At 44.1% G+C, this 540,356-nt stretch overlaps 1 long non-coding RNA gene across 1 annotated transcript; it reads left to right on the top strand.

Annotated features, from left to right (window-relative positions):
* Positions 1-166,978: 166,978 nt before the first annotated feature.
* On the top strand, positions 166,979-486,443 carry LOC309978918. The gene is made up of 3 exons (XR_014327156.1): positions 166,979-167,033; positions 402,682-402,763; positions 486,393-486,443. It is a non-coding gene; the product is annotated as an uncharacterized lncRNA (long non-coding RNA).
* Positions 486,444-540,356: the final 53,913 nt, after the last annotated feature.

Below are 540,356 nucleotides of genomic sequence, written 5' to 3' on the forward strand. Positions count from 1 at the left end.
ACTGGGCCAAACAGGAGTTTAAAGGCACTGACTCTCCAAGTCGGGAGAGTGTTAGTAAAGCGTTTGGAATGTTGCACCCGCGTACCAGGGGACGAGAACTGAGACATATTGGAACACGTCTCCCGATCCCATGGTTGATCATACTCTGGGTTCCACGTGCATGTTTTAGCTGAAGGAAGAATCCCTTAAACCTGGAGAGTTGAGACCCGTGGAATGGGTACCATGCAATATGACTTCAAAGGGTCTTCATTTGCTCACCGAACCTCTCCAATCCTATCACTGCTGCGTTTATGCCCCTGTACACACGCTTGATTTTCTTTCAGAGACATAGCAATCCATAGGTTTTAAGATACTTACTAGTCAGGTACATTCTTAGGCGTTTAATATGGGCTGTTGAGTCCATTTCGTTGAGCAAGGAGTAGCTCTTTTCTATTCCATATTTGGCTTAAGGAACTTTATCTGTGCTCATTTCAATCTCTGGTTTGATGCAGCACCCCAAGTCACCTTTTCGCTTAAGCAAGCATAAGTTGGTTTTCTAAATCTGAGACCCTGTTCTGTTTTGTAATCCAGTTCCTGTGTAGCCAAGTTTACATTCTGTGTATTGGTGATATCTTATGATGTTTCTTTTTCTGTGTGACTTATTTCAGTTAGAATCATCATACCTGAATCCACTCATTATGCTGCTACGGGCCTGATGACATAGATTTCATTGCTGAGTGATATTGCATTGTACGTAAGTACCACAACTTCTTTATCCATATTTCACTTTCTGCGCTATTGAACTTGTACCGTAAACGAGGTTCTTGTAAACAGAGCCGTCCCAAACTTTGGGGTGGCTGTGTCTTTTTGATTTTAATTTCCCTAAGCTATAGGACCATAAGTGGAAGTGCCCTAGGCTCTGTTGCTTTGTTTTTTAGATGTTTAAGGAAACACCATACACTTCTCCCAAGTGGCTGTTGGCAGTTTACATACCGCCCATCAGCATAACAAGGCTCCCAGTTCTCCATGGCCTGTCCTGCCTTTCTGGGTTTTACACTTATTTCAGGTGGCCCTTTTGACCGGGGGAAGTGAGTCTTCATTGTAGTGCAGATTTCCTTTGCAAGCTTGCTTGGTTGACCAAAAAGGGCGTATGTGTTTTTTCCTAAATATATTCAGGAAAAAACGCATACGCCCTTTTTGGCCAAGTGCATCATTGTGGACGTTCTGCCTCTTTTCCTATGCTTTAAATGCAATTCCAGTCTACCTCCTGAAATCGGTTTCCTGCAATTCTGCCCCGCTTTCAAGTCCTCTTGGCAGCCTTACTTCAGTATATTTTTGGACGATAGCTGTCATTTATAACTCTGCAGGTTTGTGAATTTCACTGCCCCTGAGCTCCTTTCTTCAACTCGCTTTCTTGTGAGCTGGCCGCAACACCGCAGGATTGCTTCAGGCCCTAATCTGGTTCCGGCACGGCACGCTGAGCCTTTGGTTAATTCCTCTTCCTGGTGGGAAATGAGAGTTAAATTTGCCCGTCTAGACTCCTCCAGTTAGTCTCTCTTTGGCTCTCCCTATTCCTGATCATCTTCCGCAGAAATAGCAAACTGGGCCAAACAGGAGTTTAAAGGCACTGACTCTCCAAGTCGGGAGAGTGTTAGAAAAGCGTTTGGAATGTTCCACCCGAGTACCAGGGGACGAGAACTGAGGCATATTGGAATACGTCTCCCGATCCCATGGTTGATCATACTCTGGGTTCCACGTGCATGTTTTAGCTGAAGGAAGAATCCCTTAAACCTGGAGAGTTGAGACCCGTGGAATGGGTACCATGCAATATGACTTCAAAGGGTCTTCATTTGCTCACCGAACCTCTCCAATCCTATCACTGCTGCGTTTATGCCCCTGTACACACGCTTGATTTTCTTTCAGAGACATAGCAATCCATAGGTTTTAAGATACTTACTAGTCAGGTACATTCTTAGGCGTTTAATATGGGCTGTTGAGTCCATTTCGTTGAGCAAGGAGTAGTTCTTGTCTATTCCATATTTGGCTTAAGGAACTTTATCTGTGCTCATTTCAATCTCTTCTTTTATGCAGCACCCCAACTCACCTTTTCGCTTAAGCAAGCATAAGTTGGTTTTCTAAATTTGAGACCCTGTTCTGATTTGTAATCCAGTTCCTGTGTAGCCAAGTTTACATTCCGTGTATTAGTGATATCTTATGATGTTTCTTTTTCTGTGTGACTTATTTCAGTTAGAATCATCATACCTGAATCCATTCATTATGCTGCTACGGGCCTGATGACATAGATTTCATTGCTGAGTGATATTGCATTGTACGTAAGTACCACAACTTCTTTATCCATATTTCACTTTCTGCGCTATTGAACTTGTAGCATAAAGGAGGCTCTTGTAAACAGAGCCGTCCCAAACTTTGGGGTGGCTGTGTCTTTTTAATTTTAATTTCCCTAAGCTATCGGACCATAAGTGGAAGTGCCCTAGGCTCTGTTGCTTTGTTTTTTAGATGTTTAAGGAAACACCATACACTTCTCACAAGTGGCTGTTGGCAATTAACATACCGCCCATCAGCATAACAAGGCTCCCAGTTCTCCATGGCCTGTCCTGCCTTTCTGGATTTTACACTTTTTTCAGGTTGCCCTTTTGACCGGGGGGAAGTGAGCCTTCATTGTAGTGCAGATTTCCTTTGCAAGCTTGCTTGGTTGACCAAAAAGGTCGTATGCGTTTTTTCCTGAATATATTCAGGAAAAAACGCATACGCCCTTTTTGGCCAAGTGCATCATTGTGGACGTTCTGCCTCTTTTCCTATGCTTTAAATGCAATTCCAGTCTACCTCCTGAAATCGGTTTCCTGCAATTCTGCCCCGCTTTCAAGTCCTCTTGGCAGCCTTACTTCAGTATATTTTTGGACGATAGCTGTCATTTATAACTCTGCAGGTTTGTGAATTACAGTGCCCCTGAGCTCCTTTCTTCAACTCGCTTTCTTGTGAGCTGCCCGCAACACCGCAGGATTGTTTCAGGCCCTAATCTGGTTCCGGCACGGCACGCTGAGCTTTTGGTTAATTCCTCTTCCTGGTGGGAAATGAGAGTTAAATTTGCCCGTCCAGACACCTCCAGCTAATCTCTCTTTGGCTCTCCCTATTCCTGTTCATCTTCCGCAGAAATTGCAAACTGGGCCAAACAGGAGGTTAAAGGCACTGACTCTCCAAGTCGGGAGAGTGTTAGTAAAGCTTCTGGAATGTTGCACCCGAGTACCAGGGGACGAGAACTGAGGCATATTGGAACACGTCTCCCGATCCCATGGTTGATCATACTCTGGGTTCCACGTGCATGTTTTAGCTGAAGGAAGAATCCCTTAAACCAGGAGAGTTGAGACCCGTGGAATGGGTACCATGCAATATGACTTCAAAGGGTCTTCATTTGCTCACCGAACCTCTCCAATCCTATCACTGCTGCGTTTATGCCCCTGTACACACGCTTGATTTTCTTTCAGAGACATAGCAATCCATAGGTTTTAAGATACTTACTAGTCACGTACATTCTTAGGCGTTTAATATGGGGTGTTGAGTCCATTTCGTTGAGCAAGGAGTAGCTCTTGTCTATTCCATATTTGGCTTAAGGAACTTTATCTGTGCTCATTTCAATCTCTGGTTTGATGCAGCACCCCAACTCACCTTTTCGCTTAAGCAAGCATAAGTTGGTTTTCTAAATTTGAGAACCTGTTCTGATTTGTAATCCAGTTCCTGTGTAGCCAAGTTTACATTCCGTGTATTAGTGATATCTTATGATGTTTCTTTTTCTGTGTGACTTATTTCAGTTAGAATCATCATACCTGAATCCATTCATTATGCTGCTACGGCCCTGATGACATAGATTTCATTGCTGAGTGATATTGCATTGAACGTAAGTACCACAACTTCTTTATCCATATTTCACTTTCTGCGCTATTGAACTTGTACCGTAAACGAGGTTCTTGTAAACAGAGCCGTCCCAAACTTTGGGGTGGCTGTGTCTTTTTAATTTTAATTTCCCTAAGCTATAGGACCATAAGTGGAAGTGCCCTAGGCTCTGTTGCTTTGTTTTTTAGATGTTTAAGGAAACACCATACACTTCTCCCAAGTGGCTGTTGGCAATTAACATACCGCCCATCAGCATGACAAGGCTCCCAGTTCTCCATGGCCTGTCCTGCCTTTCTGGATTTTACACTTTTTTCAGGTGGCCCTTTTGACCGGGGGGAAGTGAGCCTTCATTGTAGTGCAGATTTCCTTTGCAAGCTTGCTTGGTTGGCCAAAAAGGGCGTATGCGTTTTTTCCTGAATATATTCAGGAAAAAACGCATACGCCCTTTTTGGCCAAGTGCATCATTGTGGACGTTCTGCCTCTTTTCCTATGCTTTAAATGCAATTCCAGTCTACCTCCTGAAATCGGTTTCCTGCAATTCTGCCCCGCTTTCAAGTCCTCTTGGCAGCCTTACTTCAGTATATTTTTGTACGATAGCTGTCATTTATAACTCTGCAGGTTTGTGAATTACAGTGCCCCTGAGCTCCTTTCTTCAACTCGCTTTCTTGTGAGCTGCCCGCAACACCGCAGGATTGTTTCAGGCCCTAATCTGGTTCCGGCACGGCACGCTGAGCTTTTGGTTAATTCCTCTTCCTGGTGGGAAATGAGAGTTAAATTTGCCCGTCCAGACACCTCCAGCTAGTCTCTCTTTGGCTCTCCCTATTCCTGTTCATCTTCCGCAGAAATTGCATACTGGGCCAAACAGGAGGTGAAATGCACTGACTCTCCAAGTCGGGAGAGTGTTAGTAAAGCGTCTGGAATGTTGCACCCGAGTACCAGGGGACGAGAACTGAGGCATATTGGAACACGTCTCCCGATCACACGGTTGATCATACTCTGGGTTCCACGTGCATGTTTTAGCTAAAGGATGAATCCCTTAAACCTGGAGAGTTGAGACCCGTGGAATGGGTACCATGCAATATGACTTCAAAGGGTCTTCCTTTGCTCACCGAACCTCTCCAATCCTATCACTGCTGCGTTTATGCCCCTGTGCACACGCTTGATTCTCTTTCGGAGACATAGCAATCCATAGGTTTGAAAATTCTTACTAGTCAGGTACATTCTTAGGCGTTTAATATGGGCTGTTGAGTCCATTTCGTTGAGCAAGGAGTAGCTCTTGTCTATTCCATATTTGGCTTAAGGAACTTTATCTGTGCTCATTTCAATCTCTGGTTTTAGGCAGCACCCCAACTCACCTTTCCCCTTAAGCAAGCATAAGTTGTTTTTCTAAATTTAAGGCCCTGTTCTGTTTTGTAATGCAGTTCCTGTGTAGCCAAGTTTACATTCCGTGTATTAGTGATATCTTATGATGTTTCTTTTTCTGTGATACTTATTTCAGTTAGAATCATCATACCTGAATCCACTCTTTATGCTGCTATGGGCCTGAAGAGATAGATTTCATTGCTGAGTGATAATGCATTGTACGTAAGTACCACAACTTCTTTATCCATTTTTCGCTTTCTGCGATATTGAACTTGTACCATACACGGGTTTCTTGTAAACAGGGCCGTCCCGAACTTTGGGGTGGCTGTGTCTTTTTGATTTTAATTTCCCTAAGCTATAGGACTATAAGTGGACTTGCCCTAGGCTCAGTTGCTTTGTTTTTTAGATGTTTCATAAACACCATACACTTCTCTGGAGTGGCTGTTGGCAATTTACATCTCGCCCATCAGCATAACAAGGCTCCCAGTTCTCCATGGCCTGTCCTGCCTTTCTGGATTTTACACTTTTTTCAGATGGCCCTTTTGACCGGGGGGAAGTGAGACTTCTTTGTAGTGCAGATTTCCTTTGCAAGCTTGCTTGGTTGGCCAAAAAGGGCGTATGCGTTTTTTCCTGAATATATTCAGGAAAAAACGCATACGCCCTTTTTGGCCAAGTGCATCATTGTGGACGTTCTGCCTCTTTTCCTATGCTTAAATGCAATTCCAGTCTACCTCCTGAAATCGGTTTCCTGCAATTCTGCCCCGCTTTCAAGTCCTCTTGGCAGCCTTACTTCAGTATATTTTTGGACGATAGCTGTCATTTATAACTCTGCAGGTTTGTGAATTACAGTGCCCCTGACCTCCTTTCTTCAACTCGCTTTCTTGTGAGCTGGCCGCAACACCGCAGGATTGCTTCAGGCCCTAATCTGGTTCTGGCACGGCACGTTGAGCCTTTGGTTAATTCCTCTTCCTGGTGGGAAATGAGAGTTAAATTTGCCCGTCCAGACACCTCCAGCTAGTCTCTCATTGGTTCTCCCTATTCCTGTTCATCTTCCGCAGAAATTGCAAACTGGGCCAAACAGGAGGTTAAAGGCACTGACTCTCCAAGTCGGGAGAGTGTTAGTAAAGCGTCTGGAATGTTGCACCCGAGTACCAGGGGACGAGAACTGAGACATATTGGAACACGTCTCCCGATCACACGGTTGATCATAATCTGGGTTCCACATGCATGTTTTAGCTGAAGGAAGAATCCCTTAAACCTGGAGAGTTGAGACCCGTGGAATGGGTACCATGCAATATGACTTCAAAGGGTCTTCATTTGCTCACCGAACCTCTCCAATCCTATCACTGCTGCGTTTATGCCCCTGTACACACGCTTGATTTTCTTTCAGAGACATAGCAATCCATAGGTTTTAAGATACTTACTAGTCAGGTACATTCTTAGGCGTTTAATATGGGGTGTTGAGTCCATTTTGTTGAGCAAGGAGTAGTTCTTGTCTATTCCATATTTGGCTTAAGGAACTTTATCTGTGCTCATTTCAATCTCTGGTTTTATGCAGCACCCCAACTCACCTTTCCCCTTAAGCAAGCATAAGTTGGTTTTCTAAATTTGAGACCCTGTTCTGTTTTGTAATCCAGTTCCTGTGTAGCCAAGTTTACATCCCGTGTATTAGTGATATCTTATGATGTTTCTTTTTCTGTGTGACTTATTTCAGTTAGAATCATCATACCTGAATCCACTCATTATGCTGCTATGGGCCTGATGACATAGATTTCATTGCTGAGTGATATTGCATTGTACGTAAGTACCACAACTTCTTTATCCATTTTTCACTTTCTGCGATATTGAACTTGTACCGTAAATGAGGTTCTTGTAAACAGAGCCGTCCCAAACTTTGGGGTGGCTGTGTCTTTTTGATTTTAATTTCCCAAGCTATAGGACCATAAGTGGAAGTGCCCTAGTCTCTGTTGCTTGTTTTTTAGATGTTTCAGGAAACACCATACACCTCTCCCGAGTGACTGTTGGCAATTTACATCCTGCCCATCAGCATAACAAGGCTCCCAGTTCTCCATGGCCTGTCCTGCCTTTCTGGATTTTACACTTTTTTCAGATGGCCCTTTTGACCGGGGGGAAATGAGACTTCATTGTAGTGCAGATTTCCTTTGCAAGCTTGCTTGGTTGGCCAAAAAGGGCGTATGCGTTTTTTCCTGAATATATTCAGGAAAAAATGCATACGCCCTTTTTGGCCAAGTGCATCATTGTGGACGTTCTGCCTCTTTTCCTATGCTTTAAATGCAATTCCAGTCTACCTCCTGAAATCGGTTTCCTGCAATTCTGCCCCGCTTTCAAGTCCTCTTGGCAGCCTTACTTCAGTATATTTTTGGACGATAGCTGTCATTTATAACTCTGCAGGTTTGTGAATTACAGTGTCCCTGAGCTCCTTTCTTCAACTCGCTTTCTTGTGAGCTGGCCGGAACACCACAGGATTGCTTCAGGCCGTAATCTGGTTCTGGCACGGCACGCTGAGCCTTTGGTTAATTCCTCTTCCTGGTGGGAAATGAGAGTTAAATTTGCCCGTCCAGACACCTCCAGCTAGTCTCTCATTGGTTCTCCCTATTCCTGTTCATCTTCCGCAGAAATTGCAAACTGGGCCAAACAGGAGGTTAAATACACTGTCTCTCCAAGTCGGGAGAGTGTTAGTAAAGCGTCTGGAATGTTGCACCCGAGTACCAGAGGACGAGAACTGAGACATATTGGAACAAGTCTCCCGATCACACGGTTGATCATACTCTGGGTTCCACGTGCATGTTTTAGCTGAAGGAAGAATCCCTTAAAACTGGAGAGTTGAGACCCGTGGAATGGGTACCATGCAATATGACTTCAAAGGGTCTTCATTTGCTCACCGAACCTCTCCAATGCTATCACTGCTGCGTTTATGCCCCTGTACACACGCTTGATTTTCTTTCAGAGACATAGCAATCCATAGGTTTTAAGATACTTACTAGTCAGGTACATTATTAGGCATTTAATATGGGATGTTGATTCCATTTCGTTGAGCAAGGAGTAGTTCTTGTCTATTCCATATTTGGCTTAAGAAACTTTATCTGTGCTCATTTCAGTCTCTGGTTTGATGCAGCACCCCAACTCACCTTTTCGCTTAAGCAAGCATAAGTTGGTTTTCTAAATTTGAGACCCTGTTCCAATTTGTAATCCAGTTCCTGTGTAGCCAAGTTTACATTCCGTGTATTAGTGATATCTTATGATGTTTCTTTCTCTGTGTGACTTATTTCAGTTAGAATCATCATACCTGAATCCACTCATTATGCTGCTACGGGCCTGATGACATAGATTTCATTGCTGACTGATATTGCATTGTACGTAAGTACCACAACTTCTTTATCCATTTTTCACTTTCTGCAATATTGAACTTGTACCGTAAACGAGGTTCTTGTAAACAGAGCCGTCCCAAACTTTGGGGTGGCTGTGTGTTTTTGATTTTAATTTCCCTAAGCTATAGGACCATAAGTGGAAATGCCCTAGGCTCTGTTGCTTTGTTTTTTAGATGTTTCAGGAAACCCCATACACCTCTCCCGAGTGGCTGTTGGCAATTTACATCTCGCCCATCAGCATAACAAGGCTCCAAGTTTTCCATGGCCTGTCCTGCCTTTCTTGATTTTACACTTTTTTAAGATGGCCCTTTTGACCAGGGGGAAGTGAGACTTCATTGTAGTGCAGATTTCCTTTGCAAGCTTGCTTGGTTGGCCAAAAAGGGCGTATGCGTTTTTTCCTGAATATATATATTCAGGAAAAATATATATATATTCAGGAAAAAACGCATACGCCCTTTTTGGCCAAGTGCATCATTGTGGACGTTCTGCCTCTTTTCCTATGCTTTAAATGCAATTCCAGTCTACCTCCTGAAATCGGTTTCCTGCAATTCTGCCCCGCTTTCAAGTCCTCTTGGCAGCCTTACTTCAGTATATTTTTGGACGATAGCTGTCATTTATAACTCTGCAGGTTTGTGAATTACAGTGCCCCTGAGCTCCTTTCTTCAACTCGCTTTCTTGTGAGCTGGCCGCAACACCGCAGGATTGCTTCAGGCCCTAATCTGGTTCGGGCACGGCACGCTGAGCCTTTGGTTAATTCCTCTTCCTGGTGGGAAATGAGAGTTAAATTTGCCCGTCCAGACACCTCCAGCTAGTCTCTCATTGGTTCTCCCTATTCCTGTTCATCTTCCTCAGAAATTGCAAATGGGCCAAACAGGAGGTTAAAGGCACTGACTTTCCAAGTCGGGAGAGTGTTAGTAAAGCATCTGGAATGTTGCACCCGAGTACCAGGGGACGAGAAGTGAGACATATTGGAACACGTCTCCCAATCACACGGTTGAACATACTTTGGGTTCCACATGCATGTTTTAGCTGAAGGAAGAATCCCTTAAACCTGGAGACTTGAGACCCGTGGAATGGGTTCCATGCAATATGACTTCAAAGGGTCTTCATTTGCTCACCAAACCTCTCCAATCCTATCACTGCTGCGTTTATGCCCCTGTACACACGCTTGATTCTCTTTCAGAGACATAGCAATCCATAGGTTTTAAGATACTTACTAGTCAGGTACATTCTTAGGCGTTTAATATGGGCTGTTGAGTCCATTTCGTTGAGCAAGGAGTAGTTCTTGTCTATTCCATATTTGGCTTAAGGATCTTTATCTGTGCTCATTTCAAACTCTGGTTTTATGCAGCACCCCAACTCACCTTTCCCCTTAAGCAAGCATAAGTTGGTTTTCTAAATCTGAGACCCTGTTCTGTTTTGTAATCCAGTTCCTGTGTAGCCAAGTTTACATTCCGTGTATTGGTGATATCTTATGATGTTTCTTTTTCTGTGTGACTTATTTCAGTTAGAATCATCATACCTGAATCCACTCATTATGCTGCTACGGGCCTGATGACATAGATTTCATTGCTGAGTGATATTGCATTGTACGTAAGTACCACAACTTCTTTATCCATATTTCACTTTCTGCGCTATTGAACTTGTACCATAAACGAGGTTCTTGTAAACAGAGCCGTCCCAAACTTTGGGGTGGCTGTGTCTTTTTGATTTGAATTTCCCTAAGCTATAGGACCATAAGTGGAAGTGCCCTAGGCTCTGTTGCTTTGTTTTTTAGATGTTTAAGGAAACACCATACACTTCTCCCAAGTGGCTGTTGGCAGTTTACATACCGCCCATCAGCATAACAAGGCTCCCAGTTCTCCATGGCCTGTCCTGCCTTTCTGGATTTTACACTTATTTCAGGTGGCCCTTTTGACTGGGGGAAGTGAGCCTTCATTGTAGTGCAGATTTCCTTTGCAAGCTTGCTTGGTTGGCCAAAAAGGGCGTATGCGTTTTTTCCTGAATATATTCAGGAAAAAACGCATACGCCCTTTTTGGCCAATTGCATCATTGTGGACGTTCTGCCTCTTTTCCTATGCTTTAAATGCAATTCCAGTCTACCTCCTGAAATCGGTTTCCTGCAATTCTGCCCCGCTTTCAAGTCCTCTTGGCAGCCTTACTTCAGTATATTTTTGGACGATAGCTGTCATTTATAACTCTGCAGGTTTGTGAATTTCACTGCCCCTGAGCTGCTTTCTTCAACTCACTTTCTTGTGAGCTGGCCGCAACACCGCAGGATTGTTTCAGGCCCTAATCTGGTTCCGGCACGGCACGCTGAGCCTTTGGTTAATTCCTCTTCCTGGTGGGAAATGAGAGTTAAATTTGCCCGTCTACACTCCTCCAGCTAGTCTCTCTTTGGCTCTCCCTATTCCTGTTCATCTTCCGCAGAAATTGCAAACTGGGCCAAACAGGAGTTTAAAGGCACTGACTCTCCAAGTCGGGAGAGTGTTAGTAAAGCGTTTGGAATGTTGCACCCGCGTACCAGGGGACGACAACTGAGACATATTGGAACACGTCTCCCGATCCCATGGTTGATCATACTCTGGGTTCCACGTGCATGTTTTAGCTGAAGGAAGAATCCCTTAAACCTGGAGAGTTGAGACCCGTGGAATGGGTACCATGCAATATGACTTCAAAGGGTCTTCATTTGCTCACCGAACCTCTCCAATCCTACCACTGCTGCGTTTATGCCCCTGTACACACGCTTGATTTTCTTTCAGAGACATAGCAATCCATAGGTTTTAAGATACTTACTAGTCAGGTACATTCTTAGGCGTTTAATATGGGCTGTTGAGTCCATTTCGTTGAGCAAGGAGTAGCTCTTTTCTATTCCATATTTGGCTTAAGGAACTTTATCTGTGCTCATTTCAATCTCTGGTTTGATGCAGCACCCCAAGTCACCTTTTCGCTTAAGCAAGCATAAGTTGGTTTTCTAAATCTGAGACCCTGTTCTGTTTTGTAATCCAGTTCCTGTGTAGCCAAGTTTACATTCCGTGTATTGGTGATATCTTATGATGTTTCCTTTTCTGTGTGACTTATTTCAGTTAGAATCATCATACCTGAATCCACTCATTATGCTGCTACGGGCCTGATGACATAGATTTCATTGCTGAGTGATATTGCATTGTACGTAAGTACCACAACTGCTTTATCCATATTTCACTTTCTGCGCTATTGAACTTGTACCGTAAACGAGGTTCTTGTAAACAGAGCCGTCCCAAACTTTGGGGTGGCTGTGTCTTTTTGATTTGAATTTCCCTAAGCTATAGGACCATAAGTGGAAGTGCCCTAGGCTCTGTTGCTTTGTTTTTTAGATGTTTAAGGAAACACCATACACTTCTCCCAAGTGGCTGTTGGCAGTTTACATACCGCCCATCAGCATAACAAGGCTCCCAGTTCTCCATGGCCTGTCCTGCCTTTCTGGGTTTTACACTTATTTCAGGTGGCCCTTTTGACCGGGGGAAGTGAGCCTTCATTGTAGTGCAGATTTCCTTTGCAAGCTTGCTTGGTTGACCAAAAAGGGCGTATGTGTTTTTTCCTAAATATATTCAGGAAAAAACGCATACGCCCTTTTTGGCCAAGTGCATCATTGTGGACGTTCTGCCTCTTTTCCTATGCTTTAAATGCAATTCCAGTCTACCTCCTGAAATCGGTTTCCTGCAATTCTGCCCCGCTTTCAAGTCCTCTTGGCAGCCTTACTTCAGTATATTTTTGGACGATAGCTGTCATTTATAACTCTGCAGGTTTGTGAATTTCACTGCCCCTGAGCTCCTTTCTTCAACTCGCTTTCTTGTGAGCTGGCCGCAACACCGCAGGATTGCTTCAGGCCCTAATCTGGTTCCGGCACGGCACGCTGAGCCTTTGGTTAATTCCTCTTCCTGGTGGGAAATGAGAGTTAAATTTGCCCGTCTAGACTCCTCCAGTTAGTCTCTCTTTAGCTCTCCCTATTCCTGATCATCTTCCGCAGAAATAGCAAACTGGGCCAAACAGGAGTTTAAAGGCACTGACTCTCCAAGTCGGGAGAGTGTTAGTAAAGCGTTTGGAATGTTCCACCCGAGTACCAGGGGACGAGAACTGAGGCATATTGGAATACGTCTCCCGATCCCATGGTTGATCATACTCTGGGTTCCACGTGCATGTTTTAGCTGAAGGAAGAATCCCTTAAACCTGGAGAGTTGAGACCCGTGGAATGGGTACCATGCAATATGACTTCAAAGGGTCTTCATTTGCTCACCGAACCTCTCCAATCCTATCACTGCTGCGTTTATGCCCCTGTACACACGCTTGATTTTCTTTCAGAGACATAGCAATCCATAGGTTTTAAGATACTTACTAGTCAGGTACATTCTTAGGCGTTTAATATGGGCTGTTGAGTCCATTTCGTTGAGCAAGGAGTAGTTCTTGTCTATTCCATATTTGGCTTAAGGAACTTTATCTGTGCTCATTTCAATCTCTTGTTTTATGCAGCACCCCAACTCACCTTTTCGCTTAAGCAAGCATAAGTTGGTTTTCTAAATTTGAGACCCTGTTCTGATTTGTAATCCAGTTCCTGTGTAGCCAAGTTTACATTCCGTGTATTAGTGATATCTTATGATGTTTCTTTTTCTGTGTGACTTATTTCAGTTAGAATCATCATACCTGAATCCATTCATTATGCTGCTACGGGCCTGATGACATAGATTTCATTGCTGAGTGATATTGCATTGTACGTAAGTACCACAACTTCTTTATCCATATTTCACTTTCTGCGCTATTGAACTTGTAGCATAAAGGAGGCTCTTGTAAACAGAGCCGTCCCAAACTTTGGGGTGGCTGTGTCTTTTTAATTTTAATTTCCCTAAGCTATAGGACCATAAGTGGAAGTGCCCTAGGCTCTGTTGCTTTGTTTTTTAGATGTTTAAGGAAACACCATACACTTCTCACAAGTGGCTGTTGGCAATTAACATACCGCCCATCAGCATAACAAGGCTCCCAGTTCTCCATGGCCTGTCCTGCCTTTCTGGATTTTACACTTTTTTCAGGTTGCCCTTTTGACCGGGGGGAAGTGAGCCTTCATTGTAGTGCAGATTTCCTTTGCAAGCTTGCTTGGTTGACCAAAAAGGGCGTATGCGTTTTTTCCTGAATATATTCAGGAAAAAACGCATACGCCCTTTTTGGCCAAGTGCATCATTGTGGACGTTCTGCCTCTTTTCCTATGCTTTAAATGCAATTCCAGTCTACCTCCTGAAATCGGTTTCCTGCAATTCTGCCCCGCTTTCAAGTCCTCTTGGCAGCCTTACTTCAGTATATTTTTGGACGATAGCTGTCATTTATAACTCTGCAGGTTTGTGAATTACAGTGCCCCTGAGCTCCTTTCTTCAACTCGCTTTCTTGTGAGCTGCCCGCAACACCGCAGGATTGTTTCAGGCCCTAATCTGGTTCCGGCACGGCACGCTGAGCTTTTGGTTAATTCCTCTTCCTGGTGGGAAATGAGAGTTAAATTTGCCCGTCCAGACACCTCCAGCTAATCTCTCTTTGGCTCTCCCTATTCCTGTTCATCTTCCGCAGAAATTGCAAACTGGGCCAAACAGGAGGTTAAAGGCACTGACTCTCCAAGTCGGGAGAGTGTTAGTAAAGCTTCTGGAATGTTGCACCCGAGTACCAGGGGACGAGAACTGAGGCATATTGGAACACGTCTCCCGATCCCATGGTTGATCATACTCTGGGTTCCACGTGCATGTTTTAGCTGAAGGAAGAATCCCTTAAACCAGGAGAGTTGAGACCCGTGGAATGGGTACCATGCAATATGACTTCAAAGGGTCTTCATTTGCTCACCGAACCTCTCCAATCCTATCACTGCTGCGTTTATGCCCCTGTACACACGCTTGATTTTCTTTCAGAGACATAGCAATCCATAGGTTTTAAGATACTTACTAGTCACGTACATTCTTAGGCGTTTAATATGGGGTGTTGAGTCCATTTCGTTGAGCAAGGAGTAGCTCTTGTCTATTCCATATTTGGCTTAAGGAACTTTATCTGTGCTCATTTCAATCTCTGGTTTGATGCAGCACCCCAACTCACCTTTTCGCTTAAGCAAGCATAAGTTGGTTTTCTAAATTTGAGAACCTGTTCTGATTTGTAATCCAGTTCCTGTGTAGCCAAGTTTACATTCCGTGTATTAGTGATATCTTATGATGTTTCTTTTTCTGTGTGACTTATTTCAGTTAGAATCATCATACCTGAATCCATTCATTATGCTGCTACGGCCCTGATGACATAGATTTCATTGCTGAGTGATATTGCATTGAACGTAAGTACCACAACTTCTTTATCCATATTTCACTTTCTGCGCTATTGAACTTGTACCGTAAACGAGGTTCTTGTAAACAGAGCCGTCCCAAACTTTGGGGTGGCTGTGTCTTTTTAATTTTAATTTCCCTAAGCTATAGGACCATAAGTGGAAGTGCCCTAGGCTCTGTTGCTTTGTTTTTTAGATGTTTAAGGAAACACCATACACTTCTCCCAAGTGGCTGTTGGCAATTAACATACCGCCCATCAGCATGACAAGGCTCCCAGTTCTCCATGGCCTGTCCTGCCTTTCTGGATTTTACACTTTTTTCAGGTGGCCCTTTTGACCGGGGGGAAGTGAGCCTTCATTGTAGTGCAGATTTCCTTTGCAAGCTTGCTTGGTTGGCCAAAAAGGGCGTATGCGTTTTTTCCTGAATATATTTTCCTGAATATATTTCCTGAATATTCAGGAAAAAACGCATACGCCCTTTTTGGCCAAGTGCATCATTGTGGACGTTCTGCCTCTTTTCCTATGCTTTAAATGCAATTCCAGTCTACCTCCTGAAATCGGTTTCCTGCAATTCTGCCCCGCTTTCAAGTCCTCTTGGCAGCCTTACTTCAGTATATTTTTGTACGATAGCTGTCATTTATAACTCTGCAGGTTTGTGAATTACAGTGCCCCTGAGCTCCTTTCTTCAACTCGCTTTCTTGTGAGCTGCCCGCAACACCGCAGGATTGTTTCAGGCCCTAATCTGGTTCCGGCACGGCACGCTGAGCTTTTGGTTAATTCCTCTTCCTGGTGGGAAATGAGAGTTAAATTTGCCCGTCCAGACACCTCCAGCTAGTCTCTCTTTGGCTCTCCCTATTCCTGTTCATCTTCCGCAGAAATTGCATACTGGGCCAAACAGGAGGTGAAATGCACTGACTCTCCAAGTCGGGAGAGTGTTAGTAAAGCGTCTGGAATGTTGCACCCGAGTACCAGGGGACGAGAACTGAGGCATATTGGAACACGTCTCCCGATCACACGGTTGATCATACTCTGGGTTCCACGTGCATGTTTTAGCTAAAGGATGAATCCCTTAAACCTGGAGAGTTGAGACCCGTGGAATGGGTACCATGCAATATGACTTCAAAGGGTCTTCCTTTGCTCACCGAACCTCTCCAATCCTATCACTGCTGCGTTTATGCCCCTGTGCACACGCTTGATTCTCTTTCGGAGACATAGCAATCCATAGGTTTGAAAATTCTTACTAGTCAGGTACATTCTTAGGCGTTTAATATGGGCTGTTGAGTCCATTTCGTTGAGCAAGGAGTAGCTCTTGTCTATTCCATATTTGGCTTAAGGAACTTTATCTGTGCTCATTTCAATCTCTGGTTTTAGGCAGCACCCCAACTCACCTTTCCCCTTAAGCAAGCATAAGTTGTTTTTCTAAATTTAAGGCCCTGTTCTGTTTTGTAATGCAGTTCCTGTGTAGCCAAGTTTACATTCCGTGTATTAGTGATATCTTATGATGTTTCTTTTTCTGTGATACTTATTTCAGTTAGAATCATCATACCTGAATCCACTCTTTATGCTGCTATGGGCCTGAAGAGATAGATTTCATTGCTGAGTGATAATGCATTGTACGTAAGTACCACAACTTCTTTATCCATTTTTCGCTTTCTGCGATATTGAACTTGTACCATACACGGGTTTCTTGTAAACAGGGCCGTCCCGAACTTTGGGGTGGCTGTGTCTTTTTGATTTTAATTTCCCTAAGCTATAGGACTATAAGTGGACTTGCCCTAGGCTCAGTTGCTTTGTTTTTTAGATGTTTCATAAACACCATACACTTCTCTGGAGTGGCTGTTGGCAATTTACATCTCGCCCATCAGCATAACAAGGCTCCCAGTTCTCCATGGCCTGTCCTGCCTTTCTGGATTTTACACTTTTTTCAGATGGCCCTTTTGACCGGGGGGAAGTGAGACTTCTTTGTAGTGCAGATTTCCTTTGCAAGCTTGCTTGGTTGGCCAAAAAGGGCGTATGCGTTTTTTCCTGAATATATTCAGGAAAAAACGCATACGCCCTTTTTGGCCAAGTGCATCATTGTGGACGTTCTGCCTCTTTTCCTATGCTTAAATGCAATTCCAGTCTACCTCCTGAAATCGGTTTCCTGCAATTCTGCCCCGCTTTCAAGTCCTCTTGGCAGCCTTACTTCAGTATATTTTTGGACGATAGCTGTCATTTATAACTCTGCAGGTTTGTGAATTACAGTGCCCCTGAGCTCCTTTCTTCAACTCGCTTTCTTGTGAGCTGGCCGCAACACCGCAGGATTGTTTCAGGCCCTAATCTGGTTCTGGCACGGCACGTTGAGCCTTTGGTTAATTCCTCTTCCTGGTGTGAAATGAGAGTTAAATTTGCCCGTCCAGACACCTCCAGCTAGTCTCTCATTGGTTCTCCCTATTCCTGTTCATCTTCCGCAGAAATTGCAAACTGGGCCAAACAGGAGGTTAAAGGCACTGACTCTCCAAGTCGGGAGAGTGTTAGTAAAGCGTCTGGAATGTTGCACCCGAGTACCAGGGGACGAGAACTGAGACATATTGGAACACGTCTCCCGATCACACGGTTGATCATAATCTGGGTTCCACATGCATGTTTTAGCTGAAGGCAGAATCCCTTAAACCTGGAGAGTTGAGACCCGTGGAATGGGTACCATGCAATATGACTTCAAAGGGTCTTCATTTGCTCACCGAACCTCTCCAATCCTATCACTGCTGCGTTTATGCCCCTGTACACACGCTTGATTTTCTTTCAGAGACATAGCAATCCATAGGTTTTAAGATACTTACTAGTCAGGTACATTCTTAGGCGTTTAATATGGGGTGTTGAGTCCATTTTGTTGAGCAAGGAGTAGTTCTTGTCTATTCCATATTTGGCTTAAGGAACTTTATCTGTGCTCATTTCAATCTCTGGTTTTATGCAGCACCCCAACTCACCTTTCCCCTTAAGCAAGCATAAGTTGGTTTTCTAAATTTGAGACCCTGTTCTGTTTTGTAATCCAGTTCCTGTGTAGCCAAGTTTACATCCCGTGTATTAGTGATATCTTATGATGTTTCTTTTTCTGTGTGACTTATTTCAGTTAGAATCATCATACCTGAATCCACTCATTATGCTGCTATGGGCCTGATGACATAGATTTCATTGCTGAGTGATATTGCATTGAACGTAAGTACCACAACTTCTTTATCCATTTTTCACTTTCTGCGATATTGAACTTGTACCGTAAACGAGGTTCTTGTAAACAGAGCCGTCCCAAACTTTGGGGTGGCTGTGTCTTTTTGATTTTAATTTCCCAAGCTATAGGACCATAAGTGGAAGTGCCCTAGTCTCTGTTACTTGTTTTTTAGATGTTTCAGGAAACACCATACACCTCTCCCGAGTGACTGTTGGCAATTTACATCCCGCCCATCAGCATAACAAGGCTCCCAGTTCTCCATCGCCTGTCCTGCCTTTCTGGATTTTACACTTTTATCCGATGGCCCTTTTGACCGGGGGGAAGTGAGACTTCATTGTAGTGCAGATTTCCTTTGCAAGCTTGCTTGGTTGGCCAAAAAGGTCGTATGCGTTTTTCCTGAATATATTCAGGAAAAAATGCATACACCCTTTTTGGCCAAGTGCATCATTGTGGACGTTCTGCCTCTTTTCCTATGCTTTAAATGCAATTCCAGTCTACCTCCTGAAATCGGTTTCCTGCAATTCTGCCCCGCTTTCAAGTCCTCTTGGCAGCCTTACTTCAGTATATTTTTGGACGATAGCTGTCATTTATAACTCTGCAGGTTTGTGAATTACAGTGCCCCTGAGCTCCTTTCTTCAACTCGCTTTCTTGTGAGCTGGCCGGAACACCACAGGATTGCTTCAGGCCGTAATCTGGTTCTGGCACGGCACGCTGAGCCATTGGTTAATTCCTCTTCCTGGTGGGAAATGAGAGTTAAATTTGCCCGTCCAGACACCTCCAGCTAGTCTCTCATTGGTTCTCCCTATTCCTGTTCATCTTCCGCAGAAATTGCAAACTGGGCCAAACAGAAGGTTAAAGACACTGACTCTCCAAGTCGGGAGAGTGTTAGTAAAGCGTCTGGAATGTTGCACCCGAGTACCAGAGGACGAGAACTGACACATATTGGAACAAGTCTCCCGATCACACGGTTGATCATACTCTGGGTTCCACGTGCATGTTTTAGCTGAAGGAAGAATCCCTTAAACCTGGAGAGTTGAGACCCGTGGAATGGGTACCATGCAATATGACTTCAAAGGGTCTTCATTTGCTCACCGAACCTCTCCAATCCTATCACTGCTGCGTTTATGCCCCTGTACACACTCTTGATTTTCTTTCAGAGACATAGCAATCCATAGGTTTTAAGATACTTACTAGTCAGGTACATTCTTAGGCGTTTAATATGGGGTGTTGAGTCCATTTCGTTGAGCAAGGAGTAGCTCTTGTCTATTCCATATTTGGCTTAAGGAACTTCATCTGTGATCATTTCAATCTCTGGTTTGATGCAGCACCCCAACTCACCTTTCCCCTTAAGCAAGCATAAGTTGGTTTTCTAAATTTGAGACCCTGTTCTGTTTTGTAATCCAGTTCCTGTGTAGCCAAGGTTACATTCCGTGTATTAGTGATATCTTATGATGTTTCTTTTTCTGTGTGACTTATTTCAGTTAGAATCATCATACCTGAATCCACTCATTATGCTGCTATGGGCCTGATGACATAGATTTCATTGCTGAGTGATATTGCATTGTACGTAAGTACCACAACTTCTTTATCCATTTTTCACTTTCTGCGATATTGAACTTGTACCGTAAACGAGGTTCTTGTAAACAGAGCCGTCCCAAACTTTGGGGTGGCTGTGTCTTTTTGATTTTAATTTCCCAAGCTATAGGACCATAAGTGGAAGTGCCCTAGTCTCTGTTGCTTTGTTTTTTAGATGTTTCAGGAAACACCATACACCTCTCCCGAGTGGCTGTTGGCAATTTACATCCCGCCCATCAGCATAACAAGGCTCCCAGTTCTCCATGGCCTGTCCTGCCTTTCTGGATTTTACACTTTTTTCAGATGGCCCTTTTGACCGGGGGGAAGTGAGACTTCATTGTAGTGCAGATTTCCTTTGCGAGCTTGCTTGGTTGGCCAAAAAGGGCGTATGCGTTTTTTCCTGAATATATTTAGGAAAAAACACATACGCCCTTTTTGGCCAAATGCATCATTGTGGACGTTCTGCCTCTTTTCCTATGCTTTAAATGCAATTGCAGTCTACCTCCTGAAATCGGTTTCCTGCAATTCTGCCCCGCTTTCAAGTTCTGTTGGCAGCCTTACTTCAGTATATTTTTGGACGATAGCTGTCATTTATAACTCTGCAGGTTTGTGAATTACAGTGCCCCTGAGCTCCTTTCTTCAACTCGCTTTCTTGTGAGCTGGCCGCAACACCGCAGGATTGCTTCAGGCCCTAATCTGGTTCCGGCACGGCACGCTGAGCCTTTGGTTAATTCCTCTTCCTGGTGGGAAATGAGAGTTAAATTTGCCCGTCCAGACACCTCCAGCTAGTCTCTCATTGGTTCTCCCTATTCCTGTTCATCTTCCGCAGAAATTGCAAATGGGCCAAACAGGAGGTTAAAGGCACTGACTCTCCAAGTCGCGAGAGTGTTAGTAAAGCGTCTGGAATGTTGCACCCGAGTACCAGGGGACGAGAACTGAGACATATTGGAACACGTCTCCCGATCGTATGGTTTATCATACTCTGGGTTCCACATGCATGTTTTAGCTGAAGGAAGAATCCCTTAAACCTGGAGAGTTGAGACCCGTGGAATGGGTACCATGCAATATGACTTCAAAGGGTCTTCATTTGCTCACCGAACCTCTCCAATCCTATCACTGCTGCGTTTATGCCCCTGTACACACGCTTGATTCTCTTTCGGAGACATAGCAATCCATAGGTTTGAAAATTCTTACTAGTCAGGTACATTCTTAGGCGTTTAATATGGGGTGTTGAGTCCATTTCGTTGAGCAAGGAGTAGTTCTTGTCTATTCCATATTTGGCTTAAGGAACTTTATCTGTGCTCATTTCAATCTCTGGTTTTAGGCAGCACCCCAACTCACCTTTCCCCTTAAGCAAGCATAAGTTGTTTTTCTAAATTTAAGGCCCTGTTCTGTTTTGTAATCCAGTTCCTGTGTAGCCAAGTTTACATTCCGTGTATTAGTGATATCTTATGATGTTTCTTTTTCTGTGTGACTTATTTCAGTTAGAATCATCATACCTGAATCCACTCATTATGCTGCTATGGGCCTGATGACATAGATTTCATTGCTGAGTGATATTGCATTGAACGTAAGTACCACAACTTCTTTATCCATTTTTCACTTTCTGCGATATTGAACTTGTACCATAAACGAGGTTCTTGTAAACAGAGCCGTCCCAAACTTTGGGGTGGCTGTGTCTTTTTGATTTTAATTTCCCAAGCTATAGGACCATAAGTGGAAGTGCCCTAGTCTCTGTTGCTTGTTTTTTAGATGTTTCAGGAAACACCATACACCTCTCCCGAGTGACTGTTGGCAATTTACATCCCGCCCATCAGCATAACAAGGCTCCCAGTTCTCCATGGCCTGTCCTGCCTTTCTGGATTTTACACTTTTATCCGATGGCCCTTTTGACCGGGGGGAAGTGAGACTTCATTGTAGTGCAGATTTCCTTTGCAAGCTTGCTTGGTTGGCCAAAAAGGGCGTATGCGTTTTTTCCTGAATATATTCAGGAAAAAATGCATACGCCCTTTTTGGCCAAGTGCATCATTGTGGACGTTCTGCCTCTTTTCCTATGCTTTAAATGCAATTCCAGTCTACCTCCTGAAATCGGTTTCCTGCAATTCTGCCCCGCTTTCAAGTCCTCTTGGCAGCCTTACTTCAGTATATTTTTGGACGATAGCTGTCATTTATAACTCTGCAGGTTTGTGAATTACAGTGCCCCTGATCTCCTTTCTTCAACTCGCTTTCTTGTGAGCTGGCCGGAACACCACAGGATTGCTTCAGGCCGTAATCTGGTTCTGGCACGGCACGCTGAGCCTTTGGTTAATTCCTCTTCCTGGTGGGAAATGAGAGTTAAATTTGCCCGTCCAGACACCTCCAGCTAGTCTCTCATTGGTTCTCCCTATTCCTGTTCATCTTCCGCAGAAATTGCAAACTGGGCCAAACAGGAGGTTAAAGACACTGTCTCTCCAAGTCGGGAGAGTGTTAGTAAAGCGTCTGGAATGTTGCACCCGAGTACCAGAGGACGAGAACTGAGACATATTGGAACAAGTCTCCCGATCACACGGTTGATCATACTCTGGGTTCCACGTGCATGTTTTAGCTGAAGGAAGAATCCCTTAAACCAGGAGAGTTGAGACCCGTGGAATGGGTACCATGCAATATGACTTCAAAGGGTCTTCATTTGCTCACCGAACCTCTCCAATCCTATCACTGCTGCGTTTATGCCCCTGTACACACTCTTGATTTTCTTTCAGAGACATAGCAATCCATAGGTTTTAAGATACTTACTAGTCAGGTACATTCTTAGGCGTTTAATATGGGGTGTTGAGTCCATTTCGTTGAGCAAGGAGTAGTTCTTGTCTATTCCATATTTGGCTTAAGGAACTTCATCTGTGCTCATTTCAATCTCTGGTTTGATGCAGCACCCCAACTCACCTTTCCCCTTAAGCAAGCATAAGTTGGTTTTCTAAATTTGAGACCCTGTTCTGTTTTGTAATCCAGTTCCTGTGTAGCCAAGGTTACATTCCGTGTATTAGTGATATCTTATGATGTTTCTTTTTCTGTGTGACTTATTTCAGTTAGAATCATCATACCTGAATCCACTCATTATGCTGCTACGGGCCTGATGACATAGATTTCATTGCTGAGTGATATTGCATTGTACGTAAGTACCACAACTTCTTTATCCATTTTTCACTTTCTGCGATATTGAACTTGTACCGTAAACGAGGTTCTTGTAAACAGAGCCGTCCCAAACTTTGGGGTGGCTGTGTCTTTTTGATTTTAATTTCCCTAAGCTCTAGGACCATAAGTGGAAGTGCCCTAGGCTCTGTTGCTTTGTTTTTTAGATGTTTCAGGAAACACCATACACCTCTCCCGAGTGGCTGTTGGCAATTTACATCCCGCCCATCAGCATAACAAGGCTCCCAGTTCTCCATGGCCTGTCCTGCCTTTCTGGATTTTACACTTTTTTCAGATGGCCTTTTTGACTGGGGGGAAGTGAGACTTCATTGTAGTGCAGATTTCCTTTGCGAGCTTGCTTGGTTGGCCAAAAAGGGCGTATGCGTTTTTTCCTGAATATATTTAGGAAAAAACACATACGCCCTTTTTGGCCAAATGCATCATTGTGGACGTTCTGCCTCTTTTCCTATGCTTTAAATGCAATTGCAGTCTACCTCCTGAAATCGGTTTCCTGCAATTCTGCCCCGCTTTCAAGTTCTGTTGGCAGCCTTACTTCAGTATATTTTTGGACGATAGCTGTCATTTATAACTCTGCAGGTTTGTGAATTACAGTGCCCCTGAGCTCCTTTCTTCAACTCGCTTTCTTGTGAGCTGGCCGCAACACCGCAGGATTGCTTCAGGCCCTAATCTGGTTCCGGCACGGCACGCTGAGCCTTTGGTTAATTCCTCTTCCTGGTGGGAAATGAGAGTTAAATTTGCCCGTCCAGACACCTCCAGCTAGTCTCTCATTGGTTCTCCCTATTCCTGTTCATCTTCCGCAGAAATTGCAAATGGGCCAAACAGGAGGTTAAAGGCACTGACTCTCCAAGTCGCGAGAGTGTTAGTAAAGCGTCTGGAATGTTGCACCCGAGTACCAAGGGACGAGAACTGAGACATATTGGAACACGTCTCCCGATCGTACGGTTTATCATACTCTGGGTTCCACATGCATGTTTTAGCTGAAGGAAGAATCCCTTAAACCTGGAGAGTTGAGACCCGTGGAATGGGTACCATGCAATATGACTTCAAAGGGTCTTCATTTGCTCACCGAACCTCTCCAATCCTATCACTGCTGCGTTTATGCCCCTGTACACACGCTTGATTCTCTTTCGGAGACATAGCAATCCATAGGTTTGAAAATTCTTACTAGTCAGGTACATTCTTAGGCGTTTAATATGGGGTGTTGAGTCCATTTCGTTGAGCAAGGAGTAGTTCTTGTCTATTCCATATTTGGCTTAAGGAACTTTATCTGTGCTCATTTCAATCTCTGGTTTTAGGCAGCACCCCAACTCACCTTTCCCCTTAAGCAAGCATAAGTTGTTTTTCTAAATTTAAGGCCCTGTTCTGTTTTGTAATCCAGTTCCTGTGTAGCCAAGTTTACATTCCGTGTATTAGTGATATCTTATGATGTTTCTTTTTCTGTGTGACTTATTTCAGTTAGAATCATCATACCTGAATCCACTCATTATGCTGCTATGGGCCTGATGACATAGATTTCATTGCTGAGTGATATTGCATTGAACGTAAGTACCACAACTTCTTTATCCATTTTTCACTTTCTGCGATATTGAACTTGTACCGTAAACGAGGTTCTTGTAAACAGAGCCGTCCCAAACTTTGGGGTGGCTGTGTCTTTTTGATTTTAATTTCCCAAGCTATAGGACCATAAGTGGAAGTGCCCTAGTCTCAGTTGCTTCTTTTTTAGATGTTTCAGGAAACACCATACACCTCTCCCGAGTGACTGTTGGCAATTTACATCCTGCCCATCAGCATAACAAGGCTCCCAGTTCTCCATCGCCTGTCCTGCCTTTCTGGATTTTACACTTTTTTCAGATGGCCCTTTTGACCGGGGGGAAGTGAGACTTCATTGTAGTGCAGATTTCCTTTGCAAGCTTGCTTGGTTGGCCAAAAAGGGCGTATGCGTTTTTTCCTGAATATATTCAGGAAAAAATGCATACGCCCTTTTTGGCCAAGTGCATCATTGTGGACGTTCTGCCTCTTTTCCTATGCTTTAAATGCAATTCCAGTCTACCTCCTGAAATCGGTTTCCTGCAATTCTGCCCCGCTTTCAAGTCCTCTTGGCAGCCTTACTTCAGTATATTTTTGGACGATAGCTGTCATTTATAACTCTGCAGGTTTGTGAATTACAGTGCCCCTGAGCTCCTTTCTTCAACTCGCTTTCTTGTGAGCTGGCCGGAACACCACAGGATTGCTTCAGGCCGTAATCTAGTTCTGGCACGGCACGCTGAGCCTTTGGTTAATTCCTCTTCCTGGTGGGAAATGAGAGTTAAATTTGCCCGTCCAGACACCTCCAGCTAGTCTCTCATTGGTTCTCCCTATTCCTGTTCATCTTCCGCAGAAATTGCAAACTGGGCCAAACAGGAGGTTAAAGACACTGTCTCTCCAAGTCGGGAGAGTGTTAGTAAAGCGTCTGGAATGTTGCACCCGAGTACCAGAGGACGAGAACTGAGACATATTGGAACAATTCTCCCGATCACACGGTTGATCATACTCTGGGTTCCACGTGCATGTTTTAGCTGAAGGAAGAATCCCTTAAACCTGGAGAGTTGAGACCCATGGAATGGGTACCATGCAATATGACTTCAAAGGGTCTTCATTTGCTCACCGAACCTCTCCAATGCTATCACTGCTGCGTTTATGCCCCTGTACACATGCTTGATTTTCTTTCAGAGACATAGCAATCCATAGGTTTTAAGATACTTACTAGTCAGGTACATTATTAGGCATTTAATATGGGATGTTGATTCCATTTCGTTGAGCAAGGAGTAGTTCTTGTCTATTCCATATTTGGCTTAAGAAACTTTATCTGTGCTCATTTCAGTCTCTGGTTTGATGCAGCACCCCAACTCACCTTTTCGCTTAAGCAAGCATAAGTTGGTTTTCTAAATTTGAGACCCTGTTCCAATTTGTAATCCAGTTCCTGTGTAGCCAAGTTTACATTCCGTGTATTAGTGATATCTTATGATGTTTCTTTCTCTGTGTGACTTATTTCAGTTAGAATCATCATACCTGAATCCACTCATTATGCTGCTACGGGCCTGATGACATAGATTTCATTGCTGAGTGATATTGCATTGTACGTAAGTACCACAACTTCTTTATCCATTTTTCACTTTCTGCGATATTGAACTTGTACCGTAAACGAGGTTCTTGTAAACAGAGCCGTCCCAAACTTTGGGGTGGCTGTGTCTTTTTGATTTTAATTTCCCTAAGCTATAGGACCATAAGTGGAAGTGCCCTAGGCTCTGTTGCTTTGTTTTTTAGATGTTTCAGGAAACACCATACACTTCTCCCGAGTGGCTGTTGGCAATTTACATCTCGCCCATCAGCATAACAAGGCTCCAAGTTTTCCATGGCCTGTCCTGCCTTTCTTGATTTTACACTTTTTTAAGATGGCCCTTTTGACCAGGGGGAAGTGAGACTTCATTGTAGTGCAGATTTCCTTTGCAAGCTTGCTTGGTTGGCCAAAAAGGGCGTATGCGTTTTTTCCTGAATATATATATTCAGGAAAAATATATATATATTCAGGAAAAAACGCATACGCCCTTTTTGGCCAAGTGCATCATTGTGGACGTTCTGCCTCTTTTCCTATGCTTTAAATGCAATTCCAGTCTACCTCCTGAAATCGGTTTCCTGCAATTCTGCCCCGCTTTCAAGTCCTCTTGGCAGCCTTACTTCAGTATATTTTTGGACGATAGCTGTCATTTATAACTCTGCAGGTTTGTGAATTACAGTGCCCCTGATCTCCTTTCTTCAACTCGCTTTCTTGTGAGCTGGCCGCAACACCGCAGGATTGCTTCAGGCCCTAATCTGGTTCCAGCACGGCACGCTGAGCCTTTGGTTAACTCCTCTTCCTGGTGGGAAATGAGAGTTAAATTTGCCCGTCCAGACACCTCCAGCTAGTCTCTCATTGGTTCTTCCTATTCCTGTTCATCTTCCGCAGAAATTGCAAATGGGCCAAACAGGAGGTTAAAGGCACTGACTTTCCAAGTCGGGAGAGTGTTAGTAAAGCGTCTGGAATGTTGCACCCGAGTACCAGGGGACGAGAACTGAGACATATTGGAACACATCTCCCGATCGTACGGTTTATCATACTCTGGGTTCCACATGCATGTTTTAGCTGAAGGAAGAATCCCTTAAACCTGGAGAGTTGAGACCCGTGGAATGGGTACCATGCCATATGACTTCAAAGGGTCTTCATTTGCTCACCGAACCTCTCCAATCCTATCACTGCTGCGTTTATTCCCCTGTACACACGCTTGATTCTCTTTCGGAGACATAGCAATCCATAGGTTTGAAAATTCTTACTAGTCAGGTACATTCTTAGGCGTTTAATATGGGGTGTTGAGTCCATTTCGTTGAGCAAGGAGTAGTTCTTGTCTATTCCATATTTGGCTTAAGGAACTTTATCTGTGCTCATTTCAATCTCTGGTTTTAGGCAGCACCCCAACTCACCTTTCCCCTTAAGCAAGCATAAGTTGTTTTTCTAAATTTAAGGCCCTGTTCTGTTTTGTAATCCAGTTCCTGTGTAGCCAAGTTTACATTCCGTGTATTAGTGATATCTTATGATGTTTCTTTTTCTGTGTGACTTATTTCAGTTAGAATCATCATACCTGAATCCACTCATTATGCTGCTATGGGCCTGATGACATAGATTTCATTGCTGAGTGATATTGCATTGAACGTAAGTACCACAACTTCTTTATCCATTTTTCACTTTCTGCGATATTGAACTTGTACCGTAAACGAGGTTCTTGTAAACAGAGCCGTCCCAAACTTTGGGGTGGCTGTGTCTTTTTGATTTTAATTTCCCAAGCTATAGGACCATAAGTGGAAGTGCCCTAGTCTCTGTTGCTTCTTTTTTAGATGTTTCAGGAAACACCATACACCTCTCCCGAGTGACTGTTGGCAATTTACATCCCGCCCATCAGCATAACAAGGCTCCCAGTTCTCCATCGCCTGTCCTGCCTTTCTGGATTTTACACTTTTTTCAGATGGCCCTTTTGACCGGGAGGAAGTGAGACTTCATTGTAGTGCAGATTTCCTTTGCAAGCTTGCTTGGTTGGCCAAAAAGGGCGTATGCGTTTTTTCCTGAATATATTCAGGAAAAAATGCATACGCCCTTTTTGGCCAAGTGCATCATTGTGGACGTTCTGCCTCTTTTCCTATGCTTTAAATGCAATTCCAGTCTACCTCCTGAAATCGGTTTCCTGCAATTCTGCCCCGCTTTCAAGTCCTCTTGGCAGCCTTACTTCAGTATATTTTTGGACGATAGCTGTCATTTATAACTCTGCAGGTTTGTGAATTACAGTGCCCCTGAGCTCCTTTCTTCAACTCGCTTTCTTGTGAGCTGGCCGGAACACCACAGGATTGCTTCAGGCCGTAATCTGGTTCTGGCACGGCACGCTGAGCCTTTGGTTAATTCCTCTTCCTGGTGGGAAATGAGAGTTAAATTTGCCCGTCCAGACACCTCCAGCTAGTCTCTCATTGGTTCTCCCTATTCCTGTTCATCTTCCGCAGAAATTGCAAACTGGGCCAAACAGGAGGTTAAAGACACTGTCTCTCCAAGTCGGGAGAGTGTTAGTAAAGCGTCTGGAATGTTGCACCCGAGTACCAGAGGACGAGAACTGAGACATATTGGAACAAGTCTCCCGATCACACGGTTGATCATACTCTGGGTTCCACGTGCATGTTTTAGCTGAAGGAAGAATCCCTTAAACCTGGAGAGTTGAGACCCGTGGAATGGGTACCATGCAATATGACTTCAAAGGGTCTTCATTTGCTCACCGAACCTCTCCAATGCTATCACTGCTGCGTTTATGCCCCTGTACACACGCTTGATTTTCTTTCAGAGACATAGCAATCCATAGGTTTTAAGATACTTACTAGTCAGGTACATTTTTAGGCATTTAATATGGGATGTTGATTCCATTTCGTTGAGCAAGGAGTAGTTCTTGTCTATTCCATATTTGGCTTAAGAAACTTTATCTGTGCTCATTTCAGTCTCTGGTTTTATGCAGCACCCCAACTCACCTTTCCCCTTAAGCAAGCATATGTTGGTTTTCTAAATTTGAGACCCTGTTCTGTTTTGTAATCCAGTTCCTGTGTAGCCAAGTTTACATTCCGTGTATTAGTGATATCTTATGATGTTTCTTTTTCTGTGTGACTTATTTCAGTTAGAATCATCATACCTGAATCCACTCATTATGCTGCTACGGGCCTGATGACATAGATTTCATTGCTGAGTGATATTGCATTGTACGTAAGTACCACAACTTCTTTATCCATATTTCACTTTCTGCGCTATTGAACTTGTACCGTAAACGAGGTTCTTGTAAACAGAGCCGTCCCAAACTTTGGGGTGGCTGTGTCTTTTTGATTTTAATTTCCCTAAGCGATAGGACCATAAGTGGAAGTGCCCTACGCTCTGTTGCTTTGTTTTTTAGATGTTTCAGGAAACACCGTACACCTCTCCCGAGTGGCTCTTGGCAATTTACATCCCGCCCATCAGCATAACAAGGCTCCCAGTTCTCCATGGCCTGTCCTGCCTTTCTGGATTTTACAGTTTTTTCAGATGGCCCTTTTGACCGGGGGGAAGTGAGACTTCATTGTAGTGCAGATTTCCTTTGCAAGCTTGCTTGGTTGGCCAAAAAGGGCGTATGCGTTTTTTCCTGAATATATTCAGGAAAAAACGCATACGCCCTTTTTGGCCAAGTGCATCATTGTGGACGTTCTGCCTCTTTTCCTATGCTTTAAATGCAATTCCAGTCTACCTCCTGAAATCGGTTTCCTGCAATTCTGCCCCGCTTTCAAGTCCTCTTGGCAGCCTTACTTCAGTATATTTTTGGACGATAGCTGTCATTTATAACTCTGCAGGTTTGTGAATTACAGTGCCCCTGAGCTCCTTTCTTCAACTCGCTTTCTTGTGAGCTGGCCGCAACACCGCAGGATTGCTTCAGGCCCTAATCTGGTTCCGGCACGGCACGCTGAGCCTTTGGTTAATTCCTCTTCCTGGTGGGAAATGAGAGTTAAATTTGCCCGTCCAGACACCTCCAGCTAGTCTCTCATTGGTTCTCCCTATTCCTGTTCATCTTCCTCAGAAATTGCAAATGGGCCAAACAGGAGGTTAAAGGCACTGACTTTCCAAGTCGGGAGAGTGTTAGTAAAGCATCTGGAATGTTGCACCCGAGTACCAGGGGACGAGAAGTGAGACATATTGGAACACGTCTCCCGATCACACGGTTGAACATACTCTGGGTTCCACATGCATGTTTTAGCTGAAGGAAGAATCCCTTAAACCTGGAGACTTGAGACCCGTGGAATGGGTTCCATGCAATATGACTTCAAAGGGTCTTCATTTGCTCACCAAACCTCTCCAATCCTATCACTGCTGCGTTTATGCCCCTGTACACACGCTTGATTCTCTTTCAGAGACATAGCAATCCATAGGTTTTAAGATACTTACTAGTCAGGTACATTCTTAGGCGTTTAATATGGGCTGTTGAGTCCATTTCGTTGAGCAAGGAGTAGTTCTTGTCTATTCCATATTTGGCTTAAGGATCTTTATCTGTGCTCATTTCAAACTCTGGTTTTATGCAGCACCCCAACTCACCTTTCCCCTTAAGCAAGCATAAGTTGGTTTTCTAAATCTGAGACCCTGTTCTGTTTTGTAATCCAGTTCCTGTGTAGCCAAGTTTACATTCCGTGTATTGGTGATAACTTATGATGTTTCTTTTTCTGTGTGACTTATTTCACTTAGAATCATCATACCTGAATCCACTCATTATGCTGCTACGGGCCTGATGACATAGATTTCATTGCTGAGTGATATTGCATTGTACGTAAGTACCACAACTTCTTTATCCATATTTCACTTTCTGCGCTATTGAACTTGTACCATAAACGAGGTTCTTGTAAACAGAGCCGTCCCAAACTTTGGGGTGGCTGTGTCTTTTTGATTTGAATTTCCCTAAGCTATAGGACCATAAGTGGAAGTGCCCTAGGCTCTGTTGCTTTGTTTTTTAGATGTTTAAGGAAACACCATACACTTCTCCCAAGTGGCTGTTGGCAGTTTACATACCGCCCATCAGCATAACAAGGCTCCCAGTTCTCCATGGCCTGTCCTGCCTTTCTGGATTTTACACTTATTTCAGGTGGCCCTTTTGACTGGGGGAAGCGAGCCTTCATTTTAGTGCAGATTTCCTTTGCAAGCTTGCTTGGTTGACCAAAAAGGGCGTATGCGTTTTTTCCTGAATATATTCAGGAAAAAACGCATACGCCCTTTTTGGCCAATTGCATCATTGTGGACGTTCTGCCTCTTTTCCTATGCTTTAAATGCAATTCCAGTCTACCTCCTGAAATCGGTTTCCTGCAATTCTGCCCCGCTTTCAAGTCCTCTTGGCAGCCTTACTTCAGTATATTTTTGGACGATAGCTGTCATTTATAACTCTGCAGGTTTGTGAATTTCACTGCCCCTGAGCTGCTTTCTTCAACTCGCTTTCTTGTGAGCTGGCCGCAACACCGCAGGATTGCTTCAGGCCCTAATCTGGTTCCGGCACGGCACGCTGAGCCTTTGGTTAATTCCTCTTCCTGGTGGGAAATGAGAGTTAAATTTGCCCGTCTACACTCCTCCAGCTAGTCTCTCTTTGGCTCTCCCTATTCCTGTTCATCTTCCGCAGAAATTGCAAACTGGGCCAAACAGGAGTTTAAAGGCACTGACTCTCCAAGTCGGGAGAGTGTTAGTAAAGCGTTTGGAATGTTCCACCCGAGTACCAGGGGACGAGAACTGAGGCATATTGGAATACGTCTCCCGATCCCATGGTTGATCATACTCTGGGTTCCACGTGCATGTTTTAGCTGAAGGAAGAATCCCTTAAACCTGGAGAGTTGAGACCCGTGGAATGGGTACCATGCAATATGACTTCAAAGGGTCTTCATTTGCTCACCGAACCTCTCCAATCCTATCACTGCTGCGTTTATGCCCCTGTACACACGCTTGATTTTCTTTCAGAGACATAGCAATCCATAGGTTTTAAGATACTTACTAGTCAGGTACATTCTTAGGCGTTTAATATGGGGTGTTGAGTCCATTTCGTTGAGCAAGGAGTAGCTCTTGTCTATTCCATATTTGGCTTAAGGAACTTTATCTGTGCTCATTTCAGTCTCTGGTTTGATGCAGCACCCCAACTCACCTTTTCGCTTAAGCAAGCATAAGTTGGTTTTCTAAATCTGAGACCCTGTTCTGTTTTGTAATCCAGTTCCTGTGTAGCCAAGTTTACATTCCGTGTATTGGTGATATCTTATGATGTTTCTTTTTCTGTGTGACTTATTTCAGTTAGAATCATCATACCTGAATCCACTCATTATGCTGCTACGGGCCTGATGACATAGATTTCATTGCTGAGTGATATTGCATTGTACGTAAGTACCACAACTTCTTTATCCATATTTCACTTTCTGCGCTATTGAACTTGTACCGTAAACGAGGTTCTTGTAAACAGAGCCGTCCCAAACTTTGGGGTGGCTGTGTCTTTTTGATTTGAATTTCCCTAAGCTATAGGACCATAAGTGGAAGTGCCCTAGGCTCTGTTGCTTTGTTTTTTAGATGTTTAAGGAAACACCATACACTTCTCCCAAGTGGCTGTTGGCAGTTTACATACCGCCCATCAGCATAACAAGGCTCCCAGTTCTCCATGGCCTGTCCTGCCTTTCTGGGTTTTACACTTATTTCAGGTGGCCCTTTTGACCGGGGGAAGTGAGCCTTCATTGTAGTGCAGATTTCCTTTGCAAGCTTGCTTGGTTGACCAAAAAGGGCGTATGTGTTTTTTCCTAAATATATTCAGGAAAAAACGCATACGCCCTTTTTGGCCAAGTGCATCATTGTGGACGTTCTGCCTCTTTTCCTATGCTTTAAATGCAATTCCAGTCTACCTCCTGAAATCGGTTTCCTGCAATTCTGCCCCGCTTTCAAGTCCTCTTGGCAGCCTTACTTCAGTATATTTTTGGACGATAGCTGTCATTTATAACTCTGCAGGTTTGTGAATTTCACTGCCCCTGAGCTCCTTTCTTCAACTCGCTTTCTTGTGAGCTGGCCGCAACACCGCAGGATTGCTTCAGGCCCTAATCTGGTTCCGGCACGGCACGCTGACCCTTTGGTTAATTCCTCTTCCTGGTGGGAAATGAGAGTTAAATTTGCCCGTCTAGACTCCTCCAGTTAGTCTCTCTTTGGCTCTCCCTATTCCTGATCATCTTCCGCAGAAATTGCAAACTGGGCCAAACAGGAGTTTAAAGGCACTGACTCTCCAAGTCGGGAGAGTGTTAGTAAAGCGTTTGGAATGTTCCACCCGAGTACCAGGGGACGAGAACTGAGGCATATTGGAATACGTCTCCCGATCCCATGGTTGATCATACTCTGGGTTCCACGTGCATGTTTTAGCTGAAGGAAGAATCCCTTAAACCTGGAGAGTTGAGACCCGTGGAATGGGTACCATGCAATATGACTTCAAAGGGTCTTCATTTGCTCACCGAACCTCTCCAATCCTATCACTGCTGCGTTTATGCCCCTGTACACACGCTTGATTTTCTTTCAGAGACATAGCAATCCATAGGTTTTAAGATACTTACTAGTCAGGTACATTCTTAGGCGTTTAATATGGGCTGTTGAGTCCATTTCGTTGAGCAAGGAGTAGTTCTTGTCTATTCCATATTTGGCTTAAGGAACTTTATCTGTGCTCATTTCAATCTCTGGTTTTATGCAGCACCCCAACTCACCTTTTCGCTTAAGCAAGCATAAGTTGGTTTTCTAAATTTGAGACCCTGTTCTGATTTGTAATCCAGTTCCTGTGTAGCCAAGTTTACATTCCGTGTATTAGTGATATCTTATGATGTTTCTTTTTCTGTGTGACTTATTTCAGTTAGAATCATCATACCTGAATCCATTCATTATGCTGCTACGGGCCTGATGACATAGATTTCATTGCTGAGTGATATTGCATTGTACGTAAGTACCACAACTTCTTTATCCATATTTCACTTTCTGCGCTATTGAACTTGTAGCATAAAGGAGGCTCTTGTAAACAGAGCCGTCCCAAACTTTGGGGTGGCTGTGTCTTTTTAATTTTAATTTCCCTAAGCTATAGGACCATAAGTGGAAGTGCCCTAGGCTCTGTTGCTTTGTTTTTTAGATGTTTAAGGAAACACCATACACTTCTCACAAGTGGCTGTTGGCAATTAACATACCGCCCATCAGCATAACAAGGCTCCCAGTTCTCCATGGCCTGTCCTGCCTTTCTGGATTTTACACTTTTTTCAGGTTGCCCTTTTGACCGGGGGGAAGTGAGCCTTCATTGTAGTGCAGATTTCCTTTGCAAGCTTGCTTGGTTGACCAAAAAGGGCGTATGCGTTTTTTCCTGAATATATTCAGGAAAAAACGCATACGCCCTTTTTGGCCAAGTGCATCATTGTGGACGTTCTGCCTCTTTTCCTATGCTTTAAATGCAATTCCAGTCTACCTCCTGAAATCGGTTTCCTGCAATTCTGCCCCGCTTTCAAGTCCTCTTTGCAGCCTTACTTCAGTATATTTTTGGACGATAGCTGTCATTTATAACTCTGCAGGTTTGTGAATTACAGTGCCCCTGAGCTCCTTTCTTCAACTCGCTTTCTTGTGAGCTGCCCGCAACACCGCAGGATTGTTTCAGGCCCTAATCTGGTTCCGGCACGGCACGCTGAGCTTTTGGTTAATTCCTCATCCTGGTGGGAAATGAGAGTTAAATTTGCCCGTCCAGACACCTCCAGCTAGTCTCTCTTTGGCTCTCCCTATTCCTGTTCATCTTCCGCAGAAATTGCAAACTGGGCCAAACAGGAGGTTAAAGGCACTGACTCTCCAAGTCGGGAGAGTGTTAGTAAAGCTTCTGGAATGTTGCACCCGAGTACCAGGGGATGAGAACTTAGGCATATTGGAACACGTCTCCCGATCCCATGGTTGATCATACTCTGGGTTCCACGTGCATGTTTTAGCTGAAGGAAGAATCCCTTAAACCAGGAGAGTTGAGACCCGTGGAATGGGTACCATGCAATATGACTTCAAAGGGTCTTCATTTGCTCACCGAACCTCTCCAATCCTATCACTGCTGCGTTTATGCCCCTGTACACACGCTTGATTTTCTTTCAGAGACATAGCAATCCATAGGTTTTAAGATACTTACTAGTCACGTACATTCTTAGGCGTTTAATATGGGGTGTTGAGTCCATTTCGTTGAGCAAGGAGTAGCTCTTGTCTATTCCATATTTGGCTTAAGGAACTTTATCTGTGCTCATTTCAATCTCTGGTTTGATGCAGCACCCCAACTCACCTTTTCGCTTAAGCAAGCATAAGTTGGTTTTCTAAATTTGAGACCCTGTTCTGATTTGTAATCCAGTTCCTGTGTAGCCAAGTTTACATTTCGTGTATTAGTGATATCTTATGATGTTTCTTTTTCTGTGTGACTTATTTCAGTTAGAATCATCATACCTGAATCCATTCATTATGCTGCTACGGCCCTGATGACATAGATTTCATTGCTGAGTGATATTGCATTGTACGTAAGTACCACAACTTCTTTATCCATATTTCACTTTCTGCGCTATTGAACTTGTACCGTAAACGAGGTTCTTGTAAACAGAGCCGTCCCAAACTTTGGGGTGGCTGTGTCTTTTTAATTTTAATTTCCCTAAGCTATAGGACCATAAGTGGAAGTGCCCTAGGCTCTGTTGCTTTGTTTTTTAGATGTTTAAGGAAACACCATACACTTCTCCCAAGTGGCTGTTGGCAATTAACATACCGCCCATCAGCATGACAAGGCTCCGAGTTCTCCATGGCCTGTCCTGCCTTTCTGGATTTTACACTTTTTTCAGGTGGCCCTTTTCACCGGGGGGAAGTGAGCCTTCATTGTAGTGCAGATTTCCTTTGCAAGCTTGCTTGGTTGGCCAAAAAGGGCGTATGCGTTTTTTCCTGAATATATTCAGGAAAAAACGCATACGCCCTTTTTGGCCAAGTGCATCATTGTGGACGTTCTGCCTCTTTTCCTATGCTTTAAATGCAATTCCAGTCTACCTCCTGAAATCGGTTTCCTGCAATTCTGCCCCACTTTCAAGTCCTCTTGGCAGCCTTACTTCAGTATATTTTTGTACGATAGCTGTCATTTATAACTCTGCAGGTTTGTGAATTACAGTGCCCCTGAGCTCCTTTCTTCAACTCGCTTTCTTGTGAGCTGCCCGCAGCACCGCAGGATTGTTTCAGGCCCTAATCTGGTTCCGGCACGGCACGCTGAGCTTTTGGTTAATGCCTCTTCCTGGTGGGAAATGAGAGTTAAATTTGCCCGTCCAGACACCTCCAGCTAGTCTCTCTTTGGCTCTCCCTATTCCTGTTCATCTTCCGCAGAAATTGCATACTGGGCCAAACAGGAGGTGAAATGCACTGACTCTCCAAGTCGGGAGAGTGTTAGTAAAGCGTTTGGAATGTTGCACCCGAGTACCAGGGGACGAGAACTGAGGCATATTGGAACACGTCTCCCGATCACACGGTTGATCATACTCTGGGTTCCACGTGCATGTTTTAGCTAAAGGATGAATCCCTTAAACCTGGAGAGTTGAGACCCGTGGAATGGGTACCATGCAATATGACTTCAAAGGGTCTTCCTTTGCTCACCGAACCTCTCCAATCCTATCACTGCTGCGTTTATGCCCCTGTGCACACGCTTGATTCTCTTTCGGAGACATAGCAATCCATAGGTTTGAAAATTCTTACTAGTCAGGTACATTCTTAGGCGTTTAATATGGGCTGTTGAGTCCATTTCTTTGAGCAAGGAGTAGCTCTTGTCTATTCCATATTTGGCTTAAGGAACTTTATCTGTGCTCATTTCAATCTCTGGTTTTAGGCAGCACCCCAACTCACCTTTCCCCTTAAGCAAGCATAAGTTGGTTTTCTAAATTTGAGACCCTGTTCTGTTTTGTAATGCAGTTCCTGTGTAGCCAAGTTTACATTCCGTGTATTAGTGATATCTTATGATGTTTCTTTTTCTGTGATACTTATTTCAGTTAGAATCATCATACCTGAATCCACTCTTTATGCTGCTATGGGCCTGAAGAGATAGATTTCATTGCTGAGTGATAATGCATTGTACGTAAGTACCACAACTTCTTTATCCATTTTTCGCTTTCTGCGATATTGAACTTGTACCATACACGGGTTTCTTGTAAACAGGGCCGTCCCGAACTTTGGGGTGGCTGTGTCTTTTTGATTTTAATTTCCCTAAGCTATAGGACTATAAGTGGACTTGCCCTAGGCTCAGTTGCTTTGTTTTTTAGATGTTTCATAAACACCATACACTTCTCTGGAGTGGCTGTTGGCAATTTACATCCCGCCCATCAGCATAACAAGGCTCCCAGTTCTCCATGGCCTGTCCTGCCTTTCTGGATTTTACACTTTTTTCAGATGGCCCTTTTGACCGTGGGGAAGTGAGACTTCATTGTAGTGCAGATTTCCTTTGCAAGCTTGCTTGGTTGGCCAAAAAGGGCGTATGCGTTTTTTCCTGAATATATTCAGGAAAAAACGCATACGCCCTTTTTGGCCAAGTGCATCATTGTCCACGTTCTGCCTCCTTTCCTATGCTTTAAATGTAATTCCAGTCTACCTCCTGATATCGGTTTCCTGCAATTCTGCCCCGCCTTCAAGTCCTCTTGGCACCCTTACTTCAGTATATTTTTGGACGATAGCTGTCATTTATAACTCTGAAGGTTTGTGAATTACAGTGCCCCTGAGCTCCTTTCTTCAACTCGCTTTCTTGTGAGCTGGCCGCAACACCGCAGGATTGCTTCAGGCCCTAATCTGGTTCCAGCACGGCACTCTGAGCCTTTGGTTAATTCCTATTCCTGGTGGAAAATGAGAGTTAAATTTGCCCGTCCAGACACCTCCAGCTAGTCTCTCATTGGTTCTCCCTATTCCTGTTCATCTTCCGCAGAAATTGCAAACTGGGCCAAACAGGAGATTAAAGGCACTGACTCTCCAAGTCGGGAGAGTGTTAGTAAAGCGTCTGGAATGTTGCACCCGCGTACCAGGGGACGAGAACTGAGACATATTGGAACACGTCTCCCGATCACACGGTTGATCATACTCTGGGTTCCACATACATGTTTTAGCTGAAGGAAGAATCCCTTAAACCCGGAGAATTGAGACCCGTGGAATGGGTACCCGGCAATATGACTTCAAAGGGTCTTCATTTGCTCACCGAACCTCTCCAATCCTATGACTGCTGCATTTATGCCCCTGTCCACAAGCTGGATTCTCTTTCGGAGACATAGCAATCCATAAGTTTTAAGATACTTACCAGTCAGGTACATTCTTAGGCGTTTAATATGGGGTGTTGAGTCCATTTCGTTGAGCAAGGAGTAGCTCTTGTCTATTCCATATTTGGCTTAAGGAACTTTATCTGTGCTCATTTCAATCTCAGGTTTTATGCAGCACCCCAACTCACCTTTCCCCTTAAGCAAGCATTAGTTGGTTTTCTAAATTTGAGACCCTGTTCTGTTTTGTAATCCAGTTCCTGTGTAGCCAAGTTTACATTCCGTGTATTAGTGATATCTTATGATGTTTCTTTTTCTGTGTGACTTATTTCAGTTAGAATCATCATACCTGAATCCACTCATTATGCTGTTACGGGCCTGATGACATAGATTTCATTGCTGAGTGATATTGCATTGTACGTAAGTACCACAACTTCTTTATCCATATTTCACTTTCTGCGCTATTGAACTTGTACCGTAAACGAGGTTCTTGTAAACAGAGCCGTCCCAAACTTTGGGGTGGCTGTGTCTTTTTGATTTGAATTTCCCTAAGCTATAGGACCATAAGTGGAAGTGCCCTAGGCTCTGTTGCTTTGTTTTTTAGATGTTTAAGGAAACACCATACACTTCTTCCAAGTGGCTGTTGGCAGTTTACATACCGCCCATCAGCATAACAAGGCTCCCAGTTCTCCATGGCCTGTCCTGCCTTTCTGGGTTTTACACTTATTTCAGGTGGCCCTTTTGACCGGGGGAAGTGAGCCTTCATTGTAGTGCAGATTTCCTTTGCAAGCTTGCTTGGTTGACCAAAAAGGGCGTATGTGTTTTTTCCTAAATATATTCAGGAAAAAACGCATACGCCCTTTTTGGCCAAGTGCATCATTGTGGACGTTCTGCCTCTTTTCCTATGCTTTAAATGCAATTCCAGTCTACCTCCTGAAATCGGTTTCCTGCAATTCTGCCCCGCTTTCAAGTCCTCTTGGCAGCCTTACTTCAGTATATTTTTGGACGATAGCTGTCATTTATAACTCTGCAGGTTTGTGAATTTCACTGCCCCTGAGCTCCTTTCTTCAACTCGCTTTCTTGTGAGCTGGCCGCAACACCGCAGGATTGCTTCAGGCCCTAATCTGGTTCCGGCACGGCACGCTGACCCTTTGGTTAATTCCTCTTCCTGGTGGGAAATGAGAGTTAAATTTGCCCGTCTAGACTCCTCCAGTTAGTCTCTCTTTGGCTCTCCCTATTCCTGATCATCTTCCGCAGAAATTGCAAACTGGGCCAAACAGGAGTTTAAAGGCACTGACTCTCCAAGTCGGGAGAGTGTTAGTAAAGCGTTTGGAATGTTCCACCCGAGTACCAGGGGACGAGAACTGAGGCATATTGGAATACGTCTCCCGATCCCATGGTTGATCATACTCTGGGTTCCACGTGCATGTTTTAGCTGAAGGAAGAATCCCTTAAACCTGGAGAGTTGAGACCCGTGGAATGGGTACCATGCAATATGACTTCAAAGGGTCTTCATTTGCTCACCGAACCTCTCCAATCCTATCACTGCTGCGTTTATGCCCCTGTACACACGCTTGATTTTCTTTCAGAGACATAGCAATCCATAGGTTTTAAGATACTTACTAGTCAGGTACATTCTTAGGCGTTTAATATGGGCTGTTGAGTCCATTTCGTTGAGCAAGGAGTAGTTCTTGTCTATTCCATATTTGGCTTAAGGAACTTTATCTGTGCTCATTTCAATCTCTGGTTTTATGCAGCACCCCAACTCACCTTTTCGCTTAAGCAAGCATAAGTTGGTTTTCTAAATTTGAGACCCTGTTCTGATTTGTAATCCAGTTCCTGTGTAGCCAAGTTTACATTCCGTGTATTAGTGATATCTTATGATGTTTCTTTTTCTGTGTGACTTATTTCAGTTAGAATCATCATACCTGAATCCATTCATTATGCTGCTACGGGCCTGATGACATAGATTTCATTGCTGAGTGATATTGCATTGTACGTAAGTACCACAACTTCTTTATCCATATTTCACTTTCTGCGCTATTGAACTTGTAGCATAAAGGAGGCTCTTGTAAACAGAGCCGTCCCAAACTTTGGGGTGGCTGTGTCTTTTTAATTTTAATTTCCCTAAGCTATAGGACCATAAGTGGAAGTGCCCTAGGCTCTGTTGCTTTGTTTTTTAGATGTTTAAGGAAACACCATACACTTCTCACAAGTGGCTGTTGGCAATTAACATACCGCCCATCAGCATAACAAGGCTCCCAGTTCTCCATGGCCTGTCCTGCCTTTCTGGATTTTACACTTTTTTCAGGTTGCCCTTTTGACCGGGGGGAAGTGAGCCTTCATTGTAGTGCAGATTTCCTTTGCAAGCTTGCTTGGTTGACCAAAAAGGGCGTATGCGTTTTTTCCTGAATATATTCAGGAAAAAACGCATACGCCCTTTTTGGCCAAGTGCATCATTGTGGACGTTCTGCCTCTTTTCCTATGCTTTAAATGCAATTCCAGTCTACCTCCTGAAATCGGTTTCCTGCAATTCTGCCCCGCTTTCAAGTCCTCTTTGCAGCCTTACTTCAGTATATTTTTGGACGATAGCTGTCATTTATAACTCTGCAGGTTTGTGAATTACAGTGCCCCTGAGCTCCTTTCTTCAACTCGCTTTCTTGTGAGCTGCCCGCAACACCGCAGGATTGTTTCAGGCCCTAATCTGGTTCCGGCACGGCACGCTGAGCTTTTGGTTAATTCCTCATCCTGGTGGGAAATGAGAGTTAAATTTGCCCGTCCAGACACCTCCAGCTAGTCTCTCTTTGGCTCTCCCTATTCCTGTTCATCTTCCGCAGAAATTGCAAACTGGGCCAAACAGGAGGTTAAAGGCACTGACTCTCCAAGTCGGGAGAGTGTTAGTAAAGCTTCTGGAATGTTGCACCCGAGTACCAGGGGATGAGAACTTAGGCATATTGGAACACGTCTCCCGATCCCATGGTTGATCATACTCTGGGTTCCACGTGCATGTTTTAGCTGAAGGAAGAATCCCTTAAACCAGGAGAGTTGAGACCCGTGGAATGGGTACCATGCAATATGACTTCAAAGGGTCTTCATTTGCTCACCGAACCTCTCCAATCCTATCACTGCTGCGTTTATGCCCCTGTACACACGCTTGATTTTCTTTCAGAGACATAGCAATCCATAGGTTTTAAGATACTTACTAGTCACGTACATTCTTAGGCGTTTAATATGGGGTGTTGAGTCCATTTCGTTGAGCAAGGAGTAGCTCTTGTCTATTCCATATTTGGCTTAAGGAACTTTATCTGTGCTCATTTCAATCTCTGGTTTGATGCAGCACCCCAACTCACCTTTTCGCTTAAGCAAGCATAAGTTGGTTTTCTAAATTTGAGACCCTGTTCTGATTTGTAATCCAGTTCCTGTGTAGCCAAGTTTACATTTCGTGTATTAGTGATATCTTATGATGTTTCTTTTTCTGTGTGACTTATTTCAGTTAGAATCATCATACCTGAATCCATTCATTATGCTGCTACGGCCCTGATGACATAGATTTCATTGCTGAGTGATATTGCATTGTACGTAAGTACCACAACTTCTTTATCCATATTTCACTTTCTGCGCTATTGAACTTGTACCGTAAACGAGGTTCTTGTAAACAGAGCCGTCCCAAACTTTGGGGTGGCTGTGTCTTTTTAATTTTAATTTCCCTAAGCTATAGGACCATAAGTGGAAGTGCCCTAGGCTCTGTTGCTTTGTTTTTTAGATGTTTAAGGAAACACCATACACTTCTCCCAAGTGGCTGTTGGCAATTAACATACCGCCCATCAGCATGACAAGGCTCCGAGTTCTCCATGGCCTGTCCTGCCTTTCTGGATTTTACACTTTTTTCAGGTGGCCCTTTTCACCGGGGGGAAGTGAGCCTTCATTGTAGTGCAGATTTCCTTTGCAAGCTTGCTTGGTTGGCCAAAAAGGGCGTATGCGTTTTTTCCTGAATATATTCAGGAAAAAACGCATACGCCCTTTTTGGCCAAGTGCATCATTGTGGACGTTCTGCCTCTTTTCCTATGCTTTAAATGCAATTCCAGTCTACCTCCTGAAATCGGTTTCCTGCAATTCTGCCCCACTTTCAAGTCCTCTTGGCAGCCTTACTTCAGTATATTTTTGTACGATAGCTGTCATTTATAACTCTGCAGGTTTGTGAATTACAGTGCCCCTGAGCTCCTTTCTTCAACTCGCTTTCTTGTGAGCTGCCCGCAGCACCGCAGGATTGTTTCAGGCCCTAATCTGGTTCCGGCACGGCACGCTGAGCTTTTGGTTAATGCCTCTTCCTGGTGGGAAATGAGAGTTAAATTTGCCCGTCCAGACACCTCCAGCTAGTCTCTCTTTGGCTCTCCCTATTCCTGTTCATCTTCCGCAGAAATTGCATACTGGGCCAAACAGGAGGTGAAATGCACTGACTCTCCAAGTCGGGAGAGTGTTAGTAAAGCGTCTGGAATGTTGCACCCGAGTACCAGGGGACGAGAACTGAGGCATATTGGAACACGTCTCCCGATCACACGGTTGATCATACTCTGGGTTCCACGTGCATGTTTTAGCTAAAGGATGAATCCCTTAAACCTGGAGAGTTGAGACCCGTGGAATGGGTACCATGCAATATGACTTCAAAGGGTCTTCCTTTGCTCACCGAACCTCTCCAATCCTATCACTGCTGCGTTTATGCCCCTGTGCACACGCTTGATTCTCTTTCGGAGACATAGCAATCCATAGGTTTGAAAATTCTTACTAGTCAGGTACATTCTTAGGCGTTTAATATGGGCTGTTGAGTCCATTTCTTTGAGCAAGGAGTAGCTCTTGTCTATTCCATATTTGGCTTAAGGAACTTTATCTGTGCTCATTTCAATCTCTGGTTTTAGGCAGCACCCCAACTCACCTTTCCCCTTAAGCAAGCATAAGTTGGTTTTCTAAATTTGAGACCCTGTTCTGTTTTGTAATGCAGTTCCTGTGTAGCCAAGTTTACATTCCGTGTATTAGTGATATCTTATGATGTTTCTTTTTCTGTGATACTTATTTCAGTTAGAATCATCATACCTGAATCCACTCTTTATGCTGCTATGGGCCTGAAGAGATAGATTTCATTGCTGAGTGATAATGCATTGTACGTAAGTACCACAACTTCTTTATCCATTTTTCGCTTTCTGCGATATTGAACTTGTACCATACACGGGTTTCTTGTAAACAGGGCCGTCCCGAACTTTGGGGTGGCTGTGTCTTTTTGATTTTAATTTCCCTAAGCTATAGGACTATAAGTGGACTTGCCCTAGGCTCAGTTGCTTTGTTTTTTAGATGTTTCATAAACACCATACACTTCTCTGGAGTGGCTGTTGGCAATTTACATCCCGCCCATCAGCATAACAAGGCTCCCAGTTCTCCATGGCCTGTCCTGCCTTTCTGGATTTTACACTTTTTTCAGATGGCCCTTTTGACCGTGGGGAAGTGAGACTTCATTGTAGTGCAGATTTCCTTTGCAAGCTTGCTTGGTTGGCCAAAAAGGGCGTATGCGTTTTTTCCTGAATATATTCAGGAAAAAACGCATACGCCCTTTTTGGCCAAGTGCATCATTGTCCACGTTCTGCCTCCTTTCCTATGCTTTAAATGTAATTCCAGTCTACCTCCTGATATCGGTTTCCTGCAATTCTGCCCCGCCTTCAAGTCCTCTTGGCACCCTTACTTCAGTATATTTTTGGACGATAGCTGTCATTTATAACTCTGAAGGTTTGTGAATTACAGTGCCCCTGAGCTCCTTTCTTCAACTCGCTTTCTTGTGAGCTGGCCGCAACACCGCAGGATTGCTTCAGGCCCTAATCTGGTTCCAGCACGGCACTCTGAGCCTTTGGTTAATTCCTATTCCTGGTGGAAAATGAGAGTTAAATTTGCCCGTCCAGACACCTCCAGCTAGTCTCTCATTGGTTCTCCCTATTCCTGTTCATCTTCCGCAGAAATTGCAAACTGGGCCAAACAGGAGATTAAAGGCACTGACTCTCCAAGTCGGGAGAGTGTTAGTAAAGCGTCTGGAATGTTGCACCCGCGTACCAGGGGACGAGAACTGAGACATATTGGAACACGTCTCCCGATCACACGGTTGATCATACTCTGGGTTCCACATACATGTTTTAGCTGAAGGAAGAATCCCTTAAACCCGGAGAATTGAGACCCGTGGAATGGGTACCCGGCAATATGACTTCAAAGGGTCTTCATTTGCTCACCGAACCTCTCCAATCCTATGACTGCTGCATTTATGCCCCTGTCCACAAGCTGGATTCTCTTTCGGAGACATAGCAATCCATAAGTTTTAAGATACTTACCAGTCAGGTACATTCTTAGGCGTTTAATATGGGGTGTTGAGTCCATTTCGTTGAGCAAGGAGTAGCTCTTGTCTATTCCATATTTGGCTTAAGGAACTTTATCTGTGCTCATTTCAATCTCAGGTTTTATGCAGCACCCCAACTCACCTTTCCCCTTAAGCAAGCATTAGTTGGTTTTCTAAATTTGAGACCCTGTTCTGTTTTGTAATCCAGTTCCTGTGTAGCCAAGTTTACATTCCGTGTATTAGTGATATCTTATGATGTTTCTTTTTCTGTGTGACTTATTTCAGTTAGAATCATCATACCTGAATCCACTCATTATGCTGTTACGGGCCTGATGACATAGATTTCATTGCTGAGTGATATTGCATTGTACGTAAGTACCACAACTTCTTTATCCATTTTTCACTTTCTGCGATATTGAACTTGTACCGTAAATGAGGTTCTTGTAAACAGAGCCGTCCCAAACTTTGGGGTGGCTGTGTCTTTTTTATTTTAATTTCCCTAAGCTATAGGACCATAAGTGGAAGTGCCCTAGGCTCCGTTGCTTTGTTTTTTAGATGTTTCAGGAAACACCATACACTTAACCCGAGTGGCTCTTGGCAATTTACATCCCGCCCATCAGCATAACAAGGCTCCCAGTTGTCCATGGCCTGTCCTGCCTTTCTGGATTTTACACTTTTTTCAGATGGCCCTTTTGACTGGGGGGAAGTGAGACTTCATTGCAGTGCAGATTTCCTTTGCAAGCTTGCTTGGTTCGCCAAAAAGTGCGTTTGCCTTTTTTCCTGAATATATTCAGGAAAAAATGCATACGCCCTTTTTGGCCAAGTGCATCATTGTGGACGTTCTGCCTCTTTTCCTATGCTTTAAATGCAATTCCAGTGTACCTCCTGAAATCGGTTTCCTGCAATTCTGCCTTGCTTTCAATGCCTCTTCCTAGCCTTACCTCAATATATTTTTTGAAAATAGTTGGCCTTCATAACTCTGCAGGTTTTGAATTGCAGTGGCCCTTAACTCCATTTTTCAGCTCTTATTTTTGTGATCTTGCCTCATAACCACAGGATTCCTTCAGGCTCTATTGTTCTTCTGGGGCACCTTGCTGTGCTTTTGGTTTATTCTTCTTACTGATATGAAATTAGAGTGACATGTGCCCATTGAAACCGCTACAGCTAGTTTCTCACTGTTTCCCCCTATTCCCATTCATCCTCCACACTAACTGCAGACTGTGCGATACCAGAACTTAAAGGCATTGACTGTCCATGTGGGGATATTTTAGTAAAGCAGCTGGAATGTCGATCCGGAGCCCCAGGAGAGGAAAAATGAGGTGCGTTTTAGAAACCTTTCCCGATCATATGGTATACCAGTCGCTGGGTTTCCCAAGCATGGTTTAGCTGTAGGAAGATTCCCTTCAACCTGGAGTGTTGGGACCCTTGGAATGAGTAGCATGAAGTATTGCATTAAACTTTTGGCAGTTGCTCACCAAAGCTCACCAATCCTCTCAGCCCCAAGTGTCCAGCCTTATGTCTTATCCAGCTGTGGGTTTATATGTGGTCAATCCAGGTTGCATCACAGCCCCTGAGCGAATTTTGTAAGAATTTTTCTCTCTTTCATTGTTTCTGTGTTTTGTTTTTAAAATTTATTTCTATAATGGGGTTTAGCTCATTTTCACTGCTGTGTTTGTGCCACTCTGCACACACTTGATTCCCTTATGGAGATATATCAATACATGGGTTTTAAGATTCTTATTACTCAGATATATTTCTCTGTGGTGTATAGGGTGTGTTGAGGCCAGTTCATTGAGCAAGGTGTAGATCTTGTCTAATATCTATTTGGTTTATTGAACGGTATCTGTGCTAATTTCAAACTCTGGTTTTATGCATCACCCCACCTCTCCTTTCCCCTTAAGCTGAAATAAGTGTGTTTTCTAAATGTGAGACACTGTTCTGTTCTGTAATTCATTTCTTGTGCAGCCATATTTACCCTCCCTCTATAAGTGATATCTTATGATATGTTTCTTTTTCTGTTTGACTTATTTCAAGTAGTATTATCGGACCTAAATCCACTCTTTATCCTTCTACTAGCCTTATTACATTGATTTCATGGTGAAGAGATATTCCATTGTACATAAGTACCACATCTTCTTTATCCATTGTTCTCTTTCCTGGGATATTTAAGGTGTACTGAAGTTGAGGTTCTTGTAAACAGAGTAGCCCTAAACTGTGGTGTGCTTGTGTCTTGTTGATTTTTAGACTTCCCTAGATATACTCCCATGATTGGAAGTGTCCTATGCTCTGTAGCTCTGTTTTTTAGATGATTTAGGAACCACCATACACTTCTCCAGAGTGGCTCTCGGCAGTTCACACACTGCCCATCAGCGTATAAAGGCTCCCTGTTCTCCATGGCCTGTCCTGCATTTCTGGTTTTTACAATTTTTTAGGATGGCCCTTTTGACCAGTGGGTAATGAGACTTCTTTGTTGTGCACATTTGCATTGCTTGCTTGCTTCGTTGCCCATAAAGTGTGTATGCGTTTTTTCCTGGATATAATCAGGAAAAAACGCATACGCCCTTTTGGGCCAACTGCATCATTGTCGAAATTCTGCCGCTTTTCATGTGCTTTAAAGACGAGTCCAATCTATCTCTTGAAATCTGTTTCTTGCAATTCTGTCTTGCATTCAGATCCTCTTCTTTGCCTTACCTCAACATATTTTTGGACGTTAGTTTTCATTTATAACTCTGCAGGTTTGTGAATTGCAGTGACCCTGAGCTCCATTTTTTAAGTTGCTCTTTTGTGAGCTGGCCTCAAAGCCGCAGGATTGCTTCAGGCCCTATTTTGGCTCGGGCGAGGCGGGCTGAGCCTTTTTTCAATTCTTATTCTTAATGGGAAATTAGAGTGATATGTGCCCGTCCAAACCCCTACAACTATTCTCTCATTGGTTCCCCCTCTTCCTGTTCATCCTCCTCACAATTTGCAAAATGTGTGAAACAGAAGTTGAAATGTGCTGATTCTCCAAGTGGGGAGATTCTAAGTAACGTGGCTGGAATGGTGAACAGGAGCACCAGGAGAGGATAAATAAGCTGCATTTTAGACACATCTCCCGATCACATGGTGTACAGTCCTGTGGGTTTTCCATGCATGTTTTAGCTGTAGGAAGATCCTTTGAACCTGCAGATTTGGGACCCATTGAATGGGTACCAGGTAGTATTACTTTAAAGGGTGTGCATTTCCTCACCCAACCTCACATTTCTCTTAGTGCAAACAGTTTCCAGCCTTATGTCTCATCCTGCTGTGGGTCTAGATGTGTTCAATCCATGTTGCATCACCGGCCCTGAGGAAAAGTTGTAAGAGGTTTTCTCTGTCTCTCTGTCGTTTATTTTTTTCAATTTATTACTATATTGGTTACAGCTGATTTTCAAAGCTCTGTTTCTTGCTGCTGTACATCCACTTGATTCACGTACAGAGAGACATCAGTAAATTCTTTTTCAGATTCTTACCAGTCGTATATATTCTTTTCCGGTGACTTGAGTGTGCTGAGTGCAGTTCTTTTAGCTACTGTGTAGGCCTTGTTGATTATCAGTTTGGTATTTGGAATGGTATCTTTGCTAATTTCAACCTCCTGGATGATGCCTCACCCCTCCCCACCTTTCCCGTTTAGCAGCCTTATGCGTGTTTTCTACATATTTGACTATGTTTTTGTTTTGTAATTTATTTCATGTGTAGCCATTTTGGATTCCACCTTTAAGTGATATCTTATGATATGTGTCTTTTTCTTTTTGAATTATGTCACTTAGAATGATCATACGTAACTCCTCCGGAGTTGTTACAACTGGCCATATTTCATTGATTTCCAGGCTGAATAATATTCCACTCTACCTAAGTACCACATCTCTATCCATTTTTTCTCTCCAGGGACATTTAAGTTATATCCTAGTCGAGGATCTTTTAAACAGAGAGGGGGTAAACATTGGGGTGCCTGTGTCCTCTCGATTTTTGTTTTTCCCAAGATATACGCCCATGAGTGCAAGTGCCCTATGCTCTGTAGCTCATTTTTTAGATGCTTTAGTAAACACAATACACTTCTCCAGAATGGCCGTTGGCAATATATATTTCCACTATAAGTCTCACAGGGCTCCCTCTTCTCCTTGCCCTGTCCTGCATTTCTGTTGTTTACGCTTTATGAGGATGGCTCTTCTGACTGATGCGAAGTGATATCTTTTGTAGTATTGACTTCCAGTGCCCACCTGTTTGGTTGGCTAAAAAAGTGTATGCCCTTTTCTTGAATATATACAGAAAAAAACGCATACACCCTTTTTGGCCAACTGCAATGTTGGCAATGTTCAGCTCCTTTTCTTGTGCTTAATGGTGAGTCCTTTCTACCTCCTCAAATCCCTTTCCTGCCATTCTCCCTTGCTTACAAGTCCTTTTCTCTGACTTTCCTCAAGACATTTTTCAGTGATGGATATTTTCAACTCTGCAGTTTCGTGAATTTTACTGTCCCTGAGTTCCATTGTTCAACTTGTGTTTATGGGAACTGGCCACAAAGCAGCGGGATTTCCTCAAGCCCTATACTGTTTCCATGGGCAACCCTAGCCTTTGGTCAATTCGTCTTCCTGATTGGAAATTAGAGTGACATGTGCCTGTCTGAACACCTAGGACTTGTCTCTCATTGTTCCTCATCCTTCCGCTTCATCCTCTGGACAAATTCCAAACTGTACGCAACAGGATGTTGACAGTGCTGCCATCTCCAAGTGGGGAGACTGTTAGTAAAGACGCTGGATGGGTGAACCCGAGCACCAGGAGATGAGGAGATGAGATGCCTTTTCCAAACTCTTCCCGATCAGACGGTATACCATCCTCTGGGTGTGACAGACATGTTGTAGCAGTAGGAAGAGTCCCATTCATGTAAGGAGAACACCAGGGCTTTTTCAAAATCAGTGTCTCCCCGAAACCCAAACTGGGGAATTTTTTAAGCTACGGCTACACATATGTTCATTAAGGGCCTTGGGAAGTAGGCAGAGTCCAAACTTTAGATGATTGAAGTCTTCAGGGTCAGAAGCACTCACCACCAGCTTCCCTTAGGTTACACTTTAACTGTCATTGATAGATGATGTCAATAAAAATATCTATTCTTTTTCAGATTATTTCCCCTTATAGGTTATTGCAAAATGTTGAGTGTAGTTCCCTGTGCTATACAGTAGTTCCTTGTTGATGATCTATTTTATACATAGCAGTGTGTATGTGTTAATCCCAAACTGTTAATTTATCCCTCCTCCCACCTTTCCCCTTTGGTAATAATAAATTATAAGATTTTATACTTCTCAGAAATGGGGGAGCTGAAAGAGAGGTATCATTTTCAATGGAAAAGCATTTAAAACAAGATTGAAGCTTTAACCAAGATTATTAGATGTACATCCTTGGAAAGAAATCACTTCGTTTCTCTAATATTGACCTGACAAATAAGACAAACCTTTTCACTGAACTTGCTTATAATAAAGTGATGGAAATATCCAATGGAAGCGTTAGAAACATCTTATTTTACCCGAGCCTTATACACTGTTCTATGTTAACTACAGTTTGGCTCACACATCTGTTCATTGAGGTTACAATAGTCTCAATTTCTGTTACTGATCCTCCAGAGTGGACCCCAACAAGTGTACCCCTGCGCAGTGTCATTGGGGCCAACAGATCGAGACTGAGTTTGGTTCACAAGCAAAGGAAACTTTATATTTTGATCAGAGAATGGAGAGGTGAGAGCATGCACTACCCCGTGGGCTGTGGGCTGGGCTGCTGTGTAGAGATCCTGTCAGAGTCAGTGGGAGGGAGGGGGCGGAGCTCTCGAGGGCCGGGTTGGCTGCAGCTCAGGCTCTATATCGCGGAGTCTGCACTGGGCCCCAGGAGCTGAGGTGTCGACCCAGCCATTCTGCACTAGGAAATCTGGTCTGAAGTGCCGGGTGTGGAACCTCTGCATGCGGGACCCTAGGAGCACATGAAATTAGACAAAGCACAAAGGATAAAAAAGGTTAGACTTGACTTTATTGCCCAGATTCTATTTTTATCTCCCAGGGATTTTTAATGGGCTTTGCTGGGGACAAACCCCTCCTCTGCCTTTTGTCCCGTTCCTCATTCTTGGAGTGCTGAGGGTGCAGACCCTTCTTCTGTAACTGCTGAGTGCTGAGTTGGGAGCCCTCATACCAAGGGGCGAGGGTCAGAGCTTCTCCCCAGCAGCCTCCAGGTGACGTTGATTGTCCCCAGGCCCCCTGCCTCCCTGCTCGTCCACCTGAGCACCAGCATTGGAAGCGTTATAGATTCTAATGACCTTTAAGGGTCCAGGAAAGAGATGTGCAGAGACGCTGTGGGGGCCGGTTTCACCCCGCCCCACATTTGTTCGGCCACCTTAGGCTGACCGTTTCTGCCAGCCTAGATGTTCTGAACAGTAGTCTGCACTTTCTTCAATTAGGCCCCTGAATTAACGTACAAACAGCACCAGGTGTCAGAGCCCTGCCCGCTCAACTCCCAGACAGTCCAGGGTCAGTGGTGATCAAGGACCATGATGGCCACTGAGTCAGCAGCCTTTTGAAGTAAACAGGAGTCCAGCCAGTCTTATTGGCCACCATCATCACGGTGTCTGTAGGCTTTTCTATGGTGACAGTGTGATATACGGTTCCCCCGCCAAGATTATTAGCTCCCCTCTGGGTGCAGTAAGTCCTGCAAGCAGTAGTCTACTCTTTTGGGACACACTCTTGTTGTTTTATGAGAGAAACTCCAGGTCAAGTGATGTTCACACGAGTCATCATGGTGTCCTGTTGCCCCCGGTTATCTCTCTGGATGTTGGAGTTGGAGGGCCTCCTCACTCGAGGTTGGTGTGCCCACGGAGCAAACCCTGCAACTTCAGGGCATGGTTGGTGGTTAGGATCACCACGTGGGGTCCTTTTCCCTTAGGAGGGAGGTGGCCTTTTGGGCTGCTGATTTCCAGGTTTTTAGATACTGCCAGTATCTTGGCCAGATGCGGCAGTGGGCCAAGCCCCTTGGTGACCGTAGTTTATCCTACCTGGATGGCATTCTTGCATTGTTCCATTTCAAGTGGTCCCAGTTTTTGCACTAATTCTCCAATGGCGATTCACCTTTCACCAGGAATGTAAAGGTCAAAGGGTTTAGCTAAATTAGGGAGTTCCAGGGCAAGGGTCTGAATTGACTGCTCTTTCCATTCTTGAAAGGCCACTTCTGGATTCTATTCAAAAGGATCATCATCTTTTCCTTTCAGTGTTTCATATAATGGCCCAGCTAGTAGACTGCAGTTAGGGATCCAGAAGCAGCAAACCCTGGCCTCCCCAGGAACCCCTAAGCTGTCTTCTAGTTTTAGAAAGGAGTAAGGCCGAAAATGGTTTCTTCCCTTTCCTGGGATGGGCTTCTCTGACCTTCTGTGAGAATGAAGCCCAGGCAGGTCACCGCAGTCTGTGATATTTGAGCTTTTTCTTGGACAACTTCTATCCTTTATTGGCTTGGTAGTTCAGAGGCCTCCTTAGTAGGGCTGGCGATCAGAATGTTGTCTGCGTACTGAAGGAGGGTTTCCTTTTCCAGAGGTAGAACTTTTAGGTCTTTAGCTAAGGTTTCCCCAAAAATGGTGTGGGAATTTTTGCACCCTTGGGGCAAGACGGCCCGGAAGTATTGTTTTAGTTGTATGTTGAGTCCTGCCACTCACAAGCCAAAATTTCTTGTGACTCTGGGACTAATGGAATACAAAAGAAGGCATCATTGAAGACTAATACAGAATACCATGTCCTGGTGGTTGGTAGAATGACCAGCAGGGTGTAGGAATTAGGAGCAACTGGAGGTATATCCTCGGTGGCTTCACTGACTGTCCTGACATCCTTTACCAGGTCCCCAGCAGCCCATGGGGCTCTCGTGGTCAGACCAATCCCAGAATATGGAGCTCACCTGGGCAGGTACCCCACCCCCACCCAAGCCCACGGGGCTCTCGTGGTCAGGCCCCTCCCAGGATACAGAGCTACCCTTGCAGGTACTGTGGCAGGGCTGGGCACACAGGAACCGTGCACATAGCCCTCATTGCAGAGCACCCCCAGCTCACCTGTCGCTCAGAGCTGACACAGAGCACCTCAGAGCAGGACTTGAACTAACAAACAGCAGCTGCGACAGGTCTGTGACCCTGGGCATCACTCTGTGCGGCCTCCCTCCACCTGGTCTTCCAGAGACTTCCACTGCACCCGGGGCACCAGGCCTCTGTCTCCAACCACCACCCACCCCTCCTCTCCCTGACTCCTGGGTTCCTCTCATTAGGAGAGGGTTTTCTTGAAGTTGTCTCCCACTCATGGGCCAGATAAAATGATTAGAAAACAAGCCAAAGCTGCAGCCCCTTGTCTATCCTGACTCTCAGGAGCCCACACCTGTTCCTTGGACCTGGCCGGTTCAGCAAGTTCCATTTTCTGCAACTGTGAGCCCCTGAGGGGTGATGATTGGCTGAGCTGGGCAGCCTAACCGTGCCGGCCAGCCCTCCCCAGGTGTGCCTGGGTTGAGATCAATATAAATACCACTCCAGGCAGCAAGAGCCCCTGCAGCCGTGCCTGACGCCATTTTCTCTGCCCTGTCAGCAGTCTCGGGGCTGGGCTGGTGGGAGGGAGTGAGAGGCCACGGCTTTGTGGGTGGCCCAGTGTGAGTGGGGCTCTGCTGGACTTTCTGCAGCAGGTGCCAGGCTGCCACCTGCTGAAGAAGAGGATGTGTCACCCATACCTGCTGCTGGAATTTCTCCCTGGGCAGAGGTGAGGAAGGAAAAAAGCAGTGGGGGCAGGGACAGGACGGGTATCTCAGGCAGGGAAATGGAAATCTTCCAGAAGAGCACCCAGGGCCAGGACCATCCTGGCTGGCCTGCAGGCACCAAGTCGGCCGGCATGCTGTCACTCGTGTGGCTCTATGGCCCTTCCTCTAGGCTTTCAAGTCCTTGTATATATTCAGGTGTTTTACCTGGGACGGCTGGGAATAGTTCAGCAGCAACTGGCCTGGGGCTCAGCTCACGTTTACTCACAGATGCCTCGGCACTGTGCCCCAGCTTTGCAATGAGGACGCTTGTTGCGTGGGGGCTGCTGGCTGAATGGGAGATGATTCCCCACCACTGACCAACTTCAGAATTGTTTACAACTGGAGCAAGTGCCCTGATACGGTTTTCCTCTGTGGAACTGGTGGGTTCTGTGTTTTTTTTCTCTTTTTCGTTTTTGGTTCAAGGTAGATTTTATTCCTCTTTTTTGTATTTACAGATAGAAGCATGGAAATAATTTATTCATATAAATACATGTATGTGAAGGGAATAATTGTTTTTTCTGTTTTATTTTTTAAATTTTATTTCTTTTCAATTGTGAATTTTATTTTATATTTTTATACAGCAGGTTCTTATTGGTTATCTATTTTATACATATAAATGTATACATGCCAATCCCAGTCTCTCAACTCCTCCCACCACCACCCCCCCAACAGCTTTCCCCCCTTGTTGTCCATACATTTGTTGTCTACATCTGTTGCTCTATTTATGCCTTGCAAAATGGTTAATCTGTACGGTTTTTCTAGGTTCCACATATATGCATGAATATACAAGATTTGTTTTTCTCTTTCTGACTTACTTCACTCTGTATGACAGTCTCTAGATCCATCGACGTCTCTACAAATGACCCAATTTCATTCCTTTTCATGGCTTAGTAATATTCCATTTTATATACGTACCACAGCTTTATGCATTCGTCTGTCTGTGGGCATTTAGGTTGCTTCCATTACCTCGATATTGTAAATAGTGATGCAATGAACATTGCGGTGAATGTCTCTTTTTGATTTATGGTTTTGTCTGGGTATATGTCCAGTACTGGGATTGCTGTATCATATGGTAATTCTATTGTTAGTTTCTTAAGAAACTCCATATTGTTCTCCATAGTGAATGTAACAATTTATATTCCCAACAATAGTGGAAGAGGGTTCCTTTTCTCCACACCCTTTCCAGTATTTATTGTTTGTAGATTTTCTGATGATGCCCATTCTATCAGGTGTGAGGTGATACCTCATTGTTGAGTCCATTTTGTTGAGCAAGGGGTAGGTCTTGTCTATTACACATTTGGCTTATGGAACAGTATCTGTGCTAATGTCAAACTCTGGTTTTATGCAGCACCCCAACTCACCTTCCCCCTTAAAAAAGCATAAGTTGCTTTTCTAAACTTGAGACACTGTTCTGTTTTATAATTCAGTTCATGTGTAGCCAAGTTCACATTCCGTGTATTAGTGATACCTTATGATGTTTCTTTTTCTGTGTGACTTATTTCAGTTAGAATCATCATACCTGAATCCACTCATTATGCTGCTACGGGCCTGATGACATAGATTTCATTGCTGAGTGATATTGCATTGTACGTAAGTACCACAACTTCTTTATCCATTTTTCACTTTCTGCGATATTGAACTTGTACCGTAAATGAGGTTCTTGTTAAGAGAGCTGTCCCAAACTTTGGGGTGGTTGTGTCTTTTTGATTTTACTTTCCCTAAGCTACAGCACCATAAGTGGAAGTGCCCTAGGCTCTCTTGCTTTTTTTTTAGATGTTTCAGGAAACACCATACACCTCTCCCGAGTGGCTGTTGGCAATTTACATCCCGCCCATCAGCATAACAAGGCTCCCAGTTCTCCATGGCCTGTCCTGCCTTTCTGGATTTTACACTTTTTTCAGGTGGCCCTTTTGACCGGGGGGAAGTGAGACTTCATTGTAGTGCAGATTTCCTTTGCACGCCTGCTTGGTTGCCCAAAAAGGGCGTATGCGTTTTTTCCTGAATATATTCAGGAAAAAACGCATACGCCCTTTTTGGCCAAGTGCATCATTGTGGACGTTCTGCCTCTTTTCCTATGCTTTAAATGCAATTCCAGTCTACCTCCTGAAATCGGTTTCCTGCAATTCTGCCCCGCTTTCAAGTCCTCTTGGCAGCCTTACTTCAGTATATTTTTGGACGATAGCTGTCATTTATAACTCTGCAGGTTTGTGAATTACAGTGCCCCTGAGCTCCTTTCTTCAACTCGCTTTCTTGTGAGCTGTCCGCAACACCGCAGGATTGCTTCAGGCCCTAATCTGGTTCCGGCACGGCACGCTGAGCCTTTGGTTAATTCCTCTTCCTGGTGGGAAATGAGAGTTAAATTTGCCCGTCCAGACACCTCCAGCTAGTCTCTCTTTGGCTCTCCCTATTCCTGTTCATCTTCCGCAGAAATTGCAAATGGGCCAAACAGGAGGTTAAAGGCACTGACTTTCCAAGTCGGGAGAGTGTTAGTAAAGCATCTGGAATGTTGCACCCGAGTACCAGGGTCGAGAACTGAGACATATTGGAACACGTCTCCCGATCACACGGTTGATCATACTCTGGGTTACACATGCATGTTTTAGCTGAAGGAAGAATCCCTTAAACCTGGAGAGTTGAGACCCGTGGAATGGGTACCATGCAATATGACTTCAAAGGGTCTTCATTTGCTCACCAAACCTCTCCAATGCTATCACTGCTGCGTTTATGCCCCTGTACACACGCTTGATTTTCTTTCAGAGACATAGCAATCCATAGCTTTTAAGATATTTACTAGTCAGGTACATTCTTAGGCGTTTAATATGGGATGTTGATTCCATTTCGTTGAGCAAGGAGTAGTTCTTGTCTATTCCATATTTGGCTTAAGAAACTTTATCTGTGCTCATTTCAGTCTCTGGTTTGATGCAGCACCCCAACTCACCTTTTCGCTTAAGCAAGCATAAGTTGGTTTTCTAAAGTTGAGACCCTGTTCTGTTTTGTAATCCAGTTCCTGTGTAGCCAAGTTTACATTCCGTGTATTAGTGATATCTTATGATGTTTCTTTTTCTGTGTGACTTATTTCAGTTAGAATCATCATACCTGAATCCACTCATTATGCTGCTACGGGCCTGATGACATAGATTTCATTGCTGAGTGATATTGCATTGTACGTAAGTACCACAACTTCTTTATCCATTTTTCGCTTTCTGCGATATTGAACTTGTCCCGTAAACGAGGTTCTTGTAAACAGAGTCGTCCCAAACTTTGGGGTGGCTGTGTCTTTTTGATTTTAATTTCCCTAAGCTATAGGACCATAAGTGGAAGTGCCCTATGCTCTGTTGCTTTGTTTTTTAGATGTTTCAGGAAACACCATACACTTCTCCCAAGTGGCTGTTGGCAATTTACATCCCGCCCATCAGCATAACAAGGCTCCCAGTTCTCCATGGCCTGTCCTGCCTTTCTGGATTTTACACTTTTTTCAGATGGCTCTTTTGACCAGGGGGAAGTGAGACTTCATTGTAGTGCAGATTTCCTTTGCAAGCTTGCTTGGTTGGCCAAAAAGGGCGTATGCGTTTTTTCCTGAATATATTCTGGAAAAAACGCATACGCCCTTTTTGGCCAAGTGCATCATTGTGGACGTTCTGCCTCTTTTCCTATGCTTTAAATGCAATTCCAGTCTACGTCCTGAAATCGGTTTCCTGCAATTCTGCCCCGCTTTCAAGTCCTCTTGGCAGCCTTACTTCAGTATATTTTTGTACGATAGCTGTCATTTATAACTCTGCAGGTTTGTGAATTACAGTGCCCCTGAGCTCCTTTCTTCAACTAGTTTTCTTGTGAGCTGGCCGCAACACCGCAGGATTGCTTCAGGCCGTAATCTGGTTCTGGCACGGCACGTTGAGCCTTTGGTTAATTCCTCTTCCTGGTGGGAAATGAGAGTTAAATTTGCCCGTCCAGACACCTCCAGCTAGTCTCTCATTGGTTCTCCCTATTCCTGTTCATCTTCCTCAGAAATTGCAAATGGGACAAACAGGAGGTTAAAGGCACTGACTCTCCAAGTCGGGAGAGTGTTAGTAAAGCGTCTGGAATGTTGCACCCGAGTACCAGGGGACGAGAACTGAGACATATTGGAACACGTCTCCCGATCACACGGTTGATCATACTCTGGGTTCCACGTGCATGTTTTAGCTGAAGGAAGAATCCCTTAAACCTGGAGAGTTGAGACCCGTGGAATGGGTACCATGCAATATGACTTCAAAGGGTCTTCATTTGCTCACCGAACCTCTCCAATCCTATCACTGCTGCGTTTATGCCCCTGTACACACGCTTGATTTTCTTTCAGAGACATAGCAATCCATAGGTTTTAAGATACTTACTAGTCAGGTACATTCTTAGGCGTTTAATATGGGGTGTTGAGTCCATTTCGTTGAGCAAGGAGTAGCTCTTGTCTATTCCATATTTGGCTTAAGGAACTTTATCTGTGCTCATTTCAATCTCTGGTTTGATGCAGCACCCCAACTCACCTTTTCGCTTAAGCAAGCATAAGTTGGTTTTCTAAATTTGAGACCCTGTTCTGTTTTGTAATCCAGTTCCTGTGTAGCCAAGTTTACATTCCGTGTATTGGTGATATCTTATGATGTTTCTTTTTCTGTGTGACTTATTTCAGTTAGAATCATCATACCTGAATCCACTCATTATGTTGCTACGGGCCTGATGACATAGATTTCATTGCTGAGTGATATTGCATTGTACGTAAGTACCACAACTTCTTTATCCATTTTTCGCTTTCTGCGATATTGAACTTGTCCCGTAAACGAGGTTCTTGTAAACAGAGTCGTCCCAAACTTTGGGGTGGCTGTGTCTTTTTGATTTTAATTTCCCTAAGCTATAGGACCATAAGTTGAAGTGCCCTACGCTCTGTTGCTTTGTTTTTTAGATGTTTCAGGAAACACCAAACACTTCTCCCGAGTGGCTGTTGGCAATTTACATCCCGCCCATCAGCATAACAAGGCTCCCAGGTCTCCATGGCCTGTCCTGCTTTTCTGGATTTTACACTTTTTTCAGATGGCCCTTTTGACCGGGGGGAAGTGAGACTTCATTGTAGTGCAGATTTCCTTTGCAAGCTTGCTTGGTTGCCCAAAAAGGGCGTATGCGTTTTTACCTGAATATATTCAGGAAAAAACGCATACTCCCTTTTTGGCCAAGTGCATCATAGTGGACGTTCTGCCTCCTTTCCTATGCTTTAAATGCAATTCCAGTCTACCTCCTGAAATCGGTTTCCTGCAATTCTGCCCCGCTTTCAAGTCCTCTTGGCAGCCTTACTTCAGTATATTTTTGGACGATAGCTGCCATTTATAACTCTGCAGGTTTGTGAATTACAGTGCCCCTGAGCTCCTTTCTTCAACTCGCTTTCTTGTGAGCTGGCCGGAACACCACAGGATTGCTTCAGGCCATAATCTGGTTCTGGCACGGCACGCTGAGCCTTTGGTTAATTCCTCTTCCTGGTGGGAAATGAGAGTTAAATTTGCCCGTCCAGACACCTCCAGCTAGTCTCTCATTGGTTCTCCCTATTCCTGTTCATCTTCCGCAGAAATTGCAAACTGGGCCAAACAGGAGGTTAAAGACACTGACTCTCCAAGTCGGGAGAGTGTTAGTAAGGCGTCTGGAATGTTGCACCCGAGTACCAGAGGACGAGAACTGAGACATATTGGAACAAGTCTCCCGATCACACGGTTGATCATACTCTGGGTTCCACGTGCATGTTTTAGCTGAAGGAAGAATCCCTTAAACCTGGAGAGTTGAGACCCGTGGAATGGGTACCATGCAATATGACTTCAAAGGGTCTTCATTTGCTCACCGAACCTCTCCAATGCTATCACTGCTGCGTTTATGCCCCTGTACACACGCTTGATTTTCTTTCAGAGACATAGCAATCCATAGGTTTTAAGATACTTACTAGTCAGGTACATTATTAGGCATTTAATATGGGATGTTGATTCCATTTCGTTGAGCAAGGAGTAGTTCTTGTCTATTCCATATTTGGCTTAAGAAACTTTATCTGTGCTCATTTCAGTCTCTGGTTTGATGCAGCACCCCAACTCACCTTTTCGCTTAATCAAGCATAAGTTGGTTTTCTAAATTTGAGACCCTGTTCTGTTTTGTAATCCAGTTCCTGTGTAGCCAAGTTTACATTCCGTGTATTAGTGATATCTTATGATGTTTCTTTTTCTGTGTGACTTATATCAGTTAGAATCATCATACCTGAATCCACTCATTATGCTGCTACGGGCCTGATGACATAGATTTCATTGCTGAGTGATATTGCATTGTACGTAAGTACCACAACTTCTTTATCCATTTTTCACTTTCTGCGATATTGAACTTGTACCGTAAACGAGGTTCTTGTAAACAGAGCCGTCCCAAACTTTGGGGTGGCTGTGTCTTTTTGATTTTAATTTCCCTAAGCTATAGGACCATAAGTGGAAGTGCCCTAGGCTCTGTTGCTTGTTTTTTAGATGTTTCAGGAAACACCATACACCTCTCCCGAGTGGCTGTTGGCAATTTACATCCCGCCCATGAGCATAACAAGGCTCCCAGTTCTCCATGGCCTGTCCTGCCTTTCTGGATTTTACACTTTTTCAGATGGCCCTTTTGACCGGGGGGAAGTGAGACTTCATTGTAGTGCAGATTTCCTTTGCAAGCTTGCTTGGTTGGCCAAAAAGGGCGTATGCGTTTTTTTCTGAATATATTCAGGAAAAAACGCATACGCCCTTTATGGCCAAGTGCATCATTGTGGACGTTCTGCCTCTTTTCCTATGCTTTAAATGCAATTCCAGTCTACCTCCTGAAATCGGTTTCCTGCAATTCTGCCCCGCTTTCAAGTCCTCTTGGCAGCCTTACTTCAGTATATTTTTGTACGATAGCTGTCATTTATAACTCTGCAGGTTTGTGAATTACAGTGCCCCTGAGCTCCTTTCTTCAACTCGCTTTCTTGTGAGCTGGCCGCAACACCGCAGGATTGCTTCAGGCCATAATCTGGTTCCGGCACGGCACACTGAGCCTTTGATTAATTCCTCCTTCCTGGTGGGAAATGAGAGTTAAATTTGCCCGTCCAGACACCTCCAGCTAGTCTCTCATTGGTTCTCCCTATTCCTGTTCATCTTCCGCAGAAATTGCAAACTGGGCCAAACAGGAGGTTAAAGACACTGACTCTCCAAGTCGGGAGAGTGTTAGTAAAGCGTCTGGAATGTTGCACCCGAGTACCAGAGGACGAGAACTGAGACATATTGGAACAAGTCTCCCGATCACACGGTTGATCATACTCTGGGTTCCACGTGCATGTTTTAGCTGAAGGAAGAATCCCTTAAACCTGGAGAGTTGAGACCCGTGGAATGGGTACCATGCAATATGACTTCAAAGGGTCTTCATTTGCTCACCGAACCTCTCCAATCCTATCACTGCTGCGTTTATGCCCCTGTACACACTCTTGATTTTCTTTCAGAGACATAGCAATCCATAGGTTTTAAGATACTTACTAGTCAGGTACATTCTTAGGCGTTTAATATGGGGTGTTGAGTCCATTTCGTTGAGCAAGGAGTAGTTCTTGTCTATTCCATATTTGGCTTAAGGAACTTTATCTGTGCTCATTTCAATCTCTGGTTTTAGGCAGCACCCCAACTCACCTTTCCCCTTAAGCAAGCATAAGTTGTTTTTCTAAATTTAAGGCCCTGTTCTGTTTTGTAATCCAGTTCCTGTGTAGCCAAGTTTACATTCCGTGTATTAGTGATATCTTATGATGTTTCTTTTTCTGTGTGACTTATTTCAGTTAGAATCATCATACCTGAATCCACTCATTATGCTGCTATGGGCCTGATGACATAGATTTCATTGCTGAGTGATATTGCATTGAACGTAAGTACCACAACTTCTTTATCCATTTTTCACTTTCTGCGATATTGAACTTGTACCGTAAACGAGGTTCTTGTAAACAGAGCCGTCCCAAACTTTGGGGTGGCTGTGTCTTTTTGATTTTAATTTCCCAAGCTATAGGACCATAAGTTGAAGTGCCCTAGTCTCTGTTGCTTGTTTTTTAGATGTTTCAGGAAACACCATACACCTCTCCCGAGTGACTGTTGGCAATTTACATCCCGCCCATCAGCATAACAAGGCTCCCAGTTCTCCATCGCCTGTCCTGCCTTTCTGGATTTTACACTTTTTTCAGATGGCCCTTTTGACCGGGGGGAAGTGAGACTTCATTGTAGTGCAGATTTCCTTTGCAAGCTTGCTTGGTTGGCCAAAAAGGGCGTATGCGTTTTTTCCTGAATATATTCAGGAAAAAATGCATACGCCCTTTTTGGCCAAGTGCATCATTGTGGACGTTCTGCCTCTTTTCCTATGCTTTAAATGCAATTCCAGTCTACCTCCTGAAATCGGTTTCCTGCAATTCTGCCCCGCTTTCAAGTCCTCTTGGCAGCCTTACTTCAGTATATTTTTGGACGATAGCTGTCATGTATAACTCTGCAGGTTTGTGAATTACAGTGCCCCTGAGCTCCTTTCTTCAACTCGCTTTCTTGTGAGCTGGCCGGAACACCACAGGATTGCTTCAGGCCGTAATCTGGTTCTGGCACGGCACGCTGAGCTTTTGGTTAATTCCTCTTCCTGGTGGGAAATGAGAGTTAAATTTGCCCGTCCAGACACCTCCAGCTAGTCTCTCATTGGTTCTCCCTATTCCTGTTCATCTTCCGCAGAAATTGCAAACTGGGCCAAACAGGAGGTTAAAGACACTGTCTCTCCAAGTCGGGAGAGTGTTAGTAAAGCGTCTGGAATGTTGCACCCGAGTACCAGAGGACGAGAACTGAGACATATTGGAACAAGTCTCCCGATCACACGGTTGATCATACTCTGGGTTCCACGTGCATGTTTTAGCTGAAGGAAGAATCCCTTAAACCTGGAGAGTTGAGACCCGTGGAATGGGTACCATGCAATATGACTTCAAAGGGTCTTCATTTGCTCACCGAACCTCTCCAATGCTATCACTGCTGCGTTTATGCCCCTGTACACACGCTTGATTTTCTTTCAGAGACATAGCAATCCATAGGTTTTAAGATACTTACTAGTCAGGTACATTATTAGGCATTTAATATGGGATGTTGATTCCATTTCGTTGAGCAAGGAGTAGTTCTTGTCTATTCCATATTTGGCTTAAGAAACTTTATCTGTGCTCATTTCAGTCTCTGGTTTGATGCAGCACCCCAACTCACCTTTTCGCTTAAGCAAGCATAAGTTGGTTTTCTAAATTTGAGACCCTGTTCCAATTTGTAATCCAGTTCCTGTGTAGCCAAGTTTACATTCCGTGTATTAGTGATATCTTATGATGTTTCTTTTTCTGTGTGACTTATTTCAGTTAGAATCATCATACCTGAATCCACTCATTATGCTGCTACGGGCCTGATGACATAGATTTCATTGCTGAGTGATATTGCATTGTACGTAAGTACCACAACTTCTTTATCCATTTTTCACTTTCTGCGATATTGAACTTGTACCGTAAACGAGGTTCTTGTAAACAGAGCCGTCCCAAACTTTGGGGTGGCTGTGTGTTTTTGATTTTAATTTCCCTAAGCTATAGGACCATAAGTGGAAGTGCCCTAGGCTCTGTTGCTTTGTTTTTTAGATGTTTCAGGAAACACCATACACCTCTCCCCAGTGGCTGTTGGCAATTTACATCTCGCCCATCAGCATAACAAGGCTCCAAGTTTTCCATGGCCTGTCCTGCCTTTCTTGATTTTACACTTTTTTAAGATGGCCCTTTTGACCGGGGGGAAGTGAGACTTCATTGTAGTGCAGATTTCCTTTGCAAGCTTGCTTGGTTGGTCAAAAAGGGCATATGCGTTTTTTCCTGAATATATTCAGGAAAAAACGCATGCGCCCTTTTTGGCCAAGTGCATCATTGTGGACGTTCTGCCTCTTTTCCTATGCTTTAAATGCAATTCCAGTCTACCTCCTGAAATCGGTTTCCTGCAATTCTGCCCCGCTTTCAAGTCCTCTTGGCAGCCTTACTTCAGTATATTTTTGGACGATAGCTGCCATTTATAACTCTGCAGGTTTGTGAATTACAGTGCCCCTGAGCTCCTTTCTTCAACTCGCTTTCTTGTGAGCTGACCGGAACACCACAGGATTGCTTCAGGCCATAATCTGATTCTGGCACGGCACGCTGAGCCTTTGGTTAATTCCTCTTCCTGGTGGGAAATGAGAGTTAAATTTGCCCGTCCAGACACCTCCAGCTAGTCTCTCATTGGTTCTCCCTATTCCTGTTCATCTTCCGCAGAAATTGCAAACTGGGCCAAACAGGAGGTTAAAGACACTGTCTCTCCAAGTCGGGAGAGTGTTAGTAAAGCGTCTGGAATGTTGCACCCGAGTACCAGAGGACGAGAACTGAGACATATTGGAACAAGTCTCCCGATCACACGGTTGATCATACTCTGGGTTCCACGTGCATGTTTTAGCTGAAGGAAGAATCCCTTAAACCTGGAGAGTTGAGACCCGTGGAATGGGTACCATGCAATATGACTTCAAAGGGTCTTCATTTGCTCACCGAACCTCTCCAATCCTATCACTGCTGCGTTTATGCCCCTGTACACACGCTTGATTTTCTTTCAGAGACATAGCAATCCATAGGTTTTAAGATACTTACTAGTCAGGTACATTATTAGGCATTTAATATGGGATGTTGATTCCATTTCGTTGAGCAAGGAGTAGTTCTTGTCTATTCCATATTTGGCTTAAGAAACTTTATCTGTGCTCATTTCAGTCTCTGGTTTGATGCAGCACCCCAACTCACCTTTTCGCTTAAGCAAGCATAAGTTGGTTTTCTAAATTTGAGACCCTGTTCCAATTTGTAATCCAGTTCCTGTGTAGCCAAGTTTACATTCCGTGTATTAGTGATATCTTATGATGTTTCTTTTTCTGTGTGACTTATTTCAGTTAGAATCATCATACCTGAATCCACTCATTATGCTGCTACGGGCCTGATGACATAGATTTCATTGCTGAGTGATATTGCATTGTACGTAAGTACCACAACTTCTTTATCCATTTTTCACTTTCTGCGATATTGAACTTGTACCGTAAACGAGGTTCTTGTAAACAGAGCCGTCCCAAACTTTGGGGTGGCTGTGTGTTTTTGATTTTAATTTCCCTAAGCTATAGGACCATAAGTGGAAGTGCCCTAGGCTCTGTTGCTTTGTTTTTTAGATGTTTCAGGAAACACCATACACCTCTCCCCAGTGGCTGTTGGCAATTTACATCTCGCCCATCAGCATAACAAGGCTCCAAGTTTTCCATGGCCTGTCCTGCCTTTCTTGATTTTACACTTTTTTAAGATGGCCCTTTTGACCGGGGGGAAGTGAGACTTCATTGTAGTGCAGATTTCCTTTGCAAGCTTGCTTGGTTGGTCAAAAAGGGCATATGCGTTTTTTCCTGAATATATTCAGGAAAAAACGCATGCGCCCTTTTTGGCCAAGTGCATCATTGTGGACGTTCTGCCTCTTTTCCTATGCTTTAAATGCAATTCCAGTCTACCTCCTGAAATCGGTTTCCTGCAATTCTGCCCCGCTTTCAAGTCCTCTTGGCAGCCTTACTTCAGTATATTTTTGGACGATAGCTGCCATTTATAACTCTGCAGGTTTGTGAATTACAGTGCCCCTGAGCTCCTTTCTTCAACTCGCTTTCTTGTGAGCTGACCGGAACACCACAGGATTGCTTCAGGCCATAATCTGATTCTGGCACGGCACGCTGAGCCTTTGGTTAATTCCTCTTCCTGGTGGGAAATGAGAGTTAAATTTGCCCGTCCAGACACCTCCAGCTAGTCTCTCATTGGTTCTCCCTATTCCTGTTCATCTTCCGCAGAAATTGCAAACTGGGCCAAACAGGAGGTTAAAGACACTGACTCTCCAAGTCGGGAGAGTGTTTGTAAGGCGTCTGGAATGTTGCACCCGAGTACCAGAGGACGAGAACTGAGACATATTGGAACAAGTCTCCCGATCACACGGTTGATCATACTCTGGGTTCCACGTGCATGTTTTAGCTGAAGGAAGAATCCCTTAAACCTGGAGAGTTGAGACCCGTGGAATGGGTACCATGCAATATGACTTCAAAGGGTCTTCATTTGCTCACCGAACCTCTCCAATGCTATCACTGCTGCGTTTATGCCCCTGTACACACGCTTGATTTTCTTTCAGAGACATAGCAATCCATAGGTTTTAAGATACTTACTAGTCAGGTACATTATTAGGCATTTAATATGGGATGTTGATTCCATTTCGTTGAGCAAGGAGTAGTTCTTGTCTATTCCATATTTGGCTTAAGAAACTTTATCTGTGCTCATTTCAGTCTCTGGTTTGATGCAGCACCCCAACTCACCTTTTCGCTTAAGCAAGCATAAGTTGGTTTTCTAAATTTGAGACCCTGTTCCAATTTGTAATCCAGTTCCTGTGTAGCCAAGTTTACATTCCGTGTATTAGTGATATCTTATGATGTTTCTTTTTCTGTGTGACTTATTTCAGTTAGAATCATCATACCTGAATCCACTCATTATGCTGCTACGGGCCTGATGACATAGATTTAATTGCTGAGTGATATTGCATTGTACGTAAGTACCACAACTTCTTTATCCATTTTTCACTTTCTGCGATATTGAACTTGTACCGTAAACGAGGTTCTTGTAAACAGAGCCGTCCCAAACTTTGGGGTGGCTGTGTGTTTTTGATTTTAATTTCCCTAAGCTATAGGACCATAAGTGGAAGTGCCCTAGGCTCTGTTGCTTTGTTTTTTAGATGTTTCAGGAAACACCATACACCTCTCCCCAGTGGCTGTTGGCAATTTACATCTCGCCCATCAGCATAACAAGGCTCCAAGTTTTCCATGGCCTGTCCTGCCTTTCTTGATTTTACACTTTTTTAAGATGGCCCTTTTGACCGGGGGGAAGTGAGACTTCATTGTAGTGCAGATTTCCTTTGCAAGCTTGCTTGGTTGGTCAAAAAGGGCGTATGCGTTTTTTCCTGAATATATTCAGAAAAAAACGCATGCGCCCTTTTTGGCCAAGTGCATCATTGTGGACGTTCTGCCTCTTTTCCTATGCTTTAAATGCAATTCCAGTCTACCTCCTGAAATCGGTTTCCTGCAATTCTGCCCTGCTTTCAAGTCCTCTTGGCAGCCTTACTTCCGTATATTTTTGGACGATAGCTGTCATTTATAACTCTGCAGGTTTGTGAATTACAGTGCCACTGAGCTCCTTTCTTCAACTCGCTTTCTTGTGAGCTGGCCGCAACACCGCAGGATTGCTTCAGGCCCTAATCTGGTTCCAGCACGGCACGCTGAGCCTTTGGTTAACTCCTCTTCCTGGTGGGAAATCAGAGTTAAATTTGCCCGTCCAGACACCTCCAGCTAGTCTCTCATTGGTTCTTCCTATTCCTGTTCATCTTCCGCAGAAATTGCAAATGGGCCAAACAGGAGGTTAAAGGCACTGACTTTCCAAGTCGGGAGAGTGTTAGTAAAGCGTCTGGAATGTTGCACCCGAGTACCAGGGTACGAGAACTGAGACATATTGGAACACGTCTCCCGATCACATGGTTGAACATACTCTGGGTTCCACATGCATGTTTTAGCTGAAGGAAGAATCCCTTAAACCTGGAGAGTTGAGACCCGTGGAATGGGTACCATGCAATATGACTTCAAAGGGTCTTCATTTGCTCACCGAACCTCTCCAATCCTATCACTGCTGCGTTTATGCCCCTGTACACACTCTTGATTTTCTTTCAGAGACATAGCAATCCATAGGTTTTAAGATACTTACTAGTCAGGTACATTCTTAGGCGTTTAATATGGGGTGTTGAGTCCATTTCGTTGAGCAAGGAGTAGCTCTTGTCTATTCCATATTTGGCTTAAGGAACTTCATCTGTGCTCATTTCAATCTCTGGTTTGATGCAGCACCCCAACTCACCTTTCCCCTTAAGCAAGCATAAGTTGGTTTTCTAAATTTGAGACCCTGTTCTGTTTTGTAATCCAGTTCCTGTGTAGCCAAGGTTACATTCCGTGTATTAGTGATATCTTATGATGTTTCTTTTTCTGTGTGACTTATTTCAGTTAGAATCATCATACCTGAATCCACTCATTATGCTGCTATGGGCCTGATGACATAGATTTCATTGCTGAGTGATATTGCATTGTACGTAAGTACCACAACTTCTTTATCCATTTTTCACTTTCTGCGATATTGAACTTGTACCGTAAACGAGGTTCTTGTAAACAGAGCCGTCCCAAACTTTGGGGTGGCTGTGTCTTTTTGATTTTAATTTCCCTAAGCTATAGGACCATAAGTGGAAGTGCCCTAGGCTCTGTTGCTTTGTTTTTTAGATGTTTCAGGAAACACCATACACCTCTCCCGAGTGGCTGTTGGCAGTTTACATCCCGCCCATGAGCATAACAAGGCTCCCAGTTCTCCATGGCCTGTCCTGCCTTTCTGGATTTTACACTTTTTTCAGATGGCCCTTTTGACCGGGGGGAAGTGAGACTTCATTGTAGTGCAGATTTCCTTTGCAAGCTTGCTTGGTTGGCCAAAAAGGGCGTATGCGTTTTTTCCTGAATATATTCAGGAAAAAACGCATACGCCCTTTTTGGCCAAGTGCATCATTGTGGACGTTCTGCCTCTTTTCCTATGCTTTAAATGCAATTCCAGTCTACCTCCTGAAATCGGTTTCCTGCAATTCTGCCCCGCTTTCAAGTCCTCTTGGCAGCCTTACTTCAGTATATTTTTGGACGATAACTGTCATTTATAACTCTGCAGGTTTGTGAATTACAGTGCCCCTGAGCTCCTTTCTTCAACTCGCTTTCTTGTGAGCTGGCCGCAACACCGCAGGATTGCTTCAGGCCATAATCTGGTTCCGGCACGGCACACTGAGCCTTTGGTTAATTCCTCCTTCCTGGCGGGAAATGAGAGTTAAATTTGCCCGTCCAGACACCTCCACCTAGTCTCTCATTGGTTCTTCCTATTCCTGTTCATCTTCCTCAGAAATTGCAAATGGGTCAAACAGGAGGTTAAAGGCACTGACTCTCCAAGTCGGGAGAGTGTTAGTTAAGCGTCTGGAATGTTACACCCGAGTACCAGGGGACGAGAATTGAGACATATTGGAACACGTCTCCCGATCACACGGTTGATCATACTCTGGGTTCCACGTGCATGTTTTAGCTGAAGGAAGAATCCCTTAAACCTGGAGAGTTGAGACCCGTGGAATGGGTACCATGCAATATGACTTCAAAGGGTCTTCATTTGCTCACCGAACCTCTCCAATCCTATCACTGCTGCGTTTATGCCCCTGTACACACTCTTGATTTTCTTTCAGAGACATAGCAATCCATAGGTTTTAAGATACTTACTAGTCAGGTACATTCTTAGGCGTTTAATATGGGGTGTTGAGTCCATTTCGTTGAGCAAGGAGTAGTTCTTGTCTATTCCATATTTGGCTTAAGGAACTTTATCTGTGCTCATTTCAATCTCTGGTTTTAGGCAGCACCCCAACTCACCTTTCCCCTTAAGCAAGCATAAGTTGTTTTTCTAAATTTAAGGCCCTGTTCTGTTTTGTAATCCAGTTCCTGTGTAGCCAAGTTTACATTCCGTGTATTAGTGATATCTTATGATGTTTCTTTTTCTGTGTGACTTATTTCAGTTAGAATCATCATACCTGAATCCACTCATTATGCTGCTATGGGCCTGATGACATAGATTTCATTGCTGAGTGATATTGCATTGAACGTAAGTACCACAACTTCTTTATCCATTTTTCACTTTCTGCGATATTGAACTTGTACCGTAAACGAGGTTCTTGTAAACAGAGCCGTCCCAAACTTTGGGGTGGCTGTGTCTTTTTGATTTTAATTTCCCAAGCTATAGGACCATAAGTTGAAGTGCCCTAGTCTCTGTTGCTTGTTTTTTAGATGTTTCAGGAAACACCATACACCTCTCCCGAGTGACTGTTGGCAATTTACATCCCGCCCATCAGCATAACAAGGCTCCCAGTTCTCCATCGCCTGTCCTGCCTTTCTGGATTTTACACTTTTTTCAGATGGCCCTTTTGACCGGGGGGAAGTGAGACTTCATTGTAGTGCAGATTTCCTTTGCAAGCTTGCTTGGTTGGCCAAAAAGGGCATATGCGTGTTTTCCTGAATATATTCAGGAAAAAACGCATACGCCCTTTTTGGCCAAGTGCATCATTGTGGACGTTCTGCCTCTTTTCCTATGCTTTAAATGCAATTCCAGTCTACCTCCTGAAATCGGTTTCCTGCAATTCTGCCCCGCTTTCAAGTCCTCTTGGCAGCCTTACTTCAGTATATTTTTGGACGATAGCTGCCATTTATAACTCTGCAGGTTTGTGAATTACAGTGCCCCTGAGCTCCTTTCTTCAACTCGCTTTCTTGTGAGCTGGCCGGAACACCGCAGGATTGCTTCAGGCCATAATCTGGTTCCGGCACGGCACGCTGAGCCTTTGGTTAATTCCTCTTCCTGGTGGGAAATGAGAGTTAAATTTGCCCGTCCAGACACCTCCAGCTAGTCTCTCATTGGTTCTCCCTATTCCTGTTCATCTTCCGCAGAAATTGCAAACTGGGCCAAACAGGAGGTTAAAGGCACTGACTCTCCAAGTCGGGAGAGTGTTAGTAAAGCATCTGGAATGTTGCACCCGAGTACCAGAGGACGAGAACTGAGACATATTGGAACACGTCTCCCGATCACACGGTTGATCATACTCTGGGTTCCACATGCATGTTTCAGCTGAAGGAAGAATCCCTTAAACCTGGAGAGTTGAGACCCGTGGAATGGGTACCATGCAATATGACTTCAAAGGGTCTTCATTTGCTCACCGAACCTCTCCAATCCTATCACTGCTGCGTTTATGCCCCTGTACACACGCTTGATTTTCTTTCAGAGACATAGCAATCCATAGGTTTTAAGATACTTACTAGTCAGGTACATTCTTAGGCGTTTAATATGGGGTGTTGAGTCCATTTCGTTGAGCAAGGAGTAGTTCTTGTCTATTCCATATTTGGCTTAAGGAACTTTATCTGTGCTCATTTCAATCTCTGGTTTTATGCAGCACCCCAACTCACCTTTCCCCTTAAGCAAGCATAAGTTGGTTTTCTAAATTTGAGACCCTGTTCTGTTTTGTAATACAGTTCCTGTGTAGCCAAGTTTACATTCCGTGTATTAGTGATATCTTATGATGTTTCTTTTTCTGTGTGACTTATTTCAGTTAGAATCATCATACCTGAATCCACTCATTATGCTGCTATGGGCCTGATGACATAGATTTCATTGCTGAGTGATATTGCATTGAACGTAAGTACCACAACTTCTTTATCCATTTTTCACTTTCTGCGATATTGAACTTGTACCGTAAATGAGGTTCTTGTAAACAGAGCCGTCCCAAACTTTGGCGTGGCTGTGTCTTTTTGATTTTAATTTCCCAAGCTATAGGACCATAAGTGGAAGTGCCCTAGTCTCTGTTGCTTGTTTTTTAGATGTTTCAGGAAACACCATACACCTCTCCCGAGTGGCTGTTGGCAATTTACATCCCGCCCATCAGCATAACAAGGCTCCCAGTTCTCCATTGCCTGTCCTGCCTTTCTGGATTTTACACTTTTATCAGATGTCCCTTTTGACCGGGGGGAAGTGAGACTTCATTGTAGTGCAGATTTCCTTTGCAAGCTTGCTTGGTTGGCCAAAAAGGGCGTATGCGTTTTTTCCTGAATATATTCAGGAAAAAACGCATACGCCCTTTTTGGCCAAGTGCATCATTGTGGACGTTCTGCCTCTTTTCCTATGCTTTAAATGCAATTCCAGTCTACCTCCTGAAATCGGTTTCCTGCAATTCTGCCCCGCTTTCAAGTCCTCTTGGCAGCCTTACTTCAGTATATTTTTGGACGATAGCTGTCATTTATAACTCTGCAGGTTTGTGAATTACAGTGCCCCTGAGCTCCTTTCTTCAACTCGCTTTCTTGTGAGCTGGCCGGAACACCACAGGATTGCTTCAGGCCGTAATCTGGCTCTGGCACGGCACGCTGAGCCATTGGTTAATTCCTCTTCCTGGTGGGAAATGAGAGTTAAATTTGCCCGTCCAGACACCTCCAGCTAGTCTCTCATTGGTTCTCCCTATTCCTGTTCATCTTCCGCAGAAATTGCAAACTGGGCCAAACAGGAGGTTAAAGACACTGACTCTCCAAGTCGGGAGAGTGTTAGTAAAGCGTCTGGAATGTTGCACCCGAGTACCAGAGGACGAGAACTGAGACATATTGGAACAAGTCTCCCGATCACACGGTTGATCATACTCTGGGTTCCACGTGCATGTTTTAGCTGAAGGAAGAATCCCTTAAACCTGGAGAGTTGAGACCCGTGGAATGGGTACCATGCAATATGACTTCAAAGGGTCTTCATTTGCTCACCGAACCTCTCCAATCCTATCACTGCTGCGTTTATGCCCCTGTACACACTCTTGATTTTCTTTCAGAGACATAGCAATCCATAGGTTTTAAGATACTTACTAGTCAGGTACATTCTTAGGCGTTTAATATGGGGTGTTGAGTCCATTTCGTTGAGCAAGGAGTAGTTCTTGTCTATTCCATATTTGGCTTAAGGAACTTTATCTGTGCTGATTTCAATCTCTGGTTTTAGGCAGCACCCCAACTCACCTTTCCCCTTAAGCAAGCATAAGTTGTTTTTCTAAATTTAAGGCCCTGTTCTGTTTTGTAATCCAGTTCCTGTGTAGCCAAGTTTACATTCCGTGTATTAGTGATATCTTATGATGTTTCTTTTTCTGTGTGACTTATTTCAGTTAGAATCATCATACCTGAATCCACTCATTATGCTGCTATGGGCCTGATGACATAGATTTCATTGCTGAGTGATATTGCATTGAACGTAAGTACCACAACTTCTTTATCCATTTTTCACTTTCTGCGATATTGAACTTGTACCGTAAACGAGGTTCTTGTAAACAGAGCCGTCCCAAACTTTGGGGTGGCTGTGTCTTTTTGATTTTAATTTCCCAAGCTATAGGACCATAAGTTGAAGTGCCCTAGTCTCTGTTGCTTGTTTTTTAGATGTTTCAGGAAACACCATACACCTCTCCCGAGTGACTGTTGGCAATTTACATCCCGCCCATCAGCATAACAAGGCTCCCAGTTCTCCATCGCCTGTCCTGCCTTTCTGGATTTTACACTTTTTTCAGATGGCCCTTTTGACCGGGGGGAAGTGAGACTTCATTGTAGTGCAGATTTCCTTTGCAAGCTTGCTTGGTTGGCCAAAAAGGGCGTATGCGTTTTTTCCTGAATATATTCAGGAAAAAATGCATACGCCCTTTTTGGCCAAGTGCATCATTGTGGACGTTCTGCCTCTTTTCCTATGCTTTAAATGCAATTCCAGTCTACCTCCTGAAATCGGTTTCCTGCAATTCTGCCCCGCTTTCAAGTCCTCTTGGCAGCCTTACTTCAGTATATTTTTGGACGATAGCTGTCATGTATAACTCTGCAGGTTTGTGAATTACAGTGCCCCTGAGCTCCTTTCTTCAACTCGCTTTCTTGTGAGCTGGCCGGAACACCGCAGGATTGCTTCAGGCCATAATCTGGTTCCGGCACGGCACGCTGAGCCTTTGGTTAATTCCTCTTCCTGGTGGGAAATGAGAGTTAAATTTGCCCGTCCAGACACCTCCAGCTAGTCTCTCATTGGTTCTCCCTATTCCTGTTCATCTTCCGCAGAAATTGCAAACTGGGCCAAACAGGAGGTTAAAGGCACTGACTCTCCAAGTCGGGAGAGTGTTAGTAAAGCATCTGGAATGTTGCACCCGAGTACCAGAGGACGAGAACTGAGACATATTGGAACACGTCTCCCGATCACACGGTTGATCATACTCTGGGTTCCACATGCATGTTTCAGCTGAAGGAAGAATCCCTTAAACCTGGAGAGTTGAGACCCGTGGAATGGGTACCATGCAATATGACTTCAAAGGGTCTTCATTTGCTCACCGAACCTCTCCAATCCTATCACTGCTGCGTTTATGCCCCTGTACACACGCTTGATTTTCTTTCAGAGACATAGCAATCCATAGGTTTTAAGATACTTACTAGTCAGGTACATTCTTAGGCGTTTAATATGGGGTGTTGAGTCCATTTCGTTGAGCAAGGAGTAGTTCTTGTCTATTCCATATTTGGCTTAAGGAACTTTATCTGTGCTCATTTCAATCTCTGGTTTTATGCAGCACCCCAACTCACCTTTCCCCTTAAGCAAGCATAAGTTGGTTTTCTAAATTTGAGACCCTGTTCTGTTTTGTAATACAGTTCCTGTGTAGCCAAGTTTACATTCCGTGTATTAGTGATATCTTATGATGTTTCTTTTTCTGTGTGACTTATTTCAGTTAGAATCATCATACCTGAATCCACTCATTATGCTGCTATGGGCCTGATGACATAGATTTCATTGCTGAGTGATATTGCATTGAACGTAAGTACCACAACTTCTTTATCCATTTTTCACTTTCTGCGATATTGAACTTGTACCGTAAATGAGGTTCTTGTAAACAGAGCCGTCCCAAACTTTGGCGTGGCTGTGTCTTTTTGATTTTAATTTCCCAAGCTATAGGACCATAAGTGGAAGTGCCCTAGTCTCTGTTGCTTGTTTTTTAGATGTTTCAGGAAACACCATACACCTCTCCCGAGTGGCTGTTGGCAATTTACATCCCGCCCATCAGCATAACAAGGCTCCCAGTTCTCCATTGCCTGTCCTGCCTTTCTGGATTTTACACTTTTATCAGATGTCCCTTTTGACCGGGGGGAAGTGAGACTTCATTGTAGTGCAGATTTCCTTTGCAAGCTTGCTTGGTTGGCCAAAAAGGGCGTATGCGTTTTTTCCTGAATATATTCAGGAAAAAACGCATACGCCCTTTTTGGCCAAGTGCATCATTGTGGACGTTCTGCCTCTTTTCCTATGCTTTAAATGCAATTCCAGTCTACCTCCTGAAATCGGTTTCCTGCAATTCTGCCCCGCTTTCAAGTCCTCTTGGCAGCCTTACTTCAGTATATTTTTGGACGATAGCTGTCATTTATAACTCTGCAGGTTTGTGAATTACAGTGCCCCTGAGCTCCTTTCTTCAACTCGCTTTCTTGTGAGCTGGCCGGAACACCACAGGATTGCTTCAGGCCGTAATCTGGCTCTGGCACGGCACGCTGAGCCATTGGTTAATTCCTCTTCCTGGTGGGAAATGAGAGTTAAATTTGCCCGTCCAGACACCTCCAGCTAGTCTCTCATTGGTTCTCCCTATTCCTGTTCATCTTCCGCAGAAATTGCAAACTGGGCCAAACAGGAGGTTAAAGACACTGACTCTCCAAGTCGGGAGAGTGTTAGTAAAGCGTCTGGAATGTTGCACCCGAGTACCAGAGGACGAGAACTGAGACATATTGGAACAAGTCTCCCGATCACACGGTTGATCATACTCTGGGTTCCACGTGCATGTTTTAGCTGAAGGAAGAATCCCTTAAACCTGGAGAGTTGAGACCCGTGGAATGGGTACCATGCAATATGACTTCAAAGGGTCTTCATTTGCTCACCGAACCTCTCCAATCCTATCACTGCTGCGTTTATGCCCCTGTACACACTCTTGATTTTCTTTCAGAGACATAGCAATCCATAGGTTTTAAGATACTTACTAGTCAGGTACATTCTTAGGCGTTTAATATGGGGTGTTGAGTCCATTTCGTTGAGCAAGGAGTAGTTCTTGTCTATTCCATATTTGGCTTAAGGAACTTTATCTGTGCTGATTTCAATCTCTGGTTTTAGGCAGCACCCCAACTCACCTTTCCCCTTAAGCAAGCATAAGTTGTTTTTCTAAATTTAAGGCCCTGTTCTGTTTTGTAATCCAGTTCCTGTGTAGCCAAGTTTACATTCCGTGTATTAGTGATATCTTATGATGTTTCTTTTTCTGTGTGACTTATTTCAGTTAGAATCATCATACCTGAATCCACTCATTATGCTGCTATGGGCCTGATGACATAGATTTCATTGCTGAGTGATATTGCATTGAACGTAAGTACCACAACTTCTTTATCCATTTTTCACTTTCTGCGATATTGAACTTGTACCGTAAACGAGGTTCTTGTAAACAGAGCCGTCCCAAACTTTGGGGTGGCTGTGTCTTTTTGATTTTAATTTCCCAAGCTATAGGACCATAAGTTGAAGTGCCCTAGTCTCTGTTGCTTGTTTTTTAGATGTTTCAGGAAACACCATACACCTCTCCCGAGTGACTGTTGGCAATTTACATCCCGCCCATCAGCATAACAAGGCTCCCAGTTCTCCATCGCCTGTCCTGCCTTTCTGGATTTTACACTTTTTTCAGATGGCCCTTTTGACCGGGGGGAAGTGAGACTTCATTGTAGTGCAGATTTCCTTTGCAAGCTTGCTTGGTTGGCCAAAAAGGGCGTATGCGTTTTTTCCTGAATATATTCAGGAAAAAATGCATACGCCCTTTTTGGCCAAGTGCATCATTGTGGACGTTCTGCCTCTTTTCCTATGCTTTAAATGCAATTCCAGTCTACCTCCTGAAATCGGTTTCCTGCAATTCTGCCCCGCTTTCAAGTCCTCTTGGCAGCCTTACTTCAGTATATTTTTGGACGATAGCTGTCATGTATAACTCTGCAGGTTTGTGAATTACAGTGCCCCTGAGCTCCTTTCTTCAACTCGCTTTCTTGTGCGCTGGCCGGAACACCACAGGATTGCTTCAGGCCGTAATCTGGTTCTGGCACGGCACGCTGAGCTTTTGGTTAATTCCTCTTCCTGGTGGGAAATGAGAGTTAAATTTGCCCGTCCAGACACCTCCAGCTAGTCTCTCATTGGTTCTCCCTATTCCTGTTCATCTTCCGCAGAAATTGCAAACTGGGCCAAACAGGAGGTTAAAGACACTGACTCTCCAAGTCGGGAGAGTGTTAGTAAGGCGTCTGGAATGTTGCACCCGAGTACCAGAGGACGAGAACTGAGACATATTGGAACAAGTCTCCCGATCACACGGTTGATCATACTCTGGGTTCCACGTGCATGTTTTAGCTGAAGGAAGAATCCCTTAAACCTGGAGAGTTGAGACCCGTGGAATGGGTACCATGCAATATGACTTCAAAGGGTCTTCATTTGCTCACCGAACCTCTCCAATCCTATCACTGCTGCGTTTATGCCCCTGTACACACGCTTGATTTTCTTTCAGAGACATAGCAATCCATAGGTTTTAAGATACTTACTAGTCAGGTACATTATTAGGCATTTAATATGGGATGTTGATTCCATTTCGTTGAGCAAGGAGTAGTTCTTGTCTATTCCATATTTGGCTTAAGAAACTTTATCTGTGCTCATTTCAGTCTCTGGTTTGATGCAGCACCCCAACTCACCTTTTCGCTTAAGCAAGCATAAGTTGGTTTTCTAAATTTGAGACCCTGTTCCAATTTGTAATCCAGTTCCTGTGTAGCCAAGTTTACATTCCGTGTATTAGTGATATCTTATGATGTTTCTTTTTCTGTGTGACTTATTTCAGTTAGAATCATCATACCTGAATCCACTCATTATGCTGCTACGGGCCTGATGACATAGATTTAATTGCTGAGTGATATTGCATTGTACGTAAGTACCACAACTTCTTTATCCATTTTTCACTTTCTGCGATATTGAACTTGTACCGTAAACGAGGTTCTTGTAAACAGAGCCGTCCCAAACTTTGGGGTGGCTGTGTGTTTTTGATTTTAATTTCCCTAAGCTATAGGACCATAAGTGGAAGTGCCCTAGGCTCTGTTGCTTTGTTTTTTAGATGTTTCAGGAAACACCATACACCTCTCCCGAGTGGCTGTTGGCAATTTACATCCCGCCCATCAGCATAACAAGGCTCCCAGTTCTCCATGGCCTGTCCTGCCTTTCTGGATTTTACACTTTTTTCAGATGGCCCTTTTGACCGGGGGGAAGTGAGACTTCATTGTAGTGCAGATTTCCTTTGCAAGCTTGCTTGGTTGGCCAAAAGGGGCGTATGCGTTTTTTCCTGAATATATTCAGGAAAAAACGCATACGCCCTTTTTGGCCAAGTGCATCATTGTGGACGTTCTGCCTCTTTTCCTATGCTTTAAATGCAATTCCAGTCTACCTCCTGAAATCGGTTTCCTGCAATTCTGCCCCGCTTTCAAGTCCTCTTGGCAGCCTTACTTCAGTATATTTTTGGACGATAGCTGTCATGTATAACTCTGCAGGTTTGTGAATTACAGTGCCCCTGAGCTCCTTTCTTCAACTCGCTTTCTTGTGAGCTGGCCGGAACACCACAGGATTGCTTCAGGCCGTAATCTGGTTCTGGCACGGCACGCTGAGCTTTTGGTTAATTCCTCTTCCTGGTGGGAAATGAGAGTTAAATTTGCCCGTCCAGACACCTCCAGCTAGTCTCTCATTGGTTCTCCCTATTCCTGTTCATCTTCCGCAGAAATTGCAAACTGGGCCAAACAGGAGGTTAAAGACACTGACTCTCCAAGTCGGGAGAGTGTTAGTAAGGCGTCTGGAATGTTGCACCCGAGTACCAGAGGACGAGAACTGAGACATATTGGAACAAGTCTCCCGATCACACGGTTGATCATACTCTGGGTTCCACGTGCATGTTTTAGCTGAAGGAAGAATCCCTTAAACCTGGAGAGTTGAGACCCGTGGAATGGGTACCATGCAATATGACTTCAAAGGGTCTTCATTTGCTCACCGAACCTCTCCAATCCTATCACTGCTGCGTTTATGCCCCTGTACACACGCTTGATTTTCTTTCAGAGACATAGCAATCCATAGGTTTTAAGATACTTACTAGTCAGGTACATTATTAGGCATTTAATATGGGATGTTGATTCCATTTCGTTGAGCAAGGAGTAGTTCTTGTCTATTCCATATTTGGCTTAAGAAACTTTATCTGTGCTCATTTCAGTCTCTGGTTTGATGCAGCACCCCAACTCACCTTTTCGCTTAAGCAAGCATAAGTTGGTTTTCTAAATTTGAGACCCTGTTCCAATTTGTAATCCAGTTCCTGTGTAGCCAAGTTTACATTCCGTGTATTAGTGATATCTTATGATGTTTCTTTTTCTGTGTGACTTATTTCAGTTAGAATCATCATACCTGAATCCACTCATTATGCTGCTACGGGCCTGATGACATAGATTTAATTGCTGAGTGATATTGCATTGTACGTAAGTACCACAACTTCTTTATCCATTTTTCACTTTCTGCGATATTGAACTTGTACCGTAAACGAGGTTCTTGTAAACAGAGCCGTCCCAAACTTTGGGGTGGCTGTGTGTTTTTGATTTTAATTTCCCTAAGCTATAGGACCATAAGTGGAAGTGCCCTAGGCTCTGTTGCTTTGTTTTTTAGATGTTTCAGGAAACACCATACACCTCTCCCCAGTGGCTGTTGGCAATTTACATCTCGCCCATCAGCATAACAAGGCTCCAAGTTTTCCATGGCCTGTCCTGCCTTTCTTGATTTTACACTTTTTTAAGATGGCCCTTTTGACCGGGGGGAAGTGAGACTTCATTGTAGTGCAGATTTCCTTTGCAAGCTTGCTTGGTTGGCCAAAAAGGGCATATGCGTTTTTTCCTGAATATATTCAGGAAAAAACGCATGCGCCCTTTTTGGCCAAGTGCATCATTGTGGACGTTCTGCCTCTTTTCCTATGCTTTAAATGCAATTCCAGTCTACCTCCTGAAATCGGTTTCCTGCAATTCTGCCCCGCTTTCAAGTCCTCTTGGCAGCCTTACTTCAGTATATTTTTGGACGATAGCTGTCATTTATAACTCTGCAGGTTTGTGAATTACAGTGCCCCTGAGCTCCTTTCTTCAACTCGCTTTCTTGTGAGCTGGCCGCAACACCGCAGGATTGCTTCAGGCCCTAATCTGGTTCCAGCACGGCACGCTGAGCCTTTGGTTAACTCCTCTTCCTGGTGGGAAATCAGAGTTAAATTTGCCCGTCCAGACACCTCCAGCTAGTCTCTCATTGGTTCTTCCTATTCCTGTTCATCTTCCGCAGAAATTGCAAATGGGCCAAACAGGAGGTTAAAGGCACTGACTTTCCAAGTCGGGAGAGTGTTAGTAAAGCGTCTGGAATGTTGCACCCGAGTACCAGGGTACGAGAACTGAGACATATTGGAACACGTCTCCCGATCACATGGTTGAACATACTCTGGGTTCCACATGCATGTTTTAGCTGAAGGAAGAATCCCTTAAACCTGGAGAGTTGAGACCCGTGGAATGGGTACCATGCAATATGACTTCAAAGGGTCTTCATTTGCTCACCGAACCTCTCCAATCCTATCACTGCTGCGTTTATGCCCCTGTACACACTCTTGATTTTCTTTCAGAGACATAGCAATCCATAGGTTTTAAGATACTTACTAGTCAGGTACATTCTTAGGCGTTTAATATGGGGTGTTGAGTCCATTTCGTTGAGCAAGGAGTAGCTCTTGTCTATTTCATATTTGGCTTAAGGAACTTCATCTGTGCTCATTTCAATCTCTGGTTTGATGCAGCACCCCAACTCACCTTTCCCCTTAAGCAAGCATAAGTTGGTTTTCTAAATTTGAGACCCTGTTCTGTTTTGTAATCCAGTTCCTGTGTAGCCAAGGTTACATTCCGTGTATTAGTGATATCTTATGATGTTTCTTTTTCTGTGTGACTTATTTCAGTTAGAATCATCATACCTGAATCCACTCATTATGCTGCTATGGGCCTGATGACATAGATTTCATTGCTGAGTGATATTGCATTGTACGTAAGTACCACAACTTCTTTATCCATTTTTCACTTTCTGCGATATTGAACTTGTACCGTAAACGAGGTTCTTGTAAACAGAGCCGTCCCAAACTTTGGGGTGGCTGTGTCTTTTTGATTTTAATTTCCCTAAGCTATAGGACCATAAGTGGAAGTGCCCTAGGCTCTGTTGCTTTGTTTTTTAGATGTTTCAGGAAACACCATACACCTCTCCCGAGTGGCTGTTGGCAATTTACATCCCGCCCATGAGCATAACAAGGCTCCCAGTTCTCCATGGCCTGTCCTGCCTTTCTGGATTTTACACTTTTTTCAGATGGCCCTTTTGACCGGGGGGAAGTGAGACTTCATTGTAGTGCAGATTTCCTTTGCAAGCTTGCTTGGTTGGCCAAAAAGGGCGTATGCGTTTTTTCCTGAATATATTCAGGAAAAAATGCATACGCCCTTTTTGGCCAAGTGCATCATTGTGGACGTTCTGCCTCTTTTCCTATGCTTTAAATGCAATTCCAGTCTACCTCCTGAAATCGGTTTCCTGCAATTCTGCCCCGCTTTCAACTCCTCTTGGCAGCCTTACTTCAGTATATTTTTGGACGATAGCTGTCATTTAAAACTCTGCAGGTTTGTGAATTACAGTGCCCCTGAGCTCCTTTTTTCAACTCGCTTTCTTGGGAGCTGGCCGGAACACCGCAGGATTGCTTCAGGCCGTAATCTGGTTCTGGCACGGCACGCTGAGCCTTTGGTTAATTCCTCTTCCTGGTGGGAAATGAGAGTTAAATTTGCCCGTCCAGACACCTCCAGCTAGTCTCTCATTGGTTCTCCCTATTCCTGTTCATCTTCCGCAGAAATTGCAAACTGGGCCAAACAGGAGGTTAAAGACACTGTCTCTCCAAGTCGGGAGAGTGTTAGTAAATCGTCTGGAATGTTGCACCCGAGTACCAGAGGACGAGAACTGAGACATATTGGAACAAGTCTCCCGATCACACGGTTGATCATACTCTGGGTTCCACGTGCATGTTTTAGCTGAAGGAAGAATCCCTTAAACCTGGAGAGTTGAGACCCGTGGAATGGGTACCATGCAATATGACTTCAAAGGGTCTTCATTTGCTCACCGAACCTCTCCAATGCTATCACTGCTGCGTTTATGCCCCTGTACACACGCTTGATTTTCTTTCAGAGACATAGCAATCCATAGGTTTTAAGATACTTACTAGTCAGGTACATTATTAGGCATTTAATATGGGATGTTGATTCCATTTCGTTGAGCAAGGAGTAGTTCTTGTCTATTCCATATTTGGCTTAAGAAACTTTATCTGTGCTCATTTCAGTCTCTGGTTTGATGCAGCACCCCAACTCACCTTTTCGCTTAAGCAAGCATAAGTTGGTTTTCTAAATTTGAGACCCTGTTCCAATTTGTAATCCAGTTCCTGTGTAGCCAAGTTTACATTCCGTGTATTAGTGATATCTTATGATGTTTCTTTTTCTGTGTGACTTATTTCAGTTAGAATCATCATACCTGAATCCACTCATTATGCTGCTACGGGCCTGATGACATAGATTTCATTGCTGAGTGATATTGCATTGTACGTAAGTACCACAACTTATTTATCCATTTTTCACTTTCTGCGATATTGAACTTGTACCGTAAACGAGGTTCTTGTAAACAGAGCCGTCCCAAACTTTGGGGTGGCTGTGTCTTTTTGATTTTAATTTCCCTAAGCTATAGGACCATAAGTGGAAGTGCCCTAGGCTCTGTTGCTTTGTTTTTTAGATGTTTCAGGAAACACCATACACTTCTCCGGAGTGACTGTTGGCAATTTACATCTCGCCCATCAGCATAACAAGGCTCCAAGTTTTCCATGGCCTGTCCTGCCTTTCTTGATTTTACACTTTTTTAAGATGGCCCTTTAGACCAGGGGGAAGTGAGACTTCATTGTAGTGCAGATTTCCTTTGCAAGCTTGCTTGGTTGGCCAAAAAGGGCGTATGCGTTTTTTCCTGAATATATATATTCAGGAAAAATATATATATATTCAGGAAAAAACGCATACGCCCTTTTTGGCCAAGTGCATCATTGTGGACGTTCTGCCTCTTTTCCTATGCTTTAAATGCAATTCCAGTCTACCTCCTGAAATCGGTTTCCTGCAATTCTGCCCCGCTTTCAGTCCTCTTGGCAGCCTTACTTCAGTATATTTTTGGACGATAGCTGTCATTTATAACTCTGCAGGTTTGTGAATTACAGTGCCCCTGAGCTCCTTTCTTCAACTCGCTTTCTTGTGAGCTGGCCGCAACTCCGCAAGATTGCTTCAGGCCCTAATCTGGTTCCGGCACGGCACGCTGAGCCTTTGGTTAATTCCTCCTTCCTGGCGGGAAATGAGAGTTAAATTTGCCCGTCCAGACACCTCCAGCTAGTCTCTCATTGGTTCTCCCTATTCCTGTTCATCTTCCGCAGAAATTGCAAACTGGGCCAAACAGGAGGTTAAAGGCACTGACTCTCCAAGTCGGGAGAGTGTTAGTAAAGCATGTGGAATGTTGCACCCGAGTACCAGGGGACGAGAACTGAGACATATTGGAACACGTCTCCCAATCACACGGTTGATCATACTCTGGGTTCCACATGCATGTTTTAGCTGAAGGCAGAATCCCTTAAACCTGGAGAGTTGAGACCCGTGGAATGGGTACCATGCAATATGACTTCAAAGGGTCTTCATTTGCTCACCGAACCTCTCCAATCCTATCACTGCTGCGTTTATGCCCCTGTACACACGCTTGATTGTCTTTCAGAGACATAGCAATCCATAGGTTTTAAGATACTTACTAGTCAGGTACATTCTTAGGCGTTTAATATGGGGTGTTGAGTCCATTTTGTTGAGCAAGGAGTAGTTCTTGTATATTCCATATTTGGCTTAAGGAACTTTATCTGTGCTCATTTCAATCTCTGGTTTTATGCAGCACCCAACTCACCTTTCCCCTTAAGCAAGCATAAGTTGGTTTTCTAAATTTGAGACCCTGTTCTGTTTTGTAATCCAGTTCCTGTGTAGCCAAGTTTACATTCCGTGTATTAGTGATATCTTATGATGTTTCTTTTTCTGTGTGACTTATTTCAGTTAGAATCATCATATCTGAATCCACTCATTATGCTGCTATGGGCCTGATGACATAGATTTCATTGCTGAGTGATATTGCATTGAACGTAAGTACCACAACTTCTTTATCCATTTTTCACTTTCTGCGATATTGAACTTGTACCGTAAACAAGGTTCTTGTAAACAGAGCCGTCCCAAACTTTGGGGTGGCTGTGTCTTTTTGATTTTAATTTCCCAAGCTATAGGACCATAAGTGGAAATGCCCTAGTCTCTGTTACTTGTTTTTTAGATGTTTCAGGAAACACCATACACCTCTCCCGAGTGGCTGTTGGCAATTTACATCCCGCCCATCAGCATAACAAGGCTCCCAGTTCTCCATGGCCTGTCCTGCCTTTCTGGATTTTACACTTTTTTCAGATGGCCGTTTTGACCGGGGGGAAGTGAGACTTCATTGTAGTGCAGATTTCCTTTGCAAGCTTGCTTGGTTGGCCAAAAAGGGCGTATGCGTTTTTTCCTGAATATATTCAGGAAAAAACGCATACGCCCTTTTTGGCCAAGTGCATCATTGTGGACGTTCTGCCTCTTTTCCTATGCTTTAAATGCAATTCCAGTCTACCTCCTGAAATCGGTTTCCTGCAATTCTGCCCCGCTTTCAAGTCCTCTTGGCAGCCTTACTTCAGTATATTTTTGGACGATAGCTGTCATTTATAACTCTGCAGGTTTGTGAATTACAGTGCCCCTGAGCTCCTTTCTTCAACTCGCTTTCTTGGGAGCTGGCCGGAACACCACAGGATTGCTTCAGGCCGTAATCTGGTTCTGGCACGGCACGCTGAGCTTTTGGTTAATTCCTCTTCCTGGTGGGAAATGAGAGTTAAATTTGCCCGTCCAGACACCTCCAGCTAGTCTCTCATTGGTTCTCCCTATTCCTGTTCATCTTCCGCAGAAATTGCAAACTGGGCCAAACAGGAGGTTAAAGACACTGACTCTCCAAGTCGGGAGAGTGTTAGTAAAGCGTCTGGAATGTTGCACCCGAGTACCAGAGGACGAGAACTGAGACATATTGGAACAAGTCTCCCGATCACACGGTTGATCATACTCTGGGTTCCACGTGCATGTTTTAGCTGAAGGAAGAATCCCTTAAACCTGGAGAGTTGAGACCCGTGGAATGGGTACCATGCAATATGACTTCAAAGGGTCTTCATTTGCTCACCGAACCTCTCCAATGTTATCACTGCTGCGTTTATGCCCCTGTACACACGCTTGATTTTCTTTCAGAGACATAGCAATCCATAGGTTTTAAGATACTTACTAGTCAGGTACATTCTTAGGCGTTTAATATGGGCTGTTGAGTCCATTTCGTTGAGCAAGGAGTAGTTCTTGTCTATTCCATATTTGGCTTAAGGAACATTATCTGTGCTCATTTCAATCTCTGGTTTTATGCAGCACCCCAACACACCTTTCCCCTTAAGCAAGCATAAGTTGGTTTTCTAAATTTGAGACCCTGTTCTGTTTTGTAGTCCAGTTCCTGTGTAGCCAAGTTTACATTCCGTGTATTAGTGATATCTTATGATGTTTCTTTTTCTGTGTGACTTATTTCAGTTAGAATCATCATACCTGAATCCACTCTTTATGCTGCTATGGGCCTGAAGACATAGATTTCATTGCTGAGTGATACTGCATTGTACGTAAGTACCACAACTTCTTTATCCATTTTTTGCTTTCTGCGATATTGAACTTGTAGCGTAAAGGAGGTTCTTGTAAACAGAGTCGTCCCAAACTTTGGGGTGGCTGTGTCTTTTTGATTTTGTTTCCCTAAGCTATAGGACCAGAAGTGGAAGTGCCCTAGGTTCTGTTGCTTTGTTTTTTAGATGTTTCAGGAAACACCATACACTTCTCCCGAGTGGCTGTTGGCAATTTACATCCCGCCCGTCAGCATAAGAAGGCTCCCAGTTCTCCATGGCCTGTCCTGCCTTTCTGCATTTTACACTATTTTCAGATGGCCCTTTTGACCGGGGGGAAGTGAGACTTCATTGTAGTGCAGATTTCCTTTGCAAGCTTGCTTGGTTGGCCAAAAAGGGCGTATGCGTTTTTTCCTGAATATATTCAGGAAAAAACGCATACGCCCTTTTTGGCCAAGTGCATCATTGTGGACGTTCTGCCTCTTTTCCTATGCTTTAAATGCAATTCCAGTCTACCTCCTGAAATCGGTTTCCTGCAATTCTGCCCCGCTTTCAAGTCCTCTTGGCAGCCTTACTTCAGTATATTTTTGGACGATAGCTGTCATTTATAACTCTGCAGGTTTGTGAATTACAGTGCCCCTGAGCTCCTTTCTTCAACTCGCTTTCTTCTGAGCTGGCCACAACACCGCAGGATTACTTCAGGCCCTAATCTGGTTCTGGCACGGCACGCTGAGCCTTTGGTTAATTCCTCTTCCTGGTGGGAAATGAGAGTTAAATTTGCCCGTCCAGACACCTCCAGCTAGTCTCTCATTGGTTCTCCCTATTCCTGTTCATATTCCGCAGAAATTGCAAATGGGCCAAACAGGAGGTTAAAGGCACTGACTCTCCAAGTCGGGAGAGTGTTAGTAAAGCGTCTGGAATGTTGCACCCGAGTACCAGGGGACGAGAACTGAGACATATTGGAACACGTCTCCCGATCACATGGTTTATCATACTCTGGGTTCCACATGCATGTTTTAGCTGAAGGAAGAATCGCTTAAACCTGGAGAGTTGAGACCCGTGGAATGGGTACCATGCAATATGACTTCAAAGGGTCTTCATTTGCTCACCGAACCTCTCCAATCTTATCACTGCTGCGTTTATGCCCCTGTACACATGCTTGATTCTCTTTCGGAGACATAGCAATCCATAGGTTTGAAAATTCTTACTAGTCAGGTACATTCTTAGGCGTTTAATATGGGGTGTTGAGTCCATTTCGTTGAGCAAGGAGTAGTTCTTGTCTATTCCATATTTGGCTTAAGGAACTTTATCTGTGCTCATTTCAATCTCTGGTTTTAGGCAGCACCCCAACTGACCGTTCCCCTTAAGCAAGCATAAGTTGTTTTTCTAAATTTAAGGCCCTGTTCTGTTTTGTAATCCAGTTCCTGTGTAGCCAAGTTTACATCCCGTGTATTAGTGATATCTTATGATGTTTCTTTTTCTGTGTGACTTATTTCAGTTAGAATCATCATACCTGAATCCACTCATTATGCTGCTACGGGCCTGATGACATAGATTTCATTGCTGAGTGATATTGCATTGTACGTAAGTACCACAACTTCTTTATCCATTTTTCACTTTCTGTGGTATTGAACTTGTATCGTAAATGAAGTTCTTGTAAACAGAGCCGTCCCAAACTTTGGGGTGGCTTTGTCTTTTTGATTTTAATTTCCCTAAGCTATAGGACCATAAGTGGAAGTGCCCTAGGCTCTGTTGCTTTGTTTTTTAGATGTTTCAGGAAACACCATACACCTCTCCCGAGTGGCTCTTGGCAATTTACATCCCGCCCATCAGCATAACAAGGCTCCCAGTTCTCCATGGCCTGTCCTGCCTTTCTGGATTTTACACTTTTTTCAGATGGCCCTTTTGACCGGGGGGAAGTGAGACTTCATTGTAGTGCAGATTTCCTTTGCAAGCTTGCTTGGTTGAGCAAAAAGGGCGTATGCGTTTTTTCCTGAATATATTCAGGAAAAAACGCATACGCCCTTTTTGGCCAAGTGCATCATTGTGGACGTTCTGCCTCTTTTCCTATGCTTTAAATGCAATTCCAGTCTACCTCCTGAAATCGGTTTCCTGCAATTCTGCCCCGCTTTCAAGTCCTCTTGGCAGCCTTACTTCAGTATATTTTTGGACGATAGCTGTCATTTATAACTCTGCAGGTTTGTGAATTACAGTGCCCCTGAGCTCCTTTCTTCAACTCGCTTTCTTGTGAGCTGGCCGCAACACCGCAGGATTGCTTCAGGCCCTAATCTGGTTCCGGCACGGCACGGTGAGCCTTTGGTTAATTCCTCTTCCTGGTGGGAAATGAGAATTAAATTTGCCCATCCAGACACCTCCAGCTAGTCTCTCTTTGGCTCTCCCTATTCCTGTTCATCTTCCGCAGAAATTGCAAACTGGGCCAAACAGGAGGTTAAAGGCACTGACTCTCCAAGTCGGGAGAGTGTTAGTAAAGCGTTTGGAATGTTCCACCCTAGTCCCAGGGGACGAGAACTGAGGCATATTGGAATATGTCTCCCGATCCCATGGTTGATCATACTCTGGGTTCCACGTGCATGTTTTAGCTGAAGGAAGAATCCCTTAAACCTGGAGAGTTGAGACCCGTGGAATGGGTACCATGCAATATGACTTCAAAGGGTCTTCATTTGCTCACCGAACCTCTCCAATCCTATCACTGCTGCGTTTATGCCCCTGTGCACACGCTTGATTTTCTTTCAGAGACATAGCAATCCATAGGTTTTAAGATACTTACTAGTCAGGTACATTCTTAGGCGTTTAATATGGGCTGTTGAGTCCATTTCGTTGAGCAAGGAGTAGCTCTTGTCTATTCCATATTTGGCTTAAGGAACTTTATCTGTGCTCATTTCAATCTCTGGTTTGATGCAGCACCCCAACTCACCTTTTCGCTTAAGCAAGCATAAGTTGGTTTTCTAAATTTGAGACCCTGTTCTGTTTTGTAATCCAGTTCCTGTGTAGCCAAGTTTACATTCCGTGTATTGGTGATATCTTATGATGTTTCTTTTTCTGTGTGACTTATTTCAGTTAGAATCATCATACCTGAATCCACTCATTATGCTGCTACGGGCCTGATGACATAGATTTCATTGCTGAGTGATATTGCATTGTACGTAAGTACCACAACTTCTTTATCCATATTTCACTTTCTGCGCTATTGAACTTGTACCGTAAACGAGGTTCTTGTAAACAGAGCCGTCCCAAACTTTGGGGTGGCTGTGTCTTTTTGATTTGAATTTCCCTAAGCTATAGGACCATAAGTGGAAGTGCCCTAGGCTCTGTTGCTTTGTTTTTTAGATGTTTAAGGAAACACCATACACTTCTCCCAAGTGGCTGTTGGCAGATTACATACCGCCCATCAGCATAACAAGGCTCCCAGTTCTCCATGGCCTGTCCTGCCTTTCTGGATTTTACACTTATTTCAGGTGGCCCTTTTGACCGGGGGAAGTGAGCCTTCATTGTAGTGCAGATTTCCTTTGCAAGCTTGCTTGGTTGACTAAAAAGTGCGTATGTGTTTTTTCCTGAATATATTCAGGAAAAAACGCATACGCCCTTTTTGGCCAAGTGCATCATTGTGGACGTTCTGCCTCTTTTCCTATGCTTTAAATGCAATTCCAGTCTACCTCCTGAAATCGGTTTCCTGCAATTCTGCCCCGCTTTCAAGTCCTCTTGGTAGCCTTACTTCAGTATATTTTTGGACGATAGCTGTCATTTATAACTCTGCAGGTTTGTCAATTTCACTGCCCCTGAGCTCCTTTCTTCAACTCGCTTTCTTGTGAGCTGGCCGCAACACCGCAGGATTGCTTCAGGCCGTAATCTGGTTCTGGCACGGCACGCTGAGCCTTTGGTTAATTCCTCTTCCTGGTGGGAAATGAGAGTTAAATTTGCCCGTCTAGACTCCTCCAGCTAGTCTCTCTTTGGCTCTCCCTATTCCTGTTCATCTTCCGCAGAAATTGCAAACTGGGCCAAACAGGAGTTTAAAGGCACTGACTCTCCAAGTCGGGAGAGTGTTAGGAAAGCGTTTGGAATGTTCCACCCGAGTACCAGGGGACGAGAACTGAGGCATATTGGAATACGTCTCCCGATCCCATGGTTGATCATAATCTGGGTTCCACGTGCATGTTTTAGCTGAAGGAAGAATCCCTTAAACCTGGAGAGTTGAGACCCGTGGAATGGGTACCATGCAATATGACTTCAAAGGGTCTTCATTTGCTCACCGAACCTCTCCAATCCTATCACTGCTGCGTTTATGCCCCTGTACACACGCTTGATTTTCTTTCAGAGACATAGCAATCCATAGGTTTTAAGATACTTACTAGTCAGGTACATTCTTAGGCGTTTAATATGGGCTGTTGAGTCCATTTCATTGAGCAAGGAGTAGCTCTTGTCTATTCCATATTTGGCTTAAGGAACTTTATCTGTGCTCATTTCAATCTCTGGTTTGATGCAGCACCCCAACTCACCTTTTCGCTTAAGCAAGCATAAGTTCGTTTTCTAAATTTGAGACCCTGTTCTGTTTTGTAATCCAGTTCCTGTGTAGCCAAGTTTACATTCCGTGTATTGGTGATATCTTATGATGTTTCTTTTTCTGTGTGACTTATATCAGTTAGAATCATCATACCTGAATCCACTCATTATGCTGCTACGGCCCTGATGACATAGATTTCATTGCTGAGTGATATTGCATTGTACGTAAGTACCACAACTTCTTTATCCATATTTAACTTTCTGCGCTATTGAACTTGTACCATAAACGAGGTTCTTGTAAACAGAGCCGTCCCAAACTTTGGGGTGGCTGTGTCTTTTTGATTTGAATTTCCCTAAGCTATAGGACCATAAGTGGAAGTGCCCTAGGCTCTGTTGCTTTGTTTTTTAGATGTTTAAGGAAACACCATACACTTCTCCCAAGTGGCTGTTGGCAGTTTACATACTGCCCATCAGCATAACAAGGCTCCCAGTTCTCCATGGCCTGTCCTGCCTTTCTGGATTTTACACTTATTTCAGGTGGCCGTTTTGACCGGGGGAAGTGAGCCTTCATTGTAGTGCAGATTTCCTTTGCAAGCTTGCTTGTTTGACCAAAAAGGGCGTATGCGTTTTTTCCTGAATATATTCAGGAAAAAACGCATACGCCCTTTTTGGCCAAGTGCATCATTGTGGACGTTCTGCCTCTTTTCCTATGCTTTAAATGCAATTCCAGTCTACCTCCTGAAATCGGTTTCCTGCAATTCTGCCCCGCTTTCAAGTCCTCTTGGCAGCCTTACTTCAGTATATTTTTGGACGATAGCTGTCATTTATAACTCTGCAGGTTTGTGAATTACAGTGCCCCTGAGCTCCTTTCTTCAACTCGCTTTCTTGTGAGCTGCCCGCAACACCACAGGATTGGTTCAGGCCCTAATCTGGTTCCGGCACGGCATGCTGAGCCTTTGGTTAATTCCTCTTCCTGGTGGGAAATGAGAGTTAAATTTGCCCGTCTAGACTCCTCTAGCTAGTCTCTCTTTGGCTCTCCCTATTCCTGTTCATCTTCCGCAGAAATTGCAAACTGGGCGAAACAGGAGGTTAAACGCACTGACTCTCCAAGTCGGGAGAGTGTTAGTATAGCGTCTGGAATGTTGCACCCGAGTACCAGGGGACGAGAACTGAGGCATATTGGAACACGTCTCCCGATCCCATGGTTGATCATACTCTGGGTTCCACGTGCATGTTTTAGCTGAAGGAAGAATCCCTTAAACCAGGAGAGTTGAGACCCGTGGAATGGGTACCATGCAATATGACTTCAAAGGGTCTTCATTTGCTCACCGAACATCTCCAATGCTATCACTGCTGCGTTTATGCCCCTGTACACACGCTTGATTTTCTTTCAGAGACATAGCAATCCATAGGTTTTAAGATACTTACTAGTTAGGTACATTCTTAGGCGTTTAATATGGGGTGTTGAGTCCATTTCGTTGAGCAAGGAGTAGCTCTTGTCTATTCCATAGTTGGCTTAAGGAACTTTATCTGTGCTCATTTCAATCTCTGGTTTGATGCAGCACCCCAACTCACCTTTTCGCTTAAGCAAGCATAAGTTGGTTTTCTAAATTTGAGAACCTGTTCTGATTTGTAATCCAGTTCCTGTGTAGCCAAGTTTACATTCCGTGTATTAGTGATATCTTATGATGTTTCTTTTTCTGTGTGACTTATTTCAGTTAGAATCATCATACCTGAATCCATTCATTATGCTGCTACGGGCCTGATGACATAGATTTCATTGCTGAGTGATATTGCATTGTACGTAAGTACCACAACTTCTTTATCCATATTTCACTTTCTGCGCTATTGAACTTGTACCGTAAACGAGGTTCTTGTAAACAGAGCCGTCCCAAACTTTGGGGCGGCTGTGTCTTTTTAAATTTAATTTCCCTAAGCTATAGGACCATAAGTGGAAGTGCCCTAGGCAATGTTGCTTTGTTTTTTAGATGTTTCAGGAAACACCATACACTTCTCCCAAGTGGCTGTTGGCAATTAACATACCGCCCATCAGCATGACAAGGCTCCCAGTTCTCCATGTCCTGTCCTGCCTTTCTGGATTTTACACTTTTTTCAGGTTGCCCTTTTGACCGGGGGGAAGTGAGCCTTCATTGTAGTGCAGATTTCCTTTGCAAGCTTGCTTCCTTGACCAAAAAGGGCCTATGCGTTTTTTCCTGAATATATTCAGGAAAAAACGCATACGCCCTTTTTGGCCAAGTGCATCATTGTGGACGTTCTGCCTCTTTTCCTATGCTTTAAATGCAATTCCAGTCTACCTCCTGAAATCGGTTACCTGCAATTCTGCCCCGCTTTCAAGTCCTCTTGGCAGCCTTACTTCAGTATATTTTTGGACGATAGCTGTCATTTATAACTCTGCAGGTTTGTGAATTACAGTGCCCCTGAGCTCCTTTCTTCAACTCGCTTTCTTGTGAGGTGGCCGCAACACCGCAGGATTGCTTCAGGCCCTAATCTGGTTCCGGCACGGCACGCTGAGCCTTTGGTAAATTCCTCTTCCTGGTGGGAAATGAGAGTTAAATTTGCCCGTCCAGACACCTCCAGCTAGTCTCTCATTGGTTCTCCCTATTCCTGTTCATCTTCCTCAGAAATTGCAAATGGGCCAAACAGGAGTTTAAAGGCACTGACTCTCCAAGTCGGGAGAGTGTTAGTAAAGCGTTTGGAATGTTCCACCCGAGTACCAGGGGACGAGAACTGAGGCATATTGGAATACGTCTCCCGATCCCATGGTTGATCATACTCTGGGTTCCACGTGCATGTTTTAGCTGAAGGAAGAATCCCTTAAACCTGGAGAGTTGAGACCCGTGGAATGGGTACCATGCAATATGACTTCAAAGGGTCTTCATTTGCTCACCGAACCTCTCCAATCCTATCACTGCTGCGTTTATGCCCCTGTACACACGCTTGATTTTCTTTCAGAGACATAGCAATCCATAGGTTTTAAGATACTTACTAGTCAGGTACATTCTTAGGCGTTTAATATGGGGTGTTGAGTCCATTTCGTTGAGCAAGGAGTACCTCTTTTCTATTCCATATTTGGCTTAAGGAACTTTATCTGTGCTCATTTCAATCTCTGGTTTGATGCAGCACCCCAACTCACCTTTTCGCTTAAGCAAGCATAAGTTGGTTTTCTAAATCTGAGACCCTGTTCTGTTTTGTAATCCAGTTCCTGTGTAGCCAAGTTTACATTCCGTGTATTGGTGATATCTTATGATGTTTCTTTTTCTGTGTGACTTATTTCAGTTAGAATCATCATACCTGAATCCACTCATTATGCTGCTACGGGCCTGATGACATAGATTTCATTGCTGAGTGATATTGCATTGTACGTAAGTACCACAACTTCTTTATCCATATTTCACTTTCTGCGCTATTGAACTTGTACCGTAAACGAGGTTCTTGTAAACAGAGCTGTCCCAAATTTTGGGGTGGCTGTGTCTTTTTGATTTGAATTTCCCTAAGCTATAGGACCATAAGTGGAAGTGCCCTAGGCTCTGTTGCTTTGTTTTTTAGATGTTTAAGGAAACACCATACACTTCTCCCAAGTGGCTGTTGGCAGTTTACATACCGCCCATCAGCATAACAAGGCTCCCAGTTCTCCATGGCCTGTCCTGCCTTTCTGGGTTTTACACTTATTTCAGGTGGCCCTTTTGACCGGGGGAAGTAAGCCTTCATTGTAGTGCAGATTTCCTTTGCAAGCTTGCTTGGTTGACCAAAAAGGGCGTATGTGTTTTTTCCTAAATATATTCAGGAAAAAACGCATACGCCCTTTTTGGCCAAGTGCATCATTTTGGACGTTCTGCCTCTTTTCCTATGCTTTAAATGCAATTCCAGTCTACCTCCTGAAATCGGTTTCCTGCAATTCTGCCCCGCTTTCAAGTCCTCTTGGCAGCCTTACTTCAGTATATTTTTGGACGATAGCTGTCATTTATAACTCTGCAGGTTTGTGAATTTCACTGCCCCTGAGCTCCTTTCTTCAACTCGCTTTCTTGTGAGCTGGCCGCAACACCGCAGGATTGCTTCAGGCCCTAATCTGGTTCCGGCACGGCACGCTGAGCCTTTGGTTAATTCCTCTTCCTGGTGGGAAATGAGAGTTAAATTTGCCCGTCTAGACTCCTCCAGCTAGTCTCTCTTTGGCTCTCACTATTCCTGTTCATCTTCCGCAGAAATTGCAAACTGGGCCAAACAGGAGGTTGAAGGTACTGACTCTCCAAGTCGGGAGAGTGTTAGTAAAGCGTTTGGAATGTTCCACCCGAGTACCAGGGGACGAGAACTGAGGCATATTGGAATACGTCTCCCGATCCCATGGTTGATCATACTCTGGGTTCCACGTGCATGTTTTAGCTGAAGGAAGAATCCCTTAAACCTGGAGAGTTGAGACCCGTGGAATGGGTACCATGCAATATGACTTCAAAGGGTCTTCATTTGCTCACCGAACCTCTCCAATCTTATCACTGCTGCGTTTATGCCCCTGTACACATGCTTGATTCTCTTTCGGAGACATAGCAATCCATAGGTTTGAAAATTCTTACTAGTCAGGTACATTCTTAGGCGTTTAATATGGGGTGTTGAGTCCATTTCGTTGAGCAAGGAGTAGCTCTTGTCTATTCCATATTTGGCTTAAGGAACTTTATCTGTGCTCATTTCAATCTCTGGTTTTATGCAGCACCCCAACTCACCTTTTCGCTTAAGCAAGCATAAGTTGGTTTTCTAAATTTGAGACCCTGTTCTGATTTGTAATCCAGTTCCTGTGTAGCCAAGTTTACATTCCGTGTATTAGTGATATCTTATGATGTTTCTTTTTCTGTGTGACTTATTTCAGTTAGAATCATCATACCTGAATCCATTCATTATGCTGCTATGGGCCTGATGACATAGATTTCACTGCTGAGTGATATTGCATTGTACGTAAGTACCACAACTTCTTTATCCATATTTCACTTTCTGCGCTATTGAACTTGTAGCATAAAGGAGGCTCTTGTAAACAGAGCCGTCCCAAACTTTGGGGTGGCTGTGTCTTTTTAATTTTAATTTCCCTAAGCTATAGGACCATAAGTGGAAGTGCCCTAGGCTCTGTTGCTTTGTTTTTTAGATGTTTAAGGAAACACCATACACTTCTCCTGAGTGGCTGTTGGCAATTTACATCCCGCCCATCAGCATAACAAGGCTCCCAGTTCTCCATGGCCTGTCCTGCCTTTCTGGATTTTGCACTTTTTTCAGATGGCCCTTTTGACCGGGGGGAAGTGAGACTTCATTGTAGTGCAGATTTCCTTTGCAAGCTTGCTTGGTTGGCCAAAAAGGGCGTATGCGTTTTTTCCTGAGGAAAAAACGCATACGCCCTTTTTGGCCAAGTGCATCATTGTGGACGTTCTGCCTCTTTTCCTATGCTTTAAATGCAATTCCAGTCTACCTCCTGAAATCGGTTTCCTGCAATTCTGCCCCGCTTTCAAGTCCTCTTGGCAGCCTTACTTCAGTATATTTTTGGACGATAGCTGTCATTTATAACTCTGCAGGTTTGTGAATTACAGTGCCCCTGAGCTCCTTTCTTCAACTCGCTTTCTTGTGAGCTGGCCGGAACACCACAGGATTGCTTCAGGCCGTAATCTGGTTCTGGCACGGCACGCTGAGCCTTTGGTTAATTCCTCTTCCTGGTGGGAAATGAGAGTTAAATTTGCCCGTCCAGACACCTCCAGCTAGTCTCTCATTGGTTCTCCCTATTCCTGTTCATCTTCCGCAGAAATTGCAAACTGGGCCAAACAGGAGGTTAAAGACACTGACTCTCCAAGTCGGGAGAGTGTTAGTAAAGCGTCTGGAATGTTGCACCCGAGTACCAGAGGACGAGAACTGAGACATATTGGAACAAGTCTCCCGATCACACGGTTGATCATACTCTGGGTTCCACGTGCATGTTTTAGCTGAAGGAAGAATCCCTTAAACCTGGAGAGTTGAGACCCGTGGAATGGGTACCATGCAATATGACTTAAAAGGGTCTTCATTTGCTCACCGAACCTCTCCAATGCTATCACTGCTGCGTTTATGTCCCTGTACACACGCTTGATTTTCTTTCAGAGACATAGCAATCCATAGGTTTTAAGATACTTACTAGTCAGGTACATTATTAGGCATTTAATATGGGATGTTGATTCCATTTCGTTGAGCAAGGAGTAGTTCTTGTCTATTCCATATTTGGCTTAAGAAACTTTATCTGTGCTCATTTCAGTCTCTGGTTTGATGCAGCACCCCAACTCACCTTTTCGCTTAAGCAAGCATAAGTTGGTTTTCTAAATTTGAGACCCTGTTCCAATTTGTAATCCAGTTCCTGTGTAGCCAAGTTTACATTCCGTGTATTAGTGATATCTTATGATGTTTCATTTTCTGTGTGACTTATTTCAGTTAGAATCATCATACCTGAATCCACTCATTATGCTGCTATGGGCCTGATGACATAGATTTCATTGCTGAGTGATATTGCATTGAACGTAAGTACCACAACTTCTTTATCCATTTTTCTCTTTCTGCGATATTGAACTTGTACCGTAAACGAGGTTCTTGTAAACAGAGCCGTCGCAAACTTTGGGGTGGCTGTGTCTTTTTGATTTTAATTTCCCAAGCTATAGGACCATAAGTGGAAGTGCCCTAGTCTCTGTTGCTTGTTTTTTAGATGTTTCAGGAAACACCATACACCTCTCCCGAGTGGCTCTTGGCAATTTACATCCCGCCCATCAGCATAACAAGGCTCCCAGTTCTCCATGGCCTGTCCTGCCTTTCTGGATTTTACACTTTTTTCAGATGGCCCTTTTGACCGGGGGGAAGTGAGACTTCATTGTAGTGCAGATTTCCTTTGCAAGCTTGCTTGGTTGGCCAAAAAGGGCGTATGCGTTTTTTCCTGAATATATTCAGGAAAAAACGCATACGCCCTTTTTGGCCAAGTGCATCATTGTGGACGTTCTGCCTCTTTTCCTATGCTTTAAATGCAATTCCAGTCTACCTCCTGAAATCGGTTTCCTGCAATTCTGCCCCGCTTTCAAGTCCTCTTGGCAGCCTTACTTCAGTATATTTTTGGACGATAGCTGTCATTTATAACTCTGCAGGTTTGTGAATTACAGTGCCCCTGAGCTCCTTTCTTCAACTCGCTTTCTTGTGAGCTGGTCGGAACACCACAGGATTGCTTCAGGCCCTAATCTGGTTCCGGCACGGCACGCTGAGCCTTTGGTTAATTCCTCTTCCTGGTGGGAAATGAGAGTTAAATTTGCCCGTCCAGACACCTCCAGCTAGTCTCTCATTGGTTCTCCCTATTCCTGTTCATCTTCCTCAGAAATTGCAAATGGGCCAAACAGGAGGTTAAAGGCACTGACTTTCCAAGTCGGGAGAGTGTTAGTAAAGCGTCTGAAATGTTGCACCCGTGTACCAGGGGACGAAAACTGAGACATATTGGAACACGTCTCCCGATCACACGGTTGAACATACTCTGGGTTCCACATGCATGTTTTAGCTGAAGGAAGAATCCCTTAAACCTGGAGAGTTGAGACCCGTGGAATGGGTACCATGCAATATGACTTCAAAGGGTCTTCATTTGCTCACCGAACCTCTCCAATCCTATCACTGCTGCGTTTATGCCCCTGTACACACGCTTGATTTTCTTTCAGAGACATAGCAATCCATAGGTTTTAAGATACTTACTAGTCAGGTACATTCTTAGCCGTTTAATATGGGGTGTTGAGTCCATTTCGTTGAGCAAGGAGTAGTTCTTGTCTATTCCATATTTGGCTTAAGGAACTTTATCTGTGCTCATTTCAATCTCTGGTTTTAGGCAGCACCCCAACTCACCTTTCCCCTTAAGCAAGCATAAGTTGGTTTTCTAAATTTGAGACCCTGTTCTGTTTTGTAATCCAGTTCCTGTGTAGCCAAGTTTACATTCCGTGTATTAGTGATATCTTATGATGTTTCTTTTTCTGTGTGACTTATTTCAGTTAGAATCATCATACCTGAATCCACTCATTATGATGCTACGGGCCTGATGACATAGATTTCATTGCTGAGTGATATTGCATTGTACGTAAGTACCACAACTTCTTTATCCATTTTTCACTTTCTGCGATATTGAACTTGTACCGTAAACGAGGTTCTTGTAAACAGAGCCGTCCCAAACTTTGGGGTGGCTGTGTCTTTTTGATTTTAATTTCCCTAAGCTATAGGACCATAAGTGGAAGTGCCATAGGCTCTGTTGCTTTGTTTTTTAGATGTTTCAGGAAACACCATACACTTCACCGGAGTGGCTGTTGGCAATTTACATCTCGCCCATCAGCATAACAAGGCTCCAAGTTTTCCATGGCCTGTCCTGCCTTTCTTGATTTTACACTTTTTTAAGATGGCCCTTTTGACCGGGGGGAAGTGAGACTTCATTGTAGTGCAGATTTCCTTTGCAAGCTTGCTTGGTTGGCCAAAAAGGGCGTATGCGTTTTTTCCTGCAGGAAAAAATGCATACGCCCTTTTTGGCCAAGTGCATCATTGTGGACGTTCTGCCTCTTTTCCTATGCTTTAAATGCAATTCCAGTCTACCTCCTGAAATCGGTTTCCTGCAATTCTGCCCCGCTTTCAAGTCCTCTTGGCAGCCTTACTTCAGTATATTTTTGGACGATAGCTGTCATTTATAACTCTGCAGGTTTGTGAATTACAGTGCCCCTGATCTCCTTTCTTCAACTCACTTTCTTGTGAGCTGGCCGCAACACCGCAGGATTGCTTCAGGCCCTAATCTGGTTCCAAAACGGCACGCTGAGCCTTTGGTTAACTCCTCTTCCTGGTGGGAAATGAGAGTTAAATTTGCCCGTCCAGACACCTCCAGCTAGTCTCTCATTGGTTCTTCCTATTCCTGTTCATCTTCCGCAGAAATTGCAAATGGGCCAAACAGGAGGTTAAAGGCACTGACTTTCCAAGTCGGGAGAGTGTTAGTAAAGCGTCTGGTATGTTGCACCCGAGTACCAGGGTACGAGAACTGAGACATATTGGAACACGTCTCCCGATCACACGGTTGAACATACTCTGGGTTCCACATGCATGTTTTAGGTGAAGGAAGAATCCCTTAAACCTGGAGAGTTGAGACCCGTGGAATGGGTACCATGTAATATGACTTCAAAGGGTCTTCATTTGCTCACTGAACCTCTCCAATCCTATCACTGCTGCGTTTATGCCCCTGTACACACTCTTATTTTTCTTTCAGAGACATAGCAATCCATAGGTTTTAAGATACTTACTAGTCAGGTACATTCTTAGGCGTTTAATATGGGGTGTTGAGTCCATTTCGTTGAGCAAGGAGTAGCTCTTGTCTATTCCATATTTGGCTTAAGGAACTTCATCTGGGCTCATTTCAATCTCTGGTTTGATGCAGCACCCCAACTCACCTTTCCCCTTAAGCAAGCATAAGTTGGTTTTCTAAATTTGAGACCCTGTTCTGTTTTGTAATCCAGTTCCTGTGTAGGCAAGTTTACATTCCGTGTATTAGTGATATCTTATGATGTTTCTTTTTCTGTGTGACTTATTTCAGTTAGAATCATCATACCTGAATCCACTCATTATGCTGCTATGGGCCTGATGACATAGATTTCATTGCTGAGTGATATTGCATTGTACGTAAGTACCACAACTTCTTTATCCATTTTTCACTTTCTGCGATATTGAACTTGTACCGTAAACGAGGTTCTTGTAAACAGAGCCGTCCCAAACTTTGGGGTGGCTGTGGCTTTTTGATTTTAATTTCCCTAAGCTATAGGACCATAAGTGGAAGTGCCCTAGGCTCTGTTGCTTTGTTTTTTAGATGTTTCAGGAAACACCATACACTTCTCCTGAGTGGCTGTTGGCAATTTACATCCCGCCCATCAGCATAACAAGGCTCCCAGTTCTCCATGGCCTGTCCTGCCTTTCTGGATTTTGCACTTTTTTCAGATGGCCCTTTTGACCGGGGGGAAGTGAGACTTCATTGTAGTGCAGATTTCCTTTGCAAGCTTGCTTGGTTGGCCAAAAAGGGCGTATGCGTTTTTTCCTGAGGAAAAAACGCATACGCCCTTTTTGGCCAAGTGCATCATTGTGGACGTTCTGCCTCTTTTCCTATGCTTTAAATGCAATTCCAGTCTACCTCCTGAAATCGGTTTCCTGCAATTCTGCCCCGCTTTCAAGTCCTCTTGGCAGCCTTACTTCAGTATATTTTTGGACGATAGCTGTCATTTATAACTCTGCAGGTTTGTGAATTACAGTGCCCCTGATCTCCTTTCTTCAACTCACTTTCTTGTGAGCTGGCCGCAACACCGCAGGATTGCTTCAGGCCCTAATCTGGTTCCAAAACGGCACGCTGAGCCTTTGGTTAACTCCTCTTCCTGGTGGGAAATGAGAGTTAAATTTGCCCGTCCAGACACCTCCAGCTAGTCTCTCATTGGTTCTTCCTATTCCTGTTCATCTTCCGCAGAAATTGCAAATGGGCCAAACAGGAGGTTAAAGGCACTGACTTTCCAAGTCGGGAGAGTGTTAGTAAAGCGTCTGGTATGTTGCACCCGAGTACCAGGGTACGAGAACTGAGACATATTGGAACACGTCTCCCGATCACACGGTTGAACATACTCTGGGTTCCACATGCATGTTTTAGGTGAAGGAAGAATCCCTTAAACCTGGAGAGTTGAGACCCGTGGAATGGGTACCATGTAATATGACTTCAAAGGGTCTTCATTTGCTCACCGAACCTCTCCAATCCTATCACTGCTGTGTTTATGCCCCTGTACACACTCTTATTTTTCTTTCAGAGACATAGCAATCCATAGGTTTTAAGATACTTACTAGTCAGGTACATTCTTTGGCGTTTAATATGGGGTGTTGAGTCCATTTCGTTGAGCAAGGAGTAGCTCTTGTCTATTCCATATTTGGCTTAAGGAACTTCATCTGGGCTCATTTCAATCTCTGGTTTGATGCAGCACCCCAACTCACCTTTCCCCTTAAGCAAGCATAAGTTGGTTTTCTAAATTTGAGACCCTGTTCTGTTTTGTAATCCAGTTCCTGTGTAGGCAAGTTTACATTCCGTGTATTAGTGATATCTTATGATGTTTCTTTTTCTGTGTGACTTATTTCAGTTAGAATCATCATACCTGAATCCACTCATTATGCTGCTATGGGCCTGATGACATAGATTTCATTGCTGAGTGATATTGCATTGAACGTAAGTACCACAATTTCTTTATCCATTTTTCACTTTCTGCAATATTGAACTTGTACCGTAAACGAGGTTCTTGTAAACAGAGCCGTCGCAAACTTTGGGGTGGCTGTGTCTTTTTGATTTTAATTTCCCAAGCTATAGGACCATAAGTGGAAGTGCCCTAGTCTCTGTTGCTTGTTTTTTAGATGTTTCAGGAAACACCATACACCTCTCCCGAGTGGCTGTTGGCAATTTACATCCCGCCCATCAGCATAACAAGGCTCCAAGTTCTCCATTGCCTGTCCTGCCTTTCTGGATTTTACACTTTTTTCAGATGGCCCTTTTGACCGGCGGGAAGTGAGACTTCATTGTAGTGCAGATTTCCTTTGCAAGCTTGCTTGGTTGGCCAAAAAGGGCGTATGCGTTTTTTCCTGAGGAAAAAACGCATACGCCCTTTTTGGCCAAGTGCATCATTGTGGACGTTCTGCCTCTTTTCCTATGCTTTAAATGCAATTCCAGTCTACCTCCTGAAATCGGTTTCCTGCAATTCTGCCCCGCTTTCAAGTCCTCTTGGCAGCCTTACTTCAGTATATTTTTGGACGATAGCTGTCATTTATAACTCTGCAGGTTTGTGAATTACAGTGCCCCTGATCTCCTTTCTTCAACTCACTTTCTTGTGAGCTGGCCGCAACACCGCAGGATTGCTTCAGGCCCTAATCTGGTTCCAAAACGGCATGCTGAGCCTTTGGTTAACTCCTCTTCCTGGTGGGAAATGAGAGTTAAATTTGCCCGTCCAGACACCTCCAGCTAGTCTCTCATTGGTTCTTCCTATTCCTGTTCATCTTCCGCAGAAATTGCAAATGGGCCAAACAGGAGGTTAAAGGCACTGACTTTCCAAGTCGGGAGAGTGTTAGTAAAGCGTCTGGTATGTTGCACCCGAGGACCAGGGTACGAGAACTGAGACATATTGGAACACGTCTCCCGATCACACGGTTGAACATACTCTGGGTTCCACATGCATGTTTTAGGTGAAGAAAGAATCCCTTAAACCTGGAGAGTTGAGACCCGTGGAATGGGTACCATGTAATATGACTTCAAAGGGTCTTCATTTGCTCACCGAACCTCTCCAATCCTATCACTGCTGTGTTTATGCCCCTGTACACACTCTTATTTTTCTTTCAGAGACATAGCAATCCATAGGTTTTAAGATACTTACTAGTCAGGTACATTCTTAGGCGTTTAATATGGGGTGTTGAGTCCATTTCGTTGAGCAAGGAGTAGCTCTTGTCTATTCCATATTTGGCTTAAGGAACTTCATCTGGGCTCATTTCAATCTCTGGTTTGATGCAGCACCCCAACTCACCTTTCCCCTTAAGCAAGCATAAGTTGGTTTTCTAAATTTGAGACCCTGTTCTGTTTTGTAATCCAGTTCCTGTGTAGGCAAGTTTACATTCCGTGTATTAGTGATATCTTATGATGTTTCTTTTTCTGTGTGACTTATTTCAGTTAGAATCATCATACCTGAATCCACTCATTATGCTGCTATGGGCCTGATGACATAGATTTCATTGCTGAGTGATATTGCATTGAACGTAAGTACCACAATTTCTTTATCCATTTTTCACTTTCTGCAATATTGAACTTGTACCGTAAACGAGGTTCTTGTAAACAGAGCCGTCGCAAACTTTGGGGTGGCTGTGTCTTTTTGATTTTAATTTCCCAAGCTATAGGACCATAAGTGGAAGTGCCCTAGTCTCTGTTGCTTGTTTTTTAGATGTTTCAGGAAACACCATACACCTCTCCCGAGTGGCTGTTGGCAATTTACATCCCGCCCATCAGCATAACAAGGCTCCCAGTTCTCCATTGCCTGTCCTGCCTTTCTGGATTTTACACTTTTTTCAGATGGCCCTTTTGACCGGGGGGAAGTGAGACTTCATTGTAGTGCAGATTTCCTTTGCAAGCTTGCTTGGTTGGCCAAAAAGGGCGTATGCGTTTTTTCCTGAGGAAAAAACGCATACGCCCTTTTTGGCCAAGTGCATCATTGTGGACGTTCTGCCTCTTTTCCTATGCTTTAAATGCAATTCCAGTCTACCTCCTGAAATCGGTTTCCTGCAATTCTGCCCCGCTTTCAAGTCCTCTTGGCAGCCTTACTTCAGTATATTTTTGGACGATAGCTGTCATTTATAACTCTGCAGGTTTGTGAATTACAGTGCCCCTGAGCTCCTTTCTTCAACTCGCTTTCTTGTGAGCTGGTCGGAACACCACAGGATTGCTTCAGGCCCTAATCTGGTTCCGGAACGGCACGCTGAGCCTTTGGTTAATTCCTCTTCCTGGTGGGAAATGAGAGTTAAATTTGCCCGTCCAGACACCTCCAGCTAGTCTCTCATTGGTTCTCCCTATTCCTGTTCATCTTCCGCAGAAATTGCAAATGGGCCAAACAGGAGGTTAAAGGCACTGACTTTCCAAGTCGGGAGAGTGTTAGTAAAGCGTCTGAAATGTTGCACCCATGTACCAGGGGACGAAAACTGAGACATATTGGAACACGTCTCCCGATCACACGGTTGAACATACTCTGGGTTCCACATGCATGTTTTAGCTGAAGGAAGAATCCCTTAAACCTGGAGAGTTGAGACCCGTGGAATGGGTACCATGCAATATGACTTCAAAGGGTCTTCATTTGCTCACCGAACCTCTCCAATGCTATCACTGCTGCGTTTATGCCCCTGTACACACGCTTGATTTTCTTTCAGAGACATAGCAATCCATAGGTTTTAAGATACTTTCTAGTCAGGTACATTCTTAGCCGTTTAATATGGGGTGTTGAGTCCATTTCGTTGAGCAAGGAGTAGTTCTTGTCTATTCCATATTTGGCTTAAGGAACTTTATCTGTGCTCATTTCAATCTCTGGTTTTAGGCAGCACCCCAACTCACCTTTCCCCTTAAGCAAGCATAAGTTGGTTTTCTAAATTTGAGACCCTGTTCTGTTTTGTAATCCAGTTCCTGTGTAGCCAAGTTTACATTCCGTGTATTAGTGATATCTTATGATGTTTCTTTTTCTGTGTGACTTATTTCAGTTAGAATCATCATACCTGAATCCACTCATTATGATGCTACGGGCCTGATGACATAGATTTCATTGCTGAGTGATATTGCATTGTACGTAAGTACCACAACTTCTTTATCCATTTTTCACTTTCTGCGATATTGAACTTGTACCGTAAACGAGGTTCTTGTAAACAGAGCCGTCCCAAACTTTGGGGTGGCTGTGTCTTTTTGATTTTAATTTCCCTAAGCTATAGGACCATAAGTGGAAGTGCCGTAGGCTCTGTTGCTTTGTTTTTTAGATGTTTCAGGAAACACCATACACTTCTCCCGAGTGGCTGTTGGCAATTTACATCTCGCCCATCAGCATAACAAGGCTCCAAGTTTTCCATGGCCTGTCCTGCCTTTCTTGATTTTACACTTTTTTAAGATGGCCCTTTTGACCGGGGGGAAGTGAGACTTCATTGTAGTGCAGATTTCCTTTGCAAGCTTGCTTGGTTGGCCAAAAAGGGCGTATGCGTTTTTTCCTGAATATATTCAGGAAAAAACGCATACGCCCTTTTTGGCCAAGTGCATCATTGTGGACGTTCTGCCTCTTTTCCTATGCTTTAAATGCAATTCCAGTCTACCTCCTGAAATCGGTTTCCTGCAATTCTGCCCCGCTTTCAAGTCCTCTTGGCAGCCTTACTTCAGTATATTTTTGGACGATAGCTGTCATTTATAACTCTGCAGGTTTGTGAATTACAGTGCCCCTGATCTCCTTTCTTCAACTCACTTTCTTGTGAGCTGGCCGCAACACCGCAGGATTGCTTCAGGCCCTAATCTGGTTCCAAAACGGCACGCTGAGCCTTTGGTTAACTCCTCTTCCTGGTGGGAAATGAGAGTTAAATTTGCCCGTCCAGACACCTCCAGCTAGTCTCTCATTGGTTCTTCCTATTCCTGTTCATCTTCCGCAGAAATTGCAAATGGGCCAAACAGGAGGTTAAAGGCACTGACTTTCCAAGTCGGGAGAGTGTTAGTAAAGCGTCTGGTATGTTGCACCCGAGTACCAGGGTACGAGAACTGAGACATATTGGAACACGTCTCCCGATCACACGGTTGAACATACTCTGGGTTCCACATGCATGTTTTAGGTGAAGGAAGAATCCCTTAAACCTGGAGAGTTGAGACCCGTGGAATGGGTTCCATGCAATATGACTTCAAAGGGTCTTCATTTGCTCACCAAACCTCTCCAATCCTATCACTGCTGCGTTTATGCCCCTGTACACACGCTTGATTCTCTTTCAGAGACATAGCAATCCATAGGTTTTAAGATACTTACTAGTCAGGTACATTCTTAGGCGTTTAATATGGGCTGTTGAGTCCATTTCGTTGAGCAAGGAGTAGTTCTTGTCTATTCCATATTTGGCTTAAGGAACTTTATCTGTGCTCATTTCAAACTCTGGTTTTATGCAGCACCCCAACTCACCTTTCCCCTTAAGCAAGCATAAGTTGCTTTTCTAAATCTGAGACCCTGTTCTGTTTTGTAATCCAGTTCCTGTGTAGCCAAGTTTACATTCCGTGTATTGGTGATATCTTATGATGTTTCTTTTTCTGTGTGACTTATTTCAGTTAGAATCATCATACCTGAATCCACTCATTATGCTGCTACGGGCCTGATGACATAGATTTCATTGCTGAGTGATATTGCATTGTACGTAAGTACCACAACTTCTTTATCCATATTTCACTTTCTGCGCTATTGAACTTGTACCGTAAACGAGGTTCTTGTAAACAGAGCCGTCCCATACTTTGGGGTGGCTGTGTCTTTTTGATTTGAATTTCCCTAAGCTATAGGACCATAAGTGGAAGTGCCCTAGGCTCTGTTGCTTTGTTTTTTAGATGTTTAAGGAAACACCATACACTTCTCCCAAGTGGCTATTGGCAGTTTACATACCGCCCATCAGCATAACAAGGCTCCCAGTTCTCCATGGCCTGTCCTGCCTTTCTGGATTTTACACTTATTTCAGGTGGCCCTTTTGACTGGGGGAAGTGAGCCTTCATTGTAGTGCAGATTTCCTTTGCAAGCTTGCTTGGTTGACCAAAAAGGGCGTATGCGTTTTTTCCTGAATATATTCAGGAAAAAACGCATACGCCCTTTTTGGCCAAGTGCATCATTGTGGACGTTCTGCCTCTTTTCCTATGCTTTAAATGCAATTCCAGTCTACCTCCTGAAATCGGTTTCCTGCAATTCTGCCCCGCTTTCAAGTCCTCTTGGCAGCCTTACTTCAGTATATTTTTGGACGATAGCTGTCATTTATAACTCTGCAGGTTTGTGAATTTCACTGCCCCTGAGCTGCTTTCTTCAACTCGCTTTCTTGTGAGCTGGCCGCAACACCGCAGGATTGCTTCAGGCCCTAATCTGGTTCCGGCACGGCACGCTGAGCCTTTGGTTAATTCCTCTTCCTGGTGGGAAATGAGAGTTAAATTTGCCCGTCTAGACTCCTCCAGCTAGTCTCTCTTTGGCTCTCCCTATTCCTGTTCATCTTCCGCAGAAATTGCAAACTGGGCCAAACAGGAGTTTAAAGGCACTGACTCTCCAAGTCGGGAGAGTGTTAGTAAAGCGTTTGGAATGTTCCACCCGAGTACCAGGGGACGAGAACTGAGGCATATTGGAATACGTCTCCCGATCCCATGGTTGATCATACTCTGGGTTCCACGTGCATGTTTTAGCTGAAGGAAGAATCCCTTAAACCTGGAGAGTTGAGACCCGTGGAATGGGTACCATGCAATATGACTTCAAAGGGTCTTCATTTGCTCACCGAACCTCTCCAATCCTATCACTGCTGCGTTTATGCCCCTGTACACACGCTTGATTTTCTTTCAGAGGCATAGCAATCCATAGGTTTTAAGATACTTACTAGTCAGGTACATTCTTAGGCGTTTAATATGGGCTGTTGAGTCCATTTCGTTGAGCAAGGAGTAGCTCTTTTGTATTCCATATTTGGCTTAAGGAACTTTATCTGTGCTCATTTCAATCTCTGGTTTGATGCAGCACCCCAACTCACCTTTTCGCTTAAGCAAGCATAAGTTGGTTTTCTAAATCTGAGACCCTGTTCTGTTTTGTAATCCAGTTCCTGTGTAGCCAAGTTTACATTCCGTGTATTGGTGATATCTTATGATGTTTCTTTTTCTGTGTGACTTATTTCAGTTAGAATCATCATACCTGAATCCACTCATTATGCTGCTACGGGCCTGATGACATAGATTTCATTGTTGAGTGATATTGCATTGTACGTAAGTACCACAACTTCTTTATCCATATTTCACTTTCTGCGCTATTGAACTTGTACCGTAAACGAGGTTCTTGTAAACAGAGCCGTCCCAAACTTTGGGGTGGCTGTGTCTTTTTGATTTTAATTTCCCTAAGCTATAGGACTATAAGTGGACTTGCCCTAGGCTCAGTTGCTTTGTTTTTTAGATGTTTCATAAACACCATACACTTCTCTGGAGTGGCTGTTGGCAATTTACATCCCGCCCATCAGCATAACAAGGCTCCCAGTTCTCCATGGCCTGTCCTGCCTTTCTGGATTTTACACTTTTTTCAGATGGCCCTTTTGACCGTGGGGAAGTGAGACTTCATTGTAGTGCAGATTTCCTTTGCAAGCTTGCTTGGTTGGCCAAAAAGGGCGTATGCGTTTTTTCCTGAATATATTCAGGAAAAAACGCATACGCCCTTTTTGGCCTAGTGCATCATTGTCCACGTTCTGCCTCCTTTCCTATGCTTTAAATGTAATTCCAGTCTACCTCCTGATATCGGTTTCCTGCAATTCTGCCCCGCCTTCAAGTCCTCTTGGCACCCTTACTTCAGTATATTTTTGGACGATAGCTGTCATTTATAACTCTGAAGGTTTGTGAATTACAGTGCCCCTGAGCTCCTTTCTTCAACTCGCTTTCTTGTGAGCTGGCCGCAACACCACAGGATTGCTTCAGGCCATAATCTGGTTCTGGCACGGCACGCTGAGCCTTTGGTTAATTCCTCTTCCTGGTGGGAAATGAGAGTTAAATTTGCCCGTCCAGACACCTCCAGCTAGTCTCTCATTGGTTCTCCCTATTCCTGTTCATCTTCCGCAGAAATTGCAAACTGGGCCAAACAGGAGGTTAAAGACACTGACTCTCCAAGTCGGGAGAGTGTTAGTAAGGCGTCTGGAATGTTGCACCCGAGTACCAGAGGACGAGAACTGAGACATATTGGAACAAGTCTCCCAATCACACGGTTGATCATACTCTGGGTTCCACGTGCATGTTTTAGCTGAAGGAAGAATCCCTTAAACCTGGAGAGTTGAGACCCGTGGAATGGGTACCATGCAATATGACTTCAAAGGGTCTTCATTTGCTCACCGAACCTCTCCAATCCTATCACTGCTGCGTTTATGCCCCTGTACACACGCTTGATTTTCTTTCAGAGACATAGCAATCCATAGGTTTTAAGATACTTACTAGTCAGGTACATTATTAGGCATTTAATATGGGATGTTGATTCCATTTCGTTGAGCAAGGAGTAGTTCTTGTCTATTCCATATTTGGCTTAAGAAACTTTATCTGTGCTCATTTCAGTCTCTGGTTTGATGCAGCACCCCAACTCACCTTTTCGCTTAATCAAGCATAAGTTGGTTTTCTAAATTTGAGACCCTGTTCCAATTTGTAATCCAGTTCCTGTGTAGCCAAGTTTACATTCCTTGTATTAGTGATATCTTATGATGTTTCTTTTTCTGTGTGACTTATATCAGTTAGAATCATCATACCTGAATCCACTCATTATGCTGCTACGGGCCTGATGACATAGATTTCATTGCTGAGTGATATTGCATTGTACGTAAGTACCACAACTTCTTTATCCATTTTTCACTTTCTGCGATATTGAACTTGTACCGTAAACGAGGTTCTTGTAAACAGAGCCGTCCCAAACTTTGGGGTGGCTGTGTGTTTTTGATTTTAATTTCCCTAAGCTATAGGACCATAAGTGGAAGTGCCCTAGGCTCTGTTGCTTGTTTTTTAGATGTTTCAGGAAACACCATACACCTCTCCCGAGTGGCTGTTGGCAATTTACATCCCGCCCATGAGCATAACAAGGCTCCCAGTTCTCCATGGCCTGTCCTGCCTTTCTGGATTTTACACTTTTTTCAGATGGCCCTTTTGACCGGGGGGAAGTGAGACTTCATTGTAGTGCAGATTTCCTTTGCAAGCTTGCTTGGTTGGCCAAAAAGGGCGTATGCGTTTTTTTCTGAATATATTCAGGAAAAAACGCATACGCCCTTTTTGGCCAAGTGCATCATTGTGGACGTTCTGCCTCTTTTCCTATGCTTTAAATGCAATTCCAGTCTACCTCCTGAAATCGGTTTCCTGCAATTCTGCCCCGCTTTCAAGTCCTCTTGGCAGCCTTACTTCAGTATATTTTTGTACGATAGCTGTCATTTATAACTCTGCAGGTTTGTGAATTACAGTGCCCCTGAGCTCCTTTCTTCAACTCGCTTTCTTGTGAGCTGGCCGCAACACCGCAGGATTGCTTCAGGCCATAATCTGGTTCCGGCACGGCACACTGAGCCTTTGGTTAATTCCTCCTTCCTGGCGGGAAATGAGAGTTAAATTTGCCCGTCCAGACACCTCCAGCTAGTCTCTCATTGGTTCTCCCTATTCCTGTTCATCTTCCGCAGAAATTGCAAACTGGGCCAAACAGGAGGTTAAAGGCACTGACTCTCCAAGTCGGGAGAGTGTTAGTAAAGCATCTGGAATGTTGCACCCGAGTACCAGGGGACGAGAACTGAGACATATTGGAACACGTCTCCCAATCACACGGTTGATCATACTCTGGGTTCCACATGCATGTTTCAGCTGAAGGAAGAATCCCTTAAACCTGGAGAGTTGAGACCCGTGGAATGGGTACCATGCAATATGACTTCAAAGGGTCTTCATTTGCTCACCGAACCTCTCCAATCCTATCACTGCTGCGTTTATGCCCCTGTACACACGCTTGATTTTCTTTCAGAGACATAGCAATCCATAGGTTTTAAGATACTTACTAGTCAGGTACATTCTTAGGCGTTTAATATGGGGTGTTGAGTCCATTTCGTTGAGCAAGGAGTAGCTCTTGTCTATTCCATATTTGGCTTAAGGAACTTTATCTGTGCTCATTTCAATCTCTGGTTTTATGCAGCACCCCAACTCACCTTTCCCCTTAAGCAAGCATAAGTTGGTTTTCTAAATTTGAGACCCTGTTCTGTTTTGTAATCCAGTTCCTGTGTAGCCAAGTTTACATTCCGTGTATTAGTGATATCTTATGATGTTTCTTTTTCTGTGTGACTTATTTCAGTTAGAATCATCATACCTGAATCCTCTCATTATGCTGCTATGGGCCTGATGACATAGATTTCATTGCTGAGTGATATTGCATTGAACGTAAGTACCACAACTTCTTTATCCATTTTTCACTTTCTGCGATATTGAACTTGTACCGTAAATGAGGTTCTTGTAAACAGAGCCGTCCCAAACTTTGGCGTGGCTGTGTCTTTTTGATTTTAATTTCCCAAGCTATAGGACCATAAGTGGAAGTGCCCTAGTCTCTGTTGCTTGTTTTTTAGATGTTTCAGGAAACACCATACACCTCTCCCGAGTGGTTGTTGGCAATTTACATCCCGCCCATCAGCATAACAAGGCTCCCAGTTCTCCATTGCCTGTCCTGCCTTTCTGGATTTTACACTTTTATCAGATGGCCCTTTTGACCGGGGGGAAGTGAGACTTCATTGTAGTGCAGATTTCCTTTGCAAGCTTGCTTGGTTGGCCAAAAAGGGCGTATGCGTTTTTTCCTGAATATATTCAGGAAAAAACGCATACGCCCTTTTTGGCCAAGTGCATCATTGTGGACGTTCTGCCTCTTTTCCTATGCTTTAAATGCAATTCCAGTCTACCTCCTGAAATCGGTTTCCTGCAATTCTGCCCCGCTTTCAAGTCCTCTTGGCAGCCTTACTTCAGTATATTTTTGGACGATAGCTGTCATTTATAACTCTGCAGGTTTGTGAATTACAGTGCCCCTGAGCTCCTTTCTTCAACTCGCTTTCTTGTGAGCTGGCCGGAACACCACAGGATTGCTTCAGGCCGTAATCTGGCTCTGGCACGGCACGCTGAGCCTTTGGTTAATTCCTCTTCCTGGTGGGAAATGAGAGTTAAATTTGCCCGTCCAGACACCTCCAGCTAGTCTCTCATTGGTTCTCCCTATTCCTGTTCATCTTCCGCAGAAATTGCAAACTGGGCCAAACAGGAGGTTAAAGACACTGTCTCTCCAAGTCGGGAGAGTGTTAGTAAAGCGTCTGGAATGTTGCACCCGAGTACCAGAGGACGAGAACTGAGACATATTGGAACAAGTCTCCCGATCACACGGTTGATCATACTCTGGGTTCCACGTGCATGTTTTAGCTGAAGGAAGAATCCCTTAAACCTGGAGAGTTGAGACCCGTGGAATGGGTACCATGCAATATGACTTCAAAGGGTCTTCATTTGCTCACCGAACCTCTCCAATGCTATCACTGCTGCGTTTATGCCCCTGTACACACGCTTGATTTTCTTTCAGAGACATAGCAATCCATAGGTTTTAAGATACTTACTAGTCAGGTACATTATTAGGCATTTAATATGGGATGTTGATTCCATTTCGTTGAGCAAGGAGTAGTTCTTGTCTATTCCATATTTGGCTTAAGAAACTTTATCTGTGCTCATTTCAGTCTCTGGTTTGATGCAGCACCCCAACTCACCTTTTCGCTTAAGCAAGCATAAGTTGGTTTTCTAAATTTGAGACCCTGTTCCAATTTGTAATCCAGTTCCTGTGTAGCCAAGTTTACATTCCGTGTATTAGTGATATCTTATGATGTTTCTTTTTCTGTGTGACTTATTTCAGTTAGAATCATCATACCTGAATCCACTCATTATGCTGCTACGGGCCTGATGACATAGATTTCATTGCTGAGTGATATTGCATTGTACGTAAGTACCACAACTTCTTTATCCATTTTTCACTTTCTGCGATATTGAACTTGTACCGTAAACGAGGTTCTTGTAAACAGAGCCGTCCCAAACTTTGGGGTGGCTGTGTGTTTTTGATTTTAATTTCCCTAAGCTATAGGACCATAAGTGGAAGTGCCCTAGGCTCTGTTGCTTTGTTTTTTAGATGTTTCAGGAAACACCATACACCTCTCCCGAGTGGCTGTTGGCAATTTACATCTCGCCCATCAGCATAACAAGGCTCCAAGTTTTCCATGGCCTGTCCTGCCTTTCTTGATTTTACACTTTTTTAAGATGGCCCTTTTGACCGGGGGGAAGTGAGACTTCATTGTAGTGCAGATTTCCTTTGCAAGCTTGCTTGGTTGGCCAAAAAGGGCATATGCGTTTTTTCCTGAATATATTCAGGAAAAAACGCATGCGCCCTTTTTGGCCAAGTGCATCATTGTGGACGTTCTGCCTCTTTTCCTATGCTTTAAATGCAATTCCAGTCTACCTCCTGAAATCGGTTTCCTGCAATTCTGCCCCGCTTTCAAGTCCTCTTGGCAGCCTTACTTCAGTATATTTTTGGACGATAGCTGCCATTTATAACTCTGCAGGTTTGTGAATTACAGTGCCCCTGAGCTCCTTTCTTCAACTCGCTTTCTTGTGAGCTGACCGGAACACCACAGGATTGCTTTAGGCCATAATCTGATTCTGGCACGGCACGCTGAGCCTTTGGTTAATTCCTCTTCCTGGTGGGAAATGAGAGTTAAATTTGCCCGTCCAGACACCTCCAGCTAGTCTCTCATTGGTTCTCCCTATTCCTGTTCATCTTCCGCAGAAATTGCAAACTGGGCCAAACAGGAGGTTAAAGACACTGACTCTCCAAGTCGGGAGAGTGTTAGTAAGGCGTCTGGAATGTTGCACCCGAGTACCAGAGGACGAGAACTGATACATATTGGAACAAGTCTCCCGATCACACGGTTGATCATACTCTGGGTTCCACGTGCATGTTTTAGCTGAAGGAAGAATCCCTTAAACCTGGAGAGTTGAGACCCGTGGAATGGGTACCATGCAATATGACTTCAAAGGGTCTTCATTTGCTCACCGAACCTCTCCAATCCTATCACTGCTGCGTTTATGCCCCTGTACACACGCTTGATTTTCTTTCAGAGACATAGCAATCCATAGGTTTTAAGATACTTACTAGTCAGGTACATTATTAGGCATTTAATATGGGATGTTGATTCCATTTCGTTGAGCAAGGAGTAGTTCTTGTCTATTCCATATTTGGCTTAAGAAACTTTATCTGTGCTCATTTCAGTCTCTGGTTTGATGCAGCACCCCAACTCACCTTTTCGCTTAAGCAAGCATAAGTTGGTTTTCTAAATTTGAGACCCTGTTCCAATTTGTAATCCAGTTCCTGTGTAGCCAAGTTTACATTCCGTGTATTAGTGATATCTTATGATGTTTCTTTTTCTGTGTGAGTTATTTCAGTTAGAATCATCATACCTGAATCCACTCATTATGCTGCTACGGGCCTGATGACATAGATTTAATTGCTGAGTGATATTGCATTGTACGTAAGTACCACAACTTCTTTATCCATTTTTCACTTTCTGCGATATTGAACTTGTACCGTAAACGAGGTTCTTGTAAACAGAGCCGTCCCAAACTTTGGGGTGGCTGTGTGTTTTTGATTTTAATTTCCCTAAGCTATAGGACCATAAGTGGAAGTGCCCTAGGCTCTGTTGCTTTGTTTTTTAGATGTTTCAGGAAACACCATACACCTCTCCCGAGTGGCTGTTGGCAATTTACATCTCGCCCATCAGCATAACAAGGCTCCAAGTTTTCCATGGCCTGTCCTGCCTTTCTTGATTTTACACTTTTTTAAGATGGCCCTTTTGACCGGGGGGAAGTGAGACTTCATTGTAGTGCAGATTTCCTTTGCAAGCTTGCTTGGTTGGTCAAAAAGGGCGTATGCGTTTTTTCCTGAATATATTCAGAAAAAAATGCATGCGCCCTTTTTGGCCAAGTGCATCATTGTGGACGTTCTGCCTCTTTTCCTATGCTTTAAATGCAATTCCAGTCTACCTCCTGAAATCGGTTTCCTGCAATTCTGCCCCGCTTTCAAGTCCTCTTGGCAGCCTTACTTCCGTATATTTTTGGACGATAGCTGTCATTTATAACTCTGCAGGTTTGTGAATTACAGTGCCACTGAGCTCCTTTCTTCAACTCGCTTTCTTGTGAGCTGGCCGCAACACCGCAGGATTGCTTCAGGCCCTAATCTGGTTCCAGCACGGCACGCTGAGCCTTTGGTTAACTCCTCTTCCTGGTGGGAAATCAGAGTTAAATTTGCCCGTCCAGACACCTCCAGCTAGTCTCTCATTGGTTCTTCCTATTCCTGTTCATCTTCCGCAGAAATTGCAAATGGGCCAAACAGGAGGTTAAAGGCACTGACTTTCCAAGTCGGGAGAGTGTTAGTAAAGCGTCTGGAATGTTGCACCCGAGTACCAGGGTACGAGAACTGAGACATATTGGAACACGTCTCCCGATCACATGGTTGAACATACTCTGGGTTCCACATGCATGTTTTAGCTGAAGGAAGAATCCCTTAAACCTGGAGAGTTGAGACCCGTGGAATGGGTACCATGCAATATGACTTCAAAGGGTCTTCATTTGCTCACCGAACCTCTCCAATCCTATCACTGCTGCGTTTATGCCCCTGTACACACTCTTGATTTTCTTTCAGAGACATAGCAATCCATAGGTTTTAAGATACTTACTAGTCAGGTACATTCTTAGGCGTTTAATATGGGGTGTTGAGTCCATTTCGTTGAGCAAGGAGTAGCTCTTGTCTATTCCATATTTGGCTTAAGGAACTTCATCTGTGCTCATTTCAATCTCTGGTTTGATGCAGCACCCCAACTCACCTTTCCCCTTAAGCAAGCATAAGTTGGTTTTCTAAATTTGAGACCCTGTTCTGTTTTGTAATCCAGTTCCTGTGTAGCCAAGGTTACATTCCGTGTATTAGTGATATCTTATGATGTTTCTTTTTCTGTGTGACTTATTTCAGTTAGAATCATCATACCTGAATCCACTCATTATGCTCCTATGGGCCTGATGACATAGATTTCATTGCTGAGTGATATTGCATTGTACGTAAGTACCACAACTTCTTTATCCATTTTTCACTTTCTGCGATATTGAACTTGTACCGTAAACGAGGTTCTTGTAAACAGAGCCGTCCCAAACTTTGGGGTGGCTGTGTCTTTTTGATTTTAATTTCCCTAAGCTATAGGACCATAAGTGGAAGTGCCCTAGGCTCTGTTGCTTTGTTTTTTAGATGTTTCAGGAAACACCATACACCTCTCCCGAGTGGCTGTTGGCAATTTACATCCCGCCCATGAGCATAACAAGGCTCCCAGTTCTCCATGGCCTGTCCTGCCTTTCTGGATTTTACACTTTTTTCAGATGGCCCTTTTGACCGGGGGGAAGTGAGACTTCATTGTAGTGCAGATTTCCTTTGCAAGCTTGCTTGGTTGGCCAAAAAGGGCGTATGCGTTTTTTTCTGAATATATTCAGGAAAAAACGCATACGCCCTTTTTGGCCAAGTGCATCATTGTGGACGTTCTGCCTCTTTTCCTATGCTTTAAATGCAATTCCAGTCTACCTCCTGAAATCGGTTTCCTGCAATTCTGCCCCGCTTTCAAGTCCTCTTGGCAGCCTTACTTCAGTATATTTTTGGACGATAACTGTCATTTATAACTCTGCAGGTTTGTGAATTACAGTGCCCCTGAGCTCCTTTCTTCAACTCGCTTTCTTGTGAGCTGGCCGCAACACCGCAGGATTGCTTCAGGCCATAATCTGGTTCCGGCACGGCACACTGAGCCTTTGGTTAATTCCTCCTTCCTGGTGGGAAATGAGAGTTAAATTTGCCCGTCCAGACACCTCCACCTAGTCTCTCATTGGTTCTTCCTATTCCTGTTCATCTTCCTCAGAAATTGCAAATGGGTCAAACAGGAGGTTAAAGGCAATGACTCTCCAAGTCGGGAGAGTGTTAGTTAAGCGTCTGGAATGTTACACCTGAGTACCAGGGGACGAGAATTGAGACATATTGGAACACGTCTCCCGATCACACAGTTGATCATACTCTGGGTTCCACGTGCATGTTTTAGCTGAAGGAAGAATCCCTGAAACCTGGAGAGTTGAGACCCGTGGAATGGGTACCATGCAATATGACTTCAAAGGGTCTTCATTTGCTCACCGAACCTCTCCAATGCTATCACTGCTGCGTTTATGCCCCTGTACACACGCTTGATTTTCTTTCAGAGACATAGCAATCCATAGGTTTTAAGATACTTACTAGTCAGGTACATTCTTAGGCGTTTAATATGGGGTGTTGAGTCCATTTCGTTGAGCAAGGAGTAGTTCTTGTCTATTCCATATTTGGCTTAAGGAACTTTATCTGTGCTCATTTCAATCTCTGGTTTTATGCAGCACCCCAACTCACCTTTCCCCTTAAGCAAGCATAAGTTGGTTTTCTAAATTTGAGACCCTGTTCTGTTTTGTAATCCAGTTCCTGTGTAGCCAAGTTTACATTCCGTGTATTAGTGATATCTTATGATGTTTCTTTTTCTGTGTGACTTATTTCAGTTAGAATCATCATACCTGAATCCACTCATTATGCTGCTATGGGCCTGATGACATAGATTTCATTGCTGAGTGATATTGCATTGAACGTAAGTACCACAACTTCTTTATCCATTTTTCACTTTCTGCGATATTGAACTTGTACCGTAAACGAGGTTCTTGTAAACAGAGCCGTCCCAAACTTTGGGGTGGCTGTGTCTTTTTGATTTTAATTTCCCAAGCTATAGGACCATAAGTGGAAGTGCCCTAGTCTCTGTTGCTTGTTTTTTAGATGTTTCAGGAAACACCATACACCTCTCCCGAGTGGCTGTTGGCAATTTACATCCCGCCCATCAGCATAACAAGGCTCCCAGTTCTCCATTGCCTGTCCTGCCTTTCTGGATTTTACACTTTTATCAGATGGCCCTTTTGACCTGGGGGAAGTGAGACTTCATTGTAGTGCAGATTTCCTTTGCAAGCTTGCTTGGTTGGCCAAAAAGGGCGTATGCCTTTTTTCCTGAATATATTCAGGAAAAAACGCATACGCCCTTTTTGGCCAAGTGCATCATTGTGGACGTTCTGCCTCTTTTCCTATGCTTTAAATGCAATTCCAGTCTACCTCCTGAAATCGGTTTCCTGCAATTCTGCCCCGCTTTCAAGTCCTCTTGGCAGCCTTACTTCAGTATATTTTTGGACGATAGCTGTCATTTATAACTCTGCAGGTTTGTGAATTACAGATCACACGGTTGATCATACTCTGGGTTCCACGTGCATGTTTTAGCTGAAGGAAGAATCCCTTAAACCTGGAGAGTTGAGACCCGTGGAATGGGTACCATGCAATATGACTTCAAAGGGTCTTCATTTGCTCACCGAACCTCTCCAATCCTATCACTGCTGCGTTTATGCCCCTGTACACACTCTTGATTTTCTTTCAGAGACATAGCAATCCATAGGTTTTAAGATACTTACTACTCAGGTACATTCTTAGGCGTTTAATATGGGGTGTTGAGTCCATTTCGTTGAGCAAGGAGTAGTTCTTGTCTATTCCATATTTGGCTTAAGGAACTTTATCTGTGCTCATTTCAATCTCTTGTTTTAGGCAGCACCCCAACTCACCTTTCCCCTTAAGCAAGCATAAGTTGTTTTTCTAAATTTAAGGCCCTGTTCTGTTTTGTAATCCAGTTCCTGTGTAGCCAAGTTTACATTCCGTGTATTAGTGATATCTTATGATGTTTCTTTTTCTGTGTGACTTATTTCAGTTAGAATCATCATACCTGAATCCACTCATTATGCTGCTATGGGCCTGATGACATAGATTTCATTGCTGAGTGATATTGCATTGAACGTAAGTACCACAACTTCTTTATCCATTTTTCACTTTCTGCGATATTGAACTTGTACCGTAAACGAGGTTCTTGTAAACAGAGCCGTTCCAAACTTTGGGGTGGCTGTGTCTTTTTGATTTTAATTTCCCAAGCTATAGGACCATAAGTTGAAGTGCCCTAGTCTCTGTTGCTTGTTTTTTAGATGTTTCAGGAAACACCATACACCTCTCCCGAGTGACTGTTGGCAATTTACATCCCGCCCATCAGCATAACAAGGCTCCCAGTTCTCCATCGCCTGTCCTGCCTTTCTGGATTTTACACTTTTTTCAGATGGCCCTTTTGACCGGGGGGAAGTGAGACTTCATTGTAGTGCAGATTTCCTTTGCAAGCTTGCTTGGTTGGCCAAAAAGGGCGTATGCGTTTTTTCCTGAATATATTCAGGAAAAAATGCATACGCCCTTTTTGGCCAAGTGCATCATTGTGGACGTTCTGCCTCTTTTCCTATGCTTTAAATGCAATTCCAGTCTACCTCCTGAAATCGGTTTCCTGCAATTCTGCCCCGCTTTCAAGTCCTCTTGGCAGCCTTACTTCAGTATATTTTTGGACGATAGCTGTCATTTATAACTCTGCAGGTTTGTGAATTACAGTGCCCCTGAGCTCCTTTTTTCAACTCGCTTTCTTGGGAGCTGGCCGGAACACCACAGGATTGCTTCAGGCCGTAATCTGGTTCTGGCACGGCACGCTGAGCCTTTGGTTAATTCCTCTTCCTGGTGGGAAATGAGAGTTAAATTTGCCCGTCCAGACACCTCCAGCTAGTCTCTCATTGGTTCTCCCTATTCCTGTTCATCTTCCGCAGAAATTGCAAACTGGGCCAAACAGGAGGTTAAAGACACTGTCTCTCCAAGTCGGGAGAGTGTTAGTAAAGCGTCTGGAATGTTGCACCTGAGTACCAGAGGACGAGAACTGAGACATATTGGAACAAGTCTCCCGATCACACGGTTGATCATACTCTGGGTTCCACGTGCATGTTTTAGCTGAAGGAAGAATCCCTGAAACCTGGAGAGTTGAGACCCGTGGAATGGGTACCATGCAATATGACTTCAAAGGGTCTTCATTTGCTCACCGAACCTCTCCAATGCTATCACTGCTGCGTTTATGCCCCTGTACACACGCTTGATTTTCTTTCAGAGACATAGCAATCCATAGGTTTTAAGATACTTACTAGTCAGGTACATTATTAGGCATTTAATATGGGATGTTGATTCCATTTCGTTGAGCAAGGAGTAGTTCTTGTCTATTCCATATTTGGCTTAAGAAACTTTATCTGTGCTCATTTCAGTCTCTGGTTTGATGCAGCACCCCAACTCACCTTTTCGCTTAAGCAAGCATAAGTTGGTTTTCTAAATTTGAGACCCTGTTCCAATTTGTAATCCAGTTCCTGTGTAGCCAAGTTTACATTCCGTGTATTAGTGATATCTTATGATGTTTCTTTTTCTGTGTGACTTATTTCAGTTAGAATCATCATACCTGAATCCACTCATTATGCTGCTACGGGCCTGATGACATAGATTTCATTGCTGAGTGATATTGCATTGTACGTAAGTACCACAACTTCTTTATCCATTTTTCACTTTCTGCGATATTGAACTTGTACCGTAAACGAGGTTCTTGTAAACAGAGCCGTCCCAAACTTTGGGGTGGCTGTGTGTTTTTGATTTTAATTTCCCTAAGCTATAGGACCATAAGTGGAAGTGCCCTAGGCTCTGTTGCTTTGTTTTTTAGATGTTTCAGGAAACACCATACACCTCTCCCCAGTGGCTGTTGGCAATTTACATCTCGCCCATCAGCATAACAAGGCTCCAAGTTTTCCATGGCCTGTCCTGCCTTTATTGATTTTACACTTTTTTAAGATGGCCCTTTTGACCGGGGGGAAGTGAGACTTCATTGTAGTGCAGATTTCCTTTGCAAGCTTGCTTGGTTGGCCAAAAAGGGCGTATGCGTTTTTTCCTGAATATATATATTCAGGAAAAATATATATATATTCAGGAAAAAACGCATACGCCCTTTTTGGCCAAGTGCATCATTGTGGACGTTCTGCCTCTTTTCCTATGCTTTAAATGCAATTCCAGTCTACCTCCTGAAATCGGTTTCCTGCAATTCTGCCCCGCTTTCAAGTCCTCTTGGCAGCCTTACTTCAGTATATTTTTGGACGATAGCTGTCATTTATAACTCTGCAGGTTTGTGAATTACAGTGCCCCTGATCTCCTTTCTTCAACTCGCTTTCTTGTGAGCTGGCCGCAACACCGCAGGATTGCTTCAGGCCCTAATCTGGTTCCAGCACGGCACGCTGAGCCTTTGGTTAACTCCTCTTCCTGGTGGGAAATCAGAGTTAAATTTGCCCGTCCAGACACCTCCAGCTAGTCTCTCATTGGTTCTTCCTATTCCTGTTCATCTTCCGCAGAAATTGCAAATGGGCCAAACAGGAGGTTAAAGGCACTGACTCTCCAAGTCGGGAGAGTGTTAGTAAAGCGTCTGGAATGTTGCACCCGAGTACCAGGGTACGAGAACTGAGACATATTGGAACACGTCTCCCAATCACACGGTTGAACATACTCTGGGTTCCACATGCATGTTTTAGCTGAAGGAAGAATCCCTTAAACCTGGAGAGTTGAGACCCGTGGAATGGGTACCATGCAATATGACTTCAAAGGGTCTTCATTTGCTCACCGAACCTCTCCAATCCTATCACTGCTGCGTTTATGCCCCTGTACACACTCTTGATTTTCTTTCAGAGACATAGCAATCCATAGGTTTTAAGATACTTACTAGTCAGGTACATTCTTAGGCGTTTAATATGGGGTGTTGAGTCCATTTCGTTGAGCAAGGAGTAGCTCTTGTCTATTCCATATTTGGCTTAAGGAACTTCATCTGTGCTCATTTCAATCTCTGGTTTGATGCAGCACCCCAACTCACCTTTCCCCTTAAGCAAGCATAAGTTGGTTTTCTAAATTTGAGACCCTGTTCTGTTTTGTAATCCAGTTCCTGTGTAGCCAAGTTTACATTCCGTGTATTAGTGATATCTTATGATGTTTCTTTTTCTGTGTGACTTATTTCAGTTAGAATCATCATACCTGAATCCACTCATTATGATGCTACAGGCCTGATGACATAGATTTCATTGCTGAGTGATATTGCATTGTACGTATGTACCACAACTTCTTTATCCATTTTTCACTTTCTGCGATATTGAACTTGTACCATAAAAGAGGTTCTTGTAAACAGAGCCGTCCCAAACTTTGGGGTGGCTGTGTCTTTTTGATTTTAATTTCCCTATGCTATAGGACCATAAGTGGAAGTGCCCTAGGCTCTGTTGCTTTGTTTTTTAGATGTTTCAGGAAACACCATACACTTCTCCTGAGTGGCTGTTGCCAATTTACATCCCGCCCATCAGCATAACAAGGCTCCCAGTTCTCCATGGCCTGTCCTGCCTTTCTGGATTTTACAGTTTTTTCAGATGGCCCTTTTGACCGGGGGGAAGTGAGACTTCATTGTAGTGCAGATTTCCTTTGCAAGCTTGCTTGGTTGGCCAAAAAGGGCGTATGCGTTTTTTCCTGAATATATTCAGGAAAAAACGCATACGCCCTTTTTGGCCAAGTGCATCATTGTGGACGTTCTGCCTCTTTTCCTATGCTTAAATGCAATTCCAGTCTACCTCCTGAAATCGGTTTCCTGCAATTCTGCCCCGCTTTCAAGTCCTCTTGGCAGCCTTACTTCAGTATATTTTTGGACGATAGCTGTCATTTATAACTCTGCAGGTTTGTGAATTACAGTGCCCCTGAGCTCCTTTCTTCAACTCGCTTTCTTGTGAGCTGGCCAGAACACCACAGGATTGCTTCAGGCCGTAATCTGGTTCTGGCACGGCACGCTGAGCCATTGGTTAATTCCTCTTCCTGGTGAGAAATGAGAGTTAAATTTGCCCGTCCAGACACCTCCAGCTAGTCTCTCATTGGTTCTCCCTATTCCTGTTCATCTTCCACAGAAATTGCAAACTGGGCCAAACAGGAGGTTAAAGACACTGACTCTCCAAGTCGGGAGAGTGTTAGTAAGGCGTCTGGAATGTTGCACCCGAGTACCAGAGGACGAGAACTGAGACATATTGGAACAAGTCTCCCGATCACACGGTTGATCATACTCTGGGTTCCACGTGCATGTTTTAGCTGAAGGAAGAATCCCTTAAACCTGGAGAGTTGAGACCCGTGGAATGGGTACCATGCAATATGACTTCAAAGGGTCTTCATTTGCTCACCGAACCTCTCCAATCCTATCACTGCTGCGTTTATGCCCCTGTACACACGCTTGATTTTCTTTCAGAGACATAGCAATCCATAGGTTTTAAGATACTTACTAGTCAGGTACATTATTAGGCATTTAATATGGGATGTTTATTCCATTTCGTTGAGCAAGGAGTAGTTCTTGTCTATTCCATATTTGGCTTAAGGAACTTTATCTGTGCTCATTTCAGTCTCTGGTTTGATGCAGCACCCCAACTCACCTTTTCGCTTAAGCAAGCATAAGTTGGTTTTCTAAATTTGAGACCCTGTTCCAATTTGTAATCCAGTTCCTGTGTAGCCAAGTTTACATTCCGTGTATTAGTGATATCTTATGATGTTTCTTTTTCTGTGTGACTTATTTCAGTTAGAATCATCATACCTGAATCCACTCATTATGCTGCTATGGGCCTGATGACATAGATTTCATTGCTGAGTGATATTGCATTGAACGTAAGTACCACAACTTCTTTATCCATTTTTCACTTTCTGCGATATTGAACTTGTACCGTAAACGAGGTTCTTGTAAACAGAGCCGTCCCAAACTTTGGGGTGGCTGTGTCTTTTTGATTTTAATTTCCCAAGCTATAGGACCATAAGTGGAAGTGCCCTAGTCTCTGTTGCTTGTTTTTTAGATGTTTCAGGAAACACCATACACCTCTCCCGAGTGGCTGTTGGCAATTTACATCCCGCCCATCAGCATAACAAGGCTCCCAGTTCTCCATGGCCTGTCCTGCCTTTCTGCATTTTACACTTTTTTCAGATGGCCCTTTTGACCGGGGGGAAGTGAGACTTCATTGTAGTGCAGATTTCCTTTGCAAGCTTGCTTGGTTGGCCAAAAAGGGCGTATGCGGTTTTTCCTGAATATATTCAGGAAAAAACGCATACGCCCTTTTTGGCCAAGTGCATCATTGTGGACGTTCTGCCTCTTTTCCTATGCTTTAAATGCAATTCCAGTCTACCTCCTGAAATCGGTTTCCTGCAATTCTGCCCCGCTTTCAGTCCTCTTGGCAGCCTTACTTCAGTATATTTTTGGACGATAGCTGTCATTTATAACTCTGCAGGTTTGTGAATTACAGTGCCCCTGAGCTCCTTTCTTCAACTCGCTTTCTTGTGAGCTGGCCGCAACTCCGCAAGATTGCTTCAGGCCCTAATCTGGTTCCGGCACGGCACGCTGAGCCTTTGGTTAATTCCTCCTTCCTGGCGGGAAATGAGAGTTAAATTTGCCCGTCCAGACACCTCCAGCTAGTCTCTCATTGGTTCTCCCTATTCCTGTTCATCTTCCGCAGAAATTGCAAACTGGGCCAAACAGGAGGTTAAAGGCACTGACTCTCCAAGTCGGGAGAGTGTTAGTAAAGCATGTGGAATGTTGCACCCGAGTACCAGGGGACGAGAACTGAGACATATTGGAACACGTCTCCCAATCACACGGTTGATCATACTCTGGGTTCCACATGCATGTTTTAGCTGAAGGCAGAATCCCTTAAACCTGGAGAGTTGAGACCCGTGGAATGGGTACCATGCAATATGACTTCAAAGGGTCTTCATTTGCTCACCGAACCTCTCCAATCCTATCACTGCTGCCTTTATGCCCCTGTACACACGCTTGATTGTCTTTCAGAGACATAGCAATCCATAGGTTTTAAGATACTTACTAGTCAGGTACATTCTTAGGCGTTTAATATGGGGTGTTGAGTCCATTTTGTTGAGCAAGGAGTAGTTCTTGTATATTCCATATTTGGCTTAAGGAACTTTATCTGTGCTCATTTCAATCTCTGGTTTTATGCAGCACCCAACTCACCTTTCCCCTTAAGCAAGCATAAGTTGGTTTTCTAAATTTGAGACCCTGTTCTGTTTTGTAATCCAGTTCCTGTGTAGCCAAGTTTACATTCCGTGTATTAGTGATATCTTATGATGTTTCTTTTTCTGTGTGACTTATTTCAGTTAGAATCATCATATCTGAATCCACTCATTATGCTGCTATGGGCCTGATGACATAGATTTCATTGCTGAGTGATATTGCATTGAACGTAAGTACCACAACTTCTTTATCCATTTTTCACTTTCTGCGATATTGAACTTGTACCGTAAACAAGGTTCTTGTAAACAGAGCCGTCCCAAACTTTGGGGTGGCTGTGTCTTTTTGATTTTAATTTCCCAAGCTATAGGACCATAAGTGGAAATGCCCTAGTCTCTGTTGCTTGTTTTTTAGATGTTTCAGGAAACACCATACACCTCTCCCGAGTGGCTGTTGGCAATTTACATCCCGCCCATCAGCATAACAAGGCTCCCAGTTCTCCATGGCCTGTCCTGCCTTTCTGGATTTTACACTTTTTTCAGATGGCCGTTTTGACCGGGGGGAAGTGAGACTTCATTGTAGTGCAGATTTCCTTTGCAAGCTTGCTTGGTTGGCCAAAAAGGGCGTATGCGTTTTATCCTGAATATATTCAGGAAAAAACGCATACGCCCTTTTTGGCCAAGTGCATCATTGTGGACGTTCTGCCTCTTTTCCTATGCTTTAAATGCAATTCCAGTCTACCTCCTGAAATCGGTTTCCTGCAATTCTGCCCCGCTTTCAAGTCCTCTTGGCAGCCTTACTTCAGTATATTTTTGGACGATAGCTGTCATTTATAACTCTGCAGGTTTGTGAATTACAGTGCCCCTGAGCTCCTTTCTTCAACTCGCTTTCTTGGGAGCTGGCCGGAACACCACAGGATTGCTTCAGGCCGTAATCTGGTTCTGGCACGGCACGCTGAGCTTTTGGTTAATTCCTCTTCCTGGTGGGAAATGAGAGTTAAATTTGCCCGTCCAGACACCTCCAGCTAGTCTCTCATTGGTTCTCCCTATTCCTGTTCATCTTCCGCAGAAATTGCAAACTGGGCCAAACAGGAGGTTAAAGACACTGACTCTCCAAGTCGGGAGAGTGTTAGTAAAGCGTCTGGAATGTTGCACCCGAGTACCAGAGGACGAGAACTGAGACATATTGGAACAAGTCTCCCGATCACACGGTTGATCATACTCTGGGTTCCACGTGCATGTTTTAGCTGAAGGAAGAATCCCTTAAACCTGGAGAGTTGAGACCCGTGGAATGGGTACCATGCAATATGACTTCAAAGGGTCTTCATTTGCTCACCGAACCTCTCCAATGTTATCACTGCTGCGTTTATGCCCCTGTACACACGCTTGATTTTCTTTCAGAGACATAGCAATCCATAGGTTTTAAGATACTTACTAGTCAGGTACATTCTTAGGCGTTTAATATGGGCTGTTGAGTCCATTTCGTTGAGCAAGGAGTAGTTCTTGTCTATTCCATATTTGGCTTAAGGAACATTATCTGTGCTCATTTCAATCTCTGGTTTTATGCAGCACCCCAACACACCTTTCCCCTTAAGCAAGCATAAGTTGGTTTTCTAAATTTGAGACCCTGTTCTGTTTTGTAGTCCAGTTCCTGTGTAGCCAAGTTTACATTCCGTGTATTAGTGATATCTTATGATGTTTCTTTTTCTGTGTGACTTATTTCAGTTAGAATCATCATACCTGAATCCACTCTTTATGCTGCTATGGGCCTGAAGACATAGATTTCATTGCTGAGTGATACTGCATTGTACGTAAGTACCACAACTTCTTTATCCATTTTTTGCTTTCTGCGATATTGAACTTGTAGCGTAAAGGAGGTTCTTGTAAACAGAGTCGTCCCAAACTTTGGGGTGGCTGTGTCTTTTTGATTTTTTTTCCCTAAGCTATAGGACCAGAAGTTGAAGTGCCCTAGGTTCTGTTGCTTTGTTTTTTAGATGTTTCAGGAAACACCATACACTTCTCCCGAGTGGCTGTTGGCAATTTACATCCCGCCCGTCAGCATAAGAAGGCTCCCAGTTCTCCATGGCCTGTCCTGCCTTTCTGCATTTTACACTATTTTCAGATGGCCCTTTTGACCGGGGGGAAGTGAGACTTCATTGTAGTGCAGATTTCCTTTGCAAGCTTGCTTGGTTGGCCAAAAAGGGCGTATGCGTTTTTTCCTGAATATATTCAGGAAAAAACGCATACGCCCTTTTTGGCCAAGTGCATCATTGTGGACGTTCTGCCTCTTTTCCTATGCTTTAAATGCAATTCCAGTCTACCTCCTGAAATCGGTTTCCTGCAATTCTGCCCCGCTTTCAAGTCCTCTTGGCAGCCTTACTTCAGTATATTTTTGGACGATAGCTGTCATTTATAACTCTGCAGGTTTGTGAATTACAGTGCCCCTGAGCTCCTTTCTTCAACTCGCTTTCTTGGGAGCTGGCCGGAACACCACAGGATTGCTTCAGGCCGTAATCTGGTTCTGGCACGGCACGCTGAGCTTTTGGTTAATTCCTCTTCCTGGTGGGAAATGAGAGTTAAATTTGCCCGTCCAGACACCTCCAGCTAGTCTCTCATTGGTTCTCCCTATTCCTGTTCATCTTCCGCAGAAATTGCAAACTGGGCCAAACAGGAGGTTAAAGACACTGACTCTCCAAGTCGGGAGAGTGTTAGTAAAGCGTCTGGAATGTTGCACCCGAGTACCAGAGGACGAGAACTGAGACATATTGGAACAAGTCTCCCGATCACACGGTTGATCATACTCTGGGTTCCACGTGCATGTTTTAGCTGAAGGAAGAATCCCTTAAACCTGGAGAGTTGAGACCCGTGGAATGGGTACCATGCAATATGACTTCAAAGGGTCTTCATTTGCTCACCGAACCTCTCCAATGTTATCACTGCTGCGTTTATGCCCCTGTACACACGCTTGATTTTCTTTCAGAGACATAGCAATCCATAGGTTTTAAGATACTTACTAGTCAGGTACATTCTTAGGCGTTTAATATGGGCTGTTGAGTCCATTTCGTTGAGCAAGGAGTAGTTCTTGTCTATTCCATATTTGGCTTAAGGAACATTATCTGTGCTCATTTCAATCTCTGGTTTTATGCAGCACCCCAACACACCTTTCCCCTTAAGCAAGCATAAGTTGGTTTTCTAAATTTGAGACCCTGTTCTGTTTTGTAGTCCAGTTCCTGTGTAGCCAAGTTTACATTCCGTGTATTAGTGATATCTTATGATGTTTCTTTTTCTGTGTGACTTATTTCAGTTAGAATCATCATACCTGAATCCACTCTTTATGCTGCTATGGGCCTGAAGACATAGATTTCATTGCTGAGTGATACTGCATTGTACGTAAGTACCACAACTTCTTTATCCATTTTTTGCTTTCTGCGATATTGAACTTGTAGCGTAAAGGAGGTTCTTGTAAACAGAGTCGTCCCAAACTTTGGGGTGGCTGTGTCTTTTTGATTTTTTTTCCCTAAGCTATAGGACCAGAAGTTGAAGTGCCCTAGGTTCTGTTGCTTTGTTTTTTAGATGTTTCAGGAAACACCATACACTTCTCCCGAGTGGCTGTTGGCAATTTACATCCCGCCCGTCAGCATAAGAAGGCTCCCAGTTCTCCATGGCCTGTCCTGCCTTTCTGCATTTTACACTATTTTCAGATGGCCCTTTTGACCGGGGGGAAGTGAGACTTCATTGTAGTGCAGATTTCCTTTGCAAGCTTGCTTGGTTGGCCAAAAAGGGCGTATGCGTTTTTTCCTGAATATATTCAGGAAAAAACGCATACGCCCTTTTTGGCCAAGTGCATCATTGTGGACGTTCTGCCTCTTTTCCTATGCTTTAAATGCAATTCCAGTCTACCTCCTGAAATCGGTTTCCTGCAATTCTGCCCCGCTTTCAAGTCCTCTTGGCAGCCTTACTTCAGTATATTTTTGGACGATAGCTGTCATTTATAACTCTGCAGGTTTGTGAATTACAGTGCCCCTGAGCTCCTTTCTTCAACTCGCTTTCTTGTGAGCTGGCCGCAACTCCGCAGGATTGCTTCAGGCCCTAATCTGGTTCTGGCACGGCACGCTGAGCCTTTGGTTAATTCCTCTTCCTGGTGGGAAATGAGAGTTAAATTTGCCCGTCCAGACACCTCCAGCTAGTCTCTCATTGGTTCTCCCTATTCCTGTTCATATTCCGCAGAAATTGCAAATGGGCCAAACAGGAGGTTAAAGTCACTGACTCTCCAAGTCGGGAGAGTGTTAGTAAAGCGTCTGGAATGTTGCACCCGAGTACCAGGGGACGAGAACTGAGACATATTGGAACACGTCTCCCGATCACATGGTTTATCATACTCTGGGTTCCACATGCATGTTTTAGCTGAAGGAAGAATCGCTTAAACCTGGAGAGTTGAGACCCGTGGAATGGGTACCATGCAATATGACTTCAAAGGGTCTTCATTTGCTCACCGAACCTCTCCAATCTTATCAGTGCTGCGTTTATGCCCCTGTACACATGCTTGATTCTCTTTCGGAGACATAGCAATCCATAGGTTTGAAAATTCTTACTAGTCAGGTACATTCTTAGGCGTTTAATATGGGGTGTTGAGTCCATTTCGTTGAGCAAGGAGTAGTTCTTGTCTATTCCATATTTGGCTTAAGGAACTTTATCTGTGCTCATTTCAATCTCTGGTTTTAGGCAGCACCCCAACTGACCGTTCCCCTTAAGCAAGCATAAGTTGTTTTTCTAAATTTAAGGCCCTGTTCTGTTTTGTAATCCAGTTCCTGTGTAGCCAAGTTTACATCCCGTGTATTAGTGATATCTTATGATGTTTCTTTTTCTGTGTGACTTATTTCAGTTAGAATCATCATACCTGAATCCACTCATTATGCTGCTACGGGCCTGATGACATAGATTTCATTGCTGAGTGATATTGCATTGTACGTAAGTACCACAACTTCTTTATCCATTTTTCACTTTCTGTGGTATTGAACTTGTATCGTAAATGAAGTTCTTGTAAACAGAGCCGTCCCAAACTTTGGGGTGGCTTTGTCTTTTTGATTTTAATTTCCCTAAGCTATAGGACCATAAGTGGAAGTGCCCTAGGCTCTGTTGCTTTGTTTTTTAGATGTTTCAGGAAACACCATACACCTCTCCCGAGTGGCTCTTGGCAATTTACATCCCGCCCATCAGCATAACAAGGCTCCCAGTTCTCCATCGCCTGTCCTGCCTTTCTGGATTTTACACTTTTTTCAGATGGCCCTTTTGACCGGGGGGAAGTGAGACTTCATTGTAGTGCAGATTTCCTTTGCAAGCTTGCTTGGTTGACCAAAAAGGGCGTATGCGTTTTTTCCTGAATATATTCAGGAAAAAACGCATACGCCCTTTTTGGCCAAGTGCATCATTGTGGACGTTCTGCCTCTTTTCCTATGCTTTAAATGCAATTCCAGTCTACCTCCTGAAATCGGTTTCCTGCAATTCTGCCCCGCTTTCAAGTCCTCTTGGCAGCCTTACTTCAGTATATTTTTGGACGATAGCTGTCATTTATAACTCTGCAGGTTTGTGAATTACAGTGCCCCTGAGCTCCTTTCTTCAACTCGCTTTCTTGTGAGCTGGCCGCAACACCGCAGGATTGCTTCAGGCCCTAATCTGGTTCCGGCACGGCACGGTGAGCCTTTGGTTAATTCCTCTTCCTGGTGGGAAATGAGAATTAAATTTGCCCATCCAGACACCTCCAGCTAGTCTCTCTTTGGCTCTCCCTATTCCTGTTCATCTTCCGCAGAAATTGCAAACTGGGCCAAACAGGAGGTTAAAGGCACTGACCCTCCAAGTCGGGAGAGTGTTAGTAAAGCGTTTGGAATGTTCCACCCAAGTCCCAGGGGACGAGAACTGAGGCATATTGGAATATGTCTCCCGATCCCATGGTTGATCATACTCTGGGTTCCACGTGCATGTTTTAGCTGAAGGAAGAATCCCTTAAACCTGGAGAGTTGAGACCCGTGGAATGGGTACCATGCAATATGACTTCAAAGGGTCTTCATTTGCTCACCGAACCTCTCCAATCCTATCACTGCTGCGTTTATGCCCCTGTTCACACGCTTGATTTTCTTTCAGAGACATAGCAATCCATAGGTTTTAAGATACTTACTAGTCAGGTACATTCTTAGGCGTTTAATATGGGCTGTTGAGTCCATTTCGTTGAGCAAGGAGTAGCTCTTGTCTATTCCATATTTGGCTTAAGGAACTTTATCTGTGCTCATTTCAATCTCTGGTTTGATGCAGCACCCCAACTCACCTTTTCGCTTAAGCAAGCATAAGTTGGTTTTCTAAATTTGAGACCCTGTTCTGTTTTGTAATCCAGTTCCTGTGTAGCCAAGTTTACATTCCGTGTATTAGTGATATCTTATGATGTTTCTTTTTCTGTGTGACTTATTTCAGTTAGAATCATCATACCTGAATCCACTCATTATGCTGCTACGGCCCTGATGACATAGATTTCATTGCTGAGTGATATTGCATTGTACGTAAGTACCACAACTACTTTATCCATATTTCACTTTCTGCGCTATTGAACTTGTACCGTAAACGAGGTTCTTGTAAACAGAGCCGTCCCAAACTTTGGGGTGGCTGTGTCTTTTTGATTTGAATTTCCCTAAGCTATAGGACCATAAGTGGAAGTGCCCTAGGCTCTGTTGCTTTGTTTTTTAGATGTTTAAGGAAACACCATACACTTCTCCCAAGTGGCTGTTGGCAGATTACATACCGCCCATCAGCATAACAAGGCTCCCAGTTCTCCATGGCCTGTCCTGCCTTTCTGGATTTTACACTTATTTCAGGTGGCCCTTTTGACCGGGGGAAGTGAGCCTTCATTGTAGTGCAGATTTCCTTTGCAAGCTTGCTTGGTTGACTAAAAAGTGCGTATGTGTTTTTTCCTGAATATATTCAGGAAAAAACGCATACGCCCTTTTTGGCCAAGTGCATCATTGTGGACGTTCTGCCTCTTTTCCTATGCTTTAAATGCAATTCCAGTCTACCTCCTGAAATCGGTTTCCTGCAATTCTGCCCCGCTTTCAAGTCCTCTTGGTAGCCTTACTTCAGTATATTTTTGGACGATAGCTGTCATTTATAACTCTGCAGGTTTGTCAATTTCACTGCCCTTGAGCTCCTTTCTTCAACTCGCTTTCTTGTGAGCTGGCCGCAACACCGCAGGATTGCTTCAGGCCCTAATCTGGTTCCGGCACGGCACGCTGAGCCTTTGGTTAATTCCTCTTCCTGGTGGGAAATGAGAGTTAAATTTGCCCGTCTAGACTCCTCCAGCTAGTCTCTCTTTGGCTCTCCCTATTCCTGTTCATCTTCCGCAGAAATTGCAAACTGGGCCAAACAGGAGTTTAAAGGCACTGACTCTCCAAGTCGGGAGAGTGTTAGTAAAGCGTTTGGAATGTTCCACCCGAGTACCAGGGGACGAGAACTGAGGCATATTGGAATACGTCTCCCGATCCCATGGTTGATCATAATCTGGGTTCCACGTGCATGTTTTAGCTGAAGGAAGAATCCCTTAAACCTGGAGAGTTGAGACCCGTGGAATGGGTACCATGCAATATGACTTCAAAGGGTCTTCATTTGCTCACCGAACCTCTCCAATCCTATCACTGCTGCGTTTATGCCCCTGTACACACGCTTGATTTTCTTTCAGAGACATAGCAATCCATAGGTTTTAAGATACCTACTAGTCAGGTACATTCTTAGGCGTTTAATATGGGCTGTTGAGTCCATTTCATTGAGCAAGGAGTAGCTCTTGTCTATTCCATATTTGGCTTAAGGAACTTTATCTGTGCTCATTTCAATCTCTGGTTTTATGCAGCACCCCAACTCACCTTTCCCCTTAAGCAAGCATAAGTTGGTTTTCTAAATTTGAGACCCTGTTCTGTTTTGTAATCCAGTTCCTGTGTAGCCAAGTTTACATCCCGTGTATTAGTGATATCTTATTATGTTTCTTTTCTGTGTGACTTATTTCAGTTAGAATCATCATACCTGAATCCACTCATTATGCTGCTACGGGCCTGATGACATAGATTTCATTGCTGAGTGATATTGCATTGAACGTAAGTACCACAACTTCTTTACCAATTTTTCACTTTCTGCGATATTGAACTTGTACCGTAAACGAGGTTCTTGTAAACAGAGCCGTCCCAAACTTTGGGGTGGCTGTGTCTTTTTGATTTTAATTTCCCAAGCTATAGGACCATAAGTGGAAGTGCCCTAGTCTCTGTTGCTTGTTTTTTAGATGTTTCAGGAAACACCATATACCTCTCCCGAGTGGCTGTTGGCAATTTACATCCCGCCCATCAGCATAACAAGGCTCCCAGTTCTCCATGGCCTGTCCTGCCTTTCTGGATTTTACACTTTTTTCAGATGGCCCTTTTGACCGGGGGGAAGTGAGACTTCATTGTAGTGCAGATTTCCTTTGCAAGCTTGCTTGGTTGGCCAAAAAGGGCGTATGCGTTTTTTCCTGAATATATTCAGGAAAAAACGCATACGCACTTTTTGGCCAAGTGCATCATTGTGGACGTTCTGCCTCTTTTCCTATGCTTAAATGCAATTCCAGTCTACCTCCTGAAATCGGTTTCCTGCAATTCTGCCCCGCTTTCAAGTCCTCTTGGCAGCCTTACTTCAGTATATTTTTGGACGATAGCTGTCATTTATAACTCTGCAGGTTTGTGAATTACAGTGCCCCTGAGCTCCTTTCTTCAACTCGCTTTCTTGTGAGCTGGCCGCAACACCGCAGGATTGCTTCAGGCCCTAATCTGGTTCTGGCACGGCACGTTGAGCCTTTGGTTAATTCCTCTTCCTGGTGGGAAATGAGAGTTAAATTTGCCCGTCCAGACACCTCCAGCTAGTCTCTCATTGGTTCTCCCTATTCCTGTTCATCTTCCGCAGAAATTGCAAACTGGGCCAAACAGGAGGTTAAAGGCACTGACTCTCCAAGTCGGGAGAGTGTTAGTAAAGCGTCTGGAATGTTGCACCCGAGTACCAGGGGACGAGAACTGAGACATATTGGAACACGTCTCCCGATCACATGGTTGATCATACTCTGGGTTCCACATGCATGTTTTAGCTGAAGGCAGAATCCCTTAAACCTGGAGAGTTGAGACCCGTGGAATGGGTACCATGCAATATGACTTCAAAGGGTCTTCATTTGCTCACCGAACCTCTCCAATCCTATCACTGCTGTGTTTATGCCCCTGTACACACGCTTGATTTTCTTTCAGAGACATAGCAATCCATAGGTTTTAAGATACCTACTAGTCAGGTACATTCTTAGGCGTTTAATATGGGGTGTTGAGTCCATTTTGTTGAGCAAGGAGTAGTTCTTGTCTATTCCATATTTGGCTTAAGGAACTTTATCTGTGCTCATTTCAATCTCTGGTTTTATGCAGCACCCCAACTCACCTTTCCCCTTAAGCAAGCATAAGTTGGTTTTCTAAATTTGAGACCCTGTTCTGTTTTGTAATCCAGTTCCTGTGTAGCCAAGTTTACATCCCGTGTATTAGTGATATCTTATGATGTTTCTTTTTCTGTGTGACTTATTTCAGTTAGAATCATCATACCTGAATCCACTCATTATGCTGCTATGGGCCTGATGACATAGATTTCATTGCTGATTGATATTGCATTGTACTTAAGTACCACAACTTCTTTATCCATTTTTCACTTTCTGCGATATTGAACTTGTACCGTAAACGAGGTTCTTGTAAACAGAGCTGTCCCAAACTTTGGGGTGGCTGTGTCTTTTTGATTTTAATTTCCCAAGCTATAGGACCATAAGTGGAAGTGCCCTAGTCTCTGTTGCTTGTTTTTTAGATGTTTCAGGAAACACCAAACACTTCTCCCGAGTGGCTGTTGGCAATTTACATCCCGCCCATCAGCATAACAAGGCTCCCAGGTCTCCATGGCCTGTCCTGCTTTTCTGGATTTTACACTTTTTTCAGATGGCCCTTTTGACCGGGGGGAAGTGAGACTTCATTGTAGTGCAGATTTCCTTTGCAAGCTTGCTTGGTTGCCCAAAAAGGGCGTATGCGTTTTTACCTGAATATATTCAGGAAAAAACGCATACTCCCTTTTTGGCCAAGTGCATCATAGTGGACGTTCTGCCTCCTTTCCTATGCTTTAAATGCAATTCCAGTCTACCTCCTGAAATCGGTTTCCTGCAATTCTGCCCCGCTTTCAAGTCCTCTTGGCAGCCTTACTTCAGTATATTTTTGGACGATAGCTGTCATTTATAACTCTGCATGTTTGTGAATTACAGTGCCCCTGAGCTCCTTTCTTCAACTCTCTTTATTGTGAGCTGGCCGCAACACCGCAGGATTGCTTCAGGCCCTAATCTGGTTCCGGCACGGCACGCTGAGCCTTTGGTTAATTCCTCTTCCTGGTGGGAAATGAGAGTTAAATTTGCCCGTCCAGACACCTCCAGCTAGTCTCTCATTGGTTCTCCCTATTCCTGTTCATCTTCTGCAGAAATTGCAAACTGGGCCAAACAGGAGGTTAAAGGCACTGACTCTCCAAGTCGGGAGAGTGTTAGTAAAGCGTCTGGAATGTTGCAGCCGAGTACCAGCGGACGACAACTGAGAGATATTGGAACACGTATCCCGATCACACGGTTGATTATACTCTGGGTTCCACGTGCATGTTTTAGCTGAATGAAGAATCCCTTAAACCTGGAGAGTTGAGACCCGTGGAATGGGTACCATGCAATATGACTTCAAAGGGTCTTCATTTGCTCACTGAACCTCTCCAATCCTATCACTGCTGCGTTTATGCCCCTGTACACACGCTTGATTTTCTTTCAGAGACATAGCAATCCATAGGTTTTAAGATACTTACTAGTCAGGTACATTCTTAGGCGTTTAATATGGGGTGTTGAGTCCATTTCGTTGAGCAAGGAGTAGTTCTTGTCTAATCCATATTTGGCTTAAGGAACTTTATCTGTGCTCATTTCAATCTCTGGTTTTATGCAGCACCCCAACTCACCTTTCCCCTTAAGCAAGCATAAGTTGGTTTTCTAAATTTGAGACCCTGTTCTGTTTTGTAATCCAGTTCCTGTGTAACCAAGTTTACATTCCTTGTATTAGTGATATCTTATGATGTTTCTTTTTCTGTGTGACTTATTTCAGTTAGAATCATCATACCTGAATCCACTCATTATGCTGCTACGGGCCTGATGACATAGATTTCATTGCTGAGTGATATTGCATTGAACGTAAGTACCACAACTTCTTTATCCATTTTTCACTTTCTGCGATATTGAACTTGTACCGTAAACGAGGTTCTTGTAAACAGAGCCGTCCCAAATTTTGGGGTGGCTGTGTCTTTTTGATTTTAATTTCCCAAGCTATAGGACCATAAGTGGAAGTGCCCTAGTCTCTGTTACTTGTTTTTTAGATGTTTCAGGAAACACCATACACCTCTCCCGAGTGACTGTTGGCAATTTACATCCCGCCCATCAGCATAACAAGGCTCCCAGTTCTCCATCGCCTGTCCTGCCTTTCTGGATTTTACACTTTTTTCAGATGGCCCTTTTGACCGGGGGGAAGTGAGACTTCATTGTAGTGCAGATTTCCTTTGCAAGCTTGCTTGGTTGGCCAAAAAGGGCGTATGCGTGTTTTCCTGAATATATTCAGGAAAACACGCATACGCCCTTTTTGGCCAAGTGCATCATTGTGGACGTTCTGCCTCTTTTCCTATGCTTTAAATGCAATTCCAGTCTACCTCCTGAAATCGGTTTCCTGCAATTCTGCCCCGCTTTCAAGTCCTCTTGGCAGCCTTACTTCAGTATATTTTTGGACGATAGCTGCCATTTATAACTCTGCAGGTTTGTGAATTACAGTGCCCCTGAGCTCCTTTCTTCAACTCGCTTTCTTGTGAGCTGGCCGGAACACCACAGGATTGCTTCAGGCCATAATCTGGTTCTGGCACGGCACGCTGAGCCTTTGGTTAATTCCTCTTCCTGGTGGGAAATGAGAGTTAAATTTGCCCGTCCAGACACCTCCAGCTAGTCTCTCATTGGTTCTCCCTATTCCTGTTCATCTTCCGCAGAAATTGCAAACTGGGCCAAACAGGAGGTTAAAGACACTGACTCTCCAAGTCGGGAGAGTGTTAGTAAGGCGTCTGGAATGTTGCACCCGAGTACCAGAGGACGAGAACTGAGACATATTGGAACAAGTCTCCCGATCACATGGTTGATCATACTCTGGGTTCCACGTGCATGTTTTAGCTGAAGGAAGAATCCCTTAAACCTGGAGAGTTGAGACCCGTGGAATGGGTACCATGCAATATGACTTCAAAGGGTCTTCATTTGCTCACCGAACCTCTCCAATCCTATCACTGCTGCGTTTATGCCCCTGTACACACGCTTGATTTTCTTTCAGAGACATAGCAATCCATAGGTTTTAAGATACTTACTAGTCAGGTACATTATTAGGCATTTAATATGGGATGTTGATTCCATTTCGTTGAGCAAGGAGTAGTTCTTGTCTATTCCATATTTGGCTTAAGAAACTTTATCTGTGCTCATTTCAGTCTCTGGTTTGATGCAGCACCCCAACTCACCTTTTCGCTTAATCAAGCATAAGTTGGTTTTCTAAATTTGAGACCCTGTTCCAATTTGTAATCCAGTTCCTGTGTAGCCAAGTTTACATTCCGTGTATTAGTGATATCTTATGATGTTTCTTTTTCTGTGTGACTTATATCAGTTAGAATCATCATACCTGAATCCACTCATTATGCTGCTACGGGCCTGATGACATAGATTTCATTGCTGAGTGATATTGCATTGTACGTAAGTACCACAACTTCTTTATCCATTTTTCACTTTCTGCGATATTGAACTTGTACCGTAAACGAGGTTCTTGTAAACAGAGCCGTCCCAAACTTTGGGGTGGCTGTGTCTTTTTGATTTTAATTTCCCTAAGCTATAGGACCATAAGTGGAAGTGCCCTAGGCTCTGTTGCTTGTTTTTTAGATGTTTCAGGAAACACCATACACCTCTCCCGAGTGGCTGTTGGCAATTTACATCCCGCCCATCAGCATAACAAGGCTCCCAGTTCTCCATGGCCTGTCCTGCCTTTCTGGATTTTACACTTTTTTCAGATGGCCCTTTTGACCGGGGGGAAGTGAGACTTCATTGTAGTGCAGATTTCCTTTGCAAGCTTGCTTGGTTGGCCAAAAAGGGCGTATGCGTTTTTTTCTGAATATATTCAGGAAAAAACGCATACGCCCTTTTTGGCCAAGTGCATCATTGTGGACGTTCTGCCTCTTTTCCTATGCTTTAAATGCAATTCCAGTCTACCTCCTGAAATCGGTTTCCTGCAATTCTGCCCCGCTTTCAAGTCCTCTTGGCAGCCTTACTTCAGTATATTTTTGTACGATAGCTGTCATTTATAACTCTGCAGGTTTGTGAATTACAGTGCCCCTGAGCTCCTTTCTTCAACTCGCTTTCTTGTGAGCTGGCCGCAACACCGCAGGATTGCTTCAGGCCATAATCTGGTTCCGGCACGGCACACTGAGCCTTTGGTTAATTCCTCCTTCCTGGCGGGAAATGAGAGTTAAATTTGCCCGTCCAGACACCTCCAGCTAGTCTCTCATTGGTTCTCCCTATTCCTGTTCATCTTCCGCAGAAATTGCAAACTGGGCCAAACAGGAGGTTAAAGGCACTGACTCTCCAAGTCGGGAGAGTGTTAGTAAAGCATCTGGAATGTTGCACCCGAGTACCAGGGGACGAGAACTGAGACATATTGGAACACGTCTCCCAATCACACGGTTGATCATACTCTGGGTTCCACATGCATGTTTCAGCTGAAGGAAGAATCCCTTAAACCTGGAGAGTTGAGACCCGTGGAATGGGTACCATGCAATATGACTTCAAAGGGTCTTCATTTGCTCACCGAACCTCTCCAATCCTATCACTGCTGCGTTTATGCCCCTGTACACACGCTTGATTTTCTTTCAGAGACATAGCAATCCATAGGTTTTAAGATACTTACTAGTCAGGTACATTCTTAGGCGTTTAATATGGGCTGTTGAGTCCATTTCGTTGAGCAAGGAGTAGTTCTTGTCTATTCCATATTTGGCTTAAGGAACTTTATCTGTGCTCATTTCAATCTCTGGTTTTATGCAGCACCCCAACTCACCTTTCCCCTTAAGCAAGCATAAGTTGGTTTTCTAAATTTGAGACCCTGTTCTGTTTTGTAATCCAGTTCCTGTGTAGCCAAGTTTACATTCCGTGTATTAGTGATATCTTATGATGTTTCTTTTTCTGTGTGACTTATTTCAGTTAGAATCATCATACCTGAATCCACTCATTATGCTGCTATGGGCCTGATGACATAGATTTCATTGCTGAGTGATATTGCATTGAACGTAAGTACCACAACTTCTTTATCCATTTTTCACTTTCTGCGATATTGAACTTGTACCGTAAATGAGGTTCTTGTAAACAGAGCCGTCCCAAACTTTGGCGTGGCTGTGTCTTTTTGATTTTAATTTCCCAAGCTATAGGACCATAAGTGGAAGTGCCCTAGTCTCTGTTGCTTGTTTTTTAGATGTTTCAGGAAACACCATACACCTCTCCCGAGTGGCTGTTGGCAATTTACATCCCGCCCATCAGCATAACAAGGCTCCCAGTTCTCCATTGCCTGTCCTGCCTTTCTGGATTTTACACTTTTATCAGATGGCCCTTTTGACCGGGGGGAAGTGAGACTTCATTGTAGTGCAGATTTCCTTTGCAAGCTTGCTTGGTTGGCCAAAAAGGGCGTATGCGTTTTTTCCTGAATATATTCAGGAAAAAACGCATACGCCCTTTTTGGCCAAGTGCATCATTGTGGACGTTCTGCCTCTTTTCCTATGCTTTAAATGCAATTCCAGTCTACCTCCTGAAATCGGTTTCCTGCAATTCTGCCCCGCTTTCAAGTCCTCTTGGCAGCCTTACTTCAGTATATTTTTGGACGATAGCTGTCATTTATAACTCTGCAGGTTTGTGAATTACAGTGCCCCTGAGCTCCTTTCTTCAACTCGCTTTCTTGTGAGCTGGCCGGAACACCACAGGATTGCTTCAGGCCGTAATCTGGCTCTGGCACGGCACGCTGAGCCATTGGTTAATTCCTCTTCCTGGTGGGAAATGAGAGTTAAATTTGCCCGTCCAGACACCTCCAGCTAGTCTCTCATTGGTTCTCCCTATTCCTGTTCATCTTCCGCAGAAATTGCAAACTGGGCCAAACAGGAGGTTAAAGACACTGTCTCTCCAAGTCGGGAGAGTGTTAGTAAAGCGTCTGGAATGTTGCACCCGAGTACCAGAGGACGAGAACTGAGACATATTGGAACAAGTCTCCCGATCACACGGTTGATCATACTCTGGGTTACACGTGCATGTTTTAGCTGAAGGAAGAATCCCTTAAACCTGGAGAGTTGAGACCCGTGGAATGGGTACCATGCAATATGACTTCAAAGGGTCTTCATTTGCTCACCGAACCTCTCCAATGCTATCACTGCTGCGTTTATGCCCCTGTACACACGCTTGATTTTCTTTCAGAGACATAGCAATCCATAGGTTTTAAGATACTTACTAGTCAGGTACATTATTAGGCATTTAATATGGGATGTTGATTCCATTTCGTTGAGCAAGGAGTAGTTCTTGTCTATTCCATATTTGGCTTAAGAAACTTTATCTGTGCTCATTTCAGTCTCTGGTTTGATGCAGCACCCCAACTCACCTTTTCGCTTAAGCAAGCATAAGTTGGTTTTCTAAATTTGAGACCCTGTTCCAATTTGTAATCCAGTTCCTGTGTAGCCAAGTTTACATTCCGTGTATTAGTGATATCTTATGATGTTTCTTTTTCTGTGTGACTTATTTCAGTTAGAATCATCATACCTGAATCCACTCATTATGCTGCTACGGGCCTGATGACATAGATTTCATTGCTGAGTGATATTGCATTGTACGTAAGTACCACAACTTCTTTATCCATTTTTCACTTTCTGCGATATTGAACTTGTACCGTAAACGAGGTTCTTGTAAACAGAGCCGTCCCAAACTTTGGGGTGGCTGTGTGTTTTTGATTTTAATTTCCCTAAGCTATAGGACCATAAGTGGAAGTGCCCTAGGCTCTGTTGCTTTGTTTTTTAGATGTTTCAGGAAACACCATACACCTCTCCCCAGTGGCTGTTGGCAATTTACATCTCGCCCATCAGCATAACAAGGCTCCAAGTTTTCCATGGCCTGTCCTGCCTTTCTTGATTTTACACTTTTTTAAGATGGCCCTTTTGACCGGGGGGAAGTGAGACTTCATTGTAGTGCAGATTTCCTTTGCAAGCTTGCTTGGTTGGTCAAAAAGGGCATATGCGTTTTTTCCTGAATATATTCAGGAAAAAACGCATGCGCCCTTTTTGGCCAAGTGCATCATTGTGGACGTTCTGCCTCTTTTCCTATGCTTTAAATGCAATTCCAGTCTACCTCCTGAAATCGGTTTCCTGCAATTCTGCCCCGCTTTCAAGTCCTCTTGGCAGCCTTACTTCAGTATATTTTTGGACGATAGCTGCCATTTATAACTCTGCAGGTTTGTGAATTACAGTGCCCCTGAGCTCCTTTCTTCAACTCGCTTTCTTGTGAGCTGACCGGAACACCACAGGATTGCTTTAGGCCATAATCTGATTCTGGCACGGCACGCTGAGCCTTTGGTTAATTCCTCTTCCTGGTGGGAAATGAGAGTTAAATTTGCCCGTCCAGACACCTCCAGCTAGTCTCTCATTGGTTCTCCCTATTCCTGTTCATCTTCCGCAGAAATTGCAAACTGGGCCAAACAGGAGGTTAAAGACACTGACTCTCCAAGTCGGGAGAGTGTTAGTAAGGCGTCTGGAATGTTGCACCCGAGTACCAGAGGACGAGAACTGAGACATATTGGAACAAGTCTCCCGATCACACGGTTGATCATACTCTGGGTTCCATGTGCATGTTTTAGCTGAAGGAAGAATCCCTTAAACCTGGAGAGTTGAGACCCGTGGAATGGGTACCATGCAATATGACTTCAAAGGGTCTTCATTTGCTCACCGAACCTCTCCAATCCTATCACTGCTGCGTTTATGCCCCTGTACACACGCTTGATTTTCTTTCAGAGACATAGCAATCCATAGGTTTTAAGATACTTACTAGTCAGGTACATTATTAGGCATTTAATATGGGATGTTGATTCCATTTCGTTGAGCAAGGAGTAGTTCTTGTCTATTCCATATTTGGCTTAAGAAACTTTATCTGTGCTCATTTCAGTCTCTGGTTTGATGCAGCACCCCAACTCACCTTTTCGCTTAAGCAAGCATAAGTTGGTTTTCTAAATTTGAGACCCTGTTCCAATTTGTAATCCAGTTCCTGTGTAGCCAAGTTTACATTCCGTGTATTAGTGATATCTTATGATGTTTCTTTTTCTGTGTGAGTTATTTCAGTTAGAATCATCATACCTGAATCCACTCATTATGCTGCTACGGGCCTGATGACATAGATTTAATTGCTGAGTGATATTGCATTGTACGTAAGTACCACAACTTCTTTATCCATTTTTCACTTTCTGCGATATTGAACTTGTACCGTAAACGAGGTTCTTGTAAACAGAGCCGTCCCAAACTTTGGGGTGGCTGTGTGTTTTTGATTTTAATTTCCCTAAGCTATAGGACCATAAGTGGAAGTGCCCTAGGCTCTGTTGCTTTGTTTTTTAGATGTTTCAGGAAACACCATACACCTCTCCCGAGTGGCTGTTGGCAATTTACATCTCGCCCATCAGCATAACAAGGCTCCAAGTTTTCCATGGCCTGTCCTGCCTTTCTTGATTTTACACTTTTTTAAGATGGCCCATTTGACCGGGGGGAAGTGAGACTTCATTGTAGTGCAGATTTCCTTTGCAAGCTTGCTTGGTTGGTCAAAAAGGGCGTATGCGTTTTTTCCTGAATATATTCAGAAAAAAATGCATGCGCCCTTTTTGGCCAAGTGCATCATTGTGGACGTTCTGCCTCTTTTCCTATGCTTTAAATGCAATTCCAGTCTACCTCCTGAAATCGGTTTCCTGCAATTCTGCCCCGCTTTCAAGTCCTCTTGGCAGCCTTACTTCCGTATATTTTTGGACGATAGCTGTCATTTATAACTCTGCAGGTTTGTGAATTACAGTGCCACTGAGCTCCTTTCTTCAACTCGCTTTCTTGTGAGCTGGCCGCAACACCGCAGGATTGCTTCAGACCCTAATCTGGTTCCAGCACGGCACGCTGAGCCTTTGGTTAACTCCTCTTCCTGGTGGGAAATCAGAGTTAAATTTGCCCGTCCAGACACCTCCACCTAGTCTCTCATTGGTTCTTCCTATTCCTGTTCATCTTCCTCAGAAATTGCAAATGGGTCAAACAGGAGGTTAAAGGCACTGACTCTCCAAGTCGGGAGAGTGTTAGTTAAGCGTCTGGAATGTTACACCCGAGTACCAGGGGACGAGAATTGAGACATATTGGAACACGTCTCCCGATCACACGGTTGATCATACTCTGGGTTCCACGTGCATGTTTTAGCTGAAGGAAGAATCCCTTAAACCTGGAGAGTTGAGACCCGTGGAATGGGTACCATGCAATATGACTTCAAAGGGTCTTCATTTGCTCACCGAACCTCTCCAATGCTATCACTGCTGCGTTTATGCCCCTGTACACACGCTTGATTTTCTTTCAGAGACATAGCAATCCATAGGTTTTAAGATACTTACTAGTCAGGTACATTCTTAGGCGTTTAATATGGGGTGTTGAGTCCATTTCGTTGAGCAAGGAGTAGTTCTTGTCTATTCCATATTTGGCTTAAGGAACTTTATCTGTGCTCATTTCAATCTCTGGTTTTATGCAGCACCCCAACTCACCTTTCCCCTTAAGCAAGCATAAGTTGGTTTTCTAAATTTGAGACCCTGTTCTGTTTTGTAATCCAGTTCCTGTGTAGCCAAGTTTACATTCCGTGTATTAGTGATATCTTATGATGTTTCTTTTTCTGTGTGACTTATTTCAGTTAGAATCATCATACCTGAATCCACTCATTATGCTGCTATGGGCCTGATGACATAGATTTCATTGCTGAGTGATATTGCATTGAACGTAAGTACCACAACTTCTTTATCCATTTTTCACTTTCTGCGATATTGAACTTGTACCGTAAACGAGGTTCTTGTAAACAGAGCCGTCCCAAACTTTGGGGTGGCTGTGTCTTTTTGATTTTAATTTCCCAAGCTATAGGACCATAAGTGGAAGTGCCCTAGTCTCTGTTGCTTGTTTTTTAGATGTTTCAGGAAACACCATACACCTCTCCCGAGTGGCTGTTGGCAATTTACATCCCGCCCATCAGCATAACAAGGCTCCCAGTTCTCCATTGCCTGTCCTGCCTTTCTGGATTTTACACTTTTATCAGATGGCCCTTTTGACCTGGGGGAAGTGAGACTTCATTGTAGTGCAGATTTCCTTTGCAAGCTTGCTTGGTTGGCCAAAAAGGGCGTATGCCTTTTTTCCTGAATATATTCAGGAAAAAACGCATACGCCCTTTTTGGCCAAGTGCATCATTGTGGACGTTCTGCCTCTTTTCCTATGCTTTAAATGCAATTCCAGTCTACCTCCTGAAATCGGTTTCCTGCAATTCTGCCCCGCTTTCAAGTCCTCTTGGCAGCCTTACTTCAGTATATTTTTGGACGATAGCTGTCATTTATAACTCTGCAGGTTTGTGAATTACAGATCACACGGTTGATCATACTCTGGGTTCCACGTGCATGTTTTAGCTGAAGGAAGAATCCCTTAAACCTGGAGAGTTGAGACCCGTGGAATGGGTACCATGCAATATGACTTCAAAGGGTCTTCATTTGCTCACCGAACCTCTCCAATCCTATCACTGCTGCGTTTATGCCCCTGTACACACTCTTGATTTTCTTTCAGAGACATAGCAATCCATAGGTTTTAAGATACTTACTACTCAGGTACATTCTTAGGCGTTTAATATGGGGTGTTGAGTCCATTTCGTTGAGCAAGGAGTAGTTCTTGTCTATTCCATATTTGGCTTAAGGAACTTTATCTGTGCTCATTTCAATCTCTGGTTTTAGGCAGCACCCCAACTCACCTTTCCCCTTAAGCAAGCATAAGTTGTTTTTCTAAATTTAAGGCCCTGTTCTGTTTTGTAATCCAGTTCCTGTGTAGCCAAGTTTACATTCCGTGTATTAGTGATATCTTATGATGTTTCTTTTTCTGTGTGACTTATTTCAGTTAGAATCATTATACCTGAATCCACTCATTATGCTGCTATGGGCCTGATGACATAGATTTCATTGCTGAGTGATATTGCATTGAACGTAAGTACCACAACTTCTTTATCCATTTTTCACTTTCTGCGATATTGAACTTGTACCGTAAACGAGGTTCTTGTAAACAGAGCCGTCCCAAACTTTGGGGTGGCTGTGTCTTTTTGATTTTAATTTCCCAAGCTATAGGACCATAAGTTGAAGTGCCCTAGTCTCTGTTGCTTGTTTTTTAGATGTTTCAGGAAACACCATACACCTCTCCCGAGTGACTGTTGGCAATTTACATCCCGCCCATCAGCATAACAAGGCTCCCAGTTCTCCATCGCCTGTCCTGCCTTTCTGGATTTTACACTTTTTTCAGATGGCCCTTTTGACCGGGGGGAAGTGAGACTTCATTGTAGTGCAGATTTCCTTTGCAAGCTTGCTTGGTTGGCCAAAAAGGGCGTATGCGTTTTTTCCTGAATATATTCAGGAAAAAATGCATACGCCCTTTTTGGCCAAGTGCATCATTGTGGACGTTCTGCCTCTTTTCCTATGCTTTAAATGCAATTCCAGTCTACCTCCTGAAATCGGTTTCCTGCAATTCTGCCCCGCTTTCAAGTCCTCTTGGCAGCCTTACTTCAGTATATTTTTGGACGATAGCTGTCATTTATAACTCTGCAGGTTTGTGAATTACAGTGCCCCTGAGCTCCTTTTTTCAACTCGCTTTCTTGGGAGCTGGCCGGAACACCACAGGATTGCTTCAGGCCGTAATCTGGTTCTGGCACGGCACGCTGAGCCTTTGGTTAATTCCTCTTCCTGGTGGGAAATGAGAGTTAAATTTGCCCGTCCAGACACCTCCAGCTAGTCTCTCATTGGTTCTCCCTATTCCTGTTCATCTTCCGCAGAAATTGCAAACTGGGCCAAACAGGAGGTTAAAGACACTGTCTCTCCAAGTCGGGAGAGTGTTAGTAAAGCGTCTGGAATGTTGCACCCGAGTACCAGAGGACGAGAACTGAGACATATTGGAACAAGTCTCCCGATCACACGGTTGATCATACTCTGGGTTCCACGTGCATGTTTTAGCTGAAGGAAGAATCCCTTAAACCTGGAGAGTTGAGACCCGTGGAATGGGTACCATGCAATATGACTTCAAAGGGTCTTCATTTGCTCACCGAACCTCTCCAATGCTATCACTGCTGCGTTTATGCCCCTGTACACACGCTTGATTTTCTTTCAGAGACATAGCAATCCATAGGTTTTAAGATACTTACTAGTCAGGTACATTATTAGGCATTTAATATGGGATGTTGATTCCATTTCGTTGAGCAAGGAGTAGTTCTTGTCTATTCCATATTTGGCTTAAGAAACTTTATCTGTGCTCATTTCAGTCTCTGGTTTGATGCAGCACCCCAACTCACCTTTTCGCTTAAGCAAGCATAAGTTGGTTTTCTAAATTTGAGACCCTGTTCCAATTTGTAATCCAGTTCCTGTGTAGCCAAGTTTACATTCCGTGTATTAGTGATATCTTATGATGTTTCTTTTTCTGTGTGACTTATTTCAGTTAGAATCATCATACCTGAATCCACTCATTATGCTGCTACGGGCCTGATGACATAGATTTCATTGCTGAGTGATATTGCATTGTACGTAAGTACCACAACTTCTTTATCCATTTTTCACTTTCTGCGATATTGAACTTGTACCGTAAACGAGGTTCTTGTAAACAGAGCCGTCCCAAACTTTGGGGTGGCTGTGTGTTTTTGATTTTAATTTCCCTAAGCTATAGGACCATAAGTGGAAGTGCCCTAGGCTCTGTTGCTTTGTTTTTTAGATGTTTCAGGAAACACCATACACCTCTCCCCAGTGGCTGTTGGCAATTTACATCTCGCCCATCAGCATAACAAGGCTCCAAGTTTTCCATGGCCTGTCCTGCCTTTCTTGATTTTACACTTTTTTAAGATGGCCCTTTTGACCGGGGGGAAGTGAGACTTCATTGTAGTGCAGATTTCCTTTGCAAGCTTGCTTGGTTGGCCAAAAAGGGCGTATGCGTTTTTTCCTGAATATATATATTCAGGAAAAATATATATATATTCAGGAAAAAACGCATACGCCCTTTTTGGCCAAGTGCATCATTGTGGACGTTCTGCCTCTTTTCCTATGCTTTAAATGCAATTCCAGTCTACCTCCTGAAATCGGTTTCCTGCAATTCTGCCCCGCTTTCAAGTCCTCTTGGCAGCCTTACTTCAGTATATTTTTGGACGATAGCTGTCATTTATAACTCTGCAGGTTTGTGAATTACAGTGCCCCTGATCTCCTTTCTTCAACTCGCTTTCTTGTGAGCTGGCCGCAACACCGCAGGATTGCTTCAGGCCCTAATCTGGTTCCAGCACGGCACGCTGAGCCTTTGGTTAACTCCTCTTCCTGGTGGGAAATCAGAGTTAAATTTGCCCGTCCAGACACCTCCAGCTAGTCTCTCATTGGTTCTTCCTATTCCTGTTCATCTTCCGCAGAAATTGCCAATGGGCCAAACAGGAGGTTAAAGGCACTGACTCTCCAAGTCGGGAGAGTGTTAGTAAAGCGTCTGGAATGTTGCACCCGAGTACCAGGGTACGAGAACTGAGACATATTGGAACACGTCTCCCAATCACACGGTTGAACATACTCTGGGTTCCACATGCATGTTTTAGCTGAAGGAAGAATCCCTTAAACCTGGAGAGTTGAGACCCGTGGAATGGGTACCATGCAATATGACTTCAAAGGGTCTTCATTTGCTCACCGAACCTCTCCAATCCTATCACTGCTGCGTTTATGCCCCTGTACACACTCTTGATTTTCTTTCAGAGACATAGCAATCCATAGGTTTTAAGATACTTACTAGTCAGGTACATTCTTAGGCGTTTAATATGGGGTGTTGAGTCCATTTCGTTGAGCAAGGAGTAGCTCTTGTCTATTCCATATTTGGCTTAAGGAACTTCATCTGTGCTCATTTCAATCTCTGGTTTGATGCAGCACCCCAACTCACCTTTCCCCTTAAGCAAGCATAAGTTGGTTTTCTAAATTTGAGACCCTGTTCTGTTTTGTAATCCAGTTCCTGTGTAGCCAAGTTTACATTCCGTGTATTAGTGATATCTTATGATGTTTCTTTTTCTGTGTGACTTATTTCAGTTAGAATCATCATACCTGAATCCACTCATTATGATGCTACAGGCCTGATGACATAGATTTCATTGCTGAGTGATATTGCATTGTACGTATGTACCACAACTTCTTTATCCATTTTTCACTTTCTGCGATATTGAACTTGTACCATAAAAGAGGTTCTTGTAAACAGAGCCGTCCCAAACTTTGGGGTGGCTGTGTCTTTTTGATTTTAATTTCCCTATGCTATAGGACCATAAGTGGAAGTGCCCTAGGCTCTGTTGCTTTGTTTTTTAGATGTTTCAAGAAACACCATACACTTCTCCTGAGTGGCTGTTGCCAATTTACATCCCGCCCATCAGCATAACAAGGCTCCCAGTTCTCCATGGCCTGTCCTGCCTTTCTGGATTTTACAGTTTTTTCAGATGGCCCTTTTGACCGGGGGGAAGTGAGACTTCATTGTAGTGCAGATTTCCTTTGCAAGCTTGCTTGGTTGGCCAAAAAGGGCGTATGCGTTTTTTCCTGAATATATTCAGGAAAAAACGCATACGCCCTTTTTGGCCAAGTGCATCATTGTGGACGTTCTGCCTCTTTTCCTATGCTTAAATGCAATTCCAGTCTACCTCCTGAAATCGGTTTCCTGCAATTCTGCCCCGCTTTCAAGTCCTCTTGGCAGCCTTACTTCAGTATATTTTTGGACGATAGCTGTCATTTATAACTCTGCAGGTTTGTGAATTACAGTGCCCCTGAGCTCCTTTCTTCAACTCGCTTTCTTGTGAGCTGGCCAGAACACCACAGGATTGCTTCAGGCCGTAATCTGGTTCTGGCACGGCACGCTGAGCCATTGGTTAATTCCTCTTCCTGGTGAGAAATGAGAGTTAAATTTGCCCGTCCAGACACCTCCAGCTAGTCTCTCATTGGTTCTCCCTATTCCTGTTCATCTTCCACAGAAATTGCAAACTGGGCCAAACAGGAGGTTAAAGACACTGACTCTCCAAGTCGGGAGAGTGTTAGTAAGGTGTCTGGAATGTTGCACCCGAGTACCAGAGGACGAGAACTGAGACATATTGGAACAAGTCTCCCGATCACATGGTTGATCATACTCTGGGTTCCACGTGCATGTTTTAGCTGAAGGAAGAATCCCTTAAACCTGGAGAGTTGAGACCCGTGGAATGGGTACCATGCAATATGACTTCAAAGGGTCTTCATTTGCTCACCGAACCTCTCCAATCCTATCACTGCTGCGTTTATGCCCCTGTACACACGCTTGATTTTCTTTCAGAGACATAGCAATCCATAGGTTTTAAGATACTTACTAGTCAGGTACATTATTAGGCATTTAATATGGGATGTTTATTCCATTTCGTTGAGCAAGGAGTAGTTCTTGTCTATTCCATATTTGGCTTAAGGAACTTTATCTGTGCTCATTTCAGTCTCTGGTTTGATGCAGCACCCCAACTCACCTTTTCGCTTAAGCAAGCATAAGTTGGTTTTCTAAATTTGAGACCCTGTTCCAATTTGTAATCCAGTTCCTGTGTAGCCAAGTTTACATTCCGTGTATTAGTGATATCTTATGATGTTTCTTTTTCTGTGTGACTTATTTCAGTTAGAATCATCATACCTGAATCCACTCATTATGCTGCTATGGGCCTGATGACATAGATTTCATTGCTGAGTGATATTGCATTGAACGTAAGTACCACAACTTCTTTATCCATTTTTCACTTTCTGCGATATTGAACTTGTACCGTAAACGAGGTTCTTGTAAACAGAGCCGTCCCAAACTTTGGGGTGGCTGTGTCTTTTTGATTTTAATTTCCCAAGCTATAGGACCATAAGTGGAAGTGCCCTAGTCTCTGTTGCTTGTTTTTTAGATGTTTCAGGAAACACCATACACCTCTCCCGAGTGGCTGTTGGCAATTTACATCACGCCCATCAGCATAACAAGGCTCCCAGTTCTCCATGGCCTGTCCTGCCTTTCTGCATTTTACACTTTTTTCAGATGGCCCTTTTGACCGGGGGGAAGTGAGACTTCATTGTAGTGCAGATTTCCTTTGCAAGCTTGCTTGGTTGGCCAAAAAGGGCGTATGCGGTTTTTCCTGAATATATTCAGGAAAAAACGCATACGCCCTTTTTGGCCAAGTGCATCATTGTGGACGTTCTGCCTCTTTTCCTATGCTTTAAATGCAATTCCAGTCTACCTCCTGAAATCGGTTTCCTGCAATTCTGCCCCGCTTTCAGTCCTCTTGGCAGCCTTACTTCAGTATATTTTTGGACGATAGCTGTCATTTATAACTCTGCAGGTTTGTGAATTACAGTGCCCCTGAGCTCCTTTCTTCAACTCGCTTTCTTGTGAGCTGGCCGCAACTCCGCAAGATTGCTTCAGGCCCTAATCTGGTTCCGGCACGGCACGCTGAGCCTTTGGTTAATTCCTCCTTCCTGGCGGGAAATGAGAGTTAAATTTGCCCGTCCAGACACCTCCAGCTAGTCTCTCATTGGTTCTCCCTATTCCTGTTCATCTTCCGCAGAAATTGCAAACTGGGCCAAACAGGAGGTTAAAGGCACTGACTCTCCAAGTCGGGAGAGTGTTAGTAAAGCATGTGGAATGTTGCACCCGAGTACCAGGGGACGAGAACTGAGACATATTGGAACACGTCTCCCAATCACACGGTTGATCATACTCTGGGTTCCACATGCATGTTTTAGCTGAAGGCAGAATCCCTTAAACCTGGAGAGTTGAGACCCGTGGAATGGGTACCATGCAATATGACTTCAAAGGGTCTTCATTTGCTCACCGAACCTCTCCAATCCTATCACTGCTGCGTTTATGCCCCTGTGCACACGCTTGATTTTCTTTCAGAGACATAGCAATCCATAGGTTTTAAGATACTTACTAGTCAGGTACATTCTTAGGCGTTTAATATGGGCTGTTGAGTCCATTTCGTTGAGCAAGGAGTAGCTCTTGTCTATTCCATATTTGGCTTAAGGAACTTTATCTGTGCTCATTTCAATCTCTGGTTTGATGCAGCACCCCAACTCACCTTTTCGCTTAAGCAAGCATAAGTTGGTTTTCTAAATTTGAGACCCTGTTCTGTTTTGTAATCCAGTTCCTGTGTAGCCAAGTTTACATTCCGTGTATTAGTGATATCTTATGATGTTTCTTTTTCTGTGTGACTTATTTCAGTTAGAATCATCATACCTGAATCCACTCATTATGCTGCTACGGGCCTGATGACATAGATTTCATTGCTGAGTGATATTGCATTGTACGTAAGTACCACAACTACTTTATCCATATTTCACTTTCTGCGCTATTGAACTTGTACCGTAAACGAGGTTCTTGTAAACAGAGCCGTCCCAAACTTTGGGGTGGCTGTGTCTTTTTGATTTGAATTTCCCTAAGCTATAGGACCATAAGTGGAAGTGCCCTAGGCTCTGTTGCTTTGTTTTTTAGATGTTTAAGGAAACACCATACACTTCTCCCAAGTGGCTGTTGGCAGATTACATACCGCCCATCAGCATAACAAGGCTCCCAGTTCTCCATGGCCTGTCCTGCCTTTCTGGATTTTACACTTATTTCAGGTGGCCCTTTTGACCGGGGGAAGTGAGCCTTCATTGTAGTGCAGATTTCCTTTGCAAGCTTGCTTGGTTGACTAAAAAGTGCGTATGTGTTTTTTCCTGAATATATTCAGGAAAAAACGCATATGCCCTTTTTGGCCAAGTGCATCATTGTGGACGTTCTGCCTCTTTTCCTATGCTTTAAATGCAATTCCAGTCTACCTCCTGAAATCGGTTTCCTGCAATTCTGCCCCGCTTTCAAGTCCTCTTGGTAGCCTTACTTCAGTATATTTTTGGACGATAGCTGTCATTTATAACTCTGCAGGTTTGTCAATTTCACTGCCCCTGAGCTCCTTTCTTCAACTCGCTTTCTTGTGAGCTGCCCGCAACACCGCAGGATTGCTTCAGGCCCTAATCTGGTTCCGGCACGGCACACTGAGCCTTTGGTTAATTCCTCTTCCTGGTGGGAAATGAGAGTTAAATTTGCCCGTCTAGACTCCTCCAGCTAGTCTCCCTTTGGCTCTCCCTATTCCTGTTCATCTTCCGCAGAAATTGCAAACTGGGCCAAACAGGAGTTTAAAGGCACTGACTCTCCAAGTCGGGAGAGTGTTAGTAAAGTGTTTGGAATGTTCCACCCGAGTACCAGGGGACGAGAACTGAGGCATATTGGAATACGTCTCCCGATCCCATGGTTGATCATAATCTGGGTTCCACGTGCATGTTTTAGCTGAAGGAAGAATCCCTTAAACCTGGAGAGTTGAGACCCGTGGAATGGGTACCATGCAATATGACTTCAAAGGGTCTTCATTTGCTCACCGAACCTCTCCAATGCTATCACTGCTGCGTTTATGCCCCTGTACACACGCTTGATTTTCTTTCAGAGACATAGCAATCCATAGGTTTTAAGATACTTACTAGTCAGGTACATTCTTAGGCGTTTAATATGGGCTGTTGAGTCCATTTCATTGAGCAAGGAGTAGCTCTTGTCTATTCCATATTTGGCTTAAGGAACTTTATCTGTGCTCATTTGAATCTCTGGTTTGATGCAGCACCCCAACTCACCTTTTCGCTTAAGCAAGCATAAGTTGGTTTTCTAAATTTGAGAACCTGTTCTGATTTGTAATCCAGTTCCTGTGTAGCCAAGTTTACATTCCGTGTATTAGTGATATCTTATGATGTTTCTTTTTCTGTGTGACTTATTTCAGTTAGAATCATCATACCTGAATCCATTCATTATGCTGCTACGGGCCTGATGACATAGATTTCATTGCTGAGTGATATTGCATTGTACGTAAGTACCACAACTTCTTTATCCATATTTCACTTTCTGCGCTATTGAACTTGTACCGTAAACGAGGTTCTTGTAAACAGAGCCGTCCCAAACTTTGGGGCGGCTGTGTCTTTTTAAATTTAATTTCCCTAAGCTATAGGACCATAAGTGGAAGTGCCCTAGGCTCTGTTGCTTTGTTTTTTAGATGTTTCAGGAAACACCATACACTTCTCCCAAGTGGCTGTTGGCAATTAACATACCGCCCATTAGCATGACAAGGCTCCCAGTTCTCCATGGCCTGTCCTGCCTTTCTGGATTTTACACTTTTTTCAGGTTGCCCTTTTGACCGGGGGGAAGTGAGCCTTCATTGTAGTGCAGATTTCCTTTGCAAGCTTGCTTCGTTGACCAAAAAGGGCGTATGCGTTTTTTCCTGAATATATTCAGGAAAAAACGCATACGCCCTTTTTGGCCAAGTGCATCATTGTGGACGTTCTGCCTCTTTTCCTATGCTTTAAATGCAATTCCAGTCTACCTCCTGAAATCGGTTTCCTGCAATTCTGCCCCGCTTTCAAGTCCTCTTGGCAGCCTTACTTCAGTATATTTTTGGACGATAGCTGTCATTTATAACTCTGCAGGTTTGTGAATTACAGTGCCCCTGAGCTCCTTTCTTCAACTCGCTTTCTTGTGAGCTGGCCGCAACACCGCAGGATTGCTTCAGGCCCTAATCTGGTTCCGGCACGGCACGCTGAGCCTTTGGTTAATTCCTCTTCCTGGTGGGAAATGAGAGTTAAATTTGCCCGTCTAGACTCCTCCAGCTAGTCTCTCTTTGGCTCTCCCTATTCCTGTTCATCTTCCGCAGAAATTGCATACTGGGCCAAACAGGAGGTGAAATGCACTGACTCTCCAAGTCGGGAGAGTGTTAGTAAAGCGTCTGGAATGTTGCACCCGAGTACCAGGGGACGAGAACTGAGGCATATTGGAACACGTCTCCCGATCACACGGTTGATCATACTCTGGGTTCCACGTGCATGTTTTAGCTAAAGGATGAATCCCTTAAACCTGGAGAGTTGAGACCCGTGGAATGGGTACCATGCAATATGACTTCAAAGGGTCTTCCTTTGCTCACCGAACCTCTCCAATCCTATCACTGCTGCGTTTATGCCCCTGTACACACGCTTGATTCTCTTTCGGAGACATAGCAATCCATAGGTTTGAAAATTCTTACTAGTCAGGTACATTCTTAGGCGTTTAATATGGGCTGTTGAGTCCATTTCGTTGAGCAAGGAGTAGCTCTTGTCTATTCCATATTTGGCTTAAGGAACTTTATCTGTGCTCATTTCAATCTCTGGTTTTAGGCAGCACCCCAACTCACCTTTCCCCTTAAGCAAGCATAAGTTGTTTTTCTAAATTTAAGGCCCTGTTCTGTTTTGTAATCCAGTTCCTGTGTAGCCAAGTTTACATTCCGTGTATTAGTGATATCTTATGATGTTTCTTTTTCTGTGATACTTATTTCAGTTAGAATCATCATACCTGAATCCACTCTTTATGCTGCTATGGGCCTGAAGAGATAGATTTCATTGCTGAGTGATAATGCATTGTACGTAAGTACCACAACTTCTTTATCCATTTTCCGCTTTCTGCGATATTGAACTTGTACCATACACGGGTTTCTTGTAAACAGGGCCGTCCCGAACTTTGGGGTGGCTGTGTCTTTTTTATTTTAATTTCCCTAAGCTATAGGACCATAAGTGGAAGTGCCCTAGGCTCCGTTGCTTTGTTTTTTAGATGTTTCAGGAAACACCATACACTTAACCCGAGTGGCTCTTGGCAATTTACATCCCGCCCATCAGTATAACAAGGCTCCCAGTTCTCCATGGCCTGTCCTGCCTTTCTGGATTTTACACTTTTTTCAGATGGCCCTTTTGACTGGGGGGAAGTGAGACTTCATTGCATTGCAGATTTCCTTTGCAAGCTTGCTTGGTTCGCCAAAAAGTGCGTTTGCCTTTTTTCCTGAATATATTCAGGAAAAAATGCATACGCCCTTTTTGGCCAAGTGCATCATTGTGGACGTTCTGCCTCTTTTCCTATGCTTTAAATGCAATTCCAGTGTACCTCCTGAAATCGGTTTCCTGCAATTCTGCCTTGCTTTCAATGCCTCTTCCTAGCCTTACCTCAATATATTTTTTGAAAATAGTTGGCCTTCATAACTCTGCAGGTTTTGAATTGCAGTGGCCCTTAACTCCATTTTTCAGCTCTTATTTTTGTGATCTTGCCTCATAACCACAGGATTCCTTCAGGCTCTATTGTTCTTCTGGGGCACCTTGCTGTGCTTTTGGTTTATTCTTCTTACTGATATGAAATTAGAGTGACATGTGCCCATTGAAACCGCTACAGCTAGTTTCTCACTGTTTCCCCCTATTCCCATTCATCCTCCACACTAACTGCAGACTGTGCGATACCAGAACTTAAAGGCATTGACTGTCCATGTGGGGATATTTTAGTAAAGCAGCTGGAATGTCAATCCGGAGCCCCAGGAGAGGAAAAATGAGGTGCGTTTTAGAAACCTTTCCCGATCATATGGTATACCAGTCGCTGGGTTTCCCAAGCATGGTTTAGCTGTAGGAAGATTCCCTTCAACCTGGAGTGTTGGGACCCTTGGAATGAGTAGCATGAAGTATTGCATTAAACTTTTGGCAGTTGCTCACCAAAGCTCACCAATCCTCTCAGCCCCAAGTGTCCAGCCTTATGTCTTATCCAGCTGTGGGTTTATATGTGGTCAATCCAGGTTGCATCACAGCCCCTGAGCGAATTTTGTAAGAATTTTTCTCTCTTTCATTGTTTCTGTGTTTTGTTTTTAAAATTTATTTCTATAATGGGGTTTAGCTCATTTTCACTGCTGTGTTTGTGCCGCTCTGCACACACTTGATTCCCTTATGGAGATATATCAATACATGGGTTTTAAGATTCTTATTACTCAGATATATTTCTCTGTGGTGTATAGGGTGTGTTGAGGCCAGTTCATTGAGCAAGGTGTAGATCTTGTCTAATATCTATTTGGTTTATTGAACGGTATCTGTGCTAATTTCAAACTCTGGTTTTATGCATCACCCCACCTCTCCTTTCCCCTTAAGCTGAAATAAGTGTGTTTTCTAAATGTGAGACACTGTTCTGTTCTGTAATTCATTTCTTGTGCAGCCATATTTACCCTCCCTCTATAAGTGATATCTTATGATATGTTTCTTTTTCTGTTTGACTTATTTCAAGTAGTATTATCGGACCTAAATCCACTCTTTATCCTTCTACTAGCCTTATTACATTGATTTCATGGTGAAGAGATATTCCATTGTACATAAGTACCACATCTTCTTTATCCATTGTTCTCTTTCCTGGGATATTTAAGGTGTACTGAAGTTGAGGTTCTTGTAAACAGAGTAGCCCTAAACTGTGGTGTGCTTGTGTCTTGTTGATTTTTAGACTTCCCTAGATATACTCCCATGATTGGAAGTGTCCTATGCTCTGTAGCTCTGTTTTTTAGATGATTTAGGAACCACCATACACTTCTCCAGAGTGGCTCTCGGCAGTTCACACACTGCCCATCAGCGTATAAAGGCTCCCTGTTCTCCATGGCCTGTCCTGCATTTCTGGTTTTTACAATTTTTTAGGATGGCCCTTTTGACCAGTGGGTAATGAGACTTCTTTGTTGTGCACATTTGCATTGCTTGCTTGCTTCGTTGCCCATAAAGTGTGTATGCGTTTTTTCCTGGATATAATCAGGAAAAAACGCATACGCCCTTTTGGGCCAACTGCATCATTGTCGAAATTCTGCCGCTTTTCATGTGCTTTAAAGACGAGTCCAATCTATCTCTTGAAATCTGTTTCTTGCAATTCTGTCTTGCATTCAGATCCTCTTCTTTGCCTTACCTCAACATATTTTTGGACGTTAGTTTTCATTTATAACTCTGCAGGTTTGTGAATTGCAGTGACCCTGAGCTCCATTTTTTAAGTTGCTCTTTTGTGAGCTGGCCTCAAAGCCGCAGGATTGCTTCAGGCCCTATTTTGGCTCGGGCGAGGCGGGCTGAGCCTTTTTTCAATTCTTATTCTTAATGGGAAATTAGAGTGATATGTGCCCGTCCAAACCCCTACAACTATTCTCTCATTGGTTCCCCCTCTTCCTGTTCATCCTCCTCACAATTTGCAAAATGTGTGAAACAGAAATTGAAATGTGCTGATTCTCCAAGTGGGGAGATTCTAAGTAACGTGGCTGGAATGGTGAACAGGAGCACCAGGAGAGGATAAATGAGCTGCATTTTAGACACATCTCCCGATCACATGGTGTACAGTCCTGTGGGTTTTCCATGCATGTTTTAGCTGTAGGAAGATCCTTTGAACCTGCAGATTTGGGACCCATTGAATGGGTACCAGGTAGTATTACTTTAAAGGGTGTGCATTTCCTCACCCAACCTCACATTTCTCTTAGTGCAAACAGTTTCCAGCCTTATGTCTCATCCTGCTGTGGGTCTAGATGTGTTCAATCCATGTTGCATCACCGGCCCTGAGGAAAAGTTGTAAGAGGTTTTCTCTGTCTCTCTGTCGTTTATTTTTTTCAATTTATTACTATATTGGTTACAGCTGATTTTCAAAGCTCTGTTTCTTGCTGCTGTACATCCACTTGATTCACGTACAGAGAGACATCAGTAAATTCTTTTTCAGATTCTTACCAGTCGTATATATTCTTTTCCGGTGACTTGAGTGTGCTGAGTGCAGTTCTTTTAGCTACTGTGTAGGCCTTGTTGATTATCAGTTTGGTATTTGGAATGGTATCTTTGCTAATTTCAACCTCCTGGATGATGCCTCACCCCTCCCCACCTTTCCCGTTTAGCAGCCTTATGCGTGTTTTCTACATATTTGACTATGTTTTTGTTTTGTAATTTATTTCATGTGTAGCCATTTTGGATTCCACCTTTAAGTGATATCTTATGATATGTGTCTTTTTCTTTTTGAATTATGTCACTTAGAATGATCATACGTAACTCCTCCGGAGTTGTTACAACTGGCCATATTTCATTGATTTCCAGGCTGAATAATATTCCACTCTACCTAAGTACCACATCTCTATCCATTTTTTCTCTCCAGGGACATTTAAGTTATATCCTAGTCGAGGATCTTTTAAACAGAGAGGGGGTAAACATTGGGGTGCCTGTGTCCTCTCGATTTTTGTTTTTCCCAAGATATACGCCCATGAGTGCAAGTGCCCTATGCTCTGTAGCTCATTTTTTAGATGCTTTAGTAAACACAATACACTTCTCCAGAATGGCCGTTGGCAATATATATTTCCACTATAAGTCTCACAGGGCTCCCTCTTCTCCTTGCCCTGTCCTGCATTTCTGTTGTTTACGCTTTATGAGGATGGCTCTTCTCACTGATGTGAAGTGATATCTTTTGTAGTATTGACTTCCAGTGCCCACCTGTTTGGTTGGCTAAAAAAGTGTATGCCCTTTTCTTGAATATATACAGAAAAAAACGCATACACCCTTTTTGGCCAACTGCAATGTTGGCAATGTTCAGCTCCTTTTCTTGTGCTTAATGGTGAGTCCTTTCTACCTCCTCAAATCCCTTTCCTGCCATTCTCCCTTGCTTACAAGTCCTTTTCTCTGACTTTCCTCAAGACATTTTTCAGTGATGGATATTTTCAACTCTGCAGTTTCGTGAATTTTACTGTCCCTGAGTTCCATTGTTCAACTTGTGTTTATGGGAACTGGCCACAAAGCAGCGGGATTTCCTCAAGCCCTATACTGTTTCCATGGGCAACCCTAGCCTTTGGTCAATTCGTCTTCCTGATTGGAAATTAGAGTGACACGTGCCTGTCTGAACACCTAGGACTTGTCTCTCATTGTTCCTCATCCTTCCGCTTCATCCTCTGGACAAATTCCAAACTGTACGCAACAGGATGTTGACAGTGCTGCCATCTCCAAGTGGGGAGACTGTTAGTAAAGACGCTGGATGGGTGAACCCGAGCACCAGGAGATGAGGAGATGAGATGCCTTTTCCAAACTCTTCCCGATCAGACGGTATACCATCCTCTGGGTGTGACAGACATGTTGTAGCAGTAGGAAGAGTCCCATTCATGTAAGGAGAACACCAGGGCTTTTTCAAAATCAGTGTCTCCCCGAAACCCAAACTGGGGAATTTTTTAAGCTACGGCTACACATATGTTCATTAAGGGCCTTGGGAAGTAGGCAGAGTCCAAACTTTAGATGATTGAAGTCTTCAGGGTCAGAAGCACTCACCACCAGCTTCCCTTAGGTTATACTTTAACTGTCATTGATAGATGATGTCAATAAAAATATCTATTCTTTTTCAGATTATTTCCCCTTATAGGTTATTGCAAAATGTTGAGTGTAGTTCCCTGTGCTATACAGTAGTTCCTTGTTGATGATCTATTTTATACATAGCAGTGTGTATGTGTTAATCCCAAACTGTTAATTTATCCCTCCTCCGACCTTTCCCCTTTGGTAATAATAAATTATAAGATTTTATACTTCTCAGAAATGGGGGAGCTGAAAGAGAGGTATCATTTTCAATGGAAAAGCATTTAAAACAAGATTGAAGCTTTAACCAAGATTATTAGATGTACATCCTTGGAAAGAAATCACTTCGTTTCTCTAATATTGACCTGACAAATAAGACAAACCTTTTCACTGAACTTGCTTATAATAAAGTGATGGAAATATCCAATGGAAGCGTTAGAAACATCTTATTTTACCCGAGCCTTATACACTGTTCTATGTTAACTACAGTTTGGCTCACACATCTGTTCATTGAGGTTACAATAGTCTCAATTTCTGTTACTGATCCTCCAGAGTGGACCCCAACAAGTGTACCCCTGCGCAGTGTCATTGGGGCCAACAGATCGAGACTGAGTTTGGTTCACAAGCAAAGGAAACTTTATATTTTGATCAGAGAATGGAGAGGTGAGAGCATGCACTACCCCGTGGGCTGTGGGCTGGGCTGCTGTGTAGAGATCCTGTCAGAGTCAGTGGGAGGGAGGGGGCGGAGCTCTCGAGGGCCGGGTTGGCTGCAGCTCAGGCTCTATATCGCGGAGTCTGCACTGGGCCCCAGGAGCTGAGGTGTCGACCCAGCCATTCTGCACTAGGAAATCTGGTCTGAAGTGCCGGGTGTGGAACCTCTGCATGCGGGACCCTAGGAGCACATGAAATTAGACAAAGCACAAAGGATAAAAAAGGTTAGACTTGACTTTATTGCCCAGATTCTATTTTTATCTCCCAGGGATTTTTAATGGGCTTTGCTGGGGACAAACCCCTCCTCTGCCTTTTGTCCCGTTCCTCATTCTTGGAGTGCTGAGGGTGCAGACCCTTCTTCTGTAACTGCTGAGTGCTGAGTTGGGAGCCCTCATACCAAGGGGCGAGGGTCAGAGCTTCTCCCCAGCAGCCTCCAGGTGACGTTGATTGTCCCCAGGCCCCCTGCCTCCCTGCTCGTCCACCTGAGCACCAGCATTGGAAGCGTTATAGATTCTAATGACCTTTAAGGGTCCAGGAAAGAGATGTGCAGAGACGCTGTGGGGGCCGGTTTCACCCCGCCCCACATTTGTTCGGCCACCTTAGGCTGACCGTTTCTGCCAGCCTAGATGTTCTGAACAGTAGTCTGCGCTTTCTTCAATTAGGCCCCTGAATTAACGTACAAACAGCACCAGGTGTCAGAGCCCTGCCCGCTCAACTCCCAGACAGTCCAGGGTCAGTGGTGATCAAGGACCATGATGGCCACTGAGTCAACAGCCTTTTGAAGTAAACAGGAGTCCAGCCAGTCTTATTGGCCACCATCATCACGGTGTCTGTAGGCTTTTCTATGGTGACAGTGTGATATACGGTTCCCCCGCCAAGATTATTAGCTCCCCTCTGGGTGCAGTAAGTCCTGCAAGCAGTAGTCTACTCTTTTGGGACACACTCTTGTTGTTTTATGAGAGAAACTCCAGGTCAAGTGATGTTCACACGAGTCATCATGGTGTCCTGTTGCCCCCGGTTATCTCTCTGGATGTTGGAGTTGGAGGGCCTCCTCACTCGAGGTTGGTGTGTCCACGGAGCAAACCCTGCAACTTCAGGGCATGGTTGGTGGTTAGGATCACCACGTGGGGTCCTTTTCCCTTAGGAGGGAGGTGGCCTTTTGGGCTGCTGATTTCCAGGTTTTTAGATACTGCCAGTATCTTGGCCAGATGCGGCAGTGGGCCAAGCCCCTTGGTGACCGTAGTTTATCCTACCTGGATGGCATTCTTGCATTGTTCCATTTCAAGTGGTCCCAGTTTTTGCACTAATTCTCCAATGGCGATTCACCTTTCACCAGGAATGTAAAGGTCAAAGGGTTTAGCTAAATTAGGGAGTTCCAGGGCAAGGGTCTGAATTGACTGCTCTTTCCATTCTTGAAAGGCCACTTCTGGATTCTATTCAAAAGGATCATCATCTTTTCCTTTCAGTGTTTCATATAATGGCCCAGCTAGTAGACTGCAGTTAGGGATCCAGAAGCAGCAAACCCTGGCCTCCCCAGGAACCCCTAAGCTGTCTTCTAGTTTTAGAAAGGAGTAAGGCCAAAAATGGTTTCTTCCCTTTCCTGGGATGGGCTTCTCTGACCTTCTGTGAGAATGAAGCCCAGGCAGGTCACCGCAGTCTGTGATATTTGAGCTTTTTCTTGGACAACTTCTATCCTTTATTGGCTTGGTAGTTCAGAGGCCTCCTTAGTAGGGCTGGCGATCAGAATGTCGTCTGCGTACTGAAGGAGGGTTTCCTTTTCCAGAGGTAGAACTTTTAGGTCTTTAGCTAAGGTTTCCCCAAAAATGGTGTGGGAATTTTTGCACCCTTGGGGCAAGACGGCCCGGAAGTATTGTTTTAGTTGTATGTTGAGTCCTGCCACTCACAAGCCAAAATTTCTTGTGACTCTGGGACTAATGGAATACAAAAGAAGGCATCATTGAAGACTAATACAGAATACCATGTCCTGGTGGTTGGTAGAATGACCAGCAGGGTGTAGGAATTAGGAGCAACTGGAGGTATATCCTCGGTGGCTTCACTGACTGTCCTGACATCCTTTACCAGGTCCCCAGCAGCCCATGGGGCTCTCGTGGTCAGACCAATCCCAGAATATGGAGCTCACCTGGGCAGGTACCCCACCCCCACCCCAGCCCACGGGGCTCTCGTGGTCAGGCCCCTCCCAGGATACAGAGCTACCCTTGCAGGTACTGTGGCAGGGCTGGGCACACAGGAACCGTGCACATAGCCCTCATTGCAGAGCACCCCCAGCTCACCTGTCGCTCAGAGCTGACACAGAGCACCTCAGAGCAGGACTTGAACTAACAAACAGCAGCTGCGACAGGTCTGTGACCCTGGGCATCACTCTGTGCGGCCTCCCTCCACCTGGTCTTCCAGAGACTTTCACTGCACCCGGGGCACCAGGCCTCTGTCTCCAACCACCACCCACCCCTCCTCTCCCTGACTCCTGGGTTCCTCTCATTAGGAGAGGGTTTTCTTGAAGTTGTCTCCCACTCATGGGCCAGATAAAATGATTAGAAAACAAGCCAAAGCTGCAGCCCCTTGTCTATCCTGACTCTCAGGAGCCCACACCTGTTCCTTGGACCTGGCCGGTTCAGCAATTTCCATTTTCTGCAACTGTGAGCCCCTGAGGGGTGATGATTGGCTGAGCTGGGCAGCCTAACCGTGCCGGCCAGCCCTCCCCAGGTGTGCCTGGGTTGAGATCAATATAAATACCACTCCAGGCAGCAAGAGCCCCTGCAGCCGTGCCTGACGCCATTTTCTCTGCCCTGTCAGCAGTCTCGGGGCTGGGCTGGTGGGAGGGAGTGAGAGGCCACGGCTTTGTGGGTGGCCCAGTGTGAGTGGGGCTCTGCTGGACTTTCTGCAGCAGGTGCCAGGCTGCCACCTGCTGAAGAAGAGGATGTGTCACCCATACCTGCTGCTGGAATTTCTCCCTGGGCAGAGGTGAGGAAGGAAAAAAGCAGTGGGGGCAGGGACAGGACGGGTATCTCAGGCAGGGAAATGGAAATCTTCCAGAAGAGCACCCGGGGCCAGGACCATCCTGGCTGGCCTGCAGGCACCAAGTCGGCCGGCATGCTGTCACTCGTGTGGCTCTATGGCCCTTCCTCTAGGCTTTCAAGTCCTTGTATATATTCAGGTGTTTTACCTGGGACGGCTGGGAATAGTTCAGCAGCAACTGGCCTGGGGCTCAGCTCACGTTTACTCACAGATGCCTCGGCACTGTGCCCCAGCTTTGCAATGAGGACGCTTGTTGCGTGGGGGCTGCTGGCTGAATGGGAGATGATTCCCCACCACTGACCAACTTCAGAATTGTTTACAACTGGAGCAAGTGCCCTGATACGGTTTTCCTCTGTGGAACTGGTGGGTTCTGTGTTTTTTTTCTCTTTTTCGTTTTTGGTTCAAGGTAGATTTTATTCCTCTTTTTTGTATTTACAGATAGAAGCATGGAAATAATTTATTCATATAAATACATGTATGTGAAGGGAATAATTGTTTTTTCTGTTTTATTTTTTAAATTTTATTTCTTTTCAATTGTGAATTTTATTTTATATTTTTATACAGCAGGTTCTTATTGGTTATCTATTTTATACATATAAATGTATACATGCCAATCCCAGTCTCTCAACTCCTCCCACCACCACCCCCCCAACAGCTTTCCCCCCTTGTTGTCCATACATTTGTTGTCTACATCTGTTGCTCTATTTATGCCTTGCAAAATGGTTAATCTGTACGGTTTTTCTAGGTTCCACATATATGCATGAATATACAAGATTTGTTTTTCTCTTTCTGACTTACTTCACTCTGTATGACAGTCTCTAGATCCATCGACGTCTCTACAAATGACCCAATTTCATTCCTTTTCATGGCTTAGTAATATTCCATTTTATATACGTACCACAGCTTTATGCATTCGTCTGTCTGTGGGCATTTAGGTTGCTTCCATTACCTCGATATTGTAAATAGTGATGCAATGAACATTGCGGTGAATGTCTCTTTTTGATTTATGGTTTTGTCTGGGTATATGTCCAGTACTGGGATTGCTGTATCATATGGTAATTCTATTGTTAGTTTCTTAAGAAACTCCATATTGTTCTCCATAGTGAATGTAACAATTTATATTCCCAACAATAGTGGAAGAGGGTTCCTTTTCTCCACACCCTTTCCAGCATTTATTGTTTGTAGATTTTCTGATGATGCCCATTCTATCAGGTGTGAGGTGATACCTCATTGTTGAGTCCATTTTGTTGAGCAAGGGGTAGGTCTTGTCTATTACACATTTGGCTTATGGAACAGTATCTGTGCTAATGTCAAACTCTGGTTTTATGCAGCACCCCAACTCACCTTCCCCCTGAAAAAAGCATAAGTTGCTTTTCTAAACTTGAGACCCTGTTCTGTTTTATAATTCAGTTCATGTGTAGCCAAGTTCACATTCCGTGTATTAGTGATACCTTATGATGTTTCTTTTTCTGTGTGACTTATTTCAGTTAGAATCATCATACCTGAATCCACTCATTATGCTGCTACGGGCCTGATGACATAGATTTCATTGCTGAGTGATATTGCATTGTACGTAAGTACCACAACTTCTTTATCCATTTTTCACTTTCTGCGATATTGAACTTGTACCGTAAATGAGGTTCTTGTTAAGAGAGCTGTCCCAAACTTTGGGGTGGTTGTGTCTTTTTGATTTTACTTTCCCTAAGCTACAGCACCATAAGTGGAAGTGCCCTAGGCTCTGTTGCTTTTTTTTTAGATGTTTCAGGAAACACCATACACCTCTCCCGAGTGGCTGTTGGCAATTTACATCCCGCCCATCAGCATAACAAGGCTCCCAGTTCTCCATCGCCTGTCCTGCCTTTCTGGATTTTACACTTTTTTCAGGTGGCCCTTTTGACCGGGGGGAAGTGAGACTTCATTGTAGTGCAGATTTCCTTTGCAAGCCTGCTTGGTTGCCCAAAAAGGGCGTATGCGTTTTTTCCTGAATATATTCAGGAAAAAACGCATACGCCCTTTTTGGCCAAGTGCATCATTGTGGACGTTCTGCCTCTTTTCCTATGCTTTAAATGCAATTCCAGTCTACCTCCTGAAATCGGTTTCCTGCAATTCTGCCCCGCTTTCAAGTCCTCTTGGCAGCCTTACTTCAGTATATTTTTGGACGATAGCTGTCATTTATAACTCTGCAGGTTTGTGAATTACAGTGCCCCTGAGCTCCTTTCTTCAACTCGCTTTCTTGTGAGCTGGCCGCAACACCGCAGGATTGCTTCAGGCCGTAATCTGGTTCCGGCACGGCACGCTGAGCCTTTGGTTAATTCCTCTTCCTGGTGGGAAATGAGAGTTAAATTTGCCCGTCCAGACACCTCCAGCTAGTCTCTCTTTGGCTCTCCCTATTCCTGTTCATCTTCCGCAGAAATTGCAAATGGGCCAAACAGGAGGTTAAAGGCACTGACTTTCCAAGTCGGGAGAGTGTTAGTAAAGCATCTGGAATGTTGCACCCGAGTACCAGGGTCGAGAACTGAGACATATTGGAACACATCTCCCGATCACACGGTTGATCATACTCTGGGTTACACATGCATGTTTTAGCTGAAGGAAGAATCCCTTAAACCTGGAGAGTTGAGACCCGTGGAATGGGTACCATGCAATATGACTTCAAAGGGTCTTCATTTGCTCACCAAACCTCTCCAATGCTATCACTGCTGCGTTTATGCCCCTGTACACACGCTTGATTTTCTTTCAGAGACATAGCAATCCATAGCTTTTAAGATATTTACTAGTCAGGTACATTCTTAGGCGTTTAATATGGGATGTTGATTCCATTTCGTTGAGCAAGGAGTAGTTCTTGTCTATTCCATATTTGGCTTAAGAAACTTTATCTGTGCTCATTTCAGTCTCTGGTTTGATGCAGCACCCCAACTCACCTTTTCGCTTAAGCAAGCATAAGTTGGTTTTCTAAATTGGAGACCCTGTTCTGTTTTGTAATCCAGTTCCTGTGTAGCCAAGTTTACATTCCGTGTATTAGTGATATCTTATGATGTTTCTTTTTCTGTGTGACTTATTTCAGTTAGAATCATCATACCTGAATCCACTCATTATGCTGCTACGGGCCTGATGACATAGATTTCATTGCTGAGTGATATTGCATTGTACGTAAGTACCACAACTTCTTTATCCATTTTTCGCTTTCTGCGATATTGAACTTGTCCCGTAAACGAGGTTCTTGTAAACAGAGTCGTCCCAAACTTTGGGGTGGCTGTGTCTTTTTGATTTTAATTTCCCTAAGCTATAGGACCATAAGTGGAAGTGCCCTACGCTCTGTTGCTTTGTTTTTTAGATGTTTCAGGAAACACCAAACACTTCTCCCGAGTGGCTGTTGGCAATTTACATCCCGCCCATCAGCATAACAAGGCTCCCAGGTCTCCATGGCCTGTCCTGCCTTTCTGGATTTTACACTTTTTTCAGATGGCCCTTTTGACCGGGGGGAAGTGAGACTTCATTGTAGTGCAGATTTCCTTTGCAAGCTTGCTTGGTTGCCCAAAAAGGGCGTATGTGTTTTTTCCTGAATATATTCAGGAAAAAACGCATACGCCCTTTTTGGCCAAGTGCATCATTGTGGACGTTCTGCCTCTTTTCCTATGCTTTAAATGCAATTCCAGTCTACCTCCTGAAATCGGTTTCCTGCAATTCTGCCCCGCTTTCAAGTCCTCTTGGCAGCCTTACTTCAGTATATTTTTGGACGATAGCTGTCATTTATAACTCTGCATGTTTGTGAATTACAGTGCCCCTGAGCTCCTTTCTTCAACTCTCTTTCTTGTGAGCTGGCCGCAACACCGCAGGATTGCTTCAGGCCCTAATCTGGTTCCGGCACGGCACCCTGAGCCTTTGGTTAATTCCTCTTCCTGGTGGGAAATGAGAGTTAAATTTGCCCGTCCAGACACCTCCAGCTAGTCTCTCATTGGTTCTCCCTATTCCTGTTCATCTTCTGCAGAAATTGCAAACTGGGCCAAACAGGAGGTTAAAGGCACTGACTCTCCAAGTCGGGAGAGTGTTAGTAAAGCGTCTGGAATGTTGCAGCCGAGTACCAGCGGACGAGAACTGAGAGATATTGGAACACGTATCCCGATCACATGGTTGATTATACTCTGGGTTCCACGTGCATGTTTTAGCTGAATGAAGAATCCCTTAAACCTGGAAGGTTGAGACCCGTGGAATGGGTACCATGCAATATGACTTCAAAGGGTCTTCATTTGCTCACTGAACCTCTCCAAGCCTATCACTGCTGCGTTTATGCCCCTGTACACACGCTTGATTTTCTTTCAGAGACATAGCAATCCATAGGTTTTAAGATACTTACTAGTCAGGTACATTCTTAGGCGTTTAATATGGGGTGTTGAGTCCATTTCGTTGAGCAAGGTGTAGTTCTTGTCTATTCCATATTTGGCTTAAGGAACTTTATCTGTGCTCATTTCAATCTCTGGTTTTATGCAGCACCCCAACTCACCTTTCCCCTTAAGCAAGCATAAGTTGGTTTTCTAAATTTGAGACCCTGTTCTGTTTTGTAATCCAGTTCCTGTGTAACCAAGTTTACATTCCGTGTATTAGTGATATCTTATGATGTTTCTTTTTCTGTGTGACTTATTTCAGTTAGAATCATCATACCTGAATCCACTCTTTATGCTGCTATTGGCCTGAAGACATAGATTTCATTGCTGAGTGATACTGCATTGTACTTAAGTACCACAACTTCTTTATCCATTTTTTGCTTTCTGCGATATTGAACTTGTAGCGTAAAGGAGGTTCTTGTAAACAGAGTCGTCCCAAACTTTGGGTGGCTGTGTCTTCTTGATTTTTTTTCCCTAAGCTATAGGACCATAAGTGGAATTGCCCTAGGTTCTGTTGCTTTGTTTTTTAGATGTTTCAGGAAACACCATACACTTCTCCCAAGTGGCTGTTGGCAATTTACATCCCGCCCATCAGCATAACAAGGCTCCCAGTTCTCCATGGCCTGTCCTGCCTTTCTGGATTTTACACTTTTTTCAGATGGCCCTTTTGACCGGGGGGAAGTGAGACTTCATTGTAGTGCAGATTTCCTTTGCAAGCTTGCTTGGTTGGCCAAAAAGGGCGTATGCGTTTTTTCCTGAATATATTCTGGAAAAAACGCATACGCCCTTTTTGGCCAAGTGCATCATTGTGGACGTTCTGCCTCTTTTCCTATGCTTTAAATGCAATTCCAGTCTACTTCCTGAAATCGGATTCCTGCAATTCTGCCCCGCTTTCAAGTCCTCTTGGCAGCCTTACTTCAGTATATTTTTGTACGATAGCTGTCATTTATAACTCTGCAGGTTTGTGAATTACAGGGCCCCTGAGCTCCTTTCTTCAACTAGTTTTCTTGTGAGCTGGCCGCAACACCGCAGGATTGCTTCAGGCCCTAATCTGGTTCCGGCACGGCACGCTGAGCCTTTGGTTAATTCCTCTTCCTGGTGGGAAATGAGAGTTAAATTTGCCCGTCCAGACACCTCCAGCTAGTCTCTCATTGGTTCTCCCTATTCCTGTTAATCTTCCACAGAAATTGCAAACTGGGCCAAACAGGAGGTTAAAGGCACTGACTCTCCAAGTCGGGAGAGTGTTAGTAAAGCGTCTGGAATGTTGCACCCGAGTACCAGGGTACGAGAACTGAGACATATTGGAACATGTCTCCCGATCACACGGTTGAACATACTCTGGTTCCACATGCATGTTTTAGCTGAAGGAAGAATCGCTTAAACCTGGAGAGTTGAGACCCGTGGAATGGGTACCATGCAATATGACTTCAAAGGGTCTTCATTTGCTCACCGAACCTCTCCAATCCTATCACTGCTGCGTTTATGCCCCTGTACACACGCTTGATTTTCTTTCAGAGACATAGCAATCCATAGGTTTTAAGATACTTACTAGTCAGGTACATTCTTAGGCGTTTAATATGGGGTGTTGAGTCCATTTTGTAGAGCAAGGAGTAGTTCTTGTCTATTCCATATTTGGCTTAAGGAACTTTATCTGTGCTCATTTCAATCTCTGGTTTTATGCAGCACCCCAACTCACCTTTCCCCTTAAGCAAGCATAAGTTGGTTTTCTAAATTTGAGACCCTGTTCTGTTTTGTAATCCAGTTCCTGTGTAGCCAAGTTTACATTCCGTGTATTAGTGATATCTTATGATGTTTCTTTTTCTGTGTGACTTATTTCAGTTAGAATCATCATACCTGAATCCACTCATTATGCTGCTACGGGCCTGATGACATAGATTTCATTGCTGAGTGATATTGCATTGAACGTAAGTACCACAACTTCTTTACCAATTTTTCACATTCTGCGATATTGAACTTGTACCGTAAACGAGGTTCTTGTAAACAGAGCCGTCCCAAACTTTGGGGTGGCTGTGTCTTTTTGATTTTAATTTCCCAAGCTATAGGACCATAAGTGGAAGTGCCCTAGTCTCTGTCGCTTGTTTTTTAGATGTTTCAGGAAACACCATATACCTCTCCCGATTGGCTGTTGGCAATTTACATCCCGCCCATCAGCATAACAAGGCTCCCAGTTCTCCATCGCCTGTCCTGCCTTTCTGGATTTTACACTTTTTTCAGATGGCCCTTTTGACCGGGGGGAAGTGAGACTTCATTGTAGTGCAGATTTCCTTTGCAAGCTTGCTTGGTTGGCCAAAAAGGGCGTATGCGTTTTTTCCTGAATCGGAAAAAACGCATACGCCCTTTTTGGCCAAGTGCATCATTGTGGACGTTCTGCCTCTTTTCCTATGCTTTAAATGCAATTCCAGTCTACCTCCTGAAATCGGTTTCCTGCAATTCTGCCCCGCTTTCAAGTCCTCTTGGCAGCCTTACTTCAGTATATTTTTGGACGATAGCTGTCATTTATAACTCTGCAGGTTTGTGAATTACAGTGCCCCTGAGCTCCTTTCTTCAACTAGCTTTCTTCTGAGCTGGCCGGAACACCACAGGATTGCTTCAGGCTGTAATCTGGTTCTGGCACGGCACGTTGAGCCTTTGGTTAATTCCTCTTCCTGGTGGGAAATGAGAGTTAAATTTGCCCGTCCAGACACCTCCAGCTAGTCTCTCATTGGTTCTCCCTATTCCTGTTCATCTTCCGCAGAAATTGCAAACTGGGCCAAACAGGAGGTTAAAGACACTGACTCTCCAAGTCGGGAGAGTGTTAGTAAAGCGTCTGGAATGTTGCACCCGAGTACCAGAGGACGAGAACTGAGACATATTGGAACAAGTCTCCCGATCACACGGTTGATCATACTCTGGGTTCCACGTGCATGTTTTAGCTGAAGGAAGAATCCCTTAAACCTGGAGAGTTGAGACCCGTGGAATGGGTACCATGCAATATGACTTCAAAGGGTCTTCATTTGCTCACCGAACTCTCCAATGCTATCACTGCTGCGTTTATGCCCCTGTACACACGCTTGATTTTCTTTCAGAGACATAGCAATCCATAGGTTTTAAGATACTTACTAGTCAGGTACATTATTAGGCATTTAATATGGGATGTTGATTCCATTTCGTTGAGCAAGGAGTAGTTCTTGTCTATTCCATATTTGGCTTAAGGAACTTTATCTGTGCTCATTTCAGTCTCTGGTTTGATGCAGCACCCCAACTCACCTTTTCGCTTAAGCAAGCATAAGTTGGTTTTCTAAATTTGAGACCCTGTTCCAATTTGTAATCCAGTTCCTGTGTAGCCAAGTTTACATTCCGTGTATTAGTGATATCTTATGATGTTTCTTTTTCTGTGTGACTTATTTCAGTTAGAATCATCATACCTGAATCCACTCATTATGCTGCTACGGGCCTGATGACATAGATTTCATTGCTGAGTGATATTGCATTGTACGTACGTACCACAACTTCTTTATCCATTTTTCACTTTCTGCGATATTGAACTTGTACCGTAAACGAGGTTCTTGTAAACAGAGCCGTCCCAAACTTTGGGGTGGCTGTGTCTTTTTGATTTGAATTTCCCTAAGCTATAGGACCATAAGTGGAAGTGCCCTAGGCTCTGTTGCTTTGTTTTTTAGATGTTTCAGGAAACACCATACACTTCTCCCGAGTGGCTGTTGGCAATTTACATCTCGCCCATCAGCATAACAAGGCTCCAAGTTTTCCATGGCCTGTCCTGCCTTTCTTGATTTTACACTTTTTTAAGATGGCCCTTTTGACCGGGGGGAAGTGAGACTTCATTGTAGTGCAGATTTCCTTTGCAAGCTTGCTTGGTTGGCCAAAAAGGGCGTATGCGTTTTTTCCTGAATATATTCAGGAAAAAACGCATACGCCCTTTTTGGCCAAGTGCATCATTGTGGACGTTCTGCCTCTTTTCCTATGCTTTAAATGCAATTCCAGTCTACCTCCTGAAATCGGTTTCCTGCAATTCTGCCCCGCTTTCAAGTCCTCTTGGCAGCCTTACTTCAGTATATTTTTGGACGATAGCTGTCATTTATAACTCTGCAGGTTTGTGAATTACAGTGCCCCTGAGCTCCTTTCTTCAACTCGCTTTCTTGTGAGCTGGCCGCAACACCGCAGGATTGCTTCAGGCCCTAATCTGGTTCCAGCATGGCACGCTGAGCCTTTGGTTAACTCCTCTTCCTGGTGGGAAATGAGAGTTAAATTTGCCCGTCCAGACACCTCCAGCTAGTCTCTCATTGGTTCTTCCTATTCCTGTTCATCTTCCGCAGAAATTGCAAATGGGCCAAACAGGAGGTTAAAGGCACTGACTCTCCAAGTCGGGAGAGTGTTAGTAAAGCGTCTGGAATGTTGCACCCGAGTACCAGGGGACGAGAACTGAGACATATTGGAACACGTCTCCCGATCACACGGTTGATCATACTCTGGGTTCCACATGCATGTTTTAGCTGAAGGCAGAATCCCTTAAACCTGGAGAGTTGAGACCCGTGGAATGGGTACCATGCAATATGACTTCAAAGGGTCTTCATTTGCTCACCGAACCTCTCCAATCCTATCACTGCTGTGTTTATGCCCCTGTACACACGCTTGATTTTCTTTCAGAGACATAGCAATCCATAGGTTTTAAGATACTTACTAGTCAGGTACATTCTTAGGCGTTTAATATGGGGTGTTGAGTCCATTTTGTTGAGCAAGGAGTAGTTCTTGTCTATTCCATATTTGGCTTAAGGAACTTTATCTGTGCTCATTTCAGTCTCTGGTTTGATGCAGCACCCCAACTCACCTTTTCGCTTAAGCAAGCATAAGTTGGTTTTCTAAATTTGAGACCCTGTTCTGTTTTGTAATCCAGTTCCTGTGTAGCCAAGTTTACATTCCGTGTATTAGTGATATCTTATGATGTTTCTTTTTCTGTGTGACTTATTTCAGTTAGAATCATCATACCTGAATCCACTCATTATGCTGCTATGGGCCTGATGACATAGATTTCATTGCTGAGTGATATTGCATTGAACGTAAGTACCACAACTTCTTTATCCATTTTTCACTTTCTGCGATATTGAACTTGTACCGTAAACGAGGTTCTTGTAAACAGAGCCGTCCCAAACTTTGGGGTGGCTGTGTGTTTTTGATTTTAATTTCCCTAAGCTATAGGACCATAAGTGGAAGTGCCCTAGTCTCTGTTACTTGTTTTTTAGATGTTTCAGGAAACACCATACACCTCTCCCGAGTGACTGTTGGCAATTTACATCCCGCCCATCAGCATAACAAGGCTCCCAGTTCTCCATCGCCTGTCCTGCCTTTCTGGATTTTACACTTTTTTCAGATGGCCCTTTTGACCGGGGGGAAGTGAGACTTCATTGTAGTGCAGATTTCCTTTGCAAGCTTGCTTGGTTGGCCAAAAAGGGCGTATGCGTTTTTTCCTGAATATATTCAGGAAAAAATGCATACGCCCTTTTTGGCCAAGTGCATCATTGTGGACGTTCTGCCTCTTTTCCTATGCTTTAAATGCAATTCCAGTCTACCTCCTGAAATCGGTTTCCTGCAATTCTGCCCCGCTTTCAAGTCCTCTTGGCAGCCTTACTTCAGTATATTTTTGGACGATAGCTGCCATTTATAACTCTGAAGGTTTGTGAATTACAGTGCCCCTGAGCTCCTTTCTTCAACTCGCTTTCTTGTGAGCTGGCCGGAACACCACAGGATTGCTTCAGGCCATAATCTGGTTCTGGCACGGCACGCTGAGCCTTTGGTTAATTCCTCTTCCTGGTGGGAAATGAGAGTTAAATTTGCCCGTCCAGACACCTCCAGCTAGTCTCTCGTTGGTTCTCCCTATTCCTGTTCATCTTCCGCAGAAATTGCAAACTGGGCCAAACAGGAGGTTAAAGACACTGACTCTCCAAGTCGGGAGAGTGTTAGTAAGGCGTCTGGAATGTTGCACCCGAGTACCAGAGGACGAGAACTGAGACATATTGGAACCAGTCTCCCGATCACACGGTTGATCATACTCTGGGTTCCACGTGCATGTTTTAGCTGAAGGAAGAATCCCTTAAACCTGGAGAGTTGAGACCCGTGGAATGGGTACCATGCAATATGACTTCAAAGGGTCTTCATTTGCTCACCGAACCTCTCCAATGCTATCACTGCTGCGTTTATGCCCCTGTTCACACGCTTGATTTTCTTTCAGAGACATAGCAATCCATAGGTTTTAAGATACTTACTAGTCAGGTACATTATTAGGCATTTAATATGGGATGTTGATTCCATTTCGTTGAGCAAGGAGTAGTTCTTGTCTATTCCATATTTGGCTTAAGAAACTTTATCTGTGCTCATTTCAGTCTCTGGTTTGATGCAGCACCCCAACTCACCTTTTCGCTTAAGCAAGCATAAGTTGGTTTTCTAAATTTGAGACCCTGTTCCAATTTGTAATCCAGTTCCTGTGTAGCCAAGTTTACATTCCGTGTATTAGTGATATCTTATGATGTTTCTTTTTCTGTGTGACTTATTTCAGTTAGAATCATCATACCTGAATTCACTCATTATGCTGCTACGGGCCTGATGACATAGATTTCATTGCTGAGTGATATTGCATTGTACGTAAGTACCACAACTTCTTTATCCATTTTTCACTTTCTGCGATATTGAACTTGTACCGTAAACGAGGTTCTTGTAAACAGAGCCGTCCCAAAGTTTGGGGTGGCTGTGTGTTTTTGATTTTAATTTCCCAAGCTATAGGACCATAAGTGGAAGTGCCCTAGGCTCTGTTGCTTTGTTTTTTAGATGTTTCAGGAAACACCATACACTTCTCCCGAGTGGCTGTTGGCAATTTACATCTCGCCCATCAGCATAACAAGGCTCCAAGTTTTCCATGGCCTGTCCTGCCTTTCTTGATTTTACACTTTTTTAAGATGGCCCTTTTGACCGGGGGGAAGTGAGACTTCATTGTAGTGCAGATTTCCTTTGCAAGCTTGCTTGGTTGGCCAAAAAGGGCGTATGCGTTTTTTCCTGAATATATATATTCAGGAAAAATATATATATATTCAGGAAAAAACGCATACGCCCTTTTTGGCCAAGTGCATCATTGTGGACGTTCTGCCTCTTTTCCTATGCTTTAAATGCAATTCCAGTCTACCTCCTGAAATCGGTTTCCTGCAATTCTGCCCCGCTTTTAAGTCCTCTTGGCAGCCTTACTTCAGTATATTTTTGGACGATAGCTGTCATTTATAACTCTGCAGGTTTGTGAATTACAGTGCCCCTGAGCTCCTTTCTTCAACTCGCTTTCTTGTGAGCTGGCCGCAACACCGCAGGATTGCTTCAGGCCCTAATCTGGTTCCAGCACGGCACGCTGAGCCTTTGGTTAACTCCTCTTCCTGGTGGGAAATGAGAGTTAAATTTGCCCGTCCAGACACCTCCAGCTAGTCTCTCATTGGTTCTTCCTATTCCTGTTCATCTTCCACAGAAATTGCAAATGGGCCAAACAGGAGGTTAAAGGCACTGACTTTCCAAGTCGGGAGAGTGTTAGTAAAGCGTCTGGAATGTTGCACCCGAGTACCAGGGTACGAGAACTGAGACATATTGGAACACGTCTCCCAATCACACGGTTGAACATACTCTGGGTTCCACATGCATGTTTTAGCTGAAGGAAGAATCCCTTAAACCTGGAGAGTTGAGACCCGTGGAATGGGTACCATGCAATATGACTTCAAAGGGTCTTCATTTGCTCACCGAACCTCTCCAATCCTATCACTGCTGCGTTTATGCCCCTGTACACACTCTTGATTTTCTTTCAGAGACATAGCAATCCATAGGTTTTAAGATACTTACTAGTCAGGTACATTCTTAGGCGTTTAATATGGGGTGTTGAGTCCATTTCGTTGAGCAAGGAGTAGCTCTTGTCTATTCCATATTTGGCTTAAGGAACTTCATCTGTGCTCATTTCAATCTCTGGTTTGATGCAGCACCCCAACTCACCTTTCCCCTTAAGCAAGCATAAGTTGGTTTTCTAAATTTGAGACCCTGTTCTGTTTTGTAATCCAGTTCCTGTGTAGCCAAGTTTACATTCCGTGTATTAGTGATATCTTATGATGTTTCTTTTTCTGTGTGACTTATTTCAGTTAGAATCATCATACCTGAATCCACTCATTATGATGCTACGTGCCTGATGACATAGATTTCATTGCTGAGTGATATTGCATTGTACGTATGTACCACAACTTCTTTATCCATTTTTCACTTTCTGCGATATTGAACTTGTACCATAAAAGAGGTTCTTGTAAACAGAGCCATCCCAAACTTTGGGGTGGCTGTGTCTTTTTGATTTTAATTTCCCTATGCTATAGGACCATAAGTGGAAGTGCCCTAGGCTCTGTTGCTTTGTTTTTTAGATGTTTCAGGAAACACCATACACTTCTCCTGAGTGGCTGTTGGCAATTTACATCCCGCCCATCAGCATAACAAGGCTCCCAGTTCTCCATGGCCTGTCCTGCCTTTCTGGATTTTACAGTTTTTTCAGACGGCCCTTTTGACCGGGGGGAAGTGAGACTTCATTGTACTGCAGATTTCCTTTGCAAGCTTGCTTGGTTGGCCAAAAAGGGCGTATGCGTTTTTTCCTGAATATATTCAGGAAAAAACGCATATGCCCTTTTTGGCCAAGTGCATCATTGTGGACGTTCTGCCTCTTTTCCTATGCTTAAATGCAATTCCAGTCTACCTCCTGAAATCGGTTTCCTGCAATTCTGCCCCGCTTTCAAGTCCTCTTGGCAGCCTTACTTCAGTATATTTTTGGACGATAGCTGTCATTTATAACTCTGCAGGTTTGTGAATTACAGTGCCCCTGAGCTCCTTTCTTCAACTCGCTTTCTTGTGAGCTGGCCAGAACACCACAGGATTGCTTCAGGCCGTAATCTGGTTCTGGCACGGCACGCTGAGCCTTTGGTTAATTCCTCTTCCTGGTGGGAAATGAGAGTTAAATTTGCCCGTCCAGACACCTCCAGCTAGTCTCTCATTGGTTCTCCCTATTCCTGTTCATCTTCCACAGAAATTGCAAACTGGGCCAAACAGGAGGTTAAAGACACTGACTCTCCAAGTCGGGAGAGTGTTAGTAAGGCGTCTGGAATGTTGCACCCGAGTACCAGAGGACGAGAACTGAGACATATTGGAACAAGTCTCCCGATCACACGGTTGATCATACTCTGGGTTCCACGTGCATGTTTTAGCTGAAGGAAGAATCCCTTAAACCTGGAGAGTTGAGACCCGTGGAATGGGTACCATGCAATATGACTTCAAAGGGTCTTCATTTGCTCACCGAACCTCTCCAATCCTATCACTGCTGCGTTTATGCCCCTGTACACACGCTTGATTTTCTTTCAGAGACATAGCAATCCATAGGTTTTAAGATACTTACTAGTCAGGTACATTATTAGGCATTTAATATGGGATGTTGATTCCATTTCGTTGAGCAAGGAGTAGTTCTTGTCTATTCCATATTTGGCTTAAGAAACTTTATCTGTGCTCATTTCAATCTCTGGTTTGATGCAGCACCCCAACTCACCTTTCCCCTTAAGCAAGCATAAGTTGGTTTTCTAAATTTGAGACCCTGTTCTGTTTTGTAATCCAGTTCCTGTGTAGCCAAGTTTACATTCCGTGTATTAGTGATATCTTATGATGTTTCTTTTTCTGTGTGACTTATTTCAGTTAGAATCATCATACCTGAATCCACTCATTATGCTGCTATGGGCCTGATGACATAGATTTCATTGCTGAGTGATATTGCATTGAACGTAAGTACCACAACTTCTTTATCCATTTTTCACTTTCTGCGATATTGAACTTGTACCGTAAACGAGGTTCTTGTAAACAGAGCCGTCCCAAACTTTGGGGTGGCTGTGTCTTTTTGATTTTAATTTCCCAAGCTATAGGACCATAAGTGGAAGTGCCCTAGTCTCTGTTGCTTGTTTTTTAGATGTTTCAGGAAACACCATACACCTCTCCCGAGTGGCTGTTGGCAATTTACATCCCGCCCATCAGCATAACAAGGCTCCCAGTTCTCCATGGCCTGTCCTGCCTTTCTGGATTTTACACTTTTATCAGATGGCCCTTTTGACCGGGGGGAAGTGAGACTTCATTGTAGTGCAGATTTCCTTTGCAAGCTTGCTTGGTTGGCCAAAAAGGGCGTATGCGTTTTTTCCTGAATATATTCAGGAAAAAACGCATACGCCCTTTTTGGCCAAGTGCATCATTGTGGACGTTCTGCCTCTTTTCCTATGCTTTAAATGCAATTCCAGTCTACCTCCTGAAATCGGTTTCCTGCAATTCTGCCCCGCTTTCAAGTCCTCTTGGCAGCCTTACTTCAGTATATTTTTGGACGATAGCTGTCATTTATAACTCTGCAGGTTTGTGAATTACAGTGCCCCTGAGCTCCTTACTTCAACTCGCTTTCTTGTGAGCTGGCCGGAACACCACAGGATTGCTTCAGGCCGTAATCTGGTTCTGGCACGGCACGCTGAGCCATTGGTTAATTCCTCTTCCTGGTGGGAAATGAGAGTTAAATTTGCCCGTCCAGACACCTCCAGCTAGTCTCTCATTGGTTCTCCCTATTCCTGTTCATCTTCCGCAGAAATTGCAAACTGGGCCAAACAGGAGGTTAAAGACACTGACTCTCCAAGTCGGGAGAGTGTTAGTAAAGCGTCTGGAATGTTGCACCCGCGTACCAGAGGACGAGAACTGAGACATATTGGAACACGTCTCCCGATCACACGGTTGATCATACTCTGGGTTCCACGTGCATGTTTTAGCTGAAGGAGGAATCCCTTAAACCTGGAGAGTTCAGACCCGTGGAATGGGTACCATGCAATATGACTTCAAAGGGTCTTCATTTGCTCACCGAACCTCTCCAATCCTATCACTGCTGCGTTTATGCCCCTGTACACACTCTTGATTTTCTTTCAGAGACATAGCAATCCATAGGTTTTAAGATACTTACTAGTCAGGTACATTCTTAGGCGTTTAATATGGGGTGTTGAGTCCATTTCGTTGAGCAAGGAGTAGTTCTTGTCTATTCCATATTTGGCTTAAGAAACTTTATCTGTGCTCATTTCAATCTCTGGTTTTAGGCAGCACCCCAACTCACCTTTCCCCTTAAGCAAGCATAAGTTGTTTTTCTAAATTTAAGGCCCTGTTCTGTTTTCTAATCCAGTTCCTGTGTAGCCAAGTTTACATTCCGTGTATTAGTGATATCTTATGATGTTTCTTTTTCTGTGTGACTTATTTCAGTTAGAATCATCATACCTGAATCCACTCATTATGCTGCTATGGGCCTGATGACATAGATTTCATTGCTGAGTGATATTGCATTGAACGTAAGTACCACAACTTCTTTATCCATTTTTCACTTTCTGCGATATTGAACTTGTACCGTAAACGAGGTTCTTGTAAACAGAGCCGTCCCAAACTTTGGGGTGTCTGTGTCTTTTTGATTTTAATTTCCCAAGCTATAGGACCATAAGTTGAAGTGCCCTAGTCTCTGTTGCTTGTTTTTTAGATGTTTCAGGAAACACCATACACCTCTCCCGAGTAACTGTTGGCAATTTACATCCCGCCCATCAGCATAACAAGGCTCCCAGTTCTCCATTGCCTGTCCTGCCTTTCTGGATTTTACACTTTTTTCAGATGGCCCTTTTGACCGGGGGGAAGTGAGACTTCATTGTAGTGCAGATTTCCTTTGCAAGCTTGCTTGGTTGGCCAAAAAGGGCGTATGCGTTTTTTCCTGAATATATTCAGGAAAAAATGCATACGCCCTTTTTGGCCAAGTGCATCATTGTGGACGTTCTGCCTCTTTTCCTATGCTTTAAATGCAATTCCAGTCTACCTCCTGAAATCGGTTTCCTGCAATTCTGCCCCGCTTTCAAGTCCTCTTGGCAGCCTTACTTCAGTATATTTTTGGACGATAGCTGTCATTTATAACTCTGCAGGTTTGTGAATTACAGTGCCCCTGAGCTCCTTTCTTCAACTCGCTTTCTTGGGAGCTGGCCGGAACACCACAGGATTGCTTCAGGCCGTAATCTGGTTCTGGCACGGCACGCTGAGCCTTTGGTTAATTCCTCTTCCTGGTGGGAAATGAGAGTTAAATTTGCCCGTCCAGACACCTCCAGCTAGTCTCTCATTGGTTCTCCCTATTCCTGTTCATCTTCCGCAGAAATTGCAAACTGGGCCAAACAGGAGGTTAAAGACACTGTCTCTCCAAGTCGGGAGAGTGTTAGTAAAGCGTCTGGAATGTTGCACCCAAGTACCAGAGGACGAGAACTGAGACATATTGGAACAAGTCTCCCGATCACACGGTTGATCATACTCTGGGTTCCACGTGCATGTTTTAGCTGAAGGAAGAATCCCTTAAACCTGGAGAGTTGAGACCCGTGGAATGGGTACCATGCAATATGACTTCAAAGGGTCTTCATTTGCTCACCGAACCTCTCCAATGCTATCACTGCTGCGTTTATGCCCCTGTACACACTCTTGATTTTCTTTCAGAGACATAGCAATCCATAGGTTTTAAGATACTTACTAGTCAGGTACATTTTTAGGCATTTAATATGGGATGTTGATTCCATTTCGTTGAGCAAGGAGTAGTTCTTGTCTATTCCATATTTGGCTTAAGAAACTTTATCTGTGCTCATTTCAGTCTCTGGTTTGATGCAGCACCCCAACTCACCTTTTCGCTTAAGCAAGCATAAGTTGGTTTTCTAAATTTGAGACCCTGTTCCAATTTGTAATCCAGTTCCTGTGTAGCCAAGTTTACATTCCGTGTATTAGTGATATCTTATGATGTTTCTTTTTCTGTGTGACTTATTTCAGTTAGAATCATCATACCTGAATCCACTCATTATGCTGCTACGGGCCTGATGACATAGATTTCATTGCTGAGTGATATTGCATTGTACGTAAGTACCACAACTTCTTTATCCATTTTTCACTTTCTGCGATATTGAACTTGTACCGTAAACGAGGTTCTTGTAAACAGAGCCGTCCCAAACTTTGGGGTGGCTGTGTGTTTTTGATTTTAATTTCCCTAAGCTATAGGACCATAAGTGGAAGTGCCCTAGGCTCTGTTGCTTTGTTTTTTAGATGTTTCAGGAAACACCATACACTTCTCCCGAGTGGCTGTTGGCAATTTACATCTCGCCCATCAGCATAACAAGGCTCCAAGTTTTCCATGGCCTGTCCTGCCTTTCTTGATTTTACACTTTTTTAAGATGGCCCTTTTGACCAGGGGGAAGTGAGACTTCATTGTAGTGCAGATTTCCTTTGCAAGCTTGCTTGGTTGGCCAAAAAGGGCGTATGCGTTTTTTCCTGAATATATATATTCAGGAAAAATATATATATATTCAGGAAAAAACGCATACGCCCTTTTTGGCCAAGTGCATCATTGTGGACGTTCTGCCTCTTTTCCTATGCTTTAAATGCAATTCCAGTCTACCTCCTGAAATCGGTTTCCTGCAATTCTGCCCCGCTTTCAAGTCCTCTTGGCAGCCTTACTTCAGTATATTTTTGGACGATAGCTGTCATTTATAACTCTGCAGGTTTGTGAATTACAGTGCCCCTGAGCTCCTTTCTTCAACTCGCTTTCTTGTGAGCTGGCCGCAACACCGCAGGTTTGCTTCAGGCCCTAATCTGGTTCCAGCACGGCACGCTGAGCCTTTGGTTAACTCCTCTTCCTGGTGGGAAATGAGAGTTAAATTTGCCCGTCCAGACACCTCCAGCTAGTCTCTCATTGGTTCTTCCTATTCCTGTTCATCTTCCACAGAAATTGCAAATGGGCCAAACAGGAGGTTAAAGGCACTGACTTTCCAAGTCGGGAGAGTGTTAGTAAAGCGTCTGGAATGTTGCACCCGAGTACCAGGGTACGAGAACTGAGACATATTGGAACACGTCTCCCAATCACACGGTTGAACATACTCTGGGTTCCACATGCATGTTTTAGCTGAAGGAAGAATCCCTTAAACCTGGAGAGTTGAGACCCGTGGAATGGGTACCATGCAATATGACTTCAAAGGGTTTTCATTTGCTCACCGAACCTCTCCAATCCTATCACTGCTGCGTTTATGCCCCTGTACACACTCTTGATTTTCTTTCAGAGACATAGCAATCCATAGGTTTTAAGATACTTACTAGTCAGGTACATTCTTAGGCGTTTAATATGGGGTGTTGAGTCCATTTCGTTGAGCAAGGAGTAGCTCTTGTCTATTCCATATTTGGCTTAAGGAACTTCATCTGTGCTCATTTCAATCTCTGGTTTGATGCAGCACCCCAACTCACCTTTCCCCTTAAGCAAGCATAAGTTGGTTTTCTAAATTTGAGACCCTGTTCTGTTTTGTAATCCAGTTCCTGTGTAGCCAAGTTTACATTCCGTGTATTAGTGATATCTTATGATGTTTCTTTTTCTGTGTGACTTATTTCAGTTAGAATCATCATACCTGAATCCACTCATTATGATGCTACGTGCCTGATGACATAGATTTCATTGCTGAGTGATATTGCATTGTACGTATGTACCACAACTTCTTTATCCATTTTTCACTTTCTGCGATATTGAACTTGTACCATAAAAGAGGTTCTTGTAAACAGAGCCGTCCCAAACTTTGGGGTGGCTGTGTCTTTTTGATTTTAATTTCCCTATGCTATAGGACCATAAGTGGAAGTGCCCTAGGCTCTGTTGCTTTGTTTTTTAGATGTTTCAGGAAACACCATACACTTCTCCTGAGTGGCTGTTGCCAATTTACATCCCGCCCATCAGCATAACAAGGCTCCCAGTTCTCCATGGCCTGTCCTGCCTTTCTGGATTTTACAGTTTTTTCAGATGGCCCTTTTGACCGGGGGGAAGTGAGACTTCATTGTAGTGCAGATTTCCTTTGCAAGCTTGCTTGGTTGGCCAAAAAGGGCGTATGCGTTTTTTCCTGAATATATTCAGGAAAAAACGCATACGCCCTTTTTGGCCAAGTGCATCATTGTGGACGTTCTGCCTCTTTTCCTATGCTTTAAATGCAATTCCAGTCTACCTCCTGAAATCGGTTTCCTGCAATTCTGCCCCGCTTTCAAGTCCTCTTGGCAGCCTTACTTCAGTATATTTTTGGACGATAGCTGTCATTTATAACTCTGCAGGTTTGTGAATTACAGTGCCCCTGAGCTCCTTTCTTCAACTCGCTTTCTTGTGAGCTGGCCGGAACACCACAGGATTGCTTCAGGCCGTAATCTGGTTCTGGCACGGCACGCTGAGCCTTTGGTTAATTCCTCTTCCTGGTGGGAAATGAGAGTTAAATTTGCCCGTCCAGACACCTCCAGCTAGTCTCTCATTGGTTCTCCCTATTCCTGTTCATCTTCCGCAGAAATTGCAAATGGGCCAAACAGGAGGTTAAAGGCACTGACTTTCCAAGTCGGGAGAGTGTTAGTAAAGCGTCTGAAATGTTGCACCCGTGTACCAGGGGACGAGAACTGAGACATATTGGAACACGTCTCCCGATCACACGGTTGAACATACTCTGGGTTCCACGTGCATGTTTTAGCTGAAGGAAGAATCCCTTAAACCTGGAGAGTTGAGACCCGTGGAATGGGTACCATGCAATATGACTTCAAAGGGTCTTCATTTGCTCACCGAACCTCTCCAATGCTATCACTGCTGCGTTTATGCCCCTGTACACACGCTTGATTTTCTTTCAGAGACATAGCAATCCATAGGTTTTAAGATACTTACTAGTCAGGTACATTCTTAGGCGTTTAATATGGGGTGTTGATTCCATTTCGTTGAGCAAGGAGTAGTTCTTGTCTATTCCATATTTGGCTTAAGGAACTTTATCTGTGCTCATTTCAGTCTCTGGTTTGATGCAGCACCCCAACTCACCTTTTCGCTTAAGCAAGCATAAGTTGGTTTTCTAAATTTGAGACCCTGTTCCAATTTGTAATCCAGTTCCTGTGTAGCCAAGTTTACATTCCGTGTATTAGTGATATCTTATGATGTTTCTTTTTCTGTGTGAATTATTTCAGTTAGAATCATCATACCTGAATCCACTCATTATGCTGCTACGGGCCTGATGACATAGATTTTATTGCTGAGTGATATTGCATTGTACGTAAGTACCACAACTTCTTTATCCATTTTTCACTTTCTGCGATATTGAACTTGTACCCTAAACGAAGTTCTTGTAAACAGAGCCGTCCCAAACTTTGGGGTGGCTGTGTCTTTTTGATTTTAATTTCCCTAAGCTATAGGACCATAAGTGGAAGTGCCCTAGGCTCTGTTGCTTTGTTTTTTAGATGTTTCAGGAAACACCATACACCTCTCCCCAGTGGCTGTTGGCAATTTACATCCCGCCCATCAGCATAACAAGGCTCCCAGTTCTCCATGGCCTGTCCTGCCTTTCTGGATTTTACACTTTTTTCAGATGGCCCTTTTGACCGGGGGGAAGTGAGACTTCATTGTAGTGCAGATTTCCTTTGCAAGCTTGCTTGGTTGGCCAAAAAGGGCGTATGCGTTTTTTTCTGAATATATTCAGGAAAAAACGCTTACGTCCTTTTTGGCCAAGTGCATCATTGTGGACGTTCTGCCTCTTTTCCTATGCTTTAAATGCAATTCCAGTGTACCTCCTGAAATCGGTTTCCTGCAATTCTGCCCCGCTTTCAAGTTCTCTTGGCAGCCTTACTTCAGTATATTTTTGGACGATAGCTGTCATTTATAACTCTGCAGGTTTGTGAATTACAGTGCCCCTGAGCTCCTTTCTTCAACTCGCTTTCTTGTGAGCTGGCCGCAACACCGCAAGATTGCTTCAGGCCCTAATCTGGTTCCGGCACGGCACGCTGAGCCTTTGGTTAATTCCTCCTTCCTGGCGGGAAATGAGAGTTAAATTTGCCCGTCCAGACACCTCCAGCTAGTCTCTCATTGGTTCTCCCTATTCCTGTTCATCTTCCGCAGAAATTGCAAACTGGGCCAAACAGGAGGTTAAAGGCACTGACTCTCCAAGTCGGGAGAGTGTTAGTAAAGCATGTGGAATGTTGCACCCGAGTACCAGGGGACGAGAACTAAGACATATTGGAACACGTCTCCCAATCACACGGTTGATCATACTCTGGGTTCCACATGCATGTTTCAGCTGAAGGAAGAATCCCTTAAACCTGGAGAGTTGAGACCCGTGGAATGGGTACCATGCAATATGACTTCAAAGGGTCTTCATTTGCTCACCGAACCTCTCCAATCCTATCACTGCTGCGTTTATGCCCCTGTACACACGCTTGATTTTCTTTCAGAGACATAGCAATCCATAGGTTTTAAGATACTTACTAGTCAGGTACATTCTTAGGCGTTTAATATGGGGTGTTGAGTCCATTTCGTTGAGCAAGGAGTAGCACTTGTCTATTCCATATTTGGCTTAAGGAACTTTATCTGTGCTCATTTCAATCTCTGGTTTGATGCAGCACCCCAACTCACCTTTTCGCTTAAGCAAGCATAAGTTGGTTTTCTAAATTTGAGACCCTGTTCTGTTTTGTAATCCAGTTCCTGTGTAGCCAAGTTTACATTCCGTGTATTGGTGATATCTTATGATGTTTCTTTTTCTGTGTGACTTATTTCAGTTAGAATCATCATACCTGAATCCACTCATTATGCTGCTACGGGCCTGATGACATAGATTTCATTGCTGAGTGATATTGCATTGTACGTAAGTACCACAACTTCTTTATCCATATTTCACTTTCTGCGCTATTGAACTTGTACCGTAAACGAGGTTCTTGTAAACAGAGCCGTCCCAAACTTTGGGGTGGCTGTGTCTTTTTGATTTGAATTTCCCTAAGCTATAGGACCATAAGTGGAAGTGCCCTAGGCTCTGTTGCTTTGTTTTTTAGATGTTTAAGGAAACACCATACACTTCTCCCAAGTGGCTGTTGGCAGTTTACATACCGCCCATCAGCATAACAAGGCTCCCAGTTCTCCATGGCCTGTCCTGCCTTTCTGGATTTTACACTTATTTCAGGTGGCCCTTTTGACCGGGGGAAGTGAGCCTTCATTGTAGTGCAGATTTCCTTTGCAAGCTTGCTTGGTTGACCAAAAAGGGCGTATGTGTTTTTTCCTGAATATATTCAGGAAAAAACGCATACGCCCTTTTTGGCCAAGTGCATCATTGTGGACGTTCTGCCTCTTTTCCTATGCTTTAAATGCAATTCCAGTCTACCTCCTGAAATCGGTTTCCTGCAATTCTGCCCCGCTTTCAAGTCCTCTTGGCAGCCTTACTTCAGTATATTTTTGGACGATAGCTGTCATTTATAACTCTGCAGGTTTGTGAATTTCACTGCCCCTGAGCTCCTTTCTTCAACTCGCTTTCTTGTGAGCTGGCCGCAACACCGCAGGATTGCTTCAGGCCCTAATCTGGTTCCGGCACGGCACGCTGAGCCTTTGGTTAATTCCTCTTCCTGGTGGGAAATGAGAGTTAAATTTGCCCGTCTAGACTCCTCCAGCTAGTCTCTCTTTGGCTCTCCCTATTCCTGTTCATCTTCCGCAGAAATTGCAAATTGGGCCAAACAGGAGGTTAAACGCACTGACTCTCCAAGTCGGGAGAGTGTTAGTAAAGCGTCTGGAATGTTGCACCCGAGTACCAGGGGACGAGAATTGAGGCATATTGGAACACGTCTCCCGATCCCATGGTTGATCATACTCTGGGTTCCACGTGCATGTTTTAGCTGAAGGAAGAATCCCTTAAACCAGGAGAGTTGAGACCCGTGGAATGGGTACCATGCAATATGACTTCAAAGGGTCTTCATTTGCTCACCGAACCTCTCCAATCCTATCACTGCTGCGTTTATGCCCCTGTACACACGCTTGATTTTCTTTCAGAGACATAGCAATCCATAGGTTTTAAGATACTTACTAGTCAGGTACATTCTTAGGCGTTTAATATGGGGTGTTGAGTCCATTTCGTTGAGCAAGGAGTAGCTCTTGTCTATTCCATATTTGGCTTAAGGAACTTTATCTGTGCTCATTTCAATCTCTGGTTTGATGCAGCACCCCAACTCACCTTTTCGCTTAAGCAAGCATAAGTTGGTTTTCTAAATTTGAGAACCTGTTCTGATTTGTAATCCAGTTCCTGTGTAACCAAGTTTACATTCCGTGTATTAGTGATATCTTATGATGTTTCTTTTTCTGTGTGACTTATTTCAGTTAGAATCATCATACCTGAATCCATTCATTATGCTGCTACGGGCCTGATGACATAGATTTCATTGCTGAGTGATATTGCATTGTACGTAAGTACCACAACTTCTTTATCCATATTTCACTTTCTGCGCTATTGAACTTGTACCGTAAACGAGGTTCTTGTAAACAGAGCCGTCCCAAACTTTGGGGTGGCTGTGTCTTTTTAATTTTAATTTCCCTAAGCTATAGGACCATAAGTGGAAGTGCCCTAGGCTCTGTTGCTTTGTTTTTTAGATGTTTAAGGAAACACCATACACTTCTCCCAAGTGGCTGTTGGCAATTAACATACCGCCCATCAGCATGACAAGGCTCCCAGTTCTCCATGGCCTGTCCTGCCTTTCTGGATTTTACACTTTTTTCAGGTGGCCCTTTTGACCGGGGGGAAGTGAGCCTTCATTGTAGTGCAGATTTCCTTTGCAAGCTTGCTTGGTTGACCAAAAAGGCCGTATGCGTTTTTTCCTGAATATATTCAGGAAAAAACGAATACGCCCTTTTTGGCCAAGTGCATCATTGTGGACGTTCTGCCTCTTTTCCTATGCTTTAAATGCAATTCCAGTCTACCTCCTGAAATCGGTTTCCTGCAATTCTGCCCCGCTTTCAAGTCCTCTTGGCAGCCTTTCTTCAGTATATTTTTGGACGATAGCTGTCATTTATAACTCTGCAGGTTTGTGAATTACAGTGCCCCTGAGCTCCTTTCTTCAACTCGCTTTCTTGTGAGCTGCCCGCAACACCGCAGGATTGTTTCAGGCCCTAATCTGGTTCCGGCACGGCACACTGAGCTTTTGGTTAATTCCTCTTCCTGGTGGGAAATGAGAGTTAAATTTGCCCGTCCAGACACCTCCAGCTAGTCTCTCTTTGGCTCTCCCTATTCCTGTTCATCTTCCGCAGAAATTGCATACTGGGCCAAACAGGAGGTGAAATGCACTGACTCTCCAAGTCGGGAGAGTGTTAGTAAAGCGTCTGGAATTTTGCACCCGAGTACCAGGGGACGAGAACTGAGGCATATTGGAACACGTCTCCCGATCACACGGTTGATCATACTCTGGGTTCCACGTGCATGTTTTAGCTGAAGGATGAATCCCTTAAACCTGGAGAGTTGAGACCCGTGGAATGGGTACCATGCAATATGACTTCAAAGGGTCTTCATTTGCTCATGGAACCTCTCCAATCCTATCACTGCTGCGTTTATGCCCCTGTACACACGCTTGATTCTCTTTCGGAGACATAGCAATCCATAGGTTTGAAAATTCTTAGTAGTCAGGTACATTCTTAGGCGTTTAATATGGGGTGTTGAGTCCATTTCGTTGAGGAAGGAGTAGTTCTTGTCTATTCCATATTTGGCTTAAGGAACTTTATCTGTGCTCATTTCAATCTCTGGTTTTAGGTAGCACCCCAACTCACCTTTCCCCTTAAGCAAGCATTAGTTGGTTTTCTAAATTTGAGACCCTGTTCTGTTTTGTAATCCAGTTCCTGTGTAGCCAAGTTTACATTCCGTGTATTAGTGATATCTTATGATGTTTCTTTTTCTGTGTGACTTATTTCAGTTAGAATCATCATACCTGAATCCACTCATTATGCTGTTACGGGCCTGATGACATAGATTTCATTGCTGAGTGATATTGCATTGTACGTAAGTACCACAACTTCTTTATCCATTTTTCACTTTCTGCGATATTGAACTTGTACCGTAAATGAGGTTCTTGTAAACAGAGCCGTCCCGAACTTTGGGGTGGCTGTGTCTTTTTGATTTTAATTTCCCTAAGCTATAGGACCATAAGTGGAAGTGCCCTAGGCTCCGTTGCTTTGTTTTTTAGATGTTTCAGGAAACACCATACACTTAACCCGAGTGGCTCTTGGCAATTTACATCCCGCCCATCAGCATAACAAGGCTCCCAGTTCTCCATGGCCTGTCCTGCCTTTCTGGATTTTACACTTTTTTCAGATGGCCCTTTTGACTGGGGGGAAGTGAGACTTCATTGCAGTGCAGATTTCCTTTGCAAGCTTGCTTGGTTCGCCAAAAAGTGCGTTTGCCTTTTTTCCTGAATATATACAGGAAAAAATGCATACGCCTTTTTTGGCCAAGTGCATCATTGTGGACGTTCTGCCTCTTTTCCTATGCTTTAAATGCAATTCCAGTCTACCTCCTGAAATCGCTTTCCTGCAATTCTGCCTTGCTTTCAATGCCTCTTCCTAGCCTTACCTCAATATATTTTTTGAAAATAGTTGGCCTTCATAACTCTGCAGGTTTTGAATTGCAGTGGCCCTTAACTCCATTTTTCAGCTCTTATTTTTGTGATCTTGCCTCATAACCACAGGATTCCTTCAGGCCCTATTGTTCTTCTGGGGCACCTTGCTGTGCTTTTGGTTTATTCTTCTTACTGATATGAAATTAGAGTGACATGTGCCCATTGAAACCGCTACAGCTAGTTTCTCACTGTTTCCCCCTATTCCCATTCATCCTCCACACTAACTGCAGACTGTGCGATACCAGAACTTAAAGGCATTGACTGTCCATGTGGGGATATTTTAGTAAAGCAGCTGGAATGTCGATCCGGAGCCCCAGGAGAGGAAAAATGAGGTGCGTTTTAGAAACCTTTCCCGATCATATGGTATACCAGTCGCTGGGTTTCCCAAGCATGGTTTAGCTGTAGGAAGATTCCCTTCAACCTGGAGTGTTGGGACCCTTGGAATGAGTAGCATGAAGTATTGCATTAAACTTTTGGCAGTTGCTCACCAAAGCTCACCAATCCTCTCAGCCCCAAGTGTCCAGCCTTATGTCTTATCCAGCTGTGGGTTTATATGTGGTCAATCCAGGTTGCATCACAGCCCCTGAGCGAATTTTGTAAGAATTTTTCTCTCTTTCATTGTTTCTGTGTTTTGTTTTTAAAATTTATTTCTATAATGGGGTTTAGCTCATTTTCACTGCTGTGTTTGTGCCGCTCTGCACACACTTGATTCCCTTATGGAGATATATCAATACATGGGTTTTAAGATTCTTATTACTCAGATATATTTCTCTGTGGTGTATAGGGTGTGTTGAGGCCAGTTCATTGAGCAAGGTGTAGATCTTGTCTAATATCTATTTGGTTTATTGAACGGTATCTGTGCTAATTTCAAACTCTGGTTTTATGCATCACCCCACCTCTCCTTTCCCCTTAAGCTGAAATAAGTGTGTTTTCTAAATGTGAGACACTGTTCTGTTCTGTAATTCATTTCTTGTGCAGCCATATTTACCCTCCCTCTATAAGTGATATCTTATGATATGTTTCTTTTTCTGTTTGACTTATTTCAAGTAGTATTATCGGACCTAAATCCACTCTTTATCCTTCTACTAGCCTTATTACATTGATTTCATGGTGAAGAGATATTCCATTGTACATAAGTACCACATCTTCTTTATCCATTGTTCTCTTTCCTGGGATATTTAAGGTGTACTGAAGTTGAGGTTCTTGTAAACAGAGTAGCCCTAAACTGTGGTGTGCTTGTGTCTTGTTGATTTTTAGACTTCCCTAGATATACTCCCATGATTGGAAGTGTCCTATGCTCTGTAGCTCTGTTTTTTAGATGATTTAGGAACCACCATACACTTCTCCAGAGTGGCTCTCGGCAGTTCACACACTGCCCATCAGCGTATAAAGGCTCCCTGTTCTCCATGGCCTGTCCTGCATTTCTGGTTTTTACAATTTTTTAGGATGGCCCTTTTGACCAGTGGGTAATGAGACTTCTTTGTTGTGCACATTTGCATTGCTTGCTTGCTTCGTTGCCCATAAAGTGTGTATGCGTTTTTTCCTGGATATAATCAGGAAAAAACGCATACGCCCTTTTGGGCCAACTGCATCATTGTCGAAATTCTGCCGCTTTTCATGTGCTTTAAAGACGAGTCCAATCTATCTCTTGAAATCTGTTTCTTGCAATTCTGTCTTGCATTCAGATCCTCTTCTTTGCCTTACCTCAACATATTTTTGGACGTTAGTTTTCATTTATAACTCTGCAGGTTTGTGAATTGCAGTGACCCTGAGCTCCATTTTTTAAGTTGCTCTTTTGTGAGCTGGCCTCAAAGCCGCAGGATTGCTTCAGGCCCTATTTTGGCTCGGGCGAGGCGGGCTGAGCCTTTTTTCAATTCTTATTCTTAATGGGAAATTAGAGTGATATGTGCCCGTCCAAACCCCTACAACTATTCTCTCATTGGTTCCCCCTCTTCCTGTTCATCCTCCTCACAATTTGCAAAATGTGTGAAACAGAAGTTGAAATGTGTTGATTCTCCAAGTGGGGAGATTCTAAGTAACGTGGCTGGAATGGTGAACAGGAGCACCAGGAGAGGATAAATGAGCTGCATTTTAGACACATCTCCCGATCACATGGTGTACAGTCCTGTGGGTTTTCCATGCATGTTTTAGCTGTAGGAAGATCCTTTGAACCTGCAGATTTGGGACCCATTGAATGGGTACCAGGTAGTATTACTTTAAAGGGTGTGCATTTCCTCACCCAACCTCACATTTCTCTTAGTGCAAACAGTTTCCAGCCTTATGTCTCATCCTGCTGTGGGTCTAGATGTGTTCAATCCATGTTGCATCACCGGCCCTGAGGAAAAGTTGTAAGAGGTTTTCTCTGTCTCTCTGTCGTTTATTTTTTTCAATTTATTACTATATTGGTTACAGCTGATTTTCAAAGCTCTGTTTCTTGCTGCTGTACATCCACTTGATTCACGTACAGAGAGACATCAGTAAATTCTTTTTCAGATTCTTACCAGTCGTATATATTCTTTTCCGGTGACTTGAGTGTGCTGAGTGCAGTTCTTTTAGCTACTGTGTAGGCCTTGTTGATTATCAGTTTGGTATTTGGAATGGTATCTTTGCTAATTTCAACCTCCTGGATGATGCCTCACCCCTCCCCACCTTTCCCGTTTAGCAGCCTTATGCGTGTTTTCTACATATTTGACTATGTTTTTGTTTTGTAATTTATTTCATGTGTAGCCATTTTGGATTCCACCTTTAAGTGATATCTTATGATATGTGTCTTTTTCTTTTTGAATTATGTCACTTAGAATGATCATACGTAACTCCTCCAGAGTTGTTACAACTGGCCATATTTCATTGATTTCCAGGCTGAATAATATTCCACTCTACCTAAGTACCACATCTCTATCCATTTTTTCTCTCCAGGGACATTTAAGTTATATCCTAGTCGAGGATCTTTTAAACAGAGAGGGGGTAAACATTGGGGTGCCTGTGTCCTCTCGATTTTTGTTTTTCCCAAGATATACGCCCATGAGTGCAAGTGCCCTATGCTCTGTAGCTCATTTTTTAGATGCTTTAGTAAACACAATACACTTCTCCAGAATGGCCGTTGGCAATATATATTTCCACTATAAGTCTCACAGGGCTCCCTCTTCTCCTTGCCCTGTCCTGCATTTCTGTTGTTTACGCTTTATGAGGATGGCTCTTCTGACTGATGCGAAGTGATATCTTTTGTAGTATTGACTTCCAGTGCCCACCTGTTTGGTTGGCTAAAAAAGTGTATGCCCTTTTCTTGAATATATACAGAAAAAAACGCATACACCCTTTTTGGCCAACTGCAATGTTGGCAATGTTCAGCTCCTTTTCTTGTGCTTAATGGTGAGTCCTTTCTACCTCCTCAAATCCCTTTCCTGCCATTCTCCCTTGCTTACAAGTCCTTTTCTCTGACTTTCCTCAAGACATTTTTCAGTGATGGATATTTTCAACTCTGCAGTTTCGTGAATTTTACTTCCCCTGAGTTCCATTGTTCAACTTGTGTTTATGGGAACTGGCCACAAAGCAGCGGGATTTCCTCAAGCCCTATACTGTTTCCATGGGCAACCCTAGCCTTTGGTCAATTCGTCTTCCTGATTGGAAATTAGAGTGACATGTGCCTGTCTGAACACCTAGGACTTGTCTCTCATTGTTCCTCATCCTTCCGCTTCATCCTCTGGACAAATTCCAAACTGTACGCAACAGGATGTTGACAGTGCTGCCATCTCCAAGTGGGGAGACTGTTAGTAAAGACGCTGGATGGGTGAAACCGAGCACCAGGAGATGAGGAGATGAGATGCCTTTTCCAAACTCTTCCCGATCAGACGGTATACCATCCTCTGGGTGTGACAGACATGTTTTAGCAGTAGGAAGAGTCCCATTCATGTAAGGAGAACACCAGGGCTTTTTCAAAATCAGTGTCTCCCCGAAACCCAAACTGGGGAATTTTTTAAGCTACGGCTACACATATGTTCATTAAGGGCCTTGGGAAGTAGGCAGAGTCCAAACTTTAGATGATTGAAGTCTTCAGGGTCAGAAGCACTCACCACCAGCTTCCCTTAGGTTACACTTTAACTGTCATTGATAGATGATGTCAATAAAAATATCTATTCTTTTTCAGATTATTTCCCCTTATAGGTTATTGCAAAATGTTGAGTGTAGTTCCCTGTGCTATACAGTAGTTCCTTGTTGATGATCTATTTTATACATAGCAGTGTGTATGTGTTAATCCCAAACTGTTAATTTATCCCTCCTCCGACCTTTCCCCTTTGGTAATAATAAATTATAAGATTTTATACTTCTCAGAAATGGGGGAGCTGAAAGAGAGGTATCATTTTCAATGGAAAAGCATTTAAAACAAGATTGAAGCTTTAACCAAGATTATTAGATGTACATCCTTGGAAAGAAATCACTTCGTTTCTCTAATATTGACCTGACAAATAAGACAAACCTTTTCACTGAACTTGCTTATAATAAAGTGATGGAAATATCCAATGGAAGCGTTAGAAACATCTTATTTTACCCGAGCCTTATACACTGTTCTATGTTAACTACAGTTTGGCTCACACATCTGTTCATTGAGGTTACAATAGTCTCAATTTCTGTTACTGATCCTCCAGAGTGGACCCCAACAAGTGTACCCCTGCGCAGTGTCATTGGGGCCAACAGATCGAGACTGAGTTTGGTTCACAAGCAAAGGAAACTTTATATTTTGATCAGAGAATGGAGAGGTGAGAGCATGCACTACCCCGTGGGCTGTGGGCTGGGCTGCTGTGTAGAGATCCTGTCAGAGTCAGTGGGAGGGAGGGGGCGGAGCTCTCGAGGGCCGGGTTGGCTGCAGCTCAGGCTCTATATCGCGGAGTCTGCACTGGGCCCCAGGAGCTGAGGTGTCGACCCAGCCATTCTGCACTAGGAAATCTGGTCTGAAGTGCCGGGTGTGGAACCTCTGCATGCGGGACCCTAGGAGCACATGAAATTAGACAAAGCACAAAGGATAAAAAAGGTTAGACTTGACTTTATTGCCCAGATTCTATTTTTATCTCCCAGGGATTTTTAATGGGCTTTGCTGGGGACAAACCCCTCCTCTGCCTTTTGTCCCGTTCCTCATTCTTGGAGTGCTGAGGGTGCAGACCCTTCTTCTGTAACTGCTGAGTGCTGAGTTGGGAGCCCTCATACCAAGGGGCGAGGGTCAGAGCTTCTCCCCAGCAGCCTCCAGGTGACGTTGATTGTCCCCAGGCCCCCTGCCTCCCTGCTCGTCCACCTGAGCACCAGCATTGGAAGCGTTATAGATTCTAATGACCTTTAAGGGTCCAGGAAAGAGATGTGCAGAGACGCTGTGGGGGCCGGTTTCACCCCGCCCCACATTTGTTCGGCCACCTTAGGCTGACCGTTTCTGCCAGCCTAGATGTTCTGAACAGTAGTCTGCGCTTTCTTCAATTAGGCCCCTGAATTAACGTACAAACAGCACCAGGTGTCAGAGCCCTGCCCGCTCAACTCCCAGACAGTCCAGGGTCAGTGGTGATCAAGGACCATGATGGCCACTGAGTCAACAGCCTTTTGAAGTAAACAGGAGTCCAGCCAGTCTTATTGGCCACCATCATCACGGTGTCTGTAGGCTTTTCTATGGTGACAGTGTGATATACGGTTCCCCCGCCAAGATTATTAGCTCCCCTCTGGGTGCAGTAAGTCCTGCAAGCAGTAGTCTACTCTTTTGGGACACACTCTTGTTGTTTTATGAGAGAAACTCCAGGTCAAGTGATGTTCACACGAGTCATCATGGTGTCCTGTTGCCCCCGGTTATCTCTCTGGATGTTGGAGTTGGAGGGCCTCCTCACTCGAGGTTGGTGTGTCCACGGAGCAAACCCTGCAACTTCAGGGCATGGTTGGTGGTTAGGATCACCACGTGGGGTCCTTTTCCCTTAGGAGGGAGGTGGCCTTTTGGGCTGCTGATTTCCAGGTTTTTAGATACTGCCAGTATCTTGGCCAGATGCGGCAGTGGGCCAAGCCCCTTGGTGACCGTAGTTTATCCTACCTGGATGGCATTCTTGCATTGTTCCATTTCAAGTGGTCCCAGTTTTTGCACTAATTCTCCAATGGCGATTCACCTTTCACCAGGAATGTAAAGGTCAAAGGGTTTAGCTAAATTAGGGAGTTCCAGGGCAAGGGTCTGAATTGACTGCTCTTTCCATTCTTGAAAGGCCACTTCTGGATTCTATTCAAAAGGATCATCATCTTTTCCTTTCAGTGTTTCATATAATGGCCCAGCTAGTAGACTGCAGTTAGGGATCCAGAAGCAGCAAACCCTGGCCTCCCCAGGAACCCCTAAGCTGTCTTCTAGTTTTAGAAAGGAGTAAGGCCGAAAATGGTTTCTTCCCTTTCCTGGGATGGGCTTCTCTGACCTTCTGTGAGAATGAAGCCCAGGCAGGTCACCGCAGTCTGTGATATTTGAGCTTTTTCTTGGACAACTTCTATCCTTTATTGGCTTGGTAGTTCAGAGGCCTCCTTAGTAGGGCTGGCGATCAGAATGTCGTCTGCGTACTGAAGGAGGGTTTCCTTTTCCAGAGGTAGAACTTTTAGGTCTTTAGCTAAGGTTTCCCCAAAAATGGTGTGGGAATTTTTGCACCCTTGGGGCAAGACGGCCCGGAAGTATTGTTTTAGTTGTATGTTGAGTCCTGCCACTCACAAGCCAAAATTTCTTGTGACTCTGGGACTAATGGAATACAAAAGAAGGCATCATTGAAGACTAATACAGAATACCATGTCCTGGTGGTTGGTAGAATGACCAGCAGGGTGTAGGAATTAGGAGCAACTGGAGGTATATCCTCGGTGGCTTCACTGACTGTCCTGACATCCTTTACCAGGTCCCCAGCAGCCCATGGGGCTCTCGTGGTCAGACCAATCCCAGAATATGGAGCTCACCTGGGCAGGTACCCCACCCCCACCCAAGCCCACGGGGCTCTCGTGGTCAGGCCCCTCCCAGGATACAGAGCTACCCTTGCAGGTACTGTGGCAGGGCTGGGCACACAGGAACCGTGCACATAGCCCTCATTGCAGAGCACCCCCAGCTCACCTGTCGCTCAGAGCTGACACAGAGCACCTCAGAGCAGGACTTGAACTAACAAACAGCAGCTGCGACAGGTCTGTGACCCTGGGCATCACTCTGTGCGGCCTCCCTCCACCTGGTCTTCCAGAGACTTCCACTGCACCCGGGGCACCAGGCCTCTGTCTCCAACCACCACCCACCCCTCCTCTCCCTGACTCCTGGGTTCCTCTCATTAGGAGAGGGTTTTCTTGAAGTTGTCTCCCACTCATGGGCCAGATAAAATGATTAGAAAACAAGCCAAAGCTGCAGCCCCTTGTCTATCCTGACTCTCAGGAGCCCACACCTGTTCCTTGGACCTGGCCGGTTCAGCAAGTTCCATTTTCTGCAACTGTGAGCCCCTGAGGGGTGATGATTGGCTGAGCTGGGCAGCCTAACCGTGCCGGCCAGCCCTCCCCAGGTGTGCCTGGGTTGAGATCAATATAAATACCACTCCAGGCAGCAAGAGCCCCTGCAGCCGTGCCTGATGCCATTTTCTCTGCCCTGTCAGCAGTCTCGGGGCTGGGCTGGTGGGAGGGAGTGAGAGGCCACGGCTTTGTGGGTGGCCCAGTGTGAGTGGGGCTCTGCTGGACTTTCTGCAGCAGGTGCCAGGCTGCCACCTGCTGAAGAAGAGGATGTGTCACCCATACCTGCTGCTGGAATTTCTCCCTGGGCAGAGGTGAGGAAGGAAAAAAGCAGTGGGGGCAGGGACAGGACGGGTATCTCAGGCAGGGAAATGGAAATCTTCCAGAAGAGCACCCAGGGCCAGGACCATCCTGGCTGGCCTGCAGGCACCAAGTCGGCCGGCATGCTGTCACTCGTGTGGCTCTATGGCCCTTCCTCTAGGCTTTCAAGTCCTTGTATATATTCAGGTGTTTTACCTGGGACGGGTGGGAATAGTTCAGCAGCAACTGGCCTGGGGCTCAGCTCACGTTTACTCACAGATGCCTCGGCACGGTGCCCCAGCTTTACAATGAGGACGCTTGTTGCGTGGGGGCTGCTGGCTGACTGGGAGATGATTCCCCACCACTGACCAACTTCAGAATTGTTTACAACTGGAGCAAGTGCCCTGATACGGTTTTCCTCTGTGGAACTGGTGGGTTCTGTGTTTTTTTTCTCTTTTTCGTTTTTGGTTCAAGGTAGATTTTATTCCTCTTTTTTGTATTTACAGATAGAAGCATGGAAATAATTTATTCATATAAATACATGTATGTGAAGGGAATAATTGTTTTTTCTGTTTTATTTTTTAAATTTTATTTCTTTTCAATTGTGAATTTTATTTTATATTTTTATACAGCAGGTTCTTATTGGTTATCTATTTTATACATATAAATGTATACATGCCAATCCCAGTCTCTCAACTCCTCCCACCACCACCCCCCCAACAGCTTTCCCCCCTTGTTGTCCATACATTTGTTGTCTACATCTGTTGCTCTATTTATGCCTTGCAAAATGGTTAATCTGTACGGTTTTTCTAGGTTCCACATATATGCATGAATATACAAGATTTGTTTTTCTCTTTCTGACTTACTTCACTCTGTATGACAGTCTCTAGATCCATCGACGTCTCTACAAATGACCCAATTTCATTCCTTTTCATGGCTTAGTAATATTCCATTTTATATACGTACCACAGCTTTATGCATTCGTCTGCCTGTGGGCATTTAGGTTGCTTCCATTACCTCGATATTGTAAATAGTGATGCAATGAACATTGCGGTGAATGTCTCTTTTTGATTTATGGTTTTGTCTGGGTATATGTCCAGTACTGGGATTGCTGTATCATATGGCAATTCTATTGTTAGTTTCTTAAGAAACTCCATATTGTTCTCCATAGTGAATGTAACAATTTATATTCCCAACAATAGTGGAAGAGGGTTCCTTTTCTCCACACCCTTTCCAGCATTTATTGTTTGTAGATTTTCTGATGATGCCCATTCTATCAGGTGTGAGGTGATACCTCATTGTTGAGTCCATTTTGTTGAGCAAGGGGTAGGTCTTGTCTATTACACATTTGGCTTATGGAACAGTATCTGTGCTAATGTCAAACTCTGGTTTTATGCAGCACCCCAACTCACCTTCCCCCTTAAAAAAGCATAAGTTGCTTTTCTAAACTTGAGACCCTGTTCTGTTTTATAATTCAGTTCATGTGTAGCCAAGTTCACATTCCGTGTATTAGTGATATCTTATGATGTTTCTTTTTCTGTGTGACTTATTTCAGTTAGAATCATCATACCTGAATCCACTCATTATGCTGCTACGGGCCTGATGACATAGATTTCATTGCTGAGTGATATTGCATTGTACGTAAGTACCACAACTTCTTTATCCATTTTTCACTTTCTGCGATATTGAACTTGTACCGTAAATGAGGTTCTTGTTAAGAGAGCTGTCCCAAACTTTGGGGTGGTTGTGTCTTTTTGACTTTACTTTCCGTAAGCTACAGCACCATAAGTGGAAGTGCCCTAGGCTCTGTTGCTTGTTTTTTAGATGTTTCAGGAAACACCATACACCTCTCCCGAGTGGCTGTTGGCAATTTACATCCCGCCCATCAGCATAACAAGGCTCCCAGTTCTCCATGGCCTGTCCTGCCTTTCTGGATTTTACACTTTTTTCAGGTGGCCCTTTTGACCGGGAGGAAGTGAGACTTCATTGTAGTGCAGATTTCTTTGCAAGCCTGCTTGGTTGCCCAAAAAGGGCGTATGCGTTTTTTCCTGGAAAAAACGTTTTTTCAGGAAAAAACGCATACGCCCTTTTTGGCCAAGTGCATCATTGTGGACGTTCTGCCTCTTTTCCTATGCTTTAAATGCAATTCCAGTCTACCTCCTGAAATCGGTTTCCTGCAATTCTGCCCCGCTTTCAAGTCCTCTTGGCAGCCTTACTTCAGTATATTTTTGGACGATAGCTGTCATTTATAACTCTGCAGGTTTGTGAATTACAGTGCCCCTGAGCTCCTTTCTTCAACTCGCTTTCTTGTGAGGTGGCCGCAACACCGCAGGATTGCTTCAGGCCCTCATCTGGTTCCGGCACGGCACGCTGAGCCTTTGGTTAATTCCTCTTCCTGGTGGGAAATGAGAGTTAAATTTGCCCGTCCAGACACCTCCAGCTAGTCTCTCATTGGTTCTCCCTATTCCTGTTCATCTTCCACAGAAATTGCAAACTGGGCCAAACAGGAGGTTAAAGGCACTGACTTTCCAAGTCGGGAGAGTGTTAGTAAAGCGTCTGGAATGTTGCACCCGAGTACCAGGGGACGAGAACTGAGACATATTGGAACACGTCTCCCGATCACACGGTTGAACATACTCTGGGTTCCACATGCATGTTTTAGCTGAAGGAAGAATCCCTTAAACCTGGAGAGTTGAGACCTGTGGAATGGGTACCATGCAATATGACTTCAAAGGGTCTTCATTTACTCACCGAACCTCTCCAATCCTATCACTGCTGTGTTTATGCCCCTGTACACACTCTTGATTATCTTTCAGAGACATAGCAATCCATAGGTTTTAAGATACTTACTAGTCAGGTACATTCTTAGGCGTTTAATATGGGGTGTTGAGTCCATTTCATTGAGCAAGGAGTAGTTCTTGTCTATTCCATATTTGGCTTAAGGAACTTTATCTGTGCTCATTCCAATCTCTGGTTTTATGCAGCACCCCAACTCACCTTTCCCCTTAAGCAAGCATAAGTTGGTTTTCTAAATTTGAGACCCTGTTCTGATTTGTAATCCAGTTCCTGTGTAGCCAAGTTTACATTCCGTGTATTAGTGATATCTTATGATGTTTCTTTTTCTGTGTGACTTATTTCAGTTAGAATCATCATACCTGAATCCACTCATTATGCTGCTACGGGCCTGATGACATAGATTTCATTGCTGAGTGATATTGCATTGTACGTAAGTACCACAACTTCTTTATCCATTTTTCACTTTCTGCGATATTGAACTTGTCCCGTAAACGAGGTTCTTGTAAACAGAGCCGTCCCAAACTTTGGGGTGGCTGTGTCTTTTTGATTTGAATTTCCATAAGCTATAGGACCATAAGTGGAAGTGCCCTAGGCTCTGTTGCTTTGTTTTTAGATGTTTCAGGAAACACCATACACTTCTCCCGAGTGGCTGTTGGCAATTTACATCCCGCCCATCAGCATAACAAGGCTCCCAGTTCTCCATGGCCTGTCCTGCCTTTCTTGATTTTACACTTTTTTCAGATGGTCCTTTTGACCGGGGGGAAGTGAGACTTCATTGTAGTGCAGATTTCCTTTGCAAGCTTGCTTTGTTGTCCAAAAAGGGTGTATGCGTTTTTTCCTGAATATATTCAGGAAAAAACGCATACGCCCTTTTTGGCCAAGTGCATCATTGTGGACGTTCTGCCTCTTTTCCTATTCTTTAAATGCAATTCCAGTCTACCTCCTGAAATCGGTTTCCTGCAATTCTGCCCCGCTTTCAAGTCCTCTTGGCAGCCTTACTTCAGTATATTTTTGGACGATAGCTGTCATTTATAACTCTGCAGGTTTGTGAATTACACTGCCCCTGAGCTCCTTTCTTCAACTCGCTTTCTTGTGAGCTGGCCGCAACACCGCAGGATTGTTTCAGGCCCTAATCTGGTTCCGGCACGGCACACTGAGCCTTTGGTTAACTCCTCTTCCTGGTGGGAAATGAGAGTTAAATTTGCCCGTCCAGACACCTCCAGCTAGTCTCTCTTTGGCTCTCCCTATTCCTGTTCATCTTCCGCAGAAATTGCAAATGGGCCAAACAGGAGGTTAAAGGCACTGACTTTCCAAGTCGGGAGAGTGTTAGTAAAGCATCTGGAATGTTGCACCCGAGTACCAAGGTCGAGAACTGAGACATATTGGAACACGTCTCCCGATCACACGGTTTATCATACTCTGGGTTCCACATGCATGTTTTAGCTAAAGGAAGAATCTCTTAAACCTGGAGAGTTGAGACCCGTGGAATGGGTACCATGCAATATGACTTCAAAGGGTCTTCATTTGCTCACCGAACCTCTCCAATCCTATCACTGCTGCGTTTATGCCCCTGTACACACGCTTGATTCTCTTTCGGAGACATAGCAATCCATAAGTTTTAAGATACTTACCAGTCAGGTACATTCTTAGGCGTTTAATATGGGATGTTGATTCCATTTCGTTGAGCAAGGAGTAGTTCTTGTCTATTCCATATTTGGCTTAAGGAACTTTATCTGTGCTCATTTCAGTCTCTGGTTTGATGCAGCACCCCAACTCACCTTTCCGCTTAAGCAAGCATAAGTTGGTTTTCTAAATTGGAGACCCTGTTCTGTTTTGTAATCCAGTTCCTGTGTAGCCAAGTTTACATTCCGTGTATTAGTGATATCTTATGATGTTTCTTTTTCTGTGTGACTTATTTCAGTTAGAATCATCATACCTGAATCCACTCATTATGCTGCTACGGGCCTGATGACATAGATTTCATTGCTGAGTGATATTGCATTGTACGTAAGTACCACAACTTCTTTATCCATTTTTCGCTTTCTGCGATATTGAACTTGTCCCGTAAACGAGGTTCTTGTAAACAGAGTCGTCCCAAACTTTGGGGTGGCTGTGTCTTTTTTATTTTAATTTCACTAAGCTATAGGACCATAAGTGAAAGTGCCCTATGCTCTGTTGCTTTGTTTTTTAGATGTTTCAGGAAACACCAAACACTTCTCCCGAGTGGCTGTTGGCAATTTACATCCCGCCCATCAGCATAACAAGGCTCCCAGTTCTCCATGGCCTGTCCTGCCTTTCTGGATTTTACACATTTTTCAGATGGCCCTTTTGACCGGGGAGATGTGAGACTTCATTGTAGTGCAGATTTCCTTTGCAAGCTTGCTTGGTTGCCCAAAAAGGGCGTATGCGTTTTTTCCTGAATATATTCAGGAAAAAATGCATACGCCCTTTTTGGCCAAGTGCATCATTGTGGACTTTCTGCCTCTTTTCCTATGCTTTAAATGCAATTCCAGTCTACCTCCTGAAATCGGTTTCCTGCAATTCTGCCCCGCTTTCAAGTCCTCTTGGCAGCCTTACTTCAGTATATTTTTGGACGATAGCTGTCATTTATAACTCTGCAGGTTTGTGAATTACAGTGCCCCTGAGCTCCTTTCTTCAACTCACTTTCTTGTGAGCTGGCCGCAACACCGCAGGATTGCTTCAGGCCCTAATCTGGTTCCGGCACGGCACGCTGAGCCTTTGGTTAATTCCTCTTCCTGGTGGGAAATGAGAGTTAAATTTGCCCGTCCAGACACCTCCAGCTAGTCTCTCATTGGTTCTCCCTATTCCTGTTCATCTTCCGCAGAAATTGCAAACTGGGCCAAACAGGAGGTTAAAGGCACTGACTCTCCAAGTCGGGAGAGTGTTAGTAAAGCGTCTGGAATGTTGCAGCCGAGTACCAGGGGACGAGAACTGAGAGATATTGGAACACGTATCCCGATCACATGGTTGATTATACTCTGGGTTCCACGTGCATGTTTTAGCTGAATGAAGAATCCCTTAAACCTGGAGAGTTGAGACCCGTGGAATGGGTACCATGCAATATGACTTCAAAGGGTCTTCATTTGCTCACCAAACCTCTCCAATGCTATCACTGCTGCGTTTATGCCCCTGTACACACGCTTGATTTTCTTTCAGAGACATAGCAATCCATAGCTTTTAAGATACTTACTAGTCAGGTACATTCTTAGGCGTTTAATATGGGATGTTGATTCCATTTCGTTGAGCAAGGAGTAGTTCTTGTCTATTCCATATTTGGCTTAAGAAACTTTATCTGTGCTCATTTCAGTCTCTGGTTTGATGCAGCACCCCAACTCACCTTTTCGCTTAAGCAAGCATAAGTTGGTTTTCTAAATTTGAGACCCTGTTCTGTTTTGTAATCCAGTTCCTGTGTAGCCAAGTTTACATTCCGTGTATTAGTGATATCTTATGATGTTTCTTTTTTTGTGTGACTTATTTCAGTTAGAATCATCATACCTGAATCCACTCTTTATGCTGCTATTGGCCTGAAGACATAGATTTCATTGCTGATTGATACTGCATTGTACTTAAGTACCACAACTTCTTTATCCACTTTTTGCTTTCTGCGATATTGAACTTGTAGCATAAAGGAGGTTCTTGTAAACAGAGTCGTCCCAAACTTTGGGTGGCTGTGTCTTCTTGATTTTTTTTCCCTAAGCTATAGGACCATAAGTGGAAGTGCCCTAGGTTCTGTTGCTTTGTTTTTTAGATGTTTCAGGAAACACCATACACTTCTCCCAAGTGGCTGTTGGCAATTTTCAACCCGCCCATCAGCATAACAAGGCTCCCAGTTCTCCATGGCCTGTCCTGCCTTTCTGGATTTTACACTTTTTTCAGATGGCTCTTTTGACCGGGGGGAAGTGAGACTTCATTGTAGTGCAGATTTCCTTTGCAAGCTTGCTTGGTTGGCCAAAAAGTGCGTATGCGTTTTTTCCTGAATATATTCAGGAAAAAACGCATACGCCCTTTTTGGCCAAGTGCATCATTGTCCACGTTCTGCCTCTTTTCCTATGCTTTAAATGCAATTCCAGTCTACCTCCTGAAATCGGTTTCCTGCAATTCTGCCCCGCTTTCAAGTCCTCTTGGCAGCCTTACTTCAGTATATTTTTGGACGATAGCTGTCATTTATAACTCTGCAGGTTTGTGAATTACAGTGCCCCTGAGCTCCTTTCTTCAACTAGTTTTCTTGTGAGCTGGCCGCAACACCGCAGGATTGCTTCAGGCCCTAATCTGGTTCCGGCACGGCACGCTGAGCCTTTGGTTAATTCCTCTTCCTGGTGGGAAATGAGAGTTAAATTTGCCCGTCCAGACACCTCCAGCTAGTCTCTCATTGGTTCTCCCTATTCCTGTTCATCTTCCGCAGAAATTGCAAACTGGGCCAAACAGGAGGTTAAAGGCACTGACTCTCCAAGTCGGGAGAGTGTTAGTAAAGCGTCTGGAATGTTGCACCCGAGTACCAGGGGACGAGAAGTGAGACATATTGGAACACGTCTCCCGATCACACGGTTTATCATACTCTGGGTTCCACATGCATGTTTTAGCTGAAGGAAGAATCGCTTAAACCTTGAGAGTTGAGACCCGTGGAATGGGTACCATGCAATATGACTTCAAAGGGTCTTCATTTGCTCACCGAACCTCTCCAATCCTATCACTGCTGCGTTCATGCCCCTGTACACACGCTTGATTCTCTTTCGGAGACATAGCAATCCATAGGTTTGAAAATTCTTACTAGTCAGGTACATTCTTAGGCGTTTAATATGGGGTGTTGAGTCCATTTCGTTGAGCAAGGAGTAGTTCTTGTCTATTCCATATTTGGCTTAAGGAACTTTATCTGTGCTCATTTCAATCTCTGGTTTTATGCAGCACCCCAACTCACCTTTCCCCTTAAGCAAGCATAAGTTGGTTTTCTAAATTTGAGACCCTGTTCCAATTTGTAATCCAGTTCCTGTGTAGCCAAGTTTACATTCCGTGTATTAGTGATATCTTATGATGTTTCTTTTTCTGTGTGACTTATTTCAGTTAGAATCATCATACCTGAATCCACTCATTATGCTGCTACGGGCCTGATGACATAGATGTCATTGCTGAGTGATATTGCATTGTACGTAAGTACCACAGATTCTTTATCCATTTTTCGCTTTCTGCGATATTGAACTTGTCCCGTAAACGAGGTTCTTGTAAACAGAGTCGTCCCAAACTTTGGGGTGGCTGTGTCTTTTTGATTTTAATTCTCCTAAGCTATAGGACCATAAGTGGAAGTGCCCTAGGCTCTGTTGCTTTGTTTTTTAGATGTTTCAGGAATCACCATACACTTCTCCTGAGTGGCTGTTGGCAATTTACATCCCGCCCATCAGCATAACAAGGCTCCCAGTTCTCCATGGCCTGTCCTGCCTTTCTGGATTTTACACTTTTTTCAGATGGCCCTTTTGACAGGGGGGAAGTGAGACTTCATTTTAGTGCAGATTTCCTTTGCAAGCTTGCTTGGTTGGCCAAAAAGGGCGTATGCGTTTTTTCCTGAATATATTCAGGAAAAAACGCATACGCCCTTTTTGGCCAAGTGCATCATTGTGGACGTTCTGCCTCTTTCCCTATGCTTTAAATGCAATTCCAGTCTACCTCCTGAAATCAGTTTCCTGCAATTCTGCCCCGCTTTCAAGTCCTCTTGGCAGCCTTACTTCAGTATATTTTTGGACGATAGCTGTCATTTATAACTCTGCAGGTTTGTGAATTACAGTGCCCCTGAGCTCCTTTCTTCAACTCGCTTTCATGTGAGCTGGCCGCAACACCGCAGGATTGCTTCAGGCCCTAATCTGGTTCCGGCACGGTACGCAGCGCCTTTGGTTAATTCCTCTTCCTGGTGGGAAATGAGAGTTAAATTTGCCCGTCCAGACACCTCCACCTAGTCTCTCATTGGTTCTCCCTGTTCCTGTTCATCTTCCCCAGAAATTGCAAAATGGGCCAAACAGGAAGTTAAAGGCACTGACTCTCCAAGTCGGGAGAGTGTTAGTAAAGCGTCTGGAATGTTGCACCCGAGTACCAGGGGACGAGAACTGAGACATATTGGAACACGTCTCCCGATCACACGGTTGATCATACTCTTCGTTCCACGTGCATGTTTTAGCTGAAGGAAGAATCCCTTAAACCTGGAGAGTTGAGACCCGTGGAATGGGTACCATGCAATATGACATCAAAGGGTCTTCATTTGCTCACCGAACCTCTCCAATCCTATCACTGCTGCGTTTATGCCCCTGTACACACGCTTGATTTTCTTTCAGAGACATAGCAATCCATAGGTTTTAAGATACTTACTAGTCAGGTACATTCTTAGGCGTTTAATATGGGGTGTTGATTCCATTTCGTTGAGCAAGGAGTAGTTCTTGTCTGTTCCATATTTGGCTTAAGGAACTTTATCTGTGCTCATTTCAATCTCTGGTTTTATGCAGCACCCCAACTCACCTTTCCCCTTAAGCAAGCATAAGTTGGTTTTCTAAATTTGAGACCCTGTTCTGTTTTGTAATCCAGTTCCTGTGTAGCCAAGTTTACATTCCGTGTATTAGTGATATCTTATGATGTTTCTTTTTCTGTGTGACTTATTTCAGTTAGAATCATCATACCTGAATCCACTCATTATGCTGCTACGGGCCTGATGACATAGATTTCATTGCTGAGTGATATTGCATTGAACGTAAGTACCACAACTTCTTTATCCATTTTTCACTTTCAGCGCTGTTGAACTTGTACCGTAAACGAGGTTCTTGTAAACACAGCCATCCCAAACTTTGGGGTGGCTGTGTCTTTTTGATTTTAATTTCCCTAAGCTATAGGACCATAAGTGGAAGTGCCCTAGGCTCTGTTGCTTTGTTTTTTAGATGTTTCAGGAATGACCATACACTTCTCTCCAGTGGCTGTTGGCAATTTACATCCCGCCCATCAGCATAACAAGGCTCCCAGTTCTCCATGGCCTGTCCTGCCTTTCTGGATTTTACACTTTTTTCAGATGGCCCTTTTTACCGGGAGGAAGTGAGACTTCATTGTAGTGCAGATTTCCTTTGCAAGCTTGCTTGGTTGGCCAAAAAGTGCGTATGCGTTTTTTCCTGAATATATTCAGGAAAAAACGCATACGCCCTTTTTGGCCAAGTGCATCATTGTGGACGTTCTGCCTCTTTTCCTATGCTTTAAATGCAATTCCAGTCTACCTCCTGAAATCGGTTTCCTGCAATTCTGCCCCGTTTTCAAGTCCTCTTGGCAGCCTTACTTCAGTATATTTTTGGACGATAGCTGTCATTTATAACTCTGCAGGTTTGTGAATTACAGTGCCCCTGAGCTCCTTTCTTCAACTCGCTTTCTTGGGAGCTGGCCGGATCACCGCAGCATTGCTTCAGGCCCTAATCTGGTTCCGGCACGGCACGCTGAGCCTTTGGTTAATTCCTCTTCCTGGTGGGAAATGAGAGTTAAATTTGTCCTTCCAGACACCTCCAGCTACTCTCTCATTGGTTCTCCCTATTCCTGTTCATCTTCCGCAGAAATTGCAAACTGGGCCAAACAGGAGGTTAAAGGCACTGACTCTCCAAGTCGGGAGAGTGTTAGTAAAGCGTCTGGAATGTTGTAGCCGAGTACCAGGGGACGAGAAGTGAGACATATTGGAACACGTCTCCCGATCACACGGTTTATCATACTCTGGGTTCCACATGCATGTTTTAGCTAAAGGAAGAATCTCTTAAACCTGGAGAGTTGAGACCCGTGGAATGGGTACCATGCAATATGACTTCAAAGGGTCTTCATTTGCTCACCGAACCTCTCCAATCCTATCACTGCTGCGTTTATGCCCCTGTACACACGCTTGATTCTCTTTCGGAGACATAGCAATCCATAAGTTTTAAGATACTTACCAGTCAGGTACATTCTTAGGCGTTTAATATGGGATGTTGATTCCATTTCGTTGAGCAAGGAGTAGTTCTTGTCTATTCCATATTTGGCTTAAGGAACTTTATCTGTGCTCATTTCAGTCTCTGGTTTGATGCAGCACCCCAACTCACCTTTCCGCTTAAGCAAGCATAAGTTGGTTTTCTAAATTGGAGACCCTGTTCTGTTTTGTAATCCAGTTCCTGTGTAGCCAAGTTTACATTCCGTGTATTAGTGATATCTTATGATGTTTCTTTTTCTGTGTGACTTATTTCAGTTAGAATCATCATACCTGAATCCACTCATTATGCTGCTACGGGCCTGATGACATAGATTTCATTGCTGAGTGATATTGCATTGTACGTAAGTACCACAACTTCTTTATCCATTTTTCGCTTTCTGCGATATTGAACTTGTCCCGTAAACGAGGTTCTTGTAAACAGAGTCGTCCCAAACTTTGGGGTGGCTGTGTCTTTTTGATTTTAATTTCACTAAGCTATAGGACCATAAGTGAAAGTGCCCTATGCTCTGTTGCTTTGTTTTTTAGATGTTTCAGGAAACACCAAACACTTCTCCTGAGTGGCTGTTGGCAATTTACATCCCGCCCATCAGCATAACAAGGCTCCCAGTTCTCCATGGCCTGTCCTGCCTTTCTGGATTTTACACATTTTTCAGATGGCCCTTTTGACCCGGGAGAAGTGAGACTTCATTGTAGTGCAGATTTCCTTTGCAAGCTTGCTTGGTTGCCCAAAAAGGGCGTATGCTTTTTTTCCTGAATATATTCAGGAAAAAATGCATACGCCCTTTTTGGCCAAGTGCATCATTGTGGACTTTCTGCCTCTTTTCCTATGCTTTAAATGCAATTCCAGTCTACCTCCTGAAATCGGTTTCCTGCAATTCTGCCCCGCTTTCAAGTCCTCTTGGCAGCCTTACTTCAGTATATTTTTGGACGATAGCTGTCATTTATAACTCTGCAGGTTTGTGAATTACAGTGCCCCTGAGCTCCTTTCTTCAACTCACTTTCTTGTGAGCTGGCCGCAACACCGCAGGATTGCTTCAGGCCCTAATCTGGTTCCGGCACGGCACGCTGAGCCTTTGGTTAATTCCTCTTCCTGGTGGGAAATGAGAGTTAAATTTGCCCGTCCAGACACCTCCAGCTAGTCTCTCATTGGTTCTCCCTATTCCTGTTCATCTTCCGCAGAAATTGCAAACTGGGCCAAACAGGAGGTTAAAGGCACTGACTCTCCAAGTCGGGAGAGTGTTAGTAAAGCGTCTGGAATGTTGCACCCGAGTACCAGGGGACGAGAACTGAGACATATTGGAACACGTCTCCCGATCACACGGTTGATCATACTCTGGGTTCCACGTGCATGTTTTAGCTGAAGGAAGAATCCCTTAAACCTGGAGAGTTGAGACCCGTGGAATGGGTACCATGCAATATGACTTCAAAGGGTCTTCATTTGCTCACCGAACCTCTCCAATCCTATCACTGCTGCGTTTATGCCCCTGTACACACGCTTGATTTTCTTTCAGAGACATAGCAATCCATAGGTTTTAAGATACTTACTAGTCAGGTACATTCTTAGGCGTTTAATATGGGGTGTTGAGTCCATTTCGTTGAGCAAGGAGTAGCACTTGTCTATTCCATATTTGGCTTAAGGAACTTTATCTGTGCTCATTTCAATCTCTGGTTTGATGCAGCACCCCAACTCACCTTTTCGCTTAAGCAAGCATAAGTTGGTTTTCTAAATTTGAGACCCTGTTCTGTTTTGTAATCCAGTTCCTGTGTAGCCAAGTTTACATTCCGTGTATTAGTGATATCTTATGATGTTTCTTTTTCTGTGTGACTTATTTCAGTTAGAATCATCATACCTGAATCCACTCATTATGCTGCTACGGGCCTGATGACATAGATTTCATTGCTGAGTGATATTGCATTGTACGTAAGTACCACAACTTCTTTATCCATATTTCACTTTCTGCGCTATTGAACTTGTACCGTAAACGAGGTTCTTGTAAACAGAGCCGTCCCAAACTTTGGGGTGGCTGTGTCTTTTTGATTTGAATTTCCCTAAGCTATAGGACCATAAGTGGAAGTGCCCTAGGCTCTGTTGCTTTGTTTTTTAGATGTTTAAGGAAACACCATACACTTCTCCCAAGTGGCTGTTGGCAGTTTACATACCGCCCATCAGCATAACAAGGCTCCCAGTTCTCCATGGCCTGTCCTGCCTTTCTGGATTTTACACTTATTTCAGGTGGCCCTTTTGACCGGGGGAAGTGAGCCTTCATTGTAGTGCAGATTTCCTTTGCAAGCTTGCTTGGTTGACCAAAAAGGGCGTATGTGTTTTTTCCTGAATATATTCAGGAAAAAACGCATACGCCCTTTTTGGCCAAGTGCATCATTGTGGACGTTCTGCCTCTTTTCCTATGCTTTAAATGCAATTCCAGTCTACCTCCTGAAATCGGTTTCCTGCAATTCTGCCCCGCTTTCAAGTCCTCTTGGCAGCCTTACTTCAGTATATTTTTGGACGATAGCTGTCATTTATAACTCTGCAGGTTTGTGAATTTCACTGCCCCTGAGCTCCTTTCTTCAACTCGCTTTCTTGTGAGCTGGCCGCAACACCGCAGGATTGCTTCAGGCCCTAATCTGGTTCCGGCACGGCACGCTGAGCCTTTGGTTAATTCCTCTTCCTGGTGGGAAATGAGAGTTAAATTTGCCCGTCTAGACTCCTCCAGCTAGTCTCTCTTTGGCTCTCCCTATTCCTGTTCATCTTCCGCAGAAATTGCAAACTGGGCCAAAAAGGAGTTTAAAGGCACTGACTCTCCAAGTCGGGAGAGTGTTAGTAAAGCGTTTGGAATGTTCCACCCGAGTACCAGGGGACGAGAACTGAGGCATATTGGAATACGTCTCCCGATCCCATGGTTGATCATACTCTGGGTTCCACGTGCATGTTTTAGCTGAAGGAAGAATCCCTTAAACCAGGAGAGTTGAGACCCGTGGAATGGGTACCATGCAATATGACTTCAAAGGGTCTTCATTTGCTCACCGAACCTCTCCAATCCTATCACTGCTGCGTTTATGCCCCTGTACACACGCTTGATTTTCTTTCAGAGACATAGCAATCCATAGGTTTTAAGATACTTACTAGTCAGGTACATTCTTAGGCGTTTAATAAGGGCTGTTGAGTGCATTTCATTGAGCAAGGAGTAGCTCTTGTCTATTCCATATTTGGCTTAAGGAACTTTATCTGTGCTCATTTCAATCTCTGGTTTGATGCAGCACCCCAACTCACCTTTTCGCTTAAGCAAGCATAAGTTGGTTTTCTAAATTGGAGACCCTGTTCTGTTTTGTAATCCAGTTCCTGTGTAGCCAAGTTTACATTCCGTGTATTGGTGATATCTTATGATGTTTCTTTTTCTGTGTGACTTATTTCAGTTAGAATCATCATACCTGAATCCACTCATTATGCTGCTACGGGCCTGATGACATAGATTTCCTTGCTGAGTGATATTGCATTGTACGTAAGTACCACAACTTCTTTATCCATATTTCACTTTCTGCGCTATTGAACTTGTACCGTAAACGAGGTTCTTGTAAACAGAGCCGTCCCAAACTTTGGGGTGGCTGTGTCTTTTTGATTTGAATTTCCCTAAGCTATAGGACCATAAGTGGAAGTGCCCTAGGCTCTGTTGCTTTGTTTTTTAGATGTTTAAGGAAACACCATACACTTCTCCCAAGTGGCTGTTGGCAGTTTACATACCGCCCATCAGCATAACAAGGCTCCCAGTTCTCCATGGCCTGTCCTGCCTTTCTGGATTTTACACTTATTTCAGGTGGCCCTTTTGACCGGGGGAAGTGAGCCTTCATTGTAGTGCAGATTTCCTTTGCAAGCTTGCTTGGTTGACCAAAAAGGGCGTATGCGTTTTTTCCTGAATATATTCAGGAAAAAACGCATACGCCCTTTTTGGCCAAGTGCATCATTGTGGACGTTCTGCCTCTTTTCCTATGCTTTAAATGCAATTCCAGTCTACCTCCTGAAATCGGTTTCCTGCAATTCTGCCCCGCTTTCAAGTCCTCTTGGCAGCCTTACTTCAGTATATTTTTGGACGATAGCTGTCATTTATAACTCTGCAGGTTTGTGAATTACAGTGCCCCTGAGCTCCTTTCTTCAACTCGCTTTCTTGTGAGCTGCCCGCAACACCACAGGATTGGTTCAGGCCCTAATCTGGTTCCGGCACGGCACGCTGAGCCTTTGGTTAATTCCTCTTCCTGGTGGGAAATGAGAGTTAAATTTGCCCGTCTAGACTCCTCCAGCTAGTCTCTCTTTGGCTCTCCCTATTCCTGTTCATCTTCCGCAGAAATAGCAAATTGGGCCAAACAGGAGGTTAAACGCACTGACTCTCCAAGTCGGGAGAGTGTTAGTAAAGCGTCTGGAATGTTGCACCCGAGTACCAGGGGACGAGAACTGAGGCATATTGGAACACGTCTCCCGATCCCATGGTTGATCATACTCTGGGTTCCACGTGCATGTTTTAGCTGAAGGAAGAATCCCTTAAACCAGGAGAGTTGAGACCCGTGGAATGGGTACCATGCAATATGACTTCAAAGGGTCTTCATTTGCTCACCGAACCTCTCCAATCCTATCACTGCTGCGTTTATGCCCCTGTACACATGCTTGATTTTCTTTCAGAGACATAGCAATCCATAGGTTTTAAGATACTTACTAGTCAGGTACATTCTTAGGCGTTTAATATGGGGTGTTGAGTCCATTTCGTTGAGCAAGGAGTAGCTCTTGTCTATTCCATATTTGGCTTAAGGAACTTTATCTGTGCTCATTTCAATCTCTGGTTTGATGCAGCACCCCAACTCACCTTTTCGCTTAAGCAAGCATAAGTTGGTTTTCTAAATTTGAGAACCTGTTCTGATTTGTAATCCAGTTCCTGTGTAGCCAAGTTTACATTCCGTGTATTAGTGATATCTTATGATGTTTCTTTTTCTGTGTGACTTATTTCAGTTAGAATCATCATACCTGAATCCATTCATTATGCTGCTACGGGCCTGATGACATAGATTTCATTGCTGAGTGATATTGCATTGTACGTAAGTACCACAACTTCTTTACCCATATTTCACTTTCTGTGCTATTGAACTTGTACCGTAAACGAGGTTCTTGTAAACAGAGCCGTCCCAAACTTTGGGGTGGCTGTGTCTTTTTAATTTTAATTTCCCTAAGCTATAGGACCATAAGTGGAAGTGCCCTAGGCTCTGTTGCTTTGTTTTTTAGATGTTTCAGGAAACACCATACTCTTCTCCCAAGTGGCTGTTGGCAATTAACATACCCCCCATCAGCATGACAAGGCTCCCAGTTCTCCATGGCCTGTCCTGCCTTTCTGGATTTTACACTTTTTTCAGGTTGCCCTTTTGACCGGGGGGAAGTGAGCTTTCATTGTAGTGCAGATTTCCTTTGCAAGCTTGCTTGGTTGACCAAAAAGGGCGTATGCGTTTTTTCCTGAATATATTCAGGAAAAAACGCATACGCCCTTTTTGGCCAAGTGCATCATTGTGCACGTTCTGCCTCTTTTCCTATGCTTTAAATGCAATTCCAGTCTACCTCCTGAAATCGGTTTCCTGCAATTCTGCCCCGCTTTCAAGTCCTCTTGGCAGCCTTACTTCAGTATATTTTTGGACGATAGCTGTCATTTATAACTCTGCAGGTTTGTGAATTACAGTGCCCCTGAGCTCCTTTCTTCAACTCGCTTTCTTGTGAGCTGCCCGCAACACCGCAGGATTGTTTCAGGCCCTAATCTGGTTCCGGCACGGCACGCTGAGCTTTTGGTTAATTCCTCTTCCTGGTGGGAAATGAGAGTTAAATTTGCCCGTCCAGACACCTCCAGCTAGTCTCTCATTGGCTCTCCCTATTCCTGTTCATCTTCCGCAGAAATTGCAAACTGGGCCAAACAGGAGGTTAAAGGCACTGACTCTCCAAGTCGGGAGAGTGTTAGTAAAGCTTCTGGAATGTTGCACCCGAGTACCAGAGGACGAGAACTGAGGCATATTGGAACACGTCTCCCGATCCCATGGTTGATCATACTCTGGGTTCCATGTGCATGTTTTAGCTGAAGGAAGAATCCCTTAAACCAGGAGAGTTGAGACCCGTGGAATGGGTACCATGCAATATGACTTCAAAGGGTCTTCATTTGCTCACCGAACCTCTCCAATCCTATCACTGCTGCGTTTATGCCCCTGTACACACGCTTGATTTTCTTTCAGAGACATAGCAATCCATAGGTTTTAAGATACTTACTAGTCAGGTACATTCTTAGGCGTTTAATATGGGGTGTTGAGTCCATTTCGTTGAGCAAGGAGTAGCTCTTGTCTATTCCATATTTGGCTTAAGGAACTTTATCTGTGCTCATTTCAATCTCTGGTTTGATGCAGCACCCCAACTCACCTTTTCGCTTAAGCAAGCATAAGTTGGTTTTCTAAATTTGAGAACCTGTTCTGATTTGTAATCCAGTTCCTGTGTAACCAAGTTTACATTCCGTGTATTAGTGATATCTTATGATGTTTCTTTTTCTGTGTGACTTATTTCAGTTAGAATCATCATACCTGAATCCATTCATTATGCTGCTACGGGCCTGATGACATAGATTTCATTGCTGAGTGATATTGCATTGTACGTAAGTACCACAACTTCTTTATCCATATTTCACTTTCTGCGCTATTGAACTTGTACCGTAAACGAGGTTCTTGTAAACAGAGCCGTCCCAAACTTTGGGGTGGCTGTGTCTTTTTAATTTTAATTTCCCTAAGCTATAGGACCATAAGTGGAAGTGCCCTAGGCTCTGTTGCTTTGTTTTTTAGATGTTTAAGGAAACACCATACACTTCTCCCAAGTGGCTGTTGGCAATTAACATACCGCCCATCAGCATGACAAGGCTCCCAGTTCTCCATGGCCTGTCCTGCCTTTCTGGATTTTACACTTTTTTCAGGTGGCCCTTTTGACCGGGGGGAAGTGAGCCTTCATTGTAGTGCAGATTTCCTTTGCAAGCTTGCTTGGTTGACCAAAAAGGGCGTATGCGTTTTTTCCTGAATATATTCAGGAAAAAACGAATACGCCCTTTTTGGCCAAGTGCATCATTGTGGACGTTCTGCCTCTTTTCCTATGCTTTAAATGCAATTCCAGTCTACCTCCTGAAATCGGTTTCCTGCAATTCTGCCCCGCTTTCAAGTCCTCTTGGCAGCCTTTCTTCAGTATATTTTTGGACGATAGCTGTCATTTATAACTCTGCAGGTTTGTGAATTACAGTGCCCCTGAGCTCCTTTCTTCAACTCGCTTTCTTGTGAGCTGCCCGCAACACCGCAGGATTGTTTCAGGCCCTAATCTGGTTCCGGCACGGCACACTGAGCTTTTGGTTAATTCCTCTTCCTGGTGGGAAATGAGAGTTAAATTTGCCCGTCCAGACACCTCCAGCTAGTCTCTCTTTGGCTCTCCCTATTCCTGTTCATCTTCCGCAGAAATTGCATACTGGGCCAAACAGGAGGTGAAATGCACTGACTCTCCAAGTCGGGAGAGTGTTAGTAAAGCGTCTGGAATTTTGCACCCGAGTACCAGGGGACGAGAACTGAGGCATATTGGAACACGTCTCCCGATCACATGGTTGATCATACTCTGGGTTCCACGTGCATGTTTTAGCTGAAGGATGAATCCCTTAAACCTGGAGAGTTGAGACCCGTGGAATGGGTACCATGCAATATGACTTCAAAGGGTCTTCATTTGCTCATGGAACCTCTCCAATCCTATCACTGCTGCGTTTATGCCCCTGTACACACGCTTGATTCTCTTTCGGAGACATAGCAATCCATAGGTTTGAAAATTCTTACTAGTCAGGTACATTCTTAGGCGTTTAATATGGGGTGTTGAGTCCATTTCGTTGAGGAAGGAGTAGTTCTTGTCTATTCCATATTTGGCTTAAGGAACTTTATCTGTGCTCATTTCAATCTCTGGTTTTAGGTAGCACCCCAACTCACCTTTCCCCTTAAGCAAGCATAAGTTGGTTTTCTAAATTTGAGACCCTGTTCTGTTTTGTAATCCAGTTCCTGTGTAGCCAAGTTTACATTCCGTGTATTAGTGATATCTTATGATGTTTCTTTTTCTGTGTGACTTATTTCAGTTAGAATCATCATACCTGAATCCATTCATTATGCTGCTACGGGCCTGATGACATAGATTTCATTGCTGAGTGATATTGCATTGTACGTAAGTACCACAACTTCTTTACCCATATTTCACTTTCTGTGCTATTGAACTTGTACCGTAAACGAGGTTCTTGTAAACAGAGCCGTCCCAAACTTTGGGGTGGCTGTGTCTTTTTAATTTTAATTTCCCTAAGCTATAGGACCATAAGTGGAAGTGCCCTAGGCTCTGTTGCTTTGTTTTTTAGATGTTTCAGGAAACACCATACACTTCTCCCAAGTGGCTGTTGGCAATTAACATACCCCCCATCAGCATGACAAGGCTCCCAGTTCTCCATGGCCTGTCCTGCCTTTCTGGATTTTACACTTTTTTCAGGTTGCCCTTTTGACCGGGGGGAAGTGAGCCTTCATTGTAGTGCAGATTTCCTTTGCAAGCTTGCTTCGTTGACCAAAAAGGGCGTATGCGTTTTTTCCTGAATATATTCAGGAAAAAACGCATACGCCCTTTTTGGCCAAGTGCATCATTGTGGACGTTCTGCCTCTTTTCCTATGCTTTAAATGCAATTCCAGTCTACCTCCTGAAATCGGTTTCCTGCAATTCTGCCCCGCTTTCAAGTCCTCTTGGCAGCCTTACTTCAGTATATTTTTGGACGATAGCTGTCATTTATAACTCTGCAGGTTTGTGAATTACAGTGCCCCTGAGCTCCTTTCTTCAACTCGCTTTCTTGTGAGCTGCCCGCAACACCACAGGATTGTTTCAGGCCCTAATCTGGTTCCGGCACGGCACGCTGAGCTTTTGGTTAATTCCTCTTCCTGGTGGGAAATGAGAGTTAAATTTGCCCGTCCAGACACCTCCAGCTAGTCTCTCATTGGCTCTCCCTATTCCTGTTCATCTTCCGCAGAAATTGCAAACTGGGCCAAACAGGAGGTTAAAGGCACTGACTCTCCAAGTCGGGAGAGTGTTAGTAAAGCTTCTGGAATGTTGCACCCGAGTACCAGAGGACGAGAACTGAGGCATATTGGAACACGTCTCCCGATCCCATGGTTGATCATACTCTGGGTTCCATGTGCATGTTTTAGCTGAAGGAAGAATCCCTTAAACCAGGAGAGTTGAGACCCGTGGAATGGGTACCATGCAATATGACTTCAAAGGGTCTTCATTTGCTCACCGAACCTCTCCAATCCTATCACTGCTGCGTTTATGCCCCTGTACACACGCTTGATTTTCTTTCAGAGACATAGCAATCCATAGGTTTTAAGATACTTACTAGTCAGGTACATTCTTAGGCGTTTAATATGGGGTGTTGAGTCCATTTCGTTGAGCAAGGAGTAGCTCTTGTCTATTCCATATTTGGCTTAAGGAACTTTATCTGTGCTCATTTCAATCTCTGGTTTGATGCAGCACCCCAACTCACCTTTTCGCTTAAGCAAGCATAAGTTGGTTTTCTAAATTTGAGAACCTGTTCTGATTTGTAATCCAGTTCCTGTGTAACCAAGTTTACATTCCGTGTATTAGTGATATCTTATGATGTTTCTTTTTCTGTGTGACTTATTTCAGTTAGAATCATCATACCTGAATCCATTCATTATGCTGCTACGGGCCTGATGACATAGATTTCATTGCTGAGTGATATTGCATTGTACGTAAGTACCACAACTTCTTTATCCATATTTCACTTTCTGCGCTATTGAACTTGTACCGTAAACGAGGTTCTTGTAAACAGAGCCGTCCCAAACTTTGGGGTGGCTGTGTCTTTTTAATTTTAATTTCCCTAAGCTATAGGACCATAAGTGGAAGTGCCCTAGGCTCTGTTGCTTTGTTTTTTAGATGTTTAAGGAAACACCATACACTTCTCCCAAGTGGCTGTTGGCAATTAACATACCGCCCATCAGCATGACAAGGCTCCCAGTTCTCCATGGCCTGTCCTGCCTTTCTGGATTTTACACTTTTTTCAGGTGGCCCTTTTGACCGGGGGGAAGTGAGCCTTCATTGTAGTGCAGATTTCCTTTGCAAGCTTGCTTGGTTGACCAAAAAGGGCGTATGCGTTTTTTCCTGAATATATTCAGGAAAAAACGCATACGCCCTTTTTGGCCAAGTGCATCATTGTGGACGTTCTGCCTCTTTTCCTATGCTTTAAATGCAATTCCAGTCTACCTCCTGAAATCGGTTTCCTGCAATTCTGCCCCGCTTTCAAGTCCTCTTGGCAGCCTTTCTTCAGTATATTTTTGGACGATAGCTGTCATTTATAACTCTGCAGGTTTGTGAATTACAGTGCCCCTGAGCTCCTTTCTTCAACTCGCTTTCTTGTGAGCTGCCCGCAACACCGCAGGATTGTTTCAGGCCCTAATCTGGTTCCGGCACGGCACACTGAGCTTTTGGTTAATTCCTCTTCCTGGTGGGAAATGAGAGTTAAATTTGCCCGTCCAGACACCTCCAGCTAGTCTCTCTTTGGCTCTCCCTATTCCTGTTCATCTTCCGCAGAAATTGCATACTGGGCCAAACAGGAGGTGAAATGCACTGACTCTCCAAGTCGGGAGAGTGTTAGTAAAGCGTCTGGAATTTTGCACCCGAGTACCAGGGGACGAGAACTGAGGCATATTGGAACACGTCTCCCGATCACACGGTTGATCATACTCTGGGTTCCACGTGCATGTTTTAGCTGAAGGATGAATCCCTTAAACCTGGAGAGTTGAGACCCGTGGAATGGATACCATGCAATATGACTTCAAAGGGTCTTCATTTGCTCACTGAACCTCTCCAATCCTATCACTGCTGCGTTTATGCCCCTGTACACACGCTTGATTCTCTTTCGGAGACATAGCAATCCATAGGTTTGAAAATTCTTACTAGTCAGGTACATTCTTAGGCGTTTAATATGGGGTGTTGAGTCCATTTCGTTGAGGAAGGAGTAGTTCTTGTCTATTCCATATTTGGCTTAAGGAACTTTATCTGTGCTCATTTCAATCTCTGGTTTTAGGTAGCACCCCAACTCACCTTTCCCCTTAAGCAAGCATTAGTTGGTTTTCTAAATTTGAGACCCTGTTCTGTTTTGTAATCCAGTTCCTGTGTAGCCTAGTTTACATTCCGTGTATTAGTGATATCTTATGATGTTTCTTTTTCTGTGTGACTTATTTCAGTTAGAATCATCATACCTGAATCCACTCATTATGCTGTTACGGGCCTGATGACATAGATTTCATTGCTGAGTGATATTGCATTGTACGTAAGTACCACAACTTCTTTATCCATTTTTCACTTTCTGCGATATTGAACTTGTACCGTAAATGAGGTTCTTGTAAACAGAGCTGTCCCGAACTTTGGGGTGGCTGTGTCTTTTTGATTTTAATTTCCCTAAGCTATAGGACCATAAGTGGAAGTGCCCTAGGCTCCGTTGCTTTGTTTTTTAGATGTTTCAGGAAACACCATACACTTAACCCGAGTGGCTCTTGGCAATTTACATCCCGCCCATCAGCATAACAAGGCTCCCAGTTCTCCATGGCCTGTCCTGCCTTTCTGGATTTTACACTTTTTTCAGATGGCCCTTTTGACTGGGGGGAAGTGAGACTTCATTGCAGTGCAGATTTCCTTTGCAAGCTTGCTTGGTTCGCCAAAAAGTGCGTTTGCCTTTTTTCCTGAATATATTCAGGAAAAAATGCATACGCCTTTTTTGGCCAAGTGCATCATTGTGGACGTTCTGCCTCTTTTCCTATGCTTTAAATGCAATTCCAGTCTACCTCCTGAAATCGCTTTCCTGCAATTCTGCCTTGCTTTCAATGCCTCTTCCTAGCCTTACCTCAATATATTTTTTGAAAATAGTTGGCCTTCATAACTCTGCAGGTTTTGAATTGCAGTGGCCCTTAACTCCATTTTTCAGCTCTTATTTTTGTGATCTTGCCTCATAACCACAGGATTCCTTCAGGCCCTATTGTTCTTCTGGGGCACCTTGCTGTGCTTTTGGTTTATTCTTCTTACTGATATGAAATTAGAGTGACATGTGCCCATTGAAACCGCTACAGCTAGTTTCTCACTGTTTCCCCCTATTCCCATTCATCCTCCACACTAACTGCAGACTGTGCGATACCAGAACTTAAAGGCATTGACTGTCCATGTGGGGATATTTTAGTAAAGCAGCTGGAATGTCGATCCGGAGCCCCAGGAGAGGAAAAATGAGGTGCGTTTTAGAAACCTTTCCCGATCATATGGTATACCAGTCGCTGGGTTTCCCAAGCATGGTTTAGCTGTAGGAAGATTCCCTTCAACCTGGAGTGTTGGGACCCTTGGAATGAGTAGCATGAAGTATTGCATTAAACTTTTGGCAGTTGCTCACCAAAGCTCACCAATCCTCTCAGCCCCAAGTGTCCAGCCTTATGTCTTATCCAGCTGTGGGTTTATATGTGGTCAATCCAGGTTGCATCACAGCCCCTGAGCGAATTTTGTAAGAATTTTTCTCTCTTTCATTGTTTCTGTGTTTTGTTTTTAAAATTTATTTCTATAATGGGGTTTAGCTCATTTTCACTGCTGTGTTTGTGCCGCTCTGCACACACTTGATTCCCTTATGGAGATATATCAATACATGGGTTTTAAGATTCTTATTACTCAGATATATTTCTCTGTGGTGTATAGGGTGTGTTGAGGCCAGTTCATTGAGCAAGGTGTAGATCTTGTCTAATATCTATTTGGTTTATTGAACGGTATCTGTGCTAATTTCAAACTCTGGTTTTATGCATCACCCCACCTCTCCTTTCCCCTTAAGCTGAAATAAGTGTGTTTTCTAAATGTGAGACACTGTTCTGTTCTGTAATTCATTTCTTGTGCAGCCATATTTACCCTCCCTCTATAAGTGATATCTTATGATATGTTTCTTTTTCTGTTTGACTTATTTCAAGTAGTATTATCGGACCTAAATCCACTCTTTATCCTTCTACTAGCCTTATTACATTGATTTCATGGTGAAGAGATATTCCATTGTACATAAGTACCACATCTTCTTTATCCATTGTTCTCTTTCCTGGGATATTTAAGGTGTACTGAAGTTGAGGTTCTTGTAAACAGAGTAGCCCTAAACTGTGGTGTGCTTGTGTCTTGTTGATTTTTAGACTTCCCTAGATATACTCCCATGATTGGAAGTGTCCTATGCTCTGTAGCTCTGTTTTTTAGATGATTTAGGAACCACCATACACTTCTCCAGAGTGGCTCTCGGCAGTTCACACACTGCCCATCAGCGTATAAAGGCTCCCTGTTCTCCATGGCCTGTCCTGCATTTCTGGTTTTTACAATTTTTTAGGATGGCCCTTTTGACCAGTGGGTAATGAGACTTCTTTGTTGTGCACATTTGCATTGCTTGCTTGCTTCGTTGCCCATAAAGTGTGTATGCGTTTTTTCCTGGATATAATCAGGAAAAAACGCATACGCCCTTTTGGGCCAACTGCATCATTGTCGAAATTCTGCCGCTTTTCATGTGCTTTAAAGACGAGTCCAATCTATCTCTTGAAATCTGTTTCTTGCAATTCTGTCTTGCATTCAGATCCTCTTCTTTGCCTTACCTCAACATATTTTTGGACGTTAGTTTTCATTTATAACTCTGCAGGTTTGTGAATTGCAGTGACCCTGAGCTCCATTTTTTAAGTTGCTCTTTTGTGAGCTGGCCTCAAAGCCGCAGGATTGCTTCAGGCCCTATTTTGGCTCGGGCGAGGCGGGCTGAGCCTTTTTTCAATTCTTATTCTTAATGGGAAATTAGAGTGATATGTGCCCGTCCAAACCCCTACAACTATTCTCTCATTGGTTCCCCCTCTTCCTGTTCATCCTCCTCACAATTTGCAAAATGTGTGAAACAGAAGTTGAAATGTGTTGATTCTCCAAGTGGGGAGATTCTAAGTAACGTGGCTGGAATGGTGAACAGGAGCACCAGGAGAGGATAAATGAGCTGCATTTTAGACACATCTCCCGATCACATGGTGTACAGTCCTGTGGGTTTTCCATGCATGTTTTAGCTGTAGGAAGATCCTTTGAACCTGCAGATTTGGGACCCATTGAATGGGTACCAGGTAGTATTACTTTAAAGGGTGTGCATTTCCTCACCCAACCTCACATTTCTCTTAGTGCAAACAGTTTCCAGCCTTATGTCTCATCCTGCTGTGGGTCTAGATGTGTTCAATCCATGTTGCATCACCGGCCCTGAGGAAAAGTTGTAAGAGGTTTTCTCTGTCTCTCTGTCGTTTATTTTTTTCAATTTATTACTATATTGGTTACAGCTGATTTTCAAAGCTCTGTTTCTTGCTGCTGTACATCCACTTGATTCACGTACAGAGAGACATCAGTAAATTCTTTTTCAGATTCTTACCAGTCGTATATATTCTTTTCCGGTGACTTGAGTGTGCTGAGTGCAGTTCTTTTAGCTACTGTGTAGGCCTTGTTGATTATCAGTTTGGTATTTGGAATGGTATCTTTGCTAATTTCAACCTCCTGGATGATGCCTCACCCCTCCCCACCTTTCCCGTTTAGCAGCCTTATGCGTGTTTTCTACATATTTGACTATGTTTTTGTTTTGTAATTTATTTCATGTGTAGCCATTTTGGATTCCACCTTTAAGTGATATCTTATGATATGTGTCTTTTTCTTTTTGAATTATGTCACTTAGAATGATCATACGTAACTCCTCCAGAGTTGTTACAACTGGCCATATTTCATTGATTTCCAGGCTGAATAATATTCCACTCTACCTAAGTACCACATCTCTATCCATTTTTTCTCTCCAGGGACATTTAAGTTATATCCTAGTCGAGGATCTTTTAAACAGAGAGGGGGTAAACATTGGGGTGCCTGTGTCCTCTCGATTTTTGTTTTTCCCAAGATATACGCCCATGAGTGCAAGTGCCCTATGCTCTGTAGCTCATTTTTTAGATGCTTTAGTAAACACAATACACTTCTCCAGAATGGCCGTTGGCAATATATATTTCCACTATAAGTCTCACAGGGCTCCCTCTTCTCCTTGCCCTGTCCTGCATTTCTGTTGTTTACGCTTTATGAGGATGGCTCTTCTGACTGATGCGAAGTGATATCTTTTGTAGTATTGACTTCCAGTGCCCACCTGTTTGGTTGGCTAAAAAAGTGTATGCCCTTTTCTTGAATATATACAGAAAAAAACGCATACACCCTTTTTGGCCAACTGCAATGTTGGCAATGTTCAGCTCCTTTTCTTGTGCTTAATGGTGAGTCCTTTCTACCTCCTCAAATCCCTTTCCTGCCATTCTCCCTTGCTTACAAGTCCTTTTCTCTGACTTTCCTCAAGACATTTTTCAGTGATGGATATTTTCAACTCTGCAGTTTCGTGAATTTTACTTCCCCTGAGTTCCATTGTTCAACTTGTGTTTATGGGAACTGGCCACAAAGCAGCGGGATTTCCTCAAGCCCTATACTGTTTCCATGGGCAACCCTAGCCTTTGGTCAATTCGTCTTCCTGATTGGAAATTAGAGTGACATGTGCCTGTCTGAACACCTAGGACTTGTCTCTCATTGTTCCTCATCCTTCCGCTTCATCCTCTGGACAAATTCCAAACTGTACGCAACAGGATGTTGACAGTGCTGCCATCTCCAAGTGGGGAGACTGTTAGTAAAGACGCTGGATGGGTGAACCCGAGCACCAGGAGATGAGGAGATGAGATGCCTTTTCCAAACTCTTCCCGATCAGACGGTATACCATCCTCTGGGTGTGACAGACATGTTTTAGCAGTAGGAAGAGTCCCATTCATGTAAGGAGAACACCAGGGCTTTTTCAAAATCAGTGTCTCCCCGAAACCCAAACTGGGGAATTTTTTAAGCTACGGCTACACATATGTTCATTAAGGGCCTTGGGAAGTAGGCAGAGTCCAAACTTTAGATGATTGAAGTCTTCAGGGTCAGAAGCACTCACCACCAGCTTCCCTTAGGTTACACTTTAACTGTCATTGATAGATGATGTCAATAAAAATATCTATTCTTTTTCAGATTATTTCCCCTTATAGGTTATTGCAAAATGTTGAGTGTAGTTCCCTGTGCTATACAGTAGTTCCTTGTTGATGATCTATTTTATACATAGCAGTGTGTATGTGTTAATCCCAAACTGTTAATTTATCCCTCCTCCGACCTTTCCCCTTTGGTAATAATAAATTATAAGATTTTATACTTCTCAGAAATGGGGGAGCTGAAAGAGAGGTATCATTTTCAATGGAAAAGCATTTAAAACAAGATTGAAGCTTTAACCAAGATTATTAGATGTACATCCTTGGAAAGAAATCACTTCGTTTCTCTAATATTGACCTGACAAATAAGACAAACCTTTTCACTGAACTTGCTTATAATAAAGTGATGGAAATATCCAATGGAAGCGTTAGAAACATCTTATTTTACCCGAGCCTTATACACTGTTCTATGTTAACTACAGTTTGGCTCACACATCTGTTCATTGAGGTTACAATAGTCTCAATTTCTGTTACTGATCCTCCAGAGTGGACCCCAACAAGTGTACCCCTGCGCAGTGTCATTGGGGCCAACAGATCGAGACTGAGTTTGGTTCACAAGCAAAGGAAACTTTATATTTTGATCAGAGAATGGAGAGGTGAGAGCATGCACTACCCCGTGGGCTGTGGGCTGGGCTGCTGTGTAGAGATCCTGTCAGAGTCAGTGGGAGGGAGGGGGCGGAGCTCTCGAGGGCCGGGTTGGCTGCAGCTCAGGCTCTATATCGCGGAGTCTGCACTGGGCCCCAGGAGCTGAGGTGTCGACCCAGCCATTCTGCACTAGGAAATCTGGTCTGAAGTGCCGGGTGTGGAACCTCTGCATGCGGGACCCTAGGAGCACATGAAATTAGACAAAGCACAAAGGATAAAAAAGGTTAGACTTGACTTTATTGCCCAGATTCTATTTTTATCTCCCAGGGATTTTTAATGGGCTTTGCTGGGGACAAACCCCTCCTCTGCCTTTTGTCCCGTTCCTCATTCTTGGAGTGCTGAGGGTGCAGACCCTTCTTCTGTAACTGCTGAGTGCTGAGTTGGGAGCCCTCATACCAAGGGGCGAGGGTCAGAGCTTCTCCCCAGCAGCCTCCAGGTGACGTTGATTGTCCCCAGGCCCCCTGCCTCCCTGCTCGTCCACCTGAGCACCAGCATTGGAAGCGTTATAGATTCTAATGACCTTTAAGGGTCCAGGAAAGAGATGTGCAGAGACGCTGTGGGGGCCGGTTTCACCCCGCCCCACATTTGTTCGGCCACCTTAGGCTGACCGTTTCTGCCAGCCTAGATGTTCTGAACAGTAGTCTGCGCTTTCTTCAATTAGGCCCCTGAATTAACGTACAAACAGCACCAGGTGTCAGAGCCCTGCCCGCTCAACTCCCAGACAGTCCAGGGTCAGTGGTGATCAAGGACCATGATGGCCACTGAGTCAACAGCCTTTTGAAGTAAACAGGAGTCCAGCCAGTCTTATTGGCCACCATCATCACGGTGTCTGTAGGCTTTTCTATGGTGACAGTGTGATATACGGTTCCCCCGCCAAGATTATTAGCTCCCCTCTGGGTGCAGTAAGTCCTGCAAGCAGTAGTCTACTCTTTTGGGACACACTCTTGTTGTTTTATGAGAGAAACTCCAGGTCAAGTGATGTTCACATGAGTCATCATGGTGTCCTGTTGCCCCCGGTTATCTCTCTGGATGTTGGAGTTGGAGGGCCTCCTCACTCGAGGTTGGTGTGTCCACGGAGCAAACCCTGCAACTTCAGGGCATGGTTGGTGGTTAGGATCACCACGTGGGGTCCTTTTCCCTTAGGAGGGAGGTGGCCTTTTGGGCTGCTGATTTCCAGGTTTTTAGATACTGCCAGTATCTTGGCCAGATGCGGCAGTGGGCCAAGCCCCTTGGTGACCGTAGTTTATCCTACCTGGATGGCATTCTTGCATTGTTCCATTTCAAGTGGTCCCAGTTTTTGCACTAATTCTCCAATGGCGATTCACCTTTCACCAGGAATGTAAAGGTCAAAGGGTTTAGCTAAATTAGGGAGTTCCAGGGCAAGGGTCTGAATTGACTGCTCTTTCCATTCTTGAAAGGCCACTTCTGGATTCTATTCAAAAGGATCATCATCTTTTCCTTTCAGTGTTTCATATAATGGCCCAGCTAGTAGACTGCAGTTAGGGATCCAGAAGCAGCAAACCCTGGCCTCCCCAGGAACCCCTAAGCTGTCTTCTAGTTTTAGAAAGGAGTAAGGCCGAAAATGGTTTCTTCCCTTTCCTGGGATGGGCTTCTCTGACCTTCTGTGAGAATGAAGCCCAGGCAGGTCACCGCAGTCTGTGATATTTGAGCTTTTTCTTGGACAACTTCTATCCTTTATTGGCTTGGTAGTTCAGAGGCCTCCTTAGTAGGGCTGGCGATCAGAATGTCGTCTGCGTACTGAAGGAGGGTTTCCTTTTCCAGAGGTAGAACTTTTAGGTCTTTAGCTAAGGTTTCCCCAAAAATGGTGTGGGAATTTTTGCACCCTTGGGGCAAGACGGCCCGGAAGTATTGTTTTAGTTGTATGTTGAGTCCTGCCACTCACAAGCCAAAATTTCTTGTGACTCTGGGACTAATGGAATACAAAAGAAGGCATCATTGAAGACTAATACAGAATACCATGTCCTGGTGGTTGGTAGAATGACCAGCAGGGTGTAGGAATTAGGAGCAACTGGAGGTATATCCTCGGTGGCTTCACTGACTGTCCTGACATCCTTTACCAGGTCCCCAGCAGCCCATGGGGCTCTCGTGGTCAGACCAATCCCAGAATATGGAGCTCACCTGGGCAGGTACCCCACCCCCACCCAAGCCCACGGGGCTCTCGTGGTCAGGCCCCTCCCAGGATACAGAGCTACCCTTGCAGGTACTGTGGCAGGGCTGGGCACACAGGAACCGTGCACATAGCCCTCATTGCAGAGCACCCCCAGCTCACCTGTCGCTCAGAGCTGACACAGAGCACCTCAGAGCAGGACTTGAACTAACAAACAGCAGCTGCGACAGGTCTGTGACCCTGGGCATCACTCTGTGCGGCCTCCCTCCACCTGGTCTTCCAGAGACTTCCACTGCACCCGGGGCACCAGGCCTCTGTCTCCAACCACCACCCACCCCTCCTCTCCCTGACTCCTGGGTTCCTCTCATTAGGAGAGGGTTTTCTTGAAGTTGTCTCCCACTCATGGGCCAGATAAAATGATTAGAAAACAAGCCAAAGCTGCAGCCCCTTGTCTATCCTGACTCTCAGGAGCCCACACCTGTTCCTTGGACCTGGCCGGTTCAGCAAGTTCCATTTTCTGCAACTGTGAGCCCCTGAGGGGTGATGATTGGCTGAGCTGGGCAGCCTAACCGTGCCGGCCAGCCCTCCCCAGGTGTGCCTGGGTTGAGATCAATATAAATACCACTCCAGGCAGCAAGAGCCCCTGCAGCCGTGCCTGACGCCATTTTCTCTGCCCTGTCAGCAGTCTCGGGGCTGGGCTGGTGGGAGGGAGTGAGAGGCCACGGCTTTGTGGGTGGCCCAGTGTGAGTGGGGCTCTGCTGGACTTTCTGCAGCAGGTGCCAGGCTGCCACCTGCTGAAGAAGAGGATGTGTCACCCATACCTGCTGCTGGAATTTCTCCCTGGGCAGAGGTGAGGAAGGAAAAAAGCAGTGGGGGCAGGGACAGGACGGGTATCTCAGGCAGGGAAATGGAAATCTTCCAGAAGAGCACCCAGGGCCAGGACCATCCTGGCTGGCCTGCAGGCACCAAGTCGGCCGGCATGCTGTCACTCGTGTGGCTCTATGGCCCTTCCTCTAGGCTTTCAAGTCCTTGTATATATTCAGGTGTTTTACCTGGGACGGGTGGGAATAGTTCAGCAGCAACTGGCCTGGGGCTCAGCTCACGTTTACTCACAGATGCCTCGGCACGGTGCCCCAGCTTTACAATGAGGACGCTTGTTGCGTGGGGGCTGCTGGCTGACTGGGAGATGATTCCCCACCACTGACCAACTTCAGAATTGTTTACAACTGGAGCAAGTGCCCTGATACGGTTTTCCTCTGTGGAACTGGTGGGTTCTGTGTTTTTTTTCTCTTTTTCGTTTTTGGTTCAAGGTAGATTTTATTCCTCTTTTTTGTATTTACAGATAGAAGCATGGAAATAATTTATTCATATAAATACATGTATGTGAAGGGAATAATTGTTTTTTCTGTTTTATTTTTTAAATTTTATTTCTTTTCAATTGTGAATTTTATTTTATATTTTTATACAGCAGGTTCTTATTGGTTATCTATTTTATACATATAAATGTATACATGCCAATCCCAGTCTCTCAACTCCTCCCACCACCACCCCCCCAACAGCTTTCCCCCCTTGTTGTCCATACATTTGTTGTCTACATCTGTTGCTCTATTTATGCCTTGCAAAATGGTTAATCTGTACGGTTTTTCTAGGTTCCACATATATGCATGAATATACAAGATTTGTTTTTCTCTTTCTGACTTACTTCACTCTGTATGACAGTCTCTAGATCCATCGACGTCTCTACAAATGACCCAATTTCATTCCTTTTCATGGCTTAGTAATATTCCATTTTATATACGTACCACAGCTTTATGCATTCGTCTGCCTGTGGGCATTTAGGTTGCTTCCATTACCTCGATATTGTAAATAGTGATGCAATGAACATTGCGGTGAATGTCTCTTTTTGATTTATGGTTTTGTCTGGGTATATGTCCAGTACTGGGATTGCTGTATCATATGGCAATTCTATTGTTAGTTTCTTAAGAAACTCCATATTGTTCTCCATAGTGAATGTAACAATTTATATTCCCAACAATAGTGGAAGAGGGTTCCTTTTCTCCACACCCTTTCCAGCATTTATTGTTTGTAGATTTTCTGATGATGCCCATTCTATCAGGTGTGAGGTGATACCTCATTGTTGAGTCCATTTTGTTGAGCAAGGGGTAGGTCTTGTCTATTACACATTTGGCTTATGGAACAGTATCTGTGCTAATGTCAAACTCTGGTTTTATGCAGCACCCCAACTCACCTTCCCCCTTAAAAAAGCATAAGTTGCTTTTCTAAACTTGAGACCCTGTTCTGTTTTATAATTCAGTTCATGTGTAGCCAAGTTCACATTCCGTGTATTAGTGATATCTTATGATGTTTCTTTTTCTGTGTGACTTATTTCAGTTAGAATCATCATACCTGAATCCACTCATTATGCTGCTACGGGCCTGATGACATAGATTTCATTGCTGAGTGATATTGCATTGTACGTAAGTACCACAACTTCTTTATCCATTTTTCACTTTCTGCGATATTGAACTTTTACCGTAAATGAGGTTCTTGTTAAGAGAGCTGTCCCAAACTTTGGGGTGGTTGTGTCTTTTTGACTTTACTTTCCGTAAGCTACAGCACCATAAGTGGAAGTGCCCTAGGCTCTGTTGCTTGTTTTTTAGATGTTTCAGGAAACACCATACACCTCTCCCGAGTGGCTGTTGGCAATTTACATCCCGCCCATCAGCATAACAAGGCTCCCAGTTCTCCATGGCCTGTCCTGCCTTTCTGGATTTTACACATTTTTCAGGTGGCCCTTTTGACCGGGAGGAAGTGAGACTTCATTGTAGTGCAGATTTCTTTGCAAGCCTGCTTGGTTGCCCAAAAAGGGCGTATGCGTTTTTTCCTGGAAAAAACGTTTTTTCAGGAAAAAACGCATACGCCCTTTTTGGCCAAGTGCATCATTGTGGACGTTCTGCCTCTTTTCCTATGCTTTAAATGCAATTCCAGTCTACCTCCTGAAATCGGTTTCCTGCAATTCTGCCCCGCTTTCAAGTCCTCTTGGCAGCCTTACTTCAGTATATTTTTGGACGATAGCTGTCATTTATAACTCTGCAGGTTTGTGAATTACAGTGCCCCTGAGCTCCTTTCTTCAACTCGCTTTCTTGTGAGGTGGCCGCAACACCGCAGGATTGCTTCAGGCCCTCATCTGGTTCCGGCACGGCACGCTGAGCCTTTGGTTAATTCCTCTTCCTGGTGGGAAATGAGAGTTAAATTTGCCCGTCCAGACACCTCCAGCTAGTCTCTCATTGGTTCTCCCTATTCCTGTTCATCTTCCACAGAAATTGCAAACTGGGCCAAACAGGAGGTTAAAGGCACTGACTTTCCAAGTCGGGAGAGTGTTAGTAAAGCGTCTGGAATGTTGCACCCGAGTACCAGGGGACGAGAACTGAGACATATTGGAACACGTCTCCCGATCACACGGTTGAACATACTCTGGGTTCCACATGCATGTTTTAGCTGAAGGAAGAATCCCTTAAACCTGGAGAGTTGAGACCTGTGGAATGGGTACCATGCAATATGACTTCAAAGGGTCTTCATTTACTCACCGAACCTCTCCAATCCTATCACTGCTGTGTTTATGCCCCTGTACACACTCTTGATTATCTTTCAGAGACATAGCAATCCATAGGTTTTAAGATACTTACTAGTCAGGTACATTCTTAGGCGTTTAATATGGGGTGTTGAGTCCATTTCATTGAGCAAGGAGTAGTTCTTGTCTATTCCATATTTGGCTTAAGGAACTTTATCTGTGCTCATTCCAATCTCTGGTTTTATGCAGCACCCCAACTCACCTTTCCCCTTAAGCAAGCATAAGTTGGTTTTCTAAATTTGAGACCCTGTTCTGATTTGTAATCCAGTTCCTGTGTAGCCAAGTTTACATTCCGTGTATTAGTGATATCTTATGATGTTTCTTTTTCTGTGTGACTTATTTCAGTTAGAATCATCATACCTGAATCCACTCATTATGCTGCTACGGGCCTGATGACATAGATTTCATTGCTGAGTGATATTGCATTGTACGTAAGTACCACAACTTCTTTATCCATTTTTCACTTTCTGCGATATTGAACTTGTCCCGTAAACGAGGTTCTTGTAAACAGAGCCGTCCCAAACTTTGGGGTGGCTGTGTCTTTTTGATTTGAATTTCCCTAAGCTATAGGACCATAAGTGGAAGTGCCCTAGGCTCTGTTGCTTTGTTTTTTAGATGTTTCAGGAAACACCATACACTTCTCCCGAGTGGCTGTTGGCAATTTACATCCCGCCCATCAGCATAACAAGGCTCCCAGTTCTCCATGGCCTGTCCTGCCTTTCTTGATTTTACACTTTTTTCAGATGGTCCTTTTGACCGGGGGGAATTGAGACTTCATTGTAGTGCAGATTTCCTTTGCAAGCTTGCTTTGTTGTCCAAAAAGGGTGTATGCGTTTTTTCCTGAATATATTCAGGAAAAAACGCATACGCCCTTTTTGGCCAAGTGCATCATTGTGGACGTTCTGCCTCTTTTCCTATTCTTTAAATGCAATTCCAGTCTACCTCCTGAAATCGGTTTCCTGCAATTCTGCCCCGCTTTCAAGTCCTCTTGGCAGCCTTACTTCAGTATATTTTTGGACAATAGCTGTCATTTATAACTCTGCAGGTTTGTGAATTACAGTGCCCCTGAGCTCCTTTCTTCAACTCGCTTTCTTGTGAGCTGGCCGCAACACCGCAGGATTGCTTCAGGCCCTAATCTGGTTCCGGCACGGCACACTGAGCCTTTGGTTAACTCCTCTTCCTGGTGGGAAATGAGAGTTAAATTTGCCCGTCCAGACACCTCCAGCTAGTCTCTCTTTGGCTCTCCCTATTCCTGTTCATCTTCCGCAGAAATTGCAAATGGGCCAAACAGGAGGTTAAAGGCACTGACTTTCCAAGTCGGGAGAGTGTTAGTAAAGCATCTGGAATGTTGCACCCGAGTACCAAGGTCGAGAACTGAGACATATTGGAACACGTCTCCCGATCACACGGTTGATCATACTCTGGGTTCCACATGCATGTTTTAGCTGAAGGAAGAATCCCTTAAACCTGGAGAGTTGAGACCCGTGGAATGGGTACCATGCAATATGACTTCAAAGGGTCTTCATTTGCTCACCAAACCTCTCCAATGCTATCACTGCTGCGTTTATGCCCCTGTACACACGCTTGATTTTCTTTCAGAGACATAGCAACCCATAGCTTTTAAGATACTTACTAGTCAGGTACATTCTTAGGCGTTTAATATGGGATGTTGATTCCATTTCGTTGAGCAAGGAGTAGTTCTTGTCTATTCCATATTTGGCTTAAGAAACTTTATCTGTGCTCATTTCAGTCTCTGGTTTGATGCAGCACCCCAACTCACCTTTTCGCTTAAGCAAGCATAAGTTGGTTTTCTAAATTTGAGACCCTGTTCTGTTTTGTAATCCAGTTCCTGTGTAGCCAAGTTTACATTCCGTGTATTAGTGATATCTTATGATGTTTCTTTTTTTGTGTGACTTATTTCAGTTAGAATCATCATACCTGAATCCACTCTTTATGCTGCTATTGGCCTGAAGACATAGATTTCATTGCTGATTGATACTGCATTGTACTTAAGTACCACAACTTCTTTATCCACTTTTTGCTTTCTGCGATATTGAACTTGTAGCATAAAGGAGGTTCTTGTAAACAGAGTCGTCCCAAACTTTGGGTGGCTGTGTCTTCTTGATTTTTTTTCCCTAAGCTATAGGACCAGAAGTGGAAGTGCCCTAGGTTCTGTTGCTTTGTTTTTTAGATGTTTCAGGAAACACCATACACTTCTCCCAAGTGGCTGTTGGCAATTTTCAACCCGCCCATCAGCATAACAAGGCTCCCAGTTCTCCATGGCCTGTCCTGCCTTTCTGGATTTTACACTTTTTTCAGATGGCTCTTTTGACCGGGGGGAAGTGAGACTTCATTGTAGTGCAGATTTCCTTTGCAAGCTTGCTTGGTTGGCCAAAAAGTGCGTATGCGTTTTTTCCTGAATATATTCAGGAAAAAACGCATACGCCCTTTTTGGCCAAGTGCATCATTGTCCACGTTCTGCCTCTTTTCCTATGCTTTAAATGCAATTCCAGTCTACCTCCTGAAATCGGTTTCCTGCAATTCTGCCCCGCTTTCAAGTCCTCTTGGCAGCCTTACTTCAGTATATTTTTGGACGATAGCTGTCATTTATAACTCTGCAGGTTTGTGAATTACAGTGCCCCTGAGCTCCTTTCTTCAACTAGTTTTCTTGTGAGCTGGCCGCAACACCGCAGGATTGCTTCAGGCCCTAATCTGGTTCCGGCACGGCACGCTGAGCCTTTGGTTAATTCCTCTTCCTGGTGGGAAATGAGAGTTAAATTTGCCCGTCCAGACACCTCCAGCTAGTCTCTCATTGGTTCTCCCTATTCCTGTTCATCTTCCGCAGAAATTGCAAACTGGGCCAAACAGGAGGTTAAAGGCACTGACTCTCCAAGTCGGGAGAGTGTTAGTAAAGCGTCTGGAATGTTGCACCCGAGTACCAGGGGACGAGAAGTGAGACATATTGGAACACGTCTCCCGATCACACGGTTTATCATACTCTGGGTTCCACATGCATGTTTTAGCTGAAGGAAGAATCGCTTAAACCTTGAGAGTTGAGACCCGTGGAATGGGTACCATGCAATATGACTTCAAAGGGTCTTCATTTGCTCACCGAACCTCTCCAATCCTATCACTGCTGCGTTCATGCCCCTGTACACACGCTTGATTCTCTTTCGGAGACATAGCAATCCATAGGTTTGAAAATTCTTACTAGTCAGGTACATTCTTAGGCGTTTAATATGGGGTGTTGAGTCCATTTCGTTGAGCAAGGAGTAGTTCTTGTCTATTCCATATTTGGCTTAAGGAACTTTATCTGTGCTCATTTCAATCTCTGGTTTTATGCAGCACCCCAACTCACCTTTCCCCTTAAGCAAGCATAAGTTGTTTTTCTAAATTGAAGGCCCTGTTCTGTTTTGTAATCCAGTTCCTGTGTAGCCAAGTTTACATTCCGTGTATTAGTGATATCTTATGATGTTTCTTTTTCTGTGTGACTTATTTCAGTTAGAATCATCATACCTGAATCCACTCATTATGCTGCTACGGGCCTGATGACATAGATGTCATTGCTGAGTGATATTGCATTGTACGTAAGTACCACAGATTCTTTATCCATTTTTCGCTTTCTGCGATATTGAACTTGTCCCGTAAACGAGGTTCTTGTAAACAGAGTCGTCCCAAACTTTGGGGTGGCTGTGTCTTTTTGATTTTAATTCCCCTAAGCTATAGGACCATAAGTGGAAGTGCCCTAGGCTCTGTTGCTTTGTTTTTTAGATGTTTCAGGAATCACCATACACTTCTCCTGAGTGGCTGTTGGCAATTTACATCCCGCCCATCAGCATAACAAGGCTCCCAGTTCTCCATGGCCTGTCCTGCCTTTCTGGATTTTACACTTTTTTCAGATGGCCCTTTTGACAGGGGGGAAGTGAGACTTCATTTTAGTGCAGATTTCCTTTGCAAGCTTGCTTGGTTGGCCAAAAAGGGCGTATGCGTTTTTTCCTGAATATATTCAGGAAAAAACGCATACGCCCTTTTTGGCCAAGTGCATCATTGTGGACGTTCTGCCTCTTTTCCTATGCTTTAAATGCAATTCCAGTCTACCTCCTGAAATCAGTTTCCTGCAATTCTGCCCCGCTTTCAAGTCCTCTTGGCAGCCTTACTTCAGTATATTTTTGGACGATAGCTGTCATTTATAACTCTGCAGGTTTGTGAATTACAGTGCCCCTGAGCTCCTTTCTTCAACTCGCTTTCATGTGAGCTGGCCGCAACACCGCAGGATTGCTTCAGGCCCTAATCTGGTTCCGGCACGGTACGCAGCGCCTTTGGTTAATTCCTCTTCCTGGTGGGAAATGAGAGTTAAATTTGCCCGTCCAGACACCTCCACCTAGTCTCTCATTGGTTCTCCCTATTCCTGTTCATCTTCCCCAGAAATTGCAAAATGGGCCAAACAGGAAGTTAAAGGCACTGACTCTCCAAGTCGGGAGAGTGTTAGTAAAGCGTCTGGAATGTTGCACCCGAGTACCAGGGGACGAGAACTGAGACATATTGGAACACGTCTCCCGATCACACGGTTGATCATACTCTTCGTTCCACGTGCATGTTTTAGCTGAAGGAAGAATCCCTTAAACCTGGAGAGTTGAGACCCGTGGAATGGGTACCATGCAATATGACATCAAAGGGTCTTCATTTGCTCACCGAACCTCTCCAATCCTATCACTGCTGCGTTTATGCCCCTGTACACACGCTTGATTTTCTTTCAGAGACATAGCAATCCATAGGTTTTAAGATACTTACTAGTCAGGTACATTCTTAGGCGTTTAATATGGGGTGTTGATTCCATTTCGTTGAGCAAGGAGTAGTTCTTGTCTGTTCCATATTTGGCTTAAGGAACTTTATCTGTGCTCATTTCAATCTCTGGTTTTATGCAGCACCCCAACTCACCTTTCCCCTTAAGCAAGCATAAGTTGGTTTTCTAAATTTGAGACCCTGTTCTGTTTTGTAATCCAGTTCCTGTGTAGCCAAGTTTACATTCCGTGTATTAGTGATATCTTATGATGTTTCTTTTTCTGTGTGACTTATTTCAGTTAGAATCATCATACCTGAATCCACTCATTATGCTGCTACGGGCCTGATGACATAGATTTCATTGCTGAGTGATATTGCATTGAACGTAAGTACCACAACTTCTTTATCCATTTTTCACTTTCAGCGCTGTTGAACTTGTACCGTAAACGAGGTTCTTGTAAACACAGCCATCCCAAACTTTGGGGTGGCTGTGTCTTTTTGATTTGAATTTCCCTAAGCTATAGGACCATAAGTGGAAGTGCCCTAGGCTCTGTTGCTTTGTTTTTTAGATGTTTCAGGAATCACCATACACTTCTCTCCAGTGGCTGTTGGCAATTTACATCCCGCCCATCAGCATAACAAGGCTCCCAGTTCTCCATGGCCTGTCCTGCCTTTCTGGATTTTACACTTTTTTCAGATGGCCCTTTTGACCGGGAGGAAGTGAGACTTCATTGTAGTGCAGATTTCCTTTGCAAGCTTGCTTGGTTGGCCAAAAAGTGCGTATGCGTTTTTTCCTGAATATATTCAGGAAAAAACGCATACGCCCTTTTTGGCCAAGTGCATCATTGTGGACGTTCTGCCTCTTTTCCTATGCTTTAAATGCAATTCCAGTCTACCTCCTGAAATCGGTTTCCTGCAATTCTGCCCCGTTTTCAAGTCCTCTTGGCAGCCTTACTTCAGTATATTTTTGGACGATAGCTGTCATTTATAACTCTGCAGGTTTGTGAATTACAGTGCCCCTGAGCTCCTTTCTTCAACTCGCTTTCTTGGGAGCTGGCCGGATCACCGCAGCATTGCTTCAGGCCCTAATCTGGTTCCGGCACGGCACGCTGAGCCTTTGGTTAATTCCTCTTCCTGGTGGGAAATGAGAGTTAAATTTGTCCTTCCAGACACCTCCAGCTACTCTCTCATTGGTTCTCCCTATTCCTGTTCATCTTCCGCAGAAATTGCAAACTGGGCCAAACAGGAGGTTAAAGGCACTGACTCTCCAAGTCGGGAGAGTGTTAGTAAAGCGTCTGGAATGTTGTAGCCGAGTACCAGGGGACGAGAAGTGAGACATATTGGAACACGTCTCCCGATCACACGGTTTATCATACTCTGGGTTCCACATGCATGTTTTAGCTAAAGGAAGAATCTCTTAAACCTGGAGAGTTGAGACCCGTGGAATGGGTACCATGCAATATGACTTCAAAGGGTCTTCATTTGCTCACCGAACCTCTCCAATCCTATCACTGCTGCGTTTATGCCCCTGTACACACGCTTGATTCTCTTTCGGAGACATAGCAATCCATAAGTTTTAAGATACTTACCAGTCAGGTACATTCTTAGGCGTTTAATATGGGATGTTGATTCCATTTCGTTGAGCAAGGAGTAGTTCTTGTCTATTCCATATTTGGCTTAAGGAACTTTATCTGTGCTCATTTCAGTCTCTGGTTTGATGCAGCACCCCAACTCACCTTTCCGCTTAAGCAAGCATAAGTTGGTTTTCTAAATTGGAGACCCTGTTCTGTTTTGTAATCCAGTTCCTGTGTAGCCAAGTTTACATTCCGTGTATTAGTGATATCTTATGATGTTTCTTTTTCTGTGTGACTTATTTCAGTTAGAATCATCATACCTGAATCCACTCATTATGCTGCTACGGGCCTGATGACATAGATTTCATTGCTGAGTGATATTGCATTGTACGTAAGTACCACAACTTCTTTATCCATTTTTCGCTTTCTGCGATATTGAACTTGTCCCGTAAACGAGGTTCTTGTAAACAGAGTCGTCCCAAACTTTGGGGTGGCTGTGTCTTTTTGATTTTAATTTCACTAAGCTATAGGACCATAAGTGAAAGTGCCCTATGCTCTGTTGCTTTGTTTTTTAGATGTTTCAGGAAACACCAAACACTTCTCCCGAGTGGCTGTTGGCAATTTACATCCCGCCCATCAGCATAACAAGGCTCCCAGTTCTCCATGGCCTGTCCTGCCTTTCTGGATTTTACACTTTTTTCAGATGGCTCTTTTGACCGGGGGGAAGTGAGACTTCATTGTAGTGCAGATTTCCTTTGCAAGCTTGCTTGGTTGGCCAAAAAGTGCGTATGCGTTTTTTCCTGAATATATTCAGGAAAAAACGCATACGCCCTTTTTGGCCAAGTGCATCATTGTCCACGTTCTGCCTCTTTTCCTATGCTTTAAATGCAATTCCAGTCTACCTCCTGAAATCGGTTTCCTGCAATTCTGCCCCGCTTTCAAGTCCTCTTGGCAGCCTTACTTCAGTATATTTTTGGACGATAGCTGTCATTTATAACTCTGCAGGTTTGTGAATTACAGTGCCCCTGAGCTCCTTTCTTCAACTCACTTTCTTGTGAGCTGGCCGCAACACCGCAGGATTGCTTCAGGCCCTAATCTGGTTCCGGCACGGCACGCTGAGCCTTTGGTTAATTCCTCTTCCTGGTGGGAAATGAGAGTTAAATTTGCCGGTCCAGACACCTCCAGCTAGTCTCTCATTGGTTCTCCCTATTCCTGTTCATCTTCCGCAGAAATTGCAAACTGGGCCAAACAGGAGGTTAAAGGCACTGACTCTCCAAGTCGGGAGAGTGTTAGTAAAGCGTCTGGAATGTTGCACCCGAGTACCAGGGGACGAGAAGTGAGACATATTGGAACACGTCTCCCGATCACACGGTTTATCATACTCTGGGTTCCACATGCATGTTTTAGCTGAAGGAAGAATCGCTTAAACCTGGAGAGTTGAGACCCGTGGAATGGGTACCATGCAATATGACTTCAAAGGGTCTTCATTTGCTCACCGAACCTCTCCAATCCTATCACTGCTGCGTTTATGCCCCTGTACACACGCTTGATTCTCTTTCGGAGACATAGCAATCCATAGGTTTGAAAATTCTTACTAGTCAGGTACATTCTTAGGCGTTTAATATGGGGTGTTGAGTCCATTTCGTTGAGCAAGGAGTAGTTCTTGTCTATTCCATATTTGGCTTAAGGAACTTTATCTGTGCTCATTTCAATCTCTGGTTTTATGCAGCACCCCAACTCACCTTTCCCCTTAAGCAAGCATAAGTTGTTTTTCTAAATTTAAGGCCCTGTTCTGTTTTGTAATCCAGTTCCTGTGTAGCCAAGTTTACATTCCGTGTATTAGTGATATCTTATGATGTTTCTTTTTCTGTGTGACTTATTTCAGTTAGAATCATCATACCTGAATCCACTCATTATGCTGCTACGGGCCTGATGACATAGATGTCATTGCTGAGTGATATTGCATTGTACGTAAGTACCACAGATTCTTTATCCATTTTTCGCTTTCTGCGATATTGAACTTGTCCCGTAAACGAGGTTCTTGTAAACAGAGTCGTCCCAAACTTTGGGGTGGCTGTGTCTTTTTGATTTTAATTTCCCTAAGCTATAGGACCATAAATGGAAGTGCCCTACGCTCTGTTGCTTTGTTTTTTAGATGTTTCAGGAAACACCATACACTTCTCCTGAGTGGCTGTTGGCAATTTACATCCCGCCCATCAGCATAACAAGGCTCCCAGGTCTCCATGGCCTGTCCTGCCTTTCTGGATTTTACACTTTTTTCAGATGGCCCTTTTGACCGGGGGGAAGTGAGACTTCATTGTAGTGCAGATTTCCTTTGCAAGCCTGCTTGGTTGCCCAAAAAGGGCGTATGCGTTTTTTCCTGAATATATTCAGGAAAAAACGCATACGCCCTTTTTGGCCAAGTGCATCATTGTGGACGTTCTGCCTCTTTTCCTATGCTTTAAATGCAATTCCAGTCTACCTCCTGAAATCGGTTTCCTGCAATTCTGCCCCGCTTTCTAGTCCTCTTGGCAGCCTTACTTCAGTATATTTTTGGACGATAGCTGTCATTTATAACTCTGCAGGTTTGTGAATTACAGTGCCCCTGAGCTCCTTTCTTCAACTCGCTTTCTTGTGAGCTGACCACAACACCGCAGGATTGCTTCAGGCCCTAATCTGGTTCTGGCACGGCACGCTGAGCCTTTGGTTAATTCCTCTTCCTGGTGGGAAATGAGAGTTAAATTTGCCCGTCCAGACACCTCCAGCTAGTCTCTCTTTGGCTCTCCCTATTCCTGTTCATCTTCCGCAGAAATTGCAAATGGGCCAAACAGGAGGTTAAAGGCACCGACTTTCCAAGTCGGGAGAGTGTTAGTAAAGCATCTGGAATGTTGCACCCGAGTAACAGGGTCGAGAACTGAGACATATTGGAACACGTCTCCCGATCACACGGTTGATCATACTCTGGGTTCCACGTGCATGTTTTAGCTGAATGAAGAATCCCTTAAACCTGGAGAGTTGAGACCCGTGGAATGGGTACCATGCAATATGACTTCAAAGGGTCTTCATGTGCTCACTGAACCTCTCCAATCCTATCACTGCTGCGTTTATGCCCCTGTACACACGCTTGATTTTCTTTCAGAGACATAGCAATCCATAGGTTTTAAGATACTTACTAGTCAGGTACATTCTTAGGCGTTTAATATGGGGTGTTGAGTCCATTTCGTTGAGCAGTAGTAGTTCTTGTCTATTCCATATTTGGCTTAAGGAACTTTATCTGTGCTCATTTCAATCTCTGGTTTTATGCAGCACCCCAACTCACCTTTCCCCTTAAGCAAGCATAAGTTGGTTTTCTAAATTTGAGACCCTGTTCTGTTTTGTAATCCAGTTCCTGTGTAGCCAAGTTTACATTCCGTGTATTAGTGATATCTTATGATGTTTCTTTTTCTGTGTGACTTATTTCAGTTAGAATCATCATACCTGAATCCACTCATTATGCTGCTATGGGCCTGAAGACATAGATTTCATTGCTGAGTGATACTGCATTGTACGTAAGTACCACAACTTCTTTATCCATTTTTTGCTTTCTGCGATATTGAACTTGTAGCGTAAAGGAGGTTCTTGTAAACAGAGTCGTCCCAAACTTTGGAGTGGCTGTGTCTTCTTGATTTTTTTTCCCTAAGCTATAGGACCAGAAGTGGAAGTGCCCTAGGTTCTGTTGCTTTGTTCTTTAGATGTTTCAGGAAACACCATACACTTCTCCTGAGTGGCTGTTGGCAATTTACATCCCGCCCATCAGCATAACAAGGCTCCCAGTTCTCCATGGCCTGTCCTGCCTTTCTGGATTTATACTTTTTTCAGATGGCCCTTTTGACCGGGGGGAAGTGAGACTTCATTGTAGTACAGATTTCCTTTGCAAGCTTGCTTGGTTGGCCAAAAAGGGCGTATGCGTTTTTTCCTGAGGAAAAAACGCATACGCCCTTTTTGGCCAAGTGCATCATTGTGGACGTTCTGCCTCTTTTCCTATGCTTTAAATGCAATTCCAGTCTACCTCCTGAAATCGGTTTCCTGCAATTCTGCCCCGCTTTCAAGTCCTCTTGGCAGCCTTACTTCAGTATATTTTTGGACGATAGCTGTCATATATAACTCTGCAGGTTTGTGAATTACAGTGCCCCTGAGCTCCTTTCTTCAACTCGCTTTCTTGTGAGCTGGCCACAACACCGCAGGATTGCTTCAGGCCCTAATCTGGTTCCGGCACGGCACGCTGAGCCTTTGGTTAATTCCTCTTCCTGGTGGGAAATGAGAGTTAAATTTGCCCGTCCAGACACCTCCAGCTAGTCTCTCTTTGGTTCTCCCTATTCCTGTTCATCTTCTTCAGAAATTGCAAATGGGCCAAACAGGAGGTTAAAGGCACTGACTCTCCAAGTCGGGAGAGTGTTAGTAAAGCGTCTGGAATGTTGCACCCGAGTACCAGGGGACGAGAACTGAGACATATTGGAACACGTCTCCCAATCACACGGTTGATCATACTCTGGGTTCCACGTGCATGTTTTAGCTGAAGGAAGAATCCCTTAAACCTGGAGAGTTGAGATCCGTGGAATGGGTACCATGCAATATGACTTCAAAGGGTCTTCATTTGCTCACCGAACCTCTCCAATCCTATCACTGCTGCGTTTATGCCCCTGTACACACGCTTGATTTTCTTTCAGAGACATAGCAATCCATAGGTTTTTTTTTTTTTTTTTTTTTTTTTTTTTTTTTATTGATTGCTATATATATTAATAATTTTTGATGCTGTTGTAAATCATATTGCTTTTCTAATTTTATTTCCAAATATTTTTTGCAATATGATTTCAGAGACAACACCATGCTGATAGCTGTTTGACTGTGAGCCTAGCCAGAGTGAAGAGACCTTTTTAACATGCCAAACATTCACTTGGGACTCAAGAAAAAGCACAAAGAGTAAAGTAATCGATTATGGAATATTCATGTTGTATCTAGCACCTTTCTAAATTCACTTACTAATTTCAGATTTTCTATATCCAACATCATGTTATCTGTGGAAAAGACTATGTCACTTCTTTCCTTCTAATTATTATGCTCTTCATTTCTTTATCTTGCTTTATTGTGCAGGCTAGAAGTTCCAGTAAAATATTGAATGGCAGTGATTATAGTGGACATCTTTGTCTTATTCCTGACATTAGGGGAAAATGATAACAATAGTTTACCTTTAAGTATGATGTTAATTATAGGTCTGTTGTAGATACTTTTTTTTTTTTTTTTTTGTGGGATGGCAAAGAGAACTATATTTACTACAGAAAATGTTCAGTTAAAGTTGCTAGAAAGTGCGGTTCTATTTCTTACTATGTCTGCAGCTATGATACTCTACAGTCAAGCTGACATTCACAGTGATGACTCGGGCATTGTGAAATTTTCAGCCATCAAAGAAAGACTGAATTATATTTAGTGAATTACACTTACAAAGTATACCATTATATTTCTTTTTTTTTTTTTAACATCTTTATAATTGCTTTACAATGGTATGTTAGTTTCAGCTTCACAACAAAATGAATCAGTTATATATATACATATATTCCCATATCTCTTCCCGCTTGCGTCTCCCTCCCTCCCACCCTCCCTATCCCACCCCTCCAGGCGGTCACAAAGCACCGAGCTGATCTCCCTGCGCCATGCGGCTGCTTCCCACTAGCTATCTACCTTACGTTTGGTAGTGTATATATGTCCATGTCTCTTTATCGCTTTGTCACCGTTTACCCTTCCCCCTCCCCATAGCCTCAAGTCCATCCTCTAGTAAGTCTGTGTCTTTATTCCTGTTTCACCCCTAGGTTTTTCATGACATTTTTTTTTTTAAATTCCATATATATGTGTTAGCATACGGTATTTGTCTCTCTCTTTCTGACTTACTTCACTCTGTATGACAGACTCTAGGTCTATCCACCTCATTACAAATAGCTCAATTTCGTCTCTTTTTATGGCTGAGTAATATTCCATTGTATATATGTGCCACATCTTCTTTATCCATTCATCCGATGATGGACACTTAGGTTGTTTCCATCTCTGGGCTATTGTAAATAGAGCTGCAATGAACATTTTGGTACATGACTCTTTTTGAATTATGGTTTTCTCAGGGTATATGCCCAGTATTGGAATTGCTGGGTCATATGGTAGTTCTATTTGTAGCTTTTTAAGGAACCTCCATACTGTTCTCCACAGTGGCTGTATCAATTTACATTCCCACCAACAGTGTAAGAGGGTTCCCTTTTCTCCACACCCTCTCCAGCATTTATTGTTTCTAGATTTTTTGATGATGGCCATTCTGACTGGTGTGAGATGATATCTCATTGTAGTTTTGATTTGCATTTCTCTCATGATTAGTGATGTTGAGCATTCTTTCATGTGTTTGTTGGCACTCTGTATATCTTCTTTGGAGAAATGTCTATTTAGGTCTTCTGCCCATTTTTGGATTGGGTTGTTTGTTTTTTTGTTATTAAGCTGCATGAGCTGCTTATAAATTTTGGAGATCAATCCTTTGTCAGTTGCTTCATTTGCAAATATTTTCTCCCATTCTGAGGGTTGTCTTTTGGTCTTCTTTATGGTTTCCTTTGCTGCGCAAAAGCTTTTAAGTTTCATTAGGTCCCATTTGTTTACTCTTCTTTTTATTTCCATTTCTCTAGGAGGTGGGTCAAAAAGGATCTTGCTGTGATTTATGTCATAGAGTGTTCTGCCTATGTTTTCCTCTAAGAGTTTGATAGTTTCTGGCCTTACATTTAGGTCTTTAATCCATTTTGAGCTTATTTTTGTGTACGGTGTTAGGGAGTGATCTAATTTCATACTTTTACATGTAGCTGTCCAGTTTTCCCAGCACCACTTATTGAATAGGCTGTCCTTTCTCCACTGTACATTTCTGCCTCCTTTGTCAAAGATAAGGTGACCATATGTGCGTGGGTTTATCTCTGGGCTTTCTATCCTGTTCCATTGATCTATCTTTCTGTTTTTGTGCCAGTACCATACCGTCTTGATAACTGTAGCTTTGTAGTATAGTCTGAAGTCTGGGAGCCTGATTCCTCCAGTTCCTTCTTTCGTTCTCAAGATTGCTTTGGCTATTCGGGGTCTTTTGTGTTTCCATACAAATTGCAAAATTTTTTGTTCTAGTTCTGTGAAAAATGCCAGTGGTAGTTTGATAGGGATTGCATTGAATCTATAGATTGCTTTCGGTAGTAAAGTCATTTTCACAATGTTGATTCTTCCAATCCAAGAACATGGTATATCTCTCCATCTATTTGTATCATCTTTAATTTCTTTCATCAGTGTCTTATAATTTTCTGCATACAGATCTTTTGTCTCCTTAGGTAGGTTTATTCCTAGATATTTTATTCTTTTTGTTGCAATGGTAAATGGGAGTGTTTTCTTGATTTCACTTTCAGATTTTTCATCATTAGTATATAGGAATGCCAGAGATTTCTGTGCATTAATTTTGTATCCTGCCACTTTACCAAATTCATTGATTAGCTCTAGTAGTTTTCTGGTAGCATCTTTAGGGTTCTCTATGTATAGGATCATGTCATCTGCAAACAGTGACAGCTTTACTTCTTCTTTTCCGATTAGGATTCCTTTTATTTCCTTTTCTTCTCTGATTGCTGTGGCTAAAACTTCCAAAACTATGTTGAATAAGAGTGGTGAGAGTGGGCAACCTTGTCTTGTTCCTGATCTTAGTGAAAATGCTTTCAGTTTTTCACCATTGAGGATGATGTTTGCTGTGGGCTTGTCATATATGGCCTTTATTATGTTGAGGAAAGTTCCCTCTATGCCTACTTTCTGCAGGGTTTTTATCATAAATGGGTGTTGAATTTTGTCAAAAGCTTTCTCTGCATCTATTGAGATGATCATATGGTTTTTCTCCTTCAGTTTGTTAATATGGTTTATCACATTGATAGATTTGCGTATATTGAAGAATCCTTGCATTCCTGGAATAAACCCCACTTGATCATGGTGTATGATCTTTTTAATGTGCTGTTGGATTCTGTTTGCTAGTATTTTGTTGAGGATTTTTGCATCTATGTTCATCAGTGATATTGGCCTGTAGTTTTCTTTCTTTGTGACATCCTTGTCTGGTTTTGGTATCAAGGTGATGGTGGCCTCGTAGAAGGAGTTTGGGAGTGTTCCTCCCTCTGCTATATTTTGGAAGAGTTTGAGAAGGATAGGTGTTAGCTCTTCTCTAAATGTTTGATAGAATTCGCCTGTGAAGCCATCTGGTCCTGGGCTTTTCTTTGTTGGAAGATTTTTAATCACAGTTTCAATTTCAGTGCTTGTGATTGGTCTGTTCATATTTTCTATTTCTTCCTGATTCAGTCTTGGCAGGTTGTGCCTCTCTAAGAATTTGTCCATTTCTTCCAGATTGTCCATTTTATTGGCATAGAGTTGCTTGTAGTAATCTCTCATGATCTCTTTTATTTCTGCAGTGTCAGTTGTTACCTCTCCTTTTTCATTTCTAATTCTATTGATTTGAGTCTTCTCCCTTTTTTTCTTGATGAGTCTGGCTAGTGGTTTATCTATTTTGTTTATCTTCTCAAAGAACCAGCTTTTAGTTTTATTGATCTTTGCTATTGTTTCCTTCATTTCTTTTTCATTTATTTCTGATCTGATTTTTATGATTTCTTTCCTTCTGCTAGCTTTGGGGTTTTTTTGTTCTTCTTTCTCTAATTGCTTGAGGTGCAAGGTTAGGTTGTTTATTCGAGATGCTTCCTGCTTCTTAAGGTGGGCTTGTATTGCTATAAACTTCCCCCTTAGAACTGCTTTTGCTGCATCCCACAGGTTTTGGGTCGTTGTGTCTCCATTGTCATTTGTTTCTAGGTAGTTTTTGATTTCCTCTTTGATTTCTTCAGTGATATCTTCATTATTAAGTAGTGTATTGTTTAGCCTCCATGTGTTTGTATTTTTTACAGATCTTTTCCTGTAATTGATATCTAGTCTCATGGCGTTGTGGTCAGAAAAGATACTTGATACAATTTCAATTTTCTTAAATTTACCAAGGCTTGATTTGTGACCCAAGATATGATCTATCCTGGAGAATGTTCCATGAGCACTTGAGAAAAATGTGTATTCTGTTGTTTTTGGATGGAATGTCCTATAAATATCAATTAACTCCATCTCATTTAATGTATCATTTAAAGCTTGTGTTTCCTTATTTATTTTCATTTTGGATGATCTGTCCATTGGTGAAAGTGGGGTGTTAAAGTCCCCTACTATGAATGTGTTACTGTCGATTTCCCCTTTTATGGTTATCAGTATTTGCCTTATGTATTGAGGTGCACCTATGTTGGGTGCATAAATATTTACAATTGTTATATCTTCCTCTTGGATTGATCCCTTGATCATTATGTAGTGTCCTTCTTTGTCTCTTCTAATAGTCTTTGTTTTAAAGTCTATTTTGTCTGATATGAGAATTGCTACTCCAGCTTTCTTTTGGTTTCCACTTGCATGAAATACCTTTTTCCATCCCCTTACTTTCAGTCTGTATGTGTCTCTAGGTCTGAAGTGGGTCTCTTGTAGACAGCAAATATATGGGTCTTGTTTTTGTATCCATTCAGCCAATCTGTGTCTTTTGGTGGGAGCATTTAGTCCATTTACATTTAAGGTAATTATCGATATGTGTGTTCCTATTCCCATTTTCTTCATTGTTTTGGGTTTGTTATTGTAGGTCCTTTCCTTCTTTTGTGTTTCTTGCCTAGAGAAGTTCCTTTAGCAGTTGTTGTAGAGGTGGTTTGGTGGTGCTGAACTGTCTCAGCTTTTGCTTGTCTGTAAAGGTTTTAATTTCTCCATCAAATCTGAATGAGATCCTTGCTGGGTAGAGTAATCTTGGTTGCAGGTTTTTCTCCTTCAACACTTTCAATATGTCCTGCCACTCCCTTCTGGCTTGCAGAGTTTCTGCTGAAAGATCAGCTGTTAACCTTATGGGGATTCCCTTGTGTGTTATTTGTTGTTTTTCCCTTGCTGCTTTTAATATGTTTTCTTTGTATTTAATTTTTGACAGTTTGATTAATATGTGTCTTGGCGTATTTCTCCTTGGATTTATCCTGTATGGGACTCTCTGTGCTTCCTGGACTTGATTAACTATTTCCTTTCCCATATTAGGGAAGTTTTCAACTATAATCTCTTCAAATATTTTCTCAGTCCCTTTCTTTTTCTCTTCTTCTTCTGGAACCCCTATAATTCGAATGTTGGTGCGTTTAATGTTGTCCCAGAGGTCTCTGAGACTGTCCTCAGTTCTTTTCATTCTTTTTTCTTTATTCTGCTCTGCAGTAGTTATTTCCACTATTTTATCTTCCAGGTCACTTATCCGTTCTTCTGCCTCAGTTATTCTGCTATTGATCCCATCTAGAGTACTTTTAATTTCATTTATTGTGTTGTTCATCGTTGCTTGTTTCATCTTTAGTTCTTCTAGGTCCTTGTTAACTGATTCTTGCAATTTGTCCATTCTATTGTCCATTCTATCTCCAAGATTTCGGATCAACCTTACTATCATTATTCTGAATTCTTTTTCAGGTAAACTGCCTATTTCCTCTTCATTTGTTAGGTCTGGTGGGTTTTTATCTTGCTCCTTCATCTGCTGTGTGTTTTTCTGTCTTTTCATTTTGCTTATCTTACTGTGTTTGGGGTCTCCTTTTTTTTTTTTTTTGCAGGCTGAAGGTTCGTAGTTCCTGTTGTTTTTTGAGTCTGTCCCCAGTGGCTAAGGTTGGTTCAGTGGGTTGTGTAGGCTTCCTGGTGGAGGGTACTAGTGCCTGTGTTCTGGTGTATGAGGCTGGATCTTGTCTTTCTGGTGGGCAGGTCCACGTCTGGTGGTGTGTTTTGGGGTGTCTGTAGACTTATTATGATTTTGGGCAGCCTCTCTGCTAATGGGTGGGGTTGTGTTCCTGTCTTGCTAGTTGTTTGGCATAGGATGTCCAGCACTGTAGCTTGCTGGTCGTTGAGTGAAGCTGGGTGCTGGCGTTGAGATGGAGATCTCTTGGAGATTTTTGCTGTTTGATATTATGTGCAGCTGGGAGGCCTCTTGTGGACCAGTGTCCTGAAGTTGGCTCTCCCACCTCAGAGGCACAGCACTGAGTCCTGGCTGCAGCACCAAGAGCCTTTCATCCACAGGGCTCCTTAATATGGGATGATTCGTTGTCTATTCAGGTTCCACAGATGCAGGGTATATCAAGTTGATTGTGGAGCTTTAATCCGCTGCTTCTGAGGCTGCTGGACAATCCATAGGTTTTAAGATACTTACTAGTCAGGTACATTCTTAGGCGTTTAATATGGGCTGTTGAGTCCATTTCGTTGAGCAAGGAGTAGTTCTTGTCTATTCCATATTTGGCTTAAGGAACTTTATCTGTGCTCATTTCAATCTCTGGTTTGATGCAGCACCCCAACTCACCTTTCCCCTTAAGCAAGCATAAGTTGGTTTTCTAAATTTGAGAACCTGTTCTGTTTTGTAATCCAGTTCCTGTGTAGCCAAGTTTACATTCCGTGTATTAGTGATATCTTATGATATTTCTTTTTCTGTGTGACTTATTTCAGTTAGAATCATCATACCTGAATCCACTCATTATGCTGCTACGGGCCTGATTGCATAGATTTCATTGCTGAGTGATATTGCATTGTACGTAAGTACCACAACTTCTTTATTCATTTTTCACTTTCTGCGCTGTTGAACTTGTACCGTAAACGAGGTTCTTGTAAACAGAGCCTTCCCAAACTTTGGGGTGGCTGTGTCTTTTTGATTTTAATTCCCCTAAGCTATAGGACCATAAGTGGAAGTGCCCTAGGCTCTGTTGCTTTGTTTTTTAGATGTTTCAGGAATCACCATACACTTCTCCTGAGTGGCTGTTGGCAATTTACATCCCGCCCATCAGCATAACAAGGCTCCCAGTTCTCCATGGCCTGTCCTGCCTTTCTGGATTTTACACTTTTTTCAGATGGCCCTTTTGACAGGGGGGAAGTGAGACTTCATTGTAGTGCAGATTTCCTTTGCAAGCTTGCTTGGTTGGCCAAAAAGGGCGTATGCGTTTTTTCCTGAATATATTCAGGAAAAAACGCATACGCCCTTTTTGGCCAAGTGCATCATTGTGGACGTTCTGCCTCTTTTCCTATGCTTTAAATGCAATTCCAGTCTACCTCCTGAAATCAGTTTCCTGCAATTCTGCCCCGCTTTCAAGTCCTCTTGGCAGCCTTACTTCAGTATATTTTTGGACGATAGCTGTCATTTATAACTCTGCAGGTTTGTGAATTACAGTGCCCCTGAGCTCCTTTCTTCAACTCGCTTTCATGTGAGCTGGCCACAACACCGCAGGATTGCTTCAGGCCCTAATCTGGTTCCGGCACGGTACGCAGAGCCTTTGGTTAATTCCTCTTCCTGGTGGGAAATGAGAGTTAAATTTGCCCGTCCAGACACCTCCACCTAGTCTCTCATTGGTTCTCCCTATTCCTGTTCATCTTCCCCAGAAATTGCAAAATGGGCCAAACAGGAAGTTAAAGGCACTGACTCTCCAAGTCGGGAGAGTGTTAGTAAAGCGTCTGGAATGTTGCACCCGAGTACCAGGGGACGAGAACTGAGACATATTGGAACACGTCTCCCGATCACACGGTTGATCATACTCTTCGTTCCACGTGCATGTTTTAGCTGAAGGAAGAATCCCTTAAACCTGGAGAGTTGAGACCCGTGGAATGGGTACCATGCAATATGACATCAAAGGGTCTTCATTTGCTCACCGAACCTCTCCAATCCTATCACTGCTGCGTTTATGCCCCTGTACACACGCTTGATTTTCTTTCAGAGACATAGCAATCCATAGGTTTTAAGATACTTACTAGTCAGGTACATTCTTAGGCGTTTAATATGGGGTGTTGATTCCATTTCGTTGAGCAAGGAGTAGTTCTTGTCTGTTCCATATTTGGCTTAAGGAACTTTATCTGTGCTCATTTCAATCTCTGGTTTTATGCAGCACCCCAACTCACCTTTCCCCTTAAGCAAGCATAAGTTGGTTTTCTAAATTTGAGACCCTGTTCTGTTTTGTAATCCAGTTCCTGTGTAGCCAAGTTTACATTCCGTGTATTAGTGATATCTTATGATGTTTCTTTTTCTGTGTGACTTATTTCAGTTAGAATCATCATACCTGAATCCACTCATTATGCTGCTACGGGCCTGATGACATAGATTTCATTGCTGAGTGATATTGCATTGAACGTAAGTACCACAACTTCTTTATCCATTTTTCACTTTCAGCGCTGTTGAACTTGTACCGTAAACGAGGTTCTTGTAAACACAGCCATCCCAAACTTTGGGGTGGCTGTGTCTTTTTGATTTTAATTTCCCTAAGCTATAGGACCATAAGTGGAAGTGCCCTAGGCTCTGTTGCTTTGTTTTTTAGATGTTTCAGGAATCACCATACACTTCTCTCCAGTGGCTGTTGGCAATTTACATCCCACCCATCAGCATAACAAGGCTCCCAGTTCTCCATGGCCTGTCCTGCCTTTCTGGATTTTACACTTTTTTCAGATGGCCCTTTTGACCGGGAGGAAGTGAGACTTCATTGTAGTGCAGATTTCCTTTGCAAGCTTGCTTGGTTGGCCAAAAAGTGCGTATGCGTTTTTTCCTGAATATATTCAGGAAAAAACGCATACGCCCTTTTTGGCCAAGTGCATCATTGTGGACGTTCTGCCTCTTTTCCTATGCTTTAAATGCAATTCCAGTCTACCTCCTGAAATTGGTTTCCTGCAATTCTGCCCCGTTTTCAAGTCCTCTTGGCAGCCTTACTTCAGTATATTTTTGGACGATAGCTGTCATTTATAACTCTGCAGGTTTGTGAATTACAGTGCCCCTGAGCTCCTTTCTTCAACTCGCTTTCTTGGGAGCTGGACGGATCACCGCAGCATTGCTTCAGGCCCTAATCTGGTTCCGGCACGGCACGCTGAGCCTTTGGTTAATTCCTCTTCCTGGTGGGAAATGAGAGTTAAATTTGTCCTTCCAGACACCTCCAGCTACTCTCTCATTGGTTCTCCCTATTCCTGTTCATCTTCCGCAGAAATTGCAAACTGGGCCAAACAGGAGGTTAAAGGCACTGACTCTCCAAGTCGGGAGAGTGTTAGTAAAGCGTCTGGAATGTTGTAGCCGAGTACCAGGGGACGAGAAGTGAGACATATTGGAACACGTCTCCCGATCACACGGTTTATCATACTCTGGGTTCCACATGCATGTTTTAGCTAAAGGAAGAATCTCTTAAACCTGGAGAGTTGAGACCCGTGGAATGGGTACCATGCAATATGACTTCAAAGGGTCTTCATTTGCTCACCGAACCTCTCCAATCCTATCACTGCTGCGTTTATGCCCCTGTACACACGCTTGATTCTCTTTCGGAGACATAGCAATCCATAAGTTTTAAGATACTTACCAGTCAGGTACATTCTTAGGCGTTTAATATGGGATGTTGATTCCATTTCGTTGAGCAAGGAGTAGTTCTTGTCTATTCCATATTTGGCTTAAGGAACTTTATCTGTGCTCATTTCAGTCTCTGGTTTGATGCAGCACCCCAACTCACCTTTCCGCTTAAGCAAGCATAAGTTGGTTTTCTAAATTGGAGACCCTGTTCTGTTTTGTAATCCAGTTCCTGTGTAGCCAAGTTTACATTCCGTGTATTAGTGATATCTTATGATGTTTCTTTTTCTGTGTGACTTATTTCAGTTAGAATCATCATACCTGAATCCACTCATTATGCTGCTACGGGCCTGATGACATAGATTTCATTGCTGAGTGATATTGCATTGTACGTAAGTACCACAACTTCTTTATCCATTTTTCGCTTTCTGCGATATTGAACTTGTCCCGTAAACGAGGTTCTTGTAAACAGAGTCGTCCCAAACTTTGGGGTGGCTGTGTCTTTTTGATTTTAATTTCACTAAGCTATAGGACCATAAGTGAAAGTGCCCTATGCTCTGTTGCTTTGTTTTTTAGATGTTTCAGGAAACACCAAACACTTCTCCCGAGTGGCTGTTGGCAATTTACATCCCGCCCATCAGCATAACAAGGCTCCCAGTTCTCCATGGCCTGTCCTGCCTTTCTGGATTTTACACATTTTTCAGATGGCCCTTTTGACTGGGGAGAAGTGAGACTTCATTGTAGTGCAGATTTCCTTTGCAAGCTTGCTTGGTTGCCCAAAAAGGGCGTATGCTTTTTTTCCTGAATATATTCAGGAAAAAATGCATACGCCCTTTTTGGCCAAGTGCATCATTGTGGACTTTCTGCCTCTTTTCCTATGCTTTAAATGCAATTCCAGTCTACCTCCTGAAATCGGTTTCCTGCAATTCTGCCCCGCTTTCAAGTCCTCTTGGCAGCCTTACTTCAGTATATTTTTGGACGATAGCTGTCATTTATAACTCTGCAGGTTTGTGAATTACAGTGCCCCTGAGCTCCTTTCTTCAACTCACTTTCTTGTGAGCTGGCCGCAACACCGCAGGATTGCTTCAGGCCCTAATCTGGTTCCGGCACGGCACGCTGAGCCTTTGGTTAATTCCTCTTCCTGGTGGGAAATGAGAGTTAAATTTGCCCGTCCAGACACCTCCAGCTAGTCTCTCATTGGTTCTCCCTATTCCTGTTCATCTTCCGCAGAAATTGCAAACTGGGCCAAACAGGAGGTTAAAGGCACTGACTCTCCAAGTCGGGAGAGTGTTAGTAAAGCGTCTGGAATGTTGCAGCCGAGTACCAGGGGATGAGAACTGAGAGATATTGGAACACGTATCCCGATCACATGGTTGATTATACTCTGGGTTCCACGTGCATGTTTTAGCTGAATGAAGAATCCCTTAAACCTGGAGAGTTGAGACCCGTGGAATGGGTACCATGTAATATGACTTCAAAGGGTCTTCATTTGCTCACTGAACCTCTCCAATCCTATCACTGCTGCGTTTATGCCCCTGTACACACGCTTGATTTTCTTTCAGAGACATAGCAATCCATAGGTTTTAAGATACTTACTAGTCAGGTACATTCTTAGGCGTTTAATATGGGGTGTTGAGTCCATTTCGTTGAGCAGTAGTAGTTCTTGTCTATTCCATATTTGGCTTAAGGAACTTTATCTGTGCTCATTTCAATCTCTGGTTTTATGCAGCACCCCAACTCACCTTTCCCCTTAAGCAAGCATAAGTTGGTTTTCTAAATTTGAGACCCTGTTCTGTTTTGTAATCCAGTTCCTGTGTAGCCAAGTTTACATTCCGTGTATTAGTGATATTTTATGATGTTTCTTTTTCTGTGTGACTTATTTCAGTTAGAATCATCATACCTGAATCCACTCTTTATGCTGCTATTGGCCTGAAGACATAGATTTCATTGCTGACTGATACTGCATTGTACGTAAGTACCACAACTTTTTTATCCATTTTTTGCTTTCTGCGATATTGAACTTGTAGCGTAAAGGAGGTTCTTGTAAACAGAGTCGTCCCAAACTTTGGGGTGGCTGTGTCTTTTTGATTTTTTTTCCCTAAGCTATAGGACCAGAAGTGGAAGTGCCCTAGGTTCTGTTGCTTTGTTTTTTAGATGTTTCAGGAAACACCATACACTTCTCCTGAGTGGCTGTTGGCAATTTACATCCCGCCAATCAGCATAACAAGGCTCCCAGTTCTCCATGGCCTGTCCTGCCTTTCTGGATTTTACACTTTTTTCAGATGGCCCTTTTGACCGGGGGGAAGTGAGACTTCATTGTAGTGCAGATTTCCTTTGCAAGGAAAACTTTGGGGTGGCTGTGTCTTTTTGATGTCAATTTCCCTAAGCTATAGGAGCATAAGTGGAAGTGCCCTAGGCTCTGTTGCTTTGTTTTTTAGATGTTTCAGGAAATACCAAACACTTCTCCCGAGTGGCTGTTGGCAATTTACATCCCGCCCATCAGCATAACAAGGCTCCCAGGTCTCCATGGCCTGTCCTGCCTTTCTGGATTTTACACTTTTTTCAGATGGCCCTTTTGACCGGGGGAAGTGAGCCTTCACTGTAGTGCAGATTTCCTTTGCAAGCTTGATTGTTTGAACAAAAAGAGGGTATGCGTTTTTTCCTGAATATATTCAGGAAAAAACGCATACGCCCTTTTTGGCCAAGTGCATCATTGTGGACGTTCTGCCTCTTTTCCTATGCTTTAAATGCAATTCCAGTCTACCTCCTGAAATCGGTTTCCTGCAATTCTGCCCCGCTTTCAAGTCCTCTTGGCAGCCTTACTTCAGTATATTTTTGGACGATAGCTGTCATTTATAACTCTGCAGGTTTGTGAATTACAGTGCCCCTGAGCTCCTTTCTTCAACTCGCTTTCTTGTGAGCTGGCCGCAACACCGCAGGATTGCTTCAGGCCCTAATCTGGTTCCGGCACGGCACGCTGAGCCTTTGGTTAATTCCTCTTCCTGGTGGGAAATGAGAGTTAAATTTGCCCGTCCAGACACCTCCAGCTAGTCTCTCATTGGTTCTCCCTATTCCTGTTCATCTTCCGCAGAAATTGCAAATGGGCCAAACAGGAGGTTAAAGGCACTGACTTTCCAAGTCGGGAGAGTGTTAGTAAAGCATCTGGAATGTTGCACCCGAGTACCAGGGGACGAGAACTGAGACATATTGGAACACGTCTCCCGATCACACGGTTGAACATACTCTGGGTTCCACGTGCATGTTTTAGCTGAAGGAAGAATCCCTTAAACCTGGAGACTTGAGACCCGTGGAATTGGTACCATGCAATATGACTTCAAAGGGTCTTCATTTGCTCACCAAACCTCTCCAATCCTATCACTGCTGCGTTTATGCCCCTGTACACACGCTTGATTTTCTTTCAGAGACATAGCAATCCATAGGTTTTAAGATACTTACTAGTCAGGTACATTCTTAGGCGTTTAATATGGGCTGTTGAGTCCATTTCGTTGACCAAGGAGTAGTTCTTGTCTATTCCATATTTGGCTTAAGGAACTTTATCTGTGCTCATTTCAAACTCTGGTTTTATGCAGCACCCCATCTCACCTTTCTCCTTAAGCAAGCATAAGTTGGTTTTCTAAATTTGAGACCCTGTTCTGTTTTGTAATCCAGTTCCTGTGTAGCCAATTTACATTCGATGTATTAATGATATCTTATGATGTTTCTTTTTCTGTGTGACTTATTTCAGTTAGAATCATCATACCTGAATCCACTCATTATGCTGCTACGGGCCTGATGACATAGATTTCATTGCTGAGTGATATTGCATTGAACGTAAGTACCACAACTTCTTTATCCATTTTTCACTTTCAGCGCTGTTGAACTTGTACCGTAAACGAGGTTCTTGTAAACACAGCCATCCCAAACTTTGGGGTGGCTGTGTCTTTTTGATTTTAATTTCCCTAAGCTATAGGACCATAAGTGGAAGTGCCCTAGGCTCTGTTGCTTTGTTTTTTAGATGTTTCAGGAATCACCATACACTTCTCTCCAGTGGCTGTTGGCAATTTACATCCCGCCCATCAGCATAACAAGGCTCCCAGTTCTCCATGGCCTGTCCTGCCTTTCTGGATTTTACACTTTTTTCAGATGGCCCTTTTGACCGGGAGGAAGTGAGACTTCATTGTAGTGCAGATTTCCTTTGCAAGCTTGCTTGGTTGGCCAAAAAGGGCGTATGCGTTTTTTCCTGAATATATTCAGGAAAAAACGCATACGCCCTTTTTGGCCAAGTGCATCATTGTGGACGTTCTGCCTCTTTTCCTATGCTTTAAATGCAATTCCAGTCTACCTCCTGAAATCGGTTTCCTGCAATTCTGCCCCGTTTTCAAGTCCTCTTGGCAGCCTTACTTCAGTATATTTTTGGACGATAGCTGTCATTTATAACTCTGCAGGTTTGTGAATTACAGTGCCCCTGAGCTCCTTTCTTCAACTCGCTTTCTTGGGAGCTGGCCGGATCACCGCAGCATTGCTTCAGGCCCTAATCTGGTTCCGGCACGGCACGCTGAGCCTTTGGTTAATTCCTCTTCCTGGTGGGAAATGAGAGTTAAATTTGTCCTTCCAGACACCTCCAGCTACTCTCTCATTGGTTCTCCCTATTCCTGTTCATCTTCCGCAGAAATTGCAAACTGGGCCAAACAGGAGGTTAAAGGCACTGACTCTCCAAGTCGGGAGAGTGTTAGTAAAGCGTCTGGAATGTTGTAGCCGAGTACCAGGGGACGAGAAGTGAGACATATTGGAACACGTCTCCCGATCACACGGTTTATCATACTCTGGGTTCCACATGCATGTTTTAGCTAAAGGAAGAATCTCTTAAACCTGGAGAGTTGAGACCCGTGGAATGGGTACCATGCAATATGACTTCAAAGGGTCTTCATTTGCTCACCGAACCTCTCCAATCCTATCACTGCTGCGTTTATGCCCCTGTACACACGCTTGATTCTCTTTCGGAGACATAGCAATCCATAAGTTTTAAGATACTTACCAGTCAGGTACATTCTTAGGCGTTTAATATGGGATGTTGATTCCATTTCGTTGAGCAAGGAGTAGTTCTTGTCTATTCCATATTTGGCTTAAGGAACTTTATCTGTGCTCATTTCAGTCTCTGGTTTGATGCAGCACCCCAACTCACCTTTTCGCTTAAGCAAGCATAAGTTGGTTTTCTAAATTGGAGACCCTGTTCTGTTTTGTAATCCAGTTCCTGTGTAGCCAAGTTTACATTCCGTGTATTAGTGATATCTTATGATGTTTCTTTTTCTGTGTGACTTATTTCAGTTAGAATCATCATACCTGAATCCACTCATTATGCTGCTACGGGCCTGATGACATAGATTTCATTGCTGAGTGATATTGCATTGTACGTAAGTACCACAACTTCTTTATCCATTTTTCGCTTTCTGCGATATTGAACTTGTCCCGTAAACGAGGTTCTTGTAAACAGAGTCGTCCCAAACTTTGGGGTGGCTGTGTCTTTTTGATTTTAATTTCACTAAGCTATAGGACCATAAGTGAAAGTGCCCTATGCTCTGTTGCTTTGTTTTTTAGATGTTTCAGGAAACACCAAACACTTCTCCCGAGTGGCTGTTGGCAATTTACATCCCGCCCATCAGCATAACAAGGCTCCCAGTTCTCCATGGCCTGTCCTGCCTTTCTGGATTTTACACATTTTTCAGATGGCCCTTTTGACCGGGGAGAAGTGAGACTTCATTGTAGTGCAGATTTCCTTTGCAAGCTTGCTTGGTTGCCCAAAAAGGGCGTATGCTTTTTTTCCTGAATATATTCAGGAAAAAATGCATACGCCCTTTTTGGCCAAGTGCATCATTGTGGACTTTCTGCCTCTTTTCCTATGCTTTAAATGCAATTCCAGTCTACCTCCTGAAATCGGTTTCCTGCAATTCTGCCCCGCTTTCAAGTCCTCTTGGCAGCCTTACTTCAGTATATTTTTGGACGATAGCTGTCATTTATAACTCTGCAGGTTTGTGAATTACAGTGCCCCTGAGCTCCTTTCTTCAACTCACTTTCTTGTGAGCTGGCCGCAACACCGCAGGATTGCTTCAGGCCCTAATCTGGTTCCGGCACGGCACGCTGAGCCTTTGGTTAATTCCTCTTCCTGGTGGGAAATGAGAGTTAAATTTGCCCGTCCAGACACCTCCAGCTAGTCTCTCATTGGTTCTCCCTATTCCTGTTCATCTTCCGCAGAAATTGCAAACTGGGCCAAACAGGAGGTTAAAGGCACTGACTCTCCAAGTCGGGAGAGTGTTAGTAAAGCGTCTGGAATGTTGCAGCCGAGTACCAGGGGATGAGAACTGAGAGATATTGGAACACGTATCCCGATCACATGGTTGATTATACTCTGGGTTCCACGTGCATGTTTTAGCTGAATGAAGAATCCCTTAAACCTGGAGAGTTGAGACCCGTGGAATGGGTACCATGTAATATGACTTCAAAGGGTCTTCATTTGCTCACTGAACCTCTCCAATCCTATCACTGCTGCGTTTATGCCCCTGTACACACGCTTGATTTTCTTTCAGAGACATAGCAATCCATAGGTTTTAAGATACTTACTAGTCAGGTACATTCTTAGGCGTTTAATATGGGGTGTTGAGTCCATTTCGTTGAGCAGTAGTAGTTCTTGTCTATTCCATATTTGGCTTAAGGAACTTTATCTGTGCTCATTTCAATCTCTGGTTTTATGCAGCACCCCAACTCACCTTTCCCCTTAAGCAAGCATAAGTTGGTTTTCTAAATTTGAGACCCTGTTCTGTTTTGTAATCCAGTTCCTGTGTAGCCAAGTTTACATTCCGTGTATTAGTGATATTTTATGATGTTTCTTTTTCTGTGTGACTTATTTCAGTTAGAATCATCATACCTGAATCCACTCTTTATGCTGCTATTGGCCTGAAGACATAGATTTCATTGCTGACTGATACTGCATTGTACGTAAGTACCACAACTTTTTTATCCATTTTTTGCTTTCTGCGATATTGAACTTGTAGCGTAAAGGAGGTTCTTGTAAACAGAGTCGTCCCAAACTTTGGGGTGGCTGTGTCTTTTTGATTTTTTTTCCCTAAGCTATAGGACCAGAAGTGGAAGTGCCCTAGGTTCTGTTGCTTTGTTTTTTAGATGTTTCAGGAAACACCATACACTTCTCCTGAGTGGCTGTTGGCAATTTACATCCCGCCAATCAGCATAACAAGGCTCCCAGTTCTCCATGGCCTGTCCTGCCTTTCTGGATTTTACACTTTTTTCAGATGGCCCTTTTGACCGGGGGGAAGTGAGACTTCATTGTAGTGCAGATTTCCTTTGCAAGGAAAACTTTGGGGTGGCTGTGTCTTTTTGATGTCAATTTCCTTAAGCTATAGGAGCATAAGTGGAAGTGCCCTAGGCTCTGTTGCTTTGTTTTTTAGATGTTTCAGGAAACACCAAACACTTCTCCCGAGTGGCTGTTGGCAATTTACATCCCGCCCATCAGCATAACAAGGCTCCCAGGTCTCCATGGCCTGTCCTGCCTTTCTGGATTTTACACTTTTTTCAGATGGCCCTTTTGACCGGGGGAAGTGAGCCTTCACTGTAGTGCAGATTTCCTTTGCAAGCTTGCTTGTTTGAACAAAAAGAGGGTATGCGTTTTTTCCTGAATATATTCAGGAAAAAACGCATACGCCCTTTTTGGCCAAGTGCATCATTGTGGACGTTCTGCCTCTTTTCCTATGCTTTAAATGCAATTCCAGTCTACCTCCTGAAATCGGTTTCCTGCAATTCTGCCCCGCTTTCAAGTCCTCTTGGCAGCCTTACTTCAGTATATTTTTGGACGATAGCTGTCATTTATAACTCTGCAGGTTTGTGAATTACAGTGCCCCTGAGCTCCTTTCTTCAACTCGCTTTCTTGTGAGCTGGCCGCAACACCGCAGGATTGCTTCAGGCCCTAATCTGGTTCCGGCACGGCACGCTGAGCCTTTGGTTAATTCCTCTTCCTGGTGGGAAATGAGAGTTAAATTTGCCCGTCCAGACACCTCCAGCTAGTCTCTCATTGGTTCTCCCTATTCCTGTTCATCTTCCGCAGAAATTGCAAATGGGCCAAACAGGAGGTTAAAGGCACTGACTTTCCAAGTCGGGAGAGTGTTAGTAAAGCATCTGGAATGTTGCACCCGAGTACCAGGGGACGAGAACTGAGACATATTGGAACACGTCTCCCGATCACACGGTTGAACATACTCTGGGTTCCACGTGCATGTTTTAGCTGAAGGAAGAATCCCTTAAACCTGGAGACTTGAGACCGGTGGAATGGGTACCATGCAATATGACTTCAAAGGGTCTTCATTTGCTCACCAAACCTCTCCAATCCTATCACTGCTGCGTTTATGCCCCTGTACACACGCTTGATTTTCTTTCAGAGACATAGCAATCCATAGCTTTTAAGATACTTACTAGTCAGGTACATTCTTAGGCGTTTAATATGGACTGTTGAGTCCATTTCGTTGACCAAGGAGTAGTTCTTGTCTATTCCATATTTGGCTTAAGGAACTTTATCTGTGCTCATTTCAAACTCTGGTTTTATGCAGCACCCCATCTCACCTTTCTCCTTAAGCAAGCATAAGTTGGTTTTCTAAATTTGAGACCCTGTTCTGTTTTGTAATCCAGTTCCTGTGTAGCCAATTTACATTCGATGTATTAATGATATCTTATGATGTTTCTTTTTCTGTGTGACTTATTTCAGTTAGAATCATCATACCTGAATCCACTCATTATGCTGCTACGGGCCTGATGACATAGATTTCATTGCTGAGTGATATTGCATTATACGTAAGTACAACAACTTCTTTATCCATATTTCACTTTCTGCGCTATTGAACTTGTACCGTAAACGAGGTTCTTGTAAACAGAGCTGTCCCAAACTTTGGGGTGGCTGTGTCTTTTTGATTTTAATTTCCCTAAGCGATAGGACCATAAGTGGAACTGCCCTAGGGTCTGTTGCTTTGTTTTTTAGATGTTTCAGGAAACACCGTACACCTCTCCCAAGTGGCTGTTGGCAATTTACATCCCGCCCATCAGCATAACAAGGCTCCCAGTTCTCCATGGCCTGTCCTGCCTTTCTGGATTTTACACTTTTTTCAGATGACCCTTTTGACCGTGGGGAAGTGAGACTTCATTGTAGTGCAGATTTCCTTTGCAAGCTTGCTTGGTTGGCCAAAAAGGTCGTATGCGTTTTTTCCTGAATATATTCAGGAAAAAACGCATATGCCCTTTTTGGCCAAGTGCATCATTGTGGACGTTCTGCCTCTTTTCCTATGCTTTAAATGCAATTCCAGTCTACCTCCTGAAATCGGTTTCCTGCAATTCTGCCCCGCTTTCAAGTCCTCTTGGCAGCCTTACTTCAGTATATTTTTGGACGATAGCTGTCATTTATGACTCTGCAGGTTTGTGAATTACAGTGCCCCTGAGCTCCTTTCTTCAACTCGCTTTCTTGTGAGCTGGCCGCAACACCGCAGGATTGCTTCAGGCCCTAATCTGGTTCCGGCACGGCACGCTGAGCCTTTGGTTAATTCCTCTTCCTGGTGGGAAATGAGAGTTAAATTTGCCCGTCTAGACTCCTCCAGCTAGTCTCTCTTTGGCTCTCCCTATTCCTGTTCATCTTCCGCAGAAATTGCAAACTGGGCCAAACAGGAGCTTAAAGGCACTGACTCTCCAAGTCGGGAGAGTGTTAGTAAAGCGTCTGGAATGTTGCCCCCGAGTACCAGGGGACGAGAACTGAGGCATATTGGAACACGTCTCCCGATCCCATGGTTGATCATACTCTGGGTTCCACGTGCATGTTTTAGCTGAAGGAAGAATCCCTTAAACCAGGAGAGTTGAGACCCGTGGAATGGGTACCATGCAAAATGACTTCAAAGGGTCTTCATTTGCTCACCGAACCTCTCCAATCCTATCACTGCTGCGTTTATGCCCCTGTACACATGCTTGATTTTCTTTCAGAGACATAGCAATCCATAGGTTTTAAGATACTTACTAGTCAGGTACATTCTTAGGCGTTTAATATGGGGTGTTGAGTCCATTTCGTTGAGCAAGGAGTAGCTCTTGTCTATTCCATATTTGGCTTAAGGAACTTTATCTGTGCTCATTTCAATCTCTGGTTTGATGCAGCACCCCAACTCACCTTTTCGCTTAAGCAAGCATAAGTTGGTTTTCTAAATTTGAGACCCTGTTCTGATTTGTAATCCAGTTCCTGTGTAGCCAAGTTTACATTCCGTGTATTAGTGATATCTTATGATGTTTCTTTTTCTGTGTGACTTATTTCAGTTAGAATCATCATACCTGAATCCATTCATTATACTGCTACGGGCCTGATGACATAGATTTCATTGCTGAGTGATATTGCATTGTACGTAAGTACCACAACTTCTTTATCCATATTTCACTTTCTGCGCTATTGAACTTGTACCGTAAACGAGGTTCTTGTAAACAGAGCCGTCCCAAACTTTGGGGTGGCTGTGTCTTTTTGATTTGAATTTCCCTAAGCTATAGGACCATAAGTGGAAGTGCCCTAGGCTCTGTTGCTTTGTTTTTTAGATGTTTAAGGAAACACCATACACTTCTCCCAAGTGGCTGTTGGCAATTTACATCCCGCCCATCAGCATAACAAGGCTCCCAGTTCTCCATGGCCTGTCCTGCCTTTCTGGATTTTACACTTTTTTCAGGTGGCCCTTTTGACCGGGGGAAGTGAGCCTTCATTGTAGTGCAGATTTCCTTTGCAAGCTTGCTTGGTTGACCAAAACGGGCGTATGCGTTTTTTCCTGAATATATTCAGGGAAAAACGCATACGCCCTTTTTGGCCAAGTGCATCATTGTGGACGTTCTGCCTCTTTTCCTATGCTTTAAATGCAATTCCAGTCTACCTCCTGAAATCGGTTTCCTGCAATTCTGCCCCGCTTTCAAGTCCTCTTGGCAGCCTTACTTCAGTATATTTTTGGACGATAGCTGTCATTTATAACTCTGCAGGTTTGTGAATTACAGTGCCCCTGAGCTCCTTTCTTCAACTCGCTTTCTTGTGAGCTGGCCGCAACACTGCAGGATTGCTTCAGGCCCTAATCTGGTTCCGGCACGGCACGCTGAGCCTTTGGTTAATTCCTCTTCCTGGTGGGAAATGAGAGTTAAATTTGCCCGTCTAGACACCTCCATCTAGTCTCTCTTTGGCTCTCCCTATTGCTGTTCATCTTCCGCAGAAATTGCAAACTGGGCCAAACAGTAGGTTAAAGGCACTGACTCTCCAAGTCGGGAGAGTGTTAGTAAAGCGTCTGGAATGTTGCACCCGAGTACCAGGGGACGAGAACTGAGGCATATTGGAACACGTCTCCCGATCCCATGGTTGATCATACTCTGGGTTCCACGTGCATGTTTTAGCTGAAGGAAGAATCCCTTAAACCAGGAGAGTTGAGACCCGTGGAATGGGTACCATGCAATATGACTTCAAAGGGTCTTCATTTGCTCACCGAACCTCTCCAATCCTATCACTGTTGCGTTTATGCCCCGGAACACACGCTTGATTTTCTTTCAGAGACAGAGCAATCCATAGGTTTTAAGATACTTACTAGTCAGGTACATTCTTAGGCGTTTAATATGGGGTGTTGAGTCCATTTCGTTGAGCAAGTAGTAGCTCTTGTCTATTCCATATTTGGCTTAAGGAACTTTATCAGTGCTCATTTCAATCTCTGGTTTTATGCAGCACCCCAACTCACCTTTCCCCTTAAGCAAGCATAAGTTGGTTTTCTAAATTTGAGACCCTGTTCTGTTTTGTAATCCAGTTCCTGTGTAGCCAAGTTTACATTCCGTGTATTAGTGATATCTTATGATGTTTCTTTTTCTGTGTGACTTATTTCAGTTAGAATCATCATACCTGAATCCACTCATTATGATGCTACGGGCCTGATGACATAGATTTCATTGCTGGGTGATATTGCATTGTACGTATGTACCACAACTTCTTTATCCATTTTTCACTTTCTGCGATATTGAACTTGTACCGTAAACGAGGTTCTTTTAAACAGAGCCGTCCCAAACTTTGGGGTGGCTGTGTCTTTTTCATTTTAATTTCCCTAAGCGATAGGACCATAAGTGGAAGTGCCCTAGGTTCTGTTGCTTTGTTTTTTAGATGTTTCAGGAAACACCGTACACCTCTCCCAATTGGCTGTTGGCAATTTACATCCCGCCCATCAGCATAACAAGGCTCCCAGTTCTCCATGGCCTGTCCTGCCTTTCTGGATTTTACACTTTTTTCAGATGACCCTTTTGACCGTGGGGAAGTGAGACTTCATTGTAGTGCAGATTTCCTTTGCAAGCTTGCTTGGTTGGCCAAAAAGGGCGTATGCGTTTTTTCCTGAATATATTCAGGAAAAAACGCATATGCCCTTTTTGGCCAAGTGCATCATTGTGGACGTTCTGCCTCTTTTCCTATGCTTTAAATGCAATTCCAGTCTACCTCCTGAAATCGGTTTCCTGCAATTCTGCCCCGCTTTCAAGTCCTCTTGGCAGCCTTACTTCAGTATATTTTTGGACGATAGCTGTCATTTATAACTCTGCAGGTTTGTGAATTACACTGCCCCTGAGCTCCTTTCTTCAACTCGCTTTCTTGTGAGCTGGCCGCAACACCGCAGGATTGCTTCAGGCCCTAATCTGGTTCCGGCACGGCACGCTGAGCCTTTGGTTAATTCCTCTTCCTGGTGGGAAATGAGAGTTAAATTTGCCCGTCTAGACTCCTCCAGCTAGTCTCTCTTTGGCTCTCCCTATTTCTGTTCATCTTCCGCAGAAATTGCAAACTAGGCCAAACAGGAGGTTAAAGGCACTGACTCTCCAAGTCGGGAGAGTGTTAGTAAAGCGTCTGGAATGTTGCACCCGAGTACCAGGGGACGAGAACTGAGGCATATTGGAACACGTCTCCCGATCCCATGGTTGATCATACTCTGGGTTCCACGTGCATGTTTTAGCTGAAGGAAGAATCCCTTAAACCAGGAGAGTTGAGACCCGTGGAATGGGTACCATGCAATATGACTTCAAAGGGTCTTCATTTGCTCACCGAACCTCTCCAATCCTATCACTGCTGCGTTTATGCCCCTGTACACATGCTTGATTTTCTTTCAGAGACATAGCAATCCATAGGTTTTAAGATACTTACTAGTCAGGTACATTCTTAGACGTTTAATATGGGGTGTTGAGTCCATTTCGTTGAGCAAGGAGTAGCTCTTGTCTATTCCATATTTGGCTTAAGGAACTTTATCTGTGCTCATTTCAATCTCTGGTTTGACGCAGCACCCCAACTCACCTTTTCGCTTAAGCAAGCATTAGTTGGTTTTCTAAATTTGAGACCCTGTTCTGATTTGTAATCCAGTTCCTGTGTAGCCAAGTTTACATTCCGTGTATTAGTGATATCTTATGATGTTTCTTTTTCTGTGTGACTTATTTCAGTTAGAATCATCATACCTGAATCCATTCATTATACTGCTACGGGCCTGATGACATAGATTTCATTGCTGAGTGATATTGCATTGTACGTAAGTACCACAACTTCTTTATCCATATTTCACTTTCTGCGCTATTGAACTTGTACCGTAAACGAGGTTCTTGTAAACAGAGCCGTCCCAAACTTTGGGGTGGCTGTGTCTTATTCATTTTAATTTCCCTAAGCTATAGGACCATAAGTGGAAGCGCCCTAGGCTCTGTTGCTTTGTTTTTTAGATGTTTAAGGAAACACCATACACTTCTCCCAAGTGGCTGTTGACAGTTTACATCCCGCCCATCAGCATAACAAGGCTCCCAGTTCTCCATGGCCTGTCCTGCCTTTCTGGATTTTACACTTTTTTCAGATGGCCCTTTTGACCGGGGGAAGTGAGCCTTCATTGTAGTGCAGATTTCCTTTGCAAGCTTGCTTGGTTGGCCAAAAAGTGCGTATGCGTTTTTTCCTGAATATATTCAGGAAAAAACGCATACGCCCTTTTTGGCCAAGTGCATCATTGTGGACGTTCTGCCTCTTTTCCTATGCTTTAAATGCAATTCCAGTCTACCTCCTGAAATCGGTTTCCTGCAATTCTGCCCCGCTTTCAGGTCCTCTTGGCAGCCTTACTTCAGTATATTTTTGGACGATAGCTGTCATTTATAACTCTGCAGGTTTGTGAATTACAGTGCCCCTGAGCTCCTTTCTTCAACTCGCTTTCTTGTGAGCTGGCCGCTACAGCGCAGGATTGCTTCAGGCCCTAATCTGGTTCCGGCACGGCACGCTGAGCCTTTGGTTAATTCCTCTTACTGGTGGGAAATGAGAGTTAAATTTGCCCGTCCAGACACCTCCAGCTAGTCTCTCTTTGGCTCTCCGTACTCCTGTTCATCTTCCGCAGAAATTGCAAACTGGGCCAAACAGGAGGTTAAAGGCACTGACTCTCCAAGTCGGGAGAGTGTTAGTAAAGCGTCTGGAATGTTGCAGCCGAGTACCAGGGGACGAGAACTGAGACATATTGGAACACGTCTCCCGATCACACGGTTGATCATACTCTGGGTTCCACGTGCATGTTTTAACTGAAGGAAGAATCCCTTAAACCTGGAGAGTTGAGACCCGTGGAATGGGGACCATGCAATATGACTTCAAAGGGTCTTCATTTGCTCACCAAACCTCTCCAATCCTATCACTGCTGCGTTTATGCACCTGTACACACGCTTGATTTTCTTTCAGAGACATAGCAATCCATAGGTTTTAAGATACTTACTAGTCAGTTACATTCTTAGGCGTTTAATATGGGGTGTTGAGTCCATTTCGTTGAGCAAGGAGTAGCTCTTGTCTATTCCATATTTGGCTTAAGGAACGTTATCTGTGCTCATTTCAATCTCTGGTTTGATGCAGCACCCCAACTCACCTTTTCGCTTAAGCAAGCATAAGTTGGTTTTCTAAATTTGAGACCCTGTTCTGTTTTGTAATCCAGTTCCTGTGTAACCAAGTTTACATTCCGTGTATTGGTGATATCTTATGATGTTTCTTTTTCTGTGTGACTTATTTCAGTTAGAATCATCATACCTGAATCCACTCATTATGCTGCTACGGGCCTGATGACATAGATTTCATTGCTGAGTGATATTGCATTGTACGTAAGTACCACAACTTCTTTATCCATATTTCACTTTCTGCGCTATTGAACTTGTACAGTAAACGAGGTTCTTGTAAACAGAGCCGTCCCAAACTTTGGGGTGGCTGTGTCTTTTTGATTTGAATTTCCCTAAGCTATAGGACCATAAGTGGAAGTGCCCTAGGCTCTGTTGCTTTGTTTTTTAGATGTTTAAGGACACACCATACACTTCTCCCAAGTGGCTGTTGGCAATTTACATACCGCCCATCAGCATAACAAGGCTCCCAGTTCTCCATGGCCTGTCCTGCCTTTCTGGATTTTACACTTTTTTCAGATGGCCCTTTTGACAGGGGGGAAGTGAGACTTCATTGTAGTGCAGATTTCCTTTGCAAGCTTGCTTGGTTGGCCAAAAAGGGCGTATGCGTTTTTTCCTGAATATATTCAGGAAAAAACGCATACGCCCTTTTTGGCCAAGTGCATCATTGTCCACGTTCTGCCTCCTTTCCTATGCTTTAAATGTAATTCCAGTCTACCTCCTGAAATCGGTTTCCTGCAATTCTGCCCCGCCTTCAAGTCCTCTTGGCACCCTTACTTCAGTATATTTTTGGACGATAGCTGTCATTTATAACTCTGAAGGTTTGTGAATTACAGTGCCCCTGAGCTCCTTTCTTCAACTCACTTTCTTGTGAGCTGGCCGCAACACCGCAGGATTGCTTCAGGCCCTAATCTGGTTCCAGCACGGCACTCTGAGCCTTTGGTTAATTCCTATTCCTGGTGGAAAATGAGAGTTAAATTTGCCCATCCAGACACCTCCCGCTAGTCTCTCATTGGTTCTCCCTATTCCTGTTCATCTTCCGCAGAAATTGCAAACTGGGCCAAACAGGAGGTTAAAGGCACTGACTCTCGAAGTCTGGAGAGTGTTAGTAAAGCGTCTGGAATGTTGCACCCGCGTACCAGGGGCGAGAAATGAGACATATTGGAACACGTCTCCCGATCACATGGTTGAACATACTCTGGGTTCCACATACATGTTTTAGTTGAAGGAAGAATCCCTTAAACCCGGAGAGTTGAGACCCGTGGTATGGGTACCCGGCAATATGACTTCAAAGGGTCTTCATTTGCTCACCAAACCTCTCCAATCCTAAGACTGCTGCATTTATGCCCCTGTCCACAAGCTGGATTCTCTTTCGGAGACATAGCAATCCATAAGTTTTAAGATACTTACCAGTCAGGGACATTCTTAGGCGTTTAATATGGGGTGTTGAGTCCATTTCGTTGAGCAAGGAGTAGCTCTTGTCTATTCCATATTTGGCTTAAGGAACTTTATCTGTGCTCATTTCAATCGCTGGTTCTATGGAGCACCCCAACTCACCTTTCCCCTTAAGCAAGCATAAGTTGGTTTTCTAAATTTGAGACCCTGTTGTGTTTTGTAATCCAGTTCCTGTGTAGCCAAGTTTACATTCCGTGTATTAGTGATATCTTATGATGTTTCTTTTTCTGTGTGACTTATTTCAGTTAGAATCATCATACCTGAATCCACTCATTATGCTGCTACGGGCCTGATGACATAGATTTCATTGCTGAGTGATATTGCATTGTACGTAAGTACCACAACTTCTTTATCCATTTTTCGCTTTCTGCGATATTGAACTTGTCCCGTAAACGAGGTTCTTGTAAACAGAGCCGTCCCAAACTTTGGGGTGGCTGTGTCTTTTTCATTTTAATTTCCCTAAGCTATAGGACCATAAGTGGAAGCGCCCTAGGCTCTGTTGCTTTGTTTTTTAGATGTTTAAGGAAACACCATACACTTCTCCCGAGTGGCTGTTGGCAATTTACATCCCGCCCATCAGCATAACAAGGCTCCCAGTTCTCCATGGCCTGTCCTGCCTTTCTGGATTTATACTTTTTTCAGATGGCCCTTTTGACCGGGGGGAAGTGAGACTTCATTGTAGTACAGATTTCCTTTGCAAGCTTGCTTGGTTGGCCAAAAAGGGTGTATGCGTTTTTTCCTGAATATAGTCAGGAAAAAACGCATACGCCCTTTTTGGCCAAGTGCATCATTGTGGACGTTCTGCCTCTTTTCCTATGCTTTAAATGCAATTCCAGTCTACCTCCTGAAATCGGTTTCCTGCAATTCTGCCCCGCTTTCAAGTCCTCTTGGCAGCCTTACTTCAGTATATTTTTGGACGATAGCTGTCATTTATAACTCTGCAGGTTTGTGAATTACAGTGCCCCTGAGCTCCTTTCTTCAACTCGCTTTCTTGTGAGTTGGCCGCAACACCGCAGGATTGCTTCAGGCCCTAATGTGGTTCCGGCACGGCACGCTGAGCCTTTGGTTAACTCCTCTTCCTGGTGGGAAATGAGAGTTAAATTTGCCCGTCCAGACACCTCCAGCTAGTCTCTCTTTGGCTCTCCCTATTCCTGTTCATCTTCCGCAGAAATTGCAAATGGGCCAAACAGGAGGTTAAAGGCACTGACTTTCCAAGTCGGGAGAGTGTTAGTAAAGCATCTGGAATGTTGCACCCGAGTACCAGGGTCGAGAACTGAGACATATTGGAACACGTCTCCCGATCACACGGTTGCTCATACTCTGGGTTCCACATGCATGTTTTAGCTGAAGGAAGAATCGCTTAAACCTGGAGAGTTGAGACCCGTGGAATGGGTACCATGCAATATGACTTCAAAGGGTCTTCATTTGCTCACCGAACCTCTCCAATGCTATCACTGCTGCGTTTATGCCCCTGTACACACGCTTGATTTTCTTTCAGAGACATAGCAATCCATAGCTTTTAAGATACTTACTAGTCAGGTACATTCTTAGGCGTTTAATATGGGATGTTGATTCCATTTCGTTGAGCAAGGAGTAGTTCTTGTCTATTCCATATTTGGCTTAAGAAACTTTATCTGTGCTCATTTCAGTCTCTGGTTTGATGCAGCACCCCAACTCACCTTTCCGCTTAAGCAAGCATAAGTTGGTTTTCTAAATTGGAGACCCTGTTCTGTTTTGTAATCCAGTTCCTGTGTAGCCAAGTTTACATTCCGTGTATTAGTGATATCTTATGATGTTTCTTTTTCTGTGTGACTTATTTCAGTTAGAATCATCATACCTGAATCCACTCATTATGCTGCTATGGGCCTGATGACATAGATTTCATTGCTGAGTGATATTGCATTGTACGTAAGTACCACAACTTCTTTATCCATTTTGCGCTTTCTGCGATGTTGAACTTGTCCCGTAAACGAGGTTCTTGTAAACAGAGTCGTCTGAAACTTTGGGGTGGCTGTGTCTTTTTGATTTTAATTTCCCTAAGCTATAGGACCATAAGTGGAAGTGCCCTATGCTCTGTTGCTTTGTTTTTTAGATGTTTCAGGAAACACCATACACTTCTCCCGAGTGGCTGTTGGCAATTTACATCCCGCGCATCAGCATAACAAGGCTCCCAGGTCTCCATGGCCTGTCCTGCCTTTCTGGATTTTACACTTTTTTCAGATGGCCCTTTTGACCAGGGGGAAGTGAGACTTCATTGTAGTGCAGATTTCCTTTGCAAGCTTGCTTGGTTGCCCAAAAAGGGCGTATGCGTTTTTTCCTGAATATACTCAGGAAAAAACGCATACGCCCTTTTTGGCCAAGTGCATCATTGTGGACGTTCTGCCTCTTTTCCTATGATTTAAATGCAATTCCAGTGTACCTCCTGAAATCGGTTTCCTGCAATTCTGCCCCGCTTTCAAGTCCTCTTGGCAGCCTCACTTCAGTATATTTTTGGACGATAGCTGTCATTTATAACTCTGCAGGTTTGTGAATTACAGTGCCCCTGAGCTCCTTTCTTCAACTCGCTTTCTTGTGAGCTGGCCGCAACACCGCAGGATTGCTTCAGGCCCTAATCTGGTTCCGGCACGGCACGCTGAGCCTTTGGTTAATTCCTCTTCCTGGTGGGAAATGAGAGTTAAATTTGCCCGTCCAGACACCTCCAGCTAGTCTCTCATTGGTTCTCCCTATTCCTGTTCATCTTCCGCAGAAATTGCAAACTGGGCCAAACAGGAGGTTAAAGGCACTGACTCTCCAAGTCGGGAGAGTGTTAGTAAAGCGTCTGGAATGTTACAGCCGAGTACCAGGGGACGAGAACTGAGAGATATTGGAACACGTATCCCGATCACATGGTTGATTATACTCTGGGTTCCACGTGCATGTTTTAGCTGAATGAAGAATCCCTTAAACCTGGAGAGTTGAGACCCGTGGAATGGGTACCATGCAATATGACTTCAAAGGGTCTTCATTTGCTCACTGAACCTCTCCAATCCTATCACTGCTGCGTTTATGCCCCTGTACACACGCTTGATTTTCTTTCAGAGACATAGCAATCCATAGGTTTTAAGATACTTACTAGTCAGGTACATTCTTAGGCGTTTAATATTGGGTGTTGAGTCCATTTCGTTGAGCAGTAGTAGTTCTTGTCTATTCCATATTTGGCTTAAGGAACTTTATCTGTGCTCATTTCAATCTCTGGTTTTATGCAGCACCCCAACTCACCTTTCCCCTTAAGCAAGCATAAGTTGGTTTTCTAAATTTGAGACCCTGTTCTGTTTTGTAATCCAGTTCCTGTGTAGCCAAGTTTACATTCCGTGTATTAGTGATATCTTATGATGTTTCTTTTTCTGTGTGACTTATTTCAGTTAGAATCATCATACCTGAATCCACTCTTTATGCTGCTATTGGCCTGAAGACATAGATTTCATTGCTGAGTGATACTGCATTGTACGTAAGTACCACAACTTCTTTATCCATTTTTTGCTTTCTGCGATATTGAACTTGTAGCGTAAAGGAGGTTCTTGTAAACAGAGTCGTCCCAAACTTTGGGGTGGCTGTGTCTTTTTGATTTTTTTTCCTAAGCTATAGGACCAGAAGTGGAAGTGCCCTAGGTTCTGTTGCTTTGTTTTTTAGATGTTTCAGGAAACACCATACACTTCTCCGGAGTGGCTGTTGGCAATTTACATCCCGCCCATCAGCATAACAAGGCTCCCAGTTCTCCATGGTCTGTCCTGCCTTTCTGGATTTATACTTTTTTCAGATGGCCCTTTTGCCCGGGGGGAAGTGAGACTTCATTGTAGTACAGATTTCCTTTGCAAGCTTGCTTGGTTGGCCAAAAAGGGCGTATGCGTTTTTTCCTGAATATATTCAGGAAAAAACGCATACGCCCTTTTTGGCCAAGTGCATCATTGTGGACGTTCTGCCTCTTTTCCTATGCTTTAAATGCAATTCCAGTCTACCTCCTGAAATCGGTTTCCTGCAATTCTGCCCCGCTTTCAAGTCCTCTTGGCAGCCTTACTTCAGTATATTTTTGGACGATAGCTGTCATTTATAACTCTGCAGGTTTGTGAATTACAGTGCCCCTGAGCTCCTTTCTTCAACTCGCTTTCTTGTGAGCTGGTCACAACACCGCAGGATTGCTTCAGGCCCTAATCTGGTTCCGGCACGGCACGCTGAGCCTTTGGTTAATTCCTCTTCCTGGTGGGAAATGAGAGTTAAATTTGCCCGTCCAGACACCTCCAGCTAGTCTCTCTTTGGTTCTCCCTATTCCTGTTCATCTTCCGCAGAAATTGCAAATGGGTCAAACAGGAGGTTAAAGGCACTGACTCTCCAAGTCGGGAGAGTGTTAGTAAAGCGTCTGGAATGTTGCACCCGAGTACCAGGGGACGAGAACTGAGACATATTGGAACTCGTCTCCCGATCACACGGTTGATCATACTCTGGGTTCCACATGCATGTTTTAGCTGAAGGAAGAATCCCTTAAACCTGGAGAGTTGAGACCCGTGGAATGGGTACCATGCAATATGACATCAAAGGGTCTTCATTTGCTCACCGAACCTCTCCAATCCTATCACTGCTGCGTTTATGCCCCTGTACACACGCTTGATTTTCTTTCAGAGACATAGCAATCCATAGGTTTTAAGATACTTACTAGTCAGGTACATTCTTAGGCGTTTAATATGGGGTGTTGAGTCCATTTCGTTGAGCAAGGAGTAGTTCTTGTCTATTCCATATTTGGCTTAAGGAACTTTATCTGTGCTCATTTCAATCTCTGGTTTTATGCAGCACCCCAACTCACCTTTCCCCTTAAGCAAGCATAAGTTGGTTTTCTAAATTTGAGACCCTGTTCTGTTTTGTAATCCAGTTCCTGTGTAGCCAAGTTTACATTCCGTGTATTAGTGATATCTTATGATGTTTCTTTTTCTGTGTGACTTATTTCATTTAGAGTCATCATACCTGAATCCACTCATTATGCTGCTATGGGCCTGATGACATAGATTTCATTGCTGAGTGATATTGCATTGTACGTAAGTACCACAACTTCTTTATCCATTTTTCACTTTCTGCGATATTGTACTTGTAACGTAAATGACGTTCTTGTAAACAGAGCCGTCCCAAACTTTGGGGTGGCTGTGTCTTTTTGATTTTAATTTCCCTAAGCTATAGGACCATAAGTGGACGTGCCCTAGGCTCCGTTGCTTTGTTTTTTAGATGTTTCAGGAAACACCATACACTTAACCCGAGTGGCTCTTGGCAATTTACATCCCGCCCATCAGCATAACAAGGCTCCCAGTTTTCCATGGTCTGTCCTGCCTTTCTGGATTTATACTTTTTTCAGATGGCCCTTTTGCCCGGGGGGAAGTGACACTTCATTGTAGTACAGATTTCCTTTGCAAGCTTGCTTGGTTGGCCAAAAAGGGCGTATGCGTTTTTTCCTGAATATATTCAGGAGAAAACGCATACGCCCTTTTTGGCCAAGTGCATCATTGTCCACGTTCTGCCTCCTTTCCTATGCTTTAAATGTAATTCCAGTCTACCTCCTGAAATCGGTTTCCTGCAATTCTGCCCCGCCTTCAAGTCCTCTTGGCACCCTTACTTCAGTATATTTTTGGACGATAGCTGTCATTTATAACTCTGAAGGTTTGTGAATTACAGTGCCCCTGAGCTCCTTTCTTCAACTCGCTTTCTTGTGAGCTGGCCGCAACACCGCAGGATTGCTTCAGGCCCTAATCTGGTTCCAGCACGGCACTCTGAGCCTTTGGTTAATTCCTATTCCTGGTGGAAAATGAGAGTTAAATTTGCCCGTCCACACACCTCCACCTAGTCTCTCATTGGTTCTCCCTATTCCTGTTCATCTTCCGCAGAAATTGCAAACTGGGCCAAACAGGAGGTTAAAGGCACTGACTCTCCAAGTCGGGAGAGTGTTAGTAAAGCGTCTGGAATGTTGCACCCGCGTACCAGGGGACGAGAACTGAGACATATTGGAACACGTCTCCCGATCTCACGGTTGATCATACTCTGGGTTCCACATACATGTTTTAGCTGAAGGAAGAATCCCTTAAACCCGGAGAGTTGAGACCCGTGGAATGGGTACCCGGCAATATGACTTCAAAGGGTCTTCCTTTGCTCACCAAACCTCTCCAATCCTATGACTGCTGCATTTATGCCCCTGTCCACAAGCTGGATTCTCTTTCGGAGACATAGCAATCCATAAGTTTTAAGATACTTACCAGTCAGGGACATTCTTAGGCGTTTAATATGGGGTGTTGAGTCCATTTCGTTGAGCAAGGAGTAGCTCTTGTCTATTCCATATTTGGCTTAAGGAACTTTATCTGTGCTCATTTCAATCTCTGGTTTTATGCAGCACCCCAACTCACCTTTCCCCTTAAGCAAGCATAAGTTGGTTTTCTAAATTTGAGACCCTGTTCTGTTTTGTAATCCAGTTCCTGTGTAGCCAAGTTTACATTCCGTGTATTAGTGATATCTTATGATGTTTCTTTTTCTGTGTGACTTATTTCATTTAGAATCATCATACCTGAATCCACTCATTATGCTGCTGTGGGCCTGATGACATAGATTTCATTGCTGAGTGATATTGCATTGTACGTAAGTACCACAACTTCTTTATCCATTTTTCACTTTCTGCGATATTGTACTTGTAACGTAAATGACGTTCTTGTAAACAGAGCCGTCCCAAACTTTGGGGTGGCTGTGTCTTTTTGATTTTAATTTCCCTAAGCTATAGGACCATAAGTGGAAGTGCCCTAGGCTCTGTTGCTTTGTTTTTTAGATGTTTCAGGAAACACCATACACCTCTCCCGAGTGGCTGTTGGCAATTTACATCCCGCCCATCAGCATAACAAGGCTCCCAGTTCTCCATGGCCTGTCCTGCCTTTCTGGATTTTACACTTTTTTCAGATGGCCCTTTTGACAGGGGGGAAGTGAGACTTCATTGTAGTGCAGATTTCCTTTGCAAGCTTGCTTGGTTGGCCAAAAAGGGCGTATGCGTTTTTTCCTGAATATATTCAGGAAAAAACGCATACGCCCTTTTTGGCCAAGTGCATCATTGTCCACGTGCTGCCTCCTTTCCTATGCTTTAAATGTAATTCCAGTCTACCTCCTGAAATCGGTTTCCTGCAATTCTGCCCCGCCTTCAAGTCCTCTTGGCACCCTTACTTCAGTATATTTTTGGACGATAGCTGTCATTTATAACTCTGAAGGTTTGTGAATTACAGTGCCCCTGAGCTCCTTTCTTCAACTCGCTTTCTTGTGAGCTGGCCGCAACACCGCAGGATTGCTTCAGGCCCTAATCTGGTTCCAGCACGGCACTGTGAGCCTTTGGTTAATTCCTATTCCTGGTGGAAAATGAGAGTTAAATTTGCCCGTCCACACACCTCCACCTAGTCTCTCATTGGTTCTCCCTATTCCTGTTCATCTTCCGCAGAAATTGCAAACTGGGCCAAACAGGAGGTTAAAGGCACTGACTCTCCAAGTCGGGAGAGTGTTAGTAAAGCGTCTGGAATGTTGCACCCGCGTACCAGGGGACGAGAACTGAGACATATTGGAACACGTCTCCCGATCTCACGGTTGATCATACTCTGGGTTCCACATACATGTTTTAGCTGAAGGAAGAATCCCTTAAACCCGGAGAGTTGAGACCCGTGGAATGGGTACCCGGCAATATGACTTCAAAGGGTCTTCATTTGCTCACCAAACCTCTCCAATCCTATGACTGCTGCATTTATGCCCCTGTCCACAAGCTGGATTCTCTTTCGGAGACATAGCAATCCATAAGTTTTAAGATACTTACCAGTCAGGGACATTCTTAGGCGTTTAATATGGGGTGTTGAGTCCATTTCGTTGAGCAAGGAGTAGCTCTTGTCTATTCCATATTTGGCTTAAGGAACTTTATCTGTGCTCATTTCAATCGCTGGTTCTATGGAGCACCCCAACTCACCTTTCCCCTTAAGCAAGCATAAGTTGGTTTTCTAAATTTGAGACCCTGTTCTGTTTTGTAATCCAGTTCCTGTGTAGCCAAGTTTACATTCCGTGTATTAGTGATATCTTATGATGTTTCTTTTTCTGTGTGACTTATTTCAGTTAGAATCATCATACCTGAATCCACTCATTATGCTGCTACGGGCCTGATGACATAAATTTCATTGCTGAGTGATATTGCATTGTACGTAAGTACCACAACTTCTTTATCCATTTTTCACTTTCTGCGATATTGAACTTGTACCGTAAACGAGGTTCTTGTAAACAGAGCCGTCCCAAACTTTGGGGTGGCTGTGTCTTTTTGATTTTAATTTCCCTAAGCTATAGGACCATAAGTGGAAGTGCCCTAGGTTCTGTTGCTTTGTTTTTTAGATGTTTCAGGAAACACCATACACTTCTCCCCAGTGGCTGTTGCAATTTACATCCCGCCCATCAGCATAACAATGCTCCCAGTTCTCCATGGCCTGTACTGCCTTTCTGGATTTTACACTTTTTTCAGATGGCCCTTTTGAGCGGGGGGAAGTGAGACTTCATTGTAGTGCAGATTTCCTTTGCAAGCTTGCTTGGTTGGCCAAAAAGGGCGTATGCGTTTTTTCCTGAATATATTCAGGAAAAAACGCATACGCCCTTTTTGGCCAAGTGCATCATTGTGGACGTTCTGCCTCTTTTCCTATGCTTTAAATGCAATTCCAGTCTACCTCCTGAAATCGGTTTCCTGCAATTCTGCCCCGCTTTCAAGTCCTCTTGGCAGCCTTACTTCAGTATATTTTTGGACGATAGCTGTCATTTATAACTCTGCAGGTTTGTGAATTACAGTGCCCCTAAGCTCCTTTCTTCAACTCGCTTTCTTGTGAGCTGGCCGCAACACCGCAGGATTGCTTCAGGCCCTAATCTGGTTCCGGCACGGCACACTGAGCCTTTGGTTAATTCCTCTTCCTGGTGGGAAATGAGAGTTAAATTTGCCCGTCCAGACACCTCCAGCTAATCTCTCATTGGTTCTCCCTATTCCTGTTCATCTTCCGCAGAAATTGCAAACTGGGCCAAACAGGAGGTTAAAGGCACTGACTCTCCAAGTCGGGAGAGTGTTAGTAAAGCGTCTGGAATGATGCACCCGAGTACCAGGGGACGAGAACTGAGACATATTGGAACACGTCTCCCGATCACACGGTTGATCATACTCTGGGTTCCACGTGCATGTTTTAGCTGAAGGAAGAATCCCTTAAACCTGGAGAGTTGAGACCCGTGGAATGGGTACCATGCAATATGACTTCAAAGGGTCTTCATTTGCTCACCGAACCTCTCCAATCCTATCACTGCTGCGTTTATGCCCCTGTACACACGCTTGATTTTCTTTCAGAGACATAGCAATCCATAGGTTTTAAGATACTTACTAGTCAGGTACATTCTTCGGCGTTTATTATGGGGTGTTGAGTCCATTTCGTTGAGCAAGTAGTAGCTCTTGTCTATTCCATATTTGGCTTAAGGAACTTTATCTGTGCTCATTTCAATCTCTGGTTTGATGCAGCACCCCAACTCACCTTTTCGCTTAAGCAAGCATAAGTTGGTTTTCTAAATTTGAGACCCTGTTCTGTTTTGTAATCCAGTTCCTGTGTAGCCAAGTTTACATTCCGTGTATTAGTGATATCTTATGATGTTTCTTTTTCTGTGTGACTTATTTCAGTTAGAATCATCATACCTGAATCCACTCATTATGCTGCTATTGGCCTGAAGACATAGATTTCATTGCTGATTGATACTGCGTTGTACTTAAGTACCACAACTTCTTTATCCATTTTTTGCTTTCTGCGATATTGAACTTGTAGCGTAAAGGAGGTTCTTGTAAACAGAGTCGTCCCAAACTTTGGGTGGCTGTGTCTTCTTGATTTTTTTTCCCTAAGCTATAGGACCATAAGTGGAAGTGCCCTAGGTTCTGTTGCTTTGTTTTTTAGATGTTTCAGGAAACACCATACACTTCTCCCAAGTGGCTGTTGGCAATTTACATCCCGCCCATCAGCATAACAAGGCTCCCAGTTCTCCATGGCCTGTCCTGCCTTTCTGGATTTTACACTTTTTTCAGATGGCAATTTTGACCGGGGGGAAGTGAGACTTCATTGTAGTGCAGATTTGCTTTGCAAGCTTGCTTGGTTGGCCAAAAAGGGCGTATGCGTTTTTTCCTGAATATATTCAGGAAAAAACGCATACGCCCTTTTTGGCCAAGTGCATCATTGTGGACGTTCTGCCTCTTTTCCTGTGCTTTAAATGCAATTCCAGTCTACCTCCTGAAATCGGTTTCCTGCAATTCTGCCCCGCTTTCAAGTCCTCTTGGCAGCCTTACTTCAGTATATTTTTGGACGATAGCTGTCATTTATAACTCTGCAGGTTTGTGAATTACAGTGCCCCTGAGCTCCTTTTTTCAACTCGCTTTCTTGTGAGCTGGCCGCAACACCGCAGGATTGCTTCAGGCCCTAATCTGGTTCCGGCACGGCACGCTGAGCCTTTGGTTAATTCCTCTTCCTGGTGGGAAATGAGAGTTAAATTTGCCGGTCCAGACACCTCCAGCTAGTCTCTCATTGGTTCTCCCTATTCCTGTTCATCTTCCGCAGAAATTGCAAATGGGCCAAACAGGAGGTTAAAGGCACTGACTTTCCAAGTCGGGAGAGTGTTAGTAAAGCGTCTGGAATGTTGCACCCGAGTACCAGGGAACGAGAACTGAGACATATTGGAACACGTCTCCCGATCACACGGTTGAACATACTCTGGGTTCCACATGCATGTTTTAGCTGAAGGAAGAATCCTTTAAACCTGTAGAGTTGAGACCTGTGGAATGGGTACCATGCAATATGACTTCAAATGGTCTTCATTTGCTCACCGAACCTCTCCAATCCTATCACTGCTGCGTTTATGCCCCTGTACACACTCTTGATTATCTTTCAGAGACATAGCAATCCATAGGTTTTAAGTTACTTACTAGTCAGGTACATTCTTAGGCGTTTAATATGGGGTGTTGAGTCCATTTCGTTGAGCAAGGAGTAGCTCTTGTCTATTCCATATTTGGCTTAAGGAACTTTATCTGTGCTCATTTCAATCTCTGGTTTTATGCAGCACCCCAACTCACCTTTCCCCTTAAGCAAGCATTAGTTGGTTTTCTAAATTTGAGACCCTGTTCTGTTTTGTAATCCAGTTCCTGTGTAGCCAAGTTTACATTCCGTGTATTAGTGATATCTTATGATGTTTCTTTTTCTGTGTGACTTATTTCAGTTAGAATCATCATACCTGAATCCACTCATTATGCTGTTACGGGCCTGATGACATAGATTTCATTGCTGAGTGATATTGCATTGTACGTAAGTACCACAACTTCTTTATCCATTTTTCACTTTCTGCGATATTGAACTTGTACCGTAAATGAGGTTCTTGTAAACAGAGCAGTCCCAAACTTTGGGGTGGCTGTGTCTTTTTGATTTTAATTTCCCTAAGCTATAGGACCATAAGTGGACGTGCCCTAGGCTCCGTTGCTTTGTTTTTTAGATGTTTCAGGAAACACCATACACTTAACCCGAGTGGCTCTTGGCAATTTACATCCCGCCCATCAGCATAACAAGGCTCCCAGTTCTCCATGGCCTGTCCTGCCTTTCTGGATTTTACACTTTTTTCAGATGGCCCTTTTGACCAGGGGAAGTGAGACTTCATTGCAGTGCAGATTTCCTTTGCAAGCTTGCTTGGTTCGCCAAAAAGTGCGTTTGCCTTTTTTCCTGAATATATTCAGGAAAAAATGCATACGCCCTTTTTGGCCAAGTGCATCATTGTGGACGTTCTGCCTCTTTTCCTATGCTTTAAATGCAATTCCAGTCTACCTCCTGAAATCGGTTTACTGCAATTCTGCCTTGCTTTCAATGCCTCTTCATAGCCTTACCTCAATATATTTTTTGAAAATAGTTGGCCTTCATAACTCTGCAGGTTTTGAATTGCAGTGGCCCTTAACTCCATTTTTCAGCTCTTATTTTTGTGATCTTGCCTCATAACCACAGGATTCCTTCAGGCCCTATTGTTCTTCTGGGGCACCTTGCTGTGCCTTTGGTTTATTCTTCTTACTGATATGAAATTAGAGTGACATGTGCCCATTGAAACCGCTACAGCTAGTTTCTCACTGGTTCCCCCTATTCCCATTCATCCTCCACACTAACTGCAGACTGTTCGATACCAGAACTTAAAAGCATTGACTGTCCATGTGGGGATATTTTAGTAAAGCAGCTGGAATATCGATCCGGAGCCCCAGGAGAGGAAAAATGAGGTGCGTTTTAGAAACCTTTCCCGATCATATGGTATACCAGTCGCTGGGTTTCCCAAGCATGGTTTAGCTGTAGGAAGATTCCCTTCAACCTGGAGTGTTGGGACCCTTGGAATGAGTAGCATGAAGTATTGCATTAAACTTTTGGCAGTTGCTCACCAAAGCTCACCAATCCTCTCAGCCCCAAGTGTCCAGCCTTATGTCTTATCCAGCTGTGGGTTTATATGTGGTCAATCCAGGTTGCATCACAGCCCCTGAGCGAATTTTGTAAGAATTTTTCTCTCTTTCATTGTTTCTGTGTTTTGTTTTTAAAATTTATTTCTATAATGGGGTTTAGCTCATTTTCACTGCTGTGTTTGTGCCGCTCTGCACACACTTGATTCCCTTATGGAGATATATCAATACATGGGTTTTAAGATTCTTATTACTCAGATATATTTCTCTGTGGTGTATAGGGTGTGTTGAGGCCAGTTCATTGAGCAAGGTGTAGATCTTGTCTAATATCTATTTGGTTTATTGAACGGTATCTGTGCTAATTTCAAACTCTGGTTTTATGCATCACCCCACCTCTCCTTTCCCCTTAAGCTGAAATAAGTGTGTTTTCTAAATGTGAGACACTGTTCTGTTCTGTAATTCATTTCTTGTGCAGCCATATTTACCCTCCCTCTATAAGTGATATCTTATGATATGTTTCTTTTTCTGTTTGACTTATTTCAAGTAGTATTATCGGACCTAAATCCACTCTTTATCCTTCTACTAGCCTTATTACATTGATTTCATGGTGAAGAGATATTCCATTGTACATAAGTACCACATCTTCTTTATCCATTGTTCTCTTTCCTGGGATATTTAAGGTGTACTGAAGTTGAGGTTCTTGTAAACAGAGTAGCCCTAAACTGTGGTGTGCTTGTGTCTTGTTGATTTTTAGACTTCCCTAGATATACTCCCATGATTGGAAGTGTCCTATGCTCTGTAGCTCTGTTTTTTAGATGATTTAGGAACCACCATACACTTCTCCAGAGTGGCTCTCGGCAGTTCACACACTGCCCATCAGCGTATAAAGGCTCCCTGTTCTCCATGGCCTGTCCTGCATTTCTGGTTTTTACAATTTTTTAGGATGGCCCTTTTGACCAGTGGGTAATGAGACTTCTTTGTTGTGCACATTTGCATTGCTTGCTTGCTTCGTTGCCCATAAAGTGTGTATGCGTTTTTTCCTGGATATAATCAGGAAAAAACGCATACGCCCTTTTGGGCCAACTGCATCATTGTCGAAATTCTGCCGCTTTTCATGTGCTTTAAAGACGAGTCCAATCTATCTCTTGAAATCTGTTTCTTGCAATTCTGTCTTGCATTCAGATCCTCTTCTTTGCCTTACCTCAACATATTTTTGGACGTTAGTTTTCATTTATAACTCTGCAGGTTTGTGAATTGCAGTGACCCTGAGCTCCATTTTTTAAGTTGCTCTTTTGTGAGCTGGCCTCAAAGCCGCAGGATTGCTTCAGGCCCTATTTTGGCTTGGGCGAGGCGGGCTGAGCCTTTTTTCAATTCTTATTCTTAATGGGAAATTAGAGTGATATGTGCCCGTCCAAACCCCTACAACTATTCTCTCATTGGTTCCCCCTCTTCCTGTTCATCCTCCTCACAATTTGCAAAATGTGTGAAACAGAAGTTGAAATGTGCTGATTCTCCAAGTGGGGAGATTCTAAGTAACGTGGCTGGAATGGTGAACAGGAGCACCAGGAGAGGATAAATGAGCTGCATTTTAGACACATCTCCCGATCACATGGTGTACAGTCCTGTGGGTTTTCCATGCATGTTTTAGCTGTAGGAAGATCCTTTGAACCTGCAGATTTGGGACCCATTGAATGGGTACCAGGTAGTATTACTTTAAAGGGTGTGCATTTCCTCACCCAACCTCACATTTCTCTTAGTGCAAACAGTTTCCAGCCTTATGTCTCATCCTGCTGTGGGTCTAGATGTGTTCAATCCATGTTGCATCACCGGCCCTGAGGAAAAGTTGTAAGAGGTTTTCTCTGTCTCTCTGTCGTTTATTTTTTTCAATTTATTACTATATTGGTTACAGCTGATTTTCAAAGCTCTGTTTCTTGCTGCTGTACATCCACTTGATTCACGTACAGAGAGACATCAGTAAATTCTTTTTCAGATTCTTACCAGTCGTATATATTCTTTTCCGGTGACTTGAGTGTGCTGAGTGCAGTTCTTTTAGCTACTGTGTAGGCCTTGTTGATTATCAGTTTGGTATTTGGAATGGTATCTTTGCTAATTTCAACCTCCTGGATGATGCCTCACCCCTCCCCACCTTTCCCGTTTAGCAGCCTTATGCGTGTTTTCTACATATTTGACTATGTTTTTGTTTTGTAATTTATTTCATGTGTAGCCATTTTGGATTCCACCTTTAAGTGATATCTTATGATATGTGTCTTTATCTTTTTGAATTATGTCACTTAGAATGATCATACGTAACTCCTCCGGAGTTGTTACAACTGGCCATATTTCATTGATTTCCAGGCTGAATAATATTCCACTCTACCTAAGTACCACATCTCTATCCATTTTTTCTCTCCAGGGACATTTAAGTTATATCCTAGTCGAGGATCTTTTAAACAGAGAGGGGGTAAACATTGGGGTGCCTGTGTCCTCTCGATTTTTGTTTTTCCCAAGATATACGCCCATGAGTGCAAGTGCCCTATGCTCTGTAGCTCATTTTTTAGATGCTTTAGTAAACACAATACACTTCTCCAGAATGGCCGTTGGCAATATATATTTCCACTATAAGTCTCACAGGGCTCCCTCTTCTCCTTGCCCTGTCCTGCATTTCTGTTGTTTACGCTTTATGAGGATGGCTCTTCTGACTGATGCGAAGTGATATCTTTTGTAGTATTGACTTCCAGTGCCCACCTGTTTGGTTGGCTAAAAAAGTGTATGCCCTTTTCTTGAATATATACAGAAAAAAACGCATACACCCTTTTTGGCCAACTGCAATGTTGGCAATGTTCAGCTCCTTTTCTTGTGCTTAATGGTGAGTCCTTTCTACCTCCTCAAATCCCTTTCCTGCCATTCTCCCTTGCTTACAAGTCCTTTTCTCTGACTTTCCTCAAGACATTTTTCAGTGATGGATATTTTCAACTCTGCAGTTTTGTGAATTTTACTGCCCCTGAGTTCCATTGTTCAACTTGTGTTTATGGGAACTGGCCACAAAGCAGCGGGATTTCCTCAAGCCCTATACTGTTTCCATGGGCAACCCTAGCCTTTGGTCAATTCGTCTTCCTGATTGGAAATTAGAGTGACATGTGCCTGTCTGAACACCTAGGACTTGTCTCTCATTGTTCCTCATCCTTCCGCTTCATCCTCTGGACAAATTCCAAACTGTACGCAACAGGATGTTGACAGTGCTGCCATCTCCAAGTGGGGAGACTGTTAGTAAAGACGCTGGATGGGTGAACCCGAGCACCAGGAGATGAGGAGATGAGATGCCTTTTCCAAACTCTTCCCGATCAGACGGTATACCATCCTCTGGGTGTGACAGACATGTTTTAGCAGTAGGAAGAGTCCCATTCATGTAAGGAGAACACCAGGGCTTTTTCAAAATCAGTGTCTCCCCGAAACCCAAACTGGGGAATTTCTTAAGCTACGGCTACACATATGTTCATTAAGGGCCTTGGGAAGTAGGCAGAGTCCAAACTTTAGATGATTGAAGTCTTCAGGGTCAGAAGCACTCACCACCAGCTTCCCTTAGGTTACACTTTAACTGTCATTGATAGATGATGTCAATAAAAATATCTATTCTTTTTCAGATTATTTCCCCTTATAGGTTATTGCAAAATGTTGAGTGTAGTTCCCTGTGCTATACAGTAGTTCCTTGTTGATGATCTATTTTATACATAGCAGTGTGTATGTGTTAATCCCAAACTGTTAATTTATCCCTCCTCCGACCTTTCCCCTTTGGTAATAATAAATTATAAGATTTTATACTTCTCAGAAATGGGGGAGCTGAAAGAGAGGTATCATTTTCAATGGAAAAGCATTTAAAACAAGATTGAAGCTTTAACCAAGATTATTAGATGTACATCCTTGGAAAGAAATCACTTCGTTTCTCTAATATTGACCTGACAAATAAGACAAACCTTTTCACTGAACTTGCTTATAATAAAGTGATGGAAATATCCAATGGAAGCGTTAGAAACATCTTATTTTACCCGAGCCTTATACACTGTTCTATGTTAACTACAGTTTGGCTCACACATCTGTTCATTGAGGTTACAATAGTCTCAATTTCTGTTACTGATCCTCCAGAGTGGACCTCAACAAGTGTCCCCCTGCGCAGTGTCATTGGGGCCAACAGATCGAGACTGAGTTTGGTTCACAAGCAAAGGAAACTTTATATTTTGATCAGAGAATGGAGAGGTGAGAGCATGCACTACCCCGTGGGCTGTGGGCTGGGCTGCTGTGTAGAGATCCTGTCAGAGTCAGTGGGAGGGAGGGGGCGGAGCTCTCGAGGGCCGGGTTGGCTGCAGCTCAGGCTCTATATCGCGGAGTCTGCACTGGGCCCCAGGAGCTGAGGTGTCGACCCAGCCATTCTGCACTAGGAAATCTGGTCTGAAGTGCCGGGTGTGGAACCTCTGCATGCGGGACCCTAGGAGCACATGAAATTAGACAAAGCACAAAGGATAAAAAAGGTTAGACTTGACTTTATTGCCCAGATTCTATTTTTATCTCCCAGGGATTTTTAATGGGCTTTGCTGGGGACAAACCCCTCCTCTGCCTTTTGTCCCGTTCCTCATTCTTGGAGTGCTGAGGGTGCAGACCCTTCTTCTGTAACTGCTGAGTGCTGAGTTGGGAGCCCTCATACCAAGGGGCGAGGGTCAGAGCTTCTCCCCAGCAGCCTCCAGGTGACGTTGATTGTCCCCAGGCCCCCTGCCTCCCTGCTCGTCCACCTGAGCACCAGCATTGGAAGCGTTATAGATTCTAATGACCTTTAAGGGTCCAGGAAAGAGATGTGCAGAGACGCTGTGGGGGCCGGTTTCACCCCGCCCCACATTTGTTCGGCCACCTTAGGCTGACCGTTTCTGCCAGCCTAGATGCTCTGACCAGTAGTCTGCGCTGTCTTCAATTAGGCCCCTGAATTAACGTACAAACAGCACCAGGTGTCAGAGCCCTGCCCGCTCAACTCCCAGACAGTCCAGGGTCAGTGGTGATCAAGGACCATGATGGCCACTGAGTCAACAGCCTTTTGAAGTAAACAGGAGTCCAGCCAGTCTTATTGGCCACCATCATCACGGTGTCTGTAGGCTTTTCTATGGTGACAGTGTGATATACGGTTCCCCCGCCAAGATTATTAGCTCCCCTCTGGGTGCAGTAAGTCCTGCAAGCAGTAGTCTACTCTTTTGGGACACACTCTTGTTGTTTTATGAGAGAAACTCCAGGTCAAGTGATGTTCACACGAGTCGTCATGGTGTCCTGTTGCCCCCGGTTATCTCTCTGGATGTTGGAGTTGGAGGGCCTCCTCACTCGAGGTTGGTGTGCCCACGGAGCAAACCCTGCAACTTCAGGGCATGGTTGGTGGTTAGGATCACCACGTGGGGTCCTTTTCCCTTAGGAGGGAGGTGGCCTTTTGGGCTGCTGATTTCCAGGTTTTTAGATACTGCCAGTATCTTGGCCAGATGCGGCAGTGGGCCAAGCCCCTTGGTGACCGTAGTTTATCCTACCTGGATGGCATTCTTGCATTGTTCCATTTCAAGTGGTCCCAGTTTTTGCACTAATTCTCCAATGGCGATTCACCTTTCACCAGGAATGTAAAGGTCAAAGGGTTTAGCTAAATTAGGGAGTTCCAGGGCAAGGGTCTGAATTGACTGCTCTTTCCATTCTTGAAAGGCCACTTCTGGATTCTATTCAAAAGGATCATCATCTTTTCCTTTCAGTGTTTCATATAATGGCCCAGCTAGTAGACTGCAGTTAGGGATCCAGAAGCAGCAAACCCTGGCCTCCCCAGGAACCCCTAAGCTGTCTTCTAGTTTTAGAAAGGAGTAAGGCCAAAAATGGTTTCTTCCCTTTCCTGGGATGGGCTTCTCTGACCTTCTGTGAGAATGAAGCCCAGGCAGGTCACCGCAGTCTGTGATATTTGAGCTTTTTCTTGGACAACTTCTATCCTTTATTGGCTTGGTAGTTCAGAGGCCTCCTTAGTAGGGCTGGCGATCAGAATGTCGTCTGCGTACTGAAGGAGGGTTTCCTTTTCCAGAGGTAGAACTTTTAGGTCTTTAGCTAAGGTTTCCCCAAAAATGGTGTGGGAATTTTTGCACCCTTGGGGCAAGACGGCCCGGAAGTATTGTTTTAGTTGTATGTTGAGTCCTGCCACTCACAAGCCAAAATTTCTTGTGACTCTGGGACTAATGGAATACAAAAGAAGGCATCATTGAAGACTAATACAGAATACCATGTCCTGGTGGTTGGTAGAATGACCAGCAGGGTGTAGGAATTAGGAGCAACTGGAGGTATATCCTCGGTGGCTTCACTGACTGTCCTGACATCCTTTACCAGGTCCCCAGCAGCCCATGGGGCTCTCGTGGTCAGACCAATCCCAGAATATGGAGCTCACCTGGGCAGGTACCCCACCCCCACCCCAGCCCACGGGGCTCTGGTGGTCAGGCCACTCCCAGGATACAGAGCTACCCTTGCAGGTACTGTGGCAGGGCTGGGCACACAGGAACCGTGCACATAGCCCTCATTGCAGAGCACCCCCAGCTCACCTGTCGCTCAGAGCTGACACAGAGCACCTCAGAGCAGGACTTGAACTAACAAACAGCAGCTGCGACAGGTCTGTGACCCTGGGCATCAATCTGTGCGGCCTCCCTCCACCTGGTCTTCCAGAGACTTCCACTGCACCCGGGGCACCAGGCCTCTGTCTCCAACCACCACCCACCCCTCCTCTCCCTGACTCCTGGGTTCCTCTCATTAGGAGAGGGTTTTCTTGAAGTTGTCTCCCACTCATGGGCCAGATAAAATGATTAGAAAACAAGCCAAAGCTGCAGCCCCTTGTCTATCCTGACTCTCAGGAGCCCACACCTGTTCCTTGGACCTGGCCGGTTCAGCAAGTTCCATTTTCTGCAACTGTGAGCCCCTGAGGGGTGATGATTGGCTGAGCTGGGCAGCCTAACCGTGCCGGCCAGCCCTCCCCAGGTGTGCCTGGGTTGAGATCAATATAAATACCACTCCAGGCAGCAAGAGCCCCTGCAGCCGTGCCTGACGCCATTTTCTCTGCCCTGTCAGCAGTCTCGGGGCTGGGCTGGTGGGAGGGAGTGAGAGGCCACGGCTTTGTGGGTGGCCCAGTGTGAGTGGGGCTCTGCTGGACTTTCTGCAGCAGGTGCCAGGCTGCCACCTGCTGAAGAAGAGGATGTGTCACCCATACCTGCTGCTGGAATTTCTCCCTGGGCAGAGGTGAGGAAGGAAAAAAGCAGTGGGGGCAGGGACAGGACGGGTATCTCAGGCAGGGAAATGGAAATCTTCCAGAAGAGCACCCGGGACCAGGACCATCCTGGCTGGCCTGCAGGCACCAAGTCGGCCGGCATGCTGTCACTCGTGTGGCTCTATGGCCCTTCCTCTAGGCTTTCAAGTCCTTGTATATATTCAGGTGTTTTACCTGGGACGGGTGGGAATAGTTCAGCAGCAACTGGCCTGGGGCTCAGCTCACGTTTACTCACAGATGCCTCGGCACGGTGCCCCAGCTTTGCAATGAGGACGCTTGTTGCGTGGGGGCTGCTGGCTGAATGGGAGATGATTCCCCACCACTGACCAACTTCAGAATTGTTTACAACTGGAGCAAGTGCCCTGATACGGTTTTCCTCTGTGGAACTGGTGGGTTCTGTGTTTTTTTTCTCTTTTTCGTTTTTGGTTCAAGGTAGATTATATTCCTCTTTTTTGTATTTACAGATAGAAGCATGGAAATAATTTATTCATATAAATACATGTATGTGAAGGGAATAATTGTTTTTTCTGTTTTATTTTTTAAATTTTATTTCTTTTCAATTGTGAATTTTATTTTATATTTTTATACAGCAGGTTCTTATTGGTTATCTATTTTATACATATAAATGTATACATGCCAATCCCAGTCTCTCAACTCCTCCCACCACCACCCCCCCAACAGCTTTCCCCCCTTGTTGTCCATACATTTGTTGTCTACATCTGTTGCTCTATTTATGCCTTGCAAAATGGTTAATCTGTACGGTTTTTCTAGGTTCCACATATATGCATGAATATACAAGATTTGTTTTTCTCTTTCTGACTTACTTCACTCTGTATGACAGTCTCTAGATCCATCGACGTCTCTACAAATGACCCAATTTCATTCCTTTTCATGGCTTAGTAATATTCCATTTTATATACGTACCACAGCTTTATGCATTCGTCTGTCTGTGGGCATTTAGGTTGCTTCCATTACCTCGATATTGTAAATAGTGATGCAATGAACATTGCGGTGAATGTCTCTTTTTGATTTATGGTTTTGTCTGGGTATATGTCCAGTACTGGGATTGCTGTATCATATGGTAATTCTATTGTTAGTTTCTTAAGAAACTCCATATTGTTCTCCATAGTGAATGTAACAATTTATATTCCCAACAATAGTGGAAGAGGGTTCCTTTTCTCCACACCCTTTCCAGCATTTATTGTTTGTAGATTTTCTGATGATGCCCATTCTATCAGGTGTGAGGTGATACCTCATTGTTGAGTCCATTTTGTTGAGCAAGGGGTAGGTCTTGTCTATTACACATTTGGCTTAAGGAACAGTATCTGTGCTAATGTCAAACTCTGGTTTTATGCAGCACCCCAACTCACCTTCCCCCTTAAAAAAGCATAAGTTGCTTTTCTAAACTTGAGACCCTGTTCTGTTTTATAATTCAGTTCATGTGTAGCCAAGTTCACATTCCGTGTATTAGTGATATCTTATGATGTTTCTTTTTCTGTGTGACTTATTTCAGTTAGAATCATCAGACCTGAACCCACTCATTATGCTGCTACGGGCTTGATGACATAGATTTCATTGCTGAGTGATATTGCATTGTACGTAAGTACCACAACTTCTTTATCCATTTTTCACTTTCTGCGATATTGAACTTGTACCGTAAATGAGGTTCCTGTTAAGAGAGCTGTCCCAAACTTTGGGGTGGTTGTGTCTTTTTGATTTTACTTTCCCTAAGCTACAGCACCATAAGTGGAAGTGCCCTAGGCTCTGTTGCTTGTTTTTTAGATGTTTCAGGAAACACCATACACCTCTCCCGAGTGGCTGTTGGCAATTTACGTCCCGCCCATCAGCATAACAAGGCTCCCAGTTCTCCATGGCCTGTCCTGCCTTTCTGGATTTTACACTTTTTTCAGATCGCCCTTTTGACCGGGGGAAGTGAGACTTCATTGTAGTGCAGATTTCCTTTGCAAGCTTGCTTGGTTGGCCAAAAAGGGCGTATGCGTTTTTTCCTGAATATATTCAGGAAAAAACGCATACGCCCTTTTTGGCCAAGTGCATCATTGTGGACGTTCTGCCTCTTTTCCTATGCTTTAAATGCAATTCCAGTCTACCTCCTGAAATCGGTTTCCTGCAATTCTGCCCCGCTTTCAAGTCCTCTTGGCAGCCTTACTTCAGTATATTTTTGGACGATAGCTGTCATTTATAACTCTGCAGGTTTGTGAATTACAGTGCCCCTGAGCTCCTTTCTTCAACTCGCTTTCTTGTGAGCTGGCCACAACACCGCAGGATTGCTTCAGGCCCTAATCTGGTTCCGGCACGGCACGCTGAGCCTTTGGTTAATTCCTCTTCCTGGTGGGAAATGAGAGTTAAATTTGCCCGTCCAGACACCTCCAGCTAGTCTCTCTTTGGTTCTCCCTATTCCTGTTCATCTTCTTCAGAAATTGCAAAAGGGCCAAACAGGAGGTTAAAGGCACTGACTCTCCAAGTCGGGAGAGTGTTAGTAAAGCGTCTGGAATGTTGCACCCGAGTACCAGGGGACGAGAACTGAGACATATTGGAACACGTCTCCCAATCACACGGTTGATCATACTCTGGGTTCCACGTGCATGTTTTAGCTGAAGGAAGAATCCCTTAAACCTGGAGAGTTGAGATCCGTGGAATGGGTACCATGCAATATGACTTCAAAGGGTCTTCATTTGCTCACCGAACCTCTCCAATCCTATCACTGCTGCGTTTATGCCCCTGTACACACGCTTGATTTTCTTTCAGAGACATAGCAATCCATAGGTTTTAAGATACTTACTAGTCAGGTACATTCTTAGGCGTTTAATATGGGCTGTTGAGTCCATTTCGTTGAGCAAGGAGTAGTTCTTGTCTATTCCATATTTGGCTTAAGGAACTTTATCTGTGCTCATTTCAATCTCTGGTTTGATGCAGCACCCCAACTCACCTTTCCCCTTAAGCAAGCATAAGTTGGTTTTCTAAATTTGAGAACCTGTTCTGTTTTGTAATCCAGTTCCTGTGTAGCCAAGTTTACATTCCGTGTATTAGTGATATCTTATGATATTTCTTTTTCTGTGTGACTTATTTCAGTTAGAATCATCATACCTGAATCCACTCATTATGCTGCTACGGGCCTGATTGCATAGATTTCATTGCTGAGTGATATTGCATTGGACGTAAGTACCACAACTTCTTTATTCATTTTTCACTTTCTGCGCTGTTGAACTTGTACCGTAAACGAGGTTCTTGTAAACAGAGCCTTCCCAAACTTTGGGGTGGCTGTGTCTTTTTGATTTTAATTCCCCTAAGCTATAGGACCATAAGTGGAAGTGCCCTAGGCTCTGTTGCTTTGTTTTTTAGATGTTTCAGGAATCACCATACACTTCTCCTGAGTGGCTGTTGGCAATTTACATCCCGCCCATCAGCATAACAAGGCTCCCAGTTCTCCATGGCCTGTCCTGCCTTTCTGGATTTTACACTTTTTTCAGATGGCCCTTTTGACAGGGGGGAAGTGAGACTTCATTGTAGTGCAGATTTCCTTTGCAAGCTTGCTTGGTTGGCCAAAAAGGGCGTATGCGTTTTTTCCTGAATATATTCAGGAAAAAACGCATACGCCCTTTTTGGCCAAGTGCATCATTGTGGACGTTCTGCCTCTTTTCCTATGCTTTAAATGCAATTCCAGTCTACCTCCTGAAATCAGTTTCCTGCAATTCTGCCCCGCTTTCAAGTCCTCTTGGCAGCCTTACTTCAGTATATTTTTGGACGATAGCTGTCATTTATAACTCTGCAGGTTTGTGAATTACAGTGCCCCTGAGCTCCTTTCTTCAACTCGCTTTCATGTGAGCTGGCCGCAACACCGCAGGATTGCTTCAGGCCCTAATCTGGTTCCGGCACGGTACGCAGAGCCTTTGGTTAATTCCTCTTCCTGGTGGGAAATGAGAGTTAAATTTGCCCGTCCAGACACCTCCACCTAGTCTCTCATTGGTTCTCCCTATTCCTGTTCATCTTCCCCAGAAATTGCAAAATGGGCCAAACAGGAGGTTAAAGGCACTGACTCTCCAAGTCGGGAGAGTGTTAGTAAAGCGTCTGGAATGTTGTAGCCGAGTACCAGGGGACGAGAAGTGAGACATATTGGAACACGTCTCCCGATCACACGGTTTATCATACTCTGGGTTCCACATGCATGTTTTAGCTAAAGGAAGAATCTCTTAAACCTGGAGAGTTGAGACCCGTGGAATGGGTACCATGCAATATGACTTCAAAGGGTCTTCATTTGCTCACCGAACCTCTCCAATCCTATCACTGCTGCGTTTATGCCCCTGTACACACGCTTGATTCTCTTTCGGAGACATAGCAATCCATAAGTTTTAAGATACTTACCAGTCAGGTACATTCTTAGGCGTTTAATATGGGATGTTGATTCCATTTCGTTGAGCAAGGAGTAGTTCTTGTCTATTCCATATTTGGCTTAAGGAACTTTATCTGTGCTCATTTCAGTCTCTGGTTTGATGCAGCACCCCAACTCACCTTTCCGCTTAAGCAAGCATAAGTTGGTTTTCTAAATTGGAGACCCTGTTCTGTTTTGTAATCCAGTTCCTGTGTAGCCAAGTTTACATTCCGTGTATTAGTGATATCTTATGATGTTTCTTTTTCTGTGTGACTTATTTCAGTTAGAATCATCATACCTGAATCCACTCATTATGCTGCTACGGGCCTGATGACATAGATTTCATTGCTGAGTGATATTGCATTGTACGTAAGTACCACAACTTCTTTATCCATTTTTCGCTTTCTGCGATATTGAACTTGTCCCGTAAACGAGGTTCTTGTAAACAGAGTCGTCCCAAACTTTGGGGTGGCTGTGTCTTTTTGATTTTAATTTCACTAAGCTATAGGACCATAAGTGAAAGTGCCCTATGCTCTGTTGCTTTGTTTTTTAGATGTTTCAGGAAACACCAAACACTTCTCCCGAGTGGCTGTTGGCAATTTACATCCCGCCCATCAGCATAACAAGGCTCCCAGTTCTCCATGGCCTGTCCTGCCTTTCTGGATTTTACACATTTTTCAGATGGCCCTTTTGACCTGGGAGAAGTGAGACTTCATTGTAGTGCAGATTTCCTTTGCAAGCTTGCTTGGTTGCCCAAAAAGGGCGTATGCTTTTTTTCCTGAATATATTCAGGAAAAAATGCATACGCCCTTTTTGGCCAAGTGCATCATTGTGGACTTTCTGCCTCTTTTCCTATGCTTTAAATGCAATTCCAGTCTACCTCCTGAAATCGGTTTCCTGCAATTCTGCCCCGCTTTCAAGTCCTCTTGGCAGCCTTACTTCAGTATATTTTTGGACGATAGCTGTCATTTATAACTCTGCAGGTTTGTGAATTACAGTGCCCCTGAGCTCCTTTCTTCAACTCACTTTCTTGTGAGCTGGCCGCAACACCGCAGGATTGCTTCAGGCCCTAATCTGGTTCCGGCACGGCACGCTGAGCCTTTGGTTAATTCCTCTTCCTGGTGGGAAATGAGAGTTAAATTTGCCCGTCCAGACACCTCCAGCTAGTCTCTCATTGGTTCTCCCTATTCCTGTTCATCTTCCGCAGAAATTGCAAACTGGGCCAAACAGGAGGTTAAAGGCACTGACTCTCCAAGTCGGGAGAGTGTTAGTAAAGCGTCTGGAATGTTGCAGCCGAGTACCAGGGGACGAGAACTGAGAGATATTGGAACACGTATCCCGATCACATGGTTGATTATACTCTGGGTTCCACGTGCATGTTTTAGCTGAATGAAGAATCCCTTAAACCTGGAGAGTTGAGACCCGTGGAATGGGTACCATGTAATATGACTTCAAAGGGTCTTCATTTGCTCACTGAACCTCTCCAATCCTATCACTGCTGCGTTTATGCCCCTGTACACACGCTTGATTTTCTTTCAGAGACATAGCAATCCATAGGTTTTAAGATACTTACTAGTCAGGTACATTCTTAGGCGTTTAATATGGGGTGTTGAGTCCATTTCGTTGAGCAGTAGTAGTTCTTGTCTATTCCATATTTGGCTTAAGGAACTTTATCTGTGCTCATTTCAATCTCTGGTTTTATGCAGCACCCCAACTCACCTTTCCCCTTAAGCAAGCATAAGTTGGTTTTCTAAATTTGAGACCCTGTTCTGTTTTGTAATCCAGTTCCTGTGTAGCCAAGTTTACATTCCGTGTATTAGTGATATTTTATGATGTTTCTTTTTCTGTGTGACTTATTTCAGTTAGAATCATCATACCTGAATCCACTCTTTATGCTGCTATTGGCCTGAAGACATAGATTTCATTGCTGACTGATACTGCATTGTACGTAAGTACCACAACTTTTTTATCCATTTTTTGCTTTCTGCGATATTGAACTTGTAGCGTAAAGGAGGTTCTTGTAAACAGAGTCGTCCCAAACTTTGGGGTGGCTGTGTCTTTTTGATTTTTTTTCCCTAAGCTATAGGACCAGAAGTGGAAGTGCCCTAGGTTCTGTTGCTTTGTTTTTTAGATGTTTCAGGAAACACCATACACTTCTCCTGAGTGGCTGTTGGCAATTTACATCCCGCCAATCAGCATAACAAGGCTCCCAGTTCTCCATGGCCTGTCCTGCCTTTCTGGATTTTACACTTTTTTCAGATGGCCCTTTTGACCGGGGGGAAGTGAGACTTCATTGTAGTGCAGATTTCCTTTGCAAGGAAAACTTTGGGGTGGCTGTGTCTTTTTGATGTCAATTTCCCTAAGCTATAGGAGCATAAGTGGAAGTGCCCTAGGCTCTGTTGCTTTGTTTTTTAGATGTTTCAGGAAACACCAAACACTTCTCCCGAGTGGCTGTTGGCAATTTACATCCCGCCCATCAGCATAACAAGGCTCCCAGGTCTCCATGGCCTGTCCTGCCTTTCTGGATTTTACACTTTTTTCAGATGGCCCTTTTGACCGGGGGAAGTGAGCCTTCACTGTAGTGCAGATTTCCTTTGCAAGCTTGCTTGTTTGAACAAAAAGAGGGTATGCGTTTTTTCCTGAATATATTCAGGAAAAAACGCATACGCCCTTTTTGGCCAAGTGCATCATTGTGGACGTTCTGCCTCTTTTCCTATGCTTTAAATGCAATTCCAGTCTACCTCCTGAAATCGGTTTCCTGCAATTCTGCCCCGCTTTCAAGTCCTCTTGGCAGCCTTACTTCAGTATATTTTTGGACGATAGCTGTCATTTATAACTCTGCAGGTTTGTGAATTACAGTGCCCCTGAGCTCCTTTCTTCAACTCGCTTTCTTGTGAGCTGGCCGCAACACCGCAGGATTGCTTCAGGCCCTAATCTGGTTCCGGCACGGCACGCTGAGCCTTTGGTTAATTCCTCTTCCTGGTGGGAAATGAGAGTTAAATTTGCCCGTCCAGACACCTCCAGCTAGTCTCTCATTGGTTCTCCCTATTCCTGTTCATCTTCCGCAGAAATTGCAAATGGGCCAAACAGGAGGTTAAAGGCACTGACTTTCCAAGTCGGGAGAGTGTTAGTAAAGCATCTGGAATGTTGCACCCGAGTACCAGGGGACGAGAACTGAGACATATTGGAACACGTCTCCCGATCACACGGTTGAACATACTCTGGGTTCCACGTGCATGTTTTAGCTGAAGGACGAATCCCTTAAACCTGGAGACTTGAGACCCGTGGAATGGGTACCATGCAATATGACTTCAAAGGGTCTTCATTTGCTCACCGAACCTCTCCAATCCTATCACTGTTGCGTTTATGCCCCGGAACACACGCTTGATTTTCTTTCAGAGACAGAGCAATCCATAGGTTTTAAGATACTTACTAGTCAGGTACATTCTTAGGCGTTTAATATGGGGTGTTGAGTCCATTTCGTTGAGCAAGTAGTAGCTCTTGTCTATTCCATATTTGGCTTAAGGAACTTTATCAGTGCTCATTTCAATCTCTGGTTTGATGCAGCACCCCAAATCACCTTTCCACTTAAGCAAGCATATGTTGGTTTTCTAAATTTGAGACCCTGTTTTGTTTTGTAATCCAGTTCCTGTGTAGCCAAGTTTACATTCCGTGTATTAGTGATATCTTATGATGTTTCTTTTTCTGTGTGACTTATTTCAGTTAGAATCATCATACCTGAATCCACTCATTATGATGCTACGGGCCTGATGACATAGATTTCATTGCTGGGTGATATTGCATTGTACGTATGTACCACAACTTCTTTATCCATTTTTCACTTTCTGCGATATTGAACTTGTACCGTAAACGAGGTTCTTTTAAACAGAGCCGTCCCAAACTTTGGGGTGGCTGTGTCTTTTTCATTTTAATTTCCCTAAGCGATAGGACCATAAGTGGAAGTGCCCTAGGGTCTGTTGCTTTGTTTTTTAGATGTTTCAGGAAACACCGTACACCTCTCCCTATTGGCTGTTGGCAATTTACATCCCGCCCATCAGCATAACAAGGCTCCCAGTTCTCCATGGCCTGTCCTGCCTTTCTGGATTTTACACTTTTTTCAGATGACCCTTTTGACCGTGGGGAAGTGAGACTTCATTGTAGTGCAGATTTCCTTTGCAAGCTTGCTTGGTTGGCCAAAAAGGGCGTATGCGTTTTTTCCTGAATATATTCAGGAAAAAACGCATACGCCCTTTTTGGCCAAGTGCATCATTGTGGACGTTCTGCCTCTTTTCCTATGCTTTAAATGCAATTCCAGTCTACCTCCTGAAATCGGTTTCCTGCAATTCTGCCCCGCTTTCAAGTCCTCTTGGCAGCCTTACTTCAGTATATTTTTGGACGATAGCTGTCATTTATAACTCTGCAGGTTTGTGAATTACACTGCCCCTGAGCTCCTTTCTTCAACTCGCTTTCTTGTGAGCTGGCCGCAACACCGCAGGATTGCTTCAGGCCCTAATCTGGTTCCGGCACGGCACGCTGAGCCTTTGGTTAATTCCTCTTCCTGGTGGGAAATGAGAGTTAAATTTGCCCGTCTAGACTCCTCCAGCTAGTCTCTCTTTGGCTCTCCCTATTCCTGTTCATCTTCCGCAGAAATTGCAAACTAGGCCAAACAGGAGGTTAAAGGCACTGACTTTCCAAGTCGGGAGAGTGTTAGTAAAGCGTCTGGAATGTTGCACCCGAGTACCAGGGGACGAGAAGTGAGGCATATTGGAACACGTCTCCCGATCCCATGGTTGATCATACTCTGGGTTCCACGTGCATGTTTTAGCTGAAGGAAGAATCCCTTAAACCAGGAGAGTTGAGACCCGTGGAATGGGTACCATGCAATATGACTTCAAAGGGTCTTCATTTGCTCACCGAACCTCTCCAATCCTATCACTGCTGCGTTTATGCCCCTGTACACATGCTTGATTTTCTTTCAGAGACATAGCAATCCATAGGTTTTAAGATACTTACTAGTCAGGTACATTCTTAGACGTTTAATATGGGGTGTTGAGTCCATTTCGTTGAGCAAGGAGTAGCTCTTGTCTATTCCATATTTGGCTTAAGGAACTTTATCTGTGCTCATTTCAATCTCTGGTTTGATGCAGCACCCCAACTCACCTTTTCGCTTAAGCAAGCATTAGTTGGTTTTCTAAATTTGAGACCCTGTTCTGATTTGTAATCCAGTTCCTGTGTAGCCAAGTTTACATTCCGTGTATTAGTGATATCTTATGATGTTTCTTTTTCTGTGTGACTTATTTCAGTTAGAATCATCATACCTGAATCCATTCATTATACTGCTACGGGCCTGATGACATAGATTTCATTGCTGAGTGATATTGCATTGTACGTAAGTACCACAACTTCTTTATCCATATTTCACTTTCTGCGCTATTGAACTTGTACCGTAAACGAGGTTCTTGTAAACAGAGCCGTCCCAAACTTTGGGGTGGCTGTGTCTTTTTCATTTTAATTTCCCTAAGCTATAGGACCATAAGTGGAAGCGCCCTAGGCTCTGTTGCTTTGTTTTTTAGATGTTTAAGGAAACACCATACACTTCTCCCAAGTGGCTGTTGGCAGTTTACATCCCGCCCATCAGCATAACAAGGCTCCCAGTTCTCCATGGCCTGTCCTGCCTTTCTGGATTTTACACTTTTTTCAGGTGGCCCTTTTGACCGGGGGAAGTGAGCCTTCATTGTAGTGCAGATTTCCTTTGCAAGCTTGCTTGGTTGGCCAAAAAGTGCGTATGCGTTTTTTCCTGAATATATTCAGGAAAAAACGCATACGCCCTTTTTGGCCAAGTGCATCATTGTGGACGTTCTGCCTCTTTTCCTATGCTTTAAATGCAATTCCAGTCTAACTCCTGAAATCGGTTTCCTGCAATTCTGCCCCGCTTTCAGGTCCTCTTGGCAGCCTTACTTCAGTATATTTTTGGACGATAGCTGTCATTTATAACTCTGCAGGTTTGTGAATTACAGTGCCCCTGAGCTCCTTTCTTCAACTCGCTTTCTTGTGAGCTGGCCGCTACAGCGCAGGATTGCTTCAGGCCCTAATCTGGTTCCGGCAGGGCACGCTGAGCCTTTGGTTAATTCCTCTTCCTGGTGGGAAATGAGAGTTAAATTTGCCCGTCCAGACACCTCCAGCTAGTCTCTCTTTGGCTCTCCGTACTCCTGTTCATCTTCCGCAGAAATTGCAAACTGGGCCAAACAGGAGGTTAAAGGCACTGACTCTCCAAGTCGGGAGAGTGTTAGTAAAGCGTCTGGAATGTTGCAGCCGAGTACCAGGGGACGAGAACTGAGACATATTGGAACACGTCTCCCGATCACACGGTTGATCATACTCTGGGTTCCACGTGCATGTTTAAACTGAAGGAAGAATCCCTTAAACCTGGAGAGTTGAGACCCGTGGAATGGGTACCATGCAATATGACTTCAAAGGGTCTTCATTTGCTCACCAAACCTCTCCAATCCTATCACTGCTGCGTTTATGCCCCTGTACACACGCTTGATTTTCTTTCAGAGACATAGCAATCCATAGGTTTTAAGATACTTACTAGTCAGTTACATTCTTAGGCATTTAATATGGGGTGTTGAGTCCATTTCGTTGAGCAAGGAGTAGCTCTTGTCTATTCCATATTTGGCTTAAGGAACGTTATCTGTGCTCATTTCAATCTCTGGTTTGATGCAGCACCCCAACTCACCTTTTCGCTTAAGCAAGCATAAGTTGGTTTTCTAAATTTGAGACCCTGTTCTGTTTTGTAATCCAGTTCCTGTGTAACTAAGTTTACATTCCGTGTATTGGTGATATCTTATGATGTTTCTTTTTCTGTGTGACTTATTTCAGTTAGAATCATCATACCTGAATCCACTCATTATGCTGCTACGGGCCTGATGACATAGATTTCATTGCTGAGTGATATTGCATTGTACGTAAGTACCACAACTTCTTTATCCATATTTCACTTTCTGCGCTATTGAACTTGTACAGTAAACGAGGTTCTTGTAAACAGAGCCGTCCCAAACTTTGGGGTGGCTGTGTCTTTTTGATTTGAATTTCCCTAAGCTATAGGACCATAAGTGGAAGTGCCCTAGGCTCTGTTGCTTTGTTTTTTAGATGTTTAAGGACACACCATACACTTCTCCCAAGTGGCTGTTGGCAATTTACATACCGCCCATCAGCATAACAAGGCTCCCAGTTATCCATGGCCTGTCCTGCCTTTCTGGATTTTACACTTTTTTCAGATGGCCCTTTTGACAGGGGGGAAGTGAGACTTCATTGTAGTGCAGATTTCCTTTGCAAGCTTGCTTGGTTGGCCAAAAAGGGCGTATGCGTTTTTTCCTGAATATATTCAGGAAAAAACGCATACGCCCTTTTTGGCCAAGTGCATCATTGTCCGCGTTCTGCCTCCTTTCCTATGCTTTAAATGTAATTCCAGTCTACCTCCTGAAATCGGTTTCCTGCAATTCTGCCCCGCCTTCAAGTCCTCTTGGCACCCTTACTTCAGTATATTTTTGGACGATAGCTGTCATTTATAACTCTGAAGGTTTGTGAATTACAGTGCCCCTGAGCTCCTTTCTTCAACTCACTTTCTTGTGAGCTGGCCGCAACACCGCAGGATTGCTTCAGGCCCTAATCTGGTTCCAGCACGGCACTCTGAGCCTTTGGTTAATTCCTATTCCTGGTGGAAAATGAGAGTTAAATTTGCCCATCCAGACACCTCCCGCTAGTCTCTCATTGGTTCTCCCTATTCCTGTTCATCTTCCGCAGAAATTGCAAACTGGGCCAAACAGGAGGTTAAAGGCACTGACTCTCCAAGTCTGGAGAGTGTTAGTAAAGCGTCTGGAATGTTGCACCCGCGTACCAGGGGCGAGAAATGAGACATATTGGAACACGTCTCCCGATCACATGGTTGAACATACTCTGGGTTCCACATACATGTTTTAGTTGAAGGAAGAATCCCTTAAACCCGGAGAGTTGAGACCCGTGGTATGGGTACCCGGCAATATGACTTCAAAGGGTCTTCATTTGCTCACCAAACCTCTCCAATCCTATGACTGCTGCATTTATGCCCCTGTCCACAAGCTGGATTCTCTTTCGGAGACATAGCAATCCATAAGTTTTAAGATACTTACCAGTCAGGGACATTCTTAGGCGTTTAATATGGGGTGTTGAGTCCATTTCGTTGAGCAAGGAGTAGCTCTTGTCTATTCCATATTTGGCTTAAGGAACTTTATCTGTGCTCATTTCAATCGCTGGTTCTATGGAGCACCCCAACTCACCTTTCCCCTTAAGCAAGCATAAGTTGGTTTTCTAAATTTGAGACCCTGTTGTGTTTTGTAATCCAGTTCCTGTGTAGCCAAGTTTACATTCCGTGTATTAGTGATATCTTATGATGTTTCTTTTTCTGTGTGACTTATTTCAGTTAGAATCATCATACCTGAATCCACTCATTATGCTGCTACGGGCCTGATGACATAGATTTCATTGCTGAGTGATATTGCATTGTACGTAAGTACCACAACTTCTTTATCCATTTTTCGCTTTCTGCGATATTGAACTTGTCCCGTAAACGAGGTTCTGGTAAACAGAGTTGTCCCAAACTTTGGGGTGGCTGTGTCTTTTTGATTTTAATTTCCCTAAGGTATAGGACCATAAGTGGAAGTGCCCTATGCTCTGTTGCTTTGTTTTTTAGATGTTTCAGGAAACACCATACACTTCTCCCGAGTGGCTGTTGGCAATTTACATCCCGCCCATCAGCATAACAAGGCTCCCAGTTCTCCATGGCCTGTCCTGCCTTTCTGGATTTATACTTTTTTCAGATGGCCCTTTTGACCGGGGGGAAGTGAGACTTCATTGTAGTACAGATTTCCTTTGCAAGCTTGCTTGGTTGGCCAAAAAGGGTGTATGCGTTTTTTCCTGAATATAGTCAGGAAAAAACGCATACGCCCTTTTTGGCCAAGTGCATCATTGTGGACGTTCTGCCTCTTTTCCTATGCTTTAAATGCAATTCCAGTCTACCTCCTGAAATCGGTTTCCTGCAATTCTGCCCCGCTTTCAAGTCCTCTTGGCAGCCTTACTTCAGTATATTTTTGGACGATAGCTGTCATTTATAACTCTGCAGGTTTGTGAATTACAGTGCCCCTGAGCTCCTTTCTTCAACTCGCTTTCTTGTGAGCTGGCCGCAACACCGCAGGATTGCTTCAGGCCCTAATGTGGTTCCGGCACGGCACGCTGAGCCTTTGGTTAACTCCTCTTCCTGGTGGGAAATGAGAGTTAAATTTGCCCGTCCAGACACCTCCAGCTAGTCTCTCATTGGTTCTCCCTATTCCTGTTCATCTTCCGGAGAAATTGCAAACTGGGCCAAACAGGAGGTTAAAGGCACTGACTCTCCAAGTCGGGAGAGTGTTAGTAAAGCATCTGGAATGTTGCACCCCAGTACCAGGGGACGAGAACTGAGACATATTGGAACACGTCTCCCGATCACATGGTTGATCATACTCTTCGTTCCACGTGCATGTTTTAGCTGAAGGAAGAATCCCTTAAACCTGGAGAGTTGAGACCCGTGGAATGGGTACCATGCAATATGACATCAAAGGGTCTTCATTTGCTCACCGAACCTCTCCAATCCTATCACTGCTGCGTTTATGCCCCTGTACACACGCTTGATTTTCTTTCAGAGACATAGCAATCCATAGGTTTTAAGATACTTACTAGTCAGGTACATTCTTAGGCGTTTAATATGGGGTGTTGATTCCATTTCGTTTAGCAAGGAGTAGTTCTTGTCTGTTCCATATTTGGCTTAAGGAACTTTATCTGTGCTCATTTCAATCTCTGGTTTTATGCAGCACCCCAACTCACCTTTCCCCTTAAGCAAGCATAAGTTGGTTTTCTAAATTTGAGACCCTGTTCTGTTTTGTAATCCAGTTCCTGTGTAGCCAAGTTTACATTCCGTGTATTAGTGATATCTTATGATATTTCTTTTTCTGTGTGACTTATTTCAGTTAGAATCATCATACCTGAATCCACTCATTATGCTGCTACGGGCCTGATGACATAGATTTCATTGCTGAGTGATATTGCATTGAACGTAAGTACCACAACTTCTTTATCCATTTTTCACTTTCAGCGCTGTTGAACTTGTACCGTAAACGAGGTTCTTGTAAACACAGCCATCCCAAACTTTGGGGTGGCTGTGTCTTTTTGATTTTAATTTCCCTAAGCTATAGGACCATAAGTGGAAGTGCCCTAGGCTCTGTTGCTTTGTTTTTTAGATGTTTCAGGAATCACCATACACTTCTCTCCAGTGGCTGTTGGCAATTTACATCCCGCCCATCAGCATAACAAGGCTCCCAGTTCTCCATGGCCTGTCCTGCCTTTCTGGATTTTACACTTTTTTCAGATGGCCCTTTTGACCGGGAGGAAGTGAGACTTCATTGTAGTGCAGATTTCCTTTGCAAGCTTGCTTGGTTGGCCAAAAAGTGCGTATGCGTTTTTTCCTGAATATATTCAGGAAAAAACGCATACGCCCTTTTTGGCCAAGTGCATCATTGTGGACGTTCTGCCTCTTTTCCTATGCTTTAAATGCAATTCCAGTCTACCTCCTGAAATCGGTTTCCTGCAATTCTGCCCCGTTTTCAAGTCCTCTTGGCAGCCTTACTTCAGTATATTTTTGGACGATAGCTGTCATTTATAACTCTGCAGGTTTGTGAATTACAGTGCCCCTGAGCTCCTTTCTTCAACTCGCTTTCTTGGGAGCTGGCCGGATCACCGCAGCATTGCTTCAGGCCCTAATCTGGTTCCGGCACGGCACGCTGAGCCTTTGGTTAATTCCTCTTCCTGGTGGGAAATGAGAGTTAAATTTGTCCTTCCAGACACCTCCAGCTACTCTCTCATTGGTTCTCCCTATTCCTGTTCATCTTCCGCAGAAATTGCAAACTGGGCCAAACAGGAGGTTAAAGGCACTGACTCTCCAAGTCGGGAGAGTGTTAGTAAAGCGTCTAGAATGTTGTAGCCGAGTACCAGGGGACGAGAAGTGAGACATATTGGAACACGTCTCCCGATCACACGGTTTATCATACTCTGGGTTCCACATGCATGTTTTAGCTAAAGGAAGAATCTCTTAAACCTGGAGAGTTGAGACCCGTGGAATGGGTACCATGCAATATGACTTCAAAGGGTCTTCATTTGCTCACCGAACCTCTCCAATCCTATCACTGCTGCGTTTATGCCCCTGTACACACGCTTGATTCTCTTTCGGAGACATAGCAATCCATAAGTTTTAAGATACTTACCAGTCAGGTACATTCTTAGGCGTTTAATATGGGATGTTGATTCCATTTCGTTGAGCAAGGAGTAGTTCTTGTCTATTCCATATTTGGCTTAAGGAACTTTATCTGTGCTCATTTCAGTCTCTGGTTTGATGCAGCACCCCAACTCACCTTTCCGCTTAAGCAAGCATAAGTTGGTTTTCTAAATTGGAGACCCTGTTCTGTTTTGTAATCCAGTTCCTGTGTAGCCAAGTTTACATTCCGTGTATTAGTGATATCTTATGATGTTTCTTTTTCTGTGTGACTTATTTCAGTTAGAATCATCATACCTGAATCCACTCATTATGCTGCTACGGGCCTGATGACATAGATTTCATTGCTGAGTGATATTGCATTGTACGTAAGTACCACAACTTCTTTATCCATTTTTCGCTTTCTGCGATATTGAACTTGTCCCGTAAACGAGGTTCTTGTAAACAGAGTCGTCCCAAACTTTGGGGTGGCTGTGTCTTTTTGATTTTAATTTCACTAAGCTATAGGACCATAAGTGAAAGTGCCCTATGCTCTGTTGCTTTGTTTTTTAGATGTTTCAGGAAACACCAAACACTTCTCCCGAGTGGCTGTTGGCAATTTACATCCCGCCCATCAGCATAACAAGGCTCCCAGTTCTCCATGGCCTGTCCTGCCTTTCTGGATTTTACACATTTTTCAGATGGCCCTTTTGACCTGGGAGAAGTGAGACTTCATTGTAGTGCAGATTTCCTTTGCAAGCTTGCTTGGTTGCCCAAAAAGGGCGTATGCTTTTTTTCCTGAATATATTCAGGAAAAAATGCATACGCCCTTTTTGGCCAAGTGCATCATTGTGGACTTTCTGCCTCTTTTCCTATGCTTTAAATGCAATTCCAGTCTACCTCCTGAAATCGGTTTCCTGCAATTCTGCCCCGCTTTCAAGTCCTCTTGGCAGCCTTACTTCAGTATATTTTTGGACGATAGCTGTCATTTATAACTCTGCAGGTTTGTGAATTACAGTGCCCCTGAGCTCCTTTCTTCAACTCACTTTCTTGTGAGCTGGCCGCAACACCGCAGGATTGCTTCAGGCCCTAATCTGGTTCCGGCACGGCACGCTGAGCCTTTGGTTAATTCCTCTTCCTGGTGGGAAATGAGAGTTAAATTTGCCCGTCCAGACACCTCCAGCTAGTCTCTCATTGGTTCTCCCTATTCCTGTTCATCTTCCGCAGAAATTGCAAACTGGGCCAAACAGGAGGTTAAAGGCACTGACTCTCCAAGTCGGGAGAGTGTTAGTAAAGCGTCTGGAATGTTGCAGCCGAGTACCAGGGGATGAGAACTGAGAGATATTGGAACACGTATCCCGATCACATGGTTGATTATACTCTGGGTTCCACGTGCATGTTTTAGCTGAATGAAGAATCCCTTAAACCTGGAGAGTTGAGACCCGTGGAATGGGTACCATGTAATATGACTTCAAAGGGTCTTCATTTGCTCACTGAACCTCTCCAATCCTATCACTGCTGCGTTTATGCCCCTGTACACACGCTTGATTTTCTTTCAGAGACATAGCAATCCATAGGTTTTAAGATACTTACTAGTCAGGTACATTCTTAGGCGTTTAATATGGGGTGTTGAGTCCATTTCGTTGAGCAGTAGTAGTTCTTGTCTATTCCATATTTGGCTTAAGGAACTTTATCTGTGCTCATTTCAATCTCTGGTTTTATGCAGCACCCCAACTCACCTTTCCCCTTAAGCAAGCATAAGTTGGTTTTCTAAATTTGAGACCCTGTTCTGTTTTGTAATCCAGTTCCTGTGTAGCCAAGTTTACATTCCGTGTATTAGTGATATTTTATGATGTTTCTTTTTCTGTGTGACTTATTTCAGTTAGAATCATCATACCTGAATCCACTCTTTATGCTGCTATTGGCCTGAAGACATAGATTTCATTGCTGACTGATACTGCATTGTACGTAAGTACCACAACTTTTTTATCCATTTTTTGCTTTCTGCGATATTGAACTTGTAGCGTAAAGGAGGTTCTTGTAAACAGAGTCGTCCCAAACTTTGGGGTGGCTGTGTCTTTTTGATTTTTTTTCCCTAAGCTATAGGACCAGAAGTGGAAGTGCCCTAGGTTCTGTTGCTTTGTTTTTTAGATGTTTCAGGAAACACCATACACTTCTCCTGAGTGGCTGTTGGCAATTTACATCCCGCCAATCAGCATAACAAGGCTCCCAGTTCTCCATGGCCTGTCCTGCCTTTCTGGATTTTACACTTTTTTCAGATGGCCCTTTTGACCGGGGGGAAGTGAGACTTCATTGTAGTGCAGATTTCCTTTGCAAGGAAAACTTTGGGGTGGCTGTGTCTTTTTGATGTCAATTTCCCTAAGCTATAGGAGCATAAGTGGAAGTGCCCTAGGCTCTGTTGCTTTGTTTTTTAGATGTTTCAGGAAACACCAAACACTTCTCCCGAGTGGCTGTTGGCAATTTACATCCCGCCCATCAGCATAACAAGGCTCCCAGGTCTCCATGGCCTGTCCTGCCTTTCTGGATTTTACACTTTTTTCAGATGGCCCTTTTGACCGGGGGAAGTGAGCCTTCACTGTAGTGCAGATTTCCTTTGCAAGCTTGCTTGTTTGAACAAAAAGAGGGTATGCGTTTTTTCCTGAATATATTCAGGAAAAAACGCATACGCCCTTTTTGGCCAAGTGCATCATTGTGGACGTTCTGCCTCTTTTCCTATGCTTTAAATGCAATTCCAGTCTACCTCCTGAAATCGGTTTCCTGCAATTCTGCCCCGCTTTCAAGTCCTCTTGGCAGCCTTACTTCAGTATATTTTTGGACGATAGCTGTCATTTATAACTCTGCAGGTTTGTGAATTACAGTGCCCCTGAGCTCCTTTCTTCAACTCGCTTTCTTGTGAGCTGGCCGCAACACCGCAGGATTGCTTCAGGCCCTAATCTGGTTCCGGCACGGCACGCTGAGCCTTTGGTTAATTCCTCTTCCTGGTGGGAAATGAGAGTTAAATTTGCCCGTCCAGACACCTCCAGCTAGTCTCTCATTGGTTCTCCCTATTCCTGTTCATCTTCCTCAGAAATTGCAAATGGGCCAAACAGGAGGTTAAAGGCACTGACTTTCCAAGTCGGGAGAGTGTTAGTAAAGCATCTGGAATGTTGCACCCGAGTACCAGGGGACGAGAACTGAGACATATTGGAACACGTCTCCCGATCACACGGTTGAACATACTCTGGGTTCCACGTGCATGTTTTAGCTGAAGGAAGAATCCCTTAAACCTGGAGACTTGAGACCCGTGGAATGGGTACCATGCAATATGACTTCAAAGGGTCTTCATTTGCTCACCAAACCTCTCCAATCCTATCACTGCTGCGTTTATGCCCCTGTACACACGCTTGATTTTCTTTCAGAGACATAGCAATCCATAGGTTTTAAGATACTTACTAGTCAGGTACATTCTTAGGCGTTTAATATGGGCTGTTGAGTCCATTTCGTTGACCAAGGAGTAGTTCTTGTCTATTCCATATTTGGCTTAAGGAACTTTATCTGTGCTCATTTCAAACTCTGGTTTTATGCAGCACCCCATCTCACCTTTCTCCTTAAGCAAGCATAAGTTGGTTTTCTAAATTTGAGACCCTGTTCTGTTTTGTAATCCAGTTCCTGTGTAGCCAATTTACATTCGATGTATTAATGATATCTTATGATGTTTCTTTTTCTGTGTGACTTATTTCAGTTAGAATCATCATACCTGAATCCACTCATTATGCTGCTACGGGCCTGATGACATAGATTTCATTGCTGAGTGATATTGCATTATACGTAAGTACAACAACTTCTTTATCCATATTTCACTTTCTGCGCTATTGAACTTGTACCGTAAACGAGGTTCTTGTAAACAGAGCTGTCCCAAACTTTGGGGTGGCTGTGTCTTTTTGATTTTAATTTCCCTAAGCGATAGGACCATAAGTGGAAGTGCCCTAGGGTCTGTTGCTTTGTTTTTTAGATGTTTCAGGAAACACCGTACACCTCTCCCAATTGGCTGTTGGCAATTTACATCCCGCCCATCAGCATAACAAGGCTCCCAGTTCTCCATGGCCTGTCCTGCCTTTCTGGATTTTACACTTTTTTCAGATGACCCTTTTGACCGTGGGGAAGTGAGACTTCATTGTAGTGCAGATTTCCTTTGCAAGCTTGCTTGGTTGGCCAAAAAGGGCGTATGCGTTTTTTCCTGAATATATTCAGGAAAAAACGCATACGCCCTTTTTGGCCAAGTGCATCATTGTGGACGTTCTGCCTCTTTTCCTATGCTTTAAATGCAATTCCAGTCTACCTCCTGAAATCGGTTTCCTGCAATTCTGCCCCGCTTTCAAGTCCTCTTGGCAGCCTTACTTCAGTATATTTTTGGACGATAGCTGTCATTTATAACTCTGCAGGTTTGTGAATTACACTGCCCCTGAGCTCCTTTCTTCAACTCGCTTTCTTGTGAGCTGGCCGCAACACCGCAGGATTGCTTCAGGCCCTAATCTGGTTCCGGCACGGCACGCTGAGCCTTTGGTTAATTCCTCTTCCTGGTGGGAAATGAGAGTTAAATTTGCCCGTCTAGACTCCTCCAGCTAGTCTCTCTTTGGCTCTCCCTATTCCTGTTCATCTTCCGCAGAAATTGCAAACTAGGCCAAACAGGAGGTTAAAGGCACTGACTCTCCAAGTCGGGAGAGTGTTAGTAAAGCGTCTGGAATGTTGCACCCGAGTACCAGGGGACGAGAACTGAGGCATATTGGAACACGTCTCCCGATCCCATGGTTGATCATACTCTGGGTTCCACGTGCATGTTTTAGCTGAAGGAAGAATCCCTTAAACCAGGAGAGTTGAGACCCGTGGAATGGGTACCATGCAATATGACTTCAAAGGGTCTTCATTTGCTCACCGAACCTCTCCAATCCTATCACTGCTGCGTTTATGCCCCTGTACACATGCTTGATTTTCTTTCAGAGACATAGCAATCCATAGGTTTTAAGATACTTACTAGTCAGGTACATTCTTAGACGTTTAATATGGGGTGTTGAGTCCATTTCGTTGAGCAAGGAGTAGCTCTTGTCTATTCCATATTTGGCTTAAGGAACTTTATCTGTGCTCATTTCAATCTCTGGTTTGACGCAGCACCCCAACTCACCTTTTCGCTTAAGCAAGCATTAGTTGGTTTTCTAAATTTGAGACCCTGTTCTGATTTGTAATCCAGTTCCTGTGTAGCCAAGTTTACATTCCGTGTATTAGTGATATCTTATGATGTTTCTTTTTCTGTGTGACTTATTTCAGTTAGAATCATCATACCTGAATCCATTCATTATACTGCTACGGGCCTGATGACATAGATTTCATTGCTGAGTGATATTGCATTGTACGTAAGTACCACAACTTCTTTATCCATATTTCACTTTCTGCGCTATTGAACTTGTACCGTAAACGAGGTTCTTGTAAACAGAGCCGTCCCAAACTTTGGGGTGGCTGTGTCTTTTTCATTTTAATTTCCCTAAGCTATAGGACCATAAGTGGAAGCGCCCTAGGCTCTGTTGCTTTGTTTTTTAGATGTTTAAGGAAACACCATACACTTCTCCCAAGTGGCTGTTGGCAGTTTACATCCCGCCCATCAGCATAACAAGGCTCCCAGTTCTCCATGGCCTGTCCTGCCTTTCTGGATTTTACACTTTTTTCAGGTGGCCCTTTTGACCGGGGGAAGTGAGCCTTCATTGTAGTGCAGATTTCCTTTGCAAGCTTGCTTGGTTGGCCAAAAAGTGCGTATGCGTTTTTTCCTGAATATATTCAGGAAAAAACGCATACGCCCTTTTTGGCCAAGTGTATCATTGTGGACGTTCTGCCTCTTTTCCTATGCTTTAAATGCAATTCCAGTCTACCTCCTGAAATCGGTTTCCTGCAATTCTGCCCCGCTTTCAGGTCCTCTTGGCAGCCTTACTTCAGTATATTTTTGGACGATAGCTGTCATTTATAACTCTGCAGGTTTGTGAATTACAGTGCCCCTGAGCTCCTTTCTTCAACTCGCTTTCTTGTGAGCTGGCCGCTACAGCGCAGGATTGCTTCAGGCCCTAATATGGTTCCGGCACGGCACGCTGAGCCTTTGGTTAATTCCTCTTACTGGTGGGAAATGAGAGTTAAATTTGCCCGTCCAGACACCTCCAGCTAGTCTCTCTTTGGCTCTCCGTACTCCTGTTCATCTTCCGCAGAAATTGCAAACTGGGCCAAACAGGAGGTTAAAGGCACTGACTCTCCAAGTCGGGAGAGTGTTAGTAAAGCGTCTGGAATGTTGCAGCCGAGTATCAGGGGACGAGAACTGAGACATATTGGAACACGTCTCCCGATCACACGGTTGATCATACTCTGGGTTCCACGTGCATGTTTTAACTGAAGGAAGAATCCCTTAAACCTGGAGAGTTGAGACCCGTGGAATGGGTACCATGCAATATGACTTCAAAGGGTCTTCATTTGCTCACCAAACCTCTCCAATCCTATCACTGCTGCGTTTATGCCCCTGTACACACGCTTGATTTTCTTTCAGAGACATAGCAATCCATAGGTTTTAAGATACTTACTAGTCAGTTACATTCTTAGGCATTTAATATGGGGTGTTGAGTCCATTTCGTTGAGCAAGGAGTAGCTCTTGTCTATTCCATATTTGGCTTAAGGCACGTTATCTGTGCTCATTTCAATCTCTGGTTTGATGCAGCACCCCAACTCACCTTTTCGCTTAAGCAAGCATAAGTTGGTTTTCTAAATTTGAGACCCTGTTCTGTTTTGTAATCCAGTTCCTGTGTAACCAAGTTTACATTCCGTGTATTGGTGATATCTTATGATGTTTCTTTTTCTGTGTGACTTATTTCAGTTAGAATCATCATACCTGAATCCACTCATTATGCTGCTACGGGCCTGATGACATAGATTTCATTGCTGAGTGATATTGCATTGTACGTAAGTACCACAACTTCTTTATCCATATTTCACTTTCTGCGCTATTGAACTTGTACAGTAAACGAGGTTCTTGTAAACAGAGCCGTCCCAAACTTTGGGGTGGCTGTGTCTTTTTGATTTGAATTTCCCTAAGCTATAGGACCATAAGTGGAAGTGCCCTAGGCTCTGTTGCTTTGTTTTTTAGATGTTTAAGGACACACCATACACTTCTCCCAAGTGGCTGTTGGCAATTTACATACCGCCCATCAGCATAACAAGGCTCCCAGTTCTCCATGGCCTGTCCTGCCTTTCTGGATTTTACACTTTTTTCAGATGGCCCTTTTGACAGGGGGGAAGTGAGACTTCATTGTAGTGCAGATTTCCTTTGCAAGCTTTCTTGGTTGGCCAAAAAGGGCGTATGCGTTTTTTCCTGAATATATTCAGGAAAAAACGCATACGCCCTTTTTGGCCAAGTGCATCATTGTCCGCGTTCTGCCTCCTTTCCTATGCTTTAAATGTAATTCCAGTCTACCTCCTGAAATCGGTTTCCTGCAATTCTGCCCCGCCTTCAAGTCCTCTTGGCACCCTTACTTCAGTATATTTTTGGACGATAGCTGTCATTTATAACTCTGAAGGTTTGTGAATTACAGTGCCCCTGAGCTCCTTTCTTCAACTCACTTTCTTGTGAGCTGGCCGCAACACCGCAGGATTGCTTCAGGCCCTAATCTGGTTCCAGCACGGCACTCTGAGCCTTTGGTTAATTCCTATTCCTGGTGGAAAATGAGAGTTAAATTTGCCCATCCAGACACCTCCCGCTTGTCTCTCATTGGTTTTCCCTATTCCTGTTCATCTTCCGCAGAAATTGCAAACTGGGCCAAACAGGAGGTTAAAGGCACTGACTCTCCAAGTCTGGAGAGTGTTAGTAAAGCGTCTGGAATGTTGCACCCGCGTACCAGGGGCGAGAAATGAGACATATTGGAACACGTCTCCCGATCACATGGTTGAACATACTCTGGGTTCCACATACATGTTTTAGTTGAAGGAAGAATCCCTTAAACCCGGAGAGTTGAGACCCGTGGTATGGGTACCCGGCAATATGACTTCAAAGGGTCTTCATTTGCTCACCAAACCTCTCCAATCCTATGACTGCTGCATTTATGCCCCTGTCCACAAGCTGGATTCTCTTTCGGAGACAAAGCAATACATAAGTTTTAAGATACTTACCAGTCAGGGACATTCTTAGGCGTTTAATATGGGGTGTTGAGTCCATTTCGTTGAGCAAGGAGTAGCTCTTGTCTATTCCATATTTGGCTTAAGGAACTTTATCTGTGCTCATTTCAATCGCTGGTTCTATGGAGCACCCCAACTCACCTTTCCCCTTAAGCAAGCATAAGTTGGTTTTCTAAATTTGAGACCCTGTTGTGTTTTGTAATCCAGTTCCTGTGTAGCCAAGTTTACATTCCGTGTATTAGTGATAGCTTATGATGTTTCTTTTTCTGTGTGACTTATTTCAGTTAGAATCATCATACCTGAATCCACTCATTATGCTGCTACGGGCCTGATGACATAGATTTCATTGCTGAGTGATATTGCATTGTACGTAAGTACCACAACTTCTTTATCCATTTTTCGCTTTCTGCGATATTGAACTTGTCCCGTAAACGAGGTTCTTGTAAACAGAGCCGTCCCAAACTTTGGGGTGGCTGTGTCTTTTTCATTTTAATTTCCCTAAGCTATAGGACCATAAGTGGAAGCGCCCTAGGCTCTGTTGCTTTGTTTTTTAGATGTTTAAGGAAACACCATACACTTCTCCCGAGTGGCTGTTGGCAATTTACATCCCGCCCATCAGCATAACAAGGCTCCCAGTTCTCCATGGCCTGTCCTGCCTTTCTGGATTTATACTTTTTTCAGATGGCCCTTTTGACCGGGGGGAAGTGAGACTTCATTGTAGTACAGATTTCCTTTGCAAGCTTGCTTGGTTGGCCAAAAAGGGTGTATGCGTTTTTTCCTGAATATAGTCAGGAAAAAACGCATACGCCCTTTTTGGCCAAGTGCATCATTGTGGACGTTCTGCCTCTTTTCCTATGCTTTAAATGCAATTCCAGTCTACCTCCTGAAATCGGTTTCCTGCAATTCTGCCCCGCTTTCAAGTCCTCTTGGCAGCCTTACTTCAGTATATTTTTGGACGATAGCTGTCATTTATAACTCTGCAGGTTTGTGAATTACAGTGCCCCTGAGCTCCTTTCTTCAACTAGTTTTCTTGTGAGCTGGCCGCAACACCGCAGGATTGCTTCAGGCCCTAATGTTGTTCCGGCACGGCACGCTGAGCCTTTGGTTAACTCCTCTTCCTGGTGGGAAATGAGAGTTAAATTTGCCCGTCCAGACACCTCCAGCTAGTCTCTCTTTGGCTCTCCCTATTCCTGTTCATCTTCCGCAGAAATTGCAAATGGGCCAAACAGGAGGTTAAAGGCACTGACTTTCCAAGTCGGGAGAGTGTTAGTAAAGCATCTGGAATGTTGCACCCGAGTACCAGGGTCGAGAACTGAGACATATTGGAACACGTCTCCCGATCACACGGTTGCTCATACTCTGGGTTCCACATGCATGTTTTAGCTGAAGGAAGAATCGCTTAAACCTGGAGAGTTGAGACCCGTGGAATGGGTACCATGCAATATGACTTCAAAGGGTCTTCATTTGCTCACCGAACCTCTCCTATGCTATCACTGCTGCCTTTATGCCCCTGTACACACGCTTGATTTTCTTTCAGAGACATAGCAATCCATAGCTTTTAAGATACTTACAAGTCAGGTACATTCTTAGGCGTTTAATATGGGATGTTGATTCCATTTCGTTGAGCAAGGAGTAGTTCTTGTCTATTCCATATTTGGCTTAAGAAACTTTATCTGTGCTCATTTCAGTCTCTGGTTTGATGCAGCACCCCAACTCACCTTTCCGCTTAAGCAAGCATAAGTTGGTTTTCTAAATTGGAGACCCTGTTCTGTTTTGTAATCCAGTTCCTGTGTAGCCAAGTTTACATTCCGTGTATTAGTGATATCTTATGATGTTTCTTTTTCTGTGTGACTTATTTCAGTTCGAATCATCATACCTGAATCCACTCATTATGCTGCTACGGGCCTGATGACATAGATTTCATTGCTGAGTGATATTGCATTGTACGTAAGTACCACAACTTCTTTATCCATTTTTCGCTTTCTGCGATATTGAACTTGTCCCGTAAACGAGGTTCTTGTAAACAGAGTCGTCCGAAACTTTGGGGTGGCTGTGTCTTTTTGATTTTAATTTCCCTAAGCTATAGGACCATAAGTGGAAGTGCCCTACGCTCTGTTGCTTTGTTTTTTAGATGTTTCAGGAAACACCATACACTTCTCCCGAGAGGCTGTTGGCAATTTACATCCCGCGCATCAGCATAACAAGGCTCCCAGGTCTCCATGGCCTGTCCTGCCTTTCTGGATTTTACACTTTTTTCAGATGGCCCTTTTGACCAGGGGGAAGTGAGACTTCATTGTAGTGCAGATTTCCTTTGCAAGCTTGCTTGGTTGGCCAAAAAGGGCGTATGCGTTTTTTCCTGAATATACTCAGGAAAAAACGCATACGCCCTTTTTGGCCAAGTGCATCATTGTGGACGTTCTGCCTCTTTTCCTATGCTTTAAATGCAATTCCAGTCTACCTCCTGAAATCGGTTTCCTGCAATTCTGCCCCGCTTTCAAGTCCTCTTGGCAGCCTTACTTCAGTATATTTTTGGACGATAGCTGTCATTTATAACTCTGCAGGTTTGTGAATTACACTGCCCCTGAGCTCCTTTCTTCAACTCGCTTTCTTGTGAGCTGGCCGCAACACCGCAGGATTGCTTCAGGCCCTAATCTGGTTCCGGCACGGCACGCTGAGCCTTTGGTTAATTCCTCTTCCTGGTGGGAAATGAGAGTTAAATTTGCCCGTCCAGACACCTCCAGCTAGTCTCTCATTGGTTCTCCCTATTCCTGTTCATCTTCCGCAGAAATTGCAAACTGGGCCAAACAGGAGGTTAAAGGCACTGACTCTCCAAGTCGGGAGAGTGTTAGTAAAGCGTCTGGAATGTTGCACCCGAGTACCAGGGGACGAGAACTGAGACATATTGGAACACGTCTCCCGATCACACGGTTGATCATACTCTGGGTTCCACGTGCATGTTTTAGCTGAAGGAAGAATCCCTTAAACCTGGAGAGTTGAGACCCGTGGAATGGGTACCATGCAATATGACATCAAAGGGTCTTCATTTGCTCACCGAACCTCTCCAATCCTATCACTGCTGCGTTTTTGCCCCTGTACACACGCTTGATTTTCTTTCAGAGACATAGCAATCCATAGGTTTTAAGATACTTACTAGTCAGGTACATTCTTAGGCGTTTAATATGGGGTGTTGATTCCATTTTGTTGAGCAAGGAGTAGTTCTTGTCTATTCCATATTTGGCTTAAGGAACTTTATCTGTGCTCATTTCAATCTCTGGTTTTATGCAGCACCCCAACTCACCTTTCCCCTTAAGCAAGCATAAGTTGGTTTTCTAAATTTGAGACCCTGTTCTGTTTTGTAATCCAGTTCCTGTGTAGCCAAGTTTACATTCCGTGTATTAGTGATATCTTATGATGTTTCTTTTTCTGTGTGACTTATTTCATTTAGAATCATCATACCTGAATCCACTCATTATGCTGCTATGGGCCTGATGACATAGATTTCATTGCTGAGTGATATTGCATTGTACGTAAGTACCACAACTTCTTTATCCATTTTTCACTTTCTGCGATATTGTACTTGTAACGTAAATGACGTTCTTGTAAACAGAGCCGTCCCAAACTTTGGGGTGGCTGTGTCTTTTTGATTTTAATTTCCCTAAGCTATAGTACCATAAGTGGAAGTGCCCTAGGCTCTGTTGCTTTGTTTTTTAGATGTTTCAGGAAACACCATACACCTCTCCCGAGTGGCTCTTGGCAATTTACATCCCGCCCATCAGCATAACAAGGCTCCCAGTTCTCCATGGCCTGTCCTGCCTTTCTGGATTTTACACTTTTTTCAGATGGCCCTTTTGACAGGGGGGAAGTGAGACTTCATTGTAGTGCAGATTTCCTTTGCAAGCTTGCTTGGTTGGCCAAAAAGGGCGTATGCGTTTTTTCCTGAATATATTCAGGAAAAATCGCATACGCCCTTTTTGGCCAAGTGCATCATTGTCCACGTTCTGCCTCCTTTCCTATGCTTTAAATGTAATTCCAGTCTACCTCCTGAAATCGGTTTCCTGCAGTTCTGCCCCGCCTTCAAGTCCTCTTGGCACCCTTACTTCAGTATATTTTTGGACGATAGCTGTCATTTATAACTCTGAAGGTTTGTGAATTACAGTGCCCCTGAGCTCCTTTCTTCAACTCACTTTCTTGTGAGCTGGCCGCAACACCGCAGGATTGCTTCAGGCCCTAATCTGGTTCCAGCACGGCACTCTGAGCCTTTGGTTAATTCCTATTCCTGGTGGAAAATGAGAGTTAAATTTGCCCGTCCACACACCTCCACCTAGTCTCTCATTGGTTCTCCCTATTCCTGTTCATCTTCCGCAGAAATTGCAAACTGGGCCAAACAGGAGGTTAAAGGCACTGACTCTCCAAGTCGGGAGAGTGTTAGTAAAGCGTCTGGAATGTTGCACCCGCGTACCAGGGGACGAGAACTGAGACATATTGGAACACGTCTCCCGATCACACGGTTGATCATACTCTGGGTTCCACATACATGTTTTAGCTGAAGGAAGAATCCCTTAAACCCGGAGAGTTGAGACCCGTGGAATGGGTACCCGGCAATATGACTTCAAAGGGTCTTCATTTGCTCACCAAACCTCTCCAATCCTATGACTGCTGCATTTATGCCCCTGTCCACAAGCTGGATTCTCTTTCGGAGACATAGCAATCCATAAGTTTTAAGATACTTACCAGTCAGGGACATTCTTAGGCGTTTAATATGGGGTGTTGAGTCCATTTCGTTGAGCAAGGAGTAGCTCTTGTCTATTCCATATTTGGCTTAAGGAACTTTATCTGTGCTCATTTCAATCGCTGGTTCTATGGAGCACCCCAACTCACCTTTCCCCTTAAGCAAGCATAAGTTGGTTTTCTAAATTTGAGACCCTGTTGTGTTTTGTAATCCAGTTCCTGTGTAGCCAAGTTTACATTCCGTGTATTAGTGATATCTTATGATGTTTCTTTTTCTGTGTGACTTATTTCAGTTAGAATCATCATACATGAATCCACTCATTATGCTGCTACGGGCCTGATGACATAGATTTCATTGCTGAGTGATATTGCATTGTACGTAAGTACCACAACTTCTTTATCCATTTTTCGCTTTCTGCGATATTGAACTTGTCCCGTAAACGAGGTTCTTGTAAACAGAGTCGTCCCAAACTTTGGGGTGGCTGTGTCTTTTTGATTTTAATTTCCCTAAGATATAGGACCATAAGTGGAAGTGCCCTAGGCTCTGTTGCTTTGTTTTTTAGATGTTTCAGGAAACACCATACACTTATCCCGAGTGGCTGTTGGCAATTAACATCCTGCCCATCAGCATAACAAGGCTCCCAGTTCTCCATGGCCTGTCCTGCCTTTCTGGATTTATACTTTTTTCAGATGGCCCTTTTGACCGGGGGGAAGTGAGACTTCATTGTAGTACAGATTTCCTTTGCAAGCTTGCTTGGTTGGCCAAAAAGGGCGTATGCGTTTTTTCCTGAATATAGTCAGGAAAAAACGCATACGCCCTTTTTGGCCAAGTGCATCATTGTGGACGTTCTGCCTCTTTTCCTATGCTTTAAATGCAATTCCAGTCTACCTCCTGAAATCGGTTTCCTGCAATTCTGCCCCGCTTTCAAGTCCTCTTGGCAGCCTTACTTCAGTATATTTTTGGACGATAGCTGTCATTTATAACTCTGCAGGTTTGTGAATTACAGTGCCCCTGAGCTCCTTTCTTCAACTCGCTTTCTTGTGAGCTGACCACAACACCGCAGGATTGCTTCAGGCCCTAATCTGGTTCCGGCACGGCACGCTGAGCCTTTGGTTAACTGCTCTTCCTGGTGGGAAATGAGAGTTAAATTTGCCCGTCCAGACACCTCCACCTAGTCTCTCTTTGGCTCTCCCTATTCCTGTTCATCTTCCGCAGAAATTGCAAATGGGCCAAACAGGAGGTTAAAGGCACTGACTTTCCAAGTCGGGAGAGTGTTAGTAAAGCATCTGGAATGTTGCACCCGAGTACCAGGGTCGAGAACTGAGACATATTGGAACACGTCTCCCGATCACACGGTTGCTCATACTCTGGGTTCCACATGCATGTTTTAGCTGAAGGAAGAATCGCTTAAACCTGGAGAGTTGAGACCCGTGGAATGGGTACCATGCAATATGACTTCAAAGGGTCTTCATTTGCTCACCGAACCTCTCCAATGCTATCACTGCTGCGTTTATGCCCCTGTACACACGCTTGATTTTCTTTCAGAGACATAGCAATCCATAGCTTTTAAGATACTTACTAGTCAGGTACATTCTTAGGCGTTTAATATGGGATGTTGATTCCATTTCGTTGAGCAAGGAGTAGTTCTTGTCTATTCCATATTTGGCTTAAGAAACTTTATCTGTGCTCATTTCAGTCTCTGGTTTGATGCAGCACCCCAACTCACCTTTCCGCTTAAGCAAGCATAAGTTGGTTTTCTAAATTGGAGACCCTGTTCTGTTTTGTAATCCAGTTCCTGTGTAGCCAAGTTTACATTCCGTGTATTAGTGATATCTTATGATGTTTCTTTTTCTGTGTGACTTATTTCAGTTAGAATCATCATACCTGAATCCACTCATTATGCTGCTATGGGCCTGATGACATAGATTTCATTGCTGAGTGATATTGCATTGTACGTAAGTACCACAACTTCTTTATCCATTTTGCGCTTTCTGCGATATTGAACTTGTCCCGTAAACGAGGTTCTTGTAAACAGAGTCGTCCGAAACTTTGGGGTGGCTGTGTCTTTTTGATTTTAATTTCCCTAAGCTATAGGACCATAAGTGGAAGTGCCCTATGCTCTGTTGCTTTGTTTTTTAGATGATTCAGGAAACACCATACACTTCTCCCGAGTGGCTGTTGGCAATTTACATCCCGCGCATCAGCATAACAAGGCTCCCAGGTCTCCATGGCCTGTCCTGCCTTTCTGGATTTTACACTTTTTTCAGATGGCCCTTTTGACCAGGGGGAAGTGAGACTTCATTGTAGTGCAGATTTCCTTTGCAAGCTTGCTTGGTTGCCCAAAAAGGGCGTATGCGTTTTTTCCTGAATATACTCAGGAAAAAACGCATACGCCCTTTTTGGCCAAGTGCATCATTGTGGACGTTCTGCCTCTTTTCCTATGATTTAAATGCAATTCCAGTGTACCTCCTGAAATCGGTTTCCTGCAATTCTGCCCCGCTTTCAAGTCCTCTTGGCAGCCTCACTTCAGTATATTTTTGGACGATAGCTGTCATTTATAACTCTGCAGGTTTGTGAATTACAGTGCCCCTGAGCTCCTTTCTTCAACTCGCTTTCTTGTGAGCTGGCCGCAACACCGCAGGATTGCTTCAGGCCCTAATCTGGTTCCGGCACGGCACGCTGAGCCTTTGGTTAATTCCTCTTCCTGGTGGGAAATGAGAGTTAAATTTGCCCGTCCAGACACCTCCAGCTAGTCTCTCATTGGTTCTCCCTATTCCTGTTCATCTTCCGCAGAAATTGCAAACTGGGCCAAACAGGAGGTTAAAGGCACTGACTCTCCAAGTCGGGAGAGTGTTAGTAAAGCGTCTGGAATGTTACAGCCGAGTACCAGGGGACGAGAACTGAGAGATATTGGAACACGTATCCCGATCACATGGTTGATTATACTCTGGGTCCCACGTGCATGTTTTAGCTGAATGAAGAATCCCTTAAACCTGGAGAGTTGAGACCCGTGGAATGGGTACCATGCAATATGACTTCAAAGGGTCTTCATTTGCTCACTGAACCTCTCCAATCCTATCACTGCTGCGTTTATGCCCCTGTACACACGCTTGATTTTCTTTCAGAGACATAGCAATCCATAGGTTTTAAGATACTTACTAGTCAGGTACATTCTTAGGCGTTTAATATTGGGTGTTGAGTCCATTTCGTTGAGCAGTAGTAGTTCTTGTCTATTCCATATTTGGCTTAAGGAACTTTATCTGTGCTCATTTCAATCTCTGGTTTTATGCAGCACCCCAACTCACCTTTCCCCTTAAGCAAGCATAAGTTGGTTTTCTAAATTTGAGACCCTGTTCTGTTTTGTAATCCAGTTCCTGTGTAGCCAAGTTTACATTCCGTGTATTAGTGATATCTTATGATGTTTCTTTTTCTGTGTGACTTATTTCAGTTAGAATCATCATACCTGAATCCACTCTTTATGCTGCTATTGGCCTGAAGACATAGATTTCATTGCTGAGTGATACTGCATTGTACGTAAGTACCACAACTTCTTTATCCATTTTTTGCTTTCTGCGATATTGAACTTGTAGCGTAAAGGAGGTTCTTGTAAACAGAGTCGTCCCAAACTTTGGGGTGGCTGTGTCTTTTTGATTTTTTTTCCTAAGCTATAGGACCAGAAGTGGAAGTGCCCTAGGTTCTGTTGCTTTGTTTTTTAGATGTTTCAGGAAACACCATACACTTCTCCGGAGTGGCTGTTGGCAATTTACATCCCGCCCATCAGCATAACAAGGCTCCCAGTTCTCCATGGTCTGTCCTGCCTTTCTGGATTTATACTTTTTTCAGATGGCCCTTTTGCCCGGGGGGAAGTGAGACTTCATTGTAGTACAGATTTCCTTTGCAAGCTTGCTTGGTTGGCCAAAAAGGGCGTATGCGTTTTTTCCTGAATATATTCAGGAAAAAACGCATACGCCCTTTTTGGCCAAGTGCATCATTGTGGACGTTCTGCCTCTTTTCCTATGCTTTAAATGCAATTCCAGTCTACCTCCTGAAATCGGTTTCCTGCAATTCTGCCCCGCTTTCAAGTCCTCTTGGCAGCCTTACTTCAGTATATTTTTGGACGATAGCTGTCATTTATAACTCTGCAGGTTTGTGAATTACAGTGCCCCTGAGCTCCTTTCTTCAACTCGCTTTCTTGTGAGCTGGTCACAACACCGCAGGATTGCTTCAGGCCCTAATCTGCTTCCGGCACGGCACGCTGAGCCTTTGGTTAATTCCTCTTCCTGGTGGGAAATGAGAGTTAAATTTGCCCGTCCAGACACCTCCAGCTAGTCTCTCTTTGGTTCTCCCTATTCCTGTTCATCTTCCGCAGAAATTGCAAATGGGTCAAACAGGAGGTTAAAGGCACTGACTCTCCAAGTCGGGAGAGTGTTAGTAAAGCGTCTGGAATGTTGCACCCGAGTACCAGGGGACGAGAACTGAGACATATTGGAACTCGTCTCCCGATCACACGGTTGATCATACTCTGGGTTCCACATGCATGTTTTAGCTGAAGGAAGAATCCCTTAAACCTGGAGAGTTGAGACCCGTGGAATGGGTACCATGCAATATGACATCAAAGGGTCTTCATTTGTTCACCGAACCTCTCCAATCCTATCACTGCTGCGTTTATGCCCCTGTACACATGCTTGATTTTCTTTCAGAGACATAGCAATCCATAGGTTTTAAGATACTTACTAGTCAGGTACATTCTTAGGCGTTTAATATGGGGTGTTGAGTCCATTTCGTTGAGCAAGGAGTAGTTCTTGTCTATTCCATATTTGGCTTAAGGAACTTTATCTGTGCTCATTTCAATCTCTGGTTTTATGCAGCACCCCAACTCACCTTTCCCCTTAAGCAAGCATAAGTTGGTTTTCTAAATTTGAGACCCTGTTCTGTTTTGTAATCCAGTTCCTGTGTAGCCAAGCTTACATTCCGTGTATTAGTGATATCTTATGATGTTTCTTTTTCTGTGTGACTTATTTCATTTAGAATCATCATACCTGAATCCACTCATTATGCTGCTATGGGCCTGATGACATAGATTTCATTGCTGAGTGATATTGCATTGTACGTAAGTACCACAACTTCTTTATCCATTTTTCACTTTCTGCGATATTGTACTTGTAACGTAAATGACGTTCTTGTAAACAGAGCCGTCCCAAACTTTGGGGTGGCTGTGTCTTTTTGATTTGAATTTCCCTAAGCTATAGGACCATAAGTGGACGTGCCCTAGGCTCCGTTGCTTTGTTTTTTAGATGTTTCAGGAAACACCATACACTTAACCCGAGTGGCTCTTGGCAATTTACATCCCGCCCATCAGCATAACAAGGCTCCCAGTTCTCCATGGTCTGTCCTGCCTTTCTGGATTTATACTTTTTTCAGATGGCCCTTTTGCCCGGGGGGAAGTGACACTTCATTGTAGTACAGATTTCCTTTGCAAGCTTGCTTGGTTGGCCAAAAAGGGCGTATGCGTTTTTTCCTGAATATATTCAGGAGAAAACGCATACGCCCTTTTTGGCCAAGTGCATCATTGTCCAGGTTCTGCCTCCTTTCCTATGCTTTAAATGTAATTCCAGTCTACCTCCTGAAATCGGTTTCCTGCAATTCTGCCCCGCCTTCAAGTCCTCTTGGCACCCTTACTTCAGTATATTTTTGGACGATAGCTGTCATTTATAACTCTGAAGGTTTGTGAATTACAGTGCCCCTGAGCTCCTTTCTTCAACTCGCTTTCTTGTGAGCTGGCCGCAACACCGCAGGATTGCTTCAGGCCCTAATCTGGTTCCAGCACGGCACTCTGAGCCTTTGGTTAATTCCTATTCCTGGTGGAAAATGAGAGTTAAATTTGCCCGTCCACACACCTCCACCTAGTCTCTCATTGGTTCTCCCTATTCCTGTTCATCTTCCGCAGAAATTGCAAACTGGGCCAAACAGGAGGTTAAAGGCACTGACTCTCCAAGTCGGGAGAGTGTTAGTAAAGCGTCTGGAATGTTGCACCCGCGTACCAGGGGACGAGAACTGAGACATATTGGAACACGTCTCCCGATCTCACGGTTGATCATACTCTGGGTTCCACATACATGTTTTAGCTGAAGGAAGAATCCCTTAAACCCGGAGAGTTGAGACCCGTGGAATGGGTACCCGGCAATATGACTTCAAAGGGTCTTCCTTTGCTCACCAAACCTCTCCAATCCTATGACTGCTGCATTTATGCCCCTGTCCACAAGCTGGATTCTCTTTCGGAGACATAGCAATCCATAAGTTTTAAGATACTTACCAGTCAGGGACATTCTTAGGCGTTTAATATGGGGTGTTGAGTCCATTTCGTTGAGCAAGGAGTAGCTCTTGTCTATTCCATATTTGGCTTAAGGAACTTTATCTGTGCTCATTTCAATCTCTGGTTTTATGCAGCACCCCAACTCACCTTTCCCCTTAAGCAAGCATAAGTTGGTTTTCTAAATTTGAGACCCTGTTCTGTTTTGTAATCCAGTTCCTGTGTAGCCAAGTTTACATTCCGTGTATTAGTGATATCTTATGATGTTTCTTTTTCTGTGTGACTTATTTCATTTAGAATCATCATACCTGAATCCACTCATTATGCTGCTGTGGGCCTGATGACATAGATTTCATTGCTGAGTGATATTGCATTGTACGTAAGTACCACAACTTCTTTATCCATTTTTCACTTTCTGCGATATTGAACTTGTACCGTAAACGAGGTTCTTGTAAACAGAGCCGTCCCAAACTTTGGGGTGGCTGTGTCTTTTTGATTTTAATTTCCCTAAGCTATAGGACCATAAGTGGAAGTGCCCTAGGTTCTGTTGCTTTGTTTTTTAGATGTTTCAGGAAACACCATACACTTCTCCCGAGTGGCTGTTGCAATTTACATCCCGCCCATCAGCATAACAATGCTCCCAGTTCTCCATGGCCTGTCCTGCCTTTCTGGATTTTACACTTTTTTCAGATGGCCCTTTTGACCGGGGGGAAGTGAAACTTCATTGTAGTGCAGATTTCCTTTGCAAGCTTGCTTGGTTGGCCAAAAAGGGCGTATGCGTTTTTTCCTGAATATATTCAGGAAAAAACGCATACGCCCTTTTTGGCCAAGTGCATCATTGTGGACGTTCTGCCTCTTTTCCTATGCTTTAAATGCAATTCCAGTCTACCTCCTGAAATCGGTTTCCTGCAATTCTGCCCCGCTTTCAAGTCCTCTTGGCAGCCTTACTTCAGTATATTTTTGGACGATAGCTGTCATTTATAACTCTGCAGGTTTGTGAATTACAGTGCCCCTGAGCTCCTTTCTTCAACTCGCTTTCTTGTGAGCTGGCCGCAACACCGCAGGATTGCTTCAGGCCCTAATCTGGTTCCGGCACGGCACACTGAGCCTTTGGTTAATTCCTCTTCCTGGTGGGAAATGAGAGTTAAATTTGCCCGTCCAGACACCTCCAGCTAATCTCTCATTGGTTCTCCCTATTCCTGTTCATCTTCCGCAGAAATTGCAAACTGGGCCAAACAGGAGGTTAAAGGCACTGACTCTCCAAGTCGGGAGAGTGTTAGTAAAGCGTCTGGAATGATGCACCCGAGTACCAGGGGACGAGAACTGAGACATATTGGAACACGTCTCCCGATCACACGGTTGATCATACTCTGGGTTCCACGTGCATGTTTTAGCTGAAGGAAGAATCCCTTAAACCTGGAGAGTTGAGACCCGTGGAATGGGTACCATGCAATATGACTTCAAAGGGTCTTCATTTGCTCACCGAACCTCTCCAATCCTATCACTGCTGCGTTTATGCCCCTGTACACACGCTTGATTTTCTTTCAGAGACATAGCAATCCATAGGTTTTAAGATACTTACTAGTCAGGTACATTCTTCGGCGTTTATTATGGGGTGTTGAGTCCATTTCGTTGAGCAAGTAGTAGCTCTTGTCTATTCCATATTTGGCTTAAGGAACTTTATCTGTGCTCATTTCAATCTCTGGTTTGATGCAGCACCCCAACTCACCTTTTCGCTTAAGCAAGCATAAGTTGGTTTTCTAAATTTGAGACCCTGTTCTGTTTTGTAATCCAGTTCCTGTGTAGCCAAGTTTACATTCCGTGTATTAATGATATCTTATGATGTTTCTTTTTCTGTGTGACTTATTTCAGTTAGAATCATCATACCTGAATCCACTCATTATGCTGCTATTGGCCTGAAGACATAGATTTCATTGCTGATTGATACTGCGTTGTACTTAAGTACCACAACTTCTTTATCCATTTTTTGCTTTCTGCGATATTGAACTTGTAGCGTAAAGGAGGTTCTTGTAAACAGAGTCGTCCCAAACTTTGGGTGGCTGTGTCTTCTTGATTTTTTTTCCCTAAGCTATAGGACCATAAGTGGAAGTGCCCTAGGTTCTGTTGCTTTGTTTTTTAGATGTTTCAGGAAACACCATACACTTCTCCCAAGTGGCTGTTGGCAATTTACATCCCGCCCATCAGCATAACAAGGCTCCCAGTTCTCCATGGCCTGTCCTGCCTTTCTGGATTTTACACTTTTTTCAGATGGCAATTTTGACCGGGGGGAAGTGAGACTTCATTGTAGTGCAGATTTGCTTTGCAAGCTTGCTTGGTTGGCCAAAAAGGGCGTATGCGTTTTTTCCTGAATATATTCAGGAAAAAACGCATACGCCCTTTTTGGCCAAGTGCATCATTGTGGACGTTCTGCCTCTTTTCCTATGCTTTAAATGCAATTCCAGTCTACCTCCTGAAATCGGTTTCCTGCAATTCTGCCCCGCTTTCAAGTCCTCTTGGCAGCCTTACTTCAGTATATTTTTGGACGATAGCTGTCATTTATAACTCTGCAGGTTTGTGAATTACAGTGCCCCTGAGCTCCTTTCTTCAACTCGCTTTCTTGTGAGCTGGCCGCAACACCGCAGGATTGCTTCAGGCCCTAATCTGGTTCCGGCACGGCACGCTGAGCCTTTGGTTAATTCCTCTTCCTGGTGGGAAATGAGAGTTAAATTTGCCGGTCCAGACACCTCCAGCTAGTCTCTCATTGGTTCTCCCTATTCCTGTTCATCTTCCGCAGAAATTGCAAATGGGCCAAACAGGAGGTTAAAGGCACTGACTTTCCAAGTCGGGAGAGTGTTAGTAAAGCGTCTGGAATGTTGCACCCGAGTACCAGGGAAAGAGAACTGAGACATATTGGAACACGTCTCCCGATCACACGGTTGAACATACTCTGGGTTCCACATGCATGTTTTAGCTGAAGGAAGAATCCTTTAAACCTGTAGAGTTGAGACCTGTGGAATGGGTACCATGCAATATGACTTCAAAGGGTCTTCATTTGCTCACCGAACCTCTCCAATCCTATCACTGCTGCGTTTATGCCCCTGTACACACTCTTGATTATCTTTCAGAGACATAGCAATCCATAGGTTTTAAGTTACTTACTAGTCAGGTACATTCTTAGGCGTTTAATATGGGGTGTTGAGTCCATTTCGTTGAGCAAGGAGTAGCTCTTGTCTATTCCATATTTGGCTTAAGGAACTTTATCTGTGCTCATTTCAATCTCTGGTTTTATGCAGCACCCCAACTCACCTTTCCCCTTAAGCAAGCATAAGTTGGTTTTCTAAATTTGAGACCCTGTTCTGTTTTGTAATCCAGTTCCTGTGTAGCCAAGTTTACATTCCGTGTATTAGTGATATCTTATGATGTTTCTTTTTCTGTGTGACTTATTTCAGTTAGAATCATCATACCTGAATCCACTCATTATGCTGTTACGGGCCTGATGACATAGATTTCATTGCTGAGTGATATTGCATTGTACGTAAGTACCACAACTTCTTTATCCATTTTTCACTTTCTGCGATATTGAACTTGTACCGTAAATGAGGTTCTTGTAAACAGAGCCGTCCCAAACTTTGGGGTGGCTGTGTCTTTTTGATTTTAATTTCCCTAAGCTATAGGACCATAAGTGGAAGTGCCCTAGGCTCTGTTGCTTTGTTTTTTAGATGTTTCAGGAAACACCATACACCTCTCCCGAGTGGCTCTTGGCAATTTACATCCCGCCCATCAGCATAACAAGGCTCCCAGTTCTCCATGGCCTGTCCTGCCTTTCTGGATTTTACACTTTTTTCAGATGGCCCTTTTGACAGGGGGGAAGTGAGACTTCATTGTAGTGCAGATTTCCTTTGCAAGCTTGCTTGGTTGGCCAAAAAGGGCGTATGCGTTTTTTCCTGAATATATTCAGGAAAAAACGCATACGCCCTTTTTGGCCAAGTGCATCATTGTCCACGTTCTGCCTCCTTTCCTATGCTTTAAATGTAATTCCAGTCTACCTCCTGAAATCGGTTTCCTGCAATTCTGCCCCGCCTTCAAGTCCTCTTGGCACCCTTACTTCAGTATATTTTTGGACGATAGCTGTCATTTATAACTCTGAAGGTTTGTGAATTACAGTGCCCCTGAGCTCCTTTCTTCAACTCGCTTTCTTGTGAGCTGGCCGCAACACCGCAGGATTGCTTCAGGCCCTAATCTGGTTCCAGCACGGCACTGTGAGCCTTTGGTTAATTCCTATTCCTGGTGGAAAATGAGAGTTAAATTTGCCCGTCCACACACCTCCACCTAGTCTCTCATTGGTTCTCCCTATTCCTGTTCATCTTCCGCAGAAATTGCAAACTGGGCCAAACAGGAGGTTAAAGGCACTGACTCTCCAAGTCGGGAGAGTGTTAGTAAAGCGTCTGGAATGTTGCACCCGCGTACCAGGGGACGAGAACTGAGACATATTGGAACACGTCTCCCGATCTCACGGTTGATCATACTCTGGGTTCCACATACATGTTTTAGCTGAAGGAAGAATCCCTTAAACCCGGAGAGTTGAGACCCGTGGAATGGGTACCCGGCAATATGACTTCAAAGGGTCTTCATTTGCTCACCAAACCTCTCCAATCCTATGACTGCTGCATTTATGCCCCTGTCCACAAGCTGGATTCTCTTTCGGAGACATAGCAATCCATAAGTTTTAAGATACTTACCAGTCAGGGACATTCTTAGGCGTTTAATATGGGGTGTTGAGTCCATTTCGTTGAGCAAGGAGTAGCTCTTGTCTATTCCATATTTGGCTTAAGGAACTTTATCTGTGCTCATTTCAATCGCTGGTTCTATGGAGCACCCCAACTCACCTTTCCCCTTAAGCAAGCATAAGTTGGTTTTCTAAATTTGAGACCCTGTTCTGTTTTGTAATCCAGTTCCTGTGTAGCCAAGTTTACATTCCGTGTATTAGTGATATCTTATGATGTTTCTTTTTCTGTGTGACTTATTTCAGTTAGAATCATCATACCTGAATCCACTCATTATGCTGCTACGGGCCTGATGACATAAATTTCATTGCTGAGTGATATTGCATTGTACGTAAGTACCACAACTTCTTTATCCATTTTTCACTTTCTGCGATATTGAACTTGTACCGTAAACGAGGTTCTTGTAAACAGAGCCGTCCCAAACTTTGGGGTGGCTGTGTCTTTTTGATTTTAATTTCCCTAAGCTATAGGACCATAAGTGGAAGTGCCCTAGGTTCTGTTGCTTTGTTTTTTAGATGTTTCAGGAAACACCATACACTTCTCCCGAGTGGCTGTTGCAATTTACATCCCGCCCATCAGCATAACAATGCTCCCAGTTCTCCATGGCCTGTCCTGCCTTTCTGGATTTTACACTTTTTTCAGATGGCCCTTTTGACCATGGGGAAGTGAAACTTCATTGTAGTGCAGATTTCCTTTGCAAGCTTGCTTGGTTGGCCAAAAAGGGCGTATGCGTTTTTTCCTGAATATATTCAGGAAAAAACGCATACGCCCTTTTTGGCCAAGTGCATCATTGTGGACGTTCTGCCTCTTTTCCTATGCTTTAAATGCAATTCCAGTCTACCTCCTGAAATCGGTTTCCTGCAATTCTGCCCCGCTTTCAAGTCCTCTTGGCAGCCTTACTTCAGTATATTTTTGGACGATAGCTGTCATTTATAACTCTGCAGGTTTGTGAATTACAGTGCCCCTAAGCTCCTTTCTTCAACTCGCTTTCTTGTGAGCTGGCCGCAACACCGCAGGATTGCTTCAGGCCCTAATCTGGTTCCGGCACGGCACGCTGAGCCTTTGGTTAATTCCTCTTCCTGGTGGGAAATGAGAGTTAAATTTGCCCGTCCAGACACCTCCAGCTAATCTCTCATTGGTTCTCCCTATTCCTGTTCATCTTCCGCAGAAATTGCAAACTGGGCCAAACAGGAGGTTAAAGGCACTGACTCTCCAAGTCGGGAGAGTGTTAGTAAAGCGTCTGGAATAATGCACCCGAGTACCAGGGGACGAGAACTGAGACATATTGGAACACGTCTCCCGATCACACGGTTGATCATACTCTGGGTTCCACGTGCATGTTTTAGCTGAAGGAAGAATCCCTTAAACCTGGAGAGTTGAGACCCGTGGAATGGGTACCATGCAATATGACTTCAAAGGGTCTTCATTTGCTCACCGAACCTCTCCAATCCTATCACTGCTGCGTTTATGCCCCTGTACACACGCTTGATTTTCTTTCAGAGACATAGCAATCCATAGGTTTTAAGATACTTACTAGTCAGGTACATTCTTCGGCGTTTATTATGGGGTGTTGAGTCCATTTCGTTGAGCAAGTAGTAGCTCTTGTCTATTCCATATTTGGCTTAAGGAACTTTATCTGTGCTCATTTCAATCTCTGGTTTGATGCAGCACCCCAACTCACCTTTTCGCTTAAGCAAGCATAAGTTGGTTTTCTAAATTTGAGACCCTGTTCTGTTTTGTAATCCAGTTCCTGTGTAGCCAAGTTTACATTCCGTGTATTAGTGATATCTTATGATGTTTCTTTTTCTGTGTGACTTATTTCAGTTAGAATCATCATACCTGAATCCACTCATTATGCTGCTATTGGCCTGAAGACATAGATTTCATTGCTGATTGATACTGCGTTGTACTTAAGTACCACAACTTCTTTATCCATTTTTTGCTTTCTGCGATATTGAACTTGTAGCGTAAAGGAGGTTCTTGTAAACAGAGTCGTCCCAAACTTTGGGTGGCTGTGTCTTCTTGATTTTTTTTCCCTAAGCTATAGGACCATAAGTGGAAGTGCCCTAGGTTCTGTTGCTTTGTTTTTTAGATGTTTCAGGAAACACCATACACTTCTCCCAAGTGGCTGTTGGCAATTTACATCCCGCCCATCAGCATAACAAGGCTCCCAGTTCTCCATGGCCTGTCCTGCCTTTCTGGATTTTACACTTTTTTCAGATGGCAATTTTGACCGGGGGGAAGTGAGACTTCATTGTAGTGCAGATTTGCTTTGCAAGCTTGCTTGGTTGGCCAAAAAGGGCGTATGCGTTTTTTCCTGAATATATTCAGGAAAAAACGCATACGCCCTTTTTGGCCAAGTGCATCATTGTGGACGTTCTGCCTCTTTTCCTATGCTTTAAATGCAATTCCAGTCTACCTCCTGAAATCGGTTTCCTGCAATTCTGCCCCGCTTTCAAGTCCTCTTGGCAGCCTTACTTCAGTATATTTTTGGACGATAGCTGTCATTTATAACTCTGCAGGTTTGTGAATTACAGTGCCCCTGAGCTCCTTTCTTCAACTCGCTTTCTTGTGAGCTGGCCGCAACACCGCAGGATTGCTTCAGGCCCTAATCTGGTTCCGGCACGGCACGCTGAGCCTTTGGTTAATTCCTCTTCCTGGTGGGAAATGAGAGTTAAATTTGCCGGTCCAGACACCTCCAGCTAGTCTCTCATTGGTTCTCCCTATTCCTGTTCATCTTCCGCAGAAATTGCAAATGGGCCAAACAGGAGGTTAAAGGCACTGACTTTCCAAGTCGGGAGAGTGTTAGTAAAGCGTCTGGAATGTTGCACCCGAGTACCAGGGAACGAGAACTGAGACATATTGGAACACGTCTCCCGATCACACGGTTGAACATACTCTGGGTTCCACATGCATGTTTTAGCTGAAGGAAGAATCCTTTAAACCTGTAGAGTTGAGACCTGTGGAATGGGTACCATGCAATATGACTTCAAAGGGTCTTCATTTGCTCACCGAACCTCTCCAATCCTATCACTGCTGCGTTTATGCCCCTGTACACACTCTTGATTATCTTTCAGAGACATAGCAATCCATAGGTTTTAAGTTACTTACTAGTCAGGTACATTCTTAGGCGTTTAATATGGGGTGTTGAGTCCATTTCGTTGAGCAAGGAGTAGCTCTTGTCTATTCCATATTTGGCTTAAGGAACTTTATCTGTGCTCATTTCAATCTCTGGTTTTATGCAGCACCCCAACTCACCTTTCCCCTTAAGCAAGCATTAGTTGGTTTTCTAAATTTGAGACCCTGTTCTGTTTTGTAATCCAGTTCCTGTGTAGCCAAGTTTACATTCCGTGTATTAGTGATATCTTATGATGTTTCTTTTTCTGTGTGACTTATTTCAGTTAGAATCATCATACCTGAATCCACTCATTATGCTGTTACGGGCCTGATGACATAGATTTCATTGCTGAGTGATATTGCATTGTACGTAAGTACCACAACTTCTTTATCCATTTTTCACTTTCTGCGATATTGAACTTGTACCGTAAATGAGGTTCTTGTAAACAGAGCCGTCCCAAACTTTGGGGTGGCTGTGTCTTTTTGATTTTAATTTCCCTAAGCTATAGGACCATAAGTGGACGTGCCCTAGGCTCCGTTGCTTTGTTTTTTAGATGTTTCAGGAAACACCATACACTTAACCCGAGTGGCTCTTGGCAATTTACATCCCGCCCATCAGCATAACAAGGCTCCCAGTTCTCCATGGCCTGTCCTGCCTTTCTGGATTTTACACTTTTTTCAGATGGCCCTTTTGACCAGGGGAAGTGAGACTTCATTGCAGTGCAGATTTCCTTTGCAAGCTTGCTTGGTTCGCCAAAAAGTGCGTTTGCCTTTTTTCCTGAATATATTCAGGAAAAAATGCATACGCCCTTTTTGGCCAAGTGCATCATTGTGGACGTTCTGCCTCTTTTCCTATGCTTTAAATGCAATTCCAGTCTATCTCCTGAAATCGGTTTACTGCAATTCTGCCTTGCTTTCAATGCCTCTTCATAGCCTTACCTCAATATATTTTTTGAAAATAGTTGTCCTTCATAACTCTGCAGGTTTTGAATTGCAGTGGCCCTTAACTCCATTTTTCAGCTCTTATTTTTGTGATCTTGCCTCATAACCACAGGATTCCTTCAGGCCCTATTGTTCTTCTGGGGCACCTTGCTGTTCCTTTGGTTTATTCTTCTTACTGATATGAAATTAGAGTGACATGTGCCCATTGAAACCGCTACAGCTAGTTTCTCACTGGTTCCCCCTATTCCCATTCATCCTCCACACTAACTGCAGACTGTTCGATACCAGAACTTAAAAGCATTGACTGTCCATGTGGGGATATTTTAGTAAAGCAGCTGGAATATCGATCCGGAGCCCCAGGAGAGGAAAAATGAGGTGCGTTTTAGAAACCTTTCCCGATCATATGGTATACCAGTCGCTGGGTTTCCCAAGCATGGTTTAGCTGTAGGAAGATTCCCTTCAACCTGGAGTGTTGGGACCCTTGGAATGAGTAGCATGAAGTATTGCATTAAACTTTTGGCAGTTGCTCACCAAAGCTCACCAATCCTCTCAGCCCCAAGTGTCCAGCCTTATGTCTTATCCAGCTGTGGGTTTATATGTGGTCAATCCAGGTTGCATCACAGCCCCTGAGCGAATTTTGTAAGAATTTTTCTCTCTTTCATTGTTTCTGTGTTTTGTTTTTAAAATTTATTTCTATAATGGGGTTTAGCTCATTTTCACTGCTGTGTTTGTGCCGCTCTGCACACACTTGATTCCCTTATGGAGATATATCAATACATGGGTTTTAAGATTCTTATTACTCAGATATATTTCTCTGTGGTGTATAGGGTGTGTTGAGGCCAGTTCATTGAGCAAGGTGTAGATCTTGTCTAATATCTATTTGGTTTATTGAACGGTATCTGTGCTAATTTCAAACTCTGGTTTTATGCATCACCCCACCTCTCCTTTCCCCTTAAGCTGAAATAAGTGTGTTTTCTAAATGTGAGACACTGTTCTGTTCTGTAATTCATTTCTTGTGCAGCCATATTTACCCTCCCTCTATAAGTGATATCTTATGATATGTTTCTTTTTCTGTTTGACTTATTTCAAGTAGTATTATCGGACCTAAATCCACTCTTTATCCTTCTACTAGCCTTATTACATTGATTTCATGGTGAAGAGATATTCCATTGTACATAAGTACCACATCTTCTTTATCCATTGTTCTCTTTCCTGGGATATTTAAGGTGTACTGAAGTTGAGGTTCTTGTAAACAGAGTAGCCCTAAACTGTGGTGTGCTTGTGTCTTGTTGATTTTTAGACTTCCCTAGATATACTCCCATGATTGGAAGTGTCCTATGTTCTGTAGCTCTGTTTTTTAGATGATTTAGGAACCACCATACACTTCTCCAGAGTGGCTCTCGGCAGTTCACACACTGCCCATCAGCGTATAAAGGCTCCCTGTTCTCCATGGCCTGTCCTGCATTTCTGGTTTTTACAATTTTTTAGGATGGCCCTTTTGACCAGTGGGTAATGAGACTTCTTTGTTGTGCACATTTGCATTGCTTGCTTGCTTCGTTGCCCATAAAGTGTGTATGCGTTTTTTCCTGGATATAATCAGGAAAAAACGCATACGCCCTTTTGGGCCAACTGCATCATTGTCGAAATTCTGCCGCTTTTCATGTGCTTTAAAGACGAGTCCAATCTATCTCTTGAAATCTGTTTCTTGCAATTCTGTCTTGCATTCAGATCCTCTTCTTTGCCTTACCTCAACATATTTTTGGACGTTAGTTTTCATTTATAACTCTGCAGGTTTGTGAATTGCAGTGACCCTGAGCTCCATTTTTTAAGTTGCTCTTTTGTGAGCTGGCCTCAAAGCCGCAGGATTGCTTCAGGCCCTATTTTGGCTCGGGCGAGGCGGGCTGAGCCTTTTTTCAATTCTTATTCTTAATGGGAAATTAGAGTGATATGTGCCCGTCCAAACCCCTACAACTATTCTCTCATTGGTTCCCCCTCTTCCTGTTCATCCTCCTCACAATTTGCAAAATGTGTGAAACAGAAGTTGAAATGTGCTGATTCTCCAAGTGGGGAGATTCTAAGTAACGTGGCTGGAATGGTGAACAGGAGCACCAGGAGAGGATAAATGAGCTGCATTTTAGACACATCTCCCGATCACATGGTGTACAGTCCTGTGGGTTTTCCATGCATGTTTTAGCTGTAGGAAGATCCTTTGAACCTGCAGATTTGGGACCCATTGAATGGGTACCAGGTAGTATTACTTTAAAGGGTGTGCATTTCCTCACCCAACCTCACATTTCTCTTAGTGCAAACAGTTTCCAGCCTTATGTCTCATCCTGCTGTGGGTCTAGATGTGTTCAATCCATGTTGCATCACCGGCCCTGAGGAAAAGTTGTAAGAGGTTTTCTCTGTCTCTCTGTCGTTTATTTTTTTCAATTTATTACTATATTGGTTACAGCTGATTTTCAAAGCTCTGTTTCTTGCTGCTGTACATCCACTTGATTCACGTACAGAGAGACATCAGTAAATTCTTTTTCAGATTCTTACCAGTCGTATATATTCTTTTCCGGTGACTTGAGTGTGCTGAGTGCAGTTCTTTTAGCTACTGTGTAGGCCTTGTTGATTATCAGTTTGGTATTTGGAATGGTATCTTTGCTAATTTCAACCTCCTGGATGATGCCTCACCCCTCCCCACCTTTCCCGTTTAGCAGCCTTATGCGTGTTTTCTACATATTTGACTATGTTTTTGTTTTGTAATTTATTTCATGTGTAGCCATTTTGGATTCCACCTTTAAGTGATATCTTATGATATGTGTCTTTATCTTTTTGAATTATGTCACTTAGAATGATCATACGTAACTCCTCCGGAGTTGTTACAACTGGCCATATTTCATTGATTTCCAGGCTGAATAATATTCCACTCTACCTAAGTACCACATCTCTATCCATTTTTTCTCTCCAGGGACATTTAAGTTATATCCTAGTCGAGGATCTTTTAAACAGAGAGGGGGTAAACATTGGGGTGCCTGTGTCCTCTCGATTTTTGTTTTTCCCAAGATATACGCCCATGAGTGCAAGTGCCCTATGCTCTGTAGCTCATTTTTTAGATGCTTTAGTAAACACAATACACTTCTCCAGAATGGCCGTTGGCAATATATATTTCCACTATAAGTCTCACAGGGCTCCCTCTTCTCCTTGCCCTGTCCTGCATTTCTGTTGTTTACGCTTTATGAGGATGGCTCTTCTGACTGATGCGAAGTGATATCTTTTGTAGTATTGACTTCCAGTGCCCACCTGTTTGGTTGGCTAAAAAAGTGTATGCCCTTTTCTTGAATATATACAGAAAAAAACGCATACACCCTTTTTGGCCAACTGCAATGTTGGCAATGTTCAGCTCCTTTTCTTGTGCTTAATGGTGAGTCCTTTCTACCTCCTCAAATCCCTTTCCTGCCATTCTCCCTTGCTTACAAGTCCTTTTCTCTGACTTTCCTCAAGACATTTTTCAGTGATGGATATTTTCAACTCTGCAGTTTTGTGAATTTTACTGCCCCTGAGTTCCATTGTTCAACTTGTGTTTATGGGAACTGGCCACAAAGCAGCGGGATTTCCTCAAGCCCTATACTGTTTCCATGGGCAACCCTAGCCTTTGGTCAATTCGTCTTCCTGATTGGAAATTAGAGTGACATGTGCCTGTCTGAACACCTAGGACTTGTCTCTCATTGTTCCTCATCCTTCCGCTTCATCCTCTGGACAAATTCCAAACTGTACGCAACAGGATGTTGACAGTGCTGCCATCTCCAAGTGGGGAGACTGTTAGTAAAGACGCTGGATGGGTGAACCCGAGCACCAGGAGATGAGGAGATGAGATGCCTTTTCCAAACTCTTCCCGATCAGACGGTATACCATCCTCTGGGTGTGACAGACATGTTTTAGCAGTAGGAAGAGTCCCATTCATGTAAGGAGAACACCAGGGCTTTTTCAAAATCAGTGTCTCCCCGAAACCCAAACTGGGGAATTTCTTAAGCTACGGCTACACATATGTTCATTAAGGGCCTTGGGAAGTAGGCAGAGTCCAAACTTTAGATGATTGAAGTCTTCAGGGTCAGAAGCACTCACCACCAGCTTCCCTTAGGTTACACTTTAACTGTCATTGATAGATGATGTCAATAAAAATATCTATTCTTTTTCAGATTATTTCCCCTTATAGGTTATTGCAAAATGTTGAGTGTAGTTCCCTGTGCTATACAGTAGTTCCTTGTTGATGATCTATTTTATACATAGCAGTGTGTATGTGTTAATCCCAAACTGTTAATTTATCCCTCCTCCGACCTTTCCCCTTTGGTAATAATAAATTATAAGATTTTATACTTCTCAGAAATGGGGGAGCTGAAAGAGAGGTATCATTTTCAATGGAAAAGCATTTAAAACAAGATTGAAGCTTTAACCAAGATTATTAGATGTACATCCTTGGAAAGAAATCACTTCGTTTCTCTAATATTGACCTGACAAATAAGACAAACCTTTTCACTGAACTTGCTTATAATAAAGTGATGGAAATATCCAATGGAAGCGTTAGAAACATCTTATTTTACCCGAGCCTTATACACTGTTCTATGTTAACTACAGTTTGGCTCACACATCTGTTCATTGAGGTTACAATAGTCTCAATTTCTGTTACTGATCCTCCAGAGTGGACCTCAACAAGTGTCCCCCTGCGCAGTGTCATTGGGGCCAACAGATCGAGACTGAGTTTGGTTCACAAGCAAAGGAAACTTTATATTTTGATCAGAGAATGGAGAGGTGAGAGCATGCACTACCCCGTGGGCTGTGGGCTGGGCTGCTGTGTAGAGATCCTGTCAGAGTCAGTGGGAGGGAGGGGGCGGAGCTCTCGAGGGCCGGGTTGGCTGCAGCTCAGGCTCTATATCGCGGAGTCTGCACTGGGCCCCAGGAGCTGAGGTGTCGACCCAGCCATTCTGCACTAGGAAATCTGGTCTGAAGTGCCGGGTGTGGAACCTCTGCATGCGGGACCCTAGGAGCACATGAAATTAGACAAAGCACAAAGGATAAAAAAGGTTAGACTTGACTTTATTGCCCAGATTCTATTTTTATCTCCCAGGGATTTTTAATGGGCTTTGCTGGGGACAAACCCCTCCTCTGCCTTTTGTCCCGTTCCTCATTCTTGGAGTGCTGAGGGTGCAGACCCTTCTTCTGTAACTGCTGAGTGCTGAGTTGGGAGCCCTCATACCAAGGGGCGAGGGTCAGAGCTTCTCCCCAGCAGCCTCCAGGTGACGTTGATTGTCCCCAGGCCCCCTGCCTCCCTGCTCGTCCACCTGAGCACCAGCATTGGAAGCGTTATAGATTCTAATGACCTTTAAGGGTCCAGGAAAGAGATGTGCAGAGACGCTGTGGGGGCCGGTTTCACCCCGCCCCACATTTGTTCGGCCACCTTAGGCTGACCGTTTCTGCCAGCCTAGATGCTCTGACCAGTAGTCTGCGCTTTCTTCAATTAGGCCCCTGAATTAACGTACAAACAGCACCAGGTGTCAGAGCCCTGCCCGCTCAACTCCCAGACAGTCCAGGGTCAGTGGTGATCAAGGACCATGATGGCCACTGAGTCAACAGCCTTTTGAAGTAAACAGGAGTCCAGCCAGTCTTATTGGCCACCATCATCACGGTGTCTGTAGGCTTTTCTATGGTGACAGTGTGATATACGGTTCCCCCGCCAAGATTATTAGCTCCCCTCTGGGTGCAGTAAGTCCTGCAAGCAGTAGTCTACTCTTTTGGGACACACTCTTGTTGTTTTATGAGAGAAACTCCAGGTCAAGTGATGTTCACACGAGTCGTCATGGTGTCCTGTTGCCCCCGGTTATCTCTCTGGATGTTGGAGTTGGAGGGCCTCCTCACTCGAGGTTGGTGTGCCCACGGAGCAAACCCTGCAACTTCAGGGCATGGTTGGTGGTTAGGATCACCACGTGGGGTCCTTTTCCCTTAGGAGGGAGGTGGCCTTTTGGGCTGCTGATTTCCAGGTTTTTAGATACTGCCAGTATCTTGGCCAGATGCGGCAGTGGGCCAAGCCCCTTGGTGACCGTAGTTTATCCTACCTGGATGGCATTCTTGCATTGTTCCATTTCAAGTGGTCCCAGTTTTTGCACTAATTCTCCAATGGCGATTCACCTTTCACCAGGAATGTAAAGGTCAAAGGGTTTAGCTAAATTAGGGAGTTCCAGGGCAAGGGTCTGAATTGACTGCTCTTTCCATTCTTGAAAGGCCACTTCTGGATTCTATTCAAAAGGATCATCATCTTTTCCTTTCAGTGTTTCATATAATGGCCCAGCTAGTAGACTGCAGTTAGGGATCCAGAAGCAGCAAACCCTGGCCTCCCCAGGAACCCCTAAGCTGTCTTCTAGTTTTAGAAAGGAGTAAGGCCAAAAATGGTTTCTTCCCTTTCCTGGGATGGGCTTCTCTGACCTTCTGTGAGAATGAAGCCCAGGCAGGTCACCGCAGTCTGTGATATTTGAGCTTTTTCTTGGACAACTTCTATCCTTTATTGGCTTGGTAGTTCAGAGGCCTCCTTAGTAGGGCTGGCGATCAGAATGTCGTCTGCGTACTGAAGGAGGGTTTCCTTTTCCAGAGGTAGAACTTTTAGGTCTTTAGCTAAGGTTTCCCCAAAAATGGTGTGGGAATTTTTGCACCCTTGGGGCAAGACGGCCCGGAAGTATTGTTTTAGTTGTATGTTGAGTCCTGCCACTCACAAGCCAAAATTTCTTGTGACTCTGGGACTAATGGAATACAAAAGAAGGCATCATTGAAGACTAATACAGAATACCATGTCCTGGTGGTTGGTAGAATGACCAGCAGGGTGTAGGAATTAGGAGCAACTGGAGGTATATCCTCGGTGGCTTCACTGACTGTCCTGACATCCTTTACCAGGTCCCCAGCAGCCCATGGGGCTCTCGTGGTCAGACCAATCCCAGAATATGGAGCTCACCTGGGCAGGTACCCCACCCCCACCCCAGCCCACGGGGCTCTCGTGGTCAGGCCCCTCCCAGGATACAGAGCTACCCTTGCAGGTACTGTGGCAGGGCTGGGCACACAGGAACCGTGCACATAGCCCTCATTGCAGAGCACCCCCAGCTCACCTGTCGCTCAGAGCTGACACAGAGCACCTCAGAGCAGGACTTGAACTAACAAACAGCAGCTGCGACAGGTCTGTGACCCTGGGCATCAATCTGTGCGGCCTCCCTCCACCTGGTCTTCCAGAGACTTCCACTGCACCCGGGGCACCAGGCCTCTGTCTCCAACCACCACCCACCCCTCCTCTCCCTGACTCCTGGGTTCCTCTCATTAGGAGAGGGTTTTCTTGAAGTTGTCTCCCACTCATGGGCCAGATAAAATGATTAGAAAACAAGCCAAAGCTGCAGCCCCTTGTCTATCCTGACTCTCAGGAGCCCACACCTGTTCCTTGGACCTGGCCGGTTCAGCAATTTCCATTTTCTGCAACTGTGAGCCCCTGAGGGGTGATGATTGGCTGAGCTGGGCAGCCTAACCGTGCCGGCCAGCCCTCCCCAGGTGTGCCTGGGTTGAGATCAATATAAATACCACTCCAGGCAGCAAGAGCCCCTGCAGCCGTGCCTGACGCCATTTTCTCTGCCCTGTCAGCAGTCTCGGGGCTGGGCTGGTGGGAGGGAGTGAGAGGCCACGGCTTTGTGGGTGGCCCAGTGTGAGTGGGGCTCTGCTGGACTTTCTGCAGCAGGTGCCAGGCTGCCACCTGCTGAAGAAGAGGATGTGTCACCCATACCTGCTGCTGGAATTTCTCCCTGGGCAGAGGTGAGGAAGGAAAAAAGCAGTGGGGGCAGGGACAGGACGGGTATCTCAGGCAGGGAAATGGAAATCTTCCAGAAGAGCACCCGGGGCCAGGACCATCCTGGCTGGCCTGCAGGCACCAAGTCGGCCGGCATGCTGTCACTCGTGTGGCTCTATGGCCCTTCCTCTAGGCTTTCAAGTCCTTGTATATATTCAGGTGTTTTACCTGGGACGGGTGGGAATAGTTCAGCAGCAACTGGCCTGGGGCTCAGCTCACGTTTACTCACAGATGCCTCGGCACGGTGCCCCAGCTTTGCAATGAGGACGCTTGTTGCGTGGGGGCTGCTGGCTGAATGGGAGATGATTCCCCACCACTGACCAACTTCAGAATTGTTTACAACTGGAGCAAGTGCCCTGATACGGTTTTCCTCTGTGGAACTGGTGGGTTCTGTGTTTTTTTTCTCTTTTTCGTTTTTGGTTCAAGGTAGATTATATTCCTCTTTTTTGTATTTACAGATAGAAGCATGGAAATAATTTATTCATATAAATACATGTATGTGAAGGGAATAATTGTTTTTTCTGTTTTATTTTTTAAATTTTATTTCTTTTCAATTGTGAATTTTATTTTATATTTTTATACAGCAGGTTCTTATTGGTTATCTATTTTATACATATAAATGTATACATGCCAATCCCAGTCTCTCAACTCCTCCCACCACCACCCCCCCAACAGCTTTCCCCCCTTGTTGTCCATACATTTGTTGTCTACATCTGTTGCTCTATTTATGCCTTGCAAAATGGTTAATCTGTACGGTTTTTCTAGGTTCCACATATATGCATGAATATACAAGATTTGTTTTTCTCTTTCTGACTTACTTCACTCTGTATGACAGTCTCTAGATCCATCGACGTCTCTACAAATGACCCAATTTCATTCCTTTTCATGGCTTAGTAATATTCCATTTTATATACGTACCACAGCTTTATGCATTCGTCTGTCTGTGGGCATTTAGGTTGCTTCCATTACCTCGATATTGTAAATAGTGATGCAATGAACATTGCGGTGAATGTCTCTTTTTGATTTATGGTTTTGTCTGGGTATATGTCCAGTACTGGGATTGCTGTATCATATGGTAATTCTATTGTTAGTTTCTTAAGAAACTCCATATTGTTCTCCATAGTGAATGTAACAATTTATATTCCCAACAATAGTGGAAGAGGGTTCCTTTTCTCCACACCCTTTCCAGCATTTATTGTTTGTAGATTTTCTGATGATGCCCATTCTATCAGGTGTGAGGTGATACCTCATTGTTGAGTCCATTTTGTTGAGCAAGGGGTAGGTCTTGTCTATTACACATTTGGCTTAAGGAACAGTATCTGTGCTAATGTCAAACTCTGGTTTTATGCAGCACCCCAACTCACCTTCCCCCTTAAAAAAGCATAAGTTGCTTTTCTAAACTTGAGACCCTGTTCTGTTTTATAATTCAGTTCATGTGTAGCCAAGTTCACATTCCGTGTATTAGTGATATCTTATGATGTTTCTTTTTCTGTGTGACTTATTTCAGTTAGAATCATCAGACCTGAACCCACTCATTATGCTGCTACGGGCTTGATGACATAGATTTCATTGCTGAGTGATATTGCATTGTACGTAAGTACCACAACTTCTTTATCCATTTTTCACTTTCTGCGATATTGAACTTGTACCGTAAATGAGGTTCCTGTTAAGAGAGCTGTCCCAAACTTTGGGGTGGTTGTGTCTTTTTGATTTTACTTTCCCTAAGCTACAGCACCATAAGTGGAAGTGCCCTAGGCTCTGTTGCTTGTTTTTTAGATGTTTCAGGAAACACCATACACCTCTCCCGAGTGGCTGTTGGCAATTTACGTCCCGCCCATCAGCATAACAAGGCTCCCAGTTCTCCATGGCCTGTCCTGCCTTTCTGGATTTTACACTTTTTTCAGATGGCCCTTTTGACCGGGGGAAGTGAGACTTCATTGTAGTGCAGATTTCCTTTGCAAGCTTGCTTGGTTGGCCAAAAAGGGCGTATGCGTTTTTTCCTGAATATATTCAGGAAAAAACGCATACGCCCTTTTTGGCCAAGTGCATCATTGTGGACGTTCTGCCTCTTTTCCTATGCTTTAAATGCAATTCCAGTCTACCTCCTGAAATCGGTTTCCTGCAATTCTGCCCCGCTTTCAGGTCCTCTTGGCAGCCTTACTTCAGTATATTTTTGGACGATAGCTGTCATTTATAACTCTGCAGGTTTGTGAATTACAGTGCCCCTGAGCTCCTTTCTTCAACTCGCTTTCTTGTGAGCTGGCCGCTACACCGCAGGATTGCTTCAGGCCCTAATCTGGTTCCGGCACGGCACGCTGAGCCTTTGGTTAATTCCTCTTCCTGGTGGGAAATGAGAGTTAAATTTGCCCGTCCAGACACCTCCAGCTAGTCTCTCTTTGGCTCTCCGTACTCCTGTTCATCTTCCGCAGAAATTGCAAACTGGGCCAAACAGGAGGTTAAAGGCACTGACTCTCCAAGTCGGGAGAGTGTTAGTAAAGCGTCTGGAATGTTGCAGCCGAGTACCAGGGGACGAGAACTGAGACATATTGGAACACGTCTCCCGATCACACGGTTGATCATACTCTGGGTTCCACGTGCATGTTTTAACTGAAGGAAGAATCCCTTAAACCTGGAGAGTTGAGACCCGTGGAATGGGTACCATGCAATATGACTTCAAAGGGTCTTCATTTGCTCACCAAACCTCTCCAATCCTATCACTGCTGCGTTTATGTCCCTGTACACACGCTTGATTTTCTTTCAGAGACATAGCAATCCATAGGTTTTAAGATACTTACTAGTCAGGTACATTCTTAGGCATTTAATATGAGGTGTTGAGTCCATTTCGTTGAGCAAGGAGTAGCTCTTGTCTATTCCATATTTGGCTTAAGGAACTTTATCTGTGCTCATTTCAATCTCTGGTTTGATGCAGCACCCCAACTCACCTTTCCCCTTAAGCAAGCATAAGTTGGTTTTCTAAATTTGAGACCCTGTTCTGTTTTGTAATCCAGTTCCTGTGTAGCCAAGTTTACATTCCGTGTATTAGTGATATCTTATGATGTTTCTTTTTCTGTGTGACTTATTTCAGTTAGAATCATCATACCTGAATCCACTCATTATGCTGCTATTGGCCTGAAGACATAGATTTCATTGCTGATTGATACTGCGTTGTACTTAAGTACCACAACTTCTTTATCCATTTTTTGCTTTCTGCGATATTGAACTTGTAGCGTAAAGGAAGTTCTTGTAAACAGAGTCGTCCCAAACTTTGGGTGGCTGTGTCTTCTTGATTTTTTTTCCCTAAGCTATAGGACCATAAGTGGAAGTGCCCTAGGTTCTGTTGCTTTGTTTTTTAGATGTTTCAGGAAACACCATACACTTCTCCCAAGTGGCTGTTGGCAATTTACATCCCGCCCATCAGCATAACAAGGCTCCCAGTTCTCCATGGCCTGTCCTGCCTTTCTGGATTTTACACTTTTTTCAGATGGCAATTTTGACCGGGGGGAAGTGAGACTTCATTGTAGTGCAGATTTGCTTTGCAAGCTTGCTTGGTTGGCCAAAAAGGGCGTATGCGTTTTTTCCTGAATATATTCAGGAAAAAACGCATACGCCCTTTTTGGCCAAGTGCATCATTGTGGACGTTCTGCCTCTTTTCCTATGCTTTAAATGCAATTCCAGTCTACCTCCTGAAATCGGTTTCCTGCAATTCTGCCCCGCTTTCAAGTCCTCTTGGCAGCCTTACTTCAGTATATTTTTGGACGATAGCTGTCATTTATAACTCTGCAGGTTTGTGAATTACAGTGCCCCTGAGCTCCTTTCTTCAACTCGCTTTCTTGTGAGCTGGCCGCAACACCGCAGGATTGCTTCAGGCCCTAATCTGGTTCCGGCACGGCACGCTGAGCCTTTGGTTAATTCCTCTTCCTGGTGGGAAATGAGAGTTAAATTTGCCGGTCCAGACACCTCCAGCTAGTCTCTCATTGGTTCTCCCTATTCCTGTTCATCTTCCGCAGAAATTGCAAATGGGCCAAACAGGAGGTTAAAGGCACTGACTTTCCAAGTCGGGAGAGTGTTAGTAAAGCGTCTGGAATGTTGCACCCGAGTACCAGGGAACGAGAACTGAGACATATTGGAACACGTCTCCCGATCACACGGTTGAACATACTCTGGGTTCCACATGCATGTTTTAGCTGAAGGAAGAATCCTTTAAACCTGTAGAGTTGAGACCTGTGGAATGGGTACCATGCAATATGACTTCAAAGGGTCTTCATTTGCTCACCGAACCTCTCCAATCCTATCACTGCTGCGTTTATGCCCCTGTACACACTCTTGATTATCTTTCAGAGACATAGCAATCCATAGGTTTTAAGTTACTTACTAGTCAGGTACATTCTTAGGCGTTTAATATGGGGTGTTGAGTCCATTTCGTTGAGCAAGGAGTAGCTCTTGTCTATTCCATATTTGGCTTAAGGAACTTTATCTGTGCTCATTTCAATCTCTGGTTTTATGCAGCACCCCAACTCACCTTTCCCCTTAAGCAAGCATTAGTTGGTTTTCTAAATTTGAGACCCTGTTCTGTTTTGTAATCCAGTTCCTGTGTAGCCAAGTTTACATTCCGTGTATTAGTGATATCTTATGATGTTTCTTTTTCTGTGTGACTTATTTCAGTTAGAATCATCATACCTGAATCCACTCATTATGCTGTTACGGGCCTGATGACATAGATTTCATTGCTGAGTGATATTGCATTGTACGTAAGTACCACAACTTCTTTATCCATTTTTCACTTTCTGCGATATTGAACTTGTACCGTAAATGAGGTTCTTGTAAACAGAGCCGTCCCAAACTTTGGGGTGGCTGTGTCTTTTTGATTTTAATTTCCCTAAGCTATAGGACCATAAGTGGACGTGCCCTAGGCTCCGTTGCTTTGTTTTTTAGATGTTTCAGGAAACACCATACACTTAACCCGAGTGGCTCTTGGCAATTTACATCCCGCCCATCAGCATAACAAGGCTCCCAGTTCTCCATGGCCTGTCCTGCCTTTCTGGATTTTACACTTTTTTCAGATGGCCCTTTTGACCAGGGGAAGTGAGACTTCATTGCAGTGCAGATTTCCTTTGCAAGCTTGCTTGGTTCGCCAAAAAGTGCGTTTGCCTTTTTTCCTGAATATATTCAGGAAAAAATGCATACGCCCTTTTTGGCCAAGTGCATCATTGTGGACGTTCTGCCTCTTTTCCTATGCTTTAAATGCAATTCCAGTCTATCTCCTGATATCGGTTTACTGCAATTCTGCCTTGCTTTCAATGCCTCTTCATAGCCTTACCTCAATATATTTTTTGAAAATAGTTGTCCTTCATAACTCTGCAGGTTTTGAATTGCAGTGGCCCTTAACTCCATTTTTCAGCTCTTATTTTTGTGATCTTGCCTCATAACCACAGGATTCCTTCAGGCCCTATTGTTCTTCTGGGGCACCTTGCTGTGCCTTTGGTTTATTCTTCTTACTGATATGAAATTAGAGTGACATGTGCCCATTGAAACCGCTACAGCTAGTTTCTCACTGGTTCCCCCTATTCCCATTCATCCTCCACACTAACTGCAGACTGTTCGATACCAGAACTTAAAAGCATTGACTGTCCATGTGGGGATATTTTAGTAAAGCAGCTGGAATATCGATCCGGAGCCCCAGGAGAGGAAAAATGAGGTGCGTTTTAGAAACCTTTCCCGATCATATGGTATACCAGTCGCTGGGTTTCCCAAGCATGGTTTAGCTGTAGGAAGATTCCCTTCAACCTGGAGTGTTGGGACCCTTGGAATGAGTAGCATGAAGTATTGCATTAAACTTTTGGCAGTTGCTCACCAAAGCTCACCAATCCTCTCAGCCCCAAGTGTCCAGCCTTATGTCTTATCCAGCTGTGGGTTTATATGTGGTCAATCCAGGTTGCATCACAGCCCCTGAGCGAATTTTGTAAGAATTTTTCTCTCTTTCATTGTTTCTGTGTTTTGTTTTTAAAATTTATTTCTATAATGGGGTTTAGCTCATTTTCACTGCTGTGTTTGTGCCGCTCTGCACACACTTGATTCCCTTATGGAGATATATCAATACATGGGTTTTAAGATTCTTATTACTCAGATATATTTCTCTGTGGTGTATAGGGTGTGTTGAGGCCAGTTCATTGAGCAAGGTGTAGATCTTGTCTAATATCTATTTGGTTTATTGAACGGTATCTGTGCTAATTTCAAACTCTGGTTTTATGCATCACCCCACCTCTCCTTTCCCCTTAAGCTGAAATAAGTGTGTTTTCTAAATGTGAGACACTGTTCTGTTCTGTAATTCATTTCTTGTGCAGCCATATTTACCCTCCCTCTATAAGTGATATCTTATGATATGTTTCTTTTTCTGTTTGACTTATTTCAAGTAGTATTATCGGACCTAAATCCACTCTTTATCCTTCTACTAGCCTTATTACATTGATTTCATGGTGAAGAGATATTCCATTGTACATAAGTACCACATCTTCTTTATCCATTGTTCTCTTTCCTGGGATATTTAAGGTGTACTGAAGTTGAGGTTCTTGTAAACAGAGTAGCCCTAAACTGTGGTGTGCTTGTGTCTTGTTGATTTTTAGACTTCCCTAGATATACTCCCATGATTGGAAGTGTCCTATGTTCTGTAGCTCTGTTTTTTAGATGATTTAGGAACCACCATACACTTCTCCAGAGTGGCTCTCGGCAGTTCACACACTGCCCATCAGCGTATAAAGGCTCCCTGTTCTCCATGGCCTGTCCTGCATTTCTGGTTTTTACAATTTTTTAGGATGGCCCTTTTGACCAGTGGGTAATGAGACTTCTTTGTTGTGCACATTTGCATTGCTTGCTTGCTTCGTTGCCCATAAAGTGTGTATGCGTTTTTTCCTGGATATAATCAGGAAAAAACGCATACGCCCTTTTGGGCCAACTGCATCATTGTCGAAATTCTGCCGCTTTTCATGTGCTTTAAAGACGAGTCCAATCTATCTCTTGAAATCTGTTTCTTGCAATTCTGTCTTGCATTCAGATCCTCTTCTTTGCCTTACCTCAACATATTTTTGGACGTTAGTTTTCATTTATAACTCTGCAGGTTTGTGAATTGCAGTGACCCTGAGCTCCATTTTTTAAGTTGCTCTTTTGTGAGCTGGCCTCAAAGCCGCAGGATTGCTTCAGGCCCTATTTTGGCTCGGGCGAGGCGGGCTGAGCCTTTTTTCAATTCTTATTCTTAATGGGAAATTAGAGTGATATGTGCCCGTCCAAACCCCTACAACTATTCTCTCATTGGTTCCCCCTCTTCCTGTTCATCCTCCTCACAATTTGCAAAATGTGTGAAACAGAAGTTGAAATGTGCTGATTCTCCAAGTGGGGAGATTCTAAGTAACGTGGCTGGAATGGTGAACAGGAGCACCAGGAGAGGATAAATGAGCTGCATTTTAGACACATCTCCCGATCACATGGTGTACAGTCCTGTGGGTTTTCCATGCATGTTTTAGCTGTAGGAAGATCCTTTGAACCTGCAGATTTGGGACCCATTGAATGGGTACCAGGTAGTATTACTTTAAAGGGTGTGCATTTCCTCACCCAACCTCACATTTCTCTTAGTGCAAACAGTTTCCAGCCTTATGTCTCATCCTGCTGTGGGTCTAGATGTGTTCAATCCATGTTGCATCACCGGCCCTGAGGAAAAGTTGTAAGAGGTTTTCTCTGTCTCTCTGTCGTTTATTTTTTTCAATTTATTACTATATTGGTTACAGCTGATTTTCAAAGCTCTGTTTCTTGCTGCTGTACATCCACTTGATTCACGTACAGAGAGACATCAGTAAATTCTTTTTCAGATTCTTACCAGTCGTATATATTCTTTTCCGGTGACTTGAGTGTGCTGAGTGCAGTTCTTTTAGCTACTGTGTAGGCCTTGTTGATTATCAGTTTGGTATTTGGAATGGTATCTTTGCTAATTTCAACCTCCTGGATGATGCCTCACCCCTCCCCACCTTTCCCGTTTAGCAGCCTTATGCGTGTTTTCTACATATTTGACTATGTTTTTGTTTTGTAATTTATTTCATGTGTAGCCATTTTGGATTCCACCTTTAAGTGATATCTTATGATATGTGTCTTTATCTTTTTGAATTATGTCACTTAGAATGATCATACGTAACTCCTCCGGAGTTGTTACAACTGGCCATATTTCATTGATTTCCAGGCTGAATAATATTCCACTCTACCTAAGTACCACATCTCTATCCATTTTTTCTCTCCAGGGACATTTAAGTTATATCCTAGTCGAGGATCTTTTAAACAGAGAGGGGGTAAACATTGGGGTGCCTGTGTCCTCTCGATTTTTGTTTTTCCCAAGATATACGCCCATGAGTGCAAGTGCCCTATGCTCTGTAGCTCATTTTTTAGATGCTTTAGTAAACACAATACACTTCTCCAGAATGGCCGTTGGCAATATATATTTCCACTATAAGTCTCACAGGGCTCCCTCTTCTCCTTGCCCTGTCCTGCATTTCTGTTGTTTACGCTTTATGAGGATGGCTCTTCTGACTGATGCGAAGTGATATCTTTTGTAGTATTGACTTCCAGTGCCCACCTGTTTGGTTGGCTAAAAAAGTGTATGCCCTTTTCTTGAATATATACAGAAAAAAACGCATACACCCTTTTTGGCCAACTGCAATGTTGGCAATGTTCAGCTCCTTTTCTTGTGCTTAATGGTGAGTCCTTTCTACCTCCTCAAATCCCTTTCCTGCCATTCTCCCTTGCTTACAAGTCCTTTTCTCTGACTTTCCTCAAGACATTTTTCAGTGATGGATATTTTCAACTCTGCAGTTTTGTGAATTTTACTGCCCCTGAGTTCCATTGTTCAACTTGTGTTTATGGGAACTGGCCACAAAGCAGCGGGATTTCCTCAAGCCCTATACTGTTTCCATGGGCAACCCTAGCCTTTGGTCAATTCGTCTTCCTGATTGGAAATTAGAGTGACATGTGCCTGTCTGAACACCTAGGACTTGTCTCTCATTGTTCCTCATCCTTCCGCTTCATCCTCTGGACAAATTCCAAACTGTACGCAACAGGATGTTGACAGTGCTGCCATCTCCAAGTGGGGAGACTGTTAGTAAAGACGCTGGATGGGTGAACCCGAGCACCAGGAGATGAGGAGATGAGATGCCTTTTCCAAACTCTTCCCGATCAGACGGTATACCATCCTCTGGGTGTGACAGACATGTTTTAGCAGTAGGAAGAGTCCCATTCATGTAAGGAGAACACCAGGGCTTTTTCAAAATCAGTGTCTCCCCGAAACCCAAACTGGGGAATTTCTTAAGCTACGGCTACACATATGTTCATTAAGGGCCTTGGGAAGTAGGCAGAGTCCAAACTTTAGATGATTGAAGTCTTCAGGGTCAGAAGCACTCACCACCAGCTTCCCTTAGGTTACACTTTAACTGTCATTGATAGATGATGTCAATAAAAATATCTATTCTTTTTCAGATTATTTCCCCTTATAGGTTATTGCAAAATGTTGAGTGTAGTTCCCTGTGCTATACAGTAGTTCCTTGTTGATGATCTATTTTATACATAGCAGTGTGTATGTGTTAATCCCAAACTGTTAATTTATCCCTCCTCCGACCTTTCCCCTTTGGTAATAATAAATTATAAGATTTTATACTTCTCAGAAATGGGGGAGCTGAAAGAGAGGTATCATTTTCAATGGAAAAGCATTTAAAACAAGATTGAAGCTTTAACCAAGATTATTAGATGTACATCCTTGGAAAGAAATCACTTCGTTTCTCTAATATTGACCTGACAAATAAGACAAACCTTTTCACTGAACTTGCTTATAATAAAGTGATGGAAATATCCAATGGAAGCGTTAGAAACATCTTATTTTACCCGAGCCTTATACACTGTTCTATGTTAACTACAGTTTGGCTCACACATCTGTTCATTGAGGTTACAATAGTCTCAATTTCTGTTACTGATCCTCCAGAGTGGACCTCAACAAGTGTCCCCCTGCGCAGTGTCATTGGGGCCAACAGATCGAGACTGAGTTTGGTTCACAAGCAAAGGAAACTTTATATTTTGATCAGAGAATGGAGAGGTGAGAGCATGCACTACCCCGTGGGCTGTGGGCTGGGCTGCTGTGTAGAGATCCTGTCAGAGTCAGTGGGAGGGAGGGGGCGGAGCTCTCGAGGGCCGGGTTGGCTGCAGCTCAGGCTCTATATCGCGGAGTCTGCACTGGGCCCCAGGAGCTGAGGTGTCGACCCAGCCATTCTGCACTAGGAAATCTGGTCTGAAGTGCCGGGTGTGGAACCTCTGCATGCGGGACCCTAGGAGCACATGAAATTAGACAAAGCACAAAGGATAAAAAAGGTTAGACTTGACTTTATTGCCCAGATTCTATTTTTATCTCCCAGGGATTTTTAATGGGCTTTGCTGGGGACAAACCCCTCCTCTGCCTTTTGTCCCGTTCCTCATTCTTGGAGTGCTGAGGGTGCAGACCCTTCTTCTGTAACTGCTGAGTGCTGAGTTGGGAGCCCTCATACCAAGGGGCGAGGGTCAGAGCTTCTCCCCAGCAGCCTCCAGGTGACGTTGATTGTCCCCAGGCCCCCTGCCTCCCTGCTCGTCCACCTGAGCACCAGCATTGGAAGCGTTATAGATTCTAATGACCTTTAAGGGTCCAGGAAAGAGATGTGCAGAGACGCTGTGGGGGCCGGTTTCACCCCGCCCCACATTTGTTCGGCCACCTTAGGCTGACCGTTTCTGCCAGCCTAGATGCTCTGACCAGTAGTCTGCGCTTTCTTCAATTAGGCCCCTGAATTAACGTACAAACAGCACCAGGTGTCAGAGCCCTGCCCGCTCAACTCCCAGACAGTCCAGGGTCAGTGGTGATCAAGGACCATGATGGCCACTGAGTCAACAGCCTTTTGAAGTAAACAGGAGTCCAGCCAGTCTTATTGGCCACCATCATCACGGTGTCTGTAGGCTTTTCTATGGTGACAGTGTGATATACGGTTCCCCCGCCAAGATTATTAGCTCCCCTCTGGGTGCAGTAAGTCCTGCAAGCAGTAGTCTACTCTTTTGGGACACACTCTTGTTGTTTTATGAGAGAAACTCCAGGTCAAGTGATGTTCACACGAGTCGTCATGGTGTCCTGTTGCCCCCGGTTATCTCTCTGGATGTTGGAGTTGGAGGGCCTCCTCACTCGAGGTTGGTGTGCCCACGGAGCAAACCCTGCAACTTCAGGGCATGGTTGGTGGTTAGGATCACCACGTGGGGTCCTTTTCCCTTAGGAGGGAGGTGGCCTTTTGGGCTGCTGATTTCCAGGTTTTTAGATACTGCCAGTATCTTGGCCAGATGCGGCAGTGGGCCAAGCCCCTTGGTGACCGTAGTTTATCCTACCTGGATGGCATTCTTGCATTGTTCCATTTCAAGTGGTCCCAGTTTTTGCACTAATTCTCCAATGGCGATTCACCTTTCACCAGGAATGTAAAGGTCAAAGGGTTTAGCTAAATTAGGGAGTTCCAGGGCAAGGGTCTGAATTGACTGCTCTTTCCATTCTTGAAAGGCCACTTCTGGATTCTATTCAAAAGGATCATCATCTTTTCCTTTCAGTGTTTCATATAATGGCCCAGCTAGTAGACTGCAGTTAGGGATCCAGAAGCAGCAAACCCTGGCCTCCCCAGGAACCCCTAAGCTGTCTTCTAGTTTTAGAAAGGAGTAAGGCCAAAAATGGTTTCTTCCCTTTCCTGGGATGGGCTTCTCTGACCTTCTGTGAGAATGAAGCCCAGGCAGGTCACCGCAGTCTGTGATATTTGAGCTTTTTCTTGGACAACTTCTATCCTTTATTGGCTTGGTAGTTCAGAGGCCTCCTTAGTAGGGCTGGCGATCAGAATGTCGTCTGCGTACTGAAGGAGGGTTTCCTTTTCCAGAGGTAGAACTTTTAGGTCTTTAGCTAAGGTTTCCCCAAAAATGGTGTGGGAATTTTTGCACCCTTGGGGCAAGACGGCCCGGAAGTATTGTTTTAGTTGTATGTTGAGTCCTGCCACTCACAAGCCAAAATTTCTTGTGACTCTGGGACTAATGGAATACAAAAGAAGGCATCATTGAAGACTAATACAGAATACCATGTCCTGGTGGTTGGTAGAATGACCAGCAGGGTGTAGGAATTAGGAGCAACTGGAGGTATATCCTCGGTGGCTTCACTGACTGTCCTGACATCCTTTACCAGGTCCCCAGCAGCCCATGGGGCTCTCGTGGTCAGACCAATCCCAGAATATGGAGCTCACCTGGGCAGGTACCCCACCCCCACCCCAGCCCACGGGGCTCTCGTGGTCAGGCCCCTCCCAGGATACAGAGCTACCCTTGCAGGTACTGTGGCAGGGCTGGGCACACAGGAACCGTGCACATAGCCCTCATTGCAGAGCACCCCCAGCTCACCTGTCGCTCAGAGCTGACACAGAGCACCTCAGAGCAGGACTTGAACTAACAAACAGCAGCTGCGACAGGTCTGTGACCCTGGGCATCAATCTGTGCGGCCTCCCTCCACCTGGTCTTCCAGAGACTTCCACTGCACCCGGGGCACCAGGCCTCTGTCTCCAACCACCACCCACCCCTCCTCTCCCTGACTCCTGGGTTCCTCTCATTAGGAGAGGGTTTTCTTGAAGTTGTCTCCCACTCATGGGCCAGATAAAATGATTAGAAAACAAGCCAAAGCTGCAGCCCCTTGTCTATCCTGACTCTCAGGAGCCCACACCTGTTCCTTGGACCTGGCCGGTTCAGCAATTTCCATTTTCTGCAACTGTGAGCCCCTGAGGGGTGATGATTGGCTGAGCTGGGCAGCCTAACCGTGCCGGCCAGCCCTCCCCAGGTGTGCCTGGGTTGAGATCAATATAAATACCACTCCAGGCAGCAAGAGCCCCTGCAGCCGTGCCTGACGCCATTTTCTCTGCCCTGTCAGCAGTCTCGGGGCTGGGCTGGTGGGAGGGAGTGAGAGGCCACGGCTTTGTGGGTGGCCCAGTGTGAGTGGGGCTCTGCTGGACTTTCTGCAGCAGGTGCCAGGCTGCCACCTGCTGAAGAAGAGGATGTGTCACCCATACCTGCTGCTGGAATTTCTCCCTGGGCAGAGGTGAGGAAGGAAAAAAGCAGTGGGGGCAGGGACAGGACGGGTATCTCAGGCAGGGAAATGGAAATCTTCCAGAAGAGCACCCGGGGCCAGGACCATCCTGGCTGGCCTGCAGGCACCAAGTCGGCCGGCATGCTGTCACTCGTGTGGCTCTATGGCCCTTCCTCTAGGCTTTCAAGTCCTTGTATATATTCAGGTGTTTTACCTGGGACGGGTGGGAATAGTTCAGCAGCAACTGGCCTGGGGCTCAGCTCACGTTTACTCACAGATGCCTCGGCACGGTGCCCCAGCTTTGCAATGAGGACGCTTGTTGCGTGGGGGCTGCTGGCTGAATGGGAGATGATTCCCCACCACTGACCAACTTCAGAATTGTTTACAACTGGAGCAAGTGCCCTGATACGGTTTTCCTCTGTGGAACTGGTGGGTTCTGTGTTTTTTTTCTCTTTTTCGTTTTTGGTTCAAGGTAGATTATATTCCTCTTTTTTGTATTTACAGATAGAAGCATGGAAATAATTTATTCATATAAATACATGTATGTGAAGGGAATAATTGTTTTTTCTGTTTTATTTTTTAAATTTTATTTCTTTTCAATTGTGAATTTTATTTTATATTTTTATACAGCAGGTTCTTATTGGTTATCTATTTTATACATATAAATGTATACATGCCAATCCCAGTCTCTCAACTCCTCCCACCACCACCCCCCCAACAGCTTTCCCCCCTTGTTGTCCATACATTTGTTGTCTACATCTGTTGCTCTATTTATGCCTTGCAAAATGGTTAATCTGTACGGTTTTTCTAGGTTCCACATATATGCATGAATATACAAGATTTGTTTTTCTCTTTCTGACTTACTTCACTCTGTATGACAGTCTCTAGATCCATCGACGTCTCTACAAATGACCCAATTTCATTCCTTTTCATGGCTTAGTAATATTCCATTTTATATACGTACCACAGCTTTATGCATTCGTCTGTCTGTGGGCATTTAGGTTGCTTCCATTACCTCGATATTGTAAATAGTGATGCAATGAACATTGCGGTGAATGTCTCTTTTTGATTTATGGTTTTGTCTGGGTATATGTCCAGTACTGGGATTGCTGTATCATATGGTAATTCTATTGTTAGTTTCTTAAGAAACTCCATATTGTTCTCCATAGTGAATGTAACAATTTATATTCCCAACAATAGTGGAAGAGGGTTCCTTTTCTCCACACCCTTTCCAGCATTTATTGTTTGTAGATTTTCTGATGATGCCCATTCTATCAGGTGTGAGGTGATACCTCATTGTTGAGTCCATTTTGTTGAGCAAGGGGTAGGTCTTGTCTATTACACATTTGGCTTAAGGAACAGTATCTGTGCTAATGTCAAACTCTGGTTTTATGCAGCACCCCAACTCACCTTCCCCCTTAAAAAAGCATAAGTTGCTTTTCTAAACTTGAGACCCTGTTCTGTTTTATAATTCAGTTCATGTGTAGCCAAGTTCACATTCCGTGTATTAGTGATATCTTATGATGTTTCTTTTTCTGTGTGACTTATTTCAGTTAGAATCATCAGACCTGAACCCACTCATTATGCTGCTACGGGCTTGATGACATAGATTTCATTGCTGAGTGATATTGCATTGTACGTAAGTACCACAACTTCTTTATCCATTTTTCACTTTCTGCGATATTGAACTTGTACCGTAAATGAGGTTCCTGTTAAGAGAGCTGTCCCAAACTTTGGGGTGGTTGTGTCTTTTTGATTTTACTTTCCCTAAGCTACAGCACCATAAGTGGAAGTGCCCTAGGCTCTGTTGCTTGTTTTTTAGATGTTTCAGGAAACACCATACACCTCTCCCGAGTGGCTGTTGGCAATTTACGTCCCGCCCATCAGCATAACAAGGCTCCCAGTTCTCCATGGCCTGTCCTGCCTTTCTGGATTTTACACTTTTTTCAGATGGCCCTTTTGACCGGGGGAAGTGAGACTTCATTGTAGTGCAGATTTCCTTTGCAAGCTTGCTTGGTTGGCCAAAAAGGGCGTATGCGTTTTTTCCTGAATATATTCAGGAAAAAACGCATACGCCCTTTTTGGCCAAGTGCATCATTGTGGACGTTCTGCCTCTTTTCCTATGCTTTAAATGCAATTCCAGTCTACCTCCTGAAATCGGTTTCCTGCAATTCTGCCCCGCTTTCAGGTCCTCTTGGCAGCCTTACTTCAGTATATTTTTGGACGATAGCTGTCATTTATAACTCTGCAGGTTTGTGAATTACAGTGCCCCTGAGCTCCTTTCTTCAACTCGCTTTCTTGTGAGCTGGCCGCTACACCGCAGGATTGCTTCAGGCCCTAATCTGGTTCCGGCACGGCACGCTGAGCCTTTGGTTAATTCCTCTTCCTGGTGGGAAATGAGAGTTAAATTTGCCCGTCCAGACACCTCCAGCTAGTCTCTCTTTGGCTCTCCGTACTCCTGTTCATCTTCCGCAGAAATTGCAAACTGGGCCAAACAGGAGGTTAAAGGCACTGACTCTCCAAGTCGGGAGAGTGTTAGTAAAGCGTCTGGAATGTTGCAGCCGAGTACCAGGGGACGAGAACTGAGACATATTGGAACACGTCTCCCGATCACACGGTTGATCATACTCTGGGTTCCACGTGCATGTTTTAACTGAAGGAAGAATCCCTTAAACCTGGAGAGTTGAGACCCGTGGAATGGGTACCATGCAATATGACTTCAAAGGGTCTTCATTTGCTCACCAAACCTCTCCAATCCTATCACTGCTGCGTTTATGTCCCTGTACACACGCTTGATTTTCTTTCAGAGACATAGCAATCCATAGGTTTTAAGATACTTACTAGTCAGGTACATTCTTAGGCATTTAATATGAGGTGTTGAGTCCATTTCGTTGAGCAAGGAGTAGCTCTTGTCTATTCCATATTTGGCTTAAGGAACTTTATCTGTGCTCATTTCAATCTCTGGTTTGATGCAGCACCCCAACTCACCTTTCCCCTTAAGCAAGCATAAGTTGGTTTTCTAAATTTGAGACCCTGTTCTGTTTTGTAATCCAGTTCCTGTGTAGCCAAGTTTACATTCCGTGTATTAGTGATATCTTATGATGTTTCTTTTTCTGTGTGACTTATTTCAGTTAGAATCATCATACCTGAATCCACTCATTATGCTGCTATTGGCCTGAAGACATAGATTTCATTGCTGATTGATACTGCGTTGTACTTAAGTACCACAACTTCTTTATCCATTTTTTGCTTTCTGCGATATTGAACTTGTAGCGTAAAGGAAGTTCTTGTAAACAGAGTCGTCCCAAACTTTGGGTGGCTGTGTCTTCTTGATTTTTTTTCCCTAAGCTATAGGACCATAAGTGGAAGTGCCCTAGGTTCTGTTGCTTTGTTTTTTAGATGTTTCAGGAAACACCATACACTTCTCCCAAGTGGCTGTTGGCAATTTACATCCCGCCCATCAGCATAACAAGGCTCCCAGTTCTCCATGGCCTGTCCTGCCTTTCTGGATTTTACACTTTTTTCAGATGGCAATTTTGACCGGGGGGAAGTGAGACTTCATTGTAGTGCAGATTTGCTTTGCAAGCTTGCTTGGTTGGCCAAAAAGGGCGTATGCGTTTTTTCCTGAATATATTCAGGAAAAAACGCATACGCCCTTTTTGGCCAAGTGCATCATTGTGGACGTTCTGCCTCTTTTCCTATGCTTTAAATGCAATTCCAGTCTACCTCCTGAAATCGGTTTCCTGCAATTCTGCCCCGCTTTCAAGTCCTCTTGGCAGCCTTACTTCAGTATATTTTTGGACGATAGCTGTCATTTATAACTCTGCAGGTTTGTGAATTACAGTGCCCCTGAGCTCCTTTCTTCAACTCGCTTTCTTGTGAGCTGGCCGCAACACCGCAGGATTGCTTCAGGCCCTAATCTGGTTCCGGCACGGCACGCTGAGCCTTTGGTTAATTCCTCTTCCTGGTGGGAAATGAGAGTTAAATTTGCCGGTCCAGACACCTCCAGCTAGTCTCTCATTGGTTCTCCCTATTCCTGTTCATCTTCCGCAGAAATTGCAAATGGGCCAAACAGGAGGTTAAAGGCACTGACTTTCCAAGTCGGGAGAGTGTTAGTAAAGCGTCTGGAATGTTGCACCCGAGTACCAGGGAACGAGAACTGAGACATATTGGAACACGTCTCCCGATCACACGGTTGAACATACTCTGGGTTCCACATGCATGTTTTAGCTGAAGGAAGAATCCTTTAAACCTGTAGAGTTGAGACCTGTGGAATGGGTACCATGCAATATGACTTCAAAGGGTCTTCATTTGCTCACCGAACCTCTCCAATCCTATCACTGCTGCGTTTATGCCCCTGTACACACTCTTGATTATCTTTCAGAGACATAGCAATCCATAGGTTTTAAGTTACTTACTAGTCAGGTACATTCTTAGGCGTTTAATATGGGGTGTTGAGTCCATTTCGTTGAGCAAGGAGTAGCTCTTGTCTATTCCATATTTGGCTTAAGGAACTTTATCTGTGCTCATTTCAATCTCTGGTTTTATGCAGCACCCCAACTCACCTTTCCCCTTAAGCAAGCATTAGTTGGTTTTCTAAATTTGAGACCCTGTTCTGTTTTGTAATCCAGTTCCTGTGTAGCCAAGTTTACATTCCGTGTATTAGTGATATCTTATGATGTTTCTTTTTCTGTGTGACTTATTTCAGTTAGAATCATCATACCTGAATCCACTCATTATGCTGTTACGGGCCTGATGACATAGATTTCATTGCTGAGTGATATTGCATTGTACGTAAGTACCACAACTTCTTTATCCATTTTTCACTTTCTGCGATATTGAACTTGTACCGTAAATGAGGTTCTTGTAAACAGAGCCGTCCCAAACTTTGGGGTGGCTGTGTCTTTTTGATTTTAATTTCCCTAAGCTATAGGACCATAAGTGGACGTGCCCTAGGCTCCGTTGCTTTGTTTTTTAGATGTTTCAGGAAACACCATACACTTAACCCGAGTGGCTCTTGGCAATTTACATCCCGCCCATCAGCATAACAAGGCTCCCAGTTCTCCATGGCCTGTCCTGCCTTTCTGGATTTTACACTTTTTTCAGATGGCCCTTTTGACCAGGGGAAGTGAGACTTCATTGCAGTGCAGATTTCCTTTGCAAGCTTGCTTGGTTCGCCAAAAAGTGCGTTTGCCTTTTTTCCTGAATATATTCAGGAAAAAATGCATACGCCCTTTTTGGCCAAGTGCATCATTGTGGACGTTCTGCCTCTTTTCCTATGCTTTAAATGCAATTCCAGTCTATCTCCTGATATCGGTTTACTGCAATTCTGCCTTGCTTTCAATGCCTCTTCATAGCCTTACCTCAATATATTTTTTGAAAATAGTTGTCCTTCATAACTCTGCAGGTTTTGAATTGCAGTGGCCCTTAACTCCATTTTTCAGCTCTTATTTTTGTGATCTTGCCTCATAACCACAGGATTCCTTCAGGCCCTATTGTTCTTCTGGGGCACCTTGCTGTGCCTTTGGTTTATTCTTCTTACTGATATGAAATTAGAGTGACATGTGCCCATTGAAACCGCTACAGCTAGTTTCTCACTGGTTCCCCCTATTCCCATTCATCCTCCACACTAACTGCAGACTGTTCGATACCAGAACTTAAAAGCATTGACTGTCCATGTGGGGATATTTTAGTAAAGCAGCTGGAATATCGATCCGGAGCCCCAGGAGAGGAAAAATGAGGTGCGTTTTAGAAACCTTTCCCGATCATATGGTATACCAGTCGCTGGGTTTCCCAAGCATGGTTTAGCTGTAGGAAGATTCCCTTCAACCTGGAGTGTTGGGACCCTTGGAATGAGTAGCATGAAGTATTGCATTAAACTTTTGGCAGTTGCTCACCAAAGCTCACCAATCCTCTCAGCCCCAAGTGTCCAGCCTTATGTCTTATCCAGCTGTGGGTTTATATGTGGTCAATCCAGGTTGCATCACAGCCCCTGAGCGAATTTTGTAAGAATTTTTCTCTCTTTCATTGTTTCTGTGTTTTGTTTTTAAAATTTATTTCTATAATGGGGTTTAGCTCATTTTCACTGCTGTGTTTGTGCCGCTCTGCACACACTTGATTCCCTTATGGAGATATATCAATACATGGGTTTTAAGATTCTTATTACTCAGATATATTTCTCTGTGGTGTATAGGGTGTGTTGAGGCCAGTTCATTGAGCAAGGTGTAGATCTTGTCTAATATCTATTTGGTTTATTGAACGGTATCTGTGCTAATTTCAAACTCTGGTTTTATGCATCACCCCACCTCTCCTTTCCCCTTAAGCTGAAATAAGTGTGTTTTCTAAATGTGAGACACTGTTCTGTTCTGTAATTCATTTCTTGTGCAGCCATATTTACCCTCCCTCTATAAGTGATATCTTATGATATGTTTCTTTTTCTGTTTGACTTATTTCAAGTAGTATTATCGGACCTAAATCCACTCTTTATCCTTCTACTAGCCTTATTACATTGATTTCATGGTGAAGAGATATTCCATTGTACATAAGTACCACATCTTCTTTATCCATTGTTCTCTTTCCTGGGATATTTAAGGTGTACTGAAGTTGAGGTTCTTGTAAACAGAGTAGCCCTAAACTGTGGTGTGCTTGTGTCTTGTTGATTTTTAGACTTCCCTAGATATACTCCCATGATTGGAAGTGTCCTATGTTCTGTAGCTCTGTTTTTTAGATGATTTAGGAACCACCATACACTTCTCCAGAGTGGCTCTCGGCAGTTCACACACTGCCCATCAGCGTATAAAGGCTCCCTGTTCTCCATGGCCTGTCCTGCATTTCTGGTTTTTACAATTTTTTAGGATGGCCCTTTTGACCAGTGGGTAATGAGACTTCTTTGTTGTGCACATTTGCATTGCTTGCTTGCTTCGTTGCCCATAAAGTGTGTATGCGTTTTTTCCTGGATATAATCAGGAAAAAACGCATACGCCCTTTTGGGCCAACTGCATCATTGTCGAAATTCTGCCGCTTTTCATGTGCTTTAAAGACGAGTCCAATCTATCTCTTGAAATCTGTTTCTTGCAATTCTGTCTTGCATTCAGATCCTCTTCTTTGCCTTACCTCAACATATTTTTGGACGTTAGTTTTCATTTATAACTCTGCAGGTTTGTGAATTGCAGTGACCCTGAGCTCCATTTTTTAAGTTGCTCTTTTGTGAGCTGGCCTCAAAGCCGCAGGATTGCTTCAGGCCCTATTTTGGCTCGGGCGAGGCGGGCTGAGCCTTTTTTCAATTCTTATTCTTAATGGGAAATTAGAGTGATATGTGCCCGTCCAAACCCCTACAACTATTCTCTCATTGGTTCCCCCTCTTCCTGTTCATCCTCCTCACAATTTGCAAAATGTGTGAAACAGAAGTTGAAATGTGCTGATTCTCCAAGTGGGGAGATTCTAAGTAACGTGGCTGGAATGGTGAACAGGAGCACCAGGAGAGGATAAATGAGCTGCATTTTAGACACATCTCCCGATCACATGGTGTACAGTCCTGTGGGTTTTCCATGCATGTTTTAGCTGTAGGAAGATCCTTTGAACCTGCAGATTTGGGACCCATTGAATGGGTACCAGGTAGTATTACTTTAAAGGGTGTGCATTTCCTCACCCAACCTCACATTTCTCTTAGTGCAAACAGTTTCCAGCCTTATGTCTCATCCTGCTGTGGGTCTAGATGTGTTCAATCCATGTTGCATCACCGGCCCTGAGGAAAAGTTGTAAGAGGTTTTCTCTGTCTCTCTGTCGTTTATTTTTTTCAATTTATTACTATATTGGTTACAGCTGATTTTCAAAGCTCTGTTTCTTGCTGCTGTACATCCACTTGATTCACGTACAGAGAGACATCAGTAAATTCTTTTTCAGATTCTTACCAGTCGTATATATTCTTTTCCGGTGACTTGAGTGTGCTGAGTGCAGTTCTTTTAGCTACTGTGTAGGCCTTGTTGATTATCAGTTTGGTATTTGGAATGGTATCTTTGCTAATTTCAACCTCCTGGATGATGCCTCACCCCTCCCCACCTTTCCCGTTTAGCAGCCTTATGCGTGTTTTCTACATATTTGACTATGTTTTTGTTTTGTAATTTATTTCATGTGTAGCCATTTTGGATTCCACCTTTAAGTGATATCTTATGATATGTGTCTTTATCTTTTTGAATTATGTCACTTAGAATGATCATACGTAACTCCTCCGGAGTTGTTACAACTGGCCATATTTCATTGATTTCCAGGCTGAATAATATTCCACTCTACCTAAGTACCACATCTCTATCCATTTTTTCTCTCCAGGGACATTTAAGTTATATCCTAGTCGAGGATCTTTTAAACAGAGAGGGGGTAAACATTGGGGTGCCTGTGTCCTCTCGATTTTTGTTTTTCCCAAGATATACGCCCATGAGTGCAAGTGCCCTATGCTCTGTAGCTCATTTTTTAGATGCTTTAGTAAACACAATACACTTCTCCAGAATGGCCGTTGGCAATATATATTTCCACTATAAGTCTCACAGGGCTCCCTCTTCTCCTTGCCCTGTCCTGCATTTCTGTTGTTTACGCTTTATGAGGATGGCTCTTCTGACTGATGCGAAGTGATATCTTTTGTAGTATTGACTTCCAGTGCCCACCTGTTTGGTTGGCTAAAAAAGTGTATGCCCTTTTCTTGAATATATACAGAAAAAAACGCATACACCCTTTTTGGCCAACTGCAATGTTGGCAATGTTCAGCTCCTTTTCTTGTGCTTAATGGTGAGTCCTTTCTACCTCCTCAAATCCCTTTCCTGCCATTCTCCCTTGCTTACAAGTCCTTTTCTCTGACTTTCCTCAAGACATTTTTCAGTGATGGATATTTTCAACTCTGCAGTTTTGTGAATTTTACTGCCCCTGAGTTCCATTGTTCAACTTGTGTTTATGGGAACTGGCCACAAAGCAGCGGGATTTCCTCAAGCCCTATACTGTTTCCATGGGCAACCCTAGCCTTTGGTCAATTCGTCTTCCTGATTGGAAATTAGAGTGACATGTGCCTGTCTGAACACCTAGGACTTGTCTCTCATTGTTCCTCATCCTTCCGCTTCATCCTCTGGACAAATTCCAAACTGTACGCAACAGGATGTTGACAGTGCTGCCATCTCCAAGTGGGGAGACTGTTAGTAAAGACGCTGGATGGGTGAACCCGAGCACCAGGAGATGAGGAGATGAGATGCCTTTTCCAAACTCTTCCCGATCAGACGGTATACCATCCTCTGGGTGTGACAGACATGTTTTAGCAGTAGGAAGAGTCCCATTCATGTAAGGAGAACACCAGGGCTTTTTCAAAATCAGTGTCTCCCCGAAACCCAAACTGGGGAATTTCTTAAGCTACGGCTACACATATGTTCATTAAGGGCCTTGGGAAGTAGGCAGAGTCCAAACTTTAGATGATTGAAGTCTTCAGGGTCAGAAGCACTCACCACCAGCTTCCCTTAGGTTACACTTTAACTGTCATTGATAGATGATGTCAATAAAAATATCTATTCTTTTTCAGATTATTTCCCCTTATAGGTTATTGCAAAATGTTGAGTGTAGTTCCCTGTGCTATACAGTAGTTCCTTGTTGATGATCTATTTTATACATAGCAGTGTGTATGTGTTAATCCCAAACTGTTAATTTATCCCTCCTCCGACCTTTCCCCTTTGGTAATAATAAATTATAAGATTTTATACTTCTCAGAAATGGGGGAGCTGAAAGAGAGGTATCATTTTCAATGGAAAAGCATTTAAAACAAGATTGAAGCTTTAACCAAGATTATTAGATGTACATCCTTGGAAAGAAATCACTTCGTTTCTCTAATATTGACCTGACAAATAAGACAAACCTTTTCACTGAACTTGCTTATAATAAAGTGATGGAAATATCCAATGGAAGCGTTAGAAACATCTTATTTTACCCGAGCCTTATACACTGTTCTATGTTAACTACAGTTTGGCTCACACATCTGTTCATTGAGGTTACAATAGTCTCAATTTCTGTTACTGATCCTCCAGAGTGGACCTCAACAAGTGTCCCCCTGCGCAGTGTCATTGGGGCCAACAGATCGAGACTGAGTTTGGTTCACAAGCAAAGGAAACTTTATATTTTGATCAGAGAATGGAGAGGTGAGAGCATGCACTACCCCGTGGGCTGTGGGCTGGGCTGCTGTGTAGAGATCCTGTCAGAGTCAGTGGGAGGGAGGGGGCGGAGCTCTCGAGGGCCGGGTTGGCTGCAGCTCAGGCTCTATATCGCGGAGTCTGCACTGGGCCCCAGGAGCTGAGGTGTCGACCCAGCCATTCTGCACTAGGAAATCTGGTCTGAAGTGCCGGGTGTGGAACCTCTGCATGCGGGACCCTAGGAGCACATGAAATTAGACAAAGCACAAAGGATAAAAAAGGTTAGACTTGACTTTATTGCCCAGATTCTATTTTTATCTCCCAGGGATTTTTAATGGGCTTTGCTGGGGACAAACCCCTCCTCTGCCTTTTGTCCCGTTCCTCATTCTTGGAGTGCTGAGGGTGCAGACCCTTCTTCTGTAACTGCTGAGTGCTGAGTTGGGAGCCCTCATACCAAGGGGCGAGGGTCAGAGCTTCTCCCCAGCAGCCTCCAGGTGACGTTGATTGTCCCCAGGCCCCCTGCCTCCCTGCTCGTCCACCTGAGCACCAGCATTGGAAGCGTTATAGATTCTAATGACCTTTAAGGGTCCAGGAAAGAGATGTGCAGAGACGCTGTGGGGGCCGGTTTCACCCCGCCCCACATTTGTTCGGCCACCTTAGGCTGACCGTTTCTGCCAGCCTAGATGCTCTGACCAGTAGTCTGCGCTTTCTTCAATTAGGCCCCTGAATTAACGTACAAACAGCACCAGGTGTCAGAGCCCTGCCCGCTCAACTCCCAGACAGTCCAGGGTCAGTGGTGATCAAGGACCATGATGGCCACTGAGTCAACAGCCTTTTGAAGTAAACAGGAGTCCAGCCAGTCTTATTGGCCACCATCATCACGGTGTCTGTAGGCTTTTCTATGGTGACAGTGTGATATACGGTTCCCCCGCCAAGATTATTAGCTCCCCTCTGGGTGCAGTAAGTCCTGCAAGCAGTAGTCTACTCTTTTGGGACACACTCTTGTTGTTTTATGAGAGAAACTCCAGGTCAAGTGATGTTCACACGAGTCGTCATGGTGTCCTGTTGCCCCCGGTTATCTCTCTGGATGTTGGAGTTGGAGGGCCTCCTCACTCGAGGTTGGTGTGCCCACGGAGCAAACCCTGCAACTTCAGGGCATGGTTGGTGGTTAGGATCACCACGTGGGGTCCTTTTCCCTTAGGAGGGAGGTGGCCTTTTGGGCTGCTGATTTCCAGGTTTTTAGATACTGCCAGTATCTTGGCCAGATGCGGCAGTGGGCCAAGCCCCTTGGTGACCGTAGTTTATCCTACCTGGATGGCATTCTTGCATTGTTCCATTTCAAGTGGTCCCAGTTTTTGCACTAATTCTCCAATGGCGATTCACCTTTCACCAGGAATGTAAAGGTCAAAGGGTTTAGCTAAATTAGGGAGTTCCAGGGCAAGGGTCTGAATTGACTGCTCTTTCCATTCTTGAAAGGCCACTTCTGGATTCTATTCAAAAGGATCATCATCTTTTCCTTTCAGTGTTTCATATAATGGCCCAGCTAGTAGACTGCAGTTAGGGATCCAGAAGCAGCAAACCCTGGCCTCCCCAGGAACCCCTAAGCTGTCTTCTAGTTTTAGAAAGGAGTAAGGCCAAAAATGGTTTCTTCCCTTTCCTGGGATGGGCTTCTCTGACCTTCTGTGAGAATGAAGCCCAGGCAGGTCACCGCAGTCTGTGATATTTGAGCTTTTTCTTGGACAACTTCTATCCTTTATTGGCTTGGTAGTTCAGAGGCCTCCTTAGTAGGGCTGGCGATCAGAATGTCGTCTGCGTACTGAAGGAGGGTTTCCTTTTCCAGAGGTAGAACTTTTAGGTCTTTAGCTAAGGTTTCCCCAAAAATGGTGTGGGAATTTTTGCACCCTTGGGGCAAGACGGCCCGGAAGTATTGTTTTAGTTGTATGTTGAGTCCTGCCACTCACAAGCCAAAATTTCTTGTGACTCTGGGACTAATGGAATACAAAAGAAGGCATCATTGAAGACTAATACAGAATACCATGTCCTGGTGGTTGGTAGAATGACCAGCAGGGTGTAGGAATTAGGAGCAACTGGAGGTATATCCTCGGTGGCTTCACTGACTGTCCTGACATCCTTTACCAGGTCCCCAGCAGCCCATGGGGCTCTCGTGGTCAGACCAATCCCAGAATATGGAGCTCACCTGGGCAGGTACCCCACCCCCACCCCAGCCCACGGGGCTCTCGTGGTCAGGCCCCTCCCAGGATACAGAGCTACCCTTGCAGGTACTGTGGCAGGGCTGGGCACACAGGAACCGTGCACATAGCCCTCATTGCAGAGCACCCCCAGCTCACCTGTCGCTCAGAGCTGACACAGAGCACCTCAGAGCAGGACTTGAACTAACAAACAGCAGCTGCGACAGGTCTGTGACCCTGGGCATCAATCTGTGCGGCCTCCCTCCACCTGGTCTTCCAGAGACTTCCACTGCACCCGGGGCACCAGGCCTCTGTCTCCAACCACCACCCACCCCTCCTCTCCCTGACTCCTGGGTTCCTCTCATTAGGAGAGGGTTTTCTTGAAGTTGTCTCCCACTCATGGGCCAGATAAAATGATTAGAAAACAAGCCAAAGCTGCAGCCCCTTGTCTATCCTGACTCTCAGGAGCCCACACCTGTTCCTTGGACCTGGCCGGTTCAGCAATTTCCATTTTCTGCAACTGTGAGCCCCTGAAGGGTGATGATTGGCTGAGCTGGGCAGCCTAACCGTGCCGGCCAGCCCTCCCCAGGTGTGCCTGGGTTGAGATCAATATAAATACCACTCCAGGCAGCATGAGCCCCTGCAGCCGTGCCTGACGCCATTTTCTCTGCCCTGTCAGCAGTCTCGGGGCTGGGCTGGTGGGAGGGAGTGAGAGGCCACGGCTTTGTGGGTGGCCCAGTGTGAGTGGGGCTCTGCTGGACTTTCTGCAGCAGGTGCCAGGCTGCCACCTGCTGAAGAAGAGGATGTGTCACCCATACCTGCTGCTGGAATTTCTCCCTGGGCAGAGGTGAGGAAGGAAAAAAGCAGTGGGGGCAGGGACAGGACGGGTATCTCAGGCAGGGAAATGGAAATCTTCCAGAAGAGCACCCAGGGCCAGGACCATCCTGGCTGGCCTGCAGGCACCAAGTCGGCTGGCATGCTGTCACTCGTGTGGCTCTATGGCCCTTCCTCTAGGCTTTCAAGTCCTTGTATATATTCAGGTGTTTTACCTGGGACGGGTGGGAATAGTTCAGCAGCAACTGGCCTGGGGCTCAGCTCACGTTTACTCACAGATGCCTCGGCACGGTGCCCCAGCTTTGCAATGAGGACGCTTGTTGCGTGGGGGCTGCTGGCTGAATGGGAGATGATTCCCCACCACTGACCAACTTCAGAATTGTTTACAACTGGAGCAAGTGCCCTGATACGGTTTTCCTCTGTGGAACTGGTGGGTTCTGTGTTTTTTTTCTCTTTTTCGTTTTTGGTTCAAGGTAGATTTTATTCCTCTTTTTTGTATTTACAGATAGAAGCATGGAAATAATTTATTCATATAAATACATGTATGTGAAGGGAATAATTGTTTTTTCTGTTTTACTTTTTAAATTTTATTTCTTTTCAATTGTGAATTTTATTTTATATTTTTATACAGCAGGTTCTTATTGGTTATCTATTTTATACATATAAATGTATACATGCCAATCCCAGTCTCTCAACTCCTCCCACCACCACCCCCCCAACAGCTTTCCCCCCTTGTTGTCCATACATTTGTTGTCTACATCTGTTGCTCTATTTATGCCTTGCAAAATGGTTAATCTGTACGGTTTTTCTAGGTTCCACATATATGCATGAATATACAAGATTTGTTTTTCTCTTTCTGACTTACTTCACTCTGTATGACAGTCTCTAGATCCATCGACGTCTCTACAAATGACCCAATTTCATTCCTTTTCATGGCTTAGTAATATTCCATTTTATATACGTACCACAGCTTTATGCATTCGTCTGTCTGTGGGCATTTAGGTTGCTTCCATTACCTCGATATTGTAAATAGTGATGCAATGAACATTGCGGTGAATGTCTCTTTTTGATTTATGGTTTTGTCTGGGTATATGTCCAGTACTGGGATTGCTGTATCATATGGTAATTCTATTGTTAGTTTCTTAAGAAACTCCATATTGTTCTCCATAGTGAATGTAACAATTTATATTCCCAACAATAGTGGAAGAGGGTTCCTTTTCTCCACACCCTTTCCAGCATTTATTGTTTGTAGATTTTCTGATGATGCCCATTCTATCAGGTGTGAGGTGATACCTCATTGTTGAGTCCATTTTGTTGAGCAAGGGGTAGGTCTTGTCTATTACACATTTGGCTTAAGGAACAGTATCTGTGCTAATGTCAAACTCTGGTTTTATGCAGCACCCCAACTCACCTTCCCCCTTAAAAAAGCATAAGTTGCTTTTCTAAACTTGAGACCCTGTTCTGTTTTATAATTCAGTTCATGTGTAGCCAAGTTCACATTCCGTGTATTAGTGATATCTTATGATGTTTCTTTTTCTGTGTGACTTATTTCAGTTAGAATCATCAGACCTGAACCCACTCATTATGCTGCTACGGGCTTGATGACATAGATTTCATTGCTGAGTGATATTGCATTGTACGTAAGTACCACAACTTCTTTATCCATTTTTCACTTTCTGCGATATTGAACTTGTACCGTAAATGAGGTTCCTGTTAAGAGAGCTGTCCCAAACTTTGGGGTGGTTGTGTCTTTTTGATTTTACTTTCCCTAAGCTACAGCACCATAAGTGGAAGTGCCCTAGGCTCTGTTGCTTGTTTTTTAGATGTTTCAGGAAACACCATACACCTCTCCCGAGTGGCTGTTGGCAATTTACGTCCCGCCCATCAGCATAACAAGGCTCCCAGTTCTCCATGGCCTGTCCTGCCTTTCTGGATTTTACACTTTTTTCAGATCGCCCTTTTGACCGGGGGAAGTGAGACTTCATTGTAGTGCAGATTTCCTTTGCAAGCTTGCTTGGTTGGCCAAAAAGGGCGTATGCGTGTTTTCCTGAATATATTCAGGAAAAAACGCATACGCCCTTTTTGGCCAAGTGCATCATTGTGGACGTTCTGCCTCTTTTCCTATGCTTTAAATGCAATTCCAGTCTACCTCCTGAAATCGGTTTCCTGCAATTCTGCCCCGCTTTCAGGTCCTCTTGGCAGCCTTACTTCAGTATATTTTTGGACGATAGCTGTCATTTATAACTCTGCAGGTTTGTGAATTACAGTGCCCCTGAGCTCCTTTCTTCAACTCGCTTTCTTGTGAGCTGGCCGCTACACCGCAGGATTGCTTCAGGCCCTAATCTGGTTCCGGCACGGCACGCTGAGCCTTTGGTTAATTCCTCTTCCTGGTGGGAAATGAGAGTTAAATTTGCCCGTCCAGACACCTCCAGCTAGTCTCTCTTTGGCTCTCCGTACTCCTGTTCATCTTCCGCAGAAATTGCAAACTGGGCCAAACAGGAGGTTAAAGGCACTGACTCTCCAAGTCGCGAGAGTGTTAGTAAAGCGTCTGGAATGTTGCAGCCGAGTACCAGGGGACGAGAACTGAGACATATTGGAACACGTCTCCCGATCACACGGTTGATCATACTCTGGGTTCCACGTGCATGTTTTAACTGAAGGAAGAATCCCTTAAACCTGGAGAGTTGAGACCCGTGGAATGGGTACCATGCAATATGACTTCAAAGGGTCTTCATTTGCTCACCAAACCTCTCCAATCCTATCACTGCTGCGTTTATGTCCCTGTACACACGCTTGATTTTCTTTCAGAGACATAGCAATCCATAGGTTTTAAGATACTTACTAGTCAGTTACATTCTTAGGCATTTAATATGAGGTGTTGAGTCCATTTCGTTGAGCAAGGAGTAGCTCTTGTCTATTCCATATTTGGCTTAAGGAACGTTATCTGTGCTCATTTCAATCTCTGGTTTGATACAGCACCCCAACTCACCTTTTCGCTTAAGCAAGCATAAGTTGGTTTTCTAAATTTGAGACCCTGTTCTGTTTTGTAATCCAGTTCCTGTGTAGCCAAGTTTACATTTTGTGTATTGGTGATATCTTATGATGTTTCTTTTTCTGTGTGACTTATTTCAGTTAGAATCATCATACCTGAATCCACTCATTATGCTGCTACGGGCCTGATGACATAGATTTCATTGCTGAGTGATATTGCATTGTACGTAAGTACCACAACTTCTTTATCCATATTTCACTTTCTGCGCTATTGAACTTGTACAGTAAACGAGGTTCTTGTAAACAGAGCCGTCCCAAACTTTGGGGTGGCTGTGTCTTTTTGATTTTAATTTCCCTAAGCTATAGGACCATAAGTGGAAGTGCCCTAGGCTCTGTTGCTTTGTTTTTTAGATGTTTAAGGACACACCATACACTTCTCCCAAGTGGCTGTTGGCAATTTACATACCGCCCATCAGCATAACAAGGCTCCCAGTTCTCCATGGCCTGTCCTGCCTGTCTGGATTTTACACTTTTTTCAGGTGGCCCTTTTGACCGGGGGAAGTGAGCCTTCATTGTAGTGCAGATTTCCTTTGCAAGCTTGCTTGGTTGACCAAAAAGGGCGTATGCGTTTTTTCCTGAATATATTCAGGAAAAAACGCATACGCCCTTTTTGGCCAAGTGCATCATTGTGGACGTTCTGCCTCTTTTCCTATGCTTTAAATGCAATTCCAGTCTACCTCCTGAAATCGGTTTCCTGCAATTCTGCCCCGCTTTCAAGTCCTCTTGGCAGCCTTACTTCAGTATATTTTTGGACGATAGCTGTCATTTATAACTCTGCAGGTTTGTGAATTACACTGCCCCTGAGATCCTTTCTTCAACTCGCTTTCTTGTGAGCTGGCCGCAACACCGCAGGATTGCTTCAGGCCCTAATCTGGTTCCGGCACGGCACGCTGAGCCTTTGGTTAATTCCTCTTCCTGGTGGGAAATGAGAGTTAAATTTGCCCGTCTAGACTCCTCCAGCTAGTCTCTCTTTGGTTCTCCCTATTCCTGTTCATCTTCCTCAGAATTTGCAAATGGGCCAAACAGGAGGTTAAAGGTACTGACTCTCCAAGTCGGGAGAGTGTTAGTAAAGCGTCTGGAATGTTGCACCCGAGTACCAGGGGACGAGAACTGAGACATATTGGAACACGTCTCCCGATCACACGGTTGATCATACTCTGGGTTCCACGTGCATGTTTTAGCTGAAGGAAGAATCCCTTAAACCTGGAGAGTTGAGACCCGTGGAATGGGTACCATGCAATATGACTTCAAAGGGTCTTCATTTGCTCACCAAACCTCTCCAATCCTATCACTGCTGCGTTTATGCCCCTGTACACACGCTTGATTTTCTTTCAGAGACATAGCAATCCATAGGTTTTAAGATACTTACTAGTCAGGTACATTCTTAGGCGTTTAATATTGGGTATTGAGTCCATTTCGTTGAGCAAGGAGTAGCTCTTGTCTATTCCATATTTGGCTTAAGGAACTTTATCTGTGCTCATTTCAATCTCTGGTTTGATGCAGCACCCCAACTCACCTTTTCGCTTAAGCAAGCATATGTTGGTTTTCTAAATTTGAGACCCTGTTCTGTTTTGTAATCCAGTTCCTGTGTAGCCAAGTTTACATTCCGTGTATTAGTGATATCTTATGATGTTTCTTTTTCTGTGTGACTTATTTCAGTTAGAATCATCATACCTGAATCCACTCATTATGCTGCTACGGGCCTGATGACATAGATTTCATTGCTGAGTGATATTGCATTGTACGTAAGTACCACAACTTCTTTATCCATATTTCACTTTCTGCGCTATTGAACTTTTACCGTAAAGGAGGTTCTTGTAAACAGAGCCGTCCCAAACTTGGGGTGGCTGTGTCTTTTTGATTTGAATTTCCCTAAGCTATAGGACCATAAGTGGAAGTGCCCTAGGCTCTGTTGCTTTGTTTTTTAGATGTTTAAGGAAACACCATACACTTCTCCCAAGTGGCTGTTGGCAATTTACATCCCGCCCATCAGCATAACAAGGCTCCCAGTTCTCCATGGCCTGTCCTGCCTTTCTGGATTTTACACTTTTTTCAGATGACCCTTTTGACCGGGGGGGAAGTGAGACTTCATTTTAGTGCAGATTTCCTTTGCAAGCTTGCTTGGTTGGCCAAAAAGGGCGTATGCGTTTTTTCCTGATTCAGGAAAAAACGCATACGCCCTTTTTGGCCAAGTGCATCATTGTGGACGTTCTGCCTCTTTTCCTATGCTTTAAATGCAATTCCAGTCTACCTCCTGAAATCGGTTTCCTGCAATTCTGCCCCGCTTTCAAGTCCTCTTGGCAGCCTTACTTCAGTATATTTTTGGACGATAGCTGTCATTTATAACTCTGCAGGTTTGTGAATTACACTGCCCCTGAGCTCCTTTCTTCAACTCGCTTTCTTGTGAGCTGGCCGCAACACCGCAGGATTGCTTCAGGCCCTAATCTGGTTCCGGCACGGCACGCTGAGCCTTTGGTTAACTCCTCTTCCTGGTGGGAAATGAGAGTTAAATTTGCCCGTCCAGACACCTCCAGCTAGTCTCTCATTGGTTCTCCCTATTCCTGTTCATCTTCTGCAGAAATTGCAAATGGGCCAAACAGGAGGTTAAAGGCACTGACTTTCCAAGTCAGGAGAGTGTTAGTAAAGCGTCTGGAATGTTGCACCAGAGTACCGGGGTCGAGAACTGAGACATATTGGAACACGTCTCCCGATCACACGGTTGATCATACTCTGGGTTCCACATGCATGTTTTAGCTGAAGGAAGAATCCCTTAAACCTGGAGAGTTGAGACCCGTGGAAAGGGTACCATGCAATATGACTTCAAAGGGTCTTCATTTGCTCACCAAACCTCTCCAATCCTATCACTGCTGTGTTTATGCCCCTGTACACATGCTTGATTTTCTTTCAGAGACATAGCAATCCATAGGTTTTAAAATACTTACTAGTCAGGTACATTCTTAGGCGTTTAATATGGGGTGTTGAGTCCATTTCCTTGAGCAAGGAGTAGTTCTTGTCTATTCCATATTTGGCTTAAGGAACATTATCTGTGCTCATTTCAATCTCTGGTTTTATGCAGCACCCCAACTCACCTTTCCCCTTAAGCAAGCATAAGTTGGTTTTCTAAATTTGAGACCCTGTTCTGTTTTGTAATCCAGTTCCTGTGTAGCCAAGTTTACATCCCGTGTATTAGTGATATCTTATGATGTTTCTTTTTCTGTGTGACTTATTTCAGTTAGAATCATCATACCTAAATCCACTCATTATGCTGCTACGGGCCTGATGACATAGATTTCATTGCTGAGTGATATTGCATTGTACGTAAGTATCACAACTTCTTTATCCATTTTTCACTTTCTGCGATATTGAACTTGTACCATAAACGAGTTTCTTGTAAACAGAGCCGTCCCAAACTTTGGGGTGGCTCTGTCTTTTTGATTTTAATTTCCCTAAGCTATAGGACCATAAGTGGAAGTGCCCTAGGCTCTGTTGCTTTGTTTTTTAGATGTTTCAGGAAACACCATACACCTCTCCCGAGTGGCTGTTGGCAATTTACATCCCGCCCATCAGCATAACAAGGCTCCCAGTTCTCCATGGCCTGTCCTGCCTTTCTAGATTTTATACTTTTTTCAGATGGCCCTTTTGACCGGGGGGAAGTGAGACTTCATTGTAGTGCAGATTTCCTTTGCAAGCTTGCTTTGTTGGCCAAAAAGGGCGTATGCGTTTTTTCCTGAATATATTCAGGAAAAAACGCATACGCCCTTTTTGGCCGAGTGCATCATTGTGGACGTTCTGCCTCTTTTCCTATGCTTTAAATGCAATTCCAGTCTACCTCCTGAAATCGGTTTCCTGCAATTCTGCCCCGCTTTCAAGTCCTCTTGGCAGCCTTACTTCAGTATATTTTTGGACGATAGCTGTCATTTATAACTCTGCAGGTTTGTGAATTACAGTGCCCCTGAGCTCCTTTCTTCAACTCGCTTTCTTGTGAGCTGGCCGCAACACCGCAGGATTGCTTCAGACCCTAATCTGGTTCCGGCACGGCACGTTGAGCCTTTGGTTAATTCCTCTTCCTGGTGGGAAATGAGAGTTAAATTTGCCCGTCCAGACACCTCCAGCTAGTCTCTCATTGGTTCTCCCTATTCCTGTTCATCTTCCGCAGAAATTGCAAACTGGGCCAAACAGGAGGTTAAAGGCACTGACTCTCCAAGTCGGGACAGTGTTAGTAAAGCGTCTGGAATGTTGCACCCGAGTACCAGGGGACGAGAACTGAGACATATTGGAACACGTCTCCCGATTACACGGTTGGTCATACTATGGGTTCCACGTGCATGTTTTAGCTGAAGGCAGAATCCCTTAAACCTGGAGAGTTGAGACCCGTGGAATGGGTACCATGCAATATGACTTCAAAGGGTCTTCATTTGCTCACCGAACCTCTCCTATGCTATCACTGCTGCGTTTATGCCCCTGTACACACGCTTGATTTTCTTTCAGACACATAGCAATCCATAGCTTTTAAGATACTTACTAGTCAGGTACATTCTTAGGCGTTTAATATGGGGTGTTGAGTCCATTTCGTTGAGCAAGGTGTAGTTCTTGTCTATTCCATATTTGGCTTAAGGAACTTTATCTGTGCTCATTTCAATCTCTGGTTTTAAGCAGCACCCCAACTCACCTTTCCCCTTAAGCAAGCATAAGTTGGTTTTCTAATTTTGAGACCCTGTTCTGTTTTGTAATCCAGTTCCTGTGTAGCCAAGTTTACATTCCGTGTATTAGTGATATCTTATGATGTTTCTTTTTCTGTGTGACTTATTTCAGTTAGAATCATGATACCTGAATCCACTCTTTATGCTGCTATTGGCCTGAAGACATAGATTTCATTGCTGATTGATACTGCATTGTACTTAAGTACCACAACTTCTTTATCTATTTTTTGCTTTCTGCGATATTGAACTTGTACCATACACGGGTTTCTTGTAAACAGGGCCGTCCCGAACTTTGGGGTGGCTGTGTCTTTTTGATTTTTTTTCCTAAGCTATAGGACCAGAAGTGGAAGTGCCCTAGGTTCTGTTGCTTTGTTTTTTAGATGTTTCAGGAAACACCATACACTTCTCCGGAGTGGCTTTTGGCAATTTACATCCTGCCCATCAGCATAACAAGGCTCCCAGTTCTCCATGGCCTGTCCTGCCTTTCTGGATTTATACTTTTTTCAGATGGCCCTTTTGACCGGGGGGAAGTGAGACTTCATTGTAGTACAGATTTCCTTTGCAAGCTTGCTTGGTTGGCCAAAAAGGGCGTATGCGTTTTTTCCTGAATATATTCAGGAAAAAACGCATACGCCCTTTTTGGCCAAGTGCATCATTGTGGACGTTCTGCCTCTTTTCCTATGCTTTAAATGCAATTCCAGTCTACCTCCTGAAATCGGTTTCCTGCAATTCTGCCCCGCTTTCAAGTCCTCTTGGCAGCCTTACTTCAGTATATTTTTGGACGATAGCTGTCATTTATAACTCTGCAGGTTTGTGAATTACAGTGCCCCTGAGCTCCTTTCTTCAACTCGCTTTCTTGTGAGCTGGCCACAACACCGCAGGATTGCTTCAGGCCCTAATCTGGTTCCGGCACGGCACGCTGAGCCTTTGGTTAATTCCTCTTCCTGGTGGGAAATGAGAGTTAAATTTGCCCGTCCAGACACCTCCAGCTAGTCTCTCTTTGGTTCTCCCTATTCCTGTTCATCTTCTTCAGAAATTGCAAATGGGCCAAACAGGAGGTTAAAGGCACTGACTCTCCAAGTCGGGAGAGTGTTAGTAAAGCGTCTGGAATGTTGCACCCGAGTACCAGGGGACGAGAACTGAGACATATTGGAACACGTCTCCCGATCACATGGTTGATCATACTCTGGGTTCCACGTGCATGTTTTAGCTGAAGGAAGAATCCCTTAAACCTGGAGAGTTGAGACCCGTGGAATGGGTACCATGCAATATGACATCAAAGGGTCTTCATTTGCTCACCGAACCTCTCCAATCCTATCACTGCTGCGTTTATGCCCCTGTACACACGCTTGATTTTCTTTCAGAGACATAGCAATCCATAGGTTTTAAGATACTTACTAGTCAGGTACATTCTTAGGCGTTTAATATGGGGTGTTGAGTCCATTTCGTTGAGCAAGGAGTAGTTCTTGTCTATTCCATATTTGGCTTAAGGAACTTTATCTGTGCTCATTTCAATCTCTGGTTTTATGCAGCACCCCAACTCACCTTTCCCCTTAAGCAAGCATAAGTTGGTTTTCTAACTTTGAGACCCTGTTCTGTTTTGTAATCCAGTTCCTGTGTAGCCAAGTTTACATTCCGTGTATTAGTGATATCTTATGATGTTTCTTTTTCTGTGTGACTTATTTCATTTAGAATCATCATACCTGAATCCACTCATTATGCTGCTATGGGCCTGATGACATAGATTTCATTGCTGAGTGATATTGCATTGTACGTAAGTACCACAACTTCTTTATCCATTTTTCACTTTCTGCGGTATTGTACTTGTAACGTAAATGACGTTCTTGTAAACAGAGCCGTCCCAAACTTTGGGGTGGCTGTGTCTTTTTGATTTTAATTTCCCTAAGCTATAGGACCATAAGTGGAAGTGCCCTAGGCTCTGTTGCTTTGTTTTTTAGATGTTTCAGGAAACACCATACACCTCTCCCGAGTGGCTCTTGGCAATTTACATCCCGCCCATCAGCATAACAAGGCTCCCAGTTCTCCATGGCCTGTCCTGCCTTGCTGGATTTTACACTTTTTTCAGATGGCCCTTTTGACAGGGGGGAAGTGAGACTTCATTGTAGTGCAGATTTCCTTTGCAAGCTTGCTTGGTTGGCCAAAAAGGGCGTATGCGTTTTTTCCTGAATATATTCAGGAAAAATCGCATACGCCCTTTTTGGCCAAGTGCATCATTGTCCACGTTCTGCCTCCTTTCCTATGCTTTAAATGTAATTCCAGTCTACCTCCTGAAATCAGTTTCCTGCAATTCTGCTCCGCCTTCAAGTCCTCTTGGCACCCTTACTTCAGTATATTTTTGGACGATAGCTGTCATTTATAACTCTGAAGGTTTGTGAATTACAGTGCCCCTGAGCTCCTTTCTTCAACTCGCTTTCTTGTGAGCTGGCCGCAACACCGCAGGATTGCTTCAGGCCCTAATCTGGTTCCGGCACGGCACGCTGAGCCTTTGGTTAATTCCTCTTCCTGGTGGGAAATGAGAGTTAAATTTGCCCGTCCAGACACCTCCAGCTAGTCTCTCATTGGTTCTCCCTATTCCTGTTCATCTTCCGCAGAAATTGCAAACTGGGCCAAACAGGAGGTTAAAGGCACTGACTCTCCAAGTCGGGAGAGTGTTAGTAAAGCGTCTGGAATGATGCACCCGAGTACCAGGGGACGAGAACTGAGACATATTGGAACACGTCTCCCGATCACACGGTTGATCATACTCTGGGTTCCACGTGCATGTTTTAGCTGAAGGAAGAATCCCTTAAACCTGGAGAGTTGAGACCCGTGGAATGGGTACCATGCAATATGATTTCAAAGGGTCTTCATTTGCTCACCGAACCTCTCCAATCCTATCACTGCTGCGTTTATGCCCCTGTACACACGCTTAATTTTCTTTCAGAGACATAGCAATCCATAGGTTTTAAGATACTTACTAGTCAGGTACATTCTTAGGCGTTTATTATGGGGTGTTGAGTCCATTTCGTTGAGCAAGTAGTAGCTCTTGTCTATTCCATATTTGGCTTAAGGAACTTTATCTGTGCTCATTTCAATCTCTGGTTTGATGCAGCACCCCAACTCACCTTTTCGCTTAAGCAAGCATAAGTTGGTTTTCTAAATTTGAGACCCTGTTCTGTTTTGTAATCCAGTTCCTGTGTAGCCAAGTTTACATTCCGTGTATTAGTGATATCTTATGATGTTTCTTTTTCTGTGTGACTTATTTCAGTTAGAATCATCATACCTGAATCCACTCTTTATGCAGCTATTGGCCTGAAGACATAGATTTCATTGCTGATTGATACTGCGTTGTACTTAAGTACCACAACTTCTTTATCCATTTTTTGCTTTCTGCGATATTGAACTTGTAGCGTAAAGGAGGTTCTTGTAAACAGAGTCGTCCCAAACTTTGGGTGGCTGTGTCTTCTTGATTTTTTTTCCCTAAGCTATAGGACCATAAGTGGAAGTGCCCTAGGTTCTGTTGCTTTGTTTTTTAGATGTTTCAGGAAACACCATACACTTCTCCCAAGTGGCTGTTGGCAATTTACATCCCGCCCATCAGCATAACAAGGCTCCCAGTTCTCCATGGCCTGTCCTGCCTTTCTGGATTTTACACTTTTTTCAGATGGCAATTTTGACCGGGGGGAAGTGAGACTTCATTGTAGTGCAGATTTGCTTTGCAAGCTTGCTTGGTTGGCCAAAAAGGGCGTATGCGTTTTTTCCTGAATATATTCAGGAAAAAACGCATACGCCCTTTTTGGCCAAGTGCATCATTGTGGACGTTCTGCCTCTTTTCCTATGCTTTAAATGCAATTCCAGTCTACCTCCTGAAATCGGTTTCCTGCAATTCTGCCCCGCTTTCAAGTCCTCTTGGCAGCCTTACTTCAGTATATTTTTGGACGATAGCTGTCATTTATAACTCTGCAGGTTTGTGAATTACAGTGCCCCTGAGCTCCTTTCTTCAACTCGCTTTCTTGTGAGCTGGCCGCAACACCGCAGGATTGCTTCAGGCCCTAATCTGGTTCCGGCACGGCACGCTGAGCCTTTGGTTAATTCCTCTTCCTGGTGGGAAATGAGAGTTAAATTTGCCGGTCCAGACACCTCCAGCTAGTCTCTCATTGGTTCTCCCTATTCCTGTTCATCTTCCGCAGAAATTGCAAATGGGCCAAACAGGAGGTTAAAGGCACTGACTTTCCAAGTCGGGAGAGTGTTAGTAAAGCGTCTGGAATGTTGCACCCGAGTACCAGGGAACGAGAACTGAGACATATTGGAACACGTCTCCCGATCACAGGGTTGAACATACTCTGGGTTCCACATGCATGTTTTAGCTGAAGGAAGAATCCCTTAAACCTGTAGAGTTGAGACCTGTGGAATGGGTACCATGCAATATGACTTCAAAGGGTCTTCATTTGCTCACCGAACCTCTCCAATCCTATCACTGCTGCGTTTATGCCCCTGTACACACTCTTGATTATCTTTCAGAGACATAGCAATCCATAGGTTTTAAGTTACTTACTAGTCCGGTACATTCTTAGGCGTTTAATATGGGGTGTTGAGTCCATTTCGTTGAGCAAGGAGTAGCTCTTGTCTATTCCATATTTGGCTTAAGGAACTTTATCTGTGCTCATTTCAATCTCTGGTTTTATGCAGCACCCCAACTCACCTTTCCCCTTAAGCAAGCATTAGTTGGTTTTCTAAATTTGAGACCCTGTTCTGTTTTGTAATCCAGTTCCTGTGTAGCCAAGTTTACATTCCGTGTATTAGTGATATCTTATGATGTTTCTTTTTCTGTGTGACTTATTTCAGTTAGAATCATCATACCTGAATCCACTCATTATGCTGTTACGGGCCTGATGACATAGATTTCATTGCTGAGTGATATTGCATTGTACGTAAGTACCACAACTTCTTTATCCATTTTTCACTTTCTGCGATATTGAACTTGTACCATAAATGAGGTTCTTGTAAACAGAGCCGTCCCAAACTTTGGGGTGGCTGTGTCTTTTTGATTTTAATTTCCCTAAGCTATAGGACCATAAGTGGACGTGACCTAGGCTCCGTTGCTTTGTTTTTTAGATGTTTCAGGAAACACCATACACTTAACCCGAGTGGCTCTTGGCAATTTACATCCCGCCCATCAGCATAACAAGGCTCCCAGTTCTCCATGGCCTGTCCTGCCTTTCTGGATTTTACACTTTTTTCAGATGGCCCTTTTGACCAGGGGAAGTGAGACTTCATTGCAGTGCAGATTTCCTTTGCAAGCTTGCTTGGTTCGCCAAAAAGTGCGTTTGCCTTTTTTCCTGAATATATTCAGGAAAAAATGCATACGCCCTTTTTGGCCAAGTGCATCATTGTGGACGTTCTGCCTCTTTTCCTATGCTTTAAATGCAATTCCAGTCTACCTCCTGAAATCGGTTTACTGCAATTCTGCCTTGCTTTCAATGCCTCTTCATAGCCTTACCTCAATATATTTTTTGAAAATAGTTGGCCTTCATAACTCTGCAGGTTTTGAATTGCAGTGGCCCTTAACTCCATTTTTCAGCTCTTATTTTTGTGATCTTGCCTCATAACCACAGGATTCCTTCAGGCCCTATTGTTCTTCTGGGGCACCTTGCTGTGCCTTTGGTTTATTCTTCTTACTGATATGAAATTAGAGTGACATGTGCCCATTGAAACCGCTACAGCTAGTTTCTCACTGGTTCCCCCTATTCCCATTCATCCTCCACACTAACTGCAGACTGTTCGATACCAGAACTTAAAAGCATTGACTGTCCATGTGGGGATATTTTAGTAAAGCAGCTGGAATATCGATCCGGAGCCCCAGGAGAGGAAAAATGAGGTGCGTTTTAGAAACCTTTCCCGATCATATGGTATACCAGTCGCTGGGTTTCCCAAGCATGGTTTAGCTGTAGGAAGATTCCCTTCAACCTGGAGTGTTGGGACCCTTGGAATGAGTAGCATGAAGTATTGCATTAAACTTTTGGCAGTTGCTCACCAAAGCTCACCAATCCTCTCAGCCCCAAGTGTCCAGCCTTATGTCTTATCCAGCTGTGGGTTTATATGTGGTCAATCCAGGTTGCATCACAGCCCCTGAGCGAATTTTGTAAGAATTTTTCTCTCTTTCATTGTTTCTGCGTTTTGTTTTTAAAATTTATTTCTATAATGGGGTTTAGCTCATTTTCACTGCTGTGTCTGTGCCGCTCTGCACACACTTGATTCCCTTATGGAGATATATCAATACATGGGTTTTAAGATTCTTATTACTCAGATATATTTCTCTGTGGTGTATAGGGTGTGTTGAGGCCAGTTCATTGAGCAAGGTGTAGATCTTGTCTAATATCTATTTGGTTTATTGAACGGTATCTGTGCTAATTTCAAACTCTGGTTTTATGCATCACCCCACCTCTCCTTTCCCCTTAAGCTGAAATAAGTGTGTTTTCTAAATGTGAGACACTGTTCTGTTCTGTAATTCATTTCTTGTGCAGCCATATTTACCCTCCCTCTATAAGTGATATCTTATGATATGTTTCTTTTTCTGTTTGACTTATTTCAAGTAGTATTATCGGACCTAAATCCACTCTTTATCCTTCTACTAGCCTTATTACATTGATTTCATGGTGAAGAGATATTCCATTGTACATAAGTACCACATCTTCTTTATCCATTGTTCTCTTTCCTGGGATATTTAAGGTGTACTGAAGTTGAGGTTCTTGTAAACAGAGTAGCCCTAAACTGTGGTGTGCTTGTGTCTTGTTGATTTTTAGACTTCCCTAGATATACTCCCATGATTGGAAGTGTCCTATGCTCTGTAGCTCTGTTTTTTAGATGATTTAGGAACCACCATACACTTCTCCAGAGTGGCTCTCGGCAGTTCACACACTGCCCATCAGCGTATAAAGGCTCCCTGTTCTCCATGGCCTGTCCTGCATTTCTGGTTTTTACAATTTTTTAGGATGGCCCTTTTGACCAGTGGGTAATGAGACTTCTTTGTTGTGCACATTTGCATTGCTTGCTTGCTTCGTTGCCCATAAAGTGTGTATGCGTTTTTTCCTGGATATAATCAGGAAAAAACGCATACGCCCTTTTGGGCCAACTGCATCATTGTCGAAATTCTGCCGCTTTTCATGTGCTTTAAAGACGAGTCCAATCTATCTCTTGAAATCTGTTTCTTGCAATTCTGTCTTGCATTCAGATCCTCTTCTTTGCCTTACCTCAACATATTTTTGGACGTTAGTTTTCATTTATAACTCTGCAGGTTTGTGAATTGCAGTGACCCTGAGCTCCATTTTTTAAGTTGCTCTTTTGTGAGCTGGCCTCAAAGCCGCAGGATTGCTTCAGGCCCTATTTTGGCTTGGGCGAGGCGGGCTGAGCCTTTTTTCAATTCTTATTCTTAATGGGAAATTAGAGTGATATGTGCCCGTCCAAACCCCTACAACTATTCTCTCATTGGTTCCCCCTCTTCCTGTTCATCCTCCTCACAATTTGCAAAATGTGTGAAACAGAAGTTGAAATGTGCTGATTCTCCAAGTGGGGAGATTCTAAGTAACGTGGCTGGAATGGTGAACAGGAGCACCAGGAGAGGATAAATGAGCTGCATTTTAGACACATCTCCCGATCACATGGTGTACAGTCCTGTGGGTTTTCCATGCATGTTTTAGCTGTAGGAAGATCCTTTGAACCTGCAGATTTGGGACCCATTGAATGGGTACCAGGTAGTATTACTTTAAAGGGTGTGCATTTCCTCACCCAACCTCACATTTCTCTTAGTGCAAACAGTTTCCAGCCTTATGTCTCATCCTGCTGTGGGTCTAGATGTGTTCAATCCATGTTGCATCACCGGCCCTGAGGAAAAGTTGTAAGAGGTTTTCTCTGTCTCTCTGTCGTTTATTTTTTTCAATTTATTACTATATTGGTTACAGCTGATTTTCAAAGCTCTGTTTCTTGCTGCTGTACATCCACTTGATTCACGTACAGAGAGACATCAGTAAATTCTTTTTCAGATTCTTACCAGTCGTATATATTCTTTTCCGGTGACTTGAGTGTGCTGAGTGCAGTTCTTTTAGCTACTGTGTAGGCCTTGTTGATTATCAGTTTGGTATTTGGAATGGTATCTTTGCTAATTTCAACCTCCTGGATGATGCCTCACCCCTCCCCACCTTTCCCGTTTAGCAGCCTTATGCGTGTTTTCTACATATTTGACTATGTTTTTGTTTTGTAATTTATTTCATGTGTAGCCATTTTGGATTCCACCTTTAAGTGATATCTTATGATATGTGTCTTTATCTTTTTGAATTATGTCACTTAGAATGATCATACGTAACTCCTCCGGAGTTGTTACAACTGGCCATATTTCATTGATTTCCAGGCTGAATAATATTCCACTCTACCTAAGTACCACATCTCTATCCATTTTTTCTCTCCAGGGACATTTAAGTTATATCCTAGTCGAGGATCTTTTAAACAGAGAGGGGGTAAACATTGGGGTGCCTGTGTCCTCTCGATTTTTGTTTTTCCCAAGATATACGCCCATGAGTGCAAGTGCCCTATGCTCTGTAGCTCATTTTTTAGATGCTTTAGTAAACACAATACACTTCTCCAGAATGGCCGTTGGCAATATATATTTCCACTATAAGTCTCACAGGGCTCCCTCTTCTCCTTGCCCTGTCCTGCATTTCTGTTGTTTACGCTTTATGAGGATGGCTCTTCTGACTGATGCGAAGTGATATCTTTTGTAGTATTGACTTCCAGTGCCCACCTGTTTGGTTGGCTAAAAAAGTGTATGCCCTTTTCTTGAATATATACAGAAAAAAACGCATACACCCTTTTTGGCCAACTGCAATGTTGGCAATGTTCAGCTCCTTTTCTTGTGCTTAATGGTGAGTCCTTTCTACCTCCTCAAATCCCTTTCCTGCCATTCTCCCTTGCTTACAAGTCCTTTTCTCTGACTTTCCTCAAGACATTTTTCAGTGATGGATATTTTCAACTCTGCAGTTTTGTGAATTTTACTGCCCCTGAGTTCCATTGTTCAACTTGTGTTTATGGGAACTGGCCACAAAGCAGCGGGATTTCCTCAAGCCCTATACTGTTTCCATGGGCAACCCTAGCCTTTGGTCAATTCGTCTTCCTGATTGGAAATTAGAGTGACATGTGCCTGTCTGAACACCTAGGACTTGTCTCTCATTGTTCCTCATCCTTCCGCTTCATCCTCTGGACAAATTCCAAACTGTACGCAACAGGATGTTGACAGTGCTGCCATCTCCAAGTGGGGAGACTGTTAGTAAAGACGCTGGATGGGTGAACCCGAGCACCAGGAGATGAGGAGATGAGATGCCTTTTCCAAACTCTTCCCGATCAGACGGTATACCATCCTCTGGGTGTGACAGACATGTTTTAGCAGTAGGAAGAGTCCCATTCATGTAAGGAGAACACCAGGGCTTTTTCAAAATCAGTGTCTCCCCGAAACCCAAACTGGGGAATTTTTTAAGCTACGGCTACACATATGTTCATTAAGGGCCTTGGGAAGTAGGCAGAGTCCAAACTTTAGATGATTGAAGTCTTCAGGGTCAGAAGCACTCACCACCAGCTTCCCTTAGGTTACACTTTAACTGTCATTGATAGATGATGTCAATAAAAATATCTATTCTTTTTCAGATTATTTCCCCTTATAGGTTATTGCAAAATGTTGAGTGTAGTTCCCTGTGCTATACAGTAGTTCCTTGTTGATGATCTATTTTATACATAGCAGTGTGTATGTGTTAATCCCAAACTGTTAATTTAACCCTCCTCCGACCTTTCCCCTTTGGTAATAATAAATTATAAGATTTTATACTTCTCAGAAATGGGGGAGCTGAAAGAGAGGTATCATTTTCAATGGAAAAGCATTTAAAACAAGATTGAAGCTTTAACCAAGATTATTAGATGTACATCCTTGGAAAGAAATCACTTCGTTTCTCTAATATTGACCTGACAAATAAGACAAACCTTTTCACTGAACTTGCTTATAATAAAGTGATGGAAATATCCAATGGAAGCGTTAGAAACATCTTATTTTACCCGAGCCTTATACACTGTTCTATGTTAACTACAGTTTGGCTCACACATCTGTTCATTGAGGTTACAATAGTCTCAATTTCTGTTACTGATCCTCCAGAGTGGACCTCAACAAGTGTCCCCCTGCGCAGTGTCATTGGGGCCAACAGATCGAGACTGAGTTTGGTTCACAAGCAAAGGAAACTTTATATTTTGATCAGAGAATGGAGAGGTGAGAGCATGCACTACCCCGTGGGCTGTGGGCTGGGCTGCTGTGTAGAGATCCTGTCAGAGTCAGTGGGAGGGAGGGGGCGGAGCTCTCGAGGGCCGGGTTGGCTGCAGCTCAGGCTCTATATCGCGGAGTCTGCACTGGGCCCCAGGAGCTGAGGTGTCGACCCAGCCATTCTGCACTAGGAAATCTGGTCTGAAGTGCCGGGTGTGGAACCTCTGCATGCGGGACCCTAGGAGCACATGAAATTAGACAAAGCACAAAGGATAAAAAAGGTTAGACTTGACTTTATTGCCCAGATTCTATTTTTATCTCCCAGGGATTTTTAATGGGCTTTGCTGGGGACAAACCCCTCCTCTGCCTTTTGTCCCGTTCCTCATTCTTGGAGTGCTGAGGGTGCAGACCCTTCTTCTGTAACTGCTGAGTGCTGAGTTGGGAGCCCTCATACCAAGGGGCGAGGGTCAGAGCTTCTCCCCAGCAGCCTCCAGGTGACGTTGATTGTCCCCAGGCCCCCTGCCTCCCTGCTCGTCCACCTGAGCACCAGCATTGGAAGCGTTATAGATTCTAATGACCTTTAAGGGTCCAGGAAAGAGATGTGCAGAGACGCTGTGGGGGCCGGTTTCACCCCGCCCCACATTTGTTCGGCCACCTTAGGCTGACCGTTTCTGCCAGCCTAGATGCTCTGACCAGTAGTCTGCGCTGTCTTCAATTAGGCCCCTGAATTAACGTACAAACAGCACCAGGTGTCAGAGCCCTGCCCGCTCAACTCCCAGACAGTCCAGGGTCAGTGGTGATCAAGGACCATGATGGCCACTGAGTCAACAGCCTTTTGAAGTAAACAGGAGTCCAGCCAGTCTTATTGGCCACCATCATCACGGTGTCTGTAGGCTTTTCTATGGTGACAGTGTGATATACGGTTCCCCCGCCAAGATTATTAGCTCCCCTCTGGGTGCAGTAAGTCCTGCAAGCAGTAGTCTACTCTTTTGGGACACACTCTTGTTGTTTTATGAGAGAAACTCCAGGTCAAGTGATGTTCACACGAGTCGTCATGGTGTCCTGTTGCCCCCGGTTATCTCTCTGGATGTTGGAGTTGGAGGGCCTCCTCACTCGAGGTTGGTGTGCCCACGGAGCAAACCCTGCAACTTCAGGGCATGGTTGGTGGTTAGGATCACCACGTGGGGTCCTTTTCCCTTAGGAGGGAGGTGGCCTTTTGGGCTGCTGATTTCCAGGTTTTTAGATACTGCCAGTATCTTGGCCAGATGCGGCAGTGGGCCAAGCCCCTTGGTGACCGTAGTTTATCCTACCTGGATGGCATTCTTGCATTGTTCCATTTCAAGTGGTCCCAGTTTTTGCACTAATTCTCCAATGGCGATTCACCTTTCACCAGGAATGTAAAGGTCAAAGGGTTTAGCTAAATTAGGGAGTTCCAGGGCAAGGGTCTGAATTGACTGCTCTTTCCATTCTTGAAAGGCCACTTCTGGATTCTATTCAAAAGGATCATCATCTTTTCCTTTCAGTGTTTCATATAATGGCCCAGCTAGTAGACTGCAGTTAGGGATCCAGAAGCAGCAAACCCTGGCCTCCCCAGGAACCCCTAAGCTGTCTTCTAGTTTTAGAAAGGAGTAAGGCCAAAAATGGTTTCTTCCCTTTCCTGGGATGGGCTTCTCTGACCTTCTGTGAGAATGAAGCCCAGGCAGGTCACCGCAGTCTGTGATATTTGAGCTTTTTCTTGGACAACTTCTATCCTTTATTGGCTTGGTAGTTCAGAGGCCTCCTTAGTAGGGCTGGCGATCAGAATGTCGTCTGCGTACTGAAGGAGGGTTTCCTTTTCCAGAGGTAGAACTTTTAGGTCTTTAGCTAAGGTTTCCCCAAAAATGGTGTGGGAATTTTTGCACCCTTGGGGCAAGACGGCCCGGAAGTATTGTTTTAGTTGTATGTTGAGTCCTGCCACTCACAAGCCAAAATTTCTTGTGACTCTGGGACTAATGGAATACAAAAGAAGGCATCATTGAAGACTAATACAGAATACCATGTCCTGGTGGTTGGTAGAATGACCAGCAGGGTGTAGGAATTAGGAGCAACTGGAGGTATATCCTCGGTGGCTTCACTGACTGTCCTGACATCCTTTACCAGGTCCCCAGCAGCCCATGGGGCTCTCGTGGTCAGACCAATCCCAGAATATGGAGCTCACCTGGGCAGGTACCCCACCCCCACCCCAGCCCACGGGGCTCTCGTGGTCAGGCCCCTCCCAGGATACAGAGCTACCCTTGCAGGTACTGTGGCAGGGCTGGGCACACAGGAACCGTGCACATAGCCCTCATTGCAGAGCACCCCCAGCTCACCTGTCGCTCAGAGCTGACACAGAGCACCTCAGAGCAGGACTTGAACTAACAAACAGCAGCTGCGACAGGTCTGTGACCCTGGGCATCAATCTGTGCGGCCTCCCTCCACCTGGTCTTCCAGAGACTTCCACTGCACCCGGGGCACCAGGCCTCTGTCTCCAACCACCACCCACCCCTCCTCTCCCTGACTCCTGGGTTCCTCTCATTAGGAGAGGGTTTTCTTGAAGTTGTCTCCCACTCATGGGCCAGATAAAATGATTAGAAAACAAGCCAAAGCTGCAGCCCCTTGTCTATCCTGACTCTCAGGAGCCCACACCTGTTCCTTGGACCTGGCCGGTTCAGCAATTTCCATTTTCTGCAACTGTGAGCCCCTGAAGGGTGATGATTGGCTGAGCTGGGCAGCCTAACCGTGCCGGCCAGCCCTCCCCAGGTGTGCCTGGGTTGAGATCAATATAAATACCACTCCAGGCAGCATGAGCCCCTGCAGCCGTGCCTGACGCCATTTTCTCTGCCCTGTCAGCAGTCTCGGGGCTGGGCTGGTGGGAGGGAGTGAGAGGCCACGGCTTTGTGGGTGGCCCAGTGTGAGTGGGGCTCTGCTGGACTTTCTGCAGCAGGTGCCAGGCTGCCACCTGCTGAAGAAGAGGATGTGTCACCCATACCTGCTGCTGGAATTTCTCCCTGGGCAGAGGTGAGGAAGGAAAAAAGCAGTGGGGGCAGGGACAGGACGGGTATCTCAGGCAGGGAAATGGAAATCTTCCAGAAGAGCACCCAGGGCCAGGACCATCCTGGCTGGCCTGCAGGCACCAAGTCGGCCGGCATGCTGTCACTCGTGTGGCTCTATGGCCCTTCCTCTAGGCTTTCAAGTCCTTGTATATATTCAGGTGTTTTACCTGGGACGGGTGGGAATAGTTCAGCAGCAACTGGCCTGGGGCTCAGCTCACGTTTACTCACAGATGCCTCGGCACGGTGCCCCAGCTTTGCAATGAGGACGCTTGTTGCGTGGGGGCTGCTGGCTGAATGGGAGATGATTCCCCACCACTGACCAACTTCAGAATTGTTTACAACTGGAGCAAGTGCCCTGATACGGTTTTCCTCTGTGGAACTGGTGGGTTCTGTGTTTTTTTTCTCTTTTTCGTTTTTGGTTCAAGGTAGATTTTATTCCTCTTTTTTGTATTTACAGATAGAAGCATGGAAATAATTTATTCATATAAATACATGTATGTGAAGGGAATAATTGTTTTTTCTGTTTTATTTTTTAAATTTTATTTCTTTTCAATTGTGAATTTTATTTTATATTTTTATACAGCAGGTTCTTATTGGTTATCTATTTTATACATATAAATGTATACATGCCAATCCCAGTCTCTCAACTCCTCCCACCACCACCCCCCCAACAGCTTTCCCCCCTTGTTGTCCATACATTTGTTGTCTACATCTGTTGCTCTATTTATGCCTTGCAAAATGGTTAATCTGTACGGTTTTTCTAGGTTCCACATATATGCATGAATATACAAGATTTGTTTTTCTCTTTCTGACTTACTTCACTCTGTATGACAGTCTCTAGATCCATCGACGTCTCTACAAATGACCCAATTTCATTCCTTTTCATGGCTTAGTAATATTCCATTTTATATACGTACCACAGCTTTATGCATTCGTCTGTCTGTGGGCATTTAGGTTGCTTCCATTACCTCGATATTGTAAATAGTGATGCAATGAACATTGCGGTGAATGTCTCTTTTTGATTTATGGTTTTGTCTGGGTATATGTCCAGTACTGGGATTGCTGTATCATATGGTAATTCTATTGTTAGTTTCTTAAGAAACTCCATATTGTTCTCCATAGTGAATGTAACAATTTATATTCCCAACAATAGTGGAAGAGGGTTCCTTTTCTCCACACCCTTTCCAGCATTTATTGTTTGTAGATTTTCTGATGATGCCCATTCTATCAGGTGTGAGGTGATACCTCATTGTTGAGTCCATTTTGTTGAGCAAGGGGTAGGTCTTGTCTATTACACATTTGGCTTAAGGAACAGTATCTGTGCTAATGTCAAACTCTGGTTTTATGCAGCACCCCAACTCACCTTCCCCCTTAAAAAAGCATAAGTTGCTTTTCTAAACTTGAGACCCTGTTCTGTTTTATAATTCAGTTCATGTGTAGCCAAGTTCACATTCCGTGTATTAGTGATATCTTATGATGTTTCTTTTTCTGTGTGACTTATTTCAGTTAGAATCATCAGACCTGAACCCACTCATTATGCTGCTACGGGCTTGATGACATAGATTTCATTGCTGAGTGATATTGCATTGTACGTAAGTACCACAACTTCTTTATCCATTTTTCACTTTCTGCGATATTGAACTTGTACCGTAAATGAGGTTCCTGTTAAGAGAGCTGTCCCAAACTTTGGGGTGGTTGTGTCTTTTTGATTTTACTTTCCCTAAGCTACAGCACCATAAGTGGAAGTGCCCTAGGCTCTGTTGCTTGTTTTTTAGATGTTTCAGGAAACACCATACACCTCTCCCGAGTGGCTGTTGGCAATTTACGTCCCGCCCATCAGCATAACAAGGCTCCCAGTTCTCCATGGCCTGTCCTGCCTTTCTGGATTTTACACTTTTTTCAGATCGCCCTTTTGACCGGGGGAAGTGAGACTTCATTGTAGTGCAGATTTCCTTTGCAAGCTTGCTTGGTTGGCCAAAAAGGGCGTATGCGTGTTTTCCTGAATATATTCAGGAAAAAACGCATACGCCCTTTTTGGCCAAGTGCATCATTGTGGACGTTCTGCCTCTTTTCCTATGCTTTAAATGCAATTCCAGTCTACCTCCTGAAATCGGTTTCCTGCAATTCTGCCCCGCTTTCAGGTCCTCTTGGCAGCCTTACTTCAGTATATTTTTGGACGATAGCTGTCATTTATAACTCTGCAGGTTTGTGAATTACAGTGCCCCTGAGCTCCTTTCTTCAACTCGCTTTCTTGTGAGCTGGCCGCTACACCGCAGGATTGCTTCAGGCCCTAATCTGGTTCCGGCACGGCACGCTGAGCCTTTGGTTAATTCCTCTTCCTGGTGGGAAATGAGAGTTAAATTTGCCCGTCCAGACACCTCCAGCTAGTCTCTCTTTGGCTCTCCGTACTCCTGTTCATCTTCCGCAGAAATTGCAAACTGGGCCAAACAGGAGGTTAAAGGCACTGACTCTCCAAGTCGCGAGAGTGTTAGTAAAGCGTCTGGAATGTTGCAGCCGAGTACCAGGGGACGAGAACTGAGACATATTGGAACACGTCTCCCGATCACACGGTTGATCATACTCTGGGTTCCACGTGCATGTTTTAACTGAAGGAAGAATCCCTTAAACCTGGAGAGTTGAGACCCGTGGAATGGGTACCATGCAATATGACTTCAAAGGGTCTTCATTTGCTCACCAAACCTCTCCAATCCTATCACTGCTGCGTTTATGTCCCTGTACACACGCTTGATTTTCTTTCAGAGACATAGCAATCCATAGGTTTTAAGATACTTACTAGTCAGTTACATTCTTAGGCATTTAATATGAGGTGTTGAGACCATTTCGTTGAGCAAGGAGTAGCTCTTGTCTATTCCATATTTGGCTTAAGGAACGTTATCTGTGCTCATTTCAATCTCTGGTTTGATACAGCACCCCAACTCACCTTTTCGCTTAAGCAAGCATAAGTTGGTTTTCTAAATTTGAGACCCTGTTCTGTTTTGTAATCCAGTTCCTGTGTAGCCAAGTTTACATTTTGTGTATTGGTGATATCTTATGATGTTTCTTTTTCTGTGTGACTTATTTCAGTTAGAATCATCATACCTGAATCCACTCATTATGCTGCTACGGGCCTGATGACATAGATTTCATTGCTGAGTGATATTGCATTGTACGTAAGTACCACAACTTCTTTATCCATATTTCACTTTCTGCGCTATTGAACTTGTACAGTAAACGAGGTTCTTGTAAACAGAGCCGTCCCAAACTTTGGGGTGGCTGTGTCTTTTTGATTTGAATTTCCCTAAGCTATAGGACCATAAGTGGAAGTGCCCTAGGCTCTGTTGCTTTGTTTTTTAGATGTTTAAGGACACACCATACACTTCTCCCAAGTGGCTGTTGGCAATTTACATACCGCCCATCAGCATAACAAGGCTCCCAGTTCTCCATGGCCTGTCCTGCCTGTCTGGATTTTACACTTTTTTCAGGTGGCCCTTTTGACCGGGGGAAGTGAGCCTTCATTGTAGTGCAGATTTCCTTTGCAAGCTTGCTTGGTTGACCAAAAAGGGCGTATGCGTTTTTTCCTGAATATATTCAGGAAAAAACGCATACGCCCTTTTTGGCCAAGTGCATCATTGTGGACGTTCTGCCTCTTTTCCTATGCTTTAAATGCAATTCCAGTCTACCTCCTGAAATCGGTTTCCTGCAATTCTGCCCCGCTTTCAAGTCCTCTTGGCAGCCTTACTTCAGTATATTTTTGGACGATAGCTGTCATTTATAACTCTGCAGGTTTGTGAATTACACTGCCCCTGAGATCCTTTCTTCAACTCGCTTTCTTGTGAGCTGGCCGCAACACCGCAGGATTGCTTCAGGCCCTAATCTGGTTCCGGCACGGCACGCTGAGCCTTTGGTTAATTCCTCTTCCTGGTGGGAAATGAGAGTTAAATTTGCCCGTCTAGACTCCTCCAGCTAGTCTCTCTTTGGTTCTCCCTATTCCTGTTCATCTTCCTCAGAATTTGCAAATGGGCCAAACAGGAGGTTAAAGGTACTGACTCTCCAAGTCGGGAGAGTGTTAGTAAAGCGTCTGGAATGTTGCACCCGAGTACCAGGGGACGAGAACTGAGACATATTGGAACACGTCTCCCGATCACACGGTTGATCATACTCTGGGTTCCACGTGCATGTTTTAGCTGAAGGAAGAATCCCTTAAACCTGGAGAGTTGAGACCCGTGGAATGGGTACCATGCAATATGACTTCAAAGGGTCTTCATTTGCTCACCAAACCTCTCCAATCCTATCACTGCTGCGTTTATGCCCCTGTACACACGCTTGATTTTCTTTCAGAGACATAGCAATCCATAGGTTTTAAGATACTTACTAGTCAGGTACATTCTTAGGCGTTTAATATTGGGTATTGAGTCCATTTCGTTGAGCAAGGAGTAGCTCTTGTCTATTCCATATTTGGCTTAAGGAACTTTATCTGTGCTCATTTCAATCTCTGGTTTGATGCAGCACCCCAACTCACCTTTTCGCTTAAGCAAGCATATGTTGGTTTTCTAAATTTGAGACCCTGTTCTGTTTTGTAATCCAGTTCCTGTGTAGCCAAGTTTACATTCCGTGTATTAGTGATATCTTATGATGTTTCTTTTTCTGTGTGACTTATTTCAGTTAGAATCATCATACCTGAATCCACTCATTATGCTGCTACGGGCCTGATGACATAGATTTCATTGCTGAGTGATATTGCATTGTACGTAAGTACCACAACTTCTTTATCCATATTTCACTTTCTGCGCTATTGAACTTTTACCGTAAAGGAGGTTCTTGTAAACAGAGCCGTCCCAAACTTGGGGTGGCTGTGTCTTTTTGATTTGAATTTCCCTAAGCTATAGGACCATAAGTGGAAGTGCCCTAGGCTCTGTTGCTTTGTTTTTTAGATGTTTAAGGAAACACCATACACTTCTCCCAAGTGGCTGTTGGCAATTTACATCCCGCCCATCAGCATAACAAGGCTCCCAGTTCTCCATGGCCTGTCCTGCCTTTCTGGATTTTACACTTTTTTCAGATGACCCTTTTGACCGGGGGGGAAGTGAGACTTCATTTTAGTGCAGATTTCCTTTGCAAGCTTGCTTGGTTGGCCAAAAAGGGCGTATGCGTTTTTTCCTGATTCAGGAAAAAACGCATACGCCCTTTTTGGCCAAGTGCATCATTGTGGACGTTCTGCCTCTTTTCCTATGCTTTAAATGCAATTCCAGTCTACCTCCTGAAATCGGTTTCCTGCAATTCTGCCCCGCTTTCAAGTCCTCTTGGCAGCCTTACTTCAGTATATTTTTGGACGATAGCTGTCATTTATAACTCTGCAGGTTTGTGAATTACACTGCCCCTGAGCTCCTTTCTTCAACTCGCTTTCTTGTGAGCTGGCCGCAACACCGCAGGATTGCTTCAGGCCCTAATCTGGTTCCGGCACGGCACGCTGAGCCTTTGGTTAACTCCTCTTCCTGGTGGGAAATGAGAGTTAAATTTGCCCGTCCAGACACCTCCAGCTAGTCTCTCATTGGTTCTCCCTATTCCTGTTCATCTTCTGCAGAAATTGCAAATGGGCCAAACAGGAGGTTAAAGGCACTGACTTTCCAAGTCAGGAGAGTGTTAGTAAAGCGTCTGGAATGTTGCACCAGAGTACCGGGGTCGAGAACTGAGACATATTGGAACACGTCTCCCGATCACACGGTTGATCATACTCTGGGTTCCACATGCATGTTTTAGCTGAAGGAAGAATCCCTTAAACCTGGAGAGTTGAGACCCGTGGAAAGGGTACCATGCAATATGACTTCAAAGGGTCTTCATTTGCTCACCAAACCTCTCCAATCCTATCACTGCTGTGTTTATGCCCCTGTACACATGCTTGATTTTCTTTCAGAGACATAGCAATCCATAGGTTTTAAAATACTTACTAGTCAGGTACATTCTTAGGCGTTTAATATGGGGTGTTGAGTCCATTTCCTTGAGCAAGGAGTAGTTCTTGTCTATTCCATATTTGGCTTAAGGAACATTATCTGTGCTCATTTCAATCTCTGGTTTTATGCAGCACCCCAACTCACCTTTTCCCTTAAGCAAGCATAAGTTGGTTTTCTAAATTTGAGACCCTGTTCTGTTTTGTAATCCAGTTCCTGTGTAGCCAAGTTTACATCCCGTGTATTAGTGATATCTTATGATGTTTCTTTTTCTGTGTGACTTATTTCAGTTAGAATCATCATACCTAAATCCACTCATTATGCTGCTACGGGCCTGATGACATAGATTTCATTGCTGAGTGATATTGCATTGTACGTAAGTATCACAACTTCTTTATCCATTTTTCACTTTCTGCGATATTGAACTTGTACCATAAACGAGTTTCTTGTAAACAGAGCCGTCCCAAACTTTGGGGTGGCTCTGTCTTTTTGATTTTAATTTCCCTAAGCTATAGGACCATAAGTGGAAGTGCCCTAGGCTCTGTTGCTTTGTTTTTTAGATGTTTCAGGAAACACCATACACCTCTCCCGAGTGGCTGTTGGCAATTTACATCCCGCCCATCAGCATAACAAGGCTCCCAGTTCTCCATGGCCTGTCCTGCCTTTCTAGATTTTATACTTTTTTCAGATGGCCCTTTTGACCGGGGGGAAGTGAGACTTCATTGTAGTGCAGATTTCCTTTGCAAGCTTGCTTTGTTGGCCAAAAAGGGCGTATGCGTTTTTTCCTGAATATATTCAGGAAAAAACGCATACGCCCTTTTTGGCCGAGTGCATCATTGTGGACGTTCTGCCTCTTTTCCTATGCTTTAAATGCAATTCCAGTCTACCTCCTGAAATCGGTTTCCTGCAATTCTGCCCCGCTTTCAAGTCCTCTTGGCAGCCTTACTTCAGTATATTTTTGGACGATAGCTGTCATTTATAACTCTGCAGGTTTGTGAATTACAGTGCCCCTGAGCTCCTTTCTTCAACTCGCTTTCTTGTGAGCTGGCCGCAACACCGCAGGATTGCTTCAGACCCTAATCTGGTTCCGGCACGGCACGTTGAGCCTTTGGTTAATTCCTCTTCCTGGTGGGAAATGAGAGTTAAATTTGCCCGTCCAGACACCTCCAGCTAGTCTCTCATTGGTTCTCCCTATTCCTGTTCATCTTCCGCAGAAATTGCAAACTGGGCCAAACAGGAGGTTAAAGGCACTGACTCTCCAAGTCGGGACAGTGTTAGTAAAGCGTCTGGAATGTTGCACCCGAGTACCAGGGGACGAGAACTGAGACATATTGGAACACGTCTCCCGATTACACGGTTGGTCATACTATGGGTTCCACGTGCATGTTTTAGCTGAAGGCAGAATCCCTTAAACCTGGAGAGTTGAGACCCGTGGAATGGGTACCATGCAATATGACTTCAAAGGGTCTTCATTTGCTCACCGAACCTCTCCTATGCTATCACTGCTGCGTTTATGCCCCTGTACACACGCTTGATTTTCTTTCAGACACATAGCAATCCATAGCTTTTAAGATACTTACTAGTCAGGTACATTCTTAGGCGTTTAATATGGGGTGTTGAGTCCATTTCGTTGAGCAAGGTGTAGTTCTTGTCTATTCCATATTTGGCTTAAGGAACTTTATCTGTGCTCATTTCAATCTCTGGTTTTAAGCAGCACCCCAACTCACCTTTCCCCTTAAGCAAGCATAAGTTGGTTTTCTAATTTTGAGACCCTGTTCTGTTTTGTAATCCAGTTCCTGTGTAGCCAAGTTTACATTCCGTGTATTAGTGATATCTTATGATGTTTCTTTTTCTGTGTGACTTATTTCAGTTAGAATCATGATACCTGAATCCACTCTTTATGCTGCTATTGGCCTGAAGACATAGATTTCATTGCTGATTGATACTGCATTGTACTTAAGTACCACAACTTCTTTATCTATTTTTTGCTTTCTGCGATATTGAACTTGTACCATACACGGGTTTGTTGTAAACAGGGCCGTCCCGAACTTTGGGGTGGCTGTGTCTTTTTGATTTTTTTTCCTAAGCTATAGGACCAGAAGTGGAAGTGCCCTAGGTTCTGTTGCTTTGTTTTTTAGATGTTTCAGGAAACACCATACACTTCTCCGGAGTGGCTTTTGGCAATTTACATCCTGCCCATCAGCATAACAAGGCTCCCAGTTCTCCATGGCCTGTCCTGCCTTTCTGGATTTATACTTTTTTCAGATGGCCCTTTTGACCGGGGGGAAGTGAGACTTCATTGTAGTACAGATTTCCTTTGCAAGCTTGCTTGGTTGGCCAAAAAGGGCGTATGCGTTTTTTCCTGAATATAGTCAGGAAAAAACGCATACGCCCTTTTTGGCCAAGTGCATCATTGTGGACGTTCTGCCTCTTTTCCTATGCTTTAAATGCAATTCCAGTCTACCTCCTGAAATCGGTTTCCTGCAATTCTGCCCCGCTTTCAAGTCCTCTTGGCAGCCTTACTTCAGTATATTTTTGGACGATAGCTGTCATTTATAACTCTGCAGGTTTGTGAATTACAGTGCCCCTGAGCTCCTTTCTTCAACTCGCTTTCTTGTGAGCTGGCCACAACACCGCAGGATTGCTTCAGGCCCTAATCTGGTTCCGGCACGGCACGCTGAGCCTTTGGTTAATTCCTCTTCCTGGTGGGAAATGAGAGTTAAATTTGCCCGTCCAGACACCTCCAGCTAGTCTCTCTTTGGTTCTCCCTATTCCTGTTCATCTTCCGCAGAAATTGCAAATGGGCCAAACAGGAGGTTAAAGGCACTGACTCTCCAAGTCGGGAGAGTGTTAGTAAAGCGTCTGGAATGTTGCACCCGAGTACCAGGGGACGAGAACTGAGACATATTGGAACACGTCTCCCGATCACATGGTTGATCATACTCTGGGTTCCACGTGCATGTTTTAGCTGAAGGAAGAATCCCTTAAACCTGGAGAGTTGAGACCCGTGGAATGGGTACCATGCAATATGACATCAAAGGGTCTTCATTTGCTCACCGAACCTCTCCAATCCTATCACTGCTGCGTTTATGCCCCTGTACACACGCTTGATTTTCTTTCAGAGACATAGCAATCCATAGGTTTTAAGATACTTACTAGTCAGGTACATTCTTAGGCGTTTAATATGGGGTGTTGAGTCCATTTCGTTGAGCAAGGAGTAGTTCTTGTCTATTCCATATTTGGCTTAAGGAACTTTATCTGTGCTCATTTCAATCTCTGGTTTTATGCAGCACCCCAACTCACCTTTCCCCTTAAGCAAGCATAAGTTGGTTTTCTAACTTTGAGACCCTGTTCTGTTTTGTAATCCAGTTCCTGTGTAGCCAAGTTTACATTCCGTGTATTAGTGATATCTTATGATGTTTCTTTTTCTGTGTGACTTATTTCATTTAGAATCATCATACCTGAATCCACTCATTATGCTGCTATGGGCCTGATGACATAGATTTCATTGCTGAGTGATATTGCATTGTACGTAAGTACCACAACTTCTTTATCCATTTTTCACTTTCTGCGGTATTGTACTTGTAACGTAAATGACGTTCTTGTAAACAGAGCCGTCCCAAACTTTGGGGTGGCTGTGTCTTTTTGATTTTAATTTCCCTAAGCTATAGGACCATAAGTGGAAGTGCCCTAGGCTCTGTTGCTTTGTTTTTTAGATGTTTCAGGAAACACCATACACCTCTCCCGAGTGGCTCTTGGCAGTTTACATCCCGCCCATCAGCATAACAAGGCTCCCAGTTCTCCATGGCCTGTCCTGCCTTGCTGGATTTTACACTTTTTTCAGATGGCCCTTTTGACAGGGGGGAAGTGAGACTTCATTGTAGTGCAGATTTCCTTTGCAAGCTTGCTTGGTTGGCCAAAAAGGGCGTATGCGTTTTTTCCTGAATATATTCAGGAAAAATCGCATACGCCCTTTTTGGCCAAGTGCATCATTGTCCACGTTCTGCCTCCTTTCCTATGCTTTAAATGTAATTCCAGTCTACCTCCTGAAATCAGTTTCCTGCAATTCTGCTCCGCCTTCAAGTCCTCTTGGCACCCTTACTTCAGTATATTTTTGGACGATAGCTGTCATTTATAACTCTGAAGGTTTGTGAATTACAGTGCCCCTGAGCTCCTTTCTTCAACTCGCTTTCTTGTGAGCTGGCCGCAACACCGCAGGATTGCTTCAGGCCCTAATCTGGTTCCAGCACGGCACTCTGAGCCTTTGGTTAATTCCTATTCCTGGTGGAAAATGAGAGTTAAATTTGCCCGTCCACACACCTCCACCTAGTCTCTCATTGGTTCTCCCTATTCCTGTTCATCTTCCGCAGAAATTGCAAACTGGGCCAAACAGGAGGTTAAAGGCACTGACTCTCCAAGTCGGGAGAGTGTTAGTAAAGCGTCTGGAATGTTGCACCCGCGTACCAGGGGACGAGAACTGAGACATATTGGAACACGTCTCCGGATCACACGGTTGATCATACTCTGGGTTTCACATACATGTTTTAGCTGAAGGAAGAATCCCTTAAACCTGGAGAGTTGAGACCCGTGGAATGGGTACCCGGCAATATGACTTCAAAGGGTCTTCATTTGCTCACCAAACCTCTCCAATCCTATGACTGCTGCATTTATGCCCCTGTCCACAAGCTGGATTCTCTTTCGGAGACATAGCAATCCATAAGTTTTAAGATACTTACCAGTCAGGGACATTCTTAGGCGTTTAATATGGGGTGTTGAGTCCATTTCGTTGAGCAAGGAGTAGCTCTTGTCTATTCCATATTTGGCTTAAGGAACTTTATCTGTGCTCATTTCAATCGCTGGTTCTATGGAGCACCCCAACTCACCTTTCCCCTTAAGCAAGCATAAGTTGGTTTTCTAAATTTGAGACCCTGTTGTGTTTTGTAATCCAGTTCCTGTGTAGCCAAGTTTACATTCCGTGTATTAGTGATATCTTATGATGTTTCTTTTTCTGTGTGACTTATTTCAGTTAGAATCATCATACCTGAATCCACTCATTATGCTGCTACGGGCCTGATGACATAGATTTCATTGCTGAGTGATATTGCATTGTACGTAAGTACCACAACTTCTTTATCCATTTTTCGCTTTCTGCGATATTGAACTTGTCCCGTAAACGAGGTTCTTGTAAACAGAGTCGTCCCAAACTTTGGGGTGGCTGTGTCTTTTTGATTTTAATTTCCCTAAGATATAGGACCATAAGTGGAAGTGCCCTACGCTCTGTTGCTTTGTTTTTTAGATGTTTCAGGAAACACCATACACTTCTCCCGAGTGGCTGTTGGCAGTTTACATCCCGCGCATCAGCATAACAAGGCTCCCAGTTCTCCATGGCCTGTCCTGCCTTTCTGGATTTATACTTTTTTCAGATGGCCCTTTTGACCGGGGGGAAGTGAGACTTCATTGTATCACAGATTTCCTTTGCAAGCTTGCTTGGTTGGCCAAAAAGGGTGTATGCGTTTTTTCCTGAATATAGTCAGGAAAAAACGCATACGCCCTTTTTGGCCAAGTGCATCATTGTGGACGTTCTGCCTCTTTTCCTATGCTTTAAATGCAATTCCAGTCTACCTCCTGAAATCGGTTTCCTGCAATTCTGCCCCGCTTTCAAGTCCTCTTGGCAGCCTTACTTCAGTATATTTTTGGACGATAGCTGTCATTTATAACTCTGCAGGTTTGTGAATTACAGTGCCCCTGAGCTCCTTTCTTCAACTCGCTTTCTTGTTAGCTGACCACAACACCGCAGGATTGCTTCAGGCCCTAATCTGGTTCCGGCACGGCACGCTGAGCCTTTGGTTAACTCCTCTTCCTGGTGGGAAATGAGAGTTAAATTTGCCCGTCCAGACACCTCCAGCTAGTCTCTCTTTGGCTCTCCCTATTCCTGTTCATCTTCCGCAGAAATTGCAAATGGGCCAAACAGGAGGTTAAAGGCACTGACTTTCCAAGTCGGGAGAGTGTTAGTAAAGCATCTGGAATGTTGCACCCGAGTACCAGGGTCGAGAACTGAGACATATTGGAACACGTCTCCCGATCACACGGTTGCTCATACTCTGGGTTCCACATGCATGTTTTAGCTGAAGGAAGAATCGCTTAAACCTGGAGAGTTGAGACCCGTGGAATGGGTACCATGCAATATGACTTCAAAGGGTCTTCATTTGCTCACCGAACCTCTCCTATGCTATCACTGCTGCGTTTATGCCCCTGTACACACGCTTGATTTTCTTTCAGAGACATAGCAATCCATAGGTTTTAAGATACTTACTAGTCAGGTACATTCTTAGGCGTTTAATATGGGATGTTGATTCCATTTCGTTGAGCAAGGAGTAGTTCTTGTCTATTCCATATTTGGCTTAAGAAACTTTATCTGTGCTCATTTCAGTCTCTGGTTTGATGCAGCACCCCAACTCACCTTTCCATTTAAGCAAGCATAAGTTGGTTTTCTAAATTTGAGACCCTGTTCTGTTTTGTAATCCAGTTCCTGTGTAGCCAAGTTTACATTCCGTGTATTAGTGATATCTTATGATGTTTCTTTTTCTGTGTGACTTATTTCAGTTAGAATCATCATACCTGAATCCACTCATTATGCTGCTACGGGCCTGATGACATAGATTTCATTGCTGAGTGATATTGCATTGTACGTAAGTACCACAACTTCTTTATCCATTTTTCGCTTTCTGCGATATTGAACTTGTCCCGTAAACGAGGTTCTTGTAGACAGAGTCGTCCGAAACTTTGGGGTGGCTGTGTCTTTTTGATTTTACTTTCCCTAAGCTACAGCACCATAAGTGGAAGTGCCTTAGGCTCTGTTGCTTGTTTTTTAGATGTTTCAGGAAACACCATACACCTCTCCCGAGTGGCTGTTGGCAATTTACGTCCCGCCCATCAGCATAACAAGGCTCCCAGTTCTCCATGGCCTGTCCTGCCTTTCTGGATTTTACACTTTTTTCAGATGGCCCTTTTGACCGGGGGAAGTGAGACTTCATTGTAGTGCAGATTTCCTTTGCAAGCTTGCTTGGTTGGCCAAAAAGGGCGTATGCGTTTTTTCCTGAATATATTCAGGAAAAAACGCATACGCCCTTTTTGGCCAAGTGCATCATTGTGGACGTTCTGCCTCTTTTCCTATGCTTTAAATGCAATTCCAGTCTACCTCCTGAAATCGGTTTCCTGCAATTCTGCCCCGCTTTCAAGTCCTCTTGGCAGCCTTACTTCAGTATATTTTTGGACGATAGCTGTCATTTATAACTCTGCAGGTTTGTGAATTACAGTGCCCCTGAGCTCCTTTCTTCAACTCGCTTTCTTGTGAGCTGGCCGCTACACCGCAGGATTGCTTCAGGCCCTAATCTGGTTCCGGCACGGCACGCTGAGCCTTTGGTTAATTCCTCTTCCTGGTGGGAAATGAGAGTTAAATTTGCCCGTCCAGACACCTCCAGCTAGTCTCTCTTTGGCTCTCCGTACTCCTGTTCATCTTCCGCAGAAATTGCAAACTGGGCCAAACAGGAGGTTAAAGGCACTGACTCTCCAAGTCGCGAGAGTGTTAGTAAAGCGTCTGGAATGTTGCAGCCGAGTACCAGGGGACGAGAACTGAGACATATTGGAACACGTCTCCCGATCACACGGTTGATCATACTCTGGGTTCCACGTGCATGTTTTAACTGAAGGAAGAATCCCTTAAACCTGGAGAGTTGAGACCCGTGGAATGGGTACCATGCAATATGACTTCAAAGGGTCTTCATTTGCTCACCAAACCTCTCCAATCCTATCACTGCTGCGTTTATGTCCCTGTACACACGCTTGATTTTCTTTCAGAGACATAGCAATCCATAGGTTTTAAGATACTTACTAGTCAGTTACATTCTTAGGCATTTAATATGAGGTGTTGAGTCCATTTCGTTGAGCAAGGAGTAGCTCTTGTCTATTCCATATTTGGCTTAAGGAACGTTATCTGTGCTCATTTCAATCTCTGGTTTGATACAGCACCCCAACTCACCTTTTCGCTTAAGCAAGCATAAGTTGGTTTTCTAAATTTGAGACCCTGTTCTGTTTTGTAATCCAGTTCCTGTGTAGCCAAGTTTACATTTTGTGTATTGGTGATATCTTATGATGTTTCTTTTTCTGTGTGACTTATTTCAGTTAGAATCATCATACCTGAATCCACTCATTATGCTGCTACGGGCCTGATGACATAGATTTCATTGCTGAGTGATATTGCATTGTACGTAAGTACCACAACTTCTTTATCCATATTTCACTTTCTGCGATATTGAACTTGTACAGTAAACGAGGTTCTTGTAAACAGAGCCGTCCCAAACTTTTGGGTGGCTGTGTCTTTTTGATTTTAATTTCCCTAAGCTATAGGACCATAAGTGGAAGTGCCCTAGGCTCTGTTGCTTTGTTTTTTAGATGTTTAAGGACACACCATACACTTCTCCCAAGTGGCTGTTGGCAATTTACATACCGCCCATCAGCATAACAAGGCTCCCAGTTCTCCATGGCCTGTCCTGCCTGTCTGGATTTTACACTTTTTTCAGGTGGCCCTTTTGACCGGGGGAAGTGAGCCTTCATTGTAGTGCAGATTTCCTTTGCAAGCTTGCTTGGTTGACCAAAAAGGGCGTATGCGTTTTTTCCTGAATATATTCAGGAAAAAACGCATACGCCCTTTTTGGCCAAGTGCATCATTGTGGACGTTCTGCCTCTTTTCCTATGCTTTAAATGCAATTCCAGTCTACCTCCTGAAATCGGTTTCCTGCAATTCTGCCCCGCTTTCAAGTCCTCTTGGCAGCCTTACTTCAGTATATTTTTGGACGATAGCTGTCATTTATAACTCTGCAGGTTTGTGAATTACACTGCCCCTGAGATCCTTTCTTCAACTCGCTTTCTTGTGAGCTGGCCGCAACACCGCAGGATTGCTTCAGGCCCTAATCTGGTTCCGGCACGGCACGCTGAGCCTTTGGTTAATTCCTCTTCCTGGTGGGAAATGAGAGTTAAATTTGCCCGTCTAGACTCCTCCAGCTAGTCTCTCTTTGGTTCTCCCTATTCCTGTTCATCTTCCTCAGAATTTGCAAATGGGCCAAACAGGAGGTTAAAGGTACTGACTCTCCAAGTCGGGAGAGTGTTAGTAAAGCGTCTGGAATGTTGCACCCGAGTACCAGGGGACGAGAACTGAGACATATTGGAACACGTCTCCCGATCACACGGTTGATCATACTCTGGGTTCCACGTGCATATTTTAGCTGAAGGAAGAATCCCTTAAACCAGGAGAGTTGAGACCCGTGGAATGGGTACCATGCAATATGACTTCAAAGGATCTTCATTTGCTCACCAAACCTCTCCAATCCTATCACTGCTGCGTTTATGCCCCTGTACACACGCTTGATTTTCTTTCAGAGACATAGCAATCCATAGGTTTTAAGATACTTACTAGTCAGGTACATTCTTAGGCGTTTAATATTGGGTATTGAGTCCATTTCGTTGAGCAAGGAGTAGCTCTTGTCTATTCCATATTTGGCTTAAGGAACTTTATCTGTGCTCATTTCAATCTCTGGTTTGATGCAGCACCCCAACTCACCTTTTCGCTTAAGCAAGCATAAGTTGGTTTTCTAAATTTGAGACCCTGTTCTGTTTTGTAATCCAGTTCCTGTGTAGCCAAGTTTACATTCCGTGTATTAGTGATATCTTATGATGTTTCTTTTTCTGTGTGACTTATTTCAGTTAGAATCATCATACCTGAATCCACTCATTATGCTGCTACGGGCCTGATGACATAGATTTCATTGCTGAGTGATATTGCATTGTACGTAAGTACCACAACTTCTTTATCCATATTTCACTTTCTGCGCTATTGAACTTTTACCGTAAAGGAGGTTCTTGTAAACAGAGCCGTCCCAAACTTGGGGTGGCTGTGTCTTTTTGATTTGAATTTCCCTAAGCTATAGGACCATAAGTGGAAGTGCCCTAGGCTCTGTTGCTTTGTTTTTTAGATGTTTAAGGAAACACCATACACTTCTCCCAAGTGGCTGTTGGCAATTTACATCCCGCCCATCAGCATAACAAGGCTCCCAGTTCTCCATGGCCTGTCCTGCCTTTCTGGATTTTACACTTTTTTCAGATGACCCTTTTGACCGGGGGGGAAGTGAGACTTCATTTTAGTGCAGATTTCCTTTGCAAGCTTGCTTGGTTGGCCAAAAAGGGCGTATGCGTTTTTTCCTGATTCAGGAAAAAACGCATACGCCCTTTTTGGCCAAGTGCATCATTGTGGACGTTCTGCCTCTTTTCCTATGCTTTAAATGCAATTCCAGTCTACCTCCTGAAATCGGTTTCCTGCAATTCTGCCCCGCTTTCAAGTCCTCTTGGCAGCCTTACTTCAGTATATTTTTGGACGATAGCTGTCATTTATAACTCTGCAGGTTTGTGAATTACACTGCCCCTGAGCTCCTTTCTTCAACTCGCTTTCTTGTGAGCTGGCCGCAACACCGCAGGATTGCTTCAGGCCCTAATCTGGTTCCGGCACGGCACGCTGAGCCTTTGGTTAACTCCTCTTCCTGGTGGGAAATGAGAGTTAAATTTGCCCGTCCAGACACCTCCAGCTAGTCTCTCATTGGTTCTCCCTATTCCTGTTCATCTTCTGCAGAAATTGCAAATGGGCCAAACAGGAGGTTAAAGGCACTGACTTTCCAAGTCAGGAGAGTGTTAGTAAAGCGTCTGGAATGTTGCACCAGAGTACCGGGGTCGAGAACTGAGACATATTGGAACACGTCTCCCGATCACACGGTTGATCATACTCTGGGTTCCACATGCATGTTTTAGCTGAAGGAAGAATCCCTTAAACCTGGAGAGTTGAGACCCGTGGAAAGGGTACCATGCAATATGACTTCAAAGGGTCTTCATTTGCTCACCAAACCTCTCCAATCCTATCACTGCTGTGTTTATGCCCCTGTACACATGCTTGATTTTCTTTCAGAGACATAGCAATCCATAGGTTTTAAGATACTTACTAGTCAGGTACATTCTTAGGCGTTTAATATGGGGTGTTGAGTCCATTTCCTTGAGCAAGGAGTAGTTCTTGTCTATTCCATATTTGGCTTAAGGAACTTTATCTGTGCTCATTTCAATCTCTGGTTTTATGCAGCACCCCAACTCACCTTTCCCCTTAAGCAAGCATAAGTTGGTTTTCTAAATTTGAGACCCTGTTCTGTTTTGTAATCCAGTTCCTGTGTAGCCAAGTTTACATCCCGTGTATTAGTGATATCTTATGATGTTTCTTTTTCTGTGTGACTTATTTCAGTTAGAATCATCATACCTAAATCCACTCATTATGCTGCTAAGGGCCTGATGACATAGATTTCATTGCTGAGTGATATTGCATTGTACGTAAGTATCACAACTTCTTTATCCATTTTTCACTTTCTGCGATATTGAACTTGTACCATAAACGAGTTTCTTGTAAACAGAGCCGTCCCAAACTTTGGGGTGGCTCTGTCTTTTTGATTTTAATTTCCCTAAGCTATAGGACCATAAGTGGAAGTGCCCTAGGCTCTGTTGCTTTGTTTTTTAGATGTTTCAGGAAACACCATACACCTCTCCCGAGTGGCTGTTGGCAATTTACATCCCGCCCATCAGCATAACAAGGCTCCCAGTTCTCCATGGCCTGTCCTGCCTTTCTAGATTTTATACTTTTTTCAGATGGCCCTTTTGACCGGGGGGAAGTGAGACTTCATTGTAGTGCAGATTTCCTTTGCAAGCTTGCTTTGTTGGCCAAAAAGGGCGTATGCGTTTTTTCCTGAATATATTCAGGAAAAAACGCATACGCCCTTTTTGGCCGAGTGCATCATTGTGGACGTTCTGCCTCTTTTCCTACGCTTTAAATGCAATTCCAGTCTACCTCCTGAAATCGGTTTCCTGCAATTCTGCCCCGCTTTCAAGTCCTCTTGGCAGCCTTACTTCAGTATATTTTTGGACGATAGCTGTCATTTATAACTCTGCAGGTTTGTGAATTACAGTGCCCCTGAGCTCCTTTCTTCAACTCGCTTTCTTGTGAGCTGGCCGCAACACCGCAGGATTGCTTCAGACCCTAATCTGGTTCCGGCACGGCACGTTGAGCCTTTGGTTAATTCCTCTTCCTGGTGGGAAATGAGAGTTAAATTTGCCCGTCCAGACACCTCCAGCTAGTCTCTCATTGGTTCTCCCTATTCCTGTTCATCTTCCGCAGAAATTGCAAACTGGGCCAAACAGGAGGTTAAAGGCACTGACTCTCCAAGTCGGGACAGTGTTAGTAAAGCGTCTGGAATGTTGCACCCGAGTACCAGGGGACGAGAACTGAGACATATTGGAACACGTCTCCCGATTACACGGTTGGTCATACTATGGGTTCCACGTGCATGTTTTAGCTGAAGGAAGAATCCCTTAAACCTGGAGAGTTGAGACCCGTGGAATGGGTACCATGCAATATGACTTCAAAGGGTCTTCATTTGCTCACCGAACCTCTCCAATGCTATCACTGCTGCGTTTATGCCCCTGTACACACGCTTGATTTTCTTTCAGACACATAGCAATCCATAGCTTTTAAGATACTTACTAGTCAGGTACATTCTTAGGCGTTTAATATGGGGTGTTGAGTCCATTTCGTTGAGCAAGGTGTAGTTCTTGTCTATTCCATATTTGGCTTAAGGAACTTTATCTGTGCTCATTTCAATCTCTGGTTTTAAGCAGCACCCCAACTCACCTTTCCCCTTAAGCAAGCATAAGTTGGTTTTCTAATTTTGAGACCCTGTTCTGTTTTGTAATCCAGTTCCTGTGTAGCCAAGTTTACATTCCGTGTATTAGTGATGTCTTATGATGTTTCTTTTTCTGTGTGACTTATTTCAGTTAGAATCATGATACCTGAATCCACTCTTTATGCTGCTATTGGCCTGAAGACATAGATTTCATTGCTGATTGATACTGCATTGTACTTAAGTACCACAACTTCTTTATCTATTTTTTGCTTTCTGCGATATTGAACTTGTACCATACACGGGTTTCTTGTAAACAGGGCCGTCCCGAACTTTGGGGTGGCTGTGTCTTTTTGATTTTTTTTCCTAAGCTATAGGACCAGAAGTGGAAGTGCCCTAGGTTCTGTTGCTTTGTTTTTTAGATGTTTCAGGAAACACCATACACTTCTCCGGAGTGGCTTTTGGCAATTTACATCCCGCCCATCAGCATAACAAGGCTCCCAGTTCTCCATGGCCTGTCCTGCCTTTCTGGATTTATACTTTTTTCAGATGGCCCTTTTGACCGGGGGGAAGTGAGACTTCATTGTAGTACAGATTTCCTTTGCAAGCTTGCTTGGTTGGCCAAAAAGGGCGTATGCGTTTTTTCCTGAATATATTCAGGAAAAAACGCATACGCCCTTTTTGGCCAAGTGCATCATTGTGGACGTTCTGCCTCTTTTCCTATGCTTTAAATGCAATTCCAGTCTACCTCCTGAAATCGGTTTCCTGCAATTCTGCCCCGCTTTCAAGTCCTCTTGGCAGCCTTACTTCAGTATATTTTTGGACGATAGCTGTCATTTATAACTCTGCAGGTTTGTGAATTACAGTGCCCCTGAGCTCCTTTCTTCAACTCGCTTTCTTGTGAGCTGGCCACAACACCGCAGGATTGCTTCAGGCCCTAATCTGGTTCCGGCACGGCACGCTGAGCCTTTGGTTAATTCCTCTTCCTGGTGGGAAATGAGAGTTAAATTTGCCCGTCCAGACACCTCCAGCTAGTCTCTCTTTGGTTCTCCCTATTCCTGTTCATCTTCTTCAGAAATTGCAAATGGGCCAAACAGGAGGTTAAAGGCACTGACTCTCCAAGTCGGGAGAGTGTTAGTAAAGTGTCTGGAATGTTGCACCCGAGTACCAGGGGACGAGAACTGAGACATATTGGAACACGTCTCCCGATCACACGGTTGATCATACTCTGGGTTCCACGTGCATGTTTTAGCTGAAGGAAGAATCCCTTAAACCTGGAGAGTTGAGACCCGTGGAATGGGTACCATGCAATATGACATCAAAGGGTCTTCATTTGCTCACCGAACCTCTCCAATCCTATCACTGCTGCGTTTATGCCCCTGTACACACGCTTGATTTTCTTTCAGAGACATAGCAATCCATAGGTTTTAAGATACTTACTAGTCAGGTACATTCTTAGGCGTTTAATATGGGGTGTTGAGTCCATTTCGTTGAGCAAGGAGTAGTTCTTGTCTATTCCATATTTGGCTTAAGGAACTTTATCTGTGCTCATTTCAATCTCTGGTTTTATGCAGCACCCCAACTCACCTTTCCCCTTAAGCAAGCATAAGGTGGTTTTCTAAATTTGAGACCCTGTTCTGTTTTGTAATCCAGTTCCTGTGTAGCCAAGTTTACATTCCGTGTATTAGTGATATCTTATGATGTTTCTTTTTCTGTGTGACTTATTTCATTTAGAATCATCATACCTGAATCCACTCATTATGCTGCTATGGGCCTGATGACATAGATTTCATTGCTGAGTGATATTGCATTGTACGTAAGTACCACAACTTCTTTATCCATTTTTCACTTTCTGCGATATTGTACTTGTAACGTAAATGACGTTCTTGTAAACAGAGCCATCCCAAACTTTGGGGTGGCTGTGTCTTTTTGATTTTAATTTCCCTAAGCTATAGGACCATAAGTGGAAGTGCCCTAGGCTCTGTTGCTTTGTTTTTTAGATGTTTCAGGAAACACCATACACCTCTCCCGAGTGGCTGTTGGCAATTTACATCCCGCCCATCAGCATAACAAGGCTCCCAGTTCTCCATGGCCTGTCCTGCCTTTCTGGATTTTACACTTTTTTCAGATGGCCCTTTTGACAGGGGGGAAGTGAGACTTCATTGTAGTGCAGATTTCCTTTGCAAGCTTGCTTGGTTGGCCAAAAAGGGCGTATGCGTTTTTTCCTGAATATATTCAGGAAAAATCGCATACGCCCTTTTTGGCCAAGTGCATCATTGTCCACGTTCTGCCTCCTTTCTTATGCTTTAAATGTAATTCCAGTCTACCTCCTGAAATCGGTTTCCTGCAATTCTGCCCCGCCTTCAAGTCCTCTTGGCACCCTTACTTCAGTATATTTTTGGACGATAGCTGTCATTTATAACTCTGAAGGTTTGTGAATTACAGTGCCCCTGAGCTCCTTTCTTCAACTCGCTTTCTTGTGAGCTGGCCGCAACACCGCAGGATTGCTTCAGGCCCTAATCTGGTTCCAGCACGGCACTCTGAGCCTTTGGTTAATTCCTATTCCTGGTGGAAAATGAGAGTTAAATTTGCCCGTCCACACACCTCCACCTAGTCTCTCATTGGTTCTCCCTATTCCTGTTCATCTTCCGCAGAAATTGCAAACTGGGCCAAACAGGAGGTTAAAGGCACTGACTCTCCAAGTCGGGAGAGTGTTAGTAAAGCGTGTGGAATGTTGCACCCGCGTACCAGGGGACGAGAACTGAGACATATTGGAACACGTCTCCCGATCACACGGTTGATCATACTCTGGGTTCCACATACATGTTTTAGCTGAAGGAAGAATCCCTTAAACCCGGAGAGTTGAGACCCGTGGAATGGGTACCCGGCAATATGACTTCAAAGGGTCTTCATTTGCTCACCAAACCTCTCCAATCCTATGACTGCTGCATTTATGCCCCTGTCCACAAGCTGGATTCTCTTTCGGAGACATAGCAATCCATAAGTTTTAAGATAGTTACCAGTCAGGGACATTCTTAGGCGTTTAATATGGGGTGTTGAGTCCATTTCGTTGAGCAAGGAGTAGCTCTTGTCTATTCCATATTTGGCTTAAGGAACTTTATCTGTGCTCATTTCAATCGCTGGTTCTATGGAGCACCCCAACTCACCTTTCCCCTTAAGCAAGCATAAGTTGGTTTTCTAAATTTGAGACCCTGTTGTGTTTTGTAATCCAGTTCCTGTGTAGCCAAGTTTACATTCCGTGTATTAGTGATATCTTATGATGTTTCTTTTTCTGTGTGACTTATTTCAGTTAGAATCATCATACCTGAATCCACTCATTATGCTGCTACGGGCCTGATGACATAGATTTCATTGCTGAGTGATATTGCATTGTACGTAAGTACCACAACTTCTTTATCCATTTTTCGCTTTCTGCGATATTGAACTTGTCCCGTAAACGAGGTTCTTGTAAACAGAGTCGTCCGAAACTTTGGGGTGGCTGTGTCTTTTTGATTTTAATTTCCCTAAGATATAGGACCATAAGTGGAAGTGCCCTACGCTCTGTTGCTTTGTTTTTTAGATGTTTCAGGAAACACCATACACTTCTCCCGAGTGGCTGTTGGCAATTTACATCCCGCGCATCAGCATAACAAGGCTCCCAGTTCTCCATGGCCTGTCCTGCCTTTCTGGATTTATACTTTTTTCAGATGGCCCTTTTGACCGGGGGGAAGTGAGACTTCATTGTAGTTCAGATTTCCTTTGCAAGCTTGCTTGGTTGGCCAAAAAGGGTGTATGCGTTTTTTCCTGAATATAGTCAGGAAAAAACGCATACGCCCTTTTTGGCCAAGTGCATCATTGTGGACGTTCTGCCTCTTTTCCTATGCTTTAAATGCAATTCCAGTCTACCTCCTGAAATCGGTTTCCTGCAATTCTGCCCCGCTTTCAAGTCCTCTTGGCAGCCTTACTTCAGTATATTTTTGGACGATAGCTGTCATTTATAACTCTGCAGGTTTGTGAATTACAGTGCCCCTGAGCTCCTTTCTTCAACTCGCTTTCTTGTGAGCTGACCACAACACCGCAGGATTGCTTCAGGCCCTAATCTGGTTCCGGCACGGCACGCTGAGCCTTTGGTTAACTCCTCTTCCTGGTGGGAAATGAGAGTTAAATTTGCCCGTCCAGACACCTCCAGCTAGTCTCTCTTTGGCTCTCCCTATTCCTGTTCATCTTCCGCAGAAATTGCAAATGGGCCAAACAGGAGGTTAAAGGCACTGACTTTCCAAGTCGGGAGAGTGTTAGTAAAGCATCTGGAATGTTGCACCCGAGTACCAGGGTCGAGAACTGAGACATATTGGAACACGTCTCCCGATCACACGGTTGCTCATACTCTGGGTTCCACATGCATGTTTTAGCTGAAGGAAGAATCGCTTAAACCTGGAGAGTTGAGACCCGTGGAATGGGTACCATGCAATATGACTTCAAAGGGTCTTCATTTGCTCACCGAACCTCTCCTATGCTATCACTGCTGCGTTTATGCCCCTGTACACACGCTTGATTTTCTTTCAGAGACATAGCAATCCATAGGTTTTAAGATACTTACTAGTCAGGTACATTCTTAGGCGTTTAATATGGGATGTTGATTCCATTTCGTTGAGCAAGGAGTAGTTCTTGTCTATTCCATATTTGGCTTAAGAAACTTTATCTGTGCTCATTTCAGTCTCTGGTTTGATGCAGCACCCCAACTCACCTTTCCGCTTAAGCAAGCATAAGTTGGTTTTCTAAATTGGAGACCCTGTTCTGTTTTGTAATCCAGTTCCTGTGTAGCCAAGTTTACATTCCGTGTATTAGTGATATCTTATGATGTTTCTTTTTCTGTGTGACTTATTTCAGTTAGAATCATCATACCTGAATCCACTCATTATGCTGCTACGGGCCTGATGACATAGATTTCATTGCTGAGTGATATTGCATTGTACGTAAGTACCACAACTTCTTTATCCATTTTTCGCTTTCTGCGATATTGAACTTGTCCCGTAAACGAGGTTCTTGTAAACAGAGTCGTCCGAAACTTTGGGGTGGCTGTGTCTTTTTGATTTTAATTTCCCTAAGCTATAGGACCATAAGTGGAAGTGCCCTACGCTCTGTTGCTTTGTTTTTTAGATGTTTCAGGAAACACCATACACTTCTCCTGAGTGGCTGTTGGCAATTTACATCCCGCCCATCAGCATAACAAGGCTCCCAGTTCTCCATGGCCTGTCCTGCCTTTCTGGATTTATACTTTTTTCAGATGGCCCTTTTGACCGGGGGGAAGTGAGACTTCATTGTAGTACAGATTTCCTTTGCAAGCTTGCTTGGTTGGCCAAAAAGGGTGTATGCGTTTTTTCCTGAATATAGTCAGGAAAAAACGCATACGCCCTTTTTGGCCAAGTGCATCATTGTGGACGTTCTGCCTCTTTTCCTATGCTTTAAATGCAATTCCAGTCTACCTCCTGAAATCGGTTTCCTGCAATTCTGCCCCGCTTTCAAGTCCTCTTGGCAGCCTTACTTCAGTATATTTTTGGACGATAGCTGTCATTTATAACTCTGCAGGTTTGTGAATTACAGTGCCCCTGAGCTCCTTTCTTCAACTCGCTTTCTTGTGAGCTGACCACAACACCGCAGGATTGCTTCAGGCCCTAATCTGGTTCCGGCACGGCACGCTGAGCCTTTGGTTAACTCCTCTTCCTGGTGGGAAATGAGAGTTAAATTTGCCCGTCCAGACACCTCCAGCTAGTCTCTCTTTGGCTCTCCCTATTCCTGTTCATCTTCCGCAGAAATTGCAAATGGGCCAAACAGGAGGTTAAAGGCACTGACTTTCCAAGTCGGGAGAGTGTTAGTAAAGCATCTGGAATGTTGCACCCGAGTACCAGGGTCGAGAACTGAGACATATTGGAACACGTCTCCCGATCACACGGTTGCTCATACTCTGGGTTCCACATGCATGTTTTAGCTGAAGGAAGAATCGCTTAAACCTGGAGAGTTGAGACCCGTGGAATGGGTACCATGCAATATGACTTCAAAGGGTCTTCATTTGCTCACCGAACCTCTCTAATGCTATCACTGCGGCGTTTATGCCCCTGTACACACGCTTGATTTTCTTTCAGAGACATAGCAATCCATAGGTTTTAAGATACTTACTAGTCAGGTACATTCTTAGGCGTTTAATATGGGCTGTTGAGTCCATTTCGTTGAGCAAGGAGTAGCTCTTGTCTATTCCATATTTGGCTTAAGGAACTTTATCTGTGCTCATTTCAATCTCTGGTTTGATGCAGCACCCCAACTCACCTTTTCGCTTAAGCAAGCATAAGTTGGTTTTCTAAATTTGAGACCCTGTTCTGATTTGTAATCCAGTTCCTGTGTAGCCAAGTTTACATTCCGTGTATTAGTGACATCTTATGATGTTTCTTTTTCTGTGTGACTTATTTCAGTTAGAATCATCATACCTGAATCCATTCATTATGCTGCTACGGGCCTGATGACATAGATTTCATTGCTGAGTGATATTGCATTGTACGTAAGTACCACAACTTCTTTATCCATATTTCACTTTCTGCGCTATTGAACTTGTACCGTAAACGAGGTTCTTATAAACAGAGCCGTCCCAAACATTGGGGTGGCTGTGTCTTTTTGATTTTAATTTCACTAAGCTATAGGACCGTAAGTGGAAGTGCCCTAGGCTCCGCTGCTATGTTTTTTAGATGTTTCAGGAGGCACCATACACTTCTTCCGAGTGGCTCTTGGCAATTTACATCCCGCCCATCAGCATAACAAGGCTCCCAGTTCTCCATGGCCTGTCCTGCCTTTCTGGATTTTACACTTTTTTCAGATGGCCCTTTTGACAGGGGGGAAGTGAGACTTCATTGTAGTGCAGATTTCCTTTGCAAGCTTGCTTGGTTGGCCAAAAAGGGCGTATGCGTTTTTTCCTGAATATATTCAGGAAAAAACGCATACGCCCTTTTTGGCCAAGTGCATCATTGTGGACGTTCTGCCTCTTTTCCTATGCTTTAAATGCAATTCCAGTCTACCTCCTGAAATCGGTTTCCTGCAATTCTGCCCCGCTTTCAAGTCCTCTTGGCAGCCTTACTTCAGTATATTTTTGGACGATAGCTGTCATTTATAACTCTGCAGGTTTGTGAATTACACTGCCCCTGAGCTCCTTTCTTCAACTCGCTTTCTTGTGAGCTGGCCGCAACACCGCAGGATTGCTTCAGGCCCTAATCTGGTTCCGGCACGGCACGCTGAGCCTTTGGTTAATTCCTCTTCCTGGTGGGAAATGAGAGTTAAATTTGCCCGTCTAGACTCCTCCAGCTAGTCTCTCTTTGGCTCTCCCTATTCCTGTTCATCTTCCGCAGAAATTACAAACTGGGCCAAACAAGAGGTTAAAGGCACTGACTCTCCAAGTCGGGAGAGTGTTAGTAAAGCGTCTGGAATGTTGCACCCGAGTACCAGGGGACGAGAACTGAGGCATATTGGAACACGTCTCCCGATCCCATGGTTGATCATACTCTGGGTTCCACGTGCATGTTTTAGCTGAAGGAAGAATCCCTTAAACCAGGAGAGTTGAGACCCGTGGAATGGGTACCATGCAATATGAATTCAAAGGGTCTTCATTTGCTCACCGAACCTCTCCAATCCTATCACTGCTGCGTTTATGCCCCTGTACACACGCTTGATTTTCTTTCAGAGACATAGCAATCCATAGGTTTTAAGATACTTACTAGTCAGGTACATTCTTAGGCGTTTAATATGGGGTGTTGAGTCCATTTCGTTGAGCAAGGAGTAGCTCTTGTCTATTCCATATTTGGCTTAATGAACTTTATCTGTGCTCATTTCAATCTCTGGTTTGATGCAGCACCCCAACTCACCTTTTCGCTTAAGCAAGCATAAGTTGGTTTTGTAAATTTGAGACCCTGTTCTGATTTGTAATCCAGTTCCTGTGTAGCCAAGTTTACATTCCGTGTATTAGTGATATCTTATGATGTTTCTTTTTCTGTGTGACTTATTTCAGTTAGAATCATCATACCTGAATCCATTCATTATACTGCTACGGGCCTGATGACATAGATTTCATTGCTGAGTGATATTGCATTGTACGTAAGTACCACAACTTCTTTATCCATATTTCACTTTCTGCGCTATTGAACTTGTACCGTAAACGAGGTTCTTGTAAACAGAGCCGTCCCAAACATTGGGGTGGCTGTGTCTTTTTCATTTTAATTTCCCTAAGCTATAGGACCATAAGTGGAAGTGCCCTAGGCTCTGTTGCTTTGTTTTTTAGATGTTTAAGGAAACACCATACACTTCTCCCAAGTGGCTGTTGGCAATTAACATACCGCCCATCAGCATAACAAGGCTCCCAGTTCTCCATGGCCTGTCCTGCCTTTCTGGATTTTACACTTTTTTCAGATGGCCCTTTTGACCGGGGGGAAGTGAGACTTCATTGTAGTGCAGATTTCCTTTGCAAGCTTGCTTGGTTGGCCAAAAAGGGCGTATGCGTTTTTTCCTGAATATATTCAGGAAAAAACGCATACGCCCTTTTTGGCCAAGTGCATCATTGTGGACGTTCTGCCTCTTTTCCTATGCTTTAAATGCAATTCCAGTCTACCTCCTGAAATCGGTTTCCTGCAATTCTGCCCCGCTTTCAGGTCCTCTTGGCAGCCTTACTTCAGTATATTTTTGGACGATAGCTGTCATTTATAACTCTGCAGGTTTGTGAATTACAGTGCCCCTGAGCTCCTTTCTTCAACTCGCTTTCTTGTGAGCTGGCCGCAACACCGCAGGATTGCTTCAGGCCCTAATCTGGTTCCGGCACGTCATGCTGAGCCTTTGGTTAATTCCTCTTCCTGGTGGGAAATGAGAGTTAAATTTGCCGGTCCAGACACCTCCAGCTAGTCTCTCATTGGTTCTCCCTATTCCTGTTCATCTTCCGCAGAAATTGCAAATGGGCCAAACAGGAGGTTAAAGGCACTGACTTTCCAAGTCGGGAGAGTGTTAGAAAAGCGTCTGGAATGTTGCACCCGAGTACCAGGGAACGAGAACTGAGACTTATTGGAACACGTCTCCCGATCACACGGTTGAACATACTCTGGGTTCCACGTGCATGTTTTAGCTGAAGGAAGAATCCCTTAAACCTGTAGAGTTGAGACCTGTGGAATGGGTACCATGCAATATGACTTCAAAGGGTCTTCATTTGCTCACCGAACCTCTCCAATCCTATCACTGCTGCGTTTATGCCCCTGTACACACTCTTGATTATCTTTCAGAGACATAGCAATCCATAGGTTTTAAGTTACTTACTAGTCAGGTACATTCTTAGGCGTTTAATATGGGGTGTTGAGTCCATTTCGTTGAGCAAGGAGTAGCTCTTGTCTATTCCATATTTGGCTTAAGGAACTTTATCTGTGCTCATTTCAATCTCTGGTTTTATGCAGCACCCCAACTCACCTTTCCCCTTAAGCAAGCATTAGTTGGTTTTCTAAATTTGAGACCCTGTTCTGTTTTGTAATCCAGTTCCTGTGTAGCCAAGTTTACATTCCGTGTATTAGTGATATCTTATGATGTTTCTTTTTCTGTGTGACTTATTTCAGTTAGAATCATCATACCTGAATCCACTCATTATGCTGTTACGGGCCTGATGACATAGATTTCATTGCTGAGTGATATTGCATTGTACGTAAGTACCACAACTTCTTTATCCATTTTTCACTTTCTGCGATATTGAACTTGTACCGTAAATGAGGTTCTTGTAAACAGAGCCGTCCCAAACTTTGGGGTGGCTGTGTCTTTTTGATTTTAATTTCCCTAAGCTATAGGACCATAAGTGGACGTGACCTAGGCTCCGTTGCTTTGTTTTTTAGATGTTTCAGGAAACACCATACACTTAACCCGAGTGGCTCTTGGCAATTTACATCCCGCCCATCAGCATAACAAGGCTCCCAGTTCTCCATGGCCTGTCCTGCCTTTCTGGATTTTACACTTTTTTCAGATGGCCCTTTTGACCAGGGGAAGTGAGACTTCATTGCAGTGCAGATTTCCTTTGCAAGCTTGCTTGGTTCGCCAAAAAGTGCGTTTGCCTTTTTTCCTGAATATATTCAGGAAAAAATGCATACGCCCTTTTTGGCCAATTGCATCATTGTGGACGTTCTGCCTCTTTTCCTATGCTTTAAATGCAATTCCAGTCTACCTCCTGAAATCGGTTTACTGCAATTCTGCCTTGCTTTCAATGCCTCTTCATAGCCTTACCTCAATATATTTTTTGAAAATAGTTGGCCTTCATAACTCTGCAGGTTTTGAATTGCAGTGGCCCTTAACTCCATTTTTCAGCTCTTATTTTTGTGATCTTGCCTCATAACCACAGGATTCCTTCAGGCCCTATTGTTCTTCTGGGGCACCTTGCTGTGCCTTTGGTTTATTCTTCTTACTGATATGAAATTAGAGTGACATGTGCCCATTGAAACCGCTACAGCTAGTTTCTCACTGGTTCCCCCTATTCCCATTCATCCTCCACACTAACTGCAGACTGTTCGATACCAGAACTTAAAAGCATTGACTGTCCATGTGGGGATATTTTAGTAAAGCAGCTGGAATATCGATCCGGAGCCCCAGGAGAGGAAAAATGAGGTGCGTTTTAGAAACCTTTCCCGATCATATGGTATACCAGTCGCTGGGTTTCCCAAGCATGGTTTAGCTGTAGGAAGATTCCCTTCAACCTGGAGTGTTGGGACCCTTGGAATGAGTAGCATGAAGTATTGCATTAAACTTTTGGCAGTTGCTCACCAAAGCTCACCAATCCTCTCAGCCCCAAGTGTCCAGCCTTATGTCTTATCCAGCTGTGGGTTTATATGTGGTCAATCCAGGTTGCATCACAGCCCCTGAGCGAATTTTGTAAGAATTTTTCTCTCTTTCATTGTTTCTGTGTTTTGTTTTTAAAATTTATTTCTATAATGGGGTTTAGCTCATTTTCACTGCTGTGTTTGTGCCGCTCTGCACACACTTGATTCCCTTATGGAGATATATCAATACATGGGTTTTAAGATTCTTATTACTCAGATATATTTCTCTGTGGTGTATAGGGTGTGTTGAGGCCAGTTCATTGAGCAAGGTGTAGATCTTGTCTAATATCTATTTGGTTTATTGAACGGTATCTGTGCTAATTTCAAACTCTGGTTTTATGCATCACCCCACCTCTCCTTTCCCCTTAAGCTGAAATAAGTGTGTTTTCTAAATGTGAGACACTGTTCTGTTCTGTAATTCATTTCTTGTGCAGCCATATTTACCCTCCCTCTATAAGTGATATCTTATGATATGTTTCTTTTTCTGTTTGACTTATTTCAAGTAGTATTATCGGACCTAAATCCACTCTTTATCCTTCTACTAGCCTTATTACATTGATTTCATGGTGAAGAGATATTCCATTGTACATAAGTACCACATCTTCTTTATCCATTGTTCTCTTTCCTGGGATATTTAAGGTGTACTGAAGTTGAGGTTCTTGTAAACAGAGTAGCCCTAAACTGTGGTGTGCTTGTGTCTTGTTGATTTTTAGACTTCCCTAGATATACTCCCATGATTGGAAGTGTCCTATGCTCTGTAGCTCTGTTTTTTAGATGATTTAGGAACCACCATACACTTCTCCAGAGTGGCTCTCGGCAGTTCACACACTGCCCATCAGCGTATAAAGGCTCCCTGTTCTCCATGGCCTGTCCTGCATTTCTGGTTTTTACAATTTTTTAGGATGGCCCTTTTGACCAGTGGGTAATGAGACTTCTTTGTTGTGCACATTTGCATTGCTTGCTTGCTTCGTTGCCCATAAAGTGTGTATGCGTTTTTTCCTGGATATAATCAGGAAAAAACGCATACGCCCTTTTGGGCCAACTGCATCATTGTCGAAATTCTGCCGCTTTTCATGTGCTTTAAAGACGAGTCCAATCTATCTCTTGAAATCTGTTTCTTGCAATTCTGTCTTGCATTCAGATCCTCTTCTTTGCCTTACCTCAACATATTTTTGGACGTTAGTTTTCATTTATAACTCTGCAGGTTTGTGAATTGCAGTGACCCTGAGCTCCATTTTTTAAGTTGCTCTTTTGTGAGCTGGCCTCAAAGCCGCAGGATTGCTTCAGGCCCTATTTTGGCTCGGGCGAGGCGGGCTGAGCCTTTTTTCAATTCTTATTCTTAATGGGAAATTAGAGTGATATGTGCCCGTCCAAACCCCTACAACTATTCTCTCATTGGTTCCCCCTCTTCCTGTTCATCCTCCTCACAATTTGCAAAATGTGTGAAACAGAAGTTGAAATGTGCTGATTCTCCAAGTGGGGAGATTCTAAGTAACGTGGCTGGAATGGTGAACAGGAGCACCAGGAGAGGATAAATGAGCTGCATTTTAGACACATCTCCCGATCACATGGTGTACAGTCCTGTGGGTTTTCCATGCATGTTTTAGCTGTAGGAAGATCCTTTGAACCTGCAGATTTGGGACCCATTGAATGGGTACCAGGTAGTATTACTTTAAAGGGTGTGCATTTCCTCACCCAACCTCACATTTCTCTTAGTGCAAACAGTTTCCAGCCTTATGTCTCATCCTGCTGTGGGTCTAGATGTGTTCAATCCATGTTGCATCACCGGCCCTGAGGAAAAGTTGTAAGAGGTTTTCTCTGTCTCTCTGTCGTTTATTTTTTTCAATTTATTACTATATTGGTTACAGCTGATTTTCAAAGCTCTGTTTCTTGCTGCTGTACATCCACTTGATTCACGTACAGAGAGACATCAGTAAATTCTTTTTCAGATTCTTACCAGTCGTATATATTCTTTTCCGGTGACTTGAGTGTGCTGAGTGCAGTTCTTTTAGCTACTGTGTAGGCCTTGTTGATTATCAGTTTGGTATTTGGAATGGTATCTTTGCTAATTTCAACCTCCTGGATGATGCCTCACCCCTCCCCACCTTTCCCGTTTAGCAGCCTTATGCGTGTTTTCTACATATTTGACTATGTTTTTGTTTTGTAATTTATTTCATGTGTAGCCATTTTGGATTCCACCTTTAAGTGATATCTTATGATATGTGTCTTTATCTTTTTGAATTATGTCACTTAGAATGATCATACGTAACTCTTCCGGAGTTGTTACAACTGGCCATATTTCATTGATTTCCAGGCTGAATAATATTCCACTCTACCTAAGTACCACATCTCTATCCATTTTTTCTCTCCAGGGACATTTAAGTTATATCCTAGTCGAGGATCTTTTAAACAGAGAGGGGGTAAACATTGGGGTGCCTGTGTCCTCTCGATTTTTGTTTTTCCCAAGATATACGCCCATGAGTGCAAGTGCCCTATGCTCTGTAGCTCATTTTTTAGATGCTTTAGTAAACACAATACACTTCTCCAGAATGGCCGTTGGCAATATATATTTCCACTATAAGTCTCACAGGGCTCCCTCTTCTCCTTGCCCTGTCCTGCATTTCTGTTGTTTACGCTTTATGAGGATGGCTCTTCTGACTGATGCGAAGTGATATCTTTTGTAGTATTGACTTCCAGTGCCCACCTGTTTGGTTGGCTAAAAAAGTGTATGCCCTTTTCTTGAATATATACAGAAAAAAACGCATACACCCTTTTTGGCCAACTGCAATGTTGGCAATGTTCAGCTCCTTTTCTTGTGCTTAATGGTGAGTCCTTTCTACCTCCTCAAATCCCTTTCCTGCCATTCTCCCTTGCTTACAAGTCCTTTTCTCTGACTTTCCTCAAGACATTTTTCAGTGATGGATATTTTCAACTCTGCAGTTTTGTGAATTTTACTGCCCCTGAGTTCCATTGTTCAACTTGTGTTTATGGGAACTGGCCACAAAGCAGCGGGATTTCCTCAAGCCCTATACTGTTTCCATGGGCAACCCTAGCCTTTGGTCAATTCGTCTTCCTGATTGGAAATTAGAGTGACATGTGCCTGTCTGAACACCTAGGACTTGTCTCTCATTGTTCCTCATCCTTCCGCTTCATCCTCTGGACAAATTCCAAACTGTACGCAACAGGATGTTGACAGTGCTGCCATCTCCAAGTGGGGAGACTGTTAGTAAAGACGCTGGATGGGTGAACCCGAGCACCAGGAGATGAGGAGATGAGATGCCTTTTCCAAACTCTTCCCGATCAGACGGTATGCCATCCTCTGGGTGTGACAGACATGTTTTAGCAGTAGGAAGAGTCCCATTCATGTAAGGAGAACACCAGGGCTTTTTCAAAATCAGTGTCTCCCCGAAACCCAAACTGGGGAATTTTTTAAGCTACGGCTACACATATGTTCATTAAGGGCCTTGGGAAGTAGGCAGAGTCCAAACTTTAGATGATTGAAGTCTTCAGGGTCAGAAGCACTCACCACCAGCTTCCCTTAGGTTACACTTTAACTGTCATTGATAGATGATGTCAATAAAAATATCTATTCTTTTTCAGATTATTTCCCCTTATAGGTTATTGCAAAATGTTGAGTGTAGTTCCCTGTGCTATACAGTAGTTCCTTGTTGATGATCTATTTTATACATAGCAGTGTGTATGTGTTAATCCCAAACTGTTAATTTATCCCTCCTCCGACCTTTCCCCTTTGGTAATAATAAATTATAAGATTTTATACTTCTCAGAAATGGGGGAGCTGAAAGAGAGGTATCATTTTCAATGGAAAAGCATTTAAAACAAGATTGAAGCTTTAACCAAGATTATTAGATGTACATCCTTGGAAAGAAATCACTTCGTTTCTCTAATATTGACCTGACAAATAAGACAAACCTTTTCACTGAACTTGCTTATAATAAAGTGATGGAAATATCCAATGGAAGCGTTAGAAACATCTTATTTTACCCGAGCCTTATACACTGTTCTATGTTAACTACAGTTTGGCTCACACATCTGTTCATTGAGGTTACAATAGTCTCAATTTCTGTTACTGATCCTCCAGAGTGGACCTCAACAAGTGTCCCCCTGCGCAGTGTCATTGGGGCCAACAGATCGAGACTGAGTTTGGTTCACAAGCAAAGGAAACTTTATATTTTGATCAGAGAATGGAGAGGTGAGAGCATGCACTACCCCGTGGGCTGTGGGCTGGGCTGCTGTGTAGAGATCCTGTCAGAGTCAGTGGGAGGGAGGGGGCGGAGCTCTCGAGGGCCGGGTTGGCTGCAGCTCAGGCTCTATATCGCGGAGTCTGCACTGGGCCCCAGGAGCTGAGGTGTCGACCCAGCCATTCTGCACTAGGAAATCTGGTCTGAAGTGCCGGGTGTGGAACCTCTGCATGCGGGACCCTAGGAGCACATGAAATTAGACAAAGCACAAAGGATAAAAAAGGTTAGACTTGACTTTATTGCCCAGATTCTATTTTTATCTCCCAGGGATTTTTAATGGGCTTTGCTGGGGACAAACCCCTCCTCTGCCTTTTGTCCCGTTCCTCATTCTTGGAGTGCTGAGGGTGCAGACCCTTCTTCTGTAACTGCTGAGTGCTGAGTTGGGAGCCCTCATACCAAGGGGCGAGGGTCAGAGCTTCTCCCCAGCAGCCTCCAGGTGACGTTGATTGTCCCCAGGCCCCCTGCCTCCCTGCTCGTCCACCTGAGCACCAGCATTGGAAGCGTTATAGATTCTAATGACCTTTAAGGGTCCAGGAAAGAGATGTGCAGAGACGCTGTGGGGGCCGGTTTCACCCCGCCCCACATTTGTTCGGCCACCTTAGGCTGACCGTTTCTGCCAGCCTAGATGCTCTGACCAGTAGTCTGCGCTTTCTTCAATTAGGCCCCTGAATTAACGTACAAACAGCACCAGGTGTCAGAGCCCTGCCCGCTCAACTCCCAGACAGTCCAGGGTCAGTGGTGATCAAGGACCATGATGGCCACTGAGTCAACAGCCTTTTGAAGTAAACAGGAGTCCAGCCAGTCTTATTGGCCACCATCATCACGGTGTCTGTAGGCTTTTCTATGGTGACAGTGTGATATACGGTTCCCCCGCCAAGATTATTAGCTCCCCTCTGGGTGCAGTAAGTCCTGCAAGCAGTAGTCTACTCTTTTGGGACACACTCTTGTTGTTTTATGAGAGAAACTCCAGGTCAAGTGATGTTCACACGAGTCGTCATGGTGTCCTGTTGCCCCCGGTTATCTCTCTGGATGTTGGAGTTGGAGGGCCTCCTCACTCGAGGTTGGTGTGCCCACGGAGCAAACCCTGCAACTTCAGGGCATGGTTGGTGGTTAGGATCACCACGTGGGGTCCTTTTCCCTTAGGAGGGAGGTGGCCTTTTGGGCTGCTGATTTCCAGGTTTTTAGATACTGCCAGTATCTTGGCCAGATGCGGCAGTGGGCCAAGCCCCTTGGTGACCGTAGTTTATCCTACCTGGATGGCATTCTTGCATTGTTCCATTTCAAGTGGTCCCAGTTTTTGCACTAATTCTCCAATGGCGATTCACCTTTCACCAGGAATGTAAAGGTCAAAGGGTTTAGCTAAATTAGGGAGTTCCAGGGCAAGGGTCTGAATTGACTGCTCTTTCCATTCTTGAAAGGCCACTTCTGGATTCTATTCAAAAGGATCATCATCTTTTCCTTTCAGTGTTTCATATAATGGCCCAGCTAGTAGACTGCAGTTAGGGATCCAGAAGCAGCAAACCCTGGCCTCCCCAGGAACCCCTAAGCTGTCTTCTAGTTTTAGAAAGGAGTAAGGCCAAAAATGGTTTCTTCCCTTTCCTGGGATGGGCTTCTCTGACCTTCTGTGAGAATGAAGCCCAGGCAGGTCACCGCAGTCTGTGATATTTGAGCTTTTTCTTGGACAACTTCTATCCTTTATTGGCTTGGTAGTTCAGAGGCCTCCTTAGTAGGGCTGGCGATCAGAATGTCGTCTGCGTACTGAAGGAGGGTTTCCTTTTCCAGAGGTAGAACTTTTAGGTCTTTAGCTAAGGTTTCCCCAAAAATGGTGTGGGAATTTTTGCACCCTTGGGGCAAGACGGCCCGGAAGTATTGTTTTAGTTGTATGTTGAGTCCTGCCACTCACAAGCCAAAATTTCTTGTGACTCTGGGACTAATGGAATACAAAAGAAGGCATCATTGAAGACTAATACAGAATACCATGTCCTGGTGGTTGGTAGAATGACCAGCAGGGTGTAGGAATTAGGAGCAACTGGAGGTATATCCTCGGTGGCTTCACTGACTGTCCTGACATCCTTTACCAGGTCCCCAGCAGCCCATGGGGCTCTCGTGGTCAGACCAATCCCAGAATATGGAGCTCACCTGGGCAGGTACCCCACCCCCACCCCAGCCCACGGGGCTCTCGTGGTCAGGCCCCTCCCAGGATACAGAGCTACCCTTGCAGGTACTGTGGCAGGGCTGGGCACACAGGAACCGTGCACATAGCCCTCATTGCAGAGCACCCCCAGCTCACCTGTCGCTCAGAGCTGACACAGAGCACCTCAGAGCAGGACTTGAACTAACAAACAGCAGCTGCGACAGGTCTGTGACCCTGGGCATCAATCTGTGCGGCCTCCCTCCACCTGGTCTTCCAGAGACTTCCACTGCACCCGGGGCACCAGGCCTCTGTCTCCAACCACCACCCACCCCTCCTCTCCCTGACTCCTGGGTTCCTCTCATTAGGAGAGGGTTTTCTTGAAGTTGTCTCCCACTCATGGGCCAGATAAAATGATTAGAAAACAAGCCAAAGCTGCAGCCCCTTGTCTATCCTGACTCTCAGGAGCCCACACCTGTTCCTTGGACCTGGCCGGTTCAGCAATTTCCATTTTCTGCAACTGTGAGCCCCTGAGGGGTGATGATTGGCTGAGCTGGGCAGCCTAACCGTGCCGGCCAGCCCTCCCCAGGTGTGCCTGGGTTGAGATCAATATAAATACCACTCCAGGCAGCAAGAGCCCCTGCAGCCGTGCCTGACGCCATTTTCTCTGCCCTGTCAGCAGTCTCGGGGCTGGGCTGGTGGGAGGGAGTGAGAGGCCACGGCTTTGTGGGTGGCCCAGTGTGAGTGGGGCTCTGCTGGACTTTCTGCAGCAGGTGCCAGGCTGCCACCTGCTGAAGAAGAGGATGTGTCACCCATACCTGCTGCTGGAATTTCTCCCTGGGCAGAGGTGAGGAAGGAAAAAAGCAGTGGGGGCAGGGACAGGACGGGTATCTCAGGCAGGGAAATGGAAATCTTCCAGAAGAGCACCCGGGGCCAGGACCATCCTGGCTGGCCTGCAGGCACCAAGTCGGCCGGCATGCTGTCACTCGTGTGGCTCTATGGCCCTTCCTCTAGGCTTTCAAGTCCTTGTATATATTCAGGTGTTTTACCTGGGACGGGTGGGAATAGTTCAGCAGCAACTGGCCTGGGGCTCAGCTCACGTTTACTCACAGATGCCTCGGCACGGTGCCCCAGCTTTGCAATGAGGACGCTTGTTGCGTGGGGGCTGCTGGCTGAATGGGAGATGATTCCCCACCACTGACCAACTTCAGAATTGTTTACAACTGGAGCAAGTGCCCTGATACGGTTTTCCTCTGTGGAACTGGTGGGTTCTGTGTTTTTTTTCTCTTTTTCGTTTTTGGTTCAAGGTAGATTTTATTCCTCTTTTTTGTATTTACAGATAGAAGCATGGAAATAATTTATTCATATAAATACATGTATGTGAAGGGAATAATTGTTTTTTCTGTTTTATTTTTTAAATTTTATTTCTTTTCAATTGTGAATTTTATTTTATATTTTTATACAGCAGGTTCTTATTGGTTATCTATTTTATACATATAAATGTATACATGCCAATCCCAGTCTCTCAACTCCTCCCACCACCACCCCCCCAACAGCTTTCCCCCCTTGTTGTCCATACATTTGTTGTCTACATCTGTTGCTCTATTTATGCCTTGCAAAATGGTTAATCTGTACGGTTTTTCTAGGTTCCACATATATGCATGAATATACAAGATTTGTTTTTCTCTTTCTGACTTACTTCACTCTGTATGACAGTCTCTAGATCCATCGACGTCTCTACAAATGACCCAATTTCATTCCTTTTCATGGCTTAGTAATATTCCATTTTATATACGTACCACAGCTTTATGCATTCGTCTGTCTGTGGGCATTTAGGTTGCTTCCATTACCTCGATATTGTAAATAGTGATGCAATGAACATTGCGGTGAATGTCTCTTTTTGATTTATGGTTTTGTCTGGGTATATGTCCAGTACTGGGATTGCTGTATCATATGGTAATTCTATTGTTAGTTTCTTAAGAAACTCCATATTGTTCTCCATAGTGAATGTAACAATTTATATTCCCAACAATAGTGGAAGAGGGTTCCTTTTCTCCACACCCTTTCCAGCATTTATTGTTTGTAGATTTACTGATGATGCCCATTCTATCAGGTGTGAGGTGATACCTCATTGTTGAGTCCATTTTGTTGAGCAAGGGGTAGGTCTTGTCTATTACACATTTGGCTTATGGAACAGTATCTGTGCTAATGTCAAACTCTGGTTTTATGCAGCACCCCAACTCACCTTCCCCCTTAAAAAAGCATAAGTTGCTTTTCTAAACTTGAGACCCTGTTCTGTTTTATAATTCAGTTCATGTGTAGCCAAGTTCACATTCCGTGTATTAGTGATATCTTATGATGTTTCTTTTTCTGTGTGACTTATTTCAGTTAGAATCATCAGACCTGAACCCACTCATTATGCTGCTACGGGCTTGATGACATAGATTTCATTGCTGAGTGATATTGCATTGTACGTAAGTACCACAACTTCTTTATCCATTTTTCACTTTCTGCGATATTGAACTTGTACCGTAAATGAGGTTCCTGTTAAGAGAGCTGTCCCAAACTTTGGGGTGGTTGTGTCTTTTTGATTTTACTTTCCCTAAGCTACAGCACCATAAGTGGAAGTGCCCTAGGCTCTGTTGCTTGTTTTTTAGATGTTTCAGGAAACACCATACACCTCTCCCGAGTGGCTGTTGGCAATTTACGTCCCGCCCATCAGCATAACAAGGCTCCCAGTTCTCCATGGCCTGTCCTGCCTTTCTGGATTTTACACTTTTTTCAGATGGCCCTTTTGACCGGGGGAAGTGAGACTTCATTGTAGTGCAGATTTCCTTTGCAAGCTTGCTTGGTTGGCCAAAAAGGGCGTATGCGTGTTTTCCTGAATATATTCAGGAAAAAACGCATACGCCCTTTTTGGCCAAGTGCATCATTGTGGACGTTCTGCCTCTTTTCCTATGCTTTAAATGCAATTCCAGTCTACCTCCTGAAATCGGTTTCCTGCAATTCTGCCCCGCTTTCAGGTCCTCTTGGCAGCCTTACTTCAGTATATTTTTGGACGATAGCTGTCATTTATAACTCTGCAGGTTTGTGAATTACAGTGCCCCTGAGCTCCTTTCTTCAACTCGCTTTCTTGTGAGCTGGCCGCTACACCGCAGGATTGCTTCAGGCCCTAATCTGGTTCCGGCACGGCACGCTGAGCCTTTGGTTAATTCCTCTTCCTGGTGGGAAATGAGAGTTAAATTTGCCCGTCCAGACACCTCCAGCTAGTCTCTCTTTGGCTCTCCGTACTCCTGTTCATCTTCCGCAGAAATTGCAAACTGGGCCAAACAGGAGGTTAAAGGCACTGACTCTCCAAGTCGGGAGAGTGTTAGTAAAGCGTCTGGAATGTTGCAGCCGAGTACCAGGGGACGAGAACTGAGACATATTGGAACACGTCTCCCGATCACACGGTTGATCATACTCTGGGTTCCACGTGCATGTTTTAACTGAAGGAAGAATCCCTTAAACCTGGAGAGTTGAGACCCGTGGAATGGGTACCATGCAATATGACTTCAAAGGGTCTTCATTTGCTCACCAAACCTCTCCAATCCTATCACTGCTGCGTTTATGCCCCTGTACACACGCTTGATTTTCTTTCAGAGACATAGCAATCCATAGGTTTTAAGATACTTACTAGTCAGTTACATTCTTAGGCATTTAATATGGGGTGTTGAGTCCATTTCGTTGAGCAAGGAGTAGCTCTTGTCTATTCCATATTTGGCTTAAGGAACGTTATCTGTGCTCATTTCAATCTCTGGTTTGATGCAGCACCCCAACTCACCTTTTCGCTTAAGCAAGCATAAGTTGGTTTTCTAAATTTGAGACCCTGTTCTGTTTTGTAATCCAGTTCCTGTGTAGCCAAGTTTACATTTTGTGTATTGGTGATATCTTCTGATGTTTCTTTTTCTGTGTGACTTATTTCAGTTAGAATCATCATACCTGAATCCACTCATTATGCTGCTACGGGCCTGATGACATAGATTTCATTGCTGAGTGATATTGCATTGTACGTAACTACCACAACTTCTTTATCCATATTTCACTTTCTGCGCTATTGAACTTGTACAGTAAACGAGGTTCTTGTAAACAGAGCCGTCCCAAACTTTGGGGTGGCTGTGTCTTTTTGATTTGAATTTCCCTAAGCTATAGGACCATAAGTGGAAGTGCCCTAGGCTCTGTTGCTTTGTTTTTTAGATGTTTAAGGACACACCATACACTTCTCCCAAGTGGCTGTTGGCAATTTACATACCGACCATCAGCATAACAAGGCTCCCAGTTCTCCATGGCCTGTCCTGCCTGTCTGGATTTTACACTTTTTTCAGGTGGCCCTTTTGAGCGGGGGAAGTGAGCCTTCATTGTAGTGCAGATTTCCTTTGCAAGCTTGCTTGGTTGACCAAAAAGGGCGTATGCGTTTTTTCCTGAATATATTCAGGAAAAAACGCATACGCCCTTTTTGGCCAAGTGCATCATTGTGGACGTTCTGCCTCTTTTCCTATGCTTTAAATGCAATTCCAGTCTACCTCCTGAAATCGGTTTCCTGCAATTCTGCCCCGCTTTCAAGTCCTCTTGGCAGCCTTACTTCAGTATATTTTTGGATGATAGCTGTCATTTATAACTCTGCAGGTTTGTGAATTACAGTGCCCCTGAGCTCCTTTCTTCAACTCGCTTTCTTGTGAGCTGGCCGCAACACCGCAGTATTGCTTCAGGCCCTAATCTGGTTCCGGCACGGCACGCTGAGCCTTTGGTTAATTCCTCTTCCTGGTGGGGAATGAGAGTTAAATTTGCCCTTCCAGACACCTCCACATAGTCTCTCATTGGTTCTCCCTATTCCTGTTCATCTTCCGCAGAAATTGCAAATGGGCCAAACAGAAGGTTAAAGGCACTGACTCTCCAAGTCGGGAGAGTGTTAGTAAAGCGTCTGGAATGTTGCACCCGAGTACCAGGGGACGAGAACTGAGACATATTGGAACACGTCTCCCGATCACACGGTTGATCATACTCTGGGTTCCACGTGCATGTTTTAGCTGAAGGAAGAATCCCTTAAACCTGGAGAGTTGAGACCCGTGGAATGGGTACCATGCAATATGACTTCAAAGGGTCTTCATTTGCTCACCGAACCTCTCCAATCCTATCACTGCTGCGTTTATGCCCCTGTACACACGCTTGATTTTCTTTCAGAGACATAGCAATCCATAGGTTTTAAGATACTTACTAGTCAGGTACATTCTTAGGCGTTTAATATGGGGTGTTGAGTCCATTTCGTTGAGCAAGGAGTAGTTCTTGTCTATTCCATATTTGGCTTAAGGAACTTTATCTGTGCTCATTCCAATCTCTGGTTTTATGCAGCACCCCAACTCACCTTTCCCCTTAAGCAAGCATAAGTTGGTTTTCTAAATTTGAGACCCTGTTCTGTTTTGTAATCCAGTTCCTGTGTAGCCAAGTTTACATTCCGTGTATTAGTGATATCTTATGATGTTTCTTTTTCTGTGTGACTTATTTCAGTTAGAATCATCATACCTGAATCCACTCATTATGCTGCTATGGGCCTGATGACATACATTTAATTGCTGAGTGATATTGCATTGTACGTAAGTACCACAACTTCTTTATCCATTTTTCACTTTCTGCGATATTGAACTTGTACCATAAATGAGGTTCTTGTAAACAGAGCCGTCCCAAACTTTGGGGTGGCTGTGTCTTTTTCATTTTAATTTCCCTAAGCTATAGGACCATAAGTGGAAGTGCCCTAGGCTCTGTTGCTTTGTTATTTAGATGTTTCAGGAAACACCATACACCTCTCCCAAGTGGCTGTTGGCAATTTACATCCCGCCCATCAGCATATCAAGGCTCCCAGTTCTCCATGGCCTGTCCTGCCTTTCTGGATTTTACACTTTTTTCAGATGACCTTTTTGACCTGGGGGAATTGAGACTTCATTGTAGTGCAGATTTCCTTTGCAAGCTTGCTTGGTTGGCCAAAAAGGGCGTATGCGTTTTTTCCTGAATATATTCAGGAAAAAACGCATATGCTCTTTTTGGCCAAGTGCATCATTGTGGACGTTCTGCCTCTTTTCCTATGCTTTAAATGCAATTCCAGTGTACCTCCTGAAATCGGTTTCCTGCAATTCTGCCCCGCTTTCAAGTCCTCTTGGCAGCCTTACTTCAGTATATTTTTGGACGATAGCTGTCATTTATAACTCTGCAGGTTTGTGAATTACAGTGCCCCTGAGCTCCTTTCTTCAACTCGCTTTCTTGTGAGCTGGCCGCAACACTGCAGGATTGCTTCAGGCCCTAATCTGGTTCCGGCACGGCACACTGAGCCTTTGGTTAATTCCTCTTCCTGGTGGGAAATGAGAGTTAAATTTGCCCGTCCAGACACCTCCAGCTAGTCTCTCATTGGTTCTCCCTATTCCTGTTCATCTTCCGCAGAAATTGCAAATGGGCCAAACAGGAGGTTAAAGGCACTGACTTTCCAAGTCGGGAGAGTGTTAGTAAAGCGTCTGGAATGTTGCACCCGAGTACCAGGGAACGAGAACTGAGACATATTGGAACACGTCTCCCGATCACACGGTTGAACATACTCTGGGTTCCACATGCATGTTTTAGCTGAAGGAAGAATCCCTTAAACCTGTAGAGTTGAGACCTGTGGAATGGGTACCATGCAATATGACTTCAAAGGGTCTTCATTTGCTCACCGAACCTCTCCAATCCTATCACTGCTGCGTTTATGCCCCTGTACACACTCTTGATTATCTTTCAGAGACATAGCAATCCATAGGTTTTAAGATACTTACTAGTCAGGTACATTCTTAGGCGTTTAATATGGGGTGTTGAGTCCATTTCGTTGAGCAAGGAGTAGCTCTTGTCTATTCCATATTTGGCTTAAGGAACTTTATCTGTGCTCATTTCAATCTCTGGTTTTATGCAGCACCCCAACTCACCTTTCCCCTTAAGCAAGCATTAGTTGGTTTTCTAAATTTGAGACCCTGTTCTGTTTTGTAATCCAGTTCCTGTGTAGCCAAGTTTACATTCCGTGTATTAGTGATATCTTATGATGTTTCTTTTTCTGTGTGACTTATTTCAGTTAGAATCATCATACCTGAATCCACTCATTATGCTGTTACGGGCCTGATGACATAGATTTCATTGCTGAGTGATATTGCATTGTACGTAAGTACCACAGCTTCTTTATCCATTTTTCACTTTCTGCGATATTGAACTTGTACCGTAAATGAGGTTCTTGTAAACAGAGCCGTCCCAAACTTTGGGGTGGCTGTGTCTTTTTGATTTTAATTTCCCTAAGCTATAGGACCATAAGTGGACGTGCCCTAGGCTCCGTTGCTTTGTTTTTTAGATGTTTCAGGAAACACCATACACTTAACCCGAGTGGCTCTTGGCAATTTACATCCCGCCCATCAGCATAACAAGGCTCCCAGTTCTCCATGGCCTGTCCTGCCTTTCTGGATTTTACACTTTTTTCAGATGGCCCTTTTGACTGGGGGGAAGTGAGACTTCATTGCAGTGCAGATTTCCTTTGCAAGCTTGCTTGGTTCGCCAAAAAGTGCGTTTGCCTTTTTTCCTGAATATATTCAGGAAAAAATGCATACGCCCTTTTTGGCCAAGTGCATCATTGTGGACGTTCTGCCTCTTTTCCTATGCTTTAAATGCAATTCCAGTCTACCTCCTGAAATCGGTTTCCTGCAATTCTGCCTTTCTTTCAATGCCTCTTCATAGCCTTACCTCAATATATTTTTTGAAAATAGTTGGCCTTCATAACTCTGCAGGTTTTGAATTGCAGTGGCCCTTAACTCCATTTTTCAGCTCTTATTTTTGTGATCTTGCCTCATAACCACAGGATTCCTTCAGGCCCTATTGTTCTTCTGGGGCACCTTGCTGTGCCTTTGGTTTATTCTTCTTACTGATATGAAATTAGAGTGACATGTGCCCATTGAAACCGCTACAGCTAGTTTCTCACTGGTTCCCCCTATTCCCATTCATCCTCCACACTAACTGCAGACTGTTCGATACCAGAACTTAAAGGCATTGACTGTCCATGTGGGGATATTTTAGTAAAGCAGCTGGAATATCGATCCGGAGCCCCAGGAGAGGAAAAATGAGGTGCGTTTTAGAAACCTTTCCCGATCATATGGTATACCAGTCGCTGGGTTTCCCAAGCATGGTTTAGCTGTAGGAAGATTCCCTTCAACCTGGAGTGTTGGGACCCTTGGAATGAGTAGCATGAAGTATTGCATTAAACTTTTGGCAGTTGCTCACCAAAGCTCACCAATCCTCTCAGCCCCAAGTGTCCAGCCTTATGTCTTATCCAGCTGTGGGTTTATATGTGGTCAATCCAGGTTGCATCACAGCCCCTGAGCGAATTTTGTAAGAATTTTTCTCTCTTTCATTGTTTCTGCGTTTTGTTTTTAAAATTTATTTCTATAATGGGGTTTAGCTCATTTTCACTGCTGTGTTTGTGCCGCTCTGCACACACTTGATTCCCTTATGGAGATATATCAATACATGGGTTTTAAGATTCTTATTACTCAGATATATTTCTCTGTGGTGTATAGGGTGTGTTGAGGCCAGTTCATTGAGCAAGGTGTAGATCTTGTCTAATATCTATTTGGTTTATTGAACGGTATCTGTGCTAATTTCAAACTCTGGTTTTATGCATCACCCCACCTCTCCTTTCCCCTTAAGCTGAAATAAGTGTGTTTTCTAAATGTGAGACACTGTTCTGTTCTGTAATTCATTTCTTGTGCAGCCATATTTACCCTCCCTCTATAAGTGATATCTTATGATATGTTTCTTTTTCTGTTTGACTTATTTCAAGTAGTATTATCGGACCTAAATCCACTCTTTATCCTTCTACTAGCCTTATTACATTGATTTCATGGTGAAGAGATATTCCATTGTACATAAGTACCACATCTTCTTTATCCATTGTTCTCTTTCCTGGGATATTTAAGGTGTACTGAAGTTGAGGTTCTTGTAAACAGAGTAGCCCTAAACTGTGGTGTGCTTGTGTCTTGTTGATTTTTAGACTTCCCTAGATATACTCCCATGATTGGAAGTGTCCTATGCTCTGTAGCTCTGTTTTTTAGATGATTTAGGAACCACCATACACTTCTCCAGAGTGGCTCTCGGCAGTTCACACACTGCCCATCAGCGTATAAAGGCTCCCTGTTCTCCATGGCCTGTCCTGCATTTCTGGTTTTTACAATTTTTTAGGATGGCCCTTTTGACCAGTGGGTAATGAGACTTCTTTGTTGTGCACATTTGCATTGCTTGCTTGCTTCGTTGCCCATAAAGTGTGTATGCGTTTTTTCCTGGATATAATCAGGAAAAAACGCATACGCCCTTTTGGGCCAACTGCATCATTGTCGAAATTCTGCCGCTTTTCATGTGCTTTAAAGACGAGTCCAATCTATCTCTTGAAATCTGTTTCTTGCAATTCTGTCTTGCATTCAGATCCTCTTCTTTGCCTTACCTCAACATATTTTTGGACGTTAGTTTTCATTTATAACTCTGCAGGTTTGTGAATTGCAGTGACCCTGAGCTCCATTTTTTAAGTTGCTCTTTTGTGAGCTGGCCTCAAAGCCGCAGGATTGCTTCAGGCCCTATTTTGGCTTGGGCGAGGCGGGCTGAGCCTTTTTTCAATTCTTATTCTTAATGGGAAATTAGAGTGATATGTGCCCGTCCAAACCCCTACAACTATTCTCTCATTGGTTCCCCCTCTTCCTGTTCATCCTCCTCACAATTTGCAAAATGTGTGAAACAGAAGTTGAAATGTGCTGATTCTCCAAGTGGGGAGATTCTAAGTAACGTGGCTGGAATGGTGAACAGGAGCACCAGGAGAGGATAAATGAGCTGCATTTTAGACACATCTCCCGATCACATGGTGTACAGTCCTGTGGGTTTTCCATGCATGTTTTAGCTGTAGGAAGATCCTTTGAACCTGCAGATTTGGGACCCATTGAATGGGTACCAGGTAGTATTACTTTAAAGGGTGTGCATTTCCTCACCCAACCTCACATTTCTCTTAGTGCAAACAGTTTCCAGCCTTATGTCTCATCCTGCTGTGGGTCTAGATGTGTTCAATCCATGTTGCATCACCGGCCCTGAGGAAAAGTTGTAAGAGGTTTTCTCTGTCTCTCTGTCGTTTATTTTTTTCAATTTATTACTATATTGGTTACAGCTGATTTTCAAAGCTCTGTTTCTTGCTGCTGTACATCCACTTGATTCACGTACAGAGAGACATCAGTAAATTCTTTTTCAGATTCTTACCAGTCGTATATATTCTTTTCCGGTGACTTGAGTGTGCTGAGTGCAGTTCTTTTAGCTACTGTGTAGGCCTTGTTGATTATCAGTTTGGTATTTGGAATGGTATCTTTGCTAATTTCAACCTCCTGGATGATGCCTCACCCCTCCCCACCTTTCCCGTTTAGCAGCCTTATGCGTGTTTTCTACATATTTGACTATGTTTTTGTTTTGTAATTTATTTCATGTGTAGCCATTTTGGATTCCACCTTTAAGTGATATCTTATGATATGTGTCTTTATCTTTTTGAATTATGTCACTTAGAATGATCATACGTAACTCCTCCGGAGTTGTTACAACTGGCCATATTTCATTGATTTCCAGGCTGAATAATATTCCACTCTACCTAAGTACCACATCTCTATCCATTTTTGCTCTCCAGGGACATTTAAGTTATATCCTAGTCGAGGATCTTTTAAACAGAGAGGGGGTAAACATTGGGGTGCCTGTGTCCTCTCGATTTTTGTTTTTCCCAAGATATACGCCCATGAGTGCAAGTGCCCTATGCTCTGTAGCTCATTTTTTAGATGCTTTAGTAAACACAATACACTTCTCCAGAATGGCCGTTGGCAATATATATTTCCACTATAAGTCTCACAGGGCTCCCTCTTCTCCTTGCCCTGTCCTGCATTTCTGTTGTTTACGCTTTATGAGGATGGCTCTTCTGACTGATGCGAAGTGATATCTTTTGTAGTATTGACTTCCAGTGCCCACCTGTTTGGTTGGCTAAAAAAGTGTATGCCCTTTTCTTGAATATATACAGAAAAAAACGCATACACCCTTTTTGGCCAACTGCAATGTTGGCAATGTTCAGCTCCTTTTCTTGTGCTTAATGGTGAGTCCTTTCTACCTCCTCAAATCCCTTTCCTGCCATTCTCCCTTGCTTACAAGTCCTTTTCTCTGACTTTCCTCAAGACATTTTTCAGTGATGGATATTTTCAACTCTGCAGTTTTGTGAATTTTACTGCCCCTGAGTTCCATTGTTCAACTTGTGTTTATGGGAACTGGCCACAAAGCAGCGGGATTTCCTCAAGCCCTATACTGTTTCCATGGGCAACCCTAGCCTTTGGTCAATTCGTCTTCCTGATTGGAAATTAGAGTGACATGTGCCTGTCTGAACACCTAGGACTTGTCTCTCATTGTTCCTCATCCTTCCGCTTCATCCTCTGGACAAATTCCAAACTGTACGCAACAGGATGTTGACAGTGCTGCCATCTCCAAGTGGGGAGACTGTTAGTAAAGACGCTGGATGGGTGAACCCGAGCACCAGGAGATGAGGAGATGAGATGCCTTTTCCAAACTCTTCCTGATCAGACGGTATACCATCCTCTGGGTGTGACAGACATGTTTTAGCAGTAGGAAGAGTCCCATTCATGTAAGGAGAACACCAGGGCTTTTTCAAAATCAGTGTCTCCCCGAAACCCAAACTGGGGAATTTTTTAAGCTACGGCTACACATATGTTCATTAAGGGCCTTGGGAAGTAGGCAGAGTCCAAACTTTAGATGATTGAAGTCTTCAGGGTCAGAAGCACTCACCACCAGCTTCCCTTAGGTTACACTTTAACTGTCATTGATAGATGATGTCAATAAAAATATCTATTCTTTTTCAGATTATTTCCCCTTATAGGTTATTGCAAAATGTTGAGTGTAGTTCCCTGTGCTATACAGTAGTTCCTTGTTGATGATCTATTTTATACATAGCAGTGTGTATGTGTTAATCCCAAACTGTTAATTTAACCCTCCTCCGACCTTTCCCCTTTGGTAATAATAAATTATAAGATTTTATACTTCTCAGAAATGGGGGAGCTGAAAGAGAGGTATCATTTTCAATGGAAAAGCATTTAAAACAAGATTGAAGCTTTAACCAAGATTATTAGATGTACATCCTTGGAAAGAAATCACTTCGTTTCTCTAATATTGACCTGACAAATAAGACAAACCTTTTCACTGAACTTGCTTATAATAAAGTGATGGAAATATCCAATGGAAGCGTTAGAAACATCTTATTTTACCCGAGCCTTATACACTGTTCTATGTTAACTACAGTTTGGCTCACACATCTGTTCATTGAGGTTACAATAGTCTCAATTTCTGTTACTGATCCTCCAGAGTGGACCTCAACAAGTGTCCCCCTGCGCAGTGTCATTGGGGCCAACAGATCGAGACTGAGTTTGGTTCACAAGCAAAGGAAACTTTATATTTTGATCAGAGAATGGAGAGGTGAGAGCATGCACTACCCCGTGGGCTGTGGGCTGGGCTGCTGTGTAGAGATCCTGTCAGAGTCAGTGGGAGGGAGGGGGCGGAGCTCTCGAGGGCCGGGTTGGCTGCAGCTCAGGCTCTATATCGCGGAGTCTGCACTGGGCCCCAGGAGCTGAGGTGTCGACCCAGCCATTCTGCACTAGGAAATCTGGTCTGAAGTGCCGGGTGTGGAACCTCTGCATGCGGGACCCTAGGAGCACATGAAATTAGACAAAGCACAAAGGATAAAAAAGGTTAGACTTGACTTTATTGCCCAGATTCTATTTTTATCTCCCAGGGATTTTTAATGGGCTTTGCTGGGGACAAACCCCTCCTCTGCCTTTTGTCCCGTTCCTCATTCTTGGAGTGCTGAGGGTGCAGACCCTTCTTCTGTAACTGCTGAGTGCTGAGTTGGGAGCCCTCATACCAAGGGGCGAGGGTCAGAGCTTCTCCCCAGCAGCCTCCAGGTGACGTTGATTGTCCCCAGGCCCCCTGCCTCCCTGCTCGTCCACCTGAGCACCAGCATTGGAAGCGTTATAGATTCTAATGACCTTTAAGGGTCCAGGAAAGAGATGTGCAGAGACGCTGTGGGGGCCGGTTTCACCCCGCCCCACATTTGTTCGGCCACCTTAGGCTGACCGTTTCTGCCAGCCTAGATGCTCTGACCAGTAGTCTGCGCTTTCTTCAATTAGGCCCCTGAATTAACGTACAAACAGCACCAGGTGTCAGAGCCCTGCCCGCTCAACTCCCAGACAGTCCAGGGTCAGTGGTGATCAAGGACCATGATGGCCACTGAGTCAACAGCCTTTTGAAGTAAACAGGAGTCCAGCCAGTCTTATTGGCCACCATCATCACGGTGTCTGTAGGCTTTTCTATGGTGACAGTGTGATATACGGTTCCCCCGCCAAGATTATTAGCTCCCCTCTGGGTGCAGTAAGTCCTGCAAGCAGTAGTCTACTCTTTTGGGACACACTCTTGTTGTTTTATGAGAGAAACTCCAGGTCAAGTGATGTTCACACGAGTCGTCATGGTGTCCTGTTGCCCCCGGTTATCTCTCTGGATGTTGGAGTTGGAGGGCCTCCTCACTCGAGGTTGGTGTGCCCACGGAGCAAACCCTGCAACTTCAGGGCATGGTTGGTGGTTAGGATCACCACGTGGGGTCCTTTTCCCTTAGGAGGGAGGTGGCCTTTTGGGCTGCTGATTTCCAGGTTTTTAGATACTGCCAGTATCTTGGCCAGATGCGGCAGTGGGCCAAGCCCCTTGGTGACCGTAGTTTATCCTACCTGGATGGCATTCTTGCATTGTTCCATTTCAAGTGGTCCCAGTTTTTGCACTAATTCTCCAATGGCGATTCACCTTTCACCAGGAATGTAAAGGTCAAAGGGTTTAGCTAAATTAGGGAGTTCCAGGGCAAGGGTCTGAATTGACTGCTCTTTCCATTCTTGAAAGGCCACTTCTGGATTCTATTCAAAAGGATCATCATCTTTTCCTTTCAGTGTTTCATATAATGGCCCAGCTAGTAGACTGCAGTTAGGGATCCAGAAGCAGCAAACCCTGGCCTCCCCAGGAACCCCTAAGCTGTCTTCTAGTTTTAGAAAGGAGTAAGGCCAAAAATGGTTTCTTCCCTTTCCTGGGATGGGCTTCTCTGACCTTCTGTGAGAATGAAGCCCAGGCAGGTCACCGCAGTCTGTGATATTTGAGCTTTTTCTTGGACAACTTCTATCCTTTATTGGCTTGGTAGTTCAGAGGCCTCCTTAGTAGGGCTGGCGATCAGAATGTCGTCTGCGTACTGAAGGAGGGTTTCCTTTTCCAGAGGTAGAACTTTTAGGTCTTTAGCTAAGGTTTCCCCAAAAATGGTGTGGGAATTTTTGCACCCTTGGGGCAAGACGGCCCGGAAGTATTGTTTTAGTTGTATGTTGAGTCCTGCCACTCACAAGCCAAAATTTCTTGTGACTCTGGGACTAATGGAATACAAAAGAAGGCATCATTGAAGACTAATACAGAATACCATGTCCTGGTGGTTGGTAGAATGACCAGCAGGGTGTAGGAATTAGGAGCAACTGGAGGTATATCCTCGGTGGCTTCACTGACTGTCCTGACATCCTTTACCAGGTCCCCAGCAGCCCATGGGGCTCTCGTGGTCAGACCAATCCCAGAATATGGAGCTCACCTGGGCAGGTACCCCACCCCCACCCCAGCCCACGGGGCTCTCGTGGTCAGGCCCCTCCCAGGATACAGAGCTACCCTTGCAGGTACTGTGGCAGGGCTGGGCACACAGGAACCGTGCACATAGCCCTCATTGCAGAGCACCCCCAGCTCACCTGTCGCTCAGAGCTGACACAGAGCACCTCAGAGCAGGACTTGAACTAACAAACAGCAGCTGCGACAGGTCTGTGACCCTGGGCATCAATCTGTGCGGCCTCCCTCCACCTGGTCTTCCAGAGACTTCCACTGCACCCGGGGCACCAGGCCTCTGTCTCCAACCACCACCCACCCCTCCTCTCCCTGACTCCTGGGTTCCTCTCATTAGGAGAGGGTTTTCTTGAAGTTGTCTCCCACTCATGGGCCAGATAAAATGATTAGAAAACAAGCCAAAGCTGCAGCCCCTTGTCTATCCTGACTCTCAGGAGCCCACACCTGTTCCTTGGACCTGGCCGGTTCAGCAATTTCCATTTTCTGCAACTGTGAGCCCCTGAGGGGTGATGATTGGCTGAGCTGGGCAGCCTAACCGTGCCGGCCAGCCCTCCCCAGGTGTGCCTGGGTTGAGATCAATATAAATACCACTCCAGGCAGCAAGAGCCCCTGCAGCCGTGCCTGACGCCATTTTCTCTGCCCTGTCAGCAGTCTCGGGGCTGGGCTGGTGGGAGGGAGTGAGAGGCCATGGCTTTGTGGGTGGCCCAGTGTGAGTGGGGCTCTGCTGGACTTTCTGCAGCAGGTGCCAGGCTGCCACCTGCTGAAGAAGAGGATGTGTCACCCATACCTGCTGCTGGAATTTCTCCCTGGGCAGAGGTGAGGAAGGAAAAAAGCAGTGGGGGCAGGGACAGGACGGGTATCTCAGGCAGGGAAATGGAAATCTTCCAGAAGAGCACCCAGGGCCAGGACCATCCTGGCTGGCCTGCAGGCACCAAGTCGGCCGGCATACTGTCACTCGTGTGGCTCTATGGCCCTTCCTCTAGGCTTTCAAGTCCTTGTATATATTCAGGTGTTTTACCTGGGACGGGTGGGAATAGTTCAGCAGCAACTGGCCTGGGGCTCAGCTCACGTTTACTCACAGATGCCTCGGCACGGTGCCCCAGCTTTGCAATGAGGACGCTTGTTGCGTGGGGGCTGCTGGCTGAATGGGAGATGATTCCCCACCACTGACCAACTTCAGAATTGTTTACAACTGGAGCAAGTGCCCTGATACGGTTTTCCTCTGTGGAACTGGTGGGTTCTGTGTTTTTTTTCTCTTTTTCGTTTTTGGTTCAAGGTAGATTTTATTCCTCTTTTTTGTATTTACAGATAGAAGCATGGAAATAATTTATTCATATAAATACATGTATGTGAAGGGAATAATTGTTTTTTCTGTTTTATTTTTTAAATTTTATTTCTTTTCAATTGTGAATTTTATTTTATATTTTTATACAGCAGGTTCTTATTGGTTATCTATTTTATACATATAAATGTATACATGCCAATCCCAGTCTCTCAACTCCTCCCACCACCACCCCCCCAACAGCTTTCCCCCCTTGTTGTCCATACATTTGTTGTCTACATCTGTTGCTCTATTTATGCCTTGCAAAATGGTTAATCTGTACGGTTTTTCTAGGTTCCACATATATGCATGAATATACAAGATTTGTTTTTCTCTTTCTGACTTACTTCACTCTGTATGACAGTCTCTAGATCCATCGACGTCTCTACAAATGACCCAATTTCATTCCTTTTCATGGCTTAGTAATATTCCATTTTATATACGTACCACAGCTTTATGCATTCGTCTGTCTGTGGGCATTTAGGTTGCTTCCATTACCTCGATATTGTAAATAGTGATGCAATGAACATTGCGGTGAATGTCTCTTTTTGATTTATGGTTTTGTCTGGGTATATGTCCAGTACTGGGATTGCTGTATCATATGGTAATTCTATTGTTAGTTTCTTAAGAAACTCCATATTGTTCTCCATAGTGAATGTAACAATTTATATTCCCAACAATAGTGGAAGAGGGTTCCTTTTCTCCACACCCTTTCCAGCATTTATTGTTTGTAGATTTACTGATGATGCCCATTCTATCAGGTGTGAGGTGATACCTCATTGTTGAGTCCATTTTGTTGAGCAAGGGGTAGGTCTTGTCTATTACACATTTGGCTTATGGAACAGTATCTGTGCTAATGTCAAACTCTGGTTTTATGCAGCACCCCAACTCACCTTCCCCCTTAAAAAAGCATAAGTTGCTTTTCTAAACTTGAGACCCTGTTCTGTTTTATAATTCAGTTCATGTGTAGCCAAGTTCACATTCCGTGTATTAGTGATATCTTATGATGTTTCTTTTTCTGTGTGACTTATTTCAGTTAGAATCATCAGACCTGAACCCACTCATTATGCTGCTACGGGCTTGATGACATAGATTTCATTGCTGAGTGATATTGCATTGTACGTAAGTACCACAACTTCTTTATCCATTTTTCACTTTCTGCGATATTGAACTTGTACCATAAATGAGGTTCCTGTTAAGAGAGCTGTCCCAAACTTTGGGGTGGTTGTGTCTTTTTGATTTTACTTTCCCTAAGCTACAGCACCATAAGTGGAAGTGCCCTAGGCTCTGTTGCTTGTTTTTTAGATGTTTCAGGAAACACCATACACCTCTCCCGAGTGGCTGTTGGCAATTTACGTCCCGCCCATCAGCATAACAAGGCTCCCAGTTCTCCATGGCCTGTCCTGCCTTTCTGGATTTTACACTTTTTTCAGATGGCCCTTTTGACAGGGGGAAGTGAGACTTCATTGTAGTGCAGATTTCCTTTGCAAGCTTGCTTGGTTGGCCAAAAAGGGCGTATGCGTGTTTTCCTGAATATATTCAGGAAAAAACGCATACGCCCTTTTTGGCCAAGTGCATCATTGTGGACGTTCTGCCTCTTTTCCTATGCTTTAAATGCAATTCCAGTCTACCTCCTGAAATCGGTTTCCTGCAATTCTGCCCCGCTTTCAGGTCCTCTTGGCAGCCTTACTTCAGTATATTTTTGGACGATAGCTGTCATTTATAACTCTGCAGGTTTGTGAATTACAGTGCCCCTGAGCTCCTTTCTTCAACTCGCTTTCTTGTGAGCTGGCCGCTACACCGCAGGATTGCTTCAGGCCCTAATCTGGTTCCGGCACGGCACGCTGAGCCTTTGGTTAATTCCTCTTCCTGGTGGGAAATGAGAGTTAAATTTGCCCGTCCAGACACCTCCAGCTAGTCTCTCTTTGGCTCTCCGTACTCCTGTTCATCTTCCGCAGAAATTGCAAACTGGGCCAAACAGGAGGTTAAAGGCACTGACTCTCCAAGTCGGGAGAGTGTTAGTAAAGCGTCTGGAATGTTGCAGCCGAGTACCAGGGGACGAGAACTGAGACATATTGGAACACGTCTCCCGATCACACGGTTGATCATACTCTGGGTTCCACGTGCATGTTTTAACTGAAGGAAGAATCCCTTAAACCTGGAGAGTTGAGACCCGTGGAATGGGTACCATGCAATATGACTTCAAAGGGTCTTCATTTGCTCACCAAACCTCTCCAATCCTATCACTGCTGCGTTTATGCCCCTGTACACACGCTTGATTTTCTTTCAGAGACATAGCAATACATAGGTTTTAAGATACTTACTAGTCAGTTACATTCTTAGGCATTTAATATGGGGTGTTGAGTCCATTTCGTTGAGCAAGGAGTAGCTCTTGTCTATTCCATATTTGGCTTAAGGAACGTTATCTGTGCTCATTTCAATCTCTGGTTTGATGCAGCACCCCAACTCACCTTTTCGCTTAAGCAAGCATAAGTTGGTTTTCTAAATTTGAGACCCTGTTCTGTTTTGTAATCCAGTTCCTGTGTAGCCAAGTTTACATTTTGTGTATTGGTGATATCTTATGATGTTTCTTTTTCTGTGTGACTTATTTCAGTTAGAATCATCATACCTGAATCCACTCATTATGCTGCTACGGGCCTGATGACATAGATTTCATTGCTGAGTGATATTGCATTGTACGTAAGTACCACAACTTCTTTATCCATATTTCACTTTCTGCGCTATTGAACTTGTACAGTAAACGAGGTTCTTGTAAACAGAGCCGTCCCAAACTTTGGAGTGGCTGTGTCTTTTTGATTTTAATTTCCCTAAGCTATAGGACCATAAGTGGAAGTGCCCTAGGCTCTGTTGCTTTGTTTTTTAGATGTTTAAGGAAACACCATACACTTCTCCCAAGTGGCTGTTGGCAATTAACATACCGCCCATCAGCATAACAAGGCTCCCAGTTCTCCATGGCCTGTCCTGCCTTTCTGGATTTTACACTTTTTTCAGATGGCCCTTTTGACCGTGGGGAAGTGAGACTTCATTGTAGTGCAGATTTCCTTTGCAAGCTTGCTTGGTTGGCCAAAAAGGGCGTATGCGTTTTTTCCTGAATATATTCAGGAAAAAACGCATACGCCCTTTTTGGCCAAGTGCATCATTGTGGACGTTCTGCCTCTTTTCCTATGCTTTAAATGCAATTCCAGTCTACCTCCTGAAATCGGTTTCCTGCAATTCTGCCCCGCTTTCAAGTCCTCTTGGCAGCCTTACTTCAGTATATTTTTGGACGATAGCTGTCATTTATAACTCTGCAGGTTTGTGAATTACAGTGCCCCTGAGCTCCTTTCTTCAACTCGCTTTCTTGTGAGCTGGCCGCAACACCGCAGGATTGCTTCAGGCCCTAATCTGGTTCCGGCATGGCACACTGAGCCTTTGGTTAATTCCTCTTCCTGGTGGGAAATGAGAGTTAAATTTGCCCGTCCAGACACCTCCAGCTAGTCTCTCATTGGTTCTCCCTATTCCTGTTCATCTTCCGCAGAAATTGCAAACTGGGCCAAACAGGAGGTTAAAGGCACTGACTCTCCAAGTCGGGAGAGTGTTAGTAAAGCGTCTGGAATGATGCACCCGAGTACCAGGGGACGAGAACTGAGACATTTTGGAACACGTCTCCCGATCACACGGTTGATCATACTCTGGGTTCCACGTGCATGTTTTAGCTGAAGGAAGAATCCCTTAAACCTGGAGAGTTGAGACCCGTGGAATGGGTACCATGCAATATGATTTCAAAGGGTCTTCATTTGCTCACCGAACCTCTCCAATCCTATCACTGCTGCGTTTATGCCCCTGTACACACGCTTGATTTTCTTTCAGAGACATAGCAATCCATAGGTTTTAAGATACTTACTAGTCAGGTACATTCTTAGGCGTTTATTATGGGGTGTTGAGTCCATTTCGTTGAGCAAGTAGTAGCTCTTGTCTATTCCATATTTGGCTTAAGGAACTTTATCTGTGCTCATTTCAATCTCTGGTTTGATGCAGCACCCCAACTCACCTTTTCGCTTAAGCAAGCATAAGTTGGTTTTCTAAATTTGAGACCCTGTTCTGTTTTGTAATCCAGTTCCTGTGTAGCCAAGTTTACATTCCGTGTATTAGTGATATCTTATGATGTTTCTTTTTCTGTGTGACTTATTTCAGTTAGAATCATCATACCTGAATCCACTCATTATGCTGCTATGGGCCTGATGACATAGATTTCATTGCTGAGTGATATTGCATTGTACATAAGTACCACAACTTCTTTATCCATATTTCACTTTCTGCGCTATTGAACTTGTACCGTAAACGAGGTTCTTGTAAACAGAGCCGTCCCAAACTTTGGGGTGGCTGTGTCTTTTTGATTTGAATTTCCCTAAGCTATAGGACCATAAGTGGAAGTGCCCTAGGCTCTGTTGCTTTGTTTTTTAGATGTTTCAGGAAACCCCATACACTTCTCCCAAGTGGCTGTTGGCAATTTACATACCGCCCATCAGCATAACAAGGCTCCCAGTTCTCCATGGCCTGTCCTGCCTTTCTGGATTTTACACTTTTTTTAGGTGGCCCTTTTGACCGGGGGAAGTGAGCCTTCACTGTAGTGCAGATTTCCTTTGCAAGCTTGCTTGGTTGACCAAGAAGGGTGTATGCGTTTTTTCCTGAATATATTCAGGAAAAAACGCATACGCCCTTTTTGGCCAAGTGCATCATTGTGGACGTTCTGCCTCTTTTCCTATGCTTTAAATGCAATTCCAGTCTACCTCCTGAAATCGGTTTCCTGCAATTCTGCCCCGCTTTCAAGTCCTCTTGGCAGCCTTACTTCAGTATATTTTTGGACGATAGCTGTCATTTATAACTCTGCAGGTTTGTGAATTACAGTGCCCCTGAGCTCCTTTCTTCAACTCGCTTTCATGTGAGCTGGCCGAAACACCGCAGGATTGCTTCAGGCCCTAATCTGGTTCCGGCACGGCACGCTGAGCCTTTGGTTAATTCCTCTTCCTGGTGGGGAATGAGAGTTAAATTTGCCCGTCCAGACACCTCCACCTAGTCTCTCACTGGTTCTCCCTATTCCTGTTCATCTTCCGCAGAAATTGCAAATGGGCCAAACAGGAGGTTAAAGGCACTGACTCTCCAAGTCGGGAGAGTGTTAGTAAAGCGTCTGGAATGTTGCACCCGAGTACCAGGGGACGAGAACTGAGACATATTGGAACACGTCTCCCGATCACACGGTTGATCATACTCTGGGTTCCACGTGCATGTTTTAGCTGAAGGAAGAATCCCTTAAACCTGGAGAGTTGAGACCCGTGGAATGGGTACCATGCAATATGACTTCAAAGGGTCTTCATTTGCTCACTGAACCTCTCCAATCCTATCACTGCTGCGTTTATGCCCCTGTACACACGCTTGATTTTCTTTCAGAGACATAGCAATCCATAGGTTTTAAGATACTTACTAGTCAGGTACATTCTTAGGCGTTTAATATGGGCTGTTGAGTCCATTTTGTTGAGCAAGGAGTAGTTCTTGTCTATTCCATATTTGGCTTAAGGAACTTTATCTGTGCTCATTTCAATCTCTGGTTTTATGCAGCACCCCAACTCACCTTTCCCCTTAAGCAAGCATAAGTTGGTTTTCTAAATTTGAGACCCTGTTCTGTTTTGTAATCCAGTTCCTGTGTAGCCAAGTTTACATTCCGTGTATTAGTGATATCTTATGATGTTTCTTTTTCTGTATGACTTATTTCAGTTAGAATCATCATACCTGAACCCACTCATTATACTGCTACGGGCCTGATGACATAGATTTCATTGCTGAGTGATATTGCATTGTACGTAAGTACCACAACTTCTTTATCCATTTTTCACTTTCTGCGATATTGAACTTGTACCATAAATGAGGTTCTTGTAAACAGAGCCGTCCCAAACTTTGGAGTGGCTGTGTCTTTTTGATTTTAATTTCCCTAAGCTATAGGACCATAAGTGGAAGTGCCCTAGGCTCTGTTGCTTTGTTTTTTAGATGTTTAAGGAAACACCATACACTTCTCCCAAGTGGCTGTTGGCAATTAACATACCGCCCATCAGCATAACAAGGCTCCCAGTTCTCCATGGCCTGTCCTGCCTTTCTGGATTTTACACTTTTTTCAGATGGCCCTTTTGACCGTGGGGAAGTGAGACTTCATTGTAGTGCAGATTTCCTTTGCAAGCTTGCTTGGTTGGCCAAAAAGGGCGTATGCGTTTTTTCCTGAATATATTCAGGATAAAACGCATACGCCCTTTTTGGCCAAGTGCATCATTGTGGACGTTCTGCCTCTTTTCCTATGCTTTAAATGCAATTCCAGTCTACCTCCTGAAATCGGTTTCCTGCAATTCTGCCCCGCTTTCAAGTCCTCTTGGCAGCCTTACTTCAGTATATTTTTGGACGATAGCTGTCATTTATAACTCTGCAGATTTGTGAATTACACTGCCCCTGAGCTCCTTTCTTCAACTCGCTTTCTTGTGAGCTGGCCGCAACACTGCAGGATTGCTTCAGGCCCTAATCTGGTTCCGGCACGGCACACTGAGCCTTTGGTTAATTCCTCTTCCTGGTGGGAAATGAGAGTTAAATTTGCCCGTCCAGACACCTCCAGCTAGTCTCTCATTGGTTCTCCCTATTCCTGTTCATCTTCCTCAGAATTTGCAAATGGGCCAAACAGGAGGTTAAAGGTACTGACTCTCCAAGTCGGGAGAGTGTTAGTAAAGCGTCTGGAATGTTGCACCCGATTACCAGGGGACGAGAACTGAGACATATTGGAACACGTCTCCCGATCACACGGTTGATCATACTCTGGGTTCCACGTGCATGTTTTAGCTGAAGGAAGAATCCCTTAAACCTGGAGAGTTGAGACCCGTGGAATGGGTACCATGCAATATGACTTCAAAGGGTCTTCATTTGCTCACCAAACCTCTCCAATCCTATCACTGCTGCGTTTATGCCCCTGTACACACGCTTGATTTTCTTTCAGAGACATAGCAATCCATAGGTTTTAAGATACTTACTAGTCAGGTACATTCTTAGGCGTTTAATATTGGGTATTGAGTCCATTTCGTTGAGCAAGGAGTAGCTCTTGTCTATTCCATATTTGGCTTAAGGAACTTTATCTGTGCTCATTTCAATCTCTGGTTTGATGCAGCACCCCAACTCACCTTTCCCCTTAAGCAAGCATAAGTTGGTTTTCTAAATTTGAGACCCTGTTCTGTTATGTAATCCAGTTCCTGTGTAGCCAAGTTTACATTCCGTGTATTAGTGATATCTTATGATGTTTCTTTTTCTGTGTGACTTATTTCAGTTAAAATCATCATACCTGAATCCACTCATTATGCTGCTACGGGCCTGATGACATAGATTTCATTGCTGAGTGATATTGCATTGTACGTAAGTACCACAACTTCTTTATCCATATTTCACTTTCTGCGCTATTGAACTTTTACCGTAAAGGAGGTTCTTGTAAACAGAGCCGTCCCAAACTTGGGGTGGCTGTGTCTTTTTGATTTGAATTTCCCTAAGCTATAGGACCATAAGTGGAAGTGCCCTAGGCTCTGTTGCTTTGTTTTTTAGATGTTTAAGGAAACACCATACACTTCTCCCAAGTGGCTGTTGGCAATTTACATCCCGCCCATCAGCATAACAAGGCTCCCAGTTCTCCATGGCCTGTCCTGCCTTTCTGGATTTTACACTTTTTTCAGATGACCCTTTTGACCGGGGGGGAAGTGAGACTTCATTTTAGTGCAGATTTCCTTTGCAAGCTTGCTTGGTTGGCCAAAAAGGGCGTATGCGTTTTTTCCTGATTCAGGAAAAAACGCATACGCCCTTTTTGGCCAAGTGCATCATTGTGGACGTTCTGCCTCTTTTCCTATGCTTTAAATGCAATTCCAGTGTACCTCCTGAAATCGGTTTCCTGCAATTCTGCCCCGCTTTCAAGTCCTCTTGGCAGCCTTACTTCAGTATATTTTTGGACGATAGCTGTCATTTATAACTCTGCAGGTTTGTGAATTACAGTGCCCCTGAGCTCCTTTCTTCAACTCGCTTTTTTGTGAGCTGGCCACAACACCGCAGGATTGCTTCAGGCCCTAATCTGGTTCCGGCACGGCACGCTGAGCCTTTGGTTAATTCCTCTTCCTGGTGGGAAATGAGAGTTAAATTTGCCCGTCCAGACACCTCCAGCTAGTCTCTCTTTGGTTCTCCCTATTCCTGTTCATCTTCTTCAGAAATTGCAAATGGGCCAAACAGGAGGTTAAAGGCACTGACTCTCCAAGTCGGGAGAGTGTTAGTAAAGCGTCTGGAATGTTGCACCCGAGTACCAGGGGACGAGAACTGAGACATATTGGAACACGTCTCCCGATCACACGGTTGATCATACTCTGGGTTCCACGTGCATGTTTTAGCTGAAGGAAGAATCCCTTAAACCTGGAGAGTTGAGACCCGTGGAATGGGTACCATGCAATATGACATCAAAGGGTCTTCATTTGCTCACCGAACCTCTCCAATCCTATCACTGCTGCGTTTATGCCCCTGTACACACGCTTGATTTTCTTTCAGAGACATAGCAATCCATAGGTTTTAAGATACTTACTAGTCAGGTACATTCTTAGGCGTTTATTATGGGGTGTTGAGTCCATTTCGTTGAGCAAGTAGTAGCTCTTGTCTATTCCATATTTGGCTTAAGGAACTTTATCTGTGCTCATTTCAATCTCTGGTTTGATGCAGCACCCCAACTCACCTTTTCGCTTAAGCAAGCATAAGTTGGTTTTCTAAATTTGAGACCCTGTTCTGTTTTGTAATCCAGTTCCTGTGTAGCCAAGTTTACATTCCGTGTATTAGTGATATCTTATGATGTTTCTTTTTCTGTGTGACTTATTTCAGTTAGAATCATCATACCTGAATCCACTCATTATGCTGCTATGGGCCTGATGACATAGATTTCATTGCTGAGTGATATTGCATTGTACATAAGTACCACAACTTCTTTATCCATATTTCACTTTCTGCGCTATTGAACTTGTACCGTAAACGAGGTTCTTGTAAACAGAGCCGTCCCAAACTTTGGGGTGGCTGTGTCTTTTTGATTTGAATTTCCCTAAGCTATAGGACCATAAGTGGAAGTGCCCTAGGCTCTGTTGCTTTGTTTTTTAGATGTTTCAGGAAACACCATACACTTCTCCCAAGTGGCTGTTGGCAATTTACATACCGCCCATCAGCATAACAAGGCTCCCAGTTCTCCATGGCCTGTCCTGCCTTTCTGGATTTTACACTTTTTTCAGGTGGCCCTTTTGACCGGGGGAAGTGAGCCTTCACTGTAGTGCAGATTTCCTTTGCAAGCTTGCTTGGTTGACCAAAAAGGGCGTATGCATTTTTTCCTGAATATATTCAGGAAAAAACGCATACGCCCTTTTTGGCCAAGTGCATCATTGTGGACGTTCTGCCTCTTTTCCTATGCTTTAAATGCAATTCCAGTCTACCTCCTGAAATCGGTTTCCTGCAATTCTGCCCCGCTTTCAAGTCCTCTTGGCAGCCTTACTTCAGTATATTTTTGGACGATAGCTGTCATTTATAACTCTGCAGGTTTGTGAATTACAGTGCCCCTGAGCTCCTTTCTTCAACTCGCTTTCATGTGAGCTGGCCGAAACACCGCAGGATTGCTTCAGGCCCTAATCTGGTGCCGGCACGGCACGCTGAGCCTTTGGTTAATTCCTCTTCCTGGTGGGAAATGAGAGTTAAATTTGCCCGTCCAGACACCTCCAGCTAGTCTCTCATTGGTTCTCCCTATTCCTGTTCATCTTCCGCAGAAATTGCAAATGGGCCAAACAGGAGGTTAAAGGCACTGACTTTCCAAGTCGGGAGAGTGTTAGTAAAGCATCTGGAATGTTGCACCCGAGTACCAGGGGACGAGAACTGAGACATATTGGAACACGTCTCCCGATCACACGGTTGATCATACTCTGGGTTCCTCGTGCATGTTTTAGCTAAAGGATGAATCCCTTAAACCTGGAGAGTTGAGACCCGTGGAATGGGTACCATGCAATATGACTTCAAAGGGTCTTCATTTGTTCACCGAACCTCTCCAATCCTATCACTGCTGCGTTTATGCCCCTGTACACACGCTTGATTTTCTTTCAGAGACATAGCAATCCATAGCTTTTAAGATACTTACTAGTCAGGTACATTCTTAGGCGTTTAATATGGGGTGTTGAGTCCATTTCGTTGAGCAAGGAGTAGTTCTTGTCTATTCCATATTTGGCTTAAGGAACTTTATCTGTGCTCATTTCAATCTCTGGTTTTATGCAGCACCCCAACTCACCTTTCCCCTTAAGCAAGCATAAGTTGGTTTTCTAAATTTGAGACCCTGTTCTGTTTTGTAATGCAATTCCTGTGTAGCCAAGTTTACATTCCGTGTATTAGTGATATCTTATGATGTTTCTTTTTCTGTGTGACTTATTTCAGTTAGAATCATCATACCTGAATCCACTCTTTATGCTGCTATTGGCCTGAAGACATAGATTTCATTGCTGATTGATACTGCGTTGTACTTAAGTACCACAACTTCTTTATCCATTTTTTGCTTTCTGCGATATTGAACTTGTAGCGTAAAGGAGGTTCTTGTAAACAGAGTCGTCCCAAACTTTGGGTGGCTGTGTCTTCTTGATTTTTTTTCCCTAAGCTATAGGACCATAAGTGGAAGTGCCCTAGGTTCTGTTGCTTTGTTTTTTAGATGTTTCAGGAAACACCATACACTTCTCCCAAGTGGCTGTTGGCAATTTACATCCCGCCCATCAGCATAACAAGGCTCCCAGTTCTCCATGGCCTGTCCTGCCTTTCTGGATTTTACACTTTTTTCAGATGGCAATTTTGACCGTGGGGAAGTGAGACTTCATTGTAGTACAGATTTGCTTTGCAAGCTTGCTTGGTTGGCCAAAAAGGGCGTATGGGTTTTTTCCTGAATATATTCAGGAAAAAACGCATACGCCCTTTTTGGCCAAGTGCATCATTGTGGACGTTCTGCCTCTTTTCCTATGCTTTAAATGCAATTCCAGTCTACCTCCTGAAATCGGTTTCCTGTAATTCTGCCCCGCTTTCAAGTCCTCTTGGCAGCCTTACTTCAGTATATTTTTGGACGATAGCTGTCATTTATAACTCTGCAGGTTTGTGAATTACAGTGCCCCTGAGCTCCTTTCTTCAACTCGCTTTCTTGTGAGCTGGCCGCAACACCGCAGGATTGCTTCAGGCCCTAATCTGGTTCCGGCACGGCACGCTGAGCCTTTGGTTAATTCCTCTTCCTGGTGGGAAATGAGAGTTAAATTTGCCGGTCCAGACACCTCCAGCTAGTCTCTCATTGGTTCTCCCTATTCCTGTTCATCTTCCGCAGAAATTGCAAATGGGCCAAACAGGAGGTTAAAGGCACTGACTTTCCAAGTCGGGAGAGTGTTAGTAAAGCGTCTGGAATGTTGCACCCGAGTACCAGGGAACGAGAACTGAGACATATTGGAACACGTCTCCCGATCACACGGTTGAACATACTCTGGGTTCCACATGCATGTTTTAGCTGAAGGAAGAATCCCTTAAACCTGTAGAGTTGAGACCTGTGGAATGGGTACCATGCAATATGACTTCAAAGCGTCTTCATTTGCTCACCGAACCTCTCCAATCCTATCACTGCTGCGTTTATGCCCCTGTACACACTCTTGATTATCTTTCAGAGACATAGCAATCCATAGCTTTTAAGATACTTACTAGTCAGGTACATTCTTAGGCGTTTAATATGGGGTGTTGAGTCCATTTCGTTGAGCAAGGAGTAGCTCTTGTCTATTCCATATTTGGCTTAAGGAACTTTATCTGTGCTCATTTCAATCTCTGGTTTTATGCAGCACCCCAACTCACCTTTCCCCTTAAGCAAGCATTAGTTGGTTTTCTAAATTTGAGACCCTGTTCTGTTTTGTAATCCAGTTCCTGTGTAGCCAAGTTTACATTCCGTGTATTAGTGATATCTTATGATGTTTCTTTTTCTGTGTGACTTATTTCAGTTAGAATCATCATACCTGAATCCACTCATTATGCTGTTACGGGCCTGATGACATAGATTTCATTGCTGAGTGATATTGCATTGTACGTAAGTACCACAACTTCTTTATCCATTTATCACTTTCTGCGCTATTGAACTTGTACCGTAAATGAGGTTCTTGTAAACAGAGCCGTCCCAAACTTTGGGGTGGCTGTGTCTTTTTGATTTTAATTTCCCTAAGCTATAGGACCATAAGTGGACGTGCCCTAGGCTCCGTTGCTTTGTTTTTTAGATGTTTCAGGAAACACCATACACTTAACCCGAGTGGCTCTTGGCAATTTACATCCCGCCCATCAGCATAACAAGGCTCCCAGTTCTCCATGGCCTGTCCTGCCTTTCTGGATTTTACACTTTTTTCAGATGGCCCTTTTGACTGGGGGGAAGTGAGACTTCATTGCAGTGCAGATTTCCTTTGCAAGCTTGCTTGGTTCGCCAAAAAGTGCGTTTGCCTTTTTTCCTGAATATATTCAGGAAAAAATGCATACGCCCTTTTTGGCCAAGTGCATCATTGTGGACGTTCTGCCTCTTTTCCTATGCTTTAAATGCAATTCCAGTCTACCTCCTGAAATCGGTTTACTGCAATTCTGCCTTGCTTTCAATGCCTCTTCATAGCCTTACCTCAATATATTTTTTGAAAATAGTTGGCCTTCATAACTCTGCAGGTTTTGAATTGCAGTGGCCCTTAACTCCATTTTTCAGCTCTTATTTTTGTGATCTTGCCTCATAACCACAGGATTCCTTCAGGCCCTATTGTTCTTCTGGGGCACCTTTCTGTGCCTTTGGTTTATTCTTCTTACTGATATGAAATTAGAGTGACATGTGCCCATTGAAACCACTACAGCTAGTTTCTCACTGGTTCCCCCTATTCCCATTCATCCTCCACACTAACTGCAGACTGTTCGATACCAGAACTTAAAAGCATTGACTGTCCATGTGGGGATATTTTAGTAAAGCAGCTGGAATATCGATCCGGAGCCCCAGGAGAGGAAAAATGAGGTGCGTTTTAGAAACCTTTCCCGATCATATGGTATACCAGTCGCTGGGTTTCCCAAGCATGGTTTAGCTGTAGGAAGATTCCCTTCAACCTGGAGTGTTGGGACCCTTGGAATGAGTAGCATGAAGTATTGCATTAAACTTTTGGCAGTTGCTCACCAAAGCTCACCAATCCTCTCAGCCCCAAGTGTCCAGCCTTATGTCTTATCCAGCTGTGGGTTTATATGTGGTCAATCCAGGTTGCATCACAGCCCCTGAGCGAATTTTGTAAGAATTTTTCTCTCTTTCATTGTTTCTGCGTTTTGTTTTTAAAATTTATTTCTATAATGGGGTTTAGCTCATTTTCACTGCTGTGTTTGTGCCGCTCTGCACACACTTGATTCCCTTATGGAGATATATCAATACATGGGTTTTAAGATTCTTATTACTCAGATATATTTCTCTGTGGTGTATAGGGTGTGTTGAGGCCAGTTCATTGAGCAAGGTGTAGATCTTGTCTAATATCTATTTGGTTTATTGAACGGTATCTGTGCTAATTTCAAACTCTGGTTTTATGCATCACCCCACCTCTCCTTTCCCCTTAAGCTGAAATAAGTGTGTTTTCTAAATGTGAGACACTGTTCTGTTCTGTAATTCATTTCTTGTGCAGCCATATTTACCCTCCCTCTATAAGTGATATCTTATGATATGTTTCTTTTTCTGTTTGACTTATTTCAAGTAGTATTATCGGACCTAAATCCACTCTTTATCCTTCTACTAGCCTTATTACATTGATTTCATGGTGAAGAGATATTCCATTGTACATAAGTACCACATCTTCTTTATCCATTGTTCTCTTTCCTGGGATATTTAAGGTGTACTGAAGTTGAGGTTCTTGTAAACAGAGTAGCCCTAAACTGTGGTGTGCTTGTGTCTTGTTGATTTTTAGACTTCCCTAGATATACTCCCATGATTGGAAGTGTCCTATGCTCTGTAGCTCTGTTTTTTAGATGATTTAGGAACCACCATACACTTCTCCAGAGTGGCTCTCGGCAGTTCACACACTGCCCATCAGCGTATAAAGGCTCCCTGTTCTCCATGGCCTGTCCTGCATTTCTGGTTTTTACAATTTTTTAGGATGGCCCTTTTGACCAGTGGGTAATGAGACTTTTTTGTTGTGCACATTTGCATTGCTTGCTTGCTTCGTTGCCCATAAAGTGTGTATGCGTTTTTTCCTGGATATAATCAGGAAAAAACGCATACGCCCTTTTGGGCCAACTGCATCATTGTCGAAATTCTGCCGCTTTTCATGTGCTTTAAAGACGAGTCCAATCTATCTCTTGAAATCTGTTTCTTGCAATTCTGTCTTGCATTCAGATCCTCTTCTTTGCCTTACCTCAACATATTTTTGGACGTTAGTTTTCATTTATAACTCTGCAGGTTTGTGAATTGCAGTGACCCTGAGCTCCATTTTTTAAGTTGCTCTTTTGTGAGCTGGCCTCAAAGCCGCAGGATTGCTTCAGGCCCTATTTTGGCTTGGGCGAGGCGGGCTGAGCCTTTTTTCAATTCTTATTCTTAATGGGAAATTAGAGTGATATGTGCCCGTCCAAACCCCTACAACTATTCTCTCATTGGTTCCCCCTCTTCCTGTTCATCCTCCTCACAATTTGCAAAATGTGTGAAACAGAAGTTGAAATGTGCTGATTCTCCAAGTGGGGAGATTCTAAGTAACGTGGCTGGAATGGTGAACAGGAGCACCAGGAGAGGATAAATGAGCTGCATTTTAGACACATCTCCCGATCACATGGTGTACAGTCCTGTGGGTTTTCCATGCATGTTTTAGCTGTAGGAAGATCCTTTGAACCTGCAGATTTGGGACCCATTGAATGGGTACCAGGTAGTATTACTTTAAAGGGTGTGCATTTCCTCACCCAACCTCACATTTCTCTTAGTGCAAACAGTTTCCAGCCTTATGTCTCATCCTGCTGTGGGTCTAGATGTGTTCAATCCATGTTGCATCACCGGCCCTGAGGAAAAGTTGTAAGAGGTTTTCTCTGTCTCTCTGTCGTTTATTTTTTTCAATTTATTACTATATTGGTTACAGCTGATTTTCAAAGCTCTGTTTCTTGCTGCTGTACATCCACTTGATTCACGTACAGAGAGACATCAGTAAATTCTTTTTCAGATTCTTACCAGTCGTATATATTCTTTTCCGGTGACTTGAGTGTGCTGAGTGCAGTTCTTTTAGCTACTGTGTAGGCCTTGTTGATTATCAGTTTGGTATTTGGAATGGTATCTTTGCTAATTTCAACCTCCTGGATGATGCCTCACCCCTCCCCACCTTTCCCGTTTAGCAGCCTTATGCGTGTTTTCTACATATTTGACTATGTTTTTGTTTTGTAATTTATTTCATGTGTAGCCATTTTGGATTCCACCTTTAAGTGATATCTTATGATATGTGTCTTTATCTTTTTGAATTATGTCACTTAGAATGATCATACGTAACTCCTCCGGAGTTGTTACAACTGGCCATATTTCATTGATTTCCAGGCTGAATAATATTCCACTCTACCTAAGTACCACATCTCTATCCATTTTTTCTCTCCAGGGACATTTAAGTTATATCCTAGTCGAGGATCTTTTAAACAGAGAGGGGGTAAACATTGGGGTGCCTGTGTCCTCTCGATTTTTGTTTTTCCCAAGATATACGCCCATGAGTGCAAGTGCCCTATGCTCTGTAGCTCATTTTTTAGATGCTTTAGTAAACACAATACACTTCTCCAGAATGGCCGTTGGCAATATATATTTCCACTATAAGTCTCACAGGGCTCCCTCTTCTCCTTGCCCTGTCCTGCATTTCTGTTGTTTACGCTTTATGAGGATGGCTCTTCTGACTGATGCGAAGTGATATCTTTTGTAGTATTGACTTCCAGTGCCCACCTGTTTGGTTGGCTAAAAAAGTGTATGCCCTTTTCTTGAATATATACAGAAAAAAACGCATACACCCTTTTTGGCCAACTGCAATGTTGGCAATGTTCAGCTCCTTTTCTTGTGCTTAATGGTGAGTCCTTTCTACCTCCTCAAATCCCTTTCCTGCCATTCTCCCTTGCTTACAAGTCCTTTTCTCTGACTTTCCTCAAGACATTTTTCAGTGATGGATATTTTCAACTCTGCAGTTTTGTGAATTTTACTGCCCCTGAGTTCCATTGTTCAACTTGTGTTTATGGGAACTGACCACAAAGCAGCGGGATTTCCTCAAGCCCTATACTGTTTCCATGGGCAACCCTAGCCTTTGGTCAATTCGTCTTCCTGATTGGAAATTAGAGTGACATGTGCCTGTCTGAACACCTAGGACTTGTCTCTCATTGTTCCTCATCCTTCCGCTTCATCCTCTGGACAAATTCCAAACTGTACGCAACAGGATGTTGACAGTGCTGCCATCTCCAAGTGGGGAGACTGTTAGTAAAGACGCTGGATGGGTGAACCCGAGCACCAGGAGATGAGGAGATGAGATGCCTTTTCCAAACTCTTCCCGATCAGACGGTATACCATCCTCTGGGTGTGACAGACATGTTTTAGCAGTAGGAAGAGTCCCATTCATGTAAGGAGAACACCAGGGCTTTTTCAAAATCAGTGTCTCCCCGAAACCCAAACTGGGGAATTTTTTAAGCTATGGCTACACATATGTTCATTAAGGGCCTTGGGAAGTAGGCAGAGTCCAAACTTTAGATGATTGAAGTCTTCAGGGTCAGAAGCACTCACCACCAGCTTCCCTTAGGTTACACTTTAACTGTCATTGATAGATGATGTCAATAAAAATATCTATTCTTTTTCAGATTATTTCCCCTTATAGGTTATTGCAAAATGTTGAGTGTAGTTCCCTGTGCTATACAGTAGTTCCTTGTTGATGATCTATTTTATACATAGCAGTGTGTATGTGTTAATCCCAAACTGTTAATTTATCCCTCCTCCGACCTTTCCCCTTTGGTAATAATAAATTATAAGATTTTATACTTCTCAGAAATGGGGGAGCTGAAAGAGAGGTATCATTTTCAATGGAAAAGCATTTAAAACAAGATTGAAGCTTTAACCAAGATTATTAGATGTACATCCTTGGAAAGAAATCACTTCGTTTCTCTAATGTTGACCTGACAAATAAGACAAACCTTTTCACTGAACTTGCTTATAATAAAGTGATGGAAATATCCAATGGAAGCGTTAGAAACATCTTATTTTACCCGAGCCTTATACACTGTTCTATGTTAACTACAGTTTGGCTCACACATCTGTTCATTGAGGTTACAATAGTCTCAATTTCTGTTACTGATCCTCCAGAGTGGACCTCAACAAGTGTCCCCCTGCGCAGTGTCATTGGGGCCAACAGATCGAGACTGAGTTTGGTTCACAAGCAAAGGAAACTTTATATTTTGATCAGAGAATGGAGAGGTGAGAGCATGCACTACCCCGTGGGCTGTGGGCTGGGCTGCTGTGTAGAGATCCTGTCAGAGTCAGTGGGAGGGAGGGGGCGGAGCTCTCGAGGGCCGGGTTGGCTGCAGCTCAGGCTCTATATCGCGGAGTCTGCACTGGGCCCCAGGAGCTGAGGTGTCGACCCAGCCATTCTGCACTAGGAAATCTGGTCTGAAGTGCCGGGTGTGGAACCTCTGCATGCGGGACCCTAGGAGCACATGAAATTAGACAAAGCACAAAGGATAAAAAAGGTTAGACTTGACTTTATTGCCCAGATTCTATTTTTATCTCCCAGGGATTTTTAATGGGCTTTGCTGGGGACAAACCCCTCCTCTGCCTTTTGTCCCGTTCCTCATTCTTGGAGTGCTGAGGGTGCAGACCCTTCTTCTGTAACTGCTGAGTGCTGAGTTGGGAGCCCTCATACCAAGGGGCGAGGGTCAGAGCTTCTCCCCAGCAGCCTCCAGGTGACGTTGATTGTCCCCAGGCCCCCTGCCTCCCTGCTCGTCCACCTGAGCACCAGCATTGGAAGCGTTATAGATTCTAATGACCTTTAAGGGTCCAGGAAAGAGATGTGCAGAGACGCTGTGGGGGCCGGTTTCACCCCGCCCCACATTTGTTCGGCCACCTTAGGCTGACCGTTTCTGCCAGCCTAGATGCTCTGACCAGTAGTCTGCGCTTTCTTCAATTAGGCCCCTGAATTAACGTACAAACAGCACCAGGTGTCAGAGCCCTGCCCGCTCAACTCCCAGACAGTCCAGGGTCAGTGGTGATCAAGGACCATGATGGCCACTGAGTCAACAGCCTTTTGAAGTAAACAGGAGTCCAGCCAGTCTTATTGGCCACCATCATCACGGTGTCTGTAGGCTTTTCTATGGTGACAGTGTGATATACGGTTCCCCCGCCAAGATTATTAGCTCCCCTCTGGGTGCAGTAAGTCCTGCAAGCAGTAGTCTACTCTTTTGGGACACACTCTTGTTGTTTTATGAGAGAAACTCCAGGTCAAGTGATGTTCACACGAGTCGTCATGGTGTCCTGTTGCCCCCGGTTATCTCTCTGGATGTTGGAGTTGGAGGGCCTCCTCACTCGAGGTTGGTGTGCCCACGGAGCAAACCCTGCAACTTCAGGGCATGGTTGGTGGTTAGGATCACCACGTGGGGTCCTTTTCCCTTAGGAGGGAGGTGGCCTTTTGGGCTGCTGATTTCCAGGTTTTTAGATACTGCCAGTATCTTGGCCAGATGCGGCAGTGGGCCAAGCCCCTTGGTGACCGTAGTTTATCCTACCTGGATGGCATTCTTGCATTGTTCCATTTCAAGTGGTCCCAGTTTTTGCACTAATTCTCCAATGGCGATTCACCTTTCACCAGGAATGTAAAGGTCAAAGGGTTTAGCTAAATTAGGGAGTTCCAGGGCAAGGGTCTGAATTGACTGCTCTTTCCATTCTTGAAAGGCCACTTCTGGATTCTATTCAAAAGGATCATCATCTTTTCCTTTCAGTGTTTCATATAATGGCCCAGCTAGTAGACTGCAGTTAGGGATCCAGAAGCAGCAAACCCTGGCCTCCCCAGGAACCCCTAAGCTGTCTTCTAGTTTTAGAAAGGAGTAAGGCCAAAAATGGTTTCTTCCCTTTCCTGGGATGGGCTTCTCTGACCTTCTGTGAGAATGAAGCCCAGGCAGGTCACCGCAGTCTGTGATATTTGAGCTTTTTCTTGGACAACTTCTATCCTTTATTGGCTTGGTAGTTCAGAGGCCTCCTTAGTAGGGCTGGCGATCAGAATGTCGTCTGCGTACTGAAGGAGGGTTTCCTTTTCCAGAGGTAGAACTTTTAGGTCTTTAGCTAAGGTTTCCCCAAAAATGGTGTGGGAATTTTTGCACCCTTGGGGCAAGACGGCCCGGAAGTATTGTTTTAGTTGTATGTTGAGTCCTGCCACTCACAAGCCAAAATTTCTTGTGACTCTGGGACTAATGGAATACAAAAGAAGGCATCATTGAAGACTAATACAGAATACCATGTCCTGGTGGTTGGTAGAATGACCAGCAGGGTGTAGGAATTAGGAGCAACTGGAGGTATATCCTCGGTGGCTTCACTGACTGTCCTGACATCCTTTACCAGGTCCCCAGCAGCCCATGGGGCTCTCGTGGTCAGACCAATCCCAGAATATGGAGCTCACCTGGGCAGGTACCCCACCCCCACCCCAGCCCACGGGGCTCTCGTGGTCAGGCCCCTCCCAGGATACAGAGCTACCCTTGCAGGTACTGTGGCAGGGCTGGGCACACAGGAACCGTGCACATAGCCCTCATTGCAGCGCACCCCCAGCTCACCTGTCGCTCAGAGCTGACACAGAGCACCTCAGAGCAGGACTTGAACTAACAAACAGCAGCTGCGACAGGTCTGTGACCCTGGGCATCAATCTGTGCGGCCTCCCTCCACCTGGTCTTCCAGAGACTTCCACTGCACCCGGGGCACCAGGCCTCTGTCTCCAACCACCACCCACCCCTCCTCTCCCTGACTCCTGGGTTCCTCTCATTAGGAGAGGGTTTTCTTGAAGTTGTCTCCCACTCATGGGCCAGATAAAATGATTAGAAAACAAGCCAAAGCTGCAGCCCCTTGTCTATCCTGACTCTCAGGAGCCCACACCTGTTCCTTGGACCTGGCCGGTTCAGCAATTTCCATTTTCTGCAACTGTGAGCCCCTGAGGGGTGATGATTGGCTGAGCTGGGCAGCCTAACCGTGCCGGCCAGCCCTCCCCAGGTGTGCCTGGGTTGAGATCAATATAAATACCACTCCAGGCAGCAAGAGCCCCTGCAGCCATGCCTGACGCCATTTTCTCTGCCCTGTCAGCAGTCTCGGGGCTGGGCTGGTGGGAGGGAGTGAGAGGCCACGGCTTTGTGGGTGGCCCAGTGTGAGTGGGGCTCTGCTGGACTTTCTGCAGCAGGTGCCAGGCTGCCACCTGCTGAAGAAGAGGATGTGTCACCCATACCTGCTGCTGGAATTTCTCCCTGGGCAGAGGTGAGGAAGGAAAAAAGCAGTGGGGGCAGGGACAGGACGGGTATCTCAGGCAGGGAAATGGAAATCTTCCAGAAGAGCACCCAGGGCCAGGACCATCCTGGCTGGCCTGCAGGCACCAAGTCGGCCGGCATGCTGTCACTCGTGTGGCTCTATGGCCCTTCCTCTAGGCTTTCAAGTCCTTGTATATATTCAGGTGTTTTACCTGGGACGGGTGGGAATAGTTCAGCAGCAACTGGCCTGGGGCTCAGCTCACGTTTACTCACAGATGCCTCGGCACGGTGCCCCAGCTTTGCAATGAGGACGCTTGTTGCGTGGGGGCTGCTGGCTGAATGGGAGATGATTCCCCACCACTGACCAACTTCAGAATTGTTTACAACTGGAGCAAGTGCCCTGATACGGTTTTCCTCTGTGGAACTGGTGGGTTCTGTGTTTTTTTTCTCTTTTTCGTTTTTGGTTCAAGGTAGATTTTATTCCTCTTTTTTGTATTTACAGATAGAAGCATGGAAATAATTTATTCATATAAATACATGTATGTGAAGGGAATAATTGTTTTTTCTGTTTTATTTTTTAAATTTTATTTCTTTTCAATTGTGAATTTTATTTTATATTTTTATACAGCAGGTTCTTATTGGTTATCTATTTTATACATATAAATGTATACATGCCAATCCCAGTCTCTCAACTCCTCCCACCACCACCCCCCCAACAGCTTTCCCCCCTTGTTGTCCATACATTTGTTGTCTACATCTGTTGCTCTATTTATGCCTTGCAAAATGGTTAATCTGTACGGTTTTTCTAGGTTCCACATATATGCATGAATATACAAGATTTGTTTTTCTCTTTCTGACTTACTTCACTCTGTATGACAGTCTCTAGATCCATCGACGTCTCTACAAATGACCCAATTTCATTCCTTTTCATGGCTTAGTAATATTCCATTTTATATACGTACCACAGCTTTATGCATTCGTCTGTCTGTGGGCATTTAGGTTGCTTCCATTACCTCGATATTGTAAATAGTGATGCAATGAACATTGCGGTGAATGTCTCTTTTTGATTTATGGTTTTGTCTGGGTATATGTCCAGTACTGGGATTGCTGTATCATATGGTAATTCTATTGTTAGTTTCTTAAGAAACTCCATATTGTTCTCCATAGTGAATGTAACAATTTATATTCCCAACAATAGTGGAAGAGGGTTCCTTTTCTCCACACCCTTTCCAGCATTTATTGTTTGTAGATTTTCTGATGATGCCCATTCTATCAGGTGTGAGGTGATACCTCATTGTTGAGTCCATTTTGTTGAGCAAGGGGTAGGTCTTGTCTATTACACATTTGGCTTATGGAACAGTATCTGTGCTAATGTCAAACTCTGGTTTTATGCAGCACCCCAACTCACCTTCCCCCTTAAAAAAGCATAAGTTGCTTTTCTAAACTTGAGACCCTGTTCTGTTTTATAATTCAGTTCATGTGTAGCCAAGTTCACATTCCGTGTATTAGTGATATCTTATGATGTTTCTTTTTCTGTGTGACTTATTTCAGTTAGAATCATCAGACCTGAACCCACTCATTATGCTGCTACGGGCTTGATGACATAGATTTCATTGCTGAGTGATATTGCATTGTACGTAAGTACCACAACTTCTTTATCCATTTTTCACTTTCTGCGATATTGAACTTGTACCGTAAATGAGGTTCCTGTTAAGAGAGCTGTCCCAAACTTTGGGGTGGTTGTGTCTTTTTGATTTTACTTTGCCTAAGCTACAGCACCATAAGTGGAAGTGCCCTAGGCTCTGTTGCTTGTTTTTTAGATGTTTCAGGAAACACCATACACCTCTCCCGAGTGGCTGTTGGCAATTTACGTCCCGCCCATCAGCATAACAAGGCTCCCAGTTCTCCATGGCCTGTCCTGCCTTTCTGGATTTTACACTTTTTTCAGATGGCCCTTTTGACCGGGGGAAGTGAGACTTCATTGTAGTGCAGATTTCCTTTGCAAGCTTGCTTGGTTGGCCAAAAAGGGCGTATGCGTGTTTTCCTGAATATATTCAGGAAAAAACGCATACGCCCTTTTTGGCCAAGTGCATCATTGTGGACGTTCTGCCTCTTTTCCTATGCTTTAAATGCAATTCCAGTCTACCTCCTGAAATCGGTTTCCTGCAATTCTGCCCCGCTTTCAAGTCCTCTTGGCAGCCTTACTTCAGTATATTTTTAGACGATAGCTGTCATTTATAACTCTGCAGGTTTGTGAATTACAGTGCCCCTGAGCTCCTTTCTTCAACTCGCTTTCTTGTGAGCTGGCCGCAACACCGCAGGATTGCTTCAGGCCCTAATCTGGTTCCGGCACGGCACGCTGAGCCTTTGGTTAATTCCTCTTCCTGGTGGGAAATGAGAGTTAAATTTGCCCGTCCAGACACCTCCAGCTAGTCTCTCATTGGTTCTCCCTATTCCTGTTCATCTTCCGCAGAAATTGCAAATGGGCCAAACAGGAGGTTAAAGGCACTGACTCTCCAAGTCGGGAGAGTGTTAGTAAAGCGTCTGGAATGTTGCACCCGAGTACAAGGGGACGAGAACTGAGACATATTGGAACACGTCTCCCGATCATACGGTTTATCATACTCTGGGTTCCACGTGCATGTTTTAGCTGAAGGAAGAATCCCTTAAACCTGGAGAGTTGAGACCCGTGGAATGGGTACCATGCAATATGACTTCAAAGGGTCTTCATTTGCTCACCGAACCTCTCCAATCCTATCACTGCTGCGTTTATGCCCCTGTACACAAGCTTGATTCTCTTTCGGAGACATAGCAATCTATAGGTTTGAAAATTCTTACTAGTCATGTACATTCTTAGGCGTTTAATATGGGGTGTTGAGTCCATTTCGTTGAGCAAGGAGTAGTTCTTGTCTATTCCATATTTGGCTTAAGGAACTTTATCTGTGCTCATTTCAATCTCTGGTTTTATGCAGCACCCCAACTCACCTTTCCCCTTAAGCAAGCATAAGTTGGTTTTCTAAATTTGAGACCCTGTTCTGTTTTGTAATCCAGTTCCTGTGTAGCCAAGTTTACATTCCGTGTATTAGTGATATCTTATGATGTTTCTTTTTCTGTGTGACTTATTTCAGTTAGAATCATCATACCTGAATCCACTCATTATGCTGCTACGGGCCTGATGACATAGATTTCATTGCTGAGTGATATTGCATTGTACGTAAGTACCACAACTTCTTTATCCATTTTTCACTTTCTGCGATATTGAACTTGTACCGTAATGAGGTTCTTGTAAACAGAGCCGTCCCAAACTTTGGGGTGGCTGTGTCTTTTTGATTTTAATTTCCCTAAGCTATAGGACCATAAGTGGAAGTGCCCTAGACTCTGTTGCTTTGTTTTTTAGATGTTTCAGGAAACACCATACACCTCTCCCGAGTGTCTGTTGGCAATTTACATCCCGCCCATCAGCATAAAAAGGCTCCCAGTTCTCCATGGCCTGTCCTGCCTTTCTGGATTTTACACTTTTTTCAGATGGCCCTTTTGACCGGGGGAAGTGAGACTTCATTGTAGTGCAGATTTCCTTTGCAAGCTTGCTTGGTTGGCCAAAAAGGGCGTATGCGTGTTTTCCTGAATATATTCAGGAAAAAACGCATACGCCCTTTTTGGCCAAGTGCATCATTGTGGACGTTCTGCCTCTTTTCCTATGCTTTAAATGCAATTCCAGTCTACCTCCTGAAATCGGTTTCCTGCAATTCTGCCCCGCTTTCAAGTCCTCTTGGCAGCCTTACTTCAGTATATTTTTAGACGATAGCTGTCATTTATAACTCTGCAGGTTTGTGAATTACAGTGCCCCTGAGCTCCTTTCTTCAACTCGCTTTCTTGTGAGCTGGCCGCAACACCGCAGGATTGCTTCAGGCCCTAATCTGGTTCCGGCACGGCACGCTGAGCCTTTGGTTAATTCCTCTTCCTGGTGGGAAATGAGAGTTAAATTTGCCCGTCCAGACACCTCCAGCTAGTCTCTCATTGGTTCTCCCTATTCCTGTTCATCTTCCGCAGAAATTGCAAATGGGCCAAACAGGAGGTTAAAGGCACTGACTCTCCAAGTCGGGAGAGTGTTAGTAAAGCGTCTGGAATGTTGCACCCGAGTACAAGGGGACGAGAACTGAGACATATTGGAACACGTCTCCCGATCATACGGTTTATCATACTCTGGGTTCCACGTGCATGTTTTAGCTGAAGGAAGAATCCCTTAAACCTGGAGAGTTGAGACCCGTGGAATGGGTACCATGCAATATGACTTCAAAGGGTCTTCATTTGCTCACCGAACCTCTCCAATCCTATCACTGCTGCGTTTATGCCCCTGTACACAAGCTTGATTCTCTTTCGGAGACATAGCAATCTATAGGTTTGAAAATTCTTACTAGTCATGTACATTCTTAGGCGTTTAATATGGGGTGTTGAGTCCATTTCGTTGAGCAAGGAGTAGTTCTTGTCTATTCCATATTTGGCTTAAGGAACTTTATCTGTGCTCATTTCAATCTCTGGTTTTATGCAGCACCCCAACTCACCTTTCCCCTTAAGCAAGCATAAGTTGGTTTTCTAAATTTGAGACCCTGTTCTGTTTTGTAATCCAGTTCCTGTGTAGCCAAGTTTACATTCCGTGTATTAGTGATATCTTATGATGTTTCTTTTTCTGTGTGACTTATTTCAGTTAGAATCATCATACCTGAATCCACTCATTATGCTGCTACGGGCCTGATGACATAGATTTCATTGCTGAGTGATATTGCATTGTACGTAAGTACCACAACTTCTTTATCCATTTTTCACTTTCTGCGATATTGAACTTGTACCGTAATGAGGTTCTTGTAAACAGAGCCGTCCCAAACTTTGGGGTGGCTGTGTCTTTTTGATTTTAATTTCCCTAAGCTATAGGACCATAAGTGGAAGTGCCCTAGACTCTGTTGCTTTGTTTTTTAGATGTTTCAGGAAACACCATACACCTCTCCCGAGTGTCTGTTGGCAATTTACATCCCGCCCATCAGCATAAAAAGGCTCCCAGTTCTCCATGGCCTGTCCTGCCTTTCTGGATTTTACACTTTTTTCAGATGGCCCTTTTGACGGGGGGGAAGTGAGACTACATTGTAGTGCAGATTTCCTTTGCAAGCTTGCTTGGTTGGCCAAAAAGGGCGTATGCGTTTTTTCCTAAATATATTCAGTAAAAAACGCATACGCCATTTTTGGCCAAGTGCATCATTGTGGACGATCTGCCTCTTTTTCTATGCTTTAAATGCAATTCCAGTCTACCTCCTGAAATCGGTTTCCTGCAATTCTGCCCCGCTTTCAAGTCCTCTTGGCAGCCTTACTTCAGTATATTTTTGGACGATAGCTGTCATTTATAACTCTGCAGGTTTGTGAATTACAGTGCCCCTGAGCTCCTTTCTTCAACTCGCTTTCTTGTGAGCTGGCCGCAACACCGCAGGATTGCTTCAGGCCCTAATCTGGTTCCGGCACGGCACGCTGAGCCTTTGGTTAATTCCTCTTCCTGGTGGGAAATGAGAGTTAAATTTGCCCGTCCAGACACCTCCAGCTAGTCTCTCATTGGTTCTCCCTATTCCTGTTCATCTTCCGCAGAAATTGCAAATGGGCCAAACAGGAGGTTAAAGGCACTGACTCTCCAAGTCGGGAGAGTGTTAGTAAAGCGTCTGGAATGTTGCACCCGCGTACCAGGGGACGAGAACTGAGACATATTGGAACACGTCTCCCGATCACACGGTTGATCATACTCTGGGTTCCACATACATGTTTTAGCTGAAGGAAGAATCCCTTAAACCCGGAGAGTTGAGACCCGTGGAATGGGTACCCGGCAATATGACTTCAAAGGGTCTTCATTTGCTCACCAAACCTCTCCAATCCTATGACTGCTGCATTTATGCCCCTGTCCACAAGCTGGATTCTCTTTCGGAGACATAGCAATCCATAAGTTTTAAGATACTTACCTGTCAGGGACATTCTTAGGCGTTTAATATGGGGTGTTGAGTCCATTTCGTTGAGCAAGGAGTAGCTCTTGTCTATTCCATATTTGGCTTAAGGAACTTTATCTGTGCTCATTTCAATCGCTGGTTCTATGGAGCACCCCAACTCACCTTTCCCCTTAAGCAAGCATAAGTTGGTTTTCTAAATTTGAGACCCTGTTCTGTTTTGTAATCCAGTTCCTGTGTAGCCAAGTTTACATTCCGTGTATTAGTGATATCTTATGATGTTTCTTTTTCTGTGTGACTTATTTCAGTTAGAATCATCATACCTGAATCCACTCATTATGCTGCTACGGGCCTGATGACATAGATTTCATTGCTGAGTGATATTGCATTGTACGTAAGTACCACAACTTCTTTATCCATTTTTCACTTTCTGCGATATTGAACTTGTACCGTAAACGAGGTTCTTGTAAACAGAGCCGTCCCAAACTTTGGGGTGGCTGTGTCTTTTTGATTTTAATTTCCCTAAGCTATAGGACCATAAGTGGAAGTGCCCTAGGTTCTGTTGCTGTGTTTTTTAGATGTTTCAGGAAACACCATACACTTCTCCCAAGTGGCTGTTGCAATTTACATCCCGCCCATCAGCATAACAATGCTCCCAGTTCTCCATGGCCTGTCCTGCCTTTCTGGATTTTACACTTTTTTCAGATGGCCCTTTTGACCGGGGGGAAGTGAAACTTCATTGTAGTGCAGATTTCCTTTGCAAGCTTGCTTGGTTGGCCAAAAAGTGCGTATGCGTTTTTTCCTGAATATATTCAGGAAAAAACGCATACGCCCTTTTTGACCAAGTGCCTCATTGTCAACGTTCTGCCTCTTTTCCTATGCTTTAAATGCAATTCCAGTCTACCTCCTGAAATCGGTTTCCTGCAATTCTGCCCCGCTTTCAAGTCCTCTTGGCAGCCTTACTTCAGTATATTTTTGGATGATAGCTGTCATTTATAACTCTGCAGGTTTGTGAATTACAGTGCCCCTGAGCTCCTTTATTCAACTCGCTTTCTTGTGAGCTGGCCGCAACACCGCAGTATTGCTTCAGGCCCTAATCTGGTTCCGGCACGGCACGCTGAGCCTTTGGTTAATTCCTCTTCCTGGTGGGGAATGAGAGTTAAATTTGCCCGTCCAGAAACCTCCACCTAGTCTCTCATTGGTTCTCCCTATTCCTGTTCATCTTCCGCAGAAATTGCAAATGGGCCAAACAGGAGGTTAAAGGCACTGACTCTCCAAGTCGGGAGAGTGTTAGTAAAGCGTCTGGAATGTTGCACCCGAGTACCAGGGGACGAGAACTGAGACATATTGGAACACGTCTCCCGATCACAGGGTTGAACATACTCTGGGTTCCACATGCATGTTTTAGCTGAAGGAAGAATCCCTTAAACCTGGAGAGTTGAGACCTGTGGAATGGGTACCATGCAATATGACTTCAAAGGGTCTTCATATACTCACCGAACCTCTCCAATCCTATCACTGCTGTGTTTATGCCCCTGTACACACTCTTGATTATCTTTCAGAGACATAGCAATCCATAGGTTTTAAGATACTTACTAGTCAGGTACATTCTTAGGCATTTAATATGGGGTGTTGAGTCCATTTCGTTGAGCAAGGAGTAGTTCTTGTCTATTCCATATATGGCTTAAGGAACTTTATCTGTGCTCATTCCAATCTCTGGTTTTATGCAGCACCCCAACTCACCTTTCCCCTTAAGCAAGCATAAGTTGGTTTTCTAAATTTGAGACCCTGTTCTGTTTTGTAATGCAGTTCCTGTGTAGCCAAGTTTACATTCCGTGTATTAGTGATATCTTATGATGTTTCTTTTTCTGTGTGACTTATTTCAGTTAGAATCATCATACCTGAATCCACTCTTTATGCTGCTATTGGCCTGAAGACATAGATTTCATTGCTGATTGATACTGCGTTGTACTTAAGTACCACAACTTCTTTATCCATTTTTTGCTTTCTGCGATATTGAACTTGTAGCGTAAAGGAGGTTCTTGTAAACAGAGTCGTCCCAAACTTTGGGTGGCTGTGTCTTCTTGATTTTTTTTCCCTAAGCTATAGGACCATAAGTGGAAGTGCCCTAGGTTCTGTTGCTTTGTTTTTTAGATGTTTCAGGAAACACCATACACTTCTCCCAAGTGGCTGTTGGCAATTTACATCCCGCCCATCAGCATAACAAGGCTCCCAGTTCTCCATGGCCTGTCCTGCCTTTCTGGATTTTACACTTTTTTCAGATGGCAATTTTGACCGGGGGGAAGTGAGACTTCATTGTAGTGCAGATTTCCTTTGCAAGCTTGCTTGGTTGGCCAAAAAGTGCGTATGCGTTTTTTCCTGAATATATTCAGGAAAAAACGCATACGCCCTTTTTGGCCAAGTGCATCATTGTGGACGTTCTGCCTCTTTTCCTATGCTTTAAATGCAATTCCAGTCTACCTCCTGAAATCGGTTTCCTGCAATTCTGCCCCGCTTTCAAGTCCTCTTGGCAGCCTTACTTCAGTATATTTTTGGACGATAGCTGTCATTTATAACTCTGCAGGTTTGTGAATTACAGTGCCCCTGAGCTCCTTTCTTCAACTCGCTTTCTTGTGAGCTGGCCTCAATGCCGCAGGATTGCTTCAGGCCCTAATCTGGTTCTGGCACGGCACGCTGAGCCTTTGGTTAATTCCTCTTCCTGGTGGGAAATGAGAGTTAAATTTGCCCGTCCAGACACCTCCAGCTAGTCTCTCATTGGTTCTCCCTATTCCTGTTCATCTTCCGCAGAAATTGCAAACTGGGCCGAACAGGAGGTTAAAGGCACTGACTCTCCAAGTCGGGAGAGTGTTAGTAAAGCGTCTGGAATGTTGCAGCCGAGTACCAGGGGACGAGAAGTGAGACATATTGGAACACGTCTCCCGATCACACGGTTTATCATACTCTGGGTTCCACATGCATGTTTTAGCTGAAGGAAGAATCGCTTAAACCTGGAGAGTTGAGACCCGTGGAATGGGTACCATGCAATATGACTTCAAAGGGTCTTTATTTGCTCACCGAACCTCTACAATCCTATGACTGCTGCATTTATGCCCCTGTCCACAAGCTGGATTCTCTTTCGGAGACAAAGCAATCCATAAGTTTTAAGATACTTACCAGTCAGGGACATTCTTAGGCGTTTAATATGGGGTGTTGAGTCCATTTCGTTGAGCAAGGAGTAGCTCTTGTCTATTCCATATTTGGCTTAAGGAACTTTATCTGTGCTCATTTCAATCTCTGGTTTGATGCAGCACCCCAACTCACCTTTTCGCTTAAGCAAGCATAAGTTGGTTTTCTAAATTTGAGACCCTGTTCTGATTTGTAATCCAGTTCCTGTGTAGCCAAGTTTACATTCCGTGTATTAGTGATATCTTATGATGTTTCTTTTTCTGTGTGACTTATTTCAGTTAGAATCATCATACCTGAATCCATTCATTATGCTGCTATGGGCCTGATGACATAGATTTCATTGCTGAGTGATATTGCATTGTACGTAAGTACCACAACTTCTTTATCCATATTTCACTTTCTGCGCTATTGAACTTGTACCGTAAACGAGGTTCTTATAAACAGAGCCGTCCCAAACATTGGGGTGGCTGTGTCTTTTTGATTTTAATTTCACTAAGCTATAGGACCATAAGTGGAAGTGCCCTAGGCTCCGCTGCTATGTTTTTTAGATGTTTCAGGAGGCACCATACACTTCTTCCGAATGGCTCTTGGCAATTTACATCCCGCCCATCAGCATAACAAGGCTCCCAGTTCTCCATGGCCTGTCCTGCCTTTCTGGATTTTACACTTTTTTCAGATGGCCCTTTTGACCATGGGGAAGTGAGACTTCATTGTAGTGCATATTTCCTTTGCAAGCTTGCTTGGTTGGCCAAAAAGGGCGTATGCGTTTTTTCCTGAATATATTCAGGAAAAAACGCATACGCCCTTTTTGGCCAAGTGCATCATTGTGGACGTTCTGCCTCTTTTCCTATGCTATAAATGCAATTCCAGTCTACCTCCTGAAATCGGTTTCCTGCAATTCTGCCCCGCTTTCAAGTCCTCTTGGCAGCCTTACTTCAGTATATTTTTGGACGATAGCTGTCATTTATAACTCTGCAGGTTTGTGAATTACACTGCCCCTGAGCTCCTTTCTTCAACTCGCTTTCTTGTGAGCTGGCCGCAACACCGCAGGATTGCTTCAGGCCCTAATCTGGTTCCGGCACGGCACGCTGAGCCTTTGGTTAATTCCTCTTCCTGGTGGGAAATGAGAGTTAAATTTTCCCGTCTAGATTCCTCCAGCTAGTCTCTCTTTGGCTCTCCCTATTCCTGTTCATCTTCCGCAGAAATTGCAAACTGGGCCAAACAGGAGGTTAAAGGCACTGACTCTCCAAGTCGGGAGAGTGTTAGTAAAGCGTCTGGAATGTTGCACCCGAGTACCAGGGGACGAGAACTGAGGCATATTGGAACACGTCTCCCGATTCCATGGTTGATCATACTCTGGGTTCCACGTGCATGTTTTAGCTGAAGGAAGAATCCCTTAAACCAGGAGAGTTGAGACCCGTGGAATGGGTACCATGCAATATGACTTCAAAGGGTCTTCATTTGCTCACCGAACCTCTCCAATCCTATCACTGCTGCGTTTATGCCCCTGTACACACGCTTGATTTTCTTTCAGAGACATAGCAATCCATAGGTTTTAAGATACTTACTAGTCAGGTACATTCTTAGGCGTTTAATATGGGGTGTTGAGTCCATTTCGTTGAGCAAGGAGTAGCTCTTGTCTATTCCATATTTGGCTTAATGAACTTTATCTGTGCTCATTTCAATCTCTGGTTTGATGCAGCACCCCAACTCACCTTTTCGCTTAAGCAAGCATAAGTTGGTTTTCTAATTTTGAGACCCTGTTCTGTTTTGTAATCCAGTTCCTGTGTAGCCAAGTTTACATTCCGTGTATTAGTGATATCTTATGATGTTTCTTTTTCTGTGTGACTTATTTCAGTTAGAATCATGATACCTGAATCCACTCTTTATGCTGCTATTGGCCTGAAGACATAGATTTCATTGCTGATTGATACTGCATTGTACTTAAGTACCACAACTTCTTTATCTATTTTTTGCTTTCTGCGATATTGAACTTGTACCATACACGGGTTTCTTGTAAACAGGGCCGTCCCGAACTTTGGGGTGGCTGTGTCTTTTTGATTTTTTTTCCTAAGCTATAGGACCAGAAGTGGAAGTGCCCTAGGTTCTGTTGCTTTGTTTTTTAGATGTTTCAGGAAACACCATACACTTCTCCGGAGTGGCTTTTGGCAATTTACATCCTGCCCATCAGCATAACAAGGCTCCCAGTTCTCCATGGCCTGTCCTGCCTTTCTGGATTTATACTTTTTTCAGATGGCCCTTTTGACCGGGGGGAAGTGAGACTTCATTGTAGTACAGATTTCCTTTGCAAGCTTGCTTGGTTGGCCAAAAAGGGCGTATGCGTTTTTTCCTGAATATATTCAGGAAAAAACGCATACGCCCTTTTTGGCCAAGTGCATCATTGTGGACGTTCTGCCTCTTTTCCTATGCTTTAAATGCAATTCCAGTCTACCTCCTGAAATCGGTTTCCTGCAATTCTGCCCCGCTTTCAAGTCCTCTTGGCAGCCTTACTTCAGTATATTTTTGGACGATAGCTGTCATTTATAACTCTGCAGGTTTGTGAATTACAGTGCCCCTGAGCTCCTTTCTTCAACTCGCTTTCTTGTGAGCTGGCCACAACACCGCAGGATTGCTTCAGGCCCTAATCTGGTTCCGGCACGGCACGCTGAGCCTTTGGTTAATTCCTCTTCCTGGTGGGAAATGAGAGTTAAATTTGCCCGTCCAGACACCTCCAGCTAGTCTCTCTTTGGTTCTCCCTATTCCTGTTCATCTTCTTCAGAAATTGCAAATGGGCCAAACAGGAGGTTAAAGGCACTGACTCTCCAAGTCGGGAGAGTGTTAGTAAAGCGTCTGGAATGTTGCACCCGAGTACCAGGGGACGAGAACTGAGACATATTGGAACACGTCTCCCGATCACATGGTTGATCATACTCTGGGTTCCACGTGCATGTTTTAGCTGAAGGAAGAATCCCTTAAACCTGGAGAGTTGAGACCCGTGGAATGGGTACCATGCAATATGACATCAAAGGGTCTTCATTTGCTCACCGAACCTCTCCAATCCTATCACTGCTGCGTTTATGCCCCTGTACACACGCTTGATTTTCTTTCAGAGACATAGCAATCCATAGGTTTTAAGATACTTACTAGTCAGGTACATTCTTAGGCGTTTAATATGGGGTGTTGAGTCCATTTCGTTGAGCAAGGAGTAGTTCTTGTCTATTCCATATTTGGCTTAAGGAACTTTATCTGTGCTCATTTCAATCTCTGGTTTTATGCAGCACCCCAACTCACCTTTCCCCTTAAGCAAGCATAAGTTGGTTTTCTAACTTTGAGACCCTGTTCTGTTTTGTAATCCAGTTCCTGTGTAGCCAAGTTTACATTCCGTGTATTAGTGATATCTTATGATGTTTCTTTTTCTGTGTGACTTATTTCATTTAGAATCATCATACCTGAATCCACTCATTATGCTGCTATGGGCCTGATGACATAGATTTCATTGCTGAGTGATATTGCATTGTACGTAAGTACCACAACTTCTTTATCCATTTTTCACTTTCTGCGATATTGTACTTGTAACGTAAATGACGTTCTTGTAAACAGAGCCGTCCCAAACTTTGGGGTGGCTGTGTCTTTTAATTTTAATTTCCCTAAGCTATAGGACCATAAGTGGAAATGCCCTAGGCTCTGTTGCTTTGTTTTTTAGATGTTTCAGGAAACACCATACACCTCTCCCGAGTGGCTGTTGGCAATTTACATCCCGCCCATCAGCATAACAAGGCTCCCAGTTCTCCATGGCCTGTCCTGCCTTGCTGGATTTTACACTTTTTTCAGATGGCCCTTTTGACAGGGGGGAAGTGAGACTTCATTGTAGTGCAGATTTCCTTTGCAAGCTTGCTTGGTTGGCCAAAAAGGGCGTATGCGTTTTTTCCTGAATATATTCAGGAAAAATCGCATACGCCCTTTTTGGCCAAGTGCATCATTGTCCACGTTCTGCCTCCTTTCCTATGCTTTAAATGTAATTCCAGTGTACCTCCTGAAATCGGTTTCCTGCAATTCTGCTCCGCCTTCAAGTCCTCTTGGCACCCTTACTTCAGTATATTTTTGGACGATAGCTGTCATTTATAACTCTGAAGGTTTGTGAATTACAGTGCCCCTGAGCTCCTTTCTTCAACTCGCTTTCTTGTGAGCTGGCCGCAACACCGCAGGATTGCTTCAGGCCCTAATCTGGTTCCAGCACGGCACTCTGAGCCTTTGGTTAATTCCTATTCCTGGTGGAAAATGAGAGTTAAATTTGCCCGTCCACACACCTCCACCTAGTCTCTCATTGGTTCTCCCTATTCCTGTTCATCTTCCGCAGAAATTGCAAACTGGGCCAAACAGGAGGTTAAAGGCACTGACTCTCCAAGTCGGGAGAGTGTTAGTAAAGCGTGTGGAATGTTGCACCCGCGTACCAGGGGACGAGAACTGAGACATATTGGAACACGTCTCCCGATCACACGGTTGATCATACTCTGGGTTTCACATACATGTTTTAGCTGAAGGAAGAATCCCTTAAACCCGGAGAGTTGAGACCCGTGGAATGGGTACCCGGCAATATGACTTCAAAGGGTCTTCATTTGCTCACCAAACCTCTCCAATCCTATGACTGCTGCATTTATGCCCCTGTCCACAAGCTGGATTCTCTTTCGGAGACATAGCAATCCATAAGTTTTAAGATACTTACCAGTCAGGGACATTCTTAGGCGTTTAATATGGGGTGTTGAGTCCATTTCGTTGAGCAAGGAGTAGCTCTTGTCTATTCCATATTTGGCTTAAGGAACTTTATCTGTGCTCATTTCAATCGCTGGTTCTATGGAGCACCCCAACTCACCTTTCCCCTTAAGCAAGCATAAGTTGGTTTTCTAAATTTGAGACCCTGTTGTGTTTTGTAATCCAGTTCCTGTGTAGCCAAGTTTACATTCCGTGTATTAGTGATATCTTATGATGTTTCTTTTTCTGTGTGACTTATTTCAGTTAGAATCATCATACCTGAATCCACTCATTATGCTGCTACGGGCCTGATGACATAGATTTCATTGCTGAGTGATATTGCATTGTACGTAAGTACCACAACTTCTTTATCCATTTTTCGCTTTCTGCGATATTGAACTTGTCCCGTAAACGAGGTTCTTGTAAACAGAGTCGTCCCAAACTTTGGGGTGGCTGTGTCTTTTTGATTTTAATTTCCCTAAGATATAGGACCATAAGTGGAAGTGCCCTACGCTCTGTTGCTTTGTTTTTTAGATGTTTCAGGAAACACCATACACTTCTCCCGAGTGGCTGTTGGCAGTTTACATCCCGCGCATCAGCATAACAAGGCTCCCAGTTCTCCATGGCCTGTCCTGCCTTTCTGGATTTATACTTTTTTCAGATGGCCCTTTTGACCGGGGGGAAGTGAGACTTCATTGTATCACAGATTTCCTTTGCAAGCTTGCTTGGTTGGCCAAAAAGGGTGTATGCGTTTTTTCCTGAATATAGTCAGGAAAAAACGCATACGCCCTTTTTGGCCAAGTGCATCATTGTGGACGTTCTGCCTCTTTTCCTATGCTTTAAATGCAATTCCAGTCTACCTCCTGAAATCGGTTTCCTGCAATTCTGCCCCGCTTTCAAGTCCTCTTGGCAGCCTTACTTCAGTATATTTTTGGACGATAGCTGTCATTTATAACTCTGCAGGTTTGTGAATTACAGTGCCCCTGAGCTCCTTTCTTCAACTCGCTTTCTTGTTAGCTGACCACAACACCGCAGGATTGCTTCAGGCCCTAATCTGGTTCCGGCACGGCACGCTGAGCCTTTGGTTAACTCCTCTTCCTGGTGGGAAATGAGAGTTAAATTTGCCCGTCCAGACACCTCCAGCTAGTCTCTCTTTGGCTCTCCCTATTCCTGTTCATCTTCCGCAGAAATTGCAAATGGGCCAAACAGGAGGTTAAAGGCACTGACTTTCCAAGTCGGGAGAGTGTTAGTAAAGCATCTGGAATGTTGCACCCGAGTACCAGGGTCGAGAACTGAGACATATTGGAACACGTCTCCCGATCACACGGTTGCTCATACTCTGGGTTCCACATGCATGTTTTAGCTGAAGGAAGAATCGCTTAAACCTGGAGAGTTGAGACCCGTGGAATGGGTACCATGCAATATGACTTCAAAGGGTCTTCATTTGCTCACCGAACCTCTCCTATGCTATCACTGCTGCGTTTATGCCCCTGTACACACGCTTGATTTTCTTTCAGAGACATAGCAATCCATAGGTTTTAAGATACTTACTAGTCAGGTACATTCTTAGGCGTTTAATATGGGATGTTGATTCCATTTCGTTGAGCAAGGAGTAGTTCTTGTCTATTCCATATTTGGCTTAAGAAACTTTATCTGTGCTCATTTCAGTCTCTGGTTTGATGCAGCACCCCAACTCACCTTTCCATTTAAGCAAGCATAAGTTGGTTTTCTAAATTTGAGACCCTGTTCTGTTTTGTAATCCAGTTCCTGTGTAGCCAAGTTTACATTCCGTGTATTAGTGATATCTTATGATGTTTCTTTTTCTGTGTGACTTATTTCAGTTAGAATCATCATACCTGAATCCACTCATTATGCTGCTACGGGCCTGATGACATAGATTTCATTGCTGAGTGATATTGCATTGTACGTAAGTACCACAACTTCTTTATCCATTTTTCGCTTTCTGCGATATTGAACTTGTCCCGTAAACGAGGTTCTTGTAAACAGAGTCGTCCGAAACTTTGGGGTGGCTGTGTCTTTTTGATTTTACTTTCCCTAAGCTACAGCACCATAAGTGGAAGTGCCTTAGGCTCTGTTGCTTGTTTTTTAGATGTTTCAGGAAACACCATACACCTCTCCCGAGTGGCTGTTGGCAATTTACGTCCCGCCCATCAGCATAACAAGGCTCCCAGTTCTCCATGGCCTGTCCTGCCTTTCTGGATTTTACACTTTTTTCAGATGGCCCTTTTGACCGGTGGAAGTGAGACTTCATTGTAGTGCAGATTTCCTTTGCAAGCTTGCTTGGTTGGCCAAAAAGGGCGTATGCGTTTTTTCCTGAATATATTCAGGAAAAAACGCATACGCCCTTTTTGGCCAAGTGCATCATTGTGGACGTTCTGCCTCTTTTCCTATGCTTTAAATGCAATTCCAGTCTACCTCCTGAAATCGGTTTCCTGCAATTCTGCCCCGCTTTCAAGTCCTCTTGGCAGCCTTACTTCAGTATATTTTTGGACGATAGCTGTCATTTATAACTCTGCAGGTTTGTGAATTACAGTGCCCCTGAGCTCCTTTCTTCAACTCGCTTTCTTGTGAGCTGGCCGCTACACCGCAGGATTGCTTCAGGCCCTAATCTGGTTCCGGCACGGCACGCTGAGCCTTTGGTTAATTCCTCTTCCTGGTGGGAAATGAGAGTTAAATTTGCCCGTCCAGACACCTCCAGCTAGTCTCTCTTTGGCTCTCCGTACTCCTGTTCATCTTCCGCAGAAATTGCAAACTGGGCCAAACAGGAGGTTAAAGGCACTGACTCTCCAAGTCGCGAGAGTGTTAGTAAAGCGTCTGGAATGTTGCAGCCGAGTACCAGGGGACGAGAACTGAGACATATTGGAACACGTCTCCCGATCACACGGTTGATCATACTCTGGGTTCCACGTGCATGTTTTAACTGAAGGAAGAATCCCTTAAACCTGGAGAGTTGAGACCCGTGGAATGGGTACCATGCAATATGACTTCAAAGGGTCTTCATTTGCTCACCAAACCTCTCCAATCCTATCACTGCTGCGTTTATGTCCCTGTACACACGCTTGATTTTCTTTCAGAGACATAGCAATCCATAGGTTTTAAGATACTTACTAGTCAGTTACATTCTTAGGCATTTAATATGAGGTGTTGAGTCCATTTCGTTGAGCAAGGAGTAGCTCTTGTCTATTCCATATTTGGCTTAAGGAACGTTATCTGTGCTCATTTCAATCTCTGGTTTGATACAGCACCCCAACTCACCTTTTCGCTTAAGCAAGCATAAGTTGGTTTTCTAAATTTGAGACCCTGTTCTGTTTTGTAATCCAGTTCCTGTGTAGCCAAGTTTACATTTTGTGTATTGGTGATATCTTATGATGTTTCTTTTTCTGTGTGACTTATTTCAGTTAGAATCATCATACCTGAATCCACTCATTATGCTGCTACGGGCCTGATGACATAGATTTCATTGCTGAGTGATATTGCATTGTACGTAAGTACCACAACTTCTTTATCCATATTTCACTTTCTGCGCTATTGAACTTGTACAGTAAACGAGGTTCTTGTAAACAGAGCCGTCCCAAACTTTTGGGTGGCTGTGTCTTTTTGATTTTAATTTCCCTAAGCTATAGGACCATAAGTGGAAGTGCCCTAGGCTCTGTTGCTTTGTTTTTTAGATGTTTAAGGACACACCATACACTTCTCCCAAGTGGCTGTTGGCAATTTACATACCGCCCATCAGCATAACAAGGCTCCCAGTTCTCCATGGCCTGTCCTGCCTGTCTGGATTTTACACTTTTTTCAGGTGGCCCTTTTGACCGGGGGAAGTGAGCCTTCATTGTAGTGCAGATTTCCTTTGCAAGCTTGCTTGGTTGACCAAAAAGGGCGTATGCGTTTTTTCCTGAATATATTCAGGAAAAAACGCATACGCCCTTTTTGGCCAAGTGCATCATTGTGGACGTTCTGCCTCTTTTCCTATGCTTTAAATGCAATTCCAGTCTACCTCCTGAAATCGGTTTCCTGCAATTCTGCCCCGCTTTCAAGTCCTCTTGGCAGCCTTACTTCAGTATATTTTTGGACGATAGCTGTCATTTATAACTCTGCAGGTTTGTGAATTACACTGCCCCTGAGATCCTTTCTTCAACTCGCTTTCTTGTGAGCTGGCCGCAACACCGCAGGATTGCTTCAGGCCCTAATCTGGTTCCGGCACGGCACGCTGAGCCTTTGGTTAATTCCTCTTCCTGGTGGGAAATGAGAGTTAAATTTGCCCGTCTAGACTCCTCCAGCTAGTCTCTCTTTGGTTCTCCCTATTCCTGTTCATCTTCCTCAGAATTTGCAAATGGGCCAAACAGGAGGTTAAAGGTACTGACTCTCCAAGTCGGGAGAGTGTTAGTAAAGCGTCTGGAATGTTGCACCCGAGTACCAGGGGACGAGAACTGAGACATATTGGAACACGTCTCCCGATCACACGGTTGATCATACTCTGGGTTCCACGTGCATATTTTAGCTGAAGGAAGAATCCCTTAAACCAGGAGAGTTGAGACCCGTGGAATGGGTACCATGCAATATGACTTCAAAGGATCTTCATTTGCTCACCAAACCTCTCCAATCCTATCACTGCTGCGTTTATGCCCCTGTACACACGCTTGATTTTCTTTCAGAGACATAGCAATCCATAGGTTTTAAGATACTTACTAGTCAGGTACATTCTTAGGCGTTTAATATTGGGTATTGAGTCCATTTCGTTGAGCAAGGAGTAGCTCTTGTCTATTCCATATTTGGCTTAAGGAACTTTATCTGTGCTCATTTCAATCTCTGGTTTGATGCAGCACCCCAACTCACCTTTTCGCTTAAGCAAGCATAAGTTGGTTTTCTAAATTTGAGACCCTGTTCTGTTTTGTAATCCAGTTCCTGTGTAGCCAAGTTTACATTCCGTGTATTAGTGATATCTTATGATGTTTCTTTTTCTGTGTGACTTATTTCAGTTAGAATCATCATACCTGAATCCACTCATTATGCTGCTACGGGCCTGATGACATAGATTTCATTGCTGAGTGATATTGCATTGTACGTAAGTACCACAACTTCTTTATCCATATTTCACTTTCTGCGCTATTGAACTTTTACCGTAAAGGAGGTTCTTGTAAACAGAGCCGTCCCAAACTTGGGGTGGCTGTGTCTTTTTGATTTGAATTTCCCTAAGCTATAGGACCATAAGTGGAAGTGCCCTAGGCTCTGTTGCTTTGTTTTTTAGATGTTTAAGGAAACACCATACACTTCTCCCAAGTGGCTGTTGGCAATTTACATCCCGCCCATCAGCATAACAAGGCTCCCAGTTCTCCATGGCCTGTCCTGCCTTTCTGGATTTTACACTTTTTTCAGATGACCCTTTTGACCGGGGGGGAAGTGGGACTTCATTTTAGTGCAGATTTCCTTTGCAAGCTTGCTTGGTTGGCCAAAAAGGGCGTATGCGTTTTTTCCTGATTCAGGAAAAAACGCATACGCCCTTTTTGGCCAAGTGCATCATTGTGGACGTTCTGCCTCTTTTCCTATGCTTTAAATGCAATTCCAGTCTACCTCCTGAAATCGGTTTCCTGCAATTCTGCCCCGCTTTCAAGTCCTCTTGGCAGCCTTACTTCAGTATATTTTTGGACGATAGCTGTCATTTATAACTCTGCAGGTTTGTGAATTACACTGCCCCTGAGCTCCTTTCTTCAACTCGCTTTCTTGTGAGCTGGCCGCAACACCGCAGGATTGCTTCAGGCCCTAATCTGGTTCCGGCACGGCACGCTGAGCCTTTGGTTAATTCCTCTTCCTGGTGGGAAATGAGAGTTAAATTTGCCCGTCCAGACACCTCCAGCTAGTCTCTCTTTGGTTCTCCCTATTCCTGTTCATCTTCTTCAGAAATTGCAAATGGGCCAAACAGGAGGTTAAAGGCACTGACTCTCCAAGTCGGGAGAGTGTTAGTAAAGCGTCTGGAATGTTGCACCCGAGTACCAGGGGACGAGAACTGAGACATATTGGAACACGTCTCCCGATCACATGGTTGATCATACTCTGGGTTCCACGTGCATGTTTTAGCTGAAGGAAGAATCCCTTAAACCTGGAGAGTTGAGACCCGTGGAATGGGTACCATGCAATATGACATCAAAGGGTCTTCATTTGCTCACCGAACCTCTCCAATCCTATCACTGCTGCGTTTATGCCCCTGTACACACGCTTGATTTTCTTTCAGAGACATAGCAATCCATAGGTTTTAAGATACTTACTAGTCAGGTACATTCTTAGGCGTTTAATATGGGGTGTTGAGTCCATTTCGTTGAGCAAGGAGTAGTTCTTGTCTATTCCATATTTGGCTTAAGGAACTTTATCTGTGCTCATTTCAATCTCTGGTTTTATGCAGCACCCCAACTCACCTTTCCCCTTAAGCAAGCATAAGTTGGTTTTCTAACTTTGAGACCCTGTTCTGTTTTGTAATCCAGTTCCTGTGTAGCCAAGTTTACATTCCGTGTATTAGTGATATCTTATGATGTTTCTTTTTCTGTGTGACTTATTTCATTTAGAATCATCATACCTGAATCCACTCATTATGCTGCTATGGGCCTGATGACATAGATTTCATTGCTGAGTGATATTGCATTGTACGTAAGTACCACAACTTCTTTATCCATTTTTCACTTTCTGCGATATTGTACTTGTAACGTAAATGACGTTCTTGTAAACAGAGCCGTCCCAAACTTTGGGGTGGCTGTGTCTTTTTGATTTTAATTTCCCTAAGCTATAGGACCATAAGTGGAAGTGCCCTAGGCTCTGTTGCTTTGTTTTTTAGATGTTTCAGGAAACACCATACACCTCTCCCGAGTGGCTGTTGGCAATTTACATCCCGCCCATCAGCATAACAAGGCTCCCAGTTCTCCATGGCCTGTCCTGCCTTGCTGGATTTTACACTTTTTTCAGATGGCCCTTTTGACAGGGGGGAAGTGAGACTTCATTGTAGTGCAGATTTCCTTTGCAAGCTTGCTTGGTTGGCCAAAAAGGGCGTATGCGTTTTTTCCTGAATATATTCAGGAAAAATCGCATACGCCCTTTTTGGCCAAGTGCATCATTGTCCACGTTCTGCCTCCTTTCCTATGCTTTAAATGTAATTCCAGTCTACCTCCTGAAATCGGTTTCCTGCAATTCTGCTCCGCCTTCAAGTCCTCTTGGCACCCTTACTTCAGTATATTTTTGGACGATAGCTGTCATTTATAACTCTGAAGGTTTGTGAATTACAGTGCCCCTGAGCTCCTTTCTTCAACTCGCTTTCTTGTGAGCTGGCCGCAACACCGCAGGATTGCTTCAGGCCCTAATCTGGTTCCAGCACGGCACTCTGAGCCTTTGGTTAATTCCTATTCCTGGTGGAAAATGAGAGTTAAATTTGCCCGTCCACACACCTCCACCTAGTCTCTCATTGGTTCTCCCTATTCCTGTTCATCTTCCGCAGAAATTGCAAACTGGGCCAAACAGGAGGTTAAAGGCACTGACTCTCCAAGTCGGGAGAGTGTTAGTAAAGCGTGTGGAATGTTGCACCCGCGTACCAGGGGACGAGAACTGAGACATATTGGAACACGTCTCCCGATCACACGGTTGATCATACTCTGGGTTTCACATACATGTTTTAGCTGAAGGAAGAATCCCTTAAACCCGGAGAGTTGAGACCCGTGGAATGGGTACCCGGCAATATGACTTCAAAGGGTCTTCATTTGCTCACCAAACCTCTCCAATCCTATGACTGCTGCATTTATGCCCCTGTCCACAAGCTGGATTCTCTTTCGGAGACATAGCAATCCATAAGTTTTAAGATACTTACCAGTCAGGGACATTCTTAGGCGTTTAATATGGGGTGTTGAGTCCATTTCGTTGAGCAAGGAGTAGCTCTTGTCTATTCCATATTTGGCTTAAGGAACTTTATCTGTGCTCATTTCAATCGCTGGTTCTATGGAGCACCCCAACTCACCTTTCCCCTTAAGCAAGCATAAGTTGGTTTTCTAAATTTGAGACCCTGTTGTGTTTTGTAATCCAGTTCCTGTGTAGCCAAGTTTACATTCCGTGTATTAGTGATATCTTATGATGTTTCTTTTTCTGTGTGACTTATTTCAGTTAGAATCATCATACCTGAATCCACTCATTATGCTGCTACGGGCCTGATGACATAGATTTCATTGCTGAGTGATATTGCATTGTACGTAAGTACCACAACTTCTTTATCCATTTTTCGCTTTCTGCGATATTGAACTTGTCCCGTAAACGAGGTTCTTGTAAACAGAGTCGTCCCAAACTTTGGGGTGGCTGTGTCTTTTTGATTTTAATTTCCCTAAGATATAGGACCATAAGTGGAAGTGCCCTACGCTCTGTTGCTTTGTTTTTTAGATGTTTCAGGAAACACCATACACTTCTCCCGAGTGGCTGTTGGCAGTTTACATCCCGCGCATCAGCATAACAAGGCTCCCAGTTCTCCATGGCCTGTCCTGCCTTTCTGGATTTATACTTTTTTCAGATGGCCCTTTTGACCGGGGGGAAGTGAGACTTCATTGTATCACAGATTTCCTTTGCAAGCTTGCTTGGTTGGCCAAAAAGGGTGTATGCGTTTTTTCCTGAATATAGTCAGGAAAAAACGCATACGCCCTTTTTGGCCAAGTGCATCATTGTGGACGTTCTGCCTCTTTTCCTATGCTTTAAATGCAATTCCAGTCTACCTCCTGAAATCGGTTTCCTGCAATTCTGCCCCGCTTTCAAGTCCTCTTGGCAGCCTTACTTCAGTATATTTTTGGACGATAGCTGTCATTTATAACTCTGCAGGTTTGTGAATTACAGTGCCCCTGAGCTCCTTTCTTCAACTCGCTTTCTTGTTAGCTGACCACAACACCGCAGGATTGCTTCAGGCCCTAATCTGGTTCCGGCACGGCACGCTGAGCCTTTGGTTAACTCCTCTTCCTGGTGGGAAATGAGAGTTAAATTTGCCCGTCCAGACACCTCCAGCTAGTCTCTCTTTGGCTCTCCCTATTCCTGTTCATCTTCCGCAGAAATTGCAAATGGGCCAAACAGGAGGTTAAAGGCACTGACTTTCCAAGTCGGGAGAGTGTTAGTAAAGCATCTGGAATGTTGCACCCGAGTACCAGGGTCGAGAACTGAGACATATTGGAACACGTCTCCCGATCACACGGTTGCTCATACTCTGGGTTCCACATGCATGTTTTAGCTGAAGGAAGAATCGCTTAAACCTGGAGAGTTGAGACCCGTGGAATGGGTACCATGCAATATGACTTCAAAGGGTCTTCATTTGCTCACCGAACCTCTCCTATGCTATCACTGCTGCGTTTATGCCCCTGTACACACGCTTGATTTTCTTTCAGAGACATAGCAATCCATAGGTTTTAAGATACTTACTAGTCAGGTACATTCTTAGGCGTTTAATATGGGATGTTGATTCCATTTCGTTGAGCAAGGAGTAGTTCTTGTCTATTCCATATTTGGCTTAAGAAACTTTATCTGTGCTCATTTCAGTCTCTGGTTTGATGCAGCACCCCAACTCACCTTTCCATTTAAGCAAGCATAAGTTGGTTTTCTAAATTTGAGACCCTGTTCTGTTTTGTAATCCAGTTCCTGTGTAGCCAAGTTTACATTCCGTGTATTAGTGATATCTTATGATGTTTCTTTTTCTGTGTGACTTATTTCAGTTAGAATCATCATACCTGAATCCACTCATTATGCTGCTACGGGCCTGATGACATAGATTTCATTGCTGAGTGATATTGCATTGTACGTAAGTACCACAACTTCTTTATCCATTTTTCGCTTTCTGCGATATTGAACTTGTCCCGTAAACGAGGTTCTTGTAAACAGAGTCGTCCGAAACTTTGGGGTGGCTGTGTCTTTTTGATTTTACTTTCCCTAAGCTACAGCACCATAAGTGGAAGTGCCTTAGGCTCTGTTGCTTGTTTTTTAGATGTTTCAGGAAACACCATACACCTCTCCCGAGTGGCTGTTGGCAATTTACGTCCCGCCCATCAGCATAACAAGGCTCCCAGTTCTCCATGGCCTGTCCTGCCTTTCTGGATTTTACACTTTTTTCAGATGGCCCTTTTGACCGGTGGAAGTGAGACTTCATTGTAGTGCAGATTTCCTTTGCAAGCTTGCTTGGTTGGCCAAAAAGGGCGTATGCGTTTTTTCCTGAATATATTCAGGAAAAAACGCATACGCCCTTTTTGGCCAAGTGCATCATTGTGGACGTTCTGCCTCTTTTCCTATGCTTTAAATGCAATTCCAGTCTACCTCCTGAAATCGGTTTCCTGCAATTCTGCCCCGCTTTCAAGTCCTCTTGGCAGCCTTACTTCAGTATATTTTTGGACGATAGCTGTCATTTATAACTCTGCAGGTTTGTGAATTACAGTGCCCCTGAGCTCCTTTCTTCAACTCGCTTTCTTGTGAGCTGGCCGCTACACCGCAGGATTGCTTCAGGCCCTAATCTGGTTCCGGCACGGCACGCTGAGCCTTTGGTTAATTCCTCTTCCTGGTGGGAAATGAGAGTTAAATTTGCCCGTCCAGACACCTCCAGCTAGTCTCTCTTTGGCTCTCCGTACTCCTGTTCATCTTCCGCAGAAATTGCAAACTGGGCCAAACAGGAGGTTAAAGGCACTGACTCTCCAAGTCGCGAGAGTGTTAGTAAAGCGTCTGGAATGTTGCAGCCGAGTACCAGGGGACGAGAACTGAGACATATTGGAACACGTCTCCCGATCACACGGTTGATCATACTCTGGGTTCCACGTGCATGTTTTAACTGAAGGAAGAATCCCTTAAACCTGGAGAGTTGAGACCCGTGGAATGGGTACCATGCAATATGACTTCAAAGGGTCTTCATTTGCTCACCAAACCTCTCCAATCCTATCACTGCTGCGTTTATGTCCCTGTACACACGCTTGATTTTCTTTCAGAGACATAGCAATCCATAGGTTTTAAGATACTTACTAGTCAGTTACATTCTTAGGCATTTAATATGAGGTGTTGAGTCCATTTCGTTGAGCAAGGAGTAGCTCTTGTCTATTCCATATTTGGCTTAAGGAACGTTATCTGTGCTCATTTCAATCTCTGGTTTGATACAGCACCCCAACTCACCTTTTCGCTTAAGCAAGCATAAGTTGGTTTTCTAAATTTGAGACCCTGTTCTGTTTTGTAATCCAGTTCCTGTGTAGCCAAGTTTACATTTTGTGTATTGGTGATATCTTATGATGTTTCTTTTTCTGTGTGACTTATTTCAGTTAGAATCATCATACCTGAATCCACTCATTATGCTGCTACGGGCCTGATGACATAGATTTCATTGCTGAGTGATATTGCATTGTACGTAAGTACCACAACTTCTTTATCCATATTTCACTTTCTGCGCTATTGAACTTGTACAGTAAACGAGGTTCTTGTAAACAGAGCCGTCCCAAACTTTTGGGTGGCTGTGTCTTTTTGATTTTAATTTCCCTAAGCTATAGGACCATAAGTGGAAGTGCCCTAGGCTCTGTTGCTTTGTTTTTTAGATGTTTAAGGACACACCATACACTTCTCCCAAGTGGCTGTTGGCAATTTACATACCGCCCATCAGCATAACAAGGCTCCCAGTTCTCCATGGCCTGTCCTGCCTGTCTGGATTTTACACTTTTTTCAGGTGGCCCTTTTGACCGGGGGAAGTGAGCCTTCATTGTAGTGCAGATTTCCTTTGCAAGCTTGCTTGGTTGACCAAAAAGGGCGTATGCGTTTTTTCCTGAATATATTCAGGAAAAAACGCATACGCCCTTTTTGGCCAAGTGCATCATTGTGGACGTTCTGCCTCTTTTCCTATGCTTTAAATGCAATTCCAGTCTACCTCCTGAAATCGGTTTCCTGCAATTCTGCCCCGCTTTCAAGTCCTCTTGGCAGCCTTACTTCAGTATATTTTTGGACGATAGCTGTCATTTATAACTCTGCAGGTTTGTGAATTACACTGCCCCTGAGATCCTTTCTTCAACTCGCTTTCTTGTGAGCTGGCCGCAAGACCGCAGGATTGCTTCAGGCCCTAATCTGGTTCCGGCACGGCACGCTGAGCCTTTGGTTAATTCCTCTTCCTGGTGGGAAATGAGAGTTAAATTTGCCCGTCTAGACTCCTCCAGCTAGTCTCTCTTTGGTTCTCCCTATTCCTGTTCATCTTCCTCAGAATTTGCAAATGGGCCAAACAGGAGGTTAAAGGTACTGACTCTCCAAGTCGGGAGAGTGTTAGTAAAGCGTCTGGAATGTTGCACCCGAGTACCAGGGGACGAGAACTGAGACATATTGGAACACGTCTCCCGATCACACGGTTGATCATACTCTGGGTTCCACGTGCATATTTTAGCTGAAGGAAGAATCCCTTAAACCAGGAGAGTTGAGACCCGTGGAATGGGTACCATGCAATATGACTTCAAAGGATCTTCATTTGCTCACCAAACCTCTCCAATCCTATCACTGCTGCGTTTATGCCCCTGTACACACGCTTGATTTTCTTTCAGAGACATAGCAATCCATAGGTTTTAAGATACTTACTAGTCAGGTACATTCTTAGGCGTTTAATATTGGGTATTGAGTCCATTTCGTTGAGCAAGGAGTAGCTCTTGTCTATTCCATATTTGGCTTAAGGAACTTTATCTGTGCTCATTTCAATCTCTGGTTTGATGCAGCACCCCAACTCACCTTTTCGCTTAAGCAAGCATAAGTTGGTTTTCTAAATTTGAGACCCTGTTCTGTTTTGTAATCCAGTTCCTGTGTAGCCAAGTTTACATTCCGTGTATTAGTGATATCTTATGATGTTTCTTTTTCTGTGTGACTTATTTCAGTTAGAATCATCATACCTGAATCCACTCATTATGCTGCTACGGGCCTGATGACATAGATTTCATTGCTGAGTGATATTGCATTGTACGTAAGTACCACAACTTCTTTATCCATATTTCACTTTCTGCGCTATTGAACTTTTACCGTAAAGGAGGTTCTTGTAAACAGAGCCGTCCCAAACTTGGGGTGGCTGTGTCTTTTTGATTTGAATTTCCCTAAGCTATAGGACCATAAGTGGAAGTGCCCTAGGCTCTGTTGCTTTGTTTTTTAGATGTTTAAGGAAACACCATACACTTCTCCCAAGTGGCTGTTGGCAATTTACATCCCGCCCATCAGCATAACAAGGCTCCCAGTTCTCCATGGCCTGTCCTGCCTTTCTGGATTTTACACTTTTTTCAGATGACCCTTTTGACCGGGGGGGAAGTGAGACTTCATTTTAGTGCAGATTTCCTTTGCAAGCTTGCTTGGTTGGCCAAAAAGGGCGTATGCGTTTTTTCCTGATTCAGGAAAAAACGCATACGCCCTTTTTGGCCAAGTGCATCATTGTGGACGTTCTGCCTCTTTTCCTATGCTTTAAATGCAATTCCAGTCTACCTCCTGAAATCGGTTTCCTGCAATTCTGCCCCGCTTTCAAGTCCTCTTGGCAGCCTTACTTCAGTATATTTTTGGACGATAGCTGTCATTTATAACTCTCCAGGTTTGTGAATTACACTGCCCCTGAGCTCCTTTCTTCAACTCGCTTTCTTGTGAGCTGGCCGCAACACCGCAGGATTGCTTCAGGCCCTAATCTGGTTCCGGCACGGCACGCTGAGCCTTTGGTTAACTCCTCTTCCTGGTGGGAAATGAGAGTTAAATTTGCCCGTCCAGACACCTCCAGCTAGTCTCTCATTGGTTCTCCCTATTCCTGTTCATCTTCTGCAGAAATTGCAAATGGGCCAAACAGGAGGTTAAAGGCACTGACTTTCCAAGTCAGGAGAGTGTTAGTAAAGCGTCTGGAATGTTGCACCAGAGTACCGGGGTCGAGAACTGAGACATATTGGAACACGTCTCCCGATCACACGGTTGATCATACTCTGGGTTCCACATGCATGTTTTAGCTGAAGGAAGAATCCCTTAAACCTGGAGAGTTGAGACCCGTGGAAAGGGTACCATGCAATATGACTTCAAAGGGTCTTCATTTGCTCACCAAACCTCTCCAATCCTATCACTGCTGTGTTTATGCCCCTGTACACATGCTTGATTTTCTTTCAGAGACATAGCAATCCATAGGTTTTAAGATACTTACTAGTCAGGTACATTCTTAGGCGTTTAATATGGGGTGTTGAGTCCATTTCCTTGAGCAAGGAGTAGTTCTTGTCTATTCCATATTTGGCTTAAGGAACTTTATCTGTGCTCATTTCAATCTCTGGTTTTATGCAGCACCCCAACTCACCTTTCCCCTTAAGCAAGCATAAGTTGGTTTTCTAAATTTGAGACCCTGTTCTGTTTTGTAATCCAGTTCCTGTGTAGCCAAGTTTACATCCCGTGTATTAGTGATATCTTATGATGTTTCTTTTTCTGTGTGACTTATTTCAGTTAGAATCATCATACCTAAATCCACTCATTATGCTGCTAAGGGCCTGATGACATAGATTTCATTGCTGAGTGATATTGCATTGTACGTAAGTATCACAACTTCTTTATCCATTTTTCACTTTCTGCGATATTGAACTTGTACCATAAACGAGTTTCTTGTAAACAGAGCCGTCCCAAACTTTGGGGTGGCTCTGTCTTTTTGATTTTAATTTCCCTAAGCTATAGGACCATAAGTGGAAGTGCCCTAGGCTCTGTTGCTTTGTTTTTTAGATGTTTCAGGAAACACCATACACCTCTCCCGAGTGGCTGTTGGCAATTTACATCCCGCCCATCAGCATAACAAGGCTCCCAGTTCTCCATGGCCTGTCCTGCCTTTCTAGATTTTATACTTTTTTCAGATGGCCCTTTTGACCGGGGGGAAGTGAGACTTCATTGTAGTGCAGATTTCCTTTGCAAGCTTGCTTTGTTGGCCAAAAAGGGCGTATGCGTTTTTTCCTGAATATATTCAGGAAAAAACGCATACGCCCTTTTTGGCCGAGTGCATCATTGTGGACGTTCTGCCTCTTTTCCTACGCTTTAAATGCAATTCCAGTCTACCTCCTGAAATCGGTTTCCTGCAATTCTGCCCCGCTTTCAAGTCCTCTTGGCAGCCTTACTTCAGTATATTTTTGGACGATAGCTGTCATTTATAACTCTGCAGGTTTGTGAATTACAGTGCCCCTGAGCTCCTTTCTTCAACTCGCTTTCTTGTGAGCTGGCCGCAACACCGCAGGATTGCTTCAGACCCTAATCTGGTTCCGGCACGGCACGTTGAGCCTTTGGTTAATTCCTCTTCCTGGTGGGAAATGAGAGTTAAATTTGCCCGTCCAGACACCTCCAGCTAGTCTCTCATTGGTTCTCCCTATTCCTGTTCATCTTCCGCAGAAATTGCAAACTGGGCCAAACAGGAGGTTAAAGGCACTGACTCTCCAAGTCGGGACAGTGTTAGTAAAGCGTCTGGAATGTTGCACCCGAGTACCAGGGGACGAGAACTGAGACATATTGGAACACGTCTCCCGATTACACGGTTGGTCATACTATGGGTTCCACGTGCATGTTTTAGCTGAAGGAAGAATCCCTTAAACCTGGAGAGTTGAGACCCGTGGAATGGGTACCATGCAATATGACTTCAAAGGGTCTTCATTTGCTCACCGAACCTCTCCAATGCTATCACTGCTGCGTTTATGCCCCTGTACACACGCTTGATTTTCTTTCAGACACATAGCAATCCATAGCTTTTAAGATACTTACTAGTCAGGTACATACTTAGGCGTTTAATATGGGGTGTTGAGTCCATTTCGTTGAGCAAGGTGTAGTTCTTGTCTATTCCATATTTGGCTTAAGGAACTTTATCTGTGCTCATTTCAATCTCTGGTTTTAAGCAGCACCCCAACTCACCTTTCCCCTTAAGCAAGCATAAGTTGGTTTTCTAATTTTGAGACCCTGTTCTGTTTTGTAATCCAGTTCCTGTGTAGCCAAGTTTACATTCCGTGTATTAGTGATGTCTTATGATGTTTCTTTTTCTGTGTGACTTATTTCAGTTAGAATCATGATACCTGAATCCACTCTTTATGCTGCTATTGGCCTGAAGACATAGATTTCATTGCTGATTGATACTGCATTGTACTTAAGTACCACAACTTCTTTATCTATTTTTTGCTTTCTGCGATATTGAACTTGTACCATACACGGGTTTCTTGTAAACAGGGCCGTCCCGAACTTTGGGGTGGCTGTGTCTTTTTGATTTTTTTTCCTAAGCTATAGGACCAGAAGTGGAAGTGCCCTAGGTTCTGTTGCTTTGTTTTTTAGATGTTTCAGGAAACACCATACACTTCTCCGGAGTGGCTTTTGGCAATTTACATCCCGCCCATCAGCATAACAAGGCTCCCAGTTCTCCATGGCCTGTCCTGCCTTTCTGGATTTATACTTTTTTCAGATGGCCCTTTTGACCGGGGGGAAGTGAGACTTCATTGTAGTACAGATTTCCTTTGCAAGCTTGCTTGGTTGGCCAAAAAGGGCGTATGCGTTTTTTCCTGAATATATTCAGAAAAAAACGCATACGCCCTTTTTGGCCAAGTGCATCATTGTGGACGTTCTGCCTCTTTTCCTATGCTTTAAATGCAATTCCAGTCTACCTCCTGAAATCGGTTTCCTGCAATTCTGCCCCGCTTTCAAGTCCTCTTGGCAGCCTTACTTCAGTATATTTTTGGACGATAGCTGTCATTTATAACTCTGCAGGTTTGTGAATTACAGTGCCCCTGAGCTCCTTTCTTCAACTCGCTTTCTTGTGAGCTGGCCACAACACCGCAGGATTGCTTCAGGCCCTAATCTGGTTCCGGCACGGCACGCTGAGCCTTTGGTTAATTCCTCTTCCTGGTGGGAAATGAGAGTTAAATTTGCCCGTCCAGACACCTCCAGCTAGTCTCTCTTTGGTTCTCCCTATTCCTGTTCATCTTCTTCAGAAATTGCAAATGGGCCAAACAGGAGGTTAAAGGCACTGACTCTCCAAGTCGGGAGAGTGTTAGTAAAGCGTCTGGAATGTTGCACCCGAGTACCAGGGGACGAGAACTGAGACATATTGGAACACGTCTCCCGATCACACGGTTGATCATACTCTGGGTTCCACGTGCATGTTTTAGCTGAAGGAAGAATCCCTTAAACCTGGAGAGTTGAGACCCGTGGAATGGGTACCATGCAATATGACATCAAAGGGTCTTCATTTGCTCACCGAACCTCTCCAATCCTATCACTGCTGCGTTTATGCCCCTGTACACACGCTTGATTTTCTTTCAGAGACATAGCAATCCATAGGTTTTAAGATACTTACTAGTCAGGTACATTCTTAGGCGTTTAATATGGGGTGTTGAGTCCATTTCGTTGAGCAAGGAGTAGTTCTTGTCTATTCCATATTTGGCTTAAGGAACTTTATCTGTGCTCATTTCAATCTCTGGTTTTATGCAGCACCCCAACTCACCTTTCCCCTTAAGCAAGCATAAGGTGGTTTTCTAAATTTGAGACCCTGTTCTGTTTTGTAATCCAGTTCCTGTGTAGCCAAGTTTACATTCCGTGTATTAGTGATATCTTATGATGTTTCTTTTTCTGTGTGACTTATTTCATTTAGAATCATCATACCTGAATCCACTCATTATGCTGCTATGGGCCTGATGACATAGATTTCATTGCTGAGTGATATTGCATTGTACGTAAGTACCACAACTTCTTTATCCATTTTTCACTTTCTGCGATATTGTACTTGTAACGTAAATGACGTTCTTGTAAACAGAGCCATCCCAAACTTTGGGGTGGCTGTGTCTTTTTGATTTTAATTTCCCTAAGCTATAGGACCATAAGTGGAAGTGCCCTAGGCTCTGTTGCTTTGTTTTTTAGATGTTTCAGGAAACACCATACACCTCTCCCGAGTGGCTCTTGGCAATTTACATCCCGCCCATCAGCATAACAAGGCTCCCAGTTCTCCATGGCCTGTCCTGCCTTTCTGGATTTTACACTTTTTTCAGATGGCCCTTTTGACAGGGGGGAAGTGAGACTTCATTGTAGTGCAGATTTCCTTTGCAAGCTTGCTTGGTTGGCCAAAAAGGGCGTATGCGTTTTTTCCTGAATATATTCAGGAAAAATCGCATACGCCCTTTTTGGCCAAGTGCATCATTGTCCACGTTCTGCCTCCTTTCCTATGCTTTAAATGTAATTCCAGTCTACCTCCTGAAATCGGTTTCCTGCAATTCTGCCCCGCCTTCAAGTCCTCTTGGCACCCTTACTTCAGTATATTTTTGGACGATAGCTGTCATTTATAACTCTGAAGGTTTGTGAATTACAGTGCCCCTGAGCTCCTTTCTTCAACTCGCTTTCTTGTGAGCTGGCCGCAACACCGCAGGATTGCTTCAGGCCCTAATCTGGTTCCAGCACGGCACTCTGAGCCTTTGGTTAATTCCTATTCCTGGTGGAAAATGAGAGTTAAATTTGCCCGTCCACACACCTCCACCTAGTCTCTCATTGGTTCTCCCTATTCCTGTTCATCTTCCGCAGAAATTGCAAACTGGGCCAAACAGGAGGTTAAAGGCACTGACTCTCCAAGTCGGGAGAGTGTTAGTAAAGCGTGTGGAATGTTGCACCCGCGTACCAGGGGACGAGAACTGAGACATATTGGAACACGTCTCCCGATCACACGGTTGATCATACTCTGGGTTCCACATACATGTTTTAGCTGAAGGAAGAATCCCTTAAACCCGGAGAGTTGAGACCCGTGGAATGGGTACCCGGCAATATGACTTCAAAGGGTCTTCATTTGCTCACCAAACCTCTCCAATCCTATGACTGCTGCATTTATGCCCCTGTCCACAAGCTGGATTCTCTTTCGGAGACATAGCAATCCATAAGTTTTAAGATAGTTACCAGTCAGGGACATTCTTAGGCGTTTAATATGGGGTGTTGAGTCCATTTCGTTGAGCAAGGAGTAGCTCTTGTCTATTCCATATTTGGCTTAAGGAACTTTATCTGTGCTCATTTCAATCGCTGGTTCTATGGAGCACCCCAACTCACCTTTCCCCTTAAGCAAGCATAAGTTGGTTTTCTAAATTTGAGACCCTGTTGTGTTTTGTAATCCAGTTCCTGTGTAGCCAAGTTTACATTCCGTGTATTAGTGATATCTTATGATGTTTCTTTTTCTGTGTGACTTATTTCAGTTAGAATCATCATACCTGAATCCACTCATTATGCTGCTACGGGCCTGATGACATAGATTTCATTGCTGAGTGATATTGCATTGTACGTAAGTACCACAACTTCTTTATCCATTTTTCGCTTTCTGCGATATTGAACTTGTCCCGTAAACGAGGTTCTTGTAAACAGAGTCGTCCGAAACTTTGGGGTGGCTGTGTCTTTTTGATTTTAATTTCCCTAAGATATAGGACCATAAGTGGAAGTGCCCTACGCTCTGTTGCTTTGTTTTTTAGATGTTTCAGGAAACACCATACACTTCTCCCGAGTGGCTGTTGGCAATTTACATCCCGCGCATCAGCATAACAAGGCTCCCAGTTCTCCATGGCCTGTCCTGCCTTTCTGGATTTATACTTTTTTCAGATGGCCCTTTTGACCGGGGGGAAGTGAGACTTCATTGTAGTACAGATTTCCTTTGCAAGCTTGCTTGGTTGGCCAAAAAGGGTGTATGCGTTTTTTCCTGAATATAGTCAGGAAAAAACGCATACGCCCTTTTTGGCCAAGTGCATCATTGTGGACGTTCTGCCTCTTTTCCTATGCTTTAAATGCAATTCCAGTCTACCTCCTGAAATCGGTTTCCTGCAATTCTGCCCCGCTTTCAAGTCCTCTTGGCAGCCTTACTTCAGTATATTTTTGGACGATAGCTGTCATTTATAACTCTGCAGGTTTGTGAATTACAGTGCCCCTGAGCTCCTTTCTTCAACTCGCTTTCTTGTGAGCTGACCACAACACCGCAGGATTGCTTCAGGCCCTAATCTGGTTCCGGCACGGCACGCTGAGCCTTTGGTTAACTCCTCTTCCTGGTGGGAAATGAGAGTTAAATTTGCCCGTCCAGACACCTCCAGCTAGTCTCTCTTTGGCTCTCCCTATTCCTGTTCATCTTCCGCAGAAATTGCAAATGGGCCAAACAGGAGGTTAAAGGCACTGACTTTCCAAGTCGGGAGAGTGTTAGTAAAGCATCTGGAATGTTGCACCCGAGTACCAGGGTCGAGAACTGAGACATATTGGAACACGTCTCCCGATCACACGGTTGCTCATACTCTGGGTTCCACATGCATGTTTTAGCTGAAGGAAGAATCGCTTAAACCTGGAGAGTTGAGACCCGTGGAATGGGTACCATGCAATATGACTTCAAAGGGTCTTCATTTGCTCACCGAACCTCTCTAATGCTATCACTGCGGCGTTTATGCCCCTGTACACACGCTTGATTTTCTTTCAGAGACATAGCAATCCATAGGTTTTAAGATACTTACTAGTCAGGTACATTCTTAGGCGTTTAATATGGGCTGTTGAGTCCATTTCGTTGAGCAAGGAGTAGCTCTTGTCTATTCCATATTTGGCTTAAGGAACTTTATCTGTGCTCATTTCAATCTCTGGTTTGATGCAGCACCCCAACTCACCTTTTCGCTTAAGCAAGCATAAGTTGGTTTTCTAAATTTGAGACCCTGTTCTGATTTGTAATCCAGTTCCTGTGTAGCCAAGTTTACATTCCATGTATTAGTGACATCTTATGATGTTTCTTTTTCTGTGTGACTTATTTCAGTTAGAATCATCATACCTGAATCCATTCATTATGCTGCTACGGGCCTGATGACATAGATTTCATTGCTGAGTGATATTGCATTGTACGTAAGTACCACAACTTCTTTATCCATATTTCACTTTCTGCGCTATTGAACTTGTACCGTAAACGAGGTTCTTATAAACAGAGCCGTCCCAAACATTGGGGTGGCTGTGTCTTTTTGATTTTAATTTCACTAAGCTATAGGACCGTAAGTGGAAGTGCCCTAGGCTCCGCTGCTATGTTTTTTAGATGTTTCAGGAGGCACCATACACTTCTTCCGAGTGGCTCTTGGCAATTTACATCCCGCCCATCAGCATAACAAGGCTCCCAGTTCTCCATGGCCTGTCCTGCCTTTCTGGATTTTACACTTTTTTCAGATGGCCCTTTTGACAGGGGGGAAGTGAGACTTCATTGTAGTGCAGATTTCCTTTGCAAGCTTGCTTGGTTGGCCAAAAAGGGCGTATGCGTTTTTTCCTGAATATATTCAGGAAAAAACGCATACGCCCTTTTTGGCCAAGTGCATCATTGTGGACGTTCTGCCTCTTTTCCTATGCTTTAAATGCAATTCCAGTCTACCTCCTGAAATCGGTTTCCTGCAATTCTGCCCCGCTTTCAAGTCCTCTTGGCAGCCTTACTTCAGTATATTTTTGGACGATAGCTGTCATTTATAACTCTGCAGGTTTGTGAATTACACTGCCCCTGAGCTCCTTTCTTCAACTCGCTTTCTTGTGAGCTGGCCGCAACACCGCAGGATTGCTTCAGGCCCTAATCTGGTTCCGGCACGGCACGCTGAGCCTTTGGTTAATTCCTCTTCCTGGTGGGAAATGAGAGTTAAATTTGCCCGTCCAGACACCTCCAGCTAGTCTCTCTTTGGTTCTCCCTATTCCTGTTCATCTTCTTCAGAAATTGCAAATGGGCCAAACAGGAGGTTAAAGGCACTGACTCTCCAAGTCGGGAGAGTGTTAGTAAAGCGTCTGGAATGTTGCACCCGAGTACCAGGGGACGAGAACTGAGACATATTGGAACACGTCTCCCGATCACACGGTTGATCATACTCTGGGTTCCACGTGCATGTTTTAGCTGAAGGAAGAATCCCTTAAACCTGGAGAGTTGAGACCCGTGGAATGGGTACCATGCAATATGACATCAAAGGGTCTTCATTTGCTCACCGAACCTCTCCAATCCTATCACTGCTGCGTTTATGCCCCTGTACACACGCTTGATTTTCTTTCAGAGACATAGCAATCCATAGGTTTTAAGATACTTACTAGTCAGGTACATTCTTAGGCGTTTAATATGGGGTGTTGAGTCCATTTCGTTGAGCAAGGAGTAGTTCTTGTCTATTCCATATTTGGCTTAAGGAACTTTATCTGTGCTCATTTCAATCTCTGGTTTTATGCAGCACCCCAACTCACCTTTCCCCTTAAGCAAGCATAAGGTGGTTTTCTAAATTTGAGACCCTGTTCTGTTTTGTAATCCAGTTCCTGTGTAGCCAAGTTTACATTCCGTGTATTAGTGATATCTTATGATGTTTCTTTTTCTGTGTGACTTATTTCATTTAGAATCATCATACCTGAATCCACTCATTATGCTGCTATGGGCCTGATGACATAGATTTCATTGCTGAGTGATATTGCATTGTACGTAAGTACCACAACTTCTTTATCCATTTTTCACTTTCTGCGATATTGTACTTGTAACGTAAATGACGTTCTTGTAAACAGAGCCATCCCAAACTTTGGGGTGGCTGTGTCTTTTTGATTTTAATTTCCCTAAGCTATAGGACCATAAGTGGAAGTGCCCTAGGCTCTGTTGCTTTGTTTTTTAGATGTTTCAGGAAACACCATACACCTCTCCCGAGTGGCTCTTGGCAATTTACATCCCGCCCATCAGCATAACAAGGCTCCCAGTTCTCCATGGCCTGTCCTGCCTTTCTGGATTTTACACTTTTTTCAGATGGCCCTTTTGACCGGGGGGAAGTGAGACTTCATTGTAGTGCAGATTTCCTTTGCAAGCTTGCTTGGTTGGCCAAAAAGGGCGTATGCGTTTTTTCCTGAATATATTCAGGAAAAATCGCATACGCCCTTTTTGGCCAAGTGCATCATTGTCCACGTTCTGCCTCCTTTCTTATGCTTTAAATGTAATTCCAGTCTACCTCCTGAAATCGGTTTCCTGCAATTCTGCCCCGCCTTCAAGTCCTCTTGGCACCCTTACTTCAGTATATTTTTGGACGATAGCTGTCATTTATAACTCTGAAGGTTTGTGAATTACAGTGCCCCTGAGCTCCTTTCTTCAACTCGCTTTCTTGTGAGCTGGCCGCAACACCGCAGGATTGCTTCAGGCCCTAATCTGGTTCCAGCACGGCACTCTGAGCCTTTGGTTAATTCCTATTCCTGGTGGAAAATGAGAGTTAAATTTGCCCGTCCACACACCTCCACCTAGTCTCTCATTGGTTCTCCCTATTCCTGTTCATCTTCCGCAGAAATTGCAAACTGGGCCAAACAGGAGGTTAAAGGCACTGACTCTCCAAGTCGGGAGAGTGTTAGTAAAGCGTGTGGAATGTTGCACCCGCGTACCAGGGGACGAGAACTGAGACATATTGGAACACGTCTCCCGATCACACGGTTGATCATACTCTGGGTTCCACATACATGTTTTAGCTGAAGGAAGAATCCCTTAAACCCGGAGAGTTGAGACCCGTGGAATGGGTACCCGGCAATATGACTTCAAAGGGTCTTCATTTGCTCACCAAACCTCTCCAATCCTATGACTGCTGCATTTATGCCCCTGTCCACAAGCTGGATTCTCTTTCGGAGACATAGCAATCCATAAGTTTTAAGATAGTTACCAGTCAGGGACATTCTTAGGCGTTTAATATGGGGTGTTGAGTCCATTTCGTTGAGCAAGGAGTAGCTCTTGTCTATTCCATATTTGGCTTAAGGAACTTTATCTGTGCTCATTTCAATCGCTGGTTCTATGGAGCACCCCAACTCACCTTTCCCCTTAAGCAAGCATAAGTTGGTTTTCTAAATTTGAGACCCTGTTGTGTTTTGTAATCCAGTTCCTGTGTAGCCAAGTTTACATTCCGTGTATTAGTGATATCTTATGATGTTTCTTTTTCTGTGTGACTTATTTCAGTTAGAATCATCATACCTGAATCCACTCATTATGCTGCTACGGGCCTGATGACATAGATTTCATTGCTGAGTGATATTGCATTGTACGTAAGTACCACAACTTCTTTATCCATTTTTCGCTTTCTGCGATATTGAACTTGTCCCGTAAACGAGGTTCTTGTAAACAGAGTCGTCCGAAACTTTGGGGTGGCTGTGTCTTTTTGATTTTAATTTCCCTAAGATATAGGACCATAAGTGGAAGTGCCCTACGCTCTGTTGCTTTGTTTTTTAGATGTTTCAGGAAACACCATACACTTCTCCCGAGTGGCTGTTGGCAATTTACATCCCGCGCATCAGCATAACAAGGCTCCCAGTTCTCCATGGCCTGTCCTGCCTTTCTGGATTTATACTTTTTTCAGATGGCCCTTTTGACCGGGGGGAAGTGAGACTTCATTGTAGTACAGATTTCCTTTGCAAGCTTGCTTGGTTGGCCAAAAAGGGTGTATGCGTTTTTTCCTGAATATAGTCAGGAAAAAACGCATACGCCCTTTTTGGCCAAGTGCATCATTGTGGACGTTCTGCCTCTTTTCCTATGCTTTAAATGCAATTCCAGTCTACCTCCTGAAATCGGTTTCCTGCAATTCTGCCCCGCTTTCAAGTCCTCTTGGCAGCCTTACTTCAGTATATTTTTGGACGATAGCTGTCATTTATAACTCTGCAGGTTTGTGAATTACAGTGCCCCTGAGCTCCTTTCTTCAACTCGCTTTCTTGTGAGCTGACCACAACACCGCAGGATTGCTTCAGGCCCTAATCTGGTTCCGGCACGGCACGCTGAGCCTTTGGTTAACTCCTCTTCCTGGTGGGAAATGAGAGTTAAATTTGCCCGTCCAGACACCTCCAGCTAGTCTCTCTTTGGCTCTCCCTATTCCTGTTCATCTTCCGCAGAAATTGCAAATGGGCCAAACAGGAGGTTAAAGGCACTGACTTTCCAAGTCGGGAGAGTGTTAGTAAAGCATCTGGAATGTTGCACCCGAGTACCAGGGTCGAGAACTGAGACATATTGGAACACGTCTCCCGATCACACGGTTGCTCATACTCTGGGTTCCACATGCATGTTTTAGCTGAAGGAAGAATCGCTTAAACCTGGAGAGTTGAGACCCGTGGAATGGGTACCATGCAATATGACTTCAAAGGGTCTTCATTTGCTCACCGAACCTCTCCTATGCTATCACTGCTGCGTTTATGCCCCTGTACACACGCTTGATTTTCTTTCAGAGACATAGCAATCCATAGGTTTTAAGATACTTACTAGTCAGGTACATTCTTAGGCGTTTAATATGGGATGTTGATTCCATTTCGTTGAGCAAGGAGTAGTTCTTGTCTATTCCATATTTGGCTTAAGAAACTTTATCTGTGCTCATTTCAGTCTCTGGTTTGATGCAGCACCCCAACTCACCTTTCCGCTTAAGCAAGCATAAGTTGGTTTTCTAAATTGGAGACCCTGTTCTGTTTTGTAATCCAGTTCCTGTGTAGCCAAGTTTACATTCCGTGTATTAGTGATATCTTATGATGTTTCTTTTTCTGTGTGACTTATTTCAGTTAGAATCATCATACCTGAATCCACTCATTATGCTGCTACGGGCCTGATGACATAGATTTCATTGCTGAGTGATATTGCATTGTACGTAAGTACCACAACTTCTTTATCCATTTTTCGCTTTCTGCGATATTGAACTTGTCCCGTAAACGAGGTTCTTGTAAACAGAGTCGTCCGAAACTTTGGGGTGGCTGTGTCTTTTTGATTTTAATTTCCCTAAGCTATAGGACCATAAGTGGAAGTGCCCTACGCTCTGTTGCTTTGTTTTTTAGATGTTTCAGGAAACACCATACACTTCTCCTGAGTGGCTGTTGGCAATTTACATCCCGCCCATCAGCATAACAAGGCTCCCAGTTCTCCATGGCCTGTCCTGCCTTTCTGGATTTATACTTTTTTCAGATGGCCCTTTTGACCGGGGGGAAGTGAGACTTCATTGTAGTACAGATTTCCTTTGCAAGCTTGCTTGGTTGGCCAAAAAGGGTGTATGCGTTTTTTCCTGAATATAGTCAGGAAAAAACGCATACGCCCTTTTTGGCCAAGTGCATCATTGTGGACGTTCTGCCTCTTTTCCTATGCTTTAAATGCAATTCCAGTCTACCTCCTGAAATCGGTTTCCTGCAATTCTGCCCCGCTTTCAAGTCCTCTTGGCAGCCTTACTTCAGTATATTTTTGGACGATAGCTGTCATTTATAACTCTGCAGGTTTGTGAATTACAGTGCCCCTGAGCTCCTTTCTTCAACTCGCTTTCTTGTGAGCTGACCACAACACCGCAGGATTGCTTCAGGCCCTAATCTGGTTCCGGCACGGCACGCTGAGCCTTTGGTTAACTCCTCTTCCTGGTGGGAAATGAGAGTTAAATTTGCCCGTCCAGACACCTCCAGCTAGTCTCTCTTTGGCTCTCCCTATTCCTGTTCATCTTCCGCAGAAATTGCAAATGGGCCAAACAGGAGGTTAAAGGCACTGACTTTCCAAGTCGGGAGAGTGTTAGTAAAGCATCTGGAATGTTGCACCCGAGTACCAGGGTCGAGAACTGAGACATATTGGAACACGTCTCCCGATCACACGGTTGCTCATACTCTGGGTTCCACATGCATGTTTTAGCTGAAGGAAGAATCGCTTAAACCTGGAGAGTTGAGACCCGTGGAATGGGTACCATGCAATATGACTTCAAAGGGTCTTCATTTGCTCACCGAACCTCTCTAATGCTATCACTGCGGCGTTTATGCCCCTGTACACACGCTTGATTTTCTTTCAGAGACATAGCAATCCATAGGTTTTAAGATACTTACTAGTCAGGTACATTCTTAGGCGTTTAATATGGGCTGTTGAGTCCATTTCGTTGAGCAAGGAGTAGCTCTTGTCTATTCCATATTTGGCTTAAGGAACTTTATCTGTGCTCATTTCAATCTCTGGTTTGATGCAGCACCCCAACTCACCTTTTCGCTTAAGCAAGCATAAGTTGGTTTTCTAAATTTGAGACCCTGTTCTGATTTGTAATCCAGTTCCTGTGTAGCCAAGTTTACATTCCGTGTATTAGTGACATCTTATGATGTTTCTTTTTCTGTGTGACTTATTTCAGTTAGAATCATCATACCTGAATCCATTCATTATGCTGCTACGGGCCTGATGACATAGATTTCATTGCTGAGTGATATTGCATTGTACGTAAGTACCACAACTTCTTTATCCATATTTCACTTTCTGCGCTATTGAACTTGTACCGTAAACGAGGTTCTTATAAACAGAGCCGTCCCAAACATTGGGGTGGCTGTGTCTTTTTGATTTTAATTTCACTAAGCTATAGGACCGTAAGTGGAAGTGCCCTAGGCTCCGCTGCTATGTTTTTTAGATGTTTCAGGAGGCACCATACACTTCTTCCGAGTGGCTCTTGGCAATTTACATCCCGCCCATCAGCATAACAAGGCTCCCAGTTCTCCATGGCCTGTCCTGCCTTTCTGGATTTTACACTTTTTTCAGATGGCCCTTTTGACAGGGGGGAAGTGAGACTTCATTGTAGTGCAGATTTCCTTTGCAAGCTTGCTTGGTTGGCCAAAAAGGGCGTATGCGTTTTTTCCTGAATATATTCAGGAAAAAACGCATACGCCCTTTTTGGCCAAGTGCATCATTGTGGACGTTCTGCCTCTTTTCCTATGCTTTAAATGCAATTCCAGTCTACCTCCTGAAATCGGTTTCCTGCAATTCTGCCCCGCTTTCAAGTCCTCTTGGCAGCCTTACTTCAGTATATTTTTGGACGATAGCTGTCATTTATAACTCTGCAGGTTTGTGAATTACACTGCCCCTGAGCTCCTTTCTTCAACTCGCTTTCTTGTGAGCTGGCCGCAACACCGCAGGATTGCTTCAGGCCCTAATCTGGTTCCGGCACGGCACGCTGAGCCTTTGGTTAATTCCTCTTCCTGGTGGGAAATGAGAGTTAAATTTGCCCGTCTAGACTCCTCCAGCTAGTCTCTCTTTGGCTCTCCCTATTCCTGTTCATCTTCCGCAGAAATTACAAACTGGGCCAAACAAGAGGTTAAAGGCACTGACTCTCCAAGTCGGGAGAGTGTTAGTAAAGCGTCTGGAATGTTGCACCCGAGTACCAGGGGACGAGAACTGAGGCATATTGGAACACGTCTCCCGATCCCATGGTTGATCATACTCTGGGTTCCACGTGCATGTTTTAGCTGAAGGAAGAATCCCTTAAACCAGGAGAGTTGAGACCCGTGGAATGGGTACCATGCAATATGAATTCAAAGGGTCTTCATTTGCTCACCGAACCTCTCCAATCCTATCACTGCTGCGTTTATGCCCCTGTACACACGCTTGATTTTCTTTCAGAGACATAGCAATCCATAGGTTTTAAGATACTTACTAGTCAGGTACATTCTTAGGCGTTTAATATGGGGTGTTGAGTCCATTTCGTTGAGCAAGGAGTAGCTCTTGTCTATTCCATATTTGGCTTAATGAACTTTATCTGTGCTCATTTCAATCTCTGGTTTGATGCAGCACCCCAACTCACCTTTTCGCTTAAGCAAGCATAAGTTGGTTTTGTAAATTTGAGACCCTGTTCTGATTTGTAATCCAGTTCCTGTGTAGCCAAGTTTACATTCCGTGTATTAGTGATATCTTATGATGTTTCTTTTTCTGTGTGACTTATTTCAGTTAGAATCATCATACCTGAATCCATTCATTATACTGCTACGGGCCTGATGACATAGATTTCATTGCTGAGTGATATTGCATTGTACGTAAGTACCACAACTTCTTTATCCATATTTCACTTTCTGCGCTATTGAACTTGTACCGTAAACGAGGTTCTTGTAAACAGAGCCGTCCCAAACATTGGGGTGGCTGTGTCTTTTTCATTTTAATTTCCCTAAGCTATAGGACCATAAGTGGAAGTGCCCTAGGCTCTGTTGCTTTGTTTTTTAGATGTTTAAGGAAACACCATACACTTCTCCCAAGTGGCTGTTGGCAATTAACATACCGCCCATCAGCATAACAAGGCTCCCAGTTCTCCATGGCCTGTCCTGCCTTTCTGGATTTTACACTTTTTTCAGATGGCCCTTTTGACCGGGGGGAAGTGAGACTTCATTGTAGTGCAGATTTCCTTTGCAAGCTTGCTTGGTTGGCCAAAAAGGGCGTATGCGTTTTTTCCTGAATATATTCAGGAAAAAACGCATACGCCCTTTTTGGCCAAGTGCATCATTGTGGACGTTCTGCCTCTTTTCCTATGCTTTAAATGCAATTCCAGTCTACCTCCTGAAATCGGTTTCCTGCAATTCTGCCCCGCTTTCAGGTCCTCTTGGCAGCCTTACTTCAGTATATTTTTGGACGATAGCTGTCATTTATAACTCTGCAGGTTTGTGAATTACAGTGCCCCTGAGCTCCTTTCTTCAACTCGCTTTCTTGTGAGCTGGCCGCAACACCGCAGGATTGCTTCAGGCCCTAATCTGGTTCCGGCACGGCATGCTGAGCCTTTGGTTAATTCCTCTTCCTGGTGGGAAATGAGAGTTAAATTTGCCGGTCCAGACACCTCCAGCTAGTCTCTCATTGGTTCTCCCTATTCCTGTTCATCTTCCGCAGAAATTGCAAATGGGCCAAACAGGAGGTTAAAGGCACTGACTTTCCAAGTCGGGAGAGTGTTAGAAAAGCGTCTGGAATGTTGCACCCGAGTACCAGGGAACGAGAACTGAGACATATTGGAACACGTCTCCCGATCACACGGTTGAACATACTCTGGGTTCCACATGCATGTTTTAGCTGAAGGAAGAATCCCTTAAACCTGTAGAGTTGAGACCTGTGGAATGGGTACCATGCAATATGACTTCAAAGGGTCTTCATTTGCTCACCGAACCTCTCCAATCCTATCACTGCTGCGTTTATGCCCCTGTACACACTCTTGATTATCTTTCAGAGACATAGCAATCCATAGGTTTTAAGTTACTTACTAGTCAGGTACATTCTTAGGCGTTTAATATGGGGTGTTGAGTCCATTTCGTTGAGCAAGGAGTAGCTCTTGTCTATTCCATATTTGGCTTAAGGAACTTTATCTGTGCTCATTTCAATCTCTGGTTTTATGCAGCACCCCAACTCACCTTTCCCCTTAAGCAAGCATTAGTTGGTTTTCTAAATTTGAGACCCTGTTCTGTTTTGTAATCCAGTTCCTGTGTAGCCAAGTTTACATTCCGTGTATTAGTGATATCTTATGATGTTTCTTTTTCTGTGTGACTTATTTCAGTTAGAATCATCATACCTGAATCCACTCATTATGCTGTTACGGGCCTGATGACATAGATTTCATTGCTGAGTGATATTGCATTGTACGTAAGTACCACAACTTCTTTATCCATTTTTCACTTTCTGCGATATTGAACTTGTACCGTAAATGAGGTTCTTGTAAACAGAGCCGTCCCAAACTTTGGGGTGGCTGTGTCTTTTTGATTTTAATTTCCCTAAGCTATAGGACCATAAGTGGACGTGACCTAGGCTCCGTTGCTTTGTTTTTTAGATGTTTCAGGAAACACCATACACTTAACCCGAGTGGCTCTTGGCAATTTACATCCCGCCCATCAGCATAACAAGGCTCCCAGTTCTCCATGGCCTGTCCTGCCTTTCTGGATTTTACACTTTTTTCAGATGGCCCTTTTGACCAGGGGAAGTGAGACTTCATTGCAGTGCAGATTTCCTTTGCAAGCTTGCTTGGTTCGCCAAAAAGTGCGTTTGCCTTTTTTCCTGAATATATTCAGGAAAAAATGCATACGCCCTTTTTGGCCAATTGCATCATTGTGGACGTTCTGCCTCTTTTCCTATGCTTTAAATGCAATTCCAGTCTACCTCCTGAAATCGGTTTACTGCAATTCTGCCTTGCTTTCAATGCCTCTTCATAGCCTTACCTCAATATATTTTTTGAAAATAGTTGGCCTTCATAACTCTGCAGGTTTTGAATTGCAGTGGCCCTTAACTCCATTTTTCAGCTCTTATTTTTGTGATCTTGCCTCATAACCACAGGATTCCTTCAGGCCCTATTGTTCTTCTGGGGCACCTTGCTGTGCCTTTGGTTTATTCTTCTTACTGATATGAAATTAGAGTGACATGTGCCCATTGAAACCGCTACAGCTAGTTTCTCACTGGTTCCCCCTATTCCCATTCATCCTCCACACTAACTGCAGACTGTTCGATACCAGAACTTAAAAGCATTGACTGTCCATGTGGGGATATTTTAGTAAAGCAGCTGGAATATCGATCCGGAGCCCCAGGAGAGGAAAAATGAGGTGCGTTTTAGAAACCTTTCCCGATCATATGGTATACCAGTCGCTGGGTTTCCCAAGCATGGTTTAGCTGTAGGAAGATTCCCTTCAACCTGGAGTGTTGGGACCCTTGGAATGAGTAGCATGAAGTATTGCATTAAACTTTTGGCAGTTGCTCACCAAAGCTCACCAATCCTCTCAGCCCCAAGTGTCCAGCCTTATGTCTTATCCAGCTGTGGGTTTATATGTGGTCAATCCAGGTTGCATCACAGCCCCTGAGCGAATTTTGTAAGAATTTTTCTCTCTTTCATTGTTTCTGTGTTTTGTTTTTAAAATTTATTTCTATAATGGGGTTTAGCTCATTTTCACTGCTGTGTTTGTGCCGCTCTGCACACACTTGATTCCCTTATGGAGATATATCAATACATGGGTTTTAAGATTCTTATTACTCAGATATATTTCTCTGTGGTGTATAGGGTGTGTTGAGGCCAGTTCATTGAGCAAGGTGTAGATCTTGTCTAATATCTATTTGGTTTATTGAACGGTATCTGTGCTAATTTCAAACTCTGGTTTTATGCATCACCCCACCTCTCCTTTCCCCTTAAGCTGAAATAAGTGTGTTTTCTAAATGTGAGACACTGTTCTGTTCTGTAATTCATTTCTTGTGCAGCCATATTTACCCTCCCTCTATAAGTGATATCTTATGATATGTTTCTTTTTCTGTTTGACTTATTTCAAGTAGTATTATCGGACCTAAATCCACTCTTTATCCTTCTACTAGCCTTATTACATTGATTTCATGGTGAAGAGATATTCCATTGTACATAAGTACCACATCTTCTTTATCCATTGTTCTCTTTCCTGGGATATTTAAGGTGTACTGAAGTTGAGGTTCTTGTAAACAGAGTAGCCCTAAACTGTGGTGTGCTTGTGTCTTGTTGATTTTTAGACTTCCCTAGATATACTCCCATGATTGGAAGTGTCCTATGCTCTGTAGCTCTGTTTTTTAGATGATTTAGGAACCACCATACACTTCTCCAGAGTGGCTCTCGGCAGTTCACACACTGCCCATCAGCGTATAAAGGCTCCCTGTTCTCCATGGCCTGTCCTGCATTTCTGGTTTTTACAATTTTTTAGGATGGCCCTTTTGACCAGTGGGTAATGAGACTTCTTTGTTGTGCACATTTGCATTGCTTGCTTGCTTCGTTGCCCATAAAGTGTGTATGCGTTTTTTCCTGGATATAATCAGGAAAAAACGCATACGCCCTTTTGGGCCAACTGCATCATTGTCGAAATTCTGCCGCTTTTCATGTGCTTTAAAGACGAGTCCAATCTATCTCTTGAAATCTGTTTCTTGCAATTCTGTCTTGCATTCAGATCCTCTTCTTTGCCTTACCTCAACATATTTTTGGACGTTAGTTTTCATTTATAACTCTGCAGGTTTGTGAATTGCAGTGACCCTGAGCTCCATTTTTTAAGTTGCTCTTTTGTGAGCTGGCCTCAAAGCCGCAGGATTGCTTCAGGCCCTATTTTGGCTCGGGCGAGGCGGGCTGAGCCTTTTTTCAATTCTTATTCTTAATGGGAAATTAGAGTGATATGTGCCCGTCCAAACCCCTACAACTATTCTCTCATTGGTTCCCCCTCTTCCTGTTCATCCTCCTCACAATTTGCAAAATGTGTGAAACAGAAGTTGAAATGTGCTGATTCTCCAAGTGGGGAGATTCTAAGTAACGTGGCTGGAATGGTGAACAGGAGCACCAGGAGAGGATAAATGAGCTGCATTTTAGACACATCTCCCGATCACATGGTGTACAGTCCTGTGGGTTTTCCATGCATGTTTTAGCTGTAGGAAGATCCTTTGAACCTGCAGATTTGGGACCCATTGAATGGGTACCAGGTAGTATTACTTTAAAGGGTGTGCATTTCCTCACCCAACCTCACATTTCTCTTAGTGCAAACAGTTTCCAGCCTTATGTCTCATCCTGCTGTGGGTCTAGATGTGTTCAATCCATGTTGCATCACCGGCCCTGAGGAAAAGTTGTAAGAGGTTTTCTCTGTCTCTCTGTCGTTTATTTTTTTCAATTTATTACTATATTGGTTACAGCTGATTTTCAAAGCTCTGTTTCTTGCTGCTGTACATCCACTTGATTCACGTACAGAGAGACATCAGTAAATTCTTTTTCAGATTCTTACCAGTCGTATATATTCTTTTCCGGTGACTTGAGTGTGCTGAGTGCAGTTCTTTTAGCTACTGTGTAGGCCTTGTTGATTATCAGTTTGGTATTTGGAATGGTATCTTTGCTAATTTCAACCTCCTGGATGATGCCTCACCCCTCCCCACCTTTCCCGTTTAGCAGCCTTATGCGTGTTTTCTACATATTTGACTATGTTTTTGTTTTGTAATTTATTTCATGTGTAGCCATTTTGGATTCCACCTTTAAGTGATATCTTATGATATGTGTCTTTATCTTTTTGAATTATGTCACTTAGAATGATCATACGTAACTCCTCCGGAGTTGTTACAACTGGCCATATTTCATTGATTTCCAGGCTGAATAATATTCCACTCTACCTAAGTACCACATCTCTATCCATTTTTTCTCTCCAGGGACATTTAAGTTATATCCTAGTCGAGGATCTTTTAAACAGAGAGGGGGTAAACATTGGGGTGCCTGTGTCCTCTCGATTTTTGTTTTTCCCAAGATATACGCCCATGAGTGCAAGTGCCCTATGCTCTGTAGCTCATTTTTTAGATGCTTTAGTAAACACAATACACTTCTCCAGAATGGCCGTTGGCAATATATATTTCCACTATAAGTCTCACAGGGCTCCCTCTTCTCCTTGCCCTGTCCTGCATTTCTGTTGTTTACGCTTTATGAGGATGGCTCTTCTGACTGATGCGAAGTGATATCTTTTGTAGTATTGACTTCCAGTGCCCACCTGTTTGGTTGGCTAAAAAAGTGTATGCCCTTTTCTTGAATATATACAGAAAAAAACGCATACACCCTTTTTGGCCAACTGCAATGTTGGCAATGTTCAGCTCCTTTTCTTGTGCTTAATGGTGAGTCCTTTCTACCTCCTCAAATCCCTTTCCTGCCATTCTCCCTTGCTTACAAGTCCTTTTCTCTGACTTTCCTCAAGACATTTTTCAGTGATGGATATTTTCAACTCTGCAGTTTTGTGAATTTTACTGCCCCTGAGTTCCATTGTTCAACTTGTGTTTATGGGAACTGGCCACAAAGCAGCGGGATTTCCTCAAGCCCTATACTGTTTCCATGGGCAACCCTAGCCTTTGGTCAATTCGTCTTCCTGATTGGAAATTAGAGTGACATGTGCCTGTCTGAACACCTAGGACTTGTCTCTCATTGTTCCTCATCCTTCCGCTTCATCCTCTGGACAAATTCCAAACTGTACGCAACAGGATGTTGACAGTGCTGCCATCTCCAAGTGGGGAGACTGTTAGTAAAGACGCTGGATGGGTGAACCCGAGCACCAGGAGATGAGGAGATGAGATGCCTTTTCCAAACTCTTCCCGATCAGACGGTATACCATCCTCTGGGTGTGACAGACATGTTTTAGCAGTAGGAAGAGTCCCATTCATGTAAGGAGAACACCAGGGCTTTTTCAAAATCAGTGTCTCCCCGAAACCCAAACTGGGGAATTTTTTAAGCTACGGCTACACATATGTTCATTAAGGGCCTTGGGAAGTAGGCAGAGTCCAAACTTTAGATGATTGAAGTCTTCAGGGTCAGAAGCACTCACCACCAGCTTCCCTTAGGTTACACTTTAACTGTCATTGATAGATGATGTCAATAAAAATATCTATTCTTTTTCAGATTATTTCCCCTTATAGGTTATTGCAAAATGTTGAGTGTAGTTCCCTGTGCTATACAGTAGTTCCTTGTTGATGATCTATTTTATACATAGCAGTGTGTATGTGTTAATCCCAAACTGTTAATTTATCCCTCCTCCGACCTTTCCCCTTTGGTAATAATAAATTATAAGATTTTATACTTCTCAGAAATGGGGGAGCTGAAAGAGAGGTATCATTTTCAATGGAAAAGCATTTAAAACAAGATTGAAGCTTTAACCAAGATTATTAGATGTACATCCTTGGAAAGAAATCACTTCGTTTCTCTAATATTGACCTGACAAATAAGACAAACCTTTTCACTGAACTTGCTTATAATAAAGTGATGGAAATATCCAATGGAAGCGTTAGAAACATCTTATTTTACCCGAGCCTTATACACTGTTCTATGTTAACTACAGTTTGGCTCACACATCTGTTCATTGAGGTTACAATAGTCTCAATTTCTGTTACTGATCCTCCAGAGTGGACCTCAACAAGTGTCCCCCTGCGCAGTGTCATTGGGGCCAACAGATCGAGACTGAGTTTGGTTCACAAGCAAAGGAAACTTTATATTTTGATCAGAGAATGGAGAGGTGAGAGCATGCACTACCCCGTGGGCTGTGGGCTGGGCTGCTGTGTAGAGATCCTGTCAGAGTCAGTGGGAGGGAGGGGGCGGAGCTCTCGAGGGCCGGGTTGGCTGCAGCTCAGGCTCTATATCGCGGAGTCTGCACTGGGCCCCAGGAGCTGAGGTGTCGACCCAGCCATTCTGCACTAGGAAATCTGGTCTGAAGTGCCGGGTGTGGAACCTCTGCATGCGGGACCCTAGGAGCACATGAAATTAGACAAAGCACAAAGGATAAAAAAGGTTAGACTTGACTTTATTGCCCAGATTCTATTTTTATCTCCCAGGGATTTTTAATGGGCTTTGCTGGGGACAAACCCCTCCTCTGCCTTTTGTCCCGTTCCTCATTCTTGGAGTGCTGAGGGTGCAGACCCTTCTTCTGTAACTGCTGAGTGCTGAGTTGGGAGCCCTCATACCAAGGGGCGAGGGTCAGAGCTTCTCCCCAGCAGCCTCCAGGTGACGTTGATTGTCCCCAGGCCCCCTGCCTCCCTGCTCGTCCACCTGAGCACCAGCATTGGAAGCGTTATAGATTCTAATGACCTTTAAGGGTCCAGGAAAGAGATGTGCAGAGACGCTGTGGGGGCCGGTTTCACCCCGCCCCACATTTGTTCGGCCACCTTAGGCTGACCGTTTCTGCCAGCCTAGATGCTCTGACCAGTAGTCTGCGCTTTCTTCAATTAGGCCCCTGAATTAACGTACAAACAGCACCAGGTGTCAGAGCCCTGCCCGCTCAACTCCCAGACAGTCCAGGGTCAGTGGTGATCAAGGACCATGATGGCCACTGAGTCAACAGCCTTTTGAAGTAAACAGGAGTCCAGCCAGTCTTATTGGCCACCATCATCACGGTGTCTGTAGGCTTTTCTATGGTGACAGTGTGATATACGGTTCCCCCGCCAAGATTATTAGCTCCCCTCTGGGTGCAGTAAGTCCTGCAAGCAGTAGTCTACTCTTTTGGGACACACTCTTGTTGTTTTATGAGAGAAACTCCAGGTCAAGTGATGTTCACACGAGTCGTCATGGTGTCCTGTTGCCCCCGGTTATCTCTCTGGATGTTGGAGTTGGAGGGCCTCCTCACTCGAGGTTGGTGTGCCCACGGAGCAAACCCTGCAACTTCAGGGCATGGTTGGTGGTTAGGATCACCACGTGGGGTCCTTTTCCCTTAGGAGGGAGGTGGCCTTTTGGGCTGCTGATTTCCAGGTTTTTAGATACTGCCAGTATCTTGGCCAGATGCGGCAGTGGGCCAAGCCCCTTGGTGACCGTAGTTTATCCTACCTGGATGGCATTCTTGCATTGTTCCATTTCAAGTGGTCCCAGTTTTTGCACTAATTCTCCAATGGCGATTCACCTTTCACCAGGAATGTAAAGGTCAAAGGGTTTAGCTAAATTAGGGAGTTCCAGGGCAAGGGTCTGAATTGACTGCTCTTTCCATTCTTGAAAGGCCACTTCTGGATTCTATTCAAAAGGATCATCATCTTTTCCTTTCAGTGTTTCATATAATGGCCCAGCTAGTAGACTGCAGTTAGGGATCCAGAAGCAGCAAACCCTGGCCTCCCCAGGAACCCCTAAGCTGTCTTCTAGTTTTAGAAAGGAGTAAGGCCAAAAATGGTTTCTTCCCTTTCCTGGGATGGGCTTCTCTGACCTTCTGTGAGAATGAAGCCCAGGCAGGTCACCGCAGTCTGTGATATTTGAGCTTTTTCTTGGACAACTTCTATCCTTTATTGGCTTGGTAGTTCAGAGGCCTCCTTAGTAGGGCTGGCGATCAGAATGTCGTCTGCGTACTGAAGGAGGGTTTCCTTTTCCAGAGGTAGAACTTTTAGGTCTTTAGCTAAGGTTTCCCCAAAAATGGTGTGGGAATTTTTGCACCCTTGGGGCAAGACGGCCCGGAAGTATTGTTTTAGTTGTATGTTGAGTCCTGCCACTCACAAGCCAAAATTTCTTGTGACTCTGGGACTAATGGAATACAAAAGAAGGCATCATTGAAGACTAATACAGAATACCATGTCCTGGTGGTTGGTAGAATGACCAGCAGGGTGTAGGAATTAGGAGCAACTGGAGGTATATCCTCGGTGGCTTCACTGACTGTCCTGACATCCTTTACCAGGTCCCCAGCAGCCCATGGGGCTCTCGTGGTCAGACCAATCCCAGAATATGGAGCTCACCTGGGCAGGTACCCCACCCCCACCCCAGCCCACGGGGCTCTCGTGGTCAGGCCCCTCCCAGGATACAGAGCTACCCTTGCAGGTACTGTGGCAGGGCTGGGCACACAGGAACCGTGCACATAGCCCTCATTGCAGAGCACCCCCAGCTCACCTGTCGCTCAGAGCTGACACAGAGCACCTCAGAGCAGGACTTGAACTAACAAACAGCAGCTGCGACAGGTCTGTGACCCTGGGCATCAATCTGTGCGGCCTCCCTCCACCTGGTCTTCCAGAGACTTCCACTGCACCCGGGGCACCAGGCCTCTGTCTCCAACCACCACCCACCCCTCCTCTCCCTGACTCCTGGGTTCCTCTCATTAGGAGAGGGTTTTCTTGAAGTTGTCTCCCACTCATGGGCCAGATAAAATGATTAGAAAACAAGCCAAAGCTGCAGCCCCTTGTCTATCCTGACTCTCAGGAGCCCACACCTGTTCCTTGGACCTGGCCGGTTCAGCAATTTCCATTTTCTGCAACTGTGAGCCCCTGAAGGGTGATGATTGGCTGAGCTGGGCAGCCTAACCGTGCCGGCCAGCCCTCCCCAGGTGTGCCTGGGTTGAGATCAATATAAATACCACTCCAGGCAGCAAGAGCCCCTGCAGCCGTGCCTGACGCCATTTTCTCTGCCCTGTCAGCAGTCTCGGGGCTGGGCTGGTGGGAGGGAGTGAGAGGCCACGGCTTTGTGGGTGGCCCAGTGTGAGTGGGGCTCTGCTGGACTTTCTGCAGCAGGTGCCAGGCTGCCACCTGCTGAAGAAGAGGATGTGTCACCCATACCTGCTGCTGGAATTTCTCCCTGGGCAGAGGTGAGGAAGGAAAAAAGCAGTGGGGGCAGGGACAGGACGGGTATCTCAGGCAGGGAAATGGAAATCTTCCAGAAGAGCACCCAGGGCCAGGACCATCCTGGCTGGCCTGCAGGCACCAAGTCGGCCGGCATGCTGTCACTCGTGTGGCTCTATGGCCCTTCCTCTAGGCTTTCAAGTCCTTGTATATATTCAGGTGTTTTACCTGGGACGGGTGGGAATAGTTCAGCAGCAACTGGCCTGGGGCTCAGCTCACGTTTACTCACAGATGCCTCGGCACGGTGCCCCAGCTTTGCAATGAGGACGCTTGTTGCGTGGGGGCTGCTGGCTGAATGGGAGATGATTCCCCACCACTGACCAACTTCAGAATTGTTTACAACTGGAGCAAGTGCCCTGATACGGTTTTCCTCTGTGGAACTGGTGGGTTCTGTGTTTTTTTTCTCTTTTTCGTTTTTGGTTCAAGGTAGATTTTATTCCTCTTTTTTGTATTTACAGATAGAAGCATGGAAATAATTTATTCATATAAATACATGTATGTGAAGGGAATAATTGTTTTTTCTGTTTTATTTTTTAAATTTTATTTCTTTTCAATTGTGAATTTTATTTTATATTTTTATACAGCAGGTTCTTATTGGTTATCTATTTTATACATATAAATGTATACATGCCAATCCCAGTCTCTCAACTCCTCCCACCACCACCCCCCCAACAGCTTTCCCCCCTTGTTGTCCATACATTTGTTGTCTACATCTGTTGCTCTATTTATGCCTTGCAAAATGGTTAATCTGTACGGTTTTTCTAGGTTCCACATATATGCATGAATATACAAGATTTGTTTTTCTCTTTCTGACTTACTTCACTCTGTATGACAGTCTCTAGATCCATCGACGTCTCTACAAATGACCCAATTTCATTCCTTTTCATGGCTTAGTAATATTCCATTTTATATACGTACCACAGCTTTATGCATTCGTCTGTCTGTGGGCATTTAGGTTGCTTCCATTACCTCGATATTGTAAATAGTGATGCAATGAACATTGCGGTGAATGTCTCTTTTTGATTTATGGTTTTGTCTGGGTATATGTCCAGTACTGGGATTGCTGTATCATATGGTAATTCTATTGTTAGTTTCTTAAGAAACTCCATATTGTTCTCCATAGTGAATGTAACAATTTATATTCCCAACAATAGTGGAAGAGGGTTCCTTTTCTCCACACCCTTTCCAGCATTTATTGTTTGTAGATTTTCTGATGATGCCCATTCTATCAGGTGTGAGGTGATACCTCATTGTTGAGTCCATTTTGTTGAGCAAGGGGTAGGTCTTGTCTATTACACATTTGGCTTAAGGAACAGTATCTGTGCTAATGTCAAACTCTGGTTTTATGCAGCACCCCAACTCACCTTCCCCCTTAAAAAAGCATAAGTTGCTTTTCTAAACTTGAGACCCTGTTCTGTTTTATAATTCAGTTCATGTGTAGCCAAGTTCACATTCCGTGTATTAGTGATATCTTATGATGTTTCTTTTTCTGTGTGACTTATTTCAGTTAGAATCATCAGACCTGAACCCACTCATTATGCTGCTACGGGCTTGATGACATAGATTTCATTGCTGAGTGATATTGCATTGTACGTAAGTACCACAACTTCTTTATCCATTTTTCACTTTCTGCGATATTGAACTTGTACCGTAAATGAGGTTCCTGTTAAGAGAGCTGTCCCAAACTTTGGGGTGGTTGTGTCTTTTTGATTTTACTTTCCCTAAGCTACAGCACCATAAGTGGAAGTGCCCTAGGCTCTGTTGCTTGTTTTTTAGATGTTTCAGGAAACACCATACACCTCTCCCGAGTGGCTGTTGGCAATTTACGTCCCGCCCATCAGCATAACAAGGCTCCCAGTTCTCCATGGCCTGTCCTGCCTTTCTGGATTTTACACTTTTTTCAGATCGCCCTTTTGACCGGGGGAAGTGAGACTTCATTGTAGTGCAGATTTCCTTTGCAAGCTTGCTTGGTTGGCCAAAAAGGGCGTATGCGTTTTTTCCTGAATATATTCAGGAAAAAACGCATACGCCCTTTTTGGCCAAGTGCATCATTGTGGACGTTCTGCCTCTTTTCCTATGCTTTAAATGCAATTCCAGTCTACCTCCTGAAATCGGTTTCCTGCAATTCTGCCCCGCTTTCAGGTCCTCTTGGCAGCCTTACTTCAGTATATTTTTGGACGATAGCTGTCATTTATAACTCTGCAGGTTTGTGAATTACAGTGCCCCTGAGCTCCTTTCTTCAACTCGCTTTCTTGTGAGCTGGCCGCTACACCGCAGGATTGCTTCAGGCCCTAATCTGGTTCCGGCACGGCACGCTGAGCCTTTGGTTAATTCCTCTTCCTGGTGGGAAATGAGAGTTAAATTTGCCCGTCCAGACACCTCCAGCTAGTCTCTCTTTGGCTCTCCGTACTCCTGTTCATCTTCCGCAGAAATTGCAAACTGGGCCAAACAGGAGGTTAAAGGCACTGACTCTCCAAGTCGGGAGAGTGTTAGTAAAGCGTCTGGAATGTTGCAGCCGAGTACCAGGGGACGAGAACTGAGACATATTGGAACACGTCTCCCGATCACACGGTTGATCATACTCTGGGTTCCACGTGCATGTTTTAACTGAAGGAAGAATCCCTTAAACCTGGAGAGTTGAGACCCGTGGAATGGGTACCATGCAATATGACTTCAAAGGGTCTTCATTTGCTCACCAAACCTCTCCAATCCTATCACTGCTGCGTTTATGTCCCTGTACACACGCTTGATTTTCTTTCAGAGACATAGCAATCCATAGGTTTTAAGATACTTACTAGTCAGTTACATTCTTAGGCATTTAATATGAGGTGTTGAGTCCATTTCGTTGAGCAAGGAGTAGCTCTTGTCTATTCCATATTTGGCTTAAGGAACGTTATCTGTGCTCATTTCAATCTCTGGTTTGATGCAGCACCCCAACTCACCTTTTCGCTTAAGCAAGCATAAGTTGGTTTTCTAAATTTGAGACCCTGTTCTGTTTTGTAATCCAGTTCCTGTGTAGCCAAGTTTACATTTTGTGTATTGGTGATATCTTATGATGTTTCTTTTTCTGTGTGACTTATTTCAGTTAGAATCATCATACCTGAATCCACTCATTATGCTGCTACGGGCCTGATGACATAGATTTCATTGCTGAGTGATATTGCATTGTACGTAAGTACCACAACTTCTTTATCCATATTTCACTTTCTGCGCTATTGAACTTGTACAGTAAACGAGGTTCTTGTAAACAGAGCCGTCCCAAACTTTGGGGTGGCTGTGTCTTTTTGATTTTAATTTCCCTAAGCTATAGGACCATAAGTGGAAGTGCCCTAGGCTCTGTTGCTTTGTTTTTTAGATGTTTAAGGACACACCATACACTTCTCCCAAGTGGCTGTTGGCAATTTACATACCGCCCATCAGCATAACAAGGCTCCCAGTTCTCCATGGCCTGTCCTGCCTGTCTGGATTTTACACTTTTTTCAGGTGGCCCTTTTGACCGGGGGAAGTGAGCCTTCATTGTAGTGCAGATTTCCTTTGCAAGCTTGCTTGGTTGACCAAAAAGGGCGTATGCGTTTTTTCCTGAATATATTCAGGAAAAAACGCATACGCCCTTTTTGGCCAAGTGCATCATTGTGGACGTTCTGCCTCTTTTCCTATGCTTTAAATGCAATTCCAGTCTACCTCCTGAAATCGGTTTCCTGCAATTCTGCCCCGCTTTCAAGTCCTCTTGGCAGCCTTACTTCAGTATATTTTTGGACGATAGCTGTCATTTATAACTCTGCAGGTTTGTGAATTACACTGCCCCTGAGCTCCTTTCTTCAACTCGCTTTCTTGTGAGCTGGCCGCAACACCGCAGGATTGCTTCAGGCCCTAATCTGGTTCCGGCACGGCACGCTGAGCCTTTGGTTAACTCCTCTTCCTGGTGGGAAATGAGAGTTAAATTTGCCCGTCCAGACACCTCCAGCTAGTCTCTCATTGGTTCTCCCTATTCCTGTTCATCTTCTGCAGAAATTGCAAATGGGCCAAACAGGAGGTTAAAGGCACTGACTTTCCAAGTCAGGAGAGTGTTAGTAAAGCGTCTGGAATGTTGCACCAGAGTACCGGGGTCGAGAACTGAGACATATTGGAACACGTCTCCCGATCACACGGTTGATCATACTCTGGGTTCCACATGCATGTTTTAGCTGAAGGAAGAATCCCTTAAACCTGGAGAGTTGAGACCCGTGGAAAGGGTACCATGCAATATGACTTCAAAGGGTCTTCATTTGCTCACCAAACCTCTCCAATCCTATCACTGCTGTGTTTATGCCCCTGTACACATGCTTGATTTTCTTTCAGAGACATAGCAATCCATAGGTTTTAAGATACTTACTAGTCAGGTACATTCTTAGGCGTTTAATATGGGGTGTTGAGTCCATTTCCTTGAGCAAGGAGTAGTTCTTGTCTATTCCATATTTGGCTTAAGGAACTTTATCTGTGCTCATTTCAATCTCTGGTTTTATGCAGCACCCCAACTCACCTTTCCCCTTAAGCAAGCATAAGTTGGTTTTCTAAATTTGAGACCCTGTTCTGTTTTGTAATCCAGTTCCTGTGTAGCCAAGTTTACATCCCGTGTATTAGTGATATCTTATGATGTTTCTTTTTCTGTGTGACTTATTTCAGTTAGAATCATCATACCTAAATCCACTCATTATGCTGCTACGGGCCTGATGACATAGATTTCATTGCTGAGTGATATTGCATTGTACGTAAGTATCACAACTTCTTTATCCATTTTTCACTTTCTGCGATATTGAACTTGTACCATAAACGAGTTTCTTGTAAACAGAGCCGTCCCAAACTTTGGGGTGGCTCTGTCTTTTTGATTTTAATTTCCCTAAGCTATAGGACCATAAGTGGAAGTGCCCTAGGCTCTGTTGCTTTGTTTTTTAGATGTTTCAGGAAACACCATACACCTCTCCCGAGTGGCTGTTGGCAATTTACATCCCGCCCATCAGCATAACAAGGCTCCCAGTTCTCCATGGCCTGTCCTGCCTTTCTAGATTTTATACTTTTTTCAGATGGCCCTTTTGACCAGGGGGAAGTGAGACTTCATTGTAGTGCAGATTTCCTTTGCAAGCTTGCTTTGTTGGCCAAAAAGGGCGTATGCGTTTTTTCCTGAATATATTCAGGAAAAAACGCATACGCCCTTTTTGGCCGAGTGCATCATTGAGGACGTTCTGCCTCTTTTCCTATGCTTTAAATGCAATTCCAGTCTACCTCCTGAAATCGGTTTCCTGCAATTCTGCCCCGCTTTCAAGTCCTCTTGGCAGCCTTACTTCAGTATATTTTTGGACGATAGCTGTCATTTATAACTCTGCAGGTTTGTGAATTACAGTGCCCCTGAGCTCCTTTCTTCAACTCGCTTTCTTGTGAGCTGGCCGCAACACCGCAGGATTGCTTCAGACCCTAATCTGGTTCCGTCACGGCACGTTGAGCCTTTGGTTAATTCCTCTTCCTGGTGGGAAATGAGAGTTAAATTTGCCCGTCCAGACACCTCCAGCTAGTCTCTCATTGGTTCTCCCTATTCCTGTTCATCTTCCGCAGAAATTGCAAACTGGGCCAAACAGGAGGTTAAAGGCACTGACTCTCCAAGTCGGGACAGTGTTAGTAAAGCGTCTGGAATGTTGCACCCGAGTACCAGGGGACGAGAACTGAGACATATTGGAACACGTCTCCCGATTACACGGTTGGTCATACTATGGGTTCCACGTGCATGTTTTAGCTGAAGGCAGAATCCCTTAAACCTGGAGAGTTGAGACCCGTGGAATGGGTACCATGCAATATGACTTCAAAGGGTCTTCATTTGCTCACCGAACCTCTCCAATGCTATCACTGCTGCGTTTATGCCCCTGTACACACGCTTGATTTTCTTTCAGACACATAGCAATCCATAGCTTTTAAGATACTTACTAGTCAGGTACATTCTTAGGCGTTTAATATGGGGTGTTGAGTCCATTTCGTTGAGCAAGGTGTAGTTCTTGTCTATTCCATATTTGGCTTAAGGAACTTTATCTGTGCTCATTTCAATCTCTGGTTTTAAGCAGCACCCCAACTCACCTTTCCCCTTAAGCAAGCATAAGTTGGTTTTCTAATTTTGAGACCCTGTTCTGTTTTGTAATCCAGTTCCTGTGTAGCCAAGTTTACATTCCGTGTATTAGTGATATCTTATGATGTTTCTTTTTCTGTGTGACTTATTTCAGTTAGAATCATGATACCTGAATCCACTCTTTATGCTGCTATTGGCCTGAAGACATAGATTTCATTGCTGATTGATACTGCATTGTACTTAAGTACCACAACTTCTTTATCTATTTTTTGCTTTCTGCGATATTGAACTTGTACCATACACGGGTTTCTTGTAAACAGGGCCGTCCCGAACTTTGGGGTGGCTGTGTCTTTTTGATTTTTTTTCCTAAGCTATAGGACCAGAAGTGGAAGTGCCCTAGGTTCTGTTGCTTTGTTTTTTAGATGTTTCAGGAAACACCATACACTTCTCCGGAGTGGCTTTTGGCAATTTACATCCCGCCCATCAGCATAACAAGGCTCCCAGTTCTCCATGGCCTGTCCTGCCTTTCTGGATTTATACTTTTTTCAGATGGCCCTTTTGACCGGGGGGAAGTGAGACTTCATTGTAGTACAGATTTCCTTTGCAAGCTTGCTTGGTTGGCCAAAAAGGGCGTATGCGTTTTTTCCTGAATATATTCAGGAAAAAACGCATACGCCCTTTTTGGCCAAGTGCATCATTGTGGACGTTCTGCCTCTTTTCCTATGCTTTAAATGCAATTCCAGTCTACCTCCTGAAATCGGTTTCCTGCAATTCTGCCCCGCTTTCAAGTCCTCTTGGCAGCCTTACTTCAGTATATTTTTGGACGATAGCTGTCATTTATAACTCTGCAGGTTTGTGAATTACAGTGCCCCTGAGCTCCTTTCTTCAACTCGCTTTCTTGTGAGCTGGCCACAACACCGCAGGATTGCTTCAGGCCCTAATCTGGTTCCGGCACGGCACGCTGAGCCTTTGGTTAATTCCTCTTCCTGGTGGGAAATGAGAGTTAAATTTGCCCGTCCAGACACCTCCAGCTAGTCTCTCTTTGGTTCTCCCTATTCCTGTTCATCTTCTTCAGAAATTGCAAATGGGCCAAACAGGAGGTTAAAGGCACTGACTCTCCAAGTCGGGAGAGTGTTAGTAAAGCGTCTGGAATGTTGCACCCGAGTACCAGGGGACGAGAACTGAGACATATTGGAACACGTCTCCCGATCACACGGTTGATCATACTCTGGGTTCCACGTGCATGTTTTAGCTGAAGGAAGAATCCCTTAAACCTGGAGAGTTGAGACCCGTGGAATGGGTACCATGCAATATGACATCAAAGGGTCTTCATTTGCTCACCGAACCTCTCCAATCCTATCACTGCTGCGTTTATGCCCCTGTACACACGCTTGATTTTCTTTCAGAGACATAGCAATCCATAGGTTTTAAGATACTTACTAGTCAGGTACATTCTTAGGCGTTTAATATGGGGTGTTGAGTCCATTTCGTTGAGCAAGGAGTAGTTCTTGTCTATTCCATATTTGGCTTAAGGAACTTTATCTGTGCTCATTTCAATCTCTGGTTTTATGCAGCACCCCAACTCACCTTTCCCCTTAAGCAAGCATAAGTTGGTTTTCTAAATTTGAGACCCTGTTCTGTTTTGTAATCCAGTTCCTGTGTAGCCAAGTTTACATTCCGTGTATTAGTGATATCTTATGATGTTTCTTTTTCTGTGTGACTTATTTCATTTAGAATCATCATACCTGAATCCACTCATTATGCTGCTATGGGCCTGATGACATAGATTTCATTGCTGAGTGATATTGCATTGTACGTAAGTACCACAACTTCTTTATCCATTTTTCACTTTCTGCGATATTGTACTTGTAACGTAAATGACGTTCTTGTAAACAGAGCCGTCCCAAACTTTGGGGTGGCTGTGTCTTTTTGATTTTAATTTCCCTAAGCTATAGGACCATAAGTGGAAGTGCCCTAGGCTCTGTTGCTTTGTTTTTTAGATGTTTCAGGAAACACCATACACCTCTCCCGAGTGGCTCTTGGCAATTTACATCCCGCCCATCAGCATAACAAGGCTCCCAGTTCTCCATGGCCTGTCCTGCCTTTCTGGATTTTACACTTTTTTCAGATGGCCCTTTTGACAGGGGGGAAGTGAGACTTCATTGTAGTGCAGATTTCCTTTGCAAGCTTGCTTGGTTGGCCAAAAAGGGCGTATGCATTTTTTCCTGAATATATTCAGGAAAAAACGCATACGCCCTTTTTGGCCAAGTGCATCATTGTCCACGTTCTGCCTCCTTTCCTATGCTTTAAATGTAATTCCAGTCTACCTCCTGAAATCGGTTTCCTGCAATTCTGCCCCGCCTTCAAGTCCTCTTGGCACCCTTACTTCAGTATATTTTTGGACGATAGCTGTCATTTATAACTCTGCAGGTTTGTGAATTACAGTGCCCCTGAGCTCCTTTCTTCAACTCGCTTTCTTGTGAGCTGGCCGCAACACCGCAGGATTGCTTCAGGCCCTAATCTGGTTCCAGCACGGCACTCTGAGCCTTTGGTTAATTCCTATTCCTGGTGGAAAATGAGAGTTAAATTTGCCCGTCCACACACCTCCACCTAGTCTCTCATTGGTTCTCCCTATTCCTGTTCATCTTCCGCAGAAATTGCAAACTGGGCCAAACAGGAGGTTAAAGGCACTGACTCTCCAAGTCGGGAGAGTGTTAGTAAAGCGTCTGGAATGTTGCACCCGCGTACCAGGGGACGAGAACTGAGACATATTGGAACACGTCTCCCGATCACACGGTTGATCATACTCTGGGTTCCACATACATGTTTTAGCTGAAGGAAGAATCCCTTAAACCCGGAGAGTTGAGACCCGTGGAATGGGTACCCGGCAATATGACTTCAAAGGGTCTTCATTTGCTCACCAAACCTCTCCAATCCTATGACTGCTGCATTTATGCCCCTGTCCACAAGCTGGATTCTCTTTCGGAGACATAGCAATCCATAAGTTTTAAGATACTTACCAGTCAGGGACATTCTTAGGCGTTTAATATGGGGTGTTGAGTCCATTTCGTTGAGCAAGGAGTAGCTCTTGTCTATTCCATATTTGGCTTAAGGAACTTTATCTGTGCTCATTTCAATCGCTGGTTCTATGGAGCACCCCAACTCACCTTTCCGCTTAAGCAAGCATAAGTTGGTTTTCTAAATTTGAGACCCTGTTGTGTTTTGTAATCCAGTTCCTGTGTAGCCAAGTTTACATTCCGTGTATTAGTGATATCTTATGATGTTTCTTTTTCTGTGTGACTTATTTCAGTTAGAATCATCATACCTGAATCCACTCATTATGCTGCTACGGGCCTGATGACATAGATTTCATTGCTGAGTGATATTGCATTGTACGTAAGTACCACAACTTCTTTATCCATTTTTCACTTTCTGCGATATTGAACTTGTACCGTAAACGAGGTTCTTGTAAACAGAGCCGTCCCAAACTTTGGGGTGGCTGTGTCTTTTTGATTTTAATTTCCCTAAGCTATAGGACCATAAGTGGAAGTGCCCTAGGTTCTGTTGCTTTGTTTTTTAGATGTTTCAGGAAACACCATACACTTCTCCCGAGTGGCTGTTGCAATTTACATCCCGCCAATCAGCATAACAATGCTCCCAGTTCTCCATGGCCTGTCCTGCCTTTCTGGATTTTACACTTTTTTCAGGTGGCCCTTTTGACCGGGGGGAAGTGAGACTTCATTGTAGTGCAGATTTCCTTTGCAAGCTTGCTTGGTTGGCCAAAAAGGGCGTATGCGTGTTTTCCTGAATATATTCAGGAAAAAACGCATACGCCCTTTTTGGCCAAGTGCATCATTGTGGACGTTCTGCCTCTTTTCCTATGCTTTAAATGCAATTCCAGTCTACCTCCTGAAATCGGTTTCCTGCAATTCTGCCCCGCTTTCAAGTCCTCTTGGCAGCCTTACTTCAGTATATTTTTGGACGATAGCTGTCATTTATAACTCTGCAGGTTTGTGAATTTCACTGCCCCTGAGCTCCTTTCTTCAACTCGCTTTCTTGTGAGCTGGCCGCAACACCGCAGGATTGCTTCAGGCCCTAATCTGGTTCCGGCACGGCACTCTGAGCCTTTGGTTAATTCCTCTTCCTGGTGGGAAATGAGAGTTAAATTTGCCCGTCCAGACACCTCCAGCTAGTCTCTCTTTGGTTCTCCCTATTCCTGTTCATCTTCTTCAGAAATTGCAAATGGGCCAAACAGGAGGTTAAAGGCACTGACTTTCCAAGTCGGGAGAGTGTTAGTAAAGCGTCTGGAATGTTGCACCCGAGTACCAGGGGACGAGAACTGAGACATATTGGAACACGTCTCCCGATCACACGGTTGATCATACTCTGGGTTCCACGTGCATGTTTTAGCTGAAGGAAGAATCCCTTAAACCTGGAGAGTTGAGACCCGTGGAATGGGTACCATGCAATATGACATCAAAGGGTCTTCATTTGCTCACCGAACCTCTCCAATCCTATCACTGCTGCGTTTATGCCCCTGTACACACGCTTGATTTTCTTTCAGAGACATAGCAATCCATAGGTTTTAAGATACTTACTAGTCAGGTACATTCTTAGGCGTTTAATATGGGGTGTTGAGTCCATTTCGTTGAGCAAGGAGTAGTTCTTGTCTATTCCATATTTGGCTTAAGGAACTTTATCTGTGCTCATTTCAATCTCTGGTTTTATGCAGCACCCCAACTCACCTTTCCCCTTAAGCAAGCATAAGTTGGTTTTCTAAATTTGAGACCCTGTTCTGTTTTGTAATCCAGTTCCTGTGTAGCCAAGTTTACATTCCGTGTATTAGTGATATCTTATGATGTTTCTTTTTCTGTGTGACTTATTTCATTTAGAATCATCATACCTGAATCCACTCATTATGCTGCTATGGGCCTGATGACATAGATTTCATTGCTGAGTGATATTGCATTGTACGTAAGTACCACAACTTCTTTATCCATTTTTCACTTTCTGCGATATTGTACTTGTAACGTAAATGACGTTCTTGTAAACAGAGCCGTCCCAAACTTTGGGGTGGCTGTGTCTTTTTGATTTTAATTTCCCTAAGCTATAGGACCATAAGTGGAAGTGCCCTAGGCTCTGTTGCTTTGTTTTTTAGATGTTTCAGGAAACACCATACACCTCTCCCGAGTGGCTCTTGGCAATTTACATCCCGCCCATCAGCATAACAAGGCTCCCAGTTCTCCATGGCCTGTCCTGCCTTTCTGGATTTTACACTTTTTTCAGATGGCCCTTTTGACAGGGGGGAAGTGAGACTTCATTGTAGTGCAGATTTCCTTTGCAAGCTTGCTTGGTTGGCCAAAAAGGGCGTATGCGTTTTTTCCTGAATATATTCAGGAAAAAACGCATACGCCCTTTTTGGCCAAGTGCATCATTGTCCACGTTCTGCCTCCTTTCCTATGCTTTAAATGTAATTCCAGTCTACCTCCTGAAATCGGTTTCCTGCAATTCTGCCCCGCCTTCAAGTCCTCTTGGCACCCTTACTTCAGTATATTTTTGGACGATAGCTGTCATTTATAACTCTGCAGCTTTGTGAATTACAGTGCCCCTGAGCTCCTTTCTTCAACTCGCTTTCTTGTGAGCTGGCCGCAACACCGCAGGATTGCTTCAGGCCCTAATCTGGTTCCAGCACGGCACTCTGAGCCTTTGGTTAATTCCTATTCCTGGTGGAAAATGAGAGTTAAATTTGCCCGTCCACACACCTCCACCTAGTCTCTCATTGGTTCTCCCTATTCCTGTTCATCTTCCGCAGAAATTGCAAACTGGGCCAAACAGGAGGTTAAAGGCACTGACTCTCCAAGTCGGGAGCGTGTTAGTAAAGCGTCTGGAATGTTGCACCCGCGTACCAGGGGACGAGAACTGAGACATATTGGAACACGTCTCCCGATCACACGGTTGATCATACTCTGGGTTCCACATACATGTTTTAGCTGAAGGAAGAATCCCTTAAACCCGGAGAGTTGAGACCCGTGGAATGGGTACCCGGCAATATGACTTCAAAGGGTCTTCATTTGCTCACCAAACCTCTCCAATCCTATGACTGCTGCATTTATGCCCCTGTCCACAAGCTGGATTCTCTTTCGGAGACATAGCAATCCATAAGTTTTAAGATACTTACCAGTCAGGGACATTCTTAGGCGTTTAATATGGGGTGTTGAGTCCATTTCGTTGAGCAAGGAGTAGCTCTTGTCTATTCCATATTTGGCTTAAGGAACTTTATCTGTGCTCATTTCAATCGCTGGTTCTATGGAGCACCCCAACTCACCTTTCCGCTTAAGCAAGCATAAGTTGGTTTTCTAAATTTGAGACCCTGTTGTGTTTTGTAATCCAGTTCCTGTGTAGCCAAGTTTACATTCCGTGTATTAGTGATATCTTATGATGTTTCTTTTTCTGTGTGACTTATTTCAGTTAGAATCATCATACCTGAATCCACTCATTATGCTGCTACGGGCCTGATGACATAGATTTCATTGCTGAGTGATATTGCATTGTACGTAAGTACCACAACTTCTTTATCCATTTTTCACTTTCTGCGATATTGAACTTGTACCGTAAACGAGGTTCTTGTAAACAGAGCCGTCCCAAACTTTGGAGTGGCTGTGTCTTTTTGATTTTAATTTCCCTAAGCTATAGGACCATAAGTGGAAGTGCCCTAGGCTCTGTTGCTTTGTTTTTTAGATGTTTAAGGAAACACCATACACTTCTCCCAAGTGGCTGTTGGCAATTAACATACCGCCCATCAGCATAACAAGGCTCCCAGTTCTCCATGGCCTGTCCTGCCTTTCTGGATTTTACACTTTTTTCAGATGGCCCTTTTGACCGTGGGGAAGTGAGACTTCATTGTAGTGCAGATTTCCTTTGCAAGCTTGCTTGGTTGGCCAAAAAGTGTGTATGCGTTTTTTCCTGAATATATTCAGGAAAAAACGCATACGCCCTTTTTGGCCAAGTGCATCATTGTGGACGTTCTGCCTCTTTTCCTATGCTTTAAATGCAATTCCAGTCTACCTCCTGAAATCGGTTTCCTGCAATTCTGCCCCGCTTTCAAGTCCTCTTGGCAGCCTTACTTCAGTATATTTTTGGACGATAGCTGTCATTTATAACTCTGCAGGTTTGTGAATTACACTGCCCCTGAGCTCCTTTCTTCAACTCGCTTTCTTGTGAGCTGGCCGCAACACCGCAGGATTGCTTCAGGCCCTAATCTGGTTCCGGCACGACACACTGAGCCTTTGGTTAATTCCTCTTCCTGGTGGGAAATGAGAGTTAAATTTGCCAGTCCAGACACCTCCAGCTAGTCTCTCATTGGTTCTCCCTATTCCTGTTCATCTTCCGCAGAAATTGCAAACTGGGCCAAACAGGAGGTTAAAGGCACTGACTCTCCAAGTCGGGAGAGTGTTAGTAAAGCGTCTGGAATGATGCACCCGAGTACCAGGGGACGAGAACTGAGACATATTGGAACACGTCTCCCGATCACACGGTTGATCATACTCTGGGTTCCACGTGCATGTTTTAGCTGAAGGAAGAATCCCTTAAACCTGGAGAGTTGAGACCCGTGGAATGGGTACCATGCAATATGATTTCAAAGGGTCTTCATTTGCTCACCGAACCTCTCCAATCCTATCACTGCTGCGTTTATGCCCCTGTACACACGCTTGATTTTCTTTCAGAGACATAGCAATCCATAGGTTTTAAGATACTTACTAGTCAGGTACATTCTTAGGCGTTTATTATGGGGTGTTGAGTCCATTTCGTTGAGCAAGTAGTAGCTCTTGTCTATTCCATATTTGGCTTAAGGAACTTTATCTGTGCTCATTTCAATCTCTGGTTTGATGCAGCACCCCAACTCACCTTTTCGCTTAAGCAAGCATAAGTTGGTTTTCTAAATTTGAGACCCTGTTCTGTTTTGTAATCCAGTTCCTGTGTAGCCAAGTTTACATTCCGTGTATTAGTGATATCTTATGATGTTTCTTTTTCTGTGTGACTTATTTCAGTTAGAATCATCATACCTGAATCCACTCATTATGCTGTTATGGGCCTGATGACATAGATTTCATTGCTGAGTGATATTGCATTGTACATAAGTACCACAACTTCTTTATCCATATTTCACTTTCTGCGCTATTGAACTTGTACCGTAAACGAGGTTCTTGTAAACAGAGCCGTCCCAAACTTTGGGGTGGCTGTGTCTTTTTGATTTGAATTTCCCTAAGCTATAGGACCATAAGTGGAAGTGCCCTAGGCTCTGTTGCTTTGTTTTTTAGATGTTTCAGGAAACACCATACACTTCTCCCAAGTGGCTGTTGGCAATTTACATACCGCCCATCAGCATAACAAGGCTCCCAGTTCTCCATGGCCTGTCCTGCCTTTCTGGATTTTACACTTTTTTCAGGTGGCCCTTTTGACCGGGGGAAGTGAGCCTTCACTGTAGTGCAGATTTCCTTTGCAAGCTTGCTTGGTTGACCAAAAAGGGCGTATGCGTTTTTTCCTGAATATATTCAGGAAAAAACGCATACGCCCTTTTTGGCCAAGTGCATCATTGTGGACGTTCTGCCTCTTTTCCTATGCTTTAAATGCAATTCCAGTCTACCTCCTGAAATCGGTTTCCTGCAATTCTGCCCCGCTTTCAAGTCCTCTTGGCAGCCTTACTTCAGTATATTTTTGGACGATAGCTGTCATTTATAACTCTGCAGGTTTGTGAATTACAGTGCCCCTGAGCTCCTTTCTTCAACTTGCTTTCATGTGAGCTGGCCGAAACACCGCAGGATTGCTTCAGGCCCTAATCTGGTTCCGGCACGGCACACTGAGCCTTTGGTTAATTCCTCTTCCTGGTGGGAAATGAGAGTTAAATTTGCCCGTCCAGACACCTCCAGCTAGTCTCTCATTGGTTCTCCCTATTCCTGTTCATCTTCCGCAGAAATTGCAAATGGGCCAAACAGGAGGTTAAAGGCACTGACTTTCCAAGTCGGGAGAGTGTTAGTAAAGCATCTGGAATGTTGCACCCGAGTACCAGGGGACGAGAACTGAGACATATTGGAACACGTCTCCCGATCACACGGTTGATCATACTCTGGGTTCCTCGTGCATGTTTTAGCTAAAGGATGAATCCCTTAAACCTGGAGAGTTGAGACCCGTGGAATGGGTACCATGCAATATGACTTCAAAGGGTCTTCATTTGCTCACCGAACCTCTCCAATCCTATCACTGCTGCGTTTATGCCCCTGTACACACGCTTGATTTTCTTTCAGAGACATAGCAATCCATAGCTTTTAAGATACTTACTAGTCAGGTACATTCTTAGGCGTTTAATATGGGGTGTTGGGTCCATTTCGTTGAGCAAGGAGTAGCTCTTGTCTATTCCATATTTGGCTTAATGAACTTTATCTGTGCTCATTTCAATCTCTGGTTTGATGCAGTACCCCAACTCACCTTTTCGCTTAAGCAAGCATAAGTTGGTTTTGTAAATTTGAGACCCTGTTCTGATTTGTAATCCAGTTCCTGTGTAGCCAAGTTTACATTCCGTGTATTAGTGATATCTTATGATGTTTCTTTTTCTGTGTGACTTATTTCAGTTAGAATCATCATACCTGAATCCATTCATTATACTGCTACGGGCCTGATGACATAGATTTCATTGCTGAGTGATATTGCATTGTACGTAAGTACCACAACTTCTTTATCCATATTTCACTTTCTGCGCTATTGAACTTGTACCGTAAACGAGGTTCTTGTAAACAGAGCCGTCCCAAACATTGGGGTGGCTGTGTCTTTTTCATTTTAATTTCCCTAAGCTATAGGACCATAAGTCGAAGTGCCCTAGGCTCTGTTGCTTTGTTTTTTAGATGTTTAAGGAAACACCATACACTTCTCCCAAGTGGCTGTTGGCAATTAACATACCGCCCATCAGCATAACAAGGCTCCCAGTTCTCCATGGCCTGTCCTGCCTTTCTGGATTTTACACTTTTTTCAGATGGCCCTTTTGACCGTGGGGAAGTGAGACTTCATTGTAGTGCAGATTTCCTTTGCAAGCTTGCTTGGTTGGCCAAAAAGAGCGTATGCGTTTTTTCCTGAATATATTCAGGAAAAAACGCATACGCCCTTTTTGGCCAAGTGCATCATTGTGGACGTTCTGCCTCTTTTCCTAGGCTTTAAATGCAATTCCAGTCTACCTCCTGAAATCGGTTTCCTGCAATTCTGCCCCGCTTTCAAGTCCTCTTGGCAGCCTTACTTCAGTATATTTTTGGACGATAGCTGTCATTTATAACTCTGCAGGTTTGTGAATTACAGTGCCCCTAAGCTCCTTTCTTCAACTCGCTTTCTTGTGAGCTGGCCGCAACACCGCAGGATTGCTTCAGGCCCTAATCTGGTTCCGGCACGGCACACTGAGCCTTTGGTTAATTCCTCTTCCTGGTGGGAAATGAGAGTTAAATTTGCCCGTCCAGACACCTCCAGCTAGTCTCTCATTGGTTCTCCCTATTCCTGTTCATCTTCCGCAGAAATTGCAAACTGGGCCAAACAGGAGGTTAAAGGCACTGACTCTCCAAGTCGGGAGAGTGTTAGTAAAGCGTCTGGAATGATGCACCCGAGTACCAGGGGACGAGAACTGAGACATATTGGAACACGTCTCCCGATCACACGGTTGATCATACTCTGGGTTCCACGTGCATGTTTTAGCTGAAGGAAGAATCCCTTAAACCTGGAGAGTTGAGACCCGTGGAATGGGTACCATGCAATATGATTTCAAAGGGTCTTCATTTGCTCACCGAACCTCTCCAATCCTATCACTGCTGCGTTTATGCCCCTGTACACACGCTTGATTTTCTTTCAGAGACATAGCAATCCATAGGTTTTAAGATACTTACTAGTCAGGTACATTCTTAGGCGTTTATTATGGGGTGTTGAGTCCATTTCGTTGAGCAAGTAGTAGCTCTTGTCTATTCCATATTTGGCTTAAGGAACTTTATCTGTGCTCATTTCAATCTCTGGTTTGATGCAGCACCCCAACTCACCTTTTCGCTTAAGCAAGCATAAGTTGGTTTTCTAAATTTGAGACCCTGTTCTGTTTTGTAATCCAGTTCCTGTGTAGCCAAGTTTACATTCCGTGTATTAGTGATATCTTATGATGTTTCTTTTTCTGTGTGACTTATTTCAGTTAGAATCATCATACCTGAATCCACTCTTTATGCTGCTATTGGCCTGAAGACATAGATTTCATTGCTGATTGATACTGCGTTGTACTTAAGTACCACAACTTCTTTATCCATTTTTTGCTTTCTGCGATATTGAACTTGTAGCGTAAAGGAGGTTCTTGTAAACAGAGTCGTCCCAAACTTTGGGTGGCTGTGTCTTCTTGATTTTTTTTCCCTAAGCTATAGGACCATAAGTGGAAGTGCCCTAGGTTCTGTTGCTTTGTTTTTTAGATGTTTCAGGAAACACCATACACTTCTCCCAAGTGGCTGTTGGCAATTTACATCCCGCCCATCAGCATAACAAGGCTCGCAGTTCTCCATGGCCTGTCCTGCCTTTCTGGATTTTACACTTTTTTCAGGTGGTCCTTTTGACCGGGGGAAGTGAGCCTTCACTGTAGTGCAGATTTCCTTTGCAAGCTTGCTTGGTTGACCAAAAAGGGCGTATGCGTTTTTTCCTGAATATATTCAGGAAAAAACGCATACGCCCTTTTTGGCCAAGTGCATCATTGTGGACGTTCTGCCTCTTTTCCTAGGCTTTAAATGCAATTCCAGTCTACCTCCTGAAATCGGTTTCCTGCAATTCTGCCCCGCTTTCAAGTCCTCTTGGCAGCCTTACTTCAGTATATTTTTGGACGATAGCTGTCATTTATAACTCTGCAGGTTTGTGAATTACAGTGCCCCTGAGCTCCTTTCTTCAACTTGCTTTCATGTGAGCTGGCCGAAACACCGCAGGATTGCTTCAGGCCCTAATCTGGTTCCGGCACGGCACACTGAGCCTTTGGTTAATTCCTCTTCCTGGTGGGAAATGAGAGTTAAATTTGCCCGTCCAGACACCTCCAGCTAGTCTCTCATTGGTTCTCCCTATTCCTGTTCATCTTCCGCAGAAATTGCAAATGGGCCAAACAGGAGGTTAAAGGCACTGACTTTCCAAGTCGGGAGAGTGTTAGTAAAGCATCTGGAATGTTGCACCCGAGTACCAGGGGACGAGAACTGAGACATATTGGAACACGTCTCCCGATCACACGGTTGATCATACTCTGGGTTCCTCGTGCATGTTTTAGCTAAAGGATGAATCCCTTAAACCTGGAGAGTTGAGACCCGTGGAATGGGTACCATGCAATATGACTTCAAAGGGTCTTCATTTGCTCACCGAACCTCTCCAATCCTATCACTGCTGCGTTTATGCCCCTGTACACACGCTTGATTTTCTTTCAGAGACATAGCAATCCATAGCTTTTAAGATACTTACTAGTCAGGTACATTCTTAGGCGTTTAATATGGGGTGTTGGGTCCATTTCGTTGAGCAAGGAGTAGCTCTTGTCTATTCCATATTTGGCTTAATGAACTTTATCTGTGCTCATTTCAATCTCTGGTTTGATGCAGTACCCCAACTCACCTTTTCGCTTAAGCAAGCATAAGTTGGTTTTGTAAATTTGAGACCCTGTTCTGATTTGTAATCCAGTTCCTGTGTAGCCAAGTTTACATTCCGTGTATTAGTGATATCTTATGATGTTTCTTTTTCTGTGTGACTTATTTCAGTTAGAATCATCATACCTGAATCCATTCATTATACTGCTACGGGCCTGATGACATAGATTTCATTGCTGAGTGATATTGCATTGTACGTAAGTACCACAACTTCTTTATCCATATTTCACTTTCTGCGCTATTGAACTTGTACCGTAAACGAGGTTCTTGTAAACAGAGCCGTCCCAAACATTGGGGTGGCTGTGTCTTTTTCATTTTAATTTCCCTAAGCTATAGGACCATAAGTCGAAGTGCCCTAGGCTCTGTTGCTTTGTTTTTTAGATGTTTAAGGAAACACCATACACTTCTCCCAAGTGGCTGTTGGCAATTAACATACCGCCCATCAGCATAACAAGGCTCCCAGTTCTCCATGGCCTGTCCTGCCTTTCTGGATTTTACACTTTTTTCAGATGGCCCTTTTGACCGTGGGGAAGTGAGACTTCATTGTAGTGCAGATTTCCTTTGCAAGCTTGCTTGGTTGGCCAAAAAGAGCGTATGCGTTTTTTCCTGAATATATTCAGGAAAAAACGCATACGCCCTTTTTGGCCAAGTGCATCATTGTGGACGTTCTGCCTCTTTTCCTAGGCTTTAAATGCAATTCCAGTCTACCTCCTGAAATCGGTTTCCTGCAATTCTGCCCCGCTTTCAAGTCCTCTTGGCAGCCTTACTTCAGTATATTTTTGGACGATAGCTGTCATTTATAACTCTGCAGGTTTGTGAATTACAGTGCCCCTAAGCTCCTTTCTTCAACTCGCTTTCTTGTGAGCTGGCCGCAACACCGCAGGATTGCTTCAGGCCCTAATCTGGTTCCGGCACGGCACACTGAGCCTTTGGTTAATTCCTCTTCCTGGTGGGAAATGAGAGTTAAATTTGCCCGTCCAGACACCTCCAGCTAGTCTCTCATTGGTTCTCCCTATTCCTGTTCATCTTCCGCAGAAATTGCAAACTGGGCCAAACAGGAGGTTAAAGGCACTGACTCTCCAAGTCGGGAGAGTGTTAGTAAAGCGTCTGGAATGATGCACCCGAGTACCAGGGGACGAGAACTGAGACATATTGGAACACGTCTCCCGATCACACGGTTGATCATACTCTGGGTTCCACGTGCATGTTTTAGCTGAAGGAAGAATCCCTTAAACCTGGAGAGTTGAGACCCGTGGAATGGGTACCATGCAATATGATTTCAAAGGGTCTTCATTTGCTCACCGAACCTCTCCAATCCTATCACTGCTGCGTTTATGCCCCTGTACACACGCTTGATTTTCTTTCAGAGACATAGCAATCCATAGGTTTTAAGATACTTACTAGTCAGGTACATTCTTAGGCGTTTATTATGGGGTGTTGAGTCCATTTCGTTGAGCAAGTAGTAGCTCTTGTCTATTCCATATTTGGCTTAAGGAACTTTATCTGTGCTCATTTCAATCTCTGGTTTGATGCAGCACCCCAACTCACCTTTTCGCTTAAGCAAGCATAAGTTGGTTTTCTAAATTTGAGACCCTGTTCTGTTTTGTAATCCAGTTCCTGTGTAGCCAAGTTTACATTCCGTGTATTAGTGATATCTTATGATGTTTCTTTTTCTGTGTGAATTATTTCAGTTAGAATCATCATACCTGAATCCACTCTTTATGCTGCTATTGGCCTGAAGACATAGATTTCATTGCTGATTGATACTGCGTTGTACTTAAGTACCACAACTTCTTTATCCATTTTTTGCTTTCTGCGATATTGAACTTGTAGCGTAAAGGAGGTTCTTGTAAACAGAGTCGTCCCAAACTTTGGGTGGCTGTGTCTTCTTGATTTTTTTTCCCTAAGCTATAGGACCATAAGTGGAAGTGCCCTAGGTTCTGTTGCTTTGTTTTTTAGATGTTTCAGGAAACACCATACACTTCTCCCAAGTGGCTGTTGGCAATTTACATACCGCCCATCAGCATAACAAGGCTCCCAGTTCTCCATGGCCTGTCCTGCCTTTCTGGATTTTACACTTTTTTCAGATGGCAATTTTGACCGGGGGGAAGTGAGACTTCATTGTAGTGCAGATTTGCTTTGCAAGCTTGCTTGGTTGGCCAAAAAGGGCGTATGCGTTTTTTCCTGAATATATTCAGGAAAAAACGCATACGCCCTTTTTGGCCAAGTGCATCATTGTGGACGTTCTGCCTCTTTTCCTATGCTTTAAATGCAATTCCAGTCTACCTCCTGAAATCGGTTTCCTGCAATTCTGCCCCGCTTTCAAGTCCTCTTGGCAGCCTTACTTCAGTATATTTTTGGACGATAGCTGTCATTTATAACTCTGCAGGTTTGTGAATTACAGTGCCCCTGAGCTCCTTTCTTCAACTCGCTTTCTTGTGAGCTGGCCGCAACACCGCAGGATTGCTTCAGGCCCTAATCTGGTTCCGGCACGGCACGCTGAGCCTTTGGTTAATTCCTCTTCCTGGTGGGAAATGAGAGTTAAATTTGCCGGTCCAGACACCTCCAGCTAGTCTCTCATTGGTTCTCCCTATTCCTGTTCATCTTCCGCAGAAATTGCAAATGGGCCAAACAGGAGGTTAAAGGCACTGACTTTCCAAGTCGGGAGAGTGTTAGTAAAGCGTCTGGAATGTTGCACCCGAGTACCAGGGAACGAGAACTGAGACATATTGGAACACGTCTCCCGATCACACGGTTGAACATACTCTGGGTTCCACATGCATGTTTTAGCTGAAGGAAGAATCCCTTAAACCTGTAGAGTTGAGACCTGTGGAATGGGTACCATGCAATATGACTTCAAAGGGTCTTCATTTGCTCACCGAACCTCTCCAATCCTATCACTGCTGCGTTTATGCCCCTGTACACACTCTTGATTATCTTTCAGAGACATAGCAATCCATAGGTTTTAAGTTACTTACTAGTCAGGTACATTCTTAGGCGTTTAATATGGGGTGTTGAGTCCATTTCGTTGAGCAAGGAGTAGCTCTTGTCTATTCCATATTTGGCTTAAGGAACTTTATCTGTGCTCATTTCAATCTCTGGTTTTATGCAGCACCCCAACTCACCTTTCCCCTTAAGCAAGCATTAGTTGGTTTTCTAAATTTGAGACCCTGTTCTGTTTTGTAATCCAGTTCCTGTGTAGCCAAGTTTACATTCCGTGTATTAGTGATATCTTATGATGTTTCTTTTTCTGTGTGACTTATTTCAGTTAGAATCATCATACCTGAATCCACTCATTATGCTGTTACGGGCCTGATGACATAGATTTCATTGCTGAGTGATATTGCATTGTACGTAAGTACCACAACTTCTTTATCCATTTTTCACTTTCTGCGATATTGAACTTGTACCATAAATGAGGTTCTTGTAAACAGAGCCGTCCCAAACTTTGGGGTGGCTGTGTCTTTTTGATTTTAATTTCCCTAAGCTATAGGACCATAAGTGGACGTGACCTAGGCTCCGTTGCTTTGTTTTTTAGATGTTTCAGGAAACACCATACACTTAACCCGAGTGGCTCTTGGCAATTTACATCCCGCCCATCAGCATAACAAGGCTCCCAGTTCTCCATGGCCTGTCCTGCCTTTCTGGATTTTACACTTTTTTCAGATGGCCCTTTTGACCAGGGGAAGTGAGACTTCATTGCAGTGCAGATTTCCTTTGCAAGCTTGCTTGGTTCGCCAAAAAGTGCGTTTGCCTTTTTTCCTGAATATATTCAGGAAAAAATGCATACGCCCTTTTTGGCCAAGTGCATCATTGTGGACGTTCTGCCTCTTTTCCTATGCTTTAAATGCAATTCCAGTCTACCTCCTGAAATCGGTTTACTGCAATTCTGCCTTGCTTTCAATGCCTCTTCATAGCCTTACCTCAATATATTTTTTGAAAATAGTTGGCCTTCATAACTCTGCAGGTTTTGAATTGCAGTGGCCCTTAACTCCATTTTTCAGCTCTTATTTTTGTGATCTTGCCTCATAACCACAGGATTCCTTCAGGCCCTATTGTTCTTCTGGGGCACCTTGCTGTGCCTTTGGTTTATTCTTCTTACTGATATGAAATTAGAGTGACATGTGCCCATTGAAACCGCTACAGCTAGTTTCTCACTGGTTCCCCCTATTCCCATTCATCCTCCACACTAACTGCAGACTGTTCGATACCAGAACTTAAAAGCATTGACTGTCCATGTGGGGATATTTTAGTAAAGCAGCTGGAATATCGATCCGGAGCCCCAGGAGAGGAAAAATGAGGTGCGTTTTAGAAACCTTTCCCGATCATATGGTATACCAGTCGCTGGGTTTCCCAAGCATGGTTTAGCTGTAGGAAGATTCCCTTCAACCTGGAGTGTTGGGACCCTTGGAATGAGTAGCATGAAGTATTGCATTAAACTTTTGGCAGTTGCTCACCAAAGCTCACCAATCCTCTCAGCCCCAAGTGTCCAGCCTTATGTCTTATCCAGCTGTGGGTTTATATGTGGTCAATCCAGGTTGCATCACAGCCCCTGAGCGAATTTTGTAAGAATTTTTCTCTCTTTCATTGTTTCTGCGTTTTGTTTTTAAAATTTATTTCTATAATGGGGTTTAGCTCATTTTCACTGCTGTGTCTGTGCCGCTCTGCACACACTTGATTCCCTTATGGAGATATATCAATACATGGGTTTTAAGATTCTTATTACTCAGATATATTTCTCTGTGGTGTATAGGGTGTGTTGAGGCCAGTTCATTGAGCAAGGTGTAGATCTTGTCTAATATCTATTTGGTTTATTGAACGGTATCTGTGCTAATTTCAAACTCTGGTTTTATGCATCACCCCACCTCTCCTTTCCCCTTAAGCTGAAATAAGTGTGTTTTCTAAATGTGAGACACTGTTCTGTTCTGTAATTCATTTCTTGTGCAGCCATATTTACCCTCCCTCTATAAGTGATATCTTATGATATGTTTCTTTTTCTGTTTGACTTATTTCAAGTAGTATTATCGGACCTAAATCCACTCTTTATCCTTCTACTAGCCTTATTACATTGATTTCATGGTGAAGAGATATTCCATTGTACATAAGTACCACATCTTCTTTATCCATTGTTCTCTTTCCTGGGATATTTAAGGTGTACTGAAGTTGAGGTTCTTGTAAACAGAGTAGCCCTAAACTGTGGTGTGCTTGTGTCTTGTTGATTTTTAGACTTCCCTAGATATACTCCCATGATTGGAAGTGTCCTATGCTCTGTAGCTCTGTTTTTTAGATGATTTAGGAACCACCATACACTTCTCCAGAGTGGCTCTCGGCAGTTCACACACTGCCCATCAGCGTATAAAGGCTCCCTGTTCTCCATGGCCTGTCCTGCATTTCTGGTTTTTACAATTTTTTAGGATGGCCCTTTTGACCAGTGGGTAATGAGACTTCTTTGTTGTGCACATTTGCATTGCTTGCTTGCTTCGTTGCCCATAAAGTGTGTATGCGTTTTTTCCTGGATATAATCAGGAAAAAACGCATACGCCCTTTTGGGCCAACTGCATCATTGTCGAAATTCTGCCGCTTTTCATGTGCTTTAAAGACGAGTCCAATCTATCTCTTGAAATCTGTTTCTTGCAATTCTGTCTTGCATTCAGATCCTCTTCTTTGCCTTACCTCAACATATTTTTGGACGTTAGTTTTCATTTATAACTCTGCAGGTTTGTGAATTGCAGTGACCCTGAGCTCCATTTTTTAAGTTGCTCTTTTGTGAGCTGGCCTCAAAGCCGCAGGATTGCTTCAGGCCCTATTTTGGCTTGGGCGAGGCGGGCTGAGCCTTTTTTCAATTCTTATTCTTAATGGGAAATTAGAGTGATATGTGCCCGTCCAAACCCCTACAACTATTCTCTCATTGGTTCCCCCTCTTCCTGTTCATCCTCCTCACAATTTGCAAAATGTGTGAAACAGAAGTTGAAATGTGCTGATTCTCCAAGTGGGGAGATTCTAAGTAACGTGGCTGGAATGGTGAACAGGAGCACCAGGAGAGGATAAATGAGCTGCATTTTAGACACATCTCCCGATCACATGGTGTACAGTCCTGTGGGTTTTCCATGCATGTTTTAGCTGTAGGAAGATCCTTTGAACCTGCAGATTTGGGACCCATTGAATGGGTACCAGGTAGTATTACTTTAAAGGGTGTGCATTTCCTCACCCAACCTCACATTTCTCTTAGTGCAAACAGTTTCCAGCCTTATGTCTCATCCTGCTGTGGGTCTAGATGTGTTCAATCCATGTTGCATCACCGGCCCTGAGGAAAAGTTGTAAGAGGTTTTCTCTGTCTCTCTGTCGTTTATTTTTTTCAATTTATTACTATATTGGTTACAGCTGATTTTCAAAGCTCTGTTTCTTGCTGCTGTACATCCACTTGATTCACGTACAGAGAGACATCAGTAAATTCTTTTTCAGATTCTTACCAGTCGTATATATTCTTTTCCGGTGACTTGAGTGTGCTGAGTGCAGTTCTTTTAGCTACTGTGTAGGCCTTGTTGATTATCAGTTTGGTATTTGGAATGGTATCTTTGCTAATTTCAACCTCCTGGATGATGCCTCACCCCTCCCCACCTTTCCCGTTTAGCAGCCTTATGCGTGTTTTCTACATATTTGACTATGTTTTTGTTTTGTAATTTATTTCATGTGTAGCCATTTTGGATTCCACCTTTAAGTGATATCTTATGATATGTGTCTTTATCTTTTTGAATTATGTCACTTAGAATGATCATACGTAACTCCTCCGGAGTTGTTACAACTGGCCATATTTCATTGATTTCCAGGCTGAATAATATTCCACTCTACCTAAGTACCACATCTCTATCCATTTTTTCTCTCCAGGGACATTTAAGTTATATCCTAGTCGAGGATCTTTTAAACAGAGAGGGGGTAAACATTGGGGTGCCTGTGTCCTCTCGATTTTTGTTTTTCCCAAGATATACGCCCATGAGTGCAAGTGCCCTATGCTCTGTAGCTCATTTTTTAGATGCTTTAGTAAACACAATACACTTCTCCAGAATGGCCGTTGGCAATATATATTTCCACTATAAGTCTCACAGGGCTCCCTCTTCTCCTTGCCCTGTCCTGCATTTCTGTTGTTTACGCTTTATGAGGATGGCTCTTCTGACTGATGCGAAGTGATATCTTTTGTAGTATTGACTTCCAGTGCCCACCTGTTTGGTTGGCTAAAAAAGTGTATGCCCTTTTCTTGAATATATACAGAAAAAAACGCATACACCCTTTTTGGCCAACTGCAATGTTGGCAATGTTCAGCTCCTTTTCTTGTGCTTAATGGTGAGTCCTTTCTACCTCCTCAAATCCCTTTCCTGCCATTCTCCCTTGCTTACAAGTCCTTTTCTCTGACTTTCCTCAAGACATTTTTCAGTGATGGATATTTTCAACTCTGCAGTTTTGTGAATTTTACTGCCCCTGAGTTCCATTGTTCAACTTGTGTTTATGGGAACTGGCCACAAAGCAGCGGGATTTCCTCAAGCCCTATACTGTTTCCATGGGCAACCCTAGCCTTTGGTCAATTCGTCTTCCTGATTGGAAATTAGAGTGACATGTGCCTGTCTGAACACCTAGGACTTGTCTCTCATTGTTCCTCATCCTTCCGCTTCATCCTCTGGACAAATTCCAAACTGTACGCAACAGGATGTTGACAGTGCTGCCATCTCCAAGTGGGGAGACTGTTAGTAAAGACGCTGGATGGGTGAACCCGAGCACCAGGAGATGAGGAGATGAGATGCCTTTTCCAAACTCTTCCCGATCAGACGGTATACCATCCTCTGGGTGTGACAGACATGTTTTAGCAGTAGGAAGAGTCCCATTCATGTAAGGAGAACACCAGGGCTTTTTCAAAATCAGTGTCTCCCCGAAACCCAAACTGGGGAATTTTTTAAGCTACGGCTACACATATGTTCATTAAGGGCCTTGGGAAGTAGGCAGAGTCCAAACTTTAGATGATTGAAGTCTTCAGGGTCAGAAGCACTCACCACCAGCTTCCCTTAGGTTACACTTTAACTGTCATTGATAGATGATGTCAATAAAAATATCTATTCTTTTTCAGATTATTTCCCCTTATAGGTTATTGCAAAATGTTGAGTGTAGTTCCCTGTGCTATACAGTAGTTCCTTGTTGATGATCTATTTTATACATAGCAGTGTGTATGTGTTAATCCCAAACTGTTAATTTAACCCTCCTCCGACCTTTCCCCTTTGGTAATAATAAATTATAAGATTTTATACTTCTCAGAAATGGGGGAGCTGAAAGAGAGGTATCATTTTCAATGGAAAAGCATTTAAAACAAGATTGAAGCTTTAACCAAGATTATTAGATGTACATCCTTGGAAAGAAATCACTTCGTTTCTCTAATATTGACCTGACAAATAAGACAAACCTTTTCACTGAACTTGCTTATAATAAAGTGATGGAAATATCCAATGGAAGCGTTAGAAACATCTTATTTTACCCGAGCCTTATACACTGTTCTATGTTAACTACAGTTTGGCTCACACATCTGTTCATTGAGGTTACAATAGTCTCAATTTCTGTTACTGATCCTCCAGAGTGGACCTCAACAAGTGTCCCCCTGCGCAGTGTCATTGGGGCCAACAGATCGAGACTGAGTTTGGTTCACAAGCAAAGGAAACTTTATATTTTGATCAGAGAATGGAGAGGTGAGAGCATGCACTACCCCGTGGGCTGTGGGCTGGGCTGCTGTGTAGAGATCCTGTCAGAGTCAGTGGGAGGGAGGGGGCGGAGCTCTCGAGGGCCGGGTTGGCTGCAGCTCAGGCTCTATATCGCGGAGTCTGCACTGGGCCCCAGGAGCTGAGGTGTCGACCCAGCCATTCTGCACTAGGAAATCTGGTCTGAAGTGCCGGGTGTGGAACCTCTGCATGCGGGACCCTAGGAGCACATGAAATTAGACAAAGCACAAAGGATAAAAAAGGTTAGACTTGACTTTATTGCCCAGATTCTATTTTTATCTCCCAGGGATTTTTAATGGGCTTTGCTGGGGACAAACCCCTCCTCTGCCTTTTGTCCCGTTCCTCATTCTTGGAGTGCTGAGGGTGCAGACCCTTCTTCTGTAACTGCTGAGTGCTGAGTTGGGAGCCCTCATACCAAGGGGCGAGGGTCAGAGCTTCTCCCCAGCAGCCTCCAGGTGACGTTGATTGTCCCCAGGCCCCCTGCCTCCCTGCTCGTCCACCTGAGCACCAGCATTGGAAGCGTTATAGATTCTAATGACCTTTAAGGGTCCAGGAAAGAGATGTGCAGAGACGCTGTGGGGGCCGGTTTCACCCCGCCCCACATTTGTTCGGCCACCTTAGGCTGACCGTTTCTGCCAGCCTAGATGCTCTGACCAGTAGTCTGCGCTTTCTTCAATTAGGCCCCTGAATTAACGTACAAACAGCACCAGGTGTCAGAGCCCTGCCCGCTCAACTCCCAGACAGTCCAGGGTCAGTGGTGATCAAGGACCATGATGGCCACTGAGTCAACAGCCTTTTGAAGTAAACAGGAGTCCAGCCAGTCTTATTGGCCACCATCATCACGGTGTCTGTAGGCTTTTCTATGGTGACAGTGTGATATACGGTTCCCCCGCCAAGATTATTAGCTCCCCTCTGGGTGCAGTAAGTCCTGCAAGCAGTAGTCTACTCTTTTGGGACACACTCTTGTTGTTTTATGAGAGAAACTCCAGGTCAAGTGATGTTCACACGAGTCGTCATGGTGTCCTGTTGCCCCCGGTTATCTCTCTGGATGTTGGAGTTGGAGGGCCTCCTCACTCGAGGTTGGTGTGCCCACGGAGCAAACCCTGCAACTTCAGGGCATGGTTGGTGGTTAGGATCACCACGTGGGGTCCTTTTCCCTTAGGAGGGAGGTGGCCTTTTGGGCTGCTGATTTCCAGGTTTTTAGATACTGCCAGTATCTTGGCCAGATGCGGCAGTGGGCCAAGCCCCTTGGTGACCGTAGTTTATCCTACCTGGATGGCATTCTTGCATTGTTCCATTTCAAGTGGTCCCAGTTTTTGCACTAATTCTCCAATGGCGATTCACCTTTCACCAGGAATGTAAAGGTCAAAGGGTTTAGCTAAATTAGGGAGTTCCAGGGCAAGGGTCTGAATTGACTGCTCTTTCCATTCTTGAAAGGCCACTTCTGGATTCTATTCAAAAGGATCATCATCTTTTCCTTTCAGTGTTTCATATAATGGCCCAGCTAGTAGACTGCAGTTAGGGATCCAGAAGCAGCAAACCCTGGCCTCCCCAGGAACCCCTAAGCTGTCTTCTAGTTTTAGAAAGGAGTAAGGCCAAAAATGGTTTCTTCCCTTTCCTGGGATGGGCTTCTCTGACCTTCTGTGAGAATGAAGCCCAGGCAGGTCACCGCAGTCTGTGATATTTGAGCTTTTTCTTGGACAACTTCTATCCTTTATTGGCTTGGTAGTTCAGAGGCCTCCTTAGTAGGGCTGGCGATCAGAATGTCGTCTGCGTACTGAAGGAGGGTTTCCTTTTCCAGAGGTAGAACTTTTAGGTCTTTAGCTAAGGTTTCCCCAAAAATGGTGTGGGAATTTTTGCACCCTTGGGGCAAGACGGCCCGGAAGTATTGTTTTAGTTGTATGTTGAGTCCTGCCACTCACAAGCCAAAATTTCTTGTGACTCTGGGACTAATGGAATACAAAAGAAGGCATCATTGAAGACTAATACAGAATACCATGTCCTGGTGGTTGGTAGAATGACCAGCAGGGTGTAGGAATTAGGAGCAACTGGAGGTATATCCTCGGTGGCTTCACTGACTGTCCTGACATCCTTTACCAGGTCCCCAGCAGCCCATGGGGCTCTCGTGGTCAGACCAATCCCAGAATATGG

This window comes from Leucopleurus acutus, assembly GCF_964270905.1.
Source record: "Leucopleurus acutus genome assembly, contig: HAP1_SCAFFOLD_127, whole genome shotgun sequence".
Classification (NCBI taxonomy): Eukaryota; Metazoa; Chordata; class Mammalia; order Artiodactyla; family Delphinidae; genus Leucopleurus; species Leucopleurus acutus.